Raw genomic sequence first — 576,716 nt, forward strand, 5'->3', positions numbered from 1 at the left:
AAAAAAATTCTTTCACATCATTTTGCTGTTGGCATGCATAGCAGCAATAGCTAATATTTGGGGGAAATAACTTGCACTCATGTACTTGCGTAGTGTCAAACTGCAGGTATCTTGATAACATTTTTCAATATTTACAGCATACTGTATGGATTTTAAACAATATTTTTCTCAGCAAGATTTTGACTATGTGTAATTTGTTTTCTTGTTCCTTTTTTTAATGAACGCAAAACAAAAAAGTTGATTGACAGCATTTCAATTCAAAAACTGTAGCTGTTCAAAAACTCTAGTATGAAAAGGTAACACTACACTGAGGATCCAGCATATTGGTTTTTATACCTGCAACACATTTAGATTTCTAAGTCTCTGTAAAATTAGCCCACAGACCTATTTTGGTTTATCCGCTTGTTTGGAGTTTATGGATAAGACTTACTCTTTTTCAGTAATACTCTTCACTTAATTAATAGCTATAAATTGCTAATATGTTTGTGATGTGATCTTTAAATATAATCAGAAAGGTATATGCTTAAAGTATGTATGTTATAATTTCCATAAAGATGTGCAGCCGTTTCTTCCAGTTCAAGCATGAGCTGTAGAAACATTGTTTTTAGAATCATTGTTGTAGTTTAACCCGGCAGGCAGCCAACACCACACAGCCGCTCGCTCGCTCCCCCCCGCCCCTGCAGTGGGATGGGGGAGAGAATTGAAAAAAAAAAACAGTAAAACTCGTGGACTGAGACAAAGACAGTTTAATAGAACAGAAAAGAAAGGGAAAATGATAATAATAATAACAATAATAACAATAATGATAGGATATACAAAATGAGTGATGCACAATGCAATTGCTCACCACCCACCAAGCAATGCCCCAAAACAGCGATCATTACTTCCTGGAACACGCCTACCATTCATATACTGAGCATGACATCATATGGTATGGAATATGCTCCCTCCCAGCTTCTTGTGCACCTGGCAGAGCATGGGAAGCTGAAAAGTCCTTGACTAGTAGACTACTTAGCAACAACTAAAACCATCAGTGTGTTATCAACATTCTTCTCATACTAAATCCAAAACACAGCACTAGGAAGAAATTTAACTCTATCCCAGACGAAACCAGGACAATCATGAAGGGATCTTGGGAGGTCACCTTGTCCAACCTCCTTCTCAAAGTTAGATCAGATTGCTGAGGCCCTTGTCCAGCCAAGTTTTGATATCTCCAAAGATGGGAGTCTCCAAACTCTCTCGACAACCTGTTCCAATGTTAGACAACTCTCTCTGTGAGGAATGTTTTCTTGCAAGCAGCTGGAGTTTCCCCTGCTGCAGTTTCTTCTTGTGGCCTCTCCTTTCACTGAGCAGTTCTGGAAAAGACCAGGTCTATCTTCTCTCTAGATCCCTGTTAGGCAAGTAGAGGCAGCAACGAGATGTCCCCTGAACTTCTGATCTCGGATCCAAGTCTCAGTCTCTCCTTGCAGAGGTCTGACAGGGTATGGCAGTGGTGAGTAGTTCCCCACCTTTTGACAGAGAATGGTGACTTGCTTGAATCCAATCCATCTGGTTATTAAATGTTACTATTCTGATGCTGCTTTTCAATGGTAGAAATAGATGAAGTAAAACAAAGAAAAGGGAAAAAAATAGCTGACTTTAAGTTGGTTATAGAATGTAGTTTAGCATTGCAGAATTTCTCTTTCTCCTGTGACCTAAGATATGGGACTTTCTCCTTCCTATATAGTATGATATGATGCTTCTTATACCAGTGTTTTTCCTCACACATCTCTAAAGCTGAAATGTTTACTAATTTAAGATTTTCATCCCATGAAACAAAAGTGGTATTAAACATTATATTTAATTGTTTTCAAAGAAATGTTACAAGGTTCTTAAAAGTGAATCTTACTTGATTTGTATTGAATCGACCTAAAAACTGGCACAGAACAATAGGAAATAGGAACATGGGAATAAAAAAAGCCAATCCCTTCATAGACTAGTGAAAGCCATTTAATTATTCCTTTCATAGGGTGACCAAATAACATTTTAAAGTAGGTGGGGTTGGGAGGCCTTCTCAGCCTAAATATATCTTCAGTGTTACTCCTGGGATTGTTGGGTTGAAGTTTTCTTTGGCCTGAATGTACAGCCAAGGGTATAAATTTTTTTGTTTATGCAAGTGTTATCCTTCCTTTTACATGGGAAGATAATTTTGTTTGCTTTGTTTTTCACATAAAGCTTTTTTATATACAGGAGTTATTTTCCCTGTTAGTCTGGTTTTTGGCTAAGGTAAACAAGCCAAGATCCTCTCCTTTAACCCTGTAGCCTGTCTATTCCCCAACCTAGGATTCATTTATTTGCTTCGGTTGTAGTCTGAATTGATCTTCCTTGAAAACAAGTGATTATACTGTCTTCACGCGAGTCTGCTACTGCCTGGGGTTTTGTGTGTAGAACTAAACTTATTTCCACAGAAACTGTACTCTTCTGCGAAGTTTCTTTATGTCCTTTTATGTTGTAGAAGCGACACTGCTATTTTCTCTCTTTGTGACATATAATCACCTTCATATTCATTTTTCTCTTTAGGTAGGACCTCAATTTATTATTTTATCTCCTCAGTTTAAATGTGGCTTTCTGTTTTCTAATTTTCTCTCAGTAAGATTTTTTCTTTTTTTTTTTATATCATATCATAATTTATATAATATCATAATTTTTTTAAGTGTCCCTACTTCAACAACAACCCATAGCTCAGAAAAAAAAAGTTAAAGGAGAAATAAAATGGTGAAAAATTTGAAACCAGCATATCTCTACCTATCTATAATTGACTGCTGTTGTTTTGAAGGGAGGAGATTGTGAGTGGTTGGGGGAGAGCAGGGGGAAGCGCAGGGGGAAGCACAGCCGGGTGAGGCGGCTCTTCTGCTGGGCCTCATGTCCCAAAGCTGCATCCTCCAATCCCATAGAGAATATTGCGGATCATGTGGGTGTTGTCAAGTTAAAACCTCAGTTAAACTCTACTGCATTTTAAGTTTACAAACTGTCTAAGTTTTCATTGTGTTGCAGGGCCAGGGGACTGATAGCAGTAAACCAACATTTACTTTTTCCTTTTCCAGACCCTAGGTAATGCATAAGACCAAATGAAAAAAGCAGTACTCGTTTTCAGGTATCCGAATAGCACAGTTTTCATACTTATTCAAAACTGCCTGAAGGCTGAAAAACACTAGCCTGATTATAGTTCTTATAGTAGAGATCATTTGTGAGCACAAATAATACCATAGGAAGCAAGTAAAAGAAAAACAAAGATAGGTCCTTGGAGATCTAAAAGTCGTCATGGAAAGAGAAAACATGATGCTCTGAAGTGGTAAATTTTAATCTGATGAATATCAAAGTGTTGAAAAGTATGTTTGAACATTTTGTAGCAGCCGTGTTGTTTTGTGGTCAACAGTCTTCAACAAAATAAAGGGAAATGAAGGAGCAATCTCACTCAGCATATATAGCATTCAAGGTACATCAAGTGTGTGTTTCAGAAGAATAACAGAAAGGAAAGATAAACAGAAAATTGTCAGGATAAGCCCTTTTGGTACAAATACAAAGAATCTCAATTTACCCTACTTCTTTACAGATGCGGCATTAGAAAAGGAAAAAAAAAATTCCCTTTTAAAAAAAACCCTCCAAATTATATCTTTTGAATTAGAATGCCCTTATTTCACAAGAAGGGCAAGGCAAGCCTCAGAATGGGTGAAATGCTGCCCTCTTGAATATGTGGGATTTTTTTTCCTCTGAATTTGAAAGAATTATGATTTCATAAAATCTCCCAGATAGACTGCACGATAATCTTGCCCAGATGAGAGGATTTTAGATTAAAAATCCTCACTGATGCTACCAGAGCTTTTCCTGTACAGATGGGAACCACTGAATCATCTGGCCATTATACTCTCTTGCACAGGATTTAATAAGATTGAAGAGAGGGATAAAAATAAAAGACGTAACTATTTTGCTGAAAAGAGCTTAAAGAGAGGGGAGGTTGACAGAGGTACTCAAAACAGCTACTGGTAAGCATTTGCATAAAATGAGAAATAATTGATCCAGATGAAAGATAACAAATTAAACCTAGTAAAAATAAATGGTGTTTGTACAATGCCTACAATTGTATAATTTAAGTGTCCACAGCATGATAATTCTACATCTAATAGTTTATCAGACTAAAACACAATTAAGCATTTACATAAGGAAAACAGTGAAAACCAACCAAACAAAACCTACAAGTGTCAAAGTGCAATTCCGGATTCTCCCAGGTACAGATTTGGAAAAAGTCTTTTTTCACATTCTTGTTGATTTAATGATTTCCCTAGTATGAGATATCAAATACTCTGAGCATGATCAGGAAAATGAATGACATTAGTGAAGCTGGGAGACTGTAAACCTGGTCTTGTATAACACTCTTCATCTTATCTGATGAAAGTTTGCATGTATTAACTCTAAAATTAATTTGCTTAAGGTCATTTAAACATTAGCGAATTTAGAGCAAGTTACATAATCTACAAATTGAAAGTGTTCTCATACAAAATTAAACTGTTCTGTTTCTTTCTCAAATTAGTTCCCCAGGTAGCTGCACTAGAAACCAAAAAGATACAAAAAGTATCACTCTTAAATCAACTTGACACCAGAGAAAGTTCATATTTCATAAAGAAGAATTTATAATCAAAGACTGAGGCTGCCTGTAGCTGGAAGCTGGGTTTACCACCATGGAGTTATGATATCACCGGCAAGTTTGGGGTTGGATAGAACAGTTTTCTCACATAAGCAAATGGACAAGTTCAGTAAATTGCATTATCATATTTGGAAGTATTACATTAATTACTCTACTTATTGAACTAGTTGTAGTGATCTCCTTAATGCTCTGGTTCTTTGAGATAGTCTTCTGCTGCCTTTCTAAGGCCTTTGCTTTTTCAGTGTTGCTACCAAGGGACTAACGTGAGGAAGGAAAGAGACTGTTTTCCTTTAATATGGTCTCTGGGTAATACACTAACAAAGTAACAAACAGAACTTAGATCATCGTAACAATACCTCAGCTAGCTTAACTAGAAAACAAAAGACTAGCAAACAAAACAAAAGTGCACAACCCTGAATAGTTAAAACTATGATTTAGTGATAACATGTAATTTTTCCAGTTTCTATTGCAGGACACAGGAACTTATACACCATAGAATGTATTTTTTCTTCTAAAAGAGGTTTCAAACAATAATATTCATATTTATACCTTTTGTTCTCCTTTTGATAATTGCCAGACATGCTTAATTGTCTTTGTGTTAAGCCACTGACACTTCATAAACATCATCTATTGTTGGAGAATATGAATGGGAGAATTGTTATCACACATGTTTCTGTAAAACAGTATTCAAGAGTTTCCACAAGTACTTTGTTCTCAATTCAGGTTCAAACCTCCTTAAAATTTTCTGGATATCTCTGTATAAGCAATGCAATCGATGAAATAGAACAGCGTGCTGAACAATCACTACCAAAAGCGATGATACTATCATCGGCATTTCAGCCAAAATCATGGTCACTGTAGGTTAGTTTAAGTGCTGCTGTGCATTTCTCTCTGTCCCGATCCAATGTCGGGAGAGGTTTCGATATGATCCCAAGAACGAGATTAAGACACAAACGAGGTCAAATGCCGCATATCCTAAACAACATATTATCAAAAGTAAAAATTAGTAGCGATAGGATAGATCAGAACAAAGATAGAAATCAAGCAAGCATTCGGGATAGAGTCAAGAATAGTCACCACCATGGATCCGCGGTGTCCTGGGGGACCAAGTCTTTCGGTGTTTCGGCGGTGGGTGAAGCGCTCCGGGGTCGACGCTGGGCGACAACACCTGGGTCGTCTTGGCAGTCCCTTTTATTCCTGTTCAAGGGCTGTAGTTTCCATGGCAACGGCACGTCGCTACATTCCTGTGCTCAACAGAGTCTTGCACACAGCGAAGCCCCTGCAAACCGGAGGTCTCCATGGCCTTGCAAGCCGTTCTTATCATATTCAGAGCAACCTTTGAGGCAAGTGCTCTACAGTTCAGTCTTTCACATGTATTCAGAGGATACTTTGCTTAGACAAGCAATCTTTGAGACAAATGTTCTACAGTTCAGTCTCTCACACTCTCCTACAATTTTTGACACTGACTGTAGAGCAAGTCTTTGTGATGTTCACAATTTTTACACCTCCTTTTTGGTGGGTATACTTTGACTAAAACTCCACACAAAGTAAATCAACCAAGAACAATTTTGTGCATGGGCAGATCATGGAACAGATCCTCCTGGAAGCTATGCTAAGGCACATGGAGGAAGAGAGGTGATTCAAGACAACCAGCATGGCTTCACCAAGGGCAAGTCCTGCCTGACCAACCTAGTGGTCTTTTATGATGGAGTGACTACATCAGTGGACATAGGAAGGGCTACCGATGTCATCTATCTGGACGTCTGTAAGGCCTTTGACATGATCCCCCGCAACATCCTTCTCTCTAAACTGGAGAGGTATGGATTTGATGGGTGGACTATTGGGTGCGTGAGGCATTGGTTGGATGGTCGCATCCAGAAAGGTAGTGATCAACAGCTCAATGTCCAGATGAAGGTCAGTGACGAGTGGTGTCCCACAGTGGTTCATATTGGGATCAGTACTGTTTAATATCTTCATCAATGACATAGTGGGATTGAGTGCATGCTCAGCGAGTTTGCAGATGACGCCAAGCTGAGTGGTGCGGTCAACACGCCTGAGGGACGGGATGCCATCCAGAGGGACCTGGACAGGCTTGAGAAGTGGGCCCCTGTGAACTTCATGAGGTTCAACAAGGCCAAGTGCAAGGTCCTGCACATGCGTCGGGGCAAGCCCTGGTAACAATACAGGCTGGGGGGATGAAGGGATTGAGAGCAGCCCTGCTGAGAAGGACTTGGGGGTACTGGTGGATGAAAAGCTGGACATGAGCCGGCAATGTGCGCTCGCAGCCCAGAAGGCCAACCGTATCCTGGGCCGCATTAAAAGAAGCGTGGCCAGCAGGTCGTGGGAGGTGATTCTGCCCCCCTACTCTGTTCTGGTGAGACCCCACCTGGAGTACTGCATCCAGCTCTGGAGTCTTCAGTACAAGAAAGACATGGACCTGTTGGAGCGGGTCCAGAGGAGGGCCACAAAAATGATCAGGGGGGTGGAACACCTCTTCTATGAGGAAAGGCTGAGAGAGCTGGGGTTGTTCAGCCTGGAGAAGAGAAGGCTTTGGGGAGACCTTATTGCAGCCTATCAGTACTTTAAGGGGGCTTATAAGAAAGACAGGCTTTTTAGCATGGCCTGTTGTGATAGACAAGGGGTAATGGTTTTAAACTAAAAGAGGGTAGATTTAGACTAGATACAAGGAAGAAATTTTTTACAATGAGGGTGGTGAAACACTGGAACAGGTTGCCCAGAGAGGTGGTAGTTGCCCCATCCCTGGAAACATTCAAGGTCAGGTTGGATGGGGCTTTGAGCAACGTGATCTAGTTGAAGATGTCCCTGTCCAAGGCAAGGGGGTTGGGCTAGATGACCTTTAAAGGCCCCTTCCAATCCAAACTATTCTATGATTCTATGAATTTAAAGTATGTAACAAGAACTTAAATTGGGGCTAGTGAGATTCTTGGGTTTTAGTAGTTTTGGTAACATTCACTTGACCTGAATTCTTGTTGGGTGTTGTGGTTTAACCTGGCAGGCAGCCAAATACCACGCAGCCACTCACTCACTCCCCCCTCACCGGTGGGGCGGGGAGAGAATCGGAAGGGTGAGAGGGAGAAAAACTCGTGGGTTGAGATAAAGACAGTTTAATAGAACAGAGAAGGAAAAATAATAATAATGATGATAGAATATACAAAAGGAGTGATGCACAATACAATTGTTCACCACCCGCGCTGACCGATAACCAAGTAGCAATCGGTACTTCCTGGATGACGCCTACCATTCATATACTGAGCATGACATCACATGGTATGGAATACCCCGTTGGCCAGCTGGGCTGGCTGTCCTGATTATGTTCCCTCCCATCTTGTGCACCTAGCTCAGTCAGTAGGCACGGGAGCTGTCCTTGGACTAGGAGGGCACTTAACAACAACTGAAAACATCAGTGTGTTATCAACATTCTCCTCATACTAAATCCAAAACACAGCACTAGGAAGAAATTTAACCTTATCCCAGCCGAAACCAGGACATTGGGATAAGTAAATATCTATTTGGACACAGTTTCTACAATCTGGTTTATTGAACATAATGGAAATTCTCTAATGGTTTTCAAGAAATCGGAAATTCTACCTCAAATACTTCACATGCTGATGTTCCACTAAAAATATTCAGCATCCTTTGGAATAGGTCTTTCAAGGAGCATTCATGTAAACTTGTTCCCTAGAAGAAAAAGTGGACAAAACCTCAGCAACGCTGATGAAACCTAAAGGGACAACAGCTAGTGTAGCTGTATGAGGGAGATGATGCCAGGATAGCAGATTTAAAAAACTTGGAGAAACACAAGATACACATTACTTGACAAAACTCAAACGAACACTGAAATGAGGCCCTTAGAGGGCTCAAGAACTAGGAAATTAAGGAGGTGAAAGCAGTACAGGTGCAATTCTGAGGTTTATATTGAATTTGGAAAAAAAAATCACAAGGCTATGGAGTAGAATAAACACTATACAACTAAGATAACTGTATCAACAATTGCTTTTCAGTATTCTGAAAATGTGTTGCTTTCAATATTTATGAGTTTATTAAAAATTTAATTATTTAATGATTATTACCAAGAGACCATCAAAGTCAATAGTGTTTTCCATAGCACTGTTTGTTTTAACATAGCTGGGAGATAAATAGATTTAAAACTTCCTTAATTCTTCAGTTAGCCACAGCCCACAAAATCAGAAGAATTAATCATCTTCTGTAAGGAAAGAATATGTGATTAGATTTTAAGTACATGTCAAGTTCTAAAAAGGAAACAACTTCAGTTTTTCATCTTAGTTTGGATGAAGGATGAAATTTGAACTGCCCACATCTCTCAGGAGTGTACTTTCTTGTCTAAAAATTCTGATCTGAATTGCTCAGTGGAGTCCTACAACTCTACATAAGATGCTTTTATGCACATTATTCACATTCTGAGTCATGTAAACTTGCAAGGAAAGGAGGAAAACAACACAGAGTGAATGTTTAATGTTCTACAGATTGCTCCACATGTTAATTTTTTCAATAACACAGACTACACTTCTACATTTACTCTGCAGAGCACTGTATATGACAGATATATTATAGCATACCAAATAGTTTCTCCCCTGTTTCATGTTTGATGAAAACGGCACAAAAGATAGTGGAAAACTCAGTTTTGAAACAAAAAACAGAGCTGCTAATGCCAGCATGAAATTTTGAGCTATATGGAGCAAGACAAAATAGAGTATGATAAGGTGTGCCAAAATACAACAAAACATTCATATTGAGAGTTTTCTAATTATTTTATATTTATCTAATCAAAACAAACACTGCTGGAAGAGCTCAAGTAGAACAGAGATGATTATTCTTCAAGTCTTGATGCTTAAAATTAGGTATCTAAATCTTCAATTAGACTCTAAGGGAGTCTGGAAGCTAATAATGCTAAAATATGAATTGAAATATGAAGAGTTGGATACTTGTATATCAAAATAATTGTTTCTTTGCTTTAGAGTCCATTGAAGGAAACAACATAAGAATAGGCTCAGTCATATGCTAAATAAACTCATTGCCCTACACTTAAAATCACTAGAATTGTCCTTTCTGGGAGATTTGGAAGACTGTATCAGGCTCTATCAGGAATATAAAATAATCACTACTCATAAAAGGAGAAATGTTTGGTGGATGCAGAAATACCTATAGATTGTTCATACTTGAATTCCAAACCAGACAACAGTTCCAAAAGCTGCAAGATGGAATCAGTTGGAAAAATCAATTACAGCTCAGATCAGTAGGAATTTTACTTAATCCTTCAAAGACAACACATGGAAAGAAGCAGTATAAACTGAAGGATGCCTTGTGATAGTTTTCTTAATACTATGCAAAAATTTGTCTATCCAAAATAGGCTGTGTGAATTGATCTGTATACAGTATACTCTCTGCAGACTGGTTATTAGTACTTTAAGAAGAAATGTTGGGTATATATACATATAATGAATAAGGGCAAGTTGTGTGATGACCTTATTTTGGGTTTAATTACAATCAATTAGTTGTTTCAGATGGGTAATGAATGAGGGATTTGAAAACAAGACTTGAAAGTTAGGATAGAATTTTAAGCAGGTTGGCCATACATTCAGGTGAGGTTTACTGAACAGTCATTGGTTGCTTATAGGTTTGAAATGGCACTTCTGCATCCTAACATGAAGGGTCAGTCTTTGATGAAAGTGAACTTGGCAAATACTTCACAGAATTGCATAGAAATAAGATCCATGCATCAAAATATGTCTACATAATCTAAATTATTTTGCTGCTTTGTTTATGTGACAATGCACTTTTTCATCCTTTTCCGTCTGGGATTTAATTTTGCAACCATCACACTGTTTCATACATAGTCATGCACCATTTCACACGTAGTCAAATAGATCCACTGGACCAGCTGCATACTTAGTTAAATGGATCCACAGGCAGCAAATCAAAGTGCTTTATATAATACTGCTTTTAATGTTTGAAAATAGATATGTTATACCAGTTTATTTTCATTTTCCTGAACTGTTTGTTTAACTCTGCTTTTTCTTAAGTTGCTGTTGGAATGCTTTAGTATATTCACAGCACAATGAACTCGGCTTTGTTTTTGCATATTTTGGTTTAAAGTGAGGCTACTCCACTGACTATAATTGTACCACCAAATTCAGAAAAGAGTGAGAGCATAATCCCAACAAAAGCTCATATCACAGTTTAATACTGTGTATTATTTTAAAACTGTATTTCAAAGAATGTTTACACATTTCTTAAATAAAGCTGCACTACTGACAGGTTGTATATTATCTTAGTCTGTTTTGCTGCTTCAACTAGACTGACATCTGTACCTGACCTAGTGTTAAACTAGCTATTGAGATATCTCCATGTTGCATGGATGGAGTTAGCAGCCACAGCTGGGTTAGATAAGAACTTCACACTTACTAATTTTGTCTTACATCGACAGAGAGTTAGACTACAATATGGTCCTGTGTGAACAGTGATTTTAAATAAGAGAAAGGAATTTTGCTATATTTTTAAGGCTGGTCTAAGCAATTCTCCTAATAGACGTTTGTATTGCTTGGCCTCTAACATAGGTTTGAGTGTAGCATGATTTTATTTTGAAGGGCTTTGGGTAATTATCCGCTATCCAGTCATATTGTTGCCAATTCCACTGTAAGCTCCATTATGTCCGGTAAAGCCTGTAAGTAGTGCGCAGTACTGGAATGCATTTGAAAAAATATTGTTCTGTTGGTGTTTTTTTTCCCCCCCTTTGTTTTTGGAGCACTATCTAATCACATGAATAACTCATTAATTTTGCCATTCCTGTATTTGCCAAATCACTGGTTCTCAAACACATTCATTATTCAAAGTTATGTGGGAATTTATTAGGTGAATAAATCTTCATCTGTAGGCAATTTTTAATAGATGATTATGAAGATTACCAATTTACATTGGGTTTATGCTGTTCTGTAATAGGAGATGTAGATGTTCTAACATGACTTGCAAATTGTTGTTATTTTCAAATAGATGCTGAACTGGGTTTCCTTAATCCTGTAATTTAGAGTAATAGTTTTTGTTTACAGTTCCCGTTTTTAATGATCCATCTCTCAAACTTCCTCCTCTGCTTCTTTCCTTTTGAACAAAATCTTGCTAAGTACTTTCCAGAAAAAAAGCAGGTGAAATATGAGGTGGCCTTTCCATATCTCTTTTCCCTTTCCTCTATCGTAGGTACTGAGTTTTCTTAACCATTCTCTCTCTCCAGCCATTCCACTTGTTCCAAAATTTAATTTTGTTCTCCCTTCCTCCTTCTCACCTGCTTTTTTCTACTCTTCAACTCTTTCTTTTGTCTCTTTGTTACTTCATGTTATCTCTACTGCCTGTACTCAACTGTCCAGAGAACACTTTTGTCTGTGATCTTGTCTTGCCATTTAACCTGTTTGGCTGTTCCACTGGTGTTTCTCTCAGGAAATACCCTTTCCTGAAAATATAACTCTGAGTCCTGTGTTTCTGTCCTTCAAACCCTTGTCATTTTCCCCTGTTTTTAATACTGCCAATTCAATATTGGTTGTAAGTCAATGTACCAAATTCACACCACTCTCTCTAAACCGCAACTTTAGATTTTTCTCAATCACCCCTCAAGATTGTGGAAGACACCATTACACTGTGAGTAAAATACTTCCTGTAGGAAATGTGTTACCAGTTGCAAAAGACTGAATTTATGTTGTAAATGGGACAGCACGATTGCAGGTGGAGTAAGGAGAGGGTTTCTGGGTTTATCCACTTGGTTGCTGCCTTGAAACTTGTCTTCTGCCTCTTTGGTGCTTAGTAAGTCACTAAGAACAAATACCTCATAGGTGATTAGCAGTTACATGTGCCTGAAGAAAATAGTTTTTGAAAGGAGACATTGTCTCACCCATACTTATTCACTGAATAGAGAGCTGCTGGGGAAAACCAGTTGTGGTCTGTGTGAACAGAGATTGTGTTGGAATATATATGCTCACAGAAAAGTGCAAATTGAGTATGCATATTGCACCTGCATTTCAAACCTTGTGATTTACTTAGCAATTTAATAGTCTTTTATTAAAGCTTTCTAATGTAATTTTATATGAATGTCACTTGATATCTTAAACATCTATACTTACAAGTAGTGCCTAATATATTTTTATAATGTGTGCTATGAACTGTGTAAACCTATGAATTCTGAAACTTCAGAATGATGTTGACTTCCTGACTGAAAACAAGTAAATGATTTAGCAGAGATGCAAGTGTAGAAGTCTGGCATATATTTTGATCCTGTTCCAAAATGTTGACAGTATAACTGTACTATATGTATCTTTGGACTTTTTTAGTGAAAGAATACAGTGCATGTATATTCTGTAGCACACATTGAGCAAGTGAACACAGCAGGCATATTTTACAGTGAATATAAATAGTTTTATAGAATCAATACTATTGGATTATATCAGGCAAGCAGTACCATTTATATTAAAAGAAGTGCATGCTGTGATTTTTCTGAACTCTCTTTGAAGTTCAGTTGTGTGTCTTTTTCTATTGTACTAAAATATTAGATCATCACTACTGTAATCACTGCTTTTAAATTTACATGTTGATTGATAAGGCAGGATTATCATGTGATTAAGAATGAATAAGAAATGGGAAACTTCTGTTCCCAGCAGTGCCCCAGATTTCTTTTGTGACTGCTTAAACGGCTTAGCCTCCCGGTATTCTTTTTCCCATTTAAGCAAAAAGAGGGCATCAATGTTTTCTTTCCTTGTGGAAGTATACAGGAGTAATGTCTCCTGTATTTGCTAATACTAGTAAGGTAATCAGACACATGTTAAGGATAAACACATAAATTTCATTTATAGTGAATTTCAATTACTGATTTGTAATTACTTGTAGAAACAAAATAAGATTTTTTTTCCTGGCATTTTCCAAATTTCATCATAATAATATGTGATTGGGTAATCCTTTTTAAACAAATTTCTATAAATTCAGAAAGAATGAAGAACAAGAACCTACTCAGCTTATTTCTGACTCCAATAAAAACTACATGAAGGGTAAGATATGCTGCAAAAAAAGAGATATTTTAACTGAATATTTAACAAGCTGTAATGCATCTCTTTTTTTCCTTTCTGAGTAAAGCACTTGGAGAAAAACTGATATTTTTGACAAATCTCAACTTTTCAAATATTACTGTACTGGTGAAAATAGATTTTTACATTTAATCGGATAGTATGTCATAAGTAATTAAAAGTCTGTCATTTTAAATTAGTTAAATTTTGGAGGAGAATTAACTGAATCCTGCAATCGGTTCATTTAGATGTACAAGAAATGAAGAGTTTCAAGTAACCCTTTCGCAGTCCCTCATATTATTTAAGAAATGTATGCCTATTAACACTTCACACCATACTACTGGCAGGAGTAAGGTGGTTTCTTGTGAATGTCAGAGTTTATAGAGTGACCTATGAAAAAGGAAGGAAAATGAAATAAAATGGATGCAGAATATAAGACTACAGTTTTAATTTTGTCCCAGGAACTACATTATAAGTAAGAAGTATGAAGATATCCTTTTTTACATTACCATTTGCCAACATGAAACTGGCACTCTAGCCCTTTTGCATCATCTTATTCCTCTGTATGGGACCACTGGCAAAATGGTTAAAAATTATTTGCAAGGGGAAAAGGAGAGATTTGGATGCAAGGGATGAAATTTCCATATTCCTTGAACTTCTTAGCTTTTTTTTTTGTTCTGTTTTTCTTTTTATGATTCACTCAGATTGTTATAATGTTGTCTGGAAAGTCAAAGAAGGATTCTGGCTGAGTAGAACTGGCTGAGCGGACTAACTGATACGTATGACGATGACATTGTCTCCCAACTGAAAAGTGCACTGCATTCTTTACCATATCTAGTTGTCGTAATATCAGTAAGAACCTTTGATGAAATTTATCTCCTAAAGAAGTGGAAAAATCTGTAATATCAAAGTCACAAAGACAATAAGCCAGAATATTTGCCCCATTTAATATTCCTTGTGCTCTTCTGGGACAGGCTGATCGCTTTCAAGGAGAGACAGGGTAAGATGTGCCTATGAACCTTATTATATTCTCCTCTTGTTCTCTAGAACTGCAGGAAATGTCTCTTACCCTGTACAGGTACTGGAGTTCACAGACCTGCTTGCTTCAAAGTCAGTAAGTGCATTGTTTGAAGAACAGGTTCCTTTAAATTCTTAGTACAACTTGGGATGGAAACAGGTATATGATGACACATATGGCTAGGAGTGAATTAAGCTACACATCAGTGTATAGTAATTTAGACTTGTGTTCCAGATGCAATCACTATGTAGATTGGCTTATTCCCTAGCAAAACCCACTTGAAAACAAGCGATCATTCTTCATCTCCATGACACAGAATTAGGAGAAATGCAGGAACTCTCAAATTGTAGGAGAAAGGATTCTCCAGTGCTGTAATGATCAGACAATTCATGGATGCTTACAGACTGCATGGGGCATTTGAGCACACTTGATGTTCGAACACTGCCTCAGAAGTCTGCATGGCTTTTTAAAATTTCTGTGAAGATTCATTCCTATAATAATGCATAACATAAACAAAAGGATAATATTTTAGGTTGCCGTTGGCTGTGACTGTACAAAAGAATGTTTTTATATGTTGTTGAGCCAACTTACCAATTGCTGCTCAAGGGAATTTTTATTGGTGGGGGAAAGGTTACCTAAATTGCAGTGATAGTGGATATTAACAATTTGCCAGTGTGCCTCAGCCTCAGGTTAGGTGGTGGTGGTGGTGGTGTGGGTTTGTTATTGTTGGTGGTGTTTTTTTTAATAGGGTATCAGACAGATCTACCAGAGCTTGCAGGTGACTGTTACAGGTTACTTTATCTTGGAAAACACAAAAATATATAAGGAAAGATAGAGGCCCTGATATAACTTCTGCTTAAAAAAAAATCCAGCCTAATGAGGCTGATATAGGGTGCTTGCTACTTTGCCAATACAATTTCAAAAGCTACCCTTTCTGTAAAATAAATTAAACATTCTATCACAAACTAGCTAAAACTCTTAGCTACACAGCATCTGTCTCCAGAAATTGCCCCTGTGTGCAACTTTGAGGAAATAAAGTACAGATTAGAGAATATTCCATGTTAGTGGACAGAAGTAAATCATGGCAAAAGTGTAAAGATGTCAGTATTACCACCATAGAGCTTCATAGGTAAAAATTCAAAATTAAAAGTACTTGAATAGGTTGGAAAACCAACGCAAAGACTAAACAAGCCTAATACAAAAATTTTACCATTCTTGTTAATACCTAATCCTTATGAATTAAATTTCTCACTATGGTTTTTGTAAACATTTTCATGCAAAATAAATTTTCAGATTTCTAGATAAACACAGCATGATATGTTCAGCTTATTACATATCTAAATACTCAAGATTGAATGAGCTGCCTAATTATGAAATGTAGAGTATGAACTCTTTCACTTCCATCAGTGAATATTTTCAGCTGTGAAGTTTTCACCATCATTGCTAAAACACTTTTGTTACTTGGTTGTTTACTTTAAATGCTCTAGTTAATCGAACAAGGACTGCTCAGAAGAACTTAGAATTAATTTTCTTGTTTAAATCTGTTAACAAAAAAAAGAACTCATTCCTTCTTTCTTACCCTTTCTACAGGCTCCTTTCTTTAGAGTGCAATACTAAGATTTTCCAATAGATGCCCTAAGAGATCTCTTATAAACATCACCACTAAGTACTGAAATTAAATATCTTCAGCTTTCTCTTTGTCTGTGGGGTTTTTAATAGAATCTGTGTTATCTACTATCGAGTGGTATTATGTTTTCAGATTTCAATGATAATGAATAATGAAATTATTTGATCCCAAATGAAGTCAAAAAAGGGTGGTTGATAAGAAATTAAATATTTATCCTCATTTATCAATTATTTTTCAATAGTAATTTTTAATGCGCATCTTAATTCTGTAGTGTATTATCTCTTTACTGTTTAATCAGTTGTTACTTTATATTCACAAGATGAGAATGGGGGCAACGTCATCTTGTCAGAATCATTATCATTGCAAAGTTGCTACGCACTGAAATGAACCTATAGCATTTATTTGATTAGAAATAATGGAGAAATCTACAGATATAACCTCAGAGTCTAACCTTTTTTTTTTTTTTCTCCTGAGTTTACATCTGTTGTGTTGTGGTATACATTTGGATTATTTTGATGCATTTCAAAGATAGGTTTCTTGTGTGTGAACACTGTTGCATATTCCTTTTATTTAAGGAACTGAGTCCCTTTGTGACAACTGGCTCTGAGGAGATATGGGGAAAACCTTAATGTGCCTTTATGATCCTTTTGTCATTTGGAAGATCTCCTGTGCCAGATGGTTGGCACAACCTTTCCCCAAGCCACAAGGAAGTTAATTTTCTTCTATACCATTTGCCAGTGTCTGCCATTCTGGTGCTTATGATGTCCTGCTGTTATAAAAGCACCGGTCCAGGTCTCAGTACATTTTATTGTGCTTTTTGATGAGCACAGAGTTTATACAGGATGCATTATCATCTTTCATTAAAACATTAAACAGACATTGAGTGAATTAGACCAGTGGAAGATGAGAGAAAGATGTATGTGTCCAAACTTCATGCTGTGTGTGTAAGAGAAAGAGATATTTGGAGGATTATTCATGCCATCTCATGTCAGAGCAGGCTAAGAGTTCTCTTGCTGTCATTGACTTAAGCTAACCAGTAACAGCTGCACTGAAGGGGCAGCTGCCTTCTTGCAATTAAAAAAAAAAAAAAAAAAAAAAAGGAAGTGGAAATTAAACCCTACAAAGTGCAGTATTTTGGATTGTATATTTTGAAATAAGCTTTCTTTACTGCTTGAATGTATCAGCTTGCCTAAAATTGTTTCTGGTATTAAGCTACAAATAGAAGTGTGTTTAAAGTGTTGCATATTCTTGATTCAAAGAAAAAAAAAAAAGATTTTTTTTTTCTTTTTTTAGTCTTGTTTACTACTTTGTAACTGTCAGGTTATCTGGAACAACAAATTAATTGATACTTGGTAATATCAGATTTTAATATCCTGAATTCTTTGGTAACTTGATAATTTTATTCATGGGAACACTTTTCTCATTTTGAATGTTTAAAGATATACCACAGAAAAATAAAATATTGTTGTTGCACTTACAGGTGGTGGGTGGTACCAAGCCATACGGAAGTCACTGGAATAATCTGAACAGTGAGTAACAGTGAAAGTCTCTGAAATTTCCTATTTTTTTCCTTACTGATTTCTAATACAAAACCCCAAGCATGAAAAAATGATTTTAAATAGCTTTAGAAGTGCTAGCAGTAGAAAAGCCAAGAGAAGAAAAACAGCCACTTCTGAAATACTATGCTTACTCTCTAATTCTGCATTCATTTTGCAGGTAAATAATTCTGGAGAAAGGGCTACTTGTGGTAGAAAAGGAGATCCAAATTAGTCAAAGAAAGCGACTACAGCTCTAAACTGGGCGAGTAAGAGATAGGCTGTAAAGTATGAGAGCAAATGTTTTGGACAAATACTGAACGGGTTGCTAAACAACTTTCATCGTGTGTTATTTCCATTGACTTCCCCTTAATACATTGAGACTTTGATCTTCTCTTTGTCTTACATAAAGTTTTCTGTTTTATTGGTTCCTATGTTAAACAGCACCTCATACATACAAAATAGAGAATCTTCATTATTAATACCTATAGTCTTAACAAGAATAAAACAGCTTTGAAGTTCCTCTGTGTTTCTCACCTTTACAAGAAAACATTAGTACTTACTGCACAGCTTCTCCTCTGCCCAATATAAGAATGACAAATGCTTCAAATACAGTAATGCAGGTGGAAAAATGAAAACCAAGCATAACTGACTGCCAAGCACATGGGACTCTTAAGTATACTAAACTCTGAAAATTGTGTGGCATACTACGTGGGATCTGGTAAGATACTATCATAAACTATCCAAATTAAGGTTATAGAAACCAGAAACATACTACTAAGCATCAGCAGTCTCTCTGGACTAATAATTAATTGTTAAACACAGAATAAATTCTCCATTAAAGTAGTGTACATTGGTCTGCATTACATCAATTAAAGCAATATCCCAGTGTAATACTCTGTGGATGAAAATGTTTCAACTGTAAACAGTGATGATGTAATGTATGGGTCACAAAATAATGAAAAAAATTTAGTTCATTCACATTTTTCTTTTTTTTTTGTGGAAAAATAGAGCAAACAATACGCAAAATAGAGCTCAAAAACAATATCATTGAGCAGAAGACGGAAAGCTGTCAGGTTAAGAATAAGCAAAATTTATTTTCTATTATCTGTGATAGCTGATACAGAGCTAAATTAGAAGAAAAATTAGAAAATGTATGTGGTACAAATACATTAAAATAATTTTAATTAAATATGAGCTTTGTAAACTGGATATCCCAGTGAGCGTCCAAAAAAGAAAGATGAGCATGATCAGATACACACATTCAAAAATGCAAGAATGCCAAGATACCTTAACGTATTACACTGTTGTATCATTATTTACACTCAAATTTAAGAGTGCAAGTCCCTCACAAGATTTAGGATTTTCAGAATTTTCTTGAGAGCCTTCCATGTGCTATTTTGGGGGTTCTTTGTCTACCAATTTGCAAAGCCAAGCAGTAAGCTACAGTATGTCAGACCTTGAACAATTTGATAGTCATTCTGACTACTTCATTAATTGGATTATATAAAACATTTATGTAATTGTTGATTGTTTGTTTCACATACTTTCATAATGGCAAAGGAGAATGGATGAGCAAGGTCCCTGTTTGCCCTCACAAGATCTCAATTTCCACTTAGTTTGGAACAAATCATTTTTACGTTTACCTCTGTCCCAGGAGAGTTTCTAGTGCAACTGTGCTACTAGGAAGCAAAGTTGACTCAACATCAGTTTTACACCCCAAAAATTGTCATTAAGTAGTGCAATTTTATTCTGTCTGTACTTTGCAAAAAACCTGAGAGAGTTTAAGAGAAAAAAGGGGAGAAATAGAATCATAGTGGTTCAGAAATGTTATCCGGACACCAGCCAAGCTGGCTTTATGAATACTAGCAATTACAAAGGGTTGGGTGAATGAAAGTCTGGTTGATTTGGCTTTATATTCTACACTTTGTGTGTAAAAATTAATCATGTTTCTTCTTGCAGTGCCATGACCTACTTAGAAGTCCAATAAGAACTCCCTTACAAAATAGTGATAAGCTAATGCAATCTAACCTATCCCGGTTTATTATTTCCTATGCTAACTAGTTCGATTCTTTTTTACCTAGTTTTGTTTCTCACTACAAGTTTATTCCACGTGTAGGCACAAGTATAATTAACCTAGCATGCTAGCGTATGTCAGAACAGCTGACCTCTGTCCGTCTTACCCTAATCATGGATGATTTAAAGATAGTTTAATACTTTAATCTGTAACACGTTTTCCCAAAAGGCCTGAAGTAGGCAACCTATAATGCCATGAAGAGTAGATACTTAATTTTCGTAATGATTTCACATTGAAGATTAAGTAGCTACTCTTTGAAAGTGGTGGAATGGATGGTAAATTAATTTAAAAGTAATAAATCAGATAGCTAAATCTGTTATCTCACATTCAAGCAGATTCAAGTGAGACTTCAAACTATTGTTTCTTTGCTTGACTTCACGTAAATATATTTCTAATTTTTAGGCCGTTACCTTCTGGCTTTTTTGTTTTGCTTGCTTCTGTTTGTCCAAAGGTACCTGTTATCCTTCTTATAAACAGAGGATATAATTGATAGTCGTATCTCAGGGTGATTTTTTCCATTATGTTTCATAACTAAAGATGATTCACAGTAACATGTCAATGTTTTTAGCATGGGTTACCAGTGAGGAGCTCTACCTCAACACTCAGGCAGTAAATATTGATATGAGTGGTAGGGATTACCAATACAGGCTGTGCAAAGCCTCCAGCATACTTGAGCTTTCAGATATCTGGTTGATGTATTAAAGCTTATAAATATTGCATAACATCCACCCTGCTTTAGAAATGGAAGCACAATAAACCTCTGTGCTCCAGACGGGAACTACTCGCTATTTCACAGCAGTTGCTCTTCTTTCTGCTGGCGCCCGTGCTGCAATCTGCCCAAAGTTCTCTGGGTGCAGCCACTCGGGGAGAGGACTTTGGTGTCGGATGTTACGTGGGGACCAGGCGAAGTGGGGGCAGCCGGGGGACGGGGAGTGGGGCGATGCCCCTGCGGAGGGAAAACTGGAGGGGGGAAAAAGTGATCTCCATCGGGGCGGGGAGCCCTTCGGCGAGAAGGGGAGGTGAAATGCGAGACGTTAGTTTCCCCCGCCCCATTAAAAAATATAATAATAATTTAAAAAAAAAGGGCGGGGGGGAGTTGAGAGCAAGTTTTGGTAGACGTACGGTGATGCCGGCAGCTGTGGGGGCGCGGGGCGGGGCGGGCCGGGGGGCGGGCCGGGAGGCGGGCCGGGCCGGGCCGAGCGGAGCGGAGCCGAGCGGCGGCGCGGGCGGGCGGGGGCGGCAGTCGGGCTCGGCGGCGGCGAGCGGGGCCGGTGCTGTCCGCGGCGCTGCGGGTGCTGAAGGGCGGGCGCTCCGCGCCCCCTCCCCGCGGCGCCTCGGGGCCGGGGGACTTGCTCTCCGCGCCTGGGCTCGGCGGGAAGCGCGGTGCCGGGAATTGCGTCGAGTTTTCTCCGGAGTAGCTGGCTCCCTCGCCAGATCGCGGCGGGTCCGCTTGTGGCTTTGTTAAAGGAAGCGTTCCTCTGTTTGCGATTCTCGCACGGGGACCCGGCGTTTGTGTTTTTTTTTTCTTGCGGACTTTAGTGACTCTTGGACAAGGTAAGCAGGATTTTTTTTTTTTTTCTTTAGTTGATATCTGCGTATAAGTGGTAGTGGGGTGACGAATGGGATGGAGGAGCTGGCAATTAAAGGCAGAGCAAAGTTGGGAGCTTAGGTCAGCGTAGGGGCAATACTTGGGAAAGAGGTGTGCAGTTTTCAGTGAAAAGGGCTCTGTAAACAAAAGATGAATCCAGAATGAGAAGTTAGAGGCTTATTTTTCTTAAAAACTTGCTGTCAGGGTAATGTTTAAATGTTTAAAAATATTTTATTATCGAAATCTTGAGTGTTATAAAAAGATATCAGAAGACATTACAGAAGGTGCTTTGTGTAAGTACCAGTTTTGGGGAACAAGAGAAGCCCTAACTGATTCTGTCTGGGGGAAGAAGGGATACGTAAGGTCATTCTGGGAAGTAGAGAGCAAAGTAGGAATTAAAGAGGATTTAAAAGCATAGCTCATGTTGCTCTGTGTTTTTGTGGAGCCTGTATGCCTGCGTAATAGAAGGACGGTGATACTTTATTACTTGATGAACAATTTAATGCTGTAACATTGTGAACTTGTGAAACAGCACCTTTCTGAAAGGGATCATCCCCACCTCTATTTCCAAGGTCAATGTGGTGTGCATGTGTCTGTGAAAGTTGTGGATTGTTTCCTTTGATATCGACTGATGAATGTCAGGCCTTCCTCCAGGCTACAACAAGGTGTAAATGCAAATCTCTGATTTAGTAATAGCGTATTATATTGCATTATAGGACTGCTTTTGTCGGTAATTGAATGGAACTGGGAAGTGTGGGCAGGTGAAATGTCTTGCTATTTCAGCAGTGTTTAACCTTTCGTGAGCTTGGTAGAGCGCTCTGTTTCACAGAGGGGTTTTGTACTGCCTCAGTGAGTTGTCAGAGTTCTGCACACGCAGAGCAGAGTGCCATGCAGGGATTTCTGCACACGCAGAGCAGGGTGCCACGCAAGGATTTCTACACGTACAGGGCAGAGCGCCATGCAGGGATTTCTGCACACACAGAGCACCATGCAGGGATTTCTGTTGGAGATTAAGGCTGATTCCAGAAGGAATGGGCTGCTGCTGCTTGTAGCCAGTGTTACTGAGATGGCTGAACAGATCAAGCAGGCGAATGAGGTCCCTATCCTGTATTTTTTAGCATTATGTAGCACTTCATACTCTTGTGGCTGTGATGAATTTTCTTTGGAACTGGGACCTAAACCACAATTGTTTCTTTACATAGTTGTCCTGCACAAGTGCTAGCAATTGTAGTAACTGTGAGCGTGAGGTAACTTTTGCTGATGAGACGAAGCTGATGAAAGGAGACTTTCATATTATTATAGCATTTTTTTACTCCTCCATCATTTATTTAAGGCTAAGGTGGGTTGTTTTTACTGAGTATTTTTATCAGCTAGAATATAAAGATAACCATCGGGCAGCAGCACAGAACTACTGAGGAGTGAAGTTGAAAGCAAGCAAATTGAGGAGAAAGTAGTTTAGGTTGCCAAGGCTTTCATTAAATTTAGGTAGAATTAGGAAATACATATGTTTTACGATTCCCTCACACCGCCACCCCCACCCCCTGCCCCAATTATAAAGCAGCTATTACCTTCCTCTCTCAAGAGGAGGCAAAGGAAAGAAAGTTTATTACACAGCACTTGCACTGGTTACAAACCTTCATTAATAGTCTACCCATCAGTTAGGACAGCTCTTATCATCTCTCATTGACATGAATATTAATTTGCTCTGAAATGTTTTGATATAATTTTAAATAATGATACTTTTTAAAATATGAAGATTCAGGATGCTTGCTTTCTAAAGTGGACATTACAAAAATATTTTGGGAAAGTTGATTTTGAAGCATGTGCAAACAGTGCATTAACTGAGGAAAAAAGAAAACAACGAAACAACCCCAACCCAAGTATATAGCCCAACTTTTGATGTTTACCTGTAAATATACAGGGCCTGAATCTGCAAACCCTTGTTCACTTGAGTAGTCTTTATTCATACACATAGTCCTGTTAACTGCAAAGGGACTATATCCATCATCACATGAGTAAAAGTCATTGATCTTGCCAAGATCAGTCATTTTACCAGCATGAATCAGATGACAAACTTTGATGCTAAGACATTAATTCTGCACTTTTAAATTCATATCTTATATCTGATTGTATTTTCTGTGTAACGTTTTGCCTTCATTTGTATCGGGCTGCTTTATTTTATAAATCACGTTTAAAAAATGGAGATTTGAAATGATACGTAGGCTCTCAAGGAAGTAAAATGGCACTGCTATTTTTCAACAAAATAGTGTTCTAAATATACAGATACATCAACTGTGGTCCATAGCCATTTTGCTCATCTGTTCTAATTAGAAAGAGCCTGTCTTCAGTAGTAATCCTTTTTCAAGCATATTTGTATACTTGTAAGGATGTGATTTTGTATAGTGTGCAGTTCCAAGACCTTTAACAACACTATTCAAAAGTTGAAGAAAACCAGAGGCTAATGGCTTGACCAAACAGCTGACTGCAGAACTAATGCAAACTCAGGGAGGAGTTTTGTCATAAAATCAGTATTCAGGGAAACCCCCTGTTTAAAGCGGTGCTTTATAGACCCTGCTTACACTGACCAACACACAAAGATATGCATGTAAGAGCATACACTTACAATTATTGATGATATCAACATACATACAACCTGTCAGGCATCCTAAGCTTACATTTGGTAGTGGATCACGTGGCTATTTGCTGAGCTATAGCCTTTGACAGTAAATGGTACTCAGTAAAAACCCAAATGCTATCGTTGCTCAGTTCCAGGTGTGTTCTAGATCTATCTAATTACGCCATTTTGTCATTCTGATTTTTTTTGTGTGTGAGTTTATCCAATAATCCTCAGTATTTGTTTAAAAAAGCAAAGACATTCAATGCTAGAAAAAAGAACTGTTACAATCACATAAATTATAACTCTAATAAATAGCAAACATTTTTTTTTTTCCTTGGGATAAAGGCATGCAGTTCTAAACTGTTGTTTTATATAACATTTTAGAAAATGCAAATTTTGTGTCACTCTTCTCTGACTTCTAGAGACTAGAAAATACTAATGAAAGCAAGGCTCTGCTTGGTTTTGTTAGTTTCAAACCTAAATAAAAACGTGGAGCTCCAATATGAGTAGTTCTGTCTTTCAACAACTGTGAACTTGGCTTAGAAATTTCAAAGGTAAGAGGTCAAATGAAACCTAGGTAGCCAATTCTGAATATTTTTTCTCCAGATTGGCAAATATTATGGGATAATTCAGAACATTAAATATCAGGAGTGAATCACAGGCTCAAGGGGGAGTAATGAATCAAATGCCACTCTTGACTTTGTTCTTCAGTTTTTCTAAGCAAAAGCAGGAAAATAATTGTTAATTATTCAGTGTAGCTTGGTCTATTATGCTACATAATTTTAAAGCAAAGTAAACAGATTAGCAAGTTTATTTGCAAATCTGTTTATATTTCAAGCTAGTTTGTTGTTTTTTTTTTTTTTCCTTTTTTTTCTGAAGCATAGGGAATAGCTGTCAACAAATTAAAAGGCTGGGAACTTGTTTGCGTAAGATAGTATACATATTTAATACAGCGCGCTTTCCCTTGCCTCTTGGTAGACAGAAAAGACAAAGAACACACTTTTCTATTATAAGAACAACAGTAAGTTGAAACTTTGTCTCTGCAATAAAGAGATATTGAGAAGGTTGTGGGTTGAGTAAGAGTTGTGGTTGACCAGCACCTTTGAAAACAGTGCTGTATGAAACTCCCTCTAACACCCCCAATATCAAAGATTACTAATGCCCAGGGAATGTACTCAAGTGAAATCAAACCCATGGGCCAACTCTCTTTTGTGCTATTTTACAAATTCTTTCTTTAGGTTTTGGGTTAATTGAGTAACTTCTAGTTACGAAGTCTTGTCTCCTAGTAGGTAGGTTGTGTTCCCTTCCAGCACTTACATTTGTTAACAGATGTGTCTTCATTCGGATGGGCCCATGCAGATAAAGAAATTTCTGCATAATTAGTGTGGCAGAACTGTGAAAATGCTCCCCATTTGCCAGTATCTCCCATTTTTCTGGTTGTATTGACTGAGTATATTGGCCAAGAGATGTAATTAAATAAGTTCAAATCAGCCAAATTGTTGTGGTCTAGCCAGGCATGATTCCTTACCAAGTGGGTATGGGAACGACTTGAAAATATGTATTTGTTATCTATTTTTAGCTTTTTTTGTTAGCAATGTTTATGCAGGTATTTACCCTTATTACCCTAGAAATGATCATAACAAGTCTATTCAATTAATCACTCTTTTTACTATACATTAAGTGAAATTAATGGTGAATTATTTGGCTGCATTGCTGAGGTGTGCAAATCTTAAGAAAATAAGAAGTTCTAAAGGGTTAAATTAGGGGAGAGTTGGCAATGCTTGCACTGATTGCTTGAAGTAGGTTGAAGTTCACAATTTATTTGCATTTGAATTAATTGAGATTAGTGTCCAGCAGTGCTTTTCAGAGCAGGCTTCAGAAAGACTTTTTTGTATAATACAGTACTTGAAAATGTTAGTTGGAAGATGAAGGATATTTAAAATACTTCTTTCTTTTCCTGACAGAGCAAGCTTTTTTCTCATTTTCCTCTAAGTAAGGCCTATTGTAATTCTGAAATATTTTTACCGCTGAATGGGCGTTCTTGTGTTAAAAACCACTACCATTTTTAAATCAGCATATTAAAAACTTTCTGAAATCATTTTTAGTTTCTTCACAAAGAAGTTCTTAACACCTATAAAAAGAAATAAAATAATCTTAAAACAGCTCATAACATTAATCAGATAGAATGTTATTCCTTACTAAAAATGCTCTTTCATTAAATGATAGGAACTTCTAGATTATTACTTTGCATACTTTTGCTTCCATTAGGAAACAACATATTTTAGATACTTTCTGCATTGTAAGTCTGAGCTGTATGTATTTTCATTATTATAGCAGAACTTTGTCTTCCTAAATAATATGTAAATCGTTATACTTTTAATGACATTTAAACAAATCAATGAGTGATGAAACAAAAACTGGTAGAAAATTTTTTTCTTTCATGACAGGTAGTGGAAATAAACTTCTTTTTCAAAGAGCTTGCAGATTATGACATGCTTCAAAGTTGAACATTTCAAGTTGTATTATTTTTATATTTTCTTTCATAAACTTTATTTAAAATACCAATATAACTGATAATATATGTTACTTATGGGTTTTGTTAAACTTTGCCAACCATAATTGCTAGTAAAGAAAAAAAAAAGCACTTTCACATTATTGTGGCAGATCAATGGAAATTTTAATTCATATGCAAGAGCAGTCAAAACAATAAATACTTTTGTTTATGTTAGAGACTAAATATCGTACCACAAATATTGCAATTATATAAATAATCCTTTAGCATGAGGGCTGTATTTGGGACAGTCATGCCCTTCCAGTGATAAGAAGAAACAGGAGCAACAAAAGTCTTGGATACATGAAAATGCCATGATATCTAAGAAGATTTCTTTAGGAAAAAAGGTAAATAAACTGCAGAAAAGTAGGCAAAATAACTCTGAAAAAGTTACTCCTTCTATCCAGTCTGAACCTCCCCATTTCAGTTTAGGCCCATTGACTTTTTGCTGAACTCACTCCAATTTATCCATAGTTTTCTTGCACAAAACAAGACACAGTACTTTAAATGCAATCTAACTCAAGATGTTGATGACCAGCATTCAAAAAAGTTGTAATATGTATCTACATATAAAGACAATATACATATAAATAATCGAAGAATTAAAATGGATTAGGAAGAAACTTCTCCTATGAATTATATTATTCCATAATTTGCCACAAAAGGATTTCTATTTTTCTAGGAAAGCATAACAATACGGCCTCTAGTCAAAACCAGCATAAAAATTCCTGTGTTGGGTATGATTCCTAGGACGAACTTGTTCCCTGTATGAACTCTAGATGAGAGTGCACCAAGGCCAACTATATATAATTTTTAAGATTGTATTCTCTGCATGGAAAAGTTATTAAAATCTAAGTTTTCTTTTAAGAAATTATCCTTGGCACCATGAGATTTTTTTTTTTTAATGCAAGGTTCAAACACATTTAGTATATAAACAGAAAAGACTAGTACCTGCTTCCTTAGAACAAAGTCTAGTGTAATGGAAAGCTAAATGCACATGAACAAATGACCAACTCACAAATAACTATCTTTAGAGTTGCAGCAGTCCAGCTTTCTATTAATACAGCAGAAAATAACCTAAGTAAAAGAAGATATGCACCATGTTCATTTTGAAGATGCTTTTTGCATTTGCATTTTGCTTTCAAGAGAAGGAAAAATATTTTGGTGCTTTTTAGAGCGTTTTTTGTCACTTCTGCATCATCATTTCTAGCAGTGTCTAATTTTTCCCTTCTAAGATTCTGTTTTGAGTCTTAAGTCAACAAAAAGCAGAAGCCTTCATAAGACGTAAAGTTTGTACAACATCTTGGTGACTATTCACTTTTTACGGAAGATTTGAGATTGTTAAACCTTTAGAATGAAATCTGAGACCAAGTACTTTTGGTAAAGGCCGATTTTCTTAGTGTTGTCCAGGTATTCCTCAGGTCTGAGAGGGAAAGTTCAGAAAATGGTCAGAAAAACAGTATAATTTCCAAACATTTGCTCAGTTAGCCCTACAGGGTTCATAGGAGTCCAAAACCTGATATTAAAATGAAACATCTTATTTTAACAGTGAGTCCTTCTTTTCTTCTTCACTCTGTTTCAAGATGGAAACATGAGTTCAGTTCATCATCTGTTTTAGCAGCGGAAAGGCCACGGAGAAGGAATAGAGGCTCTTCCTGACAGTATTTTTGGCTTGTGCTTGTAAAATGGAATTAAGTTGCATGGGTCCTCCCTCTCCTTGCAGCAGCCAAGGTTAGCCATAACCTCACCTTCAGTGAGAAATCGACATTTTTAATCTTGAGTACTGATTTTCAAATTGAAATACAGTTTATCACATTGCTGTTCTTCCATATTATTATGTCCTTTGACAGAAATAATTCTTATTTAGAATAAACCACAAGACACACAGCACCAGGTTATGATAGTTTGAAGACTGGTCATATTTTACATTTATTTCTTATGCCTTTTAAGGTGAATGAATCTCAGCTAGTATAGTGGAGAATTAAGATATTAATTTTCGATTTTTTTGTCCTCTAACATACATTTTATGCTTCTGTCTTCCATTTATACTACCTTTATATTCTTACGTAATTCAGAAACCCAGCAATAATTAGTATTATGGTAGTATTTTAACATAAAAATTATAATTCTATTTTAAATTTTATTATTTTTGCTCCAAGCTGTTTTTGATAAACAGTAATAGTCTGTAAAAAATGTTCTATACATTGATGCATGGGCTGATTTAGTACTTTCCTTGGGACACTAAAAGAAAAAACATAAGTAATATCACTCCTGAGATGTAACTTTTGTATTATGCTAATTATTCTTTGAACTGGAAACAGTTTTTTGAGTGAAGTTAGACTATGTTGCTTAGCTATAATGACATTTTAGTCTACTGTCTAATAATAGGCTGATTCTCTTCTTTTATGCTTAGAGAATTATTGTCACAAAATTATTTGAACAGTCTACATTTGTATGTTCTTGTTGCAGTCAGTGGGGTGGGAGGGAAGTTAGCTGCACCTTGGGGGTTTATTTGAAGCATTAGTAGGGTGCTTCAGGCATCAGATCTTAAAATCGGTGTCCTCTATGGAACAAAAATCTAATATTTTAATACATTTGTGTCCTTTATATCTTTTCAGTGTGATAGTCACATTTATTTACTGCTCTAGGCTCTCAGTAATTTCTTCCATGCATAAGTAAACTCTTAAAAGGGCTTCCATGCTTGTCTTTGTAAAAATATAAATGGAATATATAAAAATAACACCCCCTCACCCCCCATGTTATCATAATTTCTGAGATAGAACAGCTCTAATATTAATAAAGAGATATAAGTGAAAGTTTGTGATATAATTTGCTGACTGTCATGAGTTAGAGTGTTTTTAATTTATGTGCTACATCTGACTCCTCCATGAACTGTGTGAAGTAATATGGCTAATAATTTTGGTCTTATTATTATCCGCTTTCCATGTGAGAGAAAAAAGGTCCAAATTTAGCAAGTTAATTTTGTATTTTTGATAAACTGGATATTTGTTCCTGGACTTATCATGTGTGTAAATGCTGAAAAAAAGCTTAAAGATCTGATCATGAAGCTCTTAATGATTAAAATATAAGCAGAAAGTCTTGTATCTTTGTTCTTTTTTCTAAGAAGTAAACAGTAGATTGTATGCATGCATAGAAATTCTGAATTCTAAAAATCTGTGTTATTTAAGTATTAAATTGGGGTTCTTCCAAAAATGTTATATGTAAAGTGTTGCAAAAATCATTGATAGTTTTTTTATAAGACTCAAAGTAAAGTCTCATTTTAAACTTCCAATACATCTGAGATACTTAAAGCCTCAGATTATCATTTTGCTTTTCAACATCAATTTTCTTATCCCAGCATGCAGCAGAAGAATGCTGTGACACATTGATTTATGTCCGTTAACATCCCTGTAAGACCCAGTTTGATGTTTTTAAGAAAAGAAAAGATTTGGTAATTGGGGAGGTTCTTTAGCACTGGTTAGCCATTTCTCACTGGAACTGGATTTTTGAGGTGACCTTTGGTAAGGTCCACCGATCTACAAGCCATGGCTAATTAGGGAGGGCAAGAACTAATACCATTTGCTGAAAAGAGTTATTGCTATCACTCTTGTCAGTGAATATTTAGGGACAAGTAGCTTCTCAGCATACTGTTTGTTCTGCGTATAGACTAGGTTTGTAAGCCAATAATTATTATGAAGTTTTCATTGCTTTTGACTAGTGTCTGAGTGACCAGTTATATCACAATCCTGTAATAATTGCATCAAAATTATTTGTGTGGGATAGATGTAATGCATAACTAACTTTCATCTATTTCTGGTATTTATGTCTAGCAGTAATTATGCACTTTGGTTTTCCCGTGTTATCTTTTACATTATTTTTTTCTTCCTCCTTTTGAGAGTCATTTATTTCACAAATGGCCTCTTTCTGAATAAACCAAATCAGTTTTTTTGGTGTTAAAGATTGTGTATTTAATTAATTATAACAATTTCTAACACGTTCATCTTGTAGCCTTTCATTGAATATAAAATGTCAACTGTAAAATTTCACAAGTTAAAACACCTCCTTTAAGTAACTTAAACTGAGGCACAAAGAAATAGAAAAGTGTTACAGAAGACAGTCAAACCCCTTTCAGTCAACATACAACACAAAAGCTGAATGAATATGTAATGTGCAGTGAAGGTTAAGTTAATTTACAAAGATAAGTGATAAAAGTGAAGCTTCAGATTTGAAGTTTCCCGATTGAAAATTATTTGTCTAGGCAAATATATTGATCTGAGGTTTGTTAATAAGTGGAGGAGAAACAATCTAGAGAAAGGCTCTTCCATAGTAAATTATTTTTAGAATTTAATTATACTTTATATAAAGCCAGGAAAAAAAAAAAAAAGAGCTGGTATTATCACTACATGAAAATTTGATATCTTTGAGTTTTCAAACATGAAAAAGTATTTTAAGAAGTGTTACCCATAAATTTCTAATTTAGTACATTTCTGAGTTTACCTAGTCTTTCAGACTAAGATTATCAAGAGATGAAAAATAGAAAATAAAAGGCTATGCTTTCTAGGAGCTGGACAGGAAGAATCCTGCTACTCTTTTTGGCTTGTACTAATATACATCTATACCCAGAAGAAGCCACATAACTGCTTACAAATGAAGGGTCAGAATTTGGCAGAACTGGGATTAAAGAACAGAATGGAAAGTGAAGACAAAAATCAAGTAATTGTACGTAGAAATTAACAAAGACTTCATAATGTGCTCTTAAACATCCTTAGGGGGGAAAAAAAAAATTATGGACTGAGAAATATTTTTTCTCTTGCTCCATGTTAAGAGACAGTGCCATTTTTCTCTTCAGCATTAATTAAATTTTAGTGAAAAATATTCAGACAGGGGGCAGAAGACTTTGACATACCTCACTAGAAAAACTGTTCTTGTTTGCTGGATATCATAGCATCTGCTAAGAGTAAAAACAGTGATGAAATAATCCTAAACCAGAACATAACTCATGACCCACCAAAAGAGAGTGAAATAATGAGGTAGCTATTTCCATTAAAGACACAAAGGAGGGAAGTCCGCAACAGCTAAACTTGTGACGTTGTGGCTACTTTTCTTTCTCCAAGTTTCTAGTGGGAAAAAATTGTGGAATTACTCGTGGAAAAAGAAAGGAAAAAAAAAAAACCCTTTTCTGTGTTCCCTGACTGACTGAAAACTGGTATGGTTACATTTACATTAATATTATCATGGCAGGTTTGCATCAGTGAAAATGTGAGGATAAATCAGACACCATATGTGCAGCTCCACACTTAATTACTAATAGAACACTTCTGTAATGAAGACTATGGCATTGTTTTAAAATTTGCTTCCCCCTCTTTATCCTTGCATGCATGTTATTTCTGGCCATCTGCAGGAAATATTATGAAATCAGAGTCAGTGGGCAACTCTAACAATGGAAGAATATTAATATTAAAAATCTGTATTACTAAAGAAGAATCCTAAATTACTGGATGCTCACCAAGGGCTGTTATGACCCACAATGTCAATCTAACTTTTTTTTCTGTTATGTAATGAAATTAAACAACAAAACCCCCAAACCTAGAATGCTGCTTTAGAATGGATGTTTAGAATGTCAAGCTAAGTTAATGTCACATAGTGAAATCAAAACTTTGTAGATGTCATCTGCAGGATGAAAATCTATTACTTCTCTTTAGATAATTCAGAGCGTCCCAACAGCAGAAAAGTCTTCCATATTGTTGTGGGATTCAGCATCAAGTTTATAGTTGCCACAGTATCAGACAGATACCCATGCACTAAGCTTGCTTAAACAGCATTTCAGTTATATTTTAAGTACAGTGATTTAAAGGTTATTGTGCTCACTTTGACATAATAGGGCAAGTAAAGCCATGAATCAGAGAATAAGCGATGTATTTTCACATTGTAGCTAAATAGATAAGTCCTTACTGGACTCTGATATCTATCAGGAAAATGAAAGGTAAAAGTATTAAACTGTATTAATCCATCAGTTTGCAGACAGTCACTTAATGGAATTGGTGAAATGATTTAAAAACATTCTTTGTCCTGTTGAAGTGAAGATGCTTTTCCCATGTTGTGTGAAGATATTGAGAAAGTAGGTGTCATGCACAAACCATGCAAATAGTATAATTACTTAACTGTTTTACTTAAAGACCAGTTTAGACATCCTTTAGTTTGTCCAGACCTAAAAATGAAAATAAAGCTTCATTAAAATGCTAAGACCTATCAAGCAGCATGTTCTGCAATTAAGATCAGAAAAAATTGATTTGAACTAGTGTGTTACTGTGGACATACAGTAGCTTGTAAAGATAAAAGTTGAACAGAACAGCACAGTCCTATGACTTAAGTCACTGAGCTGCAGGTAACTACTCCATTCCCCTTCTCCCCCCACCCCAAGACATAGTTTTAGGCTTTTCTGTCAGGGCTTCCGGTGGGATAATTTGTCCCTATGGGATAAATTCAACTGGGTGATGATAGCCTTGTGGGAATGGTATTCTAGAAAGAGATTGCTGGAAAGCAAACAGTGTTATAGCTACTTTTATCCTCCCAGGCATGTTTCTGATATCCCATTATGGTTTTAAAAAAAAAAAAAAAATTGCTGGAAAAGGCTGGCTTGCCTAGCTTTCTACGAAATGGTTCTAATGGAGTAGTTTTTAAGTATCCCCTTTCTAGATCTGCATCTCGCTAGGGCTTTTAGAGTAGCCAAAACTGGGGCAAAATGTAGACCTGAATCCAAGCTATCTTTCATGAATGATGTTCAAAGAAGTCAAGTAACTTTGGAAATAAGGGATAATTTTTGATTCTTTTAATGGCACTACTCTCTTTTTTCCCAATGTATATCATGTGATATCGTATTGTGGCCAACTCGGAGGCTGTAGTACTATTATGGGCTATGAATAGGGAGCAGTACCTAGAAGCACCTCTCAAATTGGAGGTTAGGTTGTCAGTCATAGAATCATAGAATCATTAAGGTTGGAAAAGACCTCTAAGATCATCGAATCCAACCGTCAACCCAACACCACCATGCCCACTAAACCATGTCCCTAAGTGCCTCATCTACACGTCTTTTAAATACTTCCAGGGATGGTGACTCAACCACTGCCCTGGGCAGCCTGTTCCAAGGCCTGACCACTCTTTCAGGAAAGAAATTTCTCCTAATGTCCAGTCTAAACCTCCCGTGGCGCAACTTGAGGCCATTTCCTCTCGTCCTATCACTAGTTACTTGGGAAAAGAGACCAACACCCACCTCACTACAACCTCCTTCCAGGTTGGCTGGAAGGCCAGTTGGGGCTGGCTTTAAGCATAGGAGGCTGCCCAAAGCAGCCAACTATTGGGAGAGAGCAGCAGTGGCTCTGCTCTTGTTTTGTTTCCAAGAGTTCAACCCAGAACTTGCAGCCACTGGCTGCAAGTGCCAGCACTGAGTGTTGGCAAGCCTTTATTAAGTAAGAGATCAGGGAATATGAGCAGTATGCACTGCTACAAAGGATATCCCCTCTCCTTCCTTAGCATCATCCCCTTTCCCCTCACCTCCTGCCCCTTGCCAACCAATAAAAGGAACAGTGAATCTGACTCTTCAGTACTGTCCTCTGCGTTTACTGCCTTTATCCTTCTTTGGCACTCTCCTCTTCTTCCTGCTGGAACTTTCTATTGCTACAGGAGTAACTCAGTCCCAGGCCTTATTTTTGGAGGAGGCAAAGAGAGAAAGCTTGACCTGGGTTTGCCATCGGCTGTGATTTGAGATGATTTGTGTGCTGCCTTGCTCTGGACGACAGAAATTGTTATCCTCTCTCTTCATTGAACATACACATTGCCTCATTTATGCAATTGTATGCTTAAGATGTTACAGATGAGAAAGAAAGGTGGATTTTTCCCCTCTATCTTTAGGCAGGGTAATCCTACTTTTCCACCATGGGCCAAAATGAGAGATTTTGAGAATATGAGAATGATTATATGAAACCGATTAATATGAAAGTGATTAATTAAAGACAAAAAGAGCTTTTCTTTCATCTGAATAACCTCCATTGAGGCTCTTTTCTCTGCTTATTAGTCACATAAGAGCTGCAAGAGTATAGATGTAATAATTCTCAGATTGCATTGCGTGTTGCTGAACAAGATGAAAACCTTTTTTCTGCATATATAGTCTCCTGCAAAATAACTTTCAATAAACTCTTTTTCTGTTTTGATTAATCAGTGGTGGTTTGCAGAAAATCTCATCTGGATAACAAGACAAATTTGAAATTGCTGAAGGCTAGGCCTTCCCTGACCTTCACAATACAGACAGAAGCAAGAGAAGTTTTCAATTCTAATTGTGTAGGGACGCTTACCTGAGTCAGCATTGAGAATGCATTCATGCCAAGAGTAACAGATTCATCAATATTATACAGTGGTGGTGGGGGAAAGACAAAATTCATTCCTTTCGCATACTGACCATTTCATCACCATATTGGCTGCTCCTTACTTTGTTTTGTATTATCCCCATTCCATTCTTCTTAAAAATGACAAGTTTTTAAGCTAATTATTTAAAATCTTATTTTACAATCCATTTTAGCTACGAGCTCATCAGGACATTGTAGGTTTTCTGTTTTACTTATTGTCAGGTTTCAACCATCCATTTGGAAGGCTTTTGTCTAGTAGATATATTAAAGCACTATGAAATCATACTCAATAAAACTCTTTAAAATAGTATAAGGCAGTTAAAACATAGCACGAAATGAAGGTCCTGATCCTAATGAATGGGGTTGAGAGCGTACAATAAGACAAATGCATTGTTTTATTAGAAACATCTATACAAGATCTAAAGAAGGCTGCAGTTGTTAAATGAAAAATGAATATGATCTATAATGATGCACTAAATTTACTATAAATACTAGAATGTTAAAGACCAAGACAGCTATCACAGTCAAAAAATTTTTTTTCATCAGGTTTCACAGTGCAGGGTGAGTTTCTTTTGTTCTATAAAATCTCAGAACTATATGTGTTTGCTTCATACTCTACTTACTCTATTCATTTCATTTTAAATAAGAAGAACCTTCTTTTATTCACTTGGACTTTAATGTCCAAGTGAAGCAGCAAGTCTAGCAGACATCAGGGTTTCAATTCAAATTGGGGTCAAAGACATATCTTCAAACTTGTTCCCATAGTATTCCCAAAGAATGCAGCTAAGCTGACAGGTTCTGGACACTTCCCCGGTTGATGGATCTAAGAAAGCTTTTGAATACAACACATTGCTCTGCCCAAGCCAGCTTTATGATTGACAGAACAAGTGCAATTTTCTGTATTCTGACTATGCTGAATTCAGGCTCATGAAGAAAGTTGACCTTTGTGGCAATAAAGTAGAAAGACAGAGAAGTCACTGCAAAGCAGGAAAGAAGAGAAGTGAAAAAAACTCCACAGCAGTTAAAAAAAAAGAGAAAATGCCTGTTTTAGCTATTCAAGTACAGAATACTTTCATCTATCTGCATATTTCTGTGGATCTGTATGATTAGACACAGACTTTTTTAAAATACAGCCACAAGCAACTTTGGATTTAATTCATTTTAGTTAATAGAGTTATTTTAGAGTTTTGTTTCCATTCTTGTGAATCTTCATTGTCACTAAATCCTATAAATAAGGTAAAATTCTGGACCCAACATACTAAATGTGGATTTTAGAGTTGTTTTCACATTTTCAGTTAGGTCAGGATTTCATCTGTAGTTGACTTAATTATACTAATGTGGGCACTGGAGGAGAGCACTGGAGGGCAAATGTATTTTTGGTTCAATCCTGATAAGGACAGAGTGCCCTCAGCTACACAAAGTCCCTGTTTATTTGAATAGCTGCAACATTCATCAGTCCTATCGGTTACTGATCGAACTGTGGTTCAATCCAGTGATACCAAAATCTTTGTGCATCTTTATTCTCTGCCGTTTGATGATTTGGTATTTCCTGTCAGGGTTTGTACTGTTGTGTATACTCCTCTCCATCACACCAGGGTGCATCCCTGTCCTCCTGCTAACCGTTCATCTATGTTTAAGGAGGCAGGGAGCTCATGGTTCCTTGCACGTCATAGACTTTCCCATATAACATTTCTCTCTGATATGTCCTCTAGCTGTCTTTCCACGCTACAAAGGCTGCTGAAACGCTACTACCAAACTACCTACCTTCTCTTTTTACATGTTTGTTTTTTAGCACATGGTTTCCTTCTTTAGTCCTTTATAATTTTTTTATTACTTCAAACCCCATTAGAGGTAAAAAATCTAAACATGTCTGTTCCAATCTTTGCCACTTTCATAGTGGTTTTGAGCTACAATCTCCAGGTGGGTTGACTTTAAACCAGCTGAGTTATTGAAAAATCCCTTTCACTGAGTAAAAAAGATGGGGCCCATCCCTGTTAGCTAGAGCACTTCAGAAGAGCAAGTTTCATAGAAGTAATGGGATAAAATCATAATATTAACCAGAACACTTACTTAATAGAAAGAGATTCCCTAAATTATCATGGTAATTTGAATTAATGGTAGGCATATCCTGGTTTAGCGTTCATTCAAGGAATTCAATAACACCAAGGCTTCAATGTTTTTGTTGGTAACTAATGTTTTACCAAAACCCAAAATTTCCTTGAAAAACAAAACGGAGAAGTAGAGGTGATCGATTAGCATATCATAACAAATATGGAGGAATATTAGTCTTTAATTTAGCAGCTTAACTGTTTAAAAAAAAGTTATATCTTGAGTGGTTATTTTGCCTTCTCTAGGATGGCATATTTGCTCAAAAATATGCTTAACAATTTACTATGGAAGTGTCAACAGCTGTTGTTACGTCTTACATTTAATTAATGTTTGCAATATTTTATGTAAGAAGACTAAATCAAAAACTTGAAAAACAAAACATTTATCTTTTCTAGTGTGCACAGAGCACACAGTTACACAACGGTACGTTAAGTGTTAATTGACAAATTTTGTAAAATGTTAACAGTACCAAAATATTTGCCTGAGTTCTAAGCTGGCAGATTTTGTATTTCTGATTTCATAACATAAAACAGTTGAATTCCCATCGGTTCAGATACTGCCATGATGATAAACATTAATCCTCTAGGATATTGAAGAACCAGCTGTAACAAGCTCTCTTAATGAGGGAAGAAAGAGACTGCCTTGCTGACAGTATAACTCCCATGAACTAGCACTTGTGTATATCAATGATGGTGAATACACCAGTTTCCTGAGGTTAATACTGAAGTCTTAGGAAAAAATTAGTTCAACGTGCACAACTGAGTTCTATTAAAAAAAGCTCCTCTGAGATACATGAAATATAGTACCCTCACTTTGTTCTGCTTTCTGTAATATTAAAGAAATTGCGAGACTGCAGTTGTGAGACTGTGTGAAGAACATGATAAGAAAGGTTTAAAACTGCCATTTCTTATTTCGTTGTAATTCATTGAAACCTGGGTCACTGACACTAAGACATCTGATGTCATCCTTTAAATAAATAAATATACTTAAAATGGTAAGATTAAATCAGAGCATGAAGCTAGCAGCAAAAATTTCACCTAATACATGTCCCTGCTGCATTCACGTTCCAGGTGTTTTGGCCTTTCAGAAATGCCCCTGCCACACTCAGGCCACTTGTGTCCGGGCTCATGAGAGTCACCTGTAAGCCTTTAGGCTCAATCCCAAAGAAGCTCTTCTAGAAAAGCCCTGGGCAGATGCATCTCGCTTGCATCCCCCAACAGATGCTGGCTGCGTTACCCACTGGCACTTGAAAATGCAAGCAGTGTGAAGGCAGGGAGAGAGTAACAGCGAAAGGCAAGGAAAACCTGGCCCTTGTGCTGGCTGCTCACCATGGAGGTGCCCTGGGATACATCTCAGAGCCACTTGATATATTTGTGATGTCTACACAAAGACCAAGTGTGGTAGTACAGGACCAGGAGCGCAAGGGTCTGCACTCCACCTTCTACTTGTGCAGCATGATAGTTTTGCAATTTAAATCAGGAAAGGAGTGAGGGAGAGATAGACAGGAGTCAGCAGAAGGGAGGATTCATCTGGCATGGTGAGTGCTTTTTGTGAGATTTTAAAAAAATGTACTCTCTGCTTATGTGTTCCAGCACATGAGCTGTCAGCAGCATCGCTGGCTGTTCCGAAATGACTGTGCCGGCCTCTTTCAGTGGGTGAAGGATGAAGAGCGTGTGCTTGCATAGTCAGTGGCTGTAGCTGCATAAAGTAGCTGCTGAGAGACAGAACAGATTGGTACACAGATGCACGAGCTGTTGGCTGCCGTGGCAGCGCTGCGTTTCGCTGTTGCAAGCCCCAAGTCTGCTGTATGTAGTTAAGGTGGCCTAACAACTCCGGTTCAGAACGTGGCTGCCACATTTAGTGGAGAACTGGAGGGTGACAGCATGAGGTGTGCTGTGCATGAAAGCTGGCAGCAAGTCCTGGGGGGAGAGCTGCCATCACGACACTGTGATCTGCTTTCCATGTAGCATTTTAACAAGGACAAACTTTGCTAGATATGGATTACGGCTGCATTCGTAGAGAGAATCTGATACTGCGATTACTTTGAAAGAACCTGTTTTTGGTGTGATAGCTTGGAGGTGTTTGTTGTGAGGTTTTTGAGGATGCAGACTGTGCATTAAAGATGGGGAGGCACTCCTGTGTAGTATAGTAGAGGCAGGCTAATGGGAGAAGACGTACTTTTGGCTAAAACTTCTGCTACTTGTTCAAAGTTCACGCAATATGATAATCTCTAGTTATACAAAAAATATCTTGTTTGCAGATGCCTTTCTGCTATGTAAACCATTATGGTAGATGAAAACATTTTAAGAAAGGATAGCAGTGTATTCTTTCCTGACAGGTATTTGCATCTCTCAGTATATACAATGAAGTGCTCAAAGTCATAGGCAATGAAGCATGGTTTATATTTATTACTGTAGCTGTATTATAAACCTATTAATAACACTGACTATGGTGACAGAACTTATGCTCTTTCTCTGATCCACACAAAATAGACAATTAATTTTATTCTTTTTTTTTTCATATTAATAATATGTAAAAAACAAAGACTGACATGTCCCAAGGGTATACAGTACTACTCTTTGATATATTGAAAATGACCTTTTAAATAATTTCAAGTTAATATCTGATGTGTCTTCTCCCTTAAAGGTAGGAGGAATGCAGTGATCTAGCCAGTATTTAAAATTTCAGTTATTATACTTTGTAGGTGCATTAAGTTGATTAAATCAGTTTATTGCCGTGGAATGGTTGTATTCTCAAATGCATTATGTCTCTGTTCTTATTGCCAAATATCCTGGCTAGTCACCATTTAGTAACACATAACAAGAGCATGATAGCTGAGGAATTTTGGAAACAATTTATTTGAAAGTGAAAAATTTCTTAATTTAAAATATATATACATTTCAAAATAGGGCATTCTCATATTTAGGTACATATTTTCACTCTTCATATAAACTCTGGCTAAGCCAGCTTTCATTAATTAGATTTTTTTTAATATACTGTATGTATATATACATTATCACATTTGGAACTGGTTGTGTATAATACGATATTTTTCCAGTTTTTTCTGTTTGTGAAGATTACAGCATGGGGAGAAGTAAAATAGTGCTTAGTATATATTTGTTAAGCTCTCATAATAGCAACATGTCTCCTAGTCCAACAATTCCAGAGGAAGAGTCAGAAAGAGAACAAAATTTACATTACCAATGAGCTGCTGAGAAGATTTAGAAAGCGTAATAAACTTTGAGAGGAAGCACTCACCATGGTATTCTAGAATATATTAATCATGATTAGATATTCATAAGGAAGGTGCCAGAACTGGGATTTAGTTTGTTTTCCACAAAATACTGAACTTGCAAGGGTGAAAAACATTAGCAGGAGAGAAAAGGGAGATAGAGGTTCTCATTGCATTTTCTCAAGAATGGAAAGAAATTGTCTCCAACTCAGGGGTGACTAGCTCATCAACAGGGATAACTGGCAACTCTGTGAACTGTTCACATAGTTTTTTTGCTTAAAAAAAGAAAAAATCACTGAAAAATATTTGAACTAATTGGTATACTACTTTTTACATTCTTTTATGGAAGTAAAAATAGATAAGCAGTATTTTCCCCCACTCCCAAAATTTGTTATTGCTGGTGGCTTAGGAGCTGAATAAATGAACCAATTATTTTCAAAGCAGTTCTTCCTTTCTTACTGAGTGTAATATTGTCATTAGATAAAGCAGGCAATGTGCATCACACACAGATACCATAAATATCTGTAATTTGTGCATATGCATACTGAAGTATAATGTACAAGGCCTAATATGTATCAGTCTAAGGTGCCTTTGCTTACAGAAGAACGTACATTGAATTTACTAGTGATAGCTAAAGTGATCCAACCTGTTTGAGAGGTTGGATATTCAGTTTATGTAAGACTGTTTGCCTCAGAGTTTGGATGCGTGTTTGAATCCTATGCCCGTTATTAATACTATTTGAAGGCTTGAGTACAATAGAAATATTGAAGATTATTCAGCATCAATTACCAGATTTGGAAACACAAAGAGTTTAATGCTGTAAAATCAATAGCCTAAACTAAGTAAAGAGGTAATTTTATGGTATTTTGTCTTTTTTTTTTAATAAGTAAAATAATGATTTAACTATAGCTGAGCATCTTGCAGCATAAACCACTTCTAAGACAGTCCGAAAGTTTCAAGGCTAGACGATTAGCCCCAGTTGCTCTGCTGAGCAGACTAAATTGTGTTTGATTGCATTGTACCAAATGTATTGAATGATCACATTTTTAATTGAGTGTATACCAAGTAGAATTTTACCAAGTAGAATTTTCTTTAATGAAATAAAATATTTCATACTTGTGCTTCATAAGTTTCAGCAGAAAACTGTCATTAAATCTTTCTTCTTTGCAATTCTGTTTTGAACAGTGTATTTTTCCCCCATTCAAGTGATAAGAGTCAGCTTGAAGAATCTATATACCTTCATAAGACAACTAAATCATAACCAAGTGTTTCTATATGAATGGCTGCAAACTGAATACATAAGTAAATATTGTTATAAATAGGTTTTCAATATAATAATGATTTTGAAAATTTTATGAAAAGAAGATGATAGAACAGTAACATGAGCTACAAATTATATGGGGCAGAACAGGTTACTTGCTTGAGGAATGACCTTTTGGTCTCAATTCCCTTACCTAAATGAGTCAAGCGAGATGCCCTAAGGTATTCCAGCTGCCAGTTCAGAAGGTACAGCTCTCCCAGCAGTGTTCCTCACCTAAGGGTTTTAAGGAACAAACTTTCACAGAATAAAAGAATCCTCTTATGGACAATAACCAATGAAAAAGTTTTAGAGGTAACTGAAATGGGAACAAGTTAATAGCAAGAAAACTGCAGTGTGCATCAGGTTCATGCATGCTCTGGAAATGGGCTAAAAAGTAAGATGACACAGAGCTTTCTGAGAATCAGAAAGGAAAACCTAAATTTGATACTGAAGAACTTGCTGTACAGTGAGAAATAAGGAATAACCATTATCTGTTCCACATCCTTCACTCTATCCCTCCTCAGCTTTTAAGGCAAATCTAAGGCTGACAGAAAACAACACAGAAGAATCCCAAAATGTAGATCAGTTTAATGATAAAACAGCAGGTGAAACTCATTGTTAATAAGAGAATTATTATAAGTAAAAAAACCACCCACACCCTAATTAATTACATGCAATGAGTAGCTGTAAATTAGCTTTTTGCATTCATAGGACGTAAGATATGGGAGTTATTGTTAATAGTGGTCTGAGAATTTCAGGTCAGTGTTTAGTGGCAGACAAATCACATATATTTTAAAAGATGTGCTGAAATGTTTTTTATTTCTCTCTCTATTTTAACCTGTAAGTTATATTATAAACTATTCAATATATATAATTTATAACTTAAATATAAATCTATAGAACAAATTATAAAATATAGATTATTATAATTTGTATTATAAATTATATGTATATTAAAATATTTTAGAGTATGAGAATTATTGGGAAAGGAATATCAAATGAGAAGGAAAATATCTTGCTATCTAAGTGCTTGGTGCATCCCTGTCTTGAATACTGTATTAGTCTCCAGTTAAACTCCAAAAAAAAAAAAAAAAAAAAAATTCAATGAGGAATGTACAGAGAAAGAAACAGGAAAACCCAGAGGTAAAGATTGGTCTTTGTTTGAAGAGAGAGTAAACAAAATAAATTAAATAAACTTATCAGATTTCCAAACATGGTTATATGAATATAAAGAAGCAACACTCCTCACATCCACATAATGTTATGGAAATAAAAATATACATAAATTAAAAAAGGAAGCAGACAAACTTAAGGAGCTAAAGTCCATCAAAATGGCTACTTGCAGTTTCTAGCTCAGGCAGTAAATGGACTTGAGGGAATATACCAACTTGTTCATTCTCTTCCTGTTTCTTTACTTATCCTTTAAGCATCTACCATTGCCCACCAACTTAATAATAAGTAGTTATTAAACAGTATTTGCCTCTCTTTACAGTATCACATCAGTGCTTAGTGCAAACAAAGAATTGGAACAAGGTTTGTGGAAATATAAGGTAGAGTTCGATTAATAGCTGCTTAATGACAGCCCCTGGTGAAGTAGGTGAAAAGTAAAATAAACATGCAGGATAAAGAACTTTTAAATATTGAGTGGTGAAAATATGGGGTGGAACTACTTATTTCTGCAAGGCTTCAGAAATAACTTAATACATAAATAATTTCAGAAGACCAAAAGGTGTCAGATGATACTTAATTGACATGTCTAGAAAATAGCAACTATTCATAATTATATTAACCAACATGTAAGATATTATCTTGTCTTATCTTGAAACCTGTACAGGTACGTAAGAGCTGTATTGCAACATGTGGAGCTTTACCTGAGTATGTTGCACGAACAAACATATCACTGGAAAAAATGGTAAAGGTCAGCAATGTATCTGCCTGACAATCTGATTTCACAACTTTCACAGCACAAGGAGACTCACTACACTGCTTTCTGGGTGATGCCTCAGTGATGTGACAAACCCGAGAAGAAAAATATCTGTTCAATAGCATTTCACTGAAATTGTCAAATATAATTGAATAACACTTGCTTATTGCTTGGAATGTTTCTTTCTTTCAAAGCTGGCCTCTCCCCCGTCTTCTCTGGCTGTGCAGCTGCTTAATTCAGATCCTAAGTTTCAGTCTGTGGCAAGTCCCCTGAGAGACAGAAAGTGAGATTAATGACTTATTCATCTTTGATTAAGGTGCACGCACCATCCCCCCCTGCCCTTTCCAAAGTTCTCAGAAATATATATACTGTCTGGGAGATTAAAGTAGAATTTTTTTTTCCACTTTTCCAAACAGTGATAGCAGAAAAATACAAAAGACCAAGTTGCTTGTACTCAGGAGCTCTATATTTGTTCAACTCCCATATTTCAAAATATTTATTAAAATCTGTATTAATAATGCTTAAAATCTGTAATTTTTAGCATTTTCCTATGAAACATAGTATTGATTATAACATTCAACTGCATTAACCATTTGTTTGACCCTGAAATTCCTTAAGCCCACTTATCTCCAGTTCTTGTGAAAGATATATTATTTTATATAATATCCTGTGCACTTAATAAAAGCATACTAAGTAACAGTAGTCATTCATATATTCAGATCTAATGATCTGTGAAAAAGTTTCTGACAGCTTAAAACTCAGTATGTCCACCATGACTTGAAACAATCAAAAAACTAAAGGTGAATATAAAAGTAGTCATATAATAAAAAAACTAACTGCTATACAAATATGTAATTCATTAAGTTAAAAATACAGAAAAATGTTATCCAAACACTGAAACATCAAATTTTCTCAGATTATAATCAATGAGTAAACAAGATCTAGATCAGTAATGCAAATTTGAGTTCAGAAATATGTCACTTTGCCCCAGAATGCATGATATAACCATCCTTTAAAAACACAATTTCTGATTGTTTGATAATATAACCATTAAAAGAAATGTACAAAAATCCTTAACTTACCGTTTGTGCTGTACCTCCAAATAGAAATAAGAAGCAAGTTATCTTAAGTATCATGAATATATAGAACTGATATCTTATTTCCTTTTGTATATACACAGCAACAAAATCTAGACTTGTAATGCAGCTTTGAAAACTCATTTTTATTCCATCTCTTTAATTCCAACTCTTTAACAATGAAAGACTTGAAGGACAGATCATAATTTTTCTTAAAATAAAGACTTAATAATAGCATTGTTTTAAGGAGAACTGTGGTTTTGATAGTAGTTTTCAAATAAATAACCACTGAAGTTGGTAAATAAATTCAATAGAAAATTTATGATACTTTGAAAAAAGTTGATTTTTTTATTTCTAAAATGGAAATAAGAACTGCAGACACCCTACGTACTTTTGGGATTTTAGGTGGCATCTGTCCAAAAAGCTGACTTCTTTAATTTACATTTTAAGTATTCATCCAAGTAACAGGCAATGAAGTCAGAAACTGAGCATGTAATAATTTTCTCTTCTTTTGGACAAGTACAAAGGAGAAGCCTTTCAGGGTCAAACCATTTTCAAAACTATAAGGACTCTATTCTTTTACACCACATGAGACTAAAATATATGCAGTTTAGATGGGAGGGTGGTGGAATGTGGCTGCCCTTACTGTCTTCTGTGAAATGATTGTTCTGCAACCTAATTTTCATTGTATGGAGAGATATTCCACAAGTGCACAAAGTGGATAAAGGTTCAACTGTGCATAGCTAGTTTTAGCATGCATAACTGCTAAACTAATCTGATTCTAACCTTGAAAGTTAACAATAAACTATTTTCAAAGACTTTTTTTCAATAAACACAAATAAAGGGGTGTTTTCTTCAAGATTAAAAGTCAAGATTCTGGTTTTTCTTTTTTCTTTTTTTTCTTTTTTTCTTTTTTTTTTTTTTTTTGTTTTGTTCTTGTAATGGACTTACTGTTCCAATAACAGTGATACTGAGAACTAACACAGAGGCAGTGAAGGAAAACACCATTCCATGACATACTTGAATTCTCAGAGTTCTGAAATAATCTTTTCCAGTGTTTCAAGTCAGTGAGCTAGCTTTGTTGTAATAACCCCATAGTAAAGGTCCACCGGAACAAAACTGAACAGCAGTTCTGTTTTGGTGGAAGTATGAGGTGAACCCAGGAAAACTTATTCACTGTGTCACTTTCTATCATCACTTTAATATCCAGTTGCTGAACAGATACAAAAGAACAAGCCTTAAGTTATTTATGTAAAATATCTCTCTGTAATAGAGCTTGTTGTCTTTGTTTCAAATAATTCACTGCAAGAATGAATTTATTCTGCAAGAGATCTTCTAGGAGAGGTACCTCTACTATGTATATTAGAAAAGCTGGAGTACCAAAAAAAGGTACTTGAAGTAGGAACTGTTGGAATAAGCAGTGATAAATGAGAAGAAATCTTAAATTTGATTAATAGGGAGACCCAGAATGAGATCGGTTTTGGTGGAACAAAAGATAGGTGGTGTCAAAGTAGTATGGTATATTAATTTCAAGCTTGAGTTTGAGTTAAAAATATGAAAGCTAGGTAGGCTGGTAAAATTCAGCTGAATTCAGAGAATGAAACAGACAACAACTGTTAAGTGATTTTACCAAGTTTGGTTGACTAGTCCCCAAAGAAGGATAGCAGACTTATGCAGGATCCCATTATTGAATCTGTGAATAGAGGTAAGGCTAGAGTCCATGAACACCTTTGATATCTCTACAGGAATTAATTCTATGCAGTCCCTACCTTCAGGTGACTGTGAGGACTACTGCTATATGAAGAATGATACGAGTCAAAACCACAGTTTGTGCAACGGTATTGCCAGGAACATGAGTGTAAAAGATACAGGATAATAAGTGATCCTCAATTTGTTCACATTTTATGCTCAGCTGATTTCCTATAAAAAAGGAAATGTTAGGCAAGACTTTTAACATTCTATACACACTCTGGGTTCTTAGGGCACATTTATGACGTTTTGTACTTATTCATGTATATCTTTACTCTTATCGGAGATTTCTACATTAACAGGGTAAGTGCATTAGAAGCAAGGTAGAAAGGAAAAAAAATAATAAACACTCATGTATAAGTCAGCCTGCAAGAAGTTGTTATCTCTGCCCCAAATTACAGGAGTAAATAGTATAGGCTAAACAGAATGCCTTGCACGTGTCTCAATGTGCATGTCTTGCACAGCAGTTTGCTGTGTTGTCTGTTTAGCATGATAGTTTCAACACAGATGCTGAATATCAATAATAAATATAGAATATCTCTAATAGGTACTGAAATCACTTATGAAATGCACATTTGTAGGTCCATTAGGAACCATATAAGGATACTCTCATGCCATATATATCTATAAAATGTATGATTGTTATAGGCCTTCCATAGTTCTGATCTTATGTTTATGAAGTTATAATGTCTTTGTCCAGTCAAAAGCAGCACTGACACAAATTCTGTATGAATTTTTCAGCATCTCCTGCAAGGATTTTCTCATAAATTTCAGAATATAAGTTTGTCAAGGCCTTTAACATTAGAAACAGTTCTGTGCATTCTTCCAGATTGTTGTGTATCTCCCTTTCTAATATCAGTATCTAATATCCTAATTTTAGTTCTAATGGATCACAGCTTAACATATCACAGTAACGGGATAATGTAGGACTAGCTCATCAAACCAGTCCAATTTTGTCTGGAAAAATCAAATTTTTTTGTTTATTTGAATACAAAGTAATTTTTTGATAACCTGGTTTAAAATATACCAGAACATTGTAATCAGCACAAACTAGGTTATTGTGATGACTGCAGGATGACAAACTTATGGACAGATTGCAGATGAAGTGGACAAGATATATAACTGTGCATAATTGTATGCATACCATATTGTATGCAATCTACTAGATAGATATTGGTATTTACTGTTAAAATGTACCTTTAACAATTTCAGACTTTAGATTTTACTTTAACATTCTGGTTTAATATTAAAATTGCAAATAAGTGAGTATCCTTCTGTTAATTTCTCTTTCCATGAAACAAAAGCTTGCATCAAGTATTAAGAGTGGCCTTGTCCTTCCCCTTCCTCATTTCTTTATATAACATTTCAGTTTATGAAGGTGAAATACGTGTAAGCAGTCTGCAATTTTAAGCTTTGCATAAGAAGAAAAATTGGGTGTAAATAGTATTTCTTTCAGTTTTCAGTGCATCATAATAAAGTTTCATAGGTTTGTTTGAAATCTTTTATTTTTAGTGTTCTTATGCAAATTTCAACAAGGTGCCATTGTTTGTGCAAATAAGAATAGTTATTGAACACCTGTACTGCAATGTTATGTTGCAATGTTATGAAATATCTGTTAAGGAGTATTGCAAAGTCTTTTCTGGGATGACAATACTTTTGTTGCTAATCATAAAACAGCATTAGACAAGTATGAAGCAATATATATGTACAAAACTGTACCAACAACAGTGTTTGAAACAACTATTTCTGAAGACAAACAACATTCACTGAATGTCATTAGTATTAATACAGAAGTATTTACGTAGTTTCCTGAAGTGTCCTGTGACCTAACAGTTTTTAAAGATCTCATTTGCTGTTTTGGATTTGTTTCTAACAAGTAATAGAATGCTGTTGCATTTACCATGGTAGTGCTTTGTCAGTTCAGGTCATCTGCAACATGACTTGTGGATTCTGAAACAGGAACAAACAAAAACCCAAACTAATCAAAGAAAAATTTTTCAAATACTCTACCCTGAATTTTGCACTTGATTGCAGTGAATTCTGGGGCAAGATATATGGAGTTTACTTAATAGACTGGAAATATTCTTATAATGCCGACATATGCAATAAAGCTTATAGGCTATACATGATTTCAATAATGCAATTTAAAAATTCCTCCAGAATAATGGCAGAAAATACAGTGCTTTGCTTTCATTTTAGACTTCAGTGCTGGTAAGATAAAGATAATAATAGACCTATGCTAGATATTTTACACTTTTAGGTTGTGAACAGTGCATCACAGGAGACTCTATTTAAAAGAAAATGTTGATGAACATGTCATTGAAGATGATCTTTTTTCATTCATTTGAGAAAGAGTGTTGAATTTTTCACCACTGCTTTTCTATTATGTCCTATCTTTTCTGAAGATTTTCCTGGTTGTTTCTTCAGTGAACCTCTCATATGAGTATTGAATAGTGATAAGAAAATGTTCAGTTCAGCACAACCAAATTGATATTGTGGTCCCAAACACTACTACCTTTTTTTTTAATTATTTTTGTTGTTGTGCCAGATACCCTATTTGTATTATATTTATTCAAGTCCACAAATGGAATAGCAGTATTGTAAACTTTTATTATATGACTTGTGCCAAAGTAATATTGCAGTCTGTCTCTGAACTTTTACATTTTATTTTAACAGGAACAGACTGTAAAGATGTTTATGTGGTGGTCAGCTGTTTTACTTCTTGGATGCATTTTGCTGGGAGCAGACGGGTGGCCAGCCAAGGAGGGATACAACTTTCGGCCCTATCAGCCCCTAGTAAGATTACGTCACAAGGTACAGATTATTCTCTAGCACTTCTGGTTTTTCTTCCGTGATCAAGGGATAAATTACATGCCAGCATTGTCTTGTTTGTGTTTATTGGAATAATGTTCAGAAAATAACTTTTTCAGTAACAATGCCTGCAAAAATATAGACTTGATTTGACATGTAAACAGGACCTGTTTTCACTTGAAATCCCAGAAATCTTTCAAAGATGCTAACCTAAATTCTGTTACAGTTTCACAAACTACAGATTATGTATATCAACAGAAACTCAGAGGGAGCGCCAGGAGGGGTTGTCTCTTAAAGCAACTGTCAGCATCTGCTTAAGGCAACGACTTGTCCCAGTACTCACTGGATTTCAGACCAAGGAGCAACCAGGGGAACTGCCTGTCAAAGTAGTATGGTGTTGAAGTTAACTGAGCAACAAAAACTTGTCTGCATGAGGTAGATGTTCATAGTGCTCGCTGAATTTAGGAGTTTTGAACCATGGCAACATGCAGATGTTTCCTGAGACACTGGGTTTCCCTGCTTCAAGCATTATATGCCATTCAAACTTTGCCCACCTGCCTCACCTTTCTCATGAATCCAGGACTCCCGAAACAGTTCTCAGCTAACAAATCTTGCTCTTCTTCTGGTAGCTAGAAGGGAAACTGCTGTGGTGGTTCTGTAAAACAAGGAACAGGGCTGTAATATCTCCATGGGCTGTCTGAAGCTAGCATAGATCTGATCAACGATTTAGTTTCTTCTTGGCATGGTAGTCATGGGAGCAACATCTGAGGAGCCCTGAGGCCTACAATCAGGCCAACAAAGATGACAAAAAGCTTCTTTTCCCCCTTCTCATGTATCTGGGTGCTTCAATTAGAAAGTCTGAACTATAACCAGAAACTCTAAATATTACTTTCTATTAATGTTTCAAGATCTGGCTAGTTTAATTTCTCAATACTTTTTATAAAATACAAAAGCTATTTGCTCTTGGTCCTCAGTTTGAAAAAAAAAAAAGATCCAGTATCATGTGATTCTATCTCAGCATATAAGGAGGAGGAACTGATAATTGAGTTCTGCTCAAACAAGTAAAATATTTGCCTATTAGCTGATTATTGTATACTGTGTATGTTAAATATAGAAAGTTTCTAACAGATGAAAAATAAAATATTGAAATTTAAATTTCATTATAAAATTGTGCATCCTCTAGGGAATGTTGTTCAATCAGAATAAAGAATGCATCAGGCTCCAGTCAAGTAAATATGTAACTGTATAAGCATGCAGGTGTTCACACTGAGTATTTTGCAAAATCAAAATCTTTGTCTCATCAGCTGACTTCCTTTTGTCATCTTTAAACAAAATAGTACAAGAAAAATACTTTGAAGTCTAGAAGGATGAAAGATACTAGTAACGGAAACATGGAATGAACCATGTGAGAGAGAAATCACACATACAAAAAAAAAACCACACACAGAACAAAAAGCAAACAAACGAAAAAAACCCCACAAAACAAAAAAAAAACAAATCAACAAAACAAACCCATAAAGAATGTGAGAAGAATCAAAGGCAGGACATGAGCTAGAGTGAACACCATTTCTGAGATTTAGATGATCTCTGGCATTAATATTAATATAACATTAATTAATATTATATGTGCAACTAATAGTATGTTGCTGTTCCTTGATAACTCTCATGTAATACTTGGAATAGACTGTCATAAACATTTCAAGTTTAATGTTAGGGGGATCACACATACACATATGCCTGTGTCCACATACACATATATATATACACATATGAAAGGTAGAAAGACTTTTCCTCTTTTTTTCATTCCTTATATATTTTTGAAAAATATATATAAGAATATGCATACATACAGGGTGTGGCATTTGCTTGTGTTCTGTAAATAGACCTTGTATTTTTAAAAGAAGATAAAGCTTAAGGGGAAAGAAAATGAATGCTAGAAAAAATGTAAAGAAAAAGGAAAAAGAATAATGAAAACATGATAAAAAATTATTTGGAAAAGCAAAGAAAATATGGTGGGGTTCTTTTCTAGGCAATATGAGGGCCAGACTATAAGCAGCTATAGTCTTGAATTGATGGTTTTGCACTATTTACAGACCCTACCTGAACCCATCCTTCCATCCCTTCAAAAAATTTACCCAGAATGTTTTGATCCTACTATGCAGTTGCATCTTGTTCATCAAGCTCCATGTACCAAGGACGCAGATGCAGGCCCATCCAGGGGGTTGCCCGAGGCGAGGCAGCCAGCCCCACGCATTACGACTGCCTCTGCTAAGAAAAAAAGGAGGGCAATTGTTGTAGGTGATTCCCTTCTGAGGGGGACGGAGGGCCCAATTTGCCGGCCAGACCCATCTCACAGGGAAGTCTGCTGCCTCCCTGGGGCCCGGGTGAAGGACATTACTTGGAAGCTCCCCAGTCTGGTACAGGTCTCCGATCACTACCCGCTACTGGTTATACAGACTGGCAGCAAGGAGGTTGCAGAGAGAAGTCCCGAAGGGATCAAAAGGGACTTCAGGGCACTGGGGCGACTGGTGGGAGGATCGGGAGCACAGGTGGTGTTTTCCTCGATCCCTTCGGTGGCAGGGAGGAACACTGAAGGGAACAGGAAAACTCATCGGCTCAGGGGCTGGTGCCATCGGCAGAATTTTGGCTTCTCTGACCACGGGGAGGTTTACACGGCACCGGGCCTGCTGGCGACGGACAGAGTTCAGCTGTCTCACAGGGGGAAAAGGATTCTCGCGTGTGAGTTGGCCAGGCTCATCGAGAGGGCTTTAAACTAGGTTTGAAGGGGGAAGGGGATAAAACCAGATTCACTAGAGAAGAGCCTAGGGACCGCACGCCAATATTGGGGGAGAAATCGGCAGCCCAGCTCAAGTGCACCTACACCAATGCACGCAGCATGGGAGGCAAACAGGAGGAGCTGGAAGCCATTGTGCAGTGGGGTAGCTATGACTTAGTTGCCATCACGGAAACATGGTGGGATGAGTCTCACAATTGGAGTGCTGCAATGGATGGCTATAAGCTCTTCAGAAGGGACAGGCGAGGAAGGAGAGGCAGTGGGGTAGCCCTGTATGTTAGGGAGTGCTTCGACTGTCTAGAGCTCAATGGTAGTGATGACGAGGTCGAGTGCTTGTGGTTAAGGATGAGGGGGAAGGCCAACAAGGCAGATATCCTGCTGGGAGTCTGTTATAGACCACCTAGCCAGGACGAGGAGGCAGATGAAATATTCTACAAGAGGCTGGCAGAAGTCTCACAGTCGCTACCCCTTGTTCTCGTGGGTGACTTCAACTTGCTGGACATCTGCTGGAAATACAACATGGCAGAGAGGAAACGGTCGAGGAGGTTCCTGGAGTGTGTGGAAGATGATAACTTCCTGACGCAGCTGGTAAGCGAGGTGACTAGGGGAGGTGCCTCGCTTGACCTGCTGTTCACAAACAGAGAAGGACTGGTGGGAGATGTGGTGGTCGGAGGCCGGCTTGGTCTTAGCGACCATGAAATGATAGAATTCTCAATACTTAGTGAAGTAAAGAGGGGGGCCAGCAAAACCGCTACCATGGACTTCTGGAGGGCGGACTTTGGCCTGCTCAGGACACTGGTCGAGAGGGTCCCTTGGGAGACAGTCCTGAAGGGCAAAGGGGTCCAGGAAGGCTGGACGTTCTTCAAGAAGGAAGTCTTAAAGGCGCAGGAGCAGGCTGTCCCCCTGTGCTGCAAGAAGAACGGGTGGGGAAGGCGACCAGCCTGGCTGAACGGGGAGCTCTGGCTGGGACTCAGGAAAAAAAGGAGAGTTTATCACCTTTGGAATAAGGGGCAGGCAACTCAGGAAGAGTACAGGGATCTCGTTAGGTTGTGCAGAGTAGAAAATAGAAAGGCAAAAGCCCAGCTAGAACTCAACCTGGCCACTGTCGTGAGAGACAACAAAAAGTGTTTTTACAAGTATATTAATGACAAAAGGAGAGCCAAGGAGAATCTCCATCCTCTATTGAATGCGGGGTGGAACGTTGCCACCAAGGACGAGGATAAGCCTAAGGTACTCAACGCCTTCTTTGCCTCAGTCTTTAATAGTCAGAGCAGTTATCCTCAAGCTACTCAGCCCCCTGAGCTGGAAGACAGGGACGGCGAGCAGGACAAACCCCCGATAATCCAAGAGGAAGAAGTTCATGACCTGCTATGCCACCTGGACGTTCACAAGTCTATGGGGCCAAATGGGATCCACCTGAGGGTACTGAGGGAGCTGTCGGAGGAGCTTGCCAAGCCACTCTCCATCATTTACCAGCAGTCCTGGTTAACTGGGGAGGTCCCGGACGACTGGAGGCTTGCCAATGTGATGCCCAACTACAAGAAGGGCCAGAAGGAGGATCCGGGGAACTACAGGCCGGTCAGCGTGACCTCGGTGCCAGGGAAGATCATGGAGCGGTTCGTTTTGGGGGCGCTCATGAGCCATGTCCGGGACAACCAGGGGATCAGGCCCAGCCAGCACGGGTTCATGGAAGGCAGGTCCTGTTTGACCAACCTGATCTCCTTCTATAATTAGCTGACCTGCCTAGTGGATGAGGGAAAGGCTATGGATGTGGTCTACCTGGACTTCAGTAAAGCCTTTGACACTGTCTCCCACAGCATTCTTCTAAAGCAGCTGGCGGCTCACGGCCTAGACAGGTGCACTCTTCGCTGGGTAAAAAACTGGCTGGACGGCCGAGCCCAGAGAGTTGTGGTGAAGGGAGTTAAATCCAGTTGGCGGCCAGTCACGAGCGGTGTTCCCCAGGGCTCAGTTTTGGGGCCGGTCCTGTTCAATATCTTTATCAGTGATCTGGATGAGGGGATCGAGTGCTCCCTCAGTAAGTTTGCAGACGACACCGAGTTGGGCGGGAGTGTTGATCTGCTGGAGGGTAGGAAGGCTCTGCAGAGGGACCTGGACAGGCTGGATCGATGGGCCGAGGCCAACTGTATGAGGTTCAGCAAGGCCAAGTGCCGGGTCCTGCACTTGGATCACAACAACCCCAGGCAACGCTACAGGCTTGGGGAAGAGTGGCTGGAAAGCTGCCTGGAGGAAAAGGACCTGGGGGTGCTGATTGACAGCCGGCTGAACATGAGCTGGCAGTGTGCTCAGGTGGCCAAGAAGGCCAATGGCATCTTGGCCTGTATCAGAAATAGTGTGGCCAGCAGGAGTAAGGAGATGATCGTGCCCCTGTACTCGGCACTGGTGAGGCTGCACCTTGAATCCTGCGTTCAGTTTTGGGCCCCTCACTACAAGAGGGACATTGAGGTGCTGGAGCGTGTCCAGAGAAGGGCAACGAAGCTGGTGAAGGGCCTGGAGCACAAGTCTTATGAGGAGCGGCTGAGGGAACTGGGGTTGTTTAGTCTGGAGAAGAGGAGGCTGAGGGGAGACCTCATCGCGCTCTACAACTACCTGAAAGGAGGTTGTAGTGAGGTGGGTGTTGGTCTCTTCTCCCAAGTAAATAGCAATAGGACGAGAGAAAATGGCCTCAAGTTGTGCCAAGGGAGGTTTAGATTGGACATTAGGAGAAATTTCTTTACTGAAAGAGTGGTCAGGCCTTGGAACAGGCTGCCCAGGGAAGTGGTGGAGTCACCATCCCTGGAAGTATTTAAAAGACGTGTAGATGAGGTGCTTAGGGATATGGTTTAGTGGGTATGGTGGTGTTGGGTTGACGGTTGGACTCGATGATCTTAGAGGTCTTTTCTAACCTTAATAATTCTATGATTCTATGTCTAGACAAAAAAAAAAGGTTTATTATAGTTCAGCTTTTGGTATTACGGCTATGTGTTAGTATTAAAAAAAAAAAGGAATGCAAAACTTTTCTAAAATCAATTTTTAAAACCAGTTCCAGCACAGATACACATATTCAAAACATGTAAATAGTGTGGTAAAGGAGACTTTCTGCTTCAATCAAACACTTAACATAATCTGAGCACTTGATATATTATCCGAGTAGAATACTTATTAGAAATAGAAGATGATAATGACTATCAGCAGAGTCATCTTTGCTTTGATCAAGCAATATGTATGCAAGTTTATGAGTGCAAAGATTGGAAAAAAAAGAAAAGAAAAAAAAAGAAAAAAAGAAAAAAAAAAAGAAAAAAAAAAAAGAGTAATCACACTTGCTCTAATAAAGGGAGAATTCATCTGACTTGGATGGTAGTCCAAACAGAGCAACTCCAAATGTCAGACTGCAGGGAAAACGATGCTGTTGGTACTTAGGTATTATCTTGAAAAAATAATTGTGTTCATGGTGAGAACAGGCATTCATATCATAAAGGTTTTGTTGTTTTAAAAGGGATTATGAACAAATTCAGCTCCTCATGCACAGAAATTACAAGTAGGCATTTAGTCTGGATGCATGGTAGTCTGAACACATAAGGAAAAACATGCATAAGGAAAAAGCTTTAAAAATAGGGAAAAGCTTTATGCATAAGAATACACTTTTTTTTACTGTGAGGGTGACTGAGCACTGGAACAGGTTGCCCCGAGAGCTTGTGGAGTCTCCCTCCTTGGACATATTCAAAAGCCCTCTGGACACGGTCCTGGGCAATTTCTCAGTGACCGCGGTTCAGCAGCGGGGTTGGACAGGGTGACCTCCAGAGGTCCCTTTCATCCTCAACCATTCTGTGACTAGGTGGTTCGTTATAATACATAATTAACAATTACATATAGTAAAATATAATTAAATTATATATTTTTTACAATTTATATAGTCAACCTAATAGTTGTGGGACTTTACTGATGAAATTTAAAAAGTTTCCTGGTTTGCAGAGGAAAGCAAGCCATGCAGGTAGATCACAAGGAAGTCTCAGCATGTTTTGCCAAATAACTCACCTGGCTCTTTAGGGAGCTCTAAAAAATTACCTAAAGTTTAGAGACTAGAGAACTTTCAGTTACGAGATTGCCTTCATGAGTTTTTGGATTTCTGTGTATACCTATGTTGAATTCAGAAAAGGACTATGAACATATACTTTTCTAGTAACAGAATATTCACATATATCATTATCCTCCTCCACTGATGGCATTGTCTGTGTTCTTGGTTTCCAGAGATTTTTGGAGGGTTTTTTAGATTGTTTATAATAGATTAAATATGAGGACAAATACTTTAACAATTATGTGGCAATATCTCATGCTACTTTAGATAGAATAGAATGTATAGCTGATTTAATTCTTATGCCACAGTTGTATGGAACTCATACGCTTCTTCAGTGGTGGAAATAACTAGAAGAATTGCTATTATTAATAGAAATGTTCAGTGCTGCAATGTGTGAGAGCCTGCATCCAGATTTTCCTTGGAAGATAAGTGTGCTCTCTTCAAGAAACCAGCATTTTCACTAGCAATAGAAACCACTATTTTTCAGTCTCCAATATTATATTTTTTTATTAAAACTGCACAGAAAATCATAGTAAAATATGCTTTAAGTACATAGAAAACTAACTTCTGAGTCTGGACTGCAAGGTTTCCTCGGTTAATGCCAGAGCAGTCTGGTGGTGTGTGAAGTTGCCGTGTCTTGACACTAACCAAAAGTTAGCTCTATTGCTAACTAAGTGGATATTGCTGATTTCCCAACTTTGCTCTTTATATCCTTTAAATATGCAGCAATTTCTTACCATGCAGAAATGTATTTTTGTGTGTTTAACTTGATCTTTAGGAATTAACAGATTATTCTTCAGTAGACTTTCTAATTTAACCTATGCTGCGTTAATGAAGAGTTTCCACTTTGAATGGTTTTCTAATTTTATTATAAATTAGTTGGAACTGCTCTAGTATTACAGTGGAATTTTTAATATCCAGTACCTGAGCTGCTGACTTTCAAGTATTAGGTTTATTTTTCTGGAAATTTTCTAACAGAAAATCTGTAATAATTTATAAAATATAGCTCTAAGAACTTGCAGCAGTTCATGCCTAAATTATAATTATGGCCCAAATTATAATTACAATCATGTTCATTATCATGGCCATTATAATGGCCATGAAGGTCAAATGTTTGACTGCATGGTTTATATATGAAATAGTCAAAACCAGGAAGAGCTGAGTTGGCTTGAACTAGAATAGAGAATGGATATTACAAAGCACTCCTGAAAATTTTATTTCCAGTCCCCTTCTGTTGTTAAACTGCCATGGCTTACACTTATACGGTTATGCTGAAAAATATTAGGCACATGACTGAACAACATGTGAATTTCTTGTTATGCCAGTTAATCCTTGGTTCTTCATTTGTCAAAACACTGGAAAAGTTTGTAAGGGACTTTTCATTTGGGAGTCTTCTTGCATTGCTGCTGAAGTATTGTAAGCAATTTGTTAATACCTAGGTTCCCACCTGAAATCATTAGGAAGTATTTCTAGCATCTTAATGAATTTTCTTCTTGTAATTTGCATGGCTCTGACAGAAAGCAGTGTTTATGCAATGTCTTCAGTGAAAAAGTGTATGCTCTGAGATTTCCAGTATAAACAGGAAGGTGGCAGACAACAGGACACTGACTGTTTGGTTTCTGATTCTCTGTCAGAGACTAAGAAATATGGAATATAGTCTGTACATTCATACGTGTATTCCAGAGCATGCCAAGTCTGCATATCTAACACATGCATGCACAACCCTTTTCTGCAAGCCAGGTGATTCACATGATTTAGCAGGGAATAATATTGAAGTGCCTCATTGTGAATGATATCATTATGGGTAGTTGTTTTTAGTCTCAAGGGACAATCAGTGAAGATTGCTGATTTAGTCATCATCACCTGGATACCTTTTACTTGGGCCCAATTCTGATCTTATGGAGTTAAGACCATTACAATCATTATAGCCAGGGTTGTAATGCCTAACTAAGAGCAAGCAGTGGCGCAGGAGAGTGGGTGGGGGTAGGAGGAGCAACCATCAGGGGGACCTGGGTAAAGGAGGGAGGGAAGAATTGAGGAAATCGGAATTCGGCCTGGGCTCGGGCCTCAGCCGCAACTTGAGCCTGGGCCTCAACCTGGGCCTGGGCACGAACTTCAGTCGGGAAAGAGTTTTTTGTCCAACTGAGCAGGTGGGTACGGAGGGTACAGCAAAGGGGACATGCTTGTTTTTAACAGCTTTCATGGACGACTTCTAACAACTGATTTTGCCATATTGATTCAAACTGTTTTCAGCCTTGCCCTTATTTTGTCTTATTTTACCAAAGGGCTAATGGTATCTGAGTCAGATGTGCCACAGTCACTGTTGTCTGTGTTATTTCTTCAGACTAAAATGTCTTTTAACTTCCTGTGAAAAACCTGCCTTTCCCTTTTTCTCTCTCCCTCTCTTCTTACTGTTGCTGTTTGTGTTAAGTTAGGCAGTTCAACTCTGATTCTCATTAATTTAGGCCTCAGGATTAGGTCAGTTTAGAGGTGTTTAGGTTAGATTAGAATTAGGTCCAGTTTAAAAGTGTTTAGGCAATAATCACTTTGTCTGTGTCCTGGTTTCAGCTGGATTAGAGTTAATTTTCTTTCTGGTAGATGATGTGGTGCTGTGTTTTGGGTTTGGTATGAGGGGAATGTTGATGGCGCATTGATGCTTTAGTTGTTGCTAAGTAGTGCTTATTGGTCAAGGACTTTTCAGCTTCCCATGCTCTGCCAGGTGCACAAGAAGCTGGGAGGGAGCAGAGCCAGGACAGCTAACCCAACTGGCCAACGGGGTATTCCATACCATATGACGTCATGCTCAGTATATAAACTAAGAAGCATGGTCTGGGAAGGGGGAATCATGGCTCGGGGACGGGCTGGGCATCAGTCAGTGGGTGGTGAGAAATTGCATTCTGCATCACCTGCTTTGTGTATTCTGTTGTTGTTGTTATTATTATTAGTACTACTGTTCTACTTTGTTTTATTTCAATTTTTAAAGTGTTTTTATCTCAACCCACGAGTTTTCCCACTTTTGCCTGCCTGATTCTCTCCCCCATCTGACTGGAGTGGGTGGGTGAGCAAGCGTCTGTGTGGTGTTTAGTTGCTGGCTAGGGTTAAACCACGACAATCTGAATGAAACAAAGGAAGAAAAAAACATATAGTGGCATAAGCGTGTTCTCCCAGCTTATTAAAGACAAATTTGAATGTATAAGCACAAAGCATGTTCTGCAGTTATTTTTTTGTCCAAAGGTTATAAAATGTTCTCCCTCAACTAATAGCACATTCTGTGTTATAATGAAACACCTCTAAAATACAGACAGGCTGAGTGTTCAGTGATTTTATGTTCATTTAGGGTATTATAGCCAAGAAAGAAATGCACAGAAAGTAGTACTTCAGGATTCAGTAATAGTCTGAGCTTTCCTTGTGTGGTCGGGTCTCCAGACAACCTAGGGTTTATAGTTCACAGTGTTTATCTGAAAAGTCTGTTTGCCTGCAGGATCTGAGAAGTCATAAAATTTGATCCTCTAGAATCCTCTGTCCTAGAGAGAAAGAGGGTGAAAAAAATCCATTGCAGTAAGATGCAGCAGTTGAATTCTGAGGACTAAGAACAGAGTTTTTCCTGAGCATGTCAATGCAGTTCTCAGCTCTAAGGCTCTTTCTTCCTCCTGAGGCTCCCTGAACACAGTATCTATGTCCTATGCAAATTCCAGGGTTTCACTTCAGTAAAAAGACTTGCTTTTTCTTTTTTTCCCCCTTTAATCATTTGTCTAACTGTGTTGTGGTTTAACCCCAGCCGGCAACTAAGCACCACACAGCCGCTCACTCACTCCCCCCCGGTGGGATGGGGGAGAGAATCGGGAGGGTAAAAGTGAGAAAACCTGTGGGTTGAGATAAAGACAGTTTAATAAGTAAAGCAAAGCCGTGCTCTCAAGCAAAGCAAACCAAGGAATTTATTCACCACTTCCCATGGGCAGGCAGGTGTTCAGCCATCTCCAGGAAAGCAGTGCTCCATCATACTTAACAGTTACTTAGGAAGACAAAACACCATCACTCCGAATGTTCTCCCCTTCCTTCTTCTTCCCGCAGCTTTATATGCTGAGCTTTACATCATATGGTATGGAACACCCCTTTGGTCAGTTGGGGTCAGCTGTCCCAGCTGTGTCCCGTCCCAACGGTGTCCCCTCCCAGCTTCTTGTGCACCCACAGCCTCCTCGCTGGTGGGGTGGGGTGAGAAGCAGAAAAGGCCTTGACTCTGTGTAAGCACTGCTTGGCAGTAACTAAAACATCTCTGTGTTATCAACGCTGTTTCCAGCACAAATCCAACACACAGCCCCATACTAGCTACTATGAAGAAAATTTACTCTACTCCAGCCAAAACAAGCACAAATTGTAGTCAAGAATTCTTGTGAAACTTTTTTTATTTCATTTTACTTTTCTCAGGGACAGGGAGTATGTTCTGCATTCTAATCTGCTTTTTTCTATGGGCAAGAGTAACAAAAGACATGGCTAACTTTTTAAAGTCCCATTACAATAACTGTATATTAATAAGTGGATATCAATTAGGCATGTTATTTTTACTATCTCTCACTATTAAATAATGAATATGGTGTATAATAGCTTTATTGGTGTGCAGACAAACTGGGATGTACCCCAGCCTCATTTTTTTAAACTAAATAACGATCCCCTTAGTTCCATTCTCTAGAGTCGTTCATGGAAATGCTATTAATTTCTATTACTCTTACCTGAGAATTATACTTACACATCAATGCAAGTAATACAGAATTAATATTGCATTATCTTAATAGAATTTATTCAACTTTGTTGGTATATCTAACACTATTTGTGTTACATCATTTGATGTAACAATTCTACTGGATAAAAAAGTACATTAAAATTAATAGTAACTGCTGTATTACAATAAGTTGATCCTAAAAATTGTGAAAGACCAATCCCTTTGCAATTGATTGTGGTTTGTTTTTTTTTTAAATGTCTGAGAAACCATTGCATTAGCCAGACTTTCCACATAAAGGTCTCCCATTTATTTCTGTATTCCTTCATTCTTCCTGTAACTAGGGCATGAGTAAAGCATGCCTTTCAAAAAAATTACTGACTCTTCAAATACTTTCTAGACCTTAATATTTTCAAATCATTTCCCTTGATGGTTTATTATTAGCAATTAGTAAAGAACAGAGTTTATAATTTGGATACATCTGTCTTCTCCTTCCAGTTATATCTCCTTTCTGATATCTACTCCATCATTAGATAGAATGCAATGAAAGTCTTTGGTTTGGTACAAGGAAATGTTTGCAAGACACTATTCATAGTTTATTATTAAAAACAAATCCTATTTTAGCTGTCTACTAGTATCAGTCTAGGGGAGGGAAGAAAAAATAGTTGTCTTTTTTATATATAAAGAAGGAACTATAATTAAAAAATACCCTATTATCAATTAGATTAGAACTTCAGATATTTACTGAATTGTTATTTCAGCTCTCTGCACCTTTTTTTTTTTTTTTTTTTTTTTTAAAGCTACTTGCTTCCAACATGAACTCCAAGAGAAAATAACTAAAAGCTTTAGAATACATTGCCGACTTCACAGTAGGGAGACTAACCAATTGTTGGTATATCTGTAGTGTATATAGCTTTACTTCATGATTAATTTTGAAAAGTTAGTTGAAATTCAACAATCAAATACTGAGCTAATCTTGAATTTTCTAAGATTCAATAGAAAAAAATATCATATTAATTTTACTTTCTACTTTCCTAAATGTCACACAGTGGTAATACAGTATAACCTTTCATCAAATCTCTGGTTAAAATGATATATATAGTTGAACACTTTACAAAAGGACAGGTGCAAGTGGTTTAATATTCTTATCATGAACTTCTTTTTTCCTTTGCAACACTACCTTATCTGCCTTTTTAAGATGAATGGTAGAAAAAAAATATTATTCCTAGAAATTTCTCAGCATATTGGGTTTAATCAATACTGGTGGATATACTACAATTTTACTCATAATTATGTCCTAACACAGACTAAATATTACTTGCATTCCTGGATTGTAAGAAGGTAATTGATGTTGACTCTCTCATGTCTATAGTCTCTAATTGTCATTCTTCCTGCAGATTTTCTTTTATCTAGACAAAAATTTGCAAGGAAAGATAAGATCTCAATGAACCTCAGACAGGCTGAATAATAAAATGCAATGCACATTATGTGGTCTTTAGAAAATTACACTTCAGAAAATTACACTTAAAAACCATCTCTGGAATTTAAAAAAAAAAACAAAAAAACAACCCAAAAAACACGAATATGGCTTTTAGGCAATTTACTCCCATTAATGTCAATGGGAATTGTGCAGTTAAGATCCATCTGCACTGTTTTTTTTGGGGAAAAAAATAACACTATATTGTCAGGAAATAAAATACTTTTCAGTAATTGTGAGGGTACCTGGAGTTTTAGGAGCTCACATGAGGGGGAAGATAATGGAATACCCATTAAATACTGTCCCTTAGAATTTCCAGTGATAATTCAGTATACTAAAATATCACCTCTTGGAGATCTCTCTCCCCCTTCTTTGTCTACTCAAATTTGGCATGTCCTCAGCTAATTTCAAAATAAATATATATGCTGAATATGAATAGCTTTTGAGTTATATGAGAGAAGTATATTCATCTACAGCACCTTATCAACTGTCCTGGGTTATCTCATTTCTTTCTTGGTAGATTGGAAGAAAGTCAGTCTTATGCTGTCCATAAATGTGAAAGTAATTCTAAATTGAATGTCTGAGCAGTTAGTTTAATGCAAAATATGCACGAATAGCAGTAATCTACTTTTGTATAGCCATCATTTACATAGCATTCATAGCTCCTCCAATTTAGCTAAGGAGAGTTGTAGCCTGGATTTGACTACATAAATTGGCTTATACACTCTTCAGTATATACGCTGTTTTAGTTGTAGTGGTACATGTTTCAATGCAAAAGTATATACTTCTTCCACTACTTAAACCGTGCAGTAAGTGTTTAAATGATTAAAGCACTATAAAACCAGCAACACTGCACAGCCATATAAAATTGGTAGAACTTTTTTCCGTCATGTGCTATAAAACTGCTTATAAATTTAACAAGTATTTGGTCTGTCATCAAAGAACAAAGTATAAAGTCATCATATTAAGAACCAGAAGCTATAGTTATGTTGTATTTCTGTAAGAGTAAGCTGCCTAAAAAATTTACCCAGAGTAAGATTCTGTGCTTGTTCCTTTGTTTCTTTTCCTATTCAGCTCAGAACTCTGGCCAGTTTTAGGACAACTGTCCTAATGAAAGCAGTGTAAGTATAGAAGGGTAACAGCCTGTAAAGTCAGCATGAAGATTTTCTCTGATTTTTCCATTTTAAATAACACAAAATTTGCAAAACAGGCCCTTCTCTGCTTCAGTAAAATGAAGGAAAGACTATATTTGGCCTTTGCTTACTGTTTTCTTGGGCCCATAGAATCCTTAAGATTACTCTTGGACAAGATCTTACATCAGAAATAAAAAGACAATAGAAAACTTTACAGTCCTACTAAAAAGCAATGATTTAGTGAAATGAGAATCCTTAAATTTAAAGATAAGATGAAAATCAAAACTACTTCTCAGCTTCTTTTCAACTGCAGTAATAATCAGGGCATATAGGCCTAACTTTAGGGTTCTTATTTCCCTTGGGAGCTACCTGCAGCCTGCTGCATGCAGGTCTTTTTACACTAGGCAGCAGTTTTAGGAAATGCATCCACATAGATCGTGAACAATTCTACCAGAAGAATTGTTGCTTTTAAAATGCATTAATCTTTCTCTCTCTGCCTATTTTGGAAAAGAAGTATTATTTTGTAGAATGTAATCGGGTTTCCAGAAATTTATTTGGTGTATACAATATTACTGTGACATTAGCATGAAGCTACTTCAATGCATTTGGTACTGAAGAACATTAGGAATTAGACTGTAACTTTAGCCCAGAGCAATTGGTTCACTTTGAGCATGAAGGCTTTGTCTGCTTTGCTTAACATGGCCCAAGGCTGCCTTTAAGACTAGTACGTGCCCTATGAACACATCTAGGTGATTTGTTTTAGTGCACAGTCAGACGTGCCTAAATGGAAAAATTGTGGATTAGCCTTTGTGTAGAACTTCTGTGGATGGAAAGTGGACAAAGGAAAGCACATGCTTTGTTGAAGCCTGGTCTGGAGATAGTTTTCCTTAAAAGTATACAGCCATAGACAAGATGATGTAGAACTTTTCTATATCTTTATTTCATCTCCACTTCCTCTTTGCTTTGAGTTGTAATTTGCTGCATGCAAAAAGGAACAACTGCTTCATACTCTCCTGCTGGGTCTGCTGTGATTGTTCTTCATATTCCTCAAGGATCTAGATCAGCAAACCAAGAAACAAATCAGCAGATTTCACAGTTTCCCCATCCCCACCTCTGTGGTTGGGTTTTTTGTTGTTGTTTTGTTTTTAATGAAACAAATCTTTCACCCCAATTACTGTTGGATCCCTTTCATAAGGGTTCATGAATTCAAGACTTCATCAAATTTTTTCCAGAGGTCTCTAAGGCTTACTCTAAGACTGTAATATCCAGTAATACTTAATCCTGGGAATGTCATTAATTCTGAAAACTTCAACAGCTTTCTATTTTTCCTTATTTCTGCCTAGCCACCTTGCTCCACATCTTGTTTCCTTCACACAATCTTACATTCATGTGATGTGTTAATTGATACAAGAACAACCTGTGGAATATTATTTTCCCAGAATTTGCTGCCATAAATAGCAGTAATTTCTAACAAGACTGAGCTATGTATGCAGAATACCAGTGCAAAAATCCCATTGCAAACATTAAATTACAAAGCGCTCTGTAGTAATTAGTGTTCTGACAAGAGCAACAGGAAAATGTATTGCTTTTTGCTCATTCTTTCTTACTTTGCTCATTCTTTCTTCCTTACCATAATAAGCAGGGCCTTGCTTACTGCTACTTAACAGAACAGCTTTACAAATGTAAATGTTATTGCTTCTGCTTTGCATGCATTTTTAGTTTAAATTCTAGTTGTACAGCAGTTGCTGAGAGTCTGATGAATTCTGATTCTGTGAAACTTTTTTGAAACACAAATGTTCAGCATAATGTCATTGATCAAACTGGTTTTGAGAATAATTTACCAAATTGTCTTTTGTTCTATGTGTACTTGCTCTCTATGGCTGTGACCATGCTACTATTTCATCCATGAATAAAAGTTTCTGTACACGTATAGTTCAATTTTCTTGTAATTAAAGCTGTTGTATTAATATAAGCTAATATGTTGTTCAACTACCATAGCTTGTATATGTTTTAACAACACAGTAGAAATAGATTATCTTGGTACTTCTTTCAATGAAATGTTATCTTTAATAACAATTATTCCTTTAATTATTTTTTTAAAGTTACTATATAATAACAAAGTATCCTCACTGCAGAATGAACGGTAAAGGTAATGAACACAAAACTAATTTTCTGCATTTTAACTACATTTTATGATATGACTAACGATAAATTTTCATTATAAAATGTTAATCAAGCAAATAAGTTTGCACTCCCTCTTTCAACAATTTCTGTAATTAGTGGTTTATGTTTATTAAATTATTTTAATTTTTATCACATATCAAGGACAATCTACCATATGTTTTAGACTAATTAGCACTTTGTTTATTTTAAGAATTCCATTAATTCAGCAGCTACTTTTTAAATACAGCCACCATGGAAAAGAAGACTTTGCCTGAGTTTTGCAAGAAAGAAATAAGTCTCCTCTTTGTCACCAGCCCACTCTGGCAGACACATGCCCAGATCCTCAGCAGGTGATTCAGGCAGAGAGATGAGTGAGGTTCTAGATGCGATACAAGTAGGTAGTTTGTCTTTTAAAAGCACAGAATTAAGTGGAAATCAGTATGCTTTTATGTGCAACACCCATGGTTTATAAATACAAACTCTTTGCCTTTCAAAAAGGGAAAAACAAACAGAATGCACATGATACATATTTAAATGGGGCTAAGAAACTAGCTTTACTGTTTCTAAAATGGCTGGTGGATTTTGCTAGTCCTAGAATATTATATATCTTTACAGATCCTCTCTGGTCTTTTTTATAAATAGCTGTGTACCTTCTATGGAATCACTGTACATTAAGAGTCCCTGTGACCAACCTGCTCTATTCTCCTTATTGCTAATATGGTGTGCTTTTTCTAAATAAAATTTGATACTATGCCAACGTTATTTACCAAACATGTAATTTCTGAACAATGATGTTGTCAAAACAAAGATATTGATACTATTTGTGTGTTAAGACAAAGAGAAGATAGTACAAGAAAAGGTGCTTTTTACCTTCCAAGAGCATTTCTGTGTATATTTAAATCAGTTTCTTTACAGAGCCTAGTTTGATGTATATTGCAAATAGTTTATAACTTATGATTTGCCAGAATAGCAATCTGTGTGGTCAGCCGTACATGATCTTTTTTAGTTCACAAACACAGCAGAAAATTTGACATTTTCTCCACTTTCATCCACTGTGCTTTGAAAAGTTTATGTTGAATTCAGTCTGTCGGACACACAAGAAAGGTTTCTTTGCAGTTCTAATATGTTCTGCATCAATACATTTCATCAGGCTGATACAATATGATGCAACACAAAACCATGCAAAGCCATGCAACTTATCTGATTAATTTGGTTGGAGACCGTTAAATTCAAAACTATTTTGCTATATTGAAGCGGATCAAAAATCCCGGGATGCAAGATGATTTGTTCTGTTTACAGTTGACTTGTAGCAGTAGATAACAATATAATATTGTGGTTCATGTAATCATTCCAGTGTTATTTAGACAGTAAATATATATAATTTCTTTGATTGTTAACAAGTGAGGTGAAAATATTTTGTTTATATATCATAATGCAATACAGGAGAAAAATAACAGAAATATGTGTAAAAGCAGGTCTATTACTCCTCCATACCACAGTGTTTATACAGAATTAGTATGTTTTACTTAATACAGTGATGTTTGCGTATTTACATGCTTTCTAATAGCATATGGGTAGAAATTTTTTATTTTCAGGCCAACTAGCATTAAAACCCTAGCATGCCGCACAAATGCAAGTAGAAATATCTGTCGTGATGAACAATTGTTTGTTTACCTCTCTCACATTCCAGGACTTTGAGAGGTTTGTTTGTTTGTTTCCCACCAGGAAGAGCAGTTCCTATTTCCCTGAGCACCTGAACTTAATTTTCCTAATTATAGGTGCTTATAACATTTACTGACTAACATAAGTCATTGCTTCTTAGTGGTTTTCTACACAGATTAATTTACATACTTCTAATAATAAGGAAGAATCTGTATTTTATGCACCTTCAGTATAAATTTTTCTATATTTTTTAACTCTGTGTTTTCAGTTAAAAAGTCTGATATTATGGCAGGCTTTCCCTAGGCAGAAGGTTAATTTCACAGTTCAGAGATGCTACACCCAGTCTAATCACTGGTTAATCTTGAAATAACTTGAGGCTTACAGACTTCTCGTTCTATCTATGCACTTTGCTGCTACCAAGGGTCTTGCTGGCACAAGGCATATCACACTGAGGCAGGTATATGATCTGCTAGCAAATTTTTTTCTTAATAGATTGAATGGCAGCTTAAAATTAAAATTTGAGTTTTTTGAGACAATTAAGCAATGCAAAGCTGCTCAAAAATCTTCAGCTTAAATTAAAGAAAATAAAGATATTTAAAAAATATAAGGTCTTTAAAGAAAAAAGATATTTTCAGCTAATGCCTTCTTTTCTTGAAATTTGTTTTTTTTTTTTTGAGTCACTGAAAACTTAACACATTCCATTAAAAAAAAAATCCTGTTTTTTTAATTATAAAATTTCATCTGAGTAATTTTTCTTTCCTAACTTTGCCGAGATTGTTGCACTCCATTCTCCCTAAAAAGTCTTTCTCATCCTTTTTAAGTGTTTCTCTTCTCCTTTGATACCAAGATTTGATTTTTAAGATTACTTTCCTGCAAGGCTACTCTGATCTCGTAATCAGTGCTTGGATTAAGTCTTCAGAATCTACTTATCATAGTGTAAGCAGCAGACATTATAGCCTTTGCAGCTTTGTTGGAAAAAAATATCATTCTTCTAATTGCAAACTAAAGGAAGGGAAAAAAGACTAGTGAGCTTTGTGGGACTAAACAGCATTCATGTTGCATAAATTGCAATACCTGAATGCTAACATAACTTGGTTACATCTTGGCTATAAATCCTCTCTTTTTTTTTTTTTTAAAAAAAAAAACAAAAACACAGACTTCTTATCATGAATAAGATTCCACTGAGTTTACACTGGCCTGTTAAAGTCTAAGTTTCACTCTCTGACCTCTAAAGAGATATAAAATGAAAATAAAAGCAAATTCTCCTTTGTGAAGACTAGAAGAAAGTACTAGATAGATCTCCTAAACCAAATGCTGACTGTAGTTTAAAAAGAAACGGCAAAGGAGTTAAACAATACTAAAACTACTGCTTTAGTTTTAGTACAGCATGAAAATCAGAATGGCATGAAAATCGGAGCTTTAGAGTTACTTGTAAATTGAGCTTGTCATATCCTATCATATCCTGTATTTCAGGAAATACCATTCATTGTCTTTCGGAAACATTAAGCATGTATGTGAAAGTGCTTCACAATCTAGTACACCATATTTTATGGTCAATAAAGGCAGAAGTACTTTTTTTTTCTTTTCTTTTTTTTTTTTTTTTTTAAATATGTGACTAGTATGTTTAATGTAGTCATGGAGAATTTTGAAAACTTATTTTCCAGATAGGTACCAGTTTTGACACACTTCTTTGCTTTGAAACAATAAGAAAAAAGTCATTGACTTAGATTTGTAAGATCAGGTTACAGGGAACAACACAAATATTGCATCACTACCCATATTATTTTACAAAATGAGAAAAGTTGCAATAATACGTTTTAGTTGTTTGTAGATTGGATGGCCTCATTGTTTAAGTTAATGGTAGCTAAACATTTCTATGTCCCTGTGAATTATAAAATACTTTTGTATTATTGATTATAGCTTTATTCTTTTCACCAGTTTCAAATCTCCTTGGAAGAGGTTAAACAGCTTTGTGAGTGCATAGATTTAGTTTCAGGTGATACTTTTCTATATTACTCAGACGAAGACAGGTAATAACTCTGATTCTGAAATTATTTGCATGGTTACTGGGAGAAATGCTATCAAAAGGTATACATGTATTGATGTAGACATTAACTTCTTTCCATAGATTTATATGTACAATCTGGACATATTTAAGACTAAATGAACCTGATACGAGCACTATAATAACATATCCTTGGAGTATATAGATAGAATAAAACAGTGCAATTAGTACTGAAGTGTAATCAGTATACTCTCTCTGTTCTCAACAGGTTATAGAATGTTAAAAATAACTCCTATAAATTGCAACAAAAGCAAAAAAAATATTATCTGATTTCCTCTTTTTGTTCAAATTTAAAGTGTTTTGCATTTAGCCTATTCCCAATGCCATTTTTACTGGAAAAGCAGGAAATATTTGAAGAATACCTTGCAGTACACAAAACAGAGAGCATCTCTTTGAGCAACTACTGTGTAAAATCAAAGTTTGAAATTTTGGAGACAGATTATTGCCTTGAGTAAATCCTCGTAGGTTTTTCTCATGTTATTGAAGACAACTAGCTTAGTGTATACTTAACATTGAATATCAGGTTATGCAGCAAATTGTTTACTGTGTTCATTCTCATGTAGGTGATATGAAGGTGTTTAGAGAATAGATACAGTTATGTACGAGTGTGCTGCTAAGGAAAACTTCTTGAGCTACGTACATTCAGACTTTCATGTTACATGGACTTCAGCATTTCTAAAGAAATAACTTGTCAGTCAGAAAATAAACTAAACCTAAAAATTCAGTTAGGAGAAGATGCTATGGTAGAAGTTATTGCTTGAGTGGGAAATAATTTTTCAATGTTTGCCAAGCAAACCACAGGATGTATGTCAGACAGTGAAATCAAAATGAATAAACAGAAGAGCTGTCAACTTTAGTTGTAGTTTCAGAGTATTCAGAATGAATCCTTGGTAAATGAACTTAATGAACTTGCTGCTTTTATTTCTTTTCTTTTTTTTTTTTTTCAATTTCAGTGTGTATTTTACTTGTTTCTTTCTTATGAATGAGTTTTTACTACTAATACTAAGGGAAATCAGGCTCTTTAGTAAGACATTGTCATAATGTTTTAAATATGGAAAGTAGAGCATTTAAGAAATATGCTGCTTAAAAAATAAGTTACTATGTAAATATACCATTAATTTTCAAATGGATTTTCATTCAATATTTTAACATGTGAAACAAGTAATATAAATGGAAAATGTAGCTTAATAAATACTTGCTCAAATAAAAAAAATAACTTCAGCAGCACTTAGACTTCATTATTCAGAAACTGTTGTAGAAGAATTGTTGTGCAAGTAAAATTACAAAAGGTAAAAAGTTTTCTGAACAGTTATCAGAATGTATATTTGTAGGAAGCTTGAGGCTGGAAATGCTTGTGTGTTTTCAACAAACTATTGCATTGACTTAATTTTTGGTTCAAATGATAAATTTCAGCCATTTAAAACTTTTGAGTTAATAACTGAAACAAATGGTTTTTTAATACGTAATTTTTGATGTAGTGCTGCTTTGTTGGCTTGATGGCAATAAGTCAACACATTTAACATGATTAAAGCAAGTACCTTTTTCACAGTTTCTGATTAACAAGTTTGTTCTAAAAATATTTACAAAATTTGAGACTAACACCCTGATAGTATAGTATATGGCTGATGGAAAAATTATTTTCTTAAACTCATATGGAAGGGATTCAGAGATTTGCAGGGAAGAAAGAGAGCTAGAATTAAGCATAGGTAAGCCCAATACTCTGACCTGAACTAGAAGTAAGTGGGTCAGCCTAAGAGGTTGTGCTGGTACCTTTAAGATAAAACAGCATCCTCTAGATAGATGTAATAGTTGTCCCAGTTCCTGGTAACAACCAGTTAACTTGTCCTGTATTGAATGTGATACTTCTCTCAGAAACTAATTAATTGATTCACAGTTTTAGCATGACCCTTCTGCCTATGGCTTTCAAGGCCTACTGCTGTCCTATAGTGAGCACTGTATCAGGTTGCTCTGTTCGGCCTCCTTATATTCAGCTCACAATGGAGTTATCATGTGCTATCCAAAGGCCTTGTGTCTCATTCAAAGGCCTCAGGTATCCTTCTGCTTGTTACAGGCACTTTTATTGTGCCTATTGTCCTTTTTCTCTGCTACTTACTTACATTTGGTGGATACCTCGCAGGCATTTGCCTATTACTTCATAAACTGTCAAATGCTTACTTAAGCTAGCCATGACCCATTTCATACATGCAGTATGTTCACACATACCCACTGGTTGACACAATTTCAGTTCTTGGTATAGAGAATTAATACTATATTAATATGTATAATGGTTATACAACAGTTATTTTTTTAACTATAATAGGAAAGAAATATCCACCACTGTGGAAACCACTGTGAGGTTTTAAATTGCCTATGAGTTGTTTCATACTGTGTGCAGATGATGTGATACTGGTCAATCATAGACTCATAGAATGGTTTGGGTTGCAAGGTACCCCAGTGCTAACACTTGTCTTAATTTTCTCTCCTGTTTTCTGCCCTCCTTTCCTATTCCTCATCATTAGAAATAATAACTAAAAGACTTATATGACCAATGTTTCAAACACAGACATTTTAAGGTATAACAGAAATACAAATGTAGTCTTCAAGATGTAAAAGATAAGTATTTTTGCATAACAAGAAATATAAAATGTCTTAGTCCATGAACAACTTGCTCAGGTTTAGTCTTCTGGATGTAGGTGTGAGAATTACTTGCTCTGCTTATTCAAAAAAGAGATTCAGATGCTTTATCAGCTGATTGTTTTCTAAACATGGAATTTTACATCCATTTTTGTGTGGTATTGTCTCAGCAGAAGGAATCTTTTCCTGTTATCTACTAATATATTTTTATGTTATTTTTAAAGACATTTTTACAGAAAAATAATACAGCTGTATTTCAAAGAAAATCCAAAATGAGAAATAGCTAGGTAACAGTGCTATGGGGAAAGATTGGTGGATTAGAATGAACAACTAGTTGACTGTGAATCAGTTGTGTCATTACTGTTTTTCTGGAAGGGAAATGTTATTTTGAAATATGTCAATATATGTTATGTGTTGCTGATGCAGTTTTAAAGCTGATGTATTTTTAAAAATCCTTAGTTCTAGACAATTCTGAATTGGAATACTTTAGGCAACACATGTTAAAAAATTGTTAAAAACAGAAAGAGAAGACTGGAAGATAATTGAACCAAGAGAAGATGACTTTGTTTTCCTTTAAAGATGAAATGTTTTCTGTGTTCACTGTGATGCAAGCAAGTCAGGAAAAATATGAAAATAAAAATAGTAGTTGAGCGGATTTTGGCAAAGTTTCATTCAGGATGAAACAGAGGACAGTTAAGCACTTGCTCCAGGACTTACAAGGTTCTGGAACACTCTCTTCATATCATGGAATAATTTAGGCTGGCAGTGGCCCCTACGGTTACCTAGTTGAAGCAGTTCCTTAAAGCAGATCTAACTTCAAAATTACATCAGGTTGCACAGGATCTTGATCAGTTCAATTATGAGCATCTCCCAAGATAGTGGTAAAGTGACAGAGACTGGATGGCCTCTCTGGACAATATGTTGAGGCATATCACTGTAACATATCACTGTAATTGTGAAAAAAAATGTGAAAAATACCAGGGGAGTTTAAAAACAGATTATGTAGGAATCTTTCTGCAGCAGGCAAAGCATAGCTGATTTTATCTTGGAGCCGGAAAGAGGATGAGCTAGACTAAGTCTCTTTTGGATCTGTATGTCTATGATTTTTGTGGTAACTAATTCTGTAAATAATATATTTTTCTACTTTTAATTGCAGCAGGAAAAGAATCAGGAAAGCTCAAGAAATAAAGGTAAGTGCTAATTATTTTCAGAATGTGGAGATTCTTGTAATTATCACAAATCTAACATCCATTGTTGGTAAAAAATTATCCAGACAGGTTGTTTACTAAGTATTTTGGTATTTGAAATGACAAAAATGTATCGAGGAAAGGGGGATGAAATGGAGGAAGTAAATGCATAAGCCACTATTTTTGGAACTCTGCTGGAGATGAACAAGGCTGACTGCTGTACTCTGGATGGGGTGGGCTGCTTAGCTTCTCACTAAGTTTGTGACCTCGACTATGGATGCTTATTATACTTCAATGAAACATCAGTACTATCACTTTCGCATCTCCCTTTTCATTTAGTAAATCTGTAACTGGATGTGATCCCAATTTACGCACAAATTAATCATGTCCTTAGTAGGCTGCCTTGCAAAACTACTGTCATCTGTGGGTTTTGCATACAATTTTTTTTTATATTTTCACTGCACCTTACTCTGTGCCAATGGCTAAGCACTACGTGAAATAGAATATCCAGGTTAAAGAAACCCTTGTATCCAGAAAATTAAAAGAGTTCAGAAACGCAAATTGTGGATTTCATGCTTCTTTCTAATATAAAGTCTGTTAAGTGACAGAACACCCAAATTTCTTGGTTAAAAATTCGATAAGCAGACAATGAAAAACAAAATTGCCAATAGAGGCAAAGATTGTTGTCTTGATATTGTAATTGCTTACAGAGGTAGGCTATGAGGTACTTTAAAAAGGAAAACAAAGGGAAGGTAGAAGAAGAAAGAACACCAGTTAAAGGCTACAAAGAGAGGAGGGAATTAAGTGACAGATTAACCTATATCTTTTTTATTGCCTTAGGAAGCAATACTTAATCATACCACCTCAGTTAGCTGTTCTTAATTCAGTTATTTATGTATCACAGTACTCATTAATCTCAATTTCCTTGCTTTCCCTCACGCTAAGGCTATACACGGGCATCTAAAGACAAACTAAATCTGATGGTTGTTTGGAGATGTGTCAGGACAATTACGTTGTTCATGATGATATAATTTACATCATCTGAAGGACCTATGATCCTTCATTTGAAGAGTGTGTATGATAAAATAAATCAAAAAAAACCCTCAGTTTCAACCAGTTTGTGATTTATAATTTTCTTTTCTGAGGTAATACAATATAAAGTTGAATTGTCTTTAGATGTAGTGAGCGTATCCATGATGTATTGTTCAAAAGCTTTTCTTGCCTTATGACTTAATACAAATCATATAAAAGATTGTGAAAACTCAGATTAGATTACAGAAATAAGATACTCGTGAATACTTAATTTTAGAGAAATTACAAACTTTAAGCCTCTATCTACAAAGAAGGATACTGAAATTGGCCATTCTTGTGGATTTTTACGATTTATTTCAGTTATATTATGAGCCCAGTTGCCAGGTGTATGGTCATTATGATATATACGTCAGGAACAAGTACAAGTAGGAACAAAATAATGAGCTAGTTGGGAGTGCCCATCATATTTATTAGCTGTTAGTTTAGTTAACTAACCACAGAAATAATTTTCAAAGGCTTATAAAATATTGCCCTCAACCACAGCGAATGCAAAGCATTAAATTCTACTTGAACGGAGATATCCGTTACCTCCAAACAGGCAGTGAAATTGGTGCTCAGCTGCACAAAATTTGTTGTGATTATAACTGTGACATCTCTTGGGGAAATTTTTAATCTACTAAACTTCCTGCATGCTGTGCATGTCTCTGCCTAAACTGACAATTCAACTTGGAAGATTTCAGTAGTCTGACAGACTACTCACAAACAGGGTAGGCTTTGGAAAAATGATTCCGCTTTTCTATATATACAGATATGCTTAATTGCTTAATGTTTTTGGGGGTTGTTGTGTGGTTGCATTTTTTTGGCCACCTTTTTTCATATTCTTTAATTTTCTTCTTTGTTTTCATGTGTTCTTTTTCCATGTCATTGAGAACTTTCAGAAAGGTATTTTTATTTCAATTGTAACTTACGGCATATAAGTTGTTAAAAGTTTTTCTGCTTAAAATACTGATTGGTTTGGGTGAAACAAGGCTAAATTAATGTTTCAGCATAAACGTTCCTGTGTTGTCAATGAGCATCTACCCTTCACATGCAGTACCTAAATGTGTTGTGCTCTGCACGTGTTCTTGTGAAATAGGTAAATTATCTCACAGGGTTTTAACAGTATTTCTTACACTGTCTGCATATGGAAGTTACTGTATACAGTAAAATTTCTGTGGTTCCTTAAATGTTCTGAAACTTGCAGAATCAATGTTGTCTTCTTAATTCAGAGGACAATTACAGCCCATGTTAAACATCCCTACCAAATGAAATGCTAGTCTCTGGTGTGCCTCATAACTTCCATTGGTATCAGTATTTCAGTATCTAATTTTTATCCAGTATTTCTTTAAGATTGTATTTTTATTAAAGGAGGATATTGCAGCAGAATTAAAGTCAAATGCCTTTTGACTTCAGCAGGATCAAAACATTAGTAACAAGCACCATTCCGTATCTTTTATTATATTATAAATGCCTAGTAATTTTTCATTTTATTTCATTTATTGCTATAAAATAAATCTGATTCCATTAATATTTTAGTAATGATGTTGTTATTGTTTTGTAGTGTTTGTTTTTTCTCCTGACATTTTTCTGACCCACTTGTTTTTCCCATCTGTTAGTTCTGTCGTTAGCGGCTAAGTCAATCACACCAAAATAGAAGCCAATACTCAAACATGCCCTGTTCTGACACTAATCCCATCTCTTTCTTATCTGTGATATTCTTTTTCTTGTTTTATTTAATGGATAACAAAACTTTGTGTACACTATTTGAGAAAAAAGAAACACTGCTTTTATGTAAAATAATATATTAACATTTTATAATTTTAGTGTACACTGGCAAACTTCCTTATACTTCTGACAATTTTTCCTGCAGGAAAATGATTATCACCAGTGCAAAATACAGATAAAATTAGTTTCATAGCCCATGTCTTTAATATGAAAGAAATAACAAGGCAAACAATCACAAACTAAAACCTTGCTAAATTTTACTTGCTGGTTTGGAGTCACAATTTGACCTTCTTTACCTCTCTTTTCCAGAGGTAACTCCTTCAGACAAATGAACATTTTATTCCAAACCTACAGTGGATAATAAAATAGATATTTTTGCAATGAGTTGGAAATACATTTGGCAATATCAGAAATGGTGTTGTATTTAAGCAGTGTGCAGAATTTTCTTCCCAGCTTATGCTTAACTTTGGAGACTTTCAGGTACTTTTAATAAAGTACATGATAAACTTTAAAGTGGAAATTGTTTCTGACAACATAGAATCATAGAATCATACAGGTCGGAAAAGACCTCTAAGATCATCGAGTCCAACCGTCAACCCAACACCACCATACCCACTAAACCATATCCCTAAGCACCTCATCTACACATCTTTTAAATACTTCCAGGGATGGTGACTCCACCACTCCCCTGGGCAGCCTGTTCCAAGGCCTGACCTCTCTTTCAGGAAAGAAATTTCTCCTAATGTCCAATCTAAACCTCCCTTGGCGCAACTTGAGGCCATTTCCTCTTGTCCTATCGCTAGTTACTTGGGAGAAGAGACCAACACCCACCTCACTACAACCTCCTTTCAGGTAGTTGGAGAGGGCGATGAGGTCTCCCCTCAGCCTTCTCTTCTCCAGGCTAAACAACCCCAGTTCCCTCAGCTGCTCCTCATAAGGCTTGTGCTCCAGACCCTTCACCAGCTTCGTTGCCCTTCTCTGGACACGCTCCAGCCCCTCCATGTCCTTCTTGTAGTGAGGGGCCCAAAACTGAACACAGGATTCGAGGTGCGGCCTCACCAGTGCCGAGTACAGGGGCACAATCACCTCCCTGCTCCTGATGGCCACACTATTTCTGATACAGGCCAGGATGCCGTTGGCCTTCTTGGCCACCTGAGCACACTGCCAGCTCATGTTCAGCCGGCTGTCAATCAGCACCCCCAGGTCCTTTTCCTCCAGGCAGCTTTCCAGCCACTCTTCCCCAAGCCTGTAGCGTTGCCTGGGGTTCTTGTGGCCGAAGTGCAGGACCCGGCACTTGGCCTTGCTGAACCTCATACAGTTGGCCTCGGCCCATCGATCCAGCCTGTCCAGGTCCCTCTGCAGAGCCTTCCTACCCTCCAGCAGATCAACACTCCCGCCCAACTCGGTGTCGTCTGCAAACTTACTGAGGGAGCACTCGATCCCCTCCTCCAGATCACTGATAAAGATATTGAACAGGACCGGCCCCAAAACTGAGCCCTGGGGAACACCGCTCGTGACTGGCCGCCGACTGGATTTAACTCCCTTCACCACAACTCTCTGGGCTCGGCCGTCCAGCCAGTTTTTTACCCAGCGAAGAGTGTATCTGTCTAGGCCGTGAGCCGCCAGCTTCTTTAGGAGAATGCTGTGGGAGACAGTGTCAAAGGCTTTACTGAAGTCCAGGTAGACCACATCCACAGCCTTTCCCTCATCCACGAGGCGGGTCACCTGGTCATAGAAGGAGATCAGGTTGGTCAAGCAGGACCTGCCTTCCATGAACCCGTGCTGGCTGGGCCTGATCCCCTGTTTGTCCCGGACATGGCTCGTAAGCACCCTCAAAACCAACCGCTCCATGATCTTCCCCGGCACCCAGGCCAACATTATTCTGGAAAACTTTTATTTCTGAAGAACCAGAAGGTTGACTAGTGACACATATCAGCTTTTTGCCAAACTTCAAAGTCATCTCAATTCCTTTGCTCAGTAAAAGCATGGGCACACTGGAAATAATGAGTCACAAAAATATTTCAGTTAACTGGTGATGTTTCAGATGATCAGTTCCCAAACCCAGTCACAGTTATTTTGAATTATGGTACAATAATTTTCTTTTTTAAGAACTAAAAATTAATTTCAGTATGGAAAAGCAGTGTGTAATATATGTTTCTAAAAAACAACAGCAAAACCAGAGAAAATCTACCAGAACAAAAAAGCTAAAAAACATTTTTGAATTTAGACTGAGAGTAAGGTGGTCATTTTGCTCATATTGAACGAAGAGATGATGCTTTACACGACTTGTGTAACTTTCGCTATTTGTTTCAGCAACTTGAAGAACAGTTACTGAAATATATAAAAATTGCTCTGGCTATCATTTGGAAAACATTCACTTTTCATAGCATTTGCAAAATGTGCATGTAAATAATTTGAATTATATTAACTTGAACAGTTTTACTTTAGTTAAGTACACTTTAGAGACTGACTGTATAGTATACTGTTAAAATTTTTGCTAGCTACTATTGATCTGAGCTTTGAACGTCATTAACACACTAAACTAAACAGGAGAATATTGACTGACAGTATTTTAATTACAACCTGAGTTTCTAATTGTATTCAATCCTTCTCATTTTATGCTTACCTTAATAATCTGAATGTGAAATCGTTGTTGACTCCCAGATCAGTTTCAAAAATATAATTCTCTATTATTATGAACATATTTCCAGGCTCTTCTGATATCATTAACAAACATCTGTTCCTTTTATGATCTTTAGCTATCAAAAATAAAAAGGATACCGTATGGGCATCACTTGCATATCTCACTTGCTTTTTACTCCTTAAAAAGTTAGTATACCTGCACAACACTTGTGGCCTTGTGGCCTCTGGGATTCCAGATTGGTGTTGTAGTCTTTTTCTATACAATGATAAACGTAAGACAAGAAGGAGTGAGAAAAGCTTAAAATTGTTCCAAATTGAAAGAATTTAAGGGACAAAACCAGTAAGGCCTTAATTAAATAAATAACGTTTTAAAATTACAGTTTATCTTGAGATACTCTCAAATGCCAGCGGGTGCGCAAACTGTTATGTCTATACTGCAATATAAGCTCTGTATGTTCCGATAAAGAGTACATGGCATCCGCGTTTTATGTCATGTTAAACCAATTAACTATGGCAAAAAATGCACATCGTTACTTTCTGTAATGTACCCAGTGACTACTTATGTCTGTCTAAATTCGTATTTCAACAGACTTGTGTAATGTGAGTATGGTTAGAGTCTAAACTGCAGTCCTCCTGGACTGAATTGATTAATGTTTTAGTTTGTTACACTGTAGTAATCCTTCTCTGGTAGAGAAGTGCATATCAGATAAAAATGTAATTTTTTAGAGAATATACATAGGCAGGTTAGTAAATATTTGTCTGAGAGTGTTGTTTTCATCAGAATGTAGCTGCTAAATGATCTGACCTACAGTGTTCGTTGTTCTGATGTTCTTTTCTTTGTCGCTATGTTCCAACTTACCTGAGTGAATAAACTTTTAAGAGGTGGTATGAGGATTGTTTGAATTAAGTGTGCCAAATACTATCCCCTTTATCCTATTCTATTCTCCTCCAAAGCCTAGTCAACTGAAACTCAAATCTCTTCTGTCACTTAAGAATTGCCATAAGAAATGCAGCTCTGTCTTCCACTCGAGTAATTCTCCACTTCTTTTCATTTCCATGTTTTTACAAGAGACCTACAGATACAGTGTTATTAACTGAATATTGTGGGGGGTTATTTATTTTTATCTTGGAATAGCTTTAGCATGATAAATGTTTGTAAAAATGCCTTTTTTTTTTTCTACATTCTGAATCAGTTCAGATTCAGGTTATGAAACGCATTCAAAAGAAAACTCTTTATCTGTGAAAATGATTTTAATATAACAGTTAATTTTACAATCTTATTTTTGAACAGACCTGAAGCTCACTTTGATAAGTGAAGTGTGTGGGTCAGATATCAGTTCTAGGTAACATCTTTGTTAACAGTGAATTATCCAGACTTTGAAAGATACATTAAGGTCTGTGCTGTACTATACAGCTTTGTGAGAAGGCTTTCGTATTTATTTTAAACAAAGCATTAATTGATGAAGCTGAATTCCAGTTTTGAGATCTGTCTGTCAACACAGCACAGTATTTGTACAGTAACCAAGTCAGACTTGCTATCAGTGTAATGCCATAGACATAAACAGAGTAAACTGCAAGACAGTTTGACTCACCAGTTGTTGTCTTGAGGTAAATGTTCTTTATGTTAGTCAAGAAAGTAAGTAAAAGTACTCAAGTAATAATAAGTGAATACAGCATGGTTCAAATATAACAGAATTGCAGCATTTACTGTATTTTAAAATACAGACATACATTCCATACCAGTGAAAAATTGTCTGCAGATTTAGTATGGTGGTGTCAGGGGATGAACAGCATCACATACAATTTCATAAGTGTTATGTTAAAAATGATGTCCATATTTCAGCATAGGAGTTATTTCTAACCTTATGTTGGTTGGCTCCAAAGTTTCTAAGTCCACTTTTGCTATGACAAGTATGTATACTAGAAAAGACAACTAGAGCCAGAATGAGTCTGAAAAGTTTTTGTAAATTACACAAAAATTCACAGCTCTCGCTGTATATTCAGAAAATGCATTGGAATAACAAGATAACAAGATATGTCTATAATTTTTCTTAAATGCACATGTTCATTATTTCTGCCACTAATCTAGAGCTACGTGAGGGGGTCACACATATCCTGATGACCACTACACAGATACCTACTGATATATATTATATATATATTATCATATACATATGTATTATACATATAATGATAATTGAGAAAACGTGAAGACAAAAATGTACTCCAACTGTGTTTTGTTGCATTCATAATAGAATGAAATTCATGTGAGATGTATCTGACTTGTTAGCAGCTTTAGGAATTATACACACAAAGAAATTTCTTTCATCTTTTGGTTTTCTTTATGGCAGAGAAATGGACATTTGACTTAATTTGTCTTCTCACATGTAATATTCATGCCATTCAGAAACTTGGAGGGGAAAAAATGGCCTGTGTCAAAGTTCCAGGCAAGAACTCTTCTTCTGTAAAATGATTCATATATACTAACAAGAGATATAATGGTTATTTCTATATGTAGTAGCATTGTAGAGCTCACACAAGAGATGGGTATACCCATCTAGTTTTCTTTTAAATTCATCCATGTACTTCTAAAATTTAGGTTGCATTCTGTTAAATTGCTAAATCAATTTCAAAGTAGACATTTTGAACTTGACTAGAGAGAATATGATCTGCAGTATTCATGAAGTTTCTCTCTGTAGTGCACAAACACTTCATTTGAACTGATACAGCAGAGAAGAGATTCAACACCAGCGGGGGCGGGGGCTAGGATTCCTGAATACTTACTGGAATACATATTCATTCCTGTTAAGACTCTACTAGCTTTAAAGAAGTCACTCAAAGGATGAACATAGCAATTTTGCTAATTTAAATTTAAATGTGTTAGTAGTCTGAATTTTAATGATGTGTGACCCACAAATGATTTTGAATAGCAGTACAGTTTGACTAACACTCTGAATTTTTTTTTCATGTAAATTTTATTTAAAAGCTTCCATGTAAAAGTAGCTACTGTTTAACTTGAAGACTCTATTGAAAATGTTTTGGATAGTTTTTTGTGTTGTTTCTGATGTAGGCTGAGAAGAGTTAATGAACATGACTTTCTTTAAGTTAATCTATTCTTTTATTATTAATAATATTGAGTTTTGTAAGTTGAAAATTCATACTAAAAGCTTTGTAATTTCATATATTAAGATTCTTCTCTCTGCTTAAGACAAGACTGGATTTCACTTGAAGGAAGAAATACTGATGAAATATTCTGAAATATATGTATTTTCAATAATACTAACTTTGGTTTACTTCTTTCTTTCTTCTTAAAAGAGGTACACAAACCACAGATGGCTTTATGAAGTAATTTGAATTAGCTCTTGAGCGCTGAAGACTTGCACTAAATTCATAGAGAGAATGCAATGCAATGAGAAAGTATACTTGGATCCTTTAATATACATAATAAAAACATTAGTGCAGTGTCTGTAGGCTATGCATATCATGTTTCTCAAATGTAGTGAATATTCATTTGAATACACTAACAATAGAAATCTAAGAATGTAAAATGGGTCACTCCCTGTGAAAGCTTAGAGTTCTCATGGCTTTGGTGCATTTAGGTACACTGGTTTAAAATGTTACCCACCTCGTCTGCATACCCTGCTCCTTTGCAGGATCTTACCATTCTTGTAATGAGGAGCAAAAGATGACTTTGCTCCATAGGTATCTTAGTTAAGTTTGGCATATAATAGCCAGTGGGGGCAGATTATTTCACAATACCTGTGAAACAAGTATTGTGAACAATTGTAGTATTCTAACAATTGTAGAAGGCAATTGTTATGACTAAAAATAGTCAAATCGGAATGATAGAAAGAGCAACTTGTGTTTTGTGTTGCAGACTGTTGAAACAAGATAATCTTCGTATCTTAACGTTTTGAAGTTTTCCTTTTAGAATAGATTTTCAAAAAGAATAGTGTATGTTAGAAAGTATTACAATGCTGTTGCACTAGAAACTTACATTTTATTTGTAAATAAGTATACAATGTAATAGCTAAAGAATCAATGTATCAATGTTAGAATTTTGGGGAAAGCAACTTTCACTATTTGTTTTATTCTTCTATAGCATAACCCTTGCTTTATCAGAAGAGCTCAATATTATCTCAATATAAACTTATTAAAATAGTCAGCTGTACCTTGTTACTGAACAAAAAGGAGGCTATGATATTTGTGTCACTGAAAAAGATATACATAGAGATCCTTCTAAAAAGCCACAGGGATCTTTACAAGCTCTACAAGCATACGTTTTTTGATATGAACTTAAAAACCAATATAGACAATAGTTCAATTAGACTGTTCATAAAGGACTATTCAAAGGAGAGGAGTGGTTGTCCTAAAAGAAAAAATGAAGTCCAGGAGGAGTACATAACATTCAGAAGCAACAGATCACACGTACTGGTATTTCAGAAATAAATTCTAATTAACTTATATTGTTTTAAAATGAATACCTGTAAATAGATGTCTTTTTAATCCAGGTACTGTGCCACTGTTTTTTATTGTACATTTATAACACTAAAGTTTAATAGCTCTCAACATAACATGCAGATAGGTTTTCTGTGCTGTTTATAGGTTATAAAACATTAATTTTAAGAACACGTATGCAGAAAAAACGATACATTTGTGTTACCCAGGAGAAATTTCCTTACCCATACCATCTAAAACAGAATTACTTTTTGCATTTATTGTGAATTCTTTAGAATGCTATTTATTATATATTGGGAACATATTTTCTGATATCAGATATCTCTTGCAAGCAACTGAAAAGACAATCAAAACTTACCTAACCTTGAAAGATGAGTCTGGTGAACATGATTTTCACCCCTACCCTCACTTCCAATTATTGCAGCACTGTATATCACTCAGGTGCCAGTTGAAACAATTACAGTATTCATTTTTTGCTTTACTCTTTACATAGCAAGGGTTGATGCATTTCGTTATCCATTAAGGCCATGTTCTAGTTTTACTCCAAGCATACTCTTTTGCTACTGCTTCAGACACTAGAACACGATTAACAGTGTCAGATCCTGTTAACGTTTACATCATAACTGGAAGCAGATATTAAAGTGAAGTGCAAATTAAAGACTGCTAAAATGCCTGCCACTAACAATTATGGTGGGGCAGTATTAAATTTCTCATTTGTTTCCAAAGGTCAGATTAATAAAGCTGCATGGCACATTATCATAAAGGGTGGACCCAGCTGTCTGTTTTGATTATGCTTAAAAGTCTAGTGTTTCTAAGGAGACTTTGCAAGGAATGAATGCATCCATTTTAACTAGCAGTTTAAATGTGGGTAATTATTAGACCCTTTCCTGAAAAGACCCAAACCAGAGGTTGCTGTCAATCAAATGTCTTTCTGCTTTTCAATTTACAAATATAAAAACTAGGTTTCTTTTATAAATTCCTTTCAGTTTTTAATCCTTAAATTTTAAATAGCTCCCCAAGTACCTGAAAAGCTAATTCCTTAGATGAACTAGCTGCAAACTAAACTGCATCAAATATTAAAAATAGATCTACTCATATCTATTCCAAAATGACTTAATAAAACTTTGTTTTATTTGTGGTTTGTTTTTTCCCCTCTTTCCTTTTTTCTTGACTCAGAAGCATTTTCAAGAGAAAGTGTTTTTTTTCCCAGAAGATGAACAGCAACAGTTTCCTGCTATTTTGTCTACATGACACAAATATGAAAAAGTATTTTCTGTCATTATTCCTACTGTGAAGAACATAGGGATCTTTAGGAAAAATGTTAATTGTATGGGTATCTAGTACAGATATCTATCTATCTGTGTATCTAATACCATACTAATAATCTAGTACCCTGATTTATGAATAAGCAAAATCCCGTGGGTGTTACACAAATGAACATAACTTAGTATTACAGGTATATTCCCCATTTGGTACTTAAGAGAGCTCCAGTGTTTTAAATTTTTTGAAAAACAAACTCCAGGTTTGTTGCTGGGTAGAGAGCAAGTCTTTTCCTGAACTGATCCCCATGTATGCACAACTTCTTCAGAAAATAATTTCAGCACAAAGGGACACTAATGGGCTTTAAATGAGGAAAATTTTAACTTCTGAAGGTGTAGTTTTTGGACCATATAGATCTTGGCTAGCCATAGATATCCCACAGATTAGAACTACAAGCAGTTTAACTATTTAAATTAAAGATTTTAGTTCATTTAAAACAGTGGATAGATAATTTATAGATTAAAATTTATTTAAATTTCTAAAATTCTCTAGAATCAAATTAAAAACTATGTTTACATTGCACCTATTCAAGTGATTGGTACAAAAAGAGAGAACACTTCTTTGATTATGCAGTTGCATACATTTTTAGTAAATGAATGCAAATTTCTACCCTTTCTTCCTAATAATAAAAATTCTGGGCATTTTTGAAAATAGCTTTTTAAAGGTTTGTTAAAATGTAAAAATTAATTAGATATTGTTAAAAAAAAGAAAGAAAAAAAGTGGTGTTTTTTTTTTCCCTTTAAATCCACATAAATTAACAAAAATCACAGCATCCTGTGAAGAAAAAGGAAACTACTGATTTGGCAAGAAGTTGCCACTAGAGTTACTAAGATATAGATCTGCATATATCGCTGAAGGAATTGAATGATTTTCAGGTTTATATTGGAAATGACGTTAAATATGATGGTACGATTTTCAAGAAACCCAAATAACCTTTTTGCTATAATCAATGTTATAATTTTGAAACAACAAAGGAAAAAGGAAAAAAAAAAAAAATCAACTGTATGATGACTTAAGTAACCAATGTGTCATAAAGAAATAGATGTATTCTTAAAATATCAAAGAAAGTTTTCCTAGGAGAGATAGAGAAATAATAAAAAGTATTATATATATATGACACTACTTAAACCTCATCTGACATATTGTATCTATTTCTGAATCTTCATGTTTCAGATTGAATTGAATTTAATCTTGAACAGGTACAGAGAAGGGCTACTGCAGTGATCAGACAGTATTTTATAAGTGAAAACTCAAGAACTCAGCTTGTTTTGCCTAGCAAAATGGAAGACTTGAAAGAGTTTTGGTAAAAATGCTTGAAAAGAGAATGGAACTCCTGAGAGGAAAAGTTAGCTAGATTATCGTTATTTTAAACGAGAGGCAGTTCTCCTTGCATGCACCGACATTTCTCTACGTGTAGATTATTCCTCTTTGCATGAATTAATATGATAGCACCAGATTTAAAAATACCATGTGTGATTGCATGCAAATGATAAAGTAAAAATGGAATGAAACTGTTTCAGGAGGAATTTCCCTGGTTTTGTGGAACTAAGGAGGCGATTTGGTGCTTTGCCTGTAGACAAACTTGTTTGAGTTCATGCAAAGTAATATATTAATGAAAAAAAACCCTCAGGAAATTGCCTGAAGGAGATGGTAGAAGGACCCACAACCTCTCCTTTAAATTGAAGCAAGACTTCCCTGATCTGGAAGACTAATCTAAGGTAATCTGTTTACAAGGCAAGGTAATATGCTTCATTTGAAATACGATAAAACCTCTGTTTTGTTGCCTTCTGTTTCCTTTGTAAATAAAAACTATTTGTATAGCCATGGCCTGGATCATTTTCTCTAAAGCCTTCTTTTTCAGTGTTCTTTCCCACTTGTGCCCCATTTTGTGTAAGCTAAGTCTCCATTTTTCATACCAGCCATTCATATCTTTGATGATTTGACATGGCAGAAAGTAATCCATGTTCTCAGGAAAGAACACATGTAAGGCTTTAAAATGCAACCTCCCTTAAATATCCAAGGGTAGGATATGCCTTTTCACTGTCTCCCACGGCATTCTCCTAGAGAAACTGGCGGCTCACGGCCTAGACAGGTGCACTCTTCGCTGCGTAAAAAACTGGCTGGACGGCCAGGCCCAGAGAGTTGTGGTCAACGGAGTTAAATCCAGTTGGTGGCCGGTCACGAGCGGTGTTCCCCAGGGCTGAGTACTGGGGCTGGTCCTGTTCAATATCTTTATCAATGATCTGGATGAGGGGATCGAGTGCTCCCTCAGTAAGTTTGCAGATGACACCAAGTTGGGCGGGAGTGTTGATCTGCTGGAGGGTAGGAAGGCTCTGCAGAGGGACCTGGACAGGCTGGATCAATGGGCCTGTATCAGAAATAGTGTGGCCAGCAGGAGTAGGGAGGTGATCGTGCCCCTGTACTTGGCACTGGTGAGGCCGCACCTGGAATCTGTGTTCAATTTTGGGCCCCTCACTACAAGAGGGACATGGAGGTGTTGGAGCGTGTCCAGAGAAGGGCAACGAAGCTGGTGAAGGGCCTGGAGCACAAGTCTTATGAGGAGCGGCTGAGGGAACTGGGGTTGTTTTGTCTGGAGAAGAGGAGGCTGAGGGGAGACCTCATTGCGCTCTACAACTACCTGCAAGGAGGTTGTAGCGAGGTGGGTGTTGGTCTCTTCTCCCAAGTAACTAGCGATAGGACGAGAGGAAATGGCCTCAAATTGCGCCAAGGGAGGTTTAGATTGGACATTAGGAGAAATTTCTTTCCTGAAAGAGTGGTCAGGCCTTGGAACAGGCTGCCCAGGGAAGTGGTGGAGTCACCATCCCTGGAAGTATTTAAAAGACGTGTAGATGAGGCACTTAGGGACATGGTGTAGTGGGTATGGTGGTGTTGGATTGATGGTTGGACTCGATGATCTTAGAGGTCTTTTCCAACCTTAATGATTCTGTGATTCTATGATTCTATGAACTTCCAAAGCTTTTCAGAGAAAAAGTATTTGAAGTCAATTCTAGCTTTTTTCATAGTCATGGGACACATAGCTTTCAGTTTCAGAGTCCAAAGAGGAGTGGACTTTATGGGATAGTCTGAGTGAGAACAGTTCAGGTGAACACTCAATTTGGAGCATGTCTTTATCTGCATATTGTTTGTCAGTTGACCTATGCTTCCATCACGTTGGAGAGCTTGATGAATCTTCAAGGAAGACTTGTATTTCATTAATTAATATTCATTCAAATATTTTCTAGTCTTTAAGATGTTATCTGAAATCCTAATAGGATAAATTCCTACTGATTCTTAAAGATTTTTTGATGTATATGATATAAGGATAATTGTCAGAAAAAGTTTGTCTTACAAAATTGTAATAGTTGACAATAAGTTTTGCCAAATTTTGTTTTGCTCAGATACTGAAAGGATAGCCATATGGCATCATGGCAATGGTAGTAACAAACTGTCATTCTGTGTGGGCTTGCATAACTACAAGTGGAGGCATTTGGCTGTTTAGGCAACAGTTATTGATCAAAAAGCTGTTTATCAGTGTTTCCAACCTGGGAAAGAAATACAATAGGACAGATATTTGTCCATACATCTACCAGAATTTTCTTGCACAGAGGTTGGTTAAAAGGTAAATCCATGGTTGATAAAGTCCTGGCTGATCCTTGGTTAAATAATTTAAGAGATTTGACAGAAATGATTACACATCTAAATATCATTCTATAAGCAAGTGTTTTTGTATCCAAAAGCAAAGTGATTTAATAGGATGCTTTCTCCTCTTCATGCTTGCTGGACTTTGTAGCATGTAGAATCTATTTGCACATATGGTGCACTGGCTGTAATTTTTTGTTTTTCTAGCATTTAGCTTCCTGTCTAGACTTAGTCTAAGCATAGGCTTAGATCGCTATGCTGGCAGGGTCTCAATACAAATATTCTCAATGATAAGGTTCAAATTACTCTCTATTTAAATTATGCACAAAGAACACAGATACAATTGTCAATGCTGACCCACTAGCAATAATCAGTCAAATCTTGATGTTTTTATTCTCTTAAAACACCATAAAAATCAATGGTGGCATTGTTTGAATAGAAATTTAAGAAAAAGTTTTATTATGGTTCAAAAATAAATAAATCTGAGAATATTAAAGTCAGCAATTTTCTTAGCTTTATAAAATCCTGCATAGAGCTGATTAAATGAAGGCTCTCAGGAGGAAGGGAAGAATAAAGAATTTTAGCAAATAGAAAGGCATACAAAAATCCCATTTGTATTATAAGTGCCACCAAGTTTCTAATTAGCACACATTGAGTCTTCCTCATAAAATGTAAAAGCTGTGATTTTGTAGCTTTAAGGATAATTGCCCACTAAAAATGCACTACAAATAGGGAAAAAAAACCCCAATAAAATAATATTCTGATATATAATTTCTATGCTCAAAGGATCATTTATGTAGCTTGCACTCTAATTAGCAGTAATCTGACCTCCTTTCCCCAGAAACATTGAAAAATCTTGTTACTCTTTATAATTGTCATTGACATCATATAGAGTTACAAGGATGATTAATGAAATAAAATTGACAGAAGTTGTACAGCATCATAAAATCTAAAAAAGAATATATTTATATTGCTTAAACAGTCTTTCTAGGGTGGTTCAACATGCTTCTATGTAAATATATATGAATAAACTTAAGAGAAATACATGTATATATGTTCACAGACGTACACACACATAAAATGTCAGGACTGAGCCATAAATAGATGGGATTTTAGTTTTTAGTTTTGCTGTTTTTTGTAAATTTAGTGGGGAATTAGTTGTGTGAAGAGTGAATCTAGGCTCCCACTTGTTCACAGGGTGGCATAGTTACTAAGCTCTTCAATATTTCAGTCAAAATGCAGATTAGCTTTAAACTGATTTTATTATAACTTGGTAAATACAATTTAATTGACACGAATTGACCAATTTAGATTTTTTTTTGCTCTTGTACAACATTGAAACACTTGTTATCTTTACATCTGGAGATAAAAAACCCTGTAAAACAAAGGGGGATTTCACATGATGTCACATGATCTACACTTCTTTACACGTTTATCTAATGAAATTATAACCCTTGTGCAGGTACTTGCTGTTTTCCACTTAAGTTTAAAAACTTAGTTTCAATCTAGGGAAAAAAAAAATCAGAAGCTTAAGCTAGATGCTTAAGGCAGTCAGTGCAAGTATTTTCTGTACCTTGCATTAGTAAAAGGGCAGACAGAAAACATGCTGAAACAAGTATGAAACTTTTTTCCATAGAAAGGTTGATAATGAAGCTGAATGCGGAAATTTGTCTACACGGTAAAGATTGCTTTAAATTATATATTGGGATGGATGCTGGTAATAATATAGATAATTTTGCACATGGCTGGTCATTATTTAGACACTTCATAAATTTGAAATAGACCTGGCTGGATAAAGCCCTGAGCAACTTGGTCTGACCTTATACCTGACCCTGCATTGAGCAGGAGCATGGACTAGAGACCTCACAAGGTCCCTTTCAACCTGAATTACTTATGACTTCTGATTCTTTGTTCTGTGCATTTCTAACTTTACTTAAAAACATGATTAGCTTGACAGAGATGACTCTAAACATTAATGATGCAAAGAAAAATCTCACAAAGTTACTCAACAATAAATTGTTTTCACAAACTTATAAGCTTTGCTGATTGGAAAAATGTATCAACAGTTTTTAAGTGAACAGCAAATATGTTTGACCATACCAAGTGCAATTTTTAAAAGTGACGTTATCACATGTTGAATGGCATGAATCACGTTAGAATCCATTTCAGATCTCTGCAATAGAAGTTTAAATATTTGCTTTTAAAAATAATTCAGCGTAAAAGAAAAACTATTGTTGAAATGTGGCATTTCATTCTATTGAGGGAAATGGTCAGGTTGCCCTTATGTAACAGTAAAAGCAATGTCATGACATATCACAAAGATGAGCTCTATCAGCTAATAGGCTTTTAAGGTTTTATGTAACGTCTTTAATACAAGCCCTGAGTATGGGCTTTTATCTGCTCCAGAAGACAGGAAATTAGTCCCTTATTTTCTGATCCTTCTGTGCTTTACCTTTATGTGAAGGTAATGTTAAATAAACAAAAAAAAACCCCAAACAAACAAGCAAAAAAACCCCACCTTATCATCTCCATATCTGGTGCAAATGTTTTTCTCTTGATGTGCCTGCATAAAATCATTGTCGAGTAAAATAAGTACGTTAGTGGAAGATGGAGTTAAGGATTTGCCATCAGACCCATACAGTAACTTCAGAGTAGATAGGAGTAAACTTTTCCAGAGGCACGGCAATGGAACCATTTGTTTCTCAAAGGCTTCACTCACAGATATTTTAACACTGTAGGGATTGCTGGTTTTTTAAAATATATTTCTGTCTGTGTTTTCTCCTTACTGTTGAAGTAAAAGAACATGGCATACTCCAAAATGTATACAGAATCAATAGTGAGGACTGGAACAGTAAGATGTTTTTTGGTGCAAATTGCATCACATGAATTTCAAAGTTCTGATCACAGATGTTGTTGCTGTGATGAATTAAAAAAAATGTGCTATTCTTTGATTAAAAAAAAAAGTTATTTGGAAAAAGTTTCAAACTGTTACTTCAAGTTTGTCTTGTAGCATCTCTTTATTTCCTGCCTGTGGTCAGTAAACAATGTGCAGAAAGAGAGTATCTACCCAGGACAGAAATGAGTACCTAGGAAAAAGCATTTCTTGTGAACCTTTAATAGGCTTTAAATACATACTTTAAACACCCATTTGAAGGTATCATGTTATCTACTGCAAGCGTAATAAAAATAGCAGGAAATCCTGAGCCTTCTCCCATCCATTCCTTTATTTCCACTCTAATTTGAAATGTTGGATTAGACAAGATTTGGAAGTGTAATGTAGTTCAAGATTAAAACATATCAACTGAAGTATCCAGTAGTATAGATGTTTCTTAGTTTAAGTTTGCTTTTTTGGGGGGGTTTGGAGAGGCTTTTTGGTAAAGCATGTAACGAAAACATGACTGTCTGCAATACTGTATACACTCGGTCTGGATCAATGCTCTTTAAAACATTAACATTTTTCATATGTCTGTATTCTAACATACTTACTGGGCATACTGATTGTTGAACATGCAGGTGTGTGACATGTTATGACCCTCTTTCCTTGCTTATTAAGAAAAAAGAGTCTTTTTATGTGCCCAGTTATCTTTATATGTGGTCAATTGTAAATAACATTTCTTCCTTTATTTGCCTCTCCAGAGAGATATTATGAGTCATTAAGCTTGTTTACTTTCTTTTAAGCTTTTCTGTACTGACTGAGACTGCTACTTTATCCTTCCAATTGTGGCAAACGCTTAGAGGTTAGGGGAATCATAAATGCAGCAAGCTACATGCTAACCATACAGAGCACGAAGGTCAGTACTGTTTCCCACACTGGGATTACAGTGTCCCATCAGACACCTTAGCAATCTGATCTTGTTGCTATCAGAAAAGTCAATATTTGCATTTTGTTGAATATGCATGCCCACCAGTGTTTGGAAAAAGGGCTATTTGGTATCTGTGCTTGTATGATTATCTTGTTTGCATTCACAAGATACTATCTGCAAGTCCTCTAATGGTTCAAAGACAACGCTGTATGGAGTTATTTCATTATTAGCATTAATTCTTTGCTATTCTAAATTAGACAGGCTTAGAATTTGATGTTCTTTAATTTCAGCTACAGCACTGGAAGGACAACTTGAAGGAAAATACTGAAAAATGCTTTCATTCATAGAATGTTAAGTGTACATAGAGAAGTTATTTTAGTTCGTGGTATGTTTGTGTATCACTTTTTTAAGAACTCTTGAATCACATCAGTTACTGAGAAACATTAATTTACCTGCAAAGAGCAGTGCAAAATAGATCAGTGATTTTTAAATTGTCTAAAAATTATCAAATCGATGGAATTTTAATGAAAACTAATTTGAATATGAGGATTTTTTAACTGGTGTGCAATCATGTTTTGCAGTCCATAGAGTCAAAAGGTGTTCTGTATGGGCAGAATCTTACAGACATATATTGAGCTTGATTGACTTCAGTGGGATTCTGCAGTGCTGGATTTTGACTTAAATCAGAGCACATCGTTCTGAAAGTTTTTGTAATGCAGAAAAAAAATCCTTTTCAAAGATTCATGAAAGTATCTTAGCAATACATTTACAAAATTGCTTCCTTATGCTTTGGAAAATATTGGGTAGAGATCAGTCATTTAAAAATTTGTAGCTCTTTTCAGACTGATTCAGTTCACGAAAATGCTCTTGCTTTCCAAATACAAGTGATACAGATTATCACAATACATTATGAAGTCACTTGCCAATAGTGTGACTTTGCATAGAAAAGTTCTACATTCATTGATTAAGTTGAGGTAGAAAAGGTGGGCTGTGATTAGCACAAAAATAGGGGCCAACAAAATCCTGCCATCTTCTAGCAACAGATGGAAACAATGCATTTTAAAGTTTTCTTTTGAAATTAATACCTGTCTGTTAAACATAATTTTGACCAGCCAATCTAATCATGCCTCTTGTCATCCAAGATGACATCTGTAGAAGATGGAGCTGGACGTCAGAGCAACCAGGGAAGTGTTTTAAGATACTAAGAGGGACACCTTCTTCCAGCACCATTCTCAAAATAAGAGAGAAAATCTGGACACCAGTGAACCAATTCAGTTATTTGTGCCTTAATTTTTCCTTGGTGTTTGACTCAGGACTTGTGAGTTCTAGTAAGCTTTACATTGACTTTGTGAATCACGTCATGCATACAAAGAAAGCTAATAGATTCATAACTTTTTACTCTGTCCTGAATGTTTTGTAACTTGAGATGGTGACACTACTTTGAGAAATATTAGAAGATTTTCTACTAAACAAATAGACAGAGGGGAAAGCTTTTCTAGAAGTCAGTGAACAGGAGATCCTAGGGGCTAAATATGTTGTTATTTTCTAAATAAAAAATAAACAGTAGCAGTTTATCACCCACGAAATACAACAGCAGAAGCTGCAAGGATAACTCAAATTTAAAACTGTCTACATGATGTACGTCCTCTAATTTGAAGGAGTGCTCACGTTGTGTTGATATCTGGCTTTGTCAAAGTTATGGAGCATATATGTAATCCAGCCAGCTACTGAAAATGACCTTCATTTGCAGTATCTGTATGCGTCCAGTTATTAGTGGTTCTTTTTTTCCCAAGAGCTCTGAGAGATTGGGTAGGCCTTTCAGAAGTGGGAACCGAAATTCCTATTACATCAAGTGAATTTGTTAAGAGCCACGCGAAGCCTGTGGTGAAATGATTGAGAGGCAGACCCCTGCCTATTGAGTCTTGGAGTGTGCCCAGTCTTTCCACACAGATATATGATCAAGAACTTGAAATATACATTGTATTCATTTAAATGCCAATGCTTATATATGGATTTCTGAAACTTGGTCATGTCATATGTAAAACAGAAACTGAAAGCAAGTTTCAGAACGAAAAAATCAGAAACATTTTAGATGTGTAGAATTCTTCCACTCAGCTTTTAAAGGCATGTAGAAATACCTTACTTTTGGTATATTCCTTTTCATTATTATTTTCTCACTACTAAATATTCCATAGTTTCACTTTTTTTTTGTTTCTGTGTGGGTTTTTGTTTGGTTGATTTTGTTTTGTTTTCCTAGTAGAAGGAGGACGGGGTATGTCTTGCTCCTTTTTTGTTCACCTTTTATATTTTGACATGTTTTTCTGGAGCTAGAAAGAATGTCATCTTGAAGAATATCAAACTGACTTTTTGACTGTTGGGCTGAAATATTTGGCTAGCCCTATACTAAATAAATAAGCAGCAAAAGATAAATAATGGAGTAGTCATTTTATTCTACTAAATAATGAAATTCATATAACGAAAAAATAAACCATTCAATTTTATGTTATCTGAAAAATTGATAACTAGTTTGTGGTTTTTACATTATTCAGATAACAGAAAATGTGCAATACCGTTCAATTTGATCTGCTTCTTCCCTTCAGCGATACAACTACAAGGCTTAGCAGAATATGTGTTATCTATTCATTTCTAAAACCAGAAATGTTACAAAACAGATATTTGAAAAATCAAGGTATATTTTTTTGGCCCTCAATGGAGTAACAGTCTTTGGTTATAGTCTAAATGATAGTCTGAATAGTCACTGGGATTTCTTCAAAGATATGAATGTATTAGCTAATTGCTTGGTACTAAAACTGTATTTGCTGTTTGTATTTTAATAAGAGAGCTGCAGTTAATAGGTGGTATAACATTGCCTACTTTTGCAGTAATAATTAATGTCTACAAAATTAGTGTTACCTTGATTCCAGTTTGCACATATCATCAACAGAGAGCCATGTGCTTGACATGCAAATTTACATGGAAATGTCTTAAGGGGATGTCAAATGCTAGACTTTCTCTTTTATAGTAATTGTGTTTAAAATAATGTGTTTGCTGTGTGTGCTTTAGTTGCGAATTTCAAGAAGTGCTGGAATTTTGACTGAGCTTTTGCAGTGTGTTATCATACTGAACAGATTTTGTATAAAATATATAGTCCAGCAAAGATGTATTATGTACTTCTGTTGTTCACATTTCATATATTTTTTTTTAAGCCTCAAAAGTAAGTTTATTACCAAAATGATTTAGAGCTTAATCCAAATGACACAAAAAATGTCTGGATGTACCTATGAGCTAAAAACTGTAACACATATATCTTTTTGACAGATTTGTATTTTTTTACTTATAAAAAGTAATAATTTTACTAAGCTAAAATACAAGGAAAAATGAACATACAAGAAAATTGGTCTATTGCAGTGAAGACCTTGAACTATAAGAAATGCAAAAACTCATGGTTATATGCCAAGTGAGCAAACCTTATTTTCCTTTCCTTTCCTTTGTTTCTCTTTTCTTTAATATCTTAAAAGTTTTGAGCAGTGCTGTGAAAATTCTGTTAAAAATAATTGATTAAAATACAGTAACTCCAAGCAACCATTTGTTTTTGAATGCCATAAAATAAAGCTAGAAAACTTTTTCCTTTTTTTTTTTTTAAGTTTAAAAAACAGTTGACTAACAATATAAATGTTTGAAAAGATGTTGAAGTTAAAGAACTAATGCATTGGAATTTGTTTTAATTATTGTCATTAGGTTTTCTGAGTTTATTTTTTGGACAGATAAATTCTGTATTGCATATAATCACTTCATTTCACCATTAAGGGAGTGGGAAAATTTTGAAGAGAAATTAGAATATATAAAAGTTACTTTGGGTATGCTAAACGACTGATGAACTTACACCCCCTACTGAGATTGCTGAAAAAGCAGTTGTGTACTTTCTAATGTTTTTAATACACTACTACAAATCAAAAAGCTACTAAATGACATGGAAATACTTTTTTTGACTCCAGACAATAATACGATTTTTAATAGAGTAGGCCAAGGTTACAGGATTGCATTCCTTAGAGGACTTACGCAAAAGGCATGCATCCTGTAAATGTGAAATTAGTTAAAGTGGGATGTATCATTTAGATTGCTGTGCAAGCTTTCTGAGTAAAATCTCAGTGCATGCAAGTTGTCAGGCATCCACATAAGGGTATTTTTTTTAGATTGCACTTTCAAACTTGATGCTTATATTCTTTGTGTGTAGACCCTGTGCAGAATAGGAAAGTATCTTCTTATGTTACAACATTTCAAAAGCAAAAATGAAGATCTAAATAGAGAAAAAAATTTTACATTAGAGATACTTCCATATATATGTCACTATTTTAGTGCCATATATATGTGTTTTTGATGAAATATCATTCCAAAATTATTTTCCACAGATATTTTCAAGAAAAGTTTGAATTTTCCTGGAAAAAAACCCTAGATTTATCAATGGTGCCCAATGAAATTTTTATCTGTAACAATTTTTGTCATCTTGCACTCAGAAAATAATCTGGTTTAGATATATTTTGCTGCCTTGTGTAGCATAACTTTTCAATGGCTTCCAGAAAAGATCTAAGATCTCAAAAGCTAAATAGTCTATGAGCTGAGAATGTGTGTGTGTGTGTACAAATTATGGTACATAATAGTAGCAGAGTATAATATGCACTATAGATTCATTTGTATTTTTCTTAAAATAAAACTTGACTCATAAATTACTGAAAATTACAATAGGAGGGCCAGTAGTCATTACAATTATTTTTGGGTACCTGGAAAAATATTAATCTTTTTTCACTACAATAGGTGTTTGAGTGAAAATCTTTTCAGGCAGGATGAACTTGAAATATTAAAATATCTTTGACTTATCATGTCAAAATATAGTAGCCAGTTTAGGAACAGCAGTGAGAGACCAAAGATATCTGATAGGATAAAACATTAGTGAGATAGAAGAAAGCCTGTGAGAATTGCAAGCCATCCACAGATAAGTAAAATCTAAATTTGAGTGCATATCGAAGATGAAACTGGTTGTAAAAGCTTGATTTTATGGTTGTAATAAAAAATTAGATAAAGATATGTTTGTAGTGACTTGGTTATATAGTCTGGCAAGAAACACATCAACTAGAGCCTATACATGTTATCTGTTGACAGCTGTCAGAAAGATGGCAACTCTAACCTTAATGCAAAAACAGTCCAACCAGTGTTATAAAACATACTTTTTTTTACGGGTGAAATTAGTTCGTTATCTAGTCTTGTGTTGATTAATGGACCTTCTGCCAGCAGAGAATCTGGAAAAGGAAATTACTTGAATAAGAAGCTGCTTTAAGTCTGTAAGCCCAGCATGCGGCTGCAGCAGTTGAAGGAATGATTTGGAAACAGGTTTGAACCCTTAATGTTGGGTTTTGAGTAGCTTATTCAGAACGACTTGCCACCCTTATCACTTAATTTTCTTTTTTCCTCCTCTAAACACTGGGCAAGAGTCACTTTCTGAAATGAAGATTATGCTCCCATTTTGTCATGTAAATGTTAATATGCTTTTCTAGGATATGAAAGATCTGAATTTGAGTCCGGTCTTCCTGACCTTGCTGTTGAAATTGGGCCATAACACAGTTCAGAAAGATGGGCAAGACTGTAAGTGAGAGAGAATTTGACCCTATAGCTTAGCAGATATTTTGTTTGTTTTAATTCAACCTTAGGTGACTATTATTTGTCAACAAAGTCTGATCAGATGTTTCTCTAAAGATTACGGTGTTGAGTTCATGAAGCAGCTGCAGATATTTTGTGTTTTAGTGGCTGTCATCCTGTAATCTTAAAAAAATTCCATGAAAGAGCACGGAAAAGTTTTTAGGCAGCAGAACAACCACTGTTTTTGACTATCCTGAGCTTCCTTCCTACATATGAACTATTGTAATTTGTGTAATTCCTCTGGTCCAATATGCTCTTGAATGCTCATCATGGCTGATGTTGGTGCTATCTGCGGCTATAGGTTTCCACATACATCTCTATATTGAAGATTCCTGCATGCATGGGTTGTCTAATCATAGATATTAGAGTCCAGTAGTCTAAAATGCAGAAATTAGAGTTAGCCCATGCAGTACTCTTGTGTAGCTAGTTCATACTCCAAGAGTTCTACTAAAATTACAGACTTTTTGTGTCTTTATTTTTGGCACTAAATGACAGCACATATTGGGTAGCACATCAACCCTGGTCAGATTTTCACGGAGAAATCATATATCGCTGAAAAAATAATACACCTGCGCAGACCTTGCTTGTTCTTCTTTAATGTCCTCAAGAGTTTTAATCTGAGAGTTTCTTCTGTACTTTTTTCTGTCAGCTTTTCTCACGGTACCTCCTTACCCTAGAATATACAAAACCACCTTCCTGACTTTTAAACACTAGGTGGATCACAAGTCATATTCTTCTGTGCCTAACAGATATTTTGCTGATTTGGTAGCAGAATTTTGAACTGCAGAGCTAGCCCCACTATGAGATTACGTTTGTAATCCTTGCTTGCATTAAAGGAGTCCAGTCTTTTGTCTTAGAGGAAACCATTAAAATATTTGCAAACCACTAATCTGTTCAGGGATTTTCTGCTGTTTATCTAGGGCAAGTCTACTGGCTAGTGATTCTCTTTAATATTTCCTTATTTGGAGGAAACACTGTTAAAATAAGCAGGACAAAAATAGTACACAAGATAGAAATTAATCATAAAAAAATCAAAATATCATGAATGAACCCACATAGAGTCTAAAGTTGGTGTGTGCATATGTTTATCATTCAAAAGTAAAACAAATACCAAAAAGCAATTAAAAAAATCTAACTTTGATCTTGGAGAAGACAGCATCTAGTTTCTTAAAATTGTCTTACTTGACTCAGCTGGACATGGTTGAAATGTCTAATTACAATAGAAAATGGCTGTGCTAATGTTAAACTTTTATATTACAGTGTAAGATGCCATGAATGGAAAAAGGTTATATTATTTTGTGACATTATTTATAAGTTTGCTTGGGAATCACTAATTTTCACTTGAGAGAGTTGTTGGAAATTTAGGAGGATGGACAACAGACATTAAAAACTTAGGTAATCAAGACTACATGCTTAAGGTATTATGTTTTCACTGAATCAAGTGTGTAATCTACAGGAGAATTTGCAAAAGAAAAACTAGATTTATGTTGATATGCAGGAAGATGATTGTATTCATATTGAGGTTGCCTAACATGACAAACAACCTTCAACTTCAGTTGAAGAAATGAATCTCATATTTGTTTATTTTTCATTTCAGTAGCAGGAATCTACTTCAATATTTCTATCGTTCTGGGATGTGGCACTCTATCATAGAGAAGAGAGGCAATTTTTATGTCTCCCCAAACCATCTAAGGTTAAAATTGGAATTCTACCTGGAATTTAACAGAACTCACACAGATCACAGTTCGGTTTCTGATGTGAACTTCTCTATTAACAATTGTGCAACAACAGTCTGTATCAGCCTCTCTCAGAGTTTAGTTCTGTGTATAAAGTGCATTTATATACCAAAACCAACAAAAAGACACAACTGGCAATTGCAACAGAACACACATAGGGGAGGAAAGACTGAGAAGATGAAAAGAATGCTCCTAGCAACAGTCATGACATAGACACAAACCAGTACCAAGAACCTAATAATAAGGCACTTATATTTTGAATGTTTGTTTTCCTTCTCGGGGGTTGTAGAATGTTACTACATTCCTAACAATTTATCATTATGTTCTCGGCTTTAGGGAGACAGCTATAAGAATCGAAAAACAATTATTTTCAGAAGATGTTTGTAGCATATGTTGGATTAGTGAATATGGAGCATATTAGTACAGTGGAGCGTATTGTGTACAACATTATCTGTACACCCTGAGTGTATTTCTACACAGTTTAAAAAAAAATTTGCACACAAAACCAGAACACCACTGTTTGAATTAACTATGTCTCCGAGGTTTAGACACAATGGTAGAAATGCAACAAAAGTCACCAGACCTCAAGCCCAGTGTATCATACCTTAGACAACGTAGTTTCTGAAATATAGCTATACCTATAGGTATCAGAATTTTTAGTAGTATGAAAAACAGTGAGAAAAGTTGAAGATCTGAAAACAATGCTTCCCTTTTCTTTCCAAATCTTGGTTGGATATTATGCAAATAAGAACAGCTTTAATTTCACTAGTTAATGTGTGGTTTTATGGTACTAATTCCTTTTTTTCTGGGAGCTGGGCACATTACCCACTGCAATAGGAAATAAATTTTCTGTGCCACATTTTGTAGTTAATAGGAATTTTATGCTATATCTGCTATGTTAGCAGTCACTTTCCTTCCATCCCATATCTATCTGTACTGTCTACAGAAAACAAAATTCTTTGATAGGTATATTCTTTGAATATTGATGCTGGTTTTTCTTTAGAAAAGGTTTCGCTGGATTTTTTTTTTTCTGAGAGAAACATGGTGAAACTGTATCATGAAAAGTACATATGTTTAAAATTAAATGAGATAAAGCCACAGAAGCAGACAAATTACATTTTCACATTATCTCCTTACTGCAGAAAAATTTTAGGTTTATGTAAAAGTCCTCAAAGCTTGAGAACTGGAGCTTGCCTAATACATACTGGGATTTTTTAGGTGAGTCTTCAACATACAGTGTGAGTTCAGTATTCCTAGTTAAGGCATTTTTAATCAGAAAGTGTGACCCAACACAGGAAATTTTCCAATTTCTGAAATCCACTGAGCCTTTGTGGTAGTAGTTCCACGGTACCATGCAGCAAGAATGTATGATTATTAGGAACAAAAAGAGCTAATATTCATCAGTAACACCACTATTGCAGTGTTGATGATGATGTATTCAAAGTATACAATACACTCTTATGCATTCCAGAACTATAGGTAGCAGTCTGAAAAGTTTGGCTGCTACCAAATTTTCTAGGCTCTACAACAAAGAAAATTAAAAAAGACAAATGAGGAAACACAGAGGGACTTGTGTTCTTTCACCTCTCTGAAACAATATTTTACTTGTAACCTTCCTGTGTTCTGTCATTTACCCTGATAACTCTGGATTTGCTTCTGTGGTCTGTAAGTAAGTGGGGTGTCAATTCCATTGTGATTATAGAGCAGAGGTACACCCCTAAGCCTTATTATAACGGGATCACAGAAGGAAAAGAAAGCTTCTAACCCTGAGGAGAAACTACAATGATTGGGAGGGTTTTATATTGGTGTGCTGAGAAAACTGAAAATCAGATGGAGGAGATTTCAGGCTGACACAGGACTTTTATAACAGCTTTCAGCAATAATCAGTTTTTCAGTGGTTGATTTCACAACTTATACTTTAAAAAATGTAATCTACCTTAAATACTGAAGGACATATTTAGCCTACCTGCAATTTCAGGTTTCAAAAGTTTGATGTCAGTGTTTAGGACATGAACTGTTCACGTTCTTCTACTGCACTGCCCACAGGTTACTCCAAAGCACTTGGATCCCTCCCCACCATTCCCTTCAAAAGAACAAGATGTATTTTGTATATTTTAAAGTGTTCGGGAATCATACTTGAAATACATTGATTTTAAATAGCAGCAGGCTTATGAAGTTTTATTTCTATTGCAGATAAGATTTAAGATTTACATCATGCCTACTGAAAAAAAAATAGTGGAAAAAGGCTACATATTTCTCCATATTAATACATGACATGAACATTGCCACAGAAGCCATCTATGATTCAAGTACAAGTTACAGAGAGAAATGAATTTTAAGAGGATTGCATATGATTGTAGCTCTGACCTTCCCACACTTTCAGTGAGCCACGGATAAAAGTCCTGTAGACATTTTTAGAAAATTTAAGAGTTTGTTTTTAATATGGAACATAGGGCTATTGAAAAGATGCTGCAGGTGATTAATCTTTAAGGGAAATGATAAGCAAAACTATGCACTAGTGAATATAGCTAGCAATGAAATAGGCAAACAAATCCAGTGACAATGTTAAAGTGAACTCATCTTGCATTCATAAGATGATGACTGACCTTGATGACTATAGTGAAACTATTTAATAGCATTAGGAATGTGTTTACTTATGAGAGGTCTTATAAACGTAGCACAAGGAGTTTAACTGCTGGATCAATTTTAGGTAGCATTAAAATTTTTGTGAAACCTTTTTGGTTGGAGTTAACAATCTTGAAGGTCTTTTCCAACCTAAATGATTCTATGATTCTATGACTGTCTCTTTAATAAAGCTCCTGGTGGTTATTCTACCTCATACAGGTTGTTTTTTTGCCTTAATAATCAGCTCTGTCCAAAAGTAAATTAGCTGCTTCCTAGTCAGCACATTGTTAACTATTTATTATCTACCTGAGGATTTCTTATATTTTTCTTTTTCTTCTTTTATAGTCTAGCTTCTTTAGAAAATGAAGCTTATGGAGTTATCTTTTTTCTTCTGTCAGTCCCCTCCTAAGAACTTTTTAAGGCCATTGATCAGATTGAGTCAATTTTGAAAGAGAAATTGGAGTCTCAGAAATGCATTCTACCAGTTTTGTCCTAATCACCAACTTTACAAAATGAACTACTTAATTAGTATCTTGCAGAGAGGAAAGGACATGTTCACAATATCTGCTGCACATGAGTAACAGCAGGCCAACCACCATATTGTCATGGTTTAACCTGACAGGCAGCCAATACCACCATGCTAGCATGTCATTTGGCGCATATATTTGGTTTAGTCACCATGTGCTCTGCCTATTATCTGTGGGTAGCATGTTATAGGAGACATGTGTTTACTGTGAAAGAGGAGAAAATTTTGGGGCAAGGGAAAGTAAAGAGAAAAGGCAGAGCTGAGAGACCAAGTTTCATTAGGCTGATGGCTCACAGAGCAATCTATTCTTTATTTTTAATTCTTACTGGATATTGCCAAATGATTGTCATTTTCTCAAAAAGGAACTGATGTTAAGTTCATAAAAGAGATGGAAAAGGCAAACTGGATCATGAAGTTCATTTTTCTGCAAAGGGAGGACTGAGTGCCTTCCAGAGAGTACGCCTCAGATGTGGTGTAGGTAGTACTCAGGATTTAAACAGAAAAGTGTCTGAAACATTGAATCTTAGTCCTTATACAAGCAGATATGTGGACCTTCATATGCATTTTTGTCCATATATCTCAGGGCTGAATCATGTGGGCTTTGAACACCTGATTCAAATTACTCATTTGCCAATGAGTAACATGCCTGTCTTCCCTGTCTGGCTTCCACATCTTCCTCAGAGAAATGGATGACCTACATGGACAGTTTGCTGTTGACGCACAAGTGGTGTGAACTGCTTTGTTTTACTGTAATGACCGAGAGAGTGCCTAGTGTTCAGAGAACTAAGTTAGTATTAACATGGCTTAAATCTGCCTTCTGACTGATTTGTATTAAATGAAGCTTGGCTATCTTAAACAAATTTTATAGAAAGTCATCCAGTGCCAGTTTGCATACGGTGCTATTGTAATAACACTGCATTGTTTATGAAGCATCGGTATTATTCTGTGGTATTAATATGTTATTTATGGGAGCATTGCTATGTAATAACAGATACAGTGATACAGTGTTCTGTGGGAGAACTAGATTATTAAGATTCCTTCTTCTTACCTTTACTAGAATTCAACAATGAATATGAAAATTATCTTGGGGTGGGTGAGGATTTTTTTGCACTTTTTAAAAAGTTTAACTTAGAAGGAATAGCAGGAGGCATTCAGAACATGTGATTATTTAAAGGTGGAATAGTAGAAATGGGAAAAAATGAAAAGAAAGAAGTGCTAGGTTCTGTACTTTAGGAGTAATGAGACAAAATTCTGTTCTAAAGTATTGCAAATGACAGCAGAGAAGAGATGTGCATGTGTATTAGTGCAGAATGAGCAGTATTCATCATTTTCCTTTTCTGAAATGACATTAGAAAGAATACTTATTTCACTGCAAGAGGATGGAAGAGATGAGGGCTCTGAACAGATTATAAGACTCCTGTACTGTGTCGTCTGTTGTCAGATTTTTATGTAGTTAAAGCTTAACCCTAGGTGTACCCTCTATAAAGAAGCTTTATACTACTGAGTACCATTAATGTGAATAGTATTAATGGAAAGCAAGCTGTGAAGGGAATAGGAGTTGCTTTCCAGTACAGAAACTGACTGTACTATTTCAGAGATATATGGAGAAAACTTTCTCAATATGGGGAAAATCGAAAGTATGCTCAAGCTTGGACAAATTTGCGACTGAAGTTGCTGGTCTCTTTTGTTTCAGAAATAAATCAAAATTCCATGGTGACAGTGAAATGAGACTTCTAAAAATTTATTGTAATTTGTTCAGGGCTGAGGGGCTTTTTACCCTCAGTAAACCTATTGCCTTCAAGTATTTTAAATATGAGCTGCTTTAGTATCCTGAGCCCTCAGCAAAAATCAGACTACTGTCTATTATAGTCTCAACCACTTAACCTGGTCAATTTTTTCAAGTGAATGTCTTCCCATGGAGAATTTTTTTTCAACAAATTCTATTTTCTAATAAAAATCTATGTAACTGAAAAACATTAACAATTGTGGCAAGAACAGTGTTTTCCAGTCAGCTTCATTCAATATGATTGCTATTCTCTCAGTATTCTTAGCATTAAAATGCTTACTAGTGCATTTTAAACTCTTCTGTGACCCTGAAGTATGTTGAATAGTAAATAAAGCAACTGAGATGACTTTCACTGTATGTTGTGATTTTATCACATGCTGGAAAACATGTGATGGGAGTTGAAAACCTGAAGTTAAAGTCCTCTCTAGCATAAAACTGTATTTATACGTATTTGTTCACCAGGATTTTTTGTTGTTTAACATTTTAGTGAATTTCCTTTTGATTTTATACAGTACTTAACAAAAGCATAAAAAATAATTATGACCTTTCCAGTGTTTTTATCAAAATCCCTATGAAAAGGAACAATTGATTTTTGAACACAGAGTTTTGGTTATTCCTTCATGTTGCTAAGTGCATTGTATTTCTTCAGTACAAGTTCAATTTTGATTTTGTGGAATCACTCTTTGTATATTATTAGACTAGATTGATAAGAATCCTAACAAAGACAGCATGAGAACAACTGTAGTAGAGTAACATATTATTTACCTGACAGGTCCACTTTCTCTAATGAAATATTTAGCTTTTAATATTAAAGATGTACTTGAGTCTTTTTAAATAACATACTAAATTCTTCCTCAACTTTTGAGTTACTTTTCTCTTTAGACCAGCTGCTTCTACTCTTTTTTCATGTTGAGCAGTTGCTTATTTTATTAGCAATTACTCTAAAATTTACCTCTTATGCATAGAATTATTCACAGAGTTAGCTACGATATATGATGGAGCATGGCAAAAGAATCTAGGCCCATAGCAATACCTGGTAGATAATTTACAATGATTTTACTTTGGTTTTAGTCTAAATATTAGTAGCTTTTGATATGTTACTCTCTTGAAGGCAACATAAAAGATACTATTATTTAGAGATTGGATTTGCCTGACGAATACGCCAACTCGTAAAAGTTGGTGAAATGTGGCGTTTCCTCCCTTTGGGTTTAAAGAAGAATATATGACAATACGTCAAGTACTGACAAAAACCCCTTGACTTAATAATGAGGAGTAGACCCTACTGTGCACAAGAAGAATTTAGATATGACTAGGTTTGTTTGGGTTTTTTAATGCTAAAATATCAATTAACTTTTTTTTCTAGTTTTGTTACATTACATATATACAGCAGCATTTTATATCCAAGCACAAAGTGCTGGACTTCAGGACTGATTAATCCAAAATTTGAACAGATTTTAGATCATCTATTTAATGACAGAAGGACTAGATTTATTTGAAGTGCCTTTAATATGCCCAGGAGTCCATTTGTGTCAATTTACCCTAATATTTTGATTTCAAAATAATGATTTAATTAGGATGATCTTTAGATCAAAATTTGAATGCTATGGGTGAAAAGAAAATGGGCTGGAAGATGTATAGTGGTCAATGCATTCTCCTTTTGCACAGTCCTGGTATCTCATACAAGAGATTTTTCTGGAGGAATTTTGGCAACTGACTGACCTTTCTTCTTGAACTGGAATGTATGAGCAATGGCAACTTCCCCCCATACTTGTGCCCCTTTGTCAGTAACAAGGATCCCTGTTTATGCGAACTCTGCTCACTAGCTTCTTGAAGGGCTCTTTGTGTTCCGAATCTTTACAATTGCCTAAGTTCTTAGGAAACAAGGCAGCTCACTATTTAATTGACATTTTCTTCTTCACCTATGGTAACTGTTGACATCAGTGTGGTCTGGATGCTGTTTTGCAGTTTAACATTTGATCCCTCAGAAATATTCTACTTAAAAAAGAGAGAAACTGAATCATAGTTTGCAACTTGACCATATTAATGCACAGTTTTACAATGGAGTTTTGTAAAGAGAAATAGTAATTTCTATTAAACTTGAATCTGTTTCTTGTTCTCCATTGAACAGAGGGTGGTTTGACTTGTCTACAGATCATTGGAAGCTCATTCTGAAGCTAGTCTTCTTTGAAACAAAGCCATAAGCATCCTACTTTGTATACGCATCAACTTTTTAATTTGTAGAGTTGTGATATAGTCTATTTCTCCTCTCTATATAATTCTCTGTATATGATATTTACAAACTATGCATTTCTCATGTAGCGGCAATACAAAATTCCAAAGTCAATGGATCATGCACTGTTTTTAAGAATGTAAGTCAGAAAGATTGGCCTAGGTAGACCAAAATAGAAGGATGACCTTCTGTCGCAACTTCCAGCATCACATAATGACGGATTTCATTATTGCACTACCAGAAATGAAAGAAGAAATAAATACAGAATAACAAAGCTTCCTGCCAAAGCTTTTCACATTAAGCAAGTTTTGACTGACTAAGGAAAAAGGTGTAAGTGTTTGTGAATTGTGAATCTCAGAAAGAGGGAAGTTTCCTTTCTCTCTCATTGGGACAAAGGAGAAGATAATAGAAAGGACAGAAGCTTTTTGGAGGGAAGGAACAGGAAATGCTTGACTGGAATACCTTATTTCCCCCAAAAGACCCACTAGCTATTTTTTCAACTATAAGGCTGTCTGAGAGTCACAGCAATAAAGTAGCTTTTCTTGAGGAGCGGGAGCGAAATAATTTTTTTTACCCTGCTATACTTCCATTTTACTTTCCAGAAAGGATAGTAGTATTAGGAAAAGCAATCAAAGAGTTCCAGGATAACACCTCTCTCTCTAAAACACAGAGAAGAATGCAAGTGTCTTTTGCTCTTCATGCATCCCTGTTTACACACAAGCTATGTGAATTATGTTATAGAATCCTTGACAAATAGCTGTCAATAACAGCTCTTTTCACCTCACATTTTACTTTCCTTTGTTGTTTTCCCTTCTTCAGAATTACATGCATTACTATATTTTTTGTACTCAGAACGTAGTAGCACATGTCAATATTCCATAAATTCAATTATGTAATAGCTTGGAACTCACAGTTTATAAAATAGTTGGATATGTATACTAATATATGGATATAGAGTTATTTGCCTGTTATTTGTCTGATAACATCCGATAGATGTTATTGGACTTATTCATAAAACACATTGTTCCGTTTAGCCTCAGATTTTGTTGATGTTTATTTCTGAAAGACTGTGTCAGCGCTAGAATTAAAATAAATCTACTTTTTAATGCTATTTAGGTTGATTTTATGAGATGTTATATAAGATGAATTATGCATTATTTCATGCATACTTGAATGCTGTCTTTTTAAGAGTAGATTTCACTTTAGAGTAGATTTAATTTCATTTCATTTCATGGTTTTATTTAACACTTGAATCATCCTGGCCTTTGGTTTGTGGGTATTCTACTGCTTTCTACTTCAGCTCAGGGTTTATAGACCTCCTATTTTCCTCCTATTTCTTCACATGCCTGTAACATTTAGCTTTTCTTCTTTGTTTTTGCATTGACTGTTCTTCAGGAAAGCTGAAACATCTCATATTCAATCAGTTTGTTTCAGAATGGTTCAACAATAGTAACGGAAAAATAAACACTGAGTTTCTTTAGATAACTCTTTATTTTCTAATGTTCCTCTTATTGTAGGGGGAATGTAGAAATGATAGTCTTTCTTCACATTCTGGTCCTTGTCACTAGGATTTTTTTAACAACTGCCACACTTGAGGGAATTCATCTTGCTCACAGAATTTCATAATCTCAAGAACCAATTTCTGCTGCTATCTCCAAGTCTCTTATGATTACTTTTTTCTATCCAGAGTAGAAACTCAGGCTATGCAAGGCCCAGAATTTACACCTGAGTGAATTAATGCAAAATTGGATTCTCTTGGAAAATATTAGGAAAGTTATGACAAGTAAGAAACATAACCATGCAAAATAAGACGCTTTTGGAGAAGCAATAAAGCAACACACACATCCTTGCATTACTTTACCTTGCAAAATTGAATTTTGTTTTTTGGTACTGAAGAGGATAAAGCCTGTGTTCAATACAAGGCTTCTGTGTTTTATTTTGTTTTGCAAAACAGTTGCCTTATTTAGTTCCCTCATTTTCTTATAGTAAAATGAAGCTGAATTATTTTCTGCATGATCACTGAATGCTTAATTCAAGTCCACCCAGAACCTTTGAACATCACAAACCAAAGTGGAGAGTTCAATAGAACTCTGACAGACAAATGTTTCAAATTACAGCAGGTTAAAATATGAATGGTTGTCATTTTGGTCTTCAACTTTTTTTCCCTTTTCTTGTATAAGTTATTAGCAATGGAATGGTACATCATATGAATAGGAGGATATTCTTACCACTGCAAAACATCTCAAATAAGTTGGTATTGAAATCAAGTCATGGTGGATGTATAGATTAACACATTTGAGATCATAACACAGACATGCCTTTTTTCTAAATGCTTTAGCTGAACCAAATAAACAAAAGGAACCAGATGTTTTACTATTTGTTTAGCTGTGTTTTGTGTATGTCCTTAGATGTGAACTTAGGAACCAAAATCACATGCTTAAGATGTTTCACTTTAATTTTTTTCCTGTTTTTGTATCTTCGATCAAGCTCAAGCGCAGTCATGACAAATTGATTTTCAAAGCATTACATAGACTTTTTTTTTCCCAAGCTGATGGTTATCCCCCAAGAAGCCTGAACTGCAGTGAAGGTTCTTCCTCCCTCCCACAAATTGGAATAAAGAAAATAAGGTAGCCAGAATGATCTTGAAGCTGAGTTCAGAAGTGAGAAAAAGGAGTATGTGCCCTTGCTGTTGATCATTAGATTCTAGGGACTGAATTGAAAATTGGAAAAAAAAAGTAATACTTTGTTCATCTGCTGTTTCTTGTGGGGTGTTTTGTCTTAAAAAGAGGTCTGTGAAATATTATTATGAGATTGCACATTATTTTACAATCAGAAGCACTAAATACTATCTGAGAAACTGTCAAGATAGATTTTTCCTTTTTATTAAAATACAATATTAAAAAATAAGAATAGGGTTAGAAAAATCACTCTATCTCCTAAACAATTTTTGTCAGTTGTTTTGTTATTTGCTTATTTATATATTTGTTCTGTATGAACTTAGCTCACTCTCAGTACTGTTCTTAAAAATTTGCTGTTCACCATGCATGAATTCAATAAAGAACACAGGTCGCTCACTCTACTTTCATATCAGTGTAGATCCAATAATCTGGGAAGGGTCATTCATGAGCTATCTGTTAATGCCTGTACTGTAAAATGATACTTCCTTGATTTCAGTAAACAGAAATTGATAGAGGCACACAAAACACACAACATGACTTTTCATTTTTACCGTCCTGAAGTTAAACAAATGCTAAACTAATATGATAAATAGTCCATTTATAGAAAAAAACCCCAAACAAACCAAAAAAACCTCAGACCTTGAAAGTCTGCCAAGTTTAGTCATTAACACTTGGTATGCTTTCTGTGTTAGCTGCAGGAATCAGATGGTACCAACACAAGTTCTTAACACTTTGCTCAATTATTTTGAATATTCTGATTTCCTATCTTTGAAACACATCTACGTTCTGCATAACACTACATATACAATTATTTTCTTCTAGTTGCAATTGTTCCATAAAAGCCTAAGCACAAAGACATAATATTTTTCTGTAAATGGGCACATAAATGTTGAGATTGTGCATGCGACAAATAAAAAGACAGGTTGTGTTGAGTAGAAAGCGCCACTGTATCTGTTAACAGCAATCTTGTTTAATGTCACATCATCAAATAGTTAAAAGGATTGTGTTTGTGTCCAGCCATTAGTGCCTAGCTCACTAATGAAAACCAACATGAATATTTTAAACTTTGTGAATTTTAATCAGGAAAAACACATAAAACATTTAAGACTTTAAAAATTAGTATGAGTCAAAGAATTTCAAATGTAATTCATTTTTAGCTTTATCAAGTATTTTTACCCAGGAAAAACTTTTTGGAAGATTTTTTTTTTCCCCAGAAGTTGTTTTCCCCCTTGTTTTATTTTGGTTTTATATGATGGTTGTTAATGAGATAGTAGTAATGAGAGAAAAGGGAGAACGTTAATTTTACAAGGTCTCAAGCTGTTAACGTTACTGAATGTCTGATTCTTTTTCTTTAAGATCAAAATAGAATCAGCACAGAAAAACAGGACAAGAGAAGGCTATCAAAGGCAGAAAATGCAGCTTCTGCCTCTGGGGAGGTTTCATTTGTACCTAGTTGGTACAGAAACAGAAAACAAGAACATGAACTTATGAGCTTTTATCATACCTGGCAAACTCCTACAGTTGTTGGGGGTTGTTTAGGATAATTCTTTAGGTGAATGAGACATAGCAGTGCTCATAGCAGGTAGAGTTGTCCAGAGCAGACCAAGCAGTCTCTTCCTAGATGATGGTAAGAGATTATTTTCAAGGTGAAGTGAAAAACCAAGCCGGAACAAAATCACTGTAATGTCGATTTCAAGAGTATAAACTACTAATCCGTTCATCAGATTAAAATAAAAACAAACCAAAGCAAAATAAAAACTCTAGGCAAAAAGACCTTATAACAGATCACTTTCTCCTGAACATACCTTTAATCAATAATTGTTTATGTTCAGACATTGGTTAAATGAAAACTACCCTCCTCAACACTGCCTCCTGAGTTGGGCAGTGACTCGTGATGGTGATTTAGAAATTCATATTCTCCATGGCCATGGATGGTCCAAACACCCCAGCATTCATCCGTTCAATCTAAGCTCTCCTTGTAAATGTGATAAAGTGGTATAGACCTAATCTGAAGACTATTTTGCAGTTTATGTAGAATATGAGCACATTCTTTGAGTTTAGATTTTGGGACCACAGATCACCACAAATGTGGAATAGCAGCAAAGTTTGAATCACTTCCTGAGCAGTCCTACCTTAGATATATGTCGTATGGAGCATTAGAATAGATTATTTCTCAAAGAAGAAAGCTTTCCGTTTCTTGTTTTCATGGAAAAATACAAGCTTAGGAAAACTGGATATATTGGGGAAATGTGCCAAAACATTTACTGGGATAGAGGTATTGACTCCAATATCAAGCTTTTGCTCAATAGGGAGAAACTAGTCATTTCACAAAAACTTGCTTACAGCAGTTGAAAATGCAGGAAACCCAGACTCAGAGTAATTATTTGATCAAAGATTTCTGCATCTTACATACTCACCAACAGAGTATTACAGGACTGACAGCTTCAACAGATCAAAATCATGAGATTATTCCCCAAATATAGCTTTTAAAAGACTAAATTTATTTTAGTCACATTTTAATTTCCCAATAGTTCTCTAACAAGATGGATTTGATAAAAATAATTTTTAAACTGTCCTATGTTATATGCATTAACCATGATATTATTATGGAGAATGATACTTATGTTTTCTTTATATTACTGTTCAGCAATTTTACACATTTTCAGAACATAGCTAACACTGTAGGTTATCTAAGTATGTCTGTCAGACTTTACCTGACCACTACCTGTCACATTTTACATCAACAATATTAAAAGAGTTCTGCAAGCACTGCAGATAGAAACTTCTGTAATTTAGAGTTATATTTAAACTGATCAATTTAAACTGATCTAATATGAGTGAGTGAATTCAAGACACGAGGCAAGCACGTTGTTATCCAAGGCATCACTGCCTTGAAAATCTTCAGCGTCTGTTTTACCATAGCATGCAGGTAACAGGTTATGGGAGAGTGTGCCTCCCTCTATCTCTGAAAAAAATCAGTTTCGCTTGACTGTGTTGCAGAATCCATGGAACTTTGATGATTTTTTTTCTTGCTTACTTAATCTGTGGTGCTCCTGTGGTGTTCCTGTCAGTGGAATATTACTGTCAAGATCGTTGTCCACTCCAAAAAGTATTTTCAAGAAGGGAAACATGGGATGGAAAAGCATATAATTCTTGTGGAGGTGAGAAAGAGGGAGGAAGAAATAAGTTGAGTTAAATACTTGCATGTTGCTATAGCATACATACTCAGACAAAATCACTCCACTCCAGTAAAGTTATGTTGAAAAAAATTAGGCCATATATATTTATGAATATTCTTTACACTGGCTATTAAATCCAGGTGGAAAATTAAGAATAACTATAAAGGAAATAAAAATCTTTCTAGGTGATGGGCTTTCCAACTATTTTTCACGAAAGGTATATGTGAGCTCCAGAGAGCTTTACACACAAATACATTATTCATAATTTTGCTGTTTTCTAGAAATTGTAGCACTAACAGAATTCTGTGAAATTCCTTTACGAATACATGTGTAGCAATACTATTAAACTGCCATTTAGCTTTGGTTGGACATTCAAAAAATGGTGCAAATTAAATTCTGTATAAAAGAATGGATAGGTTTAAAGACACAATTAACAGCAAGTTTGTGCTAACCAGCATAACTGGAAGTACACTGACATCCAAATTCTTCAGAAATAGCTATGGCAATTTATAGATTAAACTGCTTTAAAAGAAGTGCATACCCATTCCTATTCCTATTTGTACTTTCCTTGTTTTTTCCTAGACTGTAGTACTGTGCTACTTCATCTGCACACAAGATGAAATTAAGATAGTAAAATGACTTAAAATGTACATAAGCATTATATGAATGTTACCTTACACTGCAGTAATAAAAATAAAATAATACAGTTATAATTCAGTTATGCTTGTGTGTAAGAATAAATGTAGAGTGTAAAGATATAACTGGTTTATGGAAAACTAAGCAAGTTACCTGGGTCATTCCAGTAACTTTAACCAATTAGTCAAGTCACACAGATCTCAGTTAGAATTCCTTGCCAATTTTAAAGCTTGTTGTAAATTGGAAGATCAGCTGGCGGCCCTTAAGCACATAGAAAAAATATTCTGCATTATAATTTCAGTCATTTAAGTAAACTGTTTATCATAAAAACAATTGTAAAAATTTAGTTACAAAGGCATTGCAATTTAAAAAGAGAGTTGCCAAGCATAAACAGGGTTTGTTGACCTGCAATAACTTTCAGTTCAGTATAATACAAAAAAAAATTTAGTGGCCCAAAATACTTATTCCCACAGCAATATTTATTTCTCTAGTTATAAAAAGTAAATTTATGTCTGTGTGTCTCACTTCATAAATTACTTGAAATCACTTAAGAAAGTATGATGTATAGCAAATTATTTAGCTTTATTAATCTGTATGAAAATTAGTCCTCCTTTTGGAAATTATGTACACAATGAATATTATAATTGGATTTTCATTTTCATTCATTTGAAAAGTTTCTGCACTTCAGTAGCTGAAACACTGAAACAATTGACAGTGGCTTGGTAGCTGTGCTGACTGTAGTTTGCAGTTTAACTTTCTGCCATTTTCCAATGGGAAGAAATGCAACAGCTGAACCAGAGGTGTGTCAGTTAGGAATCACTATAAATGTTCTTGTAGACAGTACTCTCTTGAATAGTAGTTTAAAGTGATCTTTATGTTTTGTGTAATTAATTCTGTAACTTGTATTTCTGAAATGCTTAATGATTACCTATTACTATAGCCCTAGATTAATTCACATGTAGCAATGCTAGTGGGTTTTATCCCACTAATATTTCTAATATTACCCAAGAAAAAAATAGTATTTTTGCCATGTATATAAATAAGGGCAATTTGTCACTAGACAGAAGTTATATCAACTAATACAAAAAGCATGACAGTTGGAATATCTGACTGGAATTTTTCTTCCTGTTGAAAGCAAAATGCTTTCTCATTCATAAAGACATATATAGGTTTTCTTATAAGATTGATTTTCCACGATGTAGGAAATAGGACTGTTTGTATTTTTCTTTAGTTTGCTTTTACATATTTATTAGAAGAACCAAAAGAATAAAAACAATTGATTCTATAGTGAACTATTTCTACAAAGAGTACCAGACTTGTAAAATTGAAACTGTCTTACTATGGTTTAGCAGCAAAACTATTCTTTAATTTTTTTTTTAGGAATTATATTTCACAGAAAATATCTTTAGTTTAAGCACAGAAGTAGAAAAATTTTTCAGTAGTCACATTGCTTGACTGAGTCATCTCACTAGTATAAAATACTTTTATATTTATTTGAATGGACGTCTCTGGTTTAACAGGTAATTTTTAATATTTAAGGAGTATAAAGACTAATGTATAGATATAGAAATAATTTTAAATAGACCTTATGTGGACTGTTGCTTTTATAAATTTTTCAAAAAGGATTATTCTCATATCATATATCAAGATGAAGATTTTCGATACTTCACTTTTCTTCTCATGGAGCAATATTCTTTCCTAACAGAGATCTGGAAAAGCATTTTGCCTCTTCATTTTAGTACAGTCTAGCTTTTAGAGTGGTTTTTGATAATTGTAGATATTTTGGGTTAACTCTAACTCCTTCAGAAAAAAACACAACTTTGCTGAATATATGGAGCAGATAGGATCAATCCTGCTCTGAAAAAAGAGGTGTGTACACAGTGCATTTTGCTATGCATCACTTTATAGCTAACTTGAAATGTCAGAATTAAGTAATGAGATGATCATGAGATGATGATTTTCTTTTAACAAGGCCCAGAGGCAAATGGTATTGCTTCACCATGTATATGTCTATTTGTAAAGACTTCTTTTTAAGACTCCTTTTTACTGTCTCTTAAACATTGTTTTCAGATATTGCATACCTTTTGGAATGACATTTACATTTTGTAGGGTTTGTTGGGGGTTTTTTGTTTGTGTTTTTTTTTTTTCTTTCAGAAATCCACACGTGGGTCATTGGTATCAAAATTTGTTAGCTGAGTTAAGTGTCTTTGAGAGCTATACTTGTATATACGAGTACGCAGTGTTTTGCTGCTGTTCTTTCTGAAGGGCTTGTAAAGATCATAGCCCGCCTTAATAACCCTTACACTGTTAAATTTCATGTGTTTATGTTCCACACAGGTAAAAGACATGGAAAATATTAGTCTCTTACTACTTTTGTCAAAGAAATTGAATTAGAAATTCTGTATATAAAAATTATTATCGTATTCTTCTAAATATACTTTTTCCTAAAAAATTCCACTGATTAAGAGTTTAGATTAACTTCCTCCTGCCGCCCCTCACCCCCCTTACCTTGCTGGATTTACTAATGCCTACAAAACTCTCACACTATGTTCCTGTACTGGACCTGTTTGGGATTAAATTAATTTTCTTCATAGCAGCCCACATAGTGCTGTGTTGTAGATTGGTGACCAAGACAGTGTTGGGTTTTAGCTGTTGCTGAACAGTGCTTGCACAGCATCAAGGCCTTTTCTTTTACCCACTCTGTTCCCCTCAAAGCAAGAAGTTGGAAGGGGACACAGCCAGGACAGGTGACCTGAACTGACCAAAGGGATATCCCATACCATATGACGTTGTGCTCAGCAATAACAGCTGGGGGAAAGGAGGAGGAAGGGGGGACATTGGTGGTTAAGGCATGGCCCTGTAATGTGTGCTAGTTTTCAGGAGGTGGCTGGGCATCTGCCTGCCAATGGGAATTAGTGAATGAATTCCTTATTGAATTCCTTCTGAATTCCTGGAGGGTGAGCAAGCGACTGGGTGGGTGCCTACCTGCCACCCAGGGTCAACCCACCACAGTTCCTTAGTTAACAACTTGAAAAAAATGGACAATGTCAAATTTACTAGGAGCAAATGTTTCTAATCAGAAAAACCAAAAATGCTTGATATTCCTTGTAGCTTTCCTTGAACAGTAATGATGCTGCACTTTAACCATATGGTTTAAATGCTGCTCAATGTCTATGCTACTTTTTCTAGTAGAGGAAGGTAGCAGAAAGCCTTCACAGCTCTTTTCTGTAGTGGGGGCTTTGAAGTAAAAAAACCCAACAAAACAGTGTTGTTTCAATGTCTAACACAGGAATTGTATAATATCTGGATTATGGTATGCTAGTTTGTACATGGATAATTGAATGACCTTTTTAGTGCCAGCTACTTGATCAGGGGATAAGTTAAATTTTCTGTTTATAGTGTTGTTTCATATAGGAGCATATTTAATCCTAGGGAAAGCCACATATACCTATGGAGGAAACAACAGTCTTTTACTATACTATTAACTCAAAACTGACAAATCTGTTCTTGTGAAAAGTTACCATAGAGGAACAGTTAATATTATTGTGTGATACAGTAGTTACTACCTTGGTTCTTGAGACCAAATCCTAACAGCCTTTCTAATTTTTACCTAAAAGGGAAATTTCCATCAATAATTTAGCTGAGAGTTTTGCTTATTTTGATCATTGATGCTAAAACTAACCAGTCTGTTTTTTAAATAACAAGTGAGCAATACTCAGGTTGTTTTGTCTGACTGAGAACTAAGCTAGCCCTTTGTGATTTTCAGCAAGCTATATTTCAAATAAGCATTAAAATGTGTGAAAGGTTGTTCAAACTATGACCTTTTCAAAACTGCTGTCACTGTGATGCACATTTCCTGGTCTTGGTGACATTGGGTAACACATTTGGCAGAACAGAGGATTGCCTGCTGCGCTGCAATTGAAAAGCAATCAACCATTTGAATAAAGGTCCATGTATCTGCGATGAGGCAAACGTGTCATTTCCCACTTTGTTATAGAGGATACACTGTTTGCCACTGGTTTGATGTTAAATGAATAATAAACAGTTTTCAAAAGGCAAAGACAACATGTGAGAAAGAAAAACACAGTAAATGCTAGGTACAACTAAGGATTTAATTGAAAGTAATGAATTGCTGGCTTGAAACTGCTCGAAGGACATCTGTCTATATTTACACGTAGACCCAGCAGTGCTCTTATTCCAAATCTGTTCAGCTGTTTGTTTCAGACCAGTGTCTGTTTTCCATTCTACTGTATAAAGCAAGTAGTGTGTCTCAAGCCCACAGTTTTACCAATTTAATGGTCACTGGTCAAATGTAAGGAGGATGATCAATGTGGGGGTTTTTTACAAGGCTTAGCATAGTGCCAGAAGATTGCCTCCTAGGAGTGAAAGAGACTTCTTGGTTCCCACGAGCACGTGAACAGTCCTAGCCAGGACAGTAATTTCACCTGAGGAAACCCGCAGACCCCTGGGCCATGAGGTTGCACACAAGACCCCTGGGCACAGGGCCGGAGCATTGCCCCACAGCACTCCGGTGGCGAAATTTATTTTGGCGCAGGCAGAAGTCCGAGCAGGGTGCTGCTCCGGAGGCAAGGCTAGGCAGTGGAGTTGTCACGTCATTTTTTATGCTCCGATATCAAAGCAGATGCTTAATAGGCCTGCGAGTGAACGAGGACGTTTATAGAGGCAGGAATCCACAGAAAGTCGTCTTGATCGTAGGAAGAGAGGGCTGGGCAGCTGCCGAGCCTCCTGGTGCGGAGGGGGGAACTGCCGGGGTGGGGACCCCGGGGCAGCGGGCCTGGGGGCTGCACCTGGGCACCGGGAGAGGAGAAAGCCCGTAAAGGGTCAGCTGACAGGAAGGGGGAGGAGCAGGTAGAGGCTCTGGAAGGTGAGAAAAGTTTCTGCCTAATAAGCTGAAGGTGTTTTTTATGTAGTTGTGGTTGTGTTTTCATTTCTTCTTTTTCCTATCTGGTGTTTTGGTCCCTGTCTTCAATTTGATTCAAGCTGAGGAGGTATGATTTGATTTTTTCCTTTTCTGAGGAAGCTAAATTCTGTGAAGTTTGCTCCAGATAGCTGCAGAGTGATGGTAAGAAAAAGGGGTTCACATGGGCAAAGTTGCTAAACTGACTGTTTCTGACCAACAGATACACTCTTCTGGGAGGTTTCAATATTTCAGGTTAATAGCTGATATAGGATATGCAACACTTAAAAATTGTTTTGGTATTACAGGGTTTTCCTTCTTTTGCTCACTGTAGTTTTGCATATTTATTCCTTTAGAAGTGTGGCACTTTCTCCTATTTTGTTCCTAATTTACCTTTGCAGGAAAATAAGAAAGTAATTTTATTTGAATACACAAGACAAGCATTCTTCTAAGTGTATTTAGCCTGACTTTTAAGGTAAAAACCTTAAGGTAAACTTCTAAGGTAAAAAAAAACCCCATGCATGTGCAGCCATAATGTCTGTGTTTATTTCTGTTCCTCCTCACTGGTAAATGTTGAGCACACCAGAAGATTTCAATCAAGTTCTAAGTAGGTGCAAGTCCTTACAGTACTTCTAGTCCCCCTACAAAGGGGGTCTTTTTCTGTGTGTAAGTTTGGGGGGGGAGGGTCAGGCAGGGAAGAATAGAGGAGAGGATTGAGGCAAAATTGATTACGGGCAAAGTAAGCTGTTGTATAAAGTGCTGCAGCTTACTTGGTTGATGCTGAAAGAAAACCACGGCACAGCAAACTAATGATCAGGCATGTGTATGATTGACTGTCACCCCTACAGGTGGGAGCGGGGCTCAGGGCTGTGAGCTGAAAGTGGCTGTCGCTGAGGGCGGTGGACTACAGTTGGAGCTGCAGGTCCTTATCCTGCCCCGTCACGGGTGTGGTGCTTGCATATGTGTTTTGGTTTTTTCCCACCCTCCCATCTTTGAACCACTAGCGTTGCTGATACGAACTTCTGTTTTGCCTCTGTCCCTGAGAAACTTTGAAGAGATCCAAATTGTTGCTTTCAATGACAGCTAGGGCTAGCAGAGTTATGGAAAAGTATGCAACAAGGAATTGCTGGACAGAGCTATTAAGAGGAGCTCTTTCTAGTATGGAAACGGGAATAGCTCACTCTTGTTCTATTTTCTTCAAAGCAGGTTTGCACCTCTGCTCTTGAAAGCCTCCTGGGGGGAAGAACAATATTTCTACACCTGAATTTTTTAAGGTCTTGCTGTACAACTGTTTTACACTTCTAAATCATTAGAAAATATTGATTTAAGTAAACTTTGCACTGTTTTATCTCTCTGCAATTATTATCTTAAACTCCATATTTTTAATCCTACTTTGTGGTTTAAAACTGTCCCTCACATTTTATCCACTGATTTTTACTTTTTTTTTTTTAAACTGAATATGTGCAGGCATTTTCTTGTGGTTAATTAGAGTGATGTAGCACATTCTTGTGCCTATATATTGGTCATCTTTCAAAATTCTTTCAGCTCCTGTCTCATTACCTTAACATTACAAGGTTATGCCTTAACAGTACAAGGCAGCAGAGTTCCTCAGACTTGTTCATCTATAATTCCATGTGCTGTTGAACACCATCTCAGAAAAATTCTTCACATGATCAGCCTTTTGTGAATAATCTTCCACCTGTATGAATGGGGATCTATTCCAAGTGGCATTTCTCTATTTTGTTCGTAATCATTGTATTCAAACTCTATGACTGTGTTTGAATTGCTACTGTAATGATTTTCCTTGTGGTGAAGGATCATAATTTTAAGATTTTTGTCTTCCACGAATTTTTTTCTTCATACCTGTGATGTGACAAATCTTACTCCTTTCTCCTCTACCAAATTTAATTAGACAAAAAAGTGGTTCTTTGTTTCTGTTAAGAGGAATGAGCTTTGGACTTGACTACTGTACCTTGGGCTTTTTATTCTCAACTTTGTTATTCTGCAGTCAGGAAAAATGCTTTTATTTAAGTAGTCTTTCTCAGCTATTTCTTGCCATAGTTCCTTCTTCCTCTTGTGTCATTGTTCTGCCTCCACTACTGCATGTAGACAAAGAACTTCAGAATGTATTGGACAGTTAATAGTTTTTTTTCTCCCTGTGCTTAAACTTAATCTTCTAAAAAAATTGGGGCGGGGAATTAAATGTGAAGAAAAGAGAAAGGACTTTTAAGTGGAAAGACAAGAGACCTCTGAGCTTAATCTTACTTTGAAAAGAATGTGAGATTGGATTATTTTTAAGACTGAGTCTTTAAAAGTTAGGGTTTCAATGGTGATTTTTGGAGCACTGGGGGTATATTTCCTTCTACTTTTATGAGCTTCATGTTGTAGTTAATGGTATGAAAGACTATTTAAAATTGACGATGCTCTGTAATCGTTAAAAGTCAGTCAGTCACAGAAAAAGAAAAGGGAATAAACATGGAGCATGAATTTATATTTTTGTCACTTTATGAATTTGTAAGAAATACTTATATGTCTGTATATAATTTATAGAAGACACACATTAAAATTACTTTGCATGCAAATCCATGAACATGATCACATGAGATTTCTCTCCACACCACCACCTTGCCCTAGATGACCATATTCCAGAGGTCCTGTCTCTCCAGAAAAATGTATGAAATACAAATTCCTAGTAGTGTGTCCAAAAGCTTGGCTAAGCTGGTTAGCGTTTGGAATGCAGATAATTTAGTAGTCAGTTGTTAAAACTGTATTGACTGTTACAATATAGGCTCACACAACAAACAATCAACCAAAGATGCTATAGTTTGAAATCAAGGCATGTGCTATGGTAAGGCACTTTAATACCATATTTAGAGAATACATTGGTAAGGAGAGTTCAAAATCCTATACCTCTTTTGTTTATTAAGATATGTGCTATTAGTTATGTGGGGGAACTTTATTACCATAAGCATTATATTGACAAATTATGAATAATTTTCATTTACTCTCAAATAATCCACTCTCTTCTTTAAGTTTTGTCCCCTGCCCAAAATATTCATGACCAAAATAAAAAATGCTAAATTACTGAAGAAGTTCATATAACAAGAGTGCTGGATAATGAGTAATGCAGAGTTAGTGTCACGTTCAGTCAGTGTAATTACAAGCTGTTCTTGCTAGTGATACCAAAATTTTTCGAAGAACTGCTGTTAAAATACTACTGCTTTAAAAAAAAAAAAAAAAAAAAGAAAAAAGTCTAGTTTTTTAATATTTATGAGCAGATACGGTTCATGCTGAGGTCATGCTCAGTGTTAATGGCTTACCAGTGTTAATGGTAGGTGGTGATCCATCTTCTTTTCCTCTTTTTTTTTTTTCTTTCTTTCTTCTCCCTATGGCTCTCCCTGAAATATTTCTGCTTCATATGAAACTTAAGGCTACACTGAACACTTACCAACATTAGGATTACAGTGTTGGTTGGGCCTTTCATAGATAGTATATTGAACAAAAATACAGCTGTAGAGTTGGAATTGTCATTTACAGCATTCTTTTAAATAAAAGAGGGTGGGGGATGGGGACACGGGACAGAAATCAGCATCAGTTATTTGTACACAAGATATTGATATATTGTCTCCAAAAATAGCTGCCACTTTTTTTAGATGACACCTAGATAATGCTGCAAGTTATGATAGAAGCCATGAATGCAAATTATGTTTTTAGGGAATTAAAAAAAGAAGTCGTCTCAGTTTGTGAGAGAGGGCTCAACATACAGAAAGCCTTTGTGTTCCAGCCTAGGGCCAACTGGAGAAAATGGTCATTCACCCTGTCGTGAATTTCCAAAGTTTCCATGTGCAATATTTCTCTAATCTGATTAGTTAAAAGAGAAAGTTCATATTCCCATAAGCCTTTTGCGTGCTAAAACATCCACTTAATTCCTGAGTGTTAATGATGCAATTATGACCTAAAACTTGTTCAGCTCTGGCCTTTAGCTAGGAAACATGTATGAGGAATCCTAAGTGACAACTTGAAATTGTATTTTTTACAATTTTTCTTAAAAGAAGAGCCAAAGCAATTTAGCTTTCTCAATTTTTTTTTTAAATAAAACCTTTTTGTTTTGTTTGTTCTTTCATTTTATGTCTGTTTAGAGTTAAAGTTTCAAGAGAATCTGAAAAACCTATGTGACTGCTCTGGCTGTCTTAGGCATAATACATTTTTAATGATATTTTTTAAGTGTGAGGTTTTTTTAACTTAAGGCTATGATAATTTAAATGTTTCCTGACTTACTTTCAAATTGAACAAAGTAGTTTTGTTTTCCATAGTGCTATAGACCCTCTCAGAATGCATAGGTATTACACTTTTTTGGCTGAAAATTCAGAATATGCTAACATAGCTAATATGGGTACACGCTTTTCTATTGATGTTTTGTGGCACTTGACAAATGCAGACTTACCTATCATCACATAAGAAATACCAATTAAATTGCTGGAAAAAGATTAGCATTCATGGGTAGATTATTTGTCATCTTACTTGTTCTTAGTCTCTTAATTTTAAATATGCTAGGCTGGTTATATTCTCTACTGAATTACTTCCAAATTACTGAATTATGTCCAAATATAGGAACCCAAGTTCATATTGGACTAGTTTACTTTCTAAATCTAAAGGTTTAGATAGAAGAACAGCCTTCAGAAAAACTTGGTGTGTTTTTTTTTTTAATAACTTGGAGGGGAGGTGGTGGTCTTATGAATTGGTGCTGCATCCTAAGCAATTTAACTGGTGTTAAAAAAAAGAAAAAAAAAAAAATTAAAAAAAAACTTCCATTATCACTCTATCAAAAGTATACCTCCATTAATAATAATTCCAAGTAGGCAAAGTAATAGTGGCGATTTCCTGAGAGTCACTGGAATAGTCAGGCATTTCATGAATGGGCTGCAAGTCACAGCCCACATGGGTTTAAAAGATGGTTTCTTGTTTTATAATGACAAGATTCCTGTAGCTTTGTACCTAAACAGGAGCTTCATTCCAAGATGAAAATTATTGCTTTCTAAAGGAATCACCTTTTTTTGAAACATAAATTAAAATGGAGGATTTGCCAAATATAGTGATTCTTACAAGTTGGGCTGGAACAGTTGGTTTTGTTTGAGGGCTAGTTTATACACTGAGTTTTCATTCCTCCTACCATGGTACAGACAGGAAGACAGCTGCAACTTGATGAAAAGCATACCCTGCAATACCTCTACCAGTCAGGACAAACACTCAGGTCTCTCTAACCAAACACAGTAGACCAGACCAATAATGAAGCTGTGCTTTACGTGCCTTTATCAACTAAACCTTGTTATGATTACAGAAGTTCTTTGTATATCAGATTTTTATCTCTGTATTTTTAAAGACTTATTTGGCAGTGAGCTAAGACTTGAAGGTTATGCATTTGTGTAAACAAAAAGGTTACTGACATTGTTGTATGATCATATTTGGTCAAACGTTTTGCATTTTTTTTTCTCTGACAACAAAATGCTAGTGCTTTTTATCCATAGCTAGTAAGCACCCCTTACTAAGGCTGTTAAAAACACCTGGTATCTCCTTTGTTTCACTGGCTTATTCCTCTGTGAATCAGAAATCTGGTTGTCCCAACATTTCATGAATAATTCCCAAGAAATATAAAGAGGAAACATAAGTATCTATGGAGAAACTTCTCTCAGTAGTACTTAACAAATAGTTCTTTGCAGTTGGTTGTTTATTATTCAGTTGCAGCACTTAGGTCTTTATCACTTACTCAGGTGAAAGAAAAAAATCCAAGATGACTGCATAAGCCCTGCACCTTTTGCTAATTTGATTTAATTCTCCACAATAAAGTTAGTATTTTGACTTAACTGATGAAAATCAAATCCATGCCATTACATATAACCTTCTTTTGTGTTGGTAGTCTTAAAATTCCTAGATTTCTGTGTCACTAGCTTATTTTAAAAAATTTTTACTTATGTCTAAACCCATTCATTTTTGTCTCACAGCAGCTATTTAATATTTATTGGTTTGTTTACATTTTCAGAATTGGGTGCACTTTTAGTTCAAATTTATATCAATGTTATTCTTGTGAACATTTTGTCGCCTCATTTGAAATTGCATGGATTTTATTTCTTTATTTGCTATGAGTGATCTGGTGACCGCTAGTTGGTGGACTTTTTAAGAATAAACATTTAAACTGTTTTTTTCTTAAATATGTACTATAAAACACTTGAAACATTGCATAGCTGCTCCTTTTCATAAAATACATTAGAAGATCTGCAAGTTCCTAAATTAAAAATATCACAGAACAGTGCTTGTTAAACATGCTGAAAGCATTAAAAATAGCTGAACTTAAGGAAAAGACTATGTCTGAAGAAAGAATCCTGCCTTTATTGAGGTCAATGGGAATTATACTATCGACTTCAATAGAAGGAGTTGCGTATGCAATGATGGTGTGCAAATATATGTATTGTTTTGGAATAGTTAATGGTGTAAAATGAAGACATTTATAAAACATTTCATAACAAAGTAATATAGTTTTTCATTAGGGCAAAAAGCTTGCTTGTTTATTGATGTACATGATTGGTATATGCTGACATATACCAATATTATAATTATCAATATATATTATGCAAATTATTCTCCCTCATCTGAAAGTAGCTGTTTTGCATTCAGGCATCAGATTCAATTATAGAACTAAAATGAAGTCCCAAGTGAAGTCTTAAATCGGTTTCTACTTTCACAGCAATATACAGCACTGTGCATTGCTGAGTCACCACACAGCTCTCAATAATTCAGAGCAGTTGTCAGATTAAGATCTTTATCTTCCGATTTAGGAAGCAGAAATAATAATGATTTATGGACTTTGGGCTCAAACTGCAACAGTTCTATCACTTCAAAGAAGTCCTGTAATTCTGTAATGTGTGTACATGACCTGTGCTGTAAAGTACTCTCGAACATTGCAAGACTTTATCTGAGGTTAGCAATAGCTACATTAATTTCTGTCAATTAATGTCTGTTGCTTGAGTATAGTCGTGATACGTTGGCATAAGGAGTAATATTTTCAAAAACTTACAGGAAATTTTAAATGTTGAATTGAACTGACTATTTCAAGTCAGTTTGGTGCATGAGCAATTAAACCCACCATCAGCCTGGTCTATATTGTTTCATCCATGTGTATAAAAATCACTGTAGTGTAGTTATATCAGATATACAACATCTGAAGTGAATATGTAGTCCTCTCAACTTTGCACTCAAGCTGTTATAAAATAATACAGCAAAAACATTTGTCATATTAGAGCCAAATTTCATGGTTGTGTGCTTTCTGTAGTACCTTTTTTTTTGTAGAAAATTTGTGCTGTATGAGAAAGCAAAGAATCAAAGCACTGTTGTCTTAGGTCTAATAGACTTGTAGGCTTAAGAAGAAAAAGTGCCAAGAATTTACTTCTGCCATTGAAGTGAAAAACATAAATTCTCAGTGGTTAGAAGCAATGTGCGTCAAACTATAGTATTGACACGATAGCTCTTCGCTACAGAAAATGAATCTAATACTACCAAATTACTCATTGCCATTTGTTTGTTCATACTGCTTTTTTTTTTTTATGGGGCAGCCAAGTATCATTCAGCTAGGCTATGAGGATAAGGAAAGTATTGCAAGGAATTAGAATACCAGGTGTATATAGTATTTGGGGATCAAGTTCTTGTTTGTTCTGGAGATTAGGAGTGTACAGCAAGAGAATAAAATGAAGTAACTGTGAAGGGCACTGTCTATTCCCACATTTGGAGACATTTTAGTATTTTTATACTTATTTTAGGACACAATTATGGTATCAGAACACCTACATAATTGAAGTTTTGGTAATTGCAATTGACAATTCTGGTTTTTTTTCGCATTGTACCCTTTCCCTCACCAAGGAGTGACTGCATAGTTAGTTCTATGGCAGCCAGGATGGAAACTGAGGATACACTAGGGAAATATTACTGTGCACTTAACTTCCCCATTGACCTAGAGATCTGCTACTGACCACAATGTTTATTTTACATGGTGGCAGCAGCACAGATGATAGGATAGAAAGTGGACAGATCGCTTTGGTAGCCTAATATAGGCAACCTATTCCTATGTTCAAGGAGCAGCAGGAAGTAGGAGTTGTGGCCAGCAGAAACTCCTTTATCTCCTGCAGCCCTCTTAAAGCTCTGTTTGTTACCCAAATCCCATTTGTCTCATTGAAATACTACTAGAGGCTCATTTAACTCCTTCTAGCCACCATTCACTTGATACATCAGTCCTGCTCTTCCACTGTGCTCTGTTCCCTGAAATGACATTGTCTTGCCACCACAGAGGTGTTTTGGTTTTTTTTTTTGTCTCCATATTGGTTAAGAGCCTTGACCCAGCTCTAGTTATTCTTGCATATCAGTTTCAATGTATGAGTGTCTATTTTATCTGCCTGTCGGAGTTCAAAAAGCATCTGGATGACGCTTTTAGTCATATGGTTTAGTTTTAGGTAGACCTGTGAGGAGCACAGAGTTGGACTCAATGATCCTTATGGTTCCCTTCCAACTCGAGATAGTCTATGATCTAAATTCTAGAGAATGCATTGTTCTATTACATGCAATATCATAGCAATCTTAAGGTAACAATCTTCAACATGCATTTAAAAAGACATGATTTACTATGATTTTTTTTTAATTAAGAGTAAATCTTGTATTGTTACTAGATGTTGCTCTTAATTACAGTTAATCTAAGACATGACAATGACTAAAAGTATACCTAGTCATGATAACAAGATTAAATTTGTTTCATTTCAGGCTGACCTATATTAAGCATTAGTCAAGGATGTAACAAAGGACATATTCTCACTTTATTTACATAATACAATCCTTTTTGTGTCTTGCATGCAATTAAGTGAAATGCAATTAATAATCTCAAAACTACTTTTTTTTTTTTTTAAGGTTATATGGGTCAAGGTGGCCATTTCGAATCATGTGAAAACAAGTACTGCAGTCTGGGTAGACACTGTGTTGTGAATGGGGAGACTGGCCAAGCTGAGTGTCTATGCATGGAGCACTGCAAGCCGCATTACAAGCCCGTGTGCGGTTCTGATGGAGAATTCTACGAAAACCATTGTGAAGTGCACAGGGCTGCCTGTCTGAAAAAGCAAAAGGTCACCATTGTACACAATGAAGATTGTTTCTTCAAAGGTAAGCTGAACAATATCTGGAATATTGCTATCAGGTATATGTTTTCAAGCAGCTCAATTAAAGCTCTATAGAGGCTGCACTGAATGTACAGTGAATGACTCAAAAAGTTAATACAGTAAGTAAATCACTCCAGACATATCTTACGGATTTTTTGTTTTGTTTTGTTTTCTTTTTATTTGTACTCAGTGCTCTGGGCAATCACCCCCTTTTAACCTGAGTAAACCAGTTGTCTCTTGGAAATTTATCCACAGCAACTTGTCTTACAAATGTGGCTGTTGACCTCATTCATCTGAATGTACTTATGGTCCCAAAGCCCAAAGGATATTAATCTCAGTTACAGGAAAAACAGAATTTAGGATTTCAGAGGGGTTTTGTAAGGCTGTATGACCTGTGCTCGTATTTGATGTTGAAGTTGATAGACCAGCAGCTTGTTCATGGCTAAATGGGTCTTCCTTGCTTTGAATTTGGACAATGAAGAGTTTACTTGCATATTTACCAAAGCATGCAAGTTTAGCTACTTTTTAATCTTCTGAATGCTGAGAGATGCCAGGATGAATGCTCAGAGATGCATCTTATGTTAAGAATCTTATACTGAAGATGTCAACAACTGAAACTTGCTCCTTTTTATGTAATGTGAGCACACCTTGCAGGTTTCCGGAACTCTGCCAATATGGACCTTGATTAAGCATGTTTATAGTGTTTTGCAGCATATTTTTACTGGTTAAAACGGGCAGATGGCTTTTGAGGGGGAAAAAATGTTTTTAAATATGGCCATTTTTAATAAGCCTACCTAGAGTTGAATTCATATTCTTTTTAAAGACTGTTCTATTTTTGTTAACATTGTTATGTATTGTGGATATAGTTGCATTCTCAGTAATAGCAATTAATAACTACTATCGCCACAGAAAGAAGTCTACTAAAATATTTCCGTTAAACGAAATGCAACTTTGTAGGGAACATTCAGTTAAATTGCAATATTCCACTTAAATTTTAATCAGAATTTTCAAGATTGTATTCTAGTATAAGATTATTCCAATGGAACCAATTTTAAAATTTTCAAAGTTGTATTTTTCACTATATTTATGATTGAGGAATTGTCTTTCAAATGAAAAGTTGGGCTTTATTTACCAAATCCAAATATCCCAGGTCATGCACAAATACCAATATCTTTATTATTATGAAGGATTTTGTAGTAGAACAATTGAATACTGGGGGCGGGGGTAGGGGAAACCCACCAAAAATTATCTTTTCTCAAGAACTTAATTAAAGGAAAAAAATATAATGCTTGCACAGCTGGGCTTCATATAATTGTTTCTTGCTGAGTAAATGGGGTGACTGCCAAGGTGAAGTGCCTTTCCTCCTTTGCCTCCTTCAAAAGCCATGTTAAGCTCAGCAACTTCGTCAAAATATGTTAAGGGACAGGGGTTCATAGATTAAAGGGTGTGGAAATCTTATAATGGGAAATACACTTGTAAGTAATAGTGAAGGTTTAAATTTGTTCAAAACTAAATGTGGACACTGCATAAAATTGATATATCATCAAAATATATAGACTTCAAGTAAGTAGCCTGTGTTCTGAGGTAATGCAAAATGAAAATTTGATTTTAGGAGTATAGCATGTGGGGCTTGTAGGGAATGGTTTGTGCAGTAACAACAAAACATGAATTCTTCTGTCTTGTGTCTTAACAATCACAATCTCTTTTTAAAAAACTATGTTTTCCTAAGTAGGTTTAAAAAAAAACCTTCAACAATTTTTTGTTTTAGATGATGCAGTACTCTGATAGAACAAATGACAGTAACAAACACTAAAATGTTTAGATTTATGGGGCTAATTTCAGTTCTTCAGTGTCTATATACAAAACAAATAAATTCAGAGCATGTTTGTCAAAAAAATAGTGCTTTTTAGGGGGAAAAACGTGGTGAGATTTATTTACTGAAATGGAAAGGGAGACAGTACTTTAGCTAGAAATATCATCCAAATGCTGCCTAAAGTTTTGTTAGCTCATCTTTACGTTTTAAATTTACCACATTAGTTTCATATCTATTATAATGGACAATAGAATATCTGAACAGTGTTCAACTTCAGACACCTAATTTAGATTCTGGATTAAAAAAGTAGGTTTCTCCTTTAGTCAGTGGCAATATTCAGAAAAAGACTAAGGTATCCAAGTGACTTGCTCTGAGTTGCCTTCTGAAAGCTGCTATTTATCAAGATACTCAAACCTTCTAATTTGGGCGCTGTAACTACATGCCTACAAATAGTGTAAAATATTTCATTTTCTCTCTTCTTTCTCATCTCATGTTGACTTCAGTGGTGTTAAACAGATGAGACAATTATTTTCCTTTATTTTATTTGGTATATATGAGCCTTACCAATCTCAATTTCTACCTTGTTAACTTTAGCTCATTCATTGCTGTAGTACAGCACAATGACGTTCAAGCATTGTTGCCATGCGTGACTGTTGAATATGTCCTCCAACATTCACTATATCTATATGGTAAAGGAGCCAGAAGATTTCAAACTATTTTCATGCAATTCCTTCTGTGCTAGCCATGAGTAGATTGCCTTCAGTAGGCAATCTGAAGTCCTACTAGTTATCAGGTCAAAAAATACTAAAAAGCTAATAGGAAAAAACCCTCAACAGTGAGACTCCTGGATAGAGAAGGTGAACCCCATCACTATCGATGATGTCAGAAGGGCACATGCCAGTTTAGCTGGCATCCTCTAGCACAAATGATCTCACTTCAATGAGCTGCTTCTGAGACCAGAAAAATTCAAAAAGAGGTTTTGCATTCAGAAAAAAAATATTCTGAGCATTTTGTTTAGTCTTTCATGGAATTCTTTATTAAAGGCTAATCTGAACTGGGGGAGCAGGAGGGGAAAAAGGTTCAGTATGCCTACAAGATGCTGTTACATCATAGGGTAGTCACTGACAAGAATGACTCTCTATATATGGTTATTTCAAGTAAAGATTTTTGATTTCTGCTTTATTGCTAATCAGTTGATTTTTCAGATCAAACAACTGTATACAGGGTCACTTTATTGATTTTTTTTTTTTTTTTTTTTGTAAATTTCATCTGGTCTAAGCTTTATATTTATCTCTAACAAGGTCATGCTTTGGGGTTTTGGGGTTTCAAATCCTCATACTGAGTTCTTCCCTCCCCCCTCCTCCCTTCTTGGGAAATATTTCTTCATGGATAAATTTTTAAGTTTTAGATCAATTGGGTATTGAGCTCAAAATCAGAGAAGCTGAGAAATACACCTTATTTAAAGGAGTAAGCTTACCAGAAACCATTTCGGTGTTCTGTGTCTGGAGAATAAAATTTTATAAGCAAGTGTTCTATGTACCTGATTAACATTATAATAGCAGCTAAGTAGCTATAATTATTTAAATAATACATCTTTTAATCAAATGATTTATAGTTGATCTCAAACATTGTGAGTTCTGCTTAATGGTTTGAAAATTGTCCTTTTAAACACTTACATGATGAATGGAGTTAAGTCTTTGGTTTATATGTTGAAAATCCATTAACATCACTGAGAAATGTGTGTCTTACCTAAGCTGTGCATGAAACAACATAGACAAAAAGCATCAAATCCTTCACAAAGAGCCATGTCTGAAACATTTGGTAAATGCATTTTGAGGTAGTGAAAGGTTCCTATGTCAAAGCTTTACTCTCTTGATATGCTGCTTTTCTAAACTAAAACTTCAGATTCTTGTCCCTTACCTGCCATTTATATAGATTGTTTATCGCTAAATCTGTTAGTTAAATTTTTCTTTTTTTTTTCCTTAGTCCTCTCATAGGCTGACAGGTAGTGCAGGTAGACTTGGAACAGTTAATAGAATATATGAACTGTTCTTCCCATTCCTGTCTCTGACATGGGCATGCCCCCAGATTCACTGGACTCCTTCCTTTTTTGTTCTCACTTGCTATGTTTATTTACCTACACTAAATTAAATCATACATTTTTACCAAATATGAGTGGAACACAGGCATAAACCAGTAATTGAAGTAGAAAGTATCTCTTTGTTTTTCCCTGATGATTGAGGCTGTTATGCAAATTGTACATTTTTGACAAGGATCAAGATAATGGACATCCTAAATTAGAAATTACTTTTTCTCCACTCTTGTAATTTTTCCATCAGTTGCTTATTGGCATGTCATGATGTCTTGCATCAGACACTGAACGATTTTTCCTAATGTCTTGGTTAGATGTTGACTGTGACCCTTTGAGTTACTCAATAAGCTGTCTCAATTACTTCTGGTATAGAGGCAAAATGTATTCTGCAGAGAAACTAATTACTTTTAGATCCATAGAAAAGGGCTTTATATTAGAAGTATTTTCTATACCTGTTGAGTCCTCTATTTCCCACCTGTGAAGTCCACTGTCCTGTGACTGGGTATTAGTGAATGCAAGTTCCACAATCACTTTTGGAGGTGCTCTCAGGCCTTAACTGTCTAAAATGTTTTAAAATATTCAAGATTATTCTAAGAACTTAAGAGAATTCTTTAGGAAATCCTTGGTGATCTAAGGAACTTTCTGTCTAAGAATGATCTTAAATTATTATTTCAACTGATAGGAGAATGAAGGAATGGGGAAGCAAGCAGCTGCCTGGCTACTAGTTTACTTAGCCTTGGTGGTTATCATATTTGTGGCTTTATTAGTTTTTAATTCTGAACAGAATGTAGGAGAAGATAAGAGAAAAGGGAAAGCAAAGGAAATAATGGAAAAAAGGTAAGGAGCGAGTATATCACAGAGAATAAAAGAGATGGCTAAGTGTCAGGATGGTGAGTTCAGTGGTAGGAAGAAGAGGAAACATAAATGATGAACTAAAGGAAATACTAGTGACAAAAATCAAAATTCAAAGCTTAGATTATTCGCTAGATCTGATATTGACAGTGTGAGCTGGGAAGTCTGATATGGCTGGTGCCATTCTGGTCTGGCACTGCTTTTGTTGGCTTGCTGACTACATAGTTCCTTGGCTAGGTGGCCTCTGCATGCTCTCTGCTTCCAGTGTCCTGGTTGTTCTCAAGCCATGCACTTTGTGTTTCAGAGCAGCTTAATGTTTTATGCAAGAAAAGAAATCCAATCATCTGGCTCCCAGTGCGCTTGATACTGTCGTATTACACCTTCCTGGCTGTCACTTGCCGTAGCTTTAACAAGCCCCAGAGGGTGGTGATTCAAATGGACTAGAATTGCTTTGCGTTGTGCCTCCACCACTATCTTCATTCTGTGAAGTGGCACGATGAAATTAATGTCTTTGTGCTGAATTTAGAAGTCTGGAGGCATTATTTTTCTTTGGCTTCTAAAAAGTTCAGTTGGACTCTTGTGTGGGACAAGGTACTGGGTGGTGAATGCCCCACACTGGATAAGCTTCAGTTACGTTTTTGTTTTGTGTTAACTTCAATTACTTCACTTTCATAAACCCAGGCCATAAATCTAAATAAGAGACTAAAAACTTCCCCATGACAAACTTAATCTTATATTTTCTTTGCACCTTGAGCTTCTTGTACATTTTATATTAAATCTGTTTCTATACACAGTGATACATTCAATCATTATGACAAACTGTAATTTACTAGGAATCCTCAGGAATGTAAAAAATACTCCTATGTACTATGACTGTTATGGAACGTTTCTGGAATAAAGTTTACTTCATATGTAAGCTTTTTATTTACAAGTAGCTTCTGTAGCATCCTTATGATATTAATGTTATTTTACTTCTCTTTCTATTTTTGTCTCATTTGTCATTTGGTGAATCTTTTAATCTGTTGAAGTGTCTGTGATGTCAGATTTCTTACTACTAGTACTAAAATGGCTAGATTTCTGAGGACTGCTATAATATTTGCTTTTCAGTCTGTTCCCAAAAGAGAAAGTAGAAACTTAGGTAAGCAAGTTTGCTGCTGATACTAAGTTGTTCAGGGCAGTGAGGATTAGAGCTGACTATGAACAAATTCAAAAGAGGTATGCGCAAACTGGAAAAAGTTCAGAAGATATCAACAAGAATGACCAAAAGTACTAAGTGGTTTATAAGGTTTACGGAGGAGGCTTACAAAATCATCAGGGCATGCTGAAGGTCCATATGAGTAGACTGTCTTGTATTCCAATAAAAGAACTAAAAATTATCAAATAAGGCAGCAGGAACAGATTCAAAACAGGCTTTTATGTTTGTTTTGTACACAGCAGATGTCAGGAGTAAAAGCAACATAGGATTTCACAAGCAGACTTCACAAATACTAGGGGAAAGACTGTAGTCTTTTTCTTTTGAAAGAAGGCTGGGGGAAGAGAGTTGAAGTGAACTAAATCCTAACAGTAGCCCACAGAAAGGATCTAGAAACCAGTCTAGCCTCTCCAGTGACTGCAACAGGATTAGTTCAAAGATATATTTTTTTCTTTTTTTTTTTTGTGTGTGTGATTTGAGACCTAGGTGAGCATGGTCTTAGACTGATTCCTAAAATATTGACACATTCATTTAGAAGCAGTGACATTTATTTAATCTGATTTGATGTTCGTATACTTCAAAAGCAAGCATATAAGTCTCTGTCATTTTATCAGTTTCACTTCAGGAAGTATTTCATCTGGTCTTAAATATAAATCTTGAATATCCACACTCATTATTTAGTGTTGATCATTAGCCAGTCTTTCAAAAGAAATTTAGGATATGTAAATCTGAATGACATTCTGGTGCAGTGTTTTCATTGCAACAGAACTTGATTCTAAAACATCTAAGATGTCTTTGCTTTTTTCTCTGGCTATCAGCTGGCTTCTCTGTTGAAGTTCTCGAAAACATCATTATTATACTCTTTCTGAAAGCGTGAATTCCTGCAGATAGCATAAACTCTTAAGGTTGCTGCTGATAAACTGTCAAGCTTCAACGATCACTCCAGATGTATATTCAACATAAACTGGATTATCAAAAGAAATATGAAAAATCTTTCAGAACTCTAAGTTCAGAAAGACTGAGAAGTAAGAAAGATTCTGATCTTAAAACATGTTTGATAGAGCATAGGAATTATTTGACTTATGTTAGGAATTCAGCCCACGATCTACATATGTTCACTTTACTGCAACACTTATGATTTAAGATGAATTTCTTAAGTATGACTTCATGCAGGGATTGTAGATGTTTTTAACTATTAACATTTGTAATTGCACATTCAGAGAGTGGTAAAAATCACTGTTGTGTTAATGGCAGGTATGTGTTTTGATTCTTTCACCACTTTTTGTTGGAAAGTGATGCTCTAACCAATGGAAAACTGGTTCTTTTTTTTGCTCTTTGAAACCATGATGTAAATTTTAGCACTGTTCCTCTAGTCTGCTGATTCATTTTCTTGAGTTGCATTGCTCATGAGATTTGGAAGACTGTCATTGTTTTTCCTCAAGCATCTGTGCAAGATTTGTCACAAGCATCGCTCTTAAATTGCCCACAATTGTCTTAAATTATCTTAACAAAATTGTCTTAACAAAAAATGTTTCTACAAATATATTAATGACAAAAGGAGAGCCAAGGAGAATCTCCATCCTCTATTGGATGCGGGGGGGGAACGTTGCCACCAAGGATGAGGATAAGGCTGAGGTACTCAACGCCTTCTTTGCCTCAGTCTTTAATAGTCAGAGCAGTTATCTTCAGGGTACTCAGCCTCCTGAGCTGGAAGACAGGGACGACGAGCAGGATAAACCCCCCATAATTCAAGAGGAAGAAGTTAATGACCTGCTACGCCACCTGGACGTTCACAAGTCTATGGGGCCAGATGGGATCCACCCGAGGGTACTGAGGGAGCTGAGCCGCTCTCCATCATTTACCAGCAGTCCTGGTTAACTGGGGAGGTCGCGGACGACTGGAGGCTCGCCAATGTGACGCCGATCTATAAGAAGGGCCGGAAGGAGGATCCGGGGAACTACAGGCCGGTCAGCGTGACCTCGGTGCCGGGGAAGATCATGGAGCGGTTTGTTTTGAGGGTGCTCACAAGCCATGTCCGGGACAACCAGGGGATCAGGCCCAGCCAGCACGGGTTCATGGAAGGCAGGTCCTGCTTGACCAACCTGATCTCCTTCTATGACCAGGTGACCCGCCTAGTGGATGAGGGAAAGGCTGTGGATGTGGTCTACCTGGACTTCAGTAAAGCCTTTGACACTGTCTCCCACAGCATTCTCCTAGAGAAGCTGGTGGCTCACGGCCTAGACAGGTGCACTCTTCGCTGGGTAAAAAAACTGGCTGGACGGCCGAGTCCAGAGAGTTGTGGTGAAGGGAGTTAAATCCAGTCGGCGGCCAGTCACGAGCGGTGTTCCCCAGGGCTCAGTACTGGGACCGGTCTTGTTCAATATCTTTATCAATGATCTGGACGAGGGGATCGAGTGCTCCCTCAGTAAGTTTGCAGACGACACCAAGTTGGGCGGGAGTGTTGATCTTCTGGAGGGTAGGAAGGCTCTGCAGAGGGACCTGGACAGGCTGGATCGATGGGCCGAGGCCAACTGTATGAGGTTCAACAAGGCCAAGTGCCGGGTCCTGCACTTCGGCCACAACAACCCCATGCAACGCTACAGGCTTGGGGAAGAGTGGCTGGAAAGCCGCCCAGAGGAAAAGGACCTGGGGGTGCTGATTGACAGCCGGCTGAACATGAGCCGGCAGTGTGCCCAGGTGGCCAAGAAGGCCAATGGCATCCTGGCCTGTATCAGAAATAGTGTGGCCAGCAGGAGCAGGGAGGTGATCGTGCCCCTGTACTCGGCACTGGTGAGGCTGCACCTCGAATCCTGTGTTCAGTTTTGGGCCCCTCACTACAAGAAGGACATGGAGGTGCTGGAGCGTGTCCAGAGAAGGGCAACGAAGCTGGTGAAGGGTCTGGAGCACAAGCCTTATGAGGAGCGGCTGAGGGAACTGGGGTTGTTTAGTCTGGAGAAGAGGAGACTGAGGGGAGACCTCACTGCGCTCTACAACTACCTGAAAGGGCGTTGTAGCGAGGTGGGTGTTGGTCTCTTCTCCCAAGTAACTAGCGATAGGACAAGAGGAAATGGCCTCAAATTGCGCCAAGGGAGGTTTAGATTGGACATTAGGAGAAATTTCTTTCCTGAAAGAGTGGTCAGGCCTTGGAACAGACTGCCCAGGGAAGTGGTGGAATCACCATCCCTGGAAGTATTTAAAAGACGCGTAGATGAGGCCCTTAGGGACATGGTGTAGTGGGCATGGTGTGTTGGGTTGATGGTTGGACTCGATGATCTTAGAGGTCTTTTCCAACCTTAATGATTCTATGATTCTATGATTCTAAGATGAGTGCAAGATATTTATAAGAACATGCATATAACATGCTTAATTTAAAACCTAAATATTCAACATACCCTGCATTCATTGTGGTTAGTGATATTGTACCACTTTGCAACTAAAACCTAGAACTTTACTCTTTTTCCTTCCTTTGAATTAATTTCATGTTTCTAAAATGTAGGATGGGGCAGTGAGAAGCCTCAAACACACTATAAAGATAGGATTTTTTTGATTGGCTCAAGACATCTCTTATTTTCAGTAAATAGAACAGTCCCAAACTTTGTATATTAATTCCTTCAACACTGGAATAAATGTATTAATAAGCTCTAACCTATTATGTATTCTGCATTCATATAGTGACAGAGAATTAGTGTTCTCTAGTTAATCTCTGTACAAAACTTAATGAAGTTTAAAATTGTGTGTAGGGGCATCGCTGCTGTTTGTTACCACACAAAGAAATGGGTCTATGTACGTCACAGATTTTCACTGGTAGAAGAATTTGAAGTTTAAAATTTTTTCTGCTTCTAGTAATGACATTGAATCTGTTCAAAGAAGCTGCATTTATACTGAAAGCCGCATTCTAAAGTCTCTGTCAAAGTCACTGTATTAGATAAGCAATGTTTTAAATGTAGATGTGATTACCCAGCTTGTCTATTTTCTTAGTGTAGATGGCAACTCAATGCCTATTTGTGATAATATACTTTACTTACAGACTGTATGCACTTCAGGAATTTGAATGAAACTACATTTAGTGTTTTTGGTGGGTTTTTTTCCCCCCTTCTTTTCCAAGTAAATGGGAAAGAGTGCTTAAGGGGAGAAAAAAGAAATAGTTCTAGTGATTTTTGGCTTAAAATGGAGATACTGTGTTTGCATGAGCAGTTTCACAAATGCTTACAACTCCTACGTATTTGCCAAATATAGTACAATAGTTCTTCCAAATTGGTATACCTTGATGATATTTACTAGAAAAACAAAGAACCTTGAAATCTTTTTCATTAAAAGTGCATATATTGTTAATTCTTGCTCTAAATTAAGTTATTCTTAGACATTGTGGGTTTTATGTATTGAACGAAGTGCCTCATTCACCTTCTTTTACTATAACAAATACTGCATAATGTTCAAGTTTGCAGTTCATTTTGCATTTGGTTGAATAGTGCAACAGTAGTTATTTCTAAGTGTTATTTATAGAAGCAGATGATGTGCAGCTATCTTTTATCATTGCTTCCATACAACGGACCATGATGGGCGAGGGACCCTGTAGCACAGGACTGATATGATGAGAAGTTAAAGGGATGAGCCAACGAAGTGCCCTTGTGACAAAGAGGGCTAATGGTATCCTGTGCTGCATTAGACAAAGTATTGCCAGCAGATCAAGGGAAGTGATCCCTCCTATCTACTCAGCATTGATGTGGCTACATCTGGAGTACTGTGTCCAGTTCTGGGCTCCCCAGTGCAAGAGAGACATGGGCATACTGAAGAGATTTCAGTGAAGGGCCGCAAAGATGATTAAGGGACTGGAGCACCTCTTCTGTGAGGAAAGTCTGGGACTGTTCAGCCTGGAGAAGAGAAGGCTTGGGGAGGATCTCATCAATGTATATAAATACCTGAAGAGAAGGTACAAAGAGGATGGAGCCAGGCTGTTTTTGTGGTGCTCAGTGAGAAGACCAGAGGCAATGGGCACAAACTGAAACACAGGAGGTCCTGTCTCAACATCAGGAAACACTTTTTTTACTGTGAGGGTGACCAAGCACTGGCACAGGTTGCCCAAAGAGGTTGTGGAGTCTTCCTCCTTGGAGATATTAAAAACCTGACTGGACATGGTCCTAGGCAACCAGCACTAGGTGGCCCTTCTTGAGCAGGGGGGTTGTACCAGATGACCTCTGAAGGTGCCTTTTAACCTCAACCATTCTGTGGATAAGCGCTTCCGAATAATACCCTTACTTATACATCTTCAGCCTGGTTTTGAAGGGGCAGAAAGTAGCGCGCAGTGCTCCACTTCAGCCAGTAGTTTCCAGTACGATTGAGGGAGAATTGGAGAGAACTGAGGAAGAGAAACAGAAGTAGAGTTCTGGCAAAGTGTGGTCAGGGGAGAGGTAGCATTAAAGTCCTTATACTGCCCTCCGTTGTAACCTGGTAACTTGGGCCTGCTGTTGTAGCTAGGACAATGCAGATCACAGGACAGATTTTCTTTGCTCTTCTGCTAATTTAATACTATCATAAAAGTGTCGACATATTGGTAGGAGTACAAGGATTGTACAAGTATGATTCAAATAGTCTCTGCGCCCTCAATTTCTGTGCTCATATGACCTTTAAGAAAAAGTTTTAGAAAAGGCAAAAAAGCCACCACACAACTCTTTATGGCATTCTAAAATAAATATTGGTACTGTCTAATACTGAGAGTACTGAACATGCTTTAAACTGTGTCGTGGTTTAACCCCAGCCGGCCACTGAGCACCACGCAGCTGCTCGCTCACCCCCCCTGCCGGGTGGGATGGGGGAGAGAATCAGAAGGATAAAAGTGAGAAAACTCGTGGGTTGAGATAAAGACAGTTTAATAGGGAAACCAAAAGCCGCGCATGCAAGCAAAGCAAAACAAGGAATTCATTCACTGCTTCCATTGGCAGGCAGGTGTTCAGCCATCGCCAGGAAAGCAGGGCTCCATCACGCATAACGGTTACTTGGGAAGACAAACGCCATCACTCCGAATGCCCCCGCCTCCTTCTTCTTCACCCAGCCTTATATGCTGAGCATGGCGTCATATGGTATGGAATAGCCTATTGGCCAGCTGGGCCAGCCGTCCTGGCCACGCTCCCTCCCAGCCCCCTGCACATCTGGCAGGGCATGGGAAGATGAAAAGTCCTTGACTAGCGTAAACAATACCTAGCAACAACCAAAACATCAGTGTGTCATCAACATTATTCTCACACTACATCCAAAACACAGCACTATACCAGCTAATAGGAAGAAAATCAACTCCATCCCAGCCAAAACCAGGACAAACTGGAAAAATAGTACACAACAGTAGTCCAGAATGTTGCCACACAATGACTGCATGTACTCCAAACTTAAAACTTCTTGTTGCCAATTATAAATTTTCAATTACTTTTATTAAATTGGGTTATTTTTAAATATCAAATTGTGTACTATGGGATAGTGAAAATTATTACACAATAGATCAAACTAAATTTAAACTGTTTTGTCATAAATTTATAATAAACCGAGGAAGTCTTGTCTTTAGGTAGACATTTAAGTGAGATACTTTTTTTTTTTTTGGTTTAGAAGAGCAACAAAGCATTAGCTAATGCACATTGGTTTGTCTAATGCAAACTTTTTGGACTTTTAATTAAAATCATGTTAGAATTATCATTAGGTCTTGTGGGAAATTTGTCTGATAGAACATATTGTTGGCCTTTAAAAATCATTAGCAATTGGATACATATACAAGGCATTGGCATAATATTTGTAATTCAAATTGGCTACTATATGGTATACTGACTGAAAAAACCAATAGCTTCTTTTACAAACACTGGAGAGAAGCAGGCATGCAAAAATGATCCTAAATTTCCATTTCTGTCTCCAGTAGCTAATAATTGATGGGGAAAGTAAATCTACAGTGGATAAAACCTCTAAATTAAAACCTGCCTCTTGTGGTTTGCCATTTACTCTCCCTTAACATAGGATAGTAGAAATATTTGTGGGTTCACAGTAAACAAAAACTAGGAAAGTAGTGTTGCCTTTTCAGGGTTGTTTGTTTGCTTTTAATATGTAGTGCCTTAGTGGAACCTGAGAAATGGGATATGATTCAAAGTAACTTAATCTACATAGTTGGCAGTACCTAGTTTAGGCAAAATTCTAACAATTTCTGTAAATATTGTAAGTTTTTTCATACTTCTTGGAATCTACTAGAAAGTGCAGAATATAAGTAATGAGATATAAGAGCTGGACACTTCTAAATTCAAATTCTTAGTAGATCACTACCTAGATAACTTCCAGTTTTTACCTTCATTTTGTTTCATCTTGTGACTAGAACACATTGTTGTACAAAGATGACTTCCTTCCACCTCCATCCATGCTTGTGGTGACAGCTATCAGATTATTATTTTTTTTTTTTCATTTTCAAAGTTATGGCGTGGGCAAGTGTGAGAAGTGACCAGAAAATAATTAGCTACAAGCAGTTTCTAACAGAAGATGACTTGGGTGGTATACTCTGTTAATTGTGTCATAGACAGGTGAATAAAATAACTGAAGTAGCATGATTTTGATGAACGTTGTAGTGTATATACTCCTTTTAATATAAACTACAATTAAACTACATATTAGCAAATTAAGGGACAGACTTTGTCCTGAGATAAAACAGACTTGGCTCATATTGAAATTTATATGGAACGGCCCAAAGAATCCTCCAGCTGAAACTGATTTTAAAAGATTAATTTCAGGAATTCAAAATAGTTAATTTTTGCCTCAGTCTAATTTAGTTCTCTCTTTGTTTGACTCTGAACTTTTCCCTTTTGCTGTCATTGAAATCACAGAGCTTTACTACTGATACTAAAAAAAAAAAAATATTTACGAAACTTATATTATTTGAAGTTTTTACTTTTCATTAAGAAACTAGATTGCTTAAAAAAAAAGTTACTTGAGATTAGGAAATGTTTCTACTGTTATTGGCCTTAGCAAATGTACTCTTCCTGATACTAAAGCATAGAGTAAATGAAATTTGATAAATTGGGCAATGAAATCTAAATAGATCCTTTAGTTTTCTCTTTATCTGGAATGATAATGTGGATTTAATTTAAAATTGTTGAAAGCAAACAACAGAAATAAAGGAGAACAGATTACAGCAAAAATAGGTTAAAGTGTAGCCCAAAGAAATAAGCTGAAGTAAAATTATACAAAAATTCCACTTGCTAAGAATGATGTTTTATATTTTTGCATTTACTTGCATTGGCTTTGGGTGCAATTAAATCCTGAACTATATACTGCCAGGAAAGTTTGTCTCCCTCAGGGCTGGAACAGATGGTGGAAATTTTTTTTTCTTTTCACCATTTAGAGACCAAATCTGCTGAATCTCTAGAAGAAAAAGTGTTTTTGCCAAAGAAAACTGCTGATGTTGACCTTAAAGCGGTGGAGTTCTTAGCTGTATTCTCTATAGGGTTATTACTAAGACTCCCGATATTCGTGCAGTGTATTGAAGCTTTGCTATTAGCAGTGTTTTAATACAGATTTGATATCTATCTAATAATGTTAGTGGTATAAAATAGAAAAAGTGCTACTGACTAATAAAATCACAAGTTTTCATTTCTTTCTCAGCCTTTGTTTGTCAGGGTATTTCACTTGTGTAAGGAGGAAGGTATGAATTTAACATTTCCCAGTCATCACTTCGATAGTTAAAAGAATAACAATCTAAATACACAGAGAATCTTAACTGAATTGTTGTTAAGAATATGGAATTTACTTGTGCTTATGATTAATCTACCTGGAAGATGAGAAAAAAACACTCCTGAAGTCTAGTAAAATGGCAAGTCTTGTATATCAGTAAAAAAATCTGAAAGTGAGAAAAATATTTTTGCAATGTTAAATACTAATTATGGTCAGGAATTTGTTTCATTAGTGCTCCTAAATTTAAGACAACTGCTGAATGGATCATTTCTTTGTTATTTTCCTATCCTGGCTTCTCTTTGATAAAAGTCCTTGCCATTCGGATGGAACATAAAGACTATTATTGGTCCCTAATGATGTAAACTGTAGTTGTACAATCATCATTTTAGACTATGAGCTCTGTGCGCTCTTAGATTTGCTGTCATTTTATCACAATTGTAGAAGCATCTTTAAGTGTATTTGCTTAAGCAGATGGTGAATGGCCACACTGGGAATATATCCATTTTTTTACTGTATGATGAAGTTTTAAAGCAGAAATTTTAGCTACGGTGGTTGGAAAAACATACTTTTGTAATAAAGTTTGTAGGAAAAAACCTGGTAAAAGATTTAAAAGTCCCTAATAATGCTGAACATAGGAAATCAGTATATATTAGATACATGAGGATGTGACTTATAATATATATAAGAATGCTAATGCTTTCTTTAATCTTTAAAATATTTTTAAATTAAGTATTTTGTTTTAGAAATTAGAAATCATGTGTTTCAGATTTTTGTATACAAAAACCCCTAAGTGCTAAGGATTACTGGGGGGGAAACCCCTTCTACTCGGAATGGAGGTTTCTCTGACACTATCTTCTGAGTGAACTCAGGGCCTGATTCAAGCCTTCCTACTGAGTCCAATGAAGATTAGGTTCATTGAAGTCAGACACTTGAAGAATAAGTGGTATATTGGAAGTATGAAAGATGTAAAAGGGAGTCCAAACAAGGAAATACTGGGTTAAACGTTTGAAAGGAATAAGCCTTTAAAAAAAAAAAAAAAAAAGAAGTAGAGTTAATTGGGAAATGCTGTTTTATTGATACCGTGCTGTTTGTTCCAATAATGTGATGTTTGTTCTTCTTATACAAAATGCAGTCAGGCTGGTGCTCTGAAGTCTGGTTTTAGATCGCTATCTTGGGCCAAGTCTAAGTCTTGAGCTGCCCACTTGTCTTGTTTGCTAATTTTAGTATTCAAATGGAAGGTACAGAATAATGGTAAAGAATAGCAGTAAGGGGGAAACACTCTGAAGATTTTAAATGATCTTTCACAGGCCTCATGGTTCGAGCACTAACATTAAAGGTGAGGAGAAGCATGACAAAGAAGCTGTAGCCTAGGTTTTTCATAAAGCTGGCTAATATTCTGCTGCATGGCTGTTCCAGTGACACGTTAGGATCCCTGGACCATTTCCAGAGGTGTTGGGTTTGTCTAACATCAGAATAAAAATGAATACTCAATCTTCATTTAGGTAGCACATTGACAATGAGTAGCAGAGAGCCGATAATAAGGGTCATAAGGTAATGTATCATAGAGTGCCTGAATACTGAGCTGGGGCTTTTCCTGTCGGTATACCCTGGGATCCTCATCCCTAACGATGCAGGAACCATGTCCCAATTTCTCCCTTACTTGCTTAACACATTCCACAGAAAGTAAGGATTAGAGAAAAGGACACAAGTAAGTCAACTTGAATGTTGTCCTGAAATGGTCTCAGGATTTGCCTGAAATGTAAATCCAGACCCAGAAGCAGGGAAGAGCTCCTAGCTCCACTGTTCTATTCGTAGGCAGAGTCCCACAGTGAAATGGTGCAGCATTTTGTGAAACTGCCCATCTCTGAAAGGTGATTTGGTAAACATCACAGCTGGTGGCAGTTCCTCACTTAAAAGGGATATGGTTTACCTACTTTGTATGTTTTCAAAATTGACCTTACAGTTCAACTAGTTTTTTAAAGATTTTCTTGTATGACCCCTTTAAAGTGTTAAAAAGTTTAAAAGTATTCAGAAAATTCTGATGCTTTGAAAAAATAAAGCTAGACTTGCTTTGTTTATCTCCAGTGTTTGTAGAGAATGTGTACTTGGGGGAAAAAAACCCAAACAAACAACAAAAAAACCCCAAACAAACAAAAAACCCCCCAAACAAACAAAAAAACCCAAAACAAACCAACCCCAAACAAACAAACAAACAAAAAACACCAAAAAAATAGATCAGAAGGAACTCATTACCTTTCCTGTGCTTGTTGTGGCAGGGGTTTTTTGAATTTTTTTTTAGGTGATTTTTTTTTTTTGCTTAATCCTGTTTGTATTAGACTAGCAAGTAACTCTAGAAATATTAAAAAAAAAAAAAAAAAGCATTTCCATTAATCTTTTGCTCTCTGTGGACTTACAGTAAGGTACAGTCCTGTTCCTAGGCAGCGGGAAATCTAAATAGACCAAAGATGGAATTACAATAGTTTAAACCTTGAGTTAGTTGACGGGGAGTCCCAGGAGCTCAAATGAAATATCTAGTAATAAAAGTGTACAACCTTTACTCATTTTTGTAATTCATAGATAAATGAGCATATGTCTGTGCATGATATGTATAGCCATTAGAGTTTTCTTGGTATCCTCTTCTTAACCCCAAACTGTACATACATATATAATTTCAATATCAGTTAAAAAAATCTCTGACCTCCTCCCAAAAAATAGTGTTTAAAAAAAAGAAAATAAAATCATTGCTTCATTTTGTCAGTTGTTTTGTGCTATTTGCCAGTATTAGTGGTGCTGGTGGCAGTGAGGACACTTTCAAGCCTTGTGGGGCCTGGATGTGCATCTTAACATTCCTATTTCATACCGTGAAAGATCTGTGGATGCAGCTAGTCCATGGTGTCCCTTTTGCATATTTGTTTCTGGGAGATGAAAATCTGGTTAGACTGACTAAAAAGGGTTGTTTCACTGAACAATGCTGTTATTTAGACGATCAATGGATTGGGACTCTAGGATGCCTTGTGGATGCATTTTTCAGTCTACATCTACTAAGAATATTTTACTGAGTTGTATACAAACACTTTATCAAATGTTCTGGACCTTGAAGAGAAAGGAATTTTTGAACTGAAAAGCGAATGGTAGCACAGATAAATTTCTAATATTGTGCTTGTTTTTGTTAAACTTCAGACAGTGCTTTACTCCTATTTTGACAAAGAGAATGGGACTCTGAAATGATAATTTGATAGCACAGAAAATTTATGCAGAGTTCACCTGATGAATGGTTCAATACTTACAGTATTTAAATGCTCTTTTATAATGCATAATTTAAGGACTTGCGCTTTCAGTGCAGAAGGCTGAATGGGGTATTGTTATTTCTAAAAGCCAGAGGAGAAAACAAAGAATAAAGAATCTTAATTCTCTGTCTCTTGTAAGAGAAAGTGAACATACATAATATTACAAGTAAACATTAAATACCTTCATTTTAATATGTAACCCTTTTTATTTGCTTATTGGACTAGTGCAGAAGAGGAGGCTCACTTCACAAGAAGTTGAATGCAAAACTTATGGTAATTGTGCAAATAAAAATTAACAGGAATGTTCACTGAAAATTCTTCCATTATCAGTCAAAAATTTTATTTTGAAACACAATTATTTATAAAAATTGTAATACTGGCAGAAAACAGATGGACAAAGCTTTTCTTTGTATAGAGCTGAATAGATGCAATACTAAAAAGCCAGGGTGATCAATCCATACAATATGTATAAAAAAGCCTAATAACTCTCCAGAAATGGCATCAGCTTAAATTTATTTACAATATTTATTTATGTGCAAATGCATAAAAAAGGAAAGAAAAGATTTTTCACCAAAAAAAGCTCCAAATAAAAGTTAAATATTTAGAGCTGAGCGCGCCATCTTTTCACTAAACAAAAACTTGTTGATACAGTGATAACCACAATTTTGACTAATCAAAAAAGGAGTTCTTTTTGTAAAGTTAGAAACACAAGTTTCTGTGGGAAGAGAATAGAAGGAATAACTTGCATTTTCTCTTCTAACTTAAACTTGCTATCTTACTTTTTGCTTTGCAGTACACTGCTATGTTGCCTGGTCATTGGGAGTGTTGTAGTGTGTGGTATTTTTCTTCTTATGTGCCAAATGATTTGCAAGAATTTTTACTTTTTTCTTTTTTTTTTTTTTTCAGAAATAAAAGCTCAAAACTGCCAAAAGACTTGAGAAACAGATACTAAAATGGAAATAACAGTAGAGTCACAGTCCTTAAAAAAACCAAACAAGCAAAAAAAAAAAAAAACAAAACCAAAAACAAACCAACCAAACAAAACCCAACAGAAGAACCCCCCACAAAACAAAGAAACTGTCAGGCTGGAATTTCTGTCAACAAATTCTAAAAAATTCATACTACAAGAATTTCACTATTTTTCTTAGCATAAAAATGCTGGCTGCTCCAGTCTGTGAATTGGCTGGCTGGGTACTGCCCTTGTTCTCTCAAGTCTGTCACACTCATGAGATCAGCAGTACTCAGTCATGTCAGAAAGTAGCCCAGAATGAACCATTGATATTAGTTTAAAGGTGGTTTATCTGAATACCAGATTACTAGATTAAAAAGCATCCTAGAATCAGAGGTCTTACAGTAGCGCAGGTATTCACAGGCTACAATCATTATCGCCTCTTTAATCTTCTCCTTGATATACGAAATTGAGCTAGGTAATGATGCTCTCTGAGGGCTGAAAATGGGCAGCTGCTTCTTGATTGTGGTGGGTTTTTTTTTTAAGTATCTTTTCATAGGAGCAGTGGAAAATCCATGGGTGGCTTTGAGCAGTAGTTTCTCTTCTGATCTGAACTGTTGAAAAAAAGAAAGTTATCTGTGTGCAGGTGAAAGGCTGTACAATTATCGAATAGCAATTTTCTGCATTTCTCACTTACAACATTCCTGATTTAAGGAATGGAGGAAGGTTCTCTTAACTTGATGAAATGTACTTCAACCAGCTGACTTTCATAGATTATTAGAGATTTCAGAATGAGTTGTGTTTTCAAAAGTATTTCTGAATGCTGAGAGGAGGCTATGCACACTTTGGTCTGCTTGTTTCAACAACTCACTATGTTTTAAAGTTCAAAGTAGCACATTCCTAACATTCAATTTTTAGTGTATGCACATTTTAAATACTCCTAAATTATTACTTTGGAAATATTGGCTCAGGCCTCTGAAATGTAGACTCTGTTACAATTGCCAGAGAAGTGAATTGTGTTCTTCCTTTTAAATTCATGTGCTTATTGGTAATTGAGAAATAGTGATGTTCAGCAGAGTATGTAGGTCTTTTAAGGGTCAGGTAGAGCTAACACTAGTTTGTGATGGAACAAGGCACAGGGATGGAGATTTCCTGAGGAACACCATTTCCTGTTGACAGACTTCATAGGTCTCAATCCAGAAAAAGTCAAGTCTACTGGTATATTTTTTTGGTTTTCTTCCCTGTGAGACTGTCCTAAGTTGAAGAATTTTTCTCCCTGAATGACTTGAAGGGATTTATTTTCTGTCTTGAAGAGGGTGCACTTCCATTGTGTGAAACCACCATCTCCCTTTATATTTTAGGGAATAAAATCCAGCAGAGGCACTTCACTGAGTCTGGGAATTTTATTGTTCTGCTTTTGTTCTGCATTTTGAGAACTGCATCAGTGAGTTATTTCCCTCTTTTACATGGCAACTGTGACAGTTGAGACAAATTGCTGTTGCCTCAGTGTTCTGTTTAGTATTCAGGATCTGCTTGGTCTTTCTTGAAGTGACCTTGGTCAAGGTTTTTCCTAAGGTTGAACTTTTCTTTCTCATCTCCATCAGAGTCTCTATGGCTGTAGAAGGGATTGTAATGCACTGGGATTTCAACAGTGGACTCATTTTATTGTGTGAATTGTAACGTTTTATTCTGAATTGCTGTATATAGTGCGGTGGTTGCTGAAGCCCAGGTTATCTAACCAATTTCTCTGTGTCAGTGTATATAACTGCCCAAGGAAGAAAATTCTTAGTTTGTAAGGCAAATTATCCCACACAGGTTATAGATTGTATATATTGTATGTATGTGTGTATATACAAACTAATAAATAATACTAAATTTATATTTATGTATTTAGACATATGAATATGTTTACAAAGACGCCTTGACTGTGGAATTGTGACTGCAGAGGAGGACAATTTACCTTTGCTAATTGTGCATAATTTTTTTTTTTTTTAAAATCCAGAATGACAACTATGTAGCCAGAAGAAAGTGATAGTAATTAGCCAACATTCAATGGATGTATGCTGTCACAATCCTTTGGACCTGATAGGGAGATGCGAGGCACATTCCCTGAGGGAGTCACAACTTGTTATAGTGAACTTCCAGGATACTTAAAAAAACCCAACCAACCAACCAACCAAAAAAAAAAAAAGCACCAAAACCAAAAAGCAACACCCCCAGAAAAACCCCAAACCAATGAATTTTAGCTTTAACACAAAAAGGAAGGCTCGGGTGGAGTAGTAGAAATAAAATGTTTGAAGTAGTTAAAGAGGTAAAGAAAATTGTAGTTTATACATGACTGATCTGAGATTTTTCTTCTTGTCCATCTCTTAAGTTCTTGAAGCTCTTAAGGAAAGAATAAATTGTCTCATTTCTTCTGCTTCTTCTCTTACCTTCCACTTTTTCATGCTGTCTCAGTGTCCAGAAGTTGCCACGTTATACCACTTCCTTTTAGTGGATACCCATTTGTTACACACTAACTTAAATCCAAAGGAAGGATTTGTTTAAAGGAGCCTTGATAGTTTTAACTTGTGCTGCTGAGATTGAGTTTCCATCTCTCTATTTTGAATCTCTGCAAGGAATATTTTCATCAGTATGAACACTAAATGACCAGTTCAGACTTGCCTATGGAAGAAAGTTCCTTGATTACCTGCTTATCATCTCTGCTGACAACAAAAATTGGTCTGCTCTGGGCAGCATTTTTAAATGTTTTGGCGATCTGAATTTTCTTGACTGCTAATAAGATGCAGGAAGAGACATCAAATAGCTTTGGGATGTATTTCAAAGTACAGGCATTTAATAGCATTTTAACTCCATTTACAGGCAATAGTACCATTTCCTTTCTTAATAGAAAAGAAACCTCTTAAAGGTAGAAACCTATCAATTGAACTATTTTCAATTTCCTCTGCTGACATCCAGTACCAACTCTCAAATACATCCCATACCCTTATGACAGTCTAGCAATTCAGGCAGCCTAACAAATATATAATTATTCCCTTAATTCACAATTTGAAAACAATACCTTTGAACAGTCCTCCAGACATGGTTTTTATGGGATAATTCATAACATTTCTTTACATGTCTGTAAACCTTTTGCTGACTTATCAAACTTTGAGAATGCAGAATATTTTGCCTGCAGTTGCACATCCAAAAATGTTTTCATTTTAATTGAGTTTGTTATTAAAAAAAAAAAAAAAAAAAAAAAAAAGGAAAAAACATCAGTCCTGGTAAATTATCTGATATGCAAAAGTAACAAATTTATCACTGGCTAAAGTAAGACAAAGATTGCCAGTAGATATAATGTGGCTACACATACAGCACTACTAATAACAAGGGCAGGACTCTGTGGTGTTTCTTATTTAAGGCCTAATACGAAAGTCATGTCAGTGGCTATCTTTCAGCTGACTTCACTTGAGCTACTTGAGCAACTTAGCATAGTGTTATGCAACAACTTAGCACACTGACTAGTTTACGTGACTGTGCTAAATTTACCTCATATCATCAGTTGATGAATCATTTAATGGTGTTTGGCTGCTTTGCTGTGAATGTAATAATTGAGTTGCATTTCTCAATGCGAAGTCTCAATCTCAGTAAAAAAAGGCTTGTTACTGTCAGTCGCTAGGAAGAGATACGCCAAAAGATGTAGCTGCCAAATTTTGACCAACTGTAGGCATTATATGCTGCATAAAATATTTAGTCAGTTCATTTGCATATAATCATTTTAAAAGGATGAAAATGTTTTGTAAATTCATAGATTTATTGCTGACTAAAGAAATATTATTAGAAATTACTGTAATTAAAATCTTCAAAAGACAAACAGGCAGCACCAGTGCAGATTTCCCGTTCATGCTCTTTAGCCAATATGTTTCATCTCTGATACAGAACTAACAAGAGTGTGTTCCCTGTGGTATACATGTCTTGGCCTCTCAGCTGAGTTCAAGGGGAACTTTAAATTTATTGGCAAATAACTTGGCTGTTCTTACTGACAGGAGTGGGTGATCTCTAGGGTAGAGCTGGACCTTGTATACCAAGGGTCAGGCAAGAGGTAAGCTCTGTAGAAAACTGCTGCTGTGTCATGGAAGCAAAATCATTTGCATTTGTCAGTGCATAGTAACTCATGCAATTTGTAGGAGGGCATTACAAGTCTTTAAACTTTCCATTTCTTCTGCTGGTAATATGAACTATGTTCAATGGTCTGCCTGAAGTCACATAATTGTTATGTTTCTGTTCTACCTTATTTGCTAGTATAGAACATAATGAAAATTATCTGTTATCCGGTATAGTTATGCGAGTCTTCAATAGGAGTTGTAACTGCATAGAAATATCAGTAGCAGTCAGTAAAAGAGGCATGTGGCATAGCCAACTGAAGGCAAAATTGGGGGAGGTTCTCACCAGTGTGTGTGTGCGCACTCACACTCTCTCTTCCTTTCCCTTTCTTTTTCTTATTGCAGGCAGGCATAACGTACACACGTCACTTAGCAGGTCTGCTTCTGTTCTGTCACTATATGGAACTACACTTTATTTATACACTACAAACTCAGGCAGGTCTGCTGAGGATAGCCTACCTGTAGTTGCTTGACCATGTAAGGTTTAAGATAGCAGCTACCAACCAACACCATAAAGTGAACATGAAGCCATCGATTGTTTCTGGGTTTACCTACACGCACTTTTCCAGAGTGGGATTTACAAATGCCATGCTAAAATACATCCTAATAAATAAAATTCAGTATCTGAAATGGTTTGAACAAGTGTGCAGCACAAATGAGTTTTGCTGTGCACAATACAGAATTCTAATGCTGAACTAGTAGATGATTTATGGTTTTACTGTAGTAAGTCAGTAGTCATTTAAAAAAAAGCCTGAATTAGACAGGAGCAATTTTTGGTAAGACAGGTGTTCAGCAGAGTACAGTATTTGCATGTTCTAAGAAGAAAGGGTTAATACCTCTTTAGCCATATGGAGAGCAATGTCCAGCAGCGAGAAAGAGAGACTGAAAATGAAGTCTTAGAACAGGTATCAGTGATGGATGAGTGAAAAAATTCCTTAAGAAATGTGATCAGAGCTCTATCAGGAGGAATGGATGAACCTGTGACTCAGGCAATTCTAATGCAGGTAGTTGCAAAATAAAGTATCTCTGTAAATCAAAATGAGGAAAAAAAATGCTTAAGATTTAAACACAGAAAAAAAACGACAAAAGAAGTTACAAAGAAAATATTTTCAGACTTGCTAATTGCAGTCTGCAATACAATTAATTCTGTGAACACAAATATCATCTAAGCCTTGAGCAGGGAAAGGGATTTTGGAATCTGAAGACAAATATTGTGTGATTGATTTATCTCTATTTAAAGTAGATCTTTAAAAGATCCATTTCTGAGCTCTAAATTCTTCATGTCATCTTTCAACAAGAAGGAGCAATACTATTTTGACTAATTAGTTAAGAAAACAATTTGGCATGGAGCTATCCAAGGTGTCCCTTGGAAGATTAGTGACTATGAGATCCAAGAGGAAAAACAATTGCAGGAAAACTGCATGAGATCTTTAATTGAGGAGCCAGTAATTTTCTGTACACTATCACAATCCTTTAGCTGGAATTTGTAATTTATGTGCTAGTGATTCTTCCAATAAATTAGTTAGATAAACCACTTGCCGCATTTAACATCAAGAATTTTCTGAAAGCATAGTCTGTTTTTGTGCACTGCTGGTTTGGATAGGATGTTGGATGGCAAAATGGACTTTGAAAATGGAATGCAATGTTTTTTATGTTTTCCGATATCTTTTAGACAAGTGAGAAGTAGGTGTGGTAACACTCAGGCTTAATTATTTTGTTGAATAAATGTTATATGGAAACTACTGCTGTCCAAACATAAAAACCACTAAACTGACCTTCTTTGTAAGTATTATAATTTTATACATGGAAGAATATTGGTCGACTTATTTTTCAGGAGATAAACTGTAAAATGGGACAAATTTATGACAAATATTTGACTAATAAGTATAAGATATGCAAAGTATGTTTTGCCAACATCTATTTCATATTCTATGTACCTTATGCAAGGTTAAACTGTGTTAGCTTTCGGAGTTTGAGTTAATGATTCTCATTATTTTTAAATTGTTTATAAGCTGCAAATATCCATAACGAGTTGGCTGAAGTTTCGTTTTATAAGTTTAAATGTAAAGCATTGTTTGACTTGAACTGGTGATCATATACTTGGATTTTGCTTGCTTAGCGGTTTATGACCTGAAGAACATTACATTGATGATGTTTCCATACAGAGCATACTTATTCATCGTGGCAGATGTAATGAAACTAAAGACCTCTGAAAAGTGAATATGTGCATGTTTTGTGACGATGTCATGACGAATGATTTTAAAATGTGTCTGCAGAAGGTAGTAGGATTAGTATTACATAGGAAGCTTTAATTCTGCATTTCTGCTTAACAATGCGGCCTGGCTTACTGTTTCAGACACATTGTTACAAGTTTTATCTGTCATTTCTATGCTTTAGAGAGAAAATATTTAGTTCTGTGTACCTACTTGTGTACCTACTTCACTTTTTCATGTCCTTTTCAAAAATTCACTGTTTTAGCTGAACCTATTGGTTAACTTGCACTGATGCATGCTCAGTGGAAGTTAAGTTTGGCACAAAATAATCTCCAAAGATTTAATCTGAACTGAATGTGCTGAAGTCCAGAGATGGAAGGTTTGCGCAGAGGTCTGTCCTGTGATTAAGTTCCTGCTGGAGTTTAAGCAGAATAGAAAAAAAGGAGGAGCTACCCTTGCCACTACTCACAGCAATATAGAATAGAGTGTAATAGATACCATAAAACTTGCAGTATTTCTCTGAATGTAATGGCTAAAGTAGACACAGCATTAATGATGGTAATTCTGGCAAATCCACATCCTCAGTGACAGATTTCTCATGTATAGTTTTTTTTTCCTGGGTATCATCCTATGAAAATCTCTGTACATAAAAGTAAGTGTATATAGTATTATTGACAGGAGAGTGATCCAATTGATGTCTCTTTACCAATAGAGGCTATATAAGATATCATAGTGTTGGCTTTTTGGTGTTTTTTTTTTCTTTTTTTATATTACTTGGGAAAACAAGCTTCTAATGACGGCTGCTCTGTATGCAATATGGTACGTATCTGTCCTATGAGAGTAACCATTTAAATTCTGTTAGGAACAACTAGATAAAATGTCAGTCTGGTCTACATTCTAAATCTAAAGAATTTAATTAATTCATACTTTTTTCTAATTATATTTCAAATATTCTATGCCTTAAAATTTGTAAGTTGCAGACACATCATAAAAGCTATGGAGGTTAGGATTACTTGTAGGGAATTAGTTGTTGGAGCTTTTTTTTTTTAAAAAAAATTGCTTTGAGTTAAGAAGTAATAACTGACTATAAGACAATTTCATATTCCTTTTATCTGGCCAATATGCACATATTTATTTCAGCAGGATAACACAGTGTACCATGTAAAATTCTTGCTCAGAAAGTCCTGATTTTTGCTGCTTTAGATAGTACAGTATAGGTTTGGTGTTGTCAGATACGTAAATATTATTGAGAGATTTTTGGATTCCCTAAAAAATACCTGTATCTCTCCCATAATAGACCTGTCACTGCAGTGGGATTTAATAGGCTGTTCATTCTGTCTTCTACTCTGCAGTAGGAGTCACAAAAAGCTGACTTGGCTGAAGTCACTGAGCGTTTCCTCATTGGCTTTGTTATGGCCAGTACATTTCATCACAAAGGGGAGGAAAGGACTCGTAAGGAGGCAAAAGTAATACCATGTTAAGTATCACATCGCTTGTTGCAATGTTAATTGGCATCACTTTGTAAGAAGTATTTTATGTCTTTACCTTACATAGTCAGTTTGTAGGAGTTAAATTAGCTTCTTATAACTTAAATCTAATCTTCACTGTTAGAAGAAACCTGTTTCAAATTATTAGCCATTTTCTGTGGTGTTGGTGGCAAGGGTTTGTGTGATGATATAGGAAAATATTATATACTAACCTTGTAATTGGTATTTTCTTAGAAGACTCTTGAAAGTAACGTGATACTTTGGTATAATGGCCTTTAATATGTACAAGGAAGTTACGCTCTGATTAACTTGTGTATAGTTTTGATTTTTTTCAGTTCATTTTGTTTAGAGTTTTTATCAAAAACAATTAACTAGCGGAAACACTGAGTGTATATAAACTTCACTACAAGTTATTTGTTATTTCTAGCAACATATACGTACATGTTGAATGTGTTGAAATGGTAAATTCTTTGGAACAGAGAACTTTCACTCCTGACATATGATCATTAAAACACTAATTGACACTGAATTTAATAGTTAATTTTATTTAAAAAAATGAAACAACAAGAAAAACCTCTTAGGAATTATCAAGAATATATTTTGCTAGGAACTGATCTTTTCTCATCTCATTTCAAGTTATTCTTATGTGTGGCTGTCCTCAGAGTAAAAGATAATGAAAGGTAGAATGTTGTTTTGCTTCAACAATTTGAAGTTCTAAATCTTGGATAGCTAATAGCTAACAAATATAGAGATAATCAGGGCTTACTTTGGCTGATATATTTAATATTTTGTCTTGCCTTAACAAAACTGTCCTTTGCACTTCTCAAAGCTGCCATATGACCTATGCTTCTGATACTTTTTTAGTATATACATATGTGTAGCTATCCAGTTGTAAAAGGTATTGTTACTTATTATTATAATTTTACTTAGAAACTTAAGAATAGCAACTGCAAACTTCAAGTTTTTTAATCACATTTTTTATTTCTCTCTCACAAATGCATTCATAACTACATTTCTTGAAATTCCGAGCAATCTACTAGGTTCTTGTGGTTTATAGCTCCCCTTCCCTTTTATTTGAGCATTAAATATTACTAGTATTTTTCAAATTAAAGCTGTATACTGGGGGGAGGGGGAAGAGATTGGTTTTATTCCTCTATGCACTTAGTATCCTTGGCCGACTTAACTTTTATTTTTCCTTTATGACAATTTCTTCTTCATTTCCTTTGCATATTGCTTTGTGCATTTAGTTTTACATTATTCATCGATGTAAAACATACTTTTTTAGACACTTTTAGCTATATTTAGTTCTTCTTCAGTTAACTTTCATGCCTGGGTAACTTTTTTTTTTCTTCATTTGGCTTATCATCTTGATTTTTTTCTGAATCTGGACATGATATAAAGTAGCACTGAATCTTCAGTGCTGGGAAACACAAACATATAGTTGCTGAGTCTGGGAAAGCACAGACTTTCAAATATATCTTTATTTTTTTGTATTATTTCATGGCTCAGCTATTCTACTCAATGTGCTGGCACTATAACAAGGCATATACCTCAGTGACTTACTGTAGAGGAAATGTGAACATCATTCTTGGCACTGCATGTAAATATAGTAAGAGTGATTAAATCAGATTAAAGATCTGCCTAGTTTGATATCTTGTTTTTGATGACAGCCAGAAGTAGATACTTCTGAAAAAAATTCAAGAAATAGAACATGGATATAGTCATCCTCCCCAGGTATGTCTTCCCAGTTTCTGGCAACCAGGAATTTAAGGACTCGGGGCTCAAAATTATGTTTGTATATCATGTTTGATATCCACTCCCCCCCTCTCCCCACCCCAGTTGGCCTGTTCTGCAGCTAATCTCATTTATACTTTTCTTTTATAAAACCTTCTGTAAGAAGGAATTCTTCAATTGAGTTGTGCCATATATAAAAAGGTCTTCCTTTTGTATTTTAAATCCGCTGCTTGGACGGTTCATTTCCAATTCTATTCTTTGAGTGAGACAGCTGGCATGGTAATACCCTTGCATCGCTATGTGTGTAAATCTGGGATTTTCAAGCTACTGAAGTAATATTTCTATGGCAAATCTTGACTTGATAAATATTGTAAGATATACTGGCAAATTGTTCTCTCAGAATATAGCTTTCTGAAATCTATTTTACTTGTCTTGCTGTTGTTATTCTCCTTTATTGTTTTTATTAATAATACAATATTGTCTAGTAATTAGCTTCAGCATATCAAAATCTATAGAACTCAAGCACCATAAATGTACATATATGTAATTTTCAAAGTAAATGTCCTAGTTGTCTTTCCTAATGGAGAAATGTTGCCTTGTAGGTTTTTGGGTTTGGTTTTTTTTTTTTGGTGTTTAGGTAGGTTTCTGTGAGTAATTGTGAAAAATTACATTTGAACATTGGGAACTAGTATAAGATGAAACTTACTGTGGTAGCAGAAGAAACAGGTGTTGGAAAGATTCATATAAACAAATAATGGGAGAGGAAAGAGCGTTGATAAGGCATGGCAGTCAGAAAATACTCAAGCTAAATGACATAGGTAGTTTAACAAGAAAGACTTCTTCAGAAAGGTAATGGGAAGGTTCATTGATACAATTGCATAGTAACTCTTATTGTAAACAAGTATTTCCCCCAATCCCAGCCAACTCCACCGAGTCCCTTGGAGAGTAAAGACTGGATTAATTCTTTTTTTTTGTTTTACTGTCCCTCTGGCATCTTAGTTTAACATTTCAATGCAAAAAAAAGAAAAAAAAAAGTGCGCACATTTCTTTAGATAAAGACCCAAAAGCTTGTTGCTGCCAAGGTATGTGACTGTCACAGATGTCCTGAATCAGATTGCCTGGAATCTGTCTGGCACAGACAGAGTCAGAATTTTGGTGTTTTTCTGTGTATTTCACCTATAGGGACTCATTTTGCAAGGTGTACTCAGAGCTCTGTTGAAGCACTTGTGAAGCTCGTTGAAATGGAGGTGTTGGTGTTCCTCTTGCATTCATCAGGCAGTGATGTCGGAAACAAGAATCAGATGACCCTTCTGCTTAATTTGGGGTGGAGACTAACCACCTCACAACACTGCTTGTAATTAACTTTGAGAGTTGGCCTATTCTGGTTGGAAGAGTCTTAAAAAGTCATTGTGCCTGCTAATGGGTGGGAAATATTATCTAGCTTGTTAGTTGGAGCACTAATGTGGAAGGATCAAGTCCTAGTCCTTACTCCAATTACTGTTTTAAGCTGCAGAAGTTCAACTGAAGAGATTAAAAGGTAGATTTTTTGTAATACTCTCTAGTCTCATAGCTAAAGAATCTTCCTGGGGATGTGGTATCTGAGAAGGAATAATTTGTCTAAAGAAAGTTTCAATTTTTTATTTTCTCCTGTGTCTGAATTGTAAGAAATATTCCCTACTGTTCTAGTTATTAAAGCTGCACTCCGTTTCTGATTGCTTTGTGAGTCTGAAGGCTTTTGTAAACAGAATCTAAGTTAATTTAGAGAGTTTAATACTGACTTGAAATGGTGTAACTAAGGGCAAAATTTGGTCCCAAATGGTGCTTTGATATGAATGTGGTGGTTATGATAGAATCACTCAAAATTCCTTAACTATGACTATTAGAGCTAAAAACTTTAGGGATACAGTTAGCTGGCTTGCCATAATTAAAACGATTTCTTATTGTAATCTGACTTTAGTCAGGCATACCTGAGAGCTGAAATGAACCTTTTTAAAATTCCCATCTTTCACGCCTGAGCGGTCTTTGAAGTGTGAGTATATTAGAATTACTTTTTTGCTTATTTTATCCTGCAATAGAGATTTTTTTTTTTTTCCCCATGGTAAGCTCTGTTTAAGTCAGCTCTCTCTGAAGTAAGTCTTTTGCATCTGTTTGTTCATTTGAATCTGGATGAGCTAATTACTTTCAGAGTAAGGTAGACTCAGTTTGTAAGAAAGTTAGATTTTTATTTTTATTTGGGTTACCTTGCCTAGTTCAGGTCTCATTTACACTTATAATAAATATTTGCTATAACTGATGGCAGAATTTCTGGTCAGAATAACCTGCAAATATACATCCAGTATTGAAAAACATATTTTATAAAACTAGATGCTACAAATGGAAACTGCTGATCAGAAGTCCTGAGATATCAAGTGAAGTGCTGAGAAATGGTGATTTTGTTTACGAGTTTCTGGCATTCATGGGCTCTCTCTGCTTTTCCACTGGTTTCCTTTTCTCAGACATTAAGCCTTTGCTATTTCATGCTATATCCTAATCTTGTCCCTGCCCTGGGTGCCTCTTCTTGGCTTCTCTCAGTCTGTAAAGTTCTGGACTATCCTAGTTTTAAATATGCCAGAGGAGCTTTTCTTACTGTCACAGAGAGAAAATTGCACCTAGTACTTTTATTCTAATCTTAGAATATTTTCCCAGATAGTTAAATATTTAATTTTTTTATTTTAATATCATTATTTTATTTGTTTCCTATGACAATTAAATCCTCTCCAACCATATTATTTAACCTTATAAATGTATTTGAATTGTTTGGTTTTTCTGTTTTTGCTGAGGAGAGCAGTTCATATTTAGTTCACCTAAATCTTGTAACATGAAACTCCCTCAGGCATTTAATTCCTTTTCTGTTCTTCAAGTCTGTTCTAATTTGCAATAATTTTCTGGTCATATGCCCAGAATTGAACATGCTGTTCCAGAAGCAGCTGTGGAAGTGCAGTATACCAAGTACGGAAACACTGTCATATGTAGCTTTTGGTACACACAGCCTAATGCTGTAAAGGCTTTCTTGCTACCAGTTCACACCAATAAAATATATTGTTTTCTCTCTTAACTCCCCTGATTTGATGTTGCTCTGAAAATGTCGTCTTTTTATTCAACAACTGTTCCAAATTATTTTTCCCAGTTTAATCCAATTTCATTATTTTCAGATTATGTTTTGAAAATCTTTGTCTCATTGATATTGCTTTATCTCTTGTGTGATTTGTACGTTTCTTCAGCTTATTACTTATTGAATGTTGTAGGTTATTACTGAAGATGTTGAGTACTAGGCCTAATAAAGATCTATATATCATCCTAGAAGGGACCTTTCACTGTTCAGTATATACCATGTCTTAAAACTCTGAGTGTAGATTATTAGCGTTTTCTTCCCTTATGAATTCAAATAAGTATGAATTAATTTTGTGACTGTATTAAATAGGAATAGTTTTCATTCATTAGATGGTTTTGTTTTCCTTTTCCCTGTGCTCTTCTGAATAACTATGAAATTCAATCAGAAATCGTATGACAAAATTGAATGACTGTTTTCTTCCCTGTGGATTGACACTTTCTTTTGTTCCTCCCCATTTTTAAGTTAACTTTTGATATTGCTTTATAATATTACTTTCTCATATTATTAATGCAGGCTACGAAGCTGGTTTAGATACAAATGACCCAACATATTTTACAATTCTGTAAAGTGAACGAGCATATCCTTACATCAGTTCTAGAAAAGAAAACATCAAAATTCTTCCTCTCTAACCAGTGTGGTATGTCCTCTCTCATAATATGCAGAATATAGTTTTCAGGGCCCAAAGTAGTCCTTTATTCAGAATATTGTTTCATTTCTCATCATTGAAGGTACATATGTGAATAAGAGTTTTCAAGATAAGACCTTCAGTTACAGGTAAGTGGATAATCTAGTGTAGAAATTTCTGCTGGTACACTTTCTGGCTCCTGTGAGAATAATGAGCTCTCTTCTCTCCCTCCATGTGCCCCTTCAGTGCTAACTCTTCAGCCTTTCATGAGGATAGGTGGAAAAGCAGGCAATATTAAAGTGAAAAGCCAGCTCGGGAAAGGAACATAGCCTATAAAACACTTTCAAAGTACAATGTTTTGATTTTTATCTGAACATGTAAAACTGTTTAGTGTATTACACTGAGGCAGAGATGATAACCATGTATTTGAGCCTGAACATTTTTTTCCTGAGCTCTGTCTGTACTGTGGACTTAATGACACAGATTAGCACTTGTTCCTTTAATACTGTATTTGATCGGTTATGTTCAATGAAGTCAAATTAAGTTTGAACTAAACAACATTAGCTTATGCTTTCCTAAACTTTATGGCATCCTTTATAGTTTTTCTATTCCTTTAATATTTTAAACACTTTAATTCTTTTTAATAAATAAACCAGAACAAGTTAATGTGTGGTACTGTGTTTCTCCCAGCTAGTCGGGCTGGAGTTCTCAGGTGAATGAGTGGCATTTCTCCTGCATGCTCAAACAGAGCGACAGTAGCAGTGCAATATAACCCCTGGCAGGCTCTCGCTTCAAAGGAATGAAGTACATACTTGTCCGTAAGTTTGACAGTTGTTTCCTAGAATGTCAATGGAAAAAATAGCAACTCAAGGTCTGTGTTTGATTATAGACTCCAATGACTCTTCAACTTTTAGCTCTTTCTGACCCATCCTCTATCATAGAATTAGTCCCTTCTCATGTAGTAGCTTCTTCCCCACCTCACCTGCAACTATTCCAGTCCGTTCCTCTTTTAACCCTCTGCTGATCAAAGCTGTCACTGTCCTCTTATTTTCATAGCTCCTTACCCTTTTGTCTGCCCAGTAGGATGCTTTCTCCTTTATTACGTCTGGACAAGAAAAACACCGAGATGACAGCTGCAATAGAATTGCAACTTGTTTTCAGTTTCTAGATCTCTTCCCATAATGTCCTTTGGCTTTTAGCAAAAGCGGTTGGGGGTGGGAGGGGAATAATCCTTTTGTAGTCTACAGTCTCCCTGGATGCGAGGCATGCTTGTTGAAGTGGGAATCTTATTCAGCCACCAGAGTCAATAAAAACTATGTTGAATACATTAATTTTTGTGGATTTAAACATCAGGTAATGCTGGAGGAATTATTGAAAGGAAAATGTATCTTTGTAGTTGCAGAAGAAATATTCCATTCCCAGTCAGGTTCAAGTGAGTGCTCTGGAGACATTCTTTGTATTTATGGGAAATAAGTGCTCCAGAAATTATAGGAAAGCTGTAACCTTTAGAAACAGTGGATTTTGCATATATTACGATATGAAACATCTAATGGTCATTGTTCAGTTTTTAAAAGGAGAAAAATTACAAAAAATATGCAGTCCAAATAGTTAAATTTTGGCATGGTTAGAATAATGTAAAGCAGGGCGTGTAATGGAAAATGCTAAATTAATAGTTGTACAGAGAAAGACCTTAATAGCAGCTGTCCCTTGGCAACAAAGTAATGGCAATTGTATTTAGCTCTTATATAGTAATTTTCATTTTCAAAGTACTGCACTTATTTAATAGAAATGGTAGAAGGGAAAACGACTCTCGTCTAAAGCTCTCCCATTAATTTACATCGTCTCTTAGGACTGAGTGAGGAACCCTTCACAAGAGAGAAGAGCTTAGAGCTGTAAAGAATTGTTTCAGTCCTGTAGAAAGAGCTGACTGATCTCCTTTTGTGTATTCTAAATATAAAAAGGACATGGCCAAAACTTAGAAACACTTACAGAAGGGTGGAAACTGGAGAATACCAAATGTTTCTACCATTGGCTCCTTCTAACCAATAGGACAGATATTTCATAGTATAGATTTTATAGAATAAAACTATAATCCAGGGTTCTAGAAAATAAAGGCAATTTTAATTTGCATTTCTTCTCACAGTGGAATATGTCTGACAAATTTCTTAGGTTTTCTGACCACTCAAAGTCATGACACTCTTAAAGATCTTTTAAAAATAAACCTATCTGTATAACTGAGGAAAAAAACAGGGAGAGAGACTCTCATGAGATCAGCATTGACCTTTAGAGAGTGAGCCCCTACAGAAGAACTAGCCTTTTTGCCATGTTTTGTAATTTTATAGTTCAGTAGCAAAGGATTCTTTCAGAAGCTTTCTTCATTGCTACTCCAGAACATCTGTAATTAAGTAAAAATGAGATGGAATGAACGTGCAGCAAAGGACTGTAAACATGTTTACACATTTTGATAAACATTCCTGCATTTTCTTCCTCTTGTAGCATTGATTCATCTGCATCATATACTAAATGGAAATGAGCAAGATGTAAAATTAATCCACCCTTGTAACTATCTGAAGAGAGTAATTATCTGATGCTTGCAAGCTGTTTCTAGAATAGATCCTTCCCAAGCTACATTAAATTTTATTGTATCTGTGTTTGAGTCTCAAATTACACTGGATCACATCCTTTAATAATAAAAACAATGTAGCTGCACCAAAGTCAGTGGAGCTGTACAGATTTTCTCTTATGGGAGCAGTACCCCAAGATATGTAAGTCCCCATTGCAAATTTGACATTACAATAAATGATAGCAATTTATGTGTGCTTATTCTGAGAACTCAGTGTGTGCATAACTTAAGATGCCTGGTTAATTGTGTTCAGTTCCCATATCAGAGGTGCTCAAACTGTGGAGCCATGGAACAAAGCCCTTAACAAGCATCACTCTGTTTGCATAGCAGAAGCTCAAGAACAAGAAGAAGAAAACATTCAGATTTGACAGCTAACTCTATGATAAGTATGCATAAAGGAAAATATTCTCTCCTGGAAAACCAGCGTAAAACTTTTGGGAAATGGAGAACAGAAAATTGGCAAATTAAAGGATAAACAGCTGAAAAAGGCAAAGGAGATAATTTGCTGCTTTTCTATTAATCCTTTTTGTTGGTTGTTGGGTTTTTCTTGTGTGTTTTTTTTTGTTTGGTTGATTTTGGTTTTGGAGCAAGTGACATGGCTAAGTCCAGTGCCTCACCTGAGCACTGAGTCTCACCAATGAGCCTCTCAATCTTTGTAAACTCTGGAGTTTACAGACCCCAACCAAGAATAGCTAAAGACTTCTGGATCTAGTCCTGCGGAGCTGTTATCTTGGTACTAATACCCTGCAAACTGGGAACCTTATCAAACCTAGAAAGGTCTCTTATGCAAATTTCTGAGATAGCTAAGGGATTGTTTTTATAAATGTTCACATGCTCATCAGCAGTAATTAAGTATAGTTGCAGGAACCTGTGGGAAATTCTAGCCAAGTCAGGCCAACACTGATGAAAACTTTATAAATTAAAATAAAATATAATTTGAGAGTTAACAATTCAAACATTTAAATATAGATTGATTTTCTAATTTAACTGCAGGGCATTAGAAATCTAGTGTTGACAAGTGAGGAGGAGGAAACACATTGACTGGGTGGGCAGAACAGGGGGATTATCACTTTTTTTTGCAGCAGTTTGGATTTAGGTTGACATAAGTAGCTCATGAAACTGCACCCTTACCCTTTTCTAGCTCTTTCTTGTACCTCTTTGTGCCATAGGTACTTTGGAATATTACTTTAAAAAACCAAACACACAGAACTTTAAGAAAACAATGCAAAGTGCTTCTGTACAGGGTGCTGGAGAATTGGTAGAGGACAATCAAGAGTCTGGCTATGTAAAGCTGGATATGAGACATACTAGTCAATTTCTGAACAGTGGAGGAACTGGGGAGAATGTAGGGATCTAATATGCTCAGAAATGTCCTCCTGAAAATTCATGAAGTTTTCTCTAAGTGATTTTTCTGAAACCTGGTGGAGAGAATTGACATAATAAGCCAATGTTAAGCCAGGAGTTTGAAAACTTTCTAAAAGATCTTGATCTTCTGTGAATTACTCTCTCTTTGTTAAACTTGTAGCACATTCCAAACCTGTTTTTCAGTAGTGCAATAATAATTTCCAGACCTTGTGAAAGCGTGAATGATGTGAGTACATTATCTGTCTCTGAGCATAATTACTAAACACATTGTATTTTGGAAATGAAATGTGACTATTAATACTCTGTAAATGAAATAGGATTCTTTTAGTGAAAATGGAGTCTGCTTATGTTAGAGAAATGAGGCATAAAAGAAAGGTTTATGGAAATCTAAGCTCTTCTCTTTTACTTTTCTTCCCATATTGATGCATTCGTATTTTTGGTATTTGACTTCATAAATTATTAAAAAAATAGATATGTTAGCAACATAAAAGCTCAACTTTCAGTAAATACTCATGATTAGATTTAAGTGGAAAGATAAGTCCTTAGCCAAGATTTTACTAGATTTTACCTTGATGTTTTGCGTTGCTTGTGGTGTGATTTTGATCTCAGTGTTCTGCTCTTCAATATATTTGTTTGAAAATTTTCGTCTTAAAAATGCTGTGAACTCATGTTTGAGACTATAAAATGGAAACCCCCAAAAGTCTAATTTGTTTTGTCATAGATGACGCGGTGTCTGGAAATCAATGTGTTCTATCTTATCAGGCTTGCTTGTGGGTAGATCATCATTCCTGCACTTCTGAGACCTGGCCTTTATTTATGGCTTTGTTTCCATGTTTCTGGATAGAGCTGTGGTAAAACTGGAAATTAATAGTTTCTGGGAATCCATAGTCCCAGAAGCTACTGAGAAAGGTAGGGACTCTTCCATTGGTCTTCATGGATGTTTAGACAAAGAAAGTTGAGAATTTGCAAACCTTTAGGGTTATGGGAGTTAGTTGTCAACATTGGAACCTTGTTTGAAAATTCTTAGGTGGTTCCAGCCTTGAGAATGTCCCTTGATATCTGTCTTGGGGGTTTCCATATGGTTTTCCTCACTGTAAATTGAGGGAAAATGATACCTTTTTCCTCTGTGAATTGCTATAAAATCTACCAATGAAGGGTGTTTATGTAAAGATTTTTCCAAGAGGCTGGAGCTGTGGAAAAACGTGTCCCCAGTGAGGAAGAGCATTAAGCTTAGGAGTATTCATTTACCCTGTCTCAATGTGTTTTCTAAAAAGAAATCAAGAGAAACTTGCATTGAATTTGAGCTTTTCTTAGCCAGTGAAACACTGAAGGGGGAAAAAAAAAAAAATCTGTTCTTTCATCTCTTAGGGACTGTAACACTGTAGGCAGAGGCTTAGTACATTGCTTTCTCTAATTCTTCTATTATTGTGTATTATCTTCTGCTGACAGCTTATAACCTATTTTTATAACAAAAATAATTCTTGATACTTGATCATTCTTTTGCTGCGTCAAACCGGAGCTCAAAGCATTATTCCTAGATATTCTCCTCTAAGAGTGTAGGGTTGCTTTTAAAAAATTCTTTCAGTTATTGCTTTGTTATGTGATATTACAATAATTCTCATCATGTAACTTTTATTTTTGCCATTTTGAAAGCACCAATAGTGGCTGTTTTGGAGAAAGTGCAAGAGTAAAAATGTGCAAAAAAATTTTAGAATCATGTTGTTTATAAAATCATAAGCTTTGATTGTGGTTTAATCACAAACACAAGTTTGAGACTATGTGTGTCACGGGTGAGTGGTTTAGAGGCTGGTTAAAGAATCGCCATCAAAGGTATTAGCAGAAAGTGATTTTATTAGAGATTTATAAAAGTGCAACTTAACAGAGTTCGATGGCAAGGTTCACTCTATCACTCACTACATGGATGAAGCATACAAAGGAAAATCACGTTAGAATTGAGTTTAATGATATAGAGAGAGACCAAGGATGAAAAAGGGTAAGGAGACCCTCCCGTAGAGTCACGAGATTGAGTCAGACCCCCTTGCTTTCTAAACTGATGGAGTCTAGGTGCAGCTGGATCCACTCCTAGGTCAGACCTGGTCAACGGTTTATGTCTAAGGGATTATATGTGTTTACCAGCAGTCTAAGGTTCATTCACAGTTTTAAGATAGATCATAAGATTTTAGCAGACTATATTTGCTAGCGGGTACCTCCGTCAGTTCATATACACATGCACACAGACACAAAGATAGATAAATATATAGAGGTATACGTGTTAAAAATTCCCCTCGAGTCCAGTGAAATATTCCTGTCAAATGTCTTGGCATTTTTCAATGGGCGAGGTGTTGAGCCTCGAGGAGTGTTGCAGCCCAGGTTCCATTGTCAGTCAGCAACGGTCCTCTGGATATTGCAAACTCGAGAGTTTACGAGCTCTGAGAGGCATTCTACTCAGAGGGAGATTCTGGGCGCAGCCTGCTGCGGTCCAGGAGAGCTCAAAGTCTCACTTAGCACCACCATTTATAGGTTCTCAAGATGATTGACTTTAGTAATCTGTAAAAATTCTCAAGGTTTCAGTAACAATGGCATCGTTCCACTTGAGCTATGACTCAGATAAGGGTATCAGGGGATGACGAATCTCGCTCTCGTCTCCCACCTGGGCCAGGCAGTAGGGGTACGTTCCCAGCCTCAGCTATGCAGAGTCTCTCATACAGTCAAGGGGCACTTAACCGCCTGACTCATTATACCAAGGCCACGGTTTCATGGGAATTTCTGAGATCAACAAGCGGCCCAGGAGAGGGGGACAGTGGGAATGCACCACCACAATGTCAGATTTCCCTTCTTTGTCCAGTTTCAAAGCTGGTATTTTCCGTTATCATTTAAGTACTTGTTGTGCCTTTGTGGGAAATAGGTCGCTATTGAAAAATTTTCCATTTTTCTTATGAATGGAGTCATATAGGTCATCATCCTCCTCACCTCATTATATGTATGCTTTACCCGTGCTATTACCTACTCTTACAGCCTTTATTGAGGCCAGTTCCCAAAATATTTGATAAAACCCCTCCTTTCTTGAATTAGCATTTTAAAAAAAACCCTCCACTATATGTTATGATAACTGCCTTGTTCTTGTTGGGTTTGATAACAGAGGTAGGAGAGTCATTTTCTGTGGAAAATGGCATATTCCCTAGAAATGTATAGAACTCTGCCTCAATGCCATTTACTGTCATAGCCAGATGAGGAGGTCAGAAAGCCTCATAATTTATTTTCCTCATTTTAACGCATGGCTTTGGTAAACTCTGGAAGAAAGTTTATTTAAAGAAGACCCTGTGAACCGGAAGAAACACTGCTTAGTTAGTTTTATGCAGTTTACTTTGCTAGGAAATGCTGCGCAAAGTAAATCCTAAGCGTGTGATTTTTAAAACTGCATGAAGGCTTTTGCTGAAGATCCTATAGCTTCTGTCTCTAAAATAAAACAGTAAAATGTCACAAAAACATATAAAACTGTACCAAAAGCTTTTCTTGCATTGCTAGCTGAATCAAACTGGCCTTTTAGACTTGAGGAGTACACTGTTCTCATTGTGAGATGCTGTGTCTGACATTATGGGAGTAAGAAGGAACTGTGGCATTAAGCTGATGTTGAGAGTGAGCCTATTATCAAGACTGCTTTGAATACAGGGCACTACTAAGCAGTAAATGTGCAGCTGCTGCACATGATGGTGGCCTTTTTGCCTCTGTGCACTGAAGCTGATGAGCAGACTGTGTATGAGAGTGGTCACTGGTGGTGTCAAACACGGGGTGATGAGTGTAAGAGAGATGACACTGCAGTACAGCACTGCAGCCTCTCTAGCACTGCTTGACCCAGCAGGCAGTTATTTATATATCACAGCACTGCGAATAGGTGAGATTACAGGCTTGGCAGAATGAGTGCGTGTGTGTGAGGAGCGTAACCACAGGCCACATGGGTAGCCATCAAATATGATTTGCTGTCCAGTACTTGTGAGATCTGATTATTTGTTGTGTAGCTGAAAATATCTCTATCAAGGCTCTGTGATGAATGGGAAAACTTTCTCCCTTTGTCTCCACTAAACCTCACCTAGTATCTGAATTCATTGCCTATTCAAGACAAATTGCTTGATCTCTTTTAAAAGATCTATAAACCATGTTAGAATTTATCAGTAACAGTTGTAGAATTAACCTAATGCAAAAAGATTGTGCATTTTTGTCCACCTGAATCCACAAAAGCCATCCAGTTTAAATCCCTTCCACAACCTGTTGGTCATACAAATGTTTAAAATTCATCGGGCAATGGAAACAGAGTGTTGTAAGACAAATTCAGTCCAAGATTCATCATTCCAGCTACTGGTTGAAAAAGAATTACAAAAGTTACTTGTTGAAATATGCAGGTAACATACAACTTTATTCTATGCCTTTGTTCAAACTGGCTCTGAATAAAACTGAAAGACAGGAAGGTGATGATCAAAGGGATGATTTTTTTATAAGTCATTGAGGAGTTACTTTGGTCGATGGGACTGTACAATTATATAGCTATGATAGAGTGATGCAAGATTCTTCGGGAATGTTGCTATTTGAGGACTTGGAGTCAAAGAATATACTGTCATCTAAACAGGCTAGCTTGCCCCAGCCTGCTCCAATAATTAACTTTTGGTATGTTTTGCTTTAAGGTTTAGATGTCACATTCTGGAATATGATTATGAGTGTGAAACTTGAGTGTATACTAAAATCCAGAGTCAGAGTTTTGCTTCACTATATTGCATGTCCTTAATCTATAATGGGCTACCTGATGATCTCAGGTGGAAAGCATGACTAACAGTTCTCCTCCAAGCAAAAAGTAATTTAAAAAAGAACGATGTGGAAGTCTTACCTATGCAGGAAGCAGTTTTATTTGGAAGCCTGTTCAAGACTGTAAATTGAACTCTGTCAGGATCTAGTGAAACATCACTGTATTCTGCTCCAGTAGTTGGCACTTTTCTTGAACATTGCTTTCTCTAGCAGCAGATATATACGTACAACAGCAGACATACTTGCCTTGAAAGAAAAATGCTAGTGAAGTATGTCATTTCACTTCTGACGAGGATGTGTGCACAAAAAGGTGCATGTCATGTAATTTCCATTGCTTAATGCACATCCTGAAATGCAATCTGACAGTTTTCTAATGGGATTAGTATAAATTTATATAGAGAAAAATTTCAGTTAAAAAAAAAAAAAAATAGAAACAGGTTCTTCTTAGTAAATTATCACTCATCCCCAAGTTGTAGGCCAACTCTATGCTTTTAATGATGTACATACACTAGAATTAAAAAAAAAAAAGGCATATATATGTTTGTACCAACAAAAGAAATTATATTGAGGTTTTCAAAGTGCCCTTTTTTTTTTCCATGTACTATATGATTTTAGTTGTATGGCTGAATTTAGTGTTCTGCCATCTGTCTTTCAAAACACTGTAGTGTGTTAATGATTTTTTCCTCAGTCCCTCATTGTAAACAAAATCTGTTGTTGGTTCTTGCTTGAGTACTTTTTCCTAAGCCTTTACAATATGTCTTGGCACTACAGTCAGTCTGAAATATCCTTTCACCGCATGGTAAGTTAATGATCAGAGCTGATGAAATTCAAAATTATGTTCTTATAGGACACCTGCTAATGCACAGGGATATTGACTGCAGTAAGGCTTTTATATGCCAACTATGTTTAGTGAACCACTATGCTAGCTTAAAGGAATAACAAATTTAAAGTTTAGTTTAGTCTGAGGCCACATATGTTTCTGAAATGTTAAGGAGAATCCATTTCTGTTTTGGTTTGTTGCAATGATGGTATTACTTCTTGAATAATTGAAAAGATAACACTCTACAACATATATGTGCAGAAAATAATGTTTAAGAAGTATGTATAATTTTAGATCAACAGCTGTTGTGTATTCCTTCAAAGGCTTTTAGGAGCTGTTACATGCCTGGAAGTGGATGTGCACACTGTCTTAAATAAGAGAGAATATGGAGATAAAAGATAAAGTGGTTGTTTATCTTGGAGACACTTGCAGTTCTCCATTATAATTATATTTAATGTTAAAAAGCCTTTTAAATTTTATGGGAATACATCTTAGAAGTGTAAGCTTAAATTCTTTGTGTAAATAAAGAAAATAATACATTGAACATGCACCTTCAATCTATGAGCCCATCCCATTTGTAGTTCAGTTATCTTCAGATTTGAATGTTTCTCCCTATAACCAGTTTCTAGTCAGTATTATTTGCTTGTGAAAAATCAACGACGTTCTGCGTAATAATTTTGCTTTCAAGTGGCTTATGTATTCCAACAGTCATAGATCTTTTCAATAAGTTTTTTAGTAAATTTTTTAAATCTCAAAAAAAGATATATATATACACACATATATAATACATATATTCAATGACAACTTGATAATTAAATGTACATGAAAAGGTATAAGCTTAAACTTCCACATATGAATTACCTTAATAAAATCAATATAACTTTATGTAATGTATTATAATGTACATGCTATATGGACTCATGTTTTGCTTAGGGTTTGGGTGAAATATTTTAAAGGTTTAGATTTTAGCTACTTTTTGGAAAAGTTGGGAGAAAAAAAGGAAAAAAGAAAAGGAAAAACTGCCAGCTGTTCATAATGGCACAGGGCCATTATAAAGAACAGGATCTTGAGTCATTAAGAGCAGGCACCTTATGCCTAGAGCATCTGAGGTAAAGAATTTTAAAATTAATAAAAAAAAGGTTCTTTTTATTATTTTGAGCCAACACATGCTTTGCTTTACAGAAAAGGTTTGGCGATAGGATGTTATACGTTAAAGATATGTGGACTGAAAACAAAGACTTCTTCCCACCTTCACTCATTTTCTGCAAAATTAAAAACATTGGAATTCTTCATTTTCTTAATCATGGGGATATCTTCATTATAAGTTCAGCCAGAGCATGGGTAAAGAACAGTTTTAAAACCTCCCTATACATTTTTCTTCATTCTATCCTCAGTCTCTTTCTAACGTTTTAAAAGGAAATAATTCTGTGTAGAGGAATTTTAAAAGAATTTATAAAAGAATACATTTCTTTTAACATGGAACAACATACATGTGTAATTAGCTGGACAAAACTAAACTAAGCAATAATGTTAAATGCACATTTTACAAACAGTGTTTGAACTCAGTTATAAACATTTCAAACAACTACTGATGTTTTCTTGTTTGCACTGTACTTTGTTTGGAAACACACATTCATCTCTCTTCTGTCACCTATCATCAAAAACTCCTCAGAATGCATTTCCAGCTGGGCTAATTTCCTCTAGCTGTACTGTTTCCAGTATTTTGCCAATCTCAATTTTATTATAAATTAATCTACTATAACCATTGAGGAGGTGGTAATGCATATATGTATATGTAATTGTTATATGCCCAGCAAGTCCTGCCCACAGTTAGGACTGGAATGCCTATTAAGTATTTTCTAATGTGGTTAAAATGATTCTTTACTGACTGCAAATATTGAGGCTTGCAAAATATGGGGGACCCTAATATTTCTACTGTGCATAACACTGTATTTTTGGTAATAATTTTATTCCAGCAAAGCTTTATTTAAAATTGTTTGTGGAGGGTAACAGACAGTTGATATTTCACTTCCTTAGGCATGGTGTCAGTATTCATGGAATTAATATAGAACAAATACTTAATGTCCTTTGGATTCTGATTGTCTTAGACTTATGGAAGTCCCGACACCAATTATAAGGAGCAATCACATTTGAATTTCTCTGGGGTGAACACTCTTGGATCCTCCCTCCTAAAGTAGTAAAGTGCTCTCATGTCACATTTCTTAAGCTCAGGAAAGTAAAATGTCTGCTCCATCTGTATGGCTGCTGTAACTTTATGATTTAGTGACTATTCATAGTATTTAGAAAGCGTTAAAGTCATGTAAAGACTAAAACTCACTTTAAAAAAAATCATGCCAAATTTATTCCTGAGTTTAAAAAAAATCATACTTACATTCTCAAGGGGTTTTTTAAATGATTAAATCTTACTAATTAAAGATTAAGAGCTAAGGAAGGTTCATGTATTGATATACAAAACAGGGCTCTTCCTTTACACTTTAACTACTCTAAGTAGTTTTAATAACAGCCTTGTTTGTCCCATTACACAACAATGTGGTTCAATGATTTGCTGTAGTCTCATTGCTGTAGTCAGCATTAAGACTGGGTCATTGCAATTCCACCATTCTCTAGGAACACTGATGCAACATAGCTTTGAATCATATTTGTTCACGTAAAATGCAGACAACTATTTACAAAGTGCTGAGACATCACGGAATAAAATGAAATGTTCTTTTAGGAATAAGATTTATGGCACTCTAAAGATGCAGCCTTAACTACATGTAGGATCCAGTCTTAGAAAGAAACAGGTCTCTTGGAAAGAGGATTGTGTATTTCCTTTATTTGTCCTTAACTGAAATCCTAGTCTTGAATCTTGTTTTCCTGGGGGAATGGCAGCCCATATTTCTCTCCCTTCAACCAAAGGGTATGCGGTCCTTCATACAGGAGCCGTAGCTACCCGTGATAGCTAGAAATATATCTTTTTTTTTTTAGGTAATGTTAACTGGCTTTAAAATACTGATAGGTGTGGAAGTCAAGAGCTGTGGGTCTAGAACATTATTTGAAGGGATTGAGGATTAAATTATAATGTTTGAAAGATTTTTGGCTACCTCTAGTCTTAAAAAGTCCCAGATGTGTAAGCTTTTAGTAATTGCTTAACTAAGATCCCTAGCATTACTATGTAATTACAGTTATAAAACTACTAAATATATACAAGCAAGTAGGACCTACTCCAGCGTTATATTCCATCTTGCCAAGAGATAAAGGTGCATTGCTGATTATGTCCTTATCTTACTACAAGTAATAGTGTCGACTGGTTGTAGTTGGTTGGTTGGCTTATGTGTAAAACTTCGGTGTGGTATTTAGCTGCATATAAACACATTTCATATAGATGTTCAAAGGAAGATGGAAAGACAGAAATAGGGATTTTTTTGGCTTTCTGGTTTGATTACTCAGTATATTGCCATGCATATGCAGGTGGTGAAATGTGCATACAGGGCAATAACCATTATGTTCGTTTACTTTGCCATTTAGGAAGTACAGATGTTAACTATATAATAATAAGGTGGTTCTTACTGTAACAGTCCTGCTATTACGTCCTCCTGCTATTACAGTAGTTTGCTGCTTTGGCACGTGAGACATTTATTGCTGGGAACTTGTAACTGTATTGTATAATTTTTTTTATTAATACTGTTTTCAAACTTGTTACTTACCATCTCAAAACAGAGGGGGAAAAAATAAAGGAAGTTAGGTTTGTGCATTCTTCATGAGATATTTCTCATTTGAATTTCTGATATTTTATTCTCTAGGAATGTGTTCCCTTGCTGCCATGAACAGATGTACCTAATATGCATTTGGAGTAATAGACAAAAAGTACTGCTCTGACTTTTTAAGGGTCTTTCTTCTAGTATTTATAGTTCTATGAATTGCTGTTTGCTGCTTTGACTAACAAATATTCGTCTTGAATGTTCAAAATGTCCTGGTAATGCCACTTTTTTTCACTCATGTAACCTAAATGATACCAATAAACTGAATATAGTTGGATCCGTATGTACCTTACAACTGCAGTCTCAGAGCCTAAAAGATCTTGGCTCCTGGAGGACAAGCAGGAAATTGAAGCTGGACAATGAAACAAAGGTCAAAGCCCCAGGGGAGATTAAAAGAAAACCCGTTCAGTAGAACTATCTATTTCTCTAATGTCTCTATTCATCAAAAATTTCCTGTCCTGGAGTTACTAGGACCTCAGGGCACTTCTGGAATCCTCAGTGACACTACTAATCATGTAGTTATGTCTGCTTAAAATTAAAAAGGGAAAAAAAAAAATCTACCTGAAAGACGAGGTATCTTGTAACGTAGATCTGCAAAGTTGATGGTCAATGTTTCAAGTTCAATTATTGATAACTGTACATGGAAATAAAAGTCTCAACTCTGAGAAATGTTTCAAGATGTTTAGAATTGAGCAGCCTGGTGTTGTGGTTTAACCCAGCTGGCAACCAAGCACTACACAGACGCTCTCTCACTCCCCTTTGGTGGGATGGGGGAGAGAATCGGAAGAGTTAAAAGTGAGAAAACTTGTGGGTTGAGATAAAGACAGTTTATTAAGTAAAGCAAAAGCCATGCACTCAAGCAAAGCAAAACAAGGAATTCATTCACTACTTCCCATTGGCAGGCCTTCACTACTTCCCATCAGTGTTCAGCCATCTCCAGGAAAGCAGGGCTCCATCACGGTTACTTGGGAAGACAAAACGCCATCGCTCCAAACGTCCCCCCTTCCTTCTTCCCCCAACTTTATGTGCTGAGCAAGACGTCATATGGTATGGGATATCCCTTTGGTCAGTTGGGGTCATCTGTCCCAGCTGTGTCCCCTCCCAACTTCTTGTGCACCCCCAGCCTCCTCACTGGTGGGGTGGAGTGAGAAGCAGAAAAGGCCTTGACTCTGTGTAAGCACTGCTCAGCAGTAACGAAAACATCCCTGTGTTATCAGCACTGTTTCCAGCACAAATCCAAAACATAGCCCCATACTAGCTACTGTGAAGAAAATTATCCCAGCACACCTGGTTAATGACAATAGTCAGCACTGCTGCCCCTCCTCTGTTGTACTGTGCTTGCTACACCAGCTCACGTGTTGAATATCGATGGAAATTCAAGATCTGGGTTTTAACCATCAAAGCCATTCACAGGATTAGTCTAAGCTATGAGAGACCATCTCTTTTAGTCCATGGCTATGACTTCCCATAAGAACTGCATTCCTTTGGAACAATGAAACTACCAGGCACTTTAGGACCCCTGAGCACAGCCTGTCAGCCCAAAGCTGTTCAGTTCACTTCTGCTCTAAGAGAAAAATGCAAAAGAGGAGGACATAAATACTGTCAGCACTGTTGAGCAGAGAGGCCTCATGGTATAATTAACAAGCCATTCGGATACCGGAGTAATTTGTATGTTATAAGCATATGGGTTTTTTTCTTCCTGAAAGCTTAGAGATATCTTTTCTAACTCTTAGTTCATTCTAGTAGTATTGCTTTAACTTTTCTGTATTATAAGTAAAAAAGAGCTGCGGAGTTTGCATCCTTTTTCCTATTGCTGATCCTGCAGAGAGTTTCAGTTGTTCTATTTCATGCTAAAGCCTTTGAAGACACTCCATCATAGGCATTTAAAGTAGCACAATACAGAATATAAAGTATTTTATCAAAATCTAACTATATTGAATATTGAGAATATTGGGAATATTGAGTTGATCTCTTCATATGTCGAAGGGTTATGTAGATCTCACTGAGTTACCAGAACTACAATTGTCAGGGTATAATTAATTCATAAATTTTGTTGAGCCTTCATGATAGTGCAGTATATTTGGACTTAATGAAACAAAACAAAACAAAAATATTTTCTTGGATTTCAGAGCAAAATGTTTTTATCTTTCTGGAAAGATGCTTCCTACATGTATCCAACATGCAGCGCTCTCAAATAATTGATATAATTTTCAGAAAGAAATGATGGTTCCTAAACCCCAAATCACATCTATTTTTTTTTTCTTTTGCTGTATCTGTTGTATTTTTTATCTTTCTACAGGTCCACAGTGTCGTTGACATTAGTCAGTGATACTAGGTATCATCCTAGCTTGTGAGATTTTCCTGAGTATCTCACTGTGTTGTTCTGTGTTTTCTGACATTGAATTCTGCTCAGCTGTCTTATGGCATTCTTCTGGTAGGCTTTTGAATTCTATCTTATGACTCAGTTGTCTCTGAGATTACTTAATTTTGGCAAATTCTAAATGCTTGGTGAATTATTACATCATACTCTTTTTTATCCTAACTGTCAGTATTTTGATGAGGTATTATGTCATTTCTACCCATAATCTCAAGAGTAGTGTATTATTATGAGTTGCCCATTACTGTGAGGTTTATAATCTTAGAGGGATTTTTTTGGTGGAGTTTGATTATTGGGTCAAGATTTTGTTGTAGTTGTTGATTCAAAGTCTGTCTCCTTTTTCTAGCTGTGTTATTTAACTTTATAAAATTAATAGAAACTGATTAAAACATCAGCTTCTTCAGAACATGCAATTGTCAGAAATCAAGCTACATTTTGATGTCTCTGGCATCCATCACTGCAGATACATAGAGTGCCCTTAACTAAGTATTCTCCACTTGTTCTTCCTACTTCCAGCGTTTTAACTCTGGAATTATACTTGAGAAGAAAATATATATGTTTGGCCTCTTCTTATCCTCTTCTGGGATTTGCAGGTAGCCAGTTTCTCTCAAAACAAAATTATAGGCTGGCCACACTGATCTGAATGAATCAATACAGATGTTTTTCTCTTCTTATTTTTGTTTAGCCAGTGATCTAGATAAAACCCATCAATTTTTGTAGTCATGAGAATTTTATGTGAATCAATGTTGGTGCCATCAAATCTTTTAAACCACAAAATTAAACCCAAGAAAATTAAAAATGGTAAATTATTCAGGGCCCATTTTCCTGAACTGCAAAGATTACTGTGATACTTGAAATAAAATCGTATTAGTGCTGGAGAAAGCCTAAAAAGGAGAGAGTTCTTCTCCCTTAGAAATTGGCCTGGGAAGGAAGAGTTTTAGGAGCTTTTGATTCTATGTTAACTTGCCTAGTGTTTCCTGCTTTTGAATGATCTTCTATACAGTGCAGAAGTTCTGTAGGTCTCCATTGCCAAATCAGGAAGAAAATCATTGAAGCACTTAAACTTATTGCCTGGGATACCAGGAAAGTAGCTGCAACTATCATTTTAATAATTATATAATCCAGTCAAGGAATTTGAGGATGGTGTACAGATAGTGTACCGAATAGCCTTAATCTGCATGAAGATGACATAATTTTTCTTGAATATCCTTTCCCTAATTAATATGGGTGAAAATTTTAAGCTATCTGCGTATAATACTTGCAGCATTTCTGGAATGCAAAAACACATATCTGCTTTATCTAGAGCATCATTAAAGGCTGACCTTACAGAGACGCACCTAGCCCTACGCTTAGTCATTTGAAAGAGAGGTGGGGATAGTAAAGGAGTATGGCAAGCAGTCAGGAATCTTGTAGTAAAGTTGGTGTCAGTACAAGAACAAAGCAGTGTAATCAATCACCCATGTGAGAGAGAGACAGACAAAAAAGACCAAGGTAGTGTGTCCCTTCTTCCTAACAGCATGTGAATTTCCTTCAGCAGCTGAAGTACCAGAATCTGGGTTAACTTTCCAACCATGTGGATTTTTGAACTAATCCATCTACTCTCATCCTGAATTTCAAGCCAAGGGTTTGGCTTATGAGGAATCTGCATATGCAATGCAAAGTGTTCTTTAAAACATACTGTGGACCCTATTTAATTCTAATACCTAATTCTAATATAAAGATCGGGAGGAGGAGGAACACGTTACTAAGCATAATGAGGAGAATACAAAATATCAGAGAGATGAGATAAGAATGGAAAAAAGTGAAAATAAATTTTCAGGAGGTTTGGAGGTGCTGAAGAAAGTTGAAAGGATATTGCTGTGCATGTAGAAATATTTATTGAGTATTTTTGCTGAGGATTCAGTGCAAGATAAACTACTTTTCCCCATAAATACTGATGTATTTCTTTCTTGAAATAACCTATCTGAACTTCAATAAAAACAGTTGTTTGCATTGCAATTTTTTGACAATTTATTAACAATTAGTTTTCCTTATGAGTTATAAGCAACTTTAGCTAATTTATGCTTGATTTTGCTAGCATCAAATAGATAGTTTGGCTGAATGGTTTCAATAAACTCACATCAAACTTTCCCGGTTTATATTTAAAAATATTTTTGGTCCCTTATGTCATTGTCTTGTGCATTGTTTTTTCCAAACTTCATCATGAATGACTTACTCATAAACTAATCTGTTCTGAATAATTAATATGCGGACTTGCTCTATTGAATTTCTTTAAATCAATAAATCTGCAAATCATACTTTTTTCAAAGTTGTTTGTGTATAAATTAAACAGAATTGGCTTGTACTTATATTTTTTGGTCTACCTTGAAAAAAGAAAATAAAGTAGTACTGCATCTTACATTTGGTACTTTCAGAAAAACTCTATCTTACAGAAGAAAACTAGATGTTGTGTTTTGTCTTGTTTAGACTAAGCACAATTTAATATAATTAGTTGTCATATTTTATAACAGTAATTTACACAAGGACTTGGCTTTTTAAAATGTAAACAGTCAAGTGAAAAAAAAGATGTATTTCAATTATTATCGTAAAAAGTCATTAGAATGCTAAAACAGCTTTCAAAAGATAAGTTAGATGTATTCAGGATGAATGCTCTATGAAAATATATTTTAAGCATTGAGCAGAATTCAGGTTTTCATCCCAGACACACTTATTTAAAAACTCATTTAAAGTTCATTAAGTCCAATTAAGCATTAAATATTTCAACTGCTTCACTTCCCATTCTCTTCATTTTTAAATCATTGAAGGCCATAGTAAATACAAAATAAATGGTATAGACTTGTTTTTAGCTGTAATTGAAAGATAGCAGAAAAGTCTAAATTTTTTGAGTTAAATTATTTAGCCTTTAAATGAGTTGGAATTCAATTAGACTTGAGATAGGAACACATATCTTCCCACCATGTTAGTGGGAACCACAATTTTAAATTGTCTAGCTATAGTTTTCACAAACCAGTTCTGCAGATCATTTTCTTATAATGTAACTCTCACTGTGGACTAAGAACAGGACATGGAAAACAGCTTTGAAAGCTACCAGCAGCAAGCATATGTAACAAATTATTGACTCCACTAATTAAGTTTTATCCATGGGTCTATTAAGAATTGAAAGTAATTCTGTAAACTGATTCTTCATCTGGTTGACTAAGTTTGTAGAAGTTTGTGGTTTCTGCCAAGCTAAAATTTCTCTGTGTGTATATGTATGTTTGTGTTAAAATACTTTAATGTGTTAAGTAAAAATAGGGTTGCATTTTTTGTCAGTTTAATTGCCTTTTCATGAGTTTGTTGCGTTCCTGTTGGCTTTGTAGACTGAACATGCAAAGCAAAACTGCTACTATTTTCAGCAGACCAGCAATATTATCGTTGACCGAACTGGATAAATCTTGTTGTCAATGGATGTATGATGGGTCATGTCCTTCAATTTACCTGTGCGTATAGCCATTCAAGTTCTTAAAGTATCTGTATTGCATTACTAAAGAAAACTGTTTCTGAGTACACATTACACTTGAAATCAGGGATGACTACTTTCTAAATTGCACACTGTTCATCACAATATAGTCATCTGCCAGCAAATAATAAAATCTGTGTACTGTTTCTAAAATTGTTGAACGGGTTTGCATGGGATTGGTAATGTATGTATGTTTCGTACAAGTACATTAATAATTTGAGGTACAAAGAATATTTTTGGGAACAGCTTTGCTAGTTTTAGAAATTTACCAGAAATATATTGTATCATAACGTAACTTCTTAGAGGTCATTTTAAGATTAGTATTGCAATTTCCCTTAAGTAAAGCTGATTAAGTAAAGCTTCACCTAAAGTCTAGAACATGAAAATGCATTAGCATTTTGGAATTGCGTCTAATATTACTATCTAGATAGACGTTAAATACCTCAGTAATTATATTTTAACTGTTCGCTAGGTTTTTTTTCTTAGTAAGAAAACATATTCCACATAGACTGCACTGATATCTAGGCTATTGTTCTGGAGGAAAAAAAAAAGCAAGCAGCAAACCAGTGCCCCAACACCATCATCTTAACCTGTTTCTAGTGCTTTTAAAAATGAAATGGATCATAAAATCAGACAAATATTAAAATATAAGTTATATTAAAATGCAGATATTAGTTAAATACTAATATGTCTTGACAAAAGATATTTTTAATAGGTTTACTGTTTTACCAGAGATGGGGATTAACTCTTTGATTAGTTTCTTTAAATACAACAATGTAAAGCAGAAGGGTTCCTTTATGGGTTTTTTTTTTAACTCAAGAAAGATAAACATTTAATGGGACCTATAAACAAATGATCGTTTTTTAATGTATAATTTCTGAGGCTTCAGAGCCTGTAACTTAATATTATTTTAGGTTATCAAGATCTTTGTGGATGAGGAAAAAAGAGGTTATTATTAGGATATTTAATTAATAGAACCTATTGAAATTGATTTTTTGGGTATAAATATTTTTCATCTTTGCGGAGATAATCTTTTCTTTACATACATAATTTTTATCAAAGAACAAATCAGTTTTCTATATAGTAATAAAATACTATGAGAATGTAAAAACCAAACTGTGTTCTGTAATTTCAGTCTTAGTATTTTTAGATCCAGGACTATTAGATTTTACACAGGCATGGAAATAGAAAATAGATCTCATATTCCCTTGGTCCAGTGTTCACAAACATATGTCTTCTGGAATAAGCAACACTCAACTGTGAGCTGAATGTTCTCTGCTAATATAATACCTGTCTTCTACAGAAGATAATTCAGTGACCTGTGTTTTGGCATTTCTTAGGAGCATGATGCAAAGAATCCCCTGTATTATGCCAGTCCTGAAGAAAGCAGTATCAAAAAACTTTTAGCAGTGAGGAAAATGTAGGACTAAGAGAGACCTCCGCATGCTTACAGGGTTGAGTGAACAGCTTACTGCAGTACTCTACCATTTGTATGGACGGTGTTAGCCAATGGGTAGTTTGTTGGGTGGTTTTCTATAGCTTTGCAGTTGCTGATGGCATTGAAGCTTCAGGAGCAGCAATATGTACCTTTGGCAGAGAAGTCTATTTATCTACTGGTATCCAAACTCAGCTGTGAAAAAGGGAGGTGTTGACTTCATTATTTTCAGATAGCAAGTCAGTTTTTTCTAGACTTGCAAATAATAACTGTTCCAGTGTGATGTGTACTAATATGAGTTCATATCTGCGGGAGAGGGGGTAACACTGAAACAAAAAGCTCTACTGTTTGCGTGTTTGCTTGTAGTTGTTTCCATCTTTGCTTTGCTCATGAGGAGCACAAAGCAATGGAACCTGTTAGTAGACACGGAAAAGGCTATAGCTTGTAAGGAGCTGGGGCTGCAGGAGACAATTTAAAGTACATACACAGGCAGCAGCTATTTTAAGTCTGAGCATAATGTGTTTTATTAAAAGTGTTTCTACGGGCTTCTTCCCAAGAATGCAAAGTAGGCTTGCACTATGTATGATGATCATGGGACCACTGATGTCTTAGCATGGTCATGTCTGACAAAGTAAAAAAGAAAGTGTTTACTTCCTTTTAAAATCCGAGCAGAGTGCTCCTAATTTAATACAGAACTAACCTTTTGTCCGTAGCAAGAGGTTGAATTTGCTTTTGTTGTAATTTACATGAGTCATACCTCTGCAACATCCTTCAGCCATCTGCCATCAGTCAATAAATCCTTTTTTAATTTCCATTAATTCTTATTAGAAAGATTGAGGAAATCCACCCATCTGTTTGATAGAAACGTTATGTCCCCAGGGAAAGCACTTTTATCGCTCTTTGCTTTAGGGGTGGGAGAGATGATAATCTAGAACAATTGCAGTAATCTGTGGAAATGTCCAGTGTGTGCTGCTAAGAGAATATTTGCATATTATTCACTGAGTAATTGAAGAACAAAATATTATGATAGTCCAGCAATTCAGTGCTAATGCAAGAGTGCAAGGTCTCTTTTGCTTTTAATATGATTAATTCTACTGTAGTGAGTAAAACAACTTGTATAACAAGACAGAAACTGTCAAGGAAAATTTAGTGGTAGAGAAATAGAATGGGGTAAGGGAAAGAGATGTGTGATCATATTATGTGAATTTGCCTTTAGGAAGTAAGTGCTTTTGAAAAGATAACATTTATATTTGCTGAGCATGACTTCTTTTTTAGCATTGAACAATCTGAATAAATTTAACCTGATTTTAGTGTCAGATGGCAAAAGGACAATAACAGAAACCACATCTGTTTTGAAAGCTGCTATTTAAACAGCCAGTTCCTGTTGCTGACCAAATATTTCTGTTCTGACAGCATATTTTTCTTCATATCTGACAATATCCTAATACACACCAAGAAATGGTTACATTAAGTTATGCCTGGTGGAATTCTGCTTAAAGGGCTACTTTTGGCAAAAAAGTCACCATCAGTATTGTGTGATGAGAACTAGCTTTGAAGGAAAATATTGACTACAAACTGTGTCCCAGAAGGTCACATTGTGGCAGCATATGTTGATGCTAAGAAATAAAAGGAGACTAAAGAACTGCCTAAATATATACCCACTTGTGAATGTTAAACTGGAAAATTTTCTGGTGAGAAGAATTTCTGAGTGTTCCTCAACTCTTTTCCTGAGATACACATCATAAAGTCAGTTAATGCTCAGAGTTGAGTTTAGATTCCTATATTTGACTCTTTGCAAGAAGCTTTGTAGCAAAGCAATGATAGTGTTTTGTTCAGCATGAATTGCAGTATATACTTATTGTTAAGAATAGTCCACACATATGTTGAAATGCTAGATGACAGAAGTGTTTGTTACTGGTGGTGTGGCTTCAGCAGTATCTATTGGGGGTGTTTTGTGCTCATGCATGGATAAAGAAGTCAGGGTGTCCCCCCACATCCTTCATTCTATCTTCCTGTCCTGATTTAAAATATTCATTTAAAATAATGTTTTTTTAATCAGACCTACTTACTTTTTTTTGTATTTGTTCTTACTGTCATGATTTTCTTTTTACATGTTTGGTTTCTCTTTGCCCTGGGGAAAAAAATGGAATAACAAATTTGTTAATCTGCCCGTGACCTTCACAGCTCTGGAGTTGCTTGGGCTACTGTTCATAACACACCTGGCACATGTGGACTTGTAAATTTATTCTGCTAAGGTTTTTTGTATCTGTCTTTTTCATAACCCCTTAGAACTGTCAGAAGTTGGGAACCTAGAAGATCATGCCCAGTTAGGATATAGATTGGTTTCTCAGTTTATAGCCAGAGTGGCTGCTCACAGCACCTGAAATGGGCCCGAGATCGTGGCTCGTAATCAGAAGCTTCCACTGTGGAAACAAAAAGGATTGATCTGAGCCAACGAATGGGTAAGATACCTTTAGTAGCAGAAACGTCAGTGCCTATGCCATGATTGTTACCATCTGCCCTGCTAAGGAACATGACTTAGTGAGGTGATCTCACTTTTCTGAGTACACTTTAGTGTCAGGCTTCTCACATTTAAATCTTTTCTGAAACAGATTTTCTTTTCCAATTCCTTTTCTTCAAGTTCTTGATGCCCTCTGGCACCTGTTCAGTATCTGAGACTGAGTCTGCCAAGATGCCTCAGGGATATCTCTGAAGCCTGGGCACTCGTTCAGACCCAAGAAGGCTGTCCCCACCTTCTTTAAGGTCAGATCAGCTTTATCATCCGGAGAACAGACTCTGAGAATAGACTATAATTCACTTCTCTGGCACACGCTAATTTACTTAACATTAGAATTAAGGCCATTAAGGCAAAGTATCCTCTTCTTCATGAAATCATTTGTCTATTACTTAGAATAGGTTAGAGTTGGGGGACACCCCTCTGCCTCTGTTGATACATACTGTATCCAAATGAATTTAAAGCATTCTTCAAGAGGATTAAAAAAAGTACTGCAGACTTAGCTGAGAAATTAAATGAAGAATTGAATATCTGCCTCAGCAAGTAAGTACTTTGACATAAGTGACTTCTTTAAATCTCCCTCCTTGTGATTTAGGTTATTCTTAAAGTTGAAAGGGCCTTCCAGAAGAAGCCGCTTCACATCCACATCTCTTGGGAATAAATGCAAGCGTGGTATTTGGCCTAGGTAATAGGTTCATATTTAATAACCAATTTCCACCTTCAGTAGTATGTCTTCTTATATTACTAACACTTTTTTCAGGACTTGTGACTCTGTGAAGCTGGCTGTGTATCAAGCATTAGATCTCAAATGCAGTCCCAAAATTCTTGACCATTTGTCTTGGCGAATTTTTTAAGAATAACAGATTGCACTGAAACCTCTTACAAGTCAGAAAGGATGGAACTGCCTTAAAGGCTTATAACACATCTCAGCTGACCTACAAATGTAACTAGAACATCCCTTTCTTGGAGACCTGAATCATGGTTTCTTGCTGTTTCTGTTTACTCTCACACAGCAGTGTACCCTTGCTGAATTAGTTATGGTTGACAACCTTTAACGAAGATCCTTATTCACAGGAAGGACTGCTGAAAGTAATTTTAAGTGGTCAGGGCATTGCTTGGAATCACTAAAGTTTTGAACTGACGTGATGACAGTTCCTTAGAGGTTTAAAGAAACATTAGTTTATCAAAAAGAGAATTCTTTTTGAGAGAAGAGAACTGCATGTCACATATGTACTTGCTTCCCATTCTTTTTCTGTTCTGTCCAATCCAGTGATATGTTATATGTAGTATATGCACAAGGGACTATGTTCCGATTTACACACTGATATTTTGGACCATTTATTACAAGGTCAAAAAAAAATTCTTAAATCATTGTAGCTGTCACAAAGTATAAATACACATGTGGACTTTGCATCTCAGAGAATTCTGGTTACTGGTAATTAAATTTTCTTAACATTTACAATCTGCTTGAGACTTAAAAACATGTATTTTGAATATTTGGGAAAGGATCTTGACTATCTCTTCTAACAACAGAGTGGGTGAAGTTAGAAGGTGAAAGAAGCTTATTAATTTATAAAGGTGAAAATCTGTATCTAAATGCTGTTCATTTTATTTCCTGCCAATACATCTAATGGGAGAATAATGAATTTCTGAGAGGTACTGAAGTAAGAATTTTTGTATTCCTGTTTTCCTTTAAAACAGAACAAAACCCAGGAACATCACCCTGCCAATCCAGATGCGAAGAATGTCCATACTTATAACTCTAGAAAAAGAAACAGAGCAATAATACCAATGGCTTTGAACATCTTTATATAAATTCAGGGTTGTTTTATTATTTCTAAAAGACAATTTTATGTCCACCCTCCTCACTCTCCTTTTACTAGCTAGAGAGTAGAAAAAAGAAGAGAAAAAAGATTGAGTTTCATTCTCAAGATTATTTGTGGAGTGACTCCATCTGGAAAGCCTGCAATGTATTAGTTAGTTTGGAGAACAAGCATGAAATCCAGCTTTTTCAGGGGGCACTGAACGCATAATGCACAGTCTAAGCAACTGGAACTGTCTCATAAAGAAATTAAGTCTTGCAAAGCAAATCTATGTAGTGCTTTAATCCCACTCTTTTCTCAGGGAAGGAATAATAGTGATAATAATCATAATCATAATAATGACAAAAATAAAATACCTTGCCTCTACAGTGTGAATGTTGTAGAACCCCTTGTTTCTAAATGATAGAATTCAATCTCCGAGTTTGATAACAGGCTAAGTTCTGGTTACCTGTCAGTGGTAGAAAGCTATGAAAACTACCTAACCTGAAAATAATCTTGGAATTAGGGTACTACGAAGTTCTTTTCTACCTTTTTTCCTCCTCTTCCCTTTTCAGTCAAGGTCTAGAGGCAAATTTAGGTTAAATCTGCTCAAACTTACAAATCACAGTGAGGTACATATCACAGTACAATTTTCTTTGCAATGCTTTTTCTAAAGACTTCAGTCTTTAAAAACAGTTTTGTATGCTTATGGATACTAGAATTAGAAGACTTCAAGACTAATAGTAGTTAATACATGCTTTTTATTTCCAGACAGGGATTTTTGAAAATATACTTTGGGTGTCTAATTAGTGAGGATATTAACCCCAAATGAAAAACTCATACTTGAGTCATACAGAATTCAGTCATACTGAATCACCAGAGATTTTGTCACCATTTTTCAGTGCATATAAAGTAAGTTTTTAGGCAGTACATGAGTTTTCTGTGAATTCCGTATACTTTAATTTTGAATTAGAATGAGTTTGCAAAAATAGAAAATAAAGAGAGAAAAATAAACTCTAAATAAATAGAGTTTGACCAAACCCACTAAGTAATCTAATAGTAGTAGTACAATTGTATCTATGTATTTTTCTCTCATATATGAATAGGAAATATCTTTATCAAAATATTAATTTCTTTATCAGTGTTACTTAGTATAAGAAAATAAAATGGAGGGAATATTATCTAAATCAAATCTGTGCCTGCTATTTCAAGCAACCAAGATGAAATTTAAATAAAGTTTGTTTGTAGAGTTTCTTAAATGAATTTCTAGAGTTGACTGATATTTAGTACAAAAATAAGAACTGAGGATAATTGTTCTTTATAACTACAGTCATTTCTATGCAACTACTAGTACTTTATTGTAGTGTTCCCACTGTATTCCTGTTCTTCTGAAACAAAAAAAATATAATAGCAACTCAAATTGTTCTGCTATGAATGTAGTTATCATAAGCAGTCTTATCCAGTTATTATTTTCTCATTCTTCACTGGATAATTGACACTTTTCAAAATATTAATGCTTTGAACAAATACCTATCTGATATATTATTTACAAATGAACTTAGCTGCTGCTTTATTATTTTTAGTGCACGTAAGTATACATATTTGTATACACGCTCTGTTTTGACATAATTTCCCAACATCATATTTTCTCTGGAACAGTAACAGCAATAACATATGGCAGGGGGTGACTTTTTAATGGCGGTTATTGTTTAATGTATCTATTCTTACTTTCATACTTTTTTGACATTTGTTTCTGTTGTTTAGCAGTCTGAAAATTCAAACAAACATGTTTTCACAATAAATTTGTGCTTGGTGTTTGTATGTTGTCCACGCCTCTCATCTTGCATTATTTTCCTGCTCTTGTAGTTCTGTTAACCAGCACAGCTGCTATTGTTCTTTGTTAACACAGGTAAAAGGAATACTACATTTGAAACTGGAACTGATTTTACTCTAAAGTACTATATCATATCTGATGATAAAGTAAGGTATTTTGAAAATTAGTTTTTCCATTATGTTAAGGAACCATTTGAATATAATGATTGCTTCCATAGTTTTGAGGAAAAATTGACCCCTGTTTTTCCCAATTTATTATTTTAGAGATTTATCAGATATATTAAATGCTATTATTAAACATTCACACTTTTTTTTCTTAACAAATATGTAGAATTTTCTTTCACAGTTAAGGGTCTCTTCAATTGCAGATGTTAGTATAATTCAGTCACTGAAAGCTTCTCTGCTCTTGCTGTACATTGTCTTGGCGTTTGCACTCTGACCAGGTAAAACTTCTTGGAGGGAGAACATGGCTCCTTCTCCATAGATCATAGCTGAGCCTGTATGGCTTCACGACTGTGCAGAAGCTTCACAAAATATATGTGGGGCACAGCAGTTTAGTATTGTTTGAGATTAGAATTCCCCTAAAGAGGAATACCCCAAAAGGCAACCTATAATGTTGCCTTTTTCTCGTTCAGTATTTGTTTTTAGAATCTGGAAGCCTATTTACTTTAAAAAGTAAGCTTTGAAAGGAAGAGTTCTCAGACCTTCACCTGAGTCTGAATCCTGTCACTATGTCAAATTCTCAAAACTCTCAAAACCTGCTAAAAGGTAGTGAAGCTGTTTTGTATCAGTAAAAATCTGAAAATGAGCTTTAAGTAGTGACTGATGTATAGATAATGGCAGACATGAGTGTAACTTTTCTATACATGGAGAAGAGTTGTATCCATTTTGCAGGTTTGATATTCTGAAATCTTACACCACCTCCCTTCCTCTATCTGTGAAGAGAAGGTGCATGGAATTAAAACTTTGTCAGCTTTGCCACAGCTACAGTCTGTTGTGAGAGGATAGATGGACCCAATATGTGTAGTAAATAGGTTGAAAGTCCTTGTTTTAACGTGTTAGATGTTATCTTGTGTTCAGTGTCATGTTTACATTAGATAAACCAAACCACCTATTTCAGATTCTTTATGTAAAATTTAGTAACTATAAATATATCTGTTCAGGAAGCAATATATAAGTGTTAGGTATTACCAAGACAAGCTTCCATAATCTCTTAGCACTGTACTGATCCCTAAAACAATCCCAAGAAAAGTCATTAACTAGGCAATACAGACATAAGTAAATTTTAACATTATCAAAGAAATATTTTATTTAGATTGGGAGAGTAATAAAAAATTTATATGAAAGCTTTCCACTTTTTATTGACATGAAATAACACAGAGATGAAATGTGTTTTTAACATCTAAAAATTGTGACAAGAATTGTTATATGGTATTTTCACCCACAAGTGGTCATTCAAGTCAGCTGTTGTCATTTAGTAAGAGTATAGCTTGATTTTTTGGTATCTATTTTTATCCTAAAAACTTAGGATAAGTAAAGTCAAAGAGACTTTTGCTGATTAAAAAAACTAACAAGAACGAACAAACAAACAAACAAACAAACAAAAGTACTTTTCCAGGAAAGAAATATGATTGCAGAATCATTAAAACTATTCAAATTGTAATTTCATTCCATGCTTACTTTGAAAGTTAGCTCTGTTTGGTGTATACACTGACAGATGTCAGAATCCCTCAGCAAAATTAAGTTAGTGCTGAAATAACATGTTTAAGTGTGTTCTCTTTGGTTCAGATGCAAAAGATGGCCTGCATATAACTTTCTTTTGGCATCTTAATAGTAATGATAGACACACATGTGGTACTCTTTACACAGACATCTTGGTATGTCTGACACTTGTCTTGAGTTATGGTCAGGAGACAGTCATCATTGGGGTTGGAAGGCAGCTGCATTAAATTAGTAACAAAACACTATCCAACAGTCACAGAGAGAAAGGAAAAAGATTATAATAAATTGAAATTAGAATTAGGGCAATTAAAAAAAATCAATCCCTTTCATTCTACTTTAATCAAGCAAAGTGATGACATGAAAAGCAGAGAAGATCTTAAAATGGTAGGAAATTTCATTGGATTCTTGTTACCTTCAGACTGCTTTGGTTTGCATATCTCCTAAATAAAGATAATTTTCTTACCAATGTATGCAGAATTAGTTGGGGATTTTTTTTTGAACACATATACATTCAAATTTGTGATGGAGGTGTTTCTTGTCAGGATCGTTATCACAGTTGTTGACAGTGATGAATGCCCTGGGTCCAAGTCATGTGGCTAGTGCTGCTCATAGAATTCCTATAGCTGAAGTTGTCACGAGGTCATTTTTTTTAGGTAACAATTTGAAATTTCATTGAATATAAAATTTCAGTTCTGATACGTACCTATAAAGAAAAAAATTAAAGTTCACTAATGTCTGAAGATGCAGAAGATAGACTATTTACTTGCAGAAAAGGTAAGGTAGATTTCTAATTATTAACTAATTTTACTATGCTTGCTTTTGAATTTAATTTTTTTTACTTGAATTCATATTAATTTAAGTGTTTTCCTCTAGTTTTTCAAAAATTCTGAGGAAGAAAATACTTTCTGTATCTTCAAAACTTGTCTTAAAATAGGATCATATATAAATCACTTCAGTAAGTAAAATGAAGCATATCAAGACCAAATTCAACTGGGTTGCCTTCTTTAATATGTTCACTCTAAATTTCAGCTGCTGCTACTACTACTATGAAATAAACCATAGTAACTTTTTGCAGCGTGTACCTTATTGAAAAGTATTTTTGATGGCACTTGAGTTGTTAAGCACTATCGCACACTTTGCACACAAAATACTATTGTATAAAAAGTGTCTTGACTCTTCAGGAGGGTTGAGTGTGGTAGAACTTTCAGTACTCTATGCCGTAGGAACTCAACTCTCCAGAGGCCATTACTTAAACAAACAAAAGAGTAAAGTGAAGGCATAACAATACACTCTGGAAGTTCTTAGAACAAGTTGGTTTCTTAGGCTAGGAAAATAAACTGGAAGTAATGTATTTCTAATCCAAGGGGTATTACCTCAGAAAAAATGATACCAAACCTAAGAAAACCCTACTGATTCTGAGAAGTGAGATGATGGGTGGAGAAATGTGAAAATTCTATAATTCTCACGAGAATTCGTATCATACAATTTCTGGCAAAAAATAAAGCTACTGAGTTAACATTACATGACACCAAATTTCAGCAATTTTCTGTCCTAACTTTCCAACTATTGACTCTTTTTTTGTTTGTGTTTTTTTTTTTTTCCTTTGTATGGAAAAATATCAAGCTTAAAAATTGAATACATATTTTCAGTTGTTGCATACATGCATCTAGTTGGTGTTTTTATATGTATGTGTGTATATACTTCCTCTCTTGGAGTAGAAATTCTGTGTCCTTTATATGTCTTATTTTAAGCTTGTTACAAATATTTTTCCAAAAATCCATTTGCATGTAATTCTTGCTAAACTTTTAAATTGTGATATGGATACAGTCTTAGTTTAGAAAGATTAGAAATACAGTGATAGAAAGCTGGGAATTTAAAGTTTGGGCTCTAGCCTTACTCTATATACAGTTATAAAATGCTGAAATTTCAGTTAAATTTCAGCTTTACTTGCTTGGAGGTCTTGTGGGGTTTTTGTTGGTTGTTGTGGATTTAAAAAAAAAGAAAAAACAACAAACAAACAAACAAAAAAAAAACACCCCAAAAAAACAAACCCAAATCAAAAACATTTTTTTTAAAGTAAACCTTGTCTAATTATACCACTTCTTCCCTAAATGGTAATGGAAAACATGGCTTTAATTTCTTGTTTAAATTTTGGCAAAGTTCAATTTGAATAAATGCTCCCCACTTTGAGAGAGATCAGTGTCATAAATAAGTGATAATCAGTAGACATTTCTTTTTGAGGTATGTGAATGCTTGTATCTAGAAACACAGAATCAATATGAAACTACTTTTAAAATATGTAAGTCTATGTGAAAAAAGACATTTTCTGCTGAAAGTGCTGAACAAAACGCTTAAACAAAAGCAAAGCTTCAGTTGTAAGAAAACAAAGCTATGAGTTTCACTGCAATTGGCAAAAAGCTGAAGAGTCTAATTCTTTTTTTAATGTCTTTCTGCATCAAACCACAGATGAGGAATAAAGATACAAGGCTGTACATAAAGACAGATAGTAACATCTTTAAAACAACTACTAGGTCAACAGGCTTTTTGTAGTTGTATAGAGAAATCTCTGACTAAAACAATTATTTCTTTGTCATGAAGCTAAGAATAAAATTATTGATCTACTCTCTCTAGGTAGCCTTTTCTGTGACTGTCTGTGAAAGGAAACAGTGATCCAAATTCTCTTTAGGGATGACTGGTCAAAATACATTTGTGTATAATAATCCCACAATTTTGCAAGATACACACTGCATCTCTAAAAGTAAGTGAAAGTGAGTTTATGTAGGCCTAGCTTTTCTCTTGCATTGATTCACATAACTCTAATTTCAAGGATTAGTATGAGCAAAAATTCAGATGCAAGTGTGCGTGATGCCAAATTATTGTTAAAAGAATATGGAGTTTTTAATATAAAACCTCCATAGTGGGTATTACCAATGCATGATCGTCACAGTACTTTACCTTCGCCTCATCCATCATGTAGTAATATTGCAAGACCTATGATAAGGTGTGTCATAAAATGCTAGCAGCCATGTTTACAATATTTAAGCCCTTCATGCATATTTAAGGAAGATGCTGGTATCTATCTTCATAGTACAATGCTGTCTTTTCTTATATCACCTATCTTTCTTTCTGGAACAGTGAATTAGTTAAGCTTGTAGAAATTTAAAGTGTAGTAGATGACCTGGTGACATTAAAATAAATGGGGCTGCACACAGGTCTCAGCAAGGTTTCTGATTTCACTAAAATCCTTTTGACATCATCTTCCCAACCATAACTGAGCAGTTTTCAAAATTTGTTTAAACCTCAAAATACAATTTCAAGCCTACACTAAATACAGTAGAGAAACAGTTAACCTGGAAGTGATACATGAAGTTGGTAAGACTTAGCCTGATCACATGCTTATGCTGGTGCCAGACCCGTATGGCTAGGTTACATTCTGGTGTGGATTCAAAGGCAAATTGCATGCTGCTTTACTTGTGTTTCAATTTATAAGTCTTGTTTTCCTCCTTCTATTGCCAAAACAGCATATTCCCTTGTGTCTCTGTGGAAAAAATGGAGAAAGCAGAGAACAAGTACAGAACTATGATGCTCAACCTGGGAAGCACTATTTATGTTTCTTCTTTAGGCCGACTAAAATCAAGTTTCGTCACGTACGCTTACTGACCTTGGTCTACTGTAGTGCAGATTTCTCTGAATTGCTTTAGCTTATGCTGTAATCATGCCTTAAAGATGAATAGCCCTGTAGAATGTGATTTTTTATTGTTTTTTTTTCCTTTCCCCCTGGTTAAAAAAAAAAACAAAACAAAACAAACCACAAAACCCTTTGTACTGACAGTTCAGAGGGTCTCAGGACTTGCCTGGTCTTGCTTTGGCCTCAGCAGTTTTTACCAGTTTCAAAAATTGCCTAGTGGTCAAATGACTATTGCCTATCCTGTTTACCATAAGCTCTTTCAAAACCATATATGGGTAATCTGTGCTTAGCAAATAATAGCCTTTTATTTCAACTGAGATTGGGGGAAGATTTGTCCATTTTCATACTTAAGCTTATTATCAAAAAGAAGAAGCGGGTTCTGATAGTGAAACATATAAAACTAACGCAAGCAGATGCTGAGGAGGAAAAACCTCTCACCATACCTTCACACTCTTCCTGATGATGATCTCAGGATTCTCTTGACTCCTCATAGCCTTTTCCCCCCACTCTTGGAACCTTAGTACCCAGAGAAAAACTGGAAGGGTAAGCATAAGATAGATATTTCAAGAAAGTACTACGAAGGTTTGTAAAGTAATTTTATCTGTGTTGTTGAGGCTTTTCTGAATTAATTAAATAAATTGGGCTAATAGACTGCTTAAAATATTAATTGGAACAACGATAAATTTTTGGTTCCATATATATACACACATAAAATTAATTCTCTTTTTCCTATAGCAAAAGGCTGAATGTAACAACTTGTGTAATTAGCACCAAAAGCCAACTGTGCTAAAGGTGAAACAAAGGAAGTGATGGGAGTATGTGATGGAGGGGGAGAAATAGAAATGGAGCAACAGAACTGATCTTTTTAACAGTAGTGCTGTTTTAGTTAGGCTTAACCCAGTCTTGAGACCTCACCTTCATAACTCTGCATCTCTGGGAAGCCCTTGGGAAAAGGAAGGTTGTTACTGAACATAAGTAATGTTTCATCTCTTTCAGTAACTTTTTTTTTTTTTTTTGTTAAATAAGAGAGCTCTCTGACACATACTTCCCGAGAAGCAAAAGCAGAACTCTACATAGATTAATGGCTAAGCTTACACCCCATAAGTATTTCCCTGCTGGATTTGGAATACTTTTTAATCTATCTTTTTTTTTTTTTTTAAATGTAAGTCTATAGTGTTTCATAGCTTTCATAGTATCACTGTAGATACTGCAAGTCAAAAATTGTCTAAGCCCTGTGGAAGAAAGACTAACAGCAATGTTTGGGTTAACTCCACTAGAGGGGAAAATAAAATGCTGCAGTAAACTCCTGTCTCAACCTTCATTTTTAGCAGTGCCTGCTTTTGGGGCATGCTGCTTTTATCATCTTCTCTCTCAGTTTTTCTTTTAATAAACTAGGAAGGACAAGGAAGTCCAGATTATCTTCTTATTAATGTTGTATATGAATTTTTACTTATGAAATTGAAGTTATTTTTTAATGTATGGGACAAATAGAAAAACTGATCTGAAAGCTTGAGCTGGATACAAGAAAACAAAAAAAATCAGGGAATAGGTAATCTCTTCAGCACATGTTGGAAAATGAAGAATAACATACCTGAAATATTCTGATATGTTTGGAAAATTAGGCACGTTTGTTAAATGTGCCCATTTTCATCTCTTCCTTTTTATGGTAGAATACCCTGCGGTAAGCATCTGAGACATTAAGAAATTTTGAGAAGTGATATCACTGGTTGAAATTGATATGGATTTATCATTTATTTGAAGGCAGGGTCAATCCTGTAAAAAAAGTTTTGCATTTGCCAGTTACATACTAACTCTGCTTATGGTGTTTGTGATGCTAACATGCAGTCCAAACAATCTGTACATTCGGTGTTTTCTCAGCTGTGGGAAATGGTGTTTTGATCATTATTGTCAACCTGCTTTAGCCTTCAAATGTCATCTTGAAGGTTAAAGTTTATATGACCTATTTTCTTCTGTCAAGAGATCTGTGATATGTTAACCACTCTGCATTAGCAAGTAGAAGTCCTCCTCACACCACTACCCCAAATGCTGATTTTGGTGCTTTTCTTCATTTCCTAGTTACTTTTTGGATTAATCTTTCTCACACCATATAAGATTTGTTCTAACTAGTCCTGGGAAAAAAAAAAAATTGAAATACTATCCTATTTTTCTATTTTCTTAATGCAAATTTGATTCAGCTTCTAATGATATTTAACCTAAGTGGTATATCTTTAAGGAAAATCTGAATAATTTATCTGAACTATTCATTGCTTAAGCACTGAAAAGCTGTTTATATATGTCTCCAGATAAGACCGGACACCAGACTTGTGCAGATATGTGTAATTAAGTAAAATTATTATGTCTGTCTTATGATTTATAGTTTTGAAAGATCAGAATGGTGTAAGAGCATTTTAACCAGTAATATTTGAGGAAAGGACAGCATTATTCCTTATTTACAAAGTGGAACTAAGGCTTTGAAGAGGTAGCTTCAATTCTATTTTATATACCAGCTATGGTGATCACTCAGAAGTATTTGCCTAAGGACAATGACAGATACAACTTTAAAATTTCATATTTGTGTGCCTGTCTCTGGATAGTAGAGTGTTTATGTATGTGGGAGGTATTTTTATACATATATTGCATATAAATAGACAACACTGCATTGAAAGTTTGTAACAATTCTTGTAGCTATTTAGACCTATTTACAAAGAAGAACTGAAGTCCTTAACACCCAAGTATCTAACTTTGACAGTAATGCTGAATTTAGATTTAGATAATTATATATGTCATTGGAAAGTACGGATGCTACAAAATAAGACATAAAGCAGCCCATGTGCTGATTATTAGCTACAAATTAAAAAAAAAAAAAAAAAAAAAAAAACAAAAAAAAAACAAACAAGGAAAAAAAAAAACCCAAAACAAACCAAAAGCCAAACCCAGAGAGATTCAAAATGTCATTTTTTTTTTTTTTAAGCACTCTGAATATGTAAAGCTGAGCAGCTGCAGGGCCAAGATTTGCAGCCCTAAACTCTCATGTTTTTACAAAATGGTAGAAAATTATCACCTTCTATTTAAAACATAGCTGCAACAGGGAAAAGTTTTGATGTTAATCCCTGTTTATCCAGGAATTTTTATTGAAAAATACTAGTTTTGAGTGTAAAGCTCTCCTCTCCACCCCCCTTAACCTTTGGACTATAGATCAAAAGTTAGGTCTATGTACAAATGAGATTGCTTCTCTTTAAGTGCAGTTCCAGAGCTTAAGTGAGGAGAGTGGGGAATAAGGATCAAAACTGTTGAGCTCTAGATTTGGAAAATAAGAGTTTGATATTGGGAATTAAGATATTGTGAAATGATATCTGAACCTGATGTTTCTTTCAGATAAATCTAAGCAATTTTGGTTGTTTAAAATGTTTCTTTATCTGTTAGAGTTACAACTAAGATTAAGCTTTCATGCTTCATCTATAGAGACTGGATCTTGAAGAATAGCTGAATGAATGAAGACCTTCAAGTTGTCTCTTGTGTTATGTTTGAAATTGCATTGATATCAGACCATATCTGTAGTGACTTCTTCATCCTGTGTATGGGGATGTATGTGTGCACATGAATGTGTATGTACATATCTGTATATATATATATATCTGTGTATATATATATGTATGTTATCTTGGATTAAATTCTCGTTTTTGCTCCATGGAATATAATTTGTAATTTTGCAGTGAATTGTTTTGGCTAATTAGATTATTTTGAATATGTTCAAAATGCATGTAGAAGATTAACAGTAGGCTTGCTGCTTATCAGGTGTATTCCATTTCCAAAAATCTGATTTGTGTTTATATCAGTTTTGGAATACGTAAAACTGTTCATATGTAATATGGTCCACTGAAAACAAGTTGCCACTTCCGGGAGATCTGAAGTTATTTCAATTTTGAAGGAAAAATGGCTTTGTGGAAACCATTTGTGCTATATAGATACAACTCAGCTCAAAATCATAAAATATCTCAGAATTCAATTGTATCTCAGCAGCTGATGACTTTTGTGGAGATAGACACTCCATGAATATTAATTATTCAACAGCTCTCTGATATAAGAGTTATTCCTGCTATGTAGATGGAGATGCTAAGGCAAGGAAAGGTTAAAATACCTACTTTAACCATGAAAGTGGTAAAAGAACTGAGAACAGAAATCAGATGGTTTGTCTTTATTGCATTTTTTAAATGTTCTTCTTTTCCTTCTCTATGTATACTAGTATTTTTCCAAAAAACTATGTAATACAAAAATCTGACATCTGAATTTGAATTTAAGGAGTGACTCCTAAACTATTATCTTAGCTGATTCTTTAATATTTTTCTACAGGTGTTAAGAATAATGTGTATATTCATTTGCCAGGTTTTCCTAAATAACTAGTTAGTTTTGATAATATATCTTTCTCTTGCAAATTAAATAAAGCTTAAATTGTCAAATACAACTTTTTCCTGTATTATGGTCAAATATCGTCTATTTAATACTGTCTAGGAGGACAATAGCACTCAAAATCTAACTTTCAGACATTTCCTAGGTAACGGAGATACACCTGCAAAACTTTGTTGTACGGAATGGAAGGAAACAGTCAAGTGTTTCCAGTTTTATACTATATTTGAGTTTGAATTAAGTAAACCCCAGGACTATCACTATTTCAGAAATTACAAGATATCGGACCGGAGAATGGCACTTTGATTCCAGTATGTTTGTTTTGTCACTTTTAGGTTTCTGCACACCTTCTAGGATTGCACAGATGATGTCAGAAAACTTGTAAAATAAATCATAGCAGGAGTTTTTGTTTTGAGTGTTTTTGACAAAACCTGCTGTGTAGTAGAATTAGTCCTTTCCATGAATGAAACAAACAAAAAAGAACAAGAAAACACAAGACTTGCTGTTATTGCTTTCTAGTAATTTTTCAGAAATTAACTATTTATATGTGTAGGAAGCCTAGTTCCAAATTAAAAAAAAAAAAAAAAAGTACTAGGAAACTGAATTTAGTTAGTAAAAAATGCACAATGTGTAGGTTACTCTTTCATGTATGTAGATAACTATATAGAAGGTCTTTTCGGAAGTAATGTAATTGTAGTATATTCCCCGTAGTTTGTCTTTCTCGATTATGTTAAGCACAAATTACTTTTCCTCACTATAAAGGTTGTCAAATCATATAAAGGTTAATCCCCATTTGCCATTTGTGTGTCATTGAGACAACTATTTCACAAGTAATCCTTACTAAATTAGAACACAAATAAAGCAACTCTGAGTTTTTCTCTGTGCTGCTACTCCAGCCTGTGGAGCTCTCCTGTAAACGGAGCCTCATTCTTGTAATTTAAACATCTGCTTCACATTTCCTCGAATATTACAGTAAAAGACAGTCATGACAATGAGATAAAAGGGTGATTTTGTTAATGAAACTGTGCATTGTGTTGACTAGTGGTGTCTCATTGTTTCCTTGTGATCTCCTTATCTGTCAGTTACATCCATCGATCATGTTTGTCCCTATGTTCAGGTCTATGGAGTCTTTGGTGTAAAGACTACTTGAATTATGTATAAAATGAAAATGTTTTAATGTAGTATAGCTGTGTAAACCTGTTTTACCACATCTGTAATTAGATTAGATCATAAACTGAAGGCTCGTCTGTCACCAGACTAAAATCTGTTGTTAGAATGCATAGTAAGATTTAAAAGGTGGGTGTTAGGTCAAAATGTAATAATTCTGTTACAACAGATTACTTTGCCGAACATAATGAAAACTAAAGTAGGAAAAAAATGGATGTAGATTTTGGGGTACAATTGCTATGCAGTGTTCAGGCTCTTTTTGAAAAGGGTAAGTTACCTGCACTGATGTAACTATATGTACTATAAGTAGCAGACAATACTTTTCTCTTTATTCTCTCTTTTTTTATTTGCTGCAATTTAAAAAAAAAAAATTTAAAATAACTTCTCGCCAATTTCTTAAACAACTTAAGGAGTACTGCTTGCAAGTGACAGCTACTTTTACTTATATGCTTACTTTTATTTATAATAGCCAAGCATATCACCTAGCTTTTATCACAAATATTCAAGTTTGATATTCTCAATCAGTATGATAACACAGGGGAACAGGAAAGGTAACCATTCATCATGTGCAGCATGTACTTTGTGGCTACCTAGACCTCTGAACGTCTACACTCCTCTCGAGATTTATCAAATGAATACATGTTATACTGTGTCTGAAGGAAAAATAATTCAGGTTATTTTTGCATTACTTATTATGATCTGTTATAAACAATCACCAAAAAAGACCCAAACTGTAGGGCAACGGAAACCAAAGCAATTATTTGTAATGGGGTTTTTTGTAAGTTAATTTTAAGATACTGTAGAGTACTGCCAATGAGTACTTAAATGCCTGAGTATTGTCTTCCCCCGCACAAATCACGTGCTCATGTGAGATGACTTTGACATCCTTTTCAGATAAAGGGATAGGGGAATACTACTTCCATACTACAGAGAACTGTGGCATGGTGTGGTTGCAGGGAGTATGAATCTAAAAGGTGTTGATAAATGTGGTTTTTATATGGGTCAGACTAACCTATTTAGATAAGTGAGAAACAAAATAGCATCTGTTTTAAAGTATAAATGATGGCCAACAGAGATTTTTCCAAAAGGTGTTAATAGTATTTTCATCATGAGGACTAGTTTTCAAACAAGTTAGTGAAGCACTAAAAGAATCAGTCTGGGTTCTAGCAAACATAAAAAACACACACTAGACTATCATGGCTGGGACTGTAATTCAGTCAGGTTGATCTGTAGAGTGAGTAGGTATGCACTGAGAGCAAATTACAGCTATTATCTTACAGACATCGGACAAACAATCCCATAAAGAGCACAGGCTTTAACACCATTGTTGAGTATAAAATAATAATCTGCTGAAGATGGGTTTTAGAGACATGAAATTGCTTTGTGAACTGTATTCACCTTATTCACAGCTGGTTTTCAACAGACTGCCACTGTGATTAATGTTTCGGTATCTATAAAAAAGCTATTTTTTTGATAATTAAATAACATAATCTTTCTTAATTCTGTTTTCATTAGTATTAAAGAGATGTTAATATTTTCTGTTAGTAATTAATACAACATATTGATAAGTTTGAGCTACTTTTCAGGTTAAAAATATTTCCAAAGGATATCACAGGAACAGGAAAAATAAAAAGGAAGAGTTATCGTAGTACAGAACACCTATAACAGATTTTAGCAACATGTCAGGAAGTTATGTTCTTTTATTGATGAGGTAATATAAACCATATATACACTAATGCAATGTAATTTGAGCTATTTTGTTGACACTGATGTTGTGGTAGCTTTACTAGGTGGAGAGTGTGACTAAAAGTTTAACAGCCTTCTATTCTTAATTTATGAATGAAGTTTTTCTACAAGAAGTAATCAAACTTGTGGCAATAGCAATCTCTCAGATAACTTTGTATTAGGCAGCATTTATGTTGTATTAAAGAGAATGGTACAAATGTTTTTCCCTTCTGGAAAAATGTAAAAATAGTTTATAAACATGTAATATATAAGTGGTCTTGTATGACTATTATGCTAGTTTCAGAAGTTTGTGCTATGCAATAGGACGTGTACAAAAAAGAAATGGTGTAGAAAATAGTCTGTATTCTTTCTTCTCTCTCTGAATAGGTATTGTGAGAGAATACGTTAGTTCATCATTCCTTAAGCTTTAGATCTAAAGTGAATGTCTAAAGTGCATTAAAATGTCTTTATTGGACTGTGATTGAACTTCCTTTAAAACTTTTTTCCATAAACTCTGTTTCGAGTTAGAAGTAGGAAAAGCAACTAATTATTACAATGCTTTTCATGATCACATGGTACATAATTTTTTTTTTTCTCTCTCTAAATTTACACTACTTCGTATAATCTCTCCTGTGGAAATTTTTGCGCAACTCATACAAAAGTTGTCTATATTTAATAAATAAATAATCTTTAATAATAAATAAATAATAATAAATAAATAAATAAATAATATTTAATAATGATTAACATCATTATTGTCTTTGTAGAGGTGAGAACCTACATTCAATTCTTGATCAATCATTAAAGTGAGAGACATTGTTCTGTGCCTCAAGGAAAAAAACAAAATTGTCAGTGTGACTTTTTTGTTCATTTTCCATTTCTTTTTCTAACTCAGACCTGTAGCGACTTATCAAAGATACTGTGACAAATGCAGGATTTAACAGATATTGTCAAGAAATAAACTGCTTTACTTATGTTATGTATCTCTAAGGTAGAAATTTCTTTTTGCAGTTTTAGAATTGCAGAATGAGAACTGTTTGATCAAAAATAATTTACAGGGCGTAAAATCTGGACGAGGTAACTAGGTCTGAGCAGTATAGTATTGAAGAAATAGGATTTGTCTTCCCCCCCAGCCAGGGGTATAGGTAAAATGGTGTTGGACTTCAGCTGCACCAGAGTAAAACCAAACTGTCTCTCTCTGAGGATACCGCAGCCGGAAAAGTTATCTAGGGGAGACAAAAATGATACTTGTTTTCTTGGCCCAGTCTTTTGGAGTTCACCCAAATGAATTAGTGTGTTTTGAAGTTAAGTGCTCTCTTGCCTCCCCACCACCTGGAGCCTGCATCCATTCAGATGGAAAGTTTTGCTCACTGCAGCTCCAGAATGGCTAAGGAATAAACATGTTTCCCTACTGAGTATTTCTGCATTAGACCCGTAAAAAGCAGTCACGTAGAACTCAATTCTTAAAAATTTAATGTCCTCAATCTCCATGCCTCTGGCAGGTAAGGATGAATATGCAAATACTATGTGTAGCTTAGGCTGTCAGTTAAATATGGCTTGGTGTTGTTTATTTATGTTACTTCAGTTGGGATTTTCAGATAGCTACATAACAGGCAGTGGCTTTTAGAAGACAAAAAAAAAATGCTCGAGTGGTTTTCATTCTTAAAAACATTTTGTCTACTTCTACGATTTAACTTCTATCGTCGGAGTCCTCTTCTAGATCTGAGTCTCGCTAGGATAGAGAGAAGCATTTAGGAACTTTTTCTCTCTCTACCTTATGAAATGGTGATGGAGGTGTACGTAGTGATACAGTCACCATAATAATGCATATACCATTAAATACACCAAAATAATAAACTCCAGTCTCACACATGTAAATTAGACATTTCTTAAATGGGAACCACTTGCAAAACAAAACAACTGCCTAAGCAGTTTCTGTGAGGTAAATAATTGTTCCTCATTAAGACTTATGTCTTCATCATGGCATCTAAAAAGAAGAATGGAACATAGCTTTCTTTGCTAATCAGTGAATTGCTCTAGCCTTGAATTCACTACTTGAAGTTAACTTAAGTAGTAACTAACTGTAAATACATGTTTGCAACAAATACATGGTATTTTGCTGGTCCACATTTACATATCTCATCTTATCAAAAAACTTTTGAAATACTAAGTTTATCTTAATAAAAACAAAAACTTCTAAACTGTTTCTCTGTTCAATTTAAAATATACAGCAACTGATATAAGAGAATACCAGACATATACTATTGTCGTGGTTTAACCTGGCAGCAGCCAAATACCACGCAGCTGCTTGCTTACCCCCCCCCGCCAGGTGGGATGGGGGAGAGAATCAGAAGGGTAAAAGTGAGAAAAACTCGTGGGTTGAGATAAAGACAGTTTAATAGGGAAAGCAAAAGCCGCGCACGCAAGCAAAGCAAAACAAGGAATTCATTCACCACTTCCCATCGGCAGGCAGGTGTTCAGCCATCGCCAGGAAAGCAGGGCTCCATCACGCGTAACGGTTACTTGGGAAGACAAACGCCATCACTCCGAACGCCCCCCCTCCTTCTTCTTCACCCACCCTTATATGCTGAGCATGACGTCATATGGTATGGAATAGCCTATTGGCCAGCTGGGCCAGCCGCCCTGGCCGCACTCCCTCCCAGCCCCCTGCACATCTGGCAGGGCATGGGAAGATGAAAAGTCCTTGACTAGCGTAAACACTACCTAGCAACAACCAAAACATCAGTGTGTCATCAACATTATTCTCACACTACATCCAAAGCACAGCACTATACCAGTTAATAGGAAGAAAATCAACTCCATCCCAGCCAAAACCAGGACAACTATATTGTGCTTTGGTTTAGAATAAGCAGTGACTGTAATCACTATATGTAGGACATTTGCTGTAGCAATTTCTGCTTTATAGAAGACTTGATAATGCAAAGAATAAACTAGATCTTGTCAAAGATATTCTTTCTCTTCCTCTGGCAATTCCACCTTCTCTTGTTCGGGTAAGTTTGGTATGTCCAGTAAATGAAAAGGTAGAGCTAGCTTATGAGCACTCAACTGTAATTTCTATTTTCTGAAGTCAAATATAGTTATGAAGTATATTCTTTATAATGTATCATCTTCTATCATATTTGCAGGTTTTCCTGCATATATTACATTGCAGTATTCACTTTATGAATGTTTATATGAAATGCTTTACCAAAGGTAACGTTTTAAAAAATCTTCAGATGCATCTTTCCAGAATGATCTAAATGAAGAAAGTACAGGCTTGGAAACTGTTAAAACTTTCCTTAGTTTCTATACACAGAAAATTTTGTCTACAGAAAATACCTAGAAGTGCAATAATTTTTTGGCCTTAATCTGAAAACCAGACAAGGAAATAATATGGATCAAACTACTACAGAACAAATTCTTTACCTCATAAAGCAACCCTGTTGGTATTATTATAAGAAGTTAATACTCTCTGCTTTTCCTTTTTTTTTTTTTTTTTTTTTAGATTTAGTTTTAAACTCTTAATAAGAAATCAAATTCAAAATAATCTTGTGTTGTGTATTTTCTTTTCAGGCGATAAATGCAAACCTACTGAGTACACCAAAGTGAAAAATATGTTACTGGATCTACAAAATCAGAGATACATTGCACAATCAAAAGATAAAACTGTTGATGAGAAAATGGCTTTAAAGAAACTTCTTGTAGATCAAATGTTTAATTATTTTGATTCAGACAACAATGGACTGGTGGACACTAATGAATTATCTCAGGTAAGATTTAGATTTTGTTTCCATTAGCACAGTAGCTATTCAGTGTCTTTGTCAGGACTTACATGCAATATAACGTCTTAGGGTGCTTTCACTTTAGAAAATATATGTGAATCTCTGAGGTAGAAAACTTCATTCAAGAATTTTGAAAAACTGAATTATCCAGAAATTCTGCAGTGATTATTCAGAAATTTGAATACAATGCTTTGGGATATACCTTAGGGGGTTAGAACACTATAGGTTGCCTTGACCATGGGTTGTTTTATTATCCACAGCGTGTTATCGTAAAGTCCAACTGTATAGATGTATTTTAGAAGCTGAAAACAATTAAATTGTATTTTAAATGACTTCTGTAATACTAAACAAGTATTATTGCTTTATACAAGTTAGGGCTAGAGAAGTACAGAAGTAGTCTTGGAAAGAGAGTTCATGGTAGTCTCTAAACAGCAAGCTTTAACTAATTACAGATCTAAACCAATAATTGTTGCTCTGCTAGGCATGGCAGCACTAGCTTTAATCTACCTAGAAGGGTTAACTCTATTAAAGAGTGTTGTTATGGCAAATGTACTTTGATTTACTAGATAATGTAGAAGTCCATGTTTGAGAAACCTAATCATGGCCGAGCTATATTAATGAGTCTAATACTAGGCAGCCACTTAAAAATTCAAGAAAAGTAAGATTTTTTTTTAGATGCCACTGTTGATCGTTATCCTATGTTTTAAGTGGTGTGGCAGTGTTAAGAAATATTTACAAGTGAATATATAATACCTAAAGTGTTAGGCTGGAGTTATCATTTCCATACAGTTAACTTCTAAAGTTTTAGTGGCAATTTCCAGGACCAGAGGCTGCACGCAAATATAGGTATCATTTCAAATAATAATAAATCACCTGTTTCAAAAAACAATTTAAAAATATTATTTTCCTGTACTTTATAAGATTGGGTTTTCCTGCTGTTTTCTAAACTCTTTCAGAACTTCAGCTTTCAAGGAAATTTGGTGCCTGTATATATTTTACAAATAATACTTTTTATATGAATATGCTATATGAATACATCACATACATATGAGTCACAGATATAGATGTGCAAATTATATTCAATGCTTATAGATATATATCACTAACACTTGAAACTCTGATTGTGATTAGTATTAGTGTATTGGTTGGCAGTCTAAAGAAACTGAATTTTAAATCCTTCTTTATTTTACCACTTGAAAATAGCTTGACTTCGTTGCCATAGTCCTTACATAACTACTGGAAAATAGTTTAATACTTTCACCACTACAAATCCATTATTTAATTATCAGTGAATCATGCTCTTTTCATTAGAGGAGCAGGACTAAAGTACTAGTGCTGAAGGTCACTATCAAAAATATTTTGCAGAATTTCCAGGTTTGTATAAAGAAACAATTCTTCTCTATTCAGTTGCTACGCAAATACTTTTCCTCTTCCCTTTATTTCTTTGTGTCAAACATAGTTTAAAAAAGAAAAAAAAATCCATTATGGTGTTTTCAAACTTTCTATGCATCCTTTTCCCACATACTTTTTTCTATAAAAATGAATTTATAATGGCAACTGTAAAGTAATGCTTTTTCACTAGTATGGAAACAGGTCAAACAGCCTTAAAACCCAAACATGGTGCTTTATGTTTTTGCTAAAATTCATTGCAGAAACAACAAATTATTCAATCTAAAGAATAATGTAAGGTAAGTTCATTGTTAGTGCTGTGTGGTTTGTTGTTGTATGTTTTGCAAGAGACACAAACTACCTGATTGCCCTCAGAAATCGTTCTTTAGTCAGTTTGAACAGAGAAGAAAAGAGAGAAGCTATACCTGTTTCTCTTAAAGCCTTCTCGATAGCAGAAGCTTCAGCTGAGAACCTTTGTCTCTCTTTCATATGACAAAGGAAACACTGAATTGCCTTTGCGAAACGCAGAATAGTGTACAGCTTTGCAGTTAAGAACCCAGCTCCTGTATAATCTCAGTATTTGTAAATCTGCCTTCGTCTGGTGGTGGAAGATTTTAGCCTGCGTATTTACTAAAAACAAACCAAGATATGACTCAGTTCTCTCTGAACACTTAAAACAAGATGACAAATTAAAAGAACTCAAAGCAATATCTTCAAATGAAATGCATTGCTTTTCAGAGCATTATCTTTGTTTATTGAAAACTTGACACTTTTTTTTCATCCTCCTGTGGTTTAGTCCAATGAATATTTTTTGTTCTTGTTGAACATAAAAGCTTGATAAATCAAGATTGTTTTGCAAGGTAGGATTAGACTTTTGCTCTCTTCTGCCTTTAGTGTATATGATAGCTATCAGTATTTCTAAAAAATTGGAATGGCTGTAGTAGGAGAAAAGAAACAAAAAGACCTCATCTTGAATACACTACCTAGAAGGTATTGACTCATAATGTGAGAGGACGAGAGGAAATGGCCTCAAGATGCACCAAGGGAGGTTTAGATTGGACATTAGGAAAAACTTCTTTACTGAAAGAAGTGGTCAAGCCTTGGAACAGGCTGCCCAGGGAAGTGGTAGAGTCACCATCCCTGGAAATATTTACAAGATGTGTAGATGAGGCGCTTAGGAACATGGTTTAGTAGGCATGGTGGTGTTGGGTTGACAGTTGGACTCGATGATCTTAGAGGTCTTTTCCAACCTTAATGATTCTGTGATTCTATGAGAGGTCCCTGCCACTGAGAGAATGCTGGGCCGGTTAACTTTCTTGAGAATGTGATTGTTGAGGGGGAAGGGATGGTGGTGGAAGAGTGTTAGAAAGGTCTTTGAACTTCCTCAGGGCCGAATAGGAGACATTATTGTACTCTTGAAAATGTTCTGAGGATTAGGAGAATTTTTCCCAGTTGTGCTCACAATACAGCTAAAATTTTGAAATCTGCAGGCCTGTCATAAATAATAGTGCCTGTTTGCAATTTAAATTTAATCATATTAAGGGAATATGAAAAATAACATATTTGTTATAGAAAACAACAAGAACTCCTGAAATTAATTTATGTTCACATGAATATTGAACTTCAGTTTTTAGTGCATCTTAAATTTTACATCTTCTCAATTTTGCTGTGCAGTAAGTGCAATCAGGCTCTTGGATTGCATTTTATTATCTCATAGGTGTCCATATAGTCATCTTACCTAATGTAAAATTGAAATGAATCAGTTGGAGATTGGAAATGGTGACAGCAACACTCCAATTTTTATTGATATATTTTGGATCAGAAATCATAAGGTTGTTGCATTTGCATCTTGATGCAAGAGAAACAAGTATTCCTCTCCAGAAAAAGCAAAAATAGTGCTTTTTATTAAAAAAGCTATTTCAAACAGTGAGAAAGTTTTTAAAAGAATATTTCAAGTATTATAACAATAAATTAAAAATTGGCAGGCTATTTTTTTTTTTCTTTTATTTGAACAATTCTGGCATCTGGGTATAATTTTTTTCATGGCTTTGTAGTCTAATACAGAATTACAGTTAAAAATAATTATAACTCTCTTACACAGTGTAAATGTCAGACAAGGTAGACTGTAATGAAGATAGAAAAGCAGTGGGATTATGTAGCTCCATGCAGGCTAAGGGAACTTTTTTTTTGCCCATATAAATTCTTCTCTGACTTGACTGCTTTCATTGCTGAGCCTGACTCATTTAATGTTCTAGTTTCCAAATCCTATATTGGCAAGTCAGATGTGACTTGATTTTGAAAGGACTTACTGATGAAGTTAACCTTTTAAGCCATGCTGTTTTGAGAGGTAGGTACTAATCAGAAAGAGTATCTATCCTTCCAAAAGGGTAGGCTATAAAACAGGCAGAATTTTCATCTTCTTCATCACCTCTGGTCTAACATAAATGCAAATATCTGCAAGATTTCCAGTAAAGTGGGGTGGTTCCTTAAAGGGTTTGTTTTGTTTTGTTTTTAAAGCACTTTGAAAGAATTTAAAGGAATCCAAAATAAAGGAAGATAGTTGATTCTGCTGGTTAGCTATGAATATTCAGTTGTTAACAGACTCACTTGTTTATTGTCTTTTATCTTATGCAAAAATAAACTGGAATTTAAGACAAAGTTATAAATGGAATGTCAGTGTTTCTATCACTGTAGACGGCTTGATTATATTGTTGTTGCTATGTAGAAGAGAAAAAATGTCAGAAGTGTTATGAGGAGACATGGGAATAAAGTGTGTTTTCTAGTGACGAATGCAGTTATTCCTGTATGGTGCAATTGCCATTTTATAAACAGTAAGCTTTTTCTAGTTACGATCAGTGAAAGATACATAAGCTCTAAGAATACTTCATCTTGCTCAACAGTGAGATTCAAGTTCCTTCTGTGTGTGAAAGTAAAATAATCTATGCTTGATTAAATTTAGACCTGCTTTTCTTCTATTTATTTCTTATACCAGTGAGCTAAGAAAGCAAAATTTTATAGAAAAGGGAAGTGACATAGTCTAAAAGCAAGTTGAATATATAATAGATTTTCCTCTTCCTTTCCCGCTTTTTAATGATCTATTTTCTGGAGTGAAAGAAAGAATTTAGCATCCTTACTTATGAATTATTATATGTAATTTCAAATAACTGGATATATTTCTGCTATTTACCAGGTTAACATAGGACAAATGAAAATATGTTACATTTTAATAAAAACTCATTCTTACTTCTGCATTTTATTTTGATGTTTTCTCAGTGTCATTTAATTCCAGTTAATGAGACCAAACAAAAACAATTAAGAAACAGACAAATGAACCACTCACTCTCAGGAAACTGTACTAAGTTCATCATTGTTTCAAGGAATGATAAGTGGAAGTTATGGGAACAACTATAAGATTAAATACGCCATTTTCACGTATCAGTTTAATATGCTTTAATTACAGGTGACAGAAATACAGATTTCTCATAAAGTGTAATGAACCTTTGAATAGTGTTACACATCCATGTGTGTTTGTAAATAAATACACAAGGCTGTGGGTGTGTGTATATATATATAGCATCTTTATGTAAAGCATCAATTCAAAAGTTCTAATGTAAAATTTGCTAAATAAGAAACAAATTTTAAGTAGGAAATTAAGTACTATTGTCTTTATGGCTATGTGTAGCTATGGGTACTTATCTGTAAATTTCAGGAATATGCCATAACTTAGAAGAATACACTCTCTTTAGATGAGTAGAGCTGTATCTATAAATGGCTTGGTTACTATATATTATCTTAAAAAAATGTAATCTGAAGGAATTATACATTTAATTGGTTTGTTTAATACAGCATTAATTCTGCTAAATGTATAGGTAAGATAACATTTCAATTAGTTTCTTCCTGTTGTTTATTCTTTAAGTTCTTTTTTCTCAAATTTGCTTCAATCACTGTCAGCTATTATCTTTGCTAACAAACTGTCGCTTGTTTGTGAATTGAGAACAGATGTGTGTCCTGTTTTATGCAACAGCTTGGCCTGAATTGTGGCTCCATCTTTTCCTTCAAAGATTAAGATTCCTAAACTGTGTTCCCTATGTTGTGCCCCTGAGATCTGAAAGGAAAAAAAAAAAAACACTTCTGGTTTTATTTCTGTATTAATAATGCTGTTGCACTTTATGCCAGCTGATACTTCGTGGCACTTGTTTGCACAGCTACAACGAATGTAAATTTGTCGCGAATGAGTGCTTTAGAGGCCACTTAAAGAATCGCCGTCAAAGGTATTAGCAGAAAGTGATTTTAATAGAAATTTATAAAAGTGCGACTTAACAGAGTTCAATGGCAAGACTCACTCTATCACTTACTACATGGATGAAGCATACAAAGAAAGATCGAGTTAGAATTGAGCTAGAATGATCTATACAGAGACCGAGGATGAAAAAAAAGGGTAGTGGAGACCTTCCTATTGAGTCACGAGGTTCAGAGAAGACCCCCCTTGCTTTCTAAACTCCTGATGAAGCTTAGGTGCAGCTGGATCCAATCTTAGTCTCAGACTTGGGCTATGGTTTATGTCTAATACAAAAAGGGGTAAGGAGACCCTCCCGTAGAGTCATGAGATTCAGAGTAGACCCCCATGCTTTCTAAACTCCTCTACAGAGAGGAGTCTAGGTGCGGCTGGATCCACTTCTAGTCCCAAAGTTAGTCAGTGGTTTATATATAGTACGAAAAGGGTAAGGAGACCCTCCTGTTGAGTCATGAGATTCAGAGAAGACCCCCTTGCTTTCTAAAGTCCCGGTGGAGTCTAGGTGCGGCTGGATACACTCCTAATACCAGGCTTGGTCAACGGTTTATGTCTAAGGGATTATATGGGTTTACCAGCAGTCTAAGGTTCATTCACAGTTTTAAGATAGATCATAACATTTTAGCAGACTATATTTGCTAGCGGGTACCTCCATCGGTTCACACAGACACAAAGATAGATAAATATACAAAGGTATACCTGTTAAAAATTCCCCTCGAGTCCAGTGAAATATTCCTGTCAAATATCTTGGCATTTCTCAATGGGCGAAGGGTTGAGCCTCAAGGAGTGTTTCGGCCAAGGAGTGTTGCAGCCCAGGTCCTGTGCCAGTCGGCGACTGTCCTCCGAATATCGCAAACTGGAGAGTTCACGAACTCTGAGAAGCGTTCCACTCAGAGGGAGATTCTGGGTGCAGCCTGCTGCAGTCTGGGAAGGCTCAAAGGGCCTCACTTGCGACCGCTGTGTATAGGTTCTCAAGATGATTGACTTCAGTCATCTGTAAAAATTCTCAAGGTTTCAGTAGCAATGGCATCATTCTACTTGAGCTATGACTCAGATAAGGGTATCGGGGATGACAAATTATCCCTGGTCTTGTCCCCACTGGGCCAGGCAGCAGAAGTTTCTGGTATGGTCAGTACATTCCCCAACCTCAGCTATGCAAGGGTTCCTGATATGGTCAAGGGACGCTTCACTGCCTGACTCATTACACCAAGGTCAAGTTTTAACGGGAGTTTCCAAGATCGTAGAGCGGCCCAGGGGAGGGGGGCAGGGCGAATGCACCACCACAATCCGCTCCACATCTTTTCTGTAAGCATTGGTTTCTCAAACTCTGATCACAATACTTCGTGGAGCCCTGGCCTTTAAATTTCTACCTTTATGACTTTTGATTTTGCATCTTATTAGTGGTATTACTATGTGTTATTTGGAGGACTTGGAACTGGGAGAAGGGATAATAAGCCTATCTCCTCTTTTTGAATTTTTAATCAACTTTGGTGTTTCCTACACATGGCATAGGCAGAAGCATATTTTATCTGTTAAGCTATAGTTCTGTTTATTTTCTGCCTATTAATTAGGGATACCTTATTATTTAGGTTGTATTACCTATTTTTACTATCACTTATCTAAGAAAAACTGAACATGCACTATATTCAATTCTAGATTCAAAATAAAAATAAGAATCCTACATGAAACTTTAAAATTGGGGGAAAAGAAAATAAAACTTTTTAGAGATTAGTAGTGAGATATAGCTTACAAATACTGTGATCCTAGTACTAAACTGACATCTTGATCTGTGTTTGCTGCATTTGCTTTTATCAAGTAGAAACACTTCCTATTATTTTCGTGCATAACAGATAATTCAGTTACTCTGCTGGATTAGAATTTAGTTATTTAGCTACTGGAATGGTATGTAAGGAAAAAAAGGGCTATGAATAGCTTTTAAAATGAGATTTATTCTACCCTCTATCTAGGTATTAGATTAATACCCTTGTGTATATATTTACAACGTGAATATTTCATATACCTTGCTAGACAGCTTGAAGTCTTTTCTTCACTCCAAATGGAGCATTTAGGATCCTCAGATAGTGTGTAAGCATTGCAAAATCTAACTGCTAGATGATCTTGCAGCTATTAATTTCTCAGTTTCTGGCTAGGAAAAAAGTCCATGCATAAAGTCTGAGAAGGCAGCAGGTTGATTTTTCTTAGCTCTCTTAATGTAAAGTGTCTTTAACAGGCTTCCGGTTACTTTTATGGATCCTTTCTAACTTGAAAAGTTCTCTTCTAGTTTCTCAACATTAAATTTTAATATGTGCAAGTCAGAACTGAATGTTGTGTTTCAGTTTCAGTCCCACCATTGCCTTTCTACCCCCAGTTACCTTGTTACACTTCAAAAAAAATGTACTGCTTGGTTAGGCTGCAGAATGATCCTGGAATTTATGAGACTTCCTTATCCACAGCAAATTCTGCATCCTTTTCGGATAAAATGTTTTCCAGGGCCTTTTATCCTCATTAAGGTATGGTCTAGGTTCTTATTTTTAGATTTTTAGATTTGCATTTGGCTCTATGAAAACACAGATCCTTTTCCTGAAAACATCCAACTATGTGATCCATTTCATTCCATATGCTGCCCTGTCCTCTTCATTATTATTCACCTCAACAGTATATACCATCTGCCAATTTTCTTTTTATATTTATTTTTAAATTATGGAAAAGGAGTAGGATGAGACCCTAGACTTTCAAAATCCCACTGCCATTGGCATGTTTCAGCCATTGGTGATTCCTTACTGACATCTATTTTTTCAGGTTTTGCAATTACTGACATTATTATTCTTGCAGTATATGCCTTATTGATACTGCATAGTATTATTTTTCTTTTGTAATGATGTAGGGTGTGAAATTCAAAATACCTACAAGAAGCTATTATGTTTAGCAAGCTGCCTTTGTAAATTAAATCCCTTTCATAAGTAAAAGAAAATGAAAAATGGCGTTGTCTGACAGGCTGTATTTTAACACCAGAAGGTGGTGTTAAAATATCATGTCGTGACAACATTTAGAAACATAAAAAATATTCACAGTATTTATCTGAATTCTACTGTTTATTTCTTGAACCAATACTGACAATTTTTCTTGCCCTGTTTGAATATTTGCGCTACGTCATTATATGTTTCACCTTATGAAATTTCACTGATCTGTTAAAAGATAATGTCAACAAGAAAAAGGTCTTCTCAGCAGGTGAGTTAGGGACTCTTGTGAACAGGCAGTTTGATCCTGATGATTTTAAAACACCTGATGCTAACATAAGTTGCTAAATGACTTCTCCGTTGGCTAATGGCTTGGTAAGTAGTCAACTTTGCTTTGCTAGAGTCTCATATAGGTTGTAATTTCATATCACAGTCGATCTGATCTAAAAGCAGGCTGCTACAGAAACAGGTAATGTTTCAAAATCCAAATCCCCACACCCTAATACCTGTTCTGAGTTGTACCTTTTGTGATAGAATATTAATCCCCCACCCCTTCAAGAGAAAAAAAACACCAACCAAAATCTCCACAAAGATTAATTTTGCTTTCGGTCAGAGAGTTGATCTGATCCACAGATCATATTGCAGAGCTGGGAGACGACTAGATCCAGCACGAGAGAATTCCTATTGGGTAAAAATTGGAACAGCTAGCAAATCACAGATAATTAAGATTAATCATGATATGAAATTACTTCTGTGCCTTCTAAAATCTGTCCTCACGGACATTTTTGGGGGGGTTGTCAAAACTGAGTGAATTTTCCAAAGGACCCCAAAGTATGTCGCCAGCATAAAGATATCTATATATAAAGAAACATTGAATCTTATATTTGTAGTCAAATTTATGAGTTTACTGAAGATGAAAATTAAATAATTGCCAGGAAGATAAATCATATCTGTCCATAGCATCAGTCTTGGAAATATCTCTATCATGCTGGCTAATCTTTTTTTTATTATTATTATTTTTATTTTAAATAAAATTGACCAATTGTAAATGAAAAGCATCACAAGACAGATTTCAACTCAAACGATTGAAGCTGAGAACACTAATATGCAATTTAAAATGTAGTACTATAGTGGCAGGTGTTGGTGGGCTTTAAAAAAAGTTTTATTGTACCACCTTAGGTATAAAGTTTAATCCTTGTTTGTACAATTGAAGCTAGCAGGAACAAGTGTTTTAAACTATTTCAGACCACCGTTTATGAAAAACAAGCAAAGGAACAATGCTTCTCACCCTAAATATTCCTTTTTCATGAACCAGCTGTGATCTTAAGCACATTTCATGGCTTTGAAATCTCAGAGATTTGTTCTAGAGTGAAGTTTTCAATACACACAGTTATATCTTTAGTACTACTTCTGGAACTACAATGGGCTTAGAGTTATTAATTTTTCCCAGGCTACATTTTTGTCCCTCATATACCAGCTGTAAGATCAACACAATTTCATTTTTTCTTAATTCAGTTTAATGTGAATTTAATAAACAGGCTTTAATGTATGAGAAGTAGCTAGCGTAGTATATATCTTTAATAATAGCTGGTTTTGTGGTGATTTTTCTTATCTTTGTGAATGGTTTTCATACGTTCTAATGTACTAACAAGGTTATTATCTTTTATAATGCTATTATATTAATATATAGAAGATTCCTTCTGGTAGGATAAAATGTTTGTGTCCTTTCTCTTTGCTCTAATGCTCCTTTTATTCTCTATTATTCGTTTAGAAATTTTCTGTTTACATGAATAATAACTGAATGCATTCCTTTCTATTCCTGCTGATTCCTTTGCAGAGCAACTGAAAAACAAAAGCCTCTGTATCATCTATTTTTCAGAAGCTATCATATAATAATACAAATGTTATGGTTTTGCAGTTATTTTGGGAGACAGGTAGAGGGTAGGAAGTGTAATTATTTTACAAAGCAATTAACTATAGTTATATTCATTTTTTCTGTGCCTGGTACAAAACTTTAAACTGTGCAACATGACAACAAGGACTTGCATTAGGTTTGGTTCTTTCAGTTATGTGTGAGTGTTTTTAATACATGCACCATGTAAAATGAGAATTCTGAATATTTGTGGTTATCAACATCTCAAAAATTCTTTGGATGAAATTGAGGTAGATGTCTACAACATATACAGACTTTAAACCAAAATGGTGCACAAATTAAAGAACATTTGTCTGGGAGAAGTTCATTGGAGTTAAAATCTAATAGCTATTAATTATAATCTATTTACAAAGTATATGTGCCCCATTGAGAAACAGGAGCCTTTTCAGGTCAGCTACTTTTATAACAGGTCTTTGGGAAGATAATAGACTTGTCAAAAGCCTCTAAGAAGTTGATACAATTAGTAGGATAATAGGAGTTTATTTTAGTTATTTCTGAAAATGTCTGAATTTGTTTTTTGTGGTTAGGAATTAAACTGAGAGGAAAAAAAACATTACGTCATGTGTACTTGGGAAATTATTATCTCAAGTATATTTGAATGTTTCTTAATCACCATTCCTATACATATAAAGTAAAATCAGCTTTAACATTCACGGTGTCTTTATAGTGCTTTTGTCTATCCCCATCATAGATATTCTCTATATTTTCTAAAAACTTTTTTGTAATCTTAGTGAGTCTGTCCTAAAGGTATTAACTTTTAAAACTGCAATAAATGCTTACAAAGTGACTGGAAATCCCTCACTTTACACAGTTGCAGTTCATTGCCCCACAGCAACCTTAAAATGATCTATTAAATGATTATTAGAAACAATTAATTATACCAGAGAACTCTAAGAGCTCAAATGTAATTTCATGGTTATAATTTTCTTGTCAGGTAATAAAACGGGATGAGCTTGGCAAGGATCTGTCTGACTGCTCTCTGTTCGATTTGCTGAAATACGATGATTATAATAGTGACAAGCACTTAGCTCTGGAAGAATTCTATAGAGCTTTTCGTAAGTACAAAGATTAGCCTATTCTTTCAGTTTTCTTTTCTCTCTCTTGCTTTGTTTTTCTAAAATGGTATTTTTTTATTTTTAAATCTTGATACATCCTGATGCTGTACTTAAACAATGAGTACCATTTAACAGTCATGATATAGTAGAGAACTTCTTAACAGAAACCAATGAGATGCATTAATGTCCAGATTTCTGAGGGACTTTGGTAATGGAAAATTTGTAGATAATCTTTCCTAATGCCAATATGCATTGACAAGTCTGTGTCGTGCACAAGTAGTGTGGTCAAGACATAATCAATAGAACAGAAAAAGCTAGAACGCTTCCCACACCCTGTATTTATGAGTGCTGATAAGACCATTTCTGACAAACCCAACAACAAATGTACCACTTCTATTAGGTGCCTTATGTCTTCACAGGACTCGGAGAGAGGTATAGATTTATGGTGTAGTTTTGCCAGGTATTTGTTCTCTGAATGCCAAAGGTGACTGGGGATAAATGTGCACAGTACATACGAACATCTTGACCAAACCACTGGGGTATGGGTCAACGTGGTAGTGAGTAGCAGAAAGAAGATAGATTTTGAGAGGTTTTATATGGTATGTTACATGCAGTATAAGATACATCCGTATATTTTGTTATATCCAGATCAGAACTGATGATTTTCACTTTTATCTACCTCAAATCTAAGACTGAATCTTGAAATCTGACTTTGATTTCAATAGCTGTTGCTCCACTTTCAGCAACCTGGCAACATAGCAGATCAAGTTTGTGCTCAGCTCTTCCTATAATTATAGTTTGATTATGCGTTGACTAGTCCATTAATGTGTCTTCATTTTGAGTCATTACAGCCTGTTGCTTTAGTCTTCTTGTACTTTATTTTTGGACAACTGACAGCTCTCAGCCACTGTAGATGATGGCAAATGAAAAAAGATCCAAAACTACTTACAGAGTTTAAAATTAAAAAGTAATGAATGGATATTAGGAAAAAAATGGCTTCATGGAAAGCAATAAGATTAAACATGAAATTAATCATCAAGATGACTGCCTGAAAGTTTCCTAGTTTTGCCCATTGAATTCTGTTTTTATTTCCCTGAAAGTCTTTCAGAAAGTGTGATTTTGTGATACTGCTTAGCTGAATGAATGGCTTACTGCTCCTAAAAAAAACTTGATCCTGCTCCCTGACGTTATCTGACTGCCTTTCTTGCAGTGTCCTGACACTCACGGTCTCTCCTCTGAGTCACTTACTAAATCAGCAGAAAAATATTCACCCTCCACATCCCACCTCCAATCCTGCTTATTTTCTGCCATTTGGGTGACCTGAATTGAATAAGTGAAGGGTCAGATCATAACTCATGCAAAAGAAGTGAAAGGAGAGGACAGCCAAGAAATAAGGGGAAGAGGGAGAGAGTGGGGCATGTTAAGAGTTTGTGGCAGTGAGATAAATTAATTCATCTGTACCAGCAAAACACTAGGAAGTACCTTAATTTCTGTATTAAAAGTTGTGATACATACAGAAACATACAGAATTACATAGCGTCTATAGAAACGTACCCATGCATTATCTATGATTATATGGATAGATGTTATACAGGTAGATCTTGATTGTATGCATAGATGTGGAAATATATGTGGAAGCATATATATATATATATGTATAATATATAGGAAGGATATATATAGCAATCCAAGGAGGTTAAAGACATGTTTAAAGCGTTAGCATGCTGTTTGCAAACACTGAAACCATGTCTTAGTAGAAACATAACATTGTTCTTCCAAATAAGACTTTGATGTGCCTCTGAGGGAATATTTTGCATAGTTGTAAAACTCCAGACATAAGGATAGCTTTTTGTTGTATATTTTTAATGGACTTTTGAATAATGAAGATCATTTCCATATGGTATGTTAAGCATTGCCTTAATATGAATGATAATGGAAACAGTAGATTACATAAAGTTAGGAATAATTTAGATTTCTTTGTTACAATACAGTAGTGGAGAAGACCCTATTTAAAACTATGATGGTATCCTGGAAGATGATTTCTAGAGCAAGATTCATTCTTCTATGTAGGGTTTTTTAACTGTCTACACATTCATTACATTGTTTAAAAATGAATCCTAAAAAAAGGTAGTAGTTTGTTGTACATTGTGTGCCCAATAGGCCAAAGGAATAGTCTCTGTAATTAAGGCAAAACAAATACTCTTGAAATAAACTTGAGGATTAACTCTAGTTCCACTGCATTTGGTCTTGAGAGAGTTTGAATTAAGTCATTCTGACCTACACCAATAACATTAACAAAAATTACATAATGCTATAAAAGTATACTAAGCTAAGCAAAACCAAAACAAATTAAATGATAGCCATCTGGTCATTCGACTACTGCTCTTATGGCTAAACAAGCTGACCCCAAACTGAAACCAAGCTCTCCGCGCAAGCCAAGCCAAGCCCAGGCAAAGCAAATGTGACAGCCCCAGTCCAGAGGCCTGTGTTGTTTGCTTAAGGCAATGCCTGTGACCTGTAACTAGTAACGGCAAGTCTGGATTTACCAGGATACAGAGAGTTAATACAGGGAACCAGATCAATGTGAGGAAATATACTCAAGAAGCACTCACGTCACATCTTCCACACACGAGTATCTCCTCATTTAAGCTATGGTAGAATTAAACATAAATTTTCTTCAATAAAGTGAAATAGGAATGTTGAAACTATTTATTCCAAACAGAAATAAAACTGATTTTTTTCCCAGAATTTTCTTTAAGTATTTAATCCGTTCAATTTTGCGTTCCAAAGTTATGATTATGTTACATTGTAATTATATATTATAATTTTGAAATTACCATTTTGAACAGTATGGAAAAGATTTTTTTTCACCAGGTTGGACACTTTCAAACATATAGAGCAAATTGAAACCAAAATAGGAAGGATTTTTTTAAAAATACTTTTCATAACTATGTAATGAGTGAAAGATTATAACTGAGTAATAGTATTTGCAGGGGATCACCTTCTAAAATATTATGGTCTTATTTGTTATTTAAAGGTGTTTAAATGACATAACTTTAAATAAAAAATGCTTGTAGAATTTTTGACCCCTCGCACGGTTCTCTGTCCGTTGAGGCTTGACAGTGTGTTTGTCACTGGTTTTTCATTCTTTTATCTCCACCTTTTTCATCTACATTTAGAACCTAATCTCAATTTAATACTTGGTACTCCCAGTGGATTGCCTCTATCCCTAATAGCAGTGGAGTGGTGGATTTGAGAACTGTTGAACTCTCCTCATTAAAGTTTATCTGCCCAACTGCTGGAACAAGAGATACTGCCATTTATTCACTCAGAATGGCAGTGAAGAAAATTTGGGTTTGCAATGCTGGAGAAATTAATCCTCTACAAAACTGTTGCACAGAATTCTAAGGGTTGGTTTTTTTTTTTCCCTTCTTTATTTCTGTAACTCTAATGAGTTGCTTTTTTAAGTATGGAGGGGGAGTGGAAGAAAAGGCATAGAAGGGAAGCAGTTCTAATGCCTTGCTTGTTAAAACAAAGTCATATGAGCACAGAAATGCTAGGACTAGGTGATAGAGTGAGGGGAGGGGTGATAGGGGTCACAACACCACAGTTTTTGTATGTGGCAATTCCCCAAGGGTGCTTTTGAAGCCAGTTTGTACCTAAAGCTGCTAAAATATAAGATGTACTATAGATAACAAAATACATTTTTAAGACATATTTGAATTTGATGAAGATTAAACAGCTCATTTTCTAAATGTAATTGTTCATCAACATCCTTAACTGAGCACAGGATCATGCTGCACAGAAAAACCTTTGAAAAAAATGAGAAGGCTGGAAAAAGGCTGAGAGAAGGCATTTGTATCATCAGCCTGACCCTAAAAAGGGGATAGTAATAATCAAGCATACAACTAGCATGCACATCTCTAGCTGTGATTTCAAATGGTATTTAAAAACACTTGCATAAGATTTTGAACACAGTTGGGTAGGATTAAAAGCCATTTTCACTATGCTGTTGAGCAACCTATTCCCTTAAACTGGTTTCTTTTTAAAGGATTAGGCAATTACATTTTATTTAAATATGAATGCATTATCTGTGGGATTAATTATCAGTACTGTTTCATTAGCACTTGCAGGTAGGATTTTTTTTCGTTGGTATACTTAATTAGAAATTTGTCATCTAAAGATTGTAAATTTAGAATCAAACATGACTGTAGATTGTACTGCTTTATGAAGAGTTCCCACAGATAACAGCAATTCTATTTTTTCTCTAGTGGTAGAAAATAAACCACCTTAAGGACAAAGATTAATCATTGCCTGTTTTAAAGGTATTAACATGCACATAAATATATACCTGTACATATATATATACATATACATGCTTGCTTGTATTCTGTGAATTACTTTTGACAGTCTCATTTTATCTGACAAAATGAGTTCAAAATAAACAGGACAACCAAATGTGAATAACTGTATGCAGTGGAAGAAAAATCCCTTTCCCCCTTCAGAAGGTCAGATGCCGAGGCAGCAACAAAGAAGGAAAATGCCTGAGAGGGTGTCTCTGCCTTGGAAGTTTGTGCTAAGTCCAGGTTCACAAAATGTTAGAAGCAGATGAAGATGCTTACTGGCTTCTGTAGTGTTTTACATACTGGCAAGACTGATGTGGTTTTCTGGGTATCGTCTGTTTTCACTCATACTGTGAGGGTTTGGTTTTTTTTGTGCTATAACATCTATCTACTAGATATCTGTCTACTAGATGCCATAACAGTTCAACTAGATCAATAGCGTATGCAGAGAGGAGCCTGAAAAATTATTTCCATTAATATAAGAAGATAAAACAAAAAGTTTAGATCTAGCTAGGTTTTGGGAGCTTGGGACTGAAGGAATCAGCTGGTTTGGTCCTCTACTGCTTCAGCCACATCATGTAAAATTCTATCTCAAAAGTGATCCAGCTCCATCTTAGTGTTTTGTTTTGCTTTTTTGTTTTCCTTCCCCAGCCAGCCCCAAGCTAAAGGATTTTCTATCAGTGAATGTTTTTTTTTGGACAGGGAAAAATATATTTAACTTTTTCTGAAAGGGTGGCTGAAAGCCTAAGATAATGGAGCCAAACAAAAGCTAGAAGGGGGGAATACAGATTCCTGAAAGCTTTATCTTCTATAAACAAAAACTCAACCGATGTGCTTCCTATATTTTTCAAGGATTTTCTTTCGTTGTGTAATGTCTCCTATGGTATCAAGATAATTCTGTGTTTGCTGTAAATGCTGTCTCTTTTTGTTTATCTTCTAGTGCTCTTTTCTAAAATCACCTCCTTTAAAGTACCATCTAAAATGAAATTTCAAAGCAGGTACTTCAGGTGGCCTTCATGGTGGGTTGCAAAACCTCAAGGCATACGACAAGCAAGTAAATGTAATAAATTATTCTGTTTGATCACTCAGCAGATGCAGATGTATATGTAGACACTTCCCTTTGTGATTGCAGTAGAAAGTGTGATGCTAATTTAGACATTTATGAATAGAACTGATTGAATACAATGAATGCAAATAACAAGTTTATTGTGAATAATAGAACTAAATGTTTTATGTAACAGTTGACATCCTGCATAAAATGAAGAAAAAAAAATAGTAATATCTTTCAGAATCGTTTTCTATTGTTAGTGTAGAACTGTTTTTGATGTTATCTTATGCTCAAAAAAGGGGCCATGGAAGGCCCTCGTACTGAGGACTTGAGTGTAAAAATTACCACTAGATGTACAAGAAATTGTCAGAAAGAATTAGGTAGCCAAAACAAAATATGACCTAATTTTATAGTCCCTTCTTCTATTAGTGATGCTTTGTAGTTTCACTGGTACTACTTGTACTTTCAGGTACCACTCAACACTATTAACAATATCTAATCTGTCGTACAGCTGTTATTCAGGATCACGTATATTGTTACTGTACATGCTATTGCTTTATATACTTAAAAGTACCTTCAGTTTGAAATGCTGTTCATGTCACAGATATCAGATTCAGGTTTCAAGCACTCCTTATTGCGGAGGTAATTGAATGAAGTGATATATAAGCCTACAGTAACAACAGCTGTTACAGAAGTTGATCTGGGCTGAAATTACAGAACTTGTTTTTGGGCTTAGCTTTTAGGAGGAAATGTGAGGCCAGTGCCTAATATGATTGCCAAACTTAGTCCTTTGCTGTGTCTTGCATCATGTGGAAAGGCAAGCAGCAAGAAGTCCCCATAAATACAGGGCTCATTATGATCACATATGCTTAGTTATTAGATTCTCTCAGTCCTCAAAAATGATTCTAAAACATCACTGCTTTCATTATGACAGCTTTACTTCTATTTTAATTTGTCAAATGCAATTATTACAGGCGCATGTTCAAAAATTCTTTTTTGAAATGTATCTTTATTTCCGAAGCAAAATAGACTAGAATTTAACAACAAAAAAATCGAAATAAAAATCTATACTGAATTATTCATTGAAATAAATGAGACTTCCCATTGGCTTCTATAAGTTATCCTCAAGTCCACAAAGCCTAACTCAAAAAATACTTATTGAATTTATACTTCCAATGACTTCAGTATGAGGTCCCAAATATTGTATTTAATGTGGAATCTGAGTCAGAGCTTTATAACTATGATAAGTCTTCAATAGTAAAACAGGTTAACAAATAGTAGAGGAAAGATTTTCTGAGGGAGGAAGAGGTATTATTCTGTCTCCTGCTACCATTAATTCCTTTTCAGCAACAACTAGTGTGTATTAGATTGTTCCAGAGGGTATTATATTTCAGCACTAACCTCTGAAAATACTAGTTAACATCATACTGAGTAGGAGCTATTGGACTTAGTGGCAATATTTTTCTGCTCAAGCTAATCTATCTTTCAAATTCCTACCTGTGCTGCATGTATTTTCAATCTAGAGATTCTCAGCTGGAAAAGAATACAACCTCTTCTGTTGTGTGGGCAGAATTTTAAACTGATCATTTCAAACAAGTAAATATTTAAGGTATTAAATATTGTTTCATGGATTGAAGTAGTGTGCCTGAAATTTCTCACATGCCACTAAGTCAATTTATTTTGATGCCAAATGATTTCCAAATGATGATAGATGTGTTTATTTGGTACTTCCCCAGTAAGACTGTGTGTGGTTTTTTGTGTGGGTTTTGCCTTTTTTTGTTAGTGGTGTTTTTTTTTTTTTTAAGAAATATTTTCCTTTTTTTTTAATTAAAAAAAGGTTTCTGAATAAAAAGGGCCCTTTTTTAAAAAAAAAAAAATCTTAAGTGTTGCTGTTTGACAATGTAGAAGTCCTCTGAGAAATGCGAAGCCGTTGGTGTATTTTGCCTGTTCAGATCTGGATTAACGTATGAGATAACTGATTTTAACATACCTTCTTTATAGCATACACTCAAAACATTTGATAATACTTAAATAGTATCATGCAGCTGAAGTTTTTTATTCTTTTAAAATTTTGCCTGATACTTGCCTTCCTTCTGGATAAACACAAAATGAAAGATTTTATCAAAATACTGCAAGATCAGATATTGTACATGCTTGTCATGAAGCTCTGATGAAGTATGATATTCATTATTTTATGTAGCCCTGCTACTGTTTCTCCTAGGCTGTAGAATGTTTGCACTGACTTGAGTAATTTAAGAACTGGATAAGTGTAAAAATGAACCAATCACATTTAAGTGTGAATAAGCTGTTATTTCCTAAGGTCAGATATCTAGAAATGGAGTACTAATAAAACATGATTACATTGTAATGCTAAATAAATGACTTGCAGTTCTGTAAATTTAGAATTTGACCTTTTGCTAAGGCCAGGTGCCAAAGGTTTTTCCTTTGTGTTTTTGGGGAATCAAGTAACAAATTTAAGGCCACGTTAGGTTTGCATGAGTAGATGAAACAAATATTTCACAAGGTCTTTGGCTATTAGGAAATAATGAGGAAATTAGGAGATTTTGTTTATGAACCTTGAGTTCTGCTGACCTCTAATCCCATCAGTGCGTTTACCTGGGAGCTTTTGCGCTGTTCAGTGATGTAGGTTGCTAGAAATAGCACTGTGAAATATGGGATTGCAGAGGATGAAGATTGGAACCAAACACCTTAGTTATAGTATCATTGTTTCAGACAAGAGGATTGGTAGACATTGACTTGCATAATATTTGTTATTGGCTCAAAATGCCTGAGAATGAAGTCTTATATGCCGTTCAGTGAGCTTATTTCAATGCTATGGAGAATGACACAGAATGTTGAGGAAAAAATAAAGACTGAGCAATTATACATGTCTGGTTTTGGTTAGCAAAATCCCCCAGTAATTGATCTATTAGTTGTTTCTCAGGAATCAGTTATCTGTGGTGAGTTACAGTATTGTTGCAACTATTTTATGTTGCTAATTCTGAAGATATTTTCATCTTTTCAAAGCAATGTACCTGTAAGATTAGGCTATGACTGATGTTCCAACGTCTACAAACACCTTTATCTAGATATTGTAAGGAACATTTCAAGGCAAATTTAAAATAATAATTTATAATCACAGTTTCCTTTATTAACAGTTTTAAAGGAAGCACTCTTTCTCCATAACAGCGGGGGGGGGGGAGGGGCAGAAAGACAAAATACTATCAGAGCATAAGGAGTAATGACTGTGCATTAAAGGAGACAATCACTAGCTAATCCACAAGCAGGAACATTAAGTATCTCTACTTCAAGGCAGAATTATTCTTCTGGAACCGTAATGAATATTAATAGGCTCATAAAATATTATTGAGTAAGAAAGCCTCGGTAACCATTGCATTACTTGTTTCCTTTGCACCCATCACATTACCTCTTTATCTGGATATATCTAACTAGCTATAAACACTGTTAGCCAACAATAAATATTCATTTAAGCATAATTTCCAAAATAATTGTCAACATTATCATATTAAATCTCAGTAAAAGTTACCTTTTCTTTAAAAAGAACTGAAATTATATTTAGTATTTCTGAAATCATATTTAGTATTTGACTTCTTTAGGAAACAGCATAGAGAAATCATTTTCCTCTTAAAAAAACCAGAGTGTATTAGTCTGAATTTAAGACATGGGTGAAATGTTCAAAACTGTGTCTCACGTATTTCCTTATGTGACTAGATAGTTTTATTTTCCATACAGCTGAATGTACTCATTTAAAATCCATTTAATAAAAGGAGATCATTACTGCATGTTGAAGTACATGGTTTATTACTTTAGCATTAAATTTAAATAATAAAATATTTGGAAAGTTAAAAAACTCTATCAGAAACACTGCTAACTTGAAATCTGAGAGAACTTTGCTGTAATGTAATAAGACTCAGCAGTCATTTGTCAGTTGCACTTAAGAAATAGAAAAAAAAGGAGAGAAAAGGTGGTTCTAATTCATTGCCCCAAGTCATCAAAAGGGGAGCGTTTTGATCACTAGGATAATTTAAGTATTTCAGATGAACACTGAACGATTAAGATGCCTTTTCTGTCCAAGAATCAATTTATTTCTTTGGAGGGTGTTTTGAGCTGCTTTGTGTTGCTTTATGCTCCGTACGAGGTTGAGTTTACTGGTGATTCTTAAATATCAGGCGCTAATATTCACTTTAGAAAAGTGTTACTAAGTAATTTTATTCAAAAATTTAGAGCATGTTGTTTCATCTTTATACCTCTCAGGGTACTATGGAGTCCAAAGAACAAGCTTTCCCAAAAGAAGGCTGTTGGGTTTTTGGTTTGGGATTTTTTTTTGATAACTCATCTACTCTGCTTGCTTTGGTTTTGTCCTCGCATCTGGGTAAATAAAAGTAGAAAAAATATTACAGTCAGAAGAAGATTGTAAAAGGCTTTTAGTAATTCCTGAGATACCGGGATTTCTTAAGCATATCTGACATTTACACTATAAAAAGAGAATCTGAAGACACAGTTTTGCACCTAGATTATACGAAAGTACTTTGGAAATGAGGTTAATAAAAAAAAAATTCCAATTTTGCAAAGGTTGTGAGCTTTTCTGTAGATGCTAGTGTTATAGAAAAGTGTATTAGAGTATATTGGGAATGTTTTTTGAGTGAATGCCCTCAAATATCCATTACATACAATAAGGAAAAATTAGCTCAAAAATGTCTCCATTGCAAAGAAATATATTGGAGGAGAAACCCTTTTAGTTCACTCCATTGTTCATGGTGAATTAGGTTCTGGCAAAGTGTTCTTATTTCAGGAAATTTCATTACTAACTTCATTTCCAAAACATAATAGCACCATTTCAAGTTTTACGATAGTATTCCTCCATAGCTTTTGAGTTTCTTTTTTTTTTTTTTCTCTTCAATATTGTGCTTCCATAGCGTGTTTTGGAATGTTGTATATTTTTGCAATTCACAACTATCCTAGCACATCCATATATGTTATTGGCAATAGGACATTATTTTTGGCCAACTGAAATAAAAATGGAACGAAATATTTGGATCTAAATATTTTATAGAAAACTTCAAAGAAAATATGAATAAATTAATTTTCAATATGAAAATTGTCAACATATTACATTTCAAATAAAAATAAAGGAAGCTTTTTTACCCTCTATTTGACAACATTTTTGTAGCTTGTTTATAAAATGTGGTAAGGGATAAAAATGAAACAGACAGTGATTTGCAAGGGGCTTCATGATGCGTCCCTTTGGAAAGCAGAAATGTATATCTGTCCTATTAACTTGCGTCTCCTGAACTACTTTGAACTACAGAGAGGAGAGGCCTACTTCTAAATCAAAATAATCTCTCTAGTAAGTTTTCAATGCTCAGCTCATTCTAAAGTTCTAAAGCTACAAAGTTTGGAGAGGGTAGAACAATTGCAATATTAGTTAAATATGACAAATGCATTATTTCTGTATTCAACCCAGTTTTCTTTTAAGAAGCATAAAAGTTGATTTCTAACTTCAGAAAGATAAAAAAAATTACTATACTACCAGCCCTTAATGAAAAACACAAACTATCTATAAATTTGATTTTGTTGTATAAAAATTAATAGATTTATCACATAGCCAGTGGGAATACTTAATTAAAAAAAAAAAAATCCTTAGAAGATACCTTTTAGGCTTAACTTTTTTTTTGGGGGGGGTGTTTTTGTGGTCAGTATTGTAATCTAAAAAGCAGTTGAAAAAACAGTCACTTTATGAAAAATATGTGAAGTTTTTTAAAGGCAGAATATTGTTCTCTAACACATCTAGGAATCTTATTAGCCTAGTTTGTAACAGTTGCTAGGACACATATTAGATAATGCCAATAATTTTAGTGCATTCACAAGATGCTTAGATAAAAGGATTCCGTCGTGACAAATTGTTACTTCTGACTAGCTGATAACTTCATTTTCTGAAGTCATATATTGAATGAAGGAAAATGGAATTTACATGTTGTTATTTTAAGTTTTGGAAAGGATCAATTTAATCCTGTAGTGATAGAACTATTTGGTATGTTTGAAGATGTGCATGAAAAGGTCTTTTTTTCTTCTTTTCTTTTTTTTTTTTTTTAATTTTATTTCAGTAAGTCTTGATCTCTTGTCATCAAGCATTTGCCTGGTTAATATACCACAGATCTCTTAAGTGTTTGTAAGTAGGTTCCCATATGCTGTCACTGCTAAAAATAATGTGGCACCCCAGAATTTAAGCTGCTACAACTCCGTATAAATATTGACAACTGTATGTTTAGGGGGGAAAGAATATCAAATACTCCAGTCTGTCAAAGCTATTTTTATGGTCTCAGATAACGGTATTCTAATCTGTGATGCTTCTTGCTCCTCATCACTCCTAGCTTTCTAACTGCTCAAAACCAAACATCTCATAATTGCATATAATAATTATTTATGTATTCATTAGAGAGATACATGCGAGCTGAATTCAGTAGGAACACTTATGTATGTGTGGGTTGCATATATTTGATGTAATTGTATATCATGTTAACTTCACTCCCTCTGATCACTGGAGCCCTTATTTAGTTGGATGACTATTACATGTTTTATATATGGCCTAAAAAGACGTGTGCAATTATCCAAATGTATTTTAGATGCTTTTGGATTTACAGAACCACCCACACAAAACTCCACTCTTCCCCCCCCAACTCCCAACAAAAAACTTAACATTTTCTACCAAAGGAAATAAGCAAACAAACTAACAAAATATCCCTGTGGTTGTGTTGTATACAGAATTAAATTGTCAATAGATTCACAAGCTAGTTTTCTAAACGGATCATGCTCTCATCAAATCTTATGTTAAGTACGTTAGCAAGTGATTTATATGGAAATGCAATTTTGGCCATAGTAAAAAAGAAGGTGTCATACAAAGGCTATGAAGCAGAGGTATACGTAATGCAATATTGTGTCAAAACATGTTTAAAAAAGATGCAAAACAGTGAAAACCTAGAGGAGGAGAAAACCACATAAGCCTTCTCTATGTAGTTATTTAGTATAAGAATTGGAAAACTGATTGCCTAAGATGGAAGGGATCCAAACAATTCATCTGGTTGCCACTCTGCCATGAATAAATGATTAGAGAAAGTGTCATTTTTTAAAAATTTGTTTTGCATTATGATTATAATTCTTCCCAACCTAGACATATGGTAGAGATGTATTTGTTGGAGGGAATAGTTATAGTGTTTTAAAACTTGCTGAACACTCTAAGAAATAGTTGATGCTAAACAAAGATTAATGTTTTGTTTGTGCTTATGAAGTGCCGACTTAATGTCTACTTTGAGTAACAACATATATATATTAACAACTTCTCTGGGTTAGAACAAAGATACATTTACTCCAGTATCTTTGCTCTAAGAGGGCTTAGGGAAGATTCCTCTAATATACTTTCTCTTCTCTAGTGATTTTTGTCTCGGAGACTGTTTGTCTTTAATAGCTCTTGATGGATGCCTCAGTCATAAATTTGATTGCTTTTTGGACCCATGTGAAATTACCATCTACAACATTCTGTTTCAGAGACTTTCACAATTTAATGATTTCTGGATAGAATAAGTATCTTTTTTTCTTCATTGTGCACACCTTCTGTTTAGTTTATTTAGTTCCTGTATGATAAGAAACCATGAACAATTGTTCCGTATTCCTAGTCTCCAAGACACTTTTTTTTTTAAGCTCCTGACATATCTTTGTAGTCATCTCTTTTCCATTCTGAAAAATGTCAATCATTTAATAGCTGCTTGTATGAAAAGCCTCCCACATCTTTGATCATTCTTGTTGTGTTTCTCTGTTCTTTTTCCAGTTTTACTGCAAATTTTTTTTTACAGAGGGAGGGATAAAAAGCAAACAGTCAAGTTGCTCATGCAACATGGTTTGATACAGTGGCATAGTAATGTTTTTCTGTTTGGGTACCAGTCTTTGCCTAATAATTCCTTTTATTGTCATATTGTCAGAACTGAGTAGATGTTTTCATAAAACTACAAATTATACTCTCAAAGTCTCATACCTGAGCAATAATAACTAGTTCAGAGCCCATCACTGTGTAAACAAGGTTGGGCACTTTTTTTCCCCGTTCATGCAGTACTTTGAATACTGAATTAAATATATTGAATTTGGCGTGCCAGTATCGTAAGATCTTTAAGCAAATCAGCTTTTATGTTTGCTACCTAAACTGGCTGATTAATTGTTCTCCAAAAATTCTATCTCAGAAAATTTTATCACTTCATTTTCTTACCCCTTCTCCTGGATGATGTTGAACAACATGAGTTCCAGTAGAGGTCCAGGTGGAACTCCACTGGTGACTTTTCTTCATAAGAGACCTGCAAACAAACTCCTTCAATGGAGAAGTGAAAGAAGATCATTTCCCAGCCCATGACAAGATCTGATTCACATTGTTTGTGAAAGGGTATAGATCAGAAGATACTATGAGTAGGACTGTAGTATACAAGACCAAAGTGCTAAGAACCATAGCTTAATTCAGTCTGTTTTAGCTTGTTCTTTAACCTTTGTGCTGTTCATCTTAGATGCATAGACCATTGTCTGCTTTGATCTTGGGGAAATATACCAGGTACGCAAAGCCAAGAAAGGAATACACAGAGTCCTTCTTGTTCTTCTAATGTGCCAATGTGCTCAACACGAAGTCATGGTCCTTTGCACGGACATCTACTCTTAAGAGGAAAAAAAACTCTACTCAAATAGAGTAACAAATAACAAATAGTTAGAAGCCTCTGTACAATCAGGTAACAGAGCCTACCTTGAGTTCTGGTTTCTTTCTTTTTCCCTCTAATGTAAATAGTTACAATAGCCAGTTGATAGATTTTTCATCCTAAAACTGCTCCCATCTGTGCTTATTTCTGTTAAAGATTTCTATGAGGAGCTGCTTCATAACTCCAGTCTTCAGATTGCAGGGAACTATTGAATAACAGTTGCATGGCCCTTGTCTTTTTGCAGTGGAAATGTAGTAGTTCTGCTGTGTTTCAGGCTTTCTAACTACATTTGCAGTTCAGGTAATTTAATGCTGAATTACTATTTTAGAATATTTTCCTATCATTTTCCTGACAGAACTGGACGAGGAGATAGTTTTTACAAAGTTGGGTTATTCTAAAACTCGGGGTAAGTCCAGAGATCTTAAATGTTTAGAAGTTCTATTACCATTCTGGGAAAGAAGCTTTGAAATTTGAAAGTGAAATGAAGCTACAGAGTAAATAAAATTGGCAAATTATTATATTTACAAACTGAAATCCTTGTACATAAAACTGTCAGTTACTAGGGCTGTCAACTATCCTCTTAAAATTCCCATTTCATTATTGATTAGTTCCAGAAATACTTCATAGATTGAACTGCTGCATTTTAAATGCAGCAAATGTTTCATTTGAGGTAACTGCAAGTATGCAGTATTGATGTTTAGCATCTGTATTTGCAATAAAGAGAAGGAGCATTAGATTTGGATCTATACTAGTAAAATTTCTTGAAAATATTTATGCTAACTCTTAGCATTTAAATTTTGCTTGAACTAGTCATGTGCAAACACAAAAAACATAAAGAAATTGATTTTTGCATAAATTCCTTTGTTTAGACAAATTCAACAACAGTTGAATTCAACTTCTACAGTAAGTAAGGTCAAAGCCAATTATCACTATTACTTTAGTGAATTAGCACTTCCATGTTATCTGGATGGGAAAGCTATATTTAACACCTAACTTCATTTCCTGTGAAATTTGTTTTCAAGAGGAAAACAGAAAACATTATAAGGAGTAATGGACTAGTGTGCCTTTTTAATTATGTATTATTCCTGATGCACATTACTCTACTCTTACCCAAATGCTGTTTTTATTAATTTATTGCAAAATATGTGGTTTTCAATATACAGTACGAGCATAACTCATAGCAATATTTGGTTCTCTGCCTATTTTTGAATAATATAGTGTTAGGATATTTTTATTAATTCTTCATCACAACCGCCTTACAAACAGGTGGTCTAGATTTACATATGTTTTGAGGTTCATTTTAACAGTTCAATTGTTAATCTGAAAAACTGAAAAAGGAAGCATTCTCTGACCACATTTACCTTAAGATACTTTGGAATATACCGAACTTGTACAATGATAGAATTTGTTTGAACCAAGTTTTTGCAGGCTACTGGAAAGAGGACATTTGATAATAGTTGAGGCAATATGTCCTCTGCTTCCCAATGATTTAATAGATCCCGTAGAAATAAGGAGCTGCAAAAATTCATTGCATGTTGGACAATATATCAGTTGAAGCACTGGATGTTTATGCTGCAGGCTACAAGGTTGATTAAAAATAGCTGAGTTAGCTTTAAACTAACTATTTTAGATAAAAGTAGAGTTCTGGACAGTGCAACATGTAGCTTGCATGATCTAATGCACAGCAATCTGCAGCAGAAAGGCTTCTCCTTCTAACTAAGCAAGACATTTTGGATGGCTTTATACTCCACAATGAACCCACTTTGAGCATCTGACTACTAAGTTTTTCTGAGATTGTGTGTTATTCAGGTGAGACTGCCATTAATTTCAGTTGATTTCATTGACAATAACTAGAACGTAGGTAAACGATAGCACTGGTGGCAAGAGGTGCTGAAGAGACAAAGCACAAAAATTTAATATGGTGATGGACAGAGGGAGAAAGAAATTTTCTAAGCAAAAAGATGCAGAAGAGTCTATAATTAGCAAACACTCCCTCAAAACCTAAAATTGAAAGCCATGATCCTTGGTCTTTTCTCTTGGCTGCCACCAAATAATTGTGAGGTCCACTGCAGGAATAGTGAATGATGCCTGTAGAAAGGTGAGAAGCTATGGCAGCTCTCAGGTCTACAGTTTCTTCGATCAATTTGGAGTTTTGTACACTATAAAGATCTAAATCCATGTGAGCTGGGCTTTCAGTAGTTCTAGATGGTGGGATTTTTATTATCATCAACCTTTTAATATACTTTATAATTACAGTCTTTTAATTAAGATATTAAAAGAAGTTTGTATCAACTTTACTTTTTGTTACTGCATTATGAAGCAAATTTTAATTATATGTTGGCACATATACCTTGGTGTTCTTGTTTTATTTGATAGAGAGAATGGAGAATGAATCAGAAATATAGTGTAAAACTAACTTTTGTCTGTTAAGACCTCTGCCTCTTTTATTATTGAAGCTTAAAGGTGAAAGGTTTGGTGAACAAGGAAGATAATTACAATGAGAAAAAAGAGAAAGCTAATGGTAAACAAACGTGTTTTTAAGTAGCAAATTGCCTTTGCTTTTGCATCAAAGCTCCTAACTAGCATAATTTATCAGACTAATAGTTCATTCAATTTAGCTGAATTGTTTAAGTGGACATGATTAAGTGGACATAATATTCCTCACCTTCAGGATATGAATTTTGAGACAAGGATGCATTTGCAGAGCTTCTAAGTACTCTTAGATGAAGCTGAAGTTCACTGAAGCTGTAGTTTGAACGGTATGCAGATAAAACGGTATGCAGATGACGAACAGTATCATGTTGGTAACCTAGGCTTCTTGAACACTTTGGGCAGTTTAACCTTTCTTTGCTTCACTTCCATGCCTGTACTGTATGATGTTAGTATTATTGCTCCCTAGACTCACACTGAGACATGAAGGCATGCCGGCAGAGACTGTAAAACACACAGCTGTCCCTTCAAAGCTCTTGATGAAGGCTTGAGGGATACTGTTAAGAGCTTTTCAGAAATCCAGCTAGACGACATGAACTGGATCGCCTTTGCCTTTCGCAACCCTTACCACTGCCATTAGTAATTCAGATTTGTCACTGACTCCTTCATAGCTGGGATCATTGAATCGCAGAACATGTCAGAGGTGAATTCTGGCAGCATTTGGCCAAACTTCTTTATTCGTGTTCAACTTGTGGTCTACCTGGATCCTTGTCTGCAAAGCTGGTCAGCTGAATCCCTGTATTGTTACATGGGCTTACTCTGTCTCAATTGCAAGACTTTTCATTTGACTTGGTAGAATTTCATAGCTTGTCAGCCCATTCCTCCTGCTTATAAAGATGCCTCTGAAGGCAGTCTTGCAGAAGTATGCTTCCTGATCCTGTGAATTTGGTGCCAACTGCAAGATTTCTGAGGGTGCATTTTGTCCTGTCATCAAAGTCACCAATGAAGATGTTAAACAGTATCAGCCCAGTATTGAAACCACTTTCAGTGAGTTGACCCTTAGTCTATGAAATGCTGACCACTGTCCTTTGAGCCTAAAGGTGCAATAAGTTACTTATAATCCACTCATGTAGCCCACACCCCCCTAGCTGGGGCCCAACAGTGCTGTGAGCAATTGCATCAAAGCCTTGCTAAAGTAAATGATATTCACTGCTGTTCCATTAACCATATGGCTCATCATTTCATAGTAGAAGCCAGTTCAGACTTAAATTTCATGCATATACTCTGCTAAATGTTCCCCCCTACACAGCTGAGTAAATACAGTTTTTTCACTTCGCTAGGAAGTCCTCTGATGTTAATGTTGCCTACGTCTGTCTTTGTAGCCTGCAATTTTGTTGACACTGTATTTTTAAAAATTTTATATAAAATTATCATTCCCTCATTACCAGTCTCTGTATTTGAATTTGCCATCATCTCAGGGTGCGTAATTTGAACTTATTTATTTAAAGTTCAAAAAATTACCATGTAGATCAGTTTTATCACATAACACCACTCATGAATACTTATGTGTGTCACTGTTTCCATGGAAAACATTATTTTCAACTTAATGGCATTCCTTTTTTATAATTCCTAATTTCTGGTATTGGGTGAACCTTGTGCTGGTGATGTGCTAAACATTTACAATTGGTCTTTTCATGAATCATGATTGGCTTTATTCCTCATTAGATTTCCTGTGAGGATTTAGAAAATGTAGCATATAATCCTCCTATATGTTTATTGGTACTTATCAGCCTTTTGTGCATTCTTCAAAATGCAAAGTCTTTGTTTGAAAGTAGTCAGTCATCATGGTTAATTAATTGTATCTATCTTAAAGCTTTTTAGATGTTTTAAAGAAAAGTACTATCAGTGGTTAAGTCAATGAGTATACTTATCATTAAAGTGACAGTGTGAGAAGGTGTCTTTTAGAGTTGCTTTAAACCTGCAGGTGGGGGTGTTTGTTTTGTTCTTGGCTTTTTTCAACATCACATTTTCAATATCTGGTGGGATTACCTGATTTTGGTAAGTCAGCAACCTTGACCCAGTTATCATGGAATATTCTTCTCATTGATAGGGGTTCAACCTTTTAACCCTATTATTGTTTAGCTAGAACTATATTGACTACATGAAATTCAGTTATGTCCCATTCACATAGAATATAAGGATAAAGTTATAACTGAGATGTTTGTGAAAGTTAAGAAAAGAAAATCTGTTATCAGTAGTTTATACTCACTAATCAGCAGCTTTTACAACAGCTGGAAATTTGTAGGGTCCTGCAAATCAAAAGCTGTTGAAAGCATCCAAGGTAGAAATTGAATATAATCTGTTACTGTCTTTAATATCAGGTCTTCTCTCCATAACTTGTTTTCCTTACCCATTCTGGAATTAGATCAAAAGTGAGACTTATTAGGGATAGACAAACTGATTTTAAAGTGACTCAATTTTTGGCACAATTTTAGTTTAAATTTCACTGCTTATACAGCTTATGGAGAATATAAGGTCTCTTGTCTGCCAAATGAGTGACAGGGAACCTAGGGAAGGCCTTCCTCCCAGAAAGATGGGGGCTGAGAAAACTCTGATGCAAATCATGACCTCTTGTGAAGTCAGAAGAAAGAGGACTTTAAGGACATACACAAGCTAGGATGAATTTCTTAGCAGACACCAAACAGTTAAATTTAAGATAGGCATTGGGTAATAGGTGAAACAAAAATTATGTTTTGTTGTAAGCAACCGAGGAAAGTGAGTGCGATTGGCTTGAGGAAAGCAAAGAAACTGATACTTGGACTGAGTCTAGGTAGAACTTGCAATCTGTAATAAGTAATACGTTATAGTTTGGAGGTGGCGGGAAATCAAGATGATATGGAGGATCATGTAAAAAGCTTCCCATTTTTGCTTGAAAAAAAATTGTGATGAAATTGTCTAAATTTTATGTTTGCAACTCCAGAGGGGTTTGTTAATTAGCCTGGTCCTATTTCCTAGTGAAGTTGTTCATAAATGGATTTTCTATTTGTATATGAGTGAGTAGATAGACATGTCCCAAAACTTCATCCTTTGACTTCGTGCTTATATCATTGGAATAAGTTAGTGGTTATCATAATAACTAATATTATTTTACAGCATTGGTTTAATCTCTTTAATCTTTGAACATCTCGATTTTGCGTATTGAAACCATAGTATTCAAAATAAGTTCCTTAGATATGAATAACTTAGGAGCAGGGTTTAATTTAGGTGTCATAATTGTTACAAAATCCTAGACATTTGAAATTTCAAGCTTTTTTTTTTTCTTTAAGAAAAAAGTAATAATGTGTGAGGTTTGTTTTTTTTTTTTTCTTTTCCCTTTAACATCATATTGTTGTACAAACATGATGACAGGACTTTATGTTCTTTCTTCCTCATGGGAAACCACCTCTTCCGTTCCAAGTTAAGGAATTCCTCAGGTTAAGACAGTGGAATTGTTGAGTTGTTCAGCTAACAGGCCAGCTAATGCTAGTCTATGTTCCTATTCCTGGCAGGTAGTTTACTCTTTTGACTCATTATTTTAGTGTCACCACCATAAACTGCCTCCTCAGGCAGTACTGTATTGATGGGTTAAGGCAGAATTCAGGGGAATTATCACTATGTGCTTGCCCAGTGGTTTCTTCCCTGGGCATTTGCCATTGGCCATTATCAGTTAGAGGATACTTCTGTTCTGACCGTGTGGATTTTTTAATATGTGTTTAGGGTGGCTTTAATATACAGCTGTATTACTGTGATAGATCACAGACTCTGTCTATAGAGCTATGGATTCTGCTTGATGTTGTAAATTCAGACTACATTTTGAGTTTAGGCTGCAACGTTTAATCTTTGTGGTATGTGTCCCGTCTTGTCTGTGTCCCCACCTTGTGTGTGTCCGCCATTCCACCCCGCCCCCTTTCCTTTTATCATTTGTCTTCAACCATACTTAGAAAAGCATTACCAAGGAGAAGCACTTTTCCAGATTGGGCATTTATCAACTGTCATTCAGTAGGATTTTTTATTTTTTAGAAGCTGATCAGGAAAGCTGTATGTTCCTGTATCTGGAGCCTGATGAGATGGCCCAGCTTCTCAAGCCCAGATCCTGAGGGATTCTCAAGAAAAGAGTGATCAGGAATAGGGGGAAGTGAGACTAAGTTTACTTTTCTAAAAATTTGTGACTACTTTAAAATAAAGTTTAAATCTATATCTGCAGTATGCATTGGCTTGTTCTATGCATGACTGAGAAGATAAACTGTAAAACTGCACAGTCTTGGATGGGATGTTGGGAAAGTTTGTATTTAAGCTATGGAAGTGTTCCAGAGATGTCAGGATTTGACATTGCAGACAGCTAAATGCCGTTCCAGGTCTTGGCAAAAAGCTATACAGAAAGATCAGAAAAGAGTGTTCTAAAGAGCCGTTTCTAGATTCTTTGGTTTATAGAAGTTTAAAAACCATGGGGACCCAGTGTCTGCGTTCATAGAGGGAATCTGGTGGATGACCTCTATAGGACACACATGGAGAGACATAATCACACTTGTTATTATGTATTTGATACACAGATGGAAGAGTCTAAGTAGTTATTTAGTATTGATTTATATTGGCTAAGGTATCAGTGATCAGTGTTTTGAAAATAACCTTTTTCTCATCTTGGAACAAATTGAAAGGTTAGTAGCAATAGAAAACGATCCGGTTAATATTTCTGTATTTAATTGCATATACTCCTGCTATTCTGACAGCAAATTACAGCCGGTAGCATCTTTGAAAGGGTATACTGTTGATCAGAATAAGATCTAAATCTAAATAAAATATCTGAGATAAGATATTGGATGTAGAATAAAGTGCTCACTGTCACGATCTCCCTGTTGTTCAGACTAGCATACTTACTGGAATATTACAGCTCCCTTCTTCCCATACATGAGAAGATGTGCATGTGGGAACCAGTGCATCTTGCCCAAAATTCAGGGAGGAAATGGGAAGGGTGCATTCCTACAAACTCTGACTTGTGAGCCCACTAAGTTGTGCCCCCAAGCCACAAGGTAGACGTAACCATGAACCCCCCTCTCCTCGCCCCACCCAGTGATAAATCCAAATAAATGAATTCCAGATCTAAAAGAAACCAGCTGATGCTCACTTCAATATCTAGAGTTATTGCATAAATAGTATATCTGAATATATTTAAGAAAGGACAAGTAGAACTAATAGGATCAACAGGTGTGAGTAGTGAGGTAGAGAAATAAAAAGGGAAGAGGGGGGGAGAAATAAAAGGAGGTGAGAATAAGAGGAGATGAAAGGAAAGAGTGGGAAGAGGGAAAGAAAAAAGTGGAGCATATTCTAAATGCATCTGAGCCTCTGTGTCACTGGGAAAGCAACTAGAAGAAAAAGCAAAGATTTATTAACAGGTTTTAAATGGAAGTAAAGCAGAGAAGCTGCCAAAATACTGCTTTTAAATATAACAATCTTGTGTAAGGTTGTTTAAATGTACAATTTGAATGGATATTTTTTGGAGTGATCATTGATTTGCAGATAAACACTGAGGTCGTGGATGTCAACCTCCTTGTTTGCTTTCTATGAAGTATCATTTTCATATATTCTTTTTTTTTCCTGAAGAGAGATGTTTTTTGAAGGTATTGTTGAAAAGCAATCTTTCTGTCTTTTGAGTGGAACAGATTGCATCAAATTATAGGTATTTTTCAAAGCATTTATCTGGGGAAAAATATCCTGGGTTTAAGAGTTTTATCTACGTTGATAAATTCCACTTTAGTTGGGCTATTCAGAAGCACTGCTTAGGCTGCTCACAGCTGCAAGAACAGCCCTGTTGTGGGAGTTTCTGGCTTGATTTGGCCCCATCACATTGCTTCCTCGCTCTTCCCTGAAGTTGTCGTTGCTGCTCGTTACTCATTCTGGTGCAGCAGAGAAACGTTCAATGTTGTCTTCAGCAGAATGATCCCTTCGTACTACTTGTTTCTGTGTACATCATTCCAAAACTGAAAAGTAAGCTACTAAATTTATAATTATACCAAAACTCATGAATAGATGCAATGTTATTGATAATTCTGTTTTGGAAACAAACAAAATCATACTGATATTTAACTGAAGAAGAGTAAGTAAAATAAAGACTTTCACTTGAACGTTTTTTTCCCTACTAATTAAATATAATAATAATTTGAAGACAGCGATGTCTGTGCGATCACACATATGCCCATGATGCAAGATCCATGGTATCCCCAGCTTAGGGCTCCAGGTACCTTTCTCTGTTTTTTTATAAGTCTAATGAAGTAAGAATATATTTACAGTGACTATAGAAAGCAAGCGTATCTTTCTTTACCTTTCTTCCATAGATTCACTCGCTGTAGTAGTCAGCGTTTCCAGAATCTACAAAAAAATCCTTAAAATATATTTTAAAATATATATTCCTAGTGTAGATGATTTCCAGTGCACAGAAACATGTCATGAAGGAGTTGGTGAAATACACAGAAGTTGACAGGATGCATGGAAATATCAAATTGAAGCTGTTCAGAGACTTGGCGATGTGCATAAGGAAGTTTATGTTAATGTGATGTTATAAGGAAAATTAGAGAGATGATTTGGGAATGGTGCATTACATTTGGCAAAGAACAACAACCCCCCTCCCCAGAAGAAACAGGATAGATCATGTTGTTATAGTTATTTTGCTCCCTTGTGTAAGCACAGCTAAAAATGAATGTAAATAATAGTGATATGGAAAATTTCATTCAAGCCAGGTAACCTCCAGAATTTTTCTGTTAGAATCTTTTTTATATGCTTTTTTTCCCTCTTCCATCTGTGGTTTTTGGCTCTTTTGTACATCTTTCTTAAATACCTTTCTCACCACCGTTGCAAAAACTCATCACTGCAATTTTGGAAGATTTGAAGTTCAATTATGTGCATCTAAAAATATTAACTTCAGAAAATTAAACACTGAGATTCCACAAGAAGTTCTGAGACTAAATTTAACATCCCATCAATGTTGCATCAATACTTCGTAATCTTGTTTCCTGCTATTATTGTTTTTAAAAACATACACATTTCAGTCCAATTCTGCAACAGTTGTTATTAACAATATACTAAGATAACAAGAACAATTTTTCTTTTTTAAAAGAAAACATCTAAAACTCAAGCACAGGGAGTATTTATTTACCGACAATGGAGAGTTGTGGAGAGTCATCTTATTCTCCATAGTCTGAACAAAACCAGTTATTCTCTGCTGAATTTACAATGGATACAAGGGTAATGTGTTAAATGTTGCACACTAAATGTGAAAATTAGTTGCGAGTCCATTTTTTTTGAAATTCTAATGTATCTCATTTGAGGTACATATGCTAATATAGCTCAATGATCTGCTAGATTCTCATTTCTGCTTTATTTTTGCACAGGTCACTCTTAACATATGCTCTCCTCCTATCTTAAAATAAAAAAAAGACATTTTTCATGGATTTTTAAAAAGTAACTATTGCTGCAAGAACAACTCTATTTAAGAAAATGTCACCAGAAATTGTTGCAATGCTATGGATGCACGGTGAATAAGTGTTTCCATACAAATGATTGGACAGATAAGATGTCTTAGCTGTGGATGTCAAGACAAGTATGATTGGAATAGGTCATTTGGCATATTTTCTTAAACTGTGATGTAGCATTCTAGGTGAGAGGGTTTATCATATTTTCTGGACTGCTGTGGTTTCTGTTGCTTTTGGAAATATTTTTAGTGTACAACTGTTTTAATTATAACTTACTAATCTTAAGTATAGCCTTTAAAATGGGATTGAAGTCTAAAAATGGCAATAGGTTATTAGGAAATTAGTGTTTCATTTACTCTGAGATTCTCCTCTAAACATATTTTAGAATTAACTTTTGCTACAACTTCATTGGCTAGAAATATATTGTTATATAACTTTGAATATTGAATCTATAAAAGTTTCAAGTTTATATATAAACATAAACCTAAGATACTATATCTGACTACTTTCAGATCAGCAATTCCAGTAACATGCATCAAATCAAATTTTAACCCATCATAATAAATTTGAAATTTCCCTTAGGATTCATTGAATGATGCATAAAATCAGTTACAGAACATATTGAGAGGATACGTTAAGTTTGGGCAGGCAGTTTCCGTCTAGTGAGATGATAGTAGAAACAGGAGGGAGAGAGATTTATTATTTACCAGTTCGTTTACTGTCTCTTCAAGAGATGTAAATTCATAAAAGCTGGAATTCCATTCTTCTTCATAAGGAGAAAGAATGAGTCTCTCAGTCAGGATATGCAAAGTTTGGATTGTTTTGCTTATCCCTAATAAATAGCCTATGAGAAACAGGCTGTCGACGTTATGGGAGTAGATCACTGATTTCCCCTGCAACAGAAGACTTTGAAGCCATATAGATTGTGACTTGACTTTCTTGGCCTGTGTTTTCCTCTAGGCTGAAAAAGTTCTCATAAGAATTGAAAGGCCTCTGCAACTTCAAAGGATTCCTATAACAAGCCAATCTGTAGGGTGAACACTATTTTATCTGCACTACTGTAAATATCCTTACCAGAAGCAATAGTGATATTTTTCAAGACATGCTCAGGTTTACCTAGTATTCCTGTAGTACTGATACAAGAATATTAGGCAAAACCTAATACATAGATATTTCTTTATATTTTCCAAAGTGACTTTAGCCAGATTGAATGGTATATCTTTACAAGTTTCTTATTTCATATATTTCCTGTCCATAAAGCAATTCTCCAACTGTCTGATCTAGTTCAGGTGTTGTTGCAAAGTAACCATGATAGGGTGGTCACCTGAGAAGCCTGATGAATATATTTGGATTGTCAGTCAATGCTGCTAATACTGCTCTTCTGGCAATTCTTGATCTTGTGTGATGTATTAAATGAGGAGCAGCCCACAGCTGCATACAAACATTCTGCGTTTCTGTATACAAAGTCAAGGGAGTCTTAAAGAATCAATGACTCCTCATATTTCCATGAACAATGCTTCTGAACTATTTTTTAATGATCCTAGTGCCCTGCAGAGCCAGAGAAAGTATATGTTTTATTGATTTTTATAAAGACTGAAGTGAATCATTTTAGTCCATGTTGCACTCATTTATAACTTGAGTGCTTTAGACTGTGCAGATTTGTGAGAAACACAAGATCTTGAGGAGGAGTTTGATTCAATGGACATAGCAAGTGAAATTCATTTAAATAAAGTAAGAATGAGATTTAAAACATATGTATAATGAGCTTTGAAATTTTGTTTTAGTTTTATCAGATTGTGAATTAGAAATTAGCAAAAAGTGATTATCGCTGATTTTTGTAATGATTGCCATCATTGACATTTAAAAAAAAATAGTTTTAAAACAAGCATTTTTAATATGTAAGCAATGCAGAAAAGATTCTTTGCCATTCAAAGATAATGCTATTAAAAGCAATTAAAAATATCAGAAGGGTGAATTCATCTACTGAGTAAAATAATTTTCAGGAGGTAGTACATACTGTTTATTAATTCAGTTGCATTACAGTTAAATTACTTTTTTCATTAAAACTGTTAAGATACCTTAAATTATGTTTCACTTAGTTAAAACTAGAGCGTGTAAACGCTGTTATGGCCACTGCAATGGCTGTACTGGTCCCAGGTCCAGCTAGTCCAATACTTTCTCTCAACCATGGACTTAAGTTGACGTCTAGAGAAGTGTAAGAATAATATCATTATACTTTGTTCCTACTCTCCCAAGAGTTTGTGCAATCTCTTCCTGCACATGTAAGCTTCTGGTATTCACAATATCCTTTAGCAAAGAGTTTATTCAGATCTTCACGCATGAAAACTACTGTCCTTTGTTTTGAACCTGGTCTCCCACTTGCTTATTTTGATGGCCTTTCCAGTCTTAGAAACAATAAGCCATCAATACCTTTTCTAGCTTATCTATGACAGCCATGATTTTGTAGACTTCTATCAAAGCCCTCTACATCATCGGTTTTGTAAAAGAAAAATCCAAGCCTATTTGATCATTTCTCATATTTAAACTGCTCTATACCCTCATCGTGCTTGTTTTTCCTCTGAGTTCTTATCTACTTTGCAGAGGACCCAGAGCTGCATATGATATTCATGTGGACAAACCATGGAGCAAAATTATGGTTTTTTAATTTGCTTTTAGTTCCTTTCCTAAAGAATTCCTAATCTTTGATTTGAATTTTTTGCTGCTAAAGAGGACAGAGTTGATAAAACTACTTGTCGTCACTCCACTGTCTCTCTCCTGCCAAGTCAACTTACAGCCCATTGATCTAGATTTGAAGGATTGCTTTCGCTGTTGTATAATACTTTCCCCCGCATTGAATTTATCTACCATTTTAATGTTCGGGTTCTCAGTCTCATAAAAATCCTTGAGCCACTTCTCACAGTCTATATTCATTCTTATTACTTCAAAGAACCATTAACAAATATAGACTTTGCTTTAATGGGAAACACTTTAGTAGTGCATACTTCTATAAATTTTGTAAGATATAATTGTCTATAATTTATTTAGTCCTTTTATTTATTCCAGCTGATTTTTTTTTACTTTTTTAAAGAAATTTGGTTATGTGGTCATTTTTGGTCCTAACAAAATCAGAAGATGAAAGCTGTTTCAGTAATAAAAGAATTTGATGGTAAATTCACTAAAGCAAGGGGTCAGCTGACATATTCTTCTTTATCCTGATTTTTAAAACCTGAAGCATTCGTAATGTTTCTAGGTATTTGAATAAAGAATATGCATTCCATATTTGTAAGAAGGAGTAGAAACCATAGGTTTTTTGCTTCACATTTGTCTTTCAGAGAAGTTTTAAGTTCTCCCATAAAATAAATTTTTCCTAGCATGACCTATCAATCACTCTCCATTAAATCTCATTGACTAGTATTATAAATAAATGCAGACAGGATTGTGTTTTCTTTTATGGTTTCTGTTAATTTTCTTTATGGAATTGGTTTGTACATGACTTTCTAAAAACATGACCTATTACAATATTATAATTGTCCACAACAAATGATTTTCAAGTGTCTTGTCAGCAAAGATGAAAAATGAATAAATGTTAATTATAATGGTAAGTCTGTTAAGAACTTTTGGTTTTGAATAACAACCATATTGCTGTAATATAAAAGTAGAATCCTCTGCTATGCTGGCCATAAGGCTGGAAATAAGACGTCCTGAATTTTAATCCAAGCTCTTCAGCTAAAACATTAAGGAGTCTTGAAAAAGTTATTTATGCTTTTTTTTTTCTTGTGTGTGCTGTTAAATGGATTATGAGAACAGACAGACTCCTTTGCTGGCATAAGACCCTAGAGAACAGCCACTCATGAACCATGTTCTTACTTCTCATACTGAAACATTCTACTAAATATGTGAATAATATGTTTACAACAAATTCAAAGCAGAAGGTACACCAGAAAATGACAAAATTAGTCATGCTAATGGTGATGTGTGATGATCTTAAAATTGCTGTAAAAGAACAGCAAAATGACACTGATGGAAAAGCTTTTGTTATGTCATTTTGAGGAAAGTGGGATCAATGCCAGAAGAGGAAAAGGCACATTACCTAGCTGCATTTCAGCTATTTCAAGCCACCAAGTAATGCTATCCATTAAGTACAGAGCTTACTGTAGTCTATGGACAAAAGACTTCTTTGCTTGGTTTTAAAAGGTGATGACTTTTAAATTAGATTTGAAATAGGCAAACAAAATAAATACAGGCTTGCTGTGGTCTTAATTTAAGTAGTGGGTACCAGTCTGAATAATGTTCATTAGTTTAGAGTCAGAAGAGTGTTTTGTGGCTGCTATGAATAAATACACACAACTTATGTAAGTAAATGAGAAGATTCAAATTGTACATTTGTTAATGGAATTAAATTAACTGAAACAGTCTACATTTACATAAAATCTTCCTCCCTTTAATAGATAATCAATTATAAAGTGATATACAAAGTCCCAGTATAACATTTTCTCATCTTTTTTAGCTTTCAAAAGCTTTTATTTAGAGTGATATTGTGACTTTTCTTTACTGGTCAAAAGGTACAGTAAGGAGCCACTTAATCTCAAGAAATTTCATATGCTTCAGTGTTTCTCCTCCTAGTAGCCTGATTTGGTATTCTAAGATCACAAATGAGTTTTATGGTGGTGTACAGTCGACTGTTTTGGGCCATCAAAGGAGTTGGAGATAAGATGTTTTTTCATGTATAGGGAGAGAACTGAAATAGCCCAACTTTTACTACCTATTCTTTAACTTTGTCAGAAAACTCAGATAAATCCAAGTGTAACAACTCTTTTTATAAATGTGCTCAATTTGAAGCATCAGAATGTTCCATGTTATGCGCATCAGCCCATTGTACTTAGGATTAAGAAAACAGAAAGGCTGATCAAAGCACTGCACAGCTATCACTATCTTTTTTTTTCCCTAGCACTACCCTACCCCTCCTGCTATGTTTTAAAAATACGGTGTTATAATTTTATCTGCTGGCTTACAAGAATATTGATATAGCTTAACTTATATGAAGAATGACAACCCAAGATGTATGACTCTTAAAAAAATAATGCTTAAAGTAAGGGTCCATTATTGATTTATCACTATTGCTGTTGGGATATTTTTGCAAAATGTCAGCTTTGAAAACTCCTTTTTCTTGCCTTTCACAGTTTAATTGCTAAATATTGGGCAAACTAAAAAAATTGAAGCACTTAACACTCTAATTGATCATCATTTGCAGTATTGTAATATCTTCCTCAGAATTATTTATGCTTAGCTGCTTTCACTTGTATTGGTCGATAAATTTTAAAATTTTTCCTAAGGTGAGCTGCATGTGAACACACTCACTGTGTATGTCTTCATGTATGTTAGGTTGTAAGCTATTTAGGGAAAGCTATTTGAATGCATTGTCTGTACCTTCCAAAAATTCCTGTTTATGGGACATGTGACATACTTTAAGCTTAAAAACAAAAGTAACAATGATGGATGTAGTAGTGATGACATATGTCAATGATATGACATATTGCAAAACAAAACATACCCCAAAAAAACAGAAGACATCTGATAATTGTTCAATTTCTTTACTGAATCAGTAGGAGTGATGTTATTTTGCATTTGGTTTCAGTAAGTTCTGAAGATATTTTAGAAAGATACCAGAAAGATATTTATATCAGAAAATATTTAGAAAATTATACTAGAAAAACTGATCTTAATTTGATCTAATTTTAACTGAAGGACAAACAAAAGTAGGTCTATAACATAGATTCTGGATAACTACAGAGAAGCAATGAGAAAAGAAGTACTTTCATGATTTTCAGTAAAGCACTTGGTATGATGCCACATGAGAACCTGCTCAGTCAACTAAAACACTGGGAGTTAGTAGAGAAATCATAAAATGAATAAGGAACTGGCTGAAAGGTAGGTGATATGGGCTCAATGAAATGGGAAAATATCACTTTGAGAAGGAGTTATTAGTAAAGTTCTGCAGTAACCAGCTGGGAAGCAAACTTATTTAATGCTTTCACTAATACCCTGACAAAAAAAAAGTAAGAGAAGCCTCTCAAAGACCAAGATTTGGGGGTCATCATCAATACAGAGAAATGTTGGATTACTATAGTAAAGGAATTGGACAACCTTGAAGCCTGGCACAGTAAAAGTGAGATGAAAAGTAATGTTACAAATGCAAGATCTTATACTTGGTTAATAGTAAAAAATTATACTTCAAACTGAGAAATAATCTACTGGAAAGAGCAGAGTAGAAGAAAGTTGTGTGGACATGGTTTAGTGGGCATGGTAGTGTTGGGCTGATGGTTGGACTCGATGATCTTAGAGGTCTTTTCCAGCCTTAATGATTCTATGATTCTATGACCTGTCAACCACAGGGTAACTGTGAGGAACCAGATGAGATCAATGTGAAAACGGCAGTTGCATTCTATTGACTGAAGTCTTTCGGGAAAAAATATGGATTTGTTGATACATTGCACTTTTTTCATTCAAAATATTGTGTCTAGTTTTATTTCATGTGTTTTCAAGAAGGATGAATTCAAGCTGGATCAAATACAGTGATAACTTCAGTAACGAAAAACATGATAGAAGGAACCAGAAGAACTTGACTCAGTACCATTAAGCAGAATGAAGGGTAGGGGAGTTGTGCAGAATTGCTGTAGCAGCCAGGAGATTTGTCAAACCCTTCCAACCATCTAACACGCATTCCTCAACCAATGCAGGAGTGGGTATTTATGAGCCCCTTCAGTAAGAGTTCTTTTTTCCTGGTCAGTGTTAATGTTTTAAAATGTCTTCCCAGTAGTTAACACTTACTCTGGTTTCACCACTTTTGTCCTCTTTTATAATCACCTCTTTATGTTACTTCCAACCAGATATTTTTACGCAGCTGTCTGTAACCTATTCTGTTGTCCACATCTCCTAACTATACCTCTAGCTTTTATTTAAATGGGTTTGGCTGGGCTTTTTTTTTTTCTGCCTTTCTCCTCTTTATCTGGAAGAACATATCCAGTGACTTTTTGTAGTTAAGAACTAGGGATGTATATCAGACTGATATTGCATCTGGAGGAGTTACAAACAAACTCATTAATACAGTATACCGTAGTAGAGCATTCATGGTTCTGATAACAGCAAGCTATAAAGTTGTGCCAGGGGAGGTTTAGATTGGATATTAGGAGAAATTTCTTTCCTGAAAGAGTGGTCAGGCCTTGGAACAGGCTGCCCAGGGAAGTGGTGGAGTCACCACCCCTGGAAGTATTTAAAAGACGTGTAGATGAGGCCCTTAGGGACATGGTGTAGTGGGCATGGTGTGTTGGGTTGACGGTTGGACACGATGATCTTAGAGGTCTTTTCCAACCTTAATGATTCTATGATTCTATAAAAGGTAAAGTCTACTGGCTACTTATATATAATATTACTGCTCTGTAACCAACAATATCCAAATTTATTTTTTTGCTTGGTGTTGGTATTAGTAAACTGAATTAATTTCAATTCCAGTTTTTCTGAACCTTTACTCTGCTTTTTCATGTAAAATTAAGTAAACAAAATATGTGAGGTTAAACTTCAGAGAATTATTGCTCTACAAGGGCAACAAGGAGAGAAAGCTAGGAGTCATCCTAGCAGGTGATATCTCCCAGAGCCATAGCTTCAGTCTGTGGCAAAAAAGTATTTGCTCTCAGAACCAGGTTTATTTCTTTCAGGGAGGAAAGAAGAGATGATAAATGCATCATTTAGTTCCTGGGCCTGTCTCTTCTGTTTCCAAAGGAATGTCATGGTGCCTGGGCTCTGAGAGAGATGCTGCCCTGTGCACCTCAGAATGCTTTGCACACACCACATCCTTCCCCCCACACCAGTGTTTGCCTCGTCCATCCTGGCTGCAGGCAGTTCATGAACAGGGATTTTCAGGGAGTTACCTGTCAAAGAGTTCTGCTCCAGGTACTGCTCTGTAGGCTTAGGGCTTTTTGGATTGGGTGGTTCTTTCTTTTTCCCCAATAAGGAGAGAATATATGCAATAGTTTTGTGTTTAGAAAATAAGAAAAGTTATATTATAACTTATATATAATATTTTTCCTATGAAATAATAATTTAAAATGTACATAATTGTCTAATATATGAAGTTTTTTTACTTAAATGTTGTTCAGTATTTTGAGGGAAAGCAATGATTCTAGTACATTTATTAGAAAAGTTTTTCATAACTTTTAAGAAATACGTAACATCACTGCATTGACTAGTTCCAGGTAGGACAACTGTTTCTTAATTTTATGAAATTTTGCTTTCAGCTATTTTATTACAATATAGGCATGTGATAGAAGTTGTAAATGGAATATAAAAATATTGTATTGAAGACTGGGAATTATTTAAATAATTCTTAGGGAATTCCTCTGGCAAAATTAGTGTTGTTATCTTACATTATTATTATTGTGTATGGCAAGGCTATCATTACTATTAAAAATAAGGCAGTTTAAAAAAAAAATAAAAATCAGATGAACTGTTAGTGTCAACAAAATAATACAGTAATGCTTCTCTCTTGATTTCAGAATACCATCTTTGCTAAGGTAAAAAATGTTAAGTTTTACATTTGATAGAGGTTCCCTTTCTAGTGTTGCACTGTAATTAAAAATTATAAACATGTCTATAATAGTTACTAACCTTCTGTATACAGGCATCCATAGTAATACTGGAGTTAATTGAAAAAAGACTTTCCAATCTTGTACAATTTAAATTGACTATCTCAGTTTATCATGTGAAGGTTAGCATTTTTTATAGAGGGCCCTATAGCACAAGCTGATTTCATGATCATTAGTTCATAACTTTCCTAAATTAAATAGTGACTTTGGAAAACACAGATAATTACCCCTTTATAAATGCAGTATCAGAAGATTTATCTACCTTTTGAGATCTTTGCATAGTGAATTCAATAAAGAAGCAAAATATTTGTACTATCAGTTGTCTACCAGAAGTTTTGAATCAGTTCAGTAGCCATGCAGGTATGTCTCAGGAAGTCTGCATGATAGTGTCACTGAAGAGCCAATTCCTATAACATATGAGCTGAAATGCTTTTGATGATGCAGTAAATTTTAAAAACTACAGTAAATAGCACAATATTCAACATAATTCATACATTTCCTTTTCCTTAGTGTAACAAATTTTATCAGATAATGCATCTAGTTAGAAAAAAAATGAGTCAATCTCATTTGTGCATGTCTGGTGGGCAGACTTGAGTTTTAAGTCATAGAACATTCCTTCTGGAAGAAAAAAGAATCAGGGTTTTTTTTTGGTCTAAATATAAAATTAATATTTTTAATCACACAAAATTGAACCATTGAGTTTAATTACAGAACAACAAAGCTTTCTTTCCTGAAGATATTGAGATGCCTCTCTGATGCTTACATTTTGGAAAAAAAAAAAAAAAATTGCTTTTATGAGGCTAAAAAGAACCTGTAAAGGATCTTAGCTTGCTTATAGGTTGCTGCTTTGCTATAATGGAAGTATTAATGTCTCTCTTATAAGAAATTAATTTGGCAATTAGAAGAGAATAGATACATGATGCCTTTTGTAGTTTACTTAAAAAATGAAAGATAAAAAACCTAGAGATTTTTCATGCTTTAGCAGCTGAGAGGAAAAATTGCTATTTGGATGATCTTCAATTCCTATATAGTTCTTTTGTCTAATATGACAAAATCCTTACAAATGCAGAATTTTAATAGGTTATGTTTAATCAGGCACACCACAAGTGAAAAGACAACTCTCAGCTGTTTGGCCTTTAACCTATAGGCAATTACACAAGAGGGAAGAGTATACAGTGTCATCACATTAATATGTATCATTCTTTTTTTATGCAAGTGTCCAAATGAGTTGTGGGACGTTGAAGTGAAGTGGCCTTCTATTAATATTAGATCTGTTTAGTACATAGATTCGCATAGAAAGTTTCAACGTCTGGACTCCCATCACACATGTCTAAATTTTTAAAAGATTATTTGAAAACTTGAATAATGATAAACTTTTGGTTAACCTGAAAAATGAGAACTTTTTTGCTTTGGATTGAAATGAACATGGATGCTCACATAATTTATTTTTTTCTTGTTGAAATTTGTTCAGTTACTTTGGTTTTAGTTTGTGTTATGGTACAAAGTTAGTTACTAAGTCATGCATTATTTTTCTTGCAATATGAAATACCAGAGGCAATCAAAAATAGGGGAAGATGTACTTTCCATAGCATTAAGTTGAAAGGGATGAGAGTACTTCTCTACTAATATTAATTTTATTTACTTGTTTTTGCATCAAATAGATTTGCTCCAAAATTGTATGACAAAGGTTTCCTTAAATTAAATATAAAAATACTTTTCCTTTAAAGGATGCATGCTCTGTATTTACCAGCATATTTGTTCATACTGAATTCAATTTCATTAGGATTTTCTTTCCTTTTTTTTTTTTTTAACTTACAAAATTTATTTTGTATTGCAATCACACATTTTTTGTTAGATGTTTCACATACCATGCCGTAAGCTGTCTTCATTTTCACAGGACATGAAGTGAGTTTGAATTTGCTGCACTGGTGTTAATTTCAGAAATGCTGGATACTTTTCAAGAGCAATCATGAAATTTCTTCATGATGCAACCAATAACTTTAATGTGAAAAAGCAATTTTGTGTTCCTCAAATTTCTCATATTGATTGAATTTTCTCATACACATGCATCTATGCAGAACATGTGTGTTTGCATGTGTTCTTGGTGGGTTTGTTTCTAAATGTGTTAACAATTTGTCTACCCTGAAGAAAAAACAAAACACACACACACACACTCGAACCCCAAACAAAAACCTATGACACACTTTTGAAACTGCCTCCACTAAATTTACCATTTAACAGATATTTTACATTGGGGTATTTTAGGTAATACTAAATAAATTAAAAGTGGCTTGGCCAGCCTTGTGAAATAGCTTATAAACACTAACAATATCTACTGTGTTGCACAATAAATGCAGAAAATAGGCGGCAAGTATTTGTGGATTGAGTTAATTCACCATATTTCAGGTGACACACTGCATTTACTTCAGGTTTGTCTTTAACTGTTATACAGTATTGTACTCTGTACTTCTACCAGGTGCTATAGTCCATCCTGGTTGTTGCTTCTGTTCCTTGGCAGACAGAGCAGTTTCGGAATTGATGCCATAAAGTGCTCTCTTTTTTTCAGTTTTTCTTTTTTTTTTTCCCCCCCTCTTTCTCTTTTTTCCTGTGTTTAGAGAGATTTATTCAACTACACAACTATTTATTATTCTGGCACTGAATTTCTGCAGTTGTTGTAAAAGGAATCATGTTTGACCAGAGAAATGTAGTAGAAATTATTTTAACACTGTTTTTTAAAAATGACATTAACTAATGTGTTTGGACTATGATTAATGCATATTCTTCTGAGACTGAAATGGGAGAGATTACTAATGTCAGTTTGACCTGGAAACCATGTTTTCACTGATATCAAGGAAAAAGCCCCATAAAAACTGGCTTACCAGAAAAGAAATCTTATACCTTAATTTTATATTCTGAATGAAGAATTCACTTTGATGTCCATTTTAGTCTCAATCCTGTATGTTTGGTACTCTGAGTTCCATTTGTATTTTTCTTTTCTGAAAATGAACTCTCTCTTAGAGCAGTACTGCCATCTTAGTTCAGATGAAGGTGCTGATTACCCTGCTGCATTGGCCTTAACTGTCAAATAACTTCCAGTGTCTGACTTTGGATACACTGTCATGTTTATTACAGTCTTACCTCTGAAATTCATTTTCATGTTAAATGCCTCTCTTCTAACAGGGTGATAGTTGTCAGTCAATTTAATTGAAATGTCATGCTGACCTTTATTTGAAATACTCTGAACTTCCTGTGGTTGTTGGAAGTTCTTTTTACTTTGATTCCATTTCAAATCCTTAAATTACCAGTGTATGGAACCTGCATGCTAATTAACCTTATGAAACTGCCTGCTAATTAATCTTACAAACAATATATCTTTTGCAGAGGTAGTTCAGCTGAGTCTGCCTGAAGATCAAAAACTAAGCACTACTGCAGCAACAGTGGGACAAAGTGCTGTCTTAAGTTGTGCCATCCAGGGAACTCTGAGACCTCCCATCATCTGGAAGAGGAACAATGTTGTTCTGAATAGCTTAGATTTGGAAGATATCAATGTAAGTAAGAGAAAGCTCTATTTATGAAAAGTTTTGATAATAAGCTGTTAAAGAATAGAAAAGTGATACGTAACAAGCTCCATACTCCTGATGTTTCAAAGAAAAGAAATGGAAATGATATGCCTGCCAAACTCAGTCTGTTTTTATTTTGCTGTGTATTCAAACCCTTGTTGTTAAATATAGAGAAAACATGTTTCACAGACCAATCATTTAAAAGAATAAATCCAGCAATAAAAGCACATGAGGACAAAATTGCAGCCCAAAATACAGTCAGCATTATACATTCAGGGTTATACAGTCTTCAAACGTCTAAAAGAAAAAAGAAATCTGTGAAATGAACATTTTAAGAAACGCATGGTGACTTAGTGCAAACAGATGATAATCATAACTTTATCCTCTAATAATTCAATAATTTTTTTTTCCAAAATAAGTATTTTACTACAAAATTGGTTGTTTTGCTCATTCCTCCAAATATTCAGCAGTGTATATGGTACTTCTTAAAGAATCACCAGTGAATATCAGTGTAACTTAGAAATCTTTTTTTAGGAAGGCAAATATTTACCACCTAACTTTGCCATGACCTCAAAATATGGAGAAAAATGGAAAATGAGAAACATAATTACATCTTCTGACAAAACTCTAAAAATAAGCTTTCAGCTGTATTTTGTTTGCTTGTGGGTATACTTATTTTGCTTTGGCCATTTTATATTAGCAAAGTTATAAATGTGGACAAGCTGTTACATCAGGAGTTGTGCTTGCTCTCTGACTCAAGTGGATCCAAAATCACTGGAACTGTTACGTGTATTGAATATTGCCACAATCAAATATCTAGTTTGTTTATTTTTATTTCATTTTCTTGAAATGAATGTTTTTATTTCTAAGGTGGCAATTGTACTCGCACATCACCTTTCTTTTGTTTGCTGTTTTTACATTAGCTCTGTTTGTAAATTGAGCTTCCTCACAGTGGTGCTTTGTAAAATAAGGGGCAGTTTCAAAGTTCATCTTCCTTGAATGATAGCTTTAAGTCACTTGAGAGGCTTACGATAAAACCAGCATCCTCTGAAAAGTTCTCAGTTTAAATAGTGGTTGTTTTTGTTTGGTATTAATCATATGACTGATATTCCAAAGTGTCTTGCCCATGTTCACAAGCTCATTGCTGCAATATTTGTTAGCTTTCTGTAAATATTCATGATGCTTGTAAATAATGATTTGGAGTTCTTACTAATCACGTCTAAGTATAATACACGGCATGAGCTGTAGATAGAAACAGGAACATGCATCTGGACACAGAGAAATAAAAGGGAAATGATGAATGGAAATAATGAAGCTAACAGTTCAGTTTCAAACTGAAAGGTTCAGTTGACTGTATTTGCAGACATGAAAAGAGCAAGTGTTTTCAAAGCCTGCAACATACATTTTGAGTATGAAAGTGAAAAGAAAAAAAACACAGCAGAGAAACTTCTTGTGCCGGATGCAGGTACCCAGGTGTTGGCTGCAGGGGTGGCCTCTGACAGAAAAGGCCAGGGGCTGCCCCATGCCGGGCACAGCCAGTTCCATCCGGTTCCATTGGACCCACCGCAGGGCACGGCTGAGCCCATCAGCCACACTTATGGCACCTCTGGGAAAACATTCAAAAAAGGGCATAAAACACCAGAGAGAGAGAAGGGTAGAGAACAAAAAGAGTGAGAAACAGCAGAGGGAAGTCCAAGGCTGGAGGAGCAGGAGGTTCTCCATGGTGGAGCAGATATCCACAGCAGCCACACTGGAGCAGGTTTGTCTTGAAGGACTTCAGCCCATGGAGAGTCCCCGCTGGAGCAGATGAAAAGGGTGAAGAGAAAGGAGACTCAAAGAGAAACTGCTGTGTACTGACCTACCCCTCCAACCTTCTGCACCACTGGGGCGGAGGGTAAAGGAGTTGGGAGTGAAGGAATAAAGTTGCACGTGGGGAAGGGGGGGAGGAAAGCTGCTGTTTTAATGATGTATGCCTTTTTGTTTCTCACCACCCAAATTAGTAATTACTTGTTTATTTTAGTTGGCAATGAATTAAGCTAAATTTCCCAAAGTCGAGCCTGTTTTGCCCACCATGGTAATTAGTAAGCAATCTCCCTGTCTTTATCTGAACCCATGAGCTTTCGCATTCATTCATGTTCCTCTTATTTTCTTCCCCTGTCTTGATGTGGGGGGTGGAGGGGGAATAAGTAAGTGAGCAGCTGGGTGGGAGTTTGGCTATTAGCCAGGGCCAACCTGGTACACTTCTGAAGTACTTATCACAGCTGGAAGAGAGTTGAGTATGGAATTTATGAAGGCTCATGGTGATCAGACATTCAAAGCAAAGTTGAAATTGCTAGAATTGGCCAGATTCGTTTATATTTAATAGGAGAGGAGGAATGTGTGCCAGTGTACTGGATTGGCAACCCACAAACATAAAAAGAAAGGACTGCAAAGTGTTACCTGAGTGCTAGGATGATGTCTATGTGCATTTTGTGTACAGGTACAGTAAGAACTATAAAGAGAGTAAAAGCTTCCAGTGACAGGAGCACATAATTCTGAAGATCGATGTATTAATCATTTATTTGTTAGTTTAAGAAAAACATAAAGTGGAATGCTTGGAAGTCTTTTTAAGCAAAAATTATGTTATAGCTTAGTCCTTTAATATTAACTGTTTAGTTATGATTCAAATATAGAAAGAGAATTACAGATCCAATATCCATGGAGTGAGGCACTAAAATTAATAGCACTCAAATATATGTAGGTGATATTAATCTAATATGTGTTTGTAGCTAAACTAACAAAGGGTGGAAGAAAGAGTTAATGGAGTCTGGATACAAAAAAAAAAGAATGGGCATGAAGACATTGAGTTAAATTGGTCCCCAGAGTCTCTTTTCTTCAAAATTTATTTTACATGTTTCACTGTTTGCACTGATTTGATCCACCTGTATTTATTTCTAGATCTTCCTTTGGTTTGCTTCTTTCTTTTTCCTTCCATATTTCCTTGCTCATTCCATACCTTTCTGAACCTTGTTCATCATATATTCCCTGTTTGGTTCTTACAGTTTCACATTTACGTGAAGTTTGTTATGTAGCCATAATTTAGTATCCATTCAGGCAATGTAATAAAAATAAAACCTTGGGGAAAAGAAAAATAATTGGACAAAAAAGAGTGGTGTTTTATATTTCACTATGGAAAATGAATTTAGTACTTAAATAAATATTAACTTCAAAGGAGCAAATGCAGATGGAAACATAATGTGCTCCAGTTTATGTTGCAATTTAGCCACCAAAGAATGTGTTGTACTTATTCAGGCAATTTTAAGCATTCAAAACCCCTAAGTCCTTATATAATTTAAGATGTCCCCAGAGGCAATGTATTCTAGGCTTTACTATGGCTATATTATAAACTACAATCATGTTTGTCTAACTCTGGGAATTATTAATTTACTCAGTTATACAAGAACCACATCCGTGCATCTCAAGACTGATAATGTTGTGTAAATAGTAGTGCACCTTCTGAAAAAACATGACAAGCACTGACCTGGAAAGATAGATAAATTTTTTTTTCAGCAAAATGGGTCACAGATCATCATAACCAGAAGTCAGCACATACATAGGAAACCAATCAGACCAAGCAGTAGTGACAACGTGATTTTGTAAATCATAGCAAGTGCTCATACTTAGAAATTAAGTTTTTGCACTATGCAGTTCTCAATAAGAGTTAAACTATTCGCTTCAGGGAGGGACAAACTGAGAACAATGTAATGTCCTAGTGTTTTGCCAAATGCAAAAATGCAACAAGAAGAAGCAAAAGAGTCCAAGCCTAAACTCAAATTGTGACTGTTGAATTTCTATTTTGTCGAAAAATAGTCTACTCCTTTACTGAAAGTATACAGGATATATGTCTAAGGCCGTCAACTATGGAGTGACTAAGAGCCAGTCTTAAATAATGAATAATGTTATATACTCTAAGACATTTTAAAGAAATATTAAGGAATACTGTTTGACTTCCAAAGGATGATAATGAAAATTGTATTTAAGTAGTGCATTTAAAAAATGATAAAATAACTTAGAGAATGCTATCAAGTGTGTGGTCAGATATTAATAATGTTACTGATAATATCTAGTTGGTAATTTTAGAAGTCCTTAGTACTTCTCAATTCTTCTTATGGTACTTATGATTACTATTTGTGGAAGTAATGCATCTTGCTACTGATCTTTCTCTTATTGAAACTGATGGGAGTCAGGGAAAATCGGCATCCATCTGAATGAAACCATGAAAAATTGTATGCCTCTGCAAATTTTACTTAACTTAAATTGTAATATAATTGTACTGTGACTCACTAGAGAATTGATATCACAGGACTGATATTTTGCTGATATTTTAGTACACATCTATAAAGGCTTTTTTGCCTGCTGTTATCCTGTATCTGAAATTTCTTATCTGTCTTTCTACTTACCTGTTTGAATATGTTTTATCTAACCTATTATTCATCATAGAAAATAATTCTCACTTATGGAAAATTTTAAAATAGCAGATTTTTTTCCCAAATGCAATACATATTACTTTTTTTTCATGTTAGTTCATTCACTTTTTTAACAGTTTTTATATCTCATTTTACTTTATTCTTTTTCTGACATTTTCCTTCAGTTTTGCCTTCAGCTTCTTCCCTATGCCTGTCAGCAATTGCACTTTTCTTACAAGATGTCTGCCCTTTGTTCTCAATTTATACAAGATCTACTCAGATGACTTGTCCACATGTAAAGTTTAACATCTGCTAACATACTTAAATTAGTAATTTTTTAAGAGAGGGCAGTTCAACTTCTACTTTTTGATAAAAGCTCGTAATATCTTTCTTTAGGCTACCTTCATGGGAAGCACGTAATATTTCCATTTTGGGGTTTTTGAAGTTATGTATAGATTATCTTTCTCTCAAAACTTCCAATTTGTTCATCTTGTTAAAATTAATTTACAGATTACAACTTACACTTTTTTGGTATCATTCAACAGTCTGCATTCTCTTATTGATATATTCCCCCATGCCCACCCCCCACCCCCCCCCCAACCCCAAAGCACCATAGTGGAGATGCCATTAAAAGCTAATGTCCTCTGAAAGAACATGCTTCCTTCCATTCTGGAGAGTTCTTCTCAGCAATTGATGACAGAAATGTTTTCAGATTGTCTAAAATGCAAAGCATATTTCCTAGAAACGACTCCTGACATCTACCCTCTTCTTTTCCTTCCAACTTCTCATCCTTTTTTCCCCCTTTTTTTATTCTTAAGAAAATTCTCAGGAGAACCTCATGAATTATTCCCTTTCACATTGCCTTCTCCCATGGGATAGTATGGACCTACATATAAACTTCTCTTTATGCATGGTTAAATCGTTCTTAGTATGACACAGTTATGACTTAAGGCAATGGTCATAAATATAAATGCCCTGTCTGCCAAGAATTTATTTTTTTGTGTTTGCATTTATGACAGAATCCCAGGTGAGCCAGAAATGTCAGGGAAATATGCCTCAATCTTTTTTTCTGCTCCACAAAGACAACAACTCTTCAAAGTAAAAAATCTCAAAAAAATTTATTAGGATATAAACTAGAGGACTTAAATTTAAAGAAAGTGAGGATTAATAGGCAAAACAGATTAGAAATTCAAAATTCATATAAACAGATTTCTTCTTTCTCCAGTGTCCTGAAAGAGGGAATGCCTGCTTCCAGGGTTCAGTCAACTTGGTGACTTTCTGAATTGCTGCTCTGCATGGTCTTACTTCATTCCTCAAGAAGTTTTGCTATTGCCATTGCCCCTCTGATCTTGTGGAGTCTTTGCTGTGACTCTCTCACCCCTTCACCCCCATCTCACCATAGTCAAAAAGCTACCAATCTTGTTCAATACAAAAACTGGTTCCTGACCAGCTTATTTTGAACTTTCCTTAGTAAATAATAGCTAAATTGCAATGCAGCAATTGCAGTGTCATATCTTCTATGTGGTCCAGCAGTATTCTGTGTGCATTACAACCAGGATATATGAAGTTCGCTTTAACGGCTTAATTGCAGGTTTTCCTCATACATTATGCTTATGACACCTCTTAAACCCATGTATTACATCTCTCTCATACCTTTTCTACTGAATTTTTTAATGAAGTGGTTGGATTTGATTAACGGTGACACGTCAAAGTCAGCACATTTCTATTTTTAGCTGTATTGAATTGCCATTTATCTGTTACACAGTCTTTCTTTTAAGTAGGATGTATTACCTCTTCTGTTCTATTTAATGGGTCAAATACCATTTTTTTTCTCTATTCCATCTTAAAAGATAGGATGTCAAAGATGCCAATCAGCTTTATCAAATCTCTAATGCTTTTTTATTTATTTATAGATATGCCAAAAGTATTTAGTCTTGACCAGTGCAATCATCTCATTCAGTTCTCTTCCATCGTTTATTTCTCTCTTCCCTTTTTTGGAATCTGATTTTGAGTCCTAATTGATTCTATAGCAGTGAGGGAAATTTTGGATACATGTAAGACTTGCAAGATTCAGCATGTTTTATTTGTTTTGAATATTGAAGCTATTTTAGTATTTATTTTGGTGATGGCATGATGAATGCTACTTTAGACTGTACATCATGTTTCCATGACGCTGTAAAAACACATTTAAACTAGGTACCAGTGTTGAGCTGTAATCTTCTGGGTAAACGAAGTACAGTGAAAAAGATTGTGATGAGGTTTCCTTCACAAGTACTGATTGTCGTTAAAATAATCTGGACATGCAAGTTCTATAACTCTAGCTTAATCAAAGTTATAATACCTCAGAACTTTATGATACGGCTTATTATGTACATCTTTCTACAGTGGGGACTATTTTAACTTTGAGCCAGCTGACGATTCTCTCTTTATGAAGAAGCATTAAGATCCTCATGGGCTTTCTCTTCTCTTGTGCTAGATCAGTCTGCTTCATTTTATCTTCATTAGAAATGAGAGTGTTGATTTCAGAGGTGAACAGAATCATGTTCTGTGGACCATAACCTACTCTCATGCTTCCAACAGTGTAACTGTGATCATGATCTGGTCCTTTTCCTATCAGAGAGAGAGTGGGGCAAAGGAATTGCTTCTTGCAGAGCTGAGTCCCTTTTCTTGCACTACTCGTAATTCTGCGTTCTAGAGCTGTTTCTGCTAATCATATCCAAAATATCTGAGTCTGTTAGTATTTTCTTGGGTTTATTTTTCAGAAGTTAAAAATGAAAGGCCTTGTGACAGTGAAAGGTGGTAATATAACAGGTACATCCATTCGCCCTTGTCCTGAAGGAATCCTTGAAAATAACCCCAGGCAAGCCATGTTATACTACCTATAAGGCAACACTATACATTTTTGACATCTACAAACAGAAACTGTTAACAAAATAAAAGGGACATTGTGGATTTCTGAATTGATTGGTTCTTCCAAACCAATTTCTTTAATGCAGCGCATTGGACACATCTTTAGAATAGTAGCTGAAATGATAGTTCTGTACTGCTAGCAGTTTAAGAGGGTCTTCCATGTGAGCTGAAATATGTCAATACCAAAGGTCTTCAAAACATTGTTATTCTTGTTCTCCGTAGACATATCTTCCTGTACATTACAGCTGAGTGTGTCTAGTTTCATTGGAGAGTGCAGAATACATCAGTGACACTTTTTTTAGAAATTTAGAAATTTCTAAAAAGAAACTTAGAATATAAAGACAGCAAATAACAACTTACTTGATTTGCATCATCATTATTTTTGGTATTTTACAATATAGTTATATGCACCTCTGCTTGTTCTATTTTTAAGTTTTCTATAGTAAATACTAATTAGCAGATTCTGTAGAAACATGGAAATACTTTAAGAAAGGTACAGAGCTAGTGATTTCATTTATATTAATGTTTTCCTCTCAGTAAGCTGTCTTTTAAATACATCTTGATTTTTCTACCGTATTATTCATTCAACAATTGTTTATTATTGTCCTACTGCTATAGTAATTTGTTGTGGTTTAACCTGGCAGGTAGCCAAATACCACACAGCTGCTCGCTCACTCCTCCCCCACCCCCACCCCCCGCCCAGTGGGATGGGGAGGAATTGGAAGGGTAAGAGTGAGAAAAACTTGTGGGTTGAGATAAACACAGTTTAATAGAACAGAGAAGGGAAAATAATAATAATAATAACAATGATAATGATAGAATATACAAAATGAGTGATGCACAATGCAATTGCTCACCACCTGTGCTGACCAATAACCAAGTAGTGATCGCTACTTCCTGGAACACACCTATCATTCATATACTGAGCATGATGTCACATGGTATGGAATACCCCGTTGGCCAGCTGGGCTGGCTGTCCTGGCTGTGCTCCCTCCCAACACTTCTTTTGTTTTTCTTGAGCTGTATGTCCTTGACTAGCAGGGTACTTAGCAACAACTGAAAACATCAGTGTATTATCAACATTCTCCTCATACTGAATCCAAAACACAGCACTAGGAAGAAATGTAACTCTATCCCAGCTGAAACCAGGACAGTATCCACCCCTTATTCTATACCATTTACGTCATTCCTAGGTCTCACATTTTCAAATACATTCCAATTAATCCCCACCATCTTTCTTGTCTTTATATATATTTATATATACACACAAATACCCTTCCCTTAGTCTATGGGCCATCCCTCTAAAATGTCCATTGAGTTCATTTAGTCCATGACTTCGGGCTCCATCTGTCATAACAGTTTTTCAGGGCAGGAGAGATTATGTGTGATGTTGGATTGTTGCATCCTGAAGCCAGTTCTGATTCCATTATTGCTGCACTTGTCTGGTTCTATCATTGTTGCACTTTGCTTAGTTTCATCGGAGTTCATTCTTCATTAATCTGGGTGATTTTTACTTCTATACCATTGATAGCAACCATAGAAATAATGATATACAATATCATACAACATTTAACATCATACAATTCAGTTCATCGGCTATTTTCACCCAAAATCAAATCCCCTTGAGGTACACACCGGACTTGCCCATCCTTTCGCATCATCCACGAAGTGCACCCAGGTCCTTGAGCAAGAGCAATCCCACGGATGGGTTTTCCCTTGCCAGAGGCAGGAGTAACCCAGACTGTCTTCCCCAGCATATTTCTTATGTGCACGACAGGGACTTTATCTCCATCTACTGTACGTAAGAGTTTTGATTGCGCAGGACCAGTTCGATTGAAAGATCCCCTAGTGTTGACTAACCAGGTATCTTTTGCTAAATGTGTATTCCAATGCTTGAATTGTGTATTCCAATGCCGACATTGCTCTCGGCATAGTCTTTAGCAGTCCATTGTATCGGTCGATTTTCCGAGAGGCTGGTGTGTGGTAGGGGATGTGATATACCCACTCAATGCCATGCTCTTTGGCCCAGGTGTCTATGAGGGTGTTTCAGAAATGAGTCCCATTGTCTGACTCAATTCTTTCTGGGGTGCCATGTCACCATAAGACTTGCTTTTCAAGGCCCAGGATGGTGTTCCGGGCGGTTGTATGGGGCACGGGATATGTTTCTAGCCATCCGGTGGTTGCTTCCACCATGGTGAGCACATAGCGCTTGCCGTGGTGGGTTTGTGGGAGTGTGATATAATCAATCTGCCAGGCCTCCCCATATTTGTATTTCAACCATCGTCCTCCATACCAAAGAGGCTTTATGCGTTTGGCTTGCTTAATTGCAGTGCATGTTTCACATTCATGGATAACCTGTGCAATAGCGTCCATGGTTAAGTCCACCCCTTGATTGTGAGCCCATCTATATGGTGCGTCTCTTCCTTGATGGCCTGAGGTGTTATGGGCCCACCGGGCTATTAATAATTCACCCTTATGTTGCCAGTCCAGATCCACCTGAGCCACTTCAATCTTAGCCTGATCCATCTGCTGGTTGTTTGGATGTTCTTCAGGGGCTCGACTCTTGGGCACGTGAGCATCTACATGATGTACTTTTATGACCAGGTTCTCTACTCGGGCAGCAATATCTTGCCACAGTGCGGCAGCCCAGGTGGGTTTACCTCTACGTTGCCAGTTGTTCTGCTTCCACTGCTGCAGCCACCCCCACAGGGCATTTGCCACCATCCATGAGTCAGTATAGAGATAAAGTACTGGTCATTTTTCTCGTTCAGCAATGTCCAAGGCCAGCTGGATGGCTTTCACCTCTGCAAACTGGCTCGATTCACCTTCTCCTTCAGCAGTTTCCCACAAGGCGACAGGACCCATCAGTGAACAGGGCATATTGCTTCTCATTTTCTGGTAGTTTATTATACAGTGGGGCCTCTTCAGCATGCATCACCTCTTGCTCTGGGGATATTCTGAAATCTTTGTGTTCAGGCCAGTTTGTGATCACTTCCAAGATTCCTGGGTGACTGGGGTTTCCTATTCGGGCCCGTTGTGTGATCAGTGCGACCCACTTACTCCACGTAGCATCGGTTGCATGATGTGTAGAGGGGACCCTCCCTTTCAACATCCAGCCCAGCACTGGCAGTCGGGGTGCCAGGAGGAGCTGTGCTTCAGTACCAACCACTTCCGAAGCAGCTCGAACCCCTTCATATGCTGCCAATATCTCCTTCTCAGTTGGAGTGTAGCGGGCCTCGGATCCTCTATATCCCCGACTCCAGAACCCTAAGGGTCGACCTCGAGTCTCCCCTGGTGCTTTCTGCCAGAGGCTCCAGGTAGGACCATTCTCCTCCGCTGCGGTGTAGAGCACATTCTTTACATCTTGTCCTGCCCGGACTGGCCCAAGGGCTACTGCATGAACTATCTCCCGTTTAATTTGTTCAAAGGCTTGTCGTTGCTCAGGGCCCCATTTGAAATCATTCTTCTTCCGAGTCACTTGATAGAGGGGGCTTACAATCAGGCTGTAATCTGGAATATGCATTCTCCAAAAGCCCACAACGCCTAAGAAAGCTTGTGTTTCCCTTTTGCTAGTCGGTGGGGATATGGCTGTTATTTTGTTGATCACATCCATTGGGATCTGACGACGTCCATCTTGCCATTTTATTCCTAAAAACTGGATCTCCTGTGCAGGTCCCTTGACTTGACTTTGTTTTATGGCAAAACCAGCCCTCAGAAGGATTTGAATTATTCTCTCCCCTTTCTCAAAAATTTCTTCTGCTGTGCTGCCCCATACGACGATGTCGTCAATGTACTGCAGGTATTCCGGAGCCTCACCCTGTTCCAGTGCGGTGTGGATCAGTCCATGGCAAATGGTAGGGCTGTGTTTCCACCCCTGGGGCAGTCGGTTCCAGGTGTACTGGACGCCCCTCCAAGTGAAAGCAAACTGTGGCCTGCACTCTGCCGCCAAAGGGATTGAGAAGAACACATTAGCAATATCAGTTGTGGCGTACCACTTGGCTGCCTTTGATTCCAGTTTGTATTGGATGTTCTAGCATGTCCGGCACGGCAGCACTCAGTGGCAGCGTGACTTCGTTCAGGCCACAATAGTCTACTGTTAGTCTCCACTCTCCATTGGACTTTCGCACTGGCCATATGGGACTGTTAAAGGGTGAGCGAGTCTTGCTGATCACTCCTTGGCTCTCCAGTCGACGAATCAGCTTATGGATGGGCATCAGGGAATCTCAGTTGGTGCGATATTGTCGCTGGTGCACCGTTATGGAAGCGATTGGTACCTTTTGTTCTTCAACCTTCAACAACCCCACAACAGAAGGGTCCTCTGAGAGACCAGGCAAGGTGGACAGCTGTTTAATTTCCTCCATCTCCAGGGCAGCTATACCAAAAGCCCACCAGTACCCTTTTGGGTCCTTGAAATACCCTCTCCTGAGGTAGTCTATGCCAAGGATGCACGGGGCCTCTGGGCCAGTCACAATGGGGTGCTTTTGCCACTCATTCCTGGTTAGGCTCACTTCGGCCTCCAATACAGTTAAGTCTTGGGATCCCCCTGTCACTCCAGAAATACAAATGGGTTCTGCCTCTTTATAGCTTGATGGCATCAGGGTGCAATGTGCACCAGTGTCTATGAGAGCCTTATACTCCTGTGGGTCTGATGTGCCAGGCCATCGAATCCACACAGTCCAGTAAACTCGGTTGTCCCTTTCCTCCACCTGGCCGGAGGCAGGGCCCCTCTAGTTCTGGTCATAGTATCTGTTTCCCACTTCTTGCAAATACGAGTCCAGAATTTCTTCATTACAATCCAAAGTAAGATCAGCCCTTCTACTCTGTCTGGGGAACTGTTCACTGGAAACTGGACCGTTGTGAGACAGGTTTTTCCTGACAACTGGAGCAGCATTTTTCCTGGGAGAACCCCTTTGTGTGATTGTTTTTCCTTGCAACTCACGTACCCATGCCTCTAGGATCAAGGAAGGTTTTCCATTCCACTGCCTCATGTCCTCTCCGTGGTCACGCAGGTAAAACCACAGGGTGCCCCATGGTGTGTACTTTCTATATCCTCTCTCTTGAGCAGAAAAACGCTCACTCATAATGGCTGAGATACTGGTCCGTACGGGTGGAGAATAGGACATATCCTCTTCGAGTTGCTGGACCTTCCGGGACAGTTTCTCCAGAGTCGAGACAAGGGAGGAGATGACAGTTTCTTCAAAATCCCGGAGTCTGCTAACCACGTCATCCACCGTTGGTGCTTCTTCCTCTTTCCAGCACAGTACTGCCAACGAACTGGCATATGACGCTGGTGCGCTCCGTACTAACTTCCGCCACATGGGTCGCGTGCACTGGACTTCATCTGGATCTTTGGGTGTTTGGTCGTTGTCCAGGTCACTATAAACCACCTCCAGCATGCCTAGTTCTCTCAGGTACTGGATACCTCTCTCCATAGTGGTCCATTTGCTTGGGCGATATATAACATCTTCCTTGAAGGGATACCTTTCCTTCACACCTGACAGCAGTCGTCTCCAGAGGCTGAGGGCCTGTGTCCCTTTTCCAATTGCTTTGTCAATGCCCCCTTCCCTAGCAAGGGATCCCAGCTGTTTGTATTCCTTTCCCTCTAATTCCAGACTACTGGCCCCATTATCCCAGCATCGGAGCAGCCAGGTAACAATATGCTCGCCTGGACGACGGCTGAAATCTTTCCGCATATCTCGCAGCTCACTCAGGGATAGGGATCGGGTGGTTTCCGTCTCGTTTATGAGTTCTTCCTCTTCCTCCTCCCCTCCTTGTGATGGCCTTGCTTTTCCATTATCCCTTTCTAAACGACCTGACCTCTGCTTCCAAGGTTTCTTCTTCTGTACAGGGGCGACGGATACCAGCAAGGGTTGGTCCTCTAGTTCAGCTGTAGTACCCGTCGCGGGGGTTGGAGTAGCCGCAGTGCCCATCATTTTGTCATCAGATCCAGAGACCTTCTCTCCCCCTTGAGGGTTCTGAGTAGTTTTGAACAGGGCTCGGTAGGCATGGGCAATCCCCAGCACGTTGCAGTAATCTGGGTCTCTCTGGAATTGCCAGGGTGACAGCATACGTTTTCTAAATATTTTACTAGTTTTTCAGGATTCTGCACTTGTTCAGGGGTGAAGCTCCAAAACATTGGAGGTGACCACTGTCCTAGGTACTTGCTCATACTATCCCATACACCCTGCCACTCATAACTGTCCAGCCTCGGGGCAGATCTCTGGGTGGTATTCTTAAATAGTTGTTTAACCTTAAACAAGGCCTGAAACACATTCAGGAGACATAGCAATAGGAACACACTGGTTTGAACATCCCAAGGATATTCGAAATCCTCAAGAGCTATTGTAATCAGCCTGGAGGAGAAGGGGAAGGTGAAGGAAGCTGTCTCCCCTGTAAATTGGCTCTCCAAGGAGAAGGGGTAAAAAGTGTAATTATTAATAGTTTCCAAAAGATAGCTCCTGAAGAACAGGAATGATGGCAGTGCTGAATACAGGCTCCTGACCAATAATTTTATCATAACGTAAACCAGTGTCACACAGTATAGCAAAGTGATGACCTTAATCCATTTCCCAGAGATGATAAACCCCACATAAATACTGAAAATCAGCAGTATATACAGCCAGGAAGGTGCTACATACCAAAACTCCAAGAACAGATCCAACAACTCTGAGAGCAAATAAACCAACATTGTGACCAGCGAGTACTAAACTGATATAATGAATGCTTATACCAAATTTGTTTTAACCTGTTCGGGTCAGATGTGTCGTTATCTCAACCCTTCGTGCCCTACGTTGGGCGCCAAAAAGGATTGTCGTGGTTTAACCTGGCAGGCAGCCAAATACGATGCAGCTGCTTGCTCACTCCCCCCCCCGCCCAATGGGATGGGGAGAGGACTGGAATAATAATGATAGAATATACAAAATGAGTGATGCACAATGCAATCGCTCACCATCTGCACTGACCAATAACCAAGTAGCGGTCGCTACTTCCTGGATCACTCCTACCATTCATATACTGAGCATGACGTCACATGGTATGGAATACCCCGTTGGCCAGCTGGGCTGGCTGTCCTGGCTGTGCTCCCTCCCAATGCTTCTTTTGTTTTTTTTTTTTAAGCTGAATGTCCTTGACTAGCAGGGTACTTAGCAACAACTGAAAACATCAGTGTATTATCAACATTCTTCTCATACTGAATCCAAAACACAGCACTAGGAAGAAATGTAACTCTATCTCAGCTGAAACCAGGACATAATTTTTAGTCCTTTTTTCAGAGACACTAGAATTTCTATCACACCTATCTTTCTTTCCACTCTTGCCCGTATTCCCTGTATTTTAAAATTAGCGGAAAGCTATTTGATCTATTGTGTTATAAGCTGACTTCAGAATTTTTGTAAACCTCTTTTTACACTACCATAGCATCTTTCTCTCCCAACCCTTTCTTTTCAGTTCAAACTCACTGTTTTTCTGTTCTTTTCTATATAGGTATATATAGAGATGCAGGTTATGTCTGCACTCTACATTGCTGATACTAGCAAATTCAGCTTGTGCTATTAATTTCTGATTAGTGCATGAAAAAATTGCATTTTGATATTTATGTACAGTTATAAACTTACTCTTCTAATTTTTTTTCTGCAGTATACATTCCCTCAGCTGAGTGAAAAACAGCATCATTTCTGAATGCTTTCTAGTTATATATTTATTTTTCCAGCTTGTCCAGGTAATTTTGCAGTACTTTTGCTATCCTACTAGACTTAATGCTTTCCACAGCTTTTGATAAGAATTGTGTGAAAGAGTTTTGTAGGATGCAAAAAGAATATCAAGATTTTCAGGTTATTATTTTAGAAAAGAAGTCTCAAAAGAGCAACCTGGACTAGGCTACAGCTAGCAGGAAAGGTCAGTCCTTCTTAAAAGCATAAGAAAGATGCTTTGTTAATAATGGCCTCTTGTGGCTCACAGCCCTGACTTTCAAATCATTGCTATAGTAGATTAAATAGGAGGGCCACATCACCAGTAATAAAACTGCTTTGATATCCAAGAGTCTGTGTCACTGAACAAAGAGGCACAATTGCTTAAACACCAAAAAAAGAAACCCTTTCTACCCCTCCCTCCCAAGCATCCCAGGAGGAAGAGTTAAGATAGGTAGGACATAATTACCTATTGGGAATTTGGCTCAACTGGCATTTGTAATATATAAAAAAATAATAATAATTAAAAAACATCCGCCAGAAGTGTACCAAGGTATTGATTCAGTACTGGCTCAAAAGAAAATTTGCCACCCACCTGTAAAATCACCAGTACCGCTACTTACAAAAGTGACGTGAAGCAAATTACTTATCCAGATCAAGCCTGCTTAATTTGTGAGCTCTGACAGGATTACAACAGAAGATGGTATGTCTGTCATGTTTTTCAGATGATGACATTTAAGATTTCTCTGAATCAAACTGCTCCGTGATCTATCTACCTATACTCCCATTACCATATATCCATTCATATCTAAATGTTATTGATGATCTACTTTAGTACAGACAGATTTCTCTTTCATCACCCAAAGTTCTGTGCCATATGTAAATATTATCACCTTCCTGTGTATATTTCTTTTCCTTGTCATTTTTATACCTTTTTATATAGTCATCTTGATAATCTAGAGCTCCTTTTTCAAAAGCTTGCATTCAGAACTTTTTCTATTTGGATATAAGTAACCTTCATCTTTATTGCCAAAGAGTTTTCATTATTCTGTTAAAGAGGGGAGATAAAATAAACTAAAAGTTTTCCTAAATTTAGTATGAATTATGGCAATGCCTTTATCTGTCAGTACTTTTAATGGTTGCTGTAGTTTTGCTTGATTTTTGTATAGGTTTCTATTTCTAGTTCACATCTATATAGCTAAAATGCTGAATTTTAACTGTAGTATATTTACTGGGGTTTAATAATTTTTATTTGTTTACATTTACCATGATTAATACTGTGACAAATTTACATGTCATGATCATGAAAACCTTGAAACATTGGGAGCAATTGCTCAATAAAGTGATGGTGCTCTTTCTCAGTCCATCATCTGGTCACACTTCAACTCTGAGCTGAAGAAAAAGTCTTGAGGATGGTCACCTCTACAGTCTCTTTCTGGCTATTCTCAGCTGGGCTCCTTTTGCCTTTTGTTATGTTTGCTGCTCTGTCTTCTACTGACTCTCATTTTGGCAATGCTTTACAGGTAATAAGATTGATGCAACCATATATTAATGGAACATCTGTACAGTAATGACATATTTTGATGGTTACTTGCCTGAGTTGGACTTGTTATATCTGGAGGTGAAAGCTTCCATTTTCTATTTTCTACATTCCAAAACATTCTGCCAAGCCCTCGTGAAGAATCAACTTTTTATTCTTTCTTGCTCTTCACAGGATTACTTTTTTCTTTGAAGCTTGATAAAGAATGTAGGAGATGTACTCTTCAAAGTGGGTGGGAATTACAAAAAGGAAGATGCATTTGTCCATTGAGGACATCTAATTCTCCTTTCATGTGTGCCTGGCTATTGTAGCACTTAAAACTCCAACCAGAAGTAGAGAAGTTGAAACAGTGTTCCTAAATAATATCTAGTTTGGTTTGGTATAAAAATTAATCTCCCCCTAGAGTAAGGGAAATTCAGGTGAATTTACAGAGGATCATTGAATCTGCATTCTTTATTTTATTTTTGCAGATAAAATGAGGTAGAAGTGACTGGATTTTTGACAGTTACCCAAAAATACTTACCAAATATGTTTTTGTTTTGCTGATGATTAACATTTTTCCTCTAGAAATTTCTAAGGAAATATCTTAATGTTTTGCAATGTTTAGTCTTTTCATATTGGTATTTGATTGAACACTTGAAGAAAAAAAAGAAAAAATAAAATAATTTTTAACCTAAAATAAAATTCAGGGTATCTTAGTAAAAGAAAACATTCTTGTCCACTCTCATCTGAAGTAGGTTATCTTGTCTGGTTTAAAATCAGATTTGGGTGTACATTTAATCTTAAGAACTTTGATAACAGCAATAGTTATGCATTTCATTTCAAATTGTCCTGTTACTTAGTTGGGATGAGACTATATCTTCCTTTGTAGAGTATGTACTCCTTCCAGGCAAGAGTCTGTCTTTGCAGACCTGTTTATGTAATGAGAAATAAAATGGAATTGCCATACTCTGGCACAGTAAAATATCAATGCCATACCACTTTTGTCTACAAGGTGTTTTAAATTTTGTGCAGCAATTTGCAAATGTTAGGAATTCTGTGAAGTTCCTGCTGTTGTCACTTATAGTTAATGAAAGATGACTGAAATCCTGTTTTGCCTTCATGTTTTTGACATGATGTACATTAGTCAGATGCATTCATGAAAAAGGTTTTGAAGTTTAAGCTGTGAATGTTAAAATATTAACATTTTAAATTATAGTAAAAGGAAGGCAGGGGGAAAAAGCTGCCTTTTCTCCCACCCTTCTGTATTAAAGATCTTATTTCTGACATGAATTCTACGATTAGCAACAGTTAGCAACTGTTGATGATAGGGTTATAATTAGAGTAAAATATAATTGAAACCAAGGGTTATATAGAGGGATCAGCAATAGAAAAAGAACTTCTGTGCATTTCAGTCTTCCAAAGTAAGACTGTACTGTATATAAGAATAATTTGTATGATGGTATTTCAGTAATATAGTTACTTATACTGACAGTAACATAGAAGCTTTCCAATGAATAGTGCTGTCCCATTGTTTAATATGAAAGCATAGAACAAAGGTAAAAAAAGAAAGTGTATATATATATATAGCTTCATGGTTCGTAAGGGACTTGGATTTCTAATGAATTTTTGGGTCCTTTACAGAAAGCAGTAGTTAAAAAAGCAAAAATTAAATACAGGAGACAAATATAAACAATAGTGGTGTACTGAGAAGTAGAATTATTTTGGTAGATCCCATAGAAACTTGAAGTCTGTTAACAAAGATTTAGCTATTGTTGCAACAAAAGAGGATTACTTATTATGATTGGCACAGCAGTAGTAAAAGAAGCAGTGGATGTCTCACAGAGAGGAGAACCTATTACTCTCAATTCAAAGAGAGCACAAGAATATGGTCATGACTCAGTGTGACACTCTGATTTGCATATAAATCTTTTATATGTGTATTGTTTAACTGGAGTTTATGGTCTTTCAACTGTGCAATCGAAAGTATTTGTGTTTGATTTTTTTTTTTTTAAACTGTTACAATGTGTAGGAAACACATGTACCTCATTTAGGCAATTTACTTCAAAATAATACACAGTTTACTAAGAATTTTGCAAATAGCAGGATATGGTAAACTTTATATGTATAACAAACGATGTGAGTGTTTAATAAGAACAAAGTTGCTAAATATCAGCAAGATTTCTTTACTTTGTTAATAACAGCCAGAAAATATTAATGACCACTATTCACAATCCCTTTAGGAAATGAGGAATTTCCATCCTCATTTCTGTGACTTGAAGACAGATTACATCTAACAGAAAGATATTACTGGAAAGGAGAAACACAAATATCTTACTGGTCATAATGTGTAGAAAATATAAGATTGTTAGTTAAGCATTATGCTATTGTATTTGTATATGAAAAACCATCAAAATATGAGATACTTTAGGCTTACTAACTTTCTTCATAACATCTTGGCTTCATATTAGTAAAAGAATAGAAATCATACTTGGTATAGCTCTAGAAAATATGTTTGTCAGTGCCACCACATGCTGAAACTTTTTTTTTAAGACAACTTTGTGAACACTGTGATTTACCTTGTTTTATACCAGGATCTTCTTGCAATAGCTTACAGTTTACCTGGTCAGAAACCATGACCAGAGTGTGCAAAGGCTATCACTAAAACATATCATCACAATTCATTTATGTAAAGAGAGGGGGAAGAATTGTTCCTACATAACTAGTTTCAGTGGTTACAGTGACAGTCTTGAAGCTGCTACCAATGACACTGAAGTGTCTTTTCTTTCATTGACATTAAGGAATTGATCTTGCCTAGTAAAGCTTTCCTGTGATAAAAGATTAGACTGATGAACATGTAAAGTTGTGTTAGTGGTTTGAGCAAAGGCAAGATGTGTGTGATGTTTGGATAACTAAGATTGCTATTAAATGTAAATTGTCTCAGCTTTCAATTCTTTATTAGTGTAATTCAGCCTTTGCTTGTTGTACTCCAGCTCACGCTAAGTGCTTAGTTCAGATTGACTGGGATTTGCTTAAAAGGCTCTATGAAGAATATTTTTATGAGTATTGAGTGTGTCAATCTGGGCTAGACCCTTGTTAAGTGAAGCTGCTGTGCTAGCATTCAGGCTCTCAATATTTTGATTTTCTAAGCAAAGAGCAAAGGATGGCAGTGGACAGATGTCATTCACTGTGTTGTATGTATTCAGGTATACACTTTAAAAAAAATCTTTTGTATAGGAATTCCATTCAAAATCTTTCTAAGCATGTATGTGCCAGTTTCTTATATAACATGCTTGATAATAAACTTACACAAATGGCACTGTGTTAATAATCCAAGTAATGTGTGTGACTGGCCATATTTTTTCTCTACTGTTGTCTGGAGATCATATATTAATGCTGCATATAAAATGAGAGATCATCTTAAAGAAAACTATTCAAGTCACAATATGCTTTTTTTTCCCTTGCACCCTAAGAATAGCCTAAAGTGAGTCATTCTGATTTTCAAAATCAGGTTTGAAGGTACTAGGTCTATTTTTTCTTTTTTTCTCCGTATCTCCTCTTCAGCTACCACATAGTAGGAGATTCCCTACCAATCTCTATCTTTTTTGTTTTAGGTAGTTTTGTCTGCAAGATATCTGAAAGCTCTATGTATTTGACAAAGTATTTTATTGCCCGTTGGTTGGCTTATCACATGCACACAGGGTAGCTTGTAATAAAATAAAATTTATCCTGCAGAGCTTTTGCAGACTGCATAAAGCTTGAAGACACTTTACCTACCTGTCTGTCTCACTCCTGGATAATTCAGAAATACATGGGGTGGACTGGATGAAAATTGGATGAAAATTTTAGTAATATGAAAAGTATAAAAGGTTATTTTTGTATTGTTTGTAGATTCTCTTGAGTTTGTGAAGAAACATCTTGAGAAATTTGTTTCTGTGAAATAAAATAAGTGAGTTCTATTACTTTAAGATGAGCACAGTTCAGGAATCAAGGATATGAATATCGCCAACATAAGAAAAGGATTTGTACTCATGAAACTAAAACTGAAACCCAGTATTTTATGCAATAGGAAGATCAAAAATTCCAATAAACTTTATAAATTTAAAACAAAAATGCTTGTAAGCTAAGGGATTGAAAAGAAGTTTAATCTTATCCCAGTGTAATTATGAAAAGTTGATGTTTTTAGAATCAGGAAAATTTAGGAAATATTCAATGATTTCTTTGCATTCTTCCTACAAATAAAATGTGTTTAAAGAAAGAAAGTAGAAATGGGGATGGTCTTGCGAAGCTCATTCCACAAATCTGACCCTAAATTGAGGCCCCTTAAAGCGTAAATTGTGTCAGTACTTCTGCTTCTTTAGGGCCTCCTAGGACTTAGATATCACTTTGGATGTGATCTGATACAAGTAAACGGCACAGTGCAAAGCTAGTTTCTTTTTGCAGATCTAGCTTCGAGTGTAATAATAAATACATCTACAATTAAAGCTGATTTAAAATAAGAACAGTTTGGGGGAATTATAATAAATGGTGGTAATTGGGTAATTATTATAAATTCATGTCACTGGTTATGATGTTAAATTGAAAAATATATGAGAAACGAATGTCAGATAGCTTTATCCGAGTAAATCTGATTATGTAACAATTTGTTTTGTTAAAAAGTAGAAGTTAAATGGTATGTGGGTCATTCTGAAGATCTCTGTGTGTAACATGAACCAATAAAAAAGGCAGCTGCATCAGAACGTGCTGAAATTTCCATTTAATATAAGCTGTATCTACTCAGTTGGAGATTTTGCGTGTCTAAATGAATTAGCAGTCGTTATTGCAGATTCATAGCAAGATAGCATAAAGTTACAGAGTTTTTTGGGAAGTAAAAGATTAGTGATGTTTTATGGCTAGCTTCAAGAGCTCTAGTACTTTGGCAAAACTGTCACTTGTGTGTAGTTTGTCTCTCCCACATACAAGATCCAAATTCTCTTTACACGGCTACGTATAAAATGAGGTTGTTATTCTCACTGGAGACCTAGGAGTGAGGAGTTTTATGACACTTGTCTGTGTGGTCCCTCTGCAGGTTCTTAGGAAACCTGTAACACTATTAGGTTTCAAAGTAGCAAAACCAATTTTTAATCCACTGACATAGTTTGAAAAGCACAAAGCTGCTGCATGTTTTCCATAGAATAATTGATGTTACCATTTATTAGGTGTTACTATTTCCTCATGAAGTGAAACTGCAGTCCTTACTGTATCCAAGAGAATGAAGGAAAAATCATACATATCTATTTATTTAAGTAGGTACAGTGTTATTCTATTCATTTATAGTCAGAGAAATAATCTTTTTCTCAGATTTGCTAAATACAGACAAAACCTGTTCAATTCAACTAGTGGTCAGGGCTCTTGCATTACAAAGTCATATTTTAGGAAGAGATGATAGAGGGTGATCTCTGCATTGACCATTTGTAAGACAAGCTTGGGAAGGTATGCATGAAGACTTCCTCAAAATCTGAGATTTACTTAGATGTTCTGAATTACTCACTAGATGATCACCTTTTTCCCCATTGGCAGTAGAGTGATGCTAGCGAGGCTACCTTGCTGTGCCGAAAAATACCCTTGTAAAAATTACTCCTTCCCCACCCCCCCCCAGTCTCCCCAGTGTCAAGAAACAGAGGGTCCAATGAAATACTTACAATGTCTAATTGTAGCTAGGAAGTTTGTTTCCATGGTTAGCAGAGAGAGAGAGAGGGTAATTCAAAGCAATGAGCAAAGACAAATCCACTGAACTGGCCCATGAAAGGATTTTGCTACCTTTAGCTTTCTCAACTGACTGTAAAAGAAGCTTAGGAGGATTAATTTCCCTTGACTATAGTTAGCCTGCTTTAATAACCACAAACTGTTGTCTGGTGTTACATTCTTCAGAACAGAGTTTCTTTTTAAGACCCTGCCACTTTCTACTATATATATTATACTATTACTTACTATATTACACTGTGTACTTTCTTTAAGCTTTGACTTGATTTACAATTTTCTGTCAGGCTGGTTCTTCAACCAGTGGATTTACACTAGAGTCATGATTTGTTCTTACTGCAGCTGTAAAATATGAGATTGAGAGAAGGTATGCAAAATTTGTGCTTAGGAAATTTAAGTTTTGTTTTCCCTCTTGAGCTAGAAGGAAAACCTAAAAAATCTTGGATTTGTGCCAAATGCAATTATTCTCAGATTTCTTTATAGAATTTAATTTCTTCCTGACATGCAATAGCAAACTGCAGAGTTGCATTGCTCTGCCAACATGAACAGAGAAACTGATTACTTGGAAAGTAGGAGTTGTAAATTGACATTAGCATGAAAAGCCTGAGCTGAATTTATCTGGCAAACCAAGCATAGATCAATAATTGTTTTTAAAAATGTTTCCAGTTAACCCTCAAAAGGTTAGCTACTCACTGTGTCCTTATAATAAAGTAAGTTACAGATACTGAAAAATAAATATGTAAAATATGAACAAAAATCCGACATTAATATTACTGTACTTTCATGAGTCGACTGAAATCAAATGCAGAAAGCATGGAGGGATGTGTAGGAAAAGAAGGGGATTATGTGTACTGGCTATGTTTTACAAGCAAACAACTGTGTTTTGAAAATATCTAGATGGCTGCAATTACTGATGCAGCTTTTCCATATCAGACCAATGCAAAATTTTAATTCTTAGGTGCAAATTGTTTTCCTGATCAGTTCAGAGACAAATGATTTTTTTTTTCCATTTCCCATAAGAAAATCAAGATTTCTCTTTAAAAAGGAGGGCAAAATCCCCACCCAGATTGTGTTGTCATTATCACTCAGCTAGTATAATACTGTTACAGTGATTACATTATTAACCGTCAGTAAAAAGGATAACAACCAATATAATTTTCTTCGTTTTAGGTTTTTCGAACACTGCAAGTAAAAATACAGGTTTCATATGCAATCAAAAAGCTATTAATTAAAAATATTTGGTGCTTGCTAATTCCATTTATTAAGGACACAGTAAGCTATTTTTTTTCTGTCTGAGGATAATGTAACTAAGAATTCATATCTCCAGTTCTCATGTCCTCATTCCTGTAATTCTTTTCTTATTGTCCTTGTTATCTTTTTCGCTTTTCCTTTTCCTTGTCCTTTTCCTTCTTCTTTTTCTTTTTCTTCTTCTTTTTTCTTTTTCTTCTTCCTTTTCCTTTTCCTTTCCCCAAAATGTGGAGTTTTGGAGTTAAGAGTAATATTTTGAAGTTCTTTACAAGTTGAAAGTTTTAAGGCCATAAGAATATTTTATCAATTGTTTCTTCTGACCTACATGAAACAGGCCCCGTAAAATCAGTACTGTGAAAGTGTGTAAGTGTAAACTGTGGTGCGTAAAAATGACTTTTTACTCTGTACCAATGCTGAGGTCTTCCAGGAAAAACACATAGAATTCATCAGCTGCCAGAAACTGAGCTTACAGATGGGAAATGTCAAAAGAAGATTCTTAACCAGTTCATAGATCTCTTAAATACAGTATGTTCAGTTTTTTAGTATGTTTGGATCTTGTTGTAAAAAGCTGAGGCTGAAATGCTGTTCGGAAAGTTATCATCAAGACCTAAAAAATTACAAGAGTAAAAAAAAAAAAAAAAGTAATAAAAAACCCCAAACAACAAAAACAAACAAACAAAAAAACCCACATAAAAACTAGAAAGAAAAAATTTCCTATTTTTTGAGTTCAAGGTGAACCCTTTGGATCACTCAGAATGTGGAAGACCCAGGTACCGAGCCCTAGTTTGAATTATGTACATTAATGATTTAACTATGATATACCTATATGTTACTTGGGACTCTAAGCACGAGTTCAAAAGCTATTTTGTGAGGGAGTTAGGCCTTCTTTTCTAGAACAATCATGTTTTCTGATTTAAAAAAAAAATAAAAAAGTCTTCTGATAATTTTGGGTATAATGGCTTCAGATCACCTATATCTAGACTGCATGCCTAATTCAATTTTCTGAACTTCTTAAATTCTCTGAACTGAATCCTCAGTTATGTGTTGCAAGTGAGATTTGGGCAGGGAACAGTGGGGATGCAATGAGTGAAAAGGAGAATAAAGACTTGGTATTTGTCGTTTTGGGGGAGATGTCTTTTGGGGGGGAAAGTTGTGATCTCTAGATGAAAGAATACTCAAGATTTGGAGTACAGAAGGTTTTTATACAAAGCAAAAAAAAATTATTTCAGAGAGCAATATATTGACAATAAATTAACTGTGGTTTAAAAAAACCCCACAAACCAAAACAAAAAAACCCCTAGTCTCTATGATGATGAAGAAATTCAAGCAGTCTGTTTCATTATACATTCTCCTGTGGGAAGAGCTGGCAACAGTCTTTCTAGAGCTGTTAATGAAGAATTGCAGGCAAATGATTATAGACTCTCTCATATGCAAAGCATTAGCATATGAAAGTGAGTTATAAAACTGAAGGAAATAATTATTGATTTATAAACAAAAATCACCTTTAGGTTTCTGTTGTATTAATGCTAAGACAACTAAGCATGGATTCATTGTCAAATGAACATTTTCTTTCCATATTCCTTTACTTGTTATTCGTGACACGTATCATGATTCTTAAATGTCAAGTCCTTCAACAGGACAGAGTTGCAGTGGAATCATTGTTAAAATAATTGTTCAATTCTATCTTTTTTAAGCATGACATAAATAATTAGTTTCTCAATTTAATTGTATAAGTGCCATTTCTATTTGAACAATAGTCTATTTAACAAAAATTGAGCTTGTAGCAATGTTTTTGGGTTCAAATATTTTTTCAAAAGGTAAAGAAACCCTTTTCTATATGTATTGCTGTTGATCTCTGAAGGCTCTGGTTCAATGATGCTTGTGTGTGTCTGTACGGATGCATTTTTTTTCATTGACTTAGCTTGTGAGTTGTTCTATAAAACACTAAATATATGTCAACATTCAGTGTCAAAGAACTCTGTCTATATTTCACCATCCCTTTCCAAACACTGCTTACAACATTCAGTTCTCTTTGTATTGAGTTGTTTGCTTTAATTAACAAAACAAACATTGAATTCTGTATAACAATAAGCTAGGGACATTTGTTTTGTAGTTGTAAAAAAACCAAACCAAACCAAACAACAAAACAACCAACAACAACAAAAAACCCCCATCCCTAAAACCCAAACTCTAAGTGATGAAATTACAATGTCATGCGGGAATCCTATTGAAATACTGATGTCTCTGAGTAAAATAGCCACAGGGATGTTTTATCCATGGTTTATATGAAAAAGAGGGGAGAAGCCATAACACAGACATCCGCTTACTTAGAAAATAGCTATGGTATCTAAAGATATCATCACGCTACAGTGAATCAGTCAAAGGCCTGGAACAGGTAAGTGTGCTTCAAAGCAATATCTAATAACTTAGCATAAGGAATGTTAAATTAAACTAGTCTCCAGACTGCATTGTAGCAGCTAAGTATCAATACGCTCCATCCTATGTCCTATTCCTATGTCCTATTTTGTTCACAAATACCTTTGGCAGAGATTAGGCAAAAAATTTTAGACAGCAATGATATTAGCCATTTGCTAGATAAAGTGTAAGTACCTCTAATGTGGCTCTTTTGAAGAGCCGTTCTTCATTCTTCCACTAATAACTTGAAGAGCAACACTTTGAAAACATGTGTTTAGCTAGTAAGGGGAAAAAAGTTAATTGAACTTACTGCTTCATACACTGTAGAAAGAGATAAAGATAAAAAATGTGCAACTAGGAAGATTGTTGGAGTTATTCAGGTGGGTTTTTTTTGAAAGGAAATCCAGTTGTATTGGTTCACATAATCAAAGTTAAAAAGTAAGCATTAAAGGAAGTTCTTTTTTGATTTTTGTAGTGGTAACTTATATAATGGCATATTGAAGGTTTGGTAGAAATATTGTGTAACTGAAGTGCTAATACAGAAAGCTATAGTTATCTTAAGAAAGGCAAGTTATTGACAGTCTTACCAGGTGGGTTAATTTTTAGGTGGGTTATTTTCTTCTCTTAATGAGCAACTAGCAGAAACAACAAACAGATTTGTGCAATGTGAAATGTGAAGAGGAAATGCTCTACTGGACCTCATTAAATTTCATAGAACAATGGAGGAAAGTAAAGATCTGCTGCTTATTACTGGTGTGATACCAAGGACCTCAACATTGCCTTAGTTTTTAAATAAACTGGAGGCCAAGTTTAACTGAAGAGCATAAGAGAAATAGCATTTCTGAGTTAATGTAGAATTTTTCTTCCCCTTCATACAGGGAGACAATCCTTTTGAGCTCCACAGACATTACAGTAGCTCTAGGACAGTTGCAGAATGTATATATAAAGGCTTAAGGCAATTTCAGCCAAATAATTTCTTAAATTACATGTTGTTGCTTAAACTCAAGATGATGTATCCATCTGTAATACTTCATATAACTGCAGCTTCGGTCTCTTTGCTGCAAGAATTCTGCTCCAGTGATTTCTGGCTATTATTCACATTTAAATTGGTGACCTTGGTTCAAATGGACTATGGAATGCATCCCAGACTGGTAGGATGACCCTAGTAGGGATATTTTATGATATAAGGAAAGAGGTGCTTCTAAAAATGTTTTGGTTCAATGGTATGATGCATATTTAAATGCCATTTTTTCCCTCTTTCATCGATAACAAAGAAAGCATACATTAGGCAAAAAAGGATAAGCTGAACCCAGGGGAAACTCTGTGCTAAATTTGAGGGGACTGTTTTTTCTCTCCTTTGACTGTTGGACAGCCATCTTCACTGAACTATGACTCTTTCTTTTTTGCCTTTTTTTTTTTTGTGCCCTTGTCACAGTCAGTTGCAGACAGGTTTGATCACAAAGGAGAACCAAGGAGAAAGTTTCAGAGATGTCCAGAGCTCATATCCTATTCTATCATTGACATGTAGAATAGAAGAATTTACTTTCAGAGCTTTATACTGTTGTTTGCAGATATAATGTCAGTAATGCAGATGTTTCCTCCTATCCAGCTCCTGTAAAATTTTGAGCTTAAAGATGGAAAAGGCGAAAAGAAAGATGACTGAATCTGAACTATAAAAAGAGAAAGTACAGCAATGTGGCTGTACCACAGGAGATTTCAGTAGTCTGACTACACATCTTTATAAATGTTCTCGTGTCACTTGTATAGATGCTCTTGTTTTTTTCTTAAATGGTACATTTGGTCAGAGTCTAAAGTATGATTAACTTGAAGAGTTCTGAAAATTGGCGATTCAGACATGATTTAGCCAATACTACTGTGTTCTCTGTTACAGGGTTAAACATTAACATGTCTTTTTGTCATGTAATCATGTAAGTAGTTGATTAAAACCTAAGCAATGCAGTAGCTGTTCACCTTGAACGGTAGTAGTTCCTTTTGCTCTAACATCAGCAGATTTTGATTACTCCCTAGAGATGTATACAATTTAGTTGGACTGGAAGAACATTTTTATAATGCCTTAACATTTATCTCTAGTTTGAGTGTGGTATCTTAGACAGTAATGATGTTAACACACACGATAGAGGAGCCAGTGAAAAGAAGTGCTCTACTAGACCTCATGCTTACAAATAAGGAAGAACTGGTTGGGAATATAAAGGTCAGGGCAACCTTGGCTGCAGTGACCATGAGATGGTGGAGTCAAGAAGCCTAAGAGGAGGCAGCAAGGCAAAAAGCAGGAGCACAACCCTGGGCTTCAGGAGAGCAGACTTCAGCCCGTTCAAGGACATGCTTGGAAGGATACCATAGGAGACCATGCTGGAAAGAAGAGAGGTCTAAGAGAGCTGGTTGATTTTCAAGGATCACATCCACTATGCTCAAAAACGGTCCGTCACAATGAACAGGAAATCAAAGGCAGACAGATGCCTGTATTAATGAACAAGGAGCTCCTGACAGAACTCAAATAAAAAGGAAGAAAGGTGGAAGCAAGGACAGGTGACCCAGGAAGAACATGGAGACACTATTTGAATATGAAGGACTAGGAAAGCCAAAGCCCACCTGGAACTGAATCTGGTGAGGGACACGAAGGACAGCAAGAAGAGCTTCTACAGGGCTTCAGGGCTATATCAGCAGCAAAAGGAAGACTAGGGAAAATATAGGCCTGTTGCTGAGTGGGGCATGGGACCTGGTGAAAACAGAAGTGGAAGAGGCTGATGTACTGAAAGTCTCCTTTGCTATGGTCTTTACCAGTAACACTTGCCTTCAGGAATACCAGATCCCTGAAATGAGTTTACAGAAGTAGTGCTTCTGTAATGAATCACTGAATCTAATGAGACACGTAGATGTTGTAGCTTGGCGACTATCCCTATTCTAATGAATCGGACACCTGTTGGATACTTTGGACTCTGTGTGTGAGCCTCTCTGTGTGTGTGAATATTTGTGTTGCATATAATTATAATGCGTATATGTGTATATTTTATAGTACCGTATCCTCTGGTTAGTCACAAGGAGAGGATATTTTAAGTTATTTAAAGTTTTTAAAGGCTATTTTAGAGGCTGTTTATGCTAAGGAGTAAAATGGCTATAAGCTGACCATGAATAAGTTTAGGATAAAACTAAAAAGAAAGCTATATTGTATACGTAAGAATACTGAGAAGCTTTGAAACAGCTTTTTAATACACAAGAAAGGTAGCTGAGTTTATGATAGACTATATTAACATTAGGCATATGAATATAGAATATGGGTTCCCTTCAGGAACAGGGGCTGACCTACATACCATAGGAGATCCAGCATATTTTTTCCTAGGATGATACAGTGACTGTGTTGTATGTTTTTCATATTAGTTTATGCACTTTAATTTCTGAATTAAATATTTTACAGCAGAAATTATCTACTAGACTGAAAGACATTTTTCATAGTTTTACATTTCTATTTTATATTCTTTGCTCAAATAATTTAATCACTGTTTTATGTAAATACACTGCGTATATAACAATAAAAAGATTGCTAGGTGAGACTGAAAAGAAACTAACTGTCAAGAAGCTTCCTTGAAAAAGTAAATCATGGAATATAATGTAGAAAAAACAACTAACAGGATTTGTACAAGAACTTTAGAATCTATGAGACGTAGACTGGAAGAAGCTAGATTTGGACTAGGACTGTTATTTTAGGGTGGTTCCTGCAGACATGAAAAATAACAAGGAAATATGAAACACTGACTATTAATGGTTCCATAAATTTTTACAATAATCGGCATAGTGTACAACTTGTAAATTTTAAATGATATTGTATTAATTAAAATTGAACTGAGAATTGAACTGGGAATCAAAACGCACTCTAATCCAGTAGAACCTATATGCCAATTAAAGATATATAAAAGGATGAAATTAAAAACAGTGACTCAAACTTGAAGAAAAATGAGGATTTTTTTTTTTCTGTGTATCTGCTCATTTCAAAGGATGACCACATGTCCGCAGGATGTCATTTACCTTGTTAAATTATGCAGAGATTTAGTTTTTCTACCTGATCAGATCCAATCCTAAACAGCTTTTCTTCTGTAAATAACTATCATAGTTAAATAAACAACTATATTACTTCTGCAGAGTTTAACTAATTGTTAAAATAAAAGTTGTATTTTCTTTTACAGACACAGGCTGCCCAGGGAAGTGGTTGAGTCACCATCCCTGGAAGTATTTAAAAGACGTGTAGATGAGGTGTTTAGGGACATGGTGTAGTGGGTATGGTGGTGTTGGGTTGATGGTTGGACGCGATGATCTTAGAGATCTTTTCCAACCTTAATAATTCTATGATTCTATGATTCTATGAATATATGTGGCAAGATCAAACAACTCTGCCATTCACAAATATAACATTTGGGTTTCTGATTACTGTCAGCTATTCTGGTTTAATATTTGTGATGTTTGATATTTATATCACAGCTTTGTTTCCAAGATGATGAGCATAATTACTGTAGAAATGCAGGCATAATTATGATAACCTTGTTTTAAATCTTTCTCGCTAGGATTTTGGAGATGATGGATCCTTGTACATTACTAAGGTTACCACAACTCATATGGGAAATTACACCTGCTATGCTGATGGCTATGATAAGCTCTATCAAACTCATATTCTCCAAGTGAACGGTAAGGAAAAATGTTGTAATTACCAAGTCATAAGAGACTTAGATTTGGATTTTGTTGAGCAGATCTGTTGTTGCTGTTTTACTGTTTTTTATATTGTGTTACAGCTTAATAGAAAAGGAGATACAATTATTTTTCCTTGTTGTTCTCCTATAAATAACCTTGCAAAACAATAAAATATAATCATTTTCATTTATTACTTCCATATGAATAATAGTTATTAAAAGGAGTAAAGATAGTCCAGAGGACTTGCTCTGCTCTGTGAACTGTTCACCTGTGAGGATGTTTAGCATCTTATATCCAGAATAATAAGTGTTTTCATATATACATATATAAATATACAGATAATTACTTTTTAGTATTAATTTAGTAGTGCTGGAGAACACAGTGGGAAAAATAAGTGCATAGGTCTGTTGTGTTAAGAATGTTGCATTTAATATAAGATTAAAACAATGCACTACCCTAAAAGTTTTGTAATTGATGTAGGCTTCTAAATTCACATTTATTATTTTGAAATCTAACCATGATTTTAGTAGATTAACTCTAGGCATCTGGATCTGAAATCTTCATCTTTACATTTTCCTACATCTGTTCAAGTTCTAAGGACCACTTTCCTGAGCTCTGTACTTGGACAAAACTTAACTGCAATTGTTACTGGTGCCCTGAAGACAGGGCTTTCCCTTCTCTTGAACCGGAGTATCCTCTCCTAGCTCTTTTTCATATGTGTAATTTTTTTTCTAAATTATTTTAAGCAGTTGTTCTCCTCCACTGATGAAGGGTCCAAGGGTCCCACTGTATTTTATCCCCAGTGAAGTTTAATGTCTTTTTTTTTTTGAGTGACCTTGTGCTTTCCTGTTATTTCAATGTTCATTTATCTTTGACTCTTAAGACTACCTTTCCGCATTAAACTGCCAGTATTTGTCATTCCATGTTGATACTTAATCCTATCCAGAATCATGTTTGAACTCAATCTTCTCCTGCAAATTTACTTTGCGTTAACAGGTTCTAACTTTCTCCTGAAGCATATTCTAGACCTAGTTTCTTGGCCACCGCTGTTGCCATCATTCTTTGTTTTGTTAATTGTTAATCAGTTGCATAAACTCTTATTATAATTTACTTTGCTTGACATCTCTTATCCAAAAATGCTGAAATATTTTCTGATATTGATATCTGTCATTGATATTCACACCAAATGCAGCTTCCAAGATTATTTTACTTGTCTTTTAATATGATTCGCTCTTCTTTTAATAGCCTTTTTTTTCCCACTTTCTGTTGTTAATATCCTTCACACTTGAAATGACTTTGATGTTTAGTGCTTGTTTGCAGTTTTCTTAACATGTTGTCTCTGCCATTTTGTTTCTCCAGGAAACTGGCTTAGAATATCTATTTATCCATCTCTTTCAACTTTTTTTTTTCCAATTTCTTCCCCCACCCCTCAAAACTTTGTAAATGGAGTGTCCTCCCTGAGCTAATACATGGCATCAACATATTTTCCTCCTTCAAATTTTTCTTCAGGAATTTTTTTCTGTCATTTAAAAAGTCAGGTAGCAAATACTGGCTAAACTAGTGAGAAAACTGAAGTGCAGTTTACTCGTATTTTACTTCCAGCAGAATTATTGATGAGTTGGGCACATTAGAAGGTCCTTGACCAACTTTCTCCTCCTCTGTTTCATGTGTTCGGGTTTACCCTAATTTATTAACAAAATCATATTCTTGTCAACACATTCCCTACCTATTCCAATGTGTTAATAATCCTGAAGAGGTGCGTTGCAACAGTTAAAATACTAGGATTCTTCATGTTTGGCTCAGTTCAGCACACAATGAGGCAAAACTCTACTTAAGTTGAAGAAGGTTTTCTGCAAGACTAGTAAATCAAGAAACATAACTTGGGATAAGTGAAGGAGGACAGCTGTAGATTTTTCTGGTGACGAAGGAAATGCTGAAGGTGTCAGGAAATTGTATATTTCATCTGGAAACCACTGTAAACCTTTATGGTGCCAAAGGCAATCACTGCTGTTGCTGCTTTGTATCATTCACATAAATTTAAAGTTGTCCAAACAAATTGACTAGTCCAGGTTTGCTCTGCTCACATAGCTGCTGTTCCACAAGATGGCACTTGAGTGGTACCTTCCAACACCATTTTGGGTGTTGATTTTTTAGGAAGTGAGAGAAAGGAGAAAGGAGTCCCTTTGAGCAATAGGATCATTTGCTGTGCATATTGTGGATAAATGGCATTAAAACCATTGAGATTAAAGGTCAAATGAACAGTTCTTCCACAGTTTAGATCTGTACTTCTAAGCAGTAATCTTCCTAAACACAGGCATGATGGTCAGTTCTTGTAGCTGTGATAATGACTAATTAATATAATGATACTTGCATTAACAGGAGAGTCAGTCAAAAAGTTAATGAGATAATGAGGCTCCGCTGATCACAAAGATCTAATGTAAAGGTTCAATGAAAACCATGTGATTAGATTTTAAGTTCTTTCTTGATTTCCATTTGTGTAAATCTATATATTTTTAGAAAAAATATTTATATATTTTACATCGACTAGTTTGTCAATATTATATGTATATATAATTTTGATTTATTTTTCTTTTAAGATTAAAATCTTTAGGAATTTTTTTTGAGTTTTGAATTGCTTGGTACAGTACTAAAGAATAATGAGCTTCCTTTGGAGTCTTAACAATACAGATAATCAGCACGGTAAAAGACATGTTTTATGGTGAGAAAATTCAGTCTAATCTTACACAAATAATACGGTAAAGTAAATATTGTAAGCAATATTATAATAAGTCGGTATTTAATCGTTTTTCGTATAAAGTTTTGGTACCTTAAGGTAAAGACACTATAAATCGGTGATTTATAGCATCTGGAGAATTGTTTACCACCTTTGTTTTTCCAAACAAAATATCTCAGTTTAATCAAAAAGAAGAGTTATCATATACAGCAATAGAAGAACCTAGCTCACTATATATATTACATGTTTCTTTCTTAAACAAATACATTCTTCCCGGATCCCAGACAGCTTGAACAGACTATTTTCTCTCTTTCCCCAACTCCCCTCCCCCCTGCCTTAGACCTAACTGAAATAATCTTCAGGGGTTTTTATAGCAATTGTGAGATGTGTTGAATAGTTACATATTCACCATATTTGGAACCAACAATCTTACATGGCTTTTTGAATTGAATGATAAGGGATGTAGGATTCATTCATTTACATATTATATACGCTTCTGCTAAATACAATCATGCAATGTTTTCTCTCCCCTCCCTTTTTAACCTATTTAATGACCTCTCCCTTATAAAGTAGGCTTCTTTAGGTTAAGATATTGGAACATACCTCTTTGAAAGTCAGCGGGAACAATCACATTATTTGTGTACTTAAAATTTGCTTTCTGCTAATACTTATGGTCAGTTACACAAAAAGGTGACTGAAATGAACCCACAGTTTATATCAAACTTGTCATATCAAATTAATTTTTAGACTGAGCCCACACTGCACTAATATTTTAATTGCCTGCATGCCTCAGTTGCACAGTTCTTGGGGGCATATTACAAGTAGGCTCCAGGGTGATATGAAATAAAAAATTGTAATATAAAACAAGGGTTGGAAAACTTTTCTAGTTGTACAGATAACCTATCAGACACAGATTTGCTGAGGAAAGTGGGAAATGGGAGCAAATGGAGGAAAGATAGGGCAAGAAATAAACTCTAGTGTCATGCAAGTAGCTCTGTGTCTGGGAAAACACTGCTAAAGGGAAGAGGAACTACTACAGAAATATGGGTAGTAGAAGAAAACTCAGACCTGCTTTCACTTGGGCAGCTCCTCACCTTCACATCTCCTAACCCTTGAATAGTTAATTTAGCAACAATAGCATCTTGTGATGGAGGGTTTGATTTTGTTTGTTTGTTTGTTTAGGAATTATTTGATTTAGGTTTTAATATGTTCTAAAACTTTGCTAAGAATAAAGTTGCCCAAAAATATAATCTGCCTTTTGCCCAAGCTAAACTAAAGCATTCCTTTCTCTATTCAATGAAAATTCTCCAAAATTGGACTGTTGTTAGAAAATTTCTCTTCACATGCACTTAGTAGAAGTCTGTCAAGGTGTGGTAGTTAAATTCCCATAAGTTTTTCTATGCAATGGGAATATTTCACTGGCACAAAACAGGCAAGAAAAATCCTAAGTAGTCAGAATGCAATGAGTTACAATGCTTTGCTATTGGTCCTAGAAGTTGTTTGTGTTGCTGAGATGCTTGAGAGTCTTAAATGATGGCAATCCTGTCTCTAAGGAGATGGAGCTCCTTGCTCTTCTTGAGGCAAGGTGGAGAAGTAAACTATTTGGCTTTGATGCAGTGGAAAATCTGCAACATGGGGTAGGCCTCTAAAGGACCTTCTGTCAAGAAATGCTGAACAGGACAGACATGAAAGTTGGACCCTAGGAAGTGAGGCAGAGTGAGACTGGGAGCTGAGGTGCTGAAAGGGGCTCAGGGCATTTGAGCATGCAGTCGAGTGGGGCTCAGTATGAGGAACACAGGGGGAAGGCAAGGTCTCAGTATGGAACACACAGATCCTATGGGAAAGGAGACAGAACAGGGAAGAAGTGGATGAGGAACAGGAATGGGAATGTCAGGCTTGAGATGAAAAGTAGAGATCTGCATCCATAAAAGCAAAGTCCATTCCAGAAACTCAATAGAAACCTTAAATCCCTGATTTTTAAATGCTCTTGCTCTCAGCTGGTAGTCTAAGCAATTAGCAGTCATACTTTTCATATTTTTAATCTTTTTCCATGTTCTTTTACTATATTTTTGCAGTTTGCATATTAGGATTATGTGTAGTTTTCTGTGTATATTATTGGAAAAGACCCTCATCTCTAACTGGGTTTAAAATATCCCTGAAACCTACTGATTTTCGCGTCTTATCTGAGATACAGTACATTTGTGTATTTCTTGCAATGTAAAAATCTGAGACATTTCTATGCTCTAATAGGACAGCATGCTGGGACATTTCTTGTAAACAGTTGGATAGCATTTGAAAATATTTAATCTCGTGCCAAAATAGACACAGTTAATTTTTGATCTTGTTATCTTCTTTCATTATCAACTGATACTTCATCTTCTACCCAGCTGTGTTTTGTGACACCAGCTAAGTATTCCCCATTTTTAAAGCTGCATTAAACAAAACTTTGGAGAATAGGAGATATGCTTCTTTAACCTTCATTACAGTTGTTTTTTTTTTATTGTTAGAAACAACCTCAAGCAAGTTCTCTCTATACATAATTAAAGATAAGATCAATAATTATTCATCTAAAAAAATCTACACAGCAAGATTTTTAAACCTTGCTTAATCATTGATTACCAATAGGAATATGTCCACTGTGATGCCATATGCCCTCTCTCTGGTATGTAGCAGATTTTTAGTTGGTAAGCATATACTGCAGCAAGTTTCAAAACCTTGGAAAAGTGATGTCAACAATTCTTATATTTTGCTAATAATGAAACTCAGAAGACTAGTCTTATAAATGTCCTGTTTAACAACTTCATTAATAATCTGGATGATGGGGCAGAGTTGTACTTTCAGCAGGTTTGCAGATGACACCAAACTGGGAAGAGTGGCTGATATACTAGGGAGGTCATGCTGCCATTCAGAGGGAACTTGACAGGCTGGAGAAATGGACCAGCAGGAGAACTGCAAAGTCCTGCACCTGGGGAAGAACAATGCCATGCACCAATATATGCTGGGGGCCACCCAGGTGGAAAGCAGCTTGGCAGAAAAGGACCTAGGGGTCCCGATGGACACCAGGTTGAACACGAGTCAGCAATGTGCCCAGGTGGTAAAGAAGGCAAATGGTATCCTAGGCACAGGAGGTCCTGTCTCAATATCAGGATCAATGGGCTGAGGCCAATTGTATGAGGTTCAACAAGGCCAAGTGCTGGGTCCTGCGCTTCGGCCACAACAACCCCAGGCAACGCTACAGGCTTGGGGAAGAGTGGCTGGAAAGCTGCCCAGAGGAAAAGGACCTGGGGTGCTGATTGACAGCCGGCTGAACATGAGCCGGCAGTGTGCCCAGGTGGCCAAGAAGGCCAACGGCATCCTGGCCTGGATCAGAAATAGTGTGGCCAGCAGGAGCAGGGAGGTGATCGTGCCCCTGTACTCGGCACTGGTGAGGCCGCACCTCGAATCCTGTGTTCAGTTTTGGGCCCCTCACTAGAAGAAGGACACTGAGGTGCTGGAGCGTGTCCAGAGAAGGGCAACGAAGCTGGTGAAGGGCCTGGAGCACAAGTCTTATGAGGAGCGGCTGAGGGAACTGGGGTTGTTTAGCCTGGAGAAGAGGAGGCTGAGGAGAGACCTCATCACGCTCTACAACTACCTGAAAGGAGGTTGTAGCGAGGTGGGTGTTGGTCTCTTCTGCCAAGTAACTAGCGCTAGGACAAGAGGAAATGGCCTCAAGTTGCGCCAAGGGAGGTTTAGATTGGACATTAGGAGAAATTTCTTTCCTGAAAGAGTGGTCAGGCCTTGGAACAGGCTGCCCAGAGAATTGATTGAGTCACCATCCCTGGAAGTATTTAAAAGATGTGTAGATGAGGCGCTTAGGGACATGGTGTAGTGGGTATGGTGGTGTTGGGTTGACAGTTGGACTCTATGATCTTAGAGGTCTTTTCCAACCTTAATGATTCTATGAAAATGTTAGAGAGCTTCTATCAGGAAATACTTTTTTTACAGTGAGGGTGACTGAGCACTGGCACAGGTTGCCCAGAGAGGTGGTAGAGTCTCCCTCCTTGGAGATATTCTAAAACCTAGACATGGTCCTGGGCAACTGGCTCTAGGTGGCCCTGCTTGAGCAGGGGGACTGGACGAGATGACCTCCGGAGATCCCTTCCAACTTCAGCCATTATGTGATTCTGTGATTACATGGTAAAATGGATTATACAGGTAAAATGGATTGCTGATAGGTGTTTTGGAGAGAGGGGAAAGGTGGAGATGAAGTGTTAAAAAAGAGGTTTGTGAAACAGGACAATTACAATCTCTGTACATCACATCCTAACTTACTGGTTGTAGGTTATTCATATTTTATAAAGAAATTTAAGGAAAAATAAAAATCTTATTACTCAACCCCAAACTATTGAATTAGAATTCAGGCTTTTTTCATTGATACCACAGGCAGTGAAAAGAGGTTTTTCTCACAGAACATTCTGCTTCATAAATTTACTGTGACAGAGTTCAGCATTGAATGTCACTGAATATGTGACTAATACCACATCTGTGTGTTGTTATATATAGCTGCAGGAGTCTTTAGAATTGCTTATAATTATTTTTCTTAAAATTAAGATAATACTCTTCTCCACTAAATTATAATTGTTTCCTGCCTTCAGTTCCACCAGTCATCCGAGTCTATCCAGAGAGCCAGGCAAGGGAGCCAGGTGTGACAGCTAGCCTTCGGTGCCATGCTGAAGGTATTCCCAACCCACAACTTGGTTGGCTGAAGAATGGAATTGATATCACTCCGAAGTTATCCAAACAGCTAACTCTTCAAGGTAAAGGGGCATATTTATTGTTTTCTACAGGTTGCAAATGCTTTATCAGTGCATCCTTTCCATACTAGCTGTCCTTCTTACATAGTTTTAACCAAGGGTTGAAGTCTAAGCTAAAACATTTCAGAAGGTGTCTTCCAGTTACTCCCCAAGACACATATCTTCTCTGCTTTCTCTTTGTTAGAATAATGGATGTACTTACTGGCAGGTTTACCTGTAAATTCCAGTACGCTCTTCTCTATTCAAAAATGTGCAGTTTCTGAGTAGAGCAAGCAGCCCAAGACCCAGTCCCAACCCAGTATTAGAATTTGTCACTATATTGATGCCATTCAATGAGTATTCAACACTAGTATTTAAATTGGGAAGCAATGCTTTTGTCTGTAAAGATTTATTCTAATGCATTGATATTAATCTAGTTATTTTTCATGAGTCCAGATTTAAATTTAGATCAGAATATGGACCAAACTTTACCTTTACTGCAGCTTCAGTTGAAAACAGAAGTTTTTTGACTGATAAGAATCTCAGTGAGACTTGGGGACCTCATGGTGGAAGGGACAGGAGGAGAAATACCTGAAATGGATATGCTGTTTTCTGAGGGGTCTCAGCAGACCTCCAGGGGAGTGCGAAGACACTGCACAAAAAAAAAAAAAAAAAAAACAACTAAAGGAAAGTCTTACTTTTAATCGACAATAAAGGCCAGTTTATGAATCTTCTATGAATCTTCAGGGCTCAGCAAATGCAGTGAACCTGCCCAGCACCCACCCTTCTAGCATCTGCAGTCCTTCTGGTGATTTTTGATCAGCCATAAAAAAAAACTCTCGTGCTGCCAGCGTTCCCTTCAAAACCTTCTCTCATTCATCTGCAAAAACAGGATATGTATTAGGATAGGACAGCAATCAGGCTGCAGTGTAAGAAACAGTGGGACAGGCAGATGGCGAATGCTTCTTTGAAGAGAGTCTTACCTTCCCCGTAGGTGTCATAGTCCTCTGATCTTTCATGGCCCTTTCTCCTGGATGTATGTGAACAATTGCCTTGCAGAAACACTTCCCACCAGGAGTAGAAAGTGGTGGACTCCTCTTCCATAACAGCGTTCTGTTAATTTCTCCAGTAGGGATTTGAGTAGAATTTTTTTTTCCCTCACCCCTGTATCATATATTTATGATAAATAAATAGGAATGGTTTTTCTCTAAGCAAAATACATTTAATTCTATTTTCTTGAAGGTACTTATTTGAAATAAAATTTTGAAAATCTCATTGCATTTTCCCTGAGTTTTTCCTGAGTTAAACTATCTATACATTAGCTTCGAGCAAAAGATGGCCTAGAAGGAGTTTTACACCATAACCCAGTGCCCCTTCTAATCCATATTTCAGAATACCTACAAATCTATTTTTATGAAATAGATCCTAGAATTGAACAGGTATCCTATACTTAAAATGCAATGAATCATTGGTCACATCATTATTCACATCACATTATTTAAAAGACCTTTGCCTGTGAAACCTGGAATGTTTGCTGACATTCCTACTCAAGATGATATACAACTTCTGAAGTGGTTTCCGTAGACTCCTACACTGATGTAGATGTAAAATTCCAATGCACCTGTTTTTTCTGTTGTTACACTGCATTCACACAAAAGCAAAACCAGGTGCCTCTGGTTACTAGAAACAAATAATTTTATTAAAATTATTATTTATGTTGAAATTTTAGCCCGTTATGTTCCATGGAAACCTGGGTTGTTTTGTGTAAAGCCAGTGATAATGTCAAATGACCAAATGCAACGTAGTAAAACCATAATATTTACATGATTTTAAAGACAACCATACTCATTTAAACATATATAAAACCTCAGACTGATATTTGGCTCTAAAGTTCAAAATCAGCTGAGGTATTCTGAATATCTGTGAGATGAATAACAGTCCATGTAATTCACTAGCCAGTTGAATACCTTTGGATTAGTTTGGCATGCCTCCAAGTTATGAACTCAGGAATGAAAATGGTTTAATTAGTATAGGAAGAGAAAGCCTTGTGAATGTATAATCTGAAAGCACTGTAGCATGTCTGGATGTTGAATTTTTCCTCTCCTTTCAGCAAATGGCAGTGAGGTTCACATTAGCAATGTGCGCTATGAAGATACAGGAGCATATACTTGTATTGCAAAGAATGAAGCAGGGGTGGATGAAGACATTTCTTCTCTTTTTGTAGAAGATTCTGCTCGAAAGACCCGTAAGTATTATAAGAAGTATAAAAATACATGTAGCCCTCACTTAAATCAGTATTAAAAACTATGAAACATTAAATAAATTGAGTATGTGTATATAACTGATTAAAAAAAAGAAAGTTTAAATAATGATATCCAAGAATCACCGAAGGCAGAGTGCATAATCTGAAGTTTATTTAGAAGTAAAATGAAATCTCTGATTCGTTCTGTGAATTGATATTTCTCACATTGCTGTTAAAATCTGTATAGTTTCCTCATGATAGATTTGTTGCATATGAAGGGAATAGGAAGGGATAAAAGGAACTGGATGCCTAAACGAGGCAAAGCAGTAGTTCCGGTGTGGTTTCTGGGCTTGATGGGGGTGTGGGAGGAAGACCTTTTCCAGTCTTTCTTCGTGTATGTTCTTGAGACATACCAAGAGTCAAACCTGGCCCTCATGACATGAGAGTCATCACAGGAGTTGATCTCACCTGCTGGAGTGCGCAGCAGGTCCAGATCATTTCCAGCCTGCCCATGCTGTCTTGTGCCCGGACAACTGTGGCTCTCCAAATATGCAGAGCAACAGTGACCACATTCACTTGCGAAGTTGGGAGTTCAATGTGCCAAAGAAATCTCTACCACAACCGAAAAGTAGCTTTCTTTACCCTCTGTTGAACGGTAGTGGGGCTTATAAACCCTGTTTACCTGTTATTTGTCTGCCTTGATACTTCTTTCCCCTTCCCTTTCTTTCCTCTGCTCAGAAAAATCCGTTCCTGAGTTTACACTTCAGCCGTCTGTTTTTGCCTTTTTTGTTGTTTTTTTCTTTTAAATCTGTTATTTTAATGAATACTACATATTCATTAGAAATATATCTAGTAAAATGATAGTTATTTTACTAGTGAGTCTGATTGCATTAACTTAAGGCATTCCTATTTATCTAGAAGCTTATTCAACAGTGACGAGTACTCAACAGAAGACACTGGAGGCAGAATAAGTAGCACTGCAAGTCTGCCTGACACTTTCTGTCACAAGACACTGAGTTCAGTTACATCTAGGTTTATTAAGCTTTAAACGTTTCAGAGGAAATCTTCCATACAGGAAAATTTTATAATCCAAATGTTAATATCTTTATTTAGCTGCTTTCAGTAACACTAATTATTACTGTCATTTCAAAAGTCTTAACATGTTTTTTTTTAAGTGTCATGAAAATGACTGCTCAGACATCTCTGAGAAGGCAGCTGAGGATAAGTTGTTTGATCATGCTGAATTTCTAGTAATCTGGTGATATGAAGTAGCTTGGTCACCTCCATTTGCCTTTTGCAGTCTGTGAAAAATGCTGTGAATGTTGCCAAATTACAAAACCCTGACAAACTAGAATTTGTTTATGCTTGGTTAAGACTTGTTTGGCCTTAACAACAAAACATTTATATCCAACTGTCCAGTTTCCAAGTGTTTTAGTTAGGTAATTGTTGTATCCTCTGAAGACCTGATCTGCAATGATTATTCAGGAATAGCCACACCGATGCAAAATACTGTTTTCAGGAATTGTAATGTGATGCAATAATTTTAGATCAGCTAACTTTAGAGGATTTGTAAAATCACACGCTATGCAATGCACGCTGCTTGCAAGAAATGCTTTAAAATCTGCTAGCAGTAAGTTGTTATGATGACCGTTGGTGTCATGAAAGATGTAAGTGAAGGAAGACAGAATATAAACCCAGTTATTTCTAAGACAATTCACCCAAAAGACACAGTCTCCTTCCTTTCTATAAAAGTCATTTACTCTGCAAATTCTACATTGTATGTTGAAGGAAGGCATTTTACCATTGTGATTGTTGGTGTCTGAACATGGCTTCCTAAAAATTGGTAGATGTGTAAATACACATATAGCCCATAGCTGCATAATTGTATCATTCAAATATAGGTGCAACAGATATTTACATGAGATGCTTACTCTGGTACTCTGATTCACTGACTTTGGCTCAGAAACCCATTTCTGTACATGCAAGAAGACTAAGGTACATACCAATAAAAAAAGCAATTACTATCAATGTCATTATCACAACTACATGAATCAAGTGCCTTCACAAGTATAAATTTTGATAGATACAGTTTAAAAAAATGCTTCTGTTTAAAAAAAAGTCACTTTGCAGGGAGGAGTTGCCAGCATTAGAAAACTGAAATTAAGAGTAGAAGGACTTTATTCTTAATTCTTCTCTGCTTGTTTTTATATTTTTTCCAAAACACTGGCTCATGCAGCAAATTAGGGATTATTAGGGAAGAAAATGACATAGGTAAAACCACCCGGATAGGATTGTGGGCTTTTGTTCCCCCACCCACACATTTTAAACACAATGCTACTACTACTTTAACTTAAAGCCTGCTGATTAGGTCACAAGTTACATTTGAAAGAGAGTCTCTGACAATGTAAATGTGATTTTGTATGATCTGATATAAACTATACCTGTCATAGATGACATTTTTATAAATAATTTTGCTTTTATCCTCCTTTAAGAGAATAAACAGACGTTTATTTTTTTAATCTTTTTTTTTTTCCTTACTGGAGTACTCCCTTCTGGAAATCTTAGGATATTGCTTTGAACAAAAGTAAAGAAGATTCTGACTAGCTTGTCAGTTAGTCTGGGCTTGTCTACTTTTACATAAGGTAAAAATCATAGCAAAATAAAAGCATTTCAGAACATTGAGTTGATTGGCTGTTGAGAGGGTAGTGTGAACTTTTACAGTGGAACTCTAAAATATAAACTACAATTGCACTGCTTTGAGCATAACAGTAATTTTATAAGCCACATAATGAATACAGAACATGGTTCCATTTGTCGTGGTTTAACCTGGCAGGCAGCCAAATACCACGCAGCCGCTCACTCACTCCCCCCGCCCCTGCAGTGGGATGGGGAGAGAATCGGAAGGGTAAGAGTGAGAAAAACTCATGGGTTGAGATAAAGACAGTTTAATAGAACAGAAAAGGGAAAATAATGGTAATAAATAATGATAGAATATACAAAATGAGTGATGCACAATGCAATTGCTCACCACCCGCGCTGACCGATAACCAAGTAGCGATCGGTACTTCCTGGATCACGCCTACCATTCATATACTGAGCATGACGTCACATGGTATGGAATACCCCATTAGCCAGCTGGGCTGGCTGTCCTGATTATGTTCCCTCCCATCTCGTGTACCTAGCTCAGTCAGTAGGCACGGGAGCTGTCCTTGGACTAGAAGGGCACTTAGCAACAACTGAAAACATCAGTGTGTTATCAACATTCTCCTCCTACTAAATCCAAAACACAGCACTAGGAAGAAATTTAACCCTATCCCAGCCGAAACCAGGACACATTTTTACCAGTGTATGTATTTTATTTCCTAGAAAGTTTAATAGTTAAAGGAAACGTTCACTTTTGTACTTATCTGACCCATTGTTTATGTGCATATGAAAGCTCCTGGTTTTTAATGCTACTTTGCATAATAAGCTAAATTTTTGGTAATTATCTGTGGAATCTTATTTTCAACACATCCCAAATGTGTTATGTGGAAAACTCAAGTGCAGTGCTTTGAGAAAAATTTAATAATGTAGCAGAAAGGACATGGCTAGCTCATTTCTTTGGGAATGGATAGTGTAAACGGCTCCTAAGAGAAAATCTTCTATTGTCTGGAACCTCTGCCTAAATTAAAACCAGTGCCATTATGGATAAATAGATTGTTAAATAATAAACAAAGCTTTCCTTCACCTGTGTGCCTAAAAATGTTATCAGATTGCTAGGTTTTAAAAATTCACGGCATTGGTTACAGAGGCAGGTAATGCATGTATCTGTATTATAAACAAAGAAAAAGAGTGAATGGCAAACCTATACTGAACTGTGGGAAGTGTGGTACTAGTAGCAAAAAAAAAAAAAATGTAATGTAGGGATGCCAGGGCATTGTTTATTTTAAAGTTTCCAGCTTCAGAAATTTGAATTCCAGTTCCTCAAAAAAGTCAATATACTTTAATGATAATGATTCATCATCAAGATGGTAATTTGAGATGGAAGTGAACGGAAAATACTGTGAAAGTGCTTTGTCATCCAGATCTGTTCAGTAGATGCCAGCACTGAATACTGAACCATTGTTCTGTCACACATAGGTAATAATTTTAATGGATGACAGTCTCAAAAATAGTTTGGCCTCTTCTTAGCACGTCAGCCTTTTTCAATGTGCACTAAAAATATAACTTCTGAAAATATGTTTTCATTTTGGCATTGTCTCAGGTGAGAGGAATTAAATTATTTTCTTTAAAATACCTTAACTTCAGCATTATTTTTTACCAGTTAACTCATTCTGTAGCTGAAATTTGATATACTTAACATCTGTGTCCAAACACATGCGCAGTTTTTGCTAGATTTGTGAAGTTGTAATGGAAATTTTTAGTTTATATTACCTATATAAACATTGTTATAAGTACTGGTGATAAATGTCTGGTGCTGTCTATTATCAGATCGTGTTTAATTCCTGTGATGTCAACCATTTAGATTGAAGCATTCCATTATTGCTGTCTGTCTCAAACAACAGCTTTTTTGTTGCTTTTAATTTTTAATGTTTCTGTTAATATACTCTGACCACTCCTGAAACAGAAAGAAAACATGATTTTGCTCGTGTTAAAAATGCTATAGTCATTTTACTGAAAGCTTTTTGCATCACAGTTTGGGACTTGATATTGGTGGTTCATGCAGTAAGATTATCACTAGAACATACTGCAACAAAAATAATGATTTCTCTGGTGTTTGACACAGTAAAAATCTCCAAGCCATCGGTGATATATATAGTGGGTGGACACTTCTTGGGAGTTTGGCAGAGTCCTGAAGATGCCATTTGCACTCAGTAGACCCAGGCTTTAGGACTACCAGAACAGAGTAGATTCTCAATGTAACTGCTTTTTCTTTGCTCCGTGGGCTTTTGTGAATGTGAAAGTGAGTATAACTTTCTTCTTGTGCTCTTGGCTCTTCTTGGCTCCTTGAGTGGTCCTTCAAATAGCATCCAAGAAAAGGTAGGTAAGGAGGATGAAGACTGAGTAAATTGAAGAAGTGAAAGAGACCTGGGGAGAGGGACAGTGGAAGAGGCCGATAATGTGAGGAAGAAAGGGAGGACAAAGGCAGCAGCTGAAGAAAGAGGACAGATTAGTGAGAACACTGAAGGAGACAGAATGGGAGGGTAAAGGAACAGGAGCACAAGGGCAAGATGGTCTCTTAAAAGCTACATAATAATCCTCTATAAGATGTGGAGTTGCATCCAGGAGTATCTAGTCACTTTAATGTCTTGTCATTAAATTTCTGTGATCATACTGTGACAGTGTACATCTTATACTGCTGCTCCTTTTTAATCCATGTGGAGAATAACACTACTTCTAGCACTGATTAAAACAAAGGAGAGAGATTTCTGAGAAGACTGAATTTTCTGTTGTTCTAGTAAATGGAACATTTTATTTAACTTGCCTTTTTAAGTAAGACAGCATATTGGAGTATAAATGTATATCCAAGGAAAATCTGCAGACATGAAAAATATTAGTGAAAAGAAGGTTTGTAGGTAGGAATAGTCTATAGTGTGAGATATTTTTGATAGCATTTATTTATCTAATTGTTCATGTATCATTTTGATCATCTCTGACAGACAGTAGTTGGTTTCCCTGAGCTAAGTATCTAAATGTAGTTTTACTAATTAAACTCTCAGTAATTCTTCTTCAGGCTTTGAAGTATGCTGCTTCTATATCAGACCTGAAGAAGGGCTTGTGCTTTTTCCAACAATACCAATTGCTGCAGAGCCAATTGTGAAGAGCCTGACTCTGTCATCTTGAGAGCCTCTGTGGAGGTGTTGGAAGGTTGCTATTAGGTGCCCCCAAAGCCGCCTTCTCTCCAGGCTGAACAAGCCCAATTCTCTTGTTAATTTTCTTCCTGGTGTGCATTTTATAATGTGGTCTTTGTTCTCCCTTCTTCTTCCCAGCAGGGCCCTTGCCTGAGAATTTTTAGATTTTGTAATTACTATTGGAAAAGCTATATTTTAATCTGAGAAAATTTGGCCTTAAGCTGAAAGTAAAGGTTTCATGAAAATTCTCTACATAACTGGAAACTACTTATGATCATTAAGACATTTCATACAAATGTAAAACATTTTTTTTTTTTTGCTTTTCCCACTAGGTATTAACATTTTCTGTATTAATTAGCATCTTAGATTCATAAAGAAAACAAAAATTCTAATTACCTCTATATTTCTTGTGTCTTCTTTATTGGCTCCTTATATACCTTTTCAGAACATTCATTTTAAAGTATCATAACTTTGATAGTCAGCAAGAGCCATGCAGCATGTACGTGAATAGATCTGTACATCCTACTTCTACAACAGTTGCATCTAAAATATTTCTGAATGCAAGAACTGTGCTGTTTTAGTTCTCTAGAGACTGGAAACTCTTTTGTGCTGTGAATTCCATTTTCCCTCAAGTTTCCAATTAAAGCCATCAAGAATGAGATAGCTGACCTGGGTGATAGCTGGATAACCCCTGCAGTGACTGGTAAAAACATTCTGGGGATTAACCACATGGTCTAAATCTCATTGAAGACAGCAGAGTCTCCCCCACTGTGGTGCTCTTCTAATAATACCAGAGAGAACTCGGCTGTGTTGGAAGGAATCTCTGGTCTAATCACATTTGTAATACAAATAGCAGTTTAAAATCTGGTTTCAGTTTCATTCCAATGTATTTTGATTTTTAAGAACAGATATTTCATGGATTCATAGATTTAAGCATGATGGAACTATTTCATCTAACTCTAATCTATCTTTTCCATTTCACAAGACATTAAATTGCATCCTGTTCAGCCTGAATACAGATCTAATGCTTTGCTTGCCTGAAGTGTATCTTCCCAGAAATGCATCTACCTGAGTTAGAGACACAAAGAGTTGGAGAATCCTTCATTTCTCTTGGTATTTTGCTTTACTAATTAATCAGTTTCACCAATATAGAATAATGCTTAGTTTTCATTTTGAAGTCAGTTTTTCCTTTGGTTTCCTCCTTTGATTCTCATTTTTTCCTAATAAATTGACCTCTTAAGAATTGCTGCCCTATGAATGTTCCATCATTAAATATTGATTACTTTCTTCACACACACACTAAGTAGAAGTTTCTCATAATAAGACAGTTACCGTAGGACTCAGACGGTCTTTTTGCCTTGATTGTAATTGGTTTTGCTATGGTTTTCTTTAAAAATGGGAACTGCTCTTTGCAGAAGCAAATGTATTATTTGTTTCTTTAATGTTCTGGAGAGAGAAATATATTTGGTAACATTTTGCTTCCACATCCACTGATCCCTTGTCACTTTTTTCCACTAGTATCAGCAGTGGAAGTTTATGTTTATATGTTTATCTACCATATACCCTATATCCTATCAGGCCTCATTTTCCAAATCCTGCTCCTTCCCACCTGTCTTGGCCCCTCAGTGTAGACAGAGTCTGTATTACTTTTCCCTAGATGTCTAAATTTGCATTTGGCTATATCAAATTTAATAATAACTTAATATTTAATTTAATAATTTATTTTAGAGATGTACTTGACAAAATAATTCAAACAACTTTTTGAAACTGTTATTTATCATAACAGGTAATTTGCAGACTTTTTAGGAAATTATTCTATGTTTCTTCACAGATCATTGATGAAAATGGTTAAGACAAGACTTGCTACCCATTGCTGTGGACACATTCTAGCACCATCTTCTTCACCTTTTACTAATGATTTAACAATGAAAACTACTTTTTCAGATTAATCAGTTTGGCAGTTTTTAATTCAATTAACATATACTTTGCTTCTATTGTATAATGCTAATATTTAATCAGAATATTTTGTGGTAACAAATTAGATATTTAGCAAAATTCTGAGGTACATCTGTGTGAATTTTTACATTACCAAAGTTCTAATTGCATCAAAGAATATAATCAGGTTTGTTTGAAAAGACCTGGTTTCCATTAGAACATATTAGCTGACCTATAATTATATCCTCGTCCTTTGATTTCTTACTGAATTTAATTCTGTGCGAGTGTTGTCTATTCTTTTGTCTGGGATACATATCCTAGTCTAACTAGCCTACAGCTTCTTAAATTTCAGGGAGTGGGGAAGCTACTAGAGGCATATGTAGTGGTACTCCTCTTGAACTTTATAATATATTCTGAAATTTATTCAAAACTAATACCACCAAACGAAACATGTGAAACAACTTTTAGCAAGTGTTTTTATGTACTTTGTTTGGACCTGGTTATTTTAAATGTTTGTTTTGACTACACATCATTTACCCTCTTTTTTTGTTCCTTTGTAAGGTAGGAAGTATGTAATCAGCCTTCTGTACAAATACAGGAAAAAAATATTTATAGAAGAATATTGTCAATGCAACATTAAAAAAAAAATCTGGTTCGTATCAGTACAATTTAAACCTTGAGTAGCTCTGGTATCACGATGCTGCTTTTCTACCTTTAGCAGCCATTTGTGATGATTTCCAGGGCCTTCACTGCTGCATTGGGGTAAAGGAATATCAAGCTGCTGGAACTTCTTCTGTTAGCACAAAAATGGAATGTTAATTGTACTAAGGCTTCTTCTTTTCTTAAGGACCGCTATTTCTCTCTTTTTGTAAACAGGATCTTTATTCTAGCACTCCAGCATCTCTGCAGTAACTGATAAAGGTGACTTTTCATTTTCTAGCTTGCAGTACGTGCAGACGCATTTTAAGGAACTCTCAAATCTTTTATTAACTATAGCTATCTCCTCCATACTACTGGGTTTAACAGCATTTAAAGCATGAGCACAAAAATTGACAGCTGCGATGCGAATTTATATTGATGACTACCTCTGACAGTCACAAACGCAGATTTGGATCAACCCAACTCCTACAAGCCATAAAGCAAACCAAAATCATCAGCTTGCTCTTGTTGAAACACGTGTGAAAGCTGAAGAATTTAACAAAGAATTTGAGGGTGTATCTTGACAATATGAGAAAGGTGGAGTGGGCAAGATGTTTCTGCCTTTTTTTGGTGATACAAAGTACAATAATAATCACAAATAGAGGAGGAAGAAATGACAACTTCCATCTATGGGATTTTTTTTTTTCTTTTAGGTTACATTTAGGTAGTATTAGGACCAATGGAATTGGTCCAAATTCAAATTTTTAGTCAAAGTAATGTTAGCTGAATATGGAATATAATGCATAGCTAAAAAGTATGAATAAAGAAGTTTGTGAGCTTAAAAAAAGATAGGAAGGAAAAATGATACTAGCATGAGAATATTTAATTGAAATAATGGAATAGGGTATATCAGTGTAATCTATAGCTCTAAAGAAGAAAATCTGACAGTATGGAAAACAGGAAAATAAAAAAGATTTATCATCAAAGACAGGAATATTTTCAGGGGTGATTTTCAAATACTTAAAATTCTTTTCTTGACTACTAGAAAAATATTTTGAAGTAAAATAGCTTTAAAATCCTTCTTTTCTTTCTTTCTTGATGACTTTGACAGGTACATCGGTTCTGCTTTGGTTTTCTCTTGGTTTCAATTTAGCATAATTCTATCAAACTAGAGTCATAGATTATGAAAACATGTGCTGTCCCCTTTAAAGCTAAACAGTTTTGTGGGTTTGTTGTTGTTTATTTTATTTTATGGTTTTTACAATATTTTCATTTCGCTTAATGTTTTCCAAAACTTCATTTTATATAATAGTTTAGTTTGATATCGATTAATATGACTTCTTAAGTATTTCTCTAAATTGTATTGAGACATACACGTGCACCTTGGGGAGACAACTGTCATGATAGAAAGTTATCGAGTAATGCTATGAAGGCATTTTCAAGACCAATTTGACAGTACTTGATGACATTTTAATATTTAGTAGCTTTTACTCTTGGTCATCAATCACAGACTCTTGTGTTACTCAGTTCACCCACTATGACATCATCATATATTGCAAAGCAACTTCTCCTACAGATCTTCTCACCTAGTCACACAAAGCAGGATAAAAATTATCTGCCTCATGCACTGTGTCTTGGGACTAAATTTAAAAAATAATATACCTGTTCCATGTCATTAAGTAGATCTATTTCTAACTACCTTTTTTACTTAATGTCATAGTCCTATCGCCTAACAAGAGATTATGTGACCTGAATGCTACTGACTTGACAGGTTTATGGCCATCATAACCAACCAGGCATCTCCACTGTCTGGAACTTGGAATGAGACTAAAAGCCTTTTGACTGTGATTTATGGCCTAAATTCTCTCTGAAAGCCTTTATGCAACTTTAATAGAATCTTCCTGTCACATCTGATACTGAATGGTACCTATTTACCTAATTTCCTCAGAGATAATTTATGCTGGCATTTTATTTTATGGCAGAGTTAAACAAGTTTATAATTGTTGACAGCATCGTAGGCAGAGACTTTATTTCAAACTTCCAAGTATAGGGTAGGAATTTAGCTCATGAACCATTTTTTCTTCCTACTAGTGTAGACTGGATTGAGCTAATGTGCTATGGGAAAGGACTTCAGCATGATTCATTATAAAGATTTATAGAAAAAATAAATTAAAGAAAAATAAGCTAACATGGTCATATTTAACCGAAAGTAAAGTGTCAGTTGTGACTTTTAAGTGATAAATAATAGTTTAATATTCATAAAAATAGATATTTGGTTATTGTATTAACCTAACATGAAATAAAATTAAGTTGCATGTCCCTAAGAACAGAATGGAATTTTGATAGAATTTGTATTGACATAATTTCCTTAAAATTAGTTGAAGCAAGCAATAGATAATGTTGAGAAAAAAAGTGTTTGTTTGCTTCACAACTAAAGGTTTATATATATTTATATTTGTATATAAACCGAACAAATCTGAATTTCTTATAAAATAAGAATAAAATTAAAAGCAGATATGTCCATAAATGTTTTCATTTGCTTGATAGTGGAAGTTGAGCAAAAAGTAAATCACCTTAACGTCGTATTCACTTTTAGCACTATCATTTTTAAATAAAAATAATAATTAAAAACTTGTGTGGCTCAGCAACCAGATAGCAATGATGGTATAGATTTACCCTGTAACATAAGGGCATGTTTATACATTACAGATTTGAGAAAAAAGAGTAAGATAACAGATACCACCTCTTTATGATGTGTATATGATTAACTAGAACAGTTGCCAATGGTAGTGGCTATCAGTGAAGTAAGCAGACAGCATCGCTTAAAACATCTTGAAGTTACTTTTTTATGCAATTAAAAGTACAGCAAATTATGGTGGGACAATTCTGAAAAATAATGTTGAATTCCACACTTTTGCCACATGATCTTATTGCATCTTCCTTGTTGTCCTGTTTTCTATTACATCTACTTGTGACCTCTTGCCTTATGGGATTGAAGGCTTGGAAAGGGGCAGTGGTTTCCTATCTGATGGTGCAAAGTCTAGCACAATGAACTGATATGAAACTGCTGATTTTTATTTATCAATCAGCTGTTACGTTCTGATAGAAAGTCAAGTAAAATATTTACAGAATTTTACATACAAAGTTTGTGTTTTGGTGAGACAAAACCTGGAACTAACAACAGTGGTTCTATATTCATGAACAATCATTATTTGCATTTCAGAAGATATCAGTGGATTTTTTCCCCCCTGTTTATTGGAATAATATATAATGCAGAAAAGATGTCTTCCTGCTGTTTTTCCCTCTTCTTAAAACCATTTTAAACTGCTTTGTTCTCTTAGTGCAGCAAGCTAGGAAATTTTTCAGATGTTAAGGTTTTAATTGATAACTATTTTGTTTATGAGTGCCAGTGCAACAAAATAACGTTTTATGAAAACATTTTATTTAGTTTTTGTGATATGTAATGCCAGGAGAAAAGAAAGGAAAATTTCAGATTATTTAACCACACATACATAAAAGGTACAAAAGAATGACAGTTTTTAATTAAAAAAAAATTAAAAAGTTAATGAATTTTAAAAGCTTATTCAGAATTTTCTTGGATAATGACCACTGAAGCATGTGATAGAAGAGGGAAAACTGTTTCTGGAAGAAAGTGAAGTATTGTACTTGAAGAACAAGTTTCTTTTCTGAATCTTATTGCCCTGATCTTGTTTTTCTCTGGATATATATAGTATTGTGTGCTGATTACTGACAATGTGAACATCTACTTATATTGTCAAAAGGAAGCGGAAGAGCTACATTTAATCTCCAAACTTACTGAATGTCAATCTTACCAAAAAAAAAAAAAAAAAAAACCCCACACTTTATTTCTAACTGTTATGCCTTAAATGTTTGGAAAAAAAGAAAAGTAGGGAGGAAAAACACTGTAGTTGACATAGTTGGAACCTTTGACATTGGCTGTTGAGACAGAAAAGTGAATGTAATGACATTTATTACCAATGTGATAAGAAGGAGTAGGATACAGAATTTATTTGGAAAGTAACATTGTAGTACCCTCTTATTCATTTAGTAACAGAAATACCACGGATTTTTGCACTTCTTGTTTTCTTCCAAAGGCAATAAGACTCTGTACTGCTGTTACAGTCTGCTGCAGAATTTCATGAAGTACTACGGACAGAGTTTACTGAAAAATGTGCAACCTATTACCGTTCAGCCAACATAGAAAATGAATAACAAAGATGAAGAGTAGGCTTTCAGATGTTATGTTAGCTACTCATAATCAAAGGCTGGATCTGAGCACAAAAGCATAGAATAGCTATGTAGGGACCATGAAGAGTGATTTTTATGGAGCTGTAAGCGTGCCTAAAAAAAAAAAGAAATCCTCTTTCAAGAAAACATGGGTTCTCCCCTGTTCTGCACTGGGTGGGTGGAGGAGAGAGAGGCACGGTGCAGGGTTCTTCTTGGATGTCAATATAAAAAGCCCAACAACAAATGGTGTAATAAAATAGCTGCTTTAATAAGATAGAATAAAAAGAGGAATATAGATAATGAGTAAATCTTACATCCTTTCAGATGCTGGGCACCCTGTGTTCATGTGGCATCAGATGAATTCCAGGTGGATTTTCCTGCACGGCATGCTGTGCAGATCCTGTCCATGGAGAGGTTCCCTCTCCCTCCCATACTGTGATGGCTTTTATCTTGTGTAACAAACAAAAACATGTATCTTCTGACAGATTGCAATGTTATCTCTGTCATAACACCTACCACTGTGCAGTGCAAGCTATTATGGGCATTCCAGCGTATACCCTTGCAGCAGCTACCCATGCTAACATACAGGCTTCTCAAGCCTTAAGTACAAGGCCCAATGTAGCAGACATAGCCTGCTCAAGGTCACTAACTCCTTGAATATGATGTCTTCTGCAAGGCTCCCAGTACATCTCCTGATACTATTTAATAACTGTATGTTGTCTGAACACCCTTATTTTTGTAAATCAGAGAAATAGGACACAAGAGAAAATGGTAGTATTCTGTCTTAAAACCAGAAAATCTATCAATAGAACAATCAATAATTATGTATTTTTACATTTTTAAATTTATAAACGTGTGAGAATTGAGTATACGATATGGCTGAAGATGTTAATTTTTGCTTAACCAAAAAGGAAAGTAAACAATATGTTCCTTAGCATACTTTCCATCTACAGATGTTGTACTTGTTCCAGCATTGCAGTCTTTATCTCAAGACTGGACATCTTTCTTGAATACAAGTTACAGGACTGATTAAAAAAGTGTGAGGTTTCTTGATCTGTATTAGGTGAGGTGATGGCTGTTATTTATGATTTTAAATTGCACTCTTAAATAATGTCTTATTTTTCTTCAAACTGATTTGTTATTTTTAAAATTAATAATTGTGGGGCTTTTAAAGCACTCTTTTTATCCCTCCCCCCCTTTTTTGGGGGGAGGGGGGAGGCAAAGCTGAGAACCATACGTATCATTTTGCATTAACACAAATTCATGTGTTCTGTACATAGCACCTTAAATCATTTCATTTGATGCTATGTAGTTCCACACAGTTGAATAATTGTAATTTTTATTTTCTTTCCTGTGTCACCCCTAGAAAAAAGACTGATAAAAAGTAGAACTTTATGGCTAAATTTATGGGACCTCAAGTGCCATATATTACATGGTTCTTTCCTCACAATGTGAAGAGAAAAGTAATTTTAAAGAAAATCCTCCAGGTTGCCCTGGAGAAATTAATTTGCTTTATTACAGAAAAAAGACTATATAAGATGACATAGACAAACACAGAACTGTCGTCTGAATATAGAGACACTGTCTGGGCATGCAGGGATAAAGTTAGAAGTTCCAAAACCCACTTGGAGCTGGATCTGGTGAGGGACATAAGGGGCAAAAGATGGGCTTCTATAAAGACAGCAGCAAAAAGAAGGCTAGGGAAAATATGGGCCTGCTGCTGAGTGGGGCAGGGGACCTGGTGACAAAGGATATGGAAGGGGCCAAGTTGTACTGAAGGTCTTCTTCACATCAGTCTTTGCTGGCAAAACTGGCCCCAGGAAGGTGAGACCAGTGGGAAAGTCTGGGAAGGAAGTCTTCCTCTGGCAAGGAAGCCTTATCTGTGGTGGATAGGATCAGATTAGAGACCATTTAAACAAACTGGACATTCACAGGTCAAAGGGCCTGGATAGGATGCACCCACAAATGCTGGGCAAGCTGGCCCATGACATTGTGAGGCCACTCTTGATAATCTTTGAAGGATCATGGTGATCAGGGGAGGTTTCTGCAGGCTGGAAGAAAGCCAGTGTCAATCTTCAAGAAGGGCAAGAAGGAGAATCCAAGACATAATAGGCCCATCAGCCTCACCTTGATCCCTGGGAAGGAGATGGAACAAATAACCCTGGAAACCATTCCCAAAAACATGAAGGACAAGAAGGTGTTTAGGAGCAGTCAGCATGGATTTATGAAGAAGAAATAATGCCTGGTCAACCTGACAGCCTTCTGCAATCAGGTGACTGGCAGGGTGGATGAGAGGAGGAGTGGATGTTGTTTATCTTGACCTTAGAAATGCTTTGGACGCTCTCTCCCATGACATCCTCAAAGACAAACTGATGAAGTACAGGCTAGATGCACAGACAGTGGGGTGAACTGAAAACTGGCTGAACTGCCAGGTCAGAAGATCGTGATCAGCGCCACCAGTTCCACCCAGAGGCCAGTCACCTGTGGCGTACCCCAGGGCTGTTTCTTTCCTCCTCCTGCCTGTCAAAATACAAATGACCGATTTAACACTTCGACAAAGGGAAACAAACATAAGCACCTTAGCATTTCCCCTTTGAAGTTGTCAGCTTTCAGAAAGGCTTGACTGCATAGTGCTCGCAAAGCAGGTGCTATATTTAGTTGATGGGAAGGACAGTACTATGTTGTCCCAATTTCTTCTCCTCTTGGTGATGGAGTATCTTTGGGGAGACCAGTTGCTTTCATCCTGCAGTGAAAAAAAATTTTCTGTAGCTCTAAAGCTATAAGGATATAGTTCTTTCTTAAATGTTCTTTTTATACAAATCAACACCTTTTTCTTCTTGTCTAAACTAAAATAATTCAAGATCTTTTAAACCTTTCAGTCCATTCTTTCTGTAGTTGCAGTACTGATGATCTGCTGATTAGGTCTTTATTTAAAAAATAATAGCTGTCAATAAAACATCAAACTAATATTCCGTCTCATGATTGCAACTTACAGTCAGAGATCTAGTTTAGGAGAATAATCAAATAGTTTAAACATAAGCAGCCAAATGTTATTTAGAAAGAGACATGTTAAATACTCTGTTCATGTCTGTCACTGAAATATACAGTAAACCAAATCCATTTTGGGCTGTCAGCACTGGATATAAATCTAAGAGTCATACTGGTGTTAGCAATGTAGTCACCAAGAAGTTTCATTCAGAGCAGCTGGATGTCCGGAGAACACATACTCAGCCAATGTAGTCAAGACTTCCTTCAAAGCTAGTCTATTCTGAGAGTAACAACCTGAAATCAGAAGAGCAACTATAAAGGCAGATGATTGAGAGAAAAATTTAAAACATGTTGACTCCATTTTGACCTTACCACCAGTTCAGCAGAAATTCTGCCTCCTGATGTAAAGGTTTACTACTCAGCCTAAGTGACAAGGTGGCACACTCCATTAATCCTGGCTTTTGGCGGTTTATTGGATCCTAACAGTTCAAATATTAAACGAAAGGCAAGGATGATATTTTAAAATAGTGCACACATAATAGTCCAGAGACTTAAGCTGGTTTAAAGATAATAAAACAGACTGAGCATGTTTGAAAACTGCACTATGTTCTGTGTTGGGAAAGGGGAACTTTTTTATTCTAGTATTCAGTATCACTTCACTTCAGCAGTATTACTGCTACTTTCTGCTTATATGGGGATCTCTCATTTGTACACTTCAAAGCACTGAAGATAAAAAGTAATCATCACCTTCATTTTATCAAGGGATAACTGAATGACACAGTTCAAATACTGTGTCTAAGGTCATATAATGAGGTAGCTCTGTTGAGAGAATTTGTGAAAAAAATCAGGAGACAAAAAATAATAGAGGAGAGGGAGAGAAAAAACAAAAGCCTAGTAGCTCTGTTATCCTAAGCCTCTGAATCATAAGCTTGTCAGAAAGACGATTGACACTTTTTCCAAGGACCCTTCTACATATTTGGGGCTCTGTATATTCTTTCAGAGCACAAGAATGAGAGAAATGCTGCACTGCATGAGGCAAAAAGCCCGTATTAGTCCTGTCTTCAGCAGTGCCCAGTAAAAGATGCTTGGGAAAATCATAGTATCTGGGACTTTTCTGGAGTGATAGTTTTTTCCTCTTTCTACTTTCAACATTGAGCAGTCAGCAGTTGAGGGACTTCTTGTACCAACATCATTTTTAATAATGTGTCTTCCATTACTTTTTCCAAACTTTTTTTTAAAGCACATTAATGTTTTTAGCTTTTGCAACACTGTGTTTCAATGAACATCACAATTTCATTATGTTTGTGTGTGACATATATGTGTTCTCTGCGCTGTATCCCTTTCCTTTAAATTTTTCTCTATTTCTTAAGGTCATTACTTTACAAAATGCTTTGGTTTTCAGTGATCGTGTTTTAAACAATTTATTCCATGGCATGCTGAGCTCTAGATATTTAAAATTTGCCAAATTATATTTGTTTTCTTTTTATTCTCCCCAGGCAGAAAAAGCAGTATTAGGATAATTAGTTTTCATTGATCTCAAAGGTCTAAAATCCAATTGTAAAGATGGTCAAATACAACTTACATTTTCATGGAAAAAACAACTTAAACACTTAGTTGGTTACTATGCCATCTTACAGTTCCCATCTTGGTCTTCCAAAGATACTGGCAAAATTTATACAGCATGACAACTTTGGTAGCATGGCTGTGTTACAGCAATACAGAAGAATATTTTGTATGCATTTTGGTTTTGCATGTTTCTCTCATAACTATGTCCTGAAATAAATCTCTTCAAAGTCCAGTGCTTAAAGGAAATTACGAAAATTGCATCACCTGTAATTAATATATGTAATTTATGTGTATGCAAACTCCACATGCTTTTTGTAATGGATTATGAAACACACTATTGATAAAGGCTAATGGAGTTAAGTTGGCGGGGGCGGGGGATGTGTGTGTAACAGGGGGTGATAGAGTTTACCCTAACCCCAATAACCATGATGGCTTATCACAGTTTTGTCATGTGACATAGAAAACTTTATTTAATCTTATTGTTAATTCACTGTTCCCATTGATTTACCTGTAGAAGTATTTTAGTGAATCAGAGGTTAAAACATCATAATTATTTCAGAATTGATACATCATTTCATGTTTTTTTTCTTGTTCATTTGTGTTTTCTGTTCTTTCTCTCTCTTACATGCTGCAGTTGCAAACATATTGTGGCGAGAGCAAGGTACTAATACAGATGGCTTTTTTCATATTTTCTATATTACGATGAAATGCTTATCTATTGTTCCTTTTGTGTGTTTGATTTGGATTTTTTTGTTCGTACTCTACAGTTACGGTAATTACCTTCACCCTTGCAATATTTGAGGGATTTGATTTAAAGAAGAAATATAGTGGAAAATAATCCTTTAAATGCTCATGCCTTTGTGAACTGCTTTTCCTTTTGGGGAGAGAGAAGGAAATAAGCTGTTCAAAAATTTCAGACAATTACTCAAAGGGATACCACAAGAAGCTCAGATTTAAAAAGTAGACCTTTAACTTTTGTTTGTTTGCTGGCATGATAAAGCTTCCAACCAGTCAGCCTATATGCTATTGGAATTGATCTTCCTGTATGAATCATTCTTATTTGACTAAATTATAATCTTAAACAGTTTAATTAAAATTGAGATACTTGTTGCTGCTTAATGAGACAAAGCATTTTCTTCTTATACTCAGGAAGGGTTTGTAAATGTTGGGAGGGGGAATGGCGGTTTGTGGTTTGTGACCAGCTAAAGGATAAATATAAATACAGACAGTATCAGGTGTTGATAACATAGAAAGCATGGAAAGTATATTTTACTGACAAAGATAGATATTAATTTTCATATATATGAGATAATCTCATAAAGCATATTGCAGAAAGATACCATAATCGAAGTGTTGTCATGAGCTCTCATTTCATTGCTCTAAGTAGCCTGTTCTTAATTTAAAGTTGCAATTTAGGGATTAATGTATTTCAGGAATAGGAAATGTTTCAATTATTTCCATTGGAACATTGATAATATTGTAAGTGGATTTGCTATGAATTCATGCTGCAAATGGTATTTCTGCATGTTTCTTAAAGATTTATTTTAAATTAATTTAAAGATTCAAAAATTTGATATTTCATTTGCCAAATTACATAGTAACCTTTGGCATTTCCCAGTGTGTTTACAAATATGAACTAGTTTTATTTTTTATATTCCTGTTTTACTGGTTGCTCAGCTGGTGTAAACAATCAGTTCCCTGGTTATAGCAGAGCTCAGCTGTGATCCTCCTGCTCTATTGGCCTTGCAGAGTACAAATGGTGTGTTCAGTGTTTCATACAATTCCACTGTTAAAATTAAACTGATGGACAACACAATTCTAAAATCAAGTTTTCAAATGTCTGGTATTCTCAATGCTTATTGGGAAGGTATCACTTGTGTTTTATCTTGAATAAAACTGAAAACGTTATTGGCAGCCCTTTGATTTTTTAGAGGATTGTCTATAGTCAAGTCCTCTGTTGTTTTCAGTGGTTAGAAAGCACTTAGGAAAACTTAAATTCTGTGGCAATAAAGACCAATTAAATACAGTAACTTACCAGAGTGCTTATGGTAAAGACATTCAAATTGCCCTGTGACTATTGTGAAACTAAACAGAAGGCAATTTATAGTAGAGATTGAGAATGTGAAGTGACAATATCATCTTCTAGAGCAGATTTTCTCGATCTCTTCTGTGTTTCTCAGTGGCCAATCCTTATGTTTCCAACAAATATTGTTACTGATTGCAATGTCAGAATTAATTTACAAGACAGCAATACCCAGAAGATGCCAAAAAGCATCACTACTAACTTCTCTGTGCCATGCATACTCTGTCATTTTCTGTTATCTAAGTATTAACAGATAGGAAGGGAGGGATGGGTGATTAGTAGGACAATTAAGATCATGAAACCATACATAGGCTTTAGGGCCTGCAATGCCTATTTATATATGGGGTACACAAAAGCCTTATCACAACTGCTTGCTTGTGTAAAAAGTGTATGTGTCATAAAATCTGAAAGGATTTTGGAGGTACATTAATTTGTACTACAATAATAATACAATATATACACATGCATAAATATATCCATATATTAATCTATATGCAAAGGAACCCAAAAACCACCACCATTTTTTTTTTTTCAAATAAGTGTTAGCCGGTTTTAAATACAGATTCAGTCTAAATGAAGCAAATATATTTGCATTTATTGTTGCTGTTCTGGCACTGTATTATAAATGCACTGGGTTGGTTTTAGTTTGGTGGGGGGAGGGTTGCAAAATTAGGTCAGATGTCTTTAGAGGAATAGCTCCTGTAGTTCTTCCTGTGAAGAAGTGGCTTGCCTAAGTGCTTAGATATTTGTATAGGTTAGATATTTGTACAGATATTTGTAGACACATGCTCAAAGGAAGAGTTTTGGGGTCATAATAACTTGGAAGGGGGGGATATAGAACACCCAACCAGGATGAAGAGGCAGACAAAATATTCTATAAGCAGCTGGGATAAGTCTCACAATTGCTAGGCCTTGTTCTCATGGGGGACTGCAACTTACCAGGTGTCTGCTGGAAATACAGTACAGCAGAGAGGAAACAGTCTAGGAGGTTCCTGGAGTGTGTGGAAGACAACTTCCTGACACAGCTGATGAGTGAGCCCATGAGGAAAGGCGCCCTGCTGGACCTGTTGTTTGCTAACAGAGAAGGACTTGTGGGTGACGCGATGGTTGGAGGCCATCTTGGGCAGAGTAATCACAAAATGATAGAGTTTTCGATTCTTGGAGAAGTAAGGAGGAGGGTCAGCAGAATTGCTACCTTGGACTTCTGGAGGGCAGACTTTGGCCTGTTTACAAGACTGGTTGATGGAGCCCCTTGAGAGACAGTTCTGAAGGGCAAAGGGGTCCAGGAAGGCTGGACATTCTTCAAGAAGGAAATCTTAAAGGCGCAGGAGCAGGTCATCCCCATGTGCCGAAAGACGAGCTGGCGGGGAAGAAGACCAACCTGGCTGAACAGAGAGCTTTGGTGGGAACTCAGGAAAAAAAGGATAGTTTATAACCTTTGGAAGAAGCGGCAGGCAACTCAGGAGGACTACAAGGATGTTGTGAGGTTATGCAGGGAGAAAATTAGAAGGGCCAAAGCCCAGCTGCGTAAAAGACAATAAAAAATGTCTCCATAAATACATTAGCAAAAAAAGGAGGGCTAAGGAGAATCTCCATCCTTTATTGGATGCAGGGGGAAACACAGTGACAAAGGATGAGGAAAAGGCTGAGGTACTTAATGCCTTCTTTGCCTCAGTCTTCAATAGTAAAACCCATTGTTCTCTGGGTACCCAGCCCCCTGAGCTGGGAGACAGGAACGGGGAGCAGAATGAAGCCCCCATAATCCAAGGGGAAATGGTTAGCAGCTTGCTACACCACTTAGACACACACAAGTCTCCGGGGCCGGATGGGATCCAACCAAGGGTGCTGAGGGAGCTGGTGGAAGTGCTCACCAAGCCGCTTTCCATCCAGCGGTCCTAGCTAACCAGGGAGGTCCCAGTTGACTGGAGGTTAGCAAATGTGATGCCCATCTACAAGAAGGGCCGGAAGGAGGATCCGGGGAACTACAGGTCTGTCAGTCTCACCTCAGTGCTGGGAAAGGTTATGGAGCAGATCATCTTGAGTGCCATCACACGGCACGTACAGGACAACCAGGTGATCAGGCCCAGTCAGCATGGATTTATGAAAGGCAGGTCCTGTTTGACCAACCTGATCTCCTTCTATGACAAGGTGACCCACTTGGTGGATGAGGCAAAGACTGTGGATGTTGTCTATCTAGACTAGTAAAGCTTTTGACACAGCATTCTCCTGGAGAAACTGGTTGCTTGTGGCTTGGATGGGCGTACTCTTCGCTGGGTAAAAAACTGGCTGTATGGCCAGGCCCAAAGAGTGATGGCAAATGGAGTTAAATCCAGTTGGTGGCTGGTCACAAGCGGTGTTCCCCAGGGCTCAGTATTGGGACCAGTTCTGTTTAATATCTTTATCAGTGATCTGGACGAGGGGATTGAGTGCATCCTCAGTAAGTTTGCAGACAACACCAAGTTGGACAGGAATGTTGATCTGCTTGAGGGTAGGAAGGCTCTGCAGAGGGATCTGGACAGGCTGGATCAATGGGCCGAGGCCAACCATATGAGATTCAACAAGGCCAAGTGCTGGGTCCTGCACTTGGGTCACAGCAACCCCATGCAACTACAAGCTTGGGCAAGAGTGGCTGGAAAGCTGCCCAGAGGAAAAGGACCTGGGGGTGTTGGTCGACAGCCGGCTGAACATGAGCCGACAGTGTGCCCAGGTGGCCAAGAAGGCCAACGGTATCCTGGCCTGGATCAGAAATAGCGTGGCCAGCAGTAGCAGGGAGGTGATAGTGCCCCTGTACTGAGCAGTGGTGAGGCCGCACCTTGAATACTGTGTTCAGTTTTGGGCCTCTCACTACTAGAAGGACACGGAGATGCTGGAGCGTGTCCAAAGAAAAGCAGCGAAGGTGGTGAAGAGTGTAGAGTCTTATGAGGAGCAGCTGAGGGAACTGGGGTTGTTTAGCCTGGAGAAAAGGAGGTTGAGGGGAGACCTTATCGCTGTCTACAACTACCTGGAAGGAGATCGTAGCGAGGTGGGTGTCAGTCTCTTCTCCCAAGTAACAAGCGCTAGGACAAGAGGAAATGGCCACAAGTTGTGCCAGGGGAGGTTTAGATTGGATATTAGGACAAATTTCTTCACTGAAAGGGTTATCAAGCCTTGGAACAGGCTGCCCAGGGAAGTGGTTGAGTCACCATCCCTGGAGGTATTTAAAAGACGTGTAGCTGTGGTGTTTAGGGACATGGTTTAGTGGTGGACTTGGCAGTGTTAGGTTGACAGTTGGACTCGATGATCTTAAAGGTCTTTTCCACCTAAACGAGTCTATGATTCTATGATTATTTCTTTGGATCCACAGGTAAAGGTTCCTTATATGAACTGACTTCCCTAACGTATTGAAATGGAAGAAGGACATTTCTTACTGTGTCTCCTTCACTGATTTTGAAGAACAGTTTGGTGAACATCCAGACATTGAAAATAAAGCCTTAAAAGTTTGGGCTGGGTTGCTATACATGAACATATCTGTACATTGGAAAGCCTTCTTTGGAGTATTGGCAACTGAGGAGGAAGTTTCAGGATTCTGCTTATCAAATGTCTGTATCACTTGGGGCTATCAGCTGATTTACTTCCTCACCTCTGATATTACTTATCCTGCTAATAACTATAATATACTTTAGCCAGCGAGACCATGGAGAAGGGAAAACCTTGTTTTGTTCCCAGCCAACTCCACGTATTTATTTATCACCAAGATACAATAAGCCAGTTGCTCAACTATAGATCTCTACACTGTGTTCGCTGGTAGGGGCAGCCTAATCTCAGTCAGGCTTATCTACAAATTCCAGCTGTTCTTACAGGATGCAATGTCAGGCATTTTTTAAAGAAAGACCTTGACATACTACCTTACATAGGCTGTATGATTTACCTGCAAAGGCATATAAAAGTATCCTATTGGCCAGAGCCGGCATATTGCCTTAGTGCACCTTACGCTCAGAATAGACATGATTGGTAAGTTTTCCTTGAACCTGAGCCTAATTCTATGCTACACCAAATGCAGCATAGACAAATTCCTCTCCTACTTTTTGGTAGCCTCTTAATAGATAGATTTGATATGAAATGAGGAAACCCCTGCTAGGAGACTGTCCCTTCCTTCTTTTTAGGAAAACTTGGCCAGAAATGGGAAATGATTCCACAAGATTTCTCAAAGATAATTGAATTTGCTTGTTCTGGGCATGGCCTGACAATCTTATGCATATTACTACCTTTTAAATGACTATATTACGTATGTGATTCCTAATGGGGACTGGGAACTTTTATGTATGGGTGTACATACATACATCTATACACAAACTCCCTCCCCACGTTAATGTTCTCATTGTTTTATTTGAGGTTAAGATGTGTTCTCTCTCTATTAACGTAGGTTTTCCTTCAGAATTTAAGATAAGCAGAATTTCAGACTCAAATTTATTTTTTCTGGGTTTTATTCCCCTGTGTACCTATACCAAATATTGTTATGTCAAGTGGAAGCTTAGGCCCTGTACTAAGGATACACGTACATTTTTATCATTGTTTAACTGTCAGAGTTGGTTATAATGGTAATTTTATGAGTACTGTGATTTTCTTCATAGAACTTTACAAATATGAACTGATCATCCATCATAGCATCCACACAGCAAATCATCAACTGTTGTCTTAATTGGCACATCGTAAACTAAGGAGAATGTCATTTTTTGTGGTGATGAGCATGACCACAGGTATTATGAGACTTCATGCTACAGATCTGATTTCCACCTTCTCCACAAAACATTACATCCCTCAGCAACATTGCTTCTCATTTAGCAACATCGCGGTAGAAGGATTGAATAGTTCTATAAACATTTGTGACCCTTCAAACTTGGAATTAATATCTGCCCAACTGTGGCTTTCCAATAAAATCCAATAGAGAATATTTCCTTTTCTGACTGAAAAAAATGTCAAAAAAGGGTTTATAACAAAGATTCAGAACTTACCTTTCAATGTTACACAGAAATTACTTTAACTCTTCCATCCCTCAGAAAAAGAAAAACAAGAATACATGGAGAATTTATATTAATTTGATTTCAATGTAGATGATTTCACAAGATCACTTTCATTACTGCAGCTGTCAAACTATGTATTTCTAGATCTGTATTCATAAAGACACTGTCTTGCCAATGGAGAAAACTATGTGAAATTCTGAATAACGTAACAGTTTTGTTTTTGGTTTACAATAAAAGATCCCATAGGATTAGCTGTATTAGCACTATACACATTAACAAATTGATCTCCTACCAAAAATGTGATGAAGTTTTTAGTTCAAGACAAAGATTTTCTTTTTTGTCATTATTTAATTTTATACATTTCAATGTGTTTTTGTTCCTAAGGTCTGGGAATTGGGAACATGTTTTATGTTTTTTATGAAGATGGCATCAAAGTAATACAACCAGTGGAATGTGAATTTCAGAGACATATTAAGCCTAGTGAAAAACTCCTCGGTTTTCAGGCAAGTTATTTTTTTTTAATTTATTTGTAGTGTTTTCTTTAAATAAGAATTTATTATTGCTAGTTTAGTGTTTTCTGCTTGATAAATTCAAACATGTCTTCTCAATTAATAAGTAGCATATAATGGTGGACTCAGAATTTTCTGTATTTTCCTTGATCAAAATCAAACTTTCAATCTTTCTTTTAGATTGAGTATTCCCTGTATACTTTTCAAATCCTTTATTTTCTTTGGCTGTCTTTCTCTTTTCCCAGTCCTTTCTTTAACAGCTTTCTACTCTTTATTTCTAGTTTGGTGGTTGTTGTTGTTGTTGTTTTTTCTCGCCTCTGCCCCAGTTAAGTGCATCTCTGTGAATCAGGAATTGATTCTCTCTCTATTAAATATAAGAGCTAAAGTTATTATTTTTAATGTTTTTTTTTTTTTCCTCCATTGGATGTTTGTCTATATTAAACTGTCAGCTATCATGAGGCAAATCCCTATCCTGATAAAGAGTCTTACAGCTCCACTGAAGTTAGTAGAGATGATTGATGCTTTGACTCCAATTTACAATTCATATAAGTAGTTTCAATAACTTTATTGTTAACAGATTTATAGCTGATTTCACCAAATTCTATGCATTTATGGAGTAGTTTCCATGTGTAGCATATTCCATGTGTAGCATACATAAAAACAGTAGTTGTGTTCTCCACTTCTGTTTATTCTTTTGTTGTTTTTCTTTTACTGCTAATCAAATTGCTAGCTGACACGATGCATGTTCTCACAGGAACAGTTGGTACTAGTCACTGCATTAAGACTTGTTCCATATGATCTATCACCTTTCAAAAATAATAACTTTTTCTCATTATTTGGATTTGAATGAGTGACCTTGAAATATGTAATAACCCATGAGTATACTTTGGGTTTTTTTCCCTAATACCTAAAGAACACTGAAACAACAGCAAACTGCCTCAATGGAATTTGCCTCTTCAGTTATCATTATTGATGTCAAAGGCTGCTGTACTCAGCAGCAAGATTTATTTTAGTGTGAATAATTATGCTTTGAACAGCTAATCATACCTTGATTTCTGCTGCTTAAGTGAAATTAGGTTGACATAGCCAAAAATAAGCCAAAGAGCTTTTTTATGGCTGTTTAATTCAAAAGTTGATTATTTAAGAAGTCTGTTAAAATTTTATTGGTCTAAAGTGCAGCCTAGATCTTAAGTGTATTTTTATTGAAATGTGGTAATAATCAGGATGGATAAGTCAAACTTGTTTCCTTTTTGTAGCTTTCAAACCTAAAGTAGCATAATAATTATGTCTTTCCCCCTGCAAAAAAAAAAAGAGACCAGGAAAGCAGACTACTTGATAACGTTCATTTTAGAGTAGATATAGACTTGTCCTTCTTCGGATATCTTTGGTTTGTGGGTGGGTGTGGTAAATATATAACCAGAAATGAAGCTTTGTACCTATGTGCATGTCATTTTGCCTATTAAATTCAACAATATTTCTACTTATTCCCCTGAACACATCTTCCCTTACATATAGTGGTTAAAAAATTTTTATTCCTGCAAGAGAAATCAGAAATATTTGGAAAATATATCTTTATGTTTTTCTACTCATACTGACATAATTGTTCACTTTGCATTCCAAAAAATGAAAAAATTGACAAATAGTTTTGAAAAAAAACATTTAAGATTACTTTTCTCCTAGAAGAAGGGTGAAACACAAGTTTAAAACAATTCCTTCATACACTGCTAATACTACGACAACAGTAGTATATTCTTGAAAAAAACTCATTGACTATGAAGCTTTAGATAACTGTTTCCTCCTTTGAAGAATACCATTTCTTCCTCAAGCCTCTCTGGAAAATCTGTGTTCTCTAAGTAAGAATAATAAAATAACCCAGTTCTGTCCCAGGATCAGATTTTTATCAAGTTCAGCATGTGATTGTTTAGTGGTAAGAGTTCATGTCATAAATTCTCGTTAGTAATTCTCTTTGACTCTGTCATATAAGTTTACTAATCAGAAATGTTGGTATGCTGCATGTTTTGAGGTGGCTTTACATAGCCTTTCACATGTACAGCAGCTATCGCCAATAAAATCTCCATCACTTATCTCTTATTATGTACCTAAAGGAAATACATGCTTGCTTAAACCTTTCCTATTTCTTTACACTTTTCTAAATTAGCTCTTCAAGTGATAAGTAAAACCCAGTAGACCTGTTTCATTGCCAAACATTTGCTAAAGTGTAGGAACATTTCTAAATTCTGCAGTGCAGTTTAGGTACTAGAAGTGTTACAGAAAATGTCTGGATATTGCACGTGATACTTCAGTGTTCCTCCCCAGGATTCCTGTTTGCCTGTCAACAAAATAAATTACCCTTAGCTGAGCTCCTGTAAAAGAATGAACTCAGATGTTTCTACATGGCATTGCATTGTATTGTGAACAAATGTTGCAGGAGTTACACAGGTACATATTTAGGTATGCTAATTTTGCTAGAGGTAAATACAATTTCTCAATAACTATATACTTGAGAGCCCTTATCTAAATATTTAATTGCTTCTTGTGCAACTGAGTGTCAATAAAGCAAAGCACTTTAGTGTGTGTCTAACATGGGAATCAGTTAGACTTTCATTGTGTTTAAAGTGAAGCAAAAGATTTAGTGCTTTACTGGATCATCATGGTTCAGAGAAGTATGAGGAGCTTCCTCCTCTCCTTCCCAGAACCTCCTAAATTACTTGAATCTTCTAAATTAATGTCAAATGAAAGTAGGCTTTTATTAAGCTGATATGGACAATTCTAGATGCGTAGGGACAGAAATAAACTTATTTCTGTTTTCTGATGCAGGTTATTGTTTAGTTATACCAACTTTGACAGCTGTTTGTTTAACCTGTTTACAAATAGATTCTTAACCATGGTCCAAGTAGAGTCTTTCCACTGTTAAATGTCTCATCGTTCTGAAGTGTTTGGGACATTTCCTCATTAACATGCAATCTTTATTTTTCTTCTGCAAATTAATGTTTAATCCAAAGCCTTTAAATTCTAATTCTTATGCAAAAGTGTTTTTATTTTCCCTTCCCAATGAATCCAAATTAGAATAATTATTTCAGGGAGCTGGGGGTGGGGAAAGAAGCAATTAAAACATATGCGTTTTTTGAGACCAATGGAAAAATCCTTTTGGTTTCAAGATAATCCTGATTTCCTCTTTATTGCAAGAATTAGCGCATAATGGCCATATTTCAGTGAACTAGGCCATCCACACTAGAAGATGAATATGTGCTGGAGGTGGGAGCAAAATACTTAATTTCAAAATAATTAATGTGACTACATGGCAGAGCAAAGTTTCCACAGGAAATGAACTTGAAACACACTTGTTAATCCACAGAAATTGCTTTGGTTTACACTCTTACAGCACAGCAAGTGTAGTAAATGCAAGATTGTTAACCTTTGTTTGTTGAAAAAAATGTGGAAAAAGTCCACAGTCTGATTTTTACTACAGCATGTCAAGTAAACAGTAACTTAGTATAGAATAAGTGATATATAAATTGATGTCTTAATACATGCACTGTTGTAACCTGTTGATGTCACCTTACTCTTAGACAGTCATAGCATAGATGGACATTTCATTATACTGCTTAAAGAGCTTGACTCAAATCTTGTTAGAACACTGAGGACCCTTGCATTAAGTGTAAGTTTATAAACATAGAATTTGCACATATAAATCTACAAGTACACGTTTTCTCTTGAGAATTTCTTGCCCCAGACTACCTTGACAAACTTTCTTGAAGGATTTATTTTCCTCCATCTGCTGACTTGTTACAGGGCAAGTCACTTTTTGATTAAAAAGTCTGGGGGAAAAAAAAACAATGAAATAAATTAATGTTTTATCAGATGTTAGCTTTTTTCCCAACTTAGGAAAAAGTAAATTGCTCACATTTTTATTAGAAGAAGAAAATGGTGGGTTTATGCTTATATTTTAAGGAGAAATTATTTTAACCAATTACCCAACCACTAGGGAAATTAATATAGAGGCTCAGAATTACTGCCTGTAATGTAAACGAAATCCAAACTGTTTAATCAGATAAATGTTAACTTTTCAAAAGCAAGATTTCAGTTCCATTGATTAAAGCTATTTCTGGGGCATCTAGATAAATGTGCATTTGAATAACTAGAGAAAACAACTGCATAAACCGATTCATGCTGGGGAACTCTATTTTGGATATACATAATTTTCGCTGTTACTTTGAAAAAACACTTTTTTTGCTTTTGTTTTAATTTTTCATTTTTTGGGGCAAAGTGAGAGTTGGCATTGGATTATAGAAATTTATGACAACATAAATAATATTCTAGAACGAGTAAACTGCATTTGTATATGTAGATTTATTTTTTACTTAATATTTTTTACTTTAGATCTGAGAAAGTGTCGTGCTTTCTACTTGCTGTATTTAAAGTGGAACAAGAGGAGCAAGTTTTATGAATTACATAGATAATAAGAATCATGCCCTGTAGTTTCTAATTTAAATATATATGTGCGTGTATACATCTATATACATATATAAACCCCCTATATTTTTATTGCTTTTACATTGAAATAATACTTAGAAATACACTTCAGTCAGTATTTTAGATTCAGATTCAGGAAAATGTTTAAGGAGGTGGCTTAGCTCTGGATATAGTTATAAGTACTTAACTTACATATTTTCCTGCTCTGCTATACTTTCCACAATGGGAAGTACGATTGGTGTAATCATTTACACTAATCTATATGATGCCATGTGAGAGAAACCTAGATTCCTTCAGCAGGAGTTGGTGTTATTTTTGAGTAATGTATTGAATGTGTCCTTGTAGAATTCACAGCACCAAAAACTGGGGTAAACTAAGGTGAGTTCCTGAGAGACATGACTGAAAAGAATGATACAGTATAGAGTTGTTGTAAACATTTACAGATGCATTATTCGAAGAAGGTGTTCTCTGAGGAAGAAAGAAGACTCTCTAGAACAGTCTAAAAGTCGTTATCGGTTTAGATAAAATATGGAACTAAGTCATATTTAGAATAAATATAAAAAATATTTGAGATCAGTAAAACAACCTTCCAATTGAAGTGACAATTGCACAGCAGGCAAATGACAATAGATCATTGATCTGATGATTGCACATCACATTAGAAACATACTTGTTTATGCTGACATTTCACTTTATGCGATGAAAAGCTTTTAGCCACATTTAAGAATGAAAGTCCCGTTTGTCACCATGCCTATCATGCTTTAAAAAACAGATTTTAGACTTCTCCCTTCAAAATACATGGCTTTTTAGCAGTGCAAAATAAATCTTACTCTTTTTACTTATTTGTAAGTTCTGATGAAGTTCCTGATTATGTGCCATCCCATGATACCTGATTTTAGTAACCTTTCCTTATCAATGTGATTTCTGCAAGGTCTTCCCTTTGTTGAGGTTTAAGAACTGCATAGGACCAAACAGTGGCTTTCAATCTGCTGTAAAGCAACTCCCTCTGTTAGAGCTGGAAATTGATTTATTTCTTATTTTGACATATAAAGATTGAGTGTATTTTCTCAAACGTACATAGGCATGGGAGGTAAAGAATGTTGATGATACAGAAAAGTTGAAATGCATTATCGTCTTCTTGAAAACCATTGCTTAGTGCCAGATATGTTGTTCTGTCACATTATTTGTCCCCTTCTTTTTAAAAGGGGTCTGATGCTTAGAAACAGAATTCTTGTTTAAGGTCTCATCAACTCTTGCTGTTCATTCTACATTGAAGTCATCACCTGCTGACATATCATAATTATTTTCACAGCGACCAGTTATGATGTATCAGACAGAGCATTCTAAATTAGGAATAAGCAGCAGATAAGTGCTAAAAAGAAATAATACTTATGATTTGATGAAATTACCCCTTGTGATGAAAGGAAGAAAAATTAAGAGGGAAAAGAAGAATAGGTCAGGAAAACACAAAAGCTTGGCACATGCTATACATCTCCAAGCAGAATATTTTTCAGATCCTTGTTTTTAGATAAATTTGATGTCCATTATAGGAAAAAATCATGCTATTTCATGAAGGGAATTTCCAAATATAGTAACGTATTTGACGAAGTAACTTTTAATTTTGATAAAAGCAAACTTTCACTGGGAGTAAATAGTTACAAATAGATAGGTAGAAATATAAATATATATATATGATGAGTGAGAATATATTTATATAAAAATATGAATAGTGAACACGTAAATTACAGATAGCTATTTTGAGTGAGAGTGCATAGTTATAAATGTATGTATTATGAAATATGAATATGAAATACGAATTCACTGAAGTCAACAGGAATTTTGATTTTGTTTCAAATTCATCCTTTTGCAGGGATGGAAGGGCAGAGGGAGAAGGAATGATGTTAAGAAGACATTTGATTTGTATTGGGTTTAACACTAGTGAGATAGGCCATGAGAATGTCTTCCGGCAGAAGCAGCAAACTTCTTGACCTTTGAAGCAACGTATCAGTACTCCATGTGACCAAAAAAGCAGATCCCTCTAACTGCCACTGCTTTGCCCATATACCATATGACAACTTGCACCACACCTCCTTCTCTTCCTCTCTATTTATATATTATCATCTTCCCAATTTAGTATTTGCCTGCCTTAACTGCTATCTTCTCAGATGTACGTGTAAGCCATGTCTGTAACTGCCTTGCTTTGCAAGATACTGTGATGGTGCAGATGGGGAAGCTGCTAGCTACCGCACAGTAACGAGACATTGTGTGTCTAATTTGTTTTTCTGTTTTTGAGGTCTCCTGGCTCTTGCTTACTTTATTTCTACACATATTATTGTTTCAAATGGGTTTCTTTCTCAGGACAACAGTGCTAACTGCCTGAATGCCTAGAAAACATCCAAAAAAGCTGGTGTATGGTTTACACTAAAGTGTTCATGAACTGTGTGGTGCTTACAACATGCAGTTTAGCTAACGTTAATCTATGTCCTAATTTGCCTGTCCTTTTTCCTTCCCTAAATTCTCTGAGATTTTATTTTACAGTTAAGAAAGAAGAAAAAGAGTATAATTTGTCTTTCTATTGTATTGTTGATGGTTAGATTCTTTCCCTGTTTCTGTTGAATTATAGGATGAAGTTTGTCCCAAAGCGAATGGAGATCCTGTTCAGCGGTGTGTATGGGCAACTGCTGTTAATGTAAAAGACAAGTTCATTTACGTAACTCAGCCCACACTTGACAGAGTTCTTATTGTTGATGTACAGTCTCAGAAAGTTGTACAGGTATTTATTTCTAATTTTTAAGTTAATATCTATTTTGGAAAGAAGAATTTAAGGTTTTCCTTCATGTTTCGAAAACAATGCAATTAGCTTGAGACTAAACACAGTATCTAGAAAAAAGCTCATCTACTTTTTACATTTAGCAGCAGCTTATGTTTAGTGACTGTTCTTGTCAATAGGCAGTTGGAAGGGAGAGAATCGACATGAAAATACCTCTTATAAATACTAATCAAATAGTTGAGGAAATGGGTTCTTTGGAAAGTTTCTGGCTTGAGGCATTTTTTTACTTGAAAATGAAGATTCATTAAAATAGAGTCTTATCACAGGAATGCGTCTATCAGTTTTGACTGGAAGGGTCAGGGGGTTAGGTTTGGGTACAGAAGGTGGAGGGCTGTTATTCAGTAGGCTTTTAGACAGAGAAATTACTGGAATTATGGAAGACCCAACACCACCCTTAGCCAAGATTAGAGACTGTGAATTTGAACTTCTTTATTCCTCTCTACTATGTAGGTAGTACTATCAATTTCTCCGTCTCTGGGATGCTAGAGATGCTCTGGTTAGTCAAAATAATTCATTGGGTAAAAGAAAGAAATCGATGCTATGGTACAGGGATTAATGCACTCATATAGTTTGTGGAAGACCAAGGTACAAGGCAATGCTAAAATGAATATTAGTTTTTTGGAGCCGTACAGTTTCCGCAGGAGAGCCTGAGAGTCACAATATAATCCCAATGGTCAGTAATCTCACTGGGATGGAGTAAAAATTTGATGTTTAATTGCCGCCACTCAAATCAAATACTATAACCACTGTATTCTTGTCTCTCTTTCTCTCTCTTTTTTCCTTTATGTATCTGGTGGTATAAATTATATCATTGTACTATGAGGTTAAATAGGGGATTTACATGAGGACAGATTTTATTCTGTGGAATTGTTAAAGACATGTGAAAATGCATTTAGAAAATAATAGCCATAAACTCATTAAATTCTAAAAATATATTTTCTGAATATGAAGAGAATATTTAAAGTCTTAAAATGTTTGTGTTAATGAGACATATGGAAAAGGCAAAATCAAAATATTTTTTTCTATTTGTTTTCTGCCTAGTATTCCCACCATATTACGCTATTTTTCTTTTTTTTTTTTTTTAATCAGACACATACAATAGAATATATTTCATTATATAGTCTTCAGCCTTTCAGGATGATGCCATTTGACCAGAAAGATTAGCTTTATTTCACTTTCAGTGGCAAAAAATGTCAATCAATTATAGTTGGGGACTGTCAACAGTCTTGTCAGCAGACAAAGGGCTTGTTTTTTAGTTGGGTTTGTGTATTAGTGGGGTTTTTTTTAAGTACATTAAAGATCATATAAAATCTTGACATTTACTTTAAAAGCAGGGTTCTTCTTTTTCTGAAATAAAATTATTTCCTGGGCAAAGAGCTCTGAAGCTAGTTAATAACTTGTTAACAATCCTGCTCTGATTCTCAGAAGAAAGGGCACTTGTACGTGAAACTGATAAAGAGGTTTTGACACCACACTGGGTGTTCTGATTAAAATTTTAATCATACAAACGTGCCTAACATCTACAGGGTTACTTATAGTATCATCACATTCTTAGGAAACAGATGTTCTTTAGCTAAATAAAACATGGATTTTTTTTATTAGAAATCTAAATTGTTAATAAAAATACTTAAATAGAGCTTTTCTTCATGCCTTTTGTCTTTTTCACTGATAAATGAATGAAAATCTTTAATGAATAGATTATATATCACATATTAGGTTCCAGGGAGACCTTATTGTGGCCTTTCAATACTTAAAGGGTCCTATAAGGAAGCTGGGGACAGATTTTTTAATAGCACCTGTAGCGATAGGACAAGGGGTACTGGTGTTAAACTAAAAGAGTCTAGATTTAGACTAGATACAAGGAAGAAATTTTTTATAATGAGGGTGGTGAAACACTGGAACAGGTTGCCCAGAGAGGTGGTAGATGCTCCATCCCTGGAAACATTCAAGGTCAGATTGGACGGGGCTGTGAGTAACCTGATCTAGTTGAAGATGTCCCTGCTCATTGCTGGGGAGTTGGACTAGATGACCTTTAAAGGTCGCTTCCAACCTAAACCATTCTATGATTCTGTGATATTAGTATACCTATGTATTACATATATTAATGTAAAATTTAAAAATAAATAGCAAAATTGCAATTTTAAAATTACATTAGCTTGACAAATAATTTTAATAATTTTGTATTCTTTAAACATCTGCAATTTCTGCCTTCTATATTCTATGTCAGCTGGCTCAGTAGACATAGCTTCCTCAAAACCTGACCTATCCAAATGGTGACAGAGTCTGATAAAATGTTTTATTCAAAAAGTTAATAATAAAAAATTATTAATTTTTTTGTTCTTTTACTTTTTTTAGTTAAATTGACCCTTGCATATCAAAGTAGAGATGAACTGAGTGGGTAATGAATTCTTGTTTTCTGAAAACAAGACTTTTTTTACAGCTAATTCAATATATTTCTTCAGGAAGAGAGACTAAAAATAAAAATAGTCTTACTGCAATCCACAGATTTGAAGGACTGGAATCTCTGACAATGGTTTCCCTGGTCTCTGGCAGACATTCATGTGTCATCTTGCTTTCCTACGGATAATGGATGAAATACCAATTTAATTGCATTTATTAGCATTTAGACTTTAGTGGCAAGAGCACATTATGCCTTTTGAGCTCACTGAAAAATATTAGAGAAGTTGGAGGTTCTTCTAAACTTAGGTTTTATGGAATAGTTTGATTGGTAGACTCTTATAATTTGCCTTCAGTTACATTAGTTATTATTTTACTAAGTGCTTTACCATTAACTGAATGTTTAGAGATAATTACCATGATCATGTATGTTAATTAAAAAGTAAAATTCAATAAATTAGCCACTAATTAAAAGTACACCCCTCCCCCAGAAATATGTAAAGCAATTCTGCAGTTTTGGGATGGAGTTAGATAGGTTGCTGTTCTATCACATAAATATTCAAGATTCTGTAGTGAGCTGAAAAACAGACATACAGGATGCCTAGGTATTACACAGAGCTTTGTGCACTAAGTCTGTGCTCCTTAGCAAAAATGTTGAGCTAAAACCAGACACTCCACAAGCCTTCAAGCTAGCCCAGGAAAGAAAAACTTTCACTTTCAAAGTAATTTTGTTTTGAGGGATAGAATAGCATTGCTTTTCCATTACTTTAATAATATCCAGATCGTGAACTTAGGGAAGTATAGAATGAAGTTTATCCCATCTATGGAAACCTTTTGCAGGAATGAAAGTCTCAGTTTTGATGGTTCTAGGATGTTTAGATATTAATGGTAAATTATCTTTCCATTTCACAATACTTAACACAGACATTTGGTAAGACAATATGACTAAGGGATAACAGATGAACTGGTTAAGTAAATTAAACCAAATATCTTACTGTCACTTTTGGGCACCTGAGCAGAATTTCTGCTATTTGTTACTGACCTGAAAATTATTTCCTAGGATACACTTAGCCAAATACATGGGAAGAGTATTATGGGACTTGCTCTGTGTCCGGCTTAACCATGTTGATATTCAAAATAGATTTTTTTTAAAAAAAAAGACAAGGAAAAACAGTTGCAAACAAAACAAATAAATCATGAAAGCACAAAACCTATCCAATCTTTTACACATAGTATAAGACTAGGTGGAGCCTAGTATAAGACTTGGTGGAGCCGCACCCTACCGTCCCTGAGGCAAGGGCAGCACACGGAGGCTCCGCAAGAAGCGGAGGAACCCCTGCCCTCTTGCCACCAGGCAGAAGGAGGAGACCCAGGCGATGGAGGGGAATGGACACAGGTCCCTGCTCGGGGTGCCAGGCGAACCCCCGGCTGGCCTCCCTCACCTCAACCTTCCCAGTTGCCCCTACACAACAGATATGGGGCTCTGGAACTTGAGGGCCAGATGAACGAGGACGCAGATGCAGGCCCATCCAGGGGGTTGCCCGAGGCGAGGCAGCCAGCCCCACAAATTACGACTGCCTCCGCTAAGAAAAAAAGGAGGGTAATTGCCATTGGTGATTCCCTTCTGAGGGAGACTGAGGGCCCATTTTGTTGGCCAGACCCATCCCACAGGGAAGTCTGCTGCCTCCCTGGGGCCCGGGTGAAGGACATTACTAGGAAGCTCCCTGGTCTGGTACAGGCCTCCGATCACTGCCCGCTACTGGTTATACAGGCTGGCAGCGAGGAGGTTGCAGAGAGAAGTCCCGAAGCGATCAAAAGGGACTTCAGGGCACTGGGGCGACTGGTGGGAGGATCGGGAGCACAGGTGGTGTTTTCCTTGATCCCTTTAGTGGCAGGGAGGAACACTGAAAGGAACAGGAAAACTCATCGGATCAACACGTAGCTCAGGGGCTGGTGCCATCGGCAGAATTTTGGCTTCTTTGACCACGGGGAGGTTTACACGGCACCGGGCCTGCTGGCGACGGACGGAGTTCAGCTGTCTCACAGGGGGAAAAGGATTCTTGCGTATGAGTTGGCCGGGCTCATCGAGAGGGCTTTGAACTAGGTTTGAAGGGGGAAGGGGATAAAACCAGGCTCTCTAGAGAAGAGCCTAGGGACCGCACGCCAATGTCGGGGGAGAAATCAGCAGCCCAGCTCAAGTGCATCTACACCAATGCACGCAGCATGGGCGGCAAACAGGAGGAGCTGGAAGCCATTGTGCAGCGGGGTAGCTATGACTTAGTCGCCATCACGGAAACATGGTGGGATGAGTCTCACGACTGGAGTGCTGCAATGGACGGCTATAAGCTCTTCAGAAGGGACAGGCGAGGAAGGAGAGGCGGTGGGGTAGCCCTGTATGTTAGGGAGTGCTTCGACTGTCTAGAGCTCAATGATAGTGATGACGAGGTCGAGTGCTTGTGGGTAAGGATGAGGGGGAAGGCCAACAAGGCAGATATCCTGCTGGGAGTCTGTTATAGACCAGCTAGCCAGGATGAGGAGGCAGACGAAATATTCTACAAGAGGCTGGCAGAAGTCTCCCAGTCGCTAGCCCTTGTTCTCATGGGGGACTTCAACTTTCCGGACATCTGCTGGAAATACCACACGGCAGAGAGGAAACGGTCGAGGAGGTTCCTGGAGTGTGTGGAGGATAACTTCCCGACGCAGCTGGTAAGCGAGCCTACCAGGGGAGATGCCTGGCTTGACCTGCTGTTCATGAACAGAGAAGGACTGGTGGGAGATGTGGTGGTCGGAGGCCGGCTTGGGCTTAGCGACCATGAAATGGTAGAATTCTTGATACTTGGTGAAGTAAAGAGGGGGGCCAGCAAAACCGCTACCATGGACTTCCGGCGGGCGGACTTTGGCCTGCTCAGGTCACTGATCAAGAGGGTCCCTTGGGAGACAGTCCTGAAGGGCAAAGGGGTCCAGGAAGGCTGGACGTTCTTCAAGAAGGAAGTCTTAAAGGCGCAGGAGCGGGCTGTCCCCATGTGCCGCAAGAAGAACGGGCGGGGAAGGTGACCGGCCTGGCTGAACGGGGAGCTCTGGCTGGGACTCAGGAAAAAAAGGAGAGTTTATCACTTATGGAAGAAGGGGCAGGCAACTCAGGAAGAGTACAGGGATCGCGTTAGGTCATGCAGAGAGGAAATTAGAAAGGCAAAAGCCCGGCTAGAACTCAACCTGGCTACTGTCGTGAGAGACAACAAAAAATGCTTTTATAAGTATGTTAATGACAAAAGGAGAGCCAAGGAGAATCTCCATCCTCTATTGGATGCAGGGGGGTATGTTGCCACCAAGGATGAGGAAAAGGCTGAGGTACTCAACGCCTTCTTTGCCTCAGTCTTTAGTAGTCAGAGTGGTTATCCTCAGGGTACTCAGCCCCCTGAGCTGGAAGACAGGGACGACGAGCAGGATAAACCCCCCATAATTCAAGAGGAAGAAGTTAATGACCTGCTACGCCACCTGGACGCTCACAAGTCTATGGGGACAGATGGGATCCACCCGAGGGTACTGAGGGAACTGGCGGAGGAGCTTGCCGAGCCACTCTCCATCATTTCCCAGCAGTCCTGGTAACTGGAGAAGTCCCGGACGACTGGAGGCTCGCCAATGTGACGCCGATCTATAAGAAGGGCCGGAAGGAGGATCCGGGGAACTACAGGCCGGTCAGCCTGACCTCAGTGCCGGGGAAGATCACGGAGCGGTTTGTTTTGAGGGCGCTCACGAGCCATGTCCGGGACAACCAGGGGATCAGGCCCAGCCAGCACGGGTTCATGGAAGGCAGGTCCTGCTTGACCAACCTGATCTCCTTCTATGACCAGGTGACCCGCCTAGTGGATAAGGGAAAGGCAGTGGATGTGGTCTACCTGGACTTTAGTAAAGCCTTTGACACTGTCTCCCACAGCATTCTCCTAGAGAAGCTGGCGGCTCACGGCCTAGACAGATACACTCTTCGTTGGGTAAAAAACTGGCTGGATGGCCGAGCCCAGAGAGTTGTGGTCAATGGAGTTAAATCCAGTTGGCGGTCGGTCACGAGCGGTGTTCCCCAGGGCTCAGTACTGGGGCCAGTTCTGTTCAATATCTTTATCAACGATCTGGACGAGGGGATCGAGTGCTCCCTCAGTAAGTTTGCAGACGACACCAAGTTGGGCGGGAGTGTTGATCTGCTGGAGGGTAGGAAGGCTCTGCAGAGGGACCTGGACAGGCTGGATTGATGGGCCGAGGCCAACTGTATGAGGTTCAGCAAGGCCAAGTGCCGGGTCCTGCCACAACAACCCCATGCAACGCTACAGGCTTGGGCAAGAGTGGCTGGAAAGCTGCCCAGAGGAAAAGGACCTGGGGGTGCTGATTGACAGCTGGCTGAACATGAGCCGGCAGTATGCTCAGGTGGCCAAGAAGGCCAATGGCATCCTGGCCTGTATTGGGAATAGTGTGGCCAGCAGGAGTAGGGAGGTGATCGTGCCCCTGTACTCGGCACTGGTGAGGCTGCACCTCGAATACTGTGTTCAGTTTTGGGCCCCTCACTACAAGAAGGACATGGAGGTGCTGGATTGTGTCCAGAGGAGGGCAACGAAGCTGGTGAAGGGCCTGGAGCACAAGCCTTATGAGGAGCGGCTGAGGGAACTGAGGTTGTTTAGCCTGGAGAAGAGGAGGCTGAGGGGAGACCTCATCGCGCTCTACAACTACCTGCAAGGAGGTTTTAGTGAGGTGGGTGTTGGTCTCTTCTCCCAAGTAACTTGCGCTAGGACGAGAGGAAATGGCCTCAAGTTGCGCCAAGGGAGGTTTAGATTGGACATTAGGAGAAAGTTCTTTCCTGAAAGAGTGGTCAGGCCTTGGAACAGGCTGCCCAGGGAAGTGGTGGAGTCACCATCCCTGGAGGTATTTAAAAGACGTGTAGATGAGGCCCTTAGGGACATGGTTTAGTGGACATGGTGTGTTGGGATGATGGTTGGACACGATGATCTTAGAGGTCTTTTCCAACCTGTATGATTCTATGATTCTATGATTCTATAAAAAAATAAAACCACTGTTGATTCGCAGATGGCTTTTAGAATTGAAGTAAGGCTAATTTGGAATTTAGTGACAAGTCAAGAGATACTTTGTTCAGCATTTCTTATAACCAGCATGGCCCTGTCTTCCTTATCTTTTAACAATAAGCATTTATTTTGGTTTTGGTTTTTGCAAGCAGCAAGAATTTTTCTAACCATTAAATGTTGCTCTACTCATATCGTATGCACGTACACAAACACTCATACAAACAGGAAGCAAGGAAGGGAGTTTAATTTCTCAGTCAGATCAGTCTATTTTCATTACTTAAAGTACGGTCTAGCACAGAAAAAAAAACCAAAATGTAACTGATTTTTGGAAAATAGATATTAAGCTGTTCATAAATGAGAGCATTTTGCTTACTAGACTGCCTTTTCTCTAAGTGTCATATTAATACAGAGGATAATATTTACATTTTAACTATTTCTAGTCTATATCTTAAAGAAGAAACCACACATCTGCTCTGTAAAACCAAGTTTTCAAAAATGCATACTCTGGTAGGAACAAATGTGGAGTAAACGTCACATTTTGAAAAAGTGAGCAGCACTTAAGAAAAATTCTGTCAAGGTGCAAAAAAACTAAAGACAACTAAAAACATTAAGTTGTGTGACTGTGCTGTTTTCTGTGTAAAAATAATGTTCATTTGGTTTTGTTTATTATGGTGTTTTCTCTGAAGTACTGCTGTGTATGTTATATTTATTCCCTTTTACTCTGAAAGTTAACGCAAAAGATGTGTGTACAAGTGCACATATGTAACAACTAGATTTGAGGGTGATTTATTTCTATGAAAACAATATTTATCAAAATAAGTACTTAAAGAAGATTCTAGAGCAGACTAAATTGAAATGTATTGGAAACATGGATGATCTATCTTTAGAGACATATATGTAGACTTTTTGATTTAGCCAGGTAATTCTCATTATAAAGTTAAGAGAAGTATTTGCTTTCTTTTGTAAATTCTAGAAAGCAAGCACTGTCACCTGCAATTGTCCCGTATTGCTTAGCAGTGCACCATTAACTGGGGTGACTTAGGGGCATGCTGAAGTAAAGAGAGCTCGTCATCGTTCAGTCCACACTGTGCTGCTGGCAGATCAGCCTGGCTAGCTAGAAACAGCTGTGAAAGCCTGTTTTCAAGACGCTCAGCTCCTTTCTGCTGCTGGCTCTTCTCTCGGGAGCTGCATTACCTGTGCTTGACTTCGTGGGCAATTCCTTCTCCTCCTGCTGGCAGTGCCACCGCCCACACCCTGAACGTAGTTGGCACTCATTCAGCAGAACATATATGGGTCAGACCTTTTGTCTGGGGAAGCCCAAAGGAAATTTGACATTCCGGAACAAATTAGCTATACAACAGCCCAAGTATTATTTTAGACAACCTGTCTTCTAGCCTGCAGCAGAAAAATGTTATCAAACACGGATGACCTTTTTCAGGGGGTATCTTTCTGATTTTAAATGAGCCGGTGAGCAGCCTGGCTTCATTTTCCATTTTCAAAAGGAAAACCAAATTCTGCCCGGATGAAGCTGTGGCTTGCAACACCTCAGGAGTACAGTTAAGTATCATCAGCAGTCTCAGCCAGCCATTAGTGCATTATCTTGAGGATCTACATCATTAGTTTAAATTAGGTTCACTTAATTAGCCAGCTGGTACTCTCCTTGACAAACTGATAAACAAGCTGTGCTTTACAGTTCCATAATGGTGAGACTAAAAAACAATTTCCACTTATTTTTTCCACTTTAGTGATGAAAATAGAAAAGTAATCCCCCCAGTTGTTTACCTCATGCAGAATGTCTCTTAATCAAATACGTTGTCCTCAGTTCTTCTCATAACAAAGGAAGTGTAGAGCTCAACTCTCTAAGAGGTTTGTGGTCTCATGAGAGAGTGCTTAAGGTTGTAGGGAAAACACTTTGGTTCTGATCACAAACCTACCAAAAGTAGCAATTGTAATTGGAAAACATGAAAACAGTCTTTGCAACTTCAACAGAATATACCCAGTTTAGCAGAGATAGGAAGTTTTGGGTGTAGCAACATTGTGTTGGTTTTATGTAGGATTGTGTAGTAACACCTTGCATTGATTTCAGTATGTGGCTTGAGAATACTCTTCCCTTTTTAGCCATTTTCCAATAATTGGTGTAGTTTTTAAACTGATATGTGTAAAGTGAGAGTGATGGTAGGGAAGGAAGATAAGTACTTTTTAACTTGATTTAAAACCTTTGTTCTCAGCTTCTTAATAGCTTCAGTATAATGTAATTTTGATGCCAAATGTTAGAGCACATAATGAATAAAAGTAACTTTTTCAGCATTTACTAACTTTGAATTAATCAGAGGGCTGTTTCAACAACTGACAACACAATTTTTAAATACAACCTGAAAACATCAGGAAATGCATGTCCAGTCATCATTTTAAGTCAAGCATATATATTACTTTTCTTCTGAAAATGTGACAGAAACTAAGGATTTCTTTTTTTATTGTGCTTCAGGCAGTAAGTACAGATCCTGTTCCAGTGAAACTACACTACGATAAATCACATGATCAAGTCTGGGTGCTGAGCTGGGGAAACATGGAAAAGAATTCACCAACTTTGCAGGTGAGGTGATCAGAATGATTATATGCAAGGAAATCCAGACAAGTTGAACCTTTGTGTAATTGCAACATTTTGTATATTTTCCTTTAAGCATTATTATCATGACCCCAGCAGGGACAGTGAAATGATTTCAGGTAACTAGAAAACAATTCAGACAACTGACTTTGCTAAAAAAGTTAGAGATTATTTTCAACACCCTTATTCAGAAGTGACAATGCTGAACTGATAGAAGGATAAGGAATACAGCTGAAAGCAGCAGCATGTTTTGTAACTGCCAGTCTTTTGAGAGCAAACTGTTGCTGTTTATGATCGTTTTTTTCCCTAATTAGAGGATAAACTGGATTTTAGGCATATTCTTACTTCACTAAAATTATATTGCTGCTCTGGAAGTGACAAGCTTTTTTCAGATATAAAATATTAAAAATCTTTACTTTTCCTGTGCCTCTGAGAAGTGGTAAGCCTAGGGACAGTCACTAAAGAAACATTTCAAGAAGCTGTACTTGCATTCCTACTTTTTCACGATTTTCTGTTCCTTATTTAAAGTAATCCCCTGAGATTATGGTGATCGTCTTTATGTCATAATTTCAAAATTACTTTTTATTTCAACTTATTTTCCTTTTCTTTAGAAGTTAATGAAATCCTTATGTATTTAAAAATATATATAACATAAAGAATAAGAGAAATTCAAACACAGGGCTCAAGCAGAAAAATGATTAACATTTGAAAACACCTTTTTGAGCAGCTATAGACTCTTAGTAACTATGAATATGCAAGGTAATTTGTGGGAGTTTAGCTGTCACTTCTCACTAGAAAATGACTGATAATTGAGTCAGTCTTACCATGTTTTAAAGTGATTGATCATTTTCACTCTCATTTTTCCTTACAATATAGATAATTGATTATTTTCTTTTTTTTAATCTGCTCTTAAGTGCATGTATGTGAATATCATAGTGGCTTCCACATATGGAATTGTCTTTTATTCACCTCCTTTATAAACATTTACCTCAGAGAAGGCCCAAGATTTGGGGATTCAAGGAAAATTGGTTCATAACAACTTAAGGAATGTGTAAACTCAAATCAACTTGGTCTTCTGAAATATGTCTGTGCTATGTTGAATTACCTCATGATTGACAAGAATTGGGAGTATGCTTAACCATAGCTTCCTGTGGATCAGTTGATAACCTCTTATCTTTTCACTCTGGCTGAAGTGCTTAAGAAATTAATCTCACTCTAGGATCTAGTGTAAAAAAACCAAAAGGTAAACAAAAAACTTAGTTTGCACTAAGAACTGCTAGAGGCTTTTGTAATGTAAATGAATAAGTATGGAGTCAGTGGTGGAAAAGAAAAGAGAGGAAAAAAGTAAATGTGAAGCTTAAGTGGTCAGGTATGTAACAATTCTTTGAAATCTCTAATGGTGATCAGCTTTATTCACTGTCATTTGTGTTCTTTTTCTTGGTAACTGAAGGATAACATAAGAGGTGGAATACAGAGGCAATAATGTATTAATTTATTTGCATAGAGATTAAATTTTGAAAGAATATTTCTATAGTTTATAATGATGTTACTTTATGTAGGTGATAACACAAGCCAGTGGGAGTGTTTCTCATCACACAATCCACACGCAGCCAGTGGGAAAGCAGTTTGACAGAGTGGATGACTTTTTCATTCCGGCTACAACCCTCATCATTACCCATATAAGGTAAGTTTTACCTGAATTACAATTAAATTTCAAATGAGCTATAACATTGTCTCCAAAGAAAATATAATTTTAAAACCTTGAAAATCTGAGACCACGCCACCTACTTCAATATTGCTTTGCAACACCCTTCTTCATAAAAAACTAAATGTGAGTTTTATTGAAAACAAGCTAGATATCAGAATAAACACATTTGTTAGAGTTTTTCTTCCTTATCTCACCAAATGTTCAAAAGTTCCACTGCTCTACGTACTAAAATTGAGATGTAATATCATCTGGGGTTTTCCCGAGGAACTGCTAAGTGTAATACTTGGATAATTCCCTAATTTAGGAGCATAAATCTTAATTTGTAAATAATACTTACTAGTTTCTTCTACTGCTCAGAGCAGTTGCCATATTATAGTATTTGCCATATTGTATTACATGTAGGTTGTATCGGAGTTATTCTCTTGATTAATGGACCAGAAGAAAAAACTTTTGGAGTTTTAAAAGGAATTGCAGTACAACGTAATTTAAAACTTTATGAACTGGCTTCTCCTGCTCATTCAATTCTTTCTACCTGTTTTTTCATCAGGCTTTCTGTTTTTAAAACAAACCATGACTGAGCATGTAACATAAACTCTGTTTAGATGCATGAATAAAATTTGTCTTATTTCATGGGTGCTGAGTATATGATGTTAAAATGGTCCATATTGTAATCCATTCCAGGAAACACTGTAAATTCTTGGGACCTTAGTGATTTCTCTCAATGAATGTAGGATTGTCTTTCTGTTTGTCCAAAGAACAGACAAGTTCTGGCTGTGATAGAAATACTCTTAAGTATGGAAGAATGGAACAAAGTGACTAGATGGATTTTAAAAGACATACGGGACAGAGAAAGAGAGTGTGAGAAAAAGAAGCCAACTCTTAATACAGGCATAAAGCAGAAATCTTTTCAAGATCTCCCCAAGGCCTCTTAAATGAAAATCTATTTTTCTTCCTCAAAATACATTAGTAAGAATGTGAAATATCATTTTCTTTTCATATTTTTCAATAACATTTCTACCTGTATAGATTGAAAAATTCTGCAGTCTAGGATTTGTATATCTGAATATTGCATTAATATGTATCAGTACTTTGTATGTTTAGGACTGTTAGGTTCTTTGCAAGGTGGCACAGACCTATTTCAGCTCAAAACACCTCTGCAAATAATTAACTCAATTGTTTATTCTGCTCTTCCAAGTTCAAGTTTCTATAGGTACCATTACTGCCACATTTCTTGAAGTGAGTAGATAAATGCACATTGTGTCCCTGAAGTAATCTGTGGTCCTCACACTCAGCCTTAGAAAAGCATTAAATGATTTTGCTACATTTGGAACAGGTATGCCTTGAGAGACCAAAAGTTACTGCTTCGTAATCTACCAAATAATAGCGGTACTACCCCAACAGAACTGACATTTAGATACATTAATTTTCACGTAAATAGGAAAAGAAAAAGATGGATAGGAATAAACATCATACAAGGAAGGGAACCAGGATTGGGAAAAGAAAAATAGGCCCAGTTCAAAGCTAGTGAGGAACTCATCTTGTCTAACTCAAACAATTTTGAGGGGATGTTTTGCCTAAATAGGTCAAGTAGGCACTTTCTGCTTTGCATGGTGAGTCACAGCTACCTTCAGCTGATGAGTCATTTCACCTGTCCTATATGCAACTTAGGAGAAAAGAGAATTAAAGAATGAAAGAAAACCCACAGAAATAAAAAAGGAATATGCAGTTCAATTAAACAGTGGAAGAATGAAATTGGACAAGTGACTGCAGGTATATAATAAACACGTATATCTATTCAGGCCTAGTATAATTATCTTGTGACTTTTGCTTTTGCTTTTTTTTTTTTTCATTCACATGCCAGATAAAGACCAAAAGAAAATTTCTGAAGTCTGACAAAAAGCCTGCAGTAGTTTGTCCAATGTTAAAACCATAGATTTAGGGGTTTTAACCAACAAAATATATTAAAGAGCAATAAAGTGTTTTTACTAACTCATGAGCTTGAAATGCAGAAAATCTTATTTACTTTTCTAAAATGCTCCTAATTCTGAGTGCCCTTTCTAGAAAAGAAAAAAAAAAACCACACCACTATGTAGACAAATACTGTATTTTTATTTTTTATGTATTCTTTCAAGAGCTATTTATGTGAAGTTAGTCAGTTATTAAAGAATTTGCCTTACGTAAAATGTCTGGCCTTCAAGTACTTTGATTTTTTTGTTTAAATAAAAATGAATTTGAACTATGTAAGCGGTTTGTCAGGAAATGTTTTAAATTATCTATATTTATCAATTTAGTAGTGAGGCAGGAAAAACTGTCTATTAAATCTAACTTGTCACCAGCCAACAATAAAAATGCTCAATAACAGCATGTGTTGGTTAAGGACGTTAGGCAACAAACATAAAGCTTGAGCTTATTATTTTTTTGGTGTATATACTAACCGGGGAAGCATTTTATCAGTGTGAATAGTGAAAAACAGCTACAAGGGAAATAACCCCACTGGCTGAGTTAGCTGGTATAGTTAACTGCTCAAGGGCCCTATTTACTCTTTGTTAGAAGTCAGTTCCCTTTGACCATGCAACACCAGCCCCCTCCAAAAAAATGAAAGCTTTCTGTAGCTAGGTGCATTTGTCACCTGTAAATTAAAATTTTGAATGATGGAGCAGAAGACAGAGTGTGCATGGCTTACCAAATTAGCATCCAGAACCAAACTTTAAGTCTGAATAAAGGCATTTCTAAGCAAAAAAGGCATACCACTTAAAAGTATGAATTAAGTTTTGTAACACAGTTAACACAAGCCATCTACTACCATCTACAGAGTATTACCATCTACTGCATATTCTGTCCAATCAGTTATTCTTTAATCGCTGTAAAGAATAAGGGACAGAAGGTGAAGATAGGTAGGCTTGTTGACACGTAGAAACAGAAATAAGGGTGAATAATTTAAAGGTATGGTGGGTCATTAATTTTTTCTTTTTAATAATATCTAAAATGTTAATTGGTAATAATACAGATATATGTATTTAAAACTTATTGCAAATTAATTTTATTTAAGAAGTGATGGAACTATACATTTGCTTTACCTAGGCGGGTTATTTTTATATATGAAAACAGAAATGGGCTGCTCATTATTAAAAAAGAATACTCCACACATTGTAATGCTCTCTTGGGCAGCAGATAATTTAGGATGTACTTCCCCCAGATCAGACATTTGAAGAGGTACTAAAAATTTTGGTCTGAGGTAAACAATAATTAATCCCAAGAAAAAAACCTGTTTCCCCAGACTTTTCTTACCACAGACTGAGGCAATGTTTGGTTGTACTTACAGTACAGCGGGAGTCAGGGCAAATAACTTTTTGGTTTGATAACCAGCAGGCATAACTTTCATGCCTTGAACAACTGCAATGAGCCATCAAAACAGCAGCTAAGCAAGTAGGCATGAGCCAAAAGAAGTAGAGGAAGAATAGACCAATTCTGTTATTTTTAAACCCTCTTTTATAATTGGTGAATAGTTGATATGTATACAGAAGAGGACAAGAAAAGAAGATCTATCATTTTGGAGAGAGAAATGTGGTGCAGTACCATCAGTTAGTTTTGGGGGGTGGGGAGGTGTCTCCCTCTCTTTTATGTTCCAGTCAAGCTATTTCCTTCCACTGCTGAAATGAAGGAGAAACACTTTTGTGCAGTCAAACACCTTTAGAAATCAAACAATGTTTTGGCTGTAATCCTTTTGTAACTGCTAACCATTTATAAATATATATATATTTAAAAAAATACAATATATATTAGTTTTAGTACAGATCTACTAATTACCTCCCTAATAATGTGTGGAGCACCCCACTGATGTTTCCAGATAGCAGATCCCTGTTTGTACAGAGAGTCTCAGCTGCAGATAGAGCAGGCTGGCACCCCATGATAAGGCTCTAAAAATGTAGGTGACTTCATTTTAGAATTTCTATGTGTTTTTTTGACAAGACTAGTTCACCTGCTGACTCTAAGGGAGAGATTGCCTCATGGCTTTGAGCATTCCTTCATGATAGAAATAAAATTCCTTCTTTTTTCTCACAAAACTTTTAAAATGCAAGCTTAGAGTTTAGAGAAGGTCAGAGTTCCCCATGGCTTTTCATAAGTTTCCTGTGCCAGCTAGTTGTAGTGCAATGCACAAAAATTCTTAGTCAATCAGCAATGAAAAAGAGGCTATGGCACAAAACAGTAGTAATTATTAATAGAAAGTACCCTTAAAGAAGTTCACCCAGGCTTGCTGTTGGAAGTCTGAAGATTTCAAAGGGAAGAAATTATATGTTCATCTTGCATTTCTTGAAAAAAGCCTGTCCTGCTGTCATCATCGGCTTTGTTTTACCTCTGCCAATATATGTTGAATTATACCAAAAGAATGAATGACTGTAAAGCACTGTTTTTCATGCACACTGTCATGCCCATATTTTCAGTGCAAGCAGCTTGAAAAAAAATCTCCCTTTCCTCCCAGTTGTGTTGAAAAGTTATCAGACACCGGGGCCACAAAAGTAGATAGGATGAGATCTATCAATCTGTAATAAATGGTACAAATCCCAAGGGTTTTTTTTCAGTTATCACTCAGGCGAATGTATACAAAGCTTATTTCTTTTGTAGATGCACCTTTTAAGAATTGAGTATATATATTGTCAATATTTGGCCTTATACATTTACTGAGAAGAAAATTTTATTCAGTGAACTATTTTTTGTGCCAAAGCAGTTCAGAGCAACCAATGATCTTGTCCTTAATTGTCTGCTAATACCATTCCTAATCATAAAAATAGACGTTTGCAATTAGTATGTGTGATGGCTGCAAAAAGATGACTTGTACAATGCTCATGAAAATATATTCTTGGAAACCTAAGAAGTAAAAGGGCTGATTATTTCAGCTCCACTGTTCGTAAATCAAAGTGAACAGAAGATAATTGGAATAAATTAAGGTGTATCATTACACTGCTGTAAAATGTTTCAAAAGCAATATTAAATGAACTCACTGTAATGGAGTAACTCTAACTTTTTAGATGTTTTAATCTTTTAGCAAGTATTTTAAATGTCATATAGTTACCTGACCTAACAAGTGGAAGAATGAGCAGTCAACTCACTGGTGAGATGGCTCAGAATCTGAACAGAGTTTAAAAATTCTCAGTTTGAGTTTTTTCTCTCTTTTATTTCTCTGTTGTGTATGGTAATAGGGGAAGCAGTCTTTCTAAAATTATACTTAATCATTTGCACAAAACAGTCCAAAACCTAAGCTTTTCCTTAAGAGGTAATTGGAATGGGCTGCCAATGCATTCCTGTGAACCTTCTTGAATGAAACCCGTGTGAGGTAGAATTAATTTGAGGGTTGAGTTTTTCACATAGACAATATTATTTAGCTCAAAGATAAGGGGCAATTAAATATTTTACAAATTCAGTTAACAAGACACATTAGGGGAGTGGAAAGTTTGAAACGGTTCTTAGTCATCAAGCTATTAACATTCATAGTACTACAGGGGAAATAACTTGAAAGCTTGAGGAACTGGAGAAAGAAGCTCAGTACTACCAGGGCAAGCAGAAAAGATCTAGAAAGTAACTGCAATTTCTAATAATGATTGTGGAATCTATCAAAGAATCCTACATGGTAGCACAGCACACAGAGGAGGTGTCATCTGGGTTAGGGGTTCACTCTGAAGTCTCCCACTCTGTGAACTTGTCTTTGTGAGAGGACTGCTAAATGGAAACCTTGTAGTCATTCTTTCCCCTCTCTGTGTATTTGCCCCCCAAAAGGAGGACTCTCCTGGTCCCTAAATGTGTTGCTTTTGAAAAAGAAGCTCATAGGAACTTCTGGGAAAGATGGAGGGGAGACAGTAAAAAAGTCTTTTTCTGCATCTTTTTTGCTTTAAATAGTGGATTTTACAGCATCTTTGTTCCAGAGGGAATATGAAGAATGAAAGATTGAGAGATTCAGTTCAGACAGTTTAAATGCTCTGAAACTTACTTTGTTCAACTACCACCATTGGCAACAGCAACTACTGTTGAAATAAGTGCCTCTTCAGAAAACGTGCAGGTACTCTTTAGTGTATCAAACCTATATTCTCCACTTCATTCCTCCTCTGTTGACACGTCCCCGCTCAAAAAGCTAGGAGTCCATAAATGTAGCTACTACATAACTTCAAACTAGGAAACTCCCAATCCTTTATATACATACAAGATATGCCATGTGCCCATACTTACGCTTCATCTGTATCCTCCTTCAGCTCCACTCTTTTATCCTAACTCAAAAGGACCTGTGTTTGCAGACTTTAAAATGTGCTAGGCAGTAAGGATTCCCAACTGTGTCTGTGGAAAAGCACCCACAGAAATTATGAAGTAACTGCCAGCATTCCACAAACACAGTTATGGTTTGCTGTCACTGAAATCTGACAAAGAACTGATGTTCTGAGGTGTATGTGACATCTTTTAATCCAGGTCATTTTGGAATTCATGGAGAAAATATTTTGAATTTTAAAGTTCATTTTCAGCTCAGTGTTATGAAATTTAATTAATAATTAATTGCACATTTAAATGTAGCTAAAATAAAAATATTTTTTATAATGCACTGAAATCTGTGATTGTTTCTAACCTTGCAATATATATGTACATATGCACAGACACACACACACACAAAAATATAAGAAATCAGTCTTGAAAACTGTCTCCACAATCAATTATCCTGCATGCCTTTTCCCATGTCAGCTGTTAATACAATACAAATGCTGCTTGACCAATTTATTCAACTCATGCTCCAAATCTTTTCCTCTTCGGTAGCTTGAATAAAATTTCACAAAGCTCTCAAACTAAAAATGCCAGCTGTCAACAGAAAAAAAAGATTATATCAAAAAAACATTTCCACTTCAGTGTGGCTATTTAAAAATGAAAATTCCCTTCAAATGTTACCTAAAGCATGAGATTGCAGCCAGCCTTTGTAGCGCTATAAAACTATAGCACCAGTAAAGGAAAATTTCTGATGTTCTACTTGTCGTTCCCCATTAGCTCAGGAAATGGCTAGAACCTGGCTTAAGCAAGTCTAGTCGGCTCTACTAAAGTGGAGTTTTGATAAACTGTAAATGTTTTTCACACTGTAAGTTTTTTCCCTTTTGCATGTGTAGAAATCATTACAGGAATATTTACCTTTGGGGTAATATGATCCGTCCATCTGAAGTGGCCAAACCAACCATTATTATAAATAAATAACGTTGTACCTGTCTCCTAGTACCTATCTGCTTTTAAAAATTCAGCATGTGTCAGTATGTGAAAATACATGACACAATGAAATGTATAAAAAAGTAATCAACTATAAGAAGAAACTAATCCCTGCAATTATGGCACATAATTTCTTGTATCCAGTTATTAGAAGTTATCTTATCTTAGTGCTGCCTTAATTACTTATTGGTTTTACGAATAAAGATTCATTTATTAGCTTTGAGGCAATCTTAAAATTATGTAATTAACTATTTTTCTGTATGTTTGCTAATAAACTACCAGAGCACAATTATTTAAAAAAAAATTGTGCTGGGTCTGGCTTGGATGGAGTTAATTTTTTTCATAGCAGTCAGAATGGTGCTGTTTTTTAGATCTGTGGCTTTGGAATAGTGAAGGTTTGTTTGGGAATTTTCATTCACACATTTCTATCTTTAAGAATTTAGAATAGGTTTTTATTCATTACGTTTAAGCTTTCCTATTTAACGTTATATTACAAACCTGTCTTTTAATTTTTAGTAAAGCTGAGATGCTTGTGTGACCATAGGAATCAAAGACTTTAAGGAAACTTCCAAATCTACATAGATAGATTGTTTTGTCTGTATTTCTTCCGTGGGTTCCCAATAGTCAGCATGGAACATTTTCTTGTGAATAAAATATCCAAACATCCATCTTAACAGAGCCACCACCAACAACCCCCACCCCCCCTATTATCTACAAATTAGAACACAGCAACTTGCCATGATGTGTCTGGGTTTTTTTCCCATTATAGTCTTATATTTTTAATACAAATGTCATCTCTGCTGCTTTTATGTGCCAAAAATCATATTTTATCATATTTTTTACATACAAAAAAATCTTTTTTTGGTTCAGTCTAATATTTTCTTGATTTGGGTCACTAGTAAAAAAAGAAGGGAGAGAAAGGAATTGTGTTAAAGTTCAGTATTTGTTCTTTTGAATATTCACATATCCCCAGCTATAACTATATGTGAACTTCATTTTTAAAATGAAGAAAAAGATCTTTTGAGACTGTTTTGACATATGTAATTCATCACCTTTGTAGTCCTTATGTCTACCTTATTATTCATTTTCTACTAGTGCTGACTATTTCTTTTGGCATATATAAATTTGGCTGTGCATTCCATATGACATCTGCCCACCTTGATGTTACCAGATTTTCTGGAGTGCCAGATCTTCTTAATCCTATCCTACCTTGTACTGACATTTAAGACCATCTTTAGGAATGTCTTTTGTTCACTGTGTCTGTGTAGCTAGCCCTTTCTTTGACTTCTGTTGCTTTAAAAATAAAGAGAAATTTTTTTTTATTAAATTGCTAGCTCTTCTTCCCTACAAGGTACAAGAAAGAAAAACACATTTGCTGCCAACACTACAAATATACTTTTGCTAAGAATAAGTTCCTTTATGTTATAACACAAATAGTTTCATATATTCCTGGATTCAAAAAATCTAGAAATTAAGATGCTTTCCTTTGTCCTAAAATTTCTTGGATTATTTTCTTTGAACACTGTAATCATTGGACAACAATTTGCAATAATTAAGAAGTGTATTGCATATACACATTGCAAGTGTTCCATGAGAAAGCCCTCAGTCAATTCACAGACTCCTGCATTACTATTACCCTGAATATTCAGGATTTATCCCTACCCTGTGCAAATATACTAAATGTGAGTCAGAAGTCCTGAGCTATGTGTAACGTTAAAACAAGTCAACTCCTCCAGCAATTTCTAAAAGAATGATTGAAGAAGCCACCATAGTATCTGGCCAGCTATGGGGAAATTTTCCCGGTTGTTCTTTACACATGAGTCATTTGAAGATGTTCTTCAACATGAATTTGGGATGACAGTCCATTTCCTTTCTCTGGATCTCTAGTGAGATATGACTTAAATGCTCTGCAAGTAAAATCTTAAGCTGAAATAATAATAAAAAAAAAATTAAAAAAAGAAAAAAGACAAAAAGAAATAGAAATCACAATAATATAATTTTTAAAGGATTTCAGGCAGTACACTATTTTTGTTATCAATATGAGACTTTAGTTAAGAAATTTTTAGCTTTCTTTTGTAAGCACTTACATGATTTATCCAGCTGAGTTACAGAAGACAACGTGCATAGTCTCTCCCAAGAATAAGTGTTTGAAAGATTGTATCATTTGTGATTTTTCTGCCTGAGTGAAAACTATTACAATAAGAATGAGGATTTTGTTGATGGTACTTACAATGTCATTCACTTTGGCTCAGTAGCATTTGTAGTGCTCATTTTTTAGAGTCTAGAGCTAATCCTATTAAACACGATGTACGATAAACTCCGAAACTATGCTTCCATTATTGTCCATTACTGAAAGCTTACTAATGCTCAAAAATTATTTATTTTATGACATTCATTCCTGCCTCTGTCGCTTATTGTTTGGGAATGGAAATTTTTCTATTCAAATTCAAGCTCTGAGCACAAAGCTTAATTTGAGGAGATGCCTTTATTCTAAGAACATAGCACTTGTCAGGATTCCTTCAAGCCCTTGTAGAAATGATATTTCTTCCCTTCTGTCTTGCATGGCTGTCTTGAAGTTCTTCGTATCCTTATTTTTCCAAACAATGGTCAGTATGTGCTAAGAGAGCAAAGGAAAGAAAGAAAGAATCATTTTAGTATGTTTGGCCATCATTGACTGTGGGATCTCAGCCATCCAACTTAATCCTGTCTACACTGAATTCCCTCACTGAGAATGGAAATAAAGAAAACATGTTCACTTCTGTGAGGTATGTACAAAGCCATAGCAAAAAAGAATAAAGATCTTCAGTGCTTCCAGAAAAATCTGTGAATATCAATCTCTGAAATAGAATCATAGAATACCAGGTTGGAAGGGACCTCAAGGATCATCTGGTCCAATGTTTCCTGGCAAAAGCATGGTCTAGACAAAATGGCCCAGCTGTCCAGCTGAATCTTAAAAGTGTCCAATGTTGGGGAATCCACCACTTCCCTGGGAAGATTATTCCAATGGCTGATTGTTCTCACTGTGAAAAATTTTCCTCTTGTCTCCAGTCGGAATCTCCCCAGGAGTAACTTGTACCCATTACCCCTCGTCTTTACCATGTGACTCTTGTAAAAAGGGAATCTCCATCTTCTTTGTAGCCACCCTTTAAGTACTGGAACGTAGTGATAAGATCTCCCCTAAGCCTTCTTTTCTCAAGGCTGAACAAACCCAGTTCTCTTAGCCTTTCCTCACATGGCAGGCTTCAGAGTCCTTTGTTCATCTTAGTGGCCCTTCCCTGGACCCTCTCCAGCCTGTCCACATCTTTTTTGCATAGTGAGGACCAAAACTGAACACAGTATTCCAGGTGTGGCCTGACAAACGCTGAGTAGAGTGGGGTAATGACTTCTTTATTTCTGCTGGTGATGCCCTTGTTATGCAACCCAGCATCCTGTTGGCTTTCTTGGCCACAGTAGCACGCTGTTCACTCATATTGAGCTTGTTGTCCACCAGGACCCACAGGTCCCTTTCCACAGAGCTTCTGCCCAGCCAGGGAAATCCTGGAATACTTACTATAAAGACCATTTCCCTTTCATTCAGATCTCTGAGGTAATGTTCAGCAGTTGTTATCACCTCCGTGAAGCACAGCAAGCTTTTTGTGGGATTTCCCTCCCCCCCTCCCCAGCCTTTGCTGTATCCATCCCTTTTCTATTTCAATATATTTTAGGATCTAATCAGGAATTTTATCATTACTAAGAGAATCCGCTCCCATAGATCTAAAAATGTTGGTTTCATAGATCTTACAATTGAATATTAAGTTCCCTTCTGAATTAATCTGTGAAGACCTATATTTCTTTGCAACAATATTATCAAGTAAACTTGTGAAATGTATATGACTTCTGATGGATTAGATCTCTGCTGGCATCCATTCTTCATCCTAAAGAGATATTCCTAAATCCGCATCCACAATTAAGAATAAAAGTAGTATTGAATTTAATTGAAAGCAAGTTATATCTATATATTAATTTTCCTCTTTCCTCCTGAATAATTTATAAATTTCAGAGAATTCCTGTTATTGTATAGATTTTGGTTTTTTTGTAATTGGAAAGGTACAGATGAGATAATGAATATGCAAGTCTGTAAGAACTCAGAAACCTGAAGTTTTCAAAACCCAGAACTTCTTCCCAAGCAAGAGTATAACAAAATAGTCAATACCTTTAGAAAATTAGACCTGCCATCAAATTCCGTTCTTCATCAGAACTGACCTTTTCATTCACCTAACAGAACTGATAGTGATGATCTTCTTTTACACTAAAATTACTCATTTTCCGTAAGAGTGACCCCACAACCTTCTATTCTGTGGTTTTTAATTTTCTTTTTTTTTACCAATTTTTCCCCCATTCCTATTTCTTAGAACTACTATGTTAATATTTCCCAGGTATGTTATCACAGTCACACATTACTGCTGCAAATGATATTTCTATCTTTGTTAGGAGGTGTTTTTAAATATTTCATATACAGTAACTGCAACAAGTAAATAAATAAAACTGGCGAAGAGGACAAAAATCTTTTACAGATGTGTGTGTGAATGTGTATGTTCACACACATAAACACTTACAAAAATAGAGAATTATCAAGATGTTCTCCAAGATGTAAATATGTCCTCAGATAGGAAGATGCTTTGTGCTTAATGCTGTTATATACGAATACCAAGGAAGGAGGAAAAAAGCCTTCTCTGATGCAAAACAAAAATATGAAGCAAGTGTTCTTAATGTTGTAAAGAGCATCAGAAACAAAATTAGGAAAACAAACTTCAAAGGTCAAAGGCTGTTACAGTACCCAAAAGAAAGGCACCATTTGTACTGATGAGCAATAGCTACTGGGCAAAATCCACTTAGCCTTTTGTTATCATCAAACAACCATTTCTGAAGTGCAGAAATTAAAGAAAGGCCTTTTCTCAGCAGCCTGCCAGAAATGAACTATTCTAGGCAACAATAATTTTGTAAGTCCTGAGGGGAAGACTGGTATGCCCTTGCAATGCTGGCAGTTTTTGAAATCAGAAACACTTCCAAAATGAAAAGTGTGGGTTTTATCTAGAGCTAAATATTTTATTTGTGCAATATACAACAGTAATTGTAATAGAAAATGACAATAAAAAGGAAATGGTGTATTTTAAAATTACTTAAGTGAGGAAAATTAATTGTGTGATGATTTAAATGGTATGAATGCAAGGCCTCTGAAGTAAAATAAATCAGTGTAAACAGTCTTCCTTAGAATCATCTGTATATGGATATAAAGTGAAGAGCAATTTTAACAAAGGAAATAATGGTTGCAGTGTTGTAGGTTAAGTTCTTAGAAAATCCTTAGAGGGAAAAGTGCATCTTTTTGTTGTTGCGCTGGTGATGAAATCTCAAAGGACTAGTGAAGGCAATTGAGCTATACAGCTAAGAAAACAGTTCTTAGACCAATTTTCCTTTTCCTTTCCTTAATTGTTAATATTTCCTTCTCCAGAGCTACTGTGGATAACTTCATTTCATCAGAAAAAATGTTTGATATATAACACACTTCTATTTTAGAATTTTGTTTAAATGGTAATACTTTTCTGTGTTGCCAGATTAGAAGCTTTTTATAAGATCAGGGTAGACCCTGAACAGACTGTTCATGGGTAGTTAATGGCATTTACTTTGAGTCCCAGAAAACTTTTGGTCAGCAGATGTGATCAAACTTTGTAGTAAAAGAGCTTTATCTTCCTGGGTTGTTTTTTTTGCATAAGTTTTGAAAAAATGGTCCCTAATGTATAGAATGTTGAGTGGCTTTAAACACAAATGTTATTCACTCAGGATAAAATAGTTAATGTTTATTATTATTTTCTTGAATTAAATTATACAGGTTAAAAAACTTCTCTTTTGTACAACAATACTGCTGTTCGCTTCTTGTATAGATAATTTTGATTGTAGCTCATCTAATTCTCTTCTCTTTTACTTGCTTTCTGTTTTGAGAACATAATTTTCCTTAAGTGTTTGATCTCAGATATCTCTTTAAAAAATGTCTATTGACTTCATGAGGGTAATCTGTGGCTGTAGGGCCAGAAACAAAAAGGAAAGAGGGCATCAGTTTTTACATCATCATCATCATCATCTTCTATTCTGTCGATCTTTCTGAACTCAACAATAAATACAATTTTATGTTAATATATTCATTAAAGAAAAGTATGTTGAAGATTATCCTCATTTCTAGGAAAATTTTTCTTAAGCTTTTCTTTTTTAGTCTTTTTAACCAGTGCTTAGATATTTCCTCTTTTATAATGAATGCAGCTGCACTAGTAAGCAATATATATGGCTTGTCTAAAGGAAGAAAATAGCATACAGGAAGCCAGGTTGTTAATTTACCACTTGTTGGCAGCTTCACACTAACATCTTGCTTGGCTATTCTTTGTGCATAGGAGATGCAAACTAACTTGCTCTGTCTGAAGGGTGGAAAAAGATACCTTGTAAAAACAATTTTGAAGATGCAGTGTCAGAATTCACATGACTTTGGGACTTTGTATGGTCCATTATTAATTCATACTTTACTTGACTAAAACTTCCCATCAAAATAAGATTGCATCTTCACTAACTTTTATAGCTACAGGTCTCAGTATTATCCTTCAGTCTGAATAACTACTGGCGATGCAGTATTATTATGGGATGAACTGAAGGTTTTCAAATGCAGTAAATGAAAATAAACTTTGTTCATACAGGACTGCCCTAAGTCCTGCCTTGAGTTTCAGTTCTTCTTCATGATCTTTTTTCTCTTGTGACCTTTGCTTTAGTATGCTTTGCATGATAAATGTATATAAATCTCACAGTATTATAAAGGCAATAAATAAAGGTAAGACAAGTTGGGCCTAACTGTGGTATAGTTAATTCAAGTGATAGTACCTCAGTAGGCTTGAATTTCTTCCTGGGTTATCCACCCAGGACCCATGCTCTAAAATGTGAAAAATTGTATAACATAGGTGGTGTACCATTCCCTTGCACAGCTTTCATAGTTCCTGTCTGCACAGACAGAAATACTTTCAAAATTCATCTTTTAAAAACAGGAAATTTCCTAAACTTTTAAAATCGGTAGATATAGCATGATTACTAGCCACATTCCATTATATTTAGTATTTCTTGAAAAGTATTTGTTATGATTTGCAAATACAATTTCTGAATGAGAGCTATTAAAAGTCATATGGTGTGAGTCCATCGTGATATTTTGCAGTAGACTGTGGTGTTAGTTCTGACAGACTATGTCAAATACTTTAACAGTGACACGAAAATGTAGTTCACTAAGATAAAGTTGCTTTTGGAAAATTCATTTATAAGATTTGCATGCAATCTCTCTGCAAAACCCTAAGAAGATAAAAATGAAAGGCAGACTCTGAAGAGCTTTTATTTGTCTTTTTGATGACTCTCTAGCTTTGAGAAAATATTGAAGCTGATCGTTATGGTTGGAAAAATACACTTTTTGTGGAAAGCAAAGTGAATTCATGGTTTTCTGTTAAAGCTACCCTTTGAGAGCTGTGAAAACTGTCTTCAGAGATCCCTGAAAATTCTGCGAAGGGCATCCTCTTTGCTTCTAGCCTTGTTTTGCATGGAGACTTAGAAAACATTCTTCTCTCTATCCAGGCACTTGTGGCAGTGACAGCTGCTCCTCTAAGCAGTCATTTTAATTTCTGACCATAAAGGGCAGCTTTAATAGTCTCTAAGCTATGTGATACCTGAACTTATTATCAAGGCTTGGGGAAACCGACAATCTCATTTCAAGCATAATTGTAGCTCTTACTCACATCATGGGTGTTAGTCATTTAAATTTTGATTTTCCAAATCTGTGCAAATTTTTGTAAGGTTGTTTTTGGATGTTATGCTTGCTTTCTGATAGGATGCCTATGGTGAGTGTGAGGTTCAGATTGTAGGCACCTAGATTTAGGTGTGAAAATACAGTGTATCCATGGGTGTAAGCTCTCTATCATCTTCTGCTATAGTTAATGGAGATCTAGTCTCTACAGATAGTGGAGTCTAGGAGTTCACCTAGACTTCAATTTTGCTCACCTCCTACAGGGCTCTGGCACTGATCACCTTAACAAATTCTCTAGACTCTGTTGACTGTATGGACTAGATCTCTGCTAGCAAAAATAGCAACTTAGATGTTTAACTCATATGCAGATATACATAGTTATGCATAGAAACCTAGGTGTCTACAGGAAAGGAATACTACCTGTAGAGAGCGATTTTTGTGGTGAGGAGATGTGGTGAGGCTGAACATTCATAATGGCAATTCTTCAACCTCCTTATTGCCTACTGATATGATTGTAGAGGAGGGAAGCAGCTGTGCTTGATTAGGACTGCATAAATATGTTTTTTCTTATTTATTTCAAAGCAGTAGGGATGTAAATATAAACAGATTGATATTTTTATGTACTCTGGAAGAGACAGGGTTAAGCCATGTGTTGTTTTTGTAATTTTTTTATTATGTGGTTCATATATCAATTTTTACTGAACTGATGAAAAGACCAGATTATAAAAAATACAGTACTTAAAATTACACTGGCCATTGTGCCAATGTACTCGTTTTGCATGTGTGCTTAGTCTAAAGTACACATTTTTTAATTTTAAGGTGTATTACTTGAAATCCTTATCAGAATCACCCAAAATTCAACTCTGTGTGGCTTGAGATCTAGCATTGTTATTCTAAATGGTATATGATACTGAAATATGAGGATTCAACTATCCAATTGATCAACTGTGTCATGAAAATGTTTATGTTTAATCCTAAAGGGAGAGAGCGTGCTTATCCCTTGAGAGGACAAGAAAAGGTCATCACTTTCAAGGATCCTACCATTTGACCTGACAAAGCATCAGTGGGCTCCTCACAGGCAAATTTGGAAGATACAGGATTGTGCAGAGAGGAGCAGTGAAAACATATGGAGCATTAGGACTGAAGCCCAGAATATTTGAGGCAAAAATTATTTTTACTCATTCACTTCTGGTATTAGAAGAAAAAACAGTCAAAAGAGGGATGTCCTAGTGCATGTTGTTCTCCCTATATTTCAACTGCAGCCTGAGATACTATACCTGCTATATATACACATACACATGTATGCATATTTATGTTACATAACACATGCACTTTTTAATACACATTCGAATAATACACACCTCCATTAAAACTGCAGACTGGGAGTAAGTAAACTGCAGGTATGTGAGGTTCTTATTTCATGCAGTCTCAGCACTGCATCAGTGTGGGTTTTTTCCCGTCTTATCCCTCCCTCTATCCTGTAGGATTTAGATTACAGAAAAAGGGTCTGAAGACAGGGGAATACTTAGATGCTTAAGGATCTTTTGCTACACACCTATACACAGTTGTAACAAAATGGTAACAGAATCCTTGTCAGTTTTAATCACCGCTACATTAGCTAGTGTTTGCCCTATTGAGTATATTAATTGCCTTCAGAGAAGGCTGGACAATATACAACCTCCTTGTGTAATGGCTATGTATTTTGGTTTGAAAACAATGTCAACCCTTTCCAGGTATGGAAAGGGATATTAGAATGTGGCACTGCTGAAGTTCAGGCAATAATTACCAACCTTCTGGCATTGGGAGTAAGTTTCTCATTAAGCCTTTCCCCAATACTACAAAATAGGAAGAATTTTACTTAGGTACTACTGGGATGAAGATGGGGACTTACGCACATAAGAGTGACATCTTGTAACCAGGAAACCTTCTACAGAACTGGGTGAATCACTAAAGATTTCATTCCAGTTTCTGTTTTTCAGGTTCATTTACCGCTACCAATTCTACCAATGATATTTCTACAATACATTTTGTAATTAATTTATTGAAATCTAGCTTCTTGTTATGGAACAAACCCACAGAAAACAGAGCAGGAAGCTGTACACATTTTAAATTGTTTAATCACATTCAAAGCATTTTTGCCATAGATAGAAAGAACAATGATGTAACAGATATATAAGAACAGTGAGATATTTAAGAGGAAAAAGGAGTTCTTGTTCATTCCTCAAAAGGAAAATATTCCCATTGTGCTGTGCAATAGTCAAAGCTACTTAGGCTGAACAGACTTGATAAAGAACTTGACAGGAATTTTGTATAAAACCAACATTACTTTTTCAAAAACATAATGAACTATTTTTCTATAGTAACAGGGGGACTGGATCTCATTTGAAAGTAGCTCACCACCTTAAAGGACAGTGATTGAATAAGTATTTTGGATAGTGAAAGGGAGCTAGCAAATCCTGTTGTAGTGACATACTCTGCATTTGCACATTTTTTCATAAGTGAAAGTCATCTGTTGTATACCATGTGAGGATTTATATTAAAAGAATTCTTTTTTTTTTACTCTTTGTACCTGTCACAAACAATGGAACTTAAGGTGATGGAAATTTCTTGAAAAATAATGTGAAAATTGGATGTGATAGGAGAGAGGAGAGTAAGACTTGTAAAAACTGGTAATGTGGATGTATGACAATAATACCCAGTAAGATTTCCAAATTAATACCTTTTAAAATATGAGTTTAACATTCATGCTTCATGGCATAAGTTACTTCTCAATGATGGGCAAGTTCCTGTGAGCAATTTATTCCAAACTCACGTGTTGAAACATTTCCCAGACTCTGAGGCATTTGATATTCTGATGAAAGAGAGAGGAGTAGTTTTGGTAGACATTAATCTGACTTGCTATATAGATTCCTTTGTTTGTCAGCTTGGCAATGAGACTTTTCAGGTTAAGAGTTTTGCAGTAGTTAGGGAAATAAGCTGGTGATAATTATGACAACTATTTTGGGAAAAAGAATGACACAATTCATGGGTTTACTTTTCACTGTTTTTGTGTTACATACAGGCTTACAGTTCCATAAAACTAGGACCAAAATCCCATATTTTAAACACTTTTAAAATACTTTACTTTAAAAAATCTGGTCTTGAATGTATATTGTGAGACAATAGAAGTAGTAATAACTTATAACATGTGTTAACTTAGTCATTATAACTATTCCACTCATATATGTGGATGGGTTTTTTCATTAAAAGTAGGAAAGTAAGGCACTCATCTGTATGAGCTTCATTTTTTTTAATTAAATGCATTTTTTTTTTTAAATGCATTTTGCAATTAACACCTTTTAGGATATTCTTCCTGTCTCTTTTAAGTTAGTTTGGACAAGTCATTTTATCTACCTGTTTCCCTTTGTCTGGGTACTGTGAAGCTCATTGGCTTTTATGGAAAGCTAATGACTCCCTGTGGTGAGTTGACCCCAGCTGGCAGTTAAGCCCCCACCTAGCAGGAGCAACGGCTACTTTGGAAGGAGTTTTATTGTTGACCATGATGTTATACGGCATGGAATATCCCTTTGGTCAGTTAGGGTCAGCTGTCCCAGCTGTGTCATCTCCCACCCTCTTGCCCACCCCCAGCCTACCTGCGGGGATGGCAGAGTGAGAAACAGAGAAGGCCTTGATGCTGTGCAAACACTGCTCAGCAATAACTAAAACATTGGTGGGTTATCAACACTTTTGTTCACAAATCTAAAACACAGTGCCATACAGGCTGGTACGAAAAAAAATTAACTCCATCCCAGCCAAATCCAGTATACTATATACTTACTGGGGGAAGGGAACCTCAGTCCATCCCACTCCTACCAGTTTGATGCCAGTGCCAGCAATAGATGCCCAGAGCCTAGAGAAGGATCACAGGTCAGCAGGAGAACACCTGAAGAACATCACAGAGGAAGTCCAGCCAGTAAGACAGCTTCATCAGGGGCCCAACTTAAATGCCTCTATGCAAACGCACGTAGCATGGGGAATAAACAAGAGGAGTTAGAGACGTGCGCACACTGCAGGGCTACAATCTTATTGGCATCACGGAGACATGGTGGGATGACTCCTATGACTGGAGTGTTGGATTGGAAGGATACAGGCTCTTCAGGAAGGACAGGCAGAGGAGACGAGGAGGGGGTGTCACCCTCTATGTCAATGACCAGCGGGAGTGTATGGAGCTCCACCTGGGGATGGATGAGGAGCTGAACAAGGGCTTATGGGTCAGGATTAAAGAGAGGCAGGGACGGGTGACATTACGGTGGGGGTCTGCTATAGGCCACCCGACCAGGAAGACCGAGTGGATGAGGACCTCTATAGACAGACAGGAGCAGCCTCACAGGAGCCCTGGTCCTCATGAGGGACTTCCTGATATCTGTTGGAGAGACAACACAGCAAGGCATAAGCAATCTGGGAGGTTCCTGGAATGCATTGATGATAACTTCCTTCTCCAAGTGATAGAAGAGCCAACGAGGAGAGGTGCTATACTGGATCTTATTCTCACCAACAAGGAGGGGCTGGTGGGGAATGTGAAACTGAAGCCTTGGCTTCAGTGACCATGAAATGGTGGAGTTTAAGATCCTTAGGGCACCGAGGAGGGCGCACAGCAAGCTCACTGCCCTGAACTTCAGGAGAGCGGATTTTGGCCTCTTCAGGGATCTGCTTGGTAGGGTGCCCTGGGATAAAGCCCTGGAGGGAAGAGGGGCCCAAGAAAGCTGGTTAATATTCAAGGATCACCTCCTCCAAGCTCAGGAGCAACGCATCCCAACAAAGAGAAAGTCAAGCAAAAACGCCAGGAGGCCTGCATGAAGCTCCTGGACAACATCAAACACAAAAAGGAAGCCTACAGAGTGTGGAAGCAAGGACAGGTAGCCTGGGAGGAATACAGAGAAATTGTCCGAGCAGCCAAGGATCAGTTTAGGAGAGCTAAAACCCTGATAGAATTAAATCTGGCCAGGAATGTCAAGGGCAACAAGAAAAGCTTCTATAGGTATGTTGGGGATGAAAGGAAGACTAGGGAAAATGTGGGCCCTCTCCAGAGAGAAACGGGAGACCTGGTTACCCAGGATGTGGAGAAGGCTGAGGCACTCAACGACTTTTTTGCCTCAGTCCTCACCGGCAAGTGCTTGAGCCTCACCACCCAAGTTGCAGAAGGCAAAGTCAGGGACTGGGAGAATTAAGACCCGCCCACTGTAGGAGAAGATCAGATTCAAGACCATCTAAGGAATCTGAAGGTGCACAAGTCCATGGGACCCGATGAGATCCATCCGCGGGTTCTGAAGGAACTTGCGAATGAAGTTGCTAAGCCACTATTCATCATATTTGAGAAGACTTAGCAGTCTGGTGAAGTTCTTGCTGACCGCAAAAGGGGAAACATAACCTCCATTTTTAAAAAGGGAGAAAAGGAAGACCTGGGGAACTACAGGCCAGTCACTCTCACCTCTGTGCCTGGGAAGATCATGGAACAGATCCTCCTGGAAGTTATGCTAAGGCACATGGGGGACAGGGAGGTGATTCGAGACAGCCAGCACGGCTTCACCAAGGGAAGTTCTGCCTGACCAACCTAGTGGCCTTCTATGATGGAGTGACTACATCAGTGGATATGGGAAGAGCTACAGATGTTGTCTATCTGGACCTCTGTAAGGACCTTTGACACGGTCCCCCACAATATCTCTCTCTCTAAACTAGAGAGATATGGATTTGATGGATGGACTGTCCAGTGGATGAGGAATTGGTTGGATGGTCGCATCCAGAAAGGTAGTGATCAACACCTCAATGTCCAGATGAAGGCTGGTGATGAGTGGTGTCCTGCAGGGGTCTGTATTGGGACCAGTACTGTTTAATATCTTCATCAGTGACATAGACAGTGGGATCGAGTGCATGCTCAGCGAGTTTGCAGATGACACCAAGCTGAGTGGTGCAGTCGACACGCCTGAGGGACGGGATGCCATCCAGAGGGACCTGGACAGGCTCGAGAAGTGAGACCGTGTGAACCTCATGAGGTTCAACAAGGCCAAGTACAAGGTCCTGCACATGCATCGGGGCAACCCCCAATATCAACACAGGCTGGGGAATGAAGGGATTGAGAGCAGCCCTGCCGAGAAGGACTTGGGAGTGCTGGTGGATGAAAAACTGGACATGAGCCGGCAATGTGTACTCGCAGCCCAGAAGGCCAACCGTATCCTGGGCTGCATCAAAAGAAGCGTGGCCAGCAGGTCAAGGGAGGTGATTCTGCCCCCTCTACTCTGCTCTGGTGAGACCCCACCTGGAGTACTGCATCCAGCTCTGGAGTCCTCTGCACAAGAAAGACATGGACCTGTTGGACTGAGTCCAGAGGAGGGCCACAAAAATGATCAGGGGGATGGAACACCTCTCCTATGAGGAAAGACTTAAAGAGTTGGGGTTGTTCAGCCTGGAGAAGAGAAGGCTTCCGGGAGACCTTATTGCAGCCTTTCAGTACTTAAAGGGGGCCTGTAAGAAAGATGGGGACAGACTTTTTAGCAGGGCCTGTTGCAACAGGACAAGGGGTACTGGTTTTAAACTAAAAGAGGGTAGATTTAGACTAGATATAAGGAAGAAATTTTTTACGATGAAGGTGGTGAAACACTGGAACAGGTTGCCCAGAGAGGTGGTAGATGCCCCATCCCTGGAAACATTCAAGGTCAAGTTGGATGGGGCTTTGAGCAACATGATCTAGTTGAAGATGTCCCTGCCCACGGCAGGGGGGTTGGACTAGATGACCTTTAAAGGTCCCTTCCAAATCAAACTATTCTATGATTCTACTACTCATACAGAAAGTGCTGTGGAGTTGCTAGTATTATTATTCCTATTTCTCTTAACTATTTGTCACAATGTGTGGTTGAAAATCTTGAAAATCTGGGGTTAAAATCTTTATTATTCATTCATATGGAGTGAGTGAAGAAAGAAACAATCTCAGATTTCACAGTTCTAGCATATAGTCCAATTGGAGTGATATGCCCACAGACTACAGATTCCCACTTGTATTAACTGTAAAATAAATTATTGGAAATGTGAAGATTTGCTCTCATGTCTTGCAGGCTTGAGTTGCACAGGATCCCAATATGCACTCTGGCAAATGCATGATTTCACTGCATAGAAAAGACATGAGGGTTGAGATTCTCATAAATATTAATCACGGATTAATGAACAGTGGGAAGCTTCTGCGTATCAATCTATATGAGAGGAAACTTTGCATTAAATATACCACCATCTATCTATAAATGATTTGGGAAAAGTGAAGGTACTTTCAAATATCACTTGTTGTTTTCCAACAGCCTAATCATAAAAACCAGGCTAACAGTACATAGGCGACAGACACCATTTCATGATTATGAATGGCTGTATTTTTTTAATCCTTTTAGAAAACTAAGTGCTTTTGAAACGTTACAAGATTATGGTAGCTTTGGGGGTTGAGTTCAGCTATCCACAGAACCGAATGAAACATAGAGTAGTAGTACAGACTTCTTTACTCAGATTTAATAGCTTTGCTTTACTTTGAACAGAAAAAAAATTTAGGGTAGTGAAAGCTCAGCCCATGCACTGGCTGGTTTGGTTTAGTGAGAGCTCCACCAAAACTCTCTTACTAATATCCATTTTGTGAAATGTCCCTATTACGCTGTGCCTATAGACACCACTTGGGGACAACATTTTGTTACAGCTCTGGTAAATCACCCTTTTTTATTACACACAGCTTTTTTGGGTCCCCCAATCTAATAACCTGTGTAATCCAAAGCTGCCTTTAACCTTAGTGACTTGCAATGCTGTTTTCTGACAAATTTGGTAAGTACCGTTTTTTTACAGTTGCTCTTGCCTCTTCATCAGAAAGATGAAGGCCAACCTGGCAATGAAAGCAGAGTTAATAATCTGACACTGGCATGCTGAGAAGGTTCTTAATACTGGACAGAAGGGAAGTACAGACAGATTCACCTGGTGGTTAGAAGACAGCAATTAGGTTATTGGACAGTGGCTAAAATTTATTTGCAACTGATCATTGCTATGTGCAAGCAGGTAACTGTTCTGAAGCAGGTCTCCGTGATCTATCACTGTTCCTCCAACCTATCCACTGTGATCTTCTACATTTAGATCAATAAACCTCAAAGGAATGACCATCCCAGCCTTAGAACACCTTTCTTCCCAAGTGAAATTATAGCTGTTATAGTCGTATAGTTGTAACATTATACAAGCAATTCACAAACTTCCTGAATTTGGAGACCAATGTGTTGCCAAGGGGGATGTTTATTTTGAAGATATATGTGTGTGTATGAAAGATCAGTAATTGTAAAAGTTATACAGTAACTCACATGTGAAATTCACAATTAATTAAGACCAGAAACAGTGTAAGATTCATTTTTAAAAAACAACTCTTTTCTGTTCAGTGAATGTAAAAGTGGCATCTAAACCTCAGGCCTGCAGAAAGACAGATTCCTCTGCATATTACTTTTTTTTTTGGCTATGTGTATAAGCTAAGGTATTGTGTAAAATCACAATTAATGTCATGAGATTTGAAACACTTAGCTGCTTCTTAAAATCTCAGCATCAAATAACTGAGTAGTATAAGATTAATATCTACTGTACTTACGCAATTTTGATTGTATGAACAAAGCCAAAAAATTGGTCAAGGCTCCGCAAGGCTAGAGGAGACCATGAGAACATCTTGTCTGACTTTCTGTATACACCTAGATTTTAAACATTTCAAATAGTCATCTGGAGATTCAGATAATGAATCTGATATTTCTAAATCTATGTCTGCTTGGGTTTGGCCAAATCTTCCAAAAAGAGCATAGTCTTTACCTGGAGATTCCCACCAAAGAAAATTCATCACCTCTGTGGTAGTTTGTTGCAATGGTTTATCGTCCCCATTGTTAGAAAAAATGACCTATTTCTAATTTAAATTTGTCTGGTTTCAGTCTGCAATCATTGTTATAATTTCTCTGTGAAATTAATGACAACATTACTAAACAGTATGTTCTCTCTGTTCAGGTATATATAATGTTGTAAATAAGGTCTCAGTTACATTTTTCATAAGCTAAATATATTGGACTCTCTCAGACTCTTGCTTAAAATCATTGTCTCCATCCCTCAAATAATTTTCAGATTTTTCCTTGCCCCTAATTTTTTAGTATTCCTTTTTAGAAATAAAAGAACATAAAGCGTTCTTATTTTGGTCTTCCCAATGTAGAATACAGATATGAAGCTGTCACATTACTCCTACTCACCTCTCTCTGTATATTCCTCCAAGGACTGTACAAGGGCTTTTGGGTCTTTTTCTTTTTTTACTCATTAGACTCAGATCTCATATTGACCTGCATGTCTGCTATGATCCTTAAATCCCTTCATAGTTTCTACTTTTCAGGATATTGTTCTATATGCATGTCCTGCATTCCTCAGTCACATGTAAATTGCTCGACTTCAACTTTACACTTGGCTACGTTTGAACACATTTTGCTTAAATGAGCAACTGACTAATATAATGACTTTCCTGTCATTATTTACAACCTCAGTGTCATGGACACATATTTACACCCAAATCACCTGTGAAAATTTTGTGAAATTCAGATTTGGTACCAAGCAGAAGCAAAACTTCCCTGCAAAATGATGATTCTTCATTGACAACTACTTTTTATTGCAGAGAAATTATTTTTCCTTCAGGTATCAGTTTTTATTCCAAGAAAGGAATGCCCTCCTGATATTCAGTTACCTTCAGCAATGTTTTCTAATAAAAAAATTAAATTAGGTTTGTCTGACAAAGTTCATTTTTCCATAAGCCCATGTTGACTGCATTATGTTCACGTTTTTCTGTAATTGGTTCTCATAGCATCTATTTTATTATTTCCTTGGGATATGCATCAAGCTATTCAGCTTAGCTGGGATACCTGGCTTTATCTTATGAATAGTTCAACAATTTTCTTCTAGACTTTCCAAATTTTCCTGTTATTCTGAGATTTATTAAAATGTTAAGAGCTAGTCAACTCTTTCAAAATTATCAGGAACAAATTATCTAATCTGACACATATATGTTCCTATAAAAAACCTGTTTATCATCTTCCTCAATTGCTAGCAGCTTGGAAAATACTTCTTCATCTTTAGGTGACAAAGTATGATTTCTCATTCTTTGGTTTTTTTTTTGTACTATACCAGACATGGAATCATTAGCTTTCCTTATCAGTTTTCTTCACTTGTCCTTTTCCCTTCTGTATCTTCCCTCCAGAACTTCCATTACTTTTTCCATCCTTATGCCTCTGCCTACCAATTCTCATAGATTAAGAATCAGTCACACAAACTTCACTGGCACATGAACAGACCTCTCTCTTGAGTTGTTCAGCTTCTCAAAACCCCAGCCACACAGCTCTCACTGAGACAGGCAGACAAACAAATATATCAAACACACAGCTTGCCAAACCCTTTTACATCCAAGAAGATTGGCAGCTTTGAAACTATTTTTTTCCCCACTTCTTTTTCATCTGTTTGGGCATTTACGTCTCTCTGTCCAGCTTTACTGAATTTTAATTGGGGCACTGAAAAGTTACAGGCAGTATGATAGGCTGAGAAAGTATTGTTTGAACAATAGTATTGATAAAATCCTATTAGTCCTAATTAATTACTTTTGGCAGCCATACTTCTGGTTCTGGGGAAGGGTAGGTCCTTCATGAAGATTTACCAGCTTCCCACTCTGGATCCTCTCTCCCAACCATGTCCAAAGTTCTGTCTATTTAATATTAACAAATACTATTTTGACAAAGTGATTTCCTATATTCTTATTCAAAATTATATATCTTAGTTGTCTGTACTTGCTCCCATCTGTCTTTTTAGGACCTCAGTTGCAATGGTGGCCTGTAGCATGATCAGTTAGAAACCGCGTTGGGCCTTAGATAACCTGTGTTTTCACCCAGACTTTGCTGACGGATCATTATATAGCCTTAGGCAAGTCATTCAGCTTCTTTTTAACTTGCTGTAATATTTGTAAAGTGCTTTGAAATCAGTAAGTAAAAACTGCTACTTAAGTTCAATGTATTATTCTGCTCACATAGCTGATCTTTTAGTGTACTCACCTCCAAAAACATTACCTTCTAGGCTAACTTAACATTTGTGTCCGAAGTAGTGGGGTTTTAAATTTTGAACTAGAAAGCATTATAAAGCAAGAAGTCTTTAGCATGTTAACATTACAAGAAAGTAGAATTATATTTTTCCAGGGCTAGAGAAATTGCTACTTAAAGGAAGGAAGGGAGGGCATATCTCATAAAGCTGTGTTTTCAAATTCAGAAATAAGCAGAACACAATGAATAGCATGGATAGTTGTAAATAATTTTAAATCTACAAAGTTGAGGGGATTTAAGAACATGAAGATGAACAATCACAGAAAAGAAAATTGTATTAAACTGCCCTTTGCACAATTTAAAAGTAAGATATATTGTAAATGGGTATTCAGGTATAGCTGATTATCAGAACATATATGATTAGCTGCTGCAGCAGGAGATTATAAAATCAAGTATCTTAATAGCTTGAGAGCAAGGGACAGTAGATCTCCTAAGTGCAATAAATAGAGCATCAGGATAAGGTTGTTGCAATCTTGAAGCCAGTTTCTTTAGTTTTCAAGTAAACTCAATTACCAAAGCTGAAGCCACTATTTAAATTGCAAGAACAATCTATCCAAGATACTGTAATCTTTTTACTTGTGGCTTTTGGACTGGGAACTAAATGTTAACAAAGAAATAGATAAAACTGCACAGGAAACTAGAATGCTTTGGAAAGTTGTGGTTGAAATACTTGAGACCTGATATGTTATCAGCTGGTTTATATTTTAAAATGTGTTTGCCGATTTGCTCTAGAATAAGGATGTGATCAACCCTGAAGATTTGGAGTCCCTTGCTATAGACAAACATCCTTTTTTTTAAATCTGCCTGTGCTAGTGGGAAAGTTTATACTCATGTTCTGCTCTGGCTCCTAAACTATTTCATTCATACCAACCAGGTTAATAAACAGACACTATTTAAAGCATTTAAATGATTCCACAATAACTAAATTCATCTTAATGGCATACATTGGGGAATGCTTATGCAAACCTCTTAGCTGGCAGAAGATACCACCAGGTAGTGAGAAGCTGAAGGACAAACCAATGGCAGCATCCTCCTCCATGGGGAAAGCTAGTTGTAGAGTGTGAGTGCACACCTTCAACTGATGTAACACTTAGGGAAGGTATGTAAGACCTTATCTTTAATTTAACTTTAGAGAATATATTCACTGTTTTGGTAATCAAGGGTTTTATGCAACCAAAGTTAACATAAGCTAAGCGTACCTGTGGCTCAAAAACATTATGCTGGGAATAATATTTGAGAAGCAAAGATTAATAATTTGAATATTCCTCTTGAAATCAATGACATTTGAATGAAAAATATCACATAAATTGATCATTAACACTGCTTAATCAAGTACTCTTAAGTAAGGCAGATTTCTTTGAATCAAACTGATTTAAATCCTTCATTTTAATTGTGATTTAAATCAGCAAGTAAGAATTGCTTATTTAGATAATTGATGCTAATCTTGTTTTGCATTTGTATTTTAATTCAGAAAGAAAGGGTCATTTTCATTAGCTTGAATAATCTTTAAAATAAACAGATCTGCAAGCAGCACAAAGATTTCTTCTTCTTTTTGCTTGTCAGGTCGATATATGAAAACAATTTCTTAAGGGTTTGTCCATATTTAAAATATATTTGTTTACGTTCTTAAATTCGTTTTGTAGTAGAAAATGGTTAAAAATGCCTTACTTTTTTTTTTTTAAATTACTTGTGTTTTCTCTCAAGTGAGATAGAAACTAGAGTGCAGCTCAAAACATACAGCGAAATTTTAAGTCTTTTTCCTGAGTTAAATAAAGATATCATGAAATATGATGGACACACATGCACAATAAAATGTATCAAATATGTTTGAATGTTAAATGACTGATTTATTACAGAAAACAATTTTTAACTATGTTTAATACAGTTTCTGAAAACAGTAGGCCAAACTTGCAAAAGGTTTTGTATATTTAATCATATAGATAGCATCTGATGGGATTTTTCAAAATCACATAATTGCTTTTGGTAGATTTATGTATATCTGAAAATGTTACTTGGATATAAGTCTGTGTTTTAAGTACCTACATAAGTTAAAAACAGCTTTGTGAGAGCCTTTTCTTTCTCTTTTAAATAAGATTTCCCATTACTTTGTATTGGTGTACTGGAAGAGAAAAATGTTTTCAAACCCAAACAAAAAAGTTTTCTTTGTGTTCGCTGTTGAAATTGAGATCAAAAGTAATTAAAGCAAAATTGTACTTACTTTATTTTCAGTTATTACAGTATTATTTCATCTATTTTAATGTATTTAGTGTATTCAGTACCTGCCATCACAATCTATTTTAATGTATTTAGTGTATTCTGCCATCACATTGATTTAAAATTAGGTATTTTCCCTTGCCTTCACATACCTTTAACTCATGAAAATAATGAGAACTGAGAAAGCTTCATAAGCATTGTATTTATTTTTAATTTATGCAAATGACATCACTGATAGTAGGTTTGTCTTTATTCATAAACTTAAATGTAATTTAAGTACATTTCTTCTAAGAACAGAAATTTAAAAAGTCATATCAAATAGCAGCAGACCTAAGTGAAAAATCCATTTTTCTTTGAAAATAAGAATTTTTACCTATTTACCTCAGAAGTCAAGTAATTTTAGTATATTTCTAATATTCACCAATTTGTGTTCTTGAATTCATTTTCCCAGAATTATATAGGTTAACTCACTTTTAAACAAATTCTTATCCAGAAAAAAATCCTTTTAAGATGCACTGGGTTTTTTTGTTATTGTTTTGCAGGAGTAAAGATTAAGTAGCAGATGTGTGTAAGTCATTGTCCAGAATGTTGTGAATGCTCTTGGACAGTTCACTGACTGTTGCTTTACATTGGAAGCTGTTATGTAAAAGACAATCAATAAGCTAATGCTATTGTCCTTTTCTAACTACTGTTCGTGTGTGTAACGTTGGTTATTTAACACTGAGGTATACCATAAACATTTGAAATGTCAGAACGTTGCTTGCTATTTAACCTCTTCTGTTACAGGATGATTCTGTGCATAATACAGTACAAGTTTGTTTCTCATGACCAAAAAATGCTTACTGCATAATAACAGAATCAGGAAACAATGACTTTATGCCTGCCCAAAAAGATTAAGAAAAGGATAATATTAGATTGCCAAAACAGCTAAAAATCAAATTCTGCCTGATGATCCTAGTTTTCCTCTATGACAGAACAACAGACGGTTTGGATAGAAAAGTAGCAGTAATTGTCAAGTTATCTTGACATAATTTTCTTAAAGGCTCACCCTTTTTCTAACCAAGACAATTTAATTCAGGTTACATATGGCTGCATAATCAAAGACAAAAATGATCTCATAATCAGCTCAACTCATAATCGTGGGCAGTCTGATTCACACTGGCCCTTCATTGGGTGGGAGTTAGAGTAAATGAAATCCAGAGGTCCTTTCCAATCGAAATCATTCTATAGTTCGGTGATCCTATGATAGTGAAGCAGTATGCAAGGATTTTGGAAGGTGGGGCTAAAATTAAAAATGTTCTTATATCAATTCAGTAGGAAATGCAAATATAATTCACCCTGTCTTATATCAGAGGAACTGACTGAACAACGTCCTGGAACCTTTTTGCCTGTTACTTTGGTGGTTCACTGATTAGTAAATATATTGGAGTTGCAAAGTATAGTGTAAAAATTTTGTGCTATTGTCAACTCAATTGTTGGAACATTCTGGCTGTCATAGTGCTTTATATCAACAGGATGTGAAAGGTATTTTTAGATTATATATGAGCATGCAGTTTCGTTCTTAGGATCAAAGATTCAGAGGAAAATGTTGTGTTAAGAAATGTGGCAAAGGAAAACAGCTGTTTGGGAAAAATGCTGTGAAAGCTACTTACATTATAAGCAAAACTAATATACTTTCACATGATTCCATAATATTTAGAGCGGTGGTTTTTGCATATATACAGTCAAATGATTGTGCAGTCAGAATTTATATGTTAACATTAGAGAATAATCATATAGCTCATATTTAAAATGTTATAAACATTCAGCTCTAGGATTTTAAAGTTTAACTATATTATTCATGTTCGGTGAAAATTCCTTGAGATATGGAAAAGCATAAAGGGTCATTTAAATTGTAAGAAATATGGGGCTTGGATAGTTGGGAGGCATAAACCTAAATCCTTGTACGACATTCATTTCTACTGAATTAAAATGAGGAAGATTCAGATAATTATCTGAATAACAATGAGCGCTGGGTAAAGTTGATGTTCCTAAGAAAGTTGAAGAACTATATGAATTGAATTAAAATATGTGGGATGTACTGTCTGTTGATATTTAATCTTCTTCTCCTTCCTGGCTTTTGTAAAAGTTATAACTGAATATATATGCTCAGAGTAATGTTTACCTTTTCCCCTATGTCAGTAGGAAAAAAACACTTTTCCCATTAATCAGATAAATGATTTTTAGACATTTTATTTTATGCACTCTAAATTACAATTGCAAGAACACTAGAAGTTAAATATTATAAACTGCTTAATATATGAAATATCTGAAGTTGAAATCTATAACAATATACTGCTGCACGTATTAACTCATCTGCTTTGCTTGTAATGGCTTTCCCCATTTGTACATAATGCACACAATAGCTCTGACTTTTTTTGATTTTGTGCTTTTCCTTCCAGGTTTGGATTTATTCTTCATAAGGATGAGCCTGTGCTCCAGAAAATTGATCTAGAAACTATGTCATACATCAAGACAATTAGTTTAAAGGATTATAATTGCATTCCTCAGTCACTGGCTTATACACATCTTGGAGGATTTTTTTTTATCTGCTGTAAGCCTGATACCACTGGGGCTGTCCTACCGCAGCTTATAGTGGATAGCGTTACTGATTCTGTGATTGGATACAATGGCGACGTAACAGGCACGCCACATATGTCTCCAGATGGACACTACCTTGTCAGCATTGATGATGCAAAAGGTCTCATGAGGATCCAGTCCATAACAATGAGAGGAGAAATACAGGATGCATTTGACATTCACACTAATTTGCACATATCTGATGTAGCTTTTCAGCCATCTTTCACTGAAGCTCATCAATACAATATCTACTGTAGCTCCAGCACACAAACTGATGTTCTTTTTGTGGAGCTCTCCTCTGGCAAGGTTAAGATGGTGAAGAGTCTGAAGGAGCCTGTCAAGGCAGGCGAATGGCTTTGGAACAGTAAGAACCGTCTTATAAAAGACAGTGGTCTTTTTGGTCAGTATCTCATGACCCCTTCCAAGGAATCTCTGTTTATCCTGGATGGACGGCTCAATAAGTTAAATTGTGAAATCACTGAAGTTGAGAGAGGCAACACAGTAATTTGGGTTGGAGAAGCATAAGGGTCTGTGTTAGATATTTACTGAATTAATAGTTTTACAGTACATTGCACTTAAATTACACCATTCTTCAAATTTACACAATTTCAATTTTAAATTTAGACCCTTCTATACCCGTTATTTCTTTGATTTGAACACAATTTGAATCAACTTTCACATAAAAGTTACTAAAACAACGGCTATTTGATAGTGGTACTCCTTATTAATTATCAGCTGAGATTGGGTTGTTTGACTGAAATTACTAAATACTGAAATTGATGATAAATATCATACATTATTTTAAAGGAAGTAGGAAAAGAAAACCAAAAAGCTTCAGGGAATTTAATATGATACTTTGCATTTGTAAATGGAAGACTTAACTATGATTCAAATTTTGGTTTGGTTTGCTTCAGACACAAAATAAGAGCTGTTGTACAACCTTTGACTCCTTAAACTGAAATGTTATGTCCTGTTCTGTCCACGTCCACTGTTTAATCTTTTTGTGCCTTGAAGCGAAAGTCTCACATGAAAGGTAAAGCATAGAAATTGCATAATTTATTCCCACTGTGGCTACAGGATTGCTTGTCACTGAAAAGAAACTTTTAGTATCAAATTTCTAGTCTCAAGTTGTGGAACATACATGGAGAGAAAAAAAGGAGAAATTATATTTGCAGTGTTTTCTGATCACTGCAATTTGAGGAGTTTATTTTTATGGTAAGTCTTAGTTGAGAGAGTTGCTTGCAGAAGCTTAACCTTTTTTTAGAAAAAAAACAGATACTAGGTTTTTCGGCTATCACAGGGTTTCATCAGCAAGGAGTTTCAGTTCCACTAAAGAGAAACATTGCACTTATCCTTTCAGAGTAAACCATGTTCTAAAAACCTGGCATCACAAAGCTTCACTTATGTCATTGAGGTAACAGTTATTTAAAAACAAAATGCATTTTAAGAAACTGAAAATGCAAAGAACTGAAGTCTACAACCAGTAGATAACATTTTTACTTATGCATTGTACCATTGATCCATATTTGTTAAACCATTTGGTTAGCTCAATAGGTTTTCTACTTCATGTATCCAATTGGATTAGCGTAAAAAACAAACGAACAACAAAAACTTTGTATTTTGTATAGTTTGTTTACTTAGAATTCTAATATGAACATGCTTAAACATGTAAATGGGAAAAACAAGATTCCCAGAAGTTGAATAACAAGTCAGTAGAATCAGAAAGCCAGCAGTAAACAACTATCCAGACTTAGAGCAATGACTTAAAAGTTTGGGAGTATTTTTATTATGTTTTTGCTAAAGAATGCTTATAAGTTCATAAACTGACCTCCATTTACCGAAAGCAATCAGAAAAAAATATCTTTTTTTAAACAAAATTTTACTGCAATTTAGATTGTGTAAAATTGCTTAGAAATCTGGAATTTTCTAGCATTGTAATCTTGTGTGCATTTAGCATCCTGCCCTGTGTGGTACAGTAGATCTCTCTTTAGCTTGAGCAAACCTCTTGGTAGGTAGATTTAACTAAGATAAGAGTCTGCTTACATTTCTAGCTACTGAATCTTTTCCTTTTTAACAACTTTTTTCCATTGTGAACAAACAAGAATCATGTAAACTGTCTGTTACTCACTTATTTGCAGTAGTCTGTCTCACGCATTTTTCTTCTGTAACTTACACTCCGTGAATGTTCTGTATGTAGAAAATGCTTGACAAAAGGAGAATAAACCCCATAAATTTTAAACAGTCCTGACTTTGGTGAATGATCCAATGAAGCCAGACTGAAATGGCATGTAACACAGACTTTTATGTGAAAGCAAGATAGAAGGAAGTTTATCTGCCTTTTATTTTACATATATATATATATATATGTATATGAATAATATATAGTGTGGAAAGAAACGTCTAGAAGCTGTACAAACATATAATCCCAAACCAAGAAGCATGGCACTCCCATAGCACAGCTAAACAATTCCCTATCCGGTCTGCTAAGCATAGGTGGATTGTACACTTACTTTGCCCTCTCCTTGCCTAACCATTAACATTAAAGATAATAATTGAATCCAATGACAATAGTGAGATTCCTTTGACAATGAAAGCTGTCCTGCATTGTGCATGATCCCTTACAATCTCTATCAAAGTCCAAGTCCGTTGTCAGTTTTGGCAGAGTCTTATTCTTTTGTATTAGCAACATTTGGAATTGAAGAAACTTTAAAACTTGAATAAACTATGTTACTCATTATATGAAACAGGAGACCAAAATCTCTACTAAAATACTTATGTCAATAATATTGCAGTGATTTGTATAGTATAGAAACTGTCCCAATCAGTTTAGAATTCTTGTTTGAAACAAATTTCTCTATTCCCACCCTAAGAATATCTCTGACTCTAGCTAAAGCAGTTTGGTAAGGGACTACTGCCAATTCCCTGTATTTTGTTTAGCTAGTCCAGTGTAATAGCTCAAAGACCACGGTTTGTTTCTTTCCTATTGTTATGGAACTGAAACAGGTTTCTGGTGTCCAGGATTTGTTTGATCCCATTGAATAAATGAAAAATCAAACACTGTCTTCAGTGTTTTCAAATTTCCTTTAGTACAAACCCAGATGTAACAATAGTTGGGTTTGAATCCTGTCTTTCCTAATTGCTGTTGGAAGCAGAGGCAACGAATGCCTTCTCTTAATTTGTGGTAAACATCCATATTTTATTTCATAAGCAGTTACAAACTTTCAAGATTGAAGGTTTTCTTATGGAAATACATTAGAGAAAAGTAGTGGAAGATAATGGAAATGTAATGGAAGAAGCCAAATGTACGTGATGACCAAGTTGCAGCTGCTGAAAGTTTCCACTTAATAATAAATTTAAGAAGCACATGTGATGACAAGATGGAGTGCTCTTCACCAGGGATTGTGATGATAGAGCTGCTTTTGCTAAGGTATTAAAAAAAATATTATTTATGAGACATTGAGAAAAGGCTCTGTCAGGCTATTTTAAGAGTCACCAAAGGAAAGAAAAAATGGTGCCAAAGTAAAAAAAATGTTACTTTTCCCTTCAGTTTGGCAGTAGACATTTTTAATAGTCTGTGCCCGAAGGTATCTTTTAAACTACTATTCCATGCTGATAAACAGCTAGTTATTTGCTACACTACTATATGTACATCAACCAATATGGATGAGGGATTAAAAAGAGATTTTTTTTTTTTTGAAACTTTCTCTTTTATAAACTAGTAGAGATTTTTATTTCAAAATATCTCTTGCAATTTTTCACTTTTTGCATGTGGTCCAGAGTATCATAATCTGTCTTCATTTATGTACTTTCTGACTGCTTGGTCCTGCTTGACCAACCTGATCTCCTTCTATGACCAGGTGACCCGCCTCGTGGATGAGGGAAAGGCTGTGGATGTGGTCTACCTGGACTTCAGTAAGGCTTTTGACACTGTCTTCCACGGCATTCTCCTAGAGAAGCTGACGGCTCATGGCCTAGACAGGTACACTCTTCGCTGGGTAAAAAACTGGCTGGACGGCCGAGCCCAGAGAGTTGTGGTCAACGGAGTTAAATCCAGTTGGCGGCCGGTCACGAGCGGTGTTCCCCAGGGCTCAGTACTGGGGCCAGTTCTGTTCAATATCTTTATCAATGATCTGGACGAGGGGATCGAGTGTTCCCTCAGTAGGTTTGCAGACGACACCAAGTTGGGCGGGAGTGTTGATCTGCTGGAGGGTAGGAAGGCTCTGCAGAGGGACCTGGACAGGCTGGATCGATGGGCCGAGGCCAACTGTATGAGGTTCAGCAAGGCCAAGTGCCGGGTCCTGCACTTCGGCCACAACAACCCCATGCAACGCTACAGGCTTGGGGAAGAGTGGCTGGAAAGCCGCCCAGAGGAAAAGGACCTGGGGGTGCTGGTTGACAGCCGGCAGAACATGAGCCGGCAGTGTGCTCAGGTGGCCAAGAAGGCCAATGGCATCCTGGCCTGTATTAGAAATAGTGTGGCCATCAGGAGCAGGGAGGTGATCGTGCCCCTGTACTCGGCACTGTTGAGCCAGCACCTCGAATCCTGTGTTCAGTTTTGGGCCCCTCACTACAAGAAGGACATGGAGGTGCTGGAGCGTGTCCAGAGGAGGGCAACGAAGTTGGTGAAGGGCCTGGAGCACAAGTCTTATGAGGAGTGGCTGAGGGAACTGGGGTTGTTTAGTCTGGAGAAGAGGAGGCTGAGGGGAGACCTCATCGCGCTCTACAACTACCTGCAAGGAGGTTGTAGCGAGGTGGGTGTTGGTCTCTTCTGCCAAGTAACTAGCGATAGGACGAGAGGAAATGGCCTCAAGTTGTGCCAAGGGAGGTTTAGATTGGACATTAGGAGAAATTTCTTTCCTGAAAGAGTGGTCAGACCTTGGAACAGGCTACCCAGGGAAGTGATTGAGTCACCATCCCTGGAGGTATTTAAAAGACGTGTAGATGAGGCGCTTAGGGACATGGTTTAGTGGGTATGGTGGTGTTGGGTTGACGGTTGGACTCAATGATCTTAGAGGTCTTTTCCAACCTTAATGATTCTATGATTCTATAATATCAAGTTGTGAGAGATGATTGCTAGTTAAGCAACTGCGTAAGTAGGTAAACTGAGCTCAGAACAACTGCTTCAGTGCATTTAATTATATTTCTCATAAACAAATTATTTCAAACATCTGGACATATGGTGCCAAAGAGTTCATAAGTCCAAAAATAAGATGTCTGCAAATACATAAGAAATATGTCTTGTATAAGCATGTCTTTAAAAACTTCAATGGAAAAAATGATGAAACAAGTTTCAAAGAACTCTATGTATTTTTGTAAGTGATATGAATGAGGTTAAAAGTGTCATTTTGAATTTTTAGTAAGCCTTCTGCTCACACCATAATCATTAAATAAGGCCGACTGTTAAATACAAGTTAAAGGGCATCTGAACATTTAAGACTATCATAGTACTATTTAGATTTTAAATAGTGACTCTTCATCAGCTGTTTCAACTTCTTCCAATTCACAGAATCTTCTGAGCTTGAATATGGTATTCCTTTACATTATTGAACAGCTGTTTTATTACACCGAGGTAGTGTCTGCATTTCAGTTAAGAATGAAATATTCCCGAATGTGGATTACAGAATAGCAGACTTGCAAATTATAAATGTTGTATTAAAAAAAGTACATAGTTATTACATCATTTTGCCTACTTACCACAAGGTGCTTGGTTTGATTTCAACTGAAAGAGCATCATCGGCTTAATTGGGACATTTGTTTTTACCTAGTGAAAGACCAGTAATAGGAAACGTTGCAGGGTATTTTGTAAATAAATTGATAGATCTCAAATAATTCTAAAAAAAAAATATGATTACCAGTCATCTGTACTAATTTTTTCCTCTTTTCATGGTATTTTGAAGTGAACACCTGTAATGCATTTCAAGAGCTTCTGGAAAAACGAATCAATTAGTTGCTACAGGAGTATGCCTAGTGAATATTGTAAGAATTCAAAATTGCATTAACTAACATTTTCACTTATTCTCGTTATTCTGGCAATCATTCTTTCAAACAGCCTTAGGGAAAACCAACACAGACAGATAAGCTTTGGAAAATATTTCATAGGTCAACAGATTCCAATTTTGTCTGATTTAACTTTGTTGTGTAAAAGTGTGGATTTAAACCAGGCTATACTATATCTTGGACAAGTGCTCTCACCACTGGATAGGGTACAAAACGGAGGAAACCTTCGCCCACTCTTCCTGCCTCTACATTTTAAAAGAAAAGAAAGGCCACACCTTCAAAGACCATAGATGGCTATCTTCAGCTTTCTGAACTCAGATCCAAAACGGTGGGAGGCACCTTCCAGCTGTTCTCAGTAGCAAACTGAAGTCATAGTGAGGTCCTACACCCTGTGTCAGTTCTGTTAGCTACCTCTAGACCATCCTTTTCATCCTCTGCCTCTCCAAGCTCTAATTCTGAGGTACCCAATGTTTTCCATTGACACAGAGGACTTCTAGCAATAAGCTCAAGAAAGCTACTTAGCAGCAATACTTGATCCTAAGGTGCTTCTGACTCTAAATTAGCCCTAAGTACTTAAGCAGCATGCATCCAACCAGTAGCAATGTGACCTGCCAGTACCCTGTTTCTGCCAGGTTGGCCAATTTCAGGGCTTCACTGAAGGAAATAAACACAGGATAGAGATTATTATTGGATGAAGAGAAAATTAAAAAAAAAAGACACCAAAACCTTTCTTGCTTGCACAAGTAACCAGAAAAATGCTTAAAACAGGGATCAATATGCAAACAATAATTTTGTTTCCTTTAAACATCTCTGCAAAATATCAGACTTTATAGGACTGTTATCACAAACTTATTTTCCACATTTATTTATAAAATCCTCCAAACCTTTACTAAGTTCTGTGTTAAAACAGTGAATGTTTCCAGCATAAAGTTATTTATGACTATGCCATTTGTTGTGATATAATTCTTTGCCTTCAATAGTTCTACTGCTTCTTTTATAATATTTTCCAAACTCTATGTGTAAACAATTGTCACAACTTTTCAACATTATTTTTGGTGAAGTTAGACAAATACTTGATCACCATGGTTGTTTTCATATCTGTTACAGTTGAAGTTCAGCTTTCTTGAATACACGTGGCCTGACTGAAAGCATTAATCTGAATGAGGGGAAGAGCTGGAACCCCAGTTTCCATTTTTTGCTCGCAGCCCTAAGAGAAAAGCTGAGGTAAAGGGGCTTTTTCAGCCTAGAGAGGAGATCTTCAGGGAGACCTAATAGCAGCCTGCTAGTACGTATGGGGAGGTTATAAAAAAGATGGAGCTAGATTATTCACAGGTGTGCATAGCAGGAGGACAAGACACAACAGCATAAATTGAATCAAGGATTTCAGACTGGATATAAGGAAAAGCTGTGAGGACAGCCAAACATTGGAGCACGTTGCCCAGAGAGGTTGTGCAGTCTCTATCCTTGGAGGTTTTCAACACCTGGCTGGATTATGCCTGTCTGGCCTCTAGCTGAATTGGCTTTGAGCAAGGTGTTGGACTAGAGGTCTGCCAAGGTCCCTTTGAACCCGAATTATCTTGTGATTCTATGATTATGACTCAGAGAAAGAAACAATAGCAATCTTAATTTGTTTCAGTTGTTTAAGTTTCTGACTGAGCTTGCACAGCAGGTATTTAAATGTACATGTGCAAATGAAAAACCCAAGTGTTAAGGTTGGGCTGAAATATAGCCTAAGCAAAACTCAAAAAGTAATATGTTTTGTCACTTGAAATCCTTACTTCTGAACATCTCATCTTAAACCAAGGATATTGTTATTTTGAAATCTGGAATACATTTCTTGGCTTCCAGGAAATCCCAAGCTAATAATAGAACTTGCACAGGATATAAAATGTGAAGGGAAGTGCTCCTTTCTAAATATCTGAGGAATAGGTATAGCAGAGGAAAAGGGTACTTGAGAACACCATTGTAGATAAGGTCTCTTAACGCTCTGAGACAGCATATGTCCAAATGTGACCATACCACTTAAGTGTATCCTTGGTCCAACTCTTCAAGTAAAACTGTTCTGGGCATTTCATTGAGACCTAATAGGTACATTTATAATATGGTTCAGTAGTGGAATAAAAGACTTGTTAACTTGCTAATCAATTTGAGATAGAAGAGCTCGTTTCGTATCTAAAGTCATTTCTCCCAAGGAAACACTTTAATGTGGAGAAAGTCCTGTTCACCTCTCATCATTTTGTATTTTGCATTTTGGTTTTCATTTTAAGCAGGTCCGAAAGAAACCTACTGATGACTTTTGGTTTGAGGTTAGCAACAAAAACATATAGGAAGAAAAGAAAATGCATTTAAATATTATTCAGCTGTAATGACCCATAAGTATGAACTAAATTTTCTGTGAATACATTTGTCAAGATGAGGAAAAGCATAGGCTTAAATCTGCATCTCAAAAATCCCGATTTCAGACAAATTCAGAAAAAGTCAAGACAGAACGTACTAGGTGAGAGAAAGTCATTCAGAACAAGAATATCTACTAATTAGGGAGATGTGAGATGGAGTCCAGCAGTCAAGAACCTTTGCATTTGTACCACACTGACAATGTTTCACTGTGACCGACCCCCCCACAATGGGGGAAGACTCAGAGGAGAAGGGCAAAAATGATGAGCTCAGGGAAGAATGTAAAGAATGACCACCAATTATTGAAAAGAAAGCTGCACTTTCAGGAGGACTGGAGAGTAATCTTTGTTTTAGATATACTGGCTGTACCAGTGAGTCATCAGGTTATATAAACAGCTTTCCCTGAGATAATTAATGGAGAGTAATGTCTTTCTGAGCTAGCCAGAGCAGCATGGAGGGAGAAAGTGTATATGTGGCTCAACGTAACATTAAGTTTAAAAACTGGCCAGCTAATAAAGTGAACTTCGAAGAGAGCAATGGGCTTGACCTGGCTTCAACCCTCAAATTCTTTCCAAGTGACTGGGCACGCCCAGCATCACAATGGTGAGCGTATAGAGACTGGTAATGGGAATCATGTTTGCATGGTGATTCAATTGCGTACTGCAGTAACTATATCATGCTTGTCTTGTGATTTCAGTATACTGCTGTATCACTCTACTAAATCAAAATCCCATGCAACAACAGTTATGTCAAATAAGTAAATTTGATATTAAACTTGAAACCCTCCTTATGCGGGCTATCTAAAAGAACCTAGTCAGAGGGTATTGAACTCTGATATTCACCCACTACCACTCCATTTTATATAATATTGGAATGAAAAAAAAAACCTTTCAGCACTTACAGTACTTCATGGGATCACAATAAGAATGAAATTTGGAAGAAATGGGCAAAATCTTAGTTATGCTGGTATAAGGAGTTCTTTCATAGTCAGTGAGCATCCCATTACGCAGAACACAATAAAGGCAACAAAGACAATGTGGTGAGCTATTTCATTCTTATATTGGGGAAGGAAGAGATTATGATGGATCTGTAATCTAAGAGTTAAACTGGTGTATTATACCTGCAAGGCAGAGATGTTTACATTCCTTGACACAGGTAATTGAAATAAACTTCCAGATTGTTTGAGGGTTTTTGTGTTTTTTTTTTTTTTTTAAATAATAACATTGAAAGAAGTCTTCAGAGAAAGTACTAACAAGACTATGTGTTCAGAACAAAAATCTATTTACATCAGTTCTATAAAAATTCATAACCAGGAGTTAAAAATATACATATCACTTGAATCTCTCCTATCTGTCATCTCTTAATGGGTTAAATGCCCTGTTTGCTGTGTCACTACTTTAAAAATGGTTTTAAACTGTCTTCAATGAGCCATCTTTCACGAAGTATGACAAATTAAGTTACTGGTAAAAGACTGAAAGATACTGAAATTGCCTTTTTCTATTTAGAAGTAATGCATGAAAAATTGCTTTTTCTAGCTTATGAATATTAAAATTGTTCTTATTTTAACTTACTAGTTGAAAAAATAGCTTCTTGTTATTAGTCATGATGTTAATGTTCTTATTTTTAATCTTCCTGAGGTAGTGTGTCCTTTATCTTTCCACAAGGATGGACAATAGTTCTCTCATTTTGCAATACTTCTTTTTATATTTTTCTCTGGTAATGAAAACTTAGGTGTATGCTTTCCTTTTAATTAAATGTGTATTAAACCTATGGCAAAACCTAATGTATTTGCCTGACAATATTTTTCAGTGCTTTCCATTTATGTGTTTCAAAGAAAAAAAAAACAAACCACACTTCACCATCCCCCAGCAACTCCCTGGAGTCTTCCACAAGAAGATTCCCTTCCCCCAACTGGCCCCCTACATGTTTTCACTCATGAACAAAATTTATTACACTTTTCATCATGTTATAATAATGAAAGATATTCTTTTAGTTCTGTGAAATGATGTCACAGGTTTAAAAAAAGGATTCCTCTCCCCACCCCAGCTTCCTGTGCAAGGTGTGTAATGCAAATTATTAATGTGAACACTCTCTTTAAGAGATAATATAAACTGTAAACATAATTATAAAAAAAAAAAAAAACAAAAAGAATAATCAGCATTATTTTTTCATCTCAGTAGACCTATGCTAAATCATTGTTAAGGATGCAGCCATACACTGTGAGGAAGTAGAAGCAACAGCGTATTTATATTGAGGATTGCATAAGGAAACATTATTGCATAAATGAGAAGGGAAGAGGAGCTAGGTCTCCAAGTTATGGCAAAATTAGTTTTGAAGTGTCTTAATTAAAATTGTAAATAAGTAGCCATTTCCTCTATGATTACTGCGAAGATAACTAACAAGATACAGTTGTAAACTGTACTTGGATGCTCCTTCCAAATAGAAAGTTTCTTCCAATACTGTGAGAGCAGAACTACATAATTTACACGGTTCAGGCTGGACTGTCAGACCTCCATATCCTCTCCTCCACTGTTTGGTGCTTCTGGCTCCTTTGTATTTCCAGTTAAATGGATTTCTGGCATGGCATTCCTGCTATCTTGTCCTCTTCTCCCCTGTAAGCTTAAATACAACATTCAGCACTGCTATGGTAGCAAGTGAACCTCCTTCCCACTAGATCAGCATGACCATTCTAGTTGTATCTGATGCCCAAAGCAATTTTGGCTGAAATGACTTATCATTTTCTCTCAAACCCTATTAAATTTCCACAAAATACTGCTTTTTCTTTGCCTGCTTTGTTAAGCTGCATTTACCTTGGCTAACCTCAGTCTTGTGATGAAGAGACATTTTCCTACTTCTGAGTGTCTTTTTTTTTTAAACTCAAATAAGACATCTTTCATTCAGTTCACTAAAGGGAGGTGTTGGCCTCATTTTTTGCATCTCTTTGTTTACTCTGGAGGAGAATATGTATCTTGTAGAGCTAGTCTTTTATATCCCCTAGCAGCAGTACTTTGTGTCTAGTAAGGAGGAAAGCCATGAAAGAGAGGCATCACCACATCAGTCAAGATCTGGGTAGCAGGAAACAAAAGCAGGAAGCACTACAGTACTTTCATCCCACCTTTACCTCCTGCTATTTCACATGCTGGGGATGCTGACAATTACAGGGAGACAGAGTAATGGGTGTTGTTCAGTGCAGTTTGACTGTGGCTGGGAGCAAGCAGGTGGAATACTAACTTCAGTTCAGCACAGGAAACTTCAGTGGTTTTGGGCTCAGTAAGTGGTGAAGACAAATGTCGCTTCCAGATTTCAAACCAAACATTGCACACAACCTTCCAAAACATGGGATCTAACAGAATTCCAGTCAATGCCAGGGCACTGCTATCTTGGGCTGAGGAAGTTTTCTCAGAGGAGCTAAAAGTCCTTAAGGTTTCTTTACTTTTTCATTATTATTCATTATTTTTCATTATCACTTTTATCATTAATACTGGTTTTGGCACCCGTATCCTATTGTTCTGTAACAGAAATGTTGCTACTTTTATCACCTTGGCTATACACCGATAGAAGAAATGATTGTCTGTCCCTATTTTTCATGCTTGCCCTCATTCTCTTTACTGACATCATACGCATAAGACACAGTAAAGGCTGTCATAATCTAAGGGTAAAAGCAAGGTCTCCTAGGAGAGGATAAACTGTTTGTTAACTACTTGCCATAACGTGGAAAAAAACAGAAAAGTTTGTACATAAATAAAGCCTTTCTTCAAAAAAACCTAAATATCTGATGAGTTTTACTTAAAAAATGAAGGGCTTATTTGGTCAACACACATACATTAGAGCGAATAAACTACCTGGTGTTCCATAGAGTATGCTTCTGGTTTTCTAAACATTTTACGTGTGCCAGGGACTGAATATCCTCAGTTCAGCAAATGTGACTGTTTGTTAAGGATTTTGTTAATACCATAATGCTCTTATTGCTTTATCATCTAGAAAGAGTTTTGTCATTGGATCTATCTGGTTTTTTTTTTTTTTAAATTAGAAAACTCTTATTTTTAAGATCTAGTAAACCCTATTTTATTTAGCGGTTCAGTTACTGACTGTAGATTTTCATAGACTGAGATTGATCATGATTTACACACCTCACAGACAGATGATAATTTAGTAATATGTAAAATTACAGAATTAAATTTCCGTGTTGCTCCTCCAAATATATGTCCATTTGAATGACAGTCTTTTGGGGTACTGTAGGTACTGTATTCCCACTCCCTCTTTTAAGATTCGATATCAATATAATTCCAAACCATTATTCATGATTCTTACTGTTTTCCTGACACATAGACATATAATAGAAAGGAGGAAAATAGAAAACTGTTTTCTCCTTTTTATTCTAAGCTTCAGTAATTCTGAAGTTTTTTTTTCCAATTACTGGTTTATACAAGTGAACTGCTTGGTTGAAATTCAACAACTCTATAGAGTTGTATCAACAACTCAGATAGTGTTGTACTGTATCATCTCTTCTCTTGTTGTTCAAGGCGATCTTTTCTTTTTTAATTGTAATTCTCAGATTTCTATTAGTGTTTGTATCATTATTTGTACCTAAGAACCAGTTAGCTTGTAGGATGACCACAATTTTATAATATTCTTTTTCATATTGATCAGAACAACTGTGAAATCTTTCATTTAATTAAAAACATTTCATTTCATCAGAATAAAAAGTCTTTGTAGTATCCAAAGTCAGGACTTCACAGAGTTCAATTGCATTTTACCTAAAATATTGCTCTCCCTTGTTGTGATTGGTGGTGGTCCCCAAAAGTTTCTTAATAACAAAAGTAAACTAGAAAAGTAGTGAAATATTTTAAATTTCAGTTACACCCAAAACGTTAATTTAGAGTGCTCATAGTAGAGGAGGAAGGCAAAAGGAGAAAATTAACTATATGCCTTTCTGTTGACATTTTCCCTTCTAATTCAAAATGGTATCAGGTATTATTGATTTTAAATGCTGTCATATGATTTATAATTCTTTCCAGTTAGATTGCATTAATTGAGAAGATTTCTAAGAAAGTCAATATAGTAATTCTTCTGGCTTTTTCAAATACACACAGTGTTAGGCATATCATAGATGACTAGATAATTGCAATAAAATGCTATTCATGCATTTCATTTTCCTTTATAATTTTAAACAATCTATTGAACTGCTTCTTAGAGGATTCCCTTTTCAGTGCTCCCAATACCAACATTTTACTTATTTGTGAAAGCAGTTTATCCTCTGTCTCCTCATCAACAATGACTACATCCATAAGGGTTATTTTAGTGATTTTTAACTATTTAACTATTTATTTTTCATTAATACTTCTCTGTCTGGGCAGAAATAATACACTTCACCTTGTTCCTTAAAGTTTAACGAAGCCATTTAGTTCAAAGTTCTATCAACTTCCTTTTCTCCTCTCGAGTGAGATGCTCGTAATTATCAGTTCAAGAAAGGTCCCTCTATCAGGAAGATTTTGTCAGTAATAGTTACAGGAATGGCTTTGGCGTTGTATATGAACTATATGTAATATGAAAAGTATTTGATGGATAATTGCATGACAAAATACAGGTTTTTTTTTCCTTTGACTGTTTGAAAGATTTTGTTATATCAGTGGATAAAAAAGAAGCCCAACCTAATATGCCATTGGCTGCATTTGGGAAGAACAGAAGCCTCAAAAACATCTTTCTTTCCTTACTGGTGTTCAGAAGAACACGTTGGCAGGAGAGTGTGGGCATACAGTGTTATATCTGTAAAGAAGCCTGGGCATTTTGAATCACAGAAAAGAGCTAGAGAGTGATTTACCTTTATTTAGCCTGTTTTTCAAGTGCATTCAAACCAAGATAGACTTTTCATTCCCTTCCGGTGTTTGGTAACTAGGGCAGGAGAACACCCTCGGCACACTCCATGTCCTGAACAGACCTGAGAAGAAAATATAAAATACAGCAAAGTCTAAAATGAATCTGAGGCTGAAGCATTTGTATCAATGAAAAATTCTTTTGCTAATATAGTACTCAATCTGCTTTAAGAATCACAAAGAAGCTATTTTTTCTACTACAAAATACTATACAGCATTCCGTTTGGATCTCATGTGCTGCCTAGTGTGACTTCATTGATTTTAGTGAAGTTGCTCTTGTCTTTCAGTAGGATAAATCAGACCAGGTTTCAGCTTATTGTTTCCGAAACTGCTGAATATCCAAGATTTATGGAGAATGAAACACGTCTGTTGTAGTTTGAGAAGAGAGAAAGATTGAAAAGTGAACATGTGTGAAAACATGGCTGATTTCAACAAAGCCACACACTACAGAGCCAATACAGAGAAGAAACACAATGGTTTCATCCAAAACAGATATGACCTGAGGATGTTCATTCTGTTAATAGATAGAGTTCTCTGCACATAAATTGAAACGTGCAATAGTATGTCCTAACTTGCTGAAGGGTAAAATTTGTTACCATGCTTAACTGTCATGTCAATATTTACATGTGCTTAATATAGTTTGAGAATTTCTATTACGAAACAATGATGATGGAGGGTTGGACTGAAACAGAACTTACACGGAACTTTGGAGGTGGGAGTGGCATTCACAACTCACAGCTGAAAGCCCTGGTTCCTCTGACACAGCATGGAGAAAGTTGGTATCTCAGGAACAAGATTCATAGAAACCATCAAGCTAGATGGTCTTTCTCATTTTACCTGTCCCAACATAAACAAACTAGGTGGCAATTTCCAGGCTTCTAGGGGGTACTTTTAGATTTGTGTGTATTGGACGTTGTGGACAAATATTTGTTCATTTGATCTAATTACTTATGTTAGGATGGCATCAAGCCCAGAGTAAGAAGATCCTACAGAATTAGACCCCGCTGTTTGTCTCTGGTAAAAAGAGCCTACTCTCTGCTGACACTTAGGTCTGACGTAAATCCTCAAATTGCTTAGCCCTGTTGAAATATAGTCAGATCTTGATTTGCCCAGAAACAGACACTTTGTCTTCCAGAAAATATATTGGAGGAAGCTGACGTGCACAGGAGACTTTAAGGCCCCAAGTTCTGAAGGTACGTAAGCACAGGTTTTACCGATCTAAATTTTGTACTCAGACATTTTATATGTTTTGTACATCTAACACGTAAGACGATCCGGCACCCAGTAGAATTCACAACACACGAATGGAAGTTTTGTGAGAAAACATAAATGCTTTAAGCACCAAAATCTCTTGTGCCTCACCAACCCAGTCACAAATGAACTTTTTTCCAAAGCGAATGTGTACAAATCCTAGCCAATATAGTCCATACATTGTAACTATGAGCACAAACTAAGCAAATGTTTTCTACCGTTTATAGGACATACATACTGGGGCTGATCTCAAGGCAGGTCAAGCAAATCCTGACCATTTCTGACCCATAAGGTTTAAAACACTGAATGAAAAAGTACTGGGAGAAAGAACCACATACAGGAAACTAGTTCACTTTGTTTTCCTTTTTTAAGCAATAGAAATAGTGACAACATGAAAAAGCTGAAGGCGCTCTGCACTATTTCACTGCAATAGTAGCCACTTGGTTTCCACACTCTTGAAGATTATTAACAAATGCCATAGTTGCTAAGAATTGCTCCTCTGCTGCACAAAGGAACTATTGTGGCTTGTCTCTTATCTCTGGAAAAACATGCAAACAAGGCCCTGCAAGCAGGAAAAAATGGGCTTTCTTCATACTGTTACATTCATACTGTCAGACTCCAGTTAAAAAACAGTATGACTAGGACAAAAAAAACTTTAATCAGCTTACTGGAAGCCTCAGTCACAATGGTGGCAATGTGCTCTCTGTTAACATTCTTTTGTTTTATAAAATCTGAAAGAAATATTTTTTTCTCTATAATATTCTCTAATGCCAATACCTGAATTGGAGCAGTATGTGGCTGTATGCCATATCACGTTTTTATGCTGAGCAGAAGCATTGCGTGACAATCATCTAACACAAACACCTTTATCCTGGAACCCCACAAGAACTCAGTGGGATCCACTGGCTTACACAGCACAAGATGCCAAATTGTCTCTGAATTTGGCAGCAGCTTTTGTTACAGTCCCAGGCAAGATGCTGCCTGCAGGTAAGGCGCCACCCATCAGCAGGATCTCTTCAGTTGCTCCTGCTTTCCCTTTCTTCTTAACATACAATGAATAAAGCAATCAGGGATTGTGGTACTGCTTCCTGGGGAGCAAAGATCTCATGAACACTTACATCTTGATGAGCATATTTATGGTTGGACTCCGTGATCTTAAAGGTCTTTTCCAACCTAAATGATTCCATGATTCTATATTCTTAAATGAGAGTTTGGACTCGCAATGGGAGACTATAGGCCCCTGTGTAAGCAGTACCACAACTGTGTACTCATTCTGCTAAAACTAGCTTTCTAATCTAAGTATAGCACAGTTGCTGCAGAGCTTGTCAGGCACATAGAAGGCCCGTGGGATAAGGACCACCTTCACAGAAAGGTCTGAAACTCAGTCATCCAGCTGGAAAGTCAACAAAATTCTTCCCACTCAGATGCAAAAGTCCTGGGATCTTTTTGCAGAGGACAGACTGCTGACAGGATGTCTACCTGAATGAGGGTCATCTGAACAAGTTGAGGGCAGAAACATGGGTCCTCAGTGGACTGCCATAGCATAGGCTGGGTAGGGGTATAAATCCTCCTGCATTTTGAAGGAGGGTGACACTGTGCAACATTTTAAAATCCAGCTGTGTAGCAGAATGGTTGTAAGGTTTGTCTTGAGCAGCTCTGGATCTATTGATGTTTTTAGTGCCCAAGTCCAGCAATGCAGCCTTCCACCTGCAAACAGAGGGAAATTCTGGGTCTTCTCACCTTGTAGAGGCTAAGACTAACATTTGAGATAGAGGAGACATGAAAAAGATGTGAGGGTGGTGGCTTTCTGGACTGCTGCAGCATGTCAGGGCCCTGAGGGCACCAACAGGCTGCGCAACCCCTTCCCTCCACCCCCAAGGCCTGCCTGTGCTCAGGGCCATCCCTGCTATGGCACAGCTGCGTAACCTTGGGTCAGACTGCTGTGAAATTAGCTAAGTGATGAGAAACAGCTGTGAGAAGCTCCTTTAGGGTCCTCCCTCAGCCTAGGAACAGCACTTAAGCTCAGGCCCTTGCATAAGCTCTGCTGCCTTGTACTTTGCTGATCCTGGCCTTTCCAGCTTGGCTTCCTGGCTTCACCTTACCTTCCTGGCTTCACCTTACCTTGGATTTACCTTGTCACAGCAGGCTTGCCTGGCAATCTATGGTGTCCTGGTTTCGGCTGGGATAGGGTTAAATTTCTTCCTAGTGCTGTGTTTTGGATTTAGTATGAGGAGAATGTTGATAACACACTGATGTTTTCAGTTGTTGCTAAGTGCCCTCCTAGTCCAAGGACAGCTCCTGTGCCTACTGACTGAGCTAGGTACACGAGATGGGAGGGAACATAATCAGGACAGCCAGCCCAGCTGGCCAATGGGGTATTCCATACCATGTGACGTCATGCTCAGTATATGAAGGGTAGGCGTGATCCAGGAAGTGCCGATCGCTACTTGGTTATCGGTCAGGGTGGGTGGTGAGCAATTGCATTGTGCATCACCGATTTTGTATATTTTATCATTATCATTATTATTTCCCTTTTCTGTTCTATTAAACTGTCTTTATCTCAACCCATGAGTTTTTCTCACTCTTACCCTTCCGATTCTCTCCCTGTCCCACTGCAGGGGGTGGGGGGAGTGAGTGAGCGGCTGCGTGGTATTTGGCTGCCTGCCAGGTAAAACCACGACAATGGACAGCTGCCTGACCCTGCTTGTTATTGCTGGTTCCTCTCTTCTTGTTTGGGAATTATGGGACTGAAGTGCTTGCTGGTGACGTTGCAGCCTGGCATTCACCCTTTGCTACTGGCTTGCCATCCCTGAGAGCCATCCCCCTGCTGCTCCCTGGCACACTGCTTTAATAGCTGGTGTGGGGGTTTGATCCTTGAAGGTGTCATGGCTACAGCTGCAGATGACACTTATCCAATGAATCACTTGATTGAGCTTTTCATGGGAAAAAAGATGACTGTGTTTTGAAAACTGAAAATTCATGCTTGTTAGTAAGACAGGCTTTCCTATTGTTCTAGCAGTTTTGAACTTTTCCATATTGAACATCTAGATTAAAAATAAATGGAGTTTTTGACATGAGATTTCATGTTCACCTTGTACAATGGCATTAGTATCTTTATATATCTGCTGGGAATACCGAAAATTCTACGTTTTAGTACAAGTTACCATTTCTACAGCTGTCTCCACATCAATGACTTGGGGCTAGCCTATGTTCAACTAGTATTCCTCTGCCTTTCCAGCTTCATAGAATCATTAAGGTTGGAAAAGACCTCTAAGATCATCGAGTCCAACTGTCAACCCAACACCACCATGCCCATTAAATCATGTTCCTAAGCGCCTCATCTACACGTCTTTTAAATACTTCCAGGGATGGTGACTCCACCACTTCCCTGGGCAGCCTGTTCCAAGGCCTGACCACTCTTTCAGGAAAGAAATTTTTCCTAATGTCCAATCTAAGCCTCCCTTGGCACAACTTGAGGCCATTTCCTCTCGTCCTATCGCTAGTTACTTGGCAGAAGAGACCGATCCCCACCTCGCTACAACCTCCTTTCAGGTAGTTGTAGAGCGTGATGAGGTCTCCCCTCAACCTCCTCTTCTCCAGACTAAATAACCCCAGTCCCCTCAGCCGCTTCTCATAAGACTTGTGTTCCAGGCCCTTCACCAGCTTCGTTGCCCTTCTCTGGACACGCTCCAGCACCTCCATGTGACCTTCATGTAAAGTCCTGAACCACTGCTATTGGATTTCTAAGCATCACACATAAATTTTATACTGCTAAAATTTGTACTGTTTCTGTTACTCCAGTCATTGTACTGTCCATGTCTTTTCTATACAAACCTTTAAACAAGAGTTCTGCTGGATTCAGCTTTTCAGGAAAGCTCAGGATTACTATTTTCTTGACCCAGGTTGCACTGTGTCATGAGTGAAACATTAAAAGCCCTTCATTGCTAGCAAAGCTGAGGTAGCCTTGCACAAAAGCAGAACTTGGACCTTTCAGGATGGGGAGAACTTTAAAGTCAAAACCAAATGTAGGTTAGCTGCCTCCACAGCTAGGCTATACTTTAACTGGTGTTTCAAGGATTACAGTTTTAGACTTTACTAAAATACACTTTGTTAAAATGTTTTGGGGTTTTTAGGTCTTAAAGAATAAAATCTCATTTTTCTTGTGTGAGGTTATATGAGTTAATCAGCTGCAGCCAGGTCAGCAACAATGCTGTCAGTCTAAGTCAGAACGGTCTGGGTAGACTCTGTCTTAGCATCTTCTCCGCTCTCTGGATGGTTTTGCTGAAGGAACTGAATGTTGGAATACCTTCTCTCTGTCTCTAAATTCCTGTGGCACCCTTTTGTGCTTTTAGATTTGTTGAAGTTTAGTAACTGCAATCACTGAAATGAATTTCAATGAAGTATATACAAAAGGGCTTCCCTGCAACTGAGCTTTTTACATTACTCTCAAACTTCACAAGAGTTTGGCTGAATGACTGATGCATGTAAAATTGGAATTGCTTAAGAACAACAAGTTGTAAGTGTTTCTTGGTATATCTTTCTTTCTATTTTCTTCCAGTCTTCACCAATCCATTTTGCCTGGAATATGTTATCTCCATAGAAAAGCAGTTCTAAGAGTAGTAATTCGTAACAATATGTAAGAAGAGATATGTGTTGTTCCATGTACCAGGTGTTACAATAATTTCTTTAGGTCCATATGTAGAATTTAAACACTTTTTTTTGCACTGGGAAATTGCATACAATGTTATGTGTGTGATCAGTATGTGAATTTCTAAAATGATTTGCTTTTTGATTGGACATCTCAAACATGAAATACATTCAACAGCATCCTAGCTTCCAAATTCATATCCAGTCTATACAGAAATTCCTGCTTTATCACAGCAAGCCAAGTCAGTTTTTTTTTCCAGATATGCATTATTTCCATTTAGCCATGAGCACAGAGATGTGTTATACCTTAGTAAGAAACAAATTTATCGCTGGAGAAGCTGTTTCCACAGTAAGTCTTGAAGAAGATACACTCTAATAAACAACACAGCCATCTAGTGGTGAAATTGGCCTTTTCGTATGGCTGGACTCAACACTCGTGGCACTACAAGATGCATCTCCTGGATTAGGATCTTGGATGTGACAATTTTGAAAACAAATCCCATATCTACCTAAGTTTCTTGTACGGTGATCCATATATTCAGGGAAAACTCATCTCAATACACTTAAGGCACAAAAATTTGACATTCAATTCATGATAATTTTTAGAAGTGTTAGCAAATGTGAATAGTTTTCTGTTTAGTTTAGTTTTGTTTTGTTTTTTCCCAATGCTTCATCTTTTTCCACTTACAAAGTGCTTTAACTGCCATAATACATTTTTACCTAACTCTTTGACCTCACAATTTTAATCTCTTATTCAAACCCTTCCATTTTTCATCCTAGGCCCTGTTCAGTTAATTTCCTTTTTCCAAACTGTAATGACTGAGCAGTCAAAATCCATGGTGGCATAATCTACCAAAGCAATTTGCTCCTTCAGTGAGCTCCACCTGATCATTATTGTCATATTTTCCCTACCTGTAGGCTAGTAAGTATGACCTTTGCCATGATCACAGGTTAAAGACCACAGGTTTTGTATTGACCTGATAGTGCAGGGTCTCAGAACTTGTCTGGCCTTGCCTTGGCCTGTGCTGCTTTTAGCCGGTTTTAATAATTCTCTGTTGGTCTAGTGATTAATGCCTAGCTTGCTTTAGATAGGCCCTGTGAATAACCTTTACCGTAAAGTTCTGATAGATCAGGGTATTCATTCATTGCCTAACGAGACACAACCCCTTATGGCAAATAAAGCTGAGGGAGGCTATGGTGCAACATTTAAACTTTAGTTGGGAACCAGGGAAAGAAGCAGATTGTGATAAGAAAAAGTGTAAAAATAGCCCCAGGTGAATGCCAGTATTGAGGCAAAAGGGATCCTGTACACACACCTAAACTGAAGCCCTAATTGGAAATAACTCAAGATGCTGATGACCTGCTGCAACACTGTTTCCCCCACCACCTCTCCGCTTGATGGAGATTAGTGCTATCAACTCTGTGATCCAAGAGATATGTGGATGGTGAGCATAACACCAAGGAAAAGCAGTAGATACTGGTAAGTGTTGAATAACGATTTTAATGACATCACCAGTAAGGCTTTTCAGTATGAATTTGGACAATGAGTCAGTATTACTGTAGCTAGACTAATCAGTTTGTTGTATTTTAATTAGACTGTTAAGATTATTATTAGGTTAAAAATAAATTCTTGGCTCTGTATATAACATTATGTTCTCTTTTGGCCATAACAGTTCTTTGAGTATAACATATCCATAACAGGCACTATCACCTCTATATCAGAACAGAGAAGACCTATTTCACCTTTCATCCTTTCATTTCATCCTTTCACCGTTCCTGAAAACACAATTAGCCTGCAAGACCTGTCCATACTAACTTCCACCTATTGAATAGTTAAAATTGATTATATAGCACATCCATACTAAAGGAGAAAAGATTGGAAGAACATTTTAGACTGTATACCACTTGTTGTTGCTGGTTTATGAACTCCCTGGAATAAAGATTATGTCTTCTATGAGATCTGTCATGCCAATTCTCTCTCATTTGATATATTTTTTCATCATAAGCATCATTTACATCTTCTATCAATTGGAGACGTAAGTGACAGCACTAAAAATAAAGTACTGATCTACCTGAATTATATCTTGGGTTTATATAATTTTATGGGCCTCAACTACACAATTTGGGGTTTAAAATTACTGTGATGTTAAAAAAAATCTTTTTTGAAAACTCTCATCCTTTCTGTGACATGCAATGTTTGTTATAAATTCCACAGATGTATAGAGCTGGGTTATTGTATCTTGACTCCAGCTCTTCAACTGTTCCAGCATTTGAAAATAGATGAAAGAAATATATAAATGAAATTAATATTTCAAAAAATGGAAGTCTATATAGTTTTCATGAGGAGGAAAAAAGGTTAAGAAATAATTATTTTCAAGAATGGACTAAGAATTTGGGGTACAAAAGGCAGTTCCATCATTATGCAGACTACCAGAAGTTAGAAAGCTAGCATGTGTAGCTCTTGTGAATATTAAGATGTTTTCTTAACATTTTCTTAGTGTCTTCTTAACACTTTATAGATGCTTGAAAATATCTGCTGTTGGGTTCCTAAGGCAAGTAGCATGAATTCAATCCAATATTTCAAGAAGGAGCCATTAACATGTGATTTGTCATACACAGTAAACTTTCTTCTGGAAATGCTTTGCCAGAACTTGGCTTTGCATTTGCAATTGCTGTCATAATGAATAATGTGTTGTCTTTTTTTCTTCCCCCCAACTCAAACAATAGCTATTGTCAGGTTTTGCCGTTTCTGAAAATTATTGCCTTTTAGGACTTCCCAATAATAGATGGATTGGCTTTTAGTCTGAATATATAATAGAGCTGGCTATGCAGATAGTTCACAAAAGGTATTAGGATTTTTTTGCCTCCAAACTTTCATAGCCCTATCTTTTTGCATTCTGTTCGCCCTCAAAATTACAGGAAACGGTTGGTTAAAAAAAAAATCCTAATCCCTTTTTACTGAATAGCAACCAGATTTTTAAGATTTTTTGGAAAGCAAATGACTGCTTTGACAATGATGAAGCTACATGCAAAAAATGTCAGTGCCTAAATCCACAGACATGCAACATCAAAGATCTGGTTCTAAGTTCATGCTCCTTGCTGGAAAACTGTCATAAAATTCTCAGCTCTGTAGCACAACTACAAACAGTGTAGCAGTTCTCAAGAATTTTCATTACAATAATTATCTACTTACCTACCTACCTACCTACCTTTTTGTCTTGTTTCTGAAACAGAAGAGGGGCAGAGGGTAGGGCGGGAATGGAAGGTGGGGGGAACAGTCCAGGATCTTTCTATGTTGTTGAAGATGAAATTGTGACTATATTCTGGATTTCCAAATATCTGTAATTTACTACCATGTGCAAAAAATTAGCAACTACAAATTTGCATGAAAAAGAAAATCAGCCATTTTCTAGAAAAATTTGTATTGCTAATACAAAAAAATACTTTTGTCCTCTAAATTTACCTCACTCTTGCATAGGTTAGAAATTTCGTCAAAACCCCACACTGATCTCTAACTTACAATCATGTAGCCAGAGCCCCAGAATCCAATCCAGCTGAAGTCAGCTGCCTCACAACTTTTCCGTTCCAGATAAAATAGTCTAAGTCCCTTAAAAGTCACCTTTTCTGGAGGGGGAAAAAAACAAAACAAAACAAAATAACCAACCAAACCTGGGTCTTTATCAGTTATGCAGTTACACATCAGAAGAGTTGCATGACAGATGAACTTTCAAGTTTCCTTCACCATAAGGAATTTAGAAACCAGGATTATTCTACTATTATACTGTCGGTTGAGGTGAATTTTCTTCTTACTAATACAGTATTAACAGCTACTACCTGTTAGAGGAAAATATAAATTCAAGATTGAAAGCAAATTTATTTGGACAAGTGAGAAATCTGTTTAGCACAAGCTGCCGGATAAAAAGCCTTTAGGACCTGTGGAGTGTCAAAGAGAAGGACTAAGTCAGGGAATTCAGATGATGAAACATGGTGCAGATGCTAGCTGTAATGACAACCTGCATCTGTCTCTCAGATTATTCCTTTAAATAAAAGTTTAAAAATTCCATATGTTAGAGTGACATTTGTAATAACTTTTTCTTGTTCGCAATCATATATTTTATTCTGTGTGATCGTAACTTCTTTCTTTCTCCAGCTGTCTTTCAGAGGCTTCTGTTCCACTAGCAATTTTCCAGAGTACTATCTTTAAAAAAAATCCAAAAATGTCATGAAGCATGACTTGTCTAACAAATACTCAAGTAGTTTACCAAGCTGGTTAATCCTACTTTCATGAAACTGTTACTAGATAATTTCAGAAACAGAAGGCTTTTTATGGTAAATGCAAAAAGTTCCTTTCTGTTCTGATTCAGATATTAAGTGCTTATGTATTACTTCTGGGTCAAATCTTCAGATCAGTTTGTGAAACAGCATGGAGAATTAGCACCCCTGTTTTTCCAATAGCTATTAAAAATAATGCTCTAGGTTGAATCTATAACTCAGGAAATCCTTGAATTCTTATCAGAAGATGGAAAAGATTGTTCTCTACTTTCCTTTTTCTTATATGCTTCTTAAACAATGATGACTGGCTTCTATTAAAGCAACACAGGAGATCAGATGAATCTTTGCCATGACTCTAAAAGCTCTTGCAATTATTAGAACACAAGATAAACTGGCTGTCGTGGTTTAACGTGGCAGGCAGCCAAATACCACGCAGCCGCTCACTCACTCCCCCCACCCCCCGCAGTGGGATGGGGAGAGAATCGGAAGGGTAAGAAAAACTCGTGGGTTGAGATAAAGACAGTTTAATAGAACAGAAAAGGGAGAATAATAATAATAATGATAGAATATACAAAATGAGTGATGCACAATGCAATTGCTCACCACCCACCCTGACCAATAACCAAGTAGCGATCAGTACTTCCTGGATCACGCCTACCATTCATATACTGAGCATGACGTCACATGGTATGGAATACCCCATTAGCCAGCTGGGCTGGCTGTCCTGATTATGTTCCCTCCCATCTTGTGCACCTAGCTCAGTCAGTAGGCACGGGAGCTGTCCTTGGACTAGGAGGGCACTTAGCAACAACTGAAAACATCAGTAAGTTATCAATATTCTCCTCATACTAAATCCAAAACACAGCACTAGGAAGAAATTTAATCCTATCCCAGTTGATACCAGGACACTGGCTTCACTCTTTTGGCATTAGTTTGGATAATCTAAACTATGATACCACATATGACCTTTGTGGTATCAGCAATAAGAACATCATATCTATATGCTACCAAGGTCATACTGTATTAGAGCGTACTCAAATTTGATTTTTCACTAACAAGGTTTTTTTGAGCAAAGTATTTGTTAATCTTTGTTCCCTGTCTTTGATCAGTGCAGCAGGGAGGGGAAGTATCAGGCCTACTTTCCTGCAAGACCCCACCATTTCTTAGGCTATCACTTAGAAATTATTTCAAGCAATAAGGCTCATGTTGCAGCCTCATACAGCATGAAAGAAATATCAACAGAACCTTTGTCACTGACAACAAAAAAACAGAGCAAAGTTTTACTCTCCATTACTGACTCCTATTATTTAGAAAAATCCTTATTGCCCTCTTGGGATGTCAGTGAGTTGCTTCATAAATTTCCATAATGATTCCCCTACCCATCATTGTGATTAACAGTGCCAGTTAAGGGTATTTTCTTTTAAAGCTAATGCAAATGCTTTGCTCCTTAGGAGTAATTTCTTGATAATGTTCCTAGAGCAGAGCACACTAAAAAATATTTTCATCCATAGACAGTTTTCAAGATTTGATATTTTTTAGAAGATACACTACAAAAAAACATTTTACTAAACAACTTAAGAAAACTCTCTCTAGTCCAGCCTCATGTGTTTGCACTTGCAATTTGAGAGCAGTCATTTTTATCCTTGACTCAGGTGTGCATTCTGACCACCAAGAGAGGGAGTCCTTCCCTTTTCGCCAGCTGAATATTGAATGTAGCAGCTGCAAAGGTGGTAAATGAGCGATTATAACAGGGACTGCCTGAGACAATAGATCTTGCCTCTTCTCAGAACCAAGAAAAGGCAAATATTTGGACTACAATCTTCTGTAGTTAAATGGAAATCCTTGCCTATTTCTTTTATCTTTGTTGAGTTTTAAACTATCTAGAACCAAGAAACATTTGTTCTGCTGAAACCAATGAATTTTCCTTGAACATTTAATTCTGAGAAGATAGATTTTTTTTTAATATTCACATTTTTCCTTAATTATAGCCATTTCCTAACAGATATGGTATCTTTGTATGGTTAAAGAGTTCACTTGTTACTGAAAAACATAACTAGATTTGTGGCCATTATTTTTAAGGACTACAGAAGGAATGTGGATTTGAAAATTAATATGTTTTATGGAGTTTTTTTTCCTTTGGTAGAAAAAATAATTTTTAAAAAAACCCTTAAAGGGATGTAAGGATGTGCTGGGGCTGCAAATTAGACAGAACTTTGAGATTAATCAGTTTGCACTTGAAGTTTATTAAAACCAAATGAGCATTCATTAAAACACCTGTAACAACAATGGATTTCTTTCAACAGAAAACTTCAAACAGGATATAAACAAATACAAAATTATTTTCTACCCAAAACTCCACCCTGCTCTCTCTTTCCCCTCTGCTTATTAATTCTGATGCCTGCCCCCAGCTCTTCGTTGCAAGTCTCCTTATCCAGCCCTGTGATGTGTGTTTCCTGTGGGGGGTGTGACTGCCCAGCTGAAGCTCTTCAGGTGCTTTTGGAAAGGAGGGCTCCTCCTTTCTTTCTAGGAAACTTTGCCTGCCCCAGAGTCAGATTGACTACTCTCTTTCTGGTCAACTGTTATATGAAAAACCAAGTATACAGGCAAGTTATGAAGACCCTTTCTGTCATAGCAGGATGCCAAGGTAATTGCATGATGAATCTCATGTCTTTTCTTTTAAAAGAAAATCTAATCTAGCTAGAACTAGAAATTTCAAGTGTCTTTAAAGTGTGCAGTAAGGTCTGTAATGATGGATAGACCTTTATGTGTGTTTGATATGAGCTGCTGACTTTAATGACATATGGTACTCCTATAGTTCTGAAAAGGTGACAGAGATAAGGTAGTGCGAAATGGGATTAGGCAGTGTTTACGTTAACCTTTTGTCTTAAAGTTTGTGTGTCTCCTGGGAATCCCCAGATTTTTTGTTTTGTTTTGCATAACTTAAACTGGAAAGCGGCAGTTGGTGAAATGTGTCCTGAACACGTTGTGGTTAACAGTCTTTCTGCTTCTGAATGCTCTGTCTTAAAGTGTGCAGCAACCTCTTAAAAAATAGAGCAGTCGCTTTATTGGCAGTTTGATGTTTCAGAGCAGAGTCTCTGAGTGGAGCTGGCAATCTCTCTGTAAGCAATGGGAGATGAAAGGAATGAATCATGGAGAAAAAAATAACAGTCATGAAATTGGTGTGTTGCTAACCCAAACTTGTCAAAAATTGGATGCTTTAGAGGTACGAGATGGTTTTTTTGTGTAGTAGAGACTGTAGGAGTGGAGTCGGATGAATGCTTTATCACAGAGGACAGAACATAATCATCTGGCTTCTTATAGCTAAATATGTATCTGAGAAACCGAAAGCACTGAAAAGGTTTATTTTCTCTTGTTCTCTAAATGTTTATATCAATTTGTTGATAGATTATATTGCTTGGTTGAATTCAGCTTTGATGAGATGCTTTCTATTACAATACTAATTCTGACTTTTTTTTTTTTGTATGCAGTGTTATCTGAGAATATTTGGCATAGTGGTAGTCCACTCAAAAGCTCCATGTAGATGTGGAATAGTATGTAAAAGGTTATTTTTCAACTGTCAGTTAACAGTCATTCACCTGGACATAATGTACTACCTACTGTTCCACAGAAACAAGATTGTGTTTAATCTCCAAGAATAGACTACACCACAGGTCTTTAAAGATTCCTTACAGAGATGTCTCCTTTGAGGGTATATCTATCGGGATACTTGCTAAATGCCTTGGATGAGCAAACCCAGCATATGCTACTATGGGGCCTGATACAGGTTCAGCCAAAGCTGTGGGCAATTTAGATATACAAATAAGAGGAGAGTGAAATCTCCAAAGGTGATGATATGCCTGTTCATAAAACAGATGTCTATGAAGTGGCACATGTGATTGTGGAGGTGGTCTGTTTCAGGGAGCTGCGGAGCTCTGCATAGAGGTGTGAGGAGTTGTTGATGTCATAGTCCTTAATAAACTGTGTCCTGACAATATCTGCAATTAAATAAAAAGACTAAAAATGTATAGTGTAAAGAATAAGCAAAATGCCTATGAACATATTCTGTGAAAAATGGAGGAAAAAAGGTGTGGGGTTTTTTTTTTAACATATATTAATAAAGGAAAAAAGAAAGAATGGACAAAACTGTACTAGTTAAGTTGTGGAAATCAAAATAAAGCACATAATTCTTGAAAAATAAAATGAGAATGAGGAAAGACATAAAGCTGTTATACAGTGAGAACTGGGGTCAAGCTCACACGTAATCTGGATCAAATCCAAACAACTGATATTTTTGCATTAACACATACAATGATGTGAAGAAAAAGACCACATGCTTACTGGGAAATGAATTGAAAATTTTTCTATGTAACTTGTTAGGAAAGGTGTTTCCAGTAGGAAAAAAAGGAAGTCTTAAGACGGTCTTGTAAGTCACTGATGACACCTCTTGCGGGTACAACTCACGAGTTGAACTCAAAGTTGAACAACCCTAAATTGATAATAATAATAATAATAAAATTGAAAGCTTATATTGTGGGTTTAGAGGAAAATAAATAAATTATTTGATTTTCTTAGTTTGGTATAGTAACAATTGAAGGGGGATGTGACTTCTAAAGTCCAAGAGGGGAAAGTTAGTGATGGTTAAGGTGAAGGACAATAATGATGGAAAAGCTAGCAGTTATATAGTCTCCACAAACACATTTAGGCTGAACACTGGAAGTCAGTGGAGAAGGTGGTGAAATGGCTTTGTGAATGGAGTGATGAAGGCACAGTCTTAAATATTTTAGGCTGGGGTGGGATCTTTTTGTGAAAGGATTATGAAATTTGTTTGCTACATCTGATGGACTGGATTGAAGGATCATAAATGTAACATCATAGGAGAAAGACAAATATTCACTGTAGTGTTTTGGAGGCTAATCACACTCCTTAAGATCTAAAGGTAAACCAGCTACTTGAAAAATGTGCTGAGACTATATATTTTCCACAGGTTTTGAATTTCTTTGTGGTATTACTGTCATCTGACTTGTGAATTTTTTCCACTCCTTAGGTGGAAAAGTACCCATTCCCTCCTTTAATTTTTTTTTTTTTCCCTACACTTCCCCTTCCAGAATCACCTGCCTCTATCCATGGTCGAGGAAAGAAAGAATTCCTTCATCGAACTGAATTCCTTTCATTGTGCTTCTCGCTTTGAAAGTCTCTGAATAGGCCAGATTGAAATATGTCTTATTGAAAACACTTAGGTTTTTGTACTGAGTGATCTCTCCTGACAGAATATTGATATTCTTTCTTTCATGAAAGGAGGCTGAAACATTTCTTGTTTCTAAAGAACATATTTCAATTTCACAGATGAAATGCACAATTCCAAAAGATTTTTGCAGCGTTCTTCAGTACATACTGAACATTCTTTAAAATTCTGATTAAAGGTGTGTCCCTTAACAGCAGGAGACCAAAAATAGTCATAAAGCTGCTCTTCATACTAATGGGGGGCGGGGGGAATCAAATGTGAATGTAAATTGAAGGACCACTATATATACCAAGTATATTCCTTGCGGAAAAGCACTCTAGCTCCCATGTAAGAAAGAAGAGAGACTTGGTTGATAATTATATAAAGCATGCAGCTTGGACCAAAATCTTCTCATTAAAAAACTTCAGGCAACATGATAATGTTTACAAGCGTGCCATATTGTATTATTCTATTTGAAATATTTTTCAAGTATAATGCACCTGATAAGCAAGACTTGAATAAGACTGCGTTTGTTTAAAAATACATAACATGTAAATATATTTTAACATTCTTAAAAGCAGGGAAGAGTTTAAGGTTTCTGTGCCCATTTTATTTTAATAAAACCTACCATAGATAAGGTTGTGGATTGAAATTGTAAAGCAAGTTAAAATGTTAAAAGCATTCACTGGCTAAAAGTGAAATGAATAACAAGTCAAGTAAATGTGTTTGTCAGAGATTGCAGTCTTTATATGTGTGGGGGTTTTTGTTGTTTTTTTTTCTTTCTTTCTTTGCAATATCAGATAAGCATGGATGAGAACTAGCCAGTGGGATCTATAACGAGCTGAGCTATTCTCCATGGTGGTGACTAGTCAGCTGAATAGCTCTGCCTATTTAACCTCTGGAGCCAGGTTTCTGAACTTCCATCATAAAGTCAATACCTAACTTGGAGTTACTCAATCTCCAAATGGATCTTGTCCCAACAGACAATACTGAAGGGACTTGCAATGGTTTAAGCTGATAGGTACAGTTGATATTATGGCACAGACGGATCTTTCTTAAGCATGTTTTATTATGGTACTGTTATGTTTAAATGTTATTGAATGCTTCTGAAGTTTCAGCATGAGAAAATCATGGATGTTACTCTGACATTTCTACACTTCAAAGTGGCATTTCAATATCGGGAGAAAAAACTACAAAACACCAAAAGAAACCACAAAAGACCAAGTTGGAACAGGAAGGGAGGTGACAAGATTAAAGGGTTAATGTGTGTTTGTGTGCATTTTTTTAAATGGTGAAAACCTAATTATGTAAACTTTAACTTTAAATGCATGCAGCTTAGGATAGACGTACTTCAAAACTATACAGAGGTCTTTGTTCCTTAAATGTACATGAAGAAGAACATGTTGAACATCAGAGTAGCTTATAGTCATATTTTGTGGTGTCCATATTTTTGTGATGTGACTGATACACAATAGAGGCTGCTGCTATTTCATAAAATAACAGTTGCTGAATGTCTTCTACAGTAAGAGCCAGCCTGCTCGCTTTTCAAATTTGAGACCAAGGAATAGCCACAGAGTAATTCAGTGAGCTATCATCAGTAAAACAGGGTGGGCGGAACTTGTACTTCCTCATCAGTGAATAAGTAGTTGCACCGAAAGCCTTTTTCTGTCAGAAAAATGCTAATTCAGGAAAACCATCTATTTTGTTGGAATGTATTGATTTTTGCAAAAATTTTTGTTTGGGGAGGCTGAATGTGCAAAGAGGGGGGCTTGGTGAAGTCAGTAAGTCAAAGCATTTACTTGGGATACAAGAAACTGGTTCTGTCTGATATTTTTGTTTCTTTTTTTTTTTTGGCAAACATGTGCTCCTGAACCCTCAGCACACCAAATGGGTGCTCAAACCTGTTGTGTTGATGGTAACCTGGGCTATAACTGTTTTTCTTCTCTTGTGTCTTTTCCTGAGAAGTTCAAAGATATCATTTCTGTTGTAATGCGAGATCAAAACTTTGATATTTTCTCATGAAACTATACTCCTGTTCTCCAGGCAGCCCTGGAGGATGATGAATGATAGGTATCTCAAAATCTTCAAAACAATCCACATTGTTTCTGACAGCTCTGACAAAGAGAATGCTATTAGCTGAGTCCCAAAGGACAGGTTAGTAGACCAGCCAGTCCCCTACTGTGAACATATTTATCATCTTCATTGTTTTCAAGTTTATGAAATGGACAATTCCAGAGGGCATGGGTTCTGCTTCTGCAAAATAGAAACTCCAGCATTAAGGCAACTCCAGTTGCCCAGTACACAAAGGTAAACATAAGTGTCATGTCTAAACAGTTCAAAATTTAAGTTAAGGAAATGTCATGGTGTGGTTTAAAACAAATTAAAAGAATTCTTCCAAACCCTCAGACCAGCACTGGAGTAAGTTTTTTTTTTTTTTTTCCTTCCCATGGCTCCAGGTTTACGTTGATCACTTTTTCACAATATAACTCAGCTCTCAGCTGATTCAAGAACTGTTGCATTCCAATAATTTTCTCTTTCCAACTTCTTTTAGCTATTACTAATTATTTATTTGGTTGCTATCATTAGTGGGTCAAATTCTGCTCAGCTAGGGATTTGACATTTGTTTTGCTTCATCAGAGTAAAGAATTTAGTACATGATATTCTGATTGTAACATATGCAAAGGAGAACAACCTTTTGAATAGCCAAAATTTCTTTATTCCATGATGTTGGCTGGAAATGTCTCAAGAGCTTGTTAGATCAATGGATTAGCAGAGATTACCATGTTTATTTGCAATATTTTAGCACTTCTGTTCTACTGCAGAAACAATGAATGGAAATTCAAGGCTAAATGAACCTGCTGTGGAAAAAACAACCCCCAACACCCCCCCAAAAAAACCCAAACAAACAGAAAAACAACAACAACAAAAAACCAAACCCAGAGTTGTTATACTTAAGCAGAACACCACCACACACACACACACACACACACACACACACAGAGAAATTTGCTAAGGATTTATAAAACATTTGCCCTTTCAATTTTATCTAGTTATTCAAGCTCTAAAATATTAACAGCTGTTTTCCTTTTAGGACTTTACCTGAACTGTGTCTGAAGATGTATCACAGTTTAATACTAAAGTAAAGTATGCCTTGGCTGAAAAAGAGGGCCATGAAATACTTGCATTTCAGAAGTTATCATAAATGCCATCTTTGGACTATTTGTAAACTTAGCAATAACAACATGAGACTGATAAGTAATTTCTAAAAAATTATTGCTATGGAATTGTAGCTTTTTCCTTCTGACTTGCTCCTACTTTATATGACTAATTGATACATGAGACTGGCTAGTGCATATTTAACTCTTCTCAGCTACAGGGGAGTTAAGTAATCTTTCTTTATGTAAAGAAACATGTTATAATGAAGTAGCAGACTTTATATAATACAGAAGATTTTTGAAATATGTGGTTCATACAAATGCCATTGAGATGAATTTTTTTTTTGGGGGGGGGGGGGGAGGTGGTGTTGCAATTTTCTAAGAGCCTGTTTAGGTTTTACAAATATATTTGTGAAGTAATTATAACCTGACTGCAGTGACTGAGCATATTTCATAGTAAAATATCATTGTATAATGACTTTGAATTACTTTAATGAACAAGGCACATGATGTTGTAGATATGAATAAAATTTGAAGCTTAACATAGGAGACATTCACTAGGGGATCATAAGTATCATTCAGTATAAAAAGGTTCCTCCACTCTGCCCTATTTTCATTATTCTGCCTTTGAATCCTGGCATCAGAACCACCTTCCTTTTAGTTGAGTAAGAACAGATGTCTCCCATTGGAGCCTGTCTCTCTTATCCAGCCAGAAGGCTCACTTTTAAGTTACATGAGGCAAGAGGTAGTCTGTCTCCCTATGAACTTAAGTGAGCTGTCAATCTCCACCCCTGCTGACTGAGGAGCAGGGAACAGAGATCGCAATGGTACAAGAAAGCTGTACTTCTGATATGCTCGGATGTCAGGGAGGGATTCATTAGAACTAAAATGCCATTCTTAAAAGCACTGCATTCAGTGCAGCAGTTGCTTTTATTCTCTGCTAGCCTTGTGCTTTCACTCCCTGGGATAGCTAGACCACATATCCAACAGCAAAAAGGATTTAGCCTTCATATGTAGACCAGAGAGACCTTGTGAAGATAAATCACGAAAATTGGTGGAATCAGAAATCTGCTGCATCGCTGTATCTAAGTGAAGTTAGAATTAATGCCCTGATGCTCTTTGGTAACTCAGTCTTGGTGGCTTTTAATAGGTTTTCACAGTTTGCTTGAGCACCAGTGCTTCTCACAGCTTTTGGTGTTTGTTAACCAAATTAGAGGTACAATGAAGAGACTTTTTCCTCTCCTTGATTTCCTTTACACTGTTCAAATACCCCATTAAAATAATAACGTAACTTTAAACTATGTTCACACCATTGAAAATAACAAGTCATAGTATATCTGCTGTCTGAGAATTTACAGAACACAGGTAAACTGTGTTTTTAATATCTATTCACTTCTAGAGGGTTTATAGAAGAATGGATTTCCATACTGAGACTTAATGATAAGAGTATGTTTTATTCCTACATGCCAAAATAAAGCAGCCACAGCACAGAGAAAAGCGTATTTTAGTTTTGCACCCATGACACAATATTTCTTATTAGGCAGTTGTGTTTTTAGCGAGGGAGCTCTGAGGTACCTTTTAATACTGTTATAAAATGGCTAATTCTTCCTGTGTTTAAGGAATAGTCATTTAAGTCGCAGTTGTATAATGTGGATTCAGGACTCTAGTTTCCAATGTCCCACTCTGTAAAAATCAGGATAATAGTCTTCCACAGAGATGGCATAAAGCTAAATATGCTATTGATTGTGCAGTTACCCCACCTTTGGAATGGGTATTTATGATTATCTAAAACAGATTGGTAAATTCTGTGGCAAACTCCGAACTTTTCACTGGAGTGTTGTGTGGCTTGTAACTGAGGAAAATTCAAAGCCTGCAAATAGTAATCTTGCTTCTGTATACTAGGGAATTGCTGATCCTTTTATATCTGTAGTCACAAAACAGGAATACGTTAAATAAGGTTATGATTGTGCCTAAGCACAAAGAAGCTTTAGTTTCTTTGTAGAGAGAGAGAAAGTGAAACAAGCTTGCAGCAGTTTTGGGAACAGTGTCTTGGGAAAAGCAGGAGTATGAGAAACTCTTTGCTGGCAGGCTGAAGTTGTTCAAACACAGCTGTCTTTGCTGGAGTTCTGAAAGGGGCGTTACACCTGTGAATTGTAAAATTTGCTGCTGATGTTGCCATCAAGACACCTGCTCAGGCATACAAATAATTGTGAATAAATCAACCTAGGGAATTTGGTATTCTCTGCTGTTATTGACTTATTTCTTTCCCAATGAATTAATTGCAGCACATGGAATCAATTCTTTCCCAGCCACTGGGAAATTACAGCAATATTTCTTTCCCCAGAATTTTGTACTTTTATATTTTAAGTATTGTGTTCAACATTTTTTTTTTTTTAATGTTACGGTTATGATTTCACCAGTTTATGTAAGTGGCTGTCCGAGTTCTACTATAAAATTAAGAAAACCTACCATACTCTTTGCCATAAAATATCATTCAACACCTTGCAACCTAAAGGAACATGGTAAGAACTCCAGGAAGAAGAAGCACCAGTCTAACAGTCTGAGGGCTTTTCACTAGTTCATGTCAAACACGACTGGAGAGATTATCTTCCTGTACTTACATCTAACTCACATCTTTTTTTTGCTGTAGACAACCTAAAATGCTCTACAGAGACAACTGCTTGACTTTATCTTAGTAATACTTTACTTTAGGGCTTACAACCAGGATAGACTTTTTTTATTGCTTTTTTATCTGGAAGACATTGAATGTCACAGTACTATGAGAACAAACTATTATAGAAATCAGAGTTCTTCCCTTAGACTGATATTCCTCAGGATATTTGTGTTTATTGGCAGGTCTTATTTACATTCTGCTTTCATGTGGGTATTTTAAAAAAAAAACATCTAGAATTCTCTGGTGATATGATAAACCTTATACTTGGCTTCATAGTGACTTGTTTTAATTTGAAATTATTCTTACTCCAATATTAATTTGAAACACAGACCATACTCGAGTGAGTTTCTTAAAGATGGATAATTTTTAATATTGCCAATTCAGACCTATAACAGTGTAAGCAATCAATATTAAATTACAGCTCAGTAAGTCAGGGCATTTTGTGCTCTTGGACAAAAAGCTATTAAATTCAGTGGTTAGTACTCTTTCACAGAGCCTTTTTTTCCTGTTCTTTCCTGTTTGCTTTCATTAAACTAAAGGAACAACATCTTTCTGCTGAGAATTACCTGTAAGTAGAAAGTGGAGTGGGAATTCTAAAAGTGACTTTTTTTCTTAAGGGTGTTGTCAAGATGTACAGGATTTTCAGACAATGCTGAGTACCTGCCTTCTAGAAATCACCCTCTAAGTGATTTCAAACTGGGAATCCAAAATCACTAGCAGTGCTTGAAATTGTAGGCAGGGTTTTATTTCATTTAGACCTGAATGTTGTCAGGAACCGGTCACTGACATTCACTTGCTGCTGTTTTCCAAAATGCTGATAACTGTCATCGTTGAATACATTTATAAAGGCATTTATCTGAAGAGAGGTGTTAAGGGTCTGATTAAAAGGTCTTATGCGTAGCGCTGGGTTTCTTGTGCTAAGTGCCGATCAGAACAATTCAACAGCTGGTTATGTTTTGGTTTGATTTTTCATGGTATGACTTTTGGAGGTCTATCAGTATAAAAGATGTTGGGGTGGTTGATGTCCTGTGTCATTGCTGCAGGAAATGATAACGCGTCAGCCCTTTCATAAAACAATTAACCTCTATTTTTAGATGACTTTGGAAGGCTGTTCCACAGTCTTTAATGGCTAGATAATTTTTGTCCTAGGTCTAAAATACTGTTGTGGGTGAAGCTTGGCTGACTGCCAGACCTCCACCCAGCTGCTCTCACTCCCCCTCCTCAGCAAGACAGGGGCAGAAAATAAGATGAAAAAGCTCATGGATTGAGTAAAGACAGGGAGATCACTCGCTAATTACCATCATGGGCAAAACAAACTTCACTGGGGAAGATTAATTGCCAGTTGAAAATAGTGTAGGGTAGTAAGAAACAAAGACAAAACTAAAAACACTTTCCCTCATCCCTCCCTTCTTTGCAGGCTGAACTTCAGTCATGGTGCTTCTACATCGTCCCCCACCGAGCAGCACAGGGCGATGGGGAATGGGGATTGCAGCTAGTTCATAACACTTCATATCTGCTACTCTTTCCTCTTTGTTCTGTTCCTCTGCTCCAGCATGGGGTTCCTCTCATGAGATACAGTGCTTCATGAACTGCTCCAACATGGCCTTTCCCATGGGGTACTGTCCATCAGGAACAGACTGTTCCTGCATGGGCTCCTCTCCATGGGTCTTAGTTCCCACCAGCAGCCTGCTCCTGTGTGGGGTCTCCGCAGGCTGCAGCTTCCTTCAGGGCATATCCATCTGCTGCGGCATGGTGTCCTCCATGGGCTGCAGTATGGATATCTGCTCCGATGTGGTCCTCTCCATGAGTTGCAGTGGGACAACCCACTTCACCATGGTCTTTTTTCATGGGCTGTAGGGGAATCTCTGCTCCAGCGCCTGGAGCTCCTCCTCCTCCTCCTTCTTCACTGACCTTGGTGTCTGGGGCTGGGCTGTTTCTCTAATATTTTTTTCTCACTCCTCTCCCTCACAACTGGCGTGCAGCATTTTTTTATCCTTTCTTAAATATGTTATCACAGGGGCACCACCGGTGTTGCTGATGGGCTGAGATTTGGACAGTGTTGAAGCTGGCTGGAGCTGGCTCTGTCAGACATGGGGGCAGCTCCTGGTTTGTCCTCACAGAATCCACCCTCACAGGTCCCCACAATCATAACCTTGCCATATAAACCCAATACAAATATTCATGAATAACTTTGAGTAGTATGAGGCTTTTCTCTAACTGCTTTCTATTGTGACTTTTTCCCTGAGGAGGAGTAAAAGTGAACTGCCAAATACCTGTGTGACCTATGTTTGATATCCAAACTTACAACAGAAAATTTTTTCAAAGGATATTTGTCTTGCATTTTCCTGGTTCACAAAGAAACTGTTTAATAATTCCTATAAATTAGTTTTAGGTGTCATTGAAAAATATGTGAAGAGAGAGGAACAGTTTTGTTTAAACATCAAATCTCCTATAACTTTAGCGAGCAATATATACTAGTTAAATTAAAATTGTAGGCTTTCCTTTGGTTATAATAATGTACTTTTAAAAATGTGGTTGTATTCAACTCAGGTTTAATTTAGGAAATTTAATTGTTATGAGTTCTTAATTTGGTGTTGTAATGATATATATAACAGCTTCTCAGGTCATGATTTTTCTTCCATCTCACAGATTTCGTTAAACAAATTAATTTTTTTAGCTAGGAAATTAGATAAATTTAATGATTTTTAACATTTATTAAAAATATTCTATAGCAGAAGGAAGAAATTATTTTAAGTTTTGAAATGTTATTAAAGTAAACCAACCATGAAATTTTGAAATTTAATATACTACTTCCTGTTAAAAACAAAGTGCTTAAAATCAAAGAGTACGTTCTTAATATTGCAGTCATGCATAAGCACCCATTAGAACAACAGCACATTATTACCAATTACTCAGGAATAATGGAAGCTTTACAAAGCTTTTAGGTATGGCAGCAGAAAGTTTCATCAACTATGACAGTTAAAGATTGCTGAAAATACTTGCAAATTGGAAACCGGAGGTCACACAAGCTATTTCACTGATAGTTTTGGAGACTTACAATAGACTTGCTTCTGTAAAATAATTTTTTTATAGGATATGCATCACTTCCTGCTCCAGTTAGGAGTGATAACCTTTATTTGATTTGTTGAGTCTATTATAGCAGATATGCTGTTTCACTGAATATTGACATGGATGCCCATGCAGTTGCACTGCAGCATGAAGCAGTCCTTTGCAGTGCTGCAGACAGCTCATACCGTGACACTGCTGCATGTACTTTCTTTTATTGATTAGTACTATTCCCTGGGATTTATTTCACCACTCCAATGAGCTTGCTTGAGCAGATATTTATAAATCTCTGAAGCATGCCCTAACAGTAGAGAATTGATGAAAACTATCTTGTACTTATTAAAGGCTTTAATTATTTATTATTGGAGATATGGTGAAGTCTTATTTTTATATGAACCCCCTTGTTTATTTTCAGTTTAGGAATGCCAAAACTTAAATTCTCCATTGTATATACCACCACAGGATCTTTATGACATAAAGCTTTATGTTTTTCTGTGTCTCTCTGAAACCCTGATCTGAAGAACAGCTTTGAGCTCTGGAGCAAAAGAAATGCTTCCTTTTTTATTTCATCACCTTTGTGTGTAAATCTTCCAGTAAATGTTATTGCAGTTTATGCACTGACTTATGCATTATGCAACTGCTGTTTGACCAAGGGATGAATACTAAGTATGGCATTTATACTTGGGTGTTCTGTTTGGCACCAAGTGAGGGTTACCAGTAGCAGCACAGAATTACTTACGAAGAAAGCCAAGTCATCCTCTTATAATTTTGAATTTTGGCTAAGAATAAGTTAATACAGTGTTTCATTTTACTTTAGAGGCAAAACAAGCATTTAAACCAAAGACTCTTTATTGGCCAAGAATTCTGGATTTCTTGAAATGTACAAAGGACCCTAAAAATTGATGCTTGTTTGGCTCATATTTTAGGTGTGGCTGTCAAATAAAATATTTGTGGGCTCCTGAATAGTTCCACTCTACAGGCTATATCCTCTTCTGGTGACAGCATATGACTAAACAACCACTTTTAATTGCTGTTATGGGATCTCCAGAAATCACAGTGATGAATGATGGTAAACATATTCTCCACAGAAATTCTAAGCATACCATAATTTACTATCAATGATGACTGCACCAGCTTGTGATGGGTGGATCTCGGCTGGACGCCAGGTGCCCACCAAGCTGCTCTATCACTCCCCTCCTCGGCAGGATGGGGGTGAAGAAAATAAGATAGAAAAAACACTCCTGGGTCAAGATAAAGGCAGCTTAATAAAGCAAAAGCAAAGGCCACACGCGAAAGCAAAGGAAAACAAAAGATTTATTCTCTACTTCCCATCAGCAGGCAATGTCCAGCCACTTCCCAGGAAGCAGGGCTTCACTACTCGTAGCAGTTGCTCTGGAAGACAAATGTCGTAAAAGCAAATGCCCCCCATCCTCCTCCTTTCTCTTAGCTTTTATTGCTGAGCAGACGTCATATGGAATGGAATATCCCTTTGGTCAGTTTCAGTCAGCTGTCCTGGCTATGTCACCTCCCAAGATCTTGCCCACCCCTACCCTACTGGTGAGGGGGGAATGTTGGAGAGAAAGCTGTGATGCTGTACGAATACTACTCAGCAGTAGCCAAAACACTGGTGTGTTATCAACACCTTTCTAGCTACCAACACAAAGCACAGCACTCTGAGGGCTGTTATGGGGAAAATTAACTTCATGTCAGCCCGACCCAATACACAGCAAAAGATGCAAGACTAATTGAAAATAAGTTTTCCTAGGACTCAACATCCATTACTCTAGCCCAACTTTCCACGAGAAAGGAAAAAGTAACACTAATTTTTTTTTTTAATCAGAGTTCTCTACTCATTCTAAGTGAACGCTCCATCTCTGCTTGTAATCTTCAAATGACCTAAAGAGATTATGTTCCTGGAGTTTTAGCCTGTCATAAAGGTGAGCATGTGGAAGAAACTCTACATTTAAAAATGGAGTTGGGAGCTTGAGAAAGAAATACAGAATAGCTTAGCCGGATGTACCGATTACTCATCTTACTTCACTGGTGTCAGTCACCACACCTCATGCTATTCCTGCTTATTGGCAGTTTTGCTAGTGCTGGGCAGGATAGCATCAGGAGGGGCCACAGAACTCTGTCTTGAGGTGGGTTTTCCTACCTCAAGAAAGTGAAAGCAATGAATTTGTGAAAGCAAAGTTGAAGAGATGAAAAAAGAAATTGTTACCTGGAATACTGCAGCATGTGAGTTCATTTAGGATCTTTTCCAGTACACCCTCAAAAGTGGGCTTCACTGCCCTTAGCTCCTTTCAAAGCAGCATCAGAACAAATAACACGGTGAGGCTATTATACTTAAAATACTAATAAATAGAAAATATCCTTTGACTTTAGCAACTTGTCTCTTAGTTCATGGACTTTTGCCAATTAATAAGAAATGAAGTTAATAAAAGCCATACATATATTAATAAGTAAGGGTTTTTTTCTGTAAAAGATAAAGTCTTCAAATATTTTTCAGACCTCCACAAAAGCCAAATACAGTGCACTTGAAATGAAAGTTATTCTTCCTTAATGCAAAGAAAACACAACTTGAAAAATGTCAGTCTGAACCTATGGGATTCTTTATGGAACACTGTCTCCTTAATGACCAGCATGTACAAGAGCATAATTTTCAAGAAGCAGCTATAGATAAGAATTCTCCCCATCAGATGTCATAATATATTATAAGCTTTGGAAAAGCACTTATTTGATCAGTCATATTTTATAACTAGTATAAATTTGGAGGTTTGTACATTTTTTAGATTTGATTAAAGGCTCTGCTAAGTAAGCCAAATCTTCCTGAAGTGGTTGCAGAGGTTACTGTACCTAGAAGAGCAGAAAGAACTGTGTCTTATAGTTAACATGCTGCATAATACCCTAATCTACTAAGTTTGCCTTTTCTGTTTATTTGCTTTGATGTTCAGCAAAACACCTAATTCTTCTTAGAGATTTTTGTCTGTTTGATCAGTCTTCGTAATTGTCAATACTTTGCAAACATTGAGATGCATGTGTGACTTACTTGTGCTCTCTCTAACTGTGGGTTATATTCTAGCCATTTATTTGGGGGCTTGTTTAGCAAGTGTGTAGCGGAACTTGTTACTTTACCAGAACAGAGAATAAAACTATAGTATATGCCTGGTGGAAAACGAAAGGGTTTCTAGTTTTGCTCAAAGCTACTATCCAAACTACTTTGTACACTTCTCAGGGTAAGATGATGGATACCACGTGCCTGTGATCACTAATGAGGAGTCTTTCTTTTAGCTGACGGTCTTTTAGCTCTACCTTTTTAAAGGGTCTGCTTAAAGTTAAATATTCAAGGAGTCGTATTATTTGTGAATGTATAGGGTCATTTTGGAGGTCAAGCAGCAGTTTATTCCTTTAGTTTTAATTATTTCTGCAACAACAAAGGAAGAGCAGCTGGACAACAACAGAGAGATCAGCTGGGAAAAGGACTTCATGACTAGTAAAGTGGCAAAAAAAATTATTACCGTAGAAATAAATCCATCCTAGTTTGAAATAAATTTACAAGACCAGCCCCATTAGATATGTTTTAAATTTGATTACAATTATTTTTGAAAATATTTAGGAATGTGACAATTGAATACCAGAAATAAAGCAATTCTATGCCCTACCTTGGAAGGGCAGCCCTTAAGAGACTGTCACACTGTTTCCATTACTTAAGAGCAAATTCTCCTGTCTTAGGCTGATTCTAGGACCAATCATAACAGGTACCAGGTAGAACACAGAAAATGGATCCTCTAAAATGTTATAAAGGCATATAATGCTGCTCATGTGAATTTTTCTACTGGCTACTATGTAAGCACTGATCAGGGAGTACGTGTAAGTTTCTATGATCAGAGCAAGCTGTTGCACTATGTTTGTTGAAAGAGACTTTCTTCTTTACCAATCCATTTCTTTTGGTGCTGATGTTAATACTATGGTTACTGAAAAATCATTCCACATATCTGGCTTCTAACATGTTCTGAAAACAACTGCCTTTCGACCGTGGATTTTTTCTGAGCTCTTAATTTACACTTCTTCAGCTTCTAAGCCTTTTGAGAGCTGTTTGATTTTTGAGATCCAAATAGTTTCACTGTGGGCTCTGTCAAGCACAGCAGCTTTCCTAATTATTACGAAGTTTATTTTGACTGCTATTATGCTTTAAGCTATCACTTTTTCCGGACCTATCTATTATAGCCCCAAATTTCGTTTTCTTTTAATAGTGGTAGGCCCATTACCGTATATAGACAGCTGGGATTTTTTTTCCATTACTTGCATCGCTTCACGCTTACGTTCAATTTATAATCCAGTCAGTTTCATAAAGTCGTTTGCACTTCTTTGCAGTCATTCTTCCATGCCTCTATTTTGAATGATGTAATTTCAACAGCAACCTTTGCCACTTCATTGTTTTTTCCCTTTTCCAGGTCATTTATGTATTTGTAGTGTTGGACCGCAAGTAACCCAGCACATGTGAAACTCTCTTCACAGCCTTTCTCTGCTATGGAAATTTACCTTATCCAATCTTTCAACAAATTATGTAGTACCTTTCTTTTATCCCATGGCTACTTAGCTTGTTTAAGAGGTTTTGGCAAGTAAATTTCTTGAAAGCCTTGTAGCTGACAGTATCGATCGGATCTCCCTTATCCATGAACTTGTTAACTATTTTTAAATGCTGCTTCCCAAGCCTAATGGTGCTCTTTCACTTTTGAAAGGCTATTCTGACTCTATCGGATATCATGCCAAGCAATGTTTCTTTTGATGTGTTTTGGGGTTGGTTTTATTTGTTTTGTTTTGTTGGTTTTATTTTTTTGTCCTCTTCTGGTAGTTTCTGCTACCTTTCCCAGTGCAGGTGGCAAGCTTGCAGGCATTTGTTTTCTAGGATTTTATCTAGAAGCTTTTTAAAAGAATTTAGTGCCACTTTTTGCCAAAGAGACTGAATACAATTAAAACTTATCTGTATGTATACCTGGCTACTGTCAAACAATACTGTTTTGGTAGCACGTAGCTCAGCATGTTGAACAATGATAGTACTGGGATAAGTACTGACATACTTACACTGTTACAGTAATCACCTTTGTGCTTTTGAAATTGGCTCATGTATCCAGATGAGTGAGCTGTGGTTGTAGCTTGACCACAGTGTAGAAACACCTGGGAGCTTCCCTGAAGAGGAGCTTTGAACCTTATCTTCAACTCCTTAGAGAAATATTCCAGCTACAAGGCAAATGTAAGGAAGATACAATTCCTGGTGCTGCCGTCTTTAGAGGGTGCGCCTGGTTTAAGAATATTTGGAGGATCCTTAGAATCAGGGCTAGATAATCTAATGATAAAGCAATGCTTTTTGATAATACTGATCAAGGATTTCAGGCAGCTTTTCTGTTTTTATCATATGCAGGGTCAGAAAGGGAGTCATACCTCAGTAGGAACCTAAGCAGCAAAGGAGTTGTGGTTTTTTTAGTATTAGGCACCCGTTGAAAATGTTGATTTTTTTTTTTTTTTTTTTTTTTGGTGGTGTTGTTGCGCTAAGACGCTAAACAGAGAGTCACATTTTTGTATAAGCTGATCATCAGTAAAGTGCACCTCTTCCATTCTCTTTACATGTGTTAGTCTTGCTGAAAGATAATATAATACTTACTTTTTTTTTTCATGTCACCTTAAGTTAGTGAAAACCCAAACTTCATTGGCTCAGAACATTTACCATCCAAAGACTAGAAAACAGCTATAAAAATAGAAGTATAAACTCCTTCATGATCACTATGAAAAGTTTTATGTTATGAAATAAGTCAACACTTAGAAAGAGTCATTGTGCTTATTGGCACTTAACAAAGATATTTTTAGGGTGTGATGCACATTATGCTGGGGATCTGATTCATCAAAGCTTCTTAGATTGCAAATCCAAACGTGGTTTTACTTTTGGACAAAGTTGCAATGCTTTGGCAGTTTTTGGCTGTTACTATTAAATAGGGTTAATTAGTACAGTAATTAACAGTAGCAAAGTTCCTGCTGTTTAATGCACCATATGAGTGTTTGAGCTAGTAGGATATAGTGTCATGATCTCTCTCACTCTTCATTTATGACATGTGAAATGAAAGCATTACAATAAAAAGAATTATCTGAGTAGTTTGAATGTTTTCAGGTAGAGAAGAAAAATGAAGTAGCATCTTGGGTTTAACTATCGTTCTATTCATTAGCTGACAGACTGGTATCACTTCTTTATTTCCTGGGAGCTTTTTTGAAAGGAAAGCTTTTTAAAAGAAAGGATTTAGACACTCAAATCCAGAAGAGGATTTAGGGATGTGAATCCTCTGTTAAGAGTGACGTTTCTCTACAACCTATATTAAGATGCCTAGGACAAGAGAAAAATGAAATTTAAGACTCTCCTTTCCTGAAAAGCTGTTTCAAGGCTTTTCAGTAGTGTAAGCCATATCTGGAATTCATTGTCCTAAAGATAAGGACAAAATAACTTAGTTATTTCAGGAATCTTGAGGGATAACAAATTCTGCCCTGCAGCAGCAGAGGTGTTTTTGACATTACTAATACATTTGGCAGCTGAGATGAGTCAAAGGAGGTTGGAAAGGGGCTGTCAAATGACTCTAAGGTGTTTGAGGAGACTGGGAAGCTTTGATGGTCTGTTGGGGGTATTAGATCCCTCTCCCTTCCACCCCCTCCCCAGCCTTGCCGAATCCTTCACTTACCCCTTGTCGTGATTTAACCCTAGCCCGCAACTAAGCCCCACACAGCTGCTTGCTCACTCCCCTCAGTGGGATGGGGGAGAGAATCGGAAGAGTAAAAGTGAGAAAACTTGTGGGTTGAGATAAAGACAGTTTAATAAGGAAAGCAAAAGCCGCGCATGCAAGCAAATGAATTCATTCACTACTTCCCATGGGCAGGCAGATGTTCAGCCATCTCCAGGAAAGCAGGGCTCCATCACGCGTAACAGTTACTTGGGAAGACAAACGCCATCACTCCGAATGTCCCCCCCTTCCTTCTTCTTCCCCCAGCTTTATATGCCTGAGTATGACGTCATATGGTATGGAATATCCCTTTGGTCAGCTGGGGTCATCTGTCCCAGCTGTGTCCCCTCCCAGCTTCTTGTGCACCCCCAGCTTCCCCGCTGGTGGGGTGGGGTGAGGAGCAGAAAAGGCCTTGACTCTGTGTAAGCACTGCTCAGCAGTAACTAAAGCACCCCTATATTATCAGCACTGTTTCCAGCACAAATCCAAAACATAGCCCCATATTAGCTACTGTGAAGAAAATGAACTCTATCCCAGCCAAAACCAGCACACCCCTCTACAGTTCCTCTCCCACAAATCTACTTAGTTCACACTTTCATAAAAAGTTCATCTGCTATAGAAATGGGAAAAGTGGTTTGGGAGGAGACTGTGGTTTATTGCAACAAGGAGGACTGAGTCAGTAACATCACTTATAGCTGGCAGAGCCACAAAGGAAACATAAGCTGAACCCCAAATAAAAATTTTAAACATGTTACCGCCCTGTACATTTCCTGGAGAAACTGGTAAATAAAAAAAACCCTTATTTTTTGGCTACTGCATTGGGGAAGTTAAGTATCTTTCTTTGCCTGTGCTCTGTCTTCTCTAATGTGGCTGTTTTTTTGGGGTTTTGTTTTGTGGTGTTTTTTTTCCTGACAGAGAGAAGGGGTATATTCCACTTTACACTATGAGCCAATATAAAAAGTATTCAGCTGGTGAGCAGGCTGATTTGTTCAAAATCCTTGCTCTAAGTACCAAGCACTTGGTGGGATCAAGATTTCATTGGTGGCACACCACAAGCACCATAAAGCGTGGGCTTCAACACCAGAATCCTGAGCATGGCGGCTTAGCAATCTGCATTGTTAGGCAACCACTGAATGATGCTCTACTATCTCCGTGTTGGAATGTCCAAGTCTTTATATAGATCTGGTCTTTTATTCTTACTCCATGGTTTATTGAGTTGATTTTTTTTCTTTTTTTAAAATTACCGTTGGAAATAAAGATGTAGGAATAGACAGAGAAGGACTTGTAAAACAGCTGGAATCCATCAGAAAAACACTATCTAGAACTGATTGTTGGATAACCTTCTTTAAAATCACATCCCTGTCTGGCTGGAGTTGTATGTATGTGGTGTGACAGTCCTTGAGAAGTACAGAGTACAAATCTCTGTTGTAAACAAGTCTGTGATCCCTTTGATTTATCAGCTCCATGCAGTAGAACTTGTCTGCTCTGAATAAGCACAACCTGAGGTGATCTTCAGGTAGATTAGCTAATGAGGTTAAGGCAGGCAGGGATGAAAACATGACTGTAGAAAGGAGGCAACAAAGTAAACATAATGCAAATAGGATCAGCAGCGTATAACTCAGTTTAGGTCCTTTGGTTAAAAGAAAATGGCGCTATTTATGTGACTGTGTAGTCGCTAGAGCTAGGGAACTTTTAAACTTTTTGTGAATCATCTCTGATCTCGCATCCACAGAGATAAAAAGTAAAATATGAAACTCTCCAGTTTCTACATTGGTTAAAACTGAGAGATGAATTAAAGATACAACTATCTTGATTTGGGTTAAGATAACTAGCTTAAAAACCTATGAATATGTATTAGCTGTTGTGTTACAGAAATGGTAGAGAAATAAAGCGTGTTTCATGCTGAGAGCTTATTCGCTTAGAATAAAGATATGAAAGTGCATAAAGGGGGGAAAAAAGGGGCTGAACTTCCAAGCTCGTAAGAGAAAGACTTCCCTAACTGACTTCCCAGTTTTTCATTCAAATGTGAGTTTTTAGGAAGAGGTATAATCACACTTGCTATGGAGTCAGTATAGTTCTGTACTTAGAGGAGGTCACTATCTCTATCTTCTCTGGGAAGAAAATGCAATTTTAACATGGTATAGTGGAAGTTTGGGGCTGAAGATTTTAACATTAGCGATATGGTTAGGATGTTTATGAACATTATATATTTTTTTTTTTTCTTAATTTCAAAGTTGTTAATATTGTATTTCCTTTTACCTCTTTCTGCAGCCCTACTATTACGTCTATGATTTTCAGTGATTTTCAATCCAATATGCCTTTCTTACGTCTTATTATTCACTCTACTACCCTTTGATGCCAGTCAACTCTTTGAGTCTAGCAGCAAACACCAAAGCTAAACTCAGGGAAAAAGTTGGGATTCAGATTTGATTTAAGTAATAATGCAGTCTTAGCGAAGCATAGTTATTGTTTCTATTTTCATACACTTTGCATGAGGTAAAAATGTAATCATGATCACACCTCTTGTGAGTATACTGGTAGGATTTAAGCAACGTTAGGAAAAATGTCGAGGATATAGGTTGCAGCTTGAAGAATACGCTTTTTGTGGAGAGTTTTGAAAAGCTTTGTGCAAATACTTATATTTTAAGGAAATGAGATATAAATAGAATGGAATTTTTATTGTTGACAATACTATTCCTAGTCCTGGGAGAGAATCCTCTGGCAGAATATGCTTGTTCTTGAAAGTGCCATTAGTGAGTCCTTTCTGCCTCCCTCCAGAAGTAACGCACTTCAGTGGCTGAAGTGGGAGGAGATGGGAAGAGGTGAGAAACACACTCAAGGTTTTTCTTCATATGCATTAGTTTTAAAGCAAGAAAAGTGTTTTAGGTAATGACTGATAATCTTAAACAGAACATTAACTTAATGGTGTCTGAAGTGCAAAACAATTGATTCAAACTCAACATTTTTTGTACTGTTTTTCTTTAAGAAATACTATTATTCTTAACCTTAATTATGTCAACAATTCTACTACTAGTTGTCTGTAAAATATTTGACCCCTTGCTGATCTTGTAGGCAGACCTCATACAACCCCTTTTTGACCATATTAATATCCAGTATTTTGGTCACACAGGTCTTAATTTCCCTGGCAGCTGATTTAATTTTGTTAGACTTTTATATGCACTTGCAATTCTAGTTGATCAAACTATGTTTTTGTTGCTTTTTTTTTGTTTTTGTTTTTTTTTTTTTTTTTTACTCTGGCTATGTACAGTGATGTTCATATGCTGCAAAAACCACATACTGCAGTGTGGTTTTCTGCCTGTCCGTATCAAATAGGACTTGAAATGCCTTCTTGGATCATTAACTGCAGTTCCCTACTGACTCAAAGAATCAGATTACACAATCCCTCTTATTTGTCTCTAAATTAATGTTTTGCCCTCTGTGAGGTAAGGAGATTTCTCTTACATGTAGTGATAGACAACAGTCTGGATCTCTGTCATCTTTTGGTTTTCACTTTGACAGTGACTTCCATTTTCTGGAGAGAGTGTCTTTCTGAACTTTTATAGGTAATCATACTGAGATATTCACAGTAAAAATGGGGATTCAACAATGCTGCTTTGTTCATCTTATGCTGCAAACACTGTGTTATTAAGGATAAGATATCTCCGAAGGGTTTTATCACTAAAACCTTGAAGAATGCTTGGCAGATCAAATCACGTTACACACTTTTCAATTAAACAGTCCTACTTGTTATATGATAAGTAGCGTGTGCATATTACTCTTGAGTATTTCTGCTCAACGATGCTTCGAACACCTCCTGGTTTTCCTCTCATTGTGACATGTTATCATATCACATTTACCACCTGGGAAAACTCAAGACCAAAACTAAAACTTTAATAGGATTTTGGTTTTGGCATTTACACTTAATTAAAATACTCAGATGAAGCCCAAGAGTTCTTCTATAGGAAGGCATTTCCATGCTTCAGTGGAATAAATCTTCCTTAGAAACCCGTGTTCTGTGGGGTAGCTATTTATGTTCCCTGGGGTTTCTAATGTTGCTTTACTACCCTGCATGCTGCTGTGAGGTCAAAGAAAATGCCTACTTTGTAGTGGCTGCAGGCAACACTAAAGATATTTTGCTTGAAAAGGTGCCTTGCATCCAAAGGACTTTAGCTAGTGAGATTATAGGAGCAGTTGTATGCAAGTTGTATGGAGAAAAGTTGAGGGGCAGGGAACCTTTACTTTTTTTCTATAGTAATTTGAAAAGCACTTTGTTAACAGAGAACCAAGGCTGAAGAAATTTGAGAGATGTAATTGAACTGATTAAAAGACAATTGTGTATTTTGCTTGCCACAATGCTGCTGAAGTATCAAATTCAAATATGACTACTTCAGTAAGACCCTTTGTCCTTCAATGTCTTAATTTTCTCACCTGATGAATTAGGTTAATCAAGTTTCTTTGTATTTTCAAGCATTCTACGTTTTAGTGCTGGGAAGCATTTGAATTAATTCCAAATATTAATAACAGAAAACAACAAAATACGTGGAGTATGAAAGAACATAAAGATTATTTGTCATTATTTGTGTTCCAACATACTCTCTTTAACAATTGTTAAAAATTATATCTCAAAAGAAAAATTCAATTCCTCTCCTCAAGGAGAGGAATGTTAGTCCCTTTTTTTGTCTGTTTTCCACCCCTGATACACTACTTCTGATTAATGATAGTTTGCTTGTACACATTTTTTTTTTTGTTATCTGTTAGGGGATATCAGGGACATCTAATTGCATAGTTGCTCTCTTCCCCGTCCCCCCCGAAAGACTAATTGAAACTCTTCATGGTTTTTAAACAATGTATGTTCATTATAAAATTTGTTACAACTGTACGCTCAGCTGACCACAAATTTCATAAATGTCAGGTTTTTTTTTTCCATGTATTGTATTTGTATTGTGTGTGCATGAGCAACTACTTCTGCTTTTAGTTTGTACTCATTTTTCATGACAGTATTTCACTGGGAATTAAATACTTTGTATTTTCAGCATAAAATGAAACATGTAATCTATGAAGTCATAGTTTAATTTAAATTCCCACTATTGTGCAAGTTCGTTGTTTTTATGGTACCTAACTCATTACATATATACATACTGATTTTCATCATCCTCCCTCCCCCCCCGTATTTTCAGAATATATAATGAAATTTCACCTAAAAAAAAAAAAAACAAACCAAAAAAACCTCTGTATTTTACTTAGCTTCTCTCTGCTAAATGTAGTATCAATAAACTGGACTTGTGTATATGGAGAGTAAAAAAGTATGGTGGCATGGAAAACATCTTGAGGACTATAATGGAAGGGAGAAAATTAGATGAACAGAGAAAGGTGGAATTTAAGGAAACTGAGGAAAATCACATGAAAGACAAATCTGTCAGAGAGTGCCAAACAGATCTAGAAAAACAGGATCACATTACAGCGGGCAGCCTTCTCTTTCTCTGTTTCACCTCTTGCCTCAGTTACCTCAAAATTCAGGCTAGTTAAAAAGATACTTAGAGCCTCTGTCAGGCTTTAACTTCTGAGAAGACTTTGGATCGAATATCTTACTCTATTTATCTTTGAAAATGGCATGTTAAAAAAAAATTTCACTGCGTAACAGTATTTTCATGGGGAAAAAAATTTACCAATGACAAGGGAGTCTAGAAGTGTAGATTGTATGCAGTCACCTGTTATAACAGAAAAACATATAGTACGTACATATAGTGTCTCCTGACAATCCTGGTTGTCTGTAAAGAATGTCTCTCTATGACCTGAAAATTGAAAGTATTCGAATACTTTCTAGCATCACATAAAAGACTTCAGAGTTTTTTTCCTACTGAAGGCTTTAAGTCACAAATAAAGAGGAAGATGAGTTGTTTCATGATTGTATTTATAACTAAAGCTTGTGCATGTGCTTATTTCTTATATTTATGCTTTTCTATCTTTTTTCTTTTTTTCTCTTTCTTCACTTGATCTGTGATCACACCGGCTTGAATGGTGCTACATAACAGTGTATGATGTTAAGAAATCTCACCTGAGATAATTTACAACTGTAACAAAAGTAACTTAGATTTAGAACATTTAAATAAATTAATGAAATGCAGAGAAATGATCATTCTACTTCTTTAGTAGAAGTTAATGTTGCTGTGCTTTCTTCAGACAGGTCAGGTGATTTACATTTGGTGAAAATCTGGGACCGATTTTTTTTTTTTTTAACCTGAACCTCAATGCATAGGATCCTTTTTCTACATGTGTTCAGTTGCTGGTCTATATACAAAAACCTGTGAAGATTTTCATTGTTTTCAGTACCCTGTGATTAGTTCTTTAGTACCAAATCTGATGCATAGATAAATCTTTATATCTTTACTTCAAAACAGTGTGTAACGATTTTTATTTTTTCTTATCAATTTTCTTATGTAACTACACTGCAACAAATGAATAAAAACATTAACTTCATAAGTATTTCTTGAATTGTTCTTCAATATAATACTTCTCAGGCATAGCTACTAAAACATATATAATGATAGCTTGCTTTTTTGTAAAATACCTTACAGATGGAGCAGGGATGATGATATGACTTCTCCAGGTTTTCTCAGTAGATCCACAAAAAGATTTCTTAAGATCCATTTACAATCCAGCTGAGAGAAGAAATCCCAGAACAACACATTTGAAAAAAATAAAGTTTTGTTCACAATGTATATGCATTTGAATTAGTACAGAAATGAGTTAATAATTAATTGTGAACTATGATTATTTAAAAATAGCTTTATCAATAAAATATTATTTGCACTGTTTAATGGATGTAGTGTAAAAGGGATGGAGACTATACATAGAAACTAAAAGAAATGTCCCGTAAAGTAATGCCAAATGAAGTTTGCATGTCTGCTTTTTCTACTGACAGAAGAAATAAATCATTCTTACAACATTTATACTACAAAACAAAACCAGATTAGCTCTGAATAACTTCAAGATTATTAAAACTTGTATAGAAGGTAGACAAAGAAATAGAATAAGTTCTAGAAAGAAGACAACTTAATGCATTCTTAGAAAGTACGCATTCATGTGCATAATATGAAATTAACAAGTTATATGTGTTACAGCTTGTATGACATTTAAAATACATTAAAAAGTTCAATTCCATTTTTAACTGCTCAGTTAAATAGGCAAAGGTTAGAACTTAATGATTTTGTTCCTGTAGCTGTTGATGCTAAGTACGCAACAGTTTTATTAACTTTGTTTAATTTTTTTGCTTTAGTTAAATACACAGAAGTAATATTTCAAGCATTATTATGCATTGTGTTACAATCCATGCTAAAGCAGATAAATTCCCTGATTTTCATGGCATCACATATGAATTCAAAATCATCTTGCAAGAAGTTATACTGTTGGATGTTGCTGAAGAGATCAGGATTGCCAACAAAAAATACAACACACAATTGTGTGCTCCCTTTAAATTAATATGTGTGTGTGTGGTGAAAATCTTTAAGTTAGCTTCTGCAAGCAAAAAGATATGCATAACACAAGCAGCCTTTTCAATGTTAGGTATAGTAGATTTATTTCTGAACATGTTCCTGGAGTAGCCTGACTTGCTCTTGCAGTTCAAGAGGACACTGTACTTGTGCTAGACAAGTGAACTGTAAACCCCTGGCTCAGCTGACTTCTATGAAGTTCACTTTAGTCAGTGTTTCAAAGAACAGACTACTGAAGTGAAGAAGTACTTGTAATGCTTAAGAGAGTCTTTTAGAAATTAGAGTGAAGTCTGGAGATTTAAGGATAGATACTGTTTCAATTGACCTACACCAGGGTAAAGTAAAAAGCAGCCTAATCACCCTTGGCAAAGCTTGAGGGATATTCTGAGCAGTGAATTTTTTTTTTTTTTTTTAATGTAGCCTATCTCCTTTTCTAACTGTAAAACACTAGATTATCTAATGCATTTTGTACATCTTTAATTATTATCTGGAATTAATTTCAGAAGCTTGCTTTGCTACTTGCAACCAGGCAGCATCTTCGGATAAAACCAGTATTGTAAACTCTTCAGATTACTTCCTATCTTGTTCATGTAATGAAGAAATAATTTTACTTAGACAGTGTGCTGCTTTCCACACCTACAACATCTTACCTGATGTTAGTGCACTGTTTGAGTAGTTGCAAGAATTTTGATATAAATCCTCTACCCATCAGCATCTGATAACCAAACAAAACAAAGTTGGGGATGGGGGGGAATAAAACTTTTAAATACAATGAAATCAGTTGGAACTGGAGGATTTTGGACAGGCAAGAGCAAAAAACAGTAATTTTGTTTAAGAACAGGAACTGTCTCTTTTATGCAGAAATAACTTCCATATGTGTTGAGTTGTTTTTTTGATACTATTTCTTTAAAAAGTTATTTAAATTAAAAACGGTAATCATAATAGCATATAGATATATAAAATATCAACTATATAAAAAATCGAGTTATAAGTTTTACCCAAGTGTCCTCAACTATTCACAGCAGCCCATCTTCATGTTGCAGGTTAGTTGTTTGTTACGTAACATTCTCTTCACTGCTGTAAACAGAGGTGTTTTATTCATGAATCAGAGGTGTTTTATTCATGAATATGGATCTCATTGGTCAGACACCACAGATGCAATTACTGCTCCAAAGAGATTACCATTGACATATAAAATAAGAAATAATTTACAGTTATAGACAACAGGGCTACAGGGAAATGATGACATACATTATTCAATATCATAGTCAGTGCTCTGTGTACCAGCAGCTTACTATTGTACATTTAGGCAAGTGAATATTTCAATAAAAATGAGGTCTTAAAATTCTTCTTTAAGCCCATCTTGTACAATGCAAGTTCATCCCTATAATGTCTTTCAGAACTGAACAGGCCTGTTGGAATTGTCTGGATGAAATTCTTATCCTTCTCTGGTAAGATTTAAAACCAGAAATGATCATGCTTCACTTAACTTGCTGCAAAAAGCACTTCTACGAAAGAATGAAGGTAGCCTTGTGTGGGTTTTTCCTCCACAAACCAGGAAGTGTTACTTGGAGGAAATGTTGCTGTTTGTCATGAAATGTTCTTTACAGAAGTTCTTTTGGGTGGGCACAAAACCCCTTCTGTGGTTGCAAAGATGTTACCCTGCACAGATCTGTAAGAAACACAAGTATATAACTTGTTATGCTCAAAAGTATGGTTTCATTGATTCTGAAATATCTACTAATGTTAAATAGGTGTGGGTTTAGGTTTTTTTGGTATTGTGGGGTTGTTTGTTTGTTTGTTTGGGTTTTTTTGATGGGGTGGAAGGGGCCTGTTTTCTTTTTTTAAAGCATGTAGAGGAGGGAAATGGCATTCTGACACAGATATTAACATTACATTGCAATAGTTCTGAACTTGGTGAGAATGTGTTCCTAAAGGAAGTAAATCTTCAATGTTACTTAAAAGGGGAGCTGACTGTTGTGATATCTTTCAGAAGGAAAATATATGCTAAAATAAAATCTTCCTATTTCTTTGGTGAGAAATGGAGAGATGCACTTAAGTGATGTTCCTGTAACATATGTCAGCCATGGAAAGAAAATTTACAACTCCTCTCTGGAAGCTTCAACAAGATATCACTACTATTAAATAACAAATAGAAAAATGCAGACTCAAATCTACTTGATTCTGTTGCAGTACAGCAGATTTAAAAGCAGCAATACAGGATAGTAGAACTCCTTTGTGCAGCTGGGTGTTAACACTTGAATACCATGAAATTGAGAGCGCTGTGGAAATGACAAATTTCTAAAAATTAACCCTATAAAACATACAATACTCCAGAAAATCTGAGATGAGCAGCAACTTTTATTGCCTCCATATATTATCATTGGTAATCCAGGGATATTCCACGGATGAGACAAAAAGAGAACATTTACAACATAAAACTGAGACGATGCTTAATAATGAAATCTTGGTAGGTTTTACACATAAGGTATTTATTTGTTTCTACATTACTTTATAACATTAACAGCAAAACTGTGGGTGTATATAGCCATCCATACATAAAGACATATACACGCACACATGCGCACAGACACACATATGTATAGGGTCCTTATTTTGTCCAGCTAAAGTAATTACTATTTCCATTCACCAGCAAAAAAGATATCAAATTTGAATTACAAGAGCAAATGATAACTAACTTAATGTTCACTAAACCCCTTTCATCTTGTAAGGGAAGTTAAAGGAATTGATTTCTGTTATTACATACATTTTACAGTCCCTCTGATTTTCTGAGGTAGTGTGACAAGGTGATGCTGTGACTGAGTTAAGACTTATATGTTGTGGAATGTTCTGATTAACATTTTTAGACTACTATTAGTTTGAATTGAAATCAATGTTTTCACCCGTATGTAAATAAATTCACCTTTCGGGCTATACTGCATTAACAGAATCTTGCAATTTCAAGTAAAATATTGTTTTCTTTATTCCTGCATATTTAATTGTCAGAGTCAGATTATGTGCTCTATGCATGAAGAATTCATCCTGTACAAGACATTATCATAAAGTTAGGAATCAAATTGTTTCCGTGGATGTTAAAGCATATAGAGGAACCATTTAATTTTCCCTTTAAGATTGTGTGTGTGTGTGTTTGTTTTTCAATATGATATATCTAGTGGTGTAAAATTAACCAGATCCTTTCAAAGGATCTTCAGTCCATTCATAATAAAATGCGCTGTAGTTATAAACAAGAAAAATTGAGTTGTTCCTCTTGTTCTTTGAAGAGTTTGATGAAAGGAGAAGGGAAAAGATAAATCTGAAATTTAAAGAGGAAGAGTTTTGGGTTTTATTTTTCTAAGACAAAAAATTGGAAGAAGCCATATTGTTTCTCATTTAGAATCTTGAAAGGTGGAAATGATTTACGAGTAACGTGGTGGAACTGCAGTACAAAGCGCCAATAGAAAGGACTTGGTTCCAAAGATTTAAAAAAAGTGTAAGAAAGAAGTGGCTGTTAATATAACTTGTTATCAAGAACTTTGGGATTTTATACTTATTCTGTCTTCTCCTGTTGCATCAAAATCGTTTCTCAAAATCATTAAAAATGCATAGCAGATGTTTTCTTTTTGCTCTCCCATATCAAATGATAACTCTCATTATTTTCTAATTATGTATGCACCCTTCAGTATTTGTGTTTGAACTATAGAAAAAAATTAACAATGTATTTCCATATTGAGGATGACAAAACAATCTTTAAGACATAGCTAAACTTCTACAACTTTCTTGTGATAATGTATTTCCTTGGGACTTGCCTTGGTGGTGGGGGGCAGTTTTTCCAATAACATTTTCAAATGTAAAAATAAGTGTGGTGTTTTTGGTGTGTGTGGTGGTGGGGTTATTGGTGGTGGGTTTTTTCGGGTGGGGGTTTTTTTTTTGGTGGTGGTGGTTTGTGGTTTATTTTTCTGGTGGTGGTTTGTTTTTGTTTTTTGGTGGTGGTTTGTTTGGGGGTGTTTTTTGGTGGTGGTTTTGTTTCTGTTTTTGTTCTTTTTTAACAGCTGATTTAATGGTCCTCAGTTTTATTTGGAAAAAAAAAAAAACAAACCACAAACTGGTTTACGGTGTAAAATTTTGAGGATACTTAAAAAAAAAAAAAAAGGGGGGGGGGGAGGGACAGAACAGATGCAATGCTCACAGTTCAGAGAGAAAATAATGTTAGCTCTCTAGGAGTATACCACAAAGAACTTTCAAAAATATTTATAGGATTTGGTTGGTTGTTTCCTCTTCCTCTTTATAGGTAGAGTCCAGAGTTTTAAGCAAACTATCTTCAGACATACCAGAATAATTAGGTCCTAACATTGTACATTATCTATGTTTCTATACAAAGGATTTATTCACTTTATGACCTGTTAATGACTTGTTGAAACAAAAATGTGCTTTGCATTGTCTCATGAAGAGCATTCAAGAGTTGTAAAGCATTTCTTTTGGTACAAAGTTCTAGACTCTGGGTTAGAACGTGTTTTATTTCTTTTCCTAATTCAGGCCACGGGGTGCAGGCAGGGTTGAATTATTATTAATAGCAATACGATAGTGAGTTAAAATTTCTGTGTGCCTTGATATTGAAAGACTGCCATAAAAAGAGAGTATCCTTTCTACTTGTATGACAATCTAAAATTCAAGGGAAATAGCTGAAGCGAAAACCCATAAATATAATTAAAATTATTATGTCTGAGAGTAAGCAAGAGCAGCTAAATGGGTGGATGAAAAATGTCAGCAGTAGGAATGTGGATAACAGAGATAAGGGATGTAACCTGGCAAAATTGATGAATTGTTAGATGTTTAGTAATTACTAAACCTCTGATAATCTTCCTGTTGCTTATTATGGTAGTGTTTAAAACATAATCTACAGACTTTAACTTGTCAGGGTGGGTCTTTTTTTCCTTTCAAGTTATTTGGTGGTTTATCTTTTTTTTTTTTTTTTGTGTTATGCTGGGAAATTGCTGGCAATCGAAGAGCTTTGATCTTCATGATGCGCACTTCATTGAAGCATGCAGAATATTAATTGTGCAAATCCTCTGAGCAGACAATGGGCCCTACCCATTGTGGGGAGATGCAGAATTGCTTTATGATGCAAAAATATTGATGCCATTTTAATAACAGTGGCTGAGATTTCACTACTAAATTTTACAGTGGAGTTACTGGCAGAATCTCCTTTACTTTCATTTTGCAGTGGAAACACTTTTCTTTGCCCCTTCATAGAATGGCTCCAATATCATCCTATTGCTCTCCCTGGTAACCTTGTGTAAGATGCTCACTCTCCTGTCTTGCTTTAGGAAAAGGAAGTGGATAACAGGTGCTTCCATAGGAGCAGATTAGTTCTGGTCTTTCCCTGTAAGCTTTACCAGTGCTGTGCCTTCCCCATCAATGCCTGGTGCACCTTCATCCCATTTGTTCCCTGTGATAGCCGCAGCAGCACAGGATTCAGCTCATGAAATGTAGTGATCTTGGACGATGAGATAACCGGAAGGTCAAAACCAGAATTCTAACCGAGGAAAGTTTTACAGCACTTAGCTATATCTGAAAAAATAGATGAAGAAGGAGCAGGTAAGTTTCAGGTCCCTTTACCAAGTCTGTCCCAGACTGTTCCAGGAGCCACTACCCAAACACTGCATAAACTAATCCCCTCCGCAAAAGGCTGCTATCCATGGAGTGGTGAAGTTATGCAGCAGTTAAGATACAGCAATTTTCAGACTATTGTATAATGCAGATACAAAAACAATCTGGTAAAAGCTTAAATTTTAACTTTGGCTAAAATTGTGGTAAAGGCCATCGAGAGAGGGGAAGAAAAGAAAAAAGTTTTTTTCTTGTGGCATGAAAACCCCAAAGATGTAATACTAACAAACAGAAATGCTTTAGTTAAGAGGCATTTCCTTTAAATTTTATAATTTAGTATTTTGAATGTTTTTTTTAAATGAATACCATGAATATGTTTATACTTCTTTAAAAAACATTAAATGGACCTTTTGAGTGTCAAAAATTACTTTTGAATGTTTTTTTAATGCAATGAATGATTAATTTTAATTGAATTTCAGTTTAAACAATTTTTAGTAATGTTTTTTTAATTTATTTTATTAAAAAATTCTTTCTTCATATTTAAAGTTTTTATTACAATCATGAAATTAGTTAGTTTGTTTCTCTAAAATTGGCCTTTTATGTATACTCATGTAACACGAAAAATTGTCTAGAAGTGTTAAGAAAAGGTAAATTTTTTGAGGAAAAACAACAAATTATTTTTCTGCTCTTTATTAGAGTCAGTAAATGATTAGATTCCATTGCTCTTGTGAAGACCAAATCTACCTCAGATTGCACAGAATGCTGAAAAACCGAGAAGCATGGTGTGATGCAAATTAACCAAACAGCTACTGAATGTTGAATTTTAACAATACTTTAAACAGCTGCTTTCTTCTGGGAGATTAATATTAAAAACTTCAAGTAGAATAAGACTTGACAGGACAGGACTACTGAAAATTTTTAGGCAATTTGAGATTACTTAGAATTGTTGAATAATTGGTAATTTTTTAAAGGTATATACTCAAAATTTGTGACGGTTTTCAAAATAATGCAAGTGAATAATGCATTGTGAAGTTTGTCACCAGGGGACATGTAAAGAAAGAATTTAAATTCTTAAATAATATATGTGTTTATCTCACAATTTTTCAGGAACATTAAAAGTTGATAATTTTATTATTTAGATTAATTTATTAAATTATTAATTTATTTACATTAATGGGGGTATGTGGAGGGGAACTAATGCTAAACGTTTAAGAAAGCTTAGAGTTTGAAAAGTTGAGTAACACAACACATAGTTCCTAAAAACTGGTTGCTGAAAGATCTCCCCTGACTGATTCAGGCATTCAGGGTGGCAGCAAGGGGAAGGGTTCTGTAAAGGTATTACAGAAAGCTTTGAACGTTGGTTATGAATGGAAATGACCTGTCTGTCTGCCTGTATAGTTAAAATGCTGTCATGATAACAGAATACATGTGGAAATAGTATATGTGGTTCACAAATTGCAAGTGCTAAGGTAGCGTAATATAAGAGAAACAGAGATATAATGAATATTTGGTTTACACTGGCTGTAAACCTATAGCTAAGTCAAAGGTCACTTCATATTTAAATTAATATAAAATTTTCCAACTAAAAATGTTCTCAGGACTGAAAGTTGTGCATTAGTAATAGCTCAAAAAGACCCAGGAGTGGCTATAATAGACTTGCACAGAAGTTGACTTTGGAAGCTTCTACAAAATTTTTTGTATATTTAAAATGTAGCTGTTTCATTTGAAATATCCCATATTAAAATATTCTGAAATATTTCATTTAAACAATTTAATTTAGGGGAAAAAAAACACCAAAGTTTTTCATAATAGGGAGAAATATGATTTTCAGACAGTTCCAGCTGACACACTGCTTGTAATTATCTGTATACAAAAACAAATATTAAATATCATTAAGAATTGAATGAAGTATACTCTGAAGTGATTATAAACGCTCTTCCTTCAATGAACTCCCTAAATAGTAATGAATGGGGAGTTAATCAGAGGGTCTGCTAGCTGTTGATGTCAATTCTTTGTGAATTGATTTTGTTTATAAAAGACTTCAAACTTCAGTTGGGGGGGAAGCAATAGCACTTAGAAGGAATTCTTCCTGGGCTAAACAACAAATCATCAGTGTATTTGATACAGTGCTCAGCGGCAGGAAAAACATTGCTTAACTAATGGAAAAATAATGATGCAGAAATTAATGAAATAAAATACTGGACATTTAAAGCTGGTTCTTAAACCATATCTAATCAAATTTTCCATGTTTGTCCAGGCCCTCCAGCTTTTCATATTCATAGTTGTTTGAAATTAAATGTAGATGTGTTTAGTTGATATGTTCTTGGTAGAGAAGCATAAAATTATACCTTGCTTTTAAGGCATCTCTCTGTTCCCAAGGGTAGTGTGGACCTTTAAATATCTATTTTCATTAAGAAGAAGGAATTTATTAGTTAAATTGCTTGAAGTTCATATGGGGATGAAACTTTAAAAGTAAATGCTATCAGATACAAATATTTTAATTACACTAGTTATTGAAACCCTCTATTAAGATCAACTCTTTAATCTTTCATTCTACTTATGTACACCTGTGTTGATTTAATTATCTGGAAAGAATATAAGGAACCATATAGAAACTGAAAAAAATTGAGATTTTTTTTTTTCGGTAAAGGGAGTGACTTGAGTATTGCTTCAGAGGGTTTCTCAGCCCTTCCCTATGTGATCTAGTAGGTAGGACATATCTAATGTGATTTTTGCAGTCCCCTGAACATAAACCCTGCTATCACAATGTTCTGTGGTAGAATAGCATTTCTGGTGGTATTTGCTTCTTTATAACGTTGCAAGCTAGGCAAGGAAAGAGACAGACACTTTTCTTTGAGTGACAGTTCCCACAATGCCCAGTATTACCCTGTCCAAGTAACATGCAAGCTCTCTTAAGGCTTCCGTTAAACATCCTTCACAGACTAATCCTATTTGTGGTTTACTAATTACATCTTTTAGGATAATAGATTTAAGAACAGCTCTATCTGAATTTTTTACAATAGTTGTATTTCTTCACTTTCTCTACTGCAGATCTCCTGTCCAATTCCTCTTTTACCATGCATCAGATCTGGTCTGTGCAGGCAGAAAGCCAGTCAAATACAAAGACTATAAAACTCTGTGAAAACCAGCTTTAACAACAGTAACACAAAAGTCCAAAACAAGAGAGTTGGGGATGTTATGAATAAAAATGAATTGGTAATTTTAATTCATGGACAGTTTATACCCTGAGATACTTCTTAATTGCATTTTAATTCTTTGTGATTATGGGTGGAGGGTTCCATTTTAAGCTTATATTCTGTGCAGAATAATTTGCTAGGCTGGTAACATGTAAATACTTGAAATCACGACTGTACTCTTGTCTTTCACATAAGTATATAGGAGCTGGGTCTAAACCACAATGAAATCACTTTGCTGACCTCACTGGAATTCAGAATAATGTCTGTATTTGTAACTGAAATAGATTTCAACATATTCAAACTAAAAAAAAATTGTTTTTCCATCAGTAATTCTTCTTTAATTGACTTTTAGGTAAGACATGAGGGAAAAAAGTGCTTGCAATTTCCACTTTACCCAGCCTCACAGTCTTGCAGATTATAGGCAAGGACAAACTGGATTATGAAAGTTGTAATCTTTTCAGGACAGAAACAATAAGCATCATTTTGTTCCATAGTTCATCGGCAGAAAAGCTGACAGTTAAAACACGGAGCTGAATTTTTCTTGTTCCCTAAAGACCATAGGCTGGGACAGGATGGGAACTAGACCTTCATACATTTATTTCAGTGCTTCATAAAACAAAAGAAGTGCCCTGTACGAAGAGACTAGCTGTAATCATTACATGACTGCAAATGCTTTCTCTCTGCCTGGAGCATTCTAGTGTCCATCACCAGACTTCCTTAATCCTCTAGCTTGCTGACTTTTCTTTCAAATTCCCAGGGCAAAATCCATTTCTCTATTAGATTATCTGAGGTTACTTCGACTTCTACATATCTCCTGGTTAGTGCAGTACCTGTAGTGCCCCTCAGCTATCTACTTTACATTGTAACATATAAAAATACCTACCGTCCTTCCTTTTCTTCTTTTTGAAAGCCTATCTTTGAATTACTAGTGAGTCAAAACCGTTCTGAACTTCTTGTTTGATATTCTTGTTTCTTCTTCAGCAAATACAGTTTTCTATCAGAACAGCACATTTATCTTGTGTATTTCAACAACACCAGCACATTACCCACCAACCGGGGATTGGTTTTATGCAAAACTTAAGTATGAAACACGGCCTGGAGGAGCCACATAGTGTTTGTTTCCTATCTCTCATCACAGGCAGCATGTCATGAGGTTATGCAGGGAGAAAATTAGAAGGGCTAAAGCCCAACTAGAATCTGGCTGCTGCCATAAAAGACAATAAAAAATGTCTCTATAAATACATTAGCAAAAAAAGGAGGGCTAAGGAGAATCTCCATCCTTTATTGGATACAGTGGCAAAGGATAAGGAAAAGGCTGAGGTACTTAATGCCTTCTTTGCCTCAGTCTTTAATAGTAAGACATGTTGTTCTCTGGGTACCCAACCCCCTGAGCTGGGAGACAGGAATGGGGAGCAGAATGAAGCCCCCATAATCCAAGGGGAAATGGTTAGCAGCCTGCCAGACTGCTTAGACACACACAAGTCTCCAGGGCCGGATGGGATCCACCCAAGGGTGCTGAGGGAGCTGATGGAAGTGCTCACCAAGCCACTTTCTATCTTTTATCAGCAGTCCTGGCTAACCGGGGAGACCCCAGTTGACCGGAGGTTAGCAAATGTGATGCCCATCTACAAGAAGGGCCGGAAGGAGGATCCGGGGAACTACAGGTCTGTCAGTCTCACCTCAGTGCTGGGAAAGGTTATGGAGCAGATCATCTTGAGTGCCATCACACGGCACGTACAGGTGATCAGGCCTAGTCATCATGGATTTATGAAAGGCAGGTCCTGTTTGACCAACCTGATCTCCTTCTATGACAAGGTGATCCACTTGGTAGGTGAGGGAAAGGCTGTGGATGTTCTCTACCTAGACTATAGTAAAGCCTTTGACACTGTTTGCCACAGCATTCTCCTGGAGAAACTGGCTCCTCATGGCTTGGATGGACATATTCTTCACTGGGTAATAAACTGGCTGGATGGCCAGGCCCAAAGAGTGATGGCAAATGGAGTTAAATCCAGTTGGCAGCTGGTCACAAGTGGTGTTCCCCAGGGCTCAGTTGGGACCAGTTCTGTTCAATATCTTTATCAATGATCTGGACGAGGGGATCGAGTGCTCCCTCAGTAAGTTTGCAGACAACACCAAGTTGGGCAGGAGTGTTGGTCTGCTTGAGGGTAGGAAGATTTTACAGAGAGATCTGAACAGGCTGGATAGATGGACCAAGGCCCATGAGGCTGGTGAGATTTAAGAAGGCCAAGTACCGGGTCCTGCACTTGGGTCACAACAACCCCATGCAACGCTACAGGCTTGGGGAAGAGTGGCTGGAAAGCTGCCTGGCAGAAAAGGACCTGGGGATGCTCGTCAACAGTCAGCTGAACATGAGCCAGCAGTGTGCCCAGGTGGCCAAGAAGGCCAATAGTATCCTGGCCTGTATCAGAAATCTTGTGGCCAGCAGGAGTAGGGAAGTGATCGTGCCCCTGTACTCGGCACTGGTGAGGCCGCACCTCGAATCCTGTGTTCAGTTTTGGGCCCCTCACTACAAGAAGGACATGGAGGTGCTGGAGCGTGTCCAGAGGAGGGCAACGAAGCTGGTGAAGGGCCTGGAGCACAAGCCTTATGAGGAGCTGCTGAGGGAACTGAGGTTGTTTAGTCTGGAGAAGAGGAGGCTGAGGGGAGACCTCATCGCGCTCTACAACTACCTGAAAGGAGGTTGTAGCGAGGTGGGTGTTGGTCTCTTCTGCCAAGTAACTTGTGATAGGACAAGAGGAAAATGGCCTCAAGTTGCACCAGGGGAGGTTTAGATTGGATGTTAGGAAAAATTGCTTCACCAAAAGGGTTATCAAGCCTTGGAACAGGCTGCCCAGAGAATTGGTTGAGTCACTATCCCTGGAGGTATTTAAAAAACCTAAATGATTCTATGATTCTATGATTTCTTATACAGAGGATCTGTACTGGCACCACAGCAATCTGTACACTCCTTCAACACATCCCAGCCTACAGGAAGCCAAAACGTAGTGAGAAAGGTCAAAAGAAAATATTCAGATGTTGAACAGATATCTTTTTGAATTCCAACACCAGGCCTCACTAAAGGTCTTTTAGAGGTTTCATGCAAGTTACTTAGTGGTAGTAACCTCTCTCTGATGTCAGCTTTGCTTAGCATAGCAAACTGTGAGGGAACTGAGGTCATCAGGGGAGTGGGTTTTGATTGATTGTAATGGCCAGTCTTGGTCTTGACATCAATAGCTGTCTTGGGTGCAGCCTTCATGCTCCAGGTCACTTCGTATTCTTTTTTCCATGTGCACAGAGAGAATGCAAGCAGATTATAAACAGTGCAGAATTACAAATCAATTGCTTTTTAGCAAATGTGCATAATTGAGACTAAGCTAGCTACTGCCTAAGCATTAATATGTTTGCCATCCCCGTGATCCTAAAGGTGTCTTTGCTGCCCAAGATTTTATTAGGCGTCTGTGGAAGGGTCAATCTCTATTCTTCCTTGGAAGGGGCTGATCTTCCTTGTTGCCGAGTTGCCGTCTTTAAACTCCCTGTATTTTCTTTAAAATTGTATGCCTTTGCATATTGGTGTTTTCCTCTTTAATCTCTGAGCTTAGCTTTGACTGCAATTTTACCTTTCCTATCTAGCTTGGCTCTAGTCTATGTATTTTCTTGCAACTTAGCGTAGGTTTGAAAACATGAAAAAAGTTGGGTAGCTGTGTCCCCTCAAAACTAGATCTTGGAGTCCAGACATCTGGAAGGGATGGTCACAGAGGCATTTCACTTGCGGTTTTTTGGGGGGATGGAGAGAGGAAGACATCAGATGAAGGTTGTTTTCTGTTTCATAATGTTTGCAGAGCTAGAAGCAGCGTGAGGCTCAGCAGCATTAGTGTGGAGGTGTAATGGGTCTGGTTGCAATTAAATTAACATATCACTGCTCTTTCCTATTACCGTCTCAGAAATAGAAAAGAATAGGCAAGACACTTCCCATTTTTTATAAAGGCAGAGATAATGCAGATAGTAAAGGCAACAGATGTTGAAGCAGGAACAGAGGATAGAAGATAGGAATGCAGGAAAGTAAGAGAGGACAAGCAGCTGTTCAAAGGTATATGCGGGTATAGTTAGTAAGTTCTGTCATGTGATGTATTAGTATGTGTAACCTTACTTTAGGATCAGGAAGTAGAAGTCAAAGATGTATTTAAACATGGAGTAAAGAGAAGGGAGACAAGGAAAACAACTATTTTTTTTAGTGTATGAGAAAATAAAGAGGAAGAAACGGATGAAAAGATAGTTTAGGTAGTAAAAAACATTAACTTGATATAAAAATGTTCTAAAGACAGAGAAAGAAAATGGAGTAAAGACCTGGTAAAAGTGAGGACTTGTAAGGGATAACAACCTAATATATAGAAGAAATAACTTTATATCTACGTACTTCTCTGTTCAGGAAAGTCTGATACTTATTCATACAAGTATATGGGTCTATTGAAGAAGGAAATAGGTTTATTTCCTTTGACTAAAAAAAAAAAAAGAATGCTTGGATCAAGCTTTAAACACTTAATAAAAAAGGTGGTTTTCTCTGATTTCCACCTATTAAAGTAATTAGACTTTGTCAATCATTGCTGTCCAATTGTTTTGTCTAAAAGTTGCAATATCTGTTTCCATTGTACATATCACAGGACCGCCATGTTGTCTGGTTAGCATCATATTTTGCTTAAAAGTCACAGGAATTCTTACTACTTGTATATAAATTAATACAGATTAAGGAGGACACAATTTTTCAAATAGATGTTAAAATCTATTTTCATTTGTTATCAGAAATTTAAATATACTGTCAAGAGATCTCATAATAGAAGAAATATTAGCAAGTGTCATGGCTGATATTGCTTCCATATCGTGATACTGTTGTAGGCTAATTGAATGTATGGTACATATTTGTGGCTATGTGCCACATGCCTATATCATAGAAGTGGCGTGTGAATGTTATAATTGCAGTACAGATTTGTAACTCATTCATCCAGAAAATCCCACAACAATGAACAACACATGACATAACCAACAGCAGATTTTCACTTTCATGAGGAAGGCTCTTCATGGCCAAATGTTAGGACTATTTCTTCAAGTACGCTTCTACATATTATACATATTATCATCTGTATCATAGTCAGAAACTCCTGTCTCTGTTGATTGAATTCTCCTGATGGTTCTTCTAAGTTCTCTAATATTAAGACCAACTGCCAAAAAATTATACAGGTAAGAGATGGAAAACGGGCAACAGCAGTAAACAGGCTGTAGGATTTGGCATTAAGCAATGAATGTTCTGTATAGAAGAAGACTTCTGAACATAAGCATTTGAATAAAAGACCTTTAGAGTGATTAATGTTATTGAAGGGTGTATCTAAAAGGCAGCAGCACCAGTAATCTGTTTGCCATTAATTTCTGTACAATTTATAAAATTATTACCTTCTTGGAATGTTACCTACTTCTTCATGTAATCATAAAAATTTATGATGTATACCGTTCAATTGCTTCTGTAAGAAAAAAATAAAATGAATAACAGTAAAATATGATTTGTAAAGAGAGTAGAAGCCATGTCTTCATTTTTAATGATCTTTTTATTTTCAATGAAGGTTATGTGGTATCCAGGTAAATAGTCTGCCTCAGGTTAAGAATATGTGGTCTGTCATCTAGCTTTCTATTCTTGTTATCTGCTTAATGAATGAACCACAGCAACTATATCATCCAAAGGTATACTGTATAATAATAAGACTTTTCAGAGAATATTAATTCCATAAAGGTGAATTTTGTTATTTCAATGAAAAAATTCTGCTTGGTTTTTGGTTTTGGGTTGTTGTGTGTGGTGGTGTGGTTTGGTTGTGTTTTTTTTTTTTGGGGGGGGGAGGGGTTTGTTTGGTGGTTTTTTTTGTAGTTTTTTGGTGTTTTGGGGAGTTGTTTGTTTGTTTTGTTGTGGTTTTTGTGGAAGAAGTACGATATCCATATGTTTGCTGACAATCTGTACCAAACTAGTATTTTTCAGGAAGCAAAATGTAGAATTTAGCAGTATTTTTCCTATGGTAGCGTATCCTTCAAGTGTTCTGGACTCGTGGGAAGACAAATAAAAGTAATAAAATATGCATAGTGTTAATGTACCTTTAGTGAATACAGGTAGATAATGTAATAGAAGTACTCAGCCCATTTTTAAGTGAACTTGCCCCAAAGTGTTCCTGGAAAGAACTCTTCAGCAATTCTTGTATCCCGCGAAATTATTTTAATTTCAAAATCAGAGAAAGGGGATTAATGTTTAATTCTTAAGTTATTTCTCTGTGGTTTCAGCTCCGTTTTTATTTCCCAGTCCTAGCCAAATTTCCTGCAGCCTTTAAATGGTGAATTAACTAAAACTATCTCTTCCTTTACTGGATGAATTTTCAGAGTAGTATTATACAAGTACAAGGTATTCTTGTGCGTTGATAGTTTTATTGGTATTCTTATTTTGTTTTCCATATCACTGTACTGTGATACTTCCTATAAAACAAACAAAAATGCTGAAGATAAATTTCCTAATAAGGACAATAAAAAGATTATGTTAACAATAAAACTTATTGCTACAATCCTCAAGAACAATACAGAACTGAAGAACATTCCTGCACATCAACTCAGCTCTCTACCCTGTTGTGTAGATGTTTCATATAATAGCTAATAGATGATTCTAAATTACTTCATCAGGTGTGTTTGCAAATGCATGATTTGATTCATATTATATTTGTAGTGAATTAGTTTTAACATAATTTCTTGAAAAATCGAAGAACACAACAGACTTTAAATTTCACAGTGGATCCTGCTGCAGCATTAAGACAGGCAATAGGAAAATGAGGTTTAAATTGAGATTGTGACCCGTGGACACCTTGTGCATGTTGTTGTTTTTCTCTTGCACAAGTAAGAGTTTAAGAAAGAGACCCTGTGTAAAAATGAGTGGGAACTTGGCTTTTGCATTTGTGGCAGATCCTTCATAAAGAAGGCATACTTTGAATAAGGAGTATTTAAAAATAAAAATATATCTGACAAAGACTTTGCATTCACCTTAAAGAAAAACCAAACAAACATGGGGGATTATGCTGGAGCCAGATGCCTGGTTTCTGCAACAACTAGGGTTTATTTTTACTGGATAACCTACAAACACAGTAATCCAGAAGCTTTGTGCATCTTCAGTGATTTAGCAGCCTCAAACTGGACTGTATTGATACACAGACTTTCTATCAATACTTACTGTGCAAGAATAACTTTGAAAATTCAGGTAATAACAACAGTTTTCCTCTCTCAGGATACTTCTTGCATCCTGCTAAGAGCTAGGATGAAAGCCTCGATGGTGGTATGAGGAACAGAGGGCTCTCACAAACTATGCGAGCTGTTGTGTTACTGTTAAAAAAGGATCCAAAAAATAGAAAATTTCAAAACTAAAAATAGAAAGATCTTCATAAAACATAGCACGTGGCAACTTCAAGTCTTCTGATACAGATCATTTAGCAGACTTCATGATATACTGATAGCTCTCAACCTCAGCAATCATCTCCTCAGACGTGAGTTATAATATAAATGAGCATTTTTCATGAGGGACCTGTGAATAAATTGACATCTCTGGAAAGTATTAGCTTATCTTTTTCAGTAACTAAGCGAAATAAAATGAAAAATTCAAAGCCGTAGGCTCTCTTGGGATCCAGTACAGTATAGAACTCTTTCTTTACTTTTTTTTCTTTTTTTAATGAGCTCTCTACCTTTCCTGCTATACATAATGGATTATTTCTTTCCGTTCAGATAAAGTAGATAGATATACATGACTGATAACTGAAACTACTGTTTGGGATGTGTGAGATGTGCAATATGAACTTCAAAATCCTGTTAATTAAATTCATTTTTCTAGAAGCAATTAGATATTAAGTGTTTCAAAAAAAAAATAGTTTTGCTATCAGACACTTTAATTGTTGTAGAACAATATATGGGGTTTTTTTCCTCACTTTTTCAAATTTTGTTGGAAGTTAATTGGGCTTGTTGATATGACTTGTTTATTTCTTTGTCTAAATAACTGATGATAGCTCTAATTTGTGTGTTCTGTGGGGACTGTATTGTTTCGAACTATTTGAAAAAATAACTGGAAAATTGGTTTTTAATTTTAAAGATTAAAAAATCTTTAATTTTGTACTTCATGCTGTTAATAGACATGCTTTTAATTTCTCTCAAACAATAGCTAATTGATTATTAATACTTTCTTGGAAAGAATGTAGAGCAGGGTGAAGAAATCTGAAAATTTCTTAACATCTTTTCTGAAAATTTGGTATTTGGAAAGAGCAAAATTACACACAGCCTTGAAAGCTATTTGGAGGTTAGAGGGGGAATCTGTGTGCTTTCTGTAGTAGTGAAAAAAAGTAGGTGAATTTATGTAGCTCTGAGATTATAAATATGGAAGTACTTGGGAGCTAAGGGAACTTTGGGTCTCTCCTTAAGACTGACTTGTGCACTGTATCCTGCATCATCACCCTGTGTAGGAGCTACTATAGCTACAGACTCCCACCCCCAAAGTGTCCGTCCCTCTCATTGTAGCCTTCATGAATGAAGCAACCATGTTGTCATTTCCTACACCTTTGCAGCTTCATATCTACCAACCACTATATCTTGAAGGCTCCCTTCCTACCAGCTCTAGGTCATTGGAGTTTTTAATCTGTTCTAATCATGTCAAGAGAATAAAAAGCTACTGGGGTCAAGGATCCCAGTAAAGTCTGTCAGCTATTACAGCAAATAGAAAAGTAAACAAATTTTCTTTATTGTAAGAGATCAGTCTGATTTCCAGCAGCAGAAGGAAATCTAGGAAGAAAATGGGAAAAGCATGGAAAAATCAGTTGGCTATAAATCACTAGATATTGAAGAATTATATGCAACTAATTTGCTTTTTGAAAGTGATTGTGAGAGAGAATAATAGGCAGCTTAGGGTAAGTTATATCATAACTTCCCCCTCAGTTATTTAAATTAAGTAATTTTATTTTGCCTCCTTGTAACTATTTAAATCACAAATAGCAAAAGCAAGCATGTCTGTAACACAGTAACATCGTAAGGAACTATCCACATTGGTGCTGCAACACTGTAGTCTGGGAAGTAAAGCAGTATGTTCCCCACCTGTGGAAGGGTTAGTGCTCTCAGTTTTAATAAATGATTTGGGAGATGGCTCCCTTTTGTGTAACACTGGGAGGGGAAAAAAAAAAAAGAGGAGATATCAGAAACTGCTAAATTTTATCAGTCAATCATTCCAGTTGCTCCTATGTTCTAAAACATGCAGAAGTGATTTTCACTTTCTTGAGCTATACTATAATTGTAGCACTTTAACCCCCACAATCTTCTTTCTTAATTCTGTTTCATCTTAACTTTGCTCCATCAGTTTGTTATCATGTTTCTTCTCGCTCTTTTCTATCACTGTAATTTTGAATTGAATTTAATTTGGGGCAAACTCTTGCAGAACACTTTTTCTTAAATTGAAGTTATGGTCTTTCATTGATGGCTAGAGATAGATCAGTGGTTTAGTTCTCATGTATGCATTTAAAGGCAGCCTGAGGAAAAGCAATTTACGTAAGATTATTTTACCTTTATGTTGAGTATTAGCTTTGCTCAAGTTAACAATCATCACTCTTTTCCTACAAAAGGAGTGCAGTACGGCTGATCAGCATAAATTAGTCTTCAATAAATTGTTCTTGTAGCTGAGGTTTGTTTACATGAGAACTACAGGGTTTTCTTTGTTAGCTTATTGCATTGAAGGTTTTGTTTAATATAAATCTGGTTTCTGAAGTTGGCATTGTAACAAAACAAGCATTTGCTCAAGTGGGGATAAGAATGATATCATTCACTGTGCAGATTATTCTAAATAATGAATAACAACTAAATACAATGAAGTTAAACTCACTTTGAATCACTAACAATGATGAAGAGTAACATTATGTTATGGAAAATATAAGTTAACAGTGTACTTTGACCAGTTCCACTGTTTACTTTCGAAGTACACTAAACAGAACAAATTCAAACATTTTCCTTTAATAATTTCTGCAAAAGGACATGTTTGAAACAAACGTTTCAGTTGAGCTCTGCTTAGTTAATAACATAAGTAAAAATTTTGGAACATTTGGGACAACCATTAGTTTTTGCTTCACGGAGGATGCAGACCCAATTACTCTTATCTCTAGAAAAGACTGCTTTTGTAGGTCAGGATTGAAGGGCAGTGGTGCAGCACAAGGCAGAGTTACTAGTAGAATAATAAAAGGTTTTTGTCTTTAGAATTTCATTAGTAAAAAAAGATTATTGTGGAATTCTTAAAGTTTCAGCATCAAATAGAAAGGTAAACATGGAAATGAGGAACACAAACAAAATGTTTTCTAGCAAATACTTAGTATTTAGGAAACTTATTTTCCTAGGCCTTTCCTGTTTGTGTCTTGAAATTGGTCACACTGGTTCAAGTAGATGTTTCAATGTCTCATATGATTAACACATAATTTCAGCTGAAGATCTGCCTTTTTTTTTGGGGGGGGGGAAAATAAACTTTTTTTAGCTTATATGTTCTGTTCAATTGTTCTGGTGCCTTTAAGTAATTAAACTAATTTTTAGATAGCATTAAAGCTAAATTATGTTAGTAATTATGGTACAATGATAAAACCTGAGGCTATTGATCCTTTGTACTTATTTGTACATATCCTTTATTCAGTGCACTGTTTGAAAATGATTTATTATTGCTTCAGGCTATAGTTAGTAAAATGAAAGCTCTGAACTTAAAATTTCCATTAAAACCCTTTGGTGATCCACACGTCTGTCATCTATCTGCCTTGAGACCACAATCATGCATGTGAACGAATGTAACCAAGACATTTGACCCCACTTTTACCAAATAGGTGGGGGTCAAAAAAACAATATTTTTGTTTTCCTCATGCCATCTATGTGTAAACAAAATTTGGTACTTCAGGAGAAAAGAAATGAAGTCACTTAAAGTTACTGACAGTTCCTGTAACTTAATTTGTGCTGGACAAGGGAAGCTGGAATACACATTGATAATATACATGATTTGTCAGTCTTCTTGCCGTTGCATATGTTTAACTTGCCTTGTCAAAACTTTTGCATATTTTGACTTGGCAATGAAGGACATGTGTTCCCATCATCTCAAGCATGTGTTCCCAACTATAGCAGTTTACTGCCTAGGTGAAGGAAGAACACACTCAAGAGGTCTGTATTTAACAAAAGAAGTAACTGAATGCATTCTCAGATAAATGGAAACTTGATGGGCAAGTTGGAACAGTTTTTGCCAAGAGGAAATTTCAGGTCCCAGTAAAGATTGTTCTCTATAGACAAAAATGTTTTTTCAACTGTGTGTGAGTGAGAGGGAGAGATAAGGATAAGCAAAATACTGGAAATACTTGGCAGAGATCAGATCTAGAATTTGGTGAACCCAAGCTGAAATCTAGATATTCTCATTCCTCATTTCGCTCAGATAATAAACCCAAATGTTACATTTCCCAGAGGAAAAATAAAAGTGCTATAACTACAGAATAGTCAACAACAGAAAACTTTAGTAAAAATAACTGGAATACAGAAGAGTGGAAACTACTATTTGCAGAGCAGAAGGCAAGGAGAATATAAAAAAAATAAAATAAAGAAAGAAGTCATGACTAATATGTTCAAATACTAAAATGGATTGTATTCAGAAAACAGGGGAGATTTCTGAGGCCTCATACTTCAAAGAGGTTGTCACTCCCAGGGAGGTACTGGAAGTGCTCCTCCAGGTCGGCTTCTTATGGCTGAAATTGCTCAGTGCGTCTGGGGCTTCACTTGCTGCCATGGTTCAGGAAAAACACTGCAGTTACTGTATTGCTGTTAGTTAACACTGAGTGACTATGTTACCCAAAATATAGAAAAAGACCTTTGACTTCAAGTAGGAAGAGTAAGATTCGAAAAAGGGTAAGTGGGTTGTAGTTACACAAAGGTGCAAGCACAAGCAATTGTTTAGTATTAATTGAAAAGTAGCGAGTTCCAATTAGGTTACTTAGAAATCTTCACTTTCTGAAGGCCTTGTGAGTAAATGGTTTCAGGTGACTTAAGGCTTTGATTCTACCTTGGCTGGAGAGGGAGTTTTTTAGACGATCTGGAGGATTTGGCTAGAGGATCTAGAAGCAATTCATTAATTATGAGACACCTAGCTGAGGCTTTTTTTGTCTTAGAAGTGCTTTGATTAAAATAAATAAATAAAATCTAGTGATATGATTCCTCTTACCTAAGCTTGTGCATCTAAAATTCAGGTACCTAGACTAGGCTTGTCATGCAGACTTCTGGAAGCAGTTGAGAGGTCCAAGCCAGAAGTCAATCCATTCTGCCTGACGTCAGTGACAGTAATTTTCCTCTGAAAGTGAGGTTTAGACTTGTTCAGTCTTGCACACCTATCTCTTAATCAACTGAATCGCTCCTAAGTGACTATTTTGCAGCACTAAGCTGCTGGCTATTGAAGAGGATTATCATATATTTGTGGATAGTTCTCATTTAACTGTTCCTATACTGATCTTGATTTTCCTGAAGTGATTTAAAATAAATTTACTTCTGATGACTTGCAAAATAAATTGACAGGTTTACAAAGACTTGCAGGTTGAAAATTGCTATGTAATTGACAACTTTGTTATCACAGTTTTAATCAGATGATCAAAATTTGTCACTTTGAGAATTTAATAAAAGAATATTTTTATTAAAAGAGGAAAGTAATGGGGGGGTGTAAATAAATAAATCAATCCTTGCTTCATTTTTCCTTTGACTACTGCATTAAATAACAACCAAATACATCAGTGATCAGTGTATTTAGATTGTGAATTCCTTATACATATAAATTAGGAATAGTTCTTACCACTTATTGTATCTTGCGACAAAATGTTGTTACTAAAATGTCTTTATGTTTCTGAAATCCTTAGCTGGAATGTAAGCTGACTAATCAGTCTTCAGTATGTGACATGGTCAATAAAATTCTGTTTTTAGAGTTTACCTGTTTTCTGGTAAGCAGGTTTGAGATGGAAAGCGGTTGCAATAAACAAAATTAAATGAGTGTTATGTTCAAAATTGAATGAGTGTTAATGTCTTTGTTCAGTTATATACTCATTTGCAGAAGTAACATAGCTACATTCCCAGAATAATAGTATGTCATAGACGAAGTTACTTTTAAGACTAGTTTTGTTGAAAACAAAAATTTGCAATGCTATTTTCATAAAATGTTTCCTTTTTATTTAGAAGGGTGTGCTGGTTTTGGCTGGGATAGAGTTAATTTTCTTCACAGTAGCTAGTATGGGGCTATGTTTTGGATTAGTGCTGGAAACAGTGTTGATAACACAGGGATGTTTTCGTTACTGCTGAGCAGTGCTTACACAGGGTCAAGGCCTTTTCTGCTCCTCACCCCACCCCACCAGCAAGGAGGCTGGGGGTGCACAAGAAGTTGGGAGGGGACACAGCTGGGACAGATGACCCCAGCTGACCAAAGGGATATTCCATACCATATGATGTCATGCTCAGTATATAAAGCTGGGGGAAGAAGAAGGAAGGGGGGGGACATTCGGAGTGATGGCATTTGTCTTCCCAAGTAACCGTTACGTGTGATGGAGCCCTGCTTTCCTGGAGATGGCTGAACACCTGCCTGACGATGGGAAGTAGTGAATGAATTCCTTGTTTTGCTTTGCCTGCGTGTGCAGCTTTTCCTGTGCCTCTTAAACTGTCTTTATCTCAACCCACGAGTTTTCTCACTTTTATTCTTCTGATTCTCTCCTCCATCCCACCAGGGGAGAGTGAGCGAGAGGCTGTGTGGTGCTTAGTTGCTGGCTGGGGTCAAACCACAATAAAGGGAAAAAACGTCTACATTGCTCTTTTTGTCTAGTTTTTATTAAAAAAAGAAAAGCATATTCATGGTTTAATGTGCTGTTCTGATTCAGTTTCCCTGTAGATACATTTAATAAGTTGAGCTGAAGTACTTTATGAGAAGGGGGAAAGAATGTCACCACATTTTCATCCTATTCTTCAACATGATACTTGGAACCCATGCCTATTCATTTCCTCTATGAAGCTTATGTTCCAATTTGAGTTCGTTGCACTACATTTTGCATGGAAAAAAATGGTCAGTATTCTTTTTTTTTCTTTTGAGGGGTGTGGGGGCAGTGTGCACAGAAAAAACTAGTTAAAGAAATAATGAAATTAAGATTCCTTACAGTGATAGTTACTGAGACCATTCCCTTCTCCTATCTGATGAATGAAAGGAACAGTAGCCTGAATTTACCTCCTTTTCTGCTGGAGCTTTTTAAACTTTTTGCATGTTGAGGGCTTTAGAAAGAGAAGAAAGCAGTAAGAATATAAGTCTAAAACATTTAAAATGTTCACCAGAAATGGTTTGCTCTTTTCAAACTTGGCTTTGTTTTCCTGAACTTGCATTCTTCTGCCTCTGTATTTCAGACAAAAACCACAGCTTATATCTCAAAAACTTTTAGGGTCATTCCCAAGATCTCAGTGTTGCTATGCATTGTCATTACATGGGTATAACAAAGAATGAACACATTGAAATAGTAGGTAACGGTGATTTAGACTTTTTTTTTCTTTTGCATTTTACCTTTAGATTGAAATTAATGACTTGTGTTTCTTTTTGTGACAAGCTAGATGATGTATTCTAATACCTCTTTCTGAGAGCTGTGCTAGGCATGAATAGAATTAAATAAATCCAGGAACTGTAACGAAGCCTGATGGGAACAATGTATTATTATGTTACTAGTATACTGTTCCTAGGGCTAGCCTTTGGCTTATATTTATCTGCTGTAAAAGACACTTTATTAGCTGCTCTTTCACGTTATAGGAGCTAGTTTGGTTATTATGAAATAACAGCAATGTCCATAGCTATCCTATTAATTTCATTATTTATTATCAGTTTTGACAAGAAAAGTCAATGAAAAATAGGTGGCTGAAGAATACAGACTGTGAAGTAAGCTTTTTTTTTTTCCTTCAGCAAAAGTTCTTCATATCCAGATACTGTAATTTGTTTTGATATACTTCATATATAGGGAAGAACTAAACAAATAAAGTATTTTTTTAAGCTAATAGTGAATTAAAAAGGCAGTTGTTTTTCCTTAGGAACCACTAAAGTTGCTTATAGCAGGAAGATGGGGAAATGTTTTGAAATGGTACCAGGTGACAAATTATGCATAGCCCAGAGACTTCATTACTTACTTTTAATTATTTTGACCCAGTGTTTATTTTAAGGATTTAATACAAAATATAAAATAATATTTGCATATGTATAACATAAGTTTGGGCCTATCTATATGCAAATTGAGTATATCTTAGTTGGTGAAAATCCTTAAAATGGAGAAGGGAAATCTAATGACACAGACCTAATTTGGGAGGTTATGTTGATGCTAATACTATTTTATGGCTTGAAAACTTAGAGGTAGGCGATAACCAGGATACTTGGGGGTTAGCTGATATATAGGGGTTGTTTGCTTGTGTGTTTAGGGTGGGATTTTTTTTATTTTTAGAGCAGGTATGAGAATGTTTGCAGGCAACGTGTCAAATATTACCAGTGTGCGTGAAGAGCCTGGGAAAACTAAATGACTAATCAGCAAAAACGCAGTCTAGTGTAACAGGACATGCACTTCATTAGAAAATAGTCAGAATGTGTAGGTTTCAGACTTTTTATAGATTCATGAGTACATTAATATAACATTTGCTTTTTTAAGCATTTAATTGGTGTTACACTGTAATTGGTGTAACGGAGCTCAGGAATTGAATTCTGTATCACTGACCTTACCTTAACATCAAGGAATTTTTTTCCTTCCCCAGAACTCTCCTATATTTTGCACTCAGGTCCCAGATGAAGAAATGAAGGAAATCACTTAAATGAGTGAAAACTCAAGTTGAGAGTTTTTTCATTTTTAGTTTTGTGGTTGTTTTTTTTTTGTTTAGTTGGTTTTTTTGAAGTGCAACAGCAGACATTGGGCCATATCTATCATTTCAACAACCTGCAATCTTTCAGTGACCTGATGCCTTCTTACTCCCTAACCACTCATTCCTCCATTACAACCATGCTTCAGTCCCTGTTGACCATCCTCCACAAATTTCCTCCCCTGTCATCATCCCAGCTCCTTCCTAGTAGCATGCCTGTTGTTGCATATGTGCTTACTCTGACCTGATGCTGTGGTGTCAGTCACCTTGTATTAGATATGCAACACATACATATGTTGCTCTTTGAAATTCTGCAATTTCAGAAATCACATATAAAATGTAGGAAGTAGGAAATCAAAAAGTAGCGTTCTGCCTTTACTGAAGGTGGCTTATACTGAAGTATTGGTCAGGTGTTGCATCCTTAACTGGAGAGGATGATGCAGGAGTGCTTCTGTCTTTGTTCTCCCTTGGTTCTCATTCTCATAACGACTGTAACTCTCTTGTATATTTTCTTCTTATCTCTTTTGTATTATCTTTGTATTGGGCTGTTTCAAATGTATTAGTATTTTCTTATATCCTGTAAAGCTACTTCTACCCAGCTCTAAAGACTATATTCATTTAATGACCAGTAACTAATTTTCTTGGCTTGTGTTTTTTCCCTTGGAGATCTCTGCTAACATCCTGGGCTTCTATTATTAGGGATTTCTGCTGAACTAGTATTATTCTTGTCATTCTGAATGCCCAGTAAATAGCATCCCATGTTTAACTTCAGTGGAAGTAACACCATATCCTTTTTAACCTTTTTTCACCCTCTTGCTTTAACCCTCTCCCTCACAGTCATCAAATTTTACTGAATTTGGAAGTCATGCTGGCAATAAGAAGTGATCGTAAAGATCGCTTAAAAAAGGGCTTAAAATCAGTATGTTAGGAGAGTGTCATAGGAATGCCATTCCCCACAACAAACTACTTGCCTGTATTCCAGAACATCACTGTAATGCAGCAGAACCTGTGACATATGAACACACTGCTTCACTAGTATGCTAGAGGAATAAGACATCTTTAGACAAAATAGCAATGTGGTTTGTGCATGACTTAGAGGATTTGCTCTATTCTTTAGTCATTTCCACAGGTGTGCAAAATATACACCTTGATTATTAAAAGCATTATTTTCCCCTTTATTATTTTGTTATACTTTATTGAACAGTTTTCAGTTGCAACTAATGAGAGAAAGTAATCAATAGTTCTCAGAAAACTTGAAATTGATTCATACTAGGCTCTTTCTATAGTAATTTATTTTTTGAAGGATGATAAAATCCATGGCAAGCAGCAAAATGCATTTGCAGAATTAAATCCCTGTATTAGTATAACTGTAACAAGAATTTAACAATGATTGCAGAAGCATGGCCACAAAATGATGGCGGTATCCCGGATATTTTTTTTTTCCCTTCTCCACTGAATATATGTGCTAAAGATAGTTGCATTTTTGTAGAGAAAAATAATTGCTTACACTTTGCTCTACCAGTGATGTTCTCTATGAACACTAATCAGTGTCAGTGAAACTTATTGTGCTCTGCCTGATCTCAAGCAGAGCGAAAGAAATACTCATTAGATATGCATTATCTACATTGTTCAATACATAACTGTCGTGAAGAAGTAGGCAAAGAGGTAGCTATAGTGTTTTCCTACATCTCTTTAAGCAGTTAAAATGGCTTAAAAAGGAAATAGAAAAGATACTATTTCCAACACATACTTGGATTTTACCTGTGCTACACTGCATGAGCTTCTGATTCTGAATGACACTGCGATAATGCATGTGATTTTAAGAGTAGTTCCTTGTCATGATGCAAACATTACAAAGCGATGGAACGATTCCCTTGTTCTTTGAAACCAGTCTAATAATATTCTTTAATTCATTAGGTTGGCTGCTACATGGATTAACTACATGGTTAAGCATATCAAAGACTAACAGTTGAAACAGGTTTTCAGAGCCTCCTGTTTTATTCTGGTCATCAGGAGAGAGAACCATGTAATTCAACATGGTGATAGCCCATAGGTGGATGTCACTGTCATGTTTAATGATCCACAGTTTGCTTTTTTCCTTAGTATATAAACCAGAGTTTGGGAAAACTAGCTGTGTTACTTTCCTTGGGCTGTGACCTGTCTGCTCTCAAAACAGACTTCTGGGAACTGACAGCTCCTTGGCGGTGCCTGTTGCTTCACCTACAGGTGAAGCTACATTTTTGTCAGTGAAACAAGCTGCATTTTGATTAGTGGGACCCTTTTTTTTTTTTGTCATTGGGAACTTTAGTGATGAAGCTGCAACATCTTCCAACAATTTTCAGATGTCAGAAAATGGATGCTGATATTCAGGGGATTTACCATTATCAGTCAACACTACATGGCCATGACACTGAACAGAACATTGTGCTGTTGGCTAAATCAAACTAGGGTAAAGTTTCTTTAAGATTTTACCCAGTAGCAGTGGAAATAATTCGGTATCATTTTCTCCTGTCCTGGTGGTGATTGTGCAATACACAGTTAATATAAGGATGTATTTCAGCTTTACAGTGCTCACTGACTCCAAGCTGTGGAATTTAATGTGAGCAGTGGTAGCTTAACATCCTGAATATTAAGACTTTTCTTATATAGGAAGAATAAGGAAATATGACATCCATGGGGAAGCATGATATCTTCACAAGTAGGAAAAGGGAAAAAAAAGCCTTCAAATAAAAGATGTTCTTGGGGAGGATGAGACTGTATTGACAAATGACTACATATATTTATGACACCAAAAAGAACAATTAGTAGGATGATCTTTGGCATGACAAATAGCTCTGACGTTGATATGAATATGTTTCTTTTCCATAGTGGACATGCTGATTTAGATTGTTCCTTTATAAGAAATCTATAGAAGTTATATTGTGAAAAATGTAGCACACTTGATCAATGGTTATTTTTTGTACCTTTCATTCTTTAATAATTTAAAATATGAAATGCTCAGTGAATTAAGTTAGTGATTCCTAGAGTATGTTCTAGTTGAGTGGATTTAATTAACAGTTGTTTTTGTAGTAAAGTAATGTCAGAAGTCTGTGAGACATCACTATAAAGAATTTACATTAGTAGTTTGTTTACTCCAGAGTCTTCCAATCACTCAGCAACAATATACAAGTGGTTATCTCCCCAAAATCTGGTACACATTCAATCATTCAGAAATGCCACAACCTGCTGATCTTGCAGGTGTATTTCCATTAAGAAAAATAATTGTAAGGAGGAGGATATCAGTTGCAGACAGCTAAACAAAATGGAATGAACAATAAACCTGTCAAAACCATGTTCTTTTGATATGTATAGAATTTCTCTACGGAGTATATGAACATAGATTTTAGCAAAAATGTAAAGATAGATGTCTGTGTTTTCTAACTCACTCAAACCTTCCTTTCAGAGAGTAGTAGGCCCCTGCCATAACCATTTAGCAGAGAAAAAGAAGAAATGTGTCTGCCCTAGTGCCGAATTACTCAAAGCATCTGGGTTTTCCATACTGCCTGTGAGCATCATAGCCGTAAGCAGGGAGGATGACTGTACAGCAGCAGCTACTTTTGCCTCTGCTGCCTTGCTTCTTCCAGTAGAACCATGTGAACAGTATTCTCAAACTTCAGATGCCTGCAAAAACCCAAAACCAAATAAACAACAACAACAACAACAAACCAAACCAAAAACAAAACCCGAAGAAAATAACCCAAAGCTTGCTGGATAGATGATGAAATTATACAACCATGCACTTATTATTTCAAAGTCATTCTCAGCACAAGGAAGAAAGGGAGCTGGAAGAAGTACTGAAAAGTTCTAGGAAAAGAATGTGTTTATTTGTACAGGTGCACCTGTACATACCTTGTTCCATGTATTTATGTGTGCGTGTACGTATTTTGTTGCTGTGCTTAACTATCTTCCTTTTTGCCTAACAAAATAGCTCCTTATCTGTCAGTGTGGTCTCAGAATGGCCTCTAGTAGGAGATTCTGCCTCAAAGCACCTGAGGCAGCCCACATAGTTCTCCCAGGAATGCAGTTAGTCATACGAGATGGGTTGTGTGGGTTGGTGGACTGGGCAGGTACTTGCAGTGTATCAGGGTGGGACTTGCCTTTGTGGGATATGCAGCAGGAGAGGGAGAGCGAAGGGGTCTTCCCCCCTTTGGTTTTGTGAAGACCTTTGTACTAGCCACTGTGGTGTTGCTTTAACATCGTCTTACATCCCTTGACGGGATATTACTATGTTTGTGTTCCACCGTCACCTGTGTTTAATATACATGATCTAGGCTAAAATGGAGAAAAGATATAGTTAGATAGATATAGATATATGAGTGTATATAGATAGATAGATGAGTGAGTAATGAGTGAATTTTTCTTCTTTAAGTCCAGGACAATTTTTTAAGTAGCTGCCTAAACACAAGTTATAATTATAGCTCAGTTCATGACAGGCTATATCTACTGTAATTTGCCAGTGTATAACTTAAAATTTCGAAGTTATGGAAGACTACACCTTTAAAAGTCTGAGGTTGCTGATCTCATCTTTTGAGGAAGAGCACTGTTTGCTGGAAACTCAGGCTGGAGAGCAATAAATCCATCAGAAGCCAAGAAATGCTTGGTGCTAGGAACAAAACTGAGGGTCTCATTTAGAATAAGTAGCAATAGGGGGGTGCTTTCACCTGCAGGAAGATTACATCCTTTAAATCAACTTTCGTTCTTGGTGTTTTTTCCCTGTTTGCTAAGAAGTAGGATTCATTCTGGACCATATCAAAGCCCTTCCTGCTGTTTTGATGTAAAGCCTTCTGGAGCTTATAAATCACAAATAACTTTGCTGTTTCACTTCATAGCTCCCATATCCACAGTTCCATGTGTTCAGTATGTCATTCAAGGTGGATAGAGTTTCATCAATCTTCAAAATGTGCAATGAGATAAATTTCCAATGTTTAATTTTTCACTCTGTCTCAAAACTTCAGTCACAGAAAAAGAAAGGCAAGCCCATAAAACAGATGCCTACTTGGAGAATATAAAGAGAAATCTTTACTCAGATCCAAAACAAGAAAAATTTTAACGAATAACAGAATGTGAATCACTCTTGTACCTCATCTCAACTCAGTGTTTTAAGAGGAGGAGAGGTCTTTGGCTTAAAAAAAAAAAAAATCAAATGAAAAGCGAACAAATGCAAAATAACAAAGCCTTTGTAATTGTTTTGAAGCTTCTTGTACCTCCTTTTGGAAGCAAGCTGTTTGAATTTTATTTCTTTTTCTGTTTACTGTTACAAGATTTTTTTTTTTTATCATTTAAGTACCCTTCACACTTTAGAGGCTATGATCAATGATAGAACAATATTATGTGTAAAATAACAGCTTAAAATTAATTAAGAAGCTTGTTAAATAGATGGTAAGTAATAGAGTACTGGTCTATGCCACAGGAAATTCTTTCCGGTTTCCATAAAAATACATATTTCATTGTCTTTACCATTGGAAATAAATTATGTTTTTCAGGGCCTGTTTGTTAGTGAAGTAGTTTGCTTCTGATAATATAACAACTATGTCTAATTATATTTAGATATGTTATCAAAAAGGTTTCTGACTGCCACCAGCTATCATACTACTTGATCTTCCCTGTAACTTAGAGCTCATTCTTCATTATGTGACAGAGTAATATTCATTTTATCAGTATCCTCACACAGCACTAAAAAAATCAAAGTAACAAGTCATAATGTAGTACTAGCTAATAACTATTGTCTGTAGAGTTTTAATCTTACATATAAACCCAATGTTGGTCATTTAGTCTTTCTACACGTAAATTTTTGCCCTAATATTGCTCTAATAAAAATTTTGCCCTTAATTATGATGACCGGAAACCTGTCATGGATTTGTTTTAAAACAAACAAACAACATAAAAATAAATAAATAAACCTCCCTGAAGTTCATTTCAATATGCTTATTTGCAGCTAACTCCATAATGAGAATGTACTATAGGGAAACAGCATAACAAAAAGGTTGCTGTGGGTATTTCAAAAGGTGTATAGTTTTAAAATTGAATGTGTCAGCCAGAGGAAAATGAGAGGTGAAAAAAAAAAAATCTAAGAAAAATACAGGGTAAAAGAGATTATGTTTCCAACAGACAGGAATTTCTTCTCATCAGCTGTAGGACAAGCGACTGATATGACTACTGGTGCAATTTTTTGGCGCAGGTGATTTTTTGATCCCATGATTTCTTCCTGGTTTATACTGCTCTTGAGTAATTACTGTATGCTGGTAGTAAACTTGCATTCAGCTGAGAAAAGAAAAAGGAAATGCAAAATTTGTCCTTTTTGAGGAACATCCAAAAGAGTGTCTAGATTTCTTTTTTTTTCTTTTTCAACCTATAATCTCTTCCATGCTCCGTCACCAGCTTCAGGGATGAAAAAAAAAAAACTTTAAAAAAGCTTATGCAAATTGTTGTCATAACACTGTTAGAGCTGTGTTATGCTTGCTCGCTTAAAGGTCCATTTTGCACCCCTGTTTGTTGTCTCCTTTTCCATTTAAAAGAAATAAAATAACCCATTAAAGAACATCTTTTCTCTTTGCACAAACAAGTGTAATATCTATACCAAAAGGTAACACTGCCAATTTCTGCACTGGCACAGGAGAAAAAATATGATCTACCCTCCCTTTTCTTTGTACATAGAGTTGCTGATACAAGGTATTAAAGTTAGAATACTTAGTTTATCTTTTCAGGAAAACTATGGAATGAAGTTAGTTGTACTCTCTTTATAAAGCACTGTAACTATTGCCCATTTTATAGTAATAATTTAGTTTTTCCATTCCTTTGTACCAAAAGTATAATCTCATAAATGACTATATTACTTAGCTATTTTGATATTTTAGTGCTTAATCTAAAAATAATTAATATATTTTATAATTAAAAATGTGTATTATTTAGAAACTGTCCAAAAATCTATTTATGCTCTCTGTCATACACTCCATCATCAGTAATTATTATTTTATTCACATAGCCAAGACTTCAGATCCAATCCAGCAACAGTTGGGGGTATAATCCATTTTCCATATTAATCTTTATGACAGCAAACATTCTCATTAAGGCATCACAGCATCCATTTGCTCCCTATTCACCTATATGTATTAAAAATGCTTGTGACAAATGAAATCTCATTACAAGGATCAGAACAAGTTTTAAACACAGATTAAAACCAAAAAAACCCAAAACAACAACAAAAAACAACCCAAACAAACCCCCCAAAATTAGAATGAGCAGAGCCATTAGTTCTTCAAATACATATTTTTCAAGGTATTCAGCTTGTGAAAATTTCTGAGCATGGGAAACAGGAAATAGTTACTACAATTTGCTGATGCAAAAGGAACAGAACAGGCATAAAGTATGTTCTTTAGGTGTTCAGCCTTGCTTTTGAGTTACAGGAGCAAGCACCCAGAGCAGGACCCAGATAGGACTCCCGAGTGCTTCTCCAGCTCTAGGACTGCTCTGATTCTGCAACAGAGATTAGATTACTTTCTTTCAGATTTTTTTTTTTACTTTAACGTTATAGTATCAAAGAAATTCAACTTGCACTTTGTATGGGATGGTTTGTGGTTTTTATTAACTTATTTTTGGATGTGTACTAAGGTTTATCAAAAAAGTTCTTATTGTTTTCCAGTAGGAAAAAAAAAAACCTCACGTCTCATGTTTTCTGAAACTGATGTATGATAAGAACTTAGTGTTATAGAATTACTGGTATTTATAACAGTTCTTAGTTTGAATTCACTTGAAGTTTTGTAAAATTAATCAATTTTTTTTTCTTACAGTTAGTGCTAGATGCTTCCTGGCAGATAATAAAAAAAGCTAATAGTCCGTGGTACAGATAAACAACTTTAATTATTGTTCTATTTTCAATGTACTGCATACTGGTTTTGTTGCAATAGCATGAGTTTGGCTTGTTTAAAAAAAAAAAAAAAGTTAAAACCAAAACCAATCAATAACAACCTGCAGCAAATAAATCTTTTCTTGTATTTCTCTCTTCATCCTTAAAAAAAACCCCAAACAACAAACACTCCCCCCCTGCAAAGTGTTATATCACCACATTTTTCAAAAATTCAAGATCAGAAGGTACTATCAGATTATCTAGTTTGAATTTATGTGTATCACAAACCATTGTCTGTCTTCGTGTACTCAGTCAAATATCTTATGAATACGTAAACAGAAACACAAGATCAGACACCTTTCTGTAAATTACACTTTGCATTATAATTTCCATAAAGCTACCCAAGGCTTCAAAGGATGGCTAATACAATACTTTTCTGATAGTTTGCTCTAATCATGAGCCAAGTTTAATTTCTGTGTTCTAACTGAGCTGGAATCTTGAACTTAATTTATTTCATTCATTTTTGGCTTTTTTGTATAAGAGAAAAAATACCCTTGAGTCTGAAAATTGGTCTTTCCCTCAGAGATAATCAGTGTTCAACTTTAGACTTGAGAGTCAAACATTTCAGTATTTATGATGGTTGTAACTGTTTTCAAAAGTTATCCTTATCAGTTGAGAATAAAATAATGTCTGTAAAAAAAAAAAAAAAAACCTCAGTTTGGAGTTACAGCGGTAAAGAATTTATTACCGATGCCATGACACAAGTAAATATTTATTCCCCTACTTGAATATCTATTTAGAGATATCAACTTCCAAGCAGGTGGCTGGTTAATCTTGAAACTGTCTAAATGAGTGCAATGTGAAGGTGAGTGTAGTGTCTTTTTTGTTTGAAAATGGATACTTTTAAATTATTAGAAAATGCTTAGTCTTATTACTGATAGTTTGAGACTGTATATCTCCCAAACGAAAGTTCCTGCTGCCACTACAGCTCTAAAATCTGCATGTTACCTAGAAAAGTTTGCATAATAACATAGCTTGTTCTCTGCATGGGTTTCGGTAGTCTCCAAGAGCCAAAGGCATCATCTTCTCTGCTTATATTGATTAACATGGCCCATATTCATAGAGAGATCCTATATACACTAGTTCTTAATAACTTTATCACTGACAACATGTAATGCTAGTTCCTACCTCTTTTGCTCAGCTCCTTCTGCTCAGAAAATTAGTTAGTAATGATTTTAACATTTGTCCTGAGAATCATCCGGCCCACTTCCAGTGTTGGCAATCTACATCAAACCAGCACCAAGCCTGTTACCTGTTATCCCTTTACTGATATTTTTGAACTAAACCAAAATCCCTTCATGTTTTCTAAGACCTTCTTTAACGATAGCAGAATGACTCTTTAACCTGGTTGTGGAAAAATGCTGACACTTTAAAGCTGGTAACCACACACCATAGTGGTATGATTTTGAGGAGAAAATTGTTTTTATGAGAATTAGGATTCCTGGGGGCTCCCTTTTACACAAACTAAGCTACCTGGTATGAGCCTGAGGAGAAAGCTGCTGTCAGGGGTGAGCATTGCAAGGAGCCCAGCTCCCACCTCAGGTCTCCAGTGGAAACTGTCAGCTACACAGAGCTGGAGGACAAAGCATATTTTCACTGCCACTTCACCAAATGACCGTAAAGTCAGAGAAAGCGGAGGAAATGTGCCCTCTGTCAGAAAGGGATAAACAGATCATATACTCAGAGATATTAGAAGTCAGGGAAATGCAAAACCCTTCCCTTCACCTCAATCTTAGAGAGCAGATCACTGCCATGAGGGAATATTAAGCACTGTGCAATGCAGCATTACCCAGGCCACAGCAGTTACTCCTTGTCCATGCAGCATTACAAATATTTCAATTCATGCAATATAATTTTAAAAAATGAACCGAAAAGAGCACTCAGAAGAATCTGTTTTGCCAGGATTCATAAATTTCGGTTTTTACTATATGTAATCCCTAATGTAGGCCAAAATACTGTCCTCAAAATGTCTTAAAAGTAAGTAATTTTTTTTTTTAAAAGTTAAAAATAGTTTAATGATGCTAAGTCAAGGGAAAACTCCATTTGATTTCAGTAGGATCAGGATTTCACCAACAGTTATAGCTTTTAATATGCTGAATCACAATATGATGTTATATATAATAGAAACAGCAAAACTGCGATTTGCAAAAATCCTGTTGCGTCTGGAAAAGTAAAAATATAAATGAAATTGTTCTAAAAATATACAAATACATCATCACTTAAAACTACTCATCTGGTTTTCTGTAAATAACCTTATTCTAAGGTGTTAAAAAAACCAAACCAAAACAAAAAACCAAACCAAAACCAAAAAACTCCGACAAACACCTAATATCATGTAAGGAGTTCATGGATGCTTTATTATGGAGTCATTGGTTTTATTGTGGAAACTATAGCTTGCTCATTGATAATAAAAAGCTAAACAAAATTATTCAGCTAGACTACCTGTAAATATCATTGCCCAACTGTGGCCCAGAATCAGAGTCAGGGAATGAATTAATTTTAATTAATGAATAACAGTGACATAATAAGATGTTGCCTAATGGAAAAGGTCCTCGAATAAGGAAAAAATTCCTTGCTGAGATTATAAACGTCTATTTAGAACAATATTTCAGCACAACTTCATAAATTAAAATAATTTTTTCTTTTACAAAACAGTTTGTACTTTATCTTCACAAACTTTTTTCTAACTGATTCTAAGTCATAATTTTAAAACTATTTGTATACTGAGAATCCCTTAAGGAGGCCAGAAAGAAGTTATATAAACTATCAGTGAATTTCAAAAGTAAGTGGTGGCTATCTCCCTTGTAAACCTCCTTTAAAAGCATAGGTTTCTAACCCTGTTTCACATAGAGAGAAGGGGTGTGGGGAAGGCAATTAACAAACATTCATAGAAATAACTGTCTCAATTTTTTTTCATCAAATGTACCTCTTTTTATTAACACTTTGTTTCAAGAAGTTATGATGAACCAAACATTTTTTTTGGTAATGAATGTTTCCTGTGGATCATGATAATGAAGCTAGTAAGTCATGTGTTGTTAAATTCAGCCTGTGTTCTAACGCATGGTACAGATGGAACAACAAACATTTTCAAAGTTTTCTAATTTTCCAGATCATTTAGTTACTCTTTGCAGGGTACAAAGTAATTAGGCTCCTTCATAAAGGTCTCTGTTTCTTAATATACAAAAGCCTGTCTTTATTCTGTGCTGTACTCCAAGTTACCTGCTGGTACTTATACTAGAGAACTCTGTGAGCTCTCAAAAATTGGCCACTAAAATAAATCATGAGCTCTGAGAACAGTACTTGGAGTTACTGCCAGCATAACATGTAGTAACTTCTGAAAATTTTGAATATTTTAAATCTTTCTTACCTTCAGCGATGCAGTTTCAAAGAAAAGGACAACAATGCAAACACTTAAAGTAGTTGAATACACCATAGGTCTTGGAACATCTGTGAATATTTTTGTTTTGTATCTCTTGGGCAGCACTTGTAAGGTGTTTGCACCTTTTTTTTAACTGTATATATACCTATTATTAACTATGTGCAAATACTTTATAAGTGCACACGTTCCCCCCCACCCAATATGTTTCTGTACTTGTGCCACTTAACTGTTTTCTCAGGTTAATTTCTTGTGGTGTGTCTATAGTGTGTATTTTAAGGTATCATAGAAGCAAACTACTTTAATGAAGGGAAAAAGTAGCCACAGCAACATGACACATCATGTTACTGCAGTTGCACAGTTTCCAGTCCCCATTTTAGCTTGCACAAGGGTAGTTCAATTTTTCTACAATACTTTGTCTTACATGCTGTAACCTCAGTCTCTGTGCTGTCACCTGGGTTTTTCAGACCTTGAAAAGAACAGGTGTGTTTGCTTCTTGTCTGTCCCCCTCCCCACCTCTACTATTAGCGTGAAAAAATCTGTCTATGTTTATGTATAGCAGTATGATAGATATCTGTATAGAAGAAACTTGTATTCATGAAAAGGTTCCCATCCTGGAGGAGGTTGTCTTTTTCTTGTATGTTTGAGTTGAAGAGCTTGGCTAGCAATAGTGTAGTCCATGAGCATACAGCCTTGGCTCAGTTCTTCCAAAGCGTGTATGGGTGTTTAGCTGCAGGAATATGGTGAACCTTAGGGTTTCCTGGCCCTGGCTCTGTCTTTCTTCAGCTTGTATTGGGATGGGAGGTGGTGCCCTGGCTGCTCCTTATCCATGGGTTTCTGTAAGGGGAAAAAGTTCAGGAACAAAATGAAGAGGATGCTCCAGGCAGGTCCCCAGTCACGGTAATGGGTAAGTTCACACGGTGGAGTACATTACAGTTTGTACGTGAGATTCATAATGAGAATGAAAAAATATTTCAATATAAAATTTATTAGACATACTGGCCGTATTTTCTGGTAAGGAAGCTGAAAATATGAAAAAAAAATCCCCCCAAAGTAGGTTATTTTTCAGAATTCTTAATAATTAGATATTAATATGTAGCTTGTTCATAAAGAACAGTGTTTTTTCCTTTAGTGTTTTTTCTCCTGATGTGTGAAATTCTGGTTGTTTTGATCAATGATATAGATAATGAAATATAGTTTCTGTTTCTGTTCCCTGGATAGCTGAATATATCTTAGGATCCAAATTGTGTCTCAGGTGTTCATCACTATAAATATGAGATTCATTTATCATAAATATCATATGCAAAATTAATTTAAACTATGCTCTTCTCATGAATTTTCCTGTACTTTAATAGAGTCAGTCCTTCAAATGTCCTGTATATGGAAAAACATGCTTAAAACAATTTGAACATAGTGTTAATAAAATTACAAAAAAGTTTTATTAGAGAACTGAAATTTGAACGATAAAACCCCAATTGATTTGACTTTCCAGGCAATAATTACAAATTGAAGACTTAGATATTTTTCCATACAGTAAACTTGGCGTCTTTTACTACTGCTTTTCATGCAGGAGAAAATTAAAAGTGTAAATCAGATTATAATGTACTACTTAAAGATTTTTTTTTTTTTACATAATATTACAAAGTTGTCTTGTTTGCACTTTATGGACTAAATGTTATATTTTCATTTAAATAGCAATATTCTTAAATATGATTTTAACAGACTGAACTAAGCAATGGTTGTAGATGTCTTAAGTAATCTATTTAAAAAAAAAATCAGTAATTAAGTTTTTTTTTTAAAAAATGCTAACTTATGTGTCAGTTTGTAAATTGTCGTAATTTAAATGTATGGGGTTTAAGTTTGTTTTTTTTTTTTTTTTTTAAATAAAAGTAGGTTTATTTTAAGGTGGAGATAAACGAAAAGCATTAGAATCCTCGGTGTTCAATTTTATTATGGATGTTCAAGAAAATGTTAGCACTGTGTTTCTCTAATTTTATTGATGACAAGGTTTATGTGAAATACAAATAATGTAAAAATGATATCGTTTAAGTAAATAAGATTAGAAAAGGCTAAAGCTAAATAGTTGCGGTAGAGCTGGTATTATTCAGTAAAACTGAAAGCCTAATGACTTTAAATATACAGTTTATATCTCTGGATAATATTATGGAACTAAGAAATGAATTGAACAAGAAATTATAGTGAGGGAAAAGAGCCAATCACTGAATTTCATGTAATATCCATTTGAGAGTTGATTAGGCAAGTTATAGACTGGCAGTTGCAAAACAGATTGTTCTAGTTAACATACAATATTAAAAGGAAACACTATTTGTACTAGGGCAATTTTATGCTTTCCTTGTGCGCTGGCAAAAGCAGCTGTGTGCATCATGCCCACGATATGCCCAGTTTGGGCTGGGGGGTTAAAAAGCATAAGAATGAAGAAGTCCTTTTTTTTCTGTATTTCTCATACTTCTCACCTACCAAAAAAAACCTTACAGACCACATTTCTGCAGTCTCAGCCTGTGATGACAATATGTATTTTAAAAAAACAAAAGGAGTAAATCCAATTTTCTTAAAGGGAGTAAAAATAATTTAGAGTAGACAAAAAAAAAAAATATTTTCTGTGACTCAGATGTGAATACATTTTGTGCTCAGAATACACTTATTTGGCATACACTGTAATATCTAGGTATTACTAACCTTTCTAGGTTGTTTCTTTCTTAGTCCTTGGTTTTAATTTAAAATATTTGACAAGAAATGAAAATTGCTTACGTGAACCTCATACAAAATTTCCAAAGAAAAATCTTGGCAATGTTAGAACAGGTTGCAATTCTGAATGTAAAAACTTTCTCTCTCTCTCTCATACATATGCAAGCACACACACAAAAAAAGAAAATAAGATAAGGTAGAAGTTGAACCCTACATTTTTTGGTTTTGTTTGTCTTTCATATGTGGAAGCAAAGTGGAATGCAGAGTTGTTCCATCTTTGGAGATTGTCTTGCACTGTTTTGGCTCTGTGGCCTCCTCTTGCTGCCTTTGACTTCAGAAACTATACAGCTGAGGAAATTAGGCTGTCCCATGTGAGCTGGAAAATAACGGAGCTTTGAGGAAATTCCACTTCATGGAGCAAGCAGCCTAGACACCCTGAAATCTTCTCTCAATCTGGAGAAAATTTCCCTTCCTTTCTACTCCATAAAAATGAGGAGCCTGAAAACTGCAGGTCCGGAAACCTTAAGAGCCTTGGCTTGAAAGATGGTTCCTTGTCCGTCCAGGCTGCCTGATGCAGAGCTAGAGCACTCACGGCTCCTGGGCTCCACTGCAGGACACTGCAATTGTTTTTAGTTATCTAATTTATTTCACAGTAGGGGATTGATACCTACTGATCCAGAATGCTCATTTCAGTTAAACTGCGTATACTTGAGGTTCAACAAAATGAAATAGTGCACTTAATTCCATTCAAAACACCAGTTAGTGTTGCAGCCTCCTTCAAAACGTTGCTATCTTCTTAACTGGTAAATACACACAACCAAATTGTTCTAAGCTCTACTCCTTCAAAGATTCATGTTTGTGCACAGCTTCAGACAATTAGTAGTCTTACTGAAATCAATGGGACTGCTCTCTGACTTTCATCCTGGCTCCACTGAAGATTCAATATAGAGGGGAAGGCCCTGGTGCAACTTCCATCTTTTTAATTTTGTAACCTGTACTGCACCTTGCTGCTTGTTTCTTTTTAACAGTTTTGCTGTTGTTCTTTTGTACAGGGATTTGTTGTTTTGTGTCCCTTTAGTTAAAGATGTGTTCCCTGCTGAGGGAAATGGCTCTGACATGGCCCAACAGACTCATAATTCTAATTCTTTAATACAGAGTCCCTCTTCTTGCTTATACCATTGGTACTACTTATTCTTCCTTTTTATGCCTCCCTCTTCAGCCAGCCTAGGAGGTGAAGCTTTGTCCAAGTTATTCTAGATTTGGACTATGCCCTCATTTGTTGAAGTGTCCTTTTTTATTTCACCTGTGAAAATGCTGCATCTGTGCTAACACCTCTGAAATGTGCCTTTTATAGTCTGGACTGTGGATTTGATGTCATGTTTAAATCTCATGAGATTAGGCCTTCGTCCTCTTCCCATGAATTAAATATTATTTGCAACGTAGCTCAGGTGGTACTTATCTTGCAAGTATTCTTCCCACGAATAAGACTTTTTTTTAAGTGCTTGTAGCAAGCCATCCCATTCAGTGCTTTATTGGATTGCCTTCAGTCCTCCATCAGACGTACAGTTCTACTGCAACACATTGATGGTTTATTCTTTATGCATAGGTATACTGGAAAGTATGCTCTATTCGGACCATCTTGTAGTACTGATGACCACCTTATCATCCTCAGCTTTTTGTGCAGGGAATGTTGCAGAGTTTTGATCAACTAAGCAGTAGTTTCATCACAGAACTGGCAATTTAACTTCTAATCTGCTTTTGCCCCAAAGGTGAAAACTGAATTTTTCACCTCTAAAATTTATGCAGCAAGTTGTACATTTCTACCTGATCATAATCACTATCTATTCTGTCATGTCTCTATTAGTTACTACAAAGAAATACTGGCTATGCACTAGTGTTGATCCTAATGTTACTTTCTGGGGCATCACAAAATGATGCACTACATCATTTTAGCATTTGGGTACAGGACTCTTATTTATGATTTTCTTCATCAAACACTTTTCAGCTCATTAGCCCACAAGCTTCTGTATGTACATATATACGTACTTCAGAAAGATAGTGGATCATGCCTATAAATAATTTATTTCATATTCTTTAATCAGAATAATTTGATCCTCCTCCCATCTGCTCCCCCTGCAAAATCCAAGTAGCAACTAGTTAGTAATTTCTTGAGTACAAATTTACTTTAGAGTTGTCTCACTAGACTGCAGATGTGCTCAAAGCAGTTTCAGGTGCTATAATGATGCAGACTTTCTGGTGGGAGACCAAACTCTGCATTTGGTTTCCCAACAGATTCCACACAGGAAAACATTTCTAGTGCAAGCTTGCTTTCTACATGTTTAGTTTCTTAAAGAATACTTTGATAAATATTAAACCATGTCTGTGGAGATTTATCTCCCTCCTCTTTCACATGGTGATAGTTGTGCTCAAATCTTACAGTGCTCATTCTATGCTTCTTATAAGTGCAGGATTCTGTGTTAACTAAACTCCAAGTATTCCTTGTTTCATGGAATTCTTGCTTATAGTAGGCATTTGCAAATGGATGTTAACATTAAGCCCTTGCTTAATATTTCTGGAGCCCAGCACTGTGACAGGGATTTCACTACATCCGACTTCACAATCTAGCTAGAAGATGACTGGCCATTATCTAGTACATTGCTGAAATAAGGTAATTGAACAGACAGCAGCTACTACCTGCAGTGCAAAGCTTTGTCTGCTTAAAACCCACACTACAAACTTCAGTTGTTTCATTTCAATTGTAAATTGTTAGTTCTTCTCTTCTGTTACTGGAGAAGTTATGAAATCGGAAGATAAATTTTTCACATCCTTTTATTGATGGCTGTGGGACATTCTTTGCCTTTATGATATTTTCCACAGCATATGTGGAAAGATCATAAGACTTATATTTGTAATTGGTTTGTCTTTTCTTCTGTTTTGAGTCCTGGTAACTCTAGCTTAAGTCTGTGAGTTGTTCTATAGTAGTGGATGTCATCATTTCAAACTTCTACCTGGACAGTTAGATTAACCTTGCTAATTAGAAGCATCTTTCAATATTAACTCTGAAAACCTGATGTAGCACAACCCTAAGCACCTGTCTTCCATTAAAGTCTTTATGTTTCTAATACTGGCTGTTTGAGTCAAACTTGCTTGCCTCTTGGTTTCAGTTATAAAAATAAATATATACATCTTCTTCGTTACCTCTTTAGCTCACTTTTTTCAAAATTGCAATCAAACCTTTTATTGGTTGTTCTAATGTCTCAAGCATCTTTTACATAAAAAATTTCTGGTTGATTTCTAATTAATTTTAAATCAAATTTTAAAAAAAATTATCTCCTCCCCCCCAACATTTTCTTTTTTTTCCCATCTCCCTGACAGCTCTTAATGTTGTATGAAAGCTTGATTCTACACCTGTCACGATAAAAACTCTCTAAAAACTCCAGAACCCTCCACAGTACTGTGCTTGAGTTTTGCAGATTTTCTTTAGCTTTTCTTCCCTTGTTAAGCACATTTGGTGGTAGTAGTACTCACTGATCTGATGGAAGATGGCATGCTTCATGTATCTTTCAGTGGGTGAGAACATGAAAATACTATTTGCTTATAGTGTTAAATGATCTTTTTAACCAAACATATGTTCCCAGGCAGGGATGCTGTAAGTGGAGCTAGCATTCTGACCATGTGCATACAGGTCGATTTCCAGGGGCCTCTTCTCTATTTGCATTCGCTATAGTGAGTAAGAAGCTGTAAGGTTTTTGCAGGATTAGAACTTACTCTAATCAGAGTTCTTATTTGGGTACAAGTAGCAGTATTCAATAGAAGTGGGGGGAAAAAAAAGACAACAGAAAGAAAATTCTAAACCAAATGCATTAGTTCTTTTTTCCTTTTTTATTTAATGTCTATATAAAGAGTGATGCATAAATATTATTGTAATAGGTAATGCTGTAAGTAGACACAAACAAGTATCCTTTAATTATAAATTAATAATTTATCTTTTTCTTTTCCCAAATTACCATGAAGATTTAGGGGTCTTATCATTGCCTATTCCTTACAGAACAGGTGTTGTTCTACGCTTCTAGTGGAAATTCTTCCCCAGAAAGCAAGAGGTGCTGCCGGGCCTCACACTGAATCTTAATTTGGTTTGGCAGGATGCTGCAATACCTTAAAGAGCATCTGAGGTCTTTAAATCCTTTAGAGGTATACATACATGTGACATGTATACACAATTTGATTTCAGTCTATGGACTCTGGGGAAATGTGCTGCAGATTTATTACCTTCAGCTAGATGCTTCTCTATCACAAAGTGGTCTGTGGGTCAGAATCAGCACAAAATTATTTTAGCAAATCAAAAGATTGTGGTCTTAATTATAAGGCTGCAAAACAGATTATGAAGATAAATATTAAGTAGCAAAGTTATCAATATTTAACAAGAAGAATTCATCTTGGTTGTTCTGGTATGTCCCATCCAATGTTATTGCGACCTGTTCTAAATAAATATTTTTAAACTTGGGGCTGTCTACTGCCCTTCAATACTGAGCCTTAAGGTTGTGTTGGGCAATCGTTGAGCAGCTCCCTTTTAGCCTCAGCCTGTCTGCCTAGGGTTCTCTCATGGATTCTGGGTTCTCACCCACTACCTCTTTTCCAAGAGGGATTTATGAGTCCCTTAATTTCAAGCTTTGCATCTGTAGTATTCAGTTGCTAGGAATGCAGTTCTGGTGGTTCTTTTTTGGGGTTTTGTTTGGTTTGTTTCCTTTCATCAGCGATGGTACATACCAAGGTGGTAGCTGAGTCATTCTCCATGAACAGAAATAGAGAATTCAAGGCTTATCTGGGAAGTGTTACTTTGTTAGAATAATTTTAATACAGAAATAATACCATATGTACATGGTTTACACACCGTATATAATAAAATGAATAAAACCCACAGCCTTTCCAAGCCACTAATTTTCAGCACGGTCTTAGCTCAAAATGCGCCACTACTTCGAAATTTATTCCAAGGAGCTGATTATTGCAGATGGTCATAGTGGGCAGCAATGATGTATCTAGTATTTTTAAAGTGTCTTTCCGTGATGACAAACATTAACAAGCAGATTAATCTGTGGCTTAATTGTTAGAGGTTACCCAAACAGCATGCCTTCAGAGCTGTCTTTCCAAGCACAGCCCACTACAGAACAATTATTTTGGCCAGCACACAGGAGAAACTGGAGGCTTCATCTCGTTTGTGGTGCTGGGATCAACCTGTGGTGATCCTACAACCCTTGCTTAATTAATCCTATTTTTGGCTTTAGACTTGTATCTCTGTTTGGCACAGCAAATACAGCTGTGCTATGAATATTACTGGAAGCAGACATAACTATGTGCTATGCACTCAGAAGGTTTTCATGCTGAATATTTATTCTTTTGACTCATTTTATAGTTAATATGTGCAGGCACTTGTGACAGGTTGCTACTTGCTGACTGATTGGCACAATTAATTTCCATGTTCCAGTTGAGCTACAATCCTGAAATACAGTTTGCTCATTCATTATGGGCTATTGCATATAAAAGGGAAAAAAAAAAAGAAAAATCTCTCATTTGAAAACTGACCTTTCCATCAGAGACTGTCAGTTCTCCGGCTAAGATTTTAAAATATTCAGGTGCCCTTCCATATGTTAGTTGGATAGCAATTTTGAGAAAGACATCTATATTCTCAGTGGGGACTAAGAAGCACACAGCACAATTCAGACTAATGAATTTGGAGACCCAGTGTTGTTAAATATGCAGAGAATTCTAGTCTGTGTTCTACTTTTTTGGTTTTGTGCCATCCCCTGTAGAGCAATATTAAAAACATTTTTTAGGTGCTACATCATGGCTCTGCAGGGCTTATTACTTCAAACACAATCTTGTGCTAATGCAGCCATCTGACTTCTAGACACACTGATTCATTTCTGTTCAGCTTAGAACATAGACAGGGCTTATTGTATTTCTTCTCATACGATCTTCATTGTTTCCAGATTTTACAAAGGAATAGTAATGCCATTTTACAACTACAGGAGTCATGTTTGTACTGGTGCTTCTTGCATAGTGAAAACAAGAACAAAATACTGGAAAACTGTAGGGAGAACATGAAAATAAATCATCACATGTTATTTGCTCACTGCTTCTGAAATCAAGCATCTCTTGAGTTTAGGAGAGGATGAAGTAGATGGCAGTTATGTGAAAGTCAAGTAACTACCAAATAATAATTTATAAGTTACCTGCTCTAAACTTTTGAAACCTTGATATACCAATAACTGTTTTTCTTTTACTGTCCTTTTTTAATAAGGCCTCTCTATCGGAGATTCAACTGACCACTGTTCTATTGGGCCAGACAATGCAGTACAAGAATAAAAATCCTTTCTAATGGACTCTGCAAAGTGTATGATTTACCCATTAATATTATTTACTTTATGAAAGTGTGCCTATTCCAACTCACTAGGTGACAGAAACAACCTCAAAACTGTAACAGCTGCAGAAACAGAAAGTTCTAAACGCTGCCTTAGTCACTGAAACTGATTTTATATGCACTATTTTGCTCATAAACTTAGTATATACTAGGAAATTTTCCTTCTAGATCACTTGAAAGAGTTAATTCTCTTATTACTTAATAAAAAATAATACTTGAATGTTTTAATCTGCATTTATCCTAATTAATATAATTACAGAGAAAATGTATTATAGTTACACAGAAAAGGTAATAGATTACGTAAATAGAAAATGATACCTGTCACATGGAACCTAATCAAGATCAAGCGAAGCATAGGCCAATGTCATTGCTTAAACAAAAATGTAATCTTAGCATAGCACAAATGGAATCTCTGCATTGCGACACAACGCAGAGGAACGAATAAGCCAGAGTTAAACAAGGAGTTTCCATACTGTATAAAGCACGTGTTGTACTGCAGACCTCCAGGATAGAAATAAACAGCTTTATAAGTTTTTAATGGGGTGCAGGCAGCCATTCAGATTTAAAACAGAACAAATGTTTACAGGGAATTTTGTACTTAATGAGAAATACTATAGAACAAATAATAATTAAAAATAAGTAATATCAAATAAATAAATAATATTCCTTCCTGTCTCGTTCAGTGGAATCTGTGTAAGATGGTAACTCAGACATGCCAATATAGGTAAACGTATGAGATTATTTCACTCTGTAAGCTAACAGAATCTCAATGGGTAACAATGTTTGGGTAACACTTACAATGGGTAACAACTACACTGAAGTAACCGTAGCCCACGCTCCTGTGAAAATCTTGTAACTTCTTTGCCTTAGAATTTTATATTTACTTCATAATTTTATATTCTGGGGATATAGTTACCTTTTTTTTTATTATTATTATTATTACTGTTAGCAAATGGTTTTTTCAGGAGAGGTAATGTAGAATTGGAAATTCTTGGATCTACAGTCTTTTTAGTCCCAGTCCTCCTTTTCCCAAAAATATTCATCAGTTTCAAGGCAGCATGACACCAGATTCACCTACTTGTGGTGTTCTCTGGCTCCCCTACAGATTCCAGATCTTTGCAAATGAGTTATTCCTCCTACAACTAATTGGGTTATAGGTTGGAGTTGCAATTCTTGCTACTGGTCATTAGAGATGACAGTGGTATCTCTTTGTTGTTAAGACTAGCACCTAAAAGAAGAAAGTCACTTTGGCTGAGAAGCAAGTAATAATACAAAATTATTTGAAAGAAATCAGATAAAGGATGGATTGGATATGGTCTGAGGTAGGGTAACAATGTGGGAAAATTTTTAGCACAGTTCTTTGCAGTCTTTTTCTCCTACTGTTTATCTCAATCAACTAGTAATTCTTCTTAACACCTCTTGGTGCTAGGACTCCTAATGTGAGGGTGCTTTTTCCATCCGTTGTTTTTCATAGTAGCTCACAAAAGAGGCATGTCTTTTTTTTTATTAAAAAAATGATGTATTAGACTCAGAATGATCAAGGTGGAGAAAGGCTAAAGATGAGTTAGCAACAGACTGAAAGCTAAGCTTAAGGGGTACTGAGAAGCATGGAGTATAGATTGCCACCTCTTGACAGTTTTCTCCAGAGAAAACTGAAAGGAAGAATTCATACAGTGCTAGAAACTATTGTTAAAGTTGGTAGAACAGGAAATTGTATAATCTGGGGACCCAACATTCTTCATTTGTTGTAGAAGTCACGTTGAGTGAATCTATGAACGGAACGAAGAGCACTGAGGTGGTGTTTTGCTGAAAAGGTCTTTCGTGTAAGAAAGATCCACGGCAGAGGTTTTATACTCGGCAACCATGAGTTTTTCCAATATCTGGGAGCAACAAATAGCAGAGGTGATAATTACAAGGTAATCCACAGGTCAAAGAGAAGTGCAGGGCATGCTGAAGGCTAATTGATCAGATCTTAATGATGTCATGTAATTAAAAGAGTACATTTAAAAATTTAAACCTGTATGTGATCATAATAATTATCAAAAGTTACGAACGTGTTGTGGAAAGGAACAGGTGGGGATTGTTCCTTTTTAAACCTCTGACATAAATGAGTTGGAAATTTTTTGTGTCTTACATTGTATGCTGCCAATCACCTAGAAAGTAGACAGTGGATTAAGAAATCCTTTTCCATGCTGCCAGAAGTTATGAATGGTTTCTGACAATATTCTCATTAAAAAGGTTAATTAAGTGTTATAACTGACATTAACATGGTAATCTATACTACGTAACAGCTCCTAAAATTTAGTTTTGGAAGATTAATTTACTAAGCTACCTTTCACCTGACCAGCCTGAGCCGAGGTCATCTCAGATCTTAACAAAAGGGCATATTGAATCAATTTTTGGTAGCTTCTTACAAAGTAGTGATGATATGTCCCTGTTCCTTGTAAGCATGTTTCAACCTACTAGGCAGTCTCAGTAGAGATACCAAAAATGGTTCAGCCTAGGAGGATGTCTGTTATTCTAAGAGCAAGTACTCATTTCGGGGTTGAAACAGCCCAGCAGACAAATATTTGCTCCTTCCTTTTAGATAAGCATAACTATGAGTACTGATACTGACTCTGTTTAACAGAAATAAATCCTCAAGGTACAAAAGAATTATTTATGGAATTGTATAAAGTATTATTCATAGTCTTGACTCACTACAATTACGTCCCTTCTCCTTGTGACTGTAGTGGGTACAATACATTTTATAGAAACAACTTTCAGACTGGATATGGTCTTCAATTTCTAAACTTTTCTGTTGGTTTCCTTGCAGTCCCATTCTCTGAGTTTTCTCTCATTTTCAAGAGAGATGGTTAAATTTTTTCCTTCTAGTGCTAATTAGTGTAGATAATATTTGGACTTGCTAAAAGTATGTCTTATTTCCTGTGTTCTTTTAACTCTGAATTTTCATTTATTGTGTTCTCATTTTTTTAAAAATACATGTATTAATTTTCTGCCTACTCCCTTCACTCTTTTTAACATATCTCTTTGCTTTTCCCTGTCCATTATGTTTTTTCTTATGTTCTTGCTCCAATTTTATTTGATAATACTGTTTTCCTACATAACTTAACATAAGTTACTGTAAAGAACAAAAATCCTCAAAATACTTGTGACATTTTTAAATGTCTTTAGGAACAGTGAGTCTTGCACAATTTTGGATTCTGCATATACACTAAACATGTAACTTATCTGATGCAAATTGATGTAATAAGCCACGTTTCTGAATGTTAGTATGAGATTTTTCGTTTGACTGACTGAATAACGTGAATGCAACTGCAAAATTTGCAGATAGTTTGATAGCAACTCCCCCCAAAACAGCAATAGTTTTTCAAAATTCTTGTCAAGATTGCTTTGTAGTAAAAGAAGAAACTCAAAAGCCATCACTATCTGGTCATCTAAGCAATGAGTCTTTGTAGTGTCTCAAAGCCACTTTTACTAAAAGTCAACTCCAGTGGGAGGGCTGTTTGAAAATATTTACTGTATCATAAAAAATGGCATCCCCTTCCTTGCCTTTTTGATTTGTGATTTTTGATGTGACTTTGAAGTTTGTCTAGTCTCTCTTATGGCTGGAATCTATTGGAAGACTTCTCTCAGAAACAAAAGCCATTTTGCAATTCTGTGGTATTAGAATGGCAGTGCAGGAGTTAAGAAAACCCAACCAGCCAACCAAACAAAAAAAAAAAAGAACTACAAAAACCCACCAAAAAAACCCCCATCAAACAAAAAAACCCAAAAGTTTTTTCTTCTTTTCATAAATTCATTAGAATTCTTTCACACTGGCATTAAGAATAAATACATTTGGTTAATAAAACTATGATGATTCATAGTCAGGGTGGAGGCCTTCACATATGGTATACTTACATGTACTTCAGCATTTCTCTTCTAAATCTACAATTCCTTGGTACTATAATGGGTTTGGATTAAGTCACTTTTTATTTAAATTGAAGATTTAACATTATCTTGATGCATTTTGGAGCTTATGCTTTATAGACAGTTAAGAGGTTAGTCATTTGTTCTTTATTTGCTGTGCTATATTGGACTACAGCAAATAATAACTTTTTGGATAGTCCTCACTTTCATTCACCCAGAGTAATGACATGATTTGTGTTTACTTTTGCTTTCAAAGGCTGTGCTGTGTAGTACAGTGCTAATGTCAGGTATTGCTCAAATACACAAAACTGACATTGCAGAGATCAAGATAATCTTTTTTGCAAACAATGCTATGTGCTTGGTAGGGTTTTTTTAATCATAGAGAATAGACTGTCTGGTAATATTTTAAGTTTTTAGATATTTCTTGACCCATTTTTTGTATCCTGAAAAGTATGGTGTTTTTTTGCTGTTTTGGGGGCTTTTTTTATTGAGGGGGAGACAAGTGTATTGTTTTCTCCTTTCTCTGGTTTATATGATAATCTTTAATTGGAACTAGACAATAAAAGAATTTAGCAGAGATAAAATATGCAATTATTAAACCAAAACAGCAAGCAGTAGGTAACAAAGATAGCAACAAATTGACCTATGGCTGGAAAGCTTCCTTTTGCTCTTTATTAAATTTAGTGTGCACTGTAATTCCTTCTTCATCTTTCTAGTTGCAAAAAAATTTTGAGAATTTATAAAAGGGCATATTTTGGTAACATGATATAAAATGAACTGGATAGTTATGTGATATATCTGATATTGCTGAACACTGTAGATGCCACTCAAAGGGCAAATTTCTGTCCTTCTCAAAGAAAGCTCTAGTAAATGAACCTGGGGAGACATTTAGTTCTAAGGATTAACTGGATTTGCTTGCGTAAAACTTTAAATCTAATTTAAATACTCTAATTGAATAAAAGAGGACTGAAATGGGGTTAATGGGGGCCTGTTCCTTTTGTTCTCAAGAGAGAGGAGTTAATCCTTTGCATAACTAAGACACAGGGTTTTGCAACTGAGATGAAATTCTGTCCTGCAATCATAGCTACGTTATGTAGCTAAATCATATTATTTGATTTATACATCCGTAGTTCTGCAAAAATAAAAAACCCACCATCTATGCTTAAGTCCAAACATGTCTCCTAATCTACTCTACCTCTTCACTTAAAAAAGAATATTTGAAAAGCAATTAGAAGGAGCACATCCAAATCCAATACTTGCAAGCTGTTCCCTCTCTGTTCTTTTTAATAAGCATTTTTCCTTACTTTTTCAAAATTGTTCTTCAGGAGAATACAAGGGTGTTTTGCCCAGCTTCCATAAAAATTGACTGTCTTCTCCTGTGCGTTTATCTATATGGTACAGAGCATTTGCCTCTGAGATTTGGCAGTGTTGCTTGTTAACTTGATATTAATTGCATTTTGAACAGATTAAACACTAGGTTGAAAACTCAGTTGTATATTATCCTAGGAGATGCATTTGTCATTAAATTAACAGGGAACACTGTCAGAATTGCATTGTAAAAAGACCCTAGGAAATTCTGCAAATTGACTAATCAATAGCCATGACAGCTTTCTATCAATGTGCATCAAAGCTTTTTCTGTGTTGCTTTCATTGTTTTAGTAACTTAAAAATAGCAGCTGAAAAAGAATACAGAGTAGGTGTATGAAATTACATTTATATAGCTGACCTAAAAAGAATGCATTTAATAGAAAACAGCAGAAATAAAATGAATGAAAAAAGGAAGAACAACATGGGTCAAGCATTGAAGAATGGAACCTCGTCAAAACTTTCTGAAAATCCACATTAATGATATCAATTAATCAAGGTTCATTAACCCTTTGAAAATAATCTGATAGATTTTGTGGGATTATTGCCTATAAAAGCCATGTGGAGTTTTACCAAATATTTTGTATTTATCAATGCATCTATTAATTCTGTTCTCTGTCATAATTCTTACCTGTTTTCCTGATGGATATCCAATTTATTATTCTGTAGCCCCCTGAGTCATCACAGGAGTCCTTTCTCAAGAGTTGTATCTCTTCATTTCATTCTTTTATTCCTCTTGCCACAGTGTCTGATTTGAGCAATAGTTTATATGCCACAGTTGGTAACTCAGCAACTTCATACTAGACTTCCTTCACTCTTGAACAAATTGCCTGGTCCTGACAATTGTTACTGTTCAATTTATTAATTTGCACTAAAACCTCTTCTATTGATGCTTTTTTAAAAAAAAATAGTTTCTCTGTCTCATCCCTTGTGCAGAAGGGAACCTTCCTGACCTTCTCCACAGTGAGCACTGATGAAAGGATTCACTTATCTTTTCTGCAGTGCTCTCACCTCTCTTTAGTACTCCTTTTGTACTTTGATAATCTACTAGCCCCACTGACTCTACAGCCATCCTGCTGCTTCTGTATTTGAAAACATTTTTATTATTATATTTTATGCCTTCTGTAAGTTTCATCTTAAAGTATTACCTTGCTTGTTTACTGTAGTTTTACATTTAACTTGTTAGCTCTTTTTTATGTTTTCTCATTTGAAAGTGAATTACATGTTTTTATCCTTTTGGTCTGTTCCTTTAATATGTTGGGTTTTTAAAATTAAAAAAAAATATTTTTTTATTGTTGACAAATCTTTATTCAAAGATTCTAGTGTGCCATCGTCACCACTCTTCACAGTCACCCCAACAGACATCTGAAAAATGTGTACTTTGTCACACTCTAAAAATCTATGAAATGGAAATTTGGAAAAACCTAAGAATCAGGAATCCATGAGAGATGTGTGTGAGTTAGCAATTCCACAACTTACTTTGGGTCATGGAGATGTACAGATTTAGAACTTTTATATTTTTGTCAAATTTTAAACAATAGATGGGCACCGAACAAAGCCATTTCAGGATTGTACTTCCAGGTAGTTTTTAATGTGCATGACTTTTTCCTTTTATTTCCATTTATCCTCAATACCTTAGTCCTTCTTGGTAACATTTTCACCTTTCTAATGAGGCACGTCCTTAAGTTCTTGTCCAGATACGGCTCCTTGTACCTATTATTTTATATGATGAAGTCTGACATTACTTCTTTCATCTAGAATGTGTCTGTGGTACTTAATTTCAGTGGCGTTCTAAAATCCAAGTCTTTTCAACATACTGTTAAGCACATTATTAAAGATTTAGATAGGAATAGAAATTATGAGCAGTTACAAATTTCCAATGGATTTGGGGGAACTTTTTTTTTTAAACAATTTTTTTCTAGTGATACTCTTTGGCTGCATATTTGAAATGTTTGTTTTATCCATATTCCCAGTTTGTCTGCAGATGGTATTACATGTTTCCACAGTTATCTTTCTTCCTAATGCAAATTATCATTGTAAAAACTAAAGACTTTAACAGTATAAAATGGAAACCATTGTAGTAACTGAAGGTGAGAATGTTTTAGCGCAAGTATATCTTGTTGACACTTGAAAGTGCACAATTTTCTCATATCATTTTCATTATGTAGCAAGCTAAATTGATTCTAAATTGATGCTATGAAAAACTGATTTACCTCTTCCTTTTTTTTCCCCTTTTTTATAGCAAGATGTAACAGTTTTATCTGGGAGGAAAATACCATCACTACTATCATTTAATTGTTTAGATTTATGATTATGCAAAAGAAAGTGCCTATCATATGCTCTAGGCATTGTTGTAAAATTACTTTTCAGGAAATTAAAAAAAAAAAACAGTAGTTTCTGCAAATCTACAGCCCAACCAATCAAAGCCAGTGAAGACTACGTTGTTTGTCAGTAGTTGTTCATAACGATACATTTGTTTGCAGGATCAGGGATGTAAATTATGTTTTAGAGCACTCCTTTCTCAGGTGCTTCTCTTATTTTTGTTGTATTTCTTAATAAGAATAGAATTTGAAAGTAACCTCAATACTTACCTTACTTACTTTTTTTTGAAAATTACCTTACTCTCAGTCACTGAAGTTGTTCATAAACTTGTAAGAATGAGTTGCAGCAAGTGAAATCTCAGCAAATGTCATTGGAATCTCAGGGACTAGAATCAAGGACCAGAGAAAGAGCAAAGGAATTATAGTCAGAAAAAGACAGAATAACTAGGAACCGTGAAATGAAACTCCCAAATAAATATAGTGCAGAGTATGTCATGGATAGATTTTAGTCGGTATGTGTAGAAATACCTGGGAATTTTGCCTGTGACTACACCACATATGAATTATTGACTCTTTCTTCACTTGTGGAATAAAAATCATTTATAGTGTGACATTTCCTATGTAAGTACAACCAGAGGCTGTCACGTATACCTGCTTACAGTCCCATACAAGAATAAATGTGCAATTAGAAGTAATTTATATCGAAAATTCTCTATAGGACTGAAAGAGAAACTTTACGGCTCAAGAACACGGTCTATTTCTTGAGCTAAAAGTAAAGCTCTGCCACAAGCACAGTCTGCAGGAAATCTCTCATACTTGATCTGCAGTTCGTTTCTTATCCAGCCCCCAGTCTATTTTTCTCCACATTGGGCTAAGATCATCATTGATTTACATATTTTGTACTTCCATCACTGTGTGGGGAGTGCTCCACATAAAAAATCTACACTGAATTTCATCATTCAGTGGAACTTTTCTTTTGGGCTAGATATAACATGGCTCAGTTCTCCCACATCACAAGCTTTAAATAAAAACAAATGGTTTGGGGATATTGCTATGCAGAAAGAATTATTTTTTTCCTCCATTCTAGCCTTAAGATGAGAAAGTAACCTTTTCTACCTTCTATTCTACCTCCTATGGGATATTGCTTCCCATCCTTCTGTACAGTTTATTCTCCTAGCCAGAAGAAATGGTTGGTTGGGGAGGAATGATTAAATCCTTTAAATAAAAAGCAGTAATCAGAAAACCAACAAACAAAAACCTAGCTTCATTTTGCTTGACACTCACATTATAAAGTAAGGACAGTTTTCAGAACTGATACTCAATAGTAATTTTTCCCTGAAAAAGAAAAAAATTACAGTTAATATTACCTGAACCAAACACGATACACGCCAGACAAATGCATGGCAATTTAGTATAAGGCAAGTTTTAATCCAGTCTGGGCAACCTTTCTTTCAGGCACACCAAGTTCAAAGTGTAGTCATTGTATGCCTTGATTGTTTTTGACAATCAAAAAGAGAAGGGGGAAATAGCAGTGAAGAGCGCAATACCTTTAGGTCTAACCTTTAGGAGGTACAGAGTCAACAGAAGTTTTAAACCATGTTAAAAGACAGTTCTTAGAATACGCAGCTTCTAGCTGAACAAGTCTGTTGGATGACAGAACGTATGACAATAAAAATCACCAGCACTAAAATTTTTCATTTGTGTAGCACCTTTTTATGTAATTTTTCCTTTCCAAATTTATGTTCATATGAAATGTAGTTAGTTTTGGGGTGGAAGGCAGAATGTAAATACATAAAGCACTCAAGTAAAGAAAAAATTATACTGGAAAGATTTAAAAAAAAAAAAACAAACCTATGTAGGCCACTGGGATTTAGTTGTCATTACCATCATATTGGAACGATGCTGGGTAAGAAACTAGGACAAACTGCTGCTGAAGCGCTCCTGAGTTTGGTGTCATACTGTTTTGTCACCATTGATTTCCCTTAGATAACAGTGTATTCTGAAATCCAAGAGGAAATTTAGGGATGTAAATGAAGGGGAAAAAATTATACAGTGATGAAAAGTAAGTAGTAAATACATAAGCTTTACACATTTAGTGAGCAAATATGTTTTATATTTGTACCTTTATATGTGTCCATTTTATTGATGTATTACTAGTTTGCCCAGAATAATTAGAGAGTACAGAATTTCACTTTGTAATTCCTCCCTGAAGCCCATAGTTCGCAGCTGGTTTATACATGAAGAGAGAATCAGGTACTGCTGTTTAAAGTAGCCGTTTTACAGAATGGTACTGGCTGTGGGTGACAAATAAGCAGAAACATGGAATGTTTCTTGTGGGAAGCATTGGAGTTTGCTGTTTCTTTGCCATGTAGTCCCTTAACAGAAAGAATGAAAATGAATGTGCACATACTTTTTATGGTTCTTCAAGGGCATCTGCTTCTTTCCAAATCATAACCTGACTAATTTCAAGATTTCTTGAATAGTTATTGTCCTCTTAAGGCAAGGAAAAATATGCCATCGCTTGTACTTAAAGTGACAAATTTGTTTTGTTGATGGAAACCCTTAATGTGTGTACATTTTAGTGGTATCTGATATAATTACTCATACATGATTAAGCAAGAAGGAAACAGTATGATCATAGCTATTCTATAACACACTAAATAGGACTTCCGTGTATCTCTGAGCAACAATATAGCTTTTTGGGGGAGAGGGGAAAAAAAAAGCCATCCCATTAGATATTATTAGCAATGGCAGTGATAGAGAATTCATTGCAATCACTGCTAAATTGTTCCTATGATTAATTTCTTATTGTAAAAAATGTGCACTGTGTTGCTAGTTTGAATATGTGTGGCTTTGTTTTCTTTTTCTAGCTCTTATATCTGTGCTGTATCTTTGTGTGCTGGACTGAAGAACTCATTATCAAAGTTTTGTTCCTGCTGTAGATACTCACAAACTGAGATCAATTTACAACTTAACCTTCTATTTGGTAATCTAAATAGCTTTGAACCCCCTTCAGTCTTTCATTATATGGCATATTTTCCAATTCTTTCTGTATAGGTTGTTATTCATGCCAGTGAGGCAAGTGAATCTTGCTAGAGAAACCAAAAGAAACAGAAAACTGCTTAAGAGTGTCTCAGCTACCTCTCCATCACTTCTTCCACTTTCCCTCAAAAATAACAATGGACCCAATTAATCTGTTTGTAGTTAAAGTAACAGGAATTTTCCCAAAATTATTTTAATAATTAATTGATCTGTGGTTCATTTTGGTGTTACTTTAGCCAAATATATTATGACGTGAGGATAAAACATACAGTACATTCAAAGTACTTGCTCTCTGTTCTTGCCAAACCTAATATTAACCCCTGTTAAAGGAGGGTCATAGTAGTCTTTTTTTATTGGTGGGGAAAAAAAAGGAATGATATCGCCTCATTTTCTAAATGAAAGATCTTAATTTAAGGAAAGAGTTCCTGAATGCAGACACCAAATAATAAGAAGAGACTTCACATAATTCTGATACAGTTGCTTGAACTCAGACAAACAGTGCCTTCCATATTTTCTGTAGACTATTTCTAGCCATTTGAAGATGTAAGGAGCTGCACACTTAAGGACACTGTTTTTAGGCTGCTTCTGGCCTACTGAGCTGTGTGGTTTGTGTCACTCTTACTGGGAGTCCATGGGTATCTAACACAGGTTTCCAAATTTTCACTGATTGCATGTTGCCTCAAAATTATATTTGCAAAGCTTCTGTTGGACTCCTGAGGTTAACCATAAGACATCCCATTACAGCTGCATTGCCTGAAAATCTCAAATCAAAAGTAAAGTTGCAGTCCAAAGCTGAAATGTCTCTATTTTGAATTGCTGTGTTTACAAGATCCATTTCCTTTAAATAGTGCTCTGTGAGTGGACTGGATACATTTCAAAAGCTTTCAATTCCTTTTTATTTTTCACAGGGGTTATGCTTTTATTAATGGCTGAAGAAAAGTCTGACTATAAAATACAAATTTTTGTCTCAGAAAACTGTTTTAGTATGGCTTGTGGAAAGAAAACAGAAGGATGTTCCTTCCACATCTTTCTGAAAAATTCCTGTAACACTGTCATTTTGGCAACATGTTATCTATCATAAACCCCAGAGAGTGTTTGATGACTCATATTAATGAAGAGAGACTAAGTACATGAGACCCAACAGCAACTTCAGTCTAACTCACTATGAGCAGCGGCTGAGCAACTCTATTTTAAAACATCTTTCCTGTGTATTTTTCAGTGTGTAATGATGAGAATTAAAATATTCAACTTATGCAAGCCTCTTAATGAAGATTTTTCAACATGTTGTTAGCAGGACAAAAGTTAAAACCTAGTTTTTATTAGACTTCTTGTTGACAAGTAAAAGTTCTCAGACAGAATAAGTGCTTAATCTTGTTGCTCCTTCTCTACAAAAATGCTTTTCTTGCTGTTTTTTTTCCACACTTTTGACAGGAAAAGGCTACTAGCTGACTCTAAACAAGAAAACTAAGTGTGGCTGTAAAACAGTAAAATATAATGATGCAGCAAATTTACTCCTAGAGTTTGTTCTACAAAGGTGCTGTCAAAGTACAACAGTCGTCAAGAGAATTAAAGCAGTATTTTCTTTGTATAAAGAGGAAAACCACATAAAAAAGATACGATGTATTCTAGGAGGGAGTTTTATTGCTAGGATTTCAATAGTTTTCCTACTGGTAATTCTACTCATCCCTTTGCGGCATGGTGTAACTACCACTGACAATCTTAAATACAAAATACATTTTGTACTGGAACAGCATTTAAAATCTGCATCATTTCAAATTTCAAGATAGAGTTAGGTACTTCATAGAAAGCTCTTCTCTGAAAATTGAGAGTGAATTCCTAATAGGGCTTAATTACCCTAGATATATTACAGACAGTAAGCTTTTTGTTGAAATAAAATGTGGTGCTTTAAAGATCCCCTTTTCTATAAATGACTTCAGAATCTTCTAGCTATATTTTTGGCTCCTTCTGGGCTTAGTACTTGTTGTAGATTATATTCTGCTGTAAAAATTGGAAACAATAACAAAGCTAATGGTAGATGTTAAATAGGAAACAGTTACGTGTAAAGGCAACCATTGATCTGCTCCAATCTCCTTCAGAAAATAACAAGAGGAAGTTCCAGAATAGATGAAATCCAGCTAGTAAGCAGCGCTCAATGCCTGTTAGTCTTTGTATTCTCTTCAGAACTACATTTAAACACTGTAGAAAACATCTAGTTTTTTGCTTGTTTACAGTACTATTGTAGTATATTTTTTCCCCCAATAGAAAATTAGTATTATGCAGTATAATATCCTAGGTGTCCATGTATTATTTCATACTGATGTTAAAAACAAAGCTAGAAGGAAGGGTTGAAGGACGTCTCTGTTATTCCCTTAAAATTATTGTATAAGAGGTTTAAGAGATTTCTATAATCTCACATCTCAGGCCTCTGGTTTTACTAATGTAACGTAGCTGTCAAGTGAAAAGATTGAATAAGATATATCATACACCGATCATTCTCAGCAACATAATGTATGTCAGACTTACTGTTGGATGTTGACAGAAAGACACAACTTTTGCTACTTTATTTACTGTTGTTATTATTTAGACTGTTAGCATGGTTGTGCCCAAAACTTAACCATGTCAGGAACTTTACAAGTGAAGAAATAAGAAAGAATTGGGGGGGGGGGTGGGGAGACGGGGACCTCCTGTTCTTCAGCAGGAGGTTTTGGTGGGGGGGGAATGGTGGAAAAGTAGCTTGACAAGGCTTACTTGATACAAAATATGTCACTAAAGGTTTATGAAAGACAGCATCCAGTTCAGGTAAGGGGAAAACAATAGACTGACTGCTTGTTGGAAATAAACTATACTTCCCTCACAGATCTTGGGGAAAAGGGATCCCAGGTTGTGAGTTCTGTCATACTGTTTTGGGTTGAGGTTTGCAAGGGACTGCGGATACCATAAAATTAGAGAGAATTAGCCTTCTGTATGAATGACTCAAAATGAACTTATGCTTAAATCCTATATGATAAGAGGAAAAAGAAATTAAGAGAATGAAGCATGTTGAGGCATGCGTACATAATTAAGTAGTGGGAAAATCTGAGTGGGTTGAGATGGGGAAGAGAGGGTTGTAGAGGGTTGTCAGACTTTGTTGTTGGCCTTGACAGCGGAGCACTCATTAGAGTGGCTCACTACATGGCTTTGGTGAGTAGTATAATTTTAGGTAAAAGTATACCACTTTTTGTGAGCGGTATAATTTTAGGAGGCATTCAGTGATTTTTCATCTTGCTGTTGAGTCCCAGTTCCCAAGGTTTCTAGTTTGAAGTTAAAAAAAAAGATATTCAGAATAAGCAAGCTTATGTTTAGCTAACTTAAACTTTACTATACAAAGAAATGTTTGAAGGACTACAAACATGAAAAAGGGAAAAAAAAAAAAACAAACAAGCAAAACAAAACAACAAAACAAAACCAACAACCAAAAAAAACCCCAGAAGCTGAAAATTACCATGTGAGAAGGGAAAGCAAGGAGTTGCAGCAAGCAGACAAAATGCAGAAGGGAAGATTCAGAAGGTACAGACAGCAGCTGATGTCAAACCTTGCTTGAATTATTTTATGTTGCTATTCTGGTAACTTCAGACTCTCAGCTGTTCTCTCTTTCCAATACGTTTCCTAAGTCCACGTGGCCAGGGTAACGGGAAATCTGTATAGGTCTTCCTGTGACTACACTGTATAAGGCCTCCTCTATCCACTGCTCATCAAAGGATGTTGTTAAGGAGTTGATCTCAAACCAATTCTATATTCCTCTTCCTCTGATGTAGTAGTATCTTCCTGAAGTGTTTTATGGGGCTGCTTTGCTAGATTCAGGCTCTGTTTGGCTCTTCTGTGCAGTTTCTTTTTCAAGCTCTGTTTACCTAGTGAAGGGTAGTGGCTAGGGCCTTATAGCAATGGATATCTCATTAGATATCTCTCCTTTTGTAATTTTGGGGGGACGATGGAATAGGTAGATATGAAATAGAGTTAAATTGCATCTGTGCTGTCCCCTCTGTTAAGTATCCCTTATGAAGCTTAATTTTGGGTCCTAAACATCTGTTTGTCAACCATCCCACTCCTGCTCTCTTTCTAAAATACTTTCTTCCCTCAAGAGGTTGACAACAGCTGCAGGGCATATTTCTATGGTTTGGGCTCCCCAGTGCAAAAGAGATGTTGACAAACTGGAGAGGCCATTAAGATGCCTGGGGGGGACTGGACCACAAGATATGCAAAGAGAGGCCAGAGGAACTTGGTTCATTTATCCTGGAAAAGGGCAAGCTGTGGGAGCAGGAGAAATCTAATCATAGTCTGCCACAACATAGAGGAGGGTTACAGAGAAGATAAAGCCAGAGTCTTCTCAGATGTCCACAATTAAAGGGCAGGAGGTAGCAGTTCCAATCTGCAATAGGATGTAGGGGTGTAAGAAAAAAAATTCTTTGTTGTGACTGACCTTTTTGGACAGGCTGCCCAGATATGCTGTGGAGGTTTTCAAAACATCTCTGGGTGAGGTTTGGAGAAACCCGGTCTACCTGTGAGGTTGCTCGTGCTTAGAGAAGGCGGCTGCACTGGGTCCCCTGAGTCCCCTCCAAAACTAAGTTTTATATGATTCTGAGTAGCCCACAAGTGTTGTTGTTTCTTGGGGTATGATAAGGATGGACTGCTGAAAAAGATGTTAAATGTAAGGTTGGATATCCCAGTGGGCAGAAGGGTGTTAGGTGGTTGAGCTTATATATACATCTGAGGAGAGAGACTTGAACAGAAGAGGAACTTTGATCCTCCTTTAAGCTTCTTAAAAATTAAATTTTGTTTGGTTTTTTAAAAGTTCTCTTAACAATGGACTAATGGGAAGGATATTATAATTAGCTCTGGAGTTGCAACTAGCAATAATAATCCACAGTTCCAAAGAACTACAACTTCTTTCGGTTTTGTCCCATAGTGGGAAGCAGCAAAGTTTAATGCTTCTTCCAGAAAATAATATTGGCTTTTGAGATTAATAAATAAATTAAAGATGTAAGTTTTGATGAGAAAAATGCAGGAGTACTTGGGGGTAAAACCAATCCTATTTTTTTTTTGTTTTGTAATGAATAGTGGTAACATGGATACGTGGGAAGGTTTGGAGTGAGAGAGGACATTACACAGTTGAGAGGGAGATTGCTGATGCTCTTTGAACAAGAAAGAAATTTGCAGAGGAGGTGGGTGTGTGGCATATTGCTGGTTCAGAGTTAAAAGTACATAACTTCAGCTTAGTCTGTAACTGGTTATTCTCACATAAATGACTTCGTTTGTCAAGGGAAACCAGCAGCTTTCTATTCCTAAGTGTAAGAATAGAGTGAATTTATGGTGTTTGACCTATTAGGAAACAGATGTTCTCGACAGACAATGTCATGTACTTGAAAAGTGAATGAATGTAGCAGGTCTCAAAAGAGACCTGAGCAGATCTCGCAAACATACAATAAACCTTGTTTACTCTATCTATACAACTTGCTCCAAATATGGCTTAAATAATTTTAAAACTTTTTACAGTGCCTTATAACACCTGCAAAGTATAGAAGTTGACTAGTACCCAGAGTTCAATTGCTTTTTCTTAAGAATATGTATAACTTTCTTGGCCACGTGTATTCATGTTATTACTGTGATGCATAAAACATAAAATTAATCAGATAATGTTAAAAAATAAGAAATTTGGCATCTGGGGACTTCTGTTTCATCTCAAGTCCTTAAGAAAGTCTGAGGAGATGCCAGCAAATCCAGGACATTGACTGAAGATATTTTCTTTCTCATACTGGCAATACAAAATATCTGACAGTCTTCATGTATTTTTATGAAGCTGTTTATAGAAGCTGCTTTGACGGGATTTATTTACCAGTATCTGTGTGTTCTTGTTATGCTATGTACGTTGGATTTACTTATGGCAGCTTATAGGTGTCAATGGTGGGAATCAGAGGAGTTTCCAGGTTTTGTGAAGTCAAGTTACAAATGTCTTTTGATTATAACTCTCCCTTCCCCCCATCAATCTGGGTTTCAGGAGCAAACGTTATATGTCATATTTATACCTGGCTGATGATGATTGCAGGGCATTACAGGTCATAATGTCTGGTGACCAATATAAAGTAAATATGCTTTGAAGCCATCAGACTTTTTCATTCTGTTGGATCCAGACATTAACAAATCTACCCTAGCTAGTAAAAATAAGTGGAAGAATCAGTTAACACCATTTAAGATTAATATTACCTACTTCTCTGGGATATTTGTAAGCAAAAATAAGACTTTCACCACATGTTCCAATGTGACGACATGGTGGGCGCCAGCATGCAGCATGAAAACTGCCAATGTCCATGATAACCTGCTTGCTTAAGCCAACTTTCTTAAAAAGCAATGACACTTGCCAGCTTCTGAAAGCAAAGTGTATTTAAAAGTGTATTTAATTACAACTAAATTTTTCCCCATCATTGTTTATATCAGTTCATGTCCCCTCACTTTCTATGTTCATATAAAATATTCTGTCTTTGTTTCCTGTACACAGTAATTTATTGTAATTGAAGAACTTCCTTTGACATCAACTGATTACCTCAAGCAACCATAAAGCACTTGTGCACATATGAACCAATTCCAGCAACTGAGACATTGCACCTAAGGATTTTTTTCTTTTATGAATCCATTTTTCAAAAGTGATTACATTACTTGGATTAAGCCAATAGTGTTAATTCTCTTCAATGCTTTTTGGAATAAGGTTTTGCCTTCTGTGTTCTGTAAATACTATTTATACATTTGAGCAGTTAATTTGAGCTTAGGTGAGAAATGGAAAAGTTGATTTCAATGTATTGGAGCATGCATAAATATATGCCAAACAGTAGTTATTGAATTGTTCTAAAGTTTTGTTTATGTTTTATTTTTATAACTAATCTTCAGATGTTTCTCTAATCTTCCACGTCTGAGGATTCTCCAAATCTAGAGAAAATAAGAATATACTGAAATTTTTCCTCCTAACAAAGATTTTCTATGTACAAGAAGTTCGGGGGCTAGAGGACGATCAAACACTCAAAAAGGTAGATAAATGATTGACCGTATGACAATCAAGATTTGCTGACTTAAGCTACTCCCAAATACTATGGTGTTTAAAAAAAACAAAAAGTATATTTGTGACTAATTTTTTTCTTGGCTAACTCAAGAGTTTATAAAGAAGTGGAGTCATGCTAATTCTGTAGTACAAAAAGGTAAGCAGTCAGGTGGAATGGACTATTACATGTCAAAGTAACAACAAACAACTCACAGCAGCTTGTTCCAGTATTAGGTCTAATATTAGTTCTGTTCGGTCTGTTTATTTTTGTGTGCTTCAGGCTATGAGTTTTTAGCCCAGTGCAAACACAGTTCATTTTGGAAATATTTATTGAATAATCCTTTTTGTACTATCTTCTGCTCTCGCAAGCTAGCTATAAAGCAAACGGAAATGTAGTAAGCTACAAAAAATCCTAAAAAGCTAACTAGTTTAGCTAGCTAAGCTGTTAATGTTTTATAGTACAAAATCAGCAGTTTTTTTCTTCCAAGATTTATTTCTTTATCTTCTCTGTTCATCTTATATGGATACACGGATGAACAAAAATTAATAATGCCTTAAGACTTCTGGTGAAATAAGGAGTAAATTAGCAAAGGAAAGGCTGAGAGTCTCTTCCATTCATTACTTTGCTTAAAATATTTTGTCTGCCCCCCTCTCTGTCTGCAAAATTGTGGCAATCAGGAATTTCTCACTAGATAAGAAAAAAAAAAACAAACAGCAAAACCAAACCTAATTGCATTTATGTGTTTGGAGTAAAAGGCATAGGAAATTATTATATGTATTTTCCATGACAGTTACTTTAACATTTATTCAGTTGATATTACTGTATCTATAGATACTTCAAGGTACTGTGAGGGCTGCTTTGCCATGTGTGTTCATTATTAAGTAACAGTTTATGTGGGGCTAAAGGACATGAACAAATGTCCTGTTGAAAGGTGTTTTCCTTTTTTTTTTTTTTTAAAGGAAACCTATTTATATCTGACCTTGTTTATTAGAACTATTCTTATTTTTTTTTTTCAAGATGGATACTCAGGCTTTGCAGTATGACTCCTGCTCTGCTTAAGTTTTCTATCTTGTTTTGATTTTAATGAAATTGGCTAGGAAAATGAAATAGTACAGCATAGGTTAATTGATGGATTGATTTTAATAATTTCTGGATTGTCTTCCCATAATTTCTTTGAATAATGTAAAGATGTGAGGAATGAGAAAATTGTTAGATGAATTCTGTGATACTAAGTTTGTCATCTGCATTAATGTTGTGTGGTCTCTGTTAGAAGCTAGAGACATGCTAGTGTTTTTGAGAAAATGCATATATTATGAGTAATTATGCTGTACGTTTTGTAGAATAGTATTTGAAATTTAAAATTACTGAGACTTGAGCGACAACCCTCCTATGCCCTGCTTCCTTATATACCCATATAAAACTAGACTGCTCCATTCATACTATATGGTATTTTCCTCCCTTGTATTTAAAAGAGAGGTCAGAAGGAATAAATTTTAAATGAAAGAGAAAAAGAGGAGCAGAGGTAATTGCTTTTGAACAGTCTGTAATTATGATGCATCTTCAGAATTCCAAACCCAAAAAATAGCTAAGAGAAAGTCTTGTTATAACCCAAAACTTTATTAGAGTGTAGTTTTCTTGTAATTTCCAGTTTAGCCTTATAACTACGTTTAGGGACTTGGAACTGCTGGTACCTCTTTTGATGAACTGCACCAACAGTGTGATTGCGAGAACAATTTCTTTCTTTTTGGCAAGCACATATCAGTACCTCTGTGCCTGCTTTCTGTAGGAAGGAGAGCTCTGTGGTAGCCTTTCACATCCTCACAGTGGCTATTTAGAGTTATCTTGTGATCCCAAAGGATCAAATGGGATAGTTGAAAGGCAGGAAAAGAGGAATTCTTGGACTGTGGACAGCAGAACTTCTTAGGATGCAGTATTTGGTTAATGATCCCTTAGAAACTTCTGTTTCTTTCTAAATAACTCGTATCAGGAAGAGAGTTTGCATGATCAAGGTCATTGAAAGTGTCTGAGGATCTAAAAGCGGACACTTTATTGATATCATTGGAAATTTCATTTAGCATACCTTACACTCCAGCAGAAAGAACTACCCAGCAACAGATGACAATCTAACGTTCAGGGGAAAAAAAATTTTTTACCATAAATATGGCAATCACTTCAGAGCAACATGAGGAAAGATATTCTAACAAGGTACCTTTGGGCATTCCTTTTTGTCTAGAAGCAAAATTACTTTTTTCTGAGGGAGAAATGTATGCATTTGTGTGGGTGAGAGGAAAGATCAATTCTTTATTTCCCCCTACAGTTGACCACAGGAATCCCTGAAGTATGGAAATAATAACAATACACATTATTTCTAACAACTACTGCTGCAATGATAATCTCCTGTAGGCCACCTGCTTTCTTAGGTTTCCTCTGCTCTATGAATGTTGACAAGTCAAGCATTTGAAGATTTTTCCATTGTAAATCCTAAATTTTAATTTTACCAGACTGTCCTTAAGAAATTGATTTCCTCAAGAGTATCAAAACTACTTGGAGTTTTTATCCTACAAAATCCCAGTTCTGCTCAGAGAATGGACAGAATTATGATTTTTTTATTTTCCACTAACACTGGAAAATTATTGATTTCACAATTAACATGCATTTTTTAATCTATTTTTTCCTAGATTTCTCAACTATTTTGGAGAGGTCATGCAATTGAAAGAAAAAAAAAACACTGTTGATATCTGCCTACAGTAGAGGACAAACATGAAAGGGTTTGTGGACTTAGTGAAACACCACACCCCTAGCTTGCCAGGAGATGTAGTCTATCACATTCTTAACTCCTTATCCTACTGTCTTAGTCTAATTTAATTCTTTATTTCTTCAGCTACATCACTACTTGTCACTTCATTTACACTTTTTAGAACCACAACTATTAATTTTTTTCTTTCTCTTCCCTTTGCTCCTATACTTAGGTGTTCAATGTCTCTTAGCAGTTGCTTCCTCTGCTAATCCTATCACATATGAATACCTAAGCAAAACTGGCTGATAAGATCTCTTCTTGCTCTGTGTACTATTTAAATATCTTACTTTCTCCTAGTTCAGAACACCTCTGATCTTTGATCCTGAAAAAGGGTCAGAGTACAGAAAATTAAAGCAGTCATTTTATAGTATTTCCCTCTCATCCCTGGAAACTTCTGAACTTTCTTGTCCAAGCCCAGTCAAATTTTGCAGAGTGGTAGCAGTCTCAGAAAAGAGTAAATCCCCACAGGTGGTGTGAAAATTCAATGGAGAGGAAGATACAGGTCAGTATCACCCTGGAAAAGGCAGGTCTAACTCAGTTCTTGCACATGTTAGCTTGTTCGTGAAATAATGTATATCTTGGTCAACTGATTATTGCCAATTAACATATGCAAAACTCTGCCTCAGATGATTCTCAATCCCTGGTGTGTCAGGATTCCTGCTTGGTGAGGGTTTTGTGATGGATTTGTCTAGGTCTTTTTCCTTGTAAGATTTCAAAAAAAAAAAAAAAAAAATTAAATAATCTTTTAACCTCAAAAGCCATGTTTTATTAGATTGTGAACTTGAAAACTTATCTGTTTAAATCAAAGACTCAAGTGACTAGTTAAAATACGAAATAAAACAAAACAAAAAACTTTATACACAGGTGGTCTTTTGCCCATGGTGTCATAGCAGAACAGATTCTTGCTTCAAGGCTTGGTTTCAACAAGTTTTATGACTTTCTGAATTATAACACACTCAGTCACCACCAACCCACATGAAGGTTCCTTCTGTCTCATTCTGACACTGGGTTTGCAAGTCCCTTTTTATTTTTCTCCTTTTCTTTTTTCTTTTTTTTTTTCTGCTGCAGACCTCCTACTCAATTACAATACACACCCTGTGACCTTTGGATCTTCTGTCCGCAGAGTCTGCTTAACTCCTACCTAAAGCAACCCCCAAGAAAATTCTTTTGACCCAGTCACTCTTTGTAAGGGAACTTAAAGAACAAACTGAGAACGTACAGTGTCTATTGTATCTTATCAGCTAGGCATGCAGATGGAACAAGGAAGGAAAAGGGGATTACAGAAGTAAAGAAGTTAGAGGGTGGTATGTGTTTATGGGGACTGCCTTTAGTGACAGAATTATTTGTTTATGATAAACTATAGGTAAATCTGGATGAGGCAATATGGTCTTCAATTAAGAAGTTTTAGTAAATAGATTAAAAATTGAAAGAAGTATCAATTAGAGGGAAATAATTTACAATCATAGTTCTTGATGTTAGATTTGCTTTTGAAGCTGTAGATAGGAAATTGTGCGATTTATTAAAAAAGGGTGATTGGATGTTCTATGAATAAAACTACCAAATGGAAATATAAAGGTAATAAAAAAAAAAAAACCTCTGTTTTGAGACTTTATTGCCCTAAATGCTGAAACCTGAAAACCTCCTGCATCCTTCTTTCTTGCAAACTGTAGCTTACTTTTAGAAGAAAATGAGACCTTGACTGCTTTAGCCAAAGCTGTCTCAGTTTAGAGGTGTTTTAGCATGATTAGCAGCCTGCATTCTGCCTTCCAGTAAAGAATCCAAGAGGAAAAGGTGAATGTGATATTTTTGCTATTTTCTCATAACTCGATTAATAGTAAATAGAATTAAGCTTGAAGAGTTTCAGAGTGTTCTGCAAGAAACAGATCTAGGCAGATCAGTGCAGCTGCAGGAGTCAAGATTTTAGATGCAGAAATGTCATGACTCAGATCTACTTTATGACCTGTCATTTGGCATGACAGTCCTGTTGAAGTTAACCACCACAATAAGCTGCTGTAGAATTCTCAGCTGACAGTTACACCCTTGTTGTGGTGACCGATGCTGCTAATGAATGTTGCTGAAACATGAGAAACAGCTCTGAATGTGCATTAACAGATGATTCCAGAACAGCCAAAGAGCTAGAAGCACTGTGTATGAACTTCCTCTCAAGAAACTGAAGAATGAAGATTCCTTGTGCCCTGTGAAAAATCAGGCTCAATTCAACCAGTTTTAGGCAAAAGAGAAAGCAAAGTAAAAAGACATGCAGATTTGACTTAGGCCAATGTTTTGAAATATCCTTCCCCCCCGTCCCTTCAAACACACAAAAACCCCAACCCCACAAGCTGGATTCCTGATACTTCTAACTGAAGAATTTGAGCTGCCTGTGTACCAAAAGGTAATCGGAAAACTATGAGTGGCTTGCTATTTCCCTGACAAAGCAATTTAGTCTGTTACTTGCACCACTCCCCCTCCCTCTCTCTGAAACTTCTCCAGGCATGTAGTTGATATCCTGTTTGGGGAATTCTGAGGTATTTCCCAGACTCTACCTCTTAGGGTTTTTATCCTAAACTCTAAGTATCCAGTAATACTGCCATTTGTGCTTTAGTTTAAATGCACTTCCATGCTGACATTTTATTTGAGGTAATTGCCTGTTGTATCGCACCAATACACGTACCTGTACAGTGGCATTTAGGATTTCCTTGCCAGTTAAAGGGATGGACAAAAACAAAAGAAACACAGCACATCCACTTTAGAGTAGTACGTCAAGTGAAAAGAATTGCTCTAAGGCTGAGATTATCCCCAGAGCATACCTGTTCAGAATGGAAAAAGCGATAGAGCCTTGCATCCTGTAGCGTGAACAGCATTCTTATGATATATTCTGTTCTTCTTTGATAGTTCCACTTTTATTTCCCTTTTATATGTACATAATTTATTGCTTTCTAGTAGGTGGAAGTGTGATGTTGTATAATTTGTTTAGATTCTCCAGGGGACTAATAAAATAGATTGATTTCTTCTGTTTTATGGATAAGTACAAATTTATGTTTTTAACAGAATCTGAGTGACATGTAGTGAATGATGTATGATCTCCATCTAGTGCAAAAAGACCCATAAACTGTGCTCGAAAACTAGCATCCCATTCTCATTTGCAAGATTATACGCCTGCTGCAGCACAAGCAGCATTCAGTTGATTTGTAGCAGGATTTGCACCTAAGACTGTTACTTAGCAGGGCTCATACGCTTCCTGGTTGTGAGTAACAAACAGTGATGTCTGTAGTTCACCTGTAACTGCTGTCCTGGATACTGTGCCATGTAACTCAACTACTTAGTTAGGTCTGTTCTTTATGAAGATGTGCAGAGTTCGGTGCTCATTTACGCTTGTAACACCGGTCACAAGCTTCCAAAGCGGTGCCGTTCAACAGACTCTGTTAAAGTAACTTGGCTTCTGAATTTGAAAAGCCCTTGTTCTGAAAAGTCTTTTTAGCGACCCGGGACCACTTGTCTCCTGACAAAGTTTGGAGTTTTCAGCCAGCTGGTAGGCATGTCTTACCGTGGAGTAATATGTTGCATCAAATTAATACTGAAACACTATATGTATAGACAATACTAGGAAAGCTCTGAGAGACCTTCAGTTGCTTTGTGACGAGGTGTATATTTGGAAGAAAATGTGAACTATGCAGTAAACAGCAATCAGCTTCACAAAGAGTGATTGTCTAATATGAAAACCAGACTTTATCATTAAGTTACTCTTCCAATCTACTAACTGCAGTCAAGAGCACCCTGTTGATCCCATTCCTGCTTTATCGAGGGTCTGTGCAAGTGTTTTGGACTAAGGTTTTCCTACACTTTTACACTTTTCATCACATCTATGCAAAACTTCCAGCTGCATGTTTAATTGATCTACAATTAAACACCTTCTCCACAGCGAAAAAACATTCACTCTGTATGTGTGTCTCTTCACAACTTCTCTTAGTAACCTTATAAATGCTGTGCAGACTGTGCTATGCAGTTCCCAAATTGACAGGCTACTGCAGAGGAAGGATAAGGCATTTTTTGCACTAGTTTACAAGTGAAGTTCTTGTGAGTAAACTTATGTATTCAGCGTGAACGGAACTTGGCTTTCAAAGCACTCTATATATACAGCAAAATCACAAATTCAAGTAGTTCAATAGAACTGGAGAATATGTGTGGATGAGTGTTTTTCATTAACATCTGAGTTCAAGTCATTAAATTTGCCGAGTGGAAGTTGTCCCAGTATTTGGTCAGTCTCCATAAATCTGTTTGGATTTTAGAAGCACCAGATTGGGTTGTACTCAGGGGATAGAGGCCATACAGAAAAGAATGCTCATCAGTATGTTAAAAAAAACCAAAACAAAATCTAAAAAAAATTAAAGGAAATGATGAAATGGAGGAAAACATCTCATACCTTCTCTTTCCCAGGAAATTGTTATCAGTTATTAATTTATTATCTCAGTACAAGTTAATAAAGTTCTCTAATTATTTTGTTTTAATATATCTTAAAAAAATCAAATTCAATTTTCTTGTCCTGTGTTGACATGCTTCCTGTACTGTGTGGGACAGATTCTGTTCTGCACTAAAGACAAAACTTGGATTGTTTTGACATTAATCTTAACTAAGCCAGCATTAACATCAGCTTGCTATTTAGAGGAGGGGGGCGGGGGGAAGAGGTTATGATAATCACACTTCTGAGTGATTTTACAAATGCTTTGGTGGACAAAAAATTTTCCAACAGTCCCTGGGGTGTCAAACATTAATCCCCTCAACCATAAGCACACTGTGTCATTTCTGGTTTTAATCACAGTTGCAAGCACTTCACACCCTGTTAGTACTTTTGAATCTAAAACTGCATACAGATCAGCATGCTGTAACTCAGAGCAGCTATGAGATAGAACAAATATTTTGGGGTTTAGAATCCTTAACACGTTCTTTACCTTGTGTATCCGTTTCTTTACAAAGGGAAACACTATCTGGCAGTGCCTGTGAGAAAGGTAAGTGTCAGAGATCTTCCACCACCAGTTTCAGGGAGGATGGAGGACAGTTGCACTTGCTTTTTAAAAGCAGTTACAAAGAGAAGAGCTTTGAGGGAAAGGGTTGCTTTTGTATGTAGAGGAATGATTTGCTGATTCCTGGAAAGGTATGTTAGCAATGAGTAGAAATGCTTATCTAGAGCTATGAATGACATTTTGAATAACCAGAAAAAGGAAATGAAAGCTTTTCAATGTTGTTTGTGCTAGATGATGCCCTTAATAACATGTTTTACCTTTTGGTCAGCCCTGAATTGGTCTGGCAGTTGGACTAGATGATCATTGTAGGTCCCTTCCAACTGAAATTATTCTATTCTATTCTATTCTATTCTATTCTATTCTATTCTATTCTATTCTATTCTATTCTATTCTATTCTATTCTATTCTAGTGTCCTGGTTTTAGCTGGGATAGAGTTCATTTTCTTCCTAGTAGCTGGAATAGTTCTGTGTTTCGGATTTAGTATGAGAATAGTGTTGATAACACACTGATGTTTTAGTTGTTGCTGAGCAGTGCTTACATTAAACCAAGGACTTTTCAGCTTCCCATGCTCTACCATGTGCACAAGAAGCTGGGAGGGAGCATAGCCAGGACAGCTAACCCAACTGACCACAGGGATATTCCATATCATATGATGTCATGCTTAGTATATAAGCTGGGGGCAGTTGGCCGGGGGGGCAACAATCACTGCTCAGGGACTGGCTGGGCATCAGTCAGCGGGTGGTGAGCAATTGCATCGTGCATCACTTGCTTTGTATATTCTATTATTATTATTATTACTACTATTTTATTTTATTTTATTTCAATAATTAAACTGTCTTTATCTCAACCCACGAGTTTTCTCACTTTTACTATCCCGATTCTCTCCCCCATCCCACTGGAGGCGGAGGAGTGAGCGAGCAGCTGTGTGGTGTTTTGTTGCTGGCTAGGGTTAAACCATGACATCTAGAGAGGATCTTCTAAAACAGCTCGATCTCTTTCCAAAGTCAGGTTTTAAAACAGTACTGTTGAAGACCTATCTTTTTTGTTTGTGGGAGAGATTGTAGTATGTTGGTATTTATGTTGGTTTCTGCTAGATGGTGACTAAATTTCTCATTTTCCTTATTTTTTGCTAACCACTGACTCTATTCAAAAACATTAAGCTGAAGAAATGCTCCATATACTCAGTGGGAAACCTGAAAAATTTATCTGGCCTGATTTTTTTGCCACTGTCATTCTGTGAGCACAGAAAAGGATGTAGTTCTTGCCATTTTCCTGAACACATCTATAAGCAAATGAACTTGTTTGTGGAAGCAGGAGTTAGTATTTCACCTTAGAACTTTGAGCTTCTTGTATATTGTAGAGAATTGTTAGCTATATGCTAAGAAAAAAAAATCTGAAAAGGAGAAGGTGTTTGCAGTACACGCTCATGAATTTAACACAGACTATGATTGTGATCTTTTTCAGCAGGGGGAGGTTCAGGAGTTGTGAATATCTGTTAGTACTCCTGTTGTGAGTTTAAGTTTTTCATTCTTATGGTAAGCAAAAAGCTGCTTGGGACTAAAAAAGATATAATTGTTTGTTTGTGTTCATACAATTAAATACTCATTATCTACAGAGTCAAAATAGCACAAACATAATCCTATCTCTGAAAATAAAAATTTGAGTTGTTAATGTTTAGTTTCTCATGCTATGACACACAACTACGAGACAGCTACTGTTTTATTCAGCTCTGCTATTGGTCCCCTTGGTCACTGCGGACACCTTATGCAGAGTCTCAGTCTCCAGTATTGTCCATTCATGCCTCTGCTTATTCTTTGTGTTCTACAGTTTCCCTAGTATAGTGGTGACAATTATTGTTGTCTTAGAAAGCAGGGAAAGGCCTTTCTGGAGACTTAGGTAGGCTGATAGAATGTTTTCATGTAGAAGTTATACTCAGATAACTTCATTACGCATGCACTGCCCTCAAAGATGTTCTGATTCAAGGAAAGCATACAAATAAATCTTCTGTTATTGAATCTTGTGTACTGAAACATATTAGAATGGTTGGTTTGTCTGTTTGTTTTTCCTCTTGAAACTTTAAATGCTGCAATGCACAGACAGAATAGAATTAGTGGTAAAGCATTAAACACAGAAGTAAGTTAAAAACTTTATAAAATATGATGGAAGTATTCCCTCTGCCCAAGTGATTCAGTCATTGGTTCTGTTGTTGTTTGGTAGGGTTTTTAACCTCTTCTAATGGAAGACATCTTTTACACCTCTTGTCTTTTAAGTTCACATGGATTTTGTACATGCGGTGCAAGATGGGGAAGTCTGTGGGTAAGAAATAAACAACTTAATCTATCTGCATGTCCTTGGAATGTCTGAGAAAAACAGATGCTTAAGGCTTAATTCTAAAAGGTTGAACATCAAGTGTTAATTTTGAGCTTGCAAGCTTGGAAATTTTCCATCTGTGTAAGCAAGTTTTGCAATTGTAAAGCAAAACCACTATGTCTCATATTATATTGATCCTTTACTATGCATTTGTAAATGATGGGGGTTTTGACAAATGTATTCTGCAAACACAAAGTAGCTCTCAGAATGAAAAAAAAATGTTGCTTTAGATAATACTGTAGAATGAAATATATGACAGTCTTAGAAGAGATGTGCAGCTGCAGCTTCTGTCAGCAGAAGTTGCTGATAATAAATGAGAAGAATGGGAATGATTGATTTGCCTTACAAGAGGGACTGTTGTAGGTAGGTAGGGTGCTTCACAAAATCATGCATCCTGCATTTGTAATAGATCAGAGGTAGGTCGCAATAACAGGTAATGAGCCGTGGAACCACTGATCTTAACTGTCAAGTGCTTAGCAGGTAACAGAGGAGCAGAGAGAGCACTTTAATCTTTGGGCACAGAAAAAAACCACATATATTTATATATTAAAAAGTCACAGCGCACCGATAATTCCTTGATCAAATTGCACAATTCACAGTTCAATTTCAAAACCAGGATAATGTTTCTGTTGGACAGAAACCTGTCTATGTTGGTATAGTTCTGAGGTTTCTGTTTAACAGAAAGCCTTATAGAAGGGAAAGATATTTGTCATTAAGCCCACAAAAAAAATTATGTTGGGATCTTAAACTCAGATATAATCTTTTGAGCTTGTAATGTGAAGTGAAAAGTATTCTAAATTACTTTTGCCTGCAAAGAGATTTGATAAGGTGCCGGCAAGCAGATGTTTGATTGCATAAAATAAGTGAGTCACCAACTTTAAAGATATAAAAAAAGATGAGTGTGATGCAGGGATGAGACAGGATATGCATGCCACAGTACTGAAATTTGATGTCAATGCAACACTTGGGATTTAAGCTGCCTGGAGCAATTTGCAGCATGCAGCTTTGTTACATAATTTCCCTTGTGTTGTCTGAGAAAAAGTAAGAGTTAAAAGGCATTCACTAAACTTTGATGTGAGTATGGCATGTTCTCTGATCTTTGCTTTTCATACTAGCTAGTTTATCTTGACACTGACACATCGGGTGCTTCACAAGAAAATGCATCCTCACAACGTCTATCCAATCATAATGTGCTCGGAACCATCATAGCAAAAGAAAGGATAAAAATTGAAATATTACGGATCAGATTTGCCTGGTATGACTTTTATTTACTTCAGTGAAATTTCCTGGTGCAATTTGGTCCAGTAGTATAAAGAATGTCAAAGTGTGCATATGTGGAAGCCTGGCTTAAGACTACATACAAATAATGGTATAAAGACTAACAATGAACACGAAAAACTAGTACAAGGTCTTGATGACTTTTTGTATTAATATAATGGAAATATTGGTTTTATTCTTGCTAATGGGAAGGTATATAAAGACAGGTACAGACTGACGTCTTCTGAATTATGAGAAGAGCAGTGGCTGAGTTAATTTATTAAAATTTGAAGCATAAATGAGGAACAGGGAAAAACATTTAGGAGGAAATGATAGAAAATTCTTCCATTAAGAGTTTAATGGGAAGGAAGGATGATGAGGAAAAGGGAAGAGAATACAAAACTGTGTCTACTCACATCTCGTTTCACTTACTTTACATATCAATACCTGGCAAATGAAATGGCAAAATTAGTTTTGAAAAGAGACCATTTAAGTTATATTTATGGGAAAAAATGTATTTATATTATTGTGCTTATGGATAGGACAGGTTTGTGGAATACTCGTGATTAAATGAATCGGCTAATTAAATGTTAGCATTTCTAAATATTCAATTATTAATATCCCTGATGTTGACTTTGTCTCTATGAAATGCGTTTGCTTTTCTAAACAGGATAGGGCTCTTGGTAACCAGGGCAGAACAATTGATAGATCTCTATCTGTATGGACATTGCTTGTTTGGTATGTTAGAATGAGAAGGAACTTTTTTCTTTTGTTAGAAAATGTTTTTCTTGTTGCAGAAGATTCACTATTCCATGATAGTAAAATAAGTAAAAAGGAGAGAGAGAAAAGACCATGGAAACAGAGACAGAAGGGCGGGAGGGGAAGGATTTTTCATGAGACAAGAAACATTTATTAGATGAAGAGTAACAAAAATAAAAAGGCTTTAAAAAAGAATTTACACAGTACTTCAGCTGTGCTCCCAGCAATATTATCAATATCAGAGGAATCTTTTTTACATATTGATTCTTAGAACTGGAAGTTCTTAAGGAAATGAGTTGCTATCAGAAGAAAAGCACAGCACTTCTTTTCTTGAAGTCAGATGGAGTTCAAAGCACATTTATCTTTTTGCAGTGAAAAAACATAATTGGATTCAGCCTTTCAGCTCAAGAGAATCTCCAAGAAATTCAAAGTCCATTTATCTTTTAGCCACATACAACTGCTCAATCCAGCTTTTTGGACTAAGTGATGTTTTTCAGGGAATTAGGAACATCAAAGAGCAGAAACAGAATTTAAAATAACTCTCATTGCAAAGTGGAAGTGTATGTCTGGGTCAAAAGTCAGTCCATTGTCAGCAAGATTCCCCATAGCTGAGGACAACAATGGTTGCATTCTGAAGGATATATGAATAAAAGACTTTTCTCAAAAAATGAGAGAAATGCTTTTCATACTGAGAAAAATGCTAGGATTGTAAATAAAAAGTACAGGTAATAAACCACTCAAGTAATGCAGGGAAGTGTGTACAGAGAAAATACACTGAAAATTTTCATGTTTGAAGTTAGGTTGGTTGAATGGGGAATAATAAAATCACTTTAACTACTGGAAATAAAATACTATTAAAGTAAACATGTGAAAATGATTGAAAAATGATGATTAAAAGGGTTTAGAGAGAGAACAAAGGGTATACCAGCAATTTCTAAAGAAGTTTTTATACTATTTACTTTCTTAATCTGAGACTCTAATTCTGTTTGTACTATAAAGACTGTGCTATGAAACATCTCACTAATAGTAATGTTAGGGGTTGGTTGAGGGGTTGTATTTGTGTTTTAGTTTTGTTTGTTTGTTGTTTTTTTTTTCTTTTTAACAATGAGTCTTTGCATTACAGTATTACACGAGAGGTGCACAGAACAAAGCCAATATATTGTTCTGAGTGTTTTGGATCACAGGGCAAAGTGATGATCCTTTCCCAGAAATCTCTCAGGTGGAGACAAGAGACAGGTGTATGTAGTGGGGAGTTAAAGGAAGTAATAAGGAAAAATTGATAGATATTAAAAAATAGATTTTTTTTTTTAAATTGTTATTTTCCCACTATTAAATTCCAAAACATGGCAGTGACTAGGCTAAGCCTAATTGATCTGTTTGGTTTCTCAGGGCAGCCTCATAACTTTTCAAGCCCTGTGTGTTATCGTCTGCTTTTTTTGTTCAAAGCAATGAGAGAACTGCTAATAATGGTATAATTCTCACAGAGTAAGGCATACACCAATGAACCCAAGGGTAGTTTTCCAAGTCTGATCAAGAAAAATTGAAAGAATGCACACGTACACAGATTAGAAGGGTTCATCTTTCTCTTTTTCCTTTTTAAAAATTAATCTACTTTATAAAAACAGGACTGAGCTTCTGATGGACTTGGTTCATCAAACACAGGGAATGATTATTACATGTGTGACCTATAGATGCTAAGCCACCCATGAAACTTTGCAACTGGTGTAGAAAAACAGAAAATTGTTCAAAATTGTTTACATGATTTTCGGAAAAATCATACCCAAGCAAATTCCAGATTATTAATTAATGCAGTTTTTCTTCATGGTTTTGTGCTCTGATTATTTTGAGTGTCAAAATGAAATTAATGCTTCATGTTTATATGGTGTCTTATTTAACTTCTTTTTCTCAGACCTTTGGGGTCCAGTGCAGAAAAATGGTCAAGAGCAACTTTACACAGTAAAAGAGTAGACTATTCTGCCCTTTATGGGTAGAATAGTTGTAGCCATTAAATTACTCCTCTAGGATTTCTTGTTCATCTGGTAGAAAGTAATTATTTGTTTCAAAGGTCAAATATTGCTTGTGGCAGGGACCATAACATGTATCTTTCACTTAGTTAGGATGGAGGTACTTTAACTACAAGCCTGAAACCACATCAATTTCTGTGTTTTATCTCCAGCCTGATAGACCTTCATTCCTATCTGCAAGAATAGGAATGCCCCTGGTTCAACTGGAGGAAATGTGGAAAACATCTGATTAGCTCCAGTTCCTAGTGATGAATCTGATTACCCTCTACTGATTTACAACTCAAGCCTATGTGTCAGTATACAGAGATGAGTAAAAATTTCCATACTCAGTCTCCATTACTTCTTGGAACCGCAATGTACTGACTTCCATACTTTTAATACAACTTCTATTGCTTTCCTTCTAGTTATTTAAATGGCATCTTACATAAAACCTCTTTTTACACCCCTTTTATTCTTTTGCTTCAAGGCAGAACAGTTTTCATGTACAATTAAAGTTTCTGATTGGGATTACTTTCACATCTCTCTCTCATTGGTATTGTTACCATTTACCCACATCTCTATCTGTCACATCTCATCTTACTTCAGTCACTTTTTTTTTTTAAGCCTCCTCTGAGGTGTCTATTTTGTTTTTTCTTTCCATCTGTGTAGTTTGTTTCTCTGGATCTTAACTATTTCCATCTTATTCATGGTCTCCAACCGGAGTAATTGCTACCCAATTTTTACTTATTTAGGTTTTTACATATTTCATGAAGTCTCAGATGCATCCTTTTTGCTGTTGCCCAGCAGGTTTCTGAATTTTTGTTCAGGAAAAGAAAAAGAAGGGGCATTTATTTTTGTTGTTATTTTCATCTTTTCAATTGAAACTACATTTTTCTTCTTTTCTTTCTTTTTTCTTTTTTTTTTTTTTAATGTAGATTTTACACACAATAGCGGTAGTGTGCTGAACAATCATTCTCCTCTTGTTCTTGGCAGTTTTACTTACTGCCTCAGCTGGATGATATATAGAAGATGAGATTACGTCTTATGTATGTATATATTATTTGTGTGTAGTGTACGGATAGAGAAACTGTTATTTGTCTTCCCTTTTTATATCATAGATGAGTTACCATCAATTCCTTTTACTTTCCAGGGTTTTTACTTTTCTGTCTTAGAGCTGACTCCTTATTACAGTGCTCCCTATTTACTGCCATCTGTACTTTTCTGCTTTTGTTTCTATTATTTAGTATTATTGTGTTAAATCACAGTTTTAAGGCAAAATTTGAACAAAACCACACTTCTGAAAATATATCCTCTGTGTTTTCTGATATGCAGCTGTAAATTGAATATTTTAACATTTTCACCTTCAATAACTTCTGTAATTCTTGCTCACCTTATATGACAAAATATTAACTGCAGACATTACTAATTTAACTTGGTGCCTGTGGTGTTAGCCAGACTCTGGGAAACCACCATGACACTTCTGAAGTTAGTAGTTTGTGCAAGATGAGATAACATGTTGGTCCGCTGTCTTAAATATCTACCGGTAACAAAGCTTCTCAACCAGTTTTCAGGTGTTCGGTTAGCTGATGATTCATGATCTGTTATTGTATTATCTCTAGGTTTTTTGTAATGAAGAGCTAAGATTGTTTTTTTAAAATGATTTATAGTTTTGGAAGTAGCACAGAATGTGTTAATTTAATCAGTTCTTATTACAAATATACTTGGACTGCACATCACAGTAGTGAATCGTTCTCTTCACATAGGAAGGAATGATTTTCTGTTAATTAGTATGTCATGTTGGATGGAAATGTTTGAACGAGCCCTATTCTTAAAATAATTAGCTGTGATCTTAAATACTGAAGAGTAGGTAGGATCCCAACATTCACAGTCCAGTTCAAAATATTTGTGGGTAAAGGAGAAGTTTGGCTAGAGCAGCTCTGTGTCCCCAAAATGTGCTCAGTCCTAAGCAGTTAGAATGGGGTTTCTTTATTTTATATAAATCAAGAAAATTATTTCAAGAGACCTAAATTAGTTCTGGTATTTCAGTTGTTATTCAGAAAGCCAGGATGGCTCTATACACTCAGAAAAACAAAATTTTTGTTATAAGCAAAGTAACTGCATAAAGTTGTTACCAAAAATTAAATAGAATGCAAAATTGGTAAACCAACCTGGTTTAGATTTAAAAGAGATACTTCCTTTCTAGAAAATTATCTATTCATCCATAAAGACACACATATAAAAGAGTATTTCCTATGCTTTTTTTAAGACTACTATCTACAGTGGCAGCTTAGCTGTCATTCAGCCAAAATAACAAAACTAAAATTACAGCTCCTAAGTTTTGGCTTCTTCACAGAGGTGATGTGCAGCCAGGCTTATAAAGGAACTCTCTAAACTAGAGAGTTCCTCATTGTTGTTTTGTTTGGTTTTTTTTTGTTTTAAATTTGTCTCTCTCTTATATAACGTGAGATCTCCTTCACCTCTAAGTTTCTGTATTGAAACTCAAATGTTTTGTGCCATAGAAAAATGAATGATTGACCTGTCTTTATTCAAACATGAACAAGGAGGTATTCTGAGGATGTTAAATCCCTCATATTAACACAATTGAAATTCACAGAACCACAGAATTTTTGAGGTTTGGATGTGACCTCTTGAGATCACCTAATCCATTCCATGCTTTCCACCTCTTAAGCAGGGTCAGCTAAAGGAGGTTATCCAGGATGTGTCCAGTCAGCCTTTGAACATCTCCAAAAGTAGAGAATCCACAACTTCTCTGGGAAAACCTGTTTTGGTCTTTGAGCACCCTGATAATAAAAAAAAATTTTCTCATGTTCAGATGGAATTTCATGGTTTTTTAATTTGTGCCCATTGACTAATTCCATCCTTGATGAAGTCACCTGAAGCTCAGACACAAATTAATTGCAAGGACAGAAATGTAAAGATACTTACATTCATCTGGTATTTCCTCTAGGTTCATAGATTGTGTGGAATTTCTTTGGCTTTCTTCAGTCCTTTTTTAACCAGTAAATCTGGAGACAGGGAGAAACTGAAACCAGGATTACTAAATCCTAGTAAATTGCATTAGAGATGTATTCACACAACAAAATAAATCAGTGCTAAAAATACAGGTATTTCAGTATATTAACTCTCATAATAGGTACTGATGGTTTGACACATCATTCCTTAGGTGTCTCTTCTTTCATGCTCCCTGAGGGAGATGAATTCCAGAACGATGTAAAACTTCTAGTTGCAGGACAACAGTATAACAACCTTTTCAAAATTATACACATTCTCTGAGTGCTTCTGACAAAGTAGAAACCAAGTGGGTCCAATGTCTTAAAGCATGATTCACAATCTTAGCACAGAAAGGAAAAACAAAATTATTAACACAATAAGGACAGGATAATGTATTTATTTATTGTTGTACTTATGGTTCAAGTTCAACAAGAGGTCTAAACTAAGGCAATGCACATCTTTTTTTAGGTCCCTCTGCCCCCTGCCTGTCATGGTTTAACCTGGCAGCCAAACACCACAGAGCCGCTCGCTCACTCCCCCCCTCCACCCCCAGTGGGACAGGGAGAGAATCGGAAGGGTAAGAGTGAGAAAAACTCGTGGGTTGAGATAAAGACAGTTTAATAGAACAGAAAAGGGAAAATAATAATAATAATAATGATAGAATATACAAAATGAGTGATGCACAATGCAATTGCTCACCACCCACGCTGACCGATAACCAAGGAGCGATTGCTACTTCCTGGAACACGCTTACCATTCATATACTGAGCATAACGTCACATGGTATGGAATACCCCGTTGGCCAGCTGGGCCAGCTGTCCCAGCTGTGCTCCCTCCCAGCCTCTTCCAGAGCATGGAAGCTGAATGTCCTTGACTAGCCCTGCTAGCCAGGGTACTTAGCAGCACCAGAAAACATCAGTGTGTTATCAATATTCTTCTCATACTAAATCCAAAACACAGCACTAGGAAGAAATTTAACTCTATCCCAACCGAAACCAGGACACCGCCCTTAATCTCCATTGTCATAAATCATTGTGCCAGCCTAAAATATTGAGAATGACTTTGGGTAGCTGTCTAGTCATACAGCACAGACGGACAAACCTGCCGAAGAGACTTGGCAGTTAGGTGTTGACTTATGCCAAATTCAACAATCTTGTCACAGACCTACTGCTGTAGTTATATTTTGGGTTTATTCCTGTAAAAATGTCTGCATCTCCTTTTGTCAAGGCAAGGTTTTTCAAGATCCTTGGCCGAATATTGTCTCAACTGATTTCCAAGGCAGTGAATATGAGCCAATGCTGAGCTTTTCTAAACACACAGACCTGCCCTGGAGATTATGTGGGATTAGCAGAACAGCTTGAAGAAAAGCCTCGGAGGCAGCAATGGTTCCACTCTCTGAAAGCGTACGTGCTCTGTGTCTCTTTCCATGCGTGCAATGGCTTATTGGGGACACCATAGTGGTTCGGTAGAGCCTTGTGCTGCACAACATTAGGGAGTCAGGGCAATAAGAACCATTTCTGCCTCTGAGGTCCTGTATTTACATGTAATGTAGATCAACTGCTTTCTCTATCATCCCTGGAAAAAAGTATGTAATGTACACTTTCCTTGGTTTGTCACTCTGAGGGGTAATGAAGCTTTCCACCTCTTTGTCCTTCAACGCTATTAGCATCATTGTTTTACGCTAAGGTAAACGTGATGTCTGAAATCTCATACGGCACCTGGTAATGGGTGGGAATCCCATTTTTTTGGGTGCGATTCAAGACTGGCACCTAACGCTTACTGGTGCTTGACTCGCTATGGCAATAGTAGGAATTAGACACCTAGCACATATGTAGATTCCTAACTGTAGTCATCCTAATATTGGATGTAGTCCCATCCAAGAATTGACTCTCTGTTTATACCCATTTATATATGTGGCTTGTATATGACTCCTGAATCTGGCCCACTTACTGCTGATGACACAAAGTTGGGTATAACCTTCACGTCATATATCTCACTTAGATTTTGGCTTTCTGAGGGAAAAATATTTCCTATTATATTATTACATTATGTCAAAATGTACTGTCATAGTCACTTGCTGCTCAGCTGCAATGATAATTAATTCATAACCTGTTTTCATCACTTGGAAGAAAACCATTCGTACAAAATCTGCTCTCACTGCTTTTTTGGTCTTCTAAACATCAAGATGAGTTCAGGTCAAAAGATAGAAATAGATCCTGAAGGTTCAAAAATCTAGAAGGAAATAAGCTGAGACTCTTAAAAGCTGTTTCAAAACTAACAAAAATTTCGTTATGTATGAAATACTTGATATAAAATGGAAAAAGACTTGAAATGTATCTTACAAATTTCATTGTGGGCTTAAAGTATAACTATTTCTGTGAAAAATGTTAATATATGAGACTTGTTTTGAGAATGCATGTTTTTAAACAAGTTATAAGCAAGTGAAAACATCAATTTAAAAAAAAAAAACTTTAGATGTTAAACACTTTTTTATTAAGTAAAGGCAACTTCACATAAAAAAATGACTTCTTGATTCACTATGAAGTTCACAATTCATTCAAGTTTTCCACATATATAAAATAAGGAGACACATGACATTAAATAGCTACTTTTTAAAAACTGCTTGGAACAAAATTCCATCCAAATTTGTATAATATCTATTCCCACAAATTTTATACACCTCACTAATCTCTTAACCACCTGACCACTCCTGAATGTGACTAATCTGCATACTGATAGTATAAATTATAACATGCTTAAAAGATCTAAGAGCAGGTTTCAAAGGAACCTTTCTGGAGCTAGGCATCCAGCCTTCAATCATTTTCACAGGCTTATTTAGAAACTCAAATGATACATTTTTCCTTTAGATTATAGTAAAAGAGGTAACCTTCTTCCATGACAAATAACTCCTGTATATAACAGTATTTCTCAGATATTCTTTCTTTCTGCACAAGCCCACGAGATAGCATGACCTTAAGTTCCTAATCAATAAATCAAAACTGCTTTTAGATATCATATGCATTGTGACATTTAGAAAGGGTGGCACGATGAATGTTAGGAATGATTTCTCAGTATCATTGCTATACTTACCAAAATGTCTTCTCCTAGAAAGGAAGACAGATTGCCTTTATTTCTGTTTCAGACTTTAGTTCTCTGTTCATCCTTATTTCAGTCATAAGAAGGGCAAAATTTGATGTCTGTTTTGAAGTCCCAATTACCCTCGTTTATGTCAATGGAAAGTTTAACTCTATTGAGACTTCTTTGTGTTTTAAACCACTGAAGCACAATCCAAACACTTAAATCTATGGAATCAAAGGCCATGCACCTTTGAAGTAGATGACGTTCTGTCTGTAGCTCTGAATGCAGCCCAAAGGCTTGACCTTTCTTAGCATGGTACTACATTGTACAGACTTGTCTGTGTCTTTCCCACTGGGAGCTTTAAATAGGAGCCAAGTAATTTTCATTTTCCCTTTTTAATTATTCCATGCTGCAAGTTGGATTTTTGTGGCATAATGTCAATTAGTTGGAAACAAGTGAACTGCAAACTTTTGACACTGCAAGAATTTTTCTGCTGTCCTCTGAGAGTTGGTAGGCACTGTAAAAGAAAAAAGATTTTGTCATTTAGCTTTGCTTGTGCCATTTTTCCCTTGCACAAACTTAAGCTAGGAAAAGTCTGTGGTTTCGTTTTAATAGAAAGTAAAGACAATGGTGTCAAAAAGTAATGTTTAACTGTTGGTTTTATTCTAAAAATGTCTATCAGGGCACACAACTTATTATGACACAGCTAAGTAAATTCAGTGTTACATTCTACACACAGTGAGCTATTCTGCCATGCTTTTCACAGATTTGGGTTAGAAGGCACCTCTTGAGATCATCTGATCCAACTCCCCTGATCAAACAGGGTTAGCTAGAGCTGGTTGTGTCCAGTTGGGGTTTCAGCATCTCCACATATGGAGACTCCACTACCTCTCTGGGCAGCCAGCATGTACTGCTGCGTGGGATTATTCCTCCCCTGGAAAAATAAGGATGACTCATGTCACATCACTAGAGATAATACAGACTTTACACTCAAAAAAAGTATGTCAAGTAATTAATGTAATTTTTAGTAGGATATTCCCCTAATCCCCCCAAATTAAAAGATTTGGTTGGGTTTTTTTTCCTTGTCATTCAGAAGACAAAGAACAGAGTCTTTAACTGCCTGGAAGTCAGGGTGTTTAAAGGAGTTTTAGAGGTTCCTTTTTTATTGCCTTTTATGTTGTCTAAAATATCATTCTGTTCATAAGAAATGTTCCTGGTTACTTTAGGTCAAAATGCATATTCCTTTGGCATAGTCTGCTTTCAACCAAGTCACGATAGGTAACTGTGGGGAGAAACAACTAGAGGGAGTGGTGTATAGCTGTGCTATCAGCCTGCTGTTGAGGATAATCTGTCAGCTCTGCTTAGACACATGATGCTTCATCATGCAATGCAGCAACGTGTTTTGTTTCTGTCCTATGTCTGAAAATTGAATTACATTCAATAAAAGTCAGGATTGGGGGAAAATAGAAGTAATTTTTTGTTGTCCTTATTTTTGTGCTGGTTCCTCATTCCTCTGGGAAAAGTTTTGTGAGGCCCGAGCTTTCGAATCCTTAGAAACACAGTGATGAACATTAATACAGCTTTTGAAGAGGGTTTGTTCACTTGAGAGGAAAGTTTTCTTCTTTTGGGGCTGGTACAGCAGAGCAAATGAATCATTATGTTTAATGTTTAAGTGTGTCCACTTAAAAAGGACTATCTTATTTTGTTCTCTTCCAAGCGACTGGAAATTCATTGTGTATTTTAGTGCAGGAGAGGACAGGTATGAGCAATAGAAATTCATAAGTGACCCATTTATTCACCTTACAGCAACATAGAACCTGCAATGTAGACCATGTTTCATTGATGTTCCAGATTCCTCAAAATAAGGATTAAATTGGTAACGCTAACCAGAATTGGAATGAACTGTCATTTATTGATGTTGCAGTAACAAAACAGTGGAAATGTGCAGTAGCATTTGAAATCTGTAATTTCCATGGTATGTTCACTTTCACTTTAAACACCTGTTAACAAGATAATACAGTTAAATATGTCCTCTTGTCCATTTTTCTAAGCTCTTTTCCTTCTGCACCCCCATGCATACATAGTATATAGGTAGATATAAAAGGCAACAGTTGTGAATAGATTGTTCCATATGATCAACACGTAGCGTATGAATGATAAACATACTTAAAATGCTGGTAACAGCTTGAAGTAGTTTTCAGGTATTGTTTGAATATCCATGTTCTTCATACCATATTTTATTTTTTCCATTTTTGGTTTTTGGAAGATTGTGAACATAAGGAAAAAGTTCACATAAAACTAACTCTACTACCTCCTTCCACTTCATAAATGTGTATCTTGCAAAATAGTTTGTATTTTTTGAGGGTGCAGTTGAAATAATAAAATGAGAAGAGGATTTTAAAAAGTCATAAGTGGGCATATGAATTAAAATAGTATGAAAGGAACAGTAAATTTAATTATAGGTAAAATCTGTCATTAGTGAAAAGGTGTGGAGGGTATTGGTCAATATTCATGGGGTCATAAATTATCTGCTTCTATTTTAGGTAGTGAATAAAGAGTAGAGATGGTGAAAAGCAAGAGAAGACTTGGTTTTGATGTTACCGGTCATCATTATATTTGATTTGACTAAACAGCATGATCAGGTGACCGAGTTTTCTTTGCCACTCTACTCTAAAAGAGTCTTTGGGATTGAACACACAGTGGATCAACTGTCCTGGCCAGACTTCCATAGTATGATGCTGAATCCAAACCAGATGCAGAGAAGAGTGCTCTAATGCACTAATGCAAAAATATAGTTTAGGAGCCAGAAATTCTTTTTAAGACTTCGGGGGGGGGGGGAGGGGAGGGGAGGAGGACGGGGAGAAAAAAAGGAATAGAAACTTCACTGGAAATTCAAGTGAAGGAGCACAGTATCCTCTTCATTGCAGAGTTAATTAGTTTAATATTCTTGGCTGAGTCATAGATGTCGGTACTTCTGCTTTGTTAGGAATGTCATGGTAAGATAAGCACAGCAATTATTATGTCCTGATATATTCCATACTTCAAAATAACAGTAATATAATGATGTTTATCAAACATAAAAACATTAACAATTAATTATTTCTACATTCCAGAGGTTATATTTGAAGGTACCTTATGTAGTTATTTGACTTCCTGGTTCCCCTTATATCAATAGTGAACTGGGGAAAAAAATGTATTTCTTTTGTAGTTTAAACATATATAAAATTACCATTGATAAAAAATAGCAGTAAATTATCAGTAACAACATGCAAAGTGAGACCACTATCCAATTTTCAACATAATTCTTCAAGCTCAATGTGTAAAATATAGACTAAAAATAGAATATCAATTACATGACTACATGCATTACCTATTAAAATTAAAGTAGTATTTTTATTACTGTATTTATATAAACAAATAATAGTGTGTGTATAAAATGTTGATTTAAATTTAAAATTGAAGTAGTAGTCAAGCTGCTATCATAATGAGACAGTTTTCCTGTAACTTGGTGGAAAAATTTCCATTAATATTTGTGAAGCAACATGTTAAGATTAAGGTGCTACTTAAATTTTCTATCCCTCATTGTAGATATTACCTGAGAGTTACTGTCAAAAACAGTGAGAGTAGTAAATAATATACTTCAGTGTGATTATTTTTTTGAATACTTCAAAGATAGAAATGTGCTTTATGCCTATTTTTCAACATAAAGTGGTCAAAATTTAGGATTAAAATTTCCTGTAGGATTAGTTGTAACTTCTCTGCAAGAAGAGTAAACACCTCTCCTCTGTCAGAGTTTCAGGCAAATGTTATCACAAAAATGATATACCTTTTAGGTGGTAACAGAGATGCATTTTGCCTTATCACCTACCTCGTTTCTCAGATGCTCTCCCTCACTATAGCAGCTAGCACCTTTGAAAGCACCAAAAGGAATTGAAAGAGGTTAATGAGCCATGTTGGCATAGTTAGGTTTTACTTTGAAATTTTGATGCTGAAACTAAGAATTTCAATAGTGACTCCGTTCTGGAACCAGAGCAAATGCAGGTCATTCAGCATTGTAAAGTATCAGGCATTTTTAATACTGTACTTAAGGGGTAGTAAAAATTTCCTGAAATAATGTAACCTATAAAAACTGCTTCTATATGTTTTGGAAAAGCACAGCCATAAATAAATAATGCTAAGACATTGGTCCAAGCTGATTAGCTAATTGTAAATTAAGAAAACTGCAGGTACAAACAGCTGTATTAACATAGACAGAACAGTATCCTTGGTACAGATTATGCACTGATCACAACCAATACAAATATTGAAGCGTGTGACTTTTTGTAAATAGCTTTCTGCTCTCTCTGAAAGGAATTCCTAATCTATTTTTATAAATTAGACAATGCTAGCTTAAGCAAAGTAAGTACCAGGTCTTTGCTAAGTTAAATCATTTTGATTGAAATAGGTTAGCATACAGTTATATGAGAAACATAGCTAGCAAAATCACCAGCTAGCAAAATCACCAGGAGCAATAGCTTGTGGTGTAAGGGTGACAACAATGAGCTGGGGTTAGGCTGGAGGCAGTTGACAGAAGATGTATGATCATGTCCTAGCTATAAATACAGATTATGGTTTTCTTTCAAATTCTTTTTCTTCTCTAACATTGCTTTCAGGCATCTAAGTTGTTTAATCTAACCTCCACCTCAGGTTTTCCTAAATGTAACTCACATTTACTTGCACAGGCGGATTTTTTCCCTTGTTTTTATTTGTTTTGATTAGAAGAAAAAGCTGTTACATTAATAATACCACAAGAATTTTTAAAGCTATATGTGAATAGTTGTACGTGTTTTATGATAAAAAGAAAACAAATTGTGTATAAGTCTGTTACTTGGAAGTAATTTGACTAGTTTCTTTTTTTCGTGACATTTAAAGGTGTGGCTAAAGCATTAGATCTAACATTAATATAAAAATAAGGTGTTTGGAAGAACTACTTCAAACAAGAAATTGCTCTTTTCCGCAGAGTAGAGAAGATGAAGAGGTCCTGAGATCATGACCTATATAATGCACTTGCATTATATGTTTAATTGACTCTCATGTAACAATTCTAATCTTCTCTATAGACAGTTTTGTAGATGATCTATAAAAAAAGTGTGTGGATTATTTTAAGTTGGTTTTTTGGGTTTTTGTTGGTTGGTTTTTAGCTCTATCTCTAACATGCTGATTCTGTACTATAGAAAAGTATTAGTTTTCACAGTAGACAGCAAAACATGCGTGTGTTCTCCAGGAATTGCTGGCACCTGAACAGTCATTAAGATACAATGCCTAAGTAGCATCAATAATTCCAGTGTTCTCTTCTCAGAGAAAGCAAAGCACGTCAAACCAGCAGGAAACAGAAAAACTGGAGCCAGAAGATTATATTTGTTCAGTTTTGTGGTTGGAGAAATGACTGTCTCACCAATCTGGTAGTAAAATATATAAAATCAAGCGAGACAGCATATTTTTAGGTGTTATGATGTTATCAAACAAAAGATGATGCTTTAAGACAGTTATTCTTGTAGAAGCTTGAAAGGAAAAGAAAGTCAGAAATCCAAATCTGATCCTACTGGTATGATATACATTAAGGTAGAGTGTACGAGGCCCAATCTTACACCAGAAATGGTCAGAGCAGATAAAGACACCCCCCCGCCCCGTCCCTGTGTTTGTAGTGACATTTTTTTAATTAACTGAGACTTAAACTCGTTGTATCCAGATTGCTTGTAGGATGAAGTTTGAGTTACTGTCAATCCATCTATTTTCCTTCTATTTTCATAACAGGATTAAGACCTGAGGTGAAAAAGTGAGACACCATATAGGTTGTGTGGGTAATTGAAGAGTTTTGAACCTGAGTGTAGTATCAGGCTCCAAATCAAAAGGCCAATGTAGATCTACTCACAGAAATCAGGATCAAGACCAGTGCGCAGCCGGTCTTGTAAGACTGACAATCTAAAACGATCAGCCTTGAGAAGCAACCTGTATCGATTCAGATCTAAATAGATCTCAAACTGGATTTGTTACTGATGGTTGTCTATAAAAGAGCAAAAGTTTTCATCCTCTGATATTAGGACTGTAAAAAAAGAAATTCAGTTTCTTACTTGTATACTTTTACACCTTTATAACTGAGAAGAAAATCTGGGTCAGAGTTCTGTTTTGATATCCCCTGGATAAGAATATTACCCAAATCCTCAAAGCTGATGCACATTTTGGTTTTCCCTGAATAGCAGCACTTGTGGCCATCTGTTAGGCTGGCATTATTCCTAGGCAAAAATTGTTGTGCCAGTTTAAAAATGGCATGGAGGACCAACTAGTAGAAAGAAGCAATTTCCATCTCTTCTCCCTCCTGTGGTAGCCTTCATCAGATCTCTCTCTAAAATTTTCTATCTTTTTTATTCTTTTCCCTCCCCAAGTGTGTCTGGTTAACAACAAGGCTAATCACAGAAGGTTAATTGCCCACATACCTCTTTAACCAGCATTAATCTTAGACCTCTGCTAATTTAATTTTTGTCAGATTATGTCTGAGACTTATAAAAGTCAGGAAAAGGAAGATGGAGTTAAAAGAAAAATAAGGTGAAAATTAAGGAAAGCACCAAGAAACACATAAAAGTTTTTTTAATGGCTTAAGTTGTGTGACAGAATCCCTTTTTTTTAGTAAATGAATAATTTGTTTTGTATTAAGCCATTCTGCAGGAATCATGGCGCTCAGTTTTATTTCTAAGAAAAACCATTAGCTTTAACAGTGTTCTTCCAGTTCAGCCTGGGATACCACATACAGTATAGATTCTAAATGAATAAATACAATTATTATTGAAGCATCCAAAAGAGTTTACCTCTCTGTGATTATCTGGAAAGAAGTATGCAAACAAATTTTCTCCAGAGGTTGCCTTGAAGAAAAATGTTTATTCTAGACCTGCAGCCTTGCAGCACTTCAGCTATAAAGCTTTCAGCTATTTTAAACACTTCCAGAAATTGTTACTGTTATTCCTTAACATGGGAATCCTTTAAATGGTCATACATGGCATACAGTGCTAAAATATCAGCCAGGCAGCCATTGCCTGCCATCTGGTTCAGCACTTAAAAGTAATGCATGTCTGCTACACACAGCAGTCACAGTATGGCCTTGGACCATGGACAGACTGACAGCCACCTTTAATTCTTCTATAGTGGAAATGCTGCCAAAGAAACTTGTAGGCTGATATTGAAGGAAATGTTGGGAACACAAGCAACCTAACAATGGGTGGCTATTGCTGCTGAAGCAGTAAATCAATTTTAAAAATTCTTCCACTGTGAGAAGTTTTTCCCACTATGAGAGGAAAAATGCAACACATTTCTTGTCTCCAGCTAGACTAATTTCATGTATATTCCATGGAATTTAATAGTACCAAATGTTTGTTTTGAAACTAATTCACAGCTTTGTCTTCAATTACTGTATGCCCTTGCCAGTTTCTTTGTGCAGGACTTGGTTATACTCTAAATTAATCTATTTGAAGAGTTTCCGCTTTCAGTTGCATCACGTGCGTCTTTTGGGAATACCTTTATTTTAAACTGTTATGGTTTCCTGGTTTTATTTTTACAGAGAACTGTTCTGCATTCTTAAAAGTTTCGTTTTCAGACTGTTATGTTTGTTCATTAATGTTTTTAATGTCCCTTGCTGAATTGCTGTTGCACTTTTACTGTCTAACATGCATCAAGCTCTCACAGCTTGGAATTTATCTCACTGAAATGAAAATTTGGGACTGTGACCTAAATTGTAATGATACAAATCATTCTGCTGCTACCTTGTACACACTGGCGTTAATTGATAGGTTTGTTGGAATTTCTTTAATTGCTTGAGTTATTTAATTAATTTAAGCAATTACAACAGATCTTGTGAAATGGCAGTAGGCTAAACAAGCCTGTTAGGAAAATAATTTCATTCTGAATAAAATCAGGCAAAAAATCCCCCACACAGGATATTTTATAGTGTGCCATTCTTAAAAAAATCAGAAACCTACTCACTACAACTAGTTGTGCCACTGGTTAACTCATAATGACTAAGCAGTTGTCCCATGATAGCTTTGAATATCTTTAATTCAGTCAGGGTTGTTTGGGGCTTTTTTCAGGCAATGAGTTACTTATGAGTACAACTAATTTTTATTTGAAATTTGCCTTCACTATTTCTCTCTAGATGTTCCAATAATCCATTTTTAAAGTAAAAGTGATAGAAATGATCCTCCAGCTGAAAGAAATAATAATTTTCTATCATCTATTTTTAGCCAAGAATGATTAAACAAGTGATGTTTTCCATGAGACCTGCACTAGGACAGGAGGGTCGAAAGTGAAGTATAAACGATGGAGCGGAGAGAAACAAAGTCATGACTAAGATTAGTATAATTGTTTTCAGTGGAAAAGATATGTGGAACCTGGGAAACAGACTAGAAAGCGACCTAGCTGAAAGGACAACCACTAAAGCTAGACACAAATATTGTCTGGTGTAGATATAACGAAATACTGACACATGTAGAAAGTTCTGTCTGTGGGATAGCATAGATTCATAGTTCAGGGATCACAATGGTTTGAGGATCAGTTCAGTCAAATGTGATGGACAGTTATTTCTTGTGGACTGTGCTTATGCTAGTGTATGCTTATTTCAAGCATTTGTTATTTCAAAAGAGTTGTATATCACAATGTGCAAGAATTCCAGGATGCTTAGCTTTTCATAGCAGGATATATGGTAATCTAATATGACTTATACAAAAACATCCATGCTTTGGAAGATCATTGTAGCCCTTTTATGATCACATATGCTCTCCAAACCAAAAAATAGCAGAAGAATATGTAGAAGTAGATATCTCTTGGAGTGAGAAACTGTCAGAATTGATTCTAGTAATTGCATAAGAAGTAAATTCAAGCAGAAAGTGATTGAATAGTTTGTGCAGACAGAAGGAGACAGCTGTACGTAATGCATGTGTAATGCAAATAAACCATTCCTGGAGCAGATGAATCATATTTCTCAACAGTAGCTTTAAGCTGAGTATGCAGAAATAGGTGGTGGTCTAATGATGTACGTAATGTAAACCTCGGTCACTACTGGTGAACCTGTTCCTTCAGATGAGAAACCATTGCTTCCAGTACTGGAGAATAACCTTTATTTCACCTTCAGGTAGTGAGCAAGCACTTTCCAGCCATTCTTCCCATTTACTAGGGCTTCTTCACTGGAAGACAGAAAAATTTACAGTTAATTCCCAGTTTTAATGTTTTGAGTTCTGAAAGACTGAAGGGATTTCAGGTGTTCAATCACTATTTTTATGGAAAAAATTAACTCTGTGTGCATATGTATAGAGGGAGTCTGTGTAGAGAAAACAGAATTAATCTAATCCTACTACCTTGAGTGATTACACCATCTGCATCTAAATATACAGACTGTGCTTTCTCAGATATATTCTTAGCAGGTCAAATTTTTACTGTATCTCACATATTTATATGTATACACATGTGTTTTTATATGCTCCTCAGAATAGGAGCAAAGTAAAACACTTATATGACAAAGACCAGGAACAGATGATGCACAATTCTAGTCTTCATTCCACTCAGAGAAAAGATAAGAATGCAGTGAGTTGAGCTTGTTTCTCATGTCTGTATCCTTAGACATCTTGTCATCCAGTGTATCAAAGGCTTCAGAAAGATCTAAAGAAACCAAAATGGGTCCTGCCTTCTTGACGATTGTAAAAAAATAATTGAAGTGTGAGACTACTACTACTGCTGTATGTTACCGCATCTTAAATCTGGATGTATACAGGCAAAAAAATCTCAGGATGTCCAAGTATAGCCAAAATTGTTGAAATACAAACTTATTGATAATTTTCTTATTAAGAGAAGATAAAAGTGAGATTATTGATGTGAAGAGACTCACTATGGCAGCAGGAGGCTAAAAAAATCACTCATTTGTCGATGAATGCTATCTTCTTTAAGAATGACTGTGTCATTTTAACAAGCTCAGAAATTCCCCTCAGGATTCAATGTGTATGTAATTCTGCTTACAGGTAGCTGATTTCCTAAGTTACTCCCCTTTTTCATTCCTTTCTTGCTCCTTCCTTTCTTTCTGTTTATCTGTCAAATCTTTTTGTATATTAGCATTCTTATCTCCACTGGTTATGTTTACAGATTTCTTTGGCATGTCAAAGGATAAATGAGCTCAAGCTCTTCAAACACATACTGCAAGAAAGGAACTGATTTACTCTTTTGCTCTTGCTCATTTACATTTATTTTAACTCTAGAGTAAAATATATTTAGACCAATTTCTTCCACTCTCTCATGAAGAACAATGCTTGTGTAGGGTAATATTGCATATCATACCACATTGATTCAAAATGATTACAAAATTTATCTTGGAAATACATATTAACCTGTTGAACAGGAAATTATACAAGCTTTTGCTAATAATTTTATAGATTTTATAATTTTATGTACTTCTAATATACTGTATTTTAAACAACCAAACATACTAGAAGTTGCAAGATACTTTTGGTGGGCTTTCTCTGCTTGTGGTGTTGAAAGTGGCAAAATATTTACCTTATTTGTTTGTTTATTTTGTCTCCATGGGGTTCAAGCTTCAATAAATCTGTAAAATGGCAGATGCTTGTGTGATGCTGACGATAAAAAAGTTTCCTTTGAGCACCTGTTTTCCAAGAAGCAAGCTAGTGATTTTCCAGGTGTAGTCCCTTTCCAGCTAGCAAATATAAAGATAAGTCTTAAAGATAAGCTTCCCTTTTATGTTTTTAATGTACATTTATAGGATTTAGTGTCAAAGTTATAAATCCCAAATGAGACATACTTTCTGTAACTGTACTAAAAGTGTTTCTGGATTTAAATCCAAGTGGGAGGTGAGCAAGGCATTTGTAGCTTCTTAAAATCTGTCCCTGGTTTCACAATGACTTTACATCTTCAAATTCAATTTTGAAATGACTGCTGTATTGCTATCTGTCTACTTTACACAGTACATTTCTGCAACAACAGGAAGCAAGCTGAATTCAGCATTCAGATCGCTTTTCCTCTTATCAACAAAGCAGACTTCATTATGAGACATCCCTGTTTATCTAACTTCTTTCTGTACCTACTGTCTGAGTGCAGTGTCAGCCTCCTCTGGCTTAGTATGGCTACAATTGCCTGTGGAGAAATGCTCTTTACAAGTAACAACTTTTTATACATATACATACAAAAACATAAACACATATATATAAAATTATATATTTTTATATATATAAAAAAACTTCTGAACATCCCCCTCTTTTAAAGCAATGAGATGTAAGAAAAATAAAATTTTATGGAGGGCTGATACTCTAACTACAGGGGGCTAAACATTATTCTAACTAAAATTTTACTTCCTTTAAACTAACAAAAAGTAGGATGGTGAACTCTTTTCCCTTCTAGCTTTTTTTCCCCTGTTACTCACCATCTCCAGCCATGCTGTGGCCAGGGATGTACAGAAGACAGCTGTCAAAGAAGCCAGGTCAATGTCACAGTACTTTTATGCTTCAACTCATTTTCATGGTGACATATTGGGTTCATAGATCATTCAGTGATATGTGAAAGATGGAGTTTATTTTGCTTTCTCAAAAGGCCTTAATGATCCATATGTACTGTAACATTAAGTTACCTTGCCCTGAAAGAAGACTCTGAACATAGTTTATGTTGATTATCATGATAAGTGTTGCACAATAATTTCTAATAATGTGGCTAAAGAAATGAAAACTATTCGTGGTGAGTGCCCCAGTTTTAAGGTATTTTCTGTCTTGAAAGCACTCTCAAGTTTAATATGGAACTTCTTCCCACACCAGATATCCAAAACCTAGGAAAAGGGACTTGACCTGCAGTATAAGAGCTGCGGGACGAGGCCACTGCTCTGAGCCAGGTGGGCAGGAGCTGTAAGTGTGAGAGACTTGACCAAGTACGTGCTGTCTGTCCTTGCACCTTTATGGATCTCTTCTTTCACTTTTTCATTAGAACACTTCTAAAGTTCCTGGGCTTCCCTCATGGTGGGGTTTGTTACTGCACTGGAAAACCTCTTCCTGTTCAGCTCTATTCTTCACTCTTTCTCGTGCTCACACCTACGCACTTTCAAATTTGCTGAAGCTATGGAGGAGTAAGAGAGGAAGAGGAGCAGAGGGAGCATATATTTGACTTTCTTCATCATTGGCCTTTACTCTTCTTCGTGACTTGTGAGTCCTTCAGTAATTATAGGTACAGCATGTGTTCCCATGGATCTAAGTCAGTTGTACTCCATGAGCAAACAGAGACACAAGTTTGCTCTTTGTATGTGGTAACAGAAGACCTGTAACAAATTCATACTTATAATGAATGCTGAAAAGAGTTATTCTTAAGTATATATATAGCCAGGGTTTTGGCACAGGTTAGTAAGCTCTGTAAATGTATGGGCATATTTTGGAAAAACATACAACCATTGATTAGTTTATATTTTTCATTGTTTTGCTCAAGTTTTCATAGCACTGATATAAAAAAAACCAACCAACCAACCAACCAACCAAATAAACCTACCTACAGGAAGTTTGAGAGAATTTTAAAAAGAAAAGCATATTTTTTTTTTTCATAATTTCTGAGTATTACATAAACTGCAAATTGTTCTGATGCTATAATCTTATTTTTACTTTGAAAAGCTCTGTAAAGAGAAATGTCATGTTATACTTCTATAGCCTATACAATTCTTATTTCTTTTTCTGTGTATGTATTAAGAATGTTTTCCTGGTATTTTTTCCGGCATTCTCAATGAGACACTTGAACTCTAGTGAAGGGAAGAAACTGTCATTGTTGCTGCATTAAAAAAGACTAATATTTTTCCTTAGTGTAATGCAAGCTTTGGGAATGCATTGGGTATTTGGAACTGTGGAATTTCCATTCCCAGTAACTTCATCATTCTGGGTTATAAGGAGCTGTAATTAGACACTTCAGATTTTCAAAGTCATTTCAAGAGAACTGTTTTTAAAACCTCTTACATCAAAGATTAGGATTAACCATGGTATAAATCTTTCTCTCAGAGATTATAAAATACAATATATTAATAACCAGCGTGTCAAGAGAAACAAACACGTGACATTACATAAGTAAAGTCCACTTACATTACTGAAGGGTGCTGAAAAACATGTAGGCCCTATCAGATCTGTGATTTTTTTAAGTGATAGAAAACAAAAGGTTATATTTTTGTATTACACATCAAAAGAAGTTGAGAGAGAAATAGAAGCTAACTGAAGGTTTACGCTTGTCAGTGTGTTGAAGCTAAAGCATCCATTTTAAATCATTGTAAAAATACCTTTTCATAGATGCATGGAAGGCTTCATTGTGAAAGGTGGTGGGACCACCAACTCTCCCTGGAGAAGGTGACAACTCATGATGGAGGACTGAATGAGTGATAAAGTGAAAAGGAGTGGACCTGTCAGACATTTAGTTTACATTAATTAAAGAGAAATATGATGTGTATTTTCATTAAAAGACAAGGGAATAGATAGATCAAAGTTATTTATATGTATCGTGAATATCATCCTTTTCCCATGTTGTAAAAGGAACAGAAAACAGTGCTGTCTTTTTTCTCACTCTTCTACAACTGCTTCTGCAATATAAAAGTTTTGTGGCAGACACAGTGTTTTCATATTTGAACAGTAGTTATATATCAGTGAAGACTAGGATTGTCTTGTTCTGTGACTGCTACTGTAAGACAAATGATGTATTTAATATTTCAAGTTATTATTTGTGCAAGTCATCCATACAGAACTTACAGAGGAATTACATTTCAGTTTTGATAGTAAAGAGGAAAGTTTATTTCAGCCTGGCTAATTTATATAAGTGGTCAGATTTTTCAGCCATAATTTTGTTCCATGAGTAGTGTTGCTCTGGTTAAAATCTGTTTGTTGTAACTGAAGACATAACAGTAAGCTATACAGTTTTCTTCATTCAGAAAGGCATAGGAATTGTATTGGAAGTTCCTCAGCTTCACTAAAACACCATAACCTGAGGAGTACTGGATTTTGCTTTGCATTGCAACCCCTGTGCTGCAATAGTTCCTATGCTCTACTTTTGAGCGGAGAGGTGATACAGGATGTAGGCAAGTACTTTTTGATTTCTGTACCAGCATTTCTACTTTCAGAATCTGAATCATACACATATCAATTTACTAATATTGTACTAACTATGGGCATGTCACCTCAAATACAATCCTGAAAAAAAATACTGCCAACTTTATAATAGAAATTGACCTGATTAACTGCAAGACAGTATGATGCATGATGAGATACTTCTTTCTAGGCTGGAAGAGATGCCCTGTTCTGCACTGTTGGGGAGAACTTCTGAGGTCTTCAGTTCCAAGGTGTCTCAGCTTAATTTACTTATTATAGCAGCCTTAAACTATGTTTAAAATCAGGTTGGCTCCAAACAGTCCAAAATATTTAGAGGTAAGAAAACAAATTTCAAGTCAGTTTCTTTCTGTCTTTTTCCCTGCTCTTTGGCTTCACTGAGAAAAGCTTTGGTACTGTTATAGATCTGGATCAGCCGAACTATAAGGAAAACAGCAAACACAGAAAAAACCAAAAAGTTAAGGGAAAAATCACAGCTAAAACTCGGCTCATATATTTAAGTAACTGAAGTAAGTTAGGACAGGGTGCAGGAAAGGGTGCAGTTTATTTGCCCTGAAACAGACAGTGTTGTGCATGAAGATGGAAGAGAAAAGCTGAGTTTAGACTTACTGAGACTAACAGGAGCAATTGAAAGAAAAGCTTGTCATGGGCAACAATTCAATTTTATAAGAAGTCTTTTTACATTTGGAGGTGATGGGCTAATGATACAATTCAGCCTCAAAGAAAAAAAAAAACAAAATTACTATATTTAGATGAGTGGGGGTACTTCTTTTTAAACTTCTTTTCCTTATATTAGGTGACATTGCAATGCCAAAGAGCTCATAAGAAATGTCAAAGAGAGTCTGATTATTAATTCAGTCTTGAAAGATAATGTAAGAGGTAGGTGGGATGTACGTTTTTGTGTGTGTGCGCTTGTCCATGTGTGTATTTCAGCAGAAATGTTATTTGTAACTTTTAGGTATATTGGCACTTGCTCTCTACATAGGCTCCTAAAAGCTTGTCATGCTATTAGCAACCTTTTGAGACAGTTTTGACAGGTCTTACTGCCAAATAGCTCTGAATCACTAAAAAAAAAAAAAAAAAAAGCCATTTCACTATGTGATAGTGAGATCACTCACTAATCAGAATTTTATCAGATTTTTAATATCAAAATTTGCAGGGGAGATAAAAAGTCCAAACCTGTAAAAATATTATTTGTACATTTCTTTATGAGAAAGTCCCTCCCTACGTTTATTATAAAAAAATAAGTAACTATTCTAACTGCTGTGGTATTTTTGAAAACAAAGTTAATATAGTCCCAAAGAGGTCTAAATTGCACTGCCTTATTTGCATGTTAGATGAAATTCCAAAACATTCTAAATATTAATATGAAATCCTCATACTTTCACTTCAACCCATAAATGGCAACAAAATGTCAACTTCCTCTCACTTCACTGGCTAGTGAATTGGCTCATTTTCATATTGGACAACCATACAAATCATTGAACTTTTTTTTTTTTTTTAATTGGCAATAACTGCCATCTTGAAATGGGTTTGTGCCACTGGATTCTCATCTCTTATGCATGATAGGTACACATTACAGCCAAAGATATGACTAAAGTACAAGACTAATATAGCCATAAGAGCATAAAACTCCATATGAGCTACAAAATTTCAAGGGGATGTGTAGGTGACTGCCCTGTGCTGCCCTCTTGCTGCTTGCATCCAAGGCTGGTCCTGCTATGCTGTGCTGGGTACTTACACATGTTCTGAAATTGCAGTCCGGCTGCAATACAGATAAACCTATTGCCTATGCAGGGCTATGGCAAGCAAAGCCAAATGATGTGATTGGGTTTTTAGAAAGCTGTTTTAATTTGTGTGATTGAATAACCATTCTGAAGTAGCTTCTTTGTGAGCCATGATAATCAGAGGCTTGCCAGGAGGTTGCCTTGAGACATCCAGTTCTAATTCCATCCTGGGAACACTTCATCCTAAGACGTCCCAGAGAACTTTTGTAATCAAAGCAACCTTAAAATTATGATGTAGATGACTTAATGAAGCAGACAACAACAATAAAATACAGCTGTCATCTTTGTAAAAGACTTTGAGCAATTACACTTATTTAAAAATGAGAAATTAACTACTGTGATCTCTCACAACAAAATCTAACATCAGACATAAGTAAGAGAATTATATTACTGTTATTTGACTATACTCAAATCTTGACCCAAAATCTCAGGAGAAACCCATCATGAGATCTAGTATCTATAAAATAATTCTGCTAAATTGCAAATATTTGAGTCTAGAATGAAGGAAGAACTACATTCACCTCTTTGAACTAGAAGTTATTCCTGACATTTTTCTTACTAAACCTTTTTTTTAATATTATCTGTAAGGTAATGGTAGATTTCCTAAACAATGGATACCCTTACCTCTTTTAGAGTGGGCAATGTGAAATAATTAAGTTGCCCAAATTCAAGTAGTTAAACTCCATTCACTTGAGTTTGTCTTTGGCTGAAAGGGTGCACGTTTGGACACATTAGCCTTTACCTTCCTCTTTCATCTAGCGGTATTTTGATGCTATGTACTTTAGCTGTCCTCCGTTAAGTATACTACCATACCTCCCCCTCAAAACAACAGCCAAAGTTTCTTTGAGCAGGCTTCTAAGTTACTATTTTAGGCAGATGTACATTCCCTTTTTTGTGGCTTGGAGACTATCATTCTTGCAGCCACTTGTTTCTGCAAAGGAGCTCAAAGACCTTTTACAACAATATTGGATGGAGAACACAGTAATTCCCAATGGCTTGAAAGCAATTTCTGGCATGAGACTAGAAGAGGTCTGTATAATGTGAAATTCCTAAAGTGGAATTGGTGAATGTATATTAATGTTACTATACTAATACAGTATGCTAATGTTATTCATAGATATGAATGTGATAGGGTGTTACACAGAGTTAGCCCACAAGAGATGCAGGTGGAAATTTTAATGAGTCTTGAGAAATCAAGTATTTCAGGGAAAGTAAGCTTGTTCGAAACAGAATTACTGAATTTCTCTTTTTTGATTTCATTGTGTGAGGTTTGCCTATAACTGTTCGGTTTGTAAATTAGTTGTAGATATGTCAAAGCTAACTTCTTATTTAAATGGGTAAACAAAGGTATGTGTTTTCTGACATGCAAGATTTTTTCATTAAAGTACTTGGTAATAGGAGTGTAGATTTATTCATGATTTCCATTTCAATGTAGCAATACAGAAATATGTTTGTTGTTGTTGTCCTTTGTGTTTCCCTAATGATATCCTGTAAGAGTAATCTTTCACCTTAAAATATGCTGCACACAAGAATTCATTTGACGGTTATTACAATGATCTCTCCAAATGTATGATGTCTCCTATTAGAACTGCAAAAAGTTTCCATGGCTGGCTTTGCTACAGTAAATTCATATATAATTTTGGTCAATACTCCTAGGATTTTTGACTGATAAAAGATGATATTTCACCTCTGATTGCACATTGCATATTGCAAAAAAATTTTGTTTTCTATGTACATATTCTTACATTATCCTTATTTTGATTTAAACTTTAGTTTCTGATGTGCACACAGATATTGTGTGTGCACATCTTTTCTATTTAGGGAACAGGTTCTATTAAGAGTAGTAACCCTTCTATTCATGTATCAGGTATCAGTCATGTAGCACTTGTGATACTCATCAGGTATCACTCCAGCATCATGCATCAGTCATGTACGTGAAACACAAAACTAGGTTTAGATATACTTAAGGGTTTTTTTTTTTATTATTTGGTTGATTTTTAAATACTTGGCTAGAATTACTTTGCCTTTTATTTAGTCTTAATTCTGGTTAGCAGTATTTTGTCTCTCCTCTCTCTCCTGGCATTCTGATATTTCACAGTAGGAATACTGGAGAAAAGAAAACGGCATGGTTTGTATTGTTTTATAAGAACTACCTCCCCAGGCTTAACTGCCACATTCATCCAAAAAAAGCAAATGTTTTACCTTATTAGAGATTATTTACCTATCAGAGAGGATATTTAAAATGCACAAAGGATTTTATTTCATTTTGGCCTAGTGGAAGAGAAATGAAGTGTCTCTTAAGAAATGGCTTATTGATTTGAACAGTTGTGTATCTATAATCATGTAGAAAAAAATACATCATACAATGTATTATGTCTCCACAGAAAAGAAATCTCTGAAGTGGTAAAGAGAGTTCTTTAGAAATAATGGACACTTTTCCCCAAAACTCTGACTCTCCTGATTAGTTTCGCTGCTTTCTATATATTGGTGCTGTGTCAAAGATATGAATTACTGGGACTTCATAACAGATAGAATCTAGATTTTTATAGTTTCTAATCAAAAATTTCTATCTTCTGCAGTCTGGTGTGGCTGTGAATAATAAATGTTGAATTCAATATATAAAGCTTCAAAACGATACTTAAAAGTACTAACCTGAGTTTGTTAGTATTAAGCAAACATTTGAAAATTTTATAAACATACTTCTCAGGATTCTTAAATGGTTTTATTTGTAAGAAAATGTAGTAATGTTGCTCATTGTGATATTGTGCTACCAACAATGAAGGTATCTTGCAAGGTATGTTGGTGCACTATCTTATGCCTCTAGAAATGGGAGCAGTGTTACATTTATCCTGAGCTACGGCTACAGGAAAACTTTCAATTCATAGAAAGGGGATCATGTCAGTACAACCCTTTCCTGACTTCTCCTGTCCTATTTATAAACTCTAGAGACAAAAAATTAAGAGCAGCCTGATGTTTCGACAATTTTTTACTTAGTCTAATAAGGATTTATTTTTGGAGGTAGTGAAAGACATGGTTTTGTTTTCATTCTAAAGCATTGGTAAATATGCCAATCATCTTTAATTGCCGTTTTCTAGGAAATATTTAAGGGACTGGCAAATTTAAAAATACCAAAGATAAAGGTAGACTCACAGTCCAACTCCATATAAATTGCAGCTCATATCTAGCTAGAAGTAGGCAGCAATCATTAACAGGTCTATTAAATACCCTAAAAATGTATTTTACTCTTCAAGTTCATCCAAAAAAATCAAATATTAAGAGTAACTAAAACTAGTCTGTCTAGTCTTTGCAACTGCATTGTTCTGAGTAAGAGTGTATTCACCAGCTTGCCAGAAAATCAATTATTAGAGAACAAAAACAATTTTAATTTAGAAAAATTTAGAAGTTAACAAGAATTTATTTTTGGTACTTTCGGTAAATTGCTGTATCTTACAACTTTAAGCAATTCATAAAAGATGTGGACTGACCTCTGGTTTTTTACTTGGAAAATGTTTCTACCAGTTAAAAAAAAAAAGGTTTATCCTTAGCTGAAGCCATTCTTATCTGCACTGATCTGGAAATAAAAGTGAGCTGTATAGGGAAAGCATAGCAGTCTAATTTCAAGCTGGAGAGATTATTTTAAGCATTTTATGTATGAGTTAAACTCCAGTAGAGACATAATGAATTCCACTGTGTATTACAATGAAGGTTTTATCTAATCAGGCAGAATAAACTGATAATAAAGTTGTGCCTTGAGTAGTCTGCCTCATATCCTGTATAATTTAATGTGAGTTATAAAAGAAGCTGGTGAAGGAAGGAAATCAGGAGCAACAATTAATCAATAGTAAATGCAGATAAAGGCGTAGTAGATGGCATCTGACTCTGTTGGGACTGCTTTGCATTGCTTTCCTTGGTTACTTTACTGTTGCTGGACTAATCTTTATCAATGTTTACTCATCTACTAGAGAAATGCAGTTGTTTTTCCTAAGTCACAATGACTTTAAAAGTCTGATGATCACAATATTCCCTGTAGATCTTATTTAAATGAATTATTGGGAAGGTATTTAGGACATCAGATTTGAGAGAGGAGTTTGACATGTAATTCTGTATTTGTAGTTAATGTTAGTTTCCTTTTGGGTGTGAGAATATAATTGTGCATGAATTATGTAGTTATTGATGTTCCTAAAACTAAACTTCTGTCTTTAAGAAACTCATTCAGGTTTGGGTGAAACAACAATTTCCAAAAGTAAATGACAACCCCATCCAGTTTCCACTTTGAAGACATATATGTATAAAAAGGTGTCCTGGTTTTGGCTGGGATAGGGTTAAATTTCTTCCTAGTACTATGTTTTGGATTTAGTATGAGGAGAATGTTGATAACACACTGATGTTTTCAGTTGTTGCTAAGTGCCCTCCTAGTCCAAGGACAGCTCCTGTGCCTACTGACTGAGCTAGGTGCACAAGATGGGAGGGAACATAATCAGGACAGCCAGCCCAGCTGGCCAATGGGGTATTCCATACCATGTGACGTCATGCTCAGTATATGAAGGGTAGGCGTGATCCAGGAAGTACCGATTGCTACTTGGTTATCGGTCAGCGCGGGTGGTGAACAATTGCATTGTGCATCACTCATTTTGTATATTCTATCATTATTTATTATTATTATTATTTCCCTTTTCTGTTCTATTAAACTGTCTTTCTCTCAACCCACCAGTTTTTCTCACTCTTACCCTTCCGATTCTCTTCCTGTCCCACTGTGGCGGGTGGGGGGAGTGAGTGAGCGGCTGCGTGGTATTTGACTGCCTGCCAGGTTAAACCACGACAAAAGGACACTTGTAAATTATGGCATCAAAATCTGCCTTTATCCCTGCCTGCCAGTTCTAGCCTGGATTCACCATTCTGCTGCCTTTCCTATACCTATTTTTTAGGAAAAAAAACCCAAATTCTGTGGATACCTTTTCCATGTAAATCAATCTTCAAGACACTTGTTTTTCAAGCATTTGATTTTGCTCAAAGAGAATGGGAAGTTTCACACAAAAGTGGATTCTTTTTTTTTTAACATTCATAGCTAGGTGAAAAGCCAGATTTCCTGTTCTAAAGCTATTGTAATAGGATACTTTTATCAGGTCAAAACTTACAGGTAAAAAAATCCCAACAAAACCCACACTAAAAAGCAGAATCTCTTCATTTATAACTCTTAATCTTTAACTTGAAATCTTCTTATATCACTCAGTACCAGATAAAGAACCTTCTATAGCCGGAAACCATCTCCCTATGTACCTACTTAACAGACAGCTATCAGGTCACCTTCTGTTGAAAAGATAAATAGCAGAAAGAATGGCCCAAATACAAATCAATAATACTGTGCGTGCCTCTGGCACAACCTTTGTGATGATCTCAAGTCACTTTCGAAGTACTAACAGATCATACTTTACAAAGTACCTTCACAGCTGGCAGTGTTGTTAAGACTCTGCAGATCAGGTGATGCTGATCACTATAAGTTTGGGAAACCAAAGAAATACAGCCTGGAATTTGAGGAGATTTTGTTATTTCTCATTGAAACAAACCTGTGATTGTGTGAAACAGAATATTTTATATGTTACTTGCAGAATATTTCAGACTTTTCTAAGGGAGGAAAGGAAATAATGCTAAATGCAGAAAACTGAGGACAGGGAAAAACCCTAAAACTATTTCTCCCATTTTCCAGAGGGCTGCCCTAACCAGCTATGCTTGAGTCATTATTTCTTTTTCATAATGACTAAAGTAGATATTTTATAGCGAACAGGAAAGCATTTCACCAGGTAAAAATATCTTGCCAAAATTTCCTAACAGTCTGTTCAGGAGGAGTTAAGGATCTGAATTTTGGGGTTTTGAAATTGGGAAAATTTAAATTTCTAAGGACTTACTTAGTTTTCTAGTAGTTTGGTGTATCTTGTTTCACACAGATTTTCCCATCCAATTCTGTGAATCTTCTGGGATGACAAATAATGTTTTTTTAAAGAATAAACAATTTCCACATCAGGCATAAAAAGTGGGAGCTTTTTCCCATATGAGAATTAACTTTCTTTACCTAGGAAGGGAATCTGTGAAAACAAGCCCTCTGGTGATGGTTTTACAGCATGTAGTTGGAGAGAGTTTCTCCTACTTACCAGCTCCTGTTCCTTGTCAAAATGATCACTGCAGGTGCATGCATTTCTACTGTTTCTGCCAAAGCTCACTTCTTCCTTCCCTGGCATTTTTTTTTCCCCTTCCTAATATAAAATTAAATCAAGTGAATTTTTCAGTAGTTTTCCGTTCTTTTGTTAGTGAAATTATAAAGGTTATTAGCTTTAGGGAAATTAGCATGGAATAGTGACTGCCTTGTGTTGTGCCTGCTCTAATCTGTTGCGAAGTGCTGAAGTTTTTATGCTTGGAGTATTAGTGCAAGGGTTCACAATGTTCTTAAGACTGTGAAAGAAGTTGAGGAGAGTCAATATTCTCCATGTTACTTGTTTTTCCACAGAGCTTGACAAAGGTTTGTGTGCCAGTGAGTTCTGAGTGTGATTGTTGGTTTTTTTTGGTTATGTGTTTGTTTTAAGAATGTCCTTAAAAATTGAATTGAAATTACCAGGATTGACAGAAATTAATAAACCTTTAGTGAAGGTAATCCTTAGTTGACTGGTGATCCCAGATGTCAGGTGAAGGGCACTGAAGTCTGTGGCTAATTTTGAAAAACCTTCAGTGAAAAACGAAGTAAAAAATGAACTTCCCCATAGATCCATTTTGTAGTATGGCAAAATTCCTGCCATTTCTGTTCATACTTAAAAAAAAAATACTGTAGGACTATATGTGTTTTCTAAATCACCTTCTGTGTTAACAGCCTTGACTACAAGTTTATACTTCATTTATTGCTTTTTGGAGTTGTCAGCAATGCATTGTTATTCCTAATGGAGGCATTTTAGTTACAAAATGGGGAAAACATACAAAAGAGTTTCATTGTTCTGGGTATTTTTCATGGCAATGAGGTATGCATACAGTATGGCTTATTTACTATTGCCATAGTGAAGGAAATAGTCCAAGTTCTAATGTTGCGTATATTGACCCAAAGATACTGAGTTCAAAAGTTCCCCTTGTTTTCTGAACAGCAGTCTTGAATTATTTATTGTCCTTTGCTTAAAAAAGGGAGAAATATAGCTGGAGATCCCATTTTCAGAAATGTTTATTCTCTTTCATGAGAATTTTCTCTAATACATATTTTGAATTGTCAACTCTGCATCATCAGCAGAGAAGAGAGTTAAACTTGGAATAGAGTCAAGACAAATTTCTGTAAGAGAACATATAATATTTAGAATTAACCAGTATTTAAAATTACTTTGTTTTGAATTTAAGAATAAGTAGGAAATTATTTTATGTTATCATTATGTGTTTGTTAATTAAATTGGAGGAAGAGAAATATCTGGGATTCTTTTCATTCAAAAACATATCAATTTTTCTAGCTGAAGATAAAAAAATCAGATGTAGATCTATTTAAGAGTGTGTAGAGTTTACGTGTTTTGGGAGTCCTGGGCAAAACCACCCAGAGAGATGGTAGATGCCCCATCCCTGGAAACATTCAAAACTAAGGCACCAAAAAATCTTTTGTTTGCTTGGGTTTTTTTGTATTTTTAACCTCCAGCAGTGCAACAGTATAAAAGTCTACTACTTCTTTCCAGTGTATTGTTGTTTTTTGTATCATTGCAGCAGAGATCTGTTAATTAAATGTATTTTGATCTCCTGTCTGTTTATGGGACCATTCTGAGTGATGTCCACTAAAAAGAAATATATGCATTGAAATTCCCTACCACTACTGTTTTAGTTATTCACACTGTTTTTGATGAGCAAAATGGAAGTTGTGTCTGTGGAATTAATATAATTTATAATCTTGCCTACATATTCATGTTTTTATGAGGTTTCTTCCATTAAACTGCATTGTATTTGACCTTTTTATTAATTTTTATTTCCATGATTGAAAGATAATAGAATATATTGCATAAACTCTACTTATATTTAAAGTGTATTGATTTATAGATGCACTGTACATGTATTGCATCAGACAGATTTACACATACTGAGATTTACATGTGCAATACACTTATAAATACAGTTTATAATTTGCAATTTTTCACATACATTTATGAGTTTATGGGGAGTTTTTTCATTAATCTTATTCAGGTGTTTTTCTAAGAATTTAGCATGTTTTACTCTACATCTTGGGATCAATTTATACACCAGGCTTGTTTTTCCTTTTTCATCAGTGAAAACTCACACGAAAGAGAGAATTTTCAGGCATGCAGCATATAAAGATCTTGACTGCATTTTTTCTGCTAGCTTCCAACTACTGTACAGCTCATTGACATAAGAATAGAAATTGCATTTATACTTTTCCACATGAAAAGATTGAGCATAGCTAGGGTAAACCAGGAGAAGGAGGAGTTTAAAGGAATCGTGGCTTTTTTTTTTTCACTTCCCCCCTCCTTTTAAATGCTTATTCCATGTCGTTTTTCATAGAATTACAATTTTTTTTTTCTTTTGTTACTACTGGCTGATTTCCTTTAGCTGTTACACCCTACATAGTATACCTTGATTTATGTAAGAATGCTCTTTCTAGCAGGTAAAATCTTTTGAAATTATTCCTATTGCAATTTTATACTCAATTGCAAGTTGACTGGCAATCAATGTGACACTGTAGATATAGATATTTTAAATATCTGGAAGGAAAATTCCCAACGCCAGATTTGAATCCTGAACTAATAAAAAATTTTATGGGAAGCTTTTGAAACTCTGTCATCCTTTCAGGAATCCCATCCTCTCCCTCTCAATAACATATGCTCTCCTTACAAGAGGAAGATGTATTGAAAAAATTATAACGATCTGCCAGTTCTCTGGTTTTCATCCCTTGTCCTTGAGCTTTGGTTAGTTCATAATTTTTCTTCTTGTTTATTGTGACATCTTCTGATGGACTGTATAATCTTCCTTTATTGTACAACTATAGATGGTTACATATAGCTGATGATCTTTTCCTGTCTTATCTGGTAGGAAATAATGTCAGAGTAACAGCTTTTTTTTGTGTTCACAGTGGCTTTGATTGTGTCCTCTCTCTGAACAACTTCAGAGCAGATGAATGAACTTAGAAGATGGTAATTTTGTACACTCAAAGGAGTCTAGTAAGGCTGTGCAGCCTAATTCTGGTATTATCTGATAATCCAAATGCACGATTATGTAATCTTTTAGTTGTGCTTTTTCACAGAAAGATACAAACATAAGAAAAACATGTTATGTAAAGTTTCACAAAGCTGGTAAAGCCTTAATTTCATCCTCAGCATTTATTTTATTCTGACTATAATTCCTAGATCTAAGCAGACTATAGAATATAATTATTTTCTCTGAAAACCCTTTTCCTGAGTGCTACGTATTAAAAATTCTCAGATTGTTAGTAAATTTATTCAGGGAGAAAATCTGAATCATATGTTTGTTCCAGCAGTAATAATGAAGACTAATTATCTTTATCAGAGTTGGTTGGTTAACCAGGTCACATGGCTATGTCTGTCTTCTAATTCAATAATTCCCCAAATTAACCAGCATACCTATAAATCATGATTGTTTGATTCTTATTTTGAATATTTCTCAGTCTCACATGCTTAGCTGTGCTCTTTTGGATTAACATGAATTTCACTAAATCAGAATAGCTTCAGAATTTTAAGATTCAGTCATGCTTTTTCTAATATTGTCTTAGTTCTGACATTCAAATTATTTTAGATGACCAAGTTACCCTAACACATTTCTAAGGGAAAACATATTTCAGACACAGTGTATTTTTTTAGCACTATAACATATTTTAAATAAGGATCCCCAAGCAAGCTACAGTCTTTGTCTAATTCATCCTTCCTGATCAGCATATGAGGCCAGCATACTCTGGCCTTTTAGCAGCATGCTACTGCAAAGGGGTAGTAACTGTAGATCATAGGAACCACTTTAGATAATTGTGAATGATTGTGTTGTAACCTGAAATATGCTGCTGATTGCATCATTTTTATTGCGGTAGCTTGTATCAGTAAACACTATTTTCAGAAGTAAACTAGACATTGTTACAATAAAATTTATTAACTAGTTACAAATTAAAAAGGGGGTTAATTTTTCTACTGCTGTTTAAGTTTATTAACTATGAGGGGCCAATAACCAATCCGCTAAATCACAGATGGTACTCTAAAAGCAAAACAAGAGAGTCAGGGCCCAAGGGTAAAAAGATCTGTTCTGGGAGAGAAATCTAGCAAATGTAACGAGACTAAGATTTATAGTTAGATATTTCTGTGACTCAATTTGTTTTGTGTTTGGGGTTTTTTTGTTTGTTTGGGGTTTTTTACATTTTTGATACTTCTTGTATTATATAATTGATATGCTTGTGCACTACGTAAAAAATGTAAAGTAAATGTATGCTTTTAATTTGGGGATAATTTTAACAGCCTAGAAATTGACTGTGTACAAACTGCAGGAAAAAAAAAAAAACAGTATTATACTGCTTCATGAAATTAGGACACAACAAAAGTTCTCAGGCTTAGTTTTCCATTTCATCTGGAGAATTACTGCTATTAGTTTATCTTTTCTATTTAATAAATATTAGCAAACCAAACCATGATTATCACTGTCTCATATATATAACCCACATCTTCAATAGCCTACTGAACTGGTTCTTGAAAATAAATCCTGAAGTAGCTTTTTCCATCTGTGCTTTGTAGAGGTCAGTGCTGGGGTAAGAGGGAACGGATGGAGGTATGGAATAAATTTCTTGTATTATTTGCACTAATATATAACACATATTTCTGTTTAATGACTGGACTGTAACTTGTTAAAGGCTAATAACTAAGAGCTCTGTATATAAAATACATTATATGTGGTACTCTAAAGCAAATGTGTCATGCTTCAGGAATATATTTTGTCTTAGAAATGGGACATGGTAAATAAGTAAACTAGTATAGTGCAAAAAAGCAAAAGCTGGGATTTTTTTCTTGAGAGTGTCCATAGACTCCATACATGCAAAAATGCTACACGCTAGTTTAATTTCCAGCATTGTAGTAGTTTCATTTAACACAGGTGTTTTGCTGAAGTAGAGAAAAGCTGCTGATAAGCAAACTCAGAAAAGGCTATAATTTTATCATTTTAATATATTATTTGAGTCATTAGTGATTTAGAATTCTAATGCTTTCTTCTGGCATGGAGGCCCAACCCTATTGTTAAACACAAGAGCAAAATCCCCATTTCAGAACAGAATAACAATAGTTGTTCCTGTTAGGAAATGATAACACCTTATCTAAGTTTCATTACAGTGGTATAAATACAAACAGTCCTACTGAAACTAATAGCTATTCTAGATTTACACTGGTGAAATGGAGCTCAGACTCTGGACCACTGCCTAGCATTAGCTTATCAGTATAAATTCATGCATGTGTTTTGATAGCAAAAGGCTTGAGATGGAAAGAAGAAGGCTGAAAATATATGCATTACCTTTTTAGGGATGTGCATGCACCACATAATGGGAGAAGTAGCAGCATACAATGTCAATTGATGCTAAAATTATCTTTCACCTTCCATGATCTGTTTTTCTCGATGGAATAATTGTTAGAGCAAGGAAAAGTTTCCTAAACATTTTGCTATGTAAAGAAATTCAGGATTTTTTTTGTTTCTTTTCTCAAAGAACATAATTTGTAATTGCGTGATACAGTATAACAATTTGCTCTTAGACAGTGAACACACACACAGTGAACACACGGTTTCAAACAGAAATATTCCAGATTAAGAGTTAAATATTGGCAATTTTCAACTCATTACATTTTATGGAGATATTGCTTCTGTGTGCACATGGATTTGAAAATTTCAGCATTATTAATAACTTATAAATACATTAATCATTACCTAAGCACCTTGAAAGAGCATGAGATTAGAATTACGAAATGAGGTCCTGATTCAAGGAAGCCATTGAACATGTGTTTTATCTCACTGAATTTTAAACCTAAAATTAAGCCTCTATTTGCATGCTTGTCAAACTGAAGCTTAAATGAACGTGCAAGTCCTCTTAGAGAGAGCAGAAGTGTATTTGACTGCCACATACCAAAAAAAGAAACTATTAAAGGAGTTGAAAAAGGATACAGAAAAAAGCAAAATTGGATCACTAAAAGAGAAGCCTGTCAGACTAAGTAAGGTAGAGAGGAAGTGGTATGGATTATGAAGGAAAAAAAAAAAACCATACCTCAGAGATTCAGGGTACAACAGCCCCCAGGGAAGAATATTACAAAGGTTTGGAGATCATAGTGGAATTATCTTTAAACTGAGCTTTAGAAGGCTTTAGAAGGCAGCAAAATGTGGCTGGTGTCCTGACATCCTGATTATTTTCTTCCAGACCTTCCTATATATTCAGCCATCAAAATAGTATTCTTCTCTAAAACCCAGATAAGGCTTATTTTCCCTTTTTTCTTCCTTGTTTTTTTTTACCATCCTTCCCCTATTTCTGTATGTGTCCTGCCCTTTCTATGTTTATTCTTTGAATTGGTTATTTTATCTTTTCAGCCACTCTTTACCCATGCATGTTTTCTGGAGTGCTGGATATCTATGTTGTATTTAAAAGAGAGCAGGTTGTATGCAAAGAGAATGCAAGATAGTCTGGCAAGTCATTGGCATTTATTAGGAAAAGTATGGGGAAAGAAGAAACTGCATTATTCCTAAATGTAACAGCTGTTTTCTTAGCCAAAAATTACTGAAAGAACATTGAAAAGCTGAAGGGCAACACATAACTTCCTAGAACAAAAAAAGCTTATTTAAAAAAAAACCCAAACATGCAAACAAGACATTAGCCATATCTAAACAAAAATGTATAGTCTAGCTACAAAGAAAATGATTAGGAGGGAAAAAGGATCAATTGGAGCATGGGAAGTTCTTATTTTGGATATGGCAGAGTACTGCCTCACCAGAAATTTCTAACCCTTAGTAAAACATTTGTATCTCACTTCCTTTTTCTTCTAATTGCAGACAACACATACTTACACCAACCTTTGCATGGCAATGCAACCAAAACATGAAGAGCATATTTCAAGCAGGATGTATGCTGTGCTTGTCCAATTGCCCTCAGTGGGAATTTCCACAGCTGTCCCCAGGGTCACAGGGACAGGCATACAGTGACTGAGGCTGAGTGCAAAATTGTCACGTAGAGAAAGATTAGAAGGCCCCAACACCCTGCCTCTCCTGGCATTTTTGAGCAGATTGGTGAGAATTTATTGAATAACTTCATGCTTTGGACCTCTTTTTTCAATGAGCATGAGCAAATATGTTTTTTTTAATTGAAAAACAAGTTCAGTAAATGCATCACAGAGTTTTCAATACATACATGTGCCTCCACAATAGTCCTCAGCAGGGATTTTGCTGGCTATCCCTAAGCTCATAGAGCAGAATGTAAATGGAGGCATGTCAGGCAAAGTTAGAAGGTCTTTTACAAAGCAATAGTTATCACTTCTGATTTCCAACATGTAAAAGTTAAATATTCTCATCTTGCTAGTATTATCATGATAATGAATAATCTAGACTGTGTGTGTTTTGTGAGATAATTTTCTCTTAAACCTCTGTTTTATCATATGCATGTGCGTTCTCAAACATATGCACCCATTTACACATCTACTACAATTTTTTGGTTGAAATCCCACCAGTTTAAAGGATAAAGCTAAAGGCGCTGACTTGGAGTCCCAGTCTGCCAATGCAGCTGATAAAACAGCAGCCTTTTGTGATAAAACAAAGGAGAAATAATGAGGAGGTAAATCCTCATGAGGTGTGGCAAAACTTCTTGTTTGCAGAGTAACACTAAAATTTCTGATCCTCTTGTAATGCAGGTGCAATGATTATCAAACAAAGGCATACACAGGTTGTCTAATAGTTTCCAAAGGGAATGAGATTCATTTGCTCATAGACTGGGATGACCTTTTAATTCCCAAGTGTGAATGTTAATAGGCTTCCTCATTAAAGAACCTCATTAAAGTCAAAACCCACAGAAAATTAACTGTGTTATGATAGTGCTGAGAAGAGAAGCTCATAGAGAAACAGTAAATATATTTTGAATGTCCTGTTAATCCATTGAGATTAGCTGTTGAGCATGTTGTTTCAGACCTCCAATGACAGTTCACTTTAATTCCATATTCACCATTCTACAAATGGAGTAACATTTAAAAAGCATCCTGATAGGTCTGCTGTTTGCAGCACTCTCTTCTGAGGGCTTTTTTGTGTGGCCCAGGCTCTGACAGGTGGTTCATGCTACTCAATTCTGTGGAACATGACAAGTCCTTTACATCGGGGAAACCTCTTTCCCACAGAAAAGTGTGGAATTTGGAACTGGTAATGGTTGCTTCACACTTGTCTGATCCCACAGGCAAATTGTGTCTGGTTGTGAGGCAGAGCGCAGCATGTGGGATGTATGGGTTCACAAAAAAGGTTCAGGTTTAGCATTTTTCTTTTCACACACTTGCAAATCCAGTCATACTGTGGCCTGTTCTGTGCATTGCAATATCAATCTTAATGTGCTTATATGGTAGCTAATGTTAACTCTATGCCCAGTGCACACTTTTGTGATACGAGATGAATTATGGCTGGAAGAGGCACACCAGTTACACTTGTGGAGGTGGAAGACCAGTTGTTAGCCAGGATGGTCTTCCACTTACTTGTAACAGCAGACTTACTGCCAAGCAGAGCAAAAATGAACCAGCTTTACAGTGGAAGTTACGGTACTTTTAAATAAACAAGGCATTTTTTTCCCCTAGTGGGAAACAGTGTATTTAAGGGCTCTGGCAAAAACATCTGTTCCTTCGGGACAGTTACAGGCTTTGTGTCAACACATGCTGACTGACAAATTGCTAGTGCCTGAATGAATAAAGGGAAAGAATATCATGCCCCTTTCATTGTTAAAGAAGAGAGCGTGATTTGGTGCCAGGATCTTACCATACCATTTTATATATAATCAGTTATCCTTTACACAGTACAACAGATGGAGACAGTATGTTTTGAGTTATGTGTGGGTACACATAAGTAGCCAGAGCCTTTTCCGTTTTATAAGATTTTCTACAGACAGAGCATTTAGTGCAATGAGATCACTTATGTACTTAGAATTAAATATTTGATTAAGAACATTGCTGGATTGAAATGTTGGACCTTTTCTTGAGGGCAAGCAGTGGTTTCTTTCTCACCACATAAAGAACTCTATTTCCCTACCGCTAAATAATTATTAAAGAAATCTTGCTGTGACTGCTGTTATATTTTCTAATCCTAGCGGATGCATTAGAAATTGACAACAGTAAGTCCTGCATTAGAAACGGTCCCCATACTGAGTTACCATGCTGCTAGCTAAAATGGTTTAATCTTCTGCCACAGTGATTTTTTGTAACATTCTTATTGTTGCTTATTTCATAAGTTAGATGCAGAGTTCACTTATACTTTTATGGTTGATAATATGCCCCTCTCTGGGACATAATTGGCATTACTGCAGTTTGAAACCAAGGAATGAAAGGTTTTTATTTGTTCCAAGTGGTTACTTCATGAGCTTTTTTCAACAAACTCTTTAAAAAATATACAAATAATAAAGGAAACCAGGAAGCTTGTGACAACAAATTTAAGTTCTATTCAAAAGAAATATTCTGTTTAGATAACTAAAGTGATAATATGACTCATTTTCTTTTGAGTCAACCCAGAGAATCAAAGGGTCATTTATTCAGAAAACAGTCCTTCTCTAAACTCATTTGAACTTGTCAGAAGACTCACAAATCTATTACTGCTGTGAGGGTACTCCATGCACGTTCAGCCTGCTAAAGCAGATGAGAGAATGATTATAAATGAGAATAATTCTCAGCTCCTCAGTACAAGAGAGACATGGACATGCTGGACAGAGTCCAGCAAAGGACCACAAGGATGATTAAGGGACTGGAGCATCTCTCCTGTGAGGAAAGGCTGAGAGAGCAGGCACTGTTCAGCCTGGAGAAGGCTCAGGGGGATCTCATCAACGTACATAAATACCTGAAAAGAAGATGCAAAGGGGATGGAACCAGACTCCTTTCAGTGGTGCCCGATGTCAGGAGAAGAGGCAAAATGGGCACAAACTGAAACACAAGATGTTCCATCTGAACATCAGGAAACATTTTTTTTTTTACTGTGAACACTGGCACAGGTTGTCCAGAGAGGTTGTGGAGTCTCCCTCCTTGGAGATGTATCAAAAGCTGTCTGGATACCGTCCTGGACAACTGGCTCTAGGTGGCCCTGCTTGAGCAGAGAGGTTAGACTAGATGACCTCTGGAGGTCTCTTCCAACCTCACTTATTCTGTGATTCTGTGGTAGACGCACATCAGATGAAACTCAGGGAAGGGATCAGTTGATAGAGCCACTTAAGAAAGAGGCTGTTGCTCTAATAGCACTCTTAGAGATTATAGAGACATCGTAGAGGTTATGATGTCTGTTTTTCTTAAGGGGACTCTGGTCAATTGTCTTTCAAGGTTTTTATCATTGAATAGCAATGGGAGCGCAGGGTAAATTCTGTTGTCATTTTTGCCGCTGGAGTTGAAAGCAGTATTTGGCCCACGCAGAATTAAAATCTATTTTGTGCTGTATTGCCGTATGTTATTGCAGCAGGCCTTCAAATACAGGATAATCAACAATAAGCCCTAGGATGTTTTTTGAGTTGTAAAACTCTCAGGACAGTTGACTTCCAAATAAGCTACATCTCTTTCTGAAAGGAAAAAATTAGTTACTCAAAGTTCTCATACTGATTTCAACAGCACTACACAAACATTAGTGAAGGAAGGATTTGGCCCGTGGAGAAAGCTGTAACACAGATGAATGAATTTAATAGATTTTTCAAAGGTTTATACTGGTGCAACAGCTTGTCTTTATTTGATTTTAACTCTCCAAATTTAAAGAGCAATTTAAACCAGAATAATAGAAGCTAGAGGGGAAAGACACCTATTAGATCATTGAGTTAATCTCCTGCCACTGCACAAATGTTTTCTATTTTACGTTTGCAAGTATTTTGTCCAGAATTATTCTTAAAGTCAAAAGCAACAGGGTTTCCACCCCTTGGAGAGGATTAGGATTCCTTTTCATGATTTAATTCATATAGTTCTGATGTTTTGAGAAAACAGTAGGAGGCTTAATAAAGGACCTTTATTGCCTGCTTTCTACTGACAACCCACAAGGAAATGGTAGCTACAAATTTTGGAGCAATGCAGCTTTTCCTGATCCAGCAGAGCTGCAGTGAAAGTTCAGCCCCACCCTCGCAGACACTCAACGCACCCTGCTCCCTGTTATGCCCAACACAGAGTCCTACCTTCTGTTTTTTTGGCTGTACTGCTATCTCCAAAAGCTCTTTTATTTTGTCTCTTTCTTTCACAGACAGAAATGTTCATTTTCTTTCTTGCTGTTTTGTGAGGATGTCAAACCAAATAGCGAAGATCTCTCTCTTGTTTATTCCATAGCCAGACATCCCTGAGCTTTTTGTTTCTTCGCTCCTTCTCACACAGATAATTTTGTTCATGTACTGCCAGTTTTCTTTCCCCAAAGTCTTAGATATTTTCTGACTGATAGTTGTTGCATTTTTTTCTTTCTCTGCAGTGACCTACTCCATTTACTTCTCAGTTTCTTCTGCCGTTATCTTTCAGGATTGTCTCTTGCTCTCTGTTATTCCCTTGTCCCCTTTATTCCCTTTATTTCCACTTTCCAGCTATTCATCCACATCTTAGCTTACAGAATTAGTTCTTTTCAGTTACTTTCTTCTAGACTTTGTTCATGCATAAGGAATGTTGCAGATGGAGGAACACGATATTTTGCAGTGCAGATACTTTAATTTAGCCTGTTGAAGCTTTTTTATTTCATAGGATATTCTTAAGCAGTGATTAGATCTGAGATGGTAGCGAGTTCAATCACCTGGCCCATAGGGGAGAATTAGGTTCCAAACTGAACACAAAAGATTATAAAATGTAAAATATAACAACATTCATAGAACTAATGAACTTTACATATATTTAGTAGTGAAACGGTGCCCTACTGCTAAATTGGGACTCATGCTGACATTTTTGCTACTTTTCTATAGATGCTTAGACTGACCATTAAGGTTGGAACAGCTTCAAGAGGAGGAGCTGACAGACTCCAGGACCTTCTCTGCTGTAGAAACTGAAGAGTTCATATGGCATTTGGGCAGAGTAAAGAATGCTATCTGGATCTTACATGGATAAGATGATAACCGTTGGGATACTGGATGAGAAGGTATCCCTTTTAATGAGTGGCCCTTTCTATAACAGGTTAGTATTTTGCATTGGCTAAGTTAGGTGGCTGGCTGCCAATTGTTCCTTTTTTTTTTTTTAGATTGTTTACAAATGGAGTGGAGAAATCTGGTATTGGGTCTTGGGATTGTGTTATGTTCTGGAGAGCAAGTCACCTAAAAACTAATGCTGCCATGTTTCTCACTGTGATGTGTAAATTTGTTTCTGGATCTATACTTAGTCACTGCAAAGGTGGCAATGATAAAAAAAAAAATCTGAGCAGAACAGGTAGGGCAAATCCTGTAATGAAGGAGAAAAAAGAGTTAAGAAAGTTGATGGGTGGGACAAGAGCCCAAGAATTATGGTACGTTGAGACTAGAATATATTGATGAATGAAGATGTCCAAAACTTGATTGACTAAAGTTTGGAAGAATGCATGAGTTAGTGAATTTAAGAAAGTGGCCTTATTCTGAAAAGTTAAAATTATGTTGTATATCTTAGTCAGAGGGAGTATTGATCTCTGGAAGTGTTGATGCTGAGTGGTTTGTCCCAAATTACTTTTTTTTATGTTTACCCTTTAGCCAAGTTCATGTATAAAAGTCCATTATTTTTGTAACATCTATTCTTCTTTCTTTAGTTTCCAAAACTATAACATGATGATTATTATTTTAAAGAAAAGGACTAGAAAGATGGAAAGGAATGATTAATTCATGTTTAACATATCAAAAAGAGCCCCTTTTTTCTGAAGTTGAAATAGAAGAATATTCCATTTTTTGTCATTACTCAGAACTACTACATTTCTTTGCATACAGTATGCTGCGGACTGTCATGTAGCAGTGGTTTGGGTCAGAGTAAGACAGATTTGGTTACTGACATACTACAAATTAAGATTAGATAAAATATAAATGGACATATAATTATGCTATATAAATAAACATATAAGTACGTTTAAATGACCTCATAATCAGCTAGTACAAGAATAAATAAAGGCATAAAAGTTTTGCAATTACAGCATACAACTGAAAAGCACAAAAACCCTAATTACTTGCAGCTGACAGGATATAAGAAATATTCTAATCTGATCTGACAATATGAATAGACAGATTGATAGACACATCATTAGAAATACATTAGGAAAAAAACTGATTAAATCAGGAAAAACTGTTACTATGCAGAACTTGGCTCACGGGGTGTCAAGGCCTTGAGAGCACCCACAAACACTAGTTGCCCTGACCAGTATCAGTGCATCCACATATCCTCAGCCTTTTAGTCCAGGAGCTCTCTTTAAGCTCAGGTCCATGTCCATAATCCTTGCCTGAGGTCTGGAGTATGTAGCCCTTTGCCCAGCCTCACTCTCTGCTGGTCCTGACGTTTTTGTTGGACTAACAGCTTGACCTCAGCCCTGACTACCACCCCACATTTGTCTGATGATCACTGGGCTGAACCTGTAACTGCCACCAATCCTGCTTGGTCCTGTGGGACTGCACCCTTGTTATTGAAGTCCCTATCCCAGCCTATGCCAAGGTCACCTTTAGCTCATCGTCCCTCATGTAACAGCCCTGATCTTGCTGCTCCATGACGGTCAGCTCCATTGGTCACTTCCCTGCAGCTGATGGCTATGCTTTTGCTAATGCAGTCCAATATGAGATTTGTCTTCACTGCTGAAAGGCTGCATTGCTGGCTTATGCTCAACTTGTTGTCTACCAGAACATTTCAGATTATTTTGTACAAAGCTACTTTCTAACCACTTGGCCCCCAGCCTGTACTATTGTAAGGTGTTATCTCAGATGCAAGACTTTGCATTTGCCTTTGTTGAACTTCATAAGGATCCTGTCAGCCCACTTTTCTATCCATCCAACACCCCTCTGAATGACATGCCAGCACTCCAGTGTAGACCTGTCCACTCAGTCTGATGTCATCTGCAAACATGATGCAGGATCGTTTTGTTTCATTGTCTAGGCAGTTGATGAAGACTTTAATCAACTCCAACATGAAACCTTGAAGAACATCACTTGTAACCAGCTGTCAGACTTCATTTGCAACAGGAATTTTAAAAACTAAGAGTCTAACCTAATGCAAGAAACAAGTTTCTAAGTATGAATCTAAAATTCTCATTTGTGACTTTAGAAATTATTAGAAAGTTAAAGCCTGTGGTGCAAATCACCCTGCAAATGGACAAAGAAAATGAATTCACAAGCTATAGCTACAGGGTTGGAAATTAGGCAGCTCTGAATATCCCTCTGCCAAACTGAGACAATACACATCTCTATTTTTACTTTGTTTCTCATTTTATATTTTGGAAAGGCAGTGCACGTTGGAAATAGACAGGCATCCAGCAATTTTTCTCACACTGATAGCTTTGAAATATCTTAGTCATACTCATAGAACAAGATTTTTTAACATTTCAAACAAAGTAGTCACTTTTGAAAGTAGCTCTGTAAAAGGAAAAAGTACAAATACTCTTCTTCCCATAAAAACAGAGAAACATATTTTTTTGCCAAGGTATTTTATACAATTGCTTCAAATCTTTATTATCCTAAGGGCAATTTTCTCCAGCATGCCCAGGACCTCCAAAAGATGTTGAATGGATGCCTCAGTAATAGCTGAGGTGCTGTGAACTGCTACTCTCAATAGAAAGGAAATACACTCTTGCCTTTTTGACAATCATTTCCTTTAAAAACCTGTTATACATTTCAAATAATGAAAAGAAGCCCAGAACATCTTACTATGACTTGCTGGGTAGTCATATCTGTCATTTATAGGGTATTTCTTACAGCTAGCTCAGTAAAGATGGTAGATGAGAGTAGATATAGAAAAGTTCTTTGCTTGCTTCATTTGATAGCACAACCAGATCCCTTCTCTGGTACCACAGAGAAGTCAAGCAGGTTTCAATAAGTGGTTCTCTGAGGACCACGCATGAACATAAATGACCAGCTGAATGTCTGAAGATAGATAGATAGGTACTTACTCCTGGCAAAAGTAGTGTTTAAAATAATGTTAAGTAACATTAAGTATTACTTAAACATGAGAAACAGGCAGGCTTACCTAAACTCATCCAAAGGACACATCTGAGGATACTTTGGACCAGGGAAGAAGGATAGCACGTTGCAGTGAGCTTTTGAGTCTTTGTGGTTTTGGTTCATTACCCATTGCAAGTTTGAATTCTGCTTGAACCTCAGGTAAGTTCAAGCCAAAACCTTTGTTGCCAGATATCTGAATTTTGTGGCTTGGATCAGTTTTTATTTGTTGAATAGACCTTATGTGATTGGTAATCGCAGAAGTACATTACTATACGAAACATATGGAAAAACAAAACTAGTATGATGGTTTTGTTCTGTAGCTGACTCACTGACACTTTAAAGAAGTTGTTTGAAAAAATAAGGAAAAGGAAAATTCTTCAAGTAATGGAAAAAAAAATTAAAAGAGAACATGCATTTGAATAACATCCAAATTATTATTTACCTTCTGTCAGTTTTCCTTTTTTGTCGATTTTCCTCTGAAGTGCTATGTATTCAATGAAATCAAATGCAGAGGAAAAACAGAATGCTATTATTTTTGTGGAGGGTGTTTGTTCTTGTATTTGTGCAGACTCAAGATGTGAAAAAATGTTTCTTACTCTGCTACCTTTCACAATTTGGTGCAGTTAAAAATATCCTATTTAATTTCAACAGAAGCATATAAAAGTTATCTTTGTAGGTGTCATTTCTAGGAATGATTGGTGGGTGAAGTGATCTGTAGCACAAATACACATTTAAGTGGTTACAAATCAAATGCAAGTAAAATTCAACAGTCATGTAAACAATGAATTTAATTAACCAGCCAAAATCACAAAGTCACTGTTGAGGGAACTGTCCTTCAAGGAATAGATGTGTATAAAGCAAGCTGCATTTAAAAATGGAATTAGTTTTATTAATTTATCCATTTAATTTTATTTTAAAACCAGTGAAAATACATGATTTTTCTTTATACATATATCCATACTTACAGTGTAATTCACTGTTTTGTTTATCAGGTCATAAAGAGTTTTGTGTTTGGTTTGGTTTTTTTTTTAGTGTTTTCTTTTTTCAGAGTTTAAACAGACAATAAAGGCTAGTTATAATTAAAGCCTATTATTCACAGTATTATGAACATGCACAAAGTGATAGAAATGTGAAGGAAAAAAAAAAGAGAGATTTTAAGGTATTGATTGAGATGATTCAGGAGTTTTGATTGAAACATTCATATAAGTGCTTTTCTGGATGTGTGCCAGTGCACTTAGTTGTTCTTTTACTGATAACTGTCCAATAAAGCAGATCTCTCAGACTGCAGTTGACACAAGTCCTTGCTTTATCATGGTAACTTCAGTTGGGACAAAACTGAAGTTTTTATTTTAAATATCAGTAAATTTTGAGAGAATTCAAAACTGAAATTGGATTTGAACTTTGCTACTTAGGTCATCTCAGATCCTAAGAGAACTGCTATGAACCCGTGATGGATTGTTTCCCATCCCTGCCTACTGGCACCATCCAAATGAGCTGCAGAACAGCGTAACATTTCTTCGTCTGAGTGGAAGTGTAGTTTTTGGTTACGTTTCAGTGGTTTTTATTTTCATTATCTTCACCTACGATATAATTTTTTATGGTCTAATATAGTTTGAACATGAACTATCTTTCATTTAAGCAGTTAAGAAACGTAAAAATGTAAAAGTCTGTATGCTTCACTGTTATTCAATTAAATGAGAAAAGATAATAAACTAGCGTTTCATCAGAAAAATAATTTAAAAAAACCAAGTAGCATTTAAAAGTATTTAAGATAACTGCAGTTTTTTTCTTAAAGAAAGGTTCTTGAAATAAAACAAAGGAGCTTGAGTAGAAGCTTTGAAGATTGAATCTGTGACAGCTTTAAAAGGAACAGAGGAAACTTTTAAACACCTGTCAAATGAAATAGAGACTGTACTCTGCTCCAAGTATAATTGAAAGATTTTAGAGCTGAACCTTTCCTAAGATGAGAGTTGGGAGTGTGTGTGTGTGTGTGTATATATATATATAAGAAACTTTTTTTTTATCACCTTTTAATCAGGAAGTGGTAAGATGTTTTCCATACCTGTGCAAGAGCTGATAAGTTATTTTCTACAAACCTACAAATATATGTTTCCATATGATTTGCCTTCACTTCAGCTGTGTTACTATTCCTGTAGTACTCTAAATTATGATTAATAAAAAATTAATAGTCTACCAGAATTTTAATCATAACCTCATAGAAATGCTCTATGACATATCAAAAAATGATTCAGTGAAAAAGCCTACTTTAAGAAGCAGAATAATTTTCAATAATAAGTACCAAAATTGTATGAAATACGCATTTTATAAAGTGAAACACATGGAAATACAAATCATGGTAATACATTTTCTCTACTAGAAAGCACAAACTGTTTTTGTTTGTTTGTTTGTTTTAAATGCCCTTAAAAATCTCTTGCTGTTCTATCAACAGTTTCTGCATGTCCATGGAAAGAGAAAAAAACTGTTAAAGAATTTCTTATTAAGAATCTTTCTTCGTTTTGAAATATGTTGGTATCATTGCCATAATCAGTGACATTTTACTGTAAAATTACTTGTTTCAGAGCAGTGTTTTGTTTTAGCAAAGTCAGAAATTAGATCTCTGGCTCCTGAATATTGCAAAAACTTTTCTAACATATTGCAGATATGACATTTCCAAAAGAATCCTTCAGCTGTGTCATTTCCACAGTAGTTATTAAATTAATCTATATAGCTCATAGGTGAGATCACTGTTCCAGTGTACCCAAGATGGCAGAAGTGAAGAATCATTCATTCATTATTAAATAAGTTAGTGTCAAAGAAATGTAAATCATTAACAAGAATTTTTCAGGTTTGAAACTTTCTTCTTTTCTTATTCTGAAAGATATTATTTTCTTTTGCTGATATACAGCATAATTATTGTTGGAATTAATACAATTTTAACAGGACATAATATTCCTAAACCATCTTGAAATAAATGCATATACTGGTCTGGGCGTTATGAAATATTCAGCACGTGACAAGAAATACTTTGAAAGGTAGATATGTGCTGGTACTCCAGTAATTGGGTTCATGAATTGCTTCCAATAGAAATGTGAAAGTTGTTTTTCCTCTCTCCAACTAATTTCACCAGTGCTCATGACAAAGAAGTCACTTTTAAAGATAGTATAAGAAAATTCTCTGCTCACACAGAGATGAAATACTGACTTTTTGACTGACTTTTTTTCCCCAATGATCCAGGTATTTAGTGACACATGCAATTTGTACAATATTAATCTAACAATACTTGCAGTAGTCAGAGAGATACTACCAGTATTTTTCAAGAGAAATCCTACAACTATGTTTGTTTTCATTTATGGTAAACCCTTGTAAGAGGAACTCAAGGACCTCTTGTCAGGGAAGTGGAGAAGATAAAGAGAAAATACCTTCACTTGTCTTTTCCAGCAAATAGAAATATCTTTGCATAATCAGAGAGAATAGCACTACTTGGTAATGAATGCCTATTAAATGCATCCTCTCTAAGTATTCATGTTTATTTTTGAGAACAATGAGACCAGTTTCTCAGATGTTAAAGATGAGACACTACTAGAGATTAAAGTATCAAAAGCAAAGGTTTTGTTAACAAATGACAAATTAAACAGCAGAAGTTCCCAGGATATATCCAAGAGCTCTGAAGGAACATAGTGAAGGAGGTTGAACTCCTATAAAACAAAAAAGCAAACAAAAAACTCCCAAACCCAGTTATTCATTAAAATGATCTTCTGTAGCAGAAAATATTTTACCTACTTTTGAGAGAGGGGCAAATAAGATACTAGAAATCACAGATCTTCAGTAATAAATTTGGTTGAAGTAAAAATTTAAAAATCAAAATATTAAATACTTAATAGATCATAATTTTACAAGGAGATTGGCATCTATAAGGGGAAAAAATGTACCTCTAATTTAATGTAGTATAATTCCTTGAGAGTGTCAATAAAATGGTGAGTGAAGGAGATAGGTAGACATGCTTATCTAAACTTTCAAAAAACCTTTGGCAAAGTCTTTCGCAAGAAACCATTAAAAGTGATCAGTCTTAAGGGGAGAGCTAAAATTCTGTCACAGGTCAGAAGCTGGATGATACAGGGAAAACAAAGAGCCTGAATAACTCATCATTTTCGAAGAGGGTGAAATGTTAACAGCGGTGTGTTTGAATATTGAAAGAGAACCACTCTGGTTTAATGTACTGTTTGCATTAATGATCTGGAAGAGAGATGAAATGAGCAAACCCCTGATTATTTATGATAGAAGTGGAAAAAAGAATTTGAGAAGACTCAGGGGGATTTAGCAGAATGAAGTCACCAACATGATGACAGGTATAATGTAAGGCTGACTATGGTAGAATATTGCCCTGTGTTGGCAATTTTCTAAATGCTCTTAAATATCTTTGGATCTATAATTAAGATATCTTTTCATTAAAGAAAACAAAACTCCTATGTGTATTTCTCAGTGATAGCTCAACTTCCCCTCATCCCCTGCCCCTCCCCCCCTCCCCCTGAAAAAAAAAATCTTTTAAGTATCTGTGCTTTAGAAAGCAAATACGCTATTTGGAGAAGAAGAAGAGAACACCATTGAAGTCACTTTAAATTGACTCTTGAGTTTAATGGTAGGCTTTGAAGCCGAATATATGTACATGCATGTATATTAGTTGGGTAATTAGACTTCACTGTGACAGAAGCATTTGGGAAACTGATGTAAATTAGTATATAATACCACAGAGCTTACATTTGATTAGCTATGATGGCAATGGTCCTTGATGGTTGTAGCCATCAAGGCAGTCAGGCTTCAGAGCTCTTCCATGAGGAAGGGAGCTGAAACCAAAGCAGGCATCTGCTTTCTCTCCCCCAAAATCTGAGATCTATCCTTTTACAAGACAGCTGAGTTTCTAGGTAGTTTGCAGGTCTTGGTCTCTGTCCCTGGGCTAAGCATTTTCAGGGATGTTACTGTCAGGGCAGGTGCTTTATGCTGCTTCTTAAACCAAAACCAGTCCTGCTCCAGCACTCAAAGTTGCACTTCTTCAATGACCTGTAACTGACCATTAGTAAGTTAATTACAGTTTTGGGGCCTCCACTTCCAAGATGTGCCCACCTTGTCAAAGCCTTTGCTGTTATCCTGCGGTTAAAGTGCACATTGTAAAAAGAGACATCTGGTACCAGGTTCACACAGCCAGGTCTTCTAACAAGCTGATGAGAAGCCCAGGAGATCAGCACTGGTACCTTGCACTATGAGCAGCAAACATCACTAGCGTAAAGCTTCTGACCTCTTACTGGCAGTTATGGTAATATTTTTACAGGGCACTGGTACAAAAAAAAAAGAAGTATACAGTTTTGTTATATCTGTCTGTTTATATTTGGGTTCAGAAAAAGCTAATGTTAAAATCTGTGTATTGTGCTTCTACTTTTATGGGAGCAACAGGTTTCTGCTTTAGCTACATAGGATACAGATTTCCTAAAGAATTTAAGTATTATTTTAATGGTGAATACACATCCTGGGAGGATGATAGGTCTGGGTGTGAGTCCCTGTTATAAGAAGCAATTATGCATTTTTTCCTGACAAGGCCATTATGTCAAACGTAAAAACTATTCTGATGTTAGAAACTGATTAAATCAAAGAACAAAGGCATATTTTGGCATGTACAGTGATTATGGGTACAAAGTGATCAGGACTAAAATTGCTGTGAAAAATGGAACTTTCAGAACATTATTTAACTTTCCTCCAAATTGCTGCCTATTGTCAGTATAATGTATTGAACTACATAGATTTGATGTTATGTGACCATTTTTATGTTCCTATAGTGGTCTATCTCAGACATGGTTAACAATATCATCTTCTACAACACTGTTGACAGCTTTCCATTTTTAATGCTGTCACATTCATTTTATTATTTAAATCAATTCAGGTAACATCTTATCAATTAAGGTATAAGTGTCTGTTAAATATTAAACCTATATTCATAAGTAGGAATTCTGTCAAAAATATGGAAACTATATTATAAGTCAAGTTTTCTAAAAGTCTTAAATTTCTGCTGTCAAAAATCACATGGGTATCTGCGTTGTAATCAGTGGTCATTTGGTGAATTGTAATGTTAGTCTTTCCCTGTAGAATTTTTAGTCACATCTTTTTTCCCTGGCAGCACAAATAGAGAACCTTATAGAAATCTGTAAAAATGGTAGGAGAACAACGTATGCAAAAACCTTTCAGTTCATGTGATTTCTGTACAGTGCCACAGGAACAATGTCAAGCAGAACACCCATAGAATAGTTTTGCAGTCCAAAAAAAAAAGGAAGGTTTTGAAAAGTCACTGGAGTTCCTAATAAACTAATAAGAGTGATTTTCAGTGCTGATCAAGACAATATCTTAATTAAATTTTAACAAACTTAACTTTAAGCCAGCTGAAGGGAATTATTACTATATCTACAGCTGTATGGCATGATATGATAAAATCCTTTGGTTTATTAGTATACTCCAGGAGCTAAATGTAACGTAAATAAAGAAGGTAGCTAACTATAATGAATATGCGATGGTAAAAATCAGTGTTTACATAGTGCTGGATTTTAACACTCTTGCATTCACTAAGCATCTTGCCTTGCAAATAGTCTCGCTGAGTAGAAGTTTGATACCAATCTCCATAAAAAGCATTGAGAGTGTCCCCTTACCATCTGTAGTGTGAGTTGTGTGGGCTTAACTCACTGTTCACCTGCAAGCAAAGGAGATGCAGTCAGGTCTACAGAGGTCCTGTCAGAGGGAGCAAATTACTTTAAGCACAGGAGAACCTGAGTGCCTCTCATATGCTTCAAGAGAGAAGAAGAGAGAAGCAAACATCAGCCTTCCTTTCTTCTCAGTTTGTAGGCAAAGAAATTATGGTTATTTAAAAAAAAACCAAGGTATTTTAATTTGTTTAAATATGACTTTGTGCAGTGAATGACATGGGAATTTGAATAATAGAGAGGAAAAAACAGGTTACAGAAAATGAGTTCTAATCATACTCATATGGGAGTAAATTTTACACTTGAAATCTGACTTTTTTCTTTTTTTAATTCTGTCTTTTACAATGAGTTCTGGTCTCTATGCCTTTGTATCCATAAATATATGTGTGTGATAATGATAGAGATGTTATACAAATTTATGATCACAAATTAAACATGGAAATCCATACAGTCATATTATTTGTAATTAAATAAGGTACAAATACTTTGTAGATATATTAAATAAGCAATTTCATTTTGAGTGCTCAGCATGTTTTAACTAACAAGGAAAAGATGGAGGTCTTACTCTTAAATCACTAAATGAAGATTTTTTATTACTATTATTAATTTATTTACTTCTGTAAACAGAGAGCGAGCTCTGCTCTTTTATATGATCAGCTTTCTGTCTTCTGGACTGTTTCCTCATCCCCCAATTTCTTTTGCTTCTTGCTGTGGGGAAAACACTCTCAGAGGTGGCTTTTGTGCTAGAAGTGGCACGTCAGCCAATCAGCATTACACTATTAAATACTGCAAATCACATGCTTCTTGGACAGTCAAACCACACATTTGCCAAGGAATAGCATGTACACAGATCAGCAGGGCTGGGAAGAGCAAGTATAAACTCAGAATGATCCTTGCTGGAAGGATCATACTTCCTTGTCTTCAGGAAAATACAACTGAGATTTTTCTTTTTTCTTTTTTTTTCTTTTCTACTTCCTAAAGCATTTTAACTCTTTTCCTTTAATTCATTTTGACTTCAGCCTCCTGCATTGCCCTGCGGTAACTTAGATGCTTCCGCTTATTTAAGATAAATATTTTATATTTTAAGGAGTTGTTTTTTCCATTTTTGAGAGTGAGGGGTGTTTTTACTGTATGGAGTAAACAGTTTACAGTATAGATGCAGAATTTCTGAGAAGTGCAAGGAATCTAAAGATAAGCAAAACTTTTCATTTCAATGGGTGTTGATCTCTGCGAGCTGGAAAGATGTGTTCTGCAGCTATTCCACTCTACACGTACAAAATTTATTTGTAAGAATTTATCAACATGTCATCATAATATCCTTAAACAGCCAGAATTTTGCAGCAAGAAGATTAGTGTTTCACCCCTAGTGAGAGCCAAAGCAAAAAATTTAAGTACAGATGTAAAAATGATCAATAACTATCATCCCTCTGGTTTGTTCCATAAGCAAAAGAAAAAAAAGAGAGGACATAACATTTGAAGCTTGACAGTTTTTCTAGTGTCTGTTTATGATGGCATTTGAATAATGCCAGATATATGAGAAATAGAGACCCAGCAGCTCATGTCATCAGCTAGGCCAGTGAGGCACGGGATTAAGAACAGAGGCACAAACAGAAAAAATTCCAAGTCAAGCTCAGTGCGTGTATAATTTCTCAAGCTGTTTTTAGGAACTCAGCTTAGATGACATTTCTAGAACAGTCACCATTCTTTTCAAACTGGAAGGATTTTGATATTTTGTCTAACTGAAAGGAGGAAGAAGTATTTTTTAATTTTTTTTTTTAAATTAAATTTTAGTTTCTGTTTCAATCAAAGTGCAGCTTTGATTGAACTGAGGGGAGGGGATAGCTGGAGGGACCATAGCACCCTGATTGCTTATGCTAAACTCAACCATTTCAAGCCAGAGAAAGATTTAAGGGAGACCCAAATGCCTTAAATTATTAGAGCAGGAAGAAGGTTAGTGTTTTTTTCAATTGCACTTTTTCTTTTATTAAACCCAGACACTTTGATCACTTTATCTTTTCATCCACAAAATAAGAACAGCTATTATTTTTCTGGCTCTGCCTCAGTATCTGCCCTTTCCTCCAATTCAAATGACTGGGGAGGCTGGCAAATGAGTATGATGACAGAGCTGTTTCACTCATTTTTCCACTTTTGAGATATTCCTAAAAGACGAGGAATTTTAAGAGATGTTTTGGCTATTTTAAGGATAATTTATATACCAGAGAATTCTGTCACTTTTATCCCCACATCTGATGAGAAACATTTCCTTTCTTTTAAGCAGCTCCATTTATAGTACTTCTTCCAATAACAATTCCAGCAAACAATAAATTGTAAATCAGTAATTCTGACCAGCTGCTAGTAGCTGAGGTAGACTTAACTATGCATTTCCTCATAAGGAGCAGAACTAGACAGTTGCATTTGGGAGCTTTTTCTCATTTGTTGTTATTTGAAAAAAAAAATATGCCTCCCCTTTCCAAAAGCCTTTTCCTTGACAAAGCATCAGTTTTGCTTACTGAAGCTGAAAATAAAGCATCAGACTGAAAAAGAGGACATTAACACTAAAATTTGGTTTTGTGTCTCTTCTTCAGTATCTCTGTAATGGAGAAATATCACTGCAGTGAACTCCTTATCTGAATGTGAATAGCTTTATTGTCAACTGTGTACCTACTTTATGTACTAAATGACAACTTTTCCTATGTTGTTCCCTTTTTCGCCTCATTGCTCATTAGAAGCATTTGTACTGATATGTTAATCTAATATTCTATTAAGATTTTGCTAGTTATGATGCAACAATTAAGCAAGCAATTCTTTCTGGTTTTTCCTCAGGGACTTCAGTTAGTCTCTCTCATACATCATAAATACAGAATATTTTAATAGATTGTTGTTCCTCCACCCCCACCCCAAGTTATCATTTATTCACTAAGATAACAAAGACAAATTGAACTGCAATAAAAGAGTCAATTAAAGCAAGTATTTTGATAATCCTGACACAAGGCATAACCATGTTACTGTACCAAGCCCACAAAGCTGAATTTGGTCTGTTGTGTACGTGGCAGATAGAATGAGAAAAAAAAGTTGGGTTCATGCTAAGTGGTTTCAAAAATGTCCTTAGTATTACAGCTTTTCTTGAGCTCTTCTAAATCGCAATGAACAGTGAATTTATGTAATAGACAATTTGCAACTGTTAAACACAGCAGAGCTGTATCTCTGTAGTCTTGTACCATGGTACCAGATCTAGCTCTCTATATTACATCCAGCCCATGCACTCACAAGACAAATGCACATGGTGCTTCCATATACAGTTGCAAACAAATTGTTTCAATTTCCTAATTCCTGGGGTTTTTCTTCATTTTAGCTTGTTTTAGCCTTCTATAATATTTCTTCCTTTGTTAGTTTTACCTGCTCTGTCAGTGGATCAACTTCTGTTTTACTTTGCGTAGATGCCTTGCCTTTGCGCAGGGACTTCAGAGCTAGCTTGTTTGACACTAGTTCAAGCATCTTATGCACTTATCAGTGATATGAGCTCCAGCTGTTCTGCAGCATCTGCAGCTAAGGAAGGAGGAGTTATATCTTTTCAGTGGACACTGCCTCTGTACAGCAGATCTCTTCTACACAGTAATAAAGGTTGATGTAGACCAATATTTATCACGAGTAAGCTGCTGTATGCTAAGAATCAGTCATGTAGTTCCCACTTATACTAATTGTAACCACCAGGATCTTTTTTGCCATACTTGCTGCTGAAAGCATAATCCTTAACATTTAATCATTTCTTGGAAAAGCCCTTGTGGATATGATAGACATCCTGTAGCACATCATAGAAAATTACATTCTGTCTCATGGAGTATTCTAAAAACTTCTAGAGTACACTTTTTATATATGTCATAGCCTACTACACCCATTTCTATAGAGTCATATTACATACCTATGGAGAATTTTTTTAGACATAGTAAGTTTTAAGGGACTTTTCAAAAACCAGCAGTTAAACGATTAGCTGTGATTATGTTGCATGGACTACATGAGGATTTACTGTACATTGGTTACTCCCCATCCAGTCTGTGGATCCAGTCATTTGGGGTTTACACTAAGGGAATGTGGTTCATGAAACACTTCAGGTGTAATAAGAGTGCACAAGCTCACTGTGCACTGGTTTCCCTCTATAAACAGCATCTAAGAGTGTCGCCCTTTTCTGCAGTATAGGTTTAATCCTGACAGGGATTTAGTTTGAAGTATCTTACAGTGTATCTTTGTGTGATCTCTTCACTTTCTGAAACAGGAAGAAACCAACCATTTGCATTAAAGTTAGCTCGTGTTAAGAATACTTACTAATTGCTACTGTTTGAAAATTATTATATCTCAGTTTCTTCTGAAGTATTGTTATGGTTAATTCATTGAAAGAGGCAGTTATGATGATTTCGTCACAGCAATGGCCAACCACCATGTTCTGTTTTGAGACATGCTTTCATACAATTTAGAGATCAGTGGTAATTACGATCATAACTCAGTGAAGAAATAAAAACAATGTAGTCTGTCTCCTTCAGCAGAACCATTTAAATTGGAGAAACTATGTAGGTGCTTTGCCCATGCTTTGGGACATCTCTTCATAACTGGTTGCACCTGTATAACCATACCAGTTTATGGTTATCTCTGCGTAAGATCCTTATTCATCTCTATAGATTACCTTTTAAAAAGATTAAAGACTAATGTCTTCATCTTGTTCAAGCCTGGGGGGAGATGGCATTGGTACACTTGTCCATATGATGAAGGATAAAAACAAAAAAGAAGTAAACCCCTGAATAAACTACATTTGCTCTGGATTACTGTTTTAATATCTTGGCATTTCCAACCTATCATGAGCAAAGAATTTAGGGAGTCCTCTATTTCTTTCTGAGGTGATCACTATAATTACATATAGAATGAACTACTCTTGCTGGTATTAGTATTTGCCGAGTGGTCTTGTTTATATGGACCATGGTTACAAATGTTTTTTGTCATTTTGTGTGTTATTTTATAATATTTCATGACACATGCCTGCTTTTTTTGATTCAGAACAAGACATTGAATGCTGGCTGCCTGAGCAATGAAAGACACTGCCAACTGATTTGAAGGTAAAGCTGGCTGGCAGCAACTATGACAGAATAAATGAGAAAAATATATCATTGCCTGCCTACCTCAGATTTATCTTTCTTTTTTTTAACTTTTCATGTGTCCAAGGTGCTCTAATCTACTTGGCCAGTACTTTGGCACAGTATTTTTTTTATAAGGGCAGACTTTATCCATTACTTTGGCTGTTTTAGAATAAGGCTCCATTCTACTGTTATGTTGTATTAAAAGAAATTTTTTCCTGTGTTTGTAGAAATGTTTAAAAAATAAGTTTGATAAGTTTGAGTAATAGAATGTGGGTTTGGATACTGTAACTCCTAGTCCATATTCTTCATTTATATATATATATATATATATATACACACAAAAACAGAAGACACACCTTGTTTTAGTTAATCTTTGCCAGTAGTAGACATACTAAGGAGTACATGTGTATGTTTGAGAAGAGTAACTATGTTTGAGGTACATTGTGACATTTTGACATCTATTGCTGTTGTTCTCATTGTTATTATTACTGTTCTACTTAGTTTTATTTCAATTATTAAACTGTTTTTATCTCAACCCGGGAGCTTTCCTACTTGTGCCCTCCCGATTCTCTCCCCCATCCCACCGGACGGGGGGGTGATGGAGCGGCTGCGTGGGATTTATTTTTGCTGTCTGGGTTTAAACCACGACACCATTCTTTGCCAGAACACTCCTTGCCATCAAAGTTACTTGATTACCATATATTGAAATATCTACTGTTCAAATGTTAATTTCCCAGACCTGAAGTCTAGTTTTTATATCATAAAATGTAGTAAGTAGCAATAAATCTAGAGAACACAGTGATCTTGACCAATTCCTGAAAATGTGTGAGAGACTTCATTTTCTTTGGCACAGAGAAGTGCCAGTCAGAGTTGGGAATCATCTTCTCCTACTCATTCATATTAAAATGAGCTTACTGAGACTGCTTGCCATGTGCTGAGAGTTTTTGGAGTATATTTCCTCTGTCACTATGACCATATCGAGTTAGGAACATGGACTGAGGAAGCAGATTTGAATTTTTTGCATTTTCTGACCTAGGAGTTTCAGCTGGCAAAGGTCTCCTATGATTTTTTTTTTAATTTTACATGATTTTTTTTAATCTTATATGATTTTTTAATCCTATCTTATATGTTGTTTTTTTTTTTTTTTGGTTGTGGGACTTGAAGCAGCTAATTGATTGAGTAGGGATCAACAAAATGCATCCTGGGTATATCCTGTGTTCTCATCTCAGCACCAAAATAAACTGGTCTGTAGTTTTGGGCTTAATGAAAGTTTAGTCCTAATTTTCTGGCAACTTATTGATGGACAGAAGATAGAATTAATTTAACCTTTTCCCAAATAACATACAGAATTCAAGTAAAATATGATTATTCCAGCATTAAACTTCTGATACTTAAGGTATTCTGTTAGGGTACAAGCATTAGAGGGCAAGGTGCAAAAGTATCCTTGGATTCCTTCTGAACTATTTTTGAGCCTTTTTGAGATGGAGGTATTTATAAGATTTTACCTATATAGGAGGAGATTGGGAGCTCTGAACATTCTGCCAAAAAGCTCCCTAGGCCAATCAGTAGTGAAACTAAATAACTAACTGGTTAGATAATAACAGAGTTACATGATGATCATGCCTTCAGGTTTGTACAAAGATGTAAAGAGAGTCATGTATTAAGGAGCGTTCATTTAAGAAGGATGCAATGGAAGATTTCAAGAAGACTTGCTAATTTTGCTCTGTTTATTTTACTAGCTATTTTTAGTTAGCTATTAATATTGTTTAGCAGTTACAAATGCAGAGGGAGGTAAAAGCAAGCAAACTAAATTTGTGAGCTAAAATGCCTTCCTGAAACCAGCAGACAGAACACAGCGTATGTTAAAGAAAAGAATTCTCATTACCTGTAGTTACTTTTCTAATCAGTATAAAATCAGAGAAGAGATGCATGAAAAGTACAGGGAACTTTCTTGAGATACAGATAGATTACCTAGTTGACTAAAAGTTGCTGGAATGTCTTAGGATTCAGGAACTTCATGATTAATTTACTCTAGGCATGAGCATCCCATTAATAGCATATTAAAAGAGGTGGCATGCTATTGGACAAAATCTCTTCAGTGCTGTCATGGTTTAACCCAAGCCAGCAACTAAGCACCACACAGCCGCTCGCTCGCTCCCCCCCGCTGGGATGGGGGAGAGAATCAGAAGAGTAAAAGTGAGAAAACTCATGTGTTGAGACAGTTTAATAAGTAATGCAAAAGCTGTGCACGCAAGCAAAGCAAAACAAGGAATTCATTCACTACTTCCCATCGGCAGGCAGGTGTCCAGCCATCTCCAGGAAAGCAGGGCCCCATCACACATAACGATTACTTGGGAAGACAAATGCCATCACTCCAAACATCCCCCCCTTTCTTCTTCTTCCCCCAGCCTTATATGCTGAGCATGACGTCATATGGTATGGAATACCCCATTGGCCAGTTGGGTTAACTGTCCTGGCTATGCTCCCTCCCAGCTTCTTGTGCACCTGGCAGGGCATGGGAAGCCGAAAAGTCCTTGACTATATAAACACTGCTTAGCAACAACTAAAACATCAGTGTGTTATTAACATTATTCTCATACTAAATCCAAAACACAGCACTATACCAACTACTAGGAAGAAAATTAACTCTATCCCAGCTGAAACCAGGATAGTTGCAAATGGGTCTTCTAAGTAACCAGTTATAAAAAAAGATGTTTCTGGAGTCCTGACTGCTATAACTCTTCACCAGAAAAAAAAGTCCAAAGATAAAACCAAGTGTCTTATTTCAGTACAGCTGAAAAAGCAATGCATATGCCAATGAAATAATGCTTGAGATAATAAACAAGGACTCTTTTCACAAGTGCTCTCTTGAAATAACATCTTGTCTGTTATCTTTTAGGTTACTTAACTGGTTGTATCTATCAAAGCCATTTTCTGAGAAGGTGAATCAAAATCCTGATTAATACAAACTATAAACAAGAGACAATTAGTTGGGTTAAGGGCACTGATGGCTCATTTTCCTTTTTTTCTTAATTCTAGGAAGAGAACATATGTGCATTATCTGAGATTTGTAAAGGATTTAGATTCTCTAGATCAGTTAAGTCACTGTAGGAACAAATGTTCTGTTTATATTAAAATTATGGTAAGCCAATTCCTTTCAATAAATAAAGCAGCAGGGGAAGAGATTATTGCCAAAGAAAACTGCTGTATCATCAATATCCTAACGGAGACCTTTGCTTTATTAATAAACTATATTTGTATCTGTACTGTATTTCCAACCTCACCACCACTCAGATCCACTTAAATTAGTTTTTTGTATCATGTGAGAATTTCCACATGGAACATGTTCCCTTTTACTTAAGTTGAAAACCACAGCAAAGCAGATATGCTTGCACTAATGTTTTTCATATTATTATTATATACACTAATAGAGAATGCGTTCTGAGCATGTGGGATTTTTTCACCCTTTTCTAGCCTTAGAATTCTATAACAAAAATATGTAGGTTTAGTTTTTATTTATTGTATTAAGGTACAGATTTGTAAATTAAGAAAAAAACCCTATGTGCTTCCCTTTTCTGACCTTATCTTTTTGACGTCTTCTCTTCTAGTCTTCCCATACCTTCACAAATATAAATATTTTGCAATTTTTAAAGGAACTATGTAGTATTACTTGTTGATAGAAAAAGGACACAAGACAGTTGAGAGGAAATGACAGATGTCTCTCTTCTTTTTTGATGTTTCTGAGAATCATAAGAAAAAGCCTACGAAACTGGTGAATCATTAGGGAACCACAGATGTGTTAAATATATATATATACACATGCATATGCATATATATATACACGTGCATATACATATTATAAAATTTATTCTGTATATCGTCTTTGCTATGAGTGACATCAATAGATATTAAAGGGATGTGCACTACAGATAGAAGCCTAAACACAAAGACGGTATGTGTTGAGATGCTCTAATTACTTACTTAGTAGTCTCTTTACTTGGCAAGTGTCCCAATAAGGAAATTGTAGTAGAAGAAAGTGTCACTTTTACATTGTAATTTTTCAAATTGAAATCAATCAGGAGTATGTTGGATTACTTATTCACAGCATATAAATGCAATCTGCAGAAGTCAAATCTCATCAGCTCATTTCTCAATCTTGATATAGACGTTAACTTGAAGCTCAGCAAAGTACAGCTTGACATTGGTGTCGGGACTAAGTGTATAGACTGCTGAAATCCGTCAGGTATCTAGAGAACTCATTTTCTTCTTCTCCTCAATAACTGGGAAAGATGCTCATTGTACCTTTCCAAGGTGTATATTTGACACTTCAGAAAACAAGACGACTGTAGCGTGCATTTTCTTCCAAGCCTACAGCATTATTACTGTTTAATATTTAGATCCTTCTATGGCGCATGGATATTCTTCATATGCCTTATTTTGGGGGAAGCTGTTTTTCAGTTACTTTTGCCATTGTGTCACTAGCTCTGCTATGTTAGTTTATGCTCCCTATGATCTCCTTAAAGTGGTAAATTATGGTTTCTGTTTCAGGATGCATATAGTTCTTTGATTATTTCCCTTCCATCACGTTTTATTCTTTGTCAAGCAGCATCAGAGGTTTAAGCCTTGATTCTTGATGACATATTAATGGTCCTCTATAGAACTGAGTATTATAGTGTGGTTTAGGTCACTTTGATACATAGATGATATTACAAACCAAATGCACTGCTTTGGGAGGCTTTTACGTTAATAAATGGCTGTAGGATGTCATTTTGCTCTTGACATCTTAGATATAAGCATGAGCTTATAGTGTAGGACTAGGATCTGTAAACCTGTGAAATGTTAGTTGTACTTCTGACATTGACACCCCTTTGCCTCAGGTAAGCTATTAGCCCATCTCAGAATTCCCTGTTATGCAACAGTGAGGATATTTAACCTCAGGTAAGTATCTTTTACGTAACACAATTAACAATGAATGTTAGTTCGTGAAGTTTGCATAAGATTGTATTTATTTCTTTTGGGTTTTGAAATAAGTGAATTGACTTAAGGTTTCCCTTTGGATTTTAGTCCTTTTACAAAACCAGTGTTGTCAAATTAGGAGGACCTGCATATTGAAGTGTTTGCTTATTTCAGGAGATATTTTAAAAATTTACTTTTTGTATCCTTTCTTTTGATGGTACCAATATATGTGCAAAAGATTACACCTCTGTAAAGAAACGTCTTTTCAGTTCATAGAAACAGGAGCAAAATTTTTACAATTGCTGAATCAGCTGATGAGATATAATTCATGTAAACCTTTCCTCTATATTCACTGTCTTATATGATATCTGTCTGCCTTTCTGTCACACACATACACACACATACAAGCTGATGTATGCTTTATAGAACTTTAAGATTTATAATTTGATATAAAATCAATATAGACAAACCTTTCATGTGCAGAGGGGAGAACCCTGTAAATATATATATATATATATGCTTGCATTAGGTTCTGTTGTGGTGTGTAGCATACAATCAATTTGGATTCCATTTTAGCTATTAACAATCTGCTAACACCTGACCCATGCTTCTTGTCATCTCCATTGTATCCAGGACTTGGAAACTGCTTTTTAAGACTTTACATGATATCTCTGGGGTTTTTTGGGGGGAAGGGGTGGTAGTAGATTGGTTTTCTTCCTTTTTTTTTTTTTTTTTTGATAATGTTGCTTACCTCCAGCTGTTTGTTTTTTTCCCCTTTGGATTTCAGTTTTTTCTTGGCCAACCCATGGTTTACTTCTTGTGAGAAGGTGTGGTAAAAAGGAAGTATCTAAATCCTGAGATATGAGGTTAAACAAGGATTTGTTCTCTAATTCCTACAATGGTTTTCTAAAGTCACCTAAAGTTCACGTGTTTTTCTACTTGAAAATTCAATGGCTGTAATGTGAATCAATTCTAGAAATAAATTCAATGTCATAGTGTATTTTGAACATTCCCTTGCAGCCTTATGATTAGCAGCATTGGTTTTTCTTTCCTCATTATCTGTGTGCATATGTTTCATCTTATTTCTTGGCTGTTGTGGTAAATAATAACCCAAATGGTAGGTGGTAACCTCATTGCTCAGACATTAAGTGATGGAAAGGTCTTCAAGTCAAGACTTCACTTTCCCAATAGTTGTCTTTTAATCTTTTTTTTATTAACTATTTTGATTTATTTTTTTTATAAACAACCTTTAGTCTTAGATGTGTCTGTTTGACCAGCTGTTTCATTGAAAGGCTGCCATATAAAATAATAGCTCTAGGGACAACCGGTCCCTGGGAACTGTCAGTTCTCAAGCTCTGAGTAGATGTCTGCCTAGAAAGGCCTGGAATTAACTCTCCGGTGCATTCTAGAGAGTAATTTCTTATTCTGTGCTACATTACATGACATCTTTGAGAGTATCTTTCAGATGGGGGACAGAGCTGTACCTGTAAATGCCATGTGTTTCAAACCTTTTTGGTCATACGGACAGCTGAGGACCATGGCAAGGGCTCCCCTTCCCTTGCACTCAGAAGCAGCAGCAAAGGCTGCTCGCACTCACTGTGAAAGTCTTGACTTGACACAGGCACCGATGCTGGTTGCCTATGTGGGACATAGAAGACAGAGCAAACATAAGAGCTGTGCTCAGGGCACAGAAGTCCAGTGGTACAGGAGCAGGCTCTGATCACTCCAAGACAGATACCAGAATAGTACGTTCTCTGAGGCAGTAAGGAACTTCCAGAAGCACTCCTTCCTCTCCCTGCCCTGCCTTTGTAATTAGTGAAGTGTGTCTTGAGCAGCAGAGGCTGACTCCTCATGTTGATGTGCTTGCTGGGTCCCACTTCTCATGCAATCAAATAATTTACTGCAGGCAGTTCCCAGGGAACTGCTAAGGTCTAGGATTCACTCCAGGGTGCTCCAATCTCAATACTGTGGGGCACTGAATTTAGACATCATTTCAAAACAGGCATTTTGATGTATTGCCTGCAAAGGAATGTATGCAAAAGAAACACCCTCACATCATATTGTGCAGTTAAATCTGTGGATTTAGATGCTACAGGAGTCTGAGTGTATAAAACAAAACTCTATGTTGGGCATCTCCAAATGCTACCATGAACTGACATGTTCACTGTTTTCAACTGTGTGAATATTTCTGAAGGGAGGACAAAATCCCTGACCTCTCAGTGATTGTGTCCTGTTCCCAGATATAGAAACATTCAGCAGTGGGCTGCTTTGTGTATAGCCTTGGAAGGGACACTGCAGAAGCAGTCAGAATAATAAGGTAGAGCTTCTTTGGCGATGAATGAGCCTTTGTAGATCATAGAATCATAGAATAGTTTGGATTGGAAAGGACCATTAAAGGTCATCTAGCCCAACCCCCCTGCAGATGTGGGCAGGGACATCTTCAACTAAATCAGGTTGCTCAGAGCCCCGTCCAACCTGACCTTGAATGTTCCCAGGGATGGGGCATCTACCACCTCTCTGGGCAACCTGTTCCAGTGTTTCACTACCCTCACTGTAAAAAATTTCTTCCTTATACCTAGTCTAAATCCACCCTCTTTTAGTTTAAAAGCATTCGCCCTTGTCCTGTTGCAACAGGCCCTGCTAAAAAGTCTGTCCCCATCTTTCTTATAAGCCCCCTTTAAGTACCGAAAGGCCGCAATAAGGTCTCCTCGAAGCCTTCTCTTCTCCAGGCTGAATAATTCCAATTCTCTCAGCCTTTCTTCATAGGAGAGGTGTTCCATCCCCCTGATCATTTTCATGGCGCTGTAGATGTATTACAAGAGGGACTAGACTATCAAATCTGAATTGCTCCTTCCTTGGTATGTTCATGTATCTGTTTAGGTACCTTTATAGGTATACAGCTACATGTGCCTGTGTCCTTGATGACTGCTTTATCCCAAATATCTGCACTGTATTAGCTGTAGAGATATTTAGCTCTGGATAATTACATCAACAACTTTGTCCTAGTAGTTGACTCTTCTTTATTCCTTATCCTTTAGCTAACATGGCTCCTGTTCCTTCACAGCAAAGCCTCAAAATTTTTATCTTTACAGTTCTCCACAGTTCCTCCACATCTGTGTTGTGATCTTGTTCCTTTGTTACTATTAACTCTGTCTTCTCTGCTAACATACATTAAACAAGGTCTCATACCCTGCCAGCATATGCTGTGTGCAGGAATTTTGACTTACGTTTTTTTTTTTCCAACAACCCCTCCTTTCTGTGCTTTAATTAGAGATAAATTTCAGAGCATGAAGAAAGCAATCTTAAACTAGAGTTTAAGACTAAAAATTAAATAAGATATCTCATTAATAATACCTGTTACTAAATCACATTCCTCTATTGTTAATTTGTATACTTAGCCCTTTTTACTTATGTTTCTATCATAAATTGGCTTGCAGATGAGGTCGTGATAACCAGAGGGAAAATTTCTTCTAGATTTCAGCAACCATGAATAATCAATGAAAATATTGCATTAATTTATATTTAAAGATACTTTTAAAATTTCTCTTTTGAAATTTTTTTACTTGGTCTGTTATTGTAAGTAGTATATTGAACGTTTCAAGTAAATTGGCTGGACCTTGATTAACATATCCCTTTTACATACAGATTCATATTCACATATCAGCTGCTTCTCAGTGATTCAAAGGTTCCGATACTATTTTTCTCTCACTTCTTCCTGAGTAATTTTTTTCCCCCTCTTAAGTTTGTTTTGGTTTCTTTATGGGGGAGGGGGTGGTGGTGTTTGGTTTTGGGGTGGTTTTGGGGTTTTGTTGTTTTTTCTTTTGAAACTTGTGTGATTACGAAAGTCAGATACAAGTCTTGGAAAGCTTCCTTGTGTTATAGATACCTGGGTTATATGATGAAAGAGAATATTTCAGGTAAAAAACTTTGCATATTTTGGTGGAAATCTATAGCACATCTAATATTTTCTAAACCAAACAAAATTAATCTAAGTATTATATACAATGTGGGGACTTTAATTGAATAGTTCGAAATGCTACCTTGATACATGGTGAATGAATAAATATAAAGAGTTTTAGGAACAGACCTTCAGGGGTTTAGATGCAGAATTTATCTAACATGAAAATATTTCCTGGATCAGAAACAGTTGAAATGAGGGGGAAGAGCAGGGAATTTACATCAAACAGAAATTGTCTAATTACACTGATTAAAGAGTAATACAGATGAAGGATTTTCAACAACTACAACAATAACAAAACCCCATAATTAATGCCTGAACCAAATATACTGTGTCGGGATTTTCTGTATTGAAAAAGACCAATAAACTTCTCTTTCCCAGATAGTTTGCTGAACACAAGGCAAAATGGTTCCTATCTAAACAATATAGAAAAATTTATACAATGTATTAATGTACAAAGTATTGCGTATGATTCTGTCACAGGTCAGAGCTATACACCTCTGCTCTTCTTTAAGTGTATTCATTCAATTTTAGAAAATAAAAATGTTTGGTTTGGGTTTTTTTTTTTGTGTGTGTTTTGTTTTTTAAAAAATGAAGGTTCGAAAGAAGAATCATTCTTTGATTTTCATTATTGGATTAGCAGCTCTTTGATTTCAGTGGTTGCAGAATACATGTTAGGTGGCATGCTTGGAATGTTAAGTTGGACTTTTGGAAAAGAGTTAACATTTTACATACTTTTAAGCATACAGTGCCCTGGGGCAAAGCTAATTTCTTTTATTGGAGAATTTATTCTTGTTAATTTTTAGTTATATTACATGATATGTATGCATTGAAAAGCAATTTTTTACTGTCAATTATTAGTCTTGATGGTTATTTCGGTACAGGTAGTAAAATATTTTTAATAAATTATTCAAAATCTAGAATTAGAAAGGAGAGTTATTGTCTCAGAAAATTATCCTACCCCACAGTGTTATACTCTCATTGACTTTTACAAGGTATTATACTGGGAGCATATTCTTTACCATTGCAAAACTTACCTGCAGACAGCTCAAAGATTGTCTGTACAACTGATTAAAGCAGAATAATGTATGTGTACAGGTTAATTTCTTGTTGTTTGCTTGTAAATAGAGGAAAATATTTCAGAAGTATATATCTGTACTCATTATAATACTCACTATAATATTATATTTATTAAAGAAATCTCAAGTATTTTAAGTATACACAATGTCTGGCAGCCTGTGTGTTGCAGAAGTGCTGAGAAAACAGGAAATGTTTAGGAGAGCTAGATTAATTTAAGTCTGATCCAGGTAAAAATGAAGACTAGGCTCAGTGACTTAGTCCATGCTTTAATAAATGGGAAATCATAAAACAATATGGTTTTAAAGCATTAGTGCTGGAGTACTGGGTATTTAGAAGAACAAGTTCCACAGAGTAATTTGGTTTCAGACATCTCGGCTCATTGTACAGTATGAATATTAAAAAAAAAAAAATCAGGATCATAAATGTATCTGAAGATTGCAATACATATTTTTAGGAACAATGGCCAATTTTTGGAATTAATTCTTAGGTATCCCAATGGATGAAAAATTAATAGAGAACACCAGAGGAATGCAATGGTTAAAAAGTAGGTTACATGATTCTTGAATTCTTAGAGAAAATAGTTGAAGTAGTATGGTCAATAATTTACAATGTTATTGAGATCCATACTAGAATGGCATAACTAGCTTTGATGTCCACACTCAAAAACAATGTTGGAAAAAAGAGAAAAGGATTGGAAAAAACATCGAGAAATCTTTCCTACAATGAGTGTTTTGGCTGATTTAGATTATTGAGGTGAAGTTTAAGAAGCAATGTTACTTTCACCTGTCATTTACATCAGAATACAATCTTTGTTAGACAGAAGTGTCTTTAACCAGGCAAAGACATCCATGAATCTGTTCCTTAGAAGCTGATACTGGACACATTCAGAAAAAAAAAAGGGGCAAATTTTAATAGCAATATTACCGTTTATTTTTAATAAATGAATAAAAGCATTTAAAAGGACAACTAACATTCTCAATAACTGGTTAAGAGATCATAAATTAAAGTTAAATATTTTTCTCAAGATATGTTGTATTTTAGATATACAGACTTGTTGCAAGACATGCTGCTTAATGCACCACATTAGCTAAGACTTTAAATAGTTCTTTATAGTTCTTCCTTGAAATCCTATGGAATTATTAATCTTGATCTACTATCCAAGCCTTGATATATTTAGCTTAACATTTTGCTTTTACATACAGCAATGTCATGTATCAACACAGAATGCAAGTATGGAAGACACTGCCAAAATTATTTTGTATCGCAGCTGATGCTGTTGAATGTTAAAAGAGGATCTGTTTTACCCTGGGAAGGTCTAGGGTTTCAGTGTTGTTAATTGACAGAGTGGAGATTTTCCAAGTTGTCTAAAATTTATTGTTGTTCTTAAAGTTATGCCATTAACAGATTTATCTTAGAGAAAAGTAAATTGGCCAAATACTTCAATCCTGTGAAAATTATTTTCACTGTAACATGCTGACATCTAATAACTGTGTAAAAACAAAACCCAACACAAATATCCAACATTTTTCTTATAGATCACAATAGTTATTAACTCGATTTAAGCATTCAAATTTCTTCTTATCATAGTGGCATTTAACACATTAAATATGGAGATGTCTACTTCAGAGAAATATTTGTTTCCACATTGTGAAAAGGACATCCCGTTCCTAATCATTAGTTTTCTCAGATTTTCCACAAAATTAAAAGTCAGTTACAAGAATATTATTACCTTTGTGGGAGAAGTCTGGATAATAAATGGAGTTGTTTTCTGAACTAATCAGTTACAGTAATGTCATAGAAGTATTCTTATGTTACTTCAAAATATATTAATATTTACATTTAATTAATATTTATATTTATTAGAAGACCAAACAGATAGGTAGATAGATGAATGTATATTAATATCACAAAAATGAATCCTTCCTTTCTTCATTTAGTAACATCACCTAGAAGCAACTGTAATGGAAATTCAGTTCAATCTACATCAGCCATTTGCAGATCCTGAGATACAAATTTTAGTCTCTAGTAACTTTTTAAAGGTTAATCAGCAATATGTCTTATAAGGTTTTTTTAAATGTACATGACAGATTTATTTTCTGTTGTTTTCAGTTTACTGTAACTTTTCATAGCAAGTCACTTTGTTCAGAAGAAAATGTTCTTGTACAGTTGTAGATGAAACATATTCATTAAATATTTTTACATTTAAAATACTAAAACAGTGTGTTTCTAGCAAAGAGGTCCAAAACTCTGCAGAGCAAACAGGTTTCATGTATGACTATAGGTTTCCTTCTTCAGACAAGACATCAAGAATATGAAAATAGGTGCAGACAGAACTGAAGGTTCTGTGCTACTAATGCTTTTCTTTTTTTTTCCCCTCCCTTTTTGTTTTAAGCTAGCTAATAATACAGCCCTATAAAAAGTTTTTTCCGTTTTAAGTAATAGTAGCTTATGATATATAGTATATTTTTGAAAACTGAAATCATGTTAACGTATAATAAGAATACGAGGAAGTTCCCAATAAAAGATTTTACTGGAAAATGTTTGTTTGATGAACCTAAAATACTTAATCGGAGACATTGAGTTGAGATATTTTCCAGTCCATATCTTTGGAACAAAGTACTAACTCAAAGCCTAGGCCCTAGAAACACCATATCTCTGTTTTAAAAAATATTTTTTTCTCTGAATTTCCTCTTCAAAGAAAGTTTGGAGGTTCTGACTTGGGACAGCTTAAAACTATATAAATATATATATATATAAAACTCATATATCTTTGACATATATATAAAAAACTTACATCTCTTTGACAGTAATAATGCCATAAATATAGTATGTTAGGTCACATTATGTATAGCAGCAATTCTGTGGTTTGTTTAGTAGTAAGGTGGTAGATTCACTGAGTTGGGCTCCTGTATATTTCAGGTAAGTATTTCCAACTATGCCTTCCTCCCGCTGCCCCCCACCCCCACCCCCCCCAGATTTGGAACAGTAACTTTGGACTGTATGTGAAGTAGCAATTAGGAATATTAAGCAGCTAAAATTGTTTGCTAATTTTTTTGAGTTAGCTGTTGTATCAACCAAACTTACTTCCTGGCAGTAAGAAAGAATTTGTGATCAGAAGAACACTAGTTTTCAAATTCACAGTATCATTTTGAACCAAGTCATATATGAGCTTGTCAAGGCAGGGCAGAAAAGCAGGAGATGAAAAAAGAGAAGTATAGACATCCTTGTCATCAGTGCTTTAGTAGTCAAATAGATTGAGCCTCCCTGAATAACTGAGTTCTTGAATTATTAAAGCATCTTCTTACTTTTCTTCAGAAGAAGATGAGAGACTTACTTTAAAAAGAGATACTAAATTCGAGGTGATAGTTCTTAACGTCTTTTGTTCAATACATTAATATGATTTAGTGATATTCATTCTTTCTACTATAGCATGTTACCTTACTTAAACTATATAGAAAGAAAATTGCCTAGTTTAAAAAATGTTCAAATTTTTGGAGTGGTCTCCATGTCTGCCCAGGAGATTTGTCTCCCTAAGTTTCCCCTATACTTAGAGAAGTGGAAAGTCCTTACCAGAGGGTGATTTGTGTGCTCCAATTTGTCCTCTAAAAAAATATCTCTCATTTTGCTACTAGTAGAAAGAGCCTCAGGAAACCAGCTTAAAATTAGCCTTTGTGAATAACCCATCACAACCCAAAGACCAGATTATCAAAGTAACTCAGGCAATTATCAGACTGATTTTAGTCAAATTTAGTTATTGAACTGCTTTTAACGATTTCTTAAGTGTTTCACATCTTAACAGGAAAAATTCTTGAATGGAGCAGCTAGTGAAAACAGGAGTTTCATTTAACCAATGTTTCACTCAGCTTGGATGTTGGCTTGTGAAATGAATTTACTGTGTTAAAATAAAGGCTCTCAGCCTTTATTCATCCAAGAAAGGCATCTTCAGCAGCCTTCACATTTGGCATTCACAGCAGGCCAGATTTATTGTTTTGGTATTGTGCTAGTTAAGATTGTTTTTAATCTCTCCAGGAATGATACAGAAAAGAATAAACAAAGTAAGCAGCAAATCCACATATTTTCTTAACAACTAATGTGAGCTAAGCTTTTCTTTTATCCTAAGGTTAGTATTTGAACAAAATATAAGTGACTGCTGTTGGAAATAGAGTTACAAAAATAATAAAAAAAAAAAACAACCAAGGAAGAGTCTTGCTGCTTCTTTGACAGCAAGCACTGAACTGAATATAAAATAACTTTCCATCTCTAAAGCAAGCAGGAGATTTAAAATACATGTATAACGTAACATATAGAACGTAGTGAATATGTATATATCAGTAAACATTGCCCCATAGCAGTGATCTGAGGTTAATATAAAATATTCTAATATTATATATCATGTTAAAGAAAATAAAATTCCCACCCAGTAAGATGTAGAAAATTAAACCAAGCATATCTGTGTCATGTGAGTCAAAAATTCTATGAAAACATTGAACAAATATGTAAATATAGACAGCAGAGTCATAGTTTAATACATTTTCTCAAATGTCTGGAACATATAGTAATAAAAATATTTGTTACAAGTTTTAAGTTTCAGGAAAGGTAGGTTGACAACTGCAGTATATTTTTGGATCAATTTCTTAAGGAAAAAAAAAGAAAAAAGAAAACAAAGCAAAAAAATACCACCACAAACCACAGATGAAATAACAAAAGATGCGACTGTAGAATTGACTGAGGATATTTTGTATTTATGTAGGACATGTCTGTAGTCAATGATATTGTCACACCGTGAACTCATAGCAATTTTCTTACTGGAAAAAATATTATTTTGTTCCTTTAAGTAATCTTATGTTGACACAGACAGTTATTAGTAATAGACATAACCAATAGAGGCCGGGGAGAGGAAACAGTGGATCACAGAATGGATTGCAGCTCTGCACTGTTTCATTTGTGTTTGCTGCAGAGAGCACCTAGAATTCAATCATTTACAGTACTATAGGCAGGAGATGACCCGCCCGGTATCGTTGGGTTGTGCTGGTTTAAAGATTGTGCAAGTGGTGAATGTCTTTGTACGTCATTAAACAGACCCAGCATTATAATACAGAATTTCTGAATACTTAGATCATACTGAATTATAATGAAATACAGCAGCACCCAACAGCCAGTTATAGATATCTAGAGGAGGGAGCATGAACAGGCTAAACATGAAGTGATACTTCCCAGGAATACTAACCTACCATGTAAAGGCCATGTAAACTTCGGTATCCAAAACATCCTGTAGCAAACATCACTCCCTAGAAGGAATAGGTTACTTAGGTACCTGTCTTCTCTTTGTTTGCTTTGAATTCCCTGACTGATGGTTTCACCTGCTGCTTCCTCTTTTTCTAAGGCACTTATTCCTTATAAGTGCCTACTAAGGAAAGCAAAACAAAGGGAATTCAAACAATAGAGAAGAATGGTCTAGAAGGTTAAATACGTGAGTCCAAAAGCTCAATTGTAAAGAAACTGTTAAGGAAATCAGATGTAAATTTCATGTGGGGTCATATACAGACATTGAAATATCACAGTTCTCATTCATGACAATTTAAATAGTCTTGTGCAGAGTATAATTGTGAATGCAATTTTCTAAGAATGAGACTGAGAATTAATTTAATTGAGCTCGGGTTAAATTACTTCAACTGAGATAAGATGAATGTTGATTAAGAGAGTCAAATGCCAAGTCAATTCAAGTAATTCAACCTTAACAAGAAAACATTTGTGACATTTATTGACATAAAGTCTCTTGAAGATTACATGTGTTAGTTTTGACAATACTGAAGTTCAGGTATGTTCAGGACATTATGTGAGCAGGAATTGCTGACAAAAATATAGCGCTTAAAACTAAGCTTCCCTTAGTTTTAGTTAGAATCTCAAATGGAAATTGAACCTACAAAGCCAATCAGGTTAAATTGTCTAAGCTGTTATCGTCTAGTTTTTAATGTAAAAATGGAATTGAAACATTGAAATGGTAAGCATGGTCTGCCAAAAGAAATTTGCTTGGTTTACTGGATCTTCAATAACAACAACAAAAAGCGGCTTTTTAAGATTCTTATATCACAGAATTTGTATTCATTCCTCAGATTGCCAAAGCACAGCTCAATCTGTAATAAAAATACAAGCTACCATTACAAAGAAATAATGCAAAATGAATAACTTTTGAAATTATAAAGCTGGTAAAAGGATGTATTTTCAGTGTATCAACCCACAGAGAAAACTATGGGGTGGGGGTGGGGGGGGGAAGCAGCACAACATAGTTGCACTTTACCATTCAACTAACAAATAAACTGCCCAGAGGAAACCTTTCTGAGCTCTTAAAGGTGAAATATGTTCATTTAAACTCTGGCCTTATAATAAAGAAGTAAATTTGTGAAATTCTATTACTATATAATGAAATCAAAATGCATCAAATCCTTGTTTGTAAGGATGATATTTTTTTAGAAAAATAAAGCTGCCATAGTGAAGGTTTATGAAGGTGTTTAAAGAACACCACAGATTTTAAAAAGAGAGAGAGAGATTAATTCTATTGGCTGAAAAACCCTATTCTCAGATTTTTTTTTTTTTTTTTTTGCCAGCACACTGGAGGTATATGTTAATAAATTTGCCTTCTAATTCATCCATCTGTCAGCATTAGTCACCGTGAGTGCAGTACTTAAACATTGAGGACAGGATTTTTCCGGCCGACAGGTTAAGGAAGAATGTTTAAAGGTTATGCCTCCAGCTGATGAAGTAGATTCTCTGGTCAGCAAAGGAAGAAATAAATGAAAATGGAAGACAGGAGGACTCTCATTGAATATTACTGATTGAGTAGACAATGAGGAAGAAGTGGATTAAAAGAATCAGTTTGATTAAAAAATGTTTTAGAGAAAGGTGATAAAAAGGGTCTGTTTGAATAGTGTATGGACTGGATGTTCTGTATCCCAGAAATTCAAAACAGCTGGCTTGTGAAATCAGCAGTTAGTAGCAGGGATTTGTAATGAATCTGCCAAGTTGGAGTGTCATCGTATGACAGGAAAATATAGTATCTAGCTTATAAGAAAGAAAAACATGCAACTGCAAGCTGATTAGTCTATCCTCAATAGTATTCAAGACTCATGAATAAATACTAAAAGTAAGTATTCAAGTCATGACTGTAAATGAATAACAGTTGGAAATTACTACATCAGTTTATCAAAGTAGATTGTGTCAGACTAACCTTGTACCTGTCTTTGATAAGACAACTGATTGATTATCTAGACAGGGAAATTCAATAGTTTTAATCTAATTTTAGTAAAATATTTGATATAATACCATACAGAGAAAGACAGTAATGCAAGATGGTTGAGGAAGCTGTGTTGGTGAGACAATTGTTGGAATTGTTGGTAGTGAAACTCAAAGATAAGTAATGGGACAAATCTTGTTTAATACTTTTCACTGATATATTCTAATGCCTGGGCAATGGAAATTTGCTGATGTAATGAAGCTGACAGTACAGAGAAGGACTGTGATACAGTAAGAATTAGACTTCTTAAGAATTGAAGTAATAGAAGTAGAATAAAATTCACTAGTTCAAAGTTCAAAATGTACTAGTTCAAACAGTACAGTTCAAACAGTTTGGACTATACAATGGAAATGCTACAGGTAGAAATGAAGAAAACATCTCCAAGTGGTAAGGTTGGACGAGGCTTTGAGCAACGTGATCTAGTGAAAGATGTCCCTGCCCAAGGCAGGGTTGTTGGACTTAGATGATCTTTAAAGGTCCCTCTCAATCCAAAACATTCTATGATTACTTGAAATCACAGCGAGGGGAAAAACACCTAAAAGAATATAGACACCAGAACAGAGGGATATAAACATCCCACTGATTAAGTTAGCCTGGAAAAGAGAAGACTGTTTCTTACCAGAATAGGAGGAATGGGACAAAGATTTTGCCTGCTTTTAAAACAGATTTTAATTGTTTTAGAAAGGATTATGTAGCGTTGGTGACTGATTCATGCGGTTCCTTCAGGTCTGTGTTCCTTGAAGGATCTTTATGTTCCTTAAATAGATTCATCTTTGCTGTTAATTTTGTTTTGGTCTAAACTCAGAAATTTTTATGCAGGCCTGCATATGGAAACAAGGAAAAGCAAGGTGAAGGATCAGTATTGAAATATACTGAGCAGAAATAGTAGTGCCTTCTTTCACGATCAGCCAATGTGATTTTCGTTATGAAATTTTATGTCTTCCTACTTCATCTTCACCTTTTTTGAAATGATGAGAATTATTACCATTACATATAGTCTATTTAGTGTCAAATGAGTTCCATGCATTTTACTGATAAATAAAAGAATAAGGAGATTATCATGAATATTCTGGCAAGCAGGGCTAACATTTGTGAAGGCTTACTTATGAGCAACTTTGAAGTCATTTGGGGATCTGCATGTAAAGATGGTTATATCTGTGAAAAAGTCTTTGCAGGATCCCACACTGATTTGAGATGTTCCTTAGTGTCAATCATAATCAGCATATAGGTCTCAGTAAGAATACTTAGTTAATTACCTTGAAACCTTTTTGTGAGTCATCTGTAATTTACATTTTTTTGAGATTATGAGAGAGAAATTAGCCTGGAGTCAAAGAGGCAACACTGTATAAAATGAGAAACTAAAGTAGAATCACAAGCCTTGTCGAATTGTAGGCTTAATTATAACTCATATTCTTCAGCCAATCTTTTCAGACATTATTGTATTGCGCCAGACAAAATCTTTATTTTGGAATTTAATGAAAGATGAGGGAAAAGTCTTGCATTTAGAGGGCTATGATTTTGTATTTTAAATTTGCAGTAAAGTCTGTTGCTGGTTGTCATTTCCTTGCAAGGTCCTTTTTTGTTCAAACTCTGCTCAGATGTTGTAGTTTTAAGCTACTTTCAATTTGTTTGTTTGGTGGGGTGTTTTTTTTATTTCATTCAGTTACACTGCTAACCAATCTAAATCTTTTGCTTTTAGAGCACAAGAATTCCTCAAAGAAACTGCTAAATCTAGCGTACAGATAATAGAATGATAGAAAATTTCTGTAGATTCCTAACTAGGCATATATGTCATATAGTTCATCAAATATGAAGGGGAAAAATGATGAGAAATGGAGGAGGAAAAAGGTAGTGGGAAAGGGTCAAAAAATGTTCACGTCAGAAAAATGTGAAATAAGAAGTCTAGAGATTACCAGCTTGGTGTAGTCGAAGAGGGCTATTTGAATGTCTGAGAAAATACTGAACTTGAGCACAAATTTGGATAACATCTCCTACAAACTTTGGCATCTACTTTAAACTTTTTTAAAAAGGCTATAGGGGCTGTAATTACGTCTTTGAGTTTGCCTATATTGAAAGTAAAAATTGCTGTCTCTTAATGTTTGATCAGTGGTAGAAATTGTCAGAATATTCATAATTACTGAAAAGAAAAGCCAAGAAAAATACACAGGTTTTCTGTCAGTTTTGTGGCTTATATCTTTGATCTCCAGTGCATCACATAAGCATACACTAGCCCATTTCATATGGTTATGTGTGACCATAAAATTGTATCATATTGTAGAATAAAGCTAAAAAATAACATCTTTATTATGAATTTAAAAAATTAATTAAGAAATAATTTATGATTTCAAGAAGGTTAAATATGGTGCAGACTCCCTTCTTGTGCAAAGTGTAAATTGTCATCAAGCTATCAGAACTCTAAGCTGAACTCAGCAGCAAAGAATAGTTACTTTTTCCAACTGTGGAAATAAAAAACTTATGCCAAAACTCAAAAAATAAAAGTTAGAAACTTTTATTTACACTATAGAACTCCTTTGTCTAACCACTAGAGATATCAAATTGAGATCTGCAGACTTTCCTATAACCTGTCCAATTGTTTACAATACAATTACAATTTTTGCTCTAGATATCTACTAGGCTGTGTGCTTTGTGAATTTCTGTTTCAACACTTCAGAGATGCGAGATTGACTTAGCATTAGTATTTCTTGTTTATAATTCCTTTCTTGTGCAATGTGCACAAGAAGTTACCAACAGTCAAGTGAAAAAAAAATCCTTAAAATTTCCATTGAGTCCTGTCTCGCTCTACTGTGGATATCAAAGGAGAAACAAATCCATTCCATAGTTATCTTTATGTCATGTAAGTATTAAAAACATTGTTTTATAATGATAACTGACACAATTATCAAAATCAGTATTATAAAAACAGAGATTAGTTCCATATGAGCAGCTGAATTTAACTTTCCTCAGCTGTTGCCTGATTGGAATGTATTACATTAATGTGAGTTGATCAGTATGTGTTAATTACAAATGGAAAATTGTGTTCTTCATATAGAACAAAGATATTAATTGAGCTAATCTTTCTCACTGGTAATACTCATCAGATGTTTATCATCAGGCAATTTTTCTCTGTGGTCTAATATTATTCAAAAGTTACTCGTTCATGGGAAATATGTAGACCAGTCTTAACCTAGAAAGAAATTCTGCCTGGTCTCTAAACTCTGAAGCTTTCCTGGTAAGAACTCTTTCAGGAATAGGCTTAATTCTAATTCTAATCTACTTCACTATCTATTTCTTATAAGCAAAAATATCTTAGCTTTTCAAAATCCCTAGAGTCAAAGGAAAGATGTTTCATTGTCTCAGTATGAAGCATTCTGTCATTGCTTTAGAGTTGTCTACTGTTCAACAGCATATATAAATTTGTCCTCCCTCAAAAGGCATCAGAATCGAATCTTATTGTATAGATTCCACCTTGTTTAAGATTACCACTTTATCTAGGAGATGTGGCCTAGAATACGCGTGACCATAAAGTCATATCATACCATAGAATAAAGCTAAAAAGTAATGTCTTTATTATGAGTAAAAAAGAAAATGTAGTTTAAGGTAGGAGGAGCCTCGGGAATTCTGTCTATACGAATCTGATTATGCTTTCTCGAAATGCTATGACAACAAAGCTATACACAATGAGGGCACAAAATTGCTGTGTCCTGAGCTTCTCAGTCCGTCTTGAAGTTGCCAAGGGCTTGGATATATAAGGAAACTGTTTTGTTGATGAACTCCTATTCAGCAATCAAAAAGGGCTGTGTGCATGTCAGGGTAAATCCCTATCAATTTGTGGGGCAGAAAAAATCAGGACAGTATTCTTAAATACTTACTGCAGAACAAGGGAATGGTTTTCTGTTGAAATACAACAAGAAACAGAAATATCAGAATGTCTTCACCTGTCCAAGTTTCTTAGGAGCTCAGCAGCATCTCTTGAAGGCTGTTTTTGTGACAAAGTAGAAGAGACTCAAAGAAGAAAATGGTGGCTTTTTATGAGGCACACAAAAGCATCACATGACAAATGATAAAGGTTCTGATAAAGCATTCAGATGGTATTTCACCTGCACTACACAAGAGTATGGTTTACCCTACTGCTAAAAAACAAACTGAAAGGCTTCCTGAGAAAAGGAACAGAAAGAGTCTGAGAGTTGCAAAGACAGGTAAAAGTTAAAAGTGACTAAACCCATAACTGAGCTAACTTCCCATTGAGTTTGCTTAACTAGCCTATAATAAAAGGGAATACAATAGTCTTCTCCAAGCTAAACATTAAAGTTAAGTTGAATAATAGGATACAACATTCCCAACTCTGACAGGCATGGTGACGAAGACTTGCATTTAACAAAACTTCTCTTTTGAGACTGAAAACACCATTATTGTAGCTTCTTGTATTTCAGAGAGGTCTAAACTCAGTGTGACAGAAAACACTTGTAGATCTTCTCTCAGGCACAGCTATACTAGTAGGATGAAAAGGTAAGTCAAGTCTCTTGCAGAGAATAATTACTTCTTCTAAATAAATGATAGAGAAGACTGAATAGACTGTCAACGACATGTTAATCTCCTTCAATTCTGCTGCCAGTAAATGTTCCTCACAGACCATAAAAGAGATTCTGATTTGACTTTTAGATGCCTGGCCATCTGTTTCCCGAACATCCTGTATTAATTGTCTGAAGGAATAGAAATTTGGCAAGCACATGTAGCTTAACCTGTCCATTCATTCATGTGAGGTGCATCATTAGTGGTACACTATCTATAGTCCACAGTTGTCTCTCCCTTTTACAAGTCCAAAGTAATTACGTATGTGTAACGCACAGCCTGTCACACCAGTAAAGTCAGTTGTTAATACTGTCTCATATTTATGTAATCTGTCTGTCAAAAGATTACTCGTAACAAAAAGGGACAGAATTAATGTATGTGGGGACTCTCTTGACAATTAACGAAACTAGATGAAGCCCTCCTCCCCATCCTACAAAATCTTAGTGACGGTTATGTTTTGTTGTACATAGGTAGCCCTGTTGTTTTCAACAAAGCTGGCATTTAAAATGGAAGAAATACAGCTGTTACCATTGGTGCAGTTAGCTTAGAGTTGTGGAGTCCTGGTCATTGATTTCATATCCTAGATGTTACTGCACAGCAATAATCAGTAACAAGCTCTTGTTATTGTCTCTGACTATTTCAGGTGAGTTGGATGCTGCAGTTAGATATAAGACATAAAGTCACACTGAAATGAACACACTCAATTCTTTTTGTTGGGATTTCTTTCTTTTAAATAAGATTATTCACTTCCTAAATGGTTATGTGGGCCATAAAAACTTCATTTATGAGTTCAACGAAGCATTTAGTAGAATTGACTGTTTACTTTTAGAAAGAGAAACAAATGGGAAAAGTTTGAAGCCCTGAAATGTCACCACCGCTATTGTATTTGGTAAATTTCATGGCATGAAGGTCAAGGCTACATTAAGGTATGGCAAATCATGTTATAATCATGATTTGAACTAAATTAATTCTTCCTGGAGTGGATCAGTGCTAGAAGACCTGCAAAGGGCTAATGCAAGTGGAGAAGTTTGGAAACAGACTTCTTAGCATTATGAGCAGTACACCAGATTTCTTGCAGCTGAAATAAAACTTAAGGAAATGTTTCACAAATGTGCCCTGAGAATTGAGGCATAACAATAGAAGTGCAGATAGTGAAACGATTCTTTAAGAACATAGGATTGGTTTAATACTTCAGAACTAGAGGATCGCTTCTATGCTTTTCTTATTGTCAATGAACATGCATATCAGATTTAAATGAGGATCATAAGAAAGGAAAAAAAAACAAAAACACCTAAAAACACAAGCTAGAAAAAAACAGCCAAGACCTGCATTTGTACATCTAAAACATAGCCAGTAAAGGGCACTGCAGAAGAAAACCAGTGCAAATATAACATGTCTCTGTCCTGGTTTTGGCTGGGATAGAGTTAGTTTTTTTCCTAGTAGAATCATAGAATCATAGAATCATTAAGGTTGGAAAAGAGCTCTAAGATCATCGAGTCCAACCATCAACCCAACACCACCATGCCCACTACACCATGTCCCTAAGGGCCTCATCTACACGTCTTTTAAATACTTCCAGGGATGGGGACTCCACCACTTCCCTGGGCAGCCTGTTCCAAGGCCTGACCACTCTTTCAGGAAAGAAATTTTTCCTAATGTCCAATCTAAACCTCCCTTGGCGCAACTTGAGGCCATTTCCTCTCATCCTATCGCTAGTTACTTGGCAGAAGAGACCAACACCCACCTCGCTACAACCTCCTTTCAGGTAGTTGTGGAGCGTGATGAGGTCTCCCCTCAGCCTTCTCTTCTCCAGACTAAACAACCCCAGTTCCCTCAACCGCTCCTCATAAGGCTTGTGCTCCTAAGTAGTAGCTGGTATAGTCCTGTGTTTTGGATTTAGTATGAGAATAATGTTGATAACACACTGATGTTTTAGTTGTTGCTAAGTAGTGCTTACAAAATCAAGGACTTTTCAGCTTCTTATGCTCTACTGACTGAGAAGGCTGGAGATGTACAAGAAGCTGGGAGGGGGTGCAGCCAGGACAGCTGATCCAAATTGGCCAAAGGGATATTCCATACCATATGATGTCATGCTCAGTATATAAGCTGGGAGGCCGGGAGGCAGCAATCGCAGCTCGGGGACTGGCTGGGCATCAGTCGGCGGGCGGTGAGCAATTGCATTGTGCATCACTTATTTTGTATATTCTTTTATCGTTGTTGTTGTTGTTGTTGTTGTTATTATTATTATTATTATTATTATTATTTTCCCTTCCTTTTTGTCCTATTAAAGTGTCTTTATCTCAACCCACGAATCTTACTTTTTTTCCCCAATTCTCTCCCCCATCCCACTGGAGGAGGGGAGTGAGCAAATGGCTGTGTGGTGTTTAGCTGCCTGCCTGGTTAAACCATGATACTCTTTTTCATATGCTTGTTTATTAGTAACTGTCTTAAAAAAATATTTTCTACAATTTATTTTGATTTTTAGAGTTTGAGAACAAAATTTTCTTAAAATGCATGAAAAGGATGCATGTCATCATATAATCTCATAGGTGATAGCATACATATATTACTTAATGTTGCATAAAAAGTTCGTGAAAGTTCTGGATTCCCTACTAGCAGTTTTGTGCATTAGCAGTATCATTACTTCTATGTCCTTCTTGTCACCATATGTAAGCAAGCTGTTACTTGATTGACTTAACCTTGAGATCTGATTTTTAAAAGCATAGTGTGTAATACTCCACCTGAAAAACCACTACTAGTCACTACTAATAATTGATATGAAGGTTACTATGAGTGTTCAACATAATTTTGACCTGAGAAAATGTGTGGCAATATATACGTATTTTAAGGGACTTTTTAAAGTCTTTTTTCAAACATTTATTTGAATTAAGATCTTCTCCCAAAGGTCACATTTAGTGTGTAAATTTGGTGTATACTTTGTACACCTACATTAATGCAATTTGTACACACTGTATTGTCTGTTAATGTTATGTTGTATCATTTTGGAAATGCTCAACGTTTTGAGATACGAATTCAACACTGATCAAGTATCCCTAAAATATTTTTTGGCCACTATTTTACAAAGCTTTTTATCATACTGGATAATTTCCCTACTTCCTTTGGTTCCGCTTCCTCATCCCTCTTCCTTGCATGAGCTGGGATCACCTTCAAAGCAGATTTCTGAAAGGCTGAACAATGGTACTATGGTACTACAGCCGTACCTGACCTCTTTTAATTCAGTCAAAATAGGTCCATGGCAGTGCAGGGGGGGAAGGCAGGCTTGCTTTGAGCAGACCTTTCTCTTATATCTTCTTTGAAGTAACTTCTGTAGGCAGGAGCAATGAAGCCAAGGTAGCAAACTCTGCTTCAGGGGTGAGAATAGTCCTGAAGACTTGGGCCAACAAATGCTGGCAGAATTTCACAGCATCTGAAGGCACTCTCCTAGAAACCCATGCTGCGTTCACAAAACCAGTGTGGCATCTACATGAGAGATCTCTTCAGCATGGAAGAATGTGTGCTTCTTTTAGGTATTTAGTCATCACCACCTTAGAAATAAAACCTTTAGATCAATTTAAGAAAAAGATATAAACACAAATCCAAATTTAAAGATGAAAGTTGTGGATAGGCATTCTAAATTTTCATACATTTGGAAAGTAATTACTGGAGGAAAACACATACCTTAGTTAAAGAGAATGTTTTCTTTCCCTTCCACAGCTTTTGATGGAAGTCTTAAAAAAAAAAAATCTTAAAACATTTTGATTTGGAGATAGTAGCAGCCAATACCATATTAAAAGAGTTCACCATGCTCACCAGGAATATTTGCATCTCCTTCAAAAATGCAGCTGTTTGTGAGTTTTCTGTCCTTTCCTTTCTCTTATTTTCATATTTTTGTCTTTTCTTCCAGATATACATAGTATTTTTTTAAATTATATTTTCCTTTCCT

General features: G+C 36.0%; 1 protein-coding gene across 1 annotated transcript; it reads left to right on the forward strand.

The window, feature by feature from the left end:
* The first annotated feature begins 21,260 nt into the window (after positions 1-21,260).
* Positions 21,261-368,081, forward strand: FSTL5 (follistatin like 5). Its single transcript, XM_075149403.1, has 15 exons — positions 21,261-21,569; positions 49,237-49,374; positions 73,242-73,275; positions 126,880-127,128; positions 202,459-202,655; positions 214,172-214,292; positions 250,383-250,549; positions 281,097-281,217; positions 288,589-288,750; positions 290,837-290,971; positions 315,643-315,761; positions 322,864-323,013; positions 333,019-333,126; positions 334,698-334,822; positions 365,668-368,081. The coding sequence occupies exons 2-15, from the start codon at positions 49,252-49,254 to the stop codon at positions 366,368-366,370; spliced, it is 2,514 nt and encodes an 837-aa protein (XP_075005504.1). The 5' UTR covers positions 21,261-21,569; positions 49,237-49,251; the 3' UTR covers positions 366,371-368,081.
* Positions 368,082-576,716: the final 208,635 nt, after the last annotated feature.

The sequence above is a fragment of the Calonectris borealis genome, chromosome 4 (assembly GCF_964195595.1).
Source record: "Calonectris borealis chromosome 4, bCalBor7.hap1.2, whole genome shotgun sequence".
Taxonomy (NCBI): domain Eukaryota; kingdom Metazoa; phylum Chordata; class Aves; order Procellariiformes; family Procellariidae; genus Calonectris; species Calonectris borealis.

Bases quoted from the DNA above. Each gene is read 5' to 3' on its own strand.
- FSTL5 (XM_075149403.1), top strand. From the start codon at position 49,252: ATGTTTATGTGGTGGTCAGCTGTTTTACTTCTTGGATGCATTTTGCTG. The intron at 49,375-73,241 runs GTACAGATTATT...TTTTAATTGCAG, and splicing joins TAGTAAGATTACGTCACAAG to CAGGAAAAGAATCAGGAAAG. The intron at 334,823-365,667 runs GTAAGTTTTACC...TTTTCCTTCCAG, and splicing joins CTCATCATTACCCATATAAG to GTTTGGATTTATTCTTCATA.